Source organism: Tachypleus tridentatus, chromosome 10 (assembly GCF_004210375.1).
Source record: "Tachypleus tridentatus isolate NWPU-2018 chromosome 10, ASM421037v1, whole genome shotgun sequence".
In the NCBI taxonomy this organism is placed as follows: Eukaryota; Metazoa; Arthropoda; class Merostomata; order Xiphosura; family Limulidae; genus Tachypleus; species Tachypleus tridentatus.
In genome coordinates, this window is record NC_134834.1 from 187,138,913 (window position 1) to 187,688,684 (window position 549,772).

A 549,772-nucleotide genomic window follows, 5' to 3' on the forward strand; every position below is an offset into this window, starting at 1 on the left:
TGTGAAGAAATTAGACAGCACACTAATCGTCGCATCATGTCCATCTATTTCCTGAAGAAAGTCGTCCAAATAGACCAAACGACTTTTGAAACGCTGGGATTATTACTTATCGTACCATTGTGGCGTCTCTTTACCTACATGATACCTGGTCTGTGAAATCCCCAGCAAAATCTAAGTAAGTATACTAAAAACTTTGCCTGTGGCTTCAACCTGAAGATATTAAACAGAGTCGAATGTTCCAATATTGTATTACTAAGAAAACAGAAACTTCAACACGTAAGAGAGTACAACAAGATTGAGGGGAAAACAAATATTTATACAGCAAAAATAATCGACAGTGTAAGGGATAACTTCACCTTTTATTATTACTTGTTGCTTTCAGAATTTTGTATATTTTAAAAATGTCCTCTGAGAAATATGAGCACATCCCTGCATTTGTATCAATGTCAAAGCTACTAAGCCAATCTACCACCACAAACCTTAATTGTGAACAATTGAGCAGAAATCATGTAGCTAACAAACCCTCCAATCAGCGCTAATGAATTGACTGCTACACTTACAATGCAGGGAATAACCCACCACCCACTGTACAAAAATAAATATTCACGTAAAACACAAGTTGCCAGGATCAAAATATTTCTGTTATATTAAGATTGTTACATCTTTCTGAACCAAGTTTTATTTTCATAGAGTCTTTTAAAGTAACCCTCATGATACAGGTAAGTTGATACGGCTTGCTAACATCACTTTGAAAACGTAACTGTTAAAAGTGGAATCGCAGGGACTTTCATAATACATTCACTATTAATACTTGAGAAAATATTTGTTCAGAGCAGAGATATACGAAGGATATTTATGTCATCTGTTCCTAATTATAAATTACTGGACTATACAGAAGGCACGTAGTTAAACAAAACCCACTGCCAACTCCCCTCTGACTCAAAAGAGGTACTTGACCATTATTCTTACGACACAACCACGACCCCAAAGCGCAGAACGTGATGCAAACAATGGACTCTCAAAGCCACACATAGACCTCGCGACATATAGTGTAACACTAGATAAATTTAAAATGGTTGCGAAAACTCAATAAATAACGGAACAAACTCCACGTTTATCGCTAGGATAACATTTATTATTAATCTTTACATACACACCTTCACTGTTACAATCTAGTTAGAGAAATGACAAAATTAAAATATTATAAATAATTACTCAGTTAACGTTTTCAATAAGTCACAGGAACTAACTCCTACACATTTGGCAACATGGCTTTGACATCAAAGTGTACTAATAAAGCTGACCAATATATCGAAGGTAATGAACAGGTTGAAATAGACCATGTTTTTTATATATTTCTCTTCAAAGGAGGACACTGTAGAATCTAATGAATACTGCGACCTCCAACTGTCATCTTTTTTTTACATAAAAATACATAAAAAACTTGGCAACTGTTCAACTTATTCTTTAATTTCGTACAAGTAAAGCTAACAAGCATCGTAACCAAACATGAATCACAACCAAATCAATCCAGGCTCGTAGTAGCTTTTTAATTATAACATACACCTCAGTACAAGATCCATCAAATATTTTTCTGGGATAAGCTATAGATTTTTGGTCCACGTTCTAAGATATTATCTAAACTCTGCTTTACACTTTGAAGAAACTAAAATCTTTTTTGTTTTAATGATTCATATAATGATCTGTTTTGAAACATTTATAGTAAGTACATCAGTTACTAGCCACCAAATAGATTCCAATACCTTAACAAGTGATTGTGTAAGTGGTTCATCTTTCTTATTAGAAGAGAAAATTAATTGATTGTTGTATCAAACGACAGTTAAAACTTAGCACAGGCAACTGTTGCACATCTGATGTTAACTAACAACTGCACCAAGATTCGAGTTCTTTAAAATCACTAACGAAATGCATGTATAGTAAGGTCCTCACAGAAACAATCTAATAAAAACCAAACGCTTTTTCTATCATAGCTTAAATAACAGACATATAATTTATAAAACTAAACTTAATATTGCAATAATAGCAATCTAACATATACACGCAAGAGAATCAGACAACATCTGTTTACACTTACAGAACATACTGTGAAATATACATAAGTGGTATGAGGTTCATTACGGCACACAAAGTACAACAGAACTTGTAACGATGGTCAAAATGCTGTACAAGTTCCAAAGTTAACTCATAGTTACAGATTAAACTGTTCCCCCGTTCTGTACAGTTTCCACAACACATTACAAGATACAACCCACATACTAAGACAGACTGAGAAATTGTTTTCCACTGCATTAAGCAGAAAACACTACAGATACCAAAAGAAATGGAAGATTTTTAACTGAAATTCACATAAAAAAACTTGTTATAATTATTACAACTACATAAAGTTAAAAGATAATGTTACGACAAAGATGGCAATTTTTATGTCCATTTTGTCTTGTACTTAAACACCTATGGTAGAAGAGACTGACAGTGATACCGTGAGCAAATAAAAAGTAGCTCTGACGTATGGTAGCCTCTTGCTTGCAAATAATGGCACACACCACGAAGTAATCTATAACAAAAACTCACCAATGGCAACATAAAGTTGTATCTACATTACTGTACCTAAACTTAATGATTAGAATATTCCGTGTACTTTTAAACTACATGTTCTAAATACATTGTTTTTTTACAAAACACTGCAACACTTGTTAAAAAGTTTAGTTGGAAGGTTTGTGATCAAACTGTAGAACAGCCTCTTGTGAAACATAATAATCTAGCATGTTTGGATATTAATTCACATACAAAATTGAGTCAAATGTTACACAAATATCTTTCTCTACCAGAACACGATTACAGACCTCCATTAATTTATGATCTATTGCTTTAGGCAATATTATAAGAAGAGAACTGAAACCTTAAAAGATGAAAAAATTCTATACAAATCAACTCAACACAGTACTAGGTATTTTAAAACACCCACAAAGACCAATCCTGTGAAATTCTCTACTATGACAGTTGGGAAGACATCCACTTAAGTATAACAAGTGAAACACCCAAAAAACTTTGATTTCAAGGGAAAGATTTTGTTAAAATATCCTTCAAAATAAAGGTTAATAATTAATACTTAGGCTTAGGTGATCATACAGGTGAAAAATCATAGATTTTGTTAAAATATCTTTCAAAACAAAAGTTACTAATTAATATTTAGGCTTAGTTGATCATATAGGCTATAAATCACGAAAATGATTGATATCGCAAAAACATTTTCATACAATACATTTATTTTTATTAATATAATGGAAGAATATCAGAGTTACTAGAGTCTAAAAAATACATGTACAAATCTGGTTGTGCCATTTAATCACCGGAGGAACAACAACGAAACTGTGTTTTAAGTCTTCCTGCTCTTTACGGATAAACCAATTTAATTTCAGCTTTATTTTATTCTACACATTTAATAAATGAAACAATAAATAATTAATTTAGCATAGAAACGGAAGCAGTTAACATTTTTTTTTAAGTTCTAATATTTGAACCACACAAATGTGATGTGTCAAAATCACACTATTCTAGAACTATCACAATAAATTTCAGAAACACTAAAACCTGAAACAGAAGTACTGTCAAACTCCAGACTAAGCACAGATAACCTCAACTAGTGTAATAGGTGTAACAAGTATTACCGTCTATGCATTATGTGTATCCAAATGCCTATTTATTTGCAGAAAGTGCCAATATGCCTTTTCAAACTGAATCCTAAACAAGACAGTAAATGAAATCTCATCCTTGGAACTAAGAAACGACGACACAAATTTCAAATCCCTCGACAATTTATCATTTCACTCATTTCCATAAAACCCTGAATGTAACATTAATTAAACATTTAAGACACACACTGAAAAAAGTCCTATCTGCAAAATACATTGTCTGAGATAATTGTTTTTAGACACTGATTATAAAAACAAACCTGTTAAAAACTTGAACAAGACAGGCTTTACATTAAAGGTTGTGTAAGTGTACGTGTCAGCTTTATTCTATATTTTTTACATTACTGTGAAAAGGGTGCCAACACAGGTGCTGGTTTTCCTAGCACACCTCTTAGTTTGTGTTTATGTTGTTCCTTGGCTAATGAATAAATAAACTTCATTATAGTTGTTTTTTTTCTAAGTTTTTTTTTCAAAACAAAATGTGTGTAAGACACACACACAGTAGATACATTGGTCATTCTGAAACAAGTAACACCCGATACCCGACTTATTTAGTCTCGATTCCTTAAGGCTCTTTATTCTAATGGTTTCTTTTACTGAATCTTCTATAACTTTTGTCTAGGATAAGGACAATTTTTCTTCTGTTCTCTACAAAATTTCCTAGTGTTAAATTTAGACTCAAAAACACCAGTGAAATTCTTAAAATCTCTATAAGTTAATGAAAAAAAATCTGTCACAATTTTCAAAGGAACATTTTTTAGCAGAAACTGATAACTGTGCACAAATATTGTTCTTTGTTACAACTTACAAATTTCTTTTACAAAGGAAGCTAGTTCAACTTTCTGTTTAACAGTCATATAGAATTACAACCATTATCTACACAGTTGATCAGAGACCATCATATATAAAATTAAAATGACAGCTATCTTATATTTACACTAATTTAAAACAAACTCCATTTATTTTCACCCAGTAAAATTGCTAAAATCCATCTTTAACTTGATCGCTGGAGCCTGGGAGGAATTTACTTTTTGACTTGAAGGGATGGTGGAAGGTTCTCGGCTTCCAACGTGAATCAGAGAACCCTTTCGTATGGCGTTTTCAAGCCTCCCTCTCAGCTGTGGAGCTTGAGTCATGATGGAGCGGAAGTCCTGGGGGTACTGAGGGCCCACTTTGATTAGCTGTTGTAAAGCATGGTCATGTAACTTCTTCCTGTTGTGCGATGCCCCCTGTTGTAGTGTTGGCTCTATCAAAAGGTTGACTACCAGGGGGATATACAGACTCAACACGTGGATTTCTGCCAGTAAACAACAGTGACTCTAAATTTAAATGCCCAACAGCAAAGTGTATAAAAAAACTGAAATATTACTTTGAAATAGCTTTATTAGAAAAATCATAAACAAAAAAATAATGAACAAAAATTGAACTAAAACCAGTTGTTTTTTTTTAAATACCTTTTCTCCGGCAAATCTCAACACACATATAATAATCTCCAAGAAAGTTTGGCAACACAGCAGACAGCAAGGGTTTTCACATGTACTGCAGGTCATGTTATGCACAAGTGCTGTTTCAAACATTTTCTGATTTCTTTCACTACTCAGATTTTTTATATATTATCAGGGCTTATCAGAAAGACTTGAAAATAAATGAAATGGATCTCTGTTTATTACAACGTCACTTACAAGCAGCACTAACAGCTATTTCTACTGACAAACTCACACATGAGCCATAAGAAAAACTTTCCAAATAAGTTACATTATCATATTAAAATATAACAGTAAAACTAGTGCTACATACAAATTAAAGCCTAGTGATCCACATGAGCCTATTATGACACATTTTTATGTAACTTAGTGCTTAGTTGACCAGAATATGAAGCAAATTATTTATGCTTTGGCTCAGAATATTTATCAGAAAGTCAGTCTTTTTTTTGCAATGTTTATTATTGTAAGTTGTTTTTGGCTGTACTTGTGCTGCAGTGGTTATTATAAATTATGGTAACACTGAATACCAAACATTTAATGTTTCATTTATAAAGAATTTTCTTGTGTTACTTTTTTTCAGAACTATTTAGGATTTTAATAAATTAACATCCACGTTTACACTAAGAGAAAGCAAAAGAAAATATGTTATATGAACTAAATTACATCTGCCAAATCTAATGCCAATACAGGCCTTTTGCCTATTACTAGGACTCATCAGCCTGACCAGAATACAGTAAACAAAGAAGTGGTCTGAGTACTGTTTATGTATATCATTACATTCCATAAACATTAACTTTCACGGAAGTTAATTACAATTTAAATCAGTAAGGTAGTTCAAATCAGATAATATTCATTCACTATAGAATCTAAGAGGTAAACCAGAGTGTAGCATTTTAAGAATATAATGAAGGTAAAAACATTGGATACTGCAACAAGAAAAACTCCTGTGATACGTTATGTAACCATTTAAAAACTTTCGAAAACCAGATGATTTGTACTTATAAACTGATGTTTTGTTAAATTACTTGAAGGCTAGAATCCATAAAATTATTGGACATGGCAGAATAAACACAAGAACTCCACGAACTAACTGATCTAGAGGGTGGAATATACAAACCAAGCGTTCTATTAACAGACAGAAGTTAAACCCACAATAAATTTTAATATCCAATAAAAAAGCTGGAAGTGAGATCATTCCTTCTTCTTGGTTACTTTAACAACATCTCACAAAACAATGGAGAAGCACATCATTACTATTTGGAAAAACTCATCAGAATCCAGAAGTGAGAACACACACTTACCTGTGTTTACTTACTTATGAACACTTTATCAATTTACGAAGCACTTACTTTTATCAGAAGAAGCAAGAGTAACCAATGTGTCCAGGCAGTTCAGACATTCTGTGGCTAGACTAAACTGGCGGTCAGTAACAGTAGACTGTGTTGTCAAGTCAGCGGTCAGCTGCACAAGTATTTCCACAACTCGTGGTGCAAGAGCATGGATGTATGGAGTAGCTATACTTCGATCAGGGTGTTGAAACATGGAACGGAGAGTCTGAACACATTTAAGTTGTACCTACGAGCAATCAAACAACATTGTATAAAACATTTTTCTAAATATCCTAAACAACTGAAAAATAATAATGAAAAAAGTAGGGACAATTACTGAATCGAGTAAAAGCTACACATACCAGTATTAGTTAGATGTACCAGTAAAAGTTATGTATACCAGCAATAAATACATATATCGGTAATAGTTACACATACCAGTAATATACACATATACCAGTAAGGTTTATATCATACCCTCTGAAAAAGGTACTGCATAAAACATATTACCATAAGTTTAAAGATCAGCATTTTAAAAAAACAAACATACATACCTACATATATATATGAAATACTTTGACAATGCACAGTGATATGTAACTCTAGCTAGAACACAAAGTTTTTATGGTAGTATCACAAGTCATATTTCAGAGTAATTTAACTTTATAGTAAATTAATTCAGATTTACAAAATCTGTACCCAGAGCCATACCACAAGTAGTCCAAACAGTGCAATTACACTGGGTGACAACTCACAGGGGAATGTCAATTGGCTAACAAAGTGAACTAATGGGTTAGATGTTAAATGTCACACAAGGAATCGACAAACATTGGTAACAGCACTGTCTGTACCAAAGAAAATAGCTGACTTTGTTAATGCTAGCAATTTGGTTTATGTATTATTTAATTCATTGGCAGTACGTAGCCATTCTTTAAAACAGAGTACCAGGTCTCCATCGAGCTGCAGTGCTTGTTTAAAAAGGTTGATACATGGAAACTGAAGATTTGGTGTTGACACAACTTCTCCAGGAGCTGACAGGATGAAAACTGCCACAGCCAACAACATGGAAATTTCATCTGGCTTACTATCTTCACAACCTAAAAAACAAAAGAGATTATAACTAATAACGAACATTGTTGTTTGTTACTGAAATCCAGTTTCTAGTAGTCTGCAGACCAGAGCTTATAGAACCTGGGTTTTGATACTCGTAGTGGGAAAAGCACAGATAATCCATAGTGCAGCTATGTGCTTAACTACAGACAAGCAAAGAAATTTCTAAAGATGGAACAAATTGTGAATTGATAGTATTGGGAGCCAGTGCAGATAAAATAAAATTGTGTGATAAAGTGTTTTTTTTTTATAGGACAGGAGGAAAGAGTTAAATATGCTTAAATGGAAAGAATGGTATAACTTAATTATTTTAACAGTTTAGCTTTATTTACACAATAACTGTTCAGACCAAAAGGAAGCAAGAGATGGTTGTAGTAATAAAATCAGTTATAGTAGGAAACAATACATGACCAGTTATCACAAAATATGTTCACAACAAATTTAGGCCTACACTTTAAAATGGGGAAGAAAATTCTAAAAAAACTATAAAAGTTTGTTCTGTGTAGATGAGGTTCTTTCAAGTTACTCAGAATAACAGTTGTAGCACTGTTTCATTTCCCTTTGTGAATCACACTGACTGACTGTTACAAAATGATAAAATATCAATTCTACAACATTTTTAAATTTTTATACAAATGATGCATTTGTAAACCCGACCATCAGGTTAGAAAAACTCAAACATGTTTGATTTTCTAAGATAAAATTGGAACAGGTAAAGTAATATTATTTTCTGTTACAAATTTTTAATACTGTGGCTTATTCGAGCTTTCTATTCACATAAAAATAAACCTAGTAAAGGCTGAAATTTTAAAATATTTATCCTTATAGAAGTGGTCAAGACTCACATTTAACAGAAAATTATTTTGGAATAGATGTACAAGAGTATTATTTGACCACAGAATACTGATAAAATTTTTCTTGAAATAGATTTCATAATTTCAATATCATTTAATATTTAATTAATACACATAACATGATAACAACTGTACATGTATATCCAACTTAAGAGAAATGAAAAAAGCACAGCCAACTACATCTTCAACAACTGACATTGTTACAATGTAAGCAACCACAAGAATACTTGTACTCCTTAAACTAAAGAAAATCAAAATAAAAAGCCTGCAAGTGCTACAAATCAAAACCAAAACCAAAGTCAAACGACCACCATACACACTTGTCTTACTAAGATCCAAAATCCGAGCTAAAGCACTTTGGAGCAAAGAGAGCCACTCCGAAGCACACAGTTTGTTCCTTGTGAAAGGTGAGGTGCAGAGAGATTTTAGACTTTGCAACGTGGTGCTCACTGTAGGCAAAGCCACCACTAACCCTCTGTCTTCAGTGGTCTGGACAGCTGTTTCTTTTAATACCCCTGTTGTCAAGTACAGAATGGTTGGGAGGACGGTGGTGCTGCCTGGAAGTTGAAAGAATTTTCCATGATATTAGAGTCATATCAATTTTTCATTTGATTTGAAAAAAAAATTTCAAAAGAAAAAAAACAAACAACTTAAACATTAAACAACCTAATGTACAAAATCTCAAGGTGATGCCTTACTTTCATATTTCCAATATCAATACAGTGCCGTACACCTACCTTTGGGTGAACAAAGGTTTGGAAGTTCAGACATAACACTCAGGGTAGCAGCAATTAACTTTGAAGATTCTTCTGTCAACTTTTTGGATCGTGTAGCTGCTTGAATGCCAAAAGTACCCGTGCTATTGGCCAGTGCAGGACTAATATGAGGAAGCTGCCTGACTAACAAACACAAACACACCTCGAGCAATGCAAACACTACTGACTGTCCTGGTACTATGTCACCAGTTTCACCACCTTCTCCAAGTGCAGCTAATGCCGTGTCAACATCCTCCAGTTCTTGATTAGCAGGGGCAAGCTCTATTGTAATTTTTAGTAGAAAACAAACATCACAGTTTTCAGTTTGTAAACTCATTATAACTAACACATACACTTTAGTTTTTCGTAACATTACTTCCTAAGATAGAAATATCTTCATTATAGTTAAATGAGCTCTGTAAACTATTCATCAATAAATCAAGTTTTTTTAACATATTATTTTAATATAAACCTTTTAATTTCCTCTTCTTATGAGAACGAATGTCGTCATGTCTCGCTTCAAGCACAAGATGAGCAATTTCCATCACAATCAGCTGGCATCGAGGAGCTTCTCGTGTAAGCAAAATTCTAAAGAAAAAACACACATACTATGACAACCATGCATCAATTTTTAATTTAAGAATGGCAACTGATTAAAAAAACAAAACTATTCAAGTTTTGAGTGAAAATGACAACCTAAGTAATTTCATCTCTCTGAGAACCACAAAATGTTTAATGTACGAGCATTTCTTACTTGAGCATCCTTTGTTTGAATGTCACAAGTTCAACTGAAAATTTCTTTAAGATACACTAAAGCAAGCTTACAAATGAACAAATTACAGACCTGTGTAAAACATTACACAGTTCAATGCACAACTGAGTATCCTGACCAAGAAGGCTTTTTGGTAATGGATGTTTCAAAAGCAGCTCCATTGGTTGTAAACATACAAGAACACATTCTAGACTTTCTGATGATCGAGGACTACATAAAGCCTCCATACAGATACCTAAAAAAAGCAGAAAGACACTGTATATACAACATATAATTAAAACCTGAAAATATTTCAGATTCTGATTCATTTTTTTTGTTAACTGTATAAAATATCTGGTAACAGCAAAAGTAGTTCCCACAGTATATATTCCCAAATTTTGGACTTTTTTTACAGTTACAAAAAAGTATTTTGATGTAACTTTATAGAATCCACATTTTAAAATTACTTACAACCTGTTTTCAAAGAAATTAGTTTGATTAATACATTAAAATGTGTATTACACCTACACAGTTGTGTAATACTACTTTTAGTTGTCACCATGTAACGACATCACAACTTTCTAATTATTGATTTAGTGTTTCTTTATACTGTATATCTTAAGCAAGGATAATGTTAATAATAAATTGTGCTTGAATACAAAAATATTCACATATTAAATAATCAACTCAAGATCATTTGTTATAATCTGCAAAATTCCAATAATTCATTATATGAATCTATACACTGCACAGTAATGTGAAATTTACACATACCAAAATGTTTTAAAATGTGGTTCATAGAACGGTTGAGTTTTTCAAGTACAAACTTTTAACTCATAGCTCCGTCACTTACTGACTGATTTCAGATATAATTACAGGTTTGGACTCAGAAAATCCAACCCTTTTGATTGATGTATTAGAACACACCTAAGGTGTCAAAGGTTAATTTATTCTAATCCTGCATAAAAGAATTTCAATTTTAGGGTAAGGCAGTAGAGATCTTGATGAATAATATAATCTAAACAGGTACAGCGGAGCGCCATTAAGCCGCGAAATCGCTTAAGCCGCTGAAACAAGTCTTGTCCCAAAATTTTTGATGTATTAAATCTACTACCTGGCTTTTTAAAGTTTCTCACACTCTCCTTGTCTTTATAACTTCAAGGGGATATTTAAAAAGGATTTGCTTTAATTTGGGAAATAAATAAAATATATTACAATAGAAATCGACCGTTAATCTACCTTATCCGCTCTCTATGTCAGCTTTATGAAGGCCGCCATTGTTACCGAATCACACCTCTTCATACATTAAAGTTAATCTGCGGTAAAACCATGAAAAAAGTCATCAATAATTAAAGTATTATTTTTAATTCGATAATCCGATATTTTTTATGGAATTGTATAAATATTGCCCACAAACCCAATAGAAATCACTTCAGTTTCTGAATTAATAATGAGCATATCATATTGAAATGGCGGCCCACATGTAACACGGGAAGACGAAATTTTACAGGGAAAAGCGAACCATCGCAATGCATTGGTTGTTTGTGTTAAAACGGCACTTGTCAATTGTATCTGAATAGTCTATACATTAATATTATAATGATCATGCAATGGCCCAGATGAGGCTCCTCAGTGGAGCTGTTGGCAACTTCGGCTTTTCAGTCACAAAGGTTTAAGCCTTGGTTAAGCAGGTTGACCCTCCAAATACCACGGCTTAACAGCGCTCCACTGTATATGGGTGTACTCCACACTTGGTATTGTTGGCACATAAAAATAAGGAAAACAGCTCATGTTAATTTACTATAATTCTGCCTAACAGAATTTCAATGTCATATTTACTGATAATTATATCATTTTATAAGACAAACAACATATACACCAAATTTTCAATCAAAATGTAACTACAACAAACAATAGACTTTCAAATCTCTCACATTGTAAAGCATTTATTAGATTTCATGTAGTAAATATCTTAAAACTGTCAACCTAATAATCACTACTCCTATCTTTATAAAACCTAAATTTAATGAAATCTTACTTTTGAGAAATTACACATTGAACAACAAATTATAATTACAACATCAAGAAAAATGTATTTACCAATATCAAATAACACCTCTATATTAAGTATTATTCATTAAAAATCATTATCTTTCAAAACATTTACCACTGTTGGTAAAGGTACATAATCTAGGTGTGGAATTTATTTTCTTGGCTTTATGTGGAAAGTAGATCATGTGTCCTTTGATGTCACTGAGGAAGTAGCAACAGGTAAAACTGAAATGGTTGTGAAACTCACAAACAGAAGAAAATAAATACAGTAAAGAGTTTCAGAATCCCTCTGTGGCATACTCAAAAACCCTGCAAAGTTGTCATGGTGATAAAAGTCCAGAATTTAGATAATGTTTGTCACAAGTTGCTTTAAAGAACAGATAACATGTAATTCAATTTAGTTCTGTACAGAATACAGCTGAAGATTAGGTTCAAATACATCAACTCTACACCTGTTACATCATCTGTCAGAGACCTCTCAGGTGGAAGTATTGAAAAACGTGTCCCAGTAGATCATATTAAATTTACTACATGTAAAACTGTGAGAAATTTAAGCTTCACAGAAATAAAGAAATAAAAAAGTCTGTACTAATTCATTCACTATTATATCTTACAAACTCGTACCAACTTGTTACTTTAATATTTAAAACTTACCCTATTTATTGATGTCTAGATTAAGAACTGATCACCATTCCAATCACTTAATCAAACCTGTGTTTACAGGTCCAGAACTTAGTAGAATTAATGTTGTATCTATGTCTAGCTTTCTAACATTCATTGTTTACTAACCAAAGAGCAGATGAAATCTCTCAGAATTTGGATTTGAAATAACTTTGTTCAAAGGGTTTCCTGGAGGTCCAGACATTGTTCCACTAGTATTTGCATCTTGTTCAAATTCCTGTTCAAGGCTTTCAAAGCCTCCTGTGCAAAGCCAAAGAGCTGCAGCATGAAGGATGGGTGGCCAGGCCTTTCGATAATACTGTCGAGCAGAATCCATTGTATCAGGAGTGTAAAACGCCCCTCCATCGTGGGGTAACTGACTGGAAAACTCTGTTTAAAAAACAACAACAAGGGGATAAACTACAAGTTACTGAAGACTATCTTTGTTTAACGTTAAACCACATTACCAGAAAACGAAGTGTTGTAATCTGCAGATGAACCTACTACTCTAATTGAATTGTATTCTCAATTATTTAATTTTTAGTTATTGAATTTAGGATAAAAAATTAAAATTATAAAGAACTTCAATTATAAAAATTTGGGACAAAACCAAACAAAAAAAAACATCAATAAGTCTCATTGAAAAACTTCAGTAAAATACAGCAAATCATTCATATCTTACACTTACAGGGTATATTAAAAAATATCCTGTTTATTGTTATTTCTTTTTTTAGAATTTTAATGCAAAGCTATACAAGCTACTCACACATACTCATCCTTAAGTTTGAACTAGTGTTACAATATCCAATTCATGGCCTATTTTTATCTCATGAAATAGTAGGATATGACTGATTTTTCTAGTGCACCAATACTCCTACATCTTGAAAGCAGATTTTTATAGAATGGTCCATGGAAACCTTAAACCTTCTAATACATAGTCTAAGCCACACCCTGTTCCACAGGAAACCTCACCTGCTGGAAGTGAGAGTAATGCATGGTCCTTCAGAGCAGCAAGCCAGTGTTTACTCAAGGATACAAGTTCAGGTGTTACGAGCTTTAAAAGACTTTCTTGTCCACAACTGCCATCTTCGTCATCATGACGATCCTCTTGGGATGATGGCACATTACTTATTTGTTTTTCCTGCTCCATAGCAACAACAAAAACCTACACAAAAAAACAAAACATAAAAACCCTGAACAGACATACGTTATAATTTGTGAAACTCACCTGCGACTTGGTCAATGAACTGTTATAGTTAATTATAAAGACTGTAAAAACATACATTTTGAAGATGGTTTAACTGTTTGCACTTCATATAATTTTAAGTCATTTTGTATTTCATTATGTTATTGTGCTTGAAACTTTAGAAAACTGGTGTACCATTAAAACAAATTATCCATGAAAAGTTACTTATAATCCTTCCTCTTATTCCAAAATTCAGAACCATACCATTCTGTTTAGAAAAACTGACAATATATCTTATTTAACAAGAATAAAATGATGGCTTATATCATTTTCTTCACACATTTCAAGAAACCAGTCCAAGGATGAAAAATGAAACCAACAACAAGGTATCCAAATATTTTTTTCTTCTTAAGTGCTTTCAACAAAAAGATAACTGTTACAATATATATAGATGAATGGAGTAAAACCAAAGATTCCAACCAGGTAACTGGTTAGAGAATCAGTACAACACTGAGTACAAAACAAGGGATACAATTTTTTATCAGTTAAGATGACATAATACACATATTTTTAACAGAAGAGAAAATCAAATAAACAAAATCAAAGAACAAATTACACAGTTGTGTGTGAAACTTCAAATAAAGATCAATTATTTACACTGCAACTAAAGGTTCAGAAAGTGTTTGCTGTTTGTTTAAAATAGGCTTCGTTTGAAGGATTTGAAGCACCTTATTCATTCATAGCATAATAAATATTACTTTTAGGTTTACCAATTACTTTTAATTTATTATTTTTTTAATGTCATGCAAAGCTACTCGAGGGCTATCTGCACTAGCCATTCCTAATATAGGAGTGTAAGACTAGAGGAAAGGCAAGAGGTTAGTCATCACCACCCACCACCAGCTCTTGGGCCACTCTTTTAACAATGAATAGTGGGATTGACCATCACATTATAATGCCTCCACAGCTAAACTGGCGAGCATATTTCTTGCAATGGGGATTTGAACTTGTGGCCCTCAGATTATGAAACAAATGCCTTAACCACCTGGCCATGCCGAACCTACTTTGAAGATGCCAGTGGTGGGGGTCACACCACATTCATTCAATTAACTCTTTCATTACAGGATTGGACCCAGAGATAGACATCCTAACCTTTTTGTGCTTGCTTGTTATAGTTTTCATGATATAGTTTTTAAATTATTACACGTATTTCAGATTATTAGTAGACATCTAATGGCTTTCGTACACAAAACACAGACTCCTTTTTAAAATTTGGTTTTAAGATTTCTTAAGTAATGCCTTTTTTTGTTTTGAATGTTTACTATCTAACATGCAAAGTTATTTTCATTTTAAGACTAAAAATACTTTTATGCATCCAAAAATTTTCAAATTTCAAAATCTTTATATCCTTCACATAATAACACTATGTAACAAAATGTCTACCTTTTCATGTTCCTGGACAGAAAGTGTTATTTCACAATTGCTTATGCTTAAAGTAAATGGAAAAAACTTATTTTACTCTTCAAACTTTGCTTTTGTGACCTGGGAGCTTATAACGAAAACATGATTGGAGAGTATATTTGGGGTCTGATACGTGAAAGTGATTTACATTACAGTTGCAAATCTCAAAAAACTACTCACTTCTTAACATTTTTGTATAACTTTAGTATAAATACATGTAAATCTTGATTCATATGTTGTTTTATTCAGACTTTATGTGAATGAAAATGTACAAATTTGCCCAGTTTACATAGAAAACAGGTTAATTTTTCTAAATTTCATTATCCAGGTCACAAAAGCAAAGTTTGAAGGGAATAATGGCCATTTTCTGTACCTTTACAATAAAAGCAATTAAAAAATAACACATACTATCCAGGACAAAATTTGTGTTACATAATGCAATATAACGATACACTGTGTAGCATTATTTGGTCGTGGCTGAAACCAGTCGGAAAAACCAGTGTTTGTTTGTTTTTAATTTGGCTAATCTTATTTCAATTATGCTGTTGTGGAGACTCGTGTTTCAAGTTGAACATTGTTACTTAGTGAGAGGATCACATCAGGTAGTCGCCTACTCGAGTAACTATCTAATCACAGTGGAGAAAGTTGTAAGGTAAAATATCAATATTTATGAACATTTACAATCATAGCATCATTGTATCAAAAACAGATTTGTCTGAACCATTAAAAAAAAAAAAAAGTTTAGATGAAGTTGTTTTGTTGTGTTTGTGTGTATAATGGACACTTTGGATACTTGTTTGAAGGCTAAAGATTTATTAGTTATTGCCTAACTCACTTGCTGTTGAATCACAAAAGCCACTTAACACAGTTTCTTAAAAATAGTCACCGAGTAAATTAAATATAGCGAGAATCAAAACCTTGAACTAGTCAAGAAAGCAAAATTCTAAGACAAATTTCTAAGGGGTTTATTTACAGGCAATACACACCTGTTGAACTACACAGAGATCAAAATAAAAATGTTTTTAGAATCACTACTTTTTACTTAAACTGGGAAATTTCGTAAGGAAATGCACTTGGTACCCTCTTTGCTCCAATGTTGTTCTCTGCTCTCCAAGAAAAAGTCAACACAAAGTAGAGAATAATTTTAAATTTGTTGCTACTTTGTACAAAACTCAAATGATAATTTTGGATTATGTAAGATGTCACAGTTATGTAGGAATTACTGCAGACCAAAGGATAAAAATATCCTTCAGTGACAGAAAACTATACTTTCAAGATTTTGTGCCCAAAGTGGCAGTGTATATAAAATTATATCTTTATTACTGTATTCCTATGTTAAGCCTGTTAATGTCAACCAGTAAAAACCATCCTATAATATTTAATCGAAAAGAATAAACTGAAGATTTAATGCAACAAGTGGAAAAACAGTATGAGACTAAATTGTATAGTGTTTGCAAAGTATATTATCAGACAGCATCTAATAGTTGGCAAAAGAATAAAATACAATGCTGAAAAACATGGTCACATTACAAAAATAATAGATGTAACACACAGAAGTACTTCTGTCTTCTGAAATAAAATCATTCTGTTTACCTCAGACCATGCTTTCAGTATTGCCAGTTTTTCTAAAGTAGAAGCACTTTCGTTGTACAGGTGAGAGCTGGTGCCTTTATGTAGCTTGTTCAGAGAAGACACCAACAACTGGTGAACTCGTCGAAGGTCATTCAAATCCCGTGCTACACCGCTTCCAATCCAGGCACTACACACCTGAAACAAGTACAAATGACTCCAGTCTAAAAAAGGTCAGTCCATTTAACACTGTAAATTCAAGTTAGATAGCTAACACACTGGATAACCTACAAAAGTTGTAATATTTTCAAAATTAGACCCAAAACTCGAGCACTTTTGAATAGTTGACTATTCTTCTTCAAGAGAATAAAGGGTTATGTTTAATTTGCAATGAGAATAGTCAACTACTTGGAAGCACTTGAGTTTCAGGTCTTGTTTTGAAAACATCTAACACTGTAAACAGCTTTCTGGAAAACTCTACAAAAACCCTAAAAAGATAATATATAAAAACATAAAAACTTCACAACTTTTAATATTTTCATTTAGATACGACTTGAACCAAAATTTCAACACTTACAACAGTTTTCATGAACAGTAAATGAGAGAACTGAAGATATTTTCATTGAAGAAAATCAAAGTCAAACCAACACACGTGACTTCTTCCATGTAATGTATCTGTTAGGAGAAATAACAGTAACATATCCAACACAACAAGGTAAGTAGCATCATACACACACAGACCTTAAGATATACGTACCTCTTAGTAGTAGCCACAGGCTAATGTATCCTACACAAGGTAAGCAATATTACACACACACACACACCTTCAGGTAAACATACCTTTAGTAGTAGCCACAGGTTAATGTATCCTACACAACAAGGTAAGCAGCATTATACACACCTATGGGTATATGTACCTGTTATTAGTAGCCACAGGTTAATGTATCCTACATAATAAGGTAAGCAGCATTATATACACCTTCAGGTATACAATGTAAAACTAATTACTCACCTGACAAGCCATAGCAGTAACATGAGAAGGTGTTTCTGGTGAGAATGCTGGGCGAAGAGCAGCTCCAACCTATAATAAAAAACGTTACATCTTAAGATACACAACTACAAGAACTATCAATACATTTCTTAATGAATGCTCACTGTTTTCAAATTCCTTTACATCAACAAAACATTTAAGAGCCATAGTTAAAACTCTATTTAAAATACAGATGTTCAATAATCAGTAACAAGTTTATTTATTTGTTCTTCCTGGTGATAAATATTTTTTTTTTCCATCACGTTTGTTCAATTTGAAATTTTTAAAAATAACCATACAATTTACAAGCTTAAATTTATATCGATACCAATTTAACTTTGACACAAACTTTTTAGTGCACATTTCTAATTAATTTAACTATTAAATAACACTTGTCCTTTAGTATACACTACTCCAAGGTGACAATGTGTGAAGCTGGATATTACAAGATTGATTAGTTGTGTTAGGTGCAGGTATGTTTAGTCATGATCTTATGATTAATCTGATGCATTACTTGATCAACTCCATAAATATTAGGTTTCTCTTGTGCCATTTTTATCTCCCTACTGTTCAGTCCTACAATTACACAGTAATCATTAAATCATATTGCTTCTCTGAAGTTACACCTGGAGTCATTCAGTGACCATTCTACAGTCTGAGGAAGAATTACATAGAAGTTACACCTGGAGTCATTCAGTGACCATTCTACAGTCTGAGGAAGAATTACATAGAAGTTACACCTGGAGTCATTCAGTGACCATTCTACATTCTGAGGAAGAATTACATAGAAGTTTATGAACAAATTTGTCAGTTTTTCAGTAATACAGAATCTCTCATAGTTTTTGAAAACAAGTTATATACCATCATTCAGTTCTAGTTTTATTAGCAGTATTTATTAAAAACATATATATCCTGCATTATTCATCTGTTGACTTGTTCTTAAGCAAAGTTACATGATAAGCTCTGTGTCGTGCCTACCACAGTTTTTAGCACAAGTCTGCAGAGACATTGTTGAGCTATAGGTTTATTAACTTAATATATGGATTTAGGTCTAATCTAAATCTCTTACACTTCCCAAACCTCATCACATTATTTAAAATATGGCTAGAAACAATGACAGTAACAAGGGTGCCCCAATTTATGAATCAATGCATTTTAAATAGAAAAATTTTTATGACACTGCATACTTATTAAACTAGTATATTAAATTAGTTAGATTAATTACTGAATTAATTTGTATTGCTAAGCTATGTAAGTAGCATGCTTTGATCACAAGGTAATGATAATCAAATGTAATTCAACCAGATAATTAGATGTTTAATATTGTGACTAATTCTATACTCAATAGAATAGCTAATTTCTTGTTAGACACGATATCACATGACCTTACCTGAGCTTGATACTGCTCCAAAATTACATGACCTGGAAATTCTGGTTCAGGGACTTTGGAAAACTTGTCAATAATCAACTACAAAAACACAAGTTAAAAACAGAATTTTACCAGCAAAGAAATCAGATATAAAGAGTACATCATCTAGGGAATACAGTATATTTTTTTGCAGAAATCCAATCCAAAATCTCCTCTTAGTTTGGTTTGTTTTGAATTTCGCCCAAAACTACAAGAGGGACATCTGTGCTAGCCGTCCCTAATTTAGCAGTGTAAGATTAGGGAGAAGGCAGTCAGTCATCACCACCCACTGCCAACTTTTGGGCTACTCTTTTGCCAATGAATAATGGGATTGACCATTACATTATATGCCCCCACAGCTGAAAGGGCGAGCATGTTTGGTTGTGACAGGGATTTGAACCAGCAATGCTTGAATCACTAGTCGAATGCCTTATTCACCTGGCCATGCCAGGCCTAAAATCTCCTCTTTATAACAATTCAATGTTTGTCTTATAAGTGTATTTAACTGGGTAATAAAGAAATGAAGCTTCTGTAAATAAAAGCACAAGTGAATAATATTTGTCAGCCTTAAGAATTAAATATTATAAAAGGACTTTGAATAAATCTTCAGTTTGATATTAAAAAAACAACTCAAAATGATGCAAAAACAATCTTAGCTACCCTCCAGATAACTTAGTACTAACAGTAGTGAGACAAGAGCTAATAGATACGAAGGTTTGAAAGTTTACCAACACTCTTCTTGATGTTAATGTTCTCCAAATTTAAACTTTCCAAAATTATTCTTGTCATAATTCTAAACCTTAGATGTAACTTTAATACATAAAACAATATAGTTCTTTTCCCTTAAAAACCTGAAAGAACTTAACTTATGGTCTATTCCATAAAGACTAATCTGAGAAACTTACAGGGTATCCAAAACTGTCATCTGTATTTCAGATGGCTGGCATGGGTATTAACCACTTTTACTAATAAAGCAGAGAACAACGTCTCTATCTTCCAAGGTCATCTTTAGGTTAACAAAGTGGGTTTCTTGTCGACCTCTTTGTTAACCTGAAAATGATCCCGGAAGGTCAAAACGTTGTTCTCTGCTTTATTAGTAAAAGTATTAATACCCATGCCAGCCATTCTGAGATATATTTTTTCTTAAAGTGAGTTTCTTGTCATCAAGAAAAACTAGCCTGTAACAAGAGCCATTTTAGTCTGAGACTTGTTAGTTGTAAATATTAATATACAAATAGCATACCTGCAATGTTCTTAACCCTTCCAATCTCAAAGGGTCACTTTCGGATGTGGCTGCCATAAATGCCATCCTAATAAGGTCAGACAGATGTAGAACCAAAAAATCCTCTAACGGGGAGAAAAAATATTTTCATACAAACTTTAATATATAACCTATATTGAAAATACCATCCAAACAATACTGAAACTTTAAAAATGTATAAATTAGGTTCAAATACAATAGAAACAAAAACAAACCCCTTAATTATTAAATGTTCAGATGTGTCAAATCTGATTAAGATTTCAGGTCAGTTTTTTCTTATTTCATCTTTAAAATGAAATATTTTATATGTGATATCTGTATGAATTCTCAGCTTTATATATTCAAAAAGATTTCAATTTTTTTTAAGAAATAATTAGAAATGCTTACCTAAGTTGTATATTTTAATCACTGATTTTTAATGTCTTCTTAAATTCTTTTAAAGCTTTCCAATAAATTTTATTTAATGAAGGTACAAATTGTGTTGACTCAAAAACATCCCACACAGTTTAAATATTCTAATTTATCACTGACTTAAAATAACTCTACCATACACAAAATCATAGCCAATACTTTTAATTGCTAATTATAAGGATTCCATTTTTTTTCGGACATTTTCTTTATCCCTTCAATCGTTTATTTACACCAGATAAATCCTGGTGTAAGTGAAAAGCTTTATCAGCATTGGATAAGTAGTATGGGTGACTTGTAATTACATAATCTTCTCTGTTTTCACTCAAGTTCTTAGAAGCAAATTTTAGTTTTCTAAGTGTCATTTAGTAAGTACAACAACTCTTATTGAGGATATACCTTTATGTACATTTCATTATAAATTCTATTTTTGTGTTATTTATTAAGTACAACAACTATTCTATTTTTAACTTTAACTTCGTATAATAAATGTTAGTCATCTAAGAGTTTTTTACTAATTAATATAGCTCTTACATTTATATCTTTATGTGAATTCCAAACAACAAATGTTATAAAAAAGTTTCTAAGATTAATTTACTAAGCAAAAAAAAGTTTTCTATTTATGATATCCTTTATGTGAATTTCACACATCAAATAGTTTTCTGAGGTCTAGGTTTTCTAAGACTAACTTAATAAGTAAAACATTTCTATTTATGATACACTTTTCTGTGAATTTCACATAAAGTGTTAGTTTTCTGAGTATCATTTACAAATTAAAACAGCTCTTCTATTTATAACTTTGTGAATTTCCCAGAACAAACATTAGCTTTCTAAGTTTATTTGATCCAGTTATAATAAAAACAACTGATCATTAGCTTAAATTTTAATTGTAACAGCAAATAGTAATTTGGGATTCATTTTCCTCCATCACCTAAATTCAGTACCTTTAGGTTTAATCAGTTTCTGTTCTCTTGCCATAGCTAAGTCAAAATGAGCTCGATTGCCATCACACGCTTCAATAATCCTCCTCAGAGAAATGGCAGAAAACACTCTAGTGGGCCAACGAGGAGAGACAAAAGGGTGTGATACTGGCTCCTCTGAAGATTTAAATCTTTCCTCATCATCTACATCTGCTTCATCATCTCCTAATTCTTTCTCAGATTCTTTCTGAGATGACATGCTGGATGAACTAGAATCTTAAACCAGAAAAAAAAATTGAGCCATTAAGATTTATAAAAACCAGTAAGCTAAAACTTAGTCCTTCAGCAAACAAGTTAAATACGGACACAAAAGTGAGACTACAGTATAATACATCATATTAATATTAAACTTTATGAAATAGATCTTTCACTGCACATCATTACCGTAAAATATTTCCATTTGAATTCAGGTGAACACAGGACATAAGATGTATTGCAAAACAAAGGTACACTGTACTGTTTGTTCTTTACATGAATATATATATAATGATAAAATCTCAATAATTTAATTATTCTAGTATAAAACTGAGATAAATACACAAAAAAGATGGTAAGTTACTTAGTTTCTAATTGGAGTGGCTACTTGTATACAATTATCATAAGCCATGAAACATGTAAAACAACTTGACAAACAAGCCTACCAGCAGCAGTAAGGACATCTTTACATAAACTCAACCACTGAGCTAGGTTCTCCTTTGCCAGTGCTTGCAACATGCTGGTAAGTGTGTCCTTGATGTGACCTACTAGCCTCAGGTCATTCTCTACATCCAACATGGCAAAGAGTACACCAGGTAGCCCTGTCTCTCCTATTGCAGGAATGCTGATATTAGAGTTGTAGCCAGACGAAGTGCCACCTGATTCTCTAGCCCAGGAAAGAGCATGTTCACATACTTCCTTCGCCTCTCTCTGGGACAGCTGTCTCAGGCAGGCCACTGCTGCTCTTCTTAACAGAAGATGAGAAGAATACAACACACACTGGTTGAAAAAAAGAAAAAAGAGAATTTCAGGGGTACAATACATTTTAGTACAAGTTACATCTTTGTTAAGATATGTTTAGAAAGTTATAAACCATGACAGATAAATTTTATAACAAACCTAGATATCTTTTAAGCATTAACAAATGTTATAAATCCTCCAATCAATTATGTTACAACTCTATACACTTTGCATAATGAGACAGCTGATGAATTCTACTTTGTAATCTCAGTTTCCATACCATAACTTTTAAACATATCTTTTAAGCATTAACAAATGTTATAAATCCTCCAACCAATTATGTTACAACTCTATACACTTTGCACAATTAGACAGCTAATGAATTCCACTTTGTAATCTCTGTTTCCATACCATAACTTTTAAGCATATCTCTTAAGCATTAACAAATGTTATAAATCCTTCAACCAATTATGTTACAACTCTATACACTTTGCACAATGAGACAGCTAATGAATTCCACTTTGTAATCTCTGTTTCCATACCATAACTTTTAATATGTTTTCGTATCTTCACAAAACTTGGAAAGTTTTCAGTAAATATTAAATTTTTTATAGACAAAACTAACAAGAACAACCAGACAATTGTTTTTGCTAAAGATTTTCTGTAGATATATGGAGTTACAGTATTGGCAGATCCAAGCAAAACATTATTTTCATGTTAGTATTAAAATTTTTTTTCTACCTTTGAAAATTATCAGATTTCATTTGTGCAAGTTCTATAACCTCCTGTATGAATATCAAAACTTTTTTCTAGTAAAACTTTAAGTGCTACCTGTTATTTTCTCTACTCTGACTCTAAATGAACTCAGTCAACAACACCCCACCTTTTCTTTCCAGAATGATTAAAGATTGCAACATAAACCTACATTTATTCATTCTAAACATTTTCATCTGTTTATACTTAACTGTTTTTTGCACTTTTACTAATAATCCTGCCACACAAGTTGTAACTCACATAACAAATCTTACCTTATTCAATATCATTATGCATGAGCTGCTCACAAACATACTTCATGAAGAGTTTTTATTATTATTTACTATCTTACCTAACCTAATAGATTTCTAACTTTTTATTAATAAATAAAGAATATACAATACAATTAAAAAATATTGCACATACATTTGTCTTAATGTTTCTTTGCCGTTGGTTGCCAATAACATTTAAGCCTACTTATTATACTAATGGTATTAGTACAGAAACTAATTTTTATTTACTTGAATAATGCACCTAAGAATACATAATAATAACAAACACAAAGAAAACAAAGTTCAAGTTTACTTCTTAAAATGTAAATAATGTAATACACTGTACCTCTCATAAGTTATAATCATATTTTCAAAACAGATTTACATCTCATCTTTTGCTACAGGCTTAGTCTCTAGAACTGATCTCGTAACCATTTTGTGTTTGATACTACAAATGTTAATACATTAAGTATATCTGCATGAAATTTTGCAGATTATCGGTAAATGCTATGTCTTTCTTCATATGCAAAATATTGTTTTCCTCATGCCTTTCTTCTTTTCACATGTTGTCTTTCCACCATAAAAACTAATTTTCAAATTTAACATGGGTAATTATTATAATGTTCAGATAGTTATCAAATGTTTTAAAGAAATCTCTATTTTATCTGTTATTTGTTACTAATAAATTTCTGTACAGGTTCGGTCAATTTGACCAATCTCGTAAACACCATAAAAAATTAGAAAATAGATGTAAATTACAAGTTTTTCATTCTAGAATGACTATAAATTATAACATAAAAGTTTAGTCTAAATAGCTAAAACCTCACATTATACATTTACATATATTTATTGTTTTTATTATACTGTCCTTTCAGCTATACATGGCTAACAATACAGAAGTTACAATGATGCATCCCATGCATAATCATGTTACATATCCAATAATATAAAACTGACATTTAACCTTTATGAAGTGACCCGTCTTGGATGTGTTTTAGTCAACCAGTATTTTGTAAAATATATACTACTTTTATTTCTATTTATATACAAGTTCTCAAACTGATTTTTGTTAAAATATAAAACACTACACAAATGAGGATTGAAAACAATTACCTTTTTAGTCATAAATTTTGTACTTGTTTCCTGTAATTTGTTAGTCTTATCAATGTTGCACATGGAGGGTGTAAAACAAAACATGTTTAAGGTTCTATCTACATATTTTGAATTTTAAAAAAATCAAATTACTGTATCAATACCACAGAATTTTGCTATAATTTATCAAGCTTAGTAACTAAGCTGTAATTGGGGCAAAAAAGATTGATTTTACAAGCTCACTAACATCTTACCTTACTGCTTGGAATATCATGCTTGCATAAACAATTTGCAGAGGATGAGGAAACCACAATAAGATGTTTTTAACTTTTGATTGATTAAATACACGTCAGTGAGCAAATAGGTGTACGTAAGCAAAAGGTGGGCAAGTGCACCTTGATTGATTCATTAGATATATTAATATTTCAAAAAATAGAAAATACAAGAGGTTATATTCTAAATTGTCAATATTAGTAATCTAAGTGTCTGATTCATAAGAAACTACATACTTTGTATTTGGACATCAAATGTATAATTTGAACCAATGCTGCATTCAACATACCACACTACACACAAAAATTTATGTTCAAGATTTTTTTTAATATTTACTTTTAAATTAAGAAATTCATTAATGCATAATAGTAAAATATGAATTATAATCTACAATATGAATTGAAACTTATTGACATTCCTTCATAAAATAATAGTCCAATAACATTTTTAATGCGAGTCTACAAACACAATGACATGGTCTTTGACTAGAGACCATAGGAAGACATGTCAGCAGAGTTAATTATTAAAATGATAAAAAACAATAATACCAACTGTACTCACACAAAGGGTAGGTACAAGGGTTGACAGATTAACGTGACGTGGAGCAAACATGTGTAACTGCTGAAGGCAAGAAATGGCTTCAGCATGGACTAGGGAATCACCATGATCTTGCATTATGGCACAAGCTACCAAAAAGGAAGAACGGGCAGTACTGATGGAGTTTGTGTTTCCTGAAAAATAAAGATAGGCAACTTTTTTGTATCCATGTTATTTAGAATGTTTTCATTTCAGAAAGAAGCAAGAAAATTACTACTTCACTGTCAGGTTCTTACAGAGCAGCATTCTTTACAGTAGTTATCTGTGACTTGTTGATGACAAATTTCAACAATAAACAGCCAGCACACAATCAACTGAGTTTAAAATAATATATTCCAAACAAGTCAAACATATGTACAAAAAAATTGTTATGCTATGGGTTGTCACAGTTGAATACAGACTTAATTAATTGTCTTTTTTGTCAAAACCCACACAGATGAGTTCAATTTCTTTAGAACAATCTTTGAAAAGTCAAATTATTCTACTTTATATCTGTTACTACAATAAAGACTGTAAAACACTTTAGCAATTATCTGTTACAAATAAAGTGACGCACAGTCTAAATTCACTTTTACTTTCATTGCCTGTGTGAGGCCTACAACTTTTTACAAACTACAAGATGTTATGATGTAACAATAGTCAAAGAACTGAGAAACATTCCAAATATTTGAGTATTGATACATCAATTCACAACAACTGAACTACAGAACCAATGATTTATAAACAGTCACATAACCAAACCTGTAATTAGTTATTGCTTCTAGTGATACTAAGTTTAATATTTGTACTTTAAAACTATCTAAATTATAATTGTATATTAACTTTAAATGAAACAGTTGTGTTTATCTAGCATTCACCAAATTAAAATGTGAATATAGTGTACTTTATTCTCCATAATATAAATGTAAAAAAAAACAACAAAAGATCATTGTAATTATTCTCTAACAATTGTGCTTATTGTTTGTGAAAAAAAGCATAAAATAATGATATATACATGGACTTGTAATTCTTATCAGGTGAAATAACTTACTACTAACTCAGAGCCAATGTAATCAGTAATTTTGCAATTACTCAGGTAATCGGATAGCATTTTCATGAACAGATTATTTCACAATATAATGTAGCCAAAATACTATTTTCATGCATAACATACATAATGGGTATTGAACCATCTGTCTCATTTATGCCTTCTGCTAATTTATAAACATAACAACATTAAAGAGTAGATGCCCTGGTGGTTATGATACAGAATTGTTATATAGTTTAAATATAACGTACACGTGCTATAAACAACAAGTGATCACAGTAGTGGCAGTGTCAACAAATACAACCTAAATCTCAGTGAAAGATCAGAGAATGTAATTCACTGTTTCATACTACCAAGTACCTCATTACCTTAAATGTCGTGCAACAAGCACTTAAACCTGTAAAACAGTGGTCCACGAAGGACAGAGGGTCCTCCAGATGGTCCAAATACATATCACATCAAAAGCAGTGCCATTCTTCCCATATATTATGATGAGTTTTTTTGAGTGGTAAGCAAAAAAGGGTGTGGTAGAACCAGGAGATGGTTTACATGGTCATTTGCTTTATCATAGATATCCACGAATGAAAATGTTTGGAAACCACGGACTCAAAACAGTATGTTCCCATGTACAATCTTATTAAAAAATTAGCAAAAAAAGGAGGTTTAATACCATGTTGTAGTGAAGTGGTAGTTCATGCCTATAGTGCTTTTCCATGTGGCCATATCTACAACCCGATCCAAAAATACATCAATCTGGTTAAATCAGAAGAGAGAGAACCAAAATCTAAATAAAGCTATTATTTGTGCTATCCTTAATAGTGTAAATACCTTTCTAATATAGCAAGAGAATACAATTTGTTGCTCAGTTGTAAACCAAATCAGAGCTTTAAATCTAATAAATGTAAACTAGCTACACTGTAATTCATGCACAAAAAGAATATACAGTTATATTATACTTCTGATAACAGTGTTGCACAGCTTTAAGTACAAAAGTGTTAAAATAGAAGGCACCCAGTAGCTATGTTCATATTCAAGATTCTAATGTTCAACAGGAGTATTCAGTCACCTTGTAATTCTGGTCCAACAGTAGTAATCAAGGCAGACAGGCTCTTCCCTATACACTGCAACACATCTACATGGGAGGGAGGGATATTCAGTAGTAGTTTTAAAGCTAGGGAGAGGGTAGGCTCCACATATCCACGGAACATTGGTCCTCCAGAATCTGCTATGAGTGCTATAGCATGAAGAGCCCAAACCTAACAGGAAAAAATTTTAACACTTGAAACAAAATATTTAACAGTTTATGACAAAATACACCATATATTTAAAACACTTTAAGGAAGAGTATATACCATACACCTTAAATTAAGATGAAAATTGAAGATTTATTAAAACAAGGTTACTCTTATCTGCCACCATCTTGTCACCTGTCTTCTTATTACTTTCATCAGTCTTTTAATTTATTTCATAAGCAGTTAAAGACTTGCTCTGTGTGTGTGTATCAGATAATATTCATCTAAAAGAACTGTGCTTTATAACTCTGCACACTATTTTCAGGTAGGAACAGACAATTATATGTTAACAAATGAATTGTAAACGAAAAAGTTGACATCAAATATATTAGCATAGAAGCTACTTAGCAGCTGTTTCAGGAAGCTTAAGACGAATAATATTGGAAGCATCAGTCTAGAAGTCAAACCATACTAAAGAAAGCTACATCACAATCTTTATAAATAGGACACACAGTTAATAAAAAGTGCAAAAATTGACAACAATTGCCTCCAGCAAGAAACAAATTTTAAGAAAACAAACAATAATTAGAAAACCAATAAGAACACCTTCACAAAGCAACAGAAACACTGCAATTAATTTTTAATATTTACTCAAAATTTTGTGAGATACAATTTCACAGTATCTAAATAATTCTCACCTGTACAACAGGAGCATTGGTATCATTGGCTAATGCCAACAAGATACTAACACTAGTATTAAGATGTTGGCCTGATCCCATGCCCCCAACATATCGATGTAAACAGCCTAATGTTAGAGAATGGCCCGTACGAGATACAGCATCTCTAGCTGTCTTTAATCTATAAAAAGAAACGTATAAACACTGAAATGTAACGAAATTCTATCAACAACTAACAATTAAATAACATGAAATTTTACAAAAACATTTATGTAAATACATTATATATACAATATAAGCAAAACAATTCTGTGTATAAAGAGCTTCTCAATTGCCAATATATCTGTTGTATCGAAGAACCTAATGTTGGACGGAAGGCTCCATCAGTACGTAACTTCCTATATTATGAATTAATAAAGCATTTTAAAAGCACAAACATTTGCATCTCACCTTGGATGCCCACTATAAACATTTTAAAGTCCACTGAATTCTATGAATAGAATAACTATTTACTGAAATGGAATACTAAAAGCAGCATAGGGTATAAGAAACTCAGTGGAGCATCTTAAAATGGTGAAATGTACATGTTGTAATGAAATTAAATTCCATATAAAATTAGCACTGTTTTCTCAAAAATTACTGCTTTTCTAATCTGTATTGACTTTAAAGGCCACTAAATAAGAGTAAACACAAATGTACATTAAGTGCAAAGGACCCCTGGGTCAGATGCAAGTGAACTGACTAAACTAGTATACGATACTGTCAGAGAACCACTGCTTGTACTATAATAATTAATTACATTTTGTAAATTATTTTGCAAAAAAAAAAGTCAGTAAAATTGTTTATGAATATTTTATAAGGGAGATGTGAAGCAAAATTAATTAGCCACAAAATTATGTCCAGCATTAGTCTGATGTTCAATATCAAAACATTCAGAGTTACTTTTCTTGTATTTGTATTTTGAATTTCACACAAAGCTACTCGAGGGCTATCTGTGCTAGCCGTCCCTAATTTAGCAGTGTAAGACTAGAAGGAAGGCAGCTAGTAATCACCACCCACTGCCAACTCTTGGGCTACTCTTTTACCAACGAATAGTGGGATTGACCATCACATTATAACATCCCTACAGCTGAAAGGGCAAGCATGTTTTGTGTGACGGGGACTCGAACCCGCAACCCTCAGATTACGAGTCACATGCCAGGCTTTACTTTTCTTTAAACCTTATTTCACCTAATATTTAATAAGTTCACACTGCCTAAATTCTAACTTTTTTCCCTAATATATTTCTCTTTCACCAAACCCTTTCTAAATAGAACATTATTACTGGTCATTTTTCCAAATGAATTATAACGACCTCTAAAATAGCCTTTCGTAAACGAATAAGTCTAAAAAACAGGTAATCAATGTGTAGATAACACACACCATTCAATATTCTCACAAATTTTATCACAGGTTAGAGGATCAGTAATGTTTCTTGAAGTTTTGCTAATAATACATGATTCATGATAGCATTATTATACCTATGTCTTACTTTTATGTACACACACACAAATTACACTTCTACCTGAAAACAACAGACCAAAGTTATGTAATATTTTGCTGAAAATAAAACCTCTTTATTAATACAATAAATTGTTTGTTTACTATAACATCCATAATATTTTTAGTTCAAATGTTTTAACATACAATTACTATTGTTATTTAAATTTTGAAAACTGATAAGCAGTCCTGTACTTTACCCTAGAATAATGCTGTGTGGTCTGGAAAGTGTTAAAAAAAAGAGAGAGAGATTAAACAGTGTTTCATGTTATACTTGTCAAAGCTGTGCTGAGCCATCTCTGCAACAAAACGGCCATCACCCACAACCTGTGCCATTCGTCCTAAAGCTTCTCCTGCTGCACAACGTAGTATGGGGTTTGGGTGACTCAAGGCTCCCTGGAGAGAATAAGACATTTTAAAACATGTACATGTATATACAGAAGTGTTGGAACAATTCTTATGTTTAAGCAATTAATGTTTGTTAGCAATTTCATGCTTTAAGTGATGCTCTTCACCAAAATGGCCTTTCCAAGCTTCTACATTTATAAGTGCATTAAACTTCTTAAAGTTTTAAACAGATTACATCAAACAAATCATATATCTTTTTGTTGTGTACTTCCAAGAAAAAAAGTGAGATATTTTAAGAAACTTAACCAATTTCTAGCTTACCAGCACTAAACTAGCAGCAGCCTGCCTCACATCGTCAGGTCCTAAGGGAGTTTTTGTCTCTGCAAGCATCTATCAAAATACAGACATGTAAACTGAACAAGAAAAGACCGTTTTACTCATCAAATCATGAAATATTTTTAAAAATGATAAATTGTTTCAACAACCATCAACATGAGATAACAAAATGAAAAATTACTACAACTATATCTGTCAACATAACATTTCCATAAACCTAGTTTAAAAGATCAGAATGTTTGAAAAATTAGCCAATATTCACTTGGAAGCATTTTCTAGTTTTAATAAATCATGTAAAGAAAGGCATTTTTTCTAGAACAATTGCAAAGTGAATTGAACTTAATACGACTAACACAAAGAATTAATTGAGAAATCTTATATCACTGACATTTGTGAGTACACACACACACACACAGTACAAATTGTGCATATCCTTCAACCATTAAAAACTGTACAACAAAACATTATTTTCTAATGAAATAAAACAAATGCTGTTTTAGATCATACAAATATATTTAACTTGACTAATAAATGCCAAGTTTAATGACTAAAAAGTATGTTAAACAAAACTTACTACTTTTAAACATTGATTCACACTTCAGCTTCATAATTATCATTCAAAAAACACTCAAGTCTTGCTTCTCTGAACATAAAACTCTCACCTTCAAAGCACTAAGAACAGCTGTGAAAATGTTAATTTGCACTGCCTCCTGTCTCGAAGCCTTGGTATGCCTAATACACTGCGAGAAGTGTTCTAACATCTGGAGTCTGTGCTTAACAGCGACATATGGAAATGTCTGACCAAACAGGACAACAGACATGTCAATCACAGCAACTCCTAATGGCAAAGGACCTGGAACTGACTCTCCCTAAAACAGAATGTAAAATCTTTGCTGTCCATTTATAAAGAAATGGAAAAATAAAATACACCAAAAAGTAATAACTAATGGTTATCAAATGTTAGAGATTAATTTTGAATTATATGAAGTATATTTTTAATAAAAATAGAATGTTTTCATTTTTTTTAACAATACAATACTCATGGTGTGCGTGTATGTTTTCCTTATGGTAAATAATAAGTAATGTGTAGTTGTCTAAGAACTATAATAAAAAAAACTATAGCATGTGAAGGAAAATACTTTTTGAATCTGTCTTAAAATTTTTTAATGTTAAGAATACTAAAAACACAGAAAACTTTACACTTGAAATATAAATTCATATACTAGAAAATTTATCATTAACAGTTCAACAGGACAAAGACACACCAATTGTCTTTCTAACAGTTTAACAGGACAAAGACACGTCAGTTCTGTCTTTCTCAATCAATTGTCACCTAAACTTGTGCTTTTTTCATTCAGATTCAGTAATACTTGTTTCATTAAATACATCCAACTTACAGTACAGGCATAATATGAAACTTTTCTCTCTTGTATGGGGTATGTTCCATGATCAGTAAAAGTTAAAAAAATTACAATTTGTTTTTGGAACTCAAAATAAAAAGACTAGAATACATTTCAAAATTAGCATGAATTAACTGATAGTCATAAAGCACATTACACACTATCTACCAGTGTTACCATTTTAGTTTAGGTTCTCCATAATATTACATTACCCAAATGTTCTACATTAGCCCAAACATCCAAGTGCAGTTATTACAAGGCAAATCTCTATTGATAAACTAAACATTTATGCTAAAAATTAATAAAAATTTTCTAAGCAACAATAATGCAAATAACAGAAATTAAGTAACATCATATTGAAATTTCTTTAACACCCCTACCCGAGCATCATGTCATGAGGTTTTAGTGACATACATTCATAATTGTATGAAACTACTTCTTTCCTATACTAATTAGTATAGCATAAAATCATAGCTAATAATAAATATTTTAACTTTAAGTTTTAAATTCATAATTTTTATAAGGCAGTAGTTTAAAAAATCCTAACTTTCTCCTAGTGTGAGAAATTACATTTTCTCTAGCCATCCCTCCTCTCAAATTTATTCACTATTATTTGTTTGCAGTTAAGCACAAAGCTATACAATGGGCTATCTGTGCTCTGCCCTCCACAGGTATCAAAATCCAGTTTTTAGTGGTGTGAGTATTTGGACATACCACTGTGTCCCTGGGGGCCTATTTATTTACCACCTCTTCAAAATACGTATGAAATTTAATGAACATTACTCACTAGAAAAATCATTGTTAATCAAATAAACCATAATTTTTAGTCTTCACTTTTATTTGCTAATAGAACAATCAAATAGGAGATCAGATCCCTCTCCTTCTACCCATCTGTCACATCCTGTCTTCCAGGATTTGTCAATAGTTTAGGAGATCAGATCCCTCTCCTTCTACCCATCTGTCACATCCTGTCTTCCAGGATTTGTCAATAGTTTTCATATGTTTAATTCAATACTGTGAATAACCAATAGAAAGACAAGATTTTCACATATTACACTGTCTTCTGAATGAAGGATTGTCATTTTCTCTGTTAGTAACAGCTTATTTCACAAAGGAAAGACAACTAACTTGGGTGAATTTGTAATATGCTCTTGTGACATAGCTAGAGAGCCAGAAAAGTTGTGATACTTAAGGGAAATTGTCTGCTTTTTTGCATGATATTTTCTATGTTCTTTGATACATTATTTAATGACAATTATTTAGGGCATTACTGCCATTAGTATATGAAGAGTTACGTGTTATAGACTAAATAAAATGTAAAAATATGGATCTCTTTAGTTTAGTTAGGGTTAGATTAGGTAAAATATACATCAATAATATGGTAGAAAGGTTTTACAATAAAAGCACAGAAGCAGCTAGTGAAAAATGTAATTTGATAGTGTAATGTTCCTCAAGTTACTTGCAGCCTACAATGGCACAAGTGGTAGTTAGACATATTCAAAGGGCAATAAAATTTTAGTATAAATAAATGTATACAGTTAAGAGTTGAAATCAACTTTGGATAAATGAACATAGTTTCACTTTACAACTTCAAGTCATTCTAGAAAGTAAAAAAGGATAATTTAGATTTATTTTGATTTTTTGTTGGTTACGAGGTTGGTCAAATTGACTGACTTTGTAAAGAGCTATGATAGAGCAAATATCAGATAAATATATAAAATTTTAATAAAAACAAATATTTGAAATGTATCTGAAAAGTTTTAAAGGTCACAAAAATGATTTTTAAGATGAAGAAAAGTGTTTATAACCTTAACAAGAAAATCACTTTGCATACAAACTACTCTCAAAATAAATACTAAATATATTCCAGGACAAATCTTCCTTTTAGTTTATTAAAAATATTTCATTAAAGTATGATTTTTTTTTGTATGTAAAAGAATTATAATGTTTACTGCATAACTGACAAATTGCACAAAGATATGCACACTGCATTAAAAGTTAGTAGCATCAAAATTATAAAGACTTTGAACAAGTAGAAAGAAGTTTTGTGGTTAGTCAAATCAATGAAGCCCATGTTGAGAGAGTTAATCAAAGGTTTTGAATAATTAAATTTAAGTATTTTGTCATAAAACAACACATTTTTCAAGATAGACTTAATTAAAAACATGTTGAAAGAGTTAATCCAAGGTCTTGGATATTTAAATTTATGTATTTTGTCATAAAACAACACAATGTTTGCAAGGTGGACTAAATCAAAACCATGTTTTAATGAGATACTCACTACTATTTGTTACTTGTGTGATATACAGTTTCTATCTGATACAAGGAAAAGTACAATTTTTAAGCCTAAATTGTTTGTTTGCTGTTAGGCATAAATCTACACATGGACTATATCTTCTCTACCTACTACTAATACAAAACTTGATTTTCAGTGTTCTAAAATATAATTTGCATATCAAACTTTCAACAATCTACCTTTCTTACTAACTCTTTAAATTAGTTTTAACTGGAAAATCACTTATACTACGAATATAACTACCTTTGGCAATGACTTATACAGAGCAGTCAAATCATGTTCCAATGCACCAGATCCTGATGCACTATTTGGTTGGAGCTAAAAATAAGAAAAAATATCATCAGAACACATTCTTGTTTGCACAGAAATGCATTTAAACAAAAGTTACTGTGGTTATACATAATTTTTGGAATATGGTTAGCAACAAAGAAGAAACTTTTGTTAAACTTTTTGCTGATTCTGCACAAAGCAAAAAAGTTACACCACAATTTTATAACTGCTCAAATATTTCAAAACTGAAAACATTTAAATATCACCCTACAAATAGCATAAACACTACAGATAATTTAAGCTAAAAGCGATGCTGTTAGACAATACAACGTTTAAATATCATAAACCGTGTTTTATCAAAAATAATTACAAAACTAATAAAACCTTTTACAGAAATTTAAGCTTTAACAAGTAGAACATTACAAATTATGGCAAATAACCAACACTGGAAAAAAATACAAAATTACTCTAATACTACGTGATACATCTAAAAAGAAAAAATAAATAACATGCAAAAATCAGCCTCATATAATCGTTTAATACACACATCACAAAAACACTCACTACAAAGCAAAATCATATGCTCAGTGCATGCAGGTGAAAAGGACAACTCATTGTGAAGCACATGCTAAAATGCTAAAACAAGAATGTGCTTAATAGTGTTGAGAACGTTTTATTACTCACATTATCCCTATCCAATCTTCTGTTTGGCTCCATCTTCACATGTGTAAGCACAAACAGAAGCTTTTAATAGTTGGTGCAATAGAATCTTTCACAAAATTTTTTGTTTTTACACATTTTTGTGATAAACTTAATGTAAAAGACAAAATATGTTACTACAGGCTAGTTTCTATATACAAAAACACGAGATTGGTTGGGTATTATAAACAAAATGCAAGTTATTAAAATGCCTTTCAAAAACATTCAGTTTGTAATATCTACTATTAAGCTGCATAGAATCATGACACACAAAAATTGATTATTGTAATTTACTATACTGCTAGATTTTTGATCAAACGAGACAAAATTTATATGTCATCTACCTCAAAAAATTTGATATTTTTAAAACAGGTTATTTCACTTAATGTACTAAATATAACTAATATTATCATATATTTCAGTATAACACACGAAACATACACAATATGGAAAAGTAATATATTATTTTTACATATTCTGATAAAACAGTATGCATTTTAAAAACAAGTTTTAGTGATAAAAGTTTAAAGATTTAATTTTCCATTTATTTTTCTGTTCAATTTGTAAGAATAATGGTTCACCTGATATGTAAGTATATTTTTTCTGTTGGTTATACCAGCATATTATTAAAATACTACACCATTTATTCTGCAAAAAATATTACTCTTAGATTATGGTTCTGCTACATTTAATAACCATGTACATATATTTAACACTAAAACACACACACACACACACACACACAATGTACGTACGGTTTCACTTTCAAAATGAGACATCTTACTAAAAATTTAACTTGGCTTACTGTAACAGTTTAAGAGATGGTTTACCATCAAGAGAAACAAAGATCAAATTCCATTATCCCTAAGTTATAACAATTTATCTAAATGCATGTGTGGTGTGTCCCAAGTTTCTGACACAAGTTCGTAGCCATTTTGAACACATCTGACAAATACTATAAAATGACTAAAGGCCTGACAAATTTAAAAGGCATATACTTGAAGTTTAGGCATCACAATATTATTTAATATGCATTAAAATAAACAGCTGGAAACAAGTTCAGCTATTGAAGCTCATATTACTTGTTGAAGATCCATTTATAGAAGAACTATTCATATCATGCCAAGGTAATTTAATTAATGCAACATGAGCAGTAATTCATGATGATGAGAAAACCCACTTGTAGAGAAAATTATATATTTAAAAATGGCTGGTACGGGTAGAGAAAGCACTAGTAGAGGAACAAGCAATGTTTCAACCTTCTTTGGTCATTGTCAGGTTCCTTGTGAACTGTTTTTAAATATACAAGTGAGCAGTAATTACAATGATGACTTGGTTGGTTGGTTGATTTGTTGTTTTATGGCACAAAACAGCTAGGCCTATCTGCACCAAACATCCGGTAAAAGGTTAAAATTGAAGTGAATTTAGTAAAATTAACAAAAGGAAACTAAGGTAAAACAAAACAAAGTGTAAAAAATACATATAGCATAAAACCAATGTTTACATCTAGTCTACAATGTTAAGAGAAAACCCACAGTAATACAAGCTGTGAAAGACTTTCTGTAGCATAACTGTAATTATCATAACTCAGGAGGTGCAGAACCAAAGTCCTTCATGATGAATAGGGTCCAGCATCTTTAAGACTGAGGTCCTGGCAGAGCCATAGACCAGGGATCCATAGTCAAGTTTCGATCAAAAAAGAGCATGATATATCTTTAGCACAGAACATCGATCCGCTCCACAATTGGTGGAAGTAAGAACACAGAGGATATTCAGTGCTCTCGTATATTTGACCCATACCTCCTTGATGTGTGGCATAAAGGTCAGCTTACAGTCAAAGATAAGCCCAAGAACTTTGTCTCATGAACCACAGGCAGCACAACTTCACCAATATGGAGTTCGTGATCAGGGTGAATACCCTGTTGGCAGCAAAAGTGCATGCACATGGTTTTACAGAGAGAGAGGTTAAAGCCATTTGCTGTGGTCCACATCAGTAAATGATTGAGGGCAGTATGTAGTTGCTGCTCAATATACCTCATGTTCGACAACAGACAATAAGAGGGAGTTGTTCAGTGATGGCATTAATCTTGTGATACACAAAATACAGCCCTGATGGGCTCCAAGTTCCTAGAGTAAAGAATGGGAAAGAGTCAAACCTACATGAACTTGGAATTGCCTGTCCAAATGGACATGTGACCATACATATGGAGGTCTCGCAAAATGCCATACCTCCATGTTGTATCATAAGCCTTCTCAATGTCAAACAATATTGATACAAGGTGTTGTCGTTTAAGAAAATCTATTTTGACTGATGTTTCAAGTTGAATCAGGTAGTCTATTGTAAAGTGCTGTGATTAGAACCTACACTGGGTGAGTGAGAAAAGGTTGTTTGATTTGAGGAACCAAACAAGACAAGCATTAACCATCCACTCTAAGGTCTTACAGAGATAGCTCATCAAAGCAATTAAAATGTAGTTTGAAAGAATCTTGTGATCCTTCCCATGCTCAGAGAAAGGTAGAACAACAGCATCTGGAAAACATTCTCTGTCTGATCCAGTTCAAAACAATCAGATGAATAGCAAGAGAAGCAGGAGATAGATGATGCAGCATTTCATAATGTACATCATCAGGTCAAACTGATGTACTACCAGACTGATGAAGGGCCAGTTTGAGTTCTACCAGTGTAAAGGGACAATTATAGTCATAGAAACAATCAGGTTGAAGGAAAAGAAGTGATTGCTCTGCCAAAGTCTTGATGGCTGAAAAGGTGGAGGAAGAGGCAGAAGTGCTAGATACCTGACAAAAGCTTTCACCTAGAGTATCGGCAATGCTCCAGGTATCAGCTACTAGCCATCAGAGAGCAAGATCAAGAGGGGGACAAAATTATATTGCCCACTGACCTTTTGAATATTGTCCCATATGACTTTGGAACTGGTGGTAAAAAATATGCTGGTTGTGAACTTAATCCAAGATTCCTTCTGGTTCTGATGCCTTACTTACTGAGCATATGCTCGATCCTGCTGGAAAGCAATGCATTCGAGAGTGTGGGATACCTGTGAAAAGTATCCCAGGCCTGTTTTGAGCCTTCCATGCCATGTGGCAGGCAGGATTCCACCACGGACGAGAATATCGTTAGAAAAGTGTCCAGGTTTTAGGTATAGATTGAGTAGCTGCAAGTATAATACAGTCAGTTACTGCTGCCACACAGTCGTCTATTGATGGCAGGATCAGGTTCTGTGAGAACAGTGAAAGAGGGCTAGTTTGCATAATCCAGGTTCCACCAGGGCACAAGGTTTGGGTGGCATCAACCATGGCAAGTCTCCCTCAAAATTATAAGAAAATGATCACTGCCTCATGGATTATTGTCAACCCTCCATTAAAAATGGGAGAATAATGAAGGGGAGCAAACAGAGAGATCAATAGCAGTAAAGGACTGACTAGGTGCATGAAAATAAGTAGAAGAACCAGTATTGAAAAGAGAAAGGTTGTGATCAGTAAGCATACACTCTACAGAGTGATCCCTCCTATTAATATCAGCATTTCCCCAGAGGGAATGATGTTCATTAAAGTCCATCATGATGAAAAAAAGGAAATGGCAACTGTTCAATGAGAGCATCAAGTTCTGATTGATCATATGTCTCTCCAGGTGACAGGTAGAGAAAACAAACAGTGATGGTATGACTCAAGGAAACACGGATGGCTACAACCTCCAAGGGTGTGTCAAGTATCAAAGACAGAGTGGGCCATGCTAATTAACCAACAGTGCCACCCCTCCATGCACTCATCCATCACACAGCCTGTCATTTCTTTCCTGTAAGGAAAGACATGTAGGATGGTAGGAAGCAATCAGTGTTTTGATGTCATCCAGATTAGAACGTAAACCTCGACAGTTCCATTGTATCAAGGTGGCCATTTTTATTTATGTGTAGGCGAATTGGGCAGAGAACCTTTCTGTTTACAACCACGTCTTTTTTCTTTACTGTCTTTATTCGAGGGAGGTCTATCGATCTCCATGGATCCTGCCCTGGGTCAATTGGTTAGGTCTTTGCTGTTGGAAGAGGATTCCAGAGAATAAGGACGTGAACAAATGATTGTTTTGCATCTTGGGGTGGGAGAAGAAGATGTATCTGAGGAAATGCCTGTACCCAGAACCAAAGGAAGTGAATCTTGGGATTTGCTGGAATATATACAAGGGACAGAGATGGGTATTGAAGTTGATTCATCAACTTTTTTAACCATGGAGGTCAAAAGACGTTTCATTTATTTTGATAACAATTCTTTCGGAGGCATAAAGAGATCCATTTGCACTCCCACTGTAGTAGCGGAACGAAGTGCACCAGCATACATCCAAGATGAAGTGGTGGACAGCAACTTTCAAGCCTCAGGATATGCAATGTTATAAATCATTTCCAAACACTGTACCTCTATTTTCTCCATTCATTTTCGGCAAGAACGAAAGTAAGATGCTCGAGAGCCATTGCAAATGACACAATGAGAGTTCGTTTCACACTCATAGGCATCATGGTCCTTACCACCTCAACGAGCACACGTCAAGGAACCATGACATGATGTCTTCGGGTGACTGAACCGCTGACACTGGAAACATTGGAGAGGGTTTGGAATGTATGGCTGTACCCCGCAACAGAGATAACCTGCCTTGATGGCAGCAGGTGGATGTGGCGATGGAAATGTCAGAATGAGGATAATGGTTGGCATCTTAATTTCATTTTGCAAGTGGAGATACACCTCACTGCAGAAACTCCTTGAGTGGAGAAACCAGCGAGAATCTCTGACTCGGAAAAGTTCTTCAAATCCCTCTCAACAATAACTCCTCATGATGAATTCAGAGTAGCATGAGGTGTAACCTCAATAGGTATATCCCTGATTGCCTTTGAATACATGCAGAGTTCCCTGTGTTGAGATGTGGATGTTTCCACCAATGTCACCATATTGAAGCTTCTTTACTGACTTTGGAGAGCCAGCAACTCCCTCTAGTCCCTTCTGAATAAAAAAGATTTGTCTGAAAGAGAATGTAGTATCAGAAAATGAGGTACAGGTGTTACAGATGTTGAAGATTGCTGCTCATAATTTTGTAGATGTGGACATTTACCTATAGACTGTTTTTTTCACTACTTTATTTAAGTTTTTATTTGGGGATCCATAATAAGAAAAAGGAGATTTCGGTGCCCACTGACCCCACCCACCAGGGAGCCCTACGAAGGGGACACACTACAATGTCAAGCAAGGATACTGCAGCAACACCAGGGTTTCATGAGCACTATACCCAAACACCAGCATCAGATACAGTATCCACAAAACCTGTTGAGAACATCCAACACTGGTACTTGGTTGATCCTAGTCTAAGTGGACCAGCCGATTGACCCAAGGGGCCACCCTTCTACAGGAATTGAATGCCAAAGTGGTGTATTAAGGTTAGACCCCTCAACCACCAGGATCCTCTCCCCCTATTCATGGGTCACCATGCACGGCAAACATGTGGGTGGATGTTTAGATCCCAGAGGAGGTAAGCTGAAAGAACAGAACCTTCCCTGGGAAGCCCCCTCACCACATACAGGAATCCACACCGAGGGGACATAGCTAGTATCTAGCTGATATGGTTCATGGTGATTTACTGTAGCTAATGGCTGTCTGATAACATTAGCTAGAAATGTAGAATGTTAAGCTGCAAACTGTGACCTCCCTGTACCCACAGGGTTAACTCTAAACTTTAATATGGTATAAACAAATGCAGAACAAAGGAAAAATTCATAAGTGGTTTGAATCCTAATTTGTATAGCATAAAATCTTAGCTAATAATGCATATTTTAATGGTATACAAGTTCATAATTCTATAAGTCAATATTTAAAAAATACTTCAGTTCCCCTAGTGTGACAAATTTTCTCTAGGTATCTTCTATATTTTATCCATCATCTATTCAAAAAGTAAGAAATTAAACAAATTATTTGCTATAAATTCATGACATTAGAAAAACATGTAAATTCAAGAAGTCTCAACAAAAATAAAAAACCCTATAACCCAAGCTCTTTCTAAAGACAGATCTTTCACCTTCAAAAGCAAACAGGAAATTTGCCTCTGAAGAGGAAAGGTCTAACTTTTGAAAGCTCTCGGGTTATATTCATTACTCACTACAATATCTTCATTGTTCAGACAAGCCATAATTTTTGTAACCATCAATTTTGTTTGGTTACAGAGCAATCAAATAGAAAATCAGACCCCTTCTGCCACACTGACCTGTCACATACTGTCAGGATTTCTTTATAGTTCTCTCTTACATATAATTATACATTATGTATAACCAATAGAAAGATAAGGTTTTCATCTTTCAAATGACATATTACTTTGTGTTCTGAACAAATAATCACCAATTTCTCTGTTAGTAATAGCTTCATTCCCACAGAACAGGTAATGACTGGCTTGGACGAATTAGTAATGGCTTTTGCTACAATTACTATAAAAGAGTAGGGTGTAATCATGAGTGAGTCAACAGCAAAAACTCTGGTAAGCATTTTTTGTTTTTCATGTTCATTCTTTATTCATTATTATAAAAGCAACTAAAATGTAATTATATAGATATTTTCACATTAGTTGAGGATAGATTGCATAAAGTAAATAGCTAATAATATAATAAAAATGTTTCATAAGGCTTGTATGCAAGCAGCCAGTGGGTAAGGTAATTTGATAGCGTACGTGAGCTCCATGTTACAGTTATTTACAATTTATATTAGTACATATAGTAGTCAGACACATTCAAAGAGCAATAAGGCAATGAAACTTAAATATATGTAGATGTATACTGTTACAAGTTTAAAGCAACTTAGGGTAAATGAATACAGTTTCAACTTACAATTTGAAGTCATTCTAGAAAGAAAAAGGATAATTTAGATTTTTATAAAGGATGGTTTATAAGTTATTATAGAGAAAATAAGAGACAAAAATACTAAAAACAAACATTTGAAATGTATTTAAGAGGTTTTGTAGATTATGCAAATTAACTTTGAAATGATGAAAAGTTCAAGCATTTCCCTTAAATTATGTACAGGTTTTAGATGTAAATTTGTTACAGTACCATATCAAGTAGTTATTAATGATACACAGTTTTGAAAAGAGCTATGAATAAAGTTTAAATGTGGTTGGATAAAGAAGAAATTAGCATCTCATGTAACAGTAAACAGGTTTAAAAGGTTTTTTTTAATTTCTGTAGATGTTCATTTTATTTTTTAATTGTGAAAGTATTTGTGTGTTAATGTGTTTAAAATATTTACAAAATGTGTAAGCTTTCTTCAATAAGACAACATCAGATAATCTGAAATGTTTGTTCAGCAACCTCATTATTAACTATTAGCAATTAGCAATATGATTATTATTATTATTATTATTATGATTATTATTATTATTATTATAAGCAATTAATTCATCAGGTAGAAAGTGTCCAGATTACTAACAAACAAATTTTAGCAAAACATTTTCTGACAAAAAATGTTTTTTCACAAAACTTGCAAATGACAACGTTTAAAAGATGCCCATCATATGTCCTTAAACCAAAGGTAATTTGAAAATTACTTTAGAAACGAAAAAAAATGAATGAAAAATAGTAAGATTACTAACCACGTAAGTAATGAAAAACACTTTATGAAGCTAGATTGAGGATTAATTTGCTGGCATTACATTGAATAATTATTTATTTATTTTTTAACAGTCATTTCCTATTAGTAAAAATGTGATGGGATTTCACTTTATAATCTGTTCACAACTGAAAGTGCAGAGCATGTTTGATAGCAATTACACTGTTTATCCACAACCTTGTATAATAGAGTTAATCTTCTGCAATTTTAGCAGCCGTAACAGGTACACAAGGAGCATGATATTAAAGAAATGTAGGAGAAACAGGATTATAAAATCAAGCATCTGTGAAAATTTTAACTCATTCCTTGTCTCAAATAAACCTGTTTTGCTATTTATAATTATTCCAGAAAAATAAATCTCAAGTTTTTTCTAAAACATCTAGTTTCATATGTAATCAAACCATGTTATTTTAAAATTCCTTCTTGATTTAACACAAAGTCTAATAATTTTCTGTATAAACACAATACACAAAAGCACAAGATTATTTATGATTTGAACAACTAAATGGCTCAGCATTTCCCACTGTACTACTTGTAAAGTAGTGCCTTTCATTCCTACTCTATATTCTCATGTCCTCTGAGAAATTTTGATGTCTAAAAACAACTCTTAAGCAAAAATTATCTGGTATATCTTCAATGACAAACATTAAGTAATTGTTAGGTACTGGTGGTGTCATGAAACTCTAAACAAGAAACCTAACTATTAGTTTTACTGATATCAATATAATTGAACGTTTACTCAAAAGTGCAGAGCACATTTAAGCAGCTTATACCATTAAAAGATGGTTAATAAAAGTTTAGGCAGAGAATAGCACAGTACACTAGACTGGAGATAATGAAAACTGTTAGTTTTAAGATGACATATCAAGCACATAGCAGATGCAACTCACAAATCTCTACAATCAAGGAGTTGAGTGGAAGTTTCTAAATACACACTGAGAAAATTTGAATATTATACAAAACATTTATTTAAATTTCAGTTTTATTTAAGAACTAAACATGGTAAAACTTCCCATTCCTTTGTTAAGTAAGTTATATTTGGTAAGATTATTTCCAAGATTTACCAAAAGGTCAATATCTATTTCAAACTTCAATACCTAAAAGTAAAATAATTGTGAATTTCCTCTCATATAATGTTGCATTAATTTTCTAACTACAATCTTCAAAGATCACTCTACAATATGTTATTAGTAGACAAAGCAAAACTGAAATTAAACAGATTAACTCAAAACTACAACAACTCTTGAGGTAATAAACAACTGTAGATAAACCTACTCAAAAACTTTACTTTTGCTGGGTATTAACTTCAGGCTAAACTACTGTTTATTAACACTGACAATGCTAATATTTCCCCATGTTTGTAGACTAAAATAACTTAAGGTGTTTTGGTGAGAGAGAGAGAGAAAAAAGATAAAACTACATATCTGATGCAGTTTGTATGTGCTAGTGTTAATTTGGAACAGTAATGTTCTGTAAAATAGTAAATATGACATTATGTAACTGCCATTAGTTCATTTACTTTATCTTAATTATGCTTTTTGATAATCATTATCAAACCACCTCTATGCCAAATTAGGCAAAAAAAACAACTAAAAAAGTACAAGTTTTACTATTTCTAGTGGAATTTCTAAATTCTATTTTCCAGCTACCATAATAGTCAGCTTCTCTAGACCTTTTAATAGATCTGTTTCAATGTCTAAGTTGGTAGTCTAGAAAATGTTATTTTATTTGATTTAAACACTAACTACATGGTTTATTACAAAAAGTTTTACCTGGTCCTCAATAGCCTTGTGATCAGTTTCTTGCAGCCAGGACCCTAATATTACGCTATCATCAGTGTGGCAAAGGCTTCGAAGCAATGACGTAGTAGTATTAGCTGGGTTCTCAGTCAGGGTAAACTCAGCCACTAAAAGCCTTAAAAGACTGGTGTAGCTCCCTAGAAAGGAAGTTTGTCCAAAATGAAGCAACTTGAGTATCTGAGAATTCTAATTCTCCCCTGTCCCCTCAAATCAAAAGACAGAGAACAGATTGTATTCAGCATTAAGAGGCACATTCTGCCAACCTTCTTGTGGGATGGGTAATAACACTTTGATTAAAATAAAGTACAAGACAACATTTTGACTTGAAGATGACCTAAGAAGTTTGAAATGCTGTTCTGTACACAAAAACACATTGAACGATTTGTTCAGGACACACTGAAGAAATCTAGGCACTTCCAAGTTTGTACACAGATGTATCTTTTTTCTCAACATTGCAGGAAATGAAAATATTTTATTAGATCCATAAAAAACAGCTGTAAATTAAGTATCTTTAGACAGGTAATGTAAACAGTAACTCTAAACATATGACTTATTAGGTAAGTAGGTATTTCATGTTTATTGGCATAAAGCTACTAGGCTATCTGTGCCAAACAAGATGTAGTGCACTCTAATGGTATATGGAAATTGAGGTACAAATACATAAAATATGTAAAATTAAGACCTGCCAGGAAGACTGAAGCATTAAGTTCAAACTTGCTGTCAGTCACCTGAAGTTGGTCAAACTAAAATTAAAATGTGTAAAACAAATTATGCTAAAACAATACATAGTCCAAGAAAAAACCTTAACTTAAAAAGACCAATGGCTCTTAAAAATGTAAAAACATGAGTGAGGCAGCAAGTATCACTTATGACATTGGCTAATGTCAAGGGCAAACCTACCTTTAAAATATGTTTAAAATTGCGTCCTCATTCTTGGTTGTAACGACAGCATGATAATAAAATATGTACGATTGTGACCTGAGTGCCACACAGACCACACATTGGTGCATCAGTACCAGATAACAAGTGGTGAGTTAAAAAACTGTGACCAATGTGTAGCCAAAACAACTTCCTAACTTTGATCTTTACAGAAACAAGATGGCCAAAGAGCTAAAGAAGACTTGATTTGAAAAAGCTTATTATTTTGTTGCTCACTACAGGTCAACTGGTGTAGTCAGATTTTGATAACTGGACCATAGTCCATGTAAGGAACAGGGATGGTAGTGATAGAGCCAGAGCAGATGGACTTTGCTGCTCTGTCAGCTAGCTCATTCCCACGAATACCAACATGACGTGGTGTCCAAAAAAACTGGACAGAGATAGATGATAGAGAGAGATGGGCCAGTTTGTTTTGGATATTGATATGAATAAGATGGTAATTAATATGGAATCATGTCAGGGCCAATAGACAGCTGAGTGAATCAGTACAGATCGTACAATTCGTATATTGCATAGTTTCAATATGATTCAGAGCAAGAGAAATGGCATACAATTTAGCAGTGAACACAGAAACTGTAGAGAGGATTCTGTGTGTTACAATTAAACTGTAACAAACCATGACAGAGCCTACAGTCACCTGATTTTGAACCATCCATATATATGGGAATAAATGGATTGTTTGAAAGAAGTTCAGCATATAAAGAGCGACATTTCTAATCGGGAGTACCGGCCTTCCTCAGATGACTCAAAGATATGGTTACAGTTGGGGATAGTAATTAGCCATGAAGGAAGAGGCTGAACTGTTGATACTGCTATGCTATTCAAAGATACATCCAATTTTTTCTGATTGTGCCCAAATACAAAGGCTAAAAGGAACAATGACAGATTTTCTATTATAGAAAAATATGGTGCACTGAGGATGGAAAATACAACCCCAAGTAGAATGCTGTGGTAAAGAACAAAGTTTGGAAGCATACACAAGAGACAGTTGCAAATGGCAAATATACAAAGGGGGTTCATGGGACTCCACATACAAGCTTTGGACTGGAAAAGTACAAAAGGCCCCACTGCAAAGCTGAAGCCCCTGATGATGGATAGGATCCAGCATTTTCAGTGTTGAGGTTCTGGCAAAACCATAAAACACAGACCCATAGTCAAGTTTGGATCAGATAAGGGCACGATAAATTTTAAGCATAGAGTATCGATCTACTCCCCAAGAGGTGAAAGAGAGGACATGAAGGATGTTCAGTGCTCTTATACATTTGACACGAAGTTGCTTGATACGGCAAATAAAGTTTAATTTACAGTTAAATATAAGACCTCAGAACTTTGCCTCAGGGACGACAAAAAGTACAGCATCATCAATACAAAGTTCTGGATCTGGATGAATACCCCATTGGCAGCAGATACGTACACAAACAGTTTCAGAGAGAGAAAGCTGAAAACCACTTGCTGTGGTCCACTTAAGTATATGATTGATTGCAGTTTGTAGCTGCCACTCAATAAACTTCACGTTTGATGACTGAAGTAATATGTGAAAGTCGTCCACATACAGCCCATTTGCAACAGTGAGAGGGAGTTGTTCAGTAATGGCATTAATCTTTATCATGAAAAGTGTGACACTCAGAACACAGCCCTGAGCGATTCCAAGTTCCAGTGGGAAGACACGGGAAAGTGTTGAGCCCACACAGACCTGAAACTGGTGGTTCATTAAAAAATGCTTAATAAAAAGTGGCAAATTGCTACACAATCCGTATGAGTGAAGCTCTCGCAAAATGCCATATCTCTATCTTGTATCATAAGTTTTCTCTAAGCAATACAAAATAGAAACAAGATGTTGTTGCTTCAAAAAGGCTTCTCTAACTGATGTTTCAAGGCAAATTAAGTGGTTTATCATGGAAAGTTTACTTCGGAACCCATATCAAGTGGGTGACAGAAGGTTGTTTGATTCAAAGAACCAAACAAGATGAGCATTAATCATCCTCTTTAAGGGGTCTTAGTGAGACAACTCGTCAAAGCAGTGGGATGGTTATTCAGAGGAATCTTTGGATCCTTCCCAAGTTTAAGAATTGGGAGTACAACAGCTTGACACCAAGCATCAGGAAAGCCATTCTCCTGCCATATCTGGTTAAAGAATGCCAGGAGAATAGTAATAAAGGCAAGAGAAAAGTGGCATAGCATCTCATAATGTATATCAACAGGTCCAACTCATGTATTGCCAGACCAATGAAGCACAAGTTTGAGTTCCACCAGTGTAAAAGGGCAATCGTAGTCACAGGAATGATCAATCAAAAAGGAAAGAGGCAAATGTTCTACTCATGTTTTAATAGCTAAGAAGAAAGGGAATGAGTTTGAAGAGCTAGATACATGAGAAAAACATTCACTCAAAGTATTGGCAATGCTCTGAGCTTCAACAACTTCATAACCACTGGATATTAAGATAGAGAGATGGGGGCAGAAGTACACCATCCATTCACTTTCCGAATCTTGTCCCATATAACTTTTGAACTGGTGGTTGAAGAAATGCTGGAGGCATATTTAATCCAAGATTCATTCTGGCTTTGACATCTAACTTGTCAAGCCTGTGCATGGGCTTACTGAAATGCAATGCAGTTTGTAAGCATGGAATATCTATGAAATTTATCCCAAGCATGTTTCTGAACTTTTTGTGTTATAGAACAAGCAGAATTACACCAAGGGCAGGAATAACGTGGACAATACAGTTAGTTACTGCTGCTACACAATCATCTATTGATGATTTACGTACGATAGATGATAGGATCAAGTTCCAAGAGAGCAGTGAAAGAGTGCCAGTTGGCCTGGTCCAACTTCCACTGAGACACACAGGTCAGGTGGCACTGACTATGGCCAATCTCTCTTAATATGATAGGAAAATGATAACTACACCATGGATTGATGTCAACCTCCCAAGAAAAGAAAGTGAAAAGTGAAGAGGAGCAGATAGAAAGCTCTAAAGCAGTAAATAACTGACAATGTGCATGAAAATAAGTGTAAGAGCCAGTATTAAAGAGAGACAGGTTGTTTATTCAGGAGCACATGTTCTATAGCATATCCCCTCACATCAATACTAGAACCACCCCAGAGGAACTTATGCCTATTTAAATCCCTCAAAATTAAAAAGGGGTTGGCAGTTGCTCAATAAGGGTATCAAGGTCTGAGGGATGATAATTTTTTCCAGGGGTAAGGTACAGAGAGCAAACAGTGATGGTATGACCCATGGAGATGCAGATGGTTACAGCCTCCTAGAGCATATTCAATGACAAGGACCAGGTGGGCACATGTTATTTAGGTACAAGAAGTATTGTCAAAGTTTGACTGTATTAGTAGATTTTAAAAATGTTTCCTATAAAGAAAGACACTTGGGATGATAAAAGTCAATCAAATCCTCAAATCCTTGATGTCATTCACATCTGATTGAAAACCTTGACAGTTCTATTGGATTAGCATGGCCATTTATCTTTATTTTGGAAGAAAATATGGCACAGAAACCTTCTACTTGTGACAGTACTTTTTTTCTTTACTGGATGTGGGTCAGTCACTCTCTAGTGATCCTGCTCTGGATCGAGTAAGCAGGTCGGAGTTCATAGACATACATTTCAGTGATTGAGGACGTGAATGAATGGGTTGTTTAATTTTTGGGGTGTCAAGAGAGGAAGACCCCGTGGAAACACTTGGGCTTGAACAAGGTGAAGTTGGGCAATGACTGGAAGATGTGGTAGTGACAGAGATAGAAGTAGATACTGATTCATTAACTTTGTTGATTTTGGAGGATACTAGATTAAGATGCACTCTTAAGGATTCTGTAGGAGGCACAGAAAGGTTTGTCTGGACTCCTACTGTAGTAGTGGAATAGATTACAGCAGCATAAGACTGAGATGGAATTGGAAATAGTAATTTCCAAGCTTCTTGATAAGTAATATTATGACTATCTTGAGATGTTGTACTTTTCTCTTTCACCCATTTAGGGCAAGAAATAAAATTGGAAGGATGTGGACCAATACAGTTAACATAATGCAGTTCTAGTTGGTATTCAAAAGCATTATGATCTTTAACAGCACAACAGGCACATGTTAAGGAACCACAGAAAGATGTTTTCAAGTGGCCAAATCGTTAACAATGAAAACATCTAACAGGGTTAGGAATATAAGGCCGTATTTTACAATTCAGATATCCTGCCTTGATTGTGGTAGGAGGAGATGATGTAGTAAATGTTAATATTAGAACATTTGTCAGCTCCATAATCCCGTCTCTACAAGTAAAAATTTGGCACACAGTTGTAGCACCTTGGCTGGTGAAACACGTGAGGATCTCTGGCTCTGGAATAGTTTTTAAATCCCTCTCAACTATAACTCCTATAGAAAAATTCAAAGTAGAATGAGGAGTAACCTCAATGGGTATATCCCCAATGGCCTTCAACTGTAAAGAGGAGTTTGGAATGTTGTGATGAAGCTGTTTCCACTAAAATGTCCCCACACCATAATTTTTTTACCAATTTAGGTGAGCCAGCAAGCCCTTCTAAACCCTTCTGAATAAAGAAATGGAGACATCTGCCCTAAGTGTTTTTCAGTAAAAGAATGTATAATTACAAATTGTGGGACATATCCAAGTTGTGAGTTTGACCGTGGAGCCCGAAGATGGGACCAACTACAGTGCCATATAAGGTCACTGTAGCAACTCCAGGGTTTCATGAGCACTATACCCAAACACCAGTATCAGACAATGTCCACCACACCTGTTGAGGATGTCCTAAGCTGGCCCTCAGTTAACTCTGGCCCAAATGGACTAGCTAATTAATCTTGTGGACCACCCCAAAACTGCCCATCTTCAGGAATTCAAGCCCAAAGTGGTGTGTTGGGGTTGGACCCCATCAACCACAAGGATCCTCTCCTCCCCATCACAGGACACCATGCATGGCAAACACACAGGTGGATGTTTAGATTCCAGAGAAGGTAAACTGAAAGTACAGAACCTTCTCTGAGAGGTCCCCTCATTACAAACAGGAATCCACATCGAGGGGATATGACTTGTAAAGTTTTATCTTGTATGCAAATTTTTGTCAAAACTTAATGCATAAAAACAAGTATCTGGAAATTGCAACACTATACTTCCAACAATACAAAAATTATTGTTGTAAAATAATATCAATCATCCCTCTCATCAGACAGTTGTTAAACAAATCAAATATATTCATTGGTCAATTGCGTGATCTGAAATTCAAATGGTTTCTCCATCCAGTTTAAACCCACAAATGAACATTCAGTAGGTGCTGGTTTACATCTTTACACTTCCTGACATTTCACTCCAATACATGAAGAACAGCAAGACAGCCTAAGCTTAATGCAAGCATAACTGTAAAACATCCATAAACATTTACTGAAATCTAGCCATGATTCACAAACAACATGGAGAACTTTAAAATTCACAATTTACTCCAAAGTGGTGACCAAGATAAGATTCTTCAGGCTGAAGACTAAACGTTGCGTGAGATGCCTAATTTTGATACTTTGTAACATATTTAGACACAAAAACAAAGTTTCATTTGCTAAAGGTAATTTTCGGCAAACTTTTAATCACTTTCTTAAATAATGAAATTAGCAGCTCAAATCATAAAATATTCATCTTGTGAATTTCTACATAAAGTCAAAAATAAAAAAATACTACAACTTATTGCAAACATTCATCTTTGTATCACACTAAAACAAATATATTTTCAGAAAATAGAGCCATACCTTCATACGACTGGGCAGGCAAGAGTATTAACACTTCGTAAAGCCGTAGTCTCACCATTGCAGCAGCTGCTTTCAAGTGTTGTCCATATGACTTGATCAGATTTGTTAAGCTATATTTTGTACATAAATAACACCCATACATAAGATATTATTTTTAAAGTAACAATACAAATAATTCTTTCCATTTCTAAATGCAAAGTTAACTTTTAGTTTACTGCCTGCTATTCTGTTTATCCAATCTTCATTGTTTAAAATGACAAACTTATTCCCATGTAAAAATAGTCCTGTGAGAATGCTTTTCCATTTTGCTGATTCAGAAAACAAGATTTAAATATGGTTACTACATTTATTCTACAACTATAAAAACAAAAAAATTATTCAACAGGTATGACAAGTGGAAGCAGGGTTGGATTCAGGTCAGATGGGACTTGGGGCAGTAGAATAGTACTTGGAGCCCTCTTATAAATATAACTGTATACAATGCATAAAAAGTTCAAAATTTCTATTTCTTGGGGCCTTCAAGCAGTCAAGGGTGTGATGCAACTGCACCTTCTGCCCTATACTTGATATAACCCTAACTATAAGGAACAGATAAATCATGACTTTCACAGTAAGGCAATTCTCATGTGATACTTTTCACTTGTATGGTTTAACAAGATATCAAATTTCATTGTCACTGCATGATACATAAAACCATCCACCAACTTTTTCATACCTGCAATTTCTTGACCTACAACAAGCTTCTGTAGCAAGGTACAAAACAATGTGAAACAATCAATTTATTTGTCACCACTCCAAGAAATATGAAATTTGATATAAATTACTCATTATAATGTTGTCATTCCTCTGACAAGGCATACTTTTTATAGCCTTCAATTTTAATGGTTAAAGAGCCATTAAATAAAAAATTAGTCCCCACTTCCATGTCCATCTGTCATATCATCTCCCATTCAGAAATGGCCAATAGTTATCACTGACATTTAATACCAAGAGAATGCAAAAGTTTTAATATATCAAATAACAGATTATATCATGTCATTTTCTGTAAAGAGAATTGTCTATTTCACTTCCAATTCAAACTATTACCAGATAAGTAATTCTTGTTTTGAAAAGTATTATTTATTATAAAAATAATTATTGGGTTGAGGAATAATTCATGAGCATTTTTTCAGGCTAAAAAATATATTCATAAATGAAACGCTTTCGCAAAATATTTCATGCCATTTGGTAGATAATTTTTTGCTCTAATAGATGGTGTGTTTGATTTTCATATGTCTTTAATTTTTGCTTTCATTTTCAGCTCATTAAATGGAATGTCAAGTGGACAAAATCGAGCATTTTCGACACCATCTGCTTTTCGCATTTAATTTCTTGCAATTTCGTTTAAAACAATGCATACTATATACCTAGGTATTACATGAAATAAAATATCATAATAAATGTTTTGGGTGTAATGTGTTCATGCATGTAATGCTTGAATGAAATTATTTAAAAACGCTCACAAATTATTCCTCAACCTAATAAAATGTAAAAATTAGAAATGTTTTAGGATACATAAGGTTGGATAAACTGAATAACAAAAAAATGTTCATAAGGTATGCTCACAAGCAGATTCTGCATTATGTAATTTAATTGGATGAGTTACTAATTCTATGGCAGGAATATTCATTTAGACACACTTCAAGTGATAATAAAACAAGAAAGTGTAAATAGATGTATACTGTTAAAAGTTTAAAGCTATTTATGATACATAAATGTAATTTCATATTATAATTTAGATTTCAATTTTTTTGTGGCTAAGAATTTGGTCAATCTTACCAAATTCATGTGTAAAGTTGGAGAAAACAAGACAAAATATAAAGTTGTACAGAAAAATAATATTTTGTCATTAATTTGGAGGATATAAATTAAAACAAATGAAATTTGAAATTTTTTTTAAATGAATAAATGAAAATCACTTTACACTGAACACCAATAAACAAAACCACCTGATACATTCACAAACAAATAATGATTAAAAAAATTTAATTTTTTGTGTACTAAAGACTTGTAATGTTTACTGTCAAGCTGTCAAATTTTGTGGAGATATATGGGCTAAATTAAACATTATAGTGTGAAAACTGATCCTGTGAAGAAAAAGTTAGATCAAAACAGCTTAATTGGACAGTGAAGAAACTGTCTCCTCATAAATTTTCTATGATTACTTTGTATCTTCTTTTTGACTCGCACCTGTATGCACACAGCAGTGAAAACATATATCATAATCCCCATAAGAAAAAAATACATGTGGGCTCTTAACAATTGATGTTGAATATTCTGGAGGCTCCCAAAAAAGATAGGAGGCTTACTTTGGAGCCCATGGACTTATCCATCTAGTAAAATGGGTAATTAAAGCTGATACACATACAAGTTTTACTTTGGTTTACCTTAAGGCAGTAAAATGAAAGCTTTGAAAGGCTTCTATTTTTTTCCTTACAATTAATAACATTCTACAGAGTTTAAGAACTAGGGAGTGACTTCAAAGCAGAATCTTTGGATTTTAACCTGAACTTATTAAACTAAATATATTTTTCCTTTCTACAAATAATAACTTTCAGTACAAATTCCAAAAGAATAAAGTCATGTTCACCTTGTTAGCATGGCAAGAGCAGCTTCTACTGGTAACAATAACCTACGCACCACCTCTTCAGAGACAAGTTCTTTACAATGAATCAAAAAACTTGCCATAGCTGCAATGAACAAACAATGTGGTAAATATCTATTCAAGTGCTCATTATTTCAACACTTCATATGTTATTAAACTCAAATGCATTCTGGAGACACTAATAAATTGTCCAAGTTTTATTTTTCAAAAAGTTGTTCATTGTTAAGCAAAAAGCTAAACAATGGGCTATTTGTACAGTGCCCACCAGGAGTATCGAAACTCAATGTTTAACATCACAAGTCCAGTGCCACTGACAGGGGAGGGAAGTACTTTAAACATGGTCTTCAAATCCAATTACTTCATTAGTTTGTAAACCATATACTGAATACCAGAACCAATTATTTACAAGAATAAAATACTGGTGCAATATCGTCCTAAGAAAAGTACAATTAAAACCACAGATTAAGATAAATCAAACCAAAATAAAGTTTGATATAAAATACGCTTTATGTTCTTCAAAGTCCAGGCATTACTCCTAAAAAGCTTTTACCATCTGTTAACTATACAAAAAAAGTGTACTAAGATGAATAAAGGCAATTATGGTCCACCTGGGACTAAATGTGATCTAGCTATTGCTACAGTAAGAACTTTTCTAGGATAATTCAGCTTTTGAAATGTTATACAAACTAACTTTACATGCAATACCTGCTAATGCTCCTGCTCTTCCTTCAAGAGTTACTTGCCACGTGAATGCATCTCCTCTAGCTTTTTCTGATTCTAGTTCTTTTGTTGATCTGGGAAAAGAGTTCTTCCAAAGCAGTAGCATTCTTGGCAGAAGTCCACGGACCACAGGTGGACCTTATATTTGTAAACAGCAAACAGGTATTGAAAATCACAATCTCAATTATAACTGTAAAAAAATTATCTTACACATGCTTTTCTGACCACAAAGTTTACAAATGAGTTATTATTGCAGAGGATAATAAAACTTACCCAACGTCATGACTGCTCCAATCATTAACCAACCAGCTTGAGTGCGTTGGACAGAAAGTCTGCTGTTCTGCGATGCTGTACGAAGAAGATCCTCTGCCACGTTGAATATGATCTTGATGAAAAAGTGGTTATACATGTATCAGTTAGAATTTGATGCAAAAGTAGTGACAGTAAGCAATGTGAGTTTCACTATCATCCAAAAATATATAATATTCTCATAATACAATATTTTAATGCATGATAATATTAAGTAAAATGAGATCTCATTTTAATTGGGCAGTGAACCAAACACAGAACCAATGGATACCTTAACACAGCATAATTCTAAACCTTTAAATCCAACCCGTACCTGAAAATAACCTGCTGGTGTGTGTGTGTGTGTGTGTGTGTGTGTGTATGACACACAAACCAGGTTTGCAAGAATGTAAAGGTTCACACTAATCACTTTTTTTTTAACTTCCATTCTTCACTTCAAACTTTTGGATGTGTCATTTGAAATCCTATCTCCTAGATAAAACACTGAACAACTTGTGGTGTACAGTTTTGTTTATGTAATTAATAAGCAAAGGTTTGATTGTATTTACCTTCTAGTGTAAAGTTTAAATATTTTAAAATAATAGGGTCAAAAGATATAAATTCAGTTAAATTTTCCACTGGTTGAAACATTTTATTTGGGTATACCTTTATGACTAAAATTTATCACCAGAAGAAATGAAAAACACTTCAAATTATAGAATGTAAAACAGTTGCTTACTAGGAAAGGTTTGGTATAAAATTTGATAGGTAATAACTACAGAAAATAAAATGCCATACAAAATAACAATATGTATTGATCAACCAAACAAAGTAAAGAAAATGTTTGGACACCGAAATATATCTTGGAAATTAGGTCACTGAAATAAGGCTATGAAGATAGGGCAATGGAACACATACTTAATTGGAAAAATTCCAAGATTGTATCACTAGATTAATGAAAAAAAACACAAGAGAGAAGGGATGAGAAAAAATAGGTTAGTTGGTTTGGTGTTTTATGGTGCAAAGCAACTGGACTATCTGCACCAAACATCCAGTAAAAAGTTAAAATTAAAGTAAAATTAGCAAAATTCATAAAAGGAAATTAAGGTAAAACAAAACAAAGATTAATTTTTGAATTAAAAACATAAACAACATTAAACTGCTCCTGAATACAAAGGCCAAAATGAGCAATGGTAGATCATCTGTTCTGAAAAAGTATGGCCCACCAAGGAAGGAAAACAGCCACTGGTGGGATGCCTTTGTAAGGAACGAGGTTTCAAAGTATATAGCAAAGACAGTTGCAAATGGCAGAGATGCAAAGAAGGTTCATGACACTGTGTGTATAAGCTCTAAACTGGGGAGGTACAGAAACCCCCACTGCAGAACCAAAGTCCTTCATGATTAATAGAGTCCAGCATCATTAAGGCCGAGGTCCTGGCAGAGCTATAGACCAGTGATCCATAGTCTAGTTTTGATCAACAAAGAGCATGATATATCTTTAGCATAGAACATCACTCTGCTCCCCAAGTGGTGAAAGAGAGGACATGGAGGATGTTCAGTGCTCTTGTACATTTGACCCATAGTTACTTGATTGTGGTATAAAGATCAGCTTACAGTCAAAGATGAGCCCCAAGAATTTTGTCTCAGGGACCACAAGCAGCACAACTTCAATACAAAGATCAGGACCAGGGTGAATACCCTGTTGGCAGCAAAAATGCATGCAAATGGTAAATTTTAGCAAGAGAGAAGTTAACGTCGTTTGCTGTGGTCCGCTTCAGTAAACGAATAAAGGCAGTCTGTAGCTGCCACTCAATATCCTTCATGTTCGATGACTGACGTGAGATGTGAAAGTCATTGACATAGATCCCTTTGCAACAGTAAGAGGGGGTTGTTCAGTGATGGCATTAATCATTATACTGAAAAGTCTGACACTCAAAAGACAGCCCTGATGGACTCCAAGTTCCCACAGAAAAGAATGGGAAAGAGTCGAACTCATATGAACTTCGAATCACCTGTCCATTAAGAAATTTTTAATAAAAATGGGCAAATGGCCACGCAACCATACATATGGAAGTTTCACAAAATACCATACCTCCATGTTGTATCATAAGCCTTCTCAATGTCAAAGAATTGACACAAGATGTTGATACAAGATGTTGTTTGAGAAAAGCTCTTCTGATTGATGTTTCAAGTCAAATCAGGTGGTCCATTGTGAAGTGCTGTCATCAGAATCCATGCTGGGTCGATGAGAGGAGGTTGTGTGATTCGAAGAACCAAACAAGACAAGCATTAACCATCCTCTCTGAGGTCTTACAGAGACAGCTTGTCAAAGCAATTGGACAGTAGTTTGAAAAAATCTTGCGATCCTTCCCAGGCTTAGAAAAAGGTAGGACAATAGCCTGGTGCCAGACATCAGGAAGAACATTCTCCTGGCAGATACAGTTAAAAACAATCATAAGAATAGCAAGAGAAGCAAGAGATAAATGGTGCATCATTTCATAATGTACATCATCAGGTCAAACCGATGTACTGCCAGACCGATGAAGGGCCAGTTTGAATTCCACCAGTGTAAAGGGATGATTATAGTCATCGGGACAATCAGCATGAAAGGAAAGAGGTGATTGCTCTGCCAAAGTCTTGATGGATAAGAAGGTGGAGAAAGAGGCAGAAGTGCTAGATACCCAACAAAAGCTTTCACCCAGAGTATCGGCAATGCTCCAGGTATCAGCTATTTCCTGGCCATCAGAGAGCAAGATCGAGAGGGAAAAAGAATTATATTGCCCACCGACCTTTCAAATCTTGTCCCATATGACTTGTAGTAAAAGATATGCTGGTTATAAACTTAATCCAAGATTCCTTCTGGCTTTGAATGTGCTAAGAATGTGCACAGGCCTGCTGGAAAATGATGTGGTGTGAGAGTGTGGGATACCTACAAAAAGTATCCCAGGTTGTATTTAAGCCTTCCATGCCATGTGGCAGACAGGTTTCCACCACGGACAAGGATACTGTGGAAAACATGTCCAGGTTTTAGGAATACATTAAGCAGTTCCCTGTATAATAAAGTCAGTTACTGCCGCCACTCAGTCGCCTATTGATGGCTTACAGATGATGGCAGGATCAAGTTCTGTGAGAGCAGTGAAAGAGGCCCAGATTGCTTGATCCAGCTTCCACCAGGACATGTGGGTCAGGTGGCATCAACCACAGCCAGTATCTCTCAAATGTTGGAATGTATGTTAGGGACAGAGATGGGTGTTGAAGTTGATTCATCAACTTTTTTAACCATGCAGGTAAAAAGATTTTTAATTTGGTTTGAGAATGATTCTTTTGGAGGCACAAAGAGATCTATCTGCATTTCAACTGTAGAAATGGAACGAAATGCAGCAGCACACGTCCAATATCAAGTGATGGACAACAACTTTTGAGCCTCAAGGTAAGTAATGTTTTGAATCGTTTTCAAACACTGCATGTCTTTTTCTTCCAACCATTTAAGGCAAGAATGACAGTATGATAGGTGATAGCCATTGCAGTTGATGCAATGAGGGTCTGTGTCATACTCATAGGCATCATGGTCTTTGCTATCAAAACGAGCACACATGAAGGAACCATAATATGATGTCTTCGAGTGACCAAACCGCTGACACTGAAAATATCAGAGGGTTTGGTATGGATGGCTGTTCCTTGTAATTAAGATAACCTGCCTTGATGGTGGCAGGTGGATGTGGTGATGTGAATGTCAGAATGAGAACATTGGTAGGCATCCTAATTCCATCTTTGTTAGCAGAAATACACCTCACTGCAGAAACTCCTTGGGTAAAGAAACCAGCAAGAATCTCTGACTCGGGGGTGTTCTTCAAATGCCTCTCAACAATAACTACTCGTGACAAATTCAAAGTAGCATGCGGTGTAACATCAATAAGTATATCCCCAATTGCCTTTGAATACAAGAGGAGTTCACTATGTTGAGATGTAGATGTTTCCGCCAGTATGCCAACAGAGTGAAGCTTCTTTACCGACTTTGGAGAGCCAGCAAGTCCCTCTAGTCCCTTCTGAATGAAAAAGGTTAGTCTGAAAGAGAATGTAGTATAGGAAAATGAGGTACAATAGATGTTACAGATGTTGAAGATTGCTGCCCAGTATCTTCAATACATGGTCGTTTACCTATGGACTGTTTTATCACTATTTAAGTTTTTATTTGCAGGATCCATAATAAAAAAAAAAATATTTCAGAGTCCACTGACTCCACCTACCATGGAGCCCTACGAGGGGATGCACTAGAATGCCAAACAAAGACAGTGCAGCAATTCCAGGGTTTTGTGACCACTATACCCAAACACCAGCATCAGATAGTGTCCACAATACCTGTTGAGAACATCCAACACTGGTACTTGGTTGATCCTAGCCCAAATGGACCAGCCAACTGACCCAAGGGGCCCAACCCCAAGGCCACTGTCTAGAGGAATTCAAAACCAAAGTGGTGTGTTGGGGATGGACCCCTCAACCACCAGGACCCTCTCCTCCCCTTCACAGGTTGCCACGCACGGCAAACACGAGTGGATGCTTAGATCCCAGAACAGGTAAACTGAAAGAACAGAACCTTCCCTAGGAGGTCCCTTCACCAAATATAGGAATCCACACTGAGGGGAAAAAATTAGTAAAATTATATCACCAGCCAGAAGCAGAAGGCATCAAATCAACAAATTGGTGAAAATTTTATGAAGTTTAGGATGTACTACCAAGGTGTTGATGGATATATCACACCAGGTTCATGGAAGAGTTGAGGTGATAAAAAAAGTAAAATACCAAACTTGAGTCATATGGAGAGGGGATGCATGAAAGGGAACACATACACTGTGAACGCCAAGTGACTCAGTTTTTAGGAGCATTAGAGGTGCGTGTCAAATTTTAAAACAAGCTAAGAAAGAAAATTATGTCCTAACACTGATGCCACTTCCCACTGATATGCAAGTCATAACAGGTTGCAACCCATAAACAGTAGTTATGAATATCGTTGATTTTAAAACACCATCAACAATCAACCAAAGCCAAGGAACACTGGTTGTAGCTGAGTGTTTTGGTTAATTAAGAATAAAACATTGGTTTTGGCACATGAGACAAAGATGAGCACTTTTCCCAAGCAACAACACTACACCTTGAATGTGTCAAAACTTTTATTATGTGCTCAGGTGCCAATACATTAAACACTGCAGTTCTTTGAACACTGATAATTGTATTGTAGTGTTTATAATTCAGCAGCATAGGTGTACAAAGACGTTATTTGAGCACATATCAAATCCTAGTTCTCTTTTCAGCACTCATTTGTCAACCAATAAAAAATTTAAATTTCAGTATTAACTATCACATGCCTAGTTTGTAAGCATTATAATTCATACACTTATACACATGAGATTGTACAACTTCTCACTGCTTTCTTTGACTGCACATTTCTAGATGTCATGAATAAATATGCTTTAAAATTTATAATATTGCACTATTGCATCATTTGCTTTCACTTTACATGAGTTTAGACAATTACAAAAACATAAGTTCAGTAGGCCTAACTACATGGCCCTACAAAGTACAAATTTAACTGCAATACCAATATATTGCAAAACACACTGATATTTCTGCTACCTCACATTATGAAAATAATATATATTTACTAATAAAGATTTAAATTTGTTATTTTTTCATACAATATAAAACAATACATGAACACTACTTCTAGTACTTATGCAAAGTTACAGTGAAAGGAACATCTTATGCCCTTGTGTGCCTTTATTGCTGAGCATTATTTGTTTTTCAAGTGGAGGATGAATGAATACAATTTCTGCAGGCCTCAAATATACATTTTAAAAAGAAAAATATATATATTAAATTACTCTACTAGTACACCCTAAACATCTACAACCTTCTTGGGTTTATAAATATGTATGTACTAAATAAAATTAATATCTATTCTGAGCAATGACTTGTTTTGAAAAAAATTATTTTCTCTTCCAAGCTTTTTACAAATGACTATCAAAATCACCTGAAGTACAACTTCTCCTTTCTATTGGTTATTAAAAAATCCACAAGAAATATAGGTAGAACTGAACAAGAGATTTAGAAAGAATGGATTAAGATAAGGAACCACTCCAGTTGATTTGCTATATACATTGATGTCTTAGCAAATCAAAGTGGTGGAGGTTCTGAATTTATATACTAGCTTGTCAGAAACTAAACATCATGTTCCTAATTCATTAATCAACTGTAAACATAAAATAAAATATAGCAACAAGACATGAGGTGCTTTGTGACACAGGATTTGTTGTTTAGTTTCTTGTCATATAAATTTTCTTTTATAATAATAAATTAAAACATATGTAATATTAACATCTCATATATAAACTATGTTTTGATACCAATTTTACTGATATTTAGTAACAATACAGTTAATTATTAAACTTTTAAAAATAAATTGTTAAAAGACAGTGAATGTGCAGTTAGACCTACCCATTGTGAAAGGGTTAATGAGTTATTGAGTATCACTGAGATGCTAATATATATTGTAGTAAAAGTATTCATGAGATGTTCAAATGTTAGAGCAATGCAAATGTTTTATGTTACCTGGCCTAAAAGTTTTCTTTCTTCCTTACATAAATTTCCTCAAGTTGGTGGCTTGTGAGCCTTATCCATGACTTCATATAACAAAGTATTCTGGTACTAAATAAATTATCTTGTAACAGGTGTAAATCAAACCCAATGGCAATATAGAGTCTGTTACATCAACACCAACATTTGAACCTTCTTAGATCTTCAAGTTTTGTTAACCTGAATATGACCAAAGGTCAAACATTGTTCTTTGCTTTATTAGTAAGTGTTAATACCCATACCAACCATTCTGAGATACATTTTTATTTCAGTTTGGTTTCTCATCCTCAAGAATTCAAATGAACAAGTGGAAAATTATGGAGTTTGCTTTTTTTAACCCATGTCTTTTTGTTTGTTTTATTCAGACATAATATTGCAAAAATTTAAAATATTCAACTAGATTCATAATATATATAAAATTCTTTTATTGTTAAAGATTAGCTGAAATGGTTTTCTGTAATAATCTCATTTGCCTATCTTTTTACACAATGGCACATGTTTAGATACAATTTCAATTTCCACTATGTTGTTTCTGTTGATCACACCGATCTGTAATTAAAGGTAGGAATTTTTTTTTCTACGTACTTCAATGAGATACTACATGAATATTAACCCTGATACAAACCTTTAGTCACTTATTCTTCACTCTTCCTATCTGAACAATATAATAACTAAAAGGAATGGTCAATACAGCGATACTTTTAAACCCAATATTGCAAAAGTTTAAGCAGGTTAAATATAATATTTTGTATGTGTGTTGGAGAATTTAATAAAACTGTTTTTTTCTCCATTTAGATGAAAACGAAAATAAGCCATTACAAGAGCTTTCTAATGTCATAACAAGCATCTAATTATTCTTAAATACAATAAAAATCTGACAACCAAACTACCTTCATTTCAGCAACTGTTACATAAAGAACCCAAAATAGGTAGTTTTAAACAATTTTACAAAATTCTCTCATGAAATAACTTCAAAGCCAATATAACTTCTCTACATAACAAAACAAAACAATATAGTTTAACTTCGGTCTATCACACACTATATAAAATGAATGAGAATGGTCTTCAGAGGCGTTACACACAAAAACTGAATAAAATCTCTTAATGCTGATGAGCTCTGTTAAAGAACAAAAAGTCAGTTGTGGTTAGAGTACAAGTACCTTTCCTTTGCTGTGAGGGATACCTAATGCAGTATCGCATGCTGCTCCAAGAAGAGCTGACAAAGCTCCAGAATATCCACAAATAGCCTCAGGTGAAGCTTTAAGGGTGTCTAGTTGCTCTAGACATCTGTCTAGCAATGGAGTTAACTGAGATGGTACAGCTGCTGCTATGGACCTCAAGCACCAAGCAGCTGTAAGTCGTGCTGCACTCGAGTGAATTAAAACTGATACTACAGCTTCTATTATACCTGAAAAATAAAGTTGTTTAAATAAATTTTAATACAGAAGTTCTTTACATAATTATGTAGTAAATACTTCTTAATTTCTATCTTTTAAACATCCTGCATCAAATTCAGAAAAAATAAACAATACAGAAATTATACAACCGACATACAAGTTAGAGAATTTCTTGATTCAAAGAAAAATGTCTAATTTTCATAGCTGTTTCACTTATGTGTTGGTTTGTGGGTTATCAGGCTTCCTTAACTTTGTTTATTTTTACAATATTGTACACTCTCCAAGAAACATTGAAAAAGACACTTTTTTGTTTTGGTTTTTTACACCTAGATTTAAAATATAATTAAATTTTTGGATACCTGAAACAACAAAGCATTTGTTAAAATAGAGTAAACAAAACTTTAAAAAAAACATCCATAAACTTCAGATAATTATCTATACAATAAAGTTGGGAACCTTATGATTAAAAACTATTATACAACAATATTTTTAAGTAATAAAATGCTTTACCTAATTGATGAATCAGTGCATTCTAATCTTAACTGTTCACTGTGGTATATTTAACGTAAAACATAACCAGGTTAGTTTCATTCTACGTAAGTAGCTTGCTTTTAAAGCAGTTGACAATTCTCAATTTTTAGAGCTGAAAATATTTATTTAATACAACTGAAGTATTTATTCACTCGAAGTGTTCTATTGAACTTTATTTGTACAAGAAGACATATATCCTTTAAGATTCATTTTAAAATCCATTTAACCCTTCTGTACTAACTAGACCTATTAATAAAACTGTGGACTACCTGAAGAGGAATCATTCACTACAGAAGAAGCTGTAGTTCCCAGACTAGATATTAAACAACCAAGCTCTTGCAGAGCACACACAAGAACATGCTGAGCCAGTGCTGCTTCTTGCAAACCTTCTTTACTGCCAGAAGACTCTGCAGCTGCATCTGAAAATGACATTAATAATCATACTACATGACAGAATGAACTATTTACTACTGTGGCCAGACTCGTGAAAATAAGGAACCTAATACATTTTAAAGCACAAACTTCAGTTTTCTTCAAGGTTTACATATAGTAATATTTCTGCTCTTTTTCTTTTATGTTTATGACATTTAACTTATTTACACAGATAAACAAGTTTTTTTGTAGAGAAAAATTTAGTTCCATAAATGATGATTTAATATTATTTACTATACATAATTCAAAGTAAAACTTACCTGCATTTGAATACTTCACAATAATCTGCACTAAGTCTTTGCAAGCTGCTACCTGAGCCTTTTCTCCGAGCATCTTGCCCAAAACTGAACGCAAAATGAACACAATGCATTTGCGGCTGTAAACGGCATCAACATGTGAGGTTGCTGCTCTAGGACTAGAAACAAGTTCCAGAAGGTGGACAAGGAGGGTGTTCAGGTTCCTCTCTAACCACAAGCCTCCAAGTTGTCGGACCAAAACAACATATGCCTAGAAGCAGAAGGTAAAGTAATCCTAAGGTTAATTATGTTGGGAAAATATATATACATAAAATTTATATGCAAAAACGGCTCGTTTGGGTTGAGAAAATATTTTACATGGAAGAGCGAACAAAGTTTCGACCTTCTTTGGTCATCGTCAGGTTCACAAAGAAAGAGGTAACTGACCGGAAGCTGACCACATGTTTGAAAGGGGTTGTGTAACTGAGTGTAGGAATGTAGAGGGTGGTGTTAGATGTTTGAATATATAATTTTATTTATTTTACTATATTAATATAGGTATAAAGGCGTTCCTTTATATTGGTTTATTTTGGGTTTAAGTTGTTGTATAAGTAAGGCTTCTTTAATTTTGCGTTTGTTTATGTTTGTTTCTTTATTTAGTATTTGAGTGTTTTCCATGGTTATGTTGTGTTTATTTGACTTGCAGTGTTGAAAGCGTGTGAAGGTGACTTTTTATGTTTTTTGAATCTGGTTTCCATTTTTCTACTTGTTTCTCCAATATAGAAGTCGTGGCAGTTATCACATTGTATTTTGTAAATAATGTTGGTGTGGTATTTGTCAGTATAGTTTTTACATAGTATAGACCTCAGTTCTGTGCCTGGTTTTTGAATAAATTTGGTATTAACTGGAATGTCATATTTTGTTACTAATTTTTGCCAAATGTTGGTTATTTGTTTGCTGATGTCAGGAATATATGGTATACAGCAGTATATGGTTTCACAATTTTTTTGATTCGTGAGATATATTTACTTTAGTTGGTTGATTTTGCTTTCTGTCTAGGTGTGTTCGCTCTTCTATGTAAAATATTTTCTCAACCCAAACGAGCCGTTTTTGCATATAAATTTCTCAACAAGTGGGTTTCTTGACATCACTGATTATATACATAAAAACTCTCATCTTAAATCTTTGTTAAGTGGCACAACATGAGAATAACAAATATATTTATTCTTTACCAACTTTGGATGAAATGATTAATGAAAAATATTCAAGTACACACAGTTTCACTTATAAATTACAAAAATAAATCAAACAGAAGAAATATACAACAACTTTGCAAGTGTTTCACAAACAAGGCTAACATTTAGAATTTATTCTAAAACTTTTTTATGAAGTAATGGTTAATACTAATAAAAATAAATATAAAAGGTTATATATGAAAGTGAAATTTGTTGACTACACAACTGTTCAAACTTATAAAATTTTAAAACATAAATTTTCTAAGTCTATGAATTTTGAACAAAACTACTACCCCCCCCCCCAGTATACTGTTAAAAATGAACCTACAATTGTGCATTTAATGTATTTTAAAACCTCTCCAAAAATATAGACACATCACTAGGACAAGGTTATATTTATGGTGTATAGTGTTACAATATAAACTGACAACTCAACTTCAGTAAGAAGTGAGCGTGAACTACAGTTGAGAATTTGTATCTTGTTATTAATCTACAATAAGCCTGAAATAAGCAGAAATACAAGTACTCTCTTCTTAAACTATCAGCTATCAATCTTTCACGATTGTGCTAAATGTTTAACTGACTTGTTTGTTCTATTAAAACAAGGAAAAAGGTAGAATGTTAAGAGATGTTGAAATATGAAGGGTTAAATATACTAAGCTTCTAAGGTTTATTAATACAAAAATAAGGATTAGAATAAGTGACATTTTATTAATAACCTTTATATTCATAGCTTTTCAATTATTCAGCATTCAAATATAAACTAATTTAACAATAAATGTTAACTACATACATTTACCTACCAATTTATGTACTTAAAACATTTAATGCAATTTTTTTAAAATACTAATTAAGAGAATTATTTCTTTGTAGATGCTTATTTGTAAAGAAAAATATGGACTTTTTGACTTCCAGACTTCTGTGAACAACTACCAGAAGTGCATACAAACAAATCTTATATGAAATTGAGATATGTTGCATGGTAATGTGAATGACTATGAAACCAAGTTAAAATTGAACTTACATGTGTCACTCCAACCCTGATTTCTCTACTGACATTAGAACTACCTTTTATCATCTCTCCTGCACCACCTTTCAAGAAACCAATACCACCACGAAGAAACCCGGAGGACATCAAAGCTAAAACTTCTTCAAAGGTGGCAAGGCGATTTTTACCCACTATAAAATAGTCAGTAATACAATTTAATAAAAGTAAAAATTTAAAGGAAGTACACAGCTTACTATCACTGATAAACAAAACAGTCAATAGTCTAGTTTACAAATCAAATTTAAGAGAAACCCTGTACAGGCTAACACTATGACTTTTGATACCTCTTTGTAATATTACAGAATCACTGAATGTGTAGCAAATAATTCTTATCAACAAAATAACTAAAAATTTTAACTTTTCAAACTTATAAAATGAATACAGTACAAAAACATGGTTCCTTTTTTGTTTCAAATCATACAAATTAATACTTGAAAAATGTTTGTATGTAATAATTGTTGTCTAAGTAAAAAACTACATGATGAGCTCTTTGTATTGTGCCCATTATTGGTACTAAAAGCAAATGTTTAGCATTATAAGCCCTGAAGCTTACCACTGAGCCATCAGGGGACCAGTTATTTTCAACAATTTATAAATGTCTGTTTGAAAATTTGAGAACATGAAAACAAAACAAAGCATCGTTTAAAACATGTTCATAAAACTTCTAAACCAATTTAGATTGATAAAATTTCAGCTCTTCATATTAAAAACTAGCACATTTATCCTTTTTTTTTCAACAAACATACAATTACAATTTTCACTGTGAAACTTAGTTATCTGAACTGGATTTAATTTACAGATTCAACTAATGAAGTTCACAAATCTTACAGAATGTTCTTAGCTAAGATGTGGGCTTTTCATATTGATTAAAATTCCAAACAATTCTATGAAACTATTACAAATATGTACCAGATCATAAAAAATATTATCATCTCCTGCAGGCTACATTTAAATTAAAACTTTTCTTTCTTTAAATTAAGTCTCATATTGCATATAAAGACAAAGACACTTAAAAAATAGGATTTCATTATCTCTTCCATTATTGTGAAAATTCTTTTGAGGATGAAAGAATATTTGGAAAGCTTCTACCATCAAGTTTGTGGAGATTAACTAAAAAGCAAAAGGAAGCTCAACATACGTTTTCCATCTGTTTAATAACAATCAAGGTATTCTAAACCCACCATAAAGTACATCGCACGTAAGTGGTGACTTGGATATAGTTTCTTTAAACACAATGTAAGTACTGACAGTTTTTTTTTTTTTTGTTTATGTTAAACAGTGTAGCATTTGTACTTATCACATGAGAAATTTACTTCACTGACCTGCGGGCTGTGAAGCCTGTTGAGTGGTAGCAACAAGCGTCCCGAGCAGGTTAGCAACAGCACATCGAACTTCATAGTTAGACCCTTCAAAGGAACGAAAACACAGTGAAGCCACAGTCTCCAGTTCGGATGTATAAACAAACGGCACATGTTTGAGCATCTCCTGTAAACACTACAAGGAGATGCAAACCAAACAGTTTGTTGATCAAACAGTAAATGATCAGCATCATTTTTAAAAACTTATTGAAAAATACAAAACAAAAAAAATTACCATACTAATACTCCTACCAAATAAAACAGTAACTCAAAACATACTGTGTGTGAACAGAGCTAACAGTAAAATAACTGCTATATTAAGAATTGGATGCTTATAAAGCAAAAACCATTACATTTTAAACATTACTTATACTAAGTTAGGAAAATATTACCAGAAGTACATTTATTCAGTAAAGCCAGATGTCAAAGAAAAGCTAACTGCGATTGACTTACCTGGGCAGCGGCACATCTCACTGGCATAACACGGTCAGTCATACAGTGCCTAGCAGCTTTAAAGATATCTTTATGAACAGATCCAGCAGCTGTTCCCATACCAGCAATAATCTTCTCCATAGTTATCATGGTTTCACAGCGAGTCTGTGACTGAAAATGTTGTAAAATAAAGATTCATAAATTATACTTAAACACTATCATGTTAATTACTTCAGAGTCAATAATACCAAATGCATTTAGGCAAGTTATATACAAACTTTGAAATATTAACACAAGTTCCTTCTGACAGTTAAAAAATCTCTATGAATAACTTATAAATTAAAACAAAGTACACATACACATATATATACATACATACATACATACGTGTGTATATGTTACATCAGGTATAAAATTATTTATCACCCAAAAAACGATTTATTCTTGAGATCACAGACAAGACATTTACAAAGTTGTACTTCAAAAAACATAAATTTGCTAATATTTCTATATAAATGTTCTGGTTGACACAAATGATTACATGAAAAACAACAAACCTGCTTTTACATCATAAGAAACATCTAAATCACTTACTACTACTCAACAATTTGATATTACACCAATTATATACAAATACATCACATATGACATATTTGGTGATAAATTTGTACCCAATATTTATCGATATAGATATGTCTTCAATAATTATAATGCACTGATGACCCTTACCAAGACAATACCTTATATCATTTCACAATGTATAATTATTCACAATTCTGCTAATTACTAGATTTTGTTGTTTTTTTTTTGGGGGGGGAGAGGTAGCCACAAAAGTAATGATTCCTTTTCTTCCCCAAATCTAGACCAACTGAATGGTCTTACCTCAGCATTCTTCAATGACTTCAGCATGACTGTGACAGCTTCTTCATGTGACCTTCCCATCATTCTTCCCAGCTTTTCATACATGGCTCCAATACAGGTGATTGCCCCCCTGGTAACAAAAGCAAAGTCAAACTAAAAGAAAAAGATTCAAACACACAAGCAACATATTTAGTTCGTCTAAGCTACAAGGATCAGTTGATGGTACTACAAGTACTCACAGCCTTGTTGGTAAGACACTTGGAGAATCATCCTTATTTTTCAAAATATCTGTGCATCTGTTGACTGCTTCAAAGAGGAGAAATGTATCTCCAACACTGAAGAGTGTTGCAAGACATCGTCCAATTAGTCTTCTGGTAGGAGGTCCAGGTGACTCTTGGACTTGATTCAACAACTGTTCTACTAGTTTCTTCTGGCATTCTTTAATGTCTGACTGTAAAATGATATAAAAAATGTTACCTCAAGGCTGAGCCACAAGGATACTCCTTGTCTTCCTCAATCCTCCTCCTTTTATGGTAGATGAAATAAAGAAAAAACAAACTAAACTATGGAAAAAACAGAAACATGAATTGGCCAAGAAGTAAATATTATAACATAGATGAGGGAAGTTAAGTTGGAAAGTTCTACAGCTTCCTGTTATAGACATTCTAATTTATTCAATTTTATAAATTATGAAAAAAATAGCACAAAAAACTTCGTCTGGACAAAGCTCACTGAGGCACAATAAAGAATTTGGCATACCTTAACCTTAAACACAAAATCAGACAATTTTTATTGTTTCTTCTAACTCTCACAGCACATATTTTACAATAATGCTTGAGGGAAAATGACAAGACATTGTATAGTTTCAAAAAAATTTGACAAATACGTTCAAATATATAAATCTATCAGTGATAGTTATTAAAGTCAGTTAACAGTAAAACTACAGACCACTAACAGTAATACACTGTTTTACTCAGTAGCTAGCTTTGTGTCAAAACATGCAAAAAAAACAGAAATTCAAAAATCAGAAAAATTGTTCAAGCAAGAACACAAACAAAATATACACACATACTCCTCATTACAATTAACAGTGTTATAAATGTTTGGTTTTTAATTAAAAGAAAAATGTACATTAAATAACTCCTAGAATTAAAACACAGTTTATTATTCTTTACACTCGGAATGTCCCTAACATACAACAAAATATACTGAAACAAGCAGAAACTGGATCTGAATTTCTTGATTTTAACATCACCAAAGATTCTCTTTTGAGCAAGATAAACAAGGTAGTGTCTATAAAGTATCAATCACTAAACATCTCACCAGCTATGAAGGATAAATTGGAAAGTAGAAAATAGCTCGTAATTCTCCCTGATGGACGTTCAAACTCACACACACATACACAAAATTAAAAAATATACATGAACTACTATCTTATACGAAGAATTCTGGTAATCAGACGAGCATGCTTTAAACAATTCTTATCTCACCTTCTGAGCTGCTCCAAGCACTTTATCTAAAAATCGTAACCATTCAAAAACAAAGACTGGCCTTTTTGCTTCAGCTATTTGACTCAATGCCTCCTCATTTAGAGTCAAACTGTGGGATAGTTCCATCATTTTGACCTGTTTACGAGTCTGAAAATAGGGAAATATAAAAGTTTCTATTCAAAACATGCATTCTTTTCTCTCCTAACTTACAGTTTTGCACTTAAAATGTCCAAATAAAATTAAAAATTGTTTCTTACAGAAATTAGAAAACAGCACAATATCATTCCCTATACTTTCACTTTTTATATAGAATATCCTGTATTTTATAGAAGAAAAACATGTCTAGCAACTACAATTTTATTCTACATTCACTTCCTTAGGGCCATCATGTTAAAAAAATATTAACTTTTCCAAAACCTATTGCATATCATATAAAAATTAAATTTAAAAAATACTCAACACTTTTAAGAACTTTCTAAAAAATTCAAAGATGAGCCAGTGAATGTTTACTGAAATTTATTTCACAGTAGTAAAATATTGTCTGTTTTGAAGATCATGGTGAAAGCAGGTTGGAATTACAATATTTCATTACTTATTTGAAACTGGTAGCTTAAAGGGGAATATCCTTTCTTAGCAGTGGTACAGAATTCAAATCTACCAAGGCTGTGCTCTATAGGAAGACATACACATGCTTATGGTATTGAATAAGTTAAGGTTTTGTTTGGTGTTAAGCAGAAAGCTATAACAAGCAACTTGTGCTATGTTCATGGGTATAAAAACATGATCTTAGCATTACAAGTTTTCAGCCTCGTTACTGAGACACTGGTAGGCAAACGAGTTAAGACAGTATCATTTACAACTTTCTAAAACTAATTTCCTTACTTCTCTCTTGTATATTTTATCACATAAAGCAAAATTAATGACCTTAATACCTGCTTCTATCACAACTGTATCAAATAGAAACAGTCAAAAGTAACTATAAACTGAAAGCCATTTTGGTTATCATTGAGATACTAGTAACGGGTTAATATCTTGATGACTTTACTTAGAAAATTACATAACTGGTCTTAAGTGGTGGATTATACACTTATGTATTATACCACTGTGCAGAAAAACAAGTTCTTGACCTACAAACACAGATACAGAATGCAGTATTAATTCAAGGTTTTCATAATTTGTCTTTAATGCCCAGTGTCAAAACAGATTATTAGTAAATATTAAGAGGTATCTGTTGCTTATATAAATATTACGAGTACTAAAATGAATAATAATTTCATGGGGTCACACTACTCTATGTAGTTTTGTGATAAAGAACATATATTGTTTTAAAACTTTCATATATATTATATTAAACATAATGCTCGTAACCATGATATCATGCATTAACTTGTCTCTCAGTCTTACTCAAATTTAGTAGTAATATCTATTATTAAACAACATGAGATTTTAGTAGTATTAATAATTAATCCAATATAGGGAATTTTTCTCAAAACTGAATAGCAGCATGATTATTTTTACAAAGAAAAGGTTAATATGAAACATGAGCAGCCCCTAGTTTTCTCAATACATTACCTTTACATTACTACACATTAAGCAAGATTCTAAATGTTTGACTCTTGACAAAAGTTTGAATGTTTAAAATAAATATTAACACCCCCATCACAGACATTTATAAACAGGGAAACAGTACCAAACTGTTAACAATATTAAGCCTAAAATATGATATGAAAGATTTCTTTTCACCCAAAGTAAAAACTGAATATATATTCTGTGTCTTATAAGCTCATGATCTTCTTTGATTGACCGTACTTTCTGCTGTGGACTGTAATTTCACCTATTTTTCATGAGAACAGTTTGAGTTGGCAATCCAAAGAAATAAAATTAGGCCTTTTATAAAGATAATGTGTACATAAATCTTTGAAGTTTGTTTTTCTTCACTCATTACATAACCAAACCAAAGGAAGTTTCTAATATCATCATCAAACAGTCAATCCAGTGTATAATACCATACAATAAATTTGGTGTAATATCATCACGTTATTCACAAACCTAAATTAATTTAGCTAAAAAGTATTTAAAAACATCATAAATATTAGTATTTTGATTTTTACAATTTTTAAATGTTAAATGATGCAGTTGCAGTGTATGTTTTTTTTTTTTTTAATTTCACACAAAGCTACACAAGGGTTATCTGCACTAGCCATTCCTAATTTAACAATGCAAGACAAGAGGGATGGCAGCTAGTCATCACTACCCACCTCCAACTTTTGGCTACTCTTTTACCAGCAAATAGTGGGATTGACTTCACATTATAGTCCCTATGGCAGAAAGGGCAAGCATGTGTGGTGTGATGGAGATTCTAACCCGCGACTCTCAAATTATGAGTCAAGAGCTTCAGCCACATGACCATGCTGGTCCTGCATTGTGTGTATTTTACATTTTCATGCAGAAAGTTTGGAATTAAAACTAACTTCATTCTACATTAATTATTGTGCCTGAAGTCTGAAGACAGTGTTTCCACTGGCTTTTCATATTTTTTAGCACTTGATAAAATGTTTTCAAACATAAATGACAAAATAAGTTTATATAACTTTAAAGACATTTCAACATTCAATGTAATTCATTAAAATACAAGGGGGATGTATTTTCATTTCTGCCCAAGTGTAAAGATTTTTGCCTGTAAACATAACAACCTACTTTATTTTAGAATTTTTCTACACATCCTATAAGATACTTCGGCTAAGAACTTATCACCAACTAACAATATTGCATCTACTGCTCGATTTCTTTTCTTAACTTCATACAGGCCTCGGTTGAAGCATTGATATGAAGTCATATTATGCAGTTTAATCATTCACTAATGAAAAAGAGCTATAAAAAGAAGTTTAAGTATGTTTGGATGGTTTGGTTTGTTTTTAGAATTTTGCACAAAGATACACAAGGGTTACCTGCACTAGCTGTCCCTAATTTAGCAGTGTAAGACTAGAGGGAAAGCAGCTAGTCATCACCACCCCCAGCCAACTCTTGGGCTATTCTTCTACCAATAAATAGTGGGATTGATTATCACATTATAATGCCCCCAAGGTTGAAAGGACAGGCAAGTTTGGTGTGACAGGGATTTGAACCCAAGACCCTCAGATCACGAGTCGAGCGCCTTAACCACCTAGCCATGCCATGCCATGCCTCACTGGGTGGAGAACGAATTAGACTATCACAAAATCGTATATATATATCATGTTATGAATTTTGTAATAGTTTCTGTAAACAATCCTTTTGGTTCCTTTTACCAGTGAAAGTACTTTTGTGTTAAATTACACCTGTTTTAAAGCAATATAAATTTTCTTAGACATTAATTCAAGAATTTCCTGAAAAAACAAAAAAACAACAGGGTTTTTGTGGTATGCTCTAATCAATTAATCAAATATACTTTACGAGTCCATCAATTAAGTTAGTATACACCATTAATTGTCCTACTAGTGTTGTACGGCCATATTTTAAATACAAATGACAAAAAACAATGTTTCATCAAAGCTGCCATTGCACACTCACCATTAACAAAAGTAAGCTTGCAAGTCTACTAATATACCATACTTGATGATGAGAAACCCACATGAAATAAAAATGTATCTCAGAACAGCTGATATGAGTATTAACTTTTATTGATACAGAGAGAATAACGTTTTGACCTTCCTAGGTCATCTTCAGGTAAAGAAAGAGAGAGTTTGAATGTGACCGTTGATGGACGTGTCTTAGGGATGAGAGTATAAACAGGTATGAGATTGTAAGTGGTGCTGCAAGTGGTCCTCAACCATTTATACTCTCATCCCTAAAACACGTGAGATTGTAGGGGGTGCTGCAAGTGGTCCTGGACCCATTTATACTCTCATCTCTAAAACACGTGCCCGTCAACGGTCACATTCAAACTCTCTTTCTTAACCTGAAGATGACCTAGTGAGGTCAAAACATTGTTCTCTCTGTACCAATAAAAGAATTAATACCCATACCAGCCATTTTGAGATACAATATACCATACAGCCCCTAAATAATGCCTCCAAGGGTATTACAAACTGTAAAAAAACTAGTAGTGGTGTTAATTTTCGTATTTGTAGTAACAGATTACATTTTTAACACGATTTGTTGATTTCAGTGGTAATAAGTGTGTGTGTACCATGTGCTATCTGTCCACTACAGAAAATCAAACCAAAGTTTAGTGTTGTAAGTCTATCAACTTACTACTGACTATCCGTTTGTTAAAATCTTTTGCACAAGTGCCATATCCTAAACATAGTAACTGCCAAGTAGCGATTGTGACATGAGTAACCTTATTTTGCATTAATACATTATTTCTTTAATAACTGAACAGAAAAACTGGAAAATTTAAACTTGTGTCTCAGAACAGCTGATATGGGTATTAGCACTTTTATTGATAAACAGAGAACAAAGTTTTGATCTTCCTAGATCATCTTCAGTTTTTGAACACTGCAAATAAAAAAAACACAAACAATAGATAACACCCAGATATTAGGTAGGGGAACAAATATAAACAAATGGAATATAATTTCAAATGGGTTTCTTCATTAACAATTAACTAAAACAAGCTTTCTTTTCTTTTATAAATAAGATTTAAACTCAGTTTCCAGACATTTATTTACAAAAAATATATATTTTTTTTGCTTTTTATTTTTCCTAGTCTGATATATTTATTGATGGTGAATAAGAAGGTTTCAAATAAAACTTTTCAACGAAGATATCAGGTTTTCTGTTCTTATTTTAACTTACTGAAAGTAGAACTAAATTTCTTGTGTGAATAAATATGAGGGTTTCTAATTTGAAAGAATAGGCTACTTTAGTTTTTACAAAATTAATGAATAGTGAAACTCTTATCAAGTCTAAACAGCATATCATCCACTAATTGGCAAATGGAGTTGTTTGGTTGGTTTGGTGTTTTATGGCATAAAGCAGCTAGGCTATCAGGACCAATCATCTGGTAAAAAGTTAAATTAAAAAAATTTAGTAAAATTCATAAAAGGAAATTAATGTTAAACAAAACAAAGTTTAAAAAAAAAACAGCATAAAACCAATGTTTACATCTAGTCTACAGCAGTAAGAGAAAAACTACAGTAATACAAGCTGTAAAGTACGTTCTGTAGCATAACTGTAATTATCATAACTCTCCAGAAAGACTAACAGGTAAGTACAAAAACCATCATCAGTTACCTGAAGCTGTTCTTTCCAGTCCTGGTTCTGAGTTATTTGATGTTATGGCCATTTTTAAAGCAAAAAAGGAATAAAAGCTTTAAAATATGTGTAGCAAAATTTTAATAATAACTTGCCAGGATGACTAGTGGGTAGTTTAAACTGCAGTGTGAGTCACCTGAAGTTGGTCTTTCCAGTCCTGGTTTCAAGGTATTTGATGTTATGGCCATTTTATGATTTCACATCGAACTAAACTGACTGTGATTCTTTAAAGGGAATCACATTAAAAAAAGGTCTAATGTATAAATTAAAAACTTAAATGGCATTATAAAGATTAATGGCCCTTAAAAAACTAAAAACATTTTCAAGGTGGACAGTGTCAACATCACCAATGAACAGTCTAACATTATGGACAAACCTTGGGACAGAACTGTTTAAAATGTTGCCCTTGTTGAAAGTCCTGGCAATGGCAAGAAAGTAAAATGTAGTTTATTGTGACCCTAGTGTTACACACTGGTGCATCAATTCCAGATAAAAGAAAACGAGTTGAAAAACTGTGACCAATGTGTAGTCTAGTTAGAACAACTTCCTCTTTCCAATCCTTATGAAAAAAAGAGGGCCAAAGTCCAATACAGGGTTTTATTTGGAAAAGCTTGTTTTCGTGTTGCTCACTCCAAGTCAACTGCCAGGTGGCACAGAGCTGAGCCAGAGCAGATAAATTTAGCTGCGGTGTTGGCAAGGTTCTTCCCAAAAATACCAACATGGCCTGGTATCCAGTAAAACTAGATAGAAGTAAATGTTAAAGAGAAATGGGCCAGCTGGTTTTGAATATCGACAAGAACAGGGATGAACTAATGTGAAGTGATTCCAGGGCCAGTAGAAAACTTAGCAACTCAGTATAAATAGTGCAGTTTGAGTACTGCTTAGCTTCTATATGATCCAGGGCAAGAGAAATGGCATATAGTTCAGCAGTGAATACAGAAGCTGCAGAGGGGATTCTGCATGCAACCACTGAACCACAACAAACCATGGCATAGCCCACAGAGTCACCTGATTTCAAACCATCTGAGTAAACAGGAATGGAAAAATGGTTTGAAAGACATTCAGCAAATAGCAGACAGTATTTCCAATCAGGAGTGTCTGCTTTTCTCAGATGACTTAAAGATAGGTCACATTTAGGAACTGTAAGAAAGCAAGTTGGGATGGGCTGACCAGTGGATACAACAATGTTATCCAAAGACAGACCCAATTTATCCAACTGTGCCTGGATATGAAGGCCAAAAAAAGCAATGGAAGATTGTCTGTTCTGAAAAAGTATGGCCCACCAAGGAAGGAAAACACAACCTCACGTTGTATGCTTTGGTAAGAAACAAAGTTTTGAAGCATATAGTAAAAACAGTTGCAAACAGCAGAGGTGCAAAGAAGGTTCATGATACTGCATGTATAAGCTCTGAACTGAGGAAGTACGGAATGCCCCAGTGCAGAGCCAAAGTCCTTGATGAGGAATGGAGTCCAGCATCTTTAAGCCGAGGTTCTGGCGGAGCCATAGTCCAGTGATTCATAGTCAAGTTTTCATAAAAAAATAGCACAATATATCTTTACCACAGAACATCGATCTACTTCCCTAGTGGTGGAAGAGAGAGGATGTTCAGTGCTCTTGTACATTTGACCCATAGCTGCTTGATGTGTGGTATAAAGGTCAGCTTATGGTCAAATCTAAGCCCCAAGAACTTGCAAATGGTTGTAGAGAGAGAGAAGATAAATCTGTTTGATGTGGTCCACTCCAGTAAAGGTTTGAGGGCAGTCTGTAGCTTCCTCTCAAAATACCTCATGTTCAACGACTGATGAGATGTGAAAGTCGTCAACAGAGCCCATTTGCAACAGTGAGAGGAAGTTGTTCAGTGATAGCATTAATCTTTATACTGAAAAGTGTGACACTTAAAACACAGTTCTGAGGGACTCCAAGTACCTGTAGAAAATAATAAAAAACTGTTGAACCCACATGAACTTCAAATTTCCTGTCCATTAAAATATTTTTAATAAAAATGGAAAAATGGCCATGTAATCCATATATATGGAGGTCTCACAAAATGCCATACCTCCATGTTGTATCATAAGCCTTCTTAATGTCAAAGAATATTGATACAAGGTGTTGTAATTTGAGAACGGCTTCTCTGATTGACGTTTCAAGCTGAATCAGGTGGACCATGGTGGAACACTGTCATTGGAACCCACACTGGGTAGGCAAAAGGAAGTTATCTTACCCACCAATCTAGTAACCAAACAAGATGAGGATTAACCATCCTTTCTAAGGTGTTACAGAGACAGCTCATCAAAGCAAATGGACGGTAGTTTGAAGGAATCATAGGATCCTTCCCAGTCTAAGAAAAAAGTAGGACAATAACCTGGCACCAAACATCAGGAAAAACATTCTCCTGCTAGATCAGATTAAAAACAATAAGATGAATAGCAAGAAAAGCAGGAGATGGATGGCAGAGCATTTCATAGTATATATCATCAGGCCCAACTGATGTACTGCTAGACCAATGAAGGGCCAGTTTGAGTTCCATCAGTGTAAAGGTACAACTATAGTCATAGAGACAATCAGCTCAAAAGGAAAGAGATGATCACTCTGCCTGAATTTTGATGGATAAGAAGGTGGAGGAAGAGTATCGGCGATGCTCCAGGTATCAGCTACTTCCTGGCCATCAGAGAGCAAGATCAAGAGGGGATCAGAATTATATTGCCCAGTAACCTTTCAAATAATTTCCCATATGACTTTGGAACTGGTGGTAGAAGATATGCTGGTTGTGAACTTAATCCAAGATTCCTTCTGGCTTTGACGTCTTACCCACCAAGCACGTGTATGAGCCTGCTGGAAAGTGATGTGGTGCAAGAGTGTGGGATATGTGGCAAGCAGGATTCCACAATGGAAGAGGATATCGTGGAAAACGCATTGAGGATTTAGGAATACATTGAGCAGCTGCTTGTATAATACAGTCAGTTACTGCTGCCACACAATCATCTATTGATGGCTTACAGACAATGGCAGAATTAAGTTCTGTGAGAGCAGTGAAAGATAGCTAGTTTGCTTGATCCTGCTTTCACCAGGGCATGCGAGTTGGATGGCATCGACCACAGCCAGTCCCTCTCAAAATTATAAGTAAATGGTCAACCCTCAATGGAAAATTGGAGAATAGTGAAGAGGAGCAAATAGAGAGATCAATAGCAGTAAAGGTTTGACTAGGTGCATGAAAATAAGTAGAAGAGCCAGTATTGAAAAGAGAAAGGTTGTGATTAGAGAGCATACACTCTACAGAGCAACCCCTCCAATCAATATCAGCACTTCCCCAGAGGGTATGATGTCCATTAAAGCCCCCAGGATGAAAAAGGAAGGTGGCACCTGTTCAATGAAAGTATCAAGGTCTTGTTCATCATATGTCCCTCCAGGCAACAGGTAGAGAAAACAAACAGTGATGGTACAATCCAAGGAAACACGGATAGCTACAACCTCTGAGGATGTGTTGAGTGGCAAAGACAGGGTGGGCACATGCTGATCAACCAACAGTGCTACCTCTCCATGCACTCATCCATCACACAGCCTGTCATGTCTGTACAGAGAAAACTGCCGAAAGGTGACTGTGTTGGCAGGTTTCAGAAAAGTTTCCTGAAAGGAAGGACATTCAGGATGGTAGGAAGCAATCAGTGTTTTGATGTCACCAGATTAGAACATAAACCTTGACAGTTCCACTATATCAAGGTAGCCATTTTTACTTATGTGTAGGTGAATTGGGTGGAGTACCCTTCTGTTTGCAACCATGTCTTTTTTCTTTACTGTCTTTATTCGAGGGAGGTCTATCAACCTCCATGGAACCTGTCCTGGGTCGATTGGGCAAGTCTTTGCTGTTGGAAGAGGATTCCAGTGACTGAGGACATGAATCAAAGATTGTTTTGAAACTTGGGGTGGGAGAAGAAGATGTATCCAAGGAAATGCTCATACATGGAAACAAAGGAAGCAGATCTTGAGATTTGTTGGAATGTATGTAAGGGACAGAGATGGGTATTGAAGTTGATTCATCAATTTTTTTTTAACCATGGAGGTCAAAAGACTTTTCATTTGGTTTGAGAATGATTCTTTTGGAGGCACAGAGAGATCTGTCTGCACTCCCACTGTAGTAGTGGAATGAATACAGCAGCGTACGTCTGAGATGAAGTGGCGAACAGCAACTTTCGAGCCTCAGGATAAGTAATGTTGTGAATCATTTTCAAAAGCTGCATCTCTTTTTCTTCCAACGTTTTAGGGCTAGAACAAAAGTTGGATGGGTGAGAGCCATTGCAGTTGATGCAATGAGGGTACATTTCACACTCAAAAGCATCATGGTCCTTGCCACTGCAAGGAGCACGCGTCAAGAAATCACAACGAAATCTTTGAGTGACCAAACTGCTGACACTGGAAACATCGGAAGGGGTTATGGCCGTAACCTGCAATTAAGATAACCTGCCTTGATCATAGCAGGTGGACAAGGTGATGTGAATGTAAGAATGAGGATATTGGTCAGCATCGTAATTCCACCTTTGCAAGTGGAGATTCACCTCGCTGCACAAACTCTTTGAATGGAAAAACCAGAAAGAATCTCTGACTCGAGGATGTTCTTCAAATCCCTCTCAATAATTTCTCATGATTAATTCAAAGTAGCATAAGGATCCTCTCCTAACCTTCACGTATCACCACACACTGGGTAGATGTTTAGATCCCAGAGGAAATAAACTGAAAAAAAAACACCCTGGGAGGTCCCTTCACCATGTACAGGAATCCACACTGAGGGGGGGGGCAAATGTGTCATTCCTTTCTTACGCAAAATGTTTTTAAAGCATCTCCTGGAATATGGTAATGAAAAGTCCATGTACTTGGGAAAAGATTTTCTGTTTGTTCATTCTGAATTTCATGCAAAGCTAGATGATGGCTATCTATACTAGCCATCCCTAATTTAGCAGTGTAAGACTAGAGAAAAGGCAACAAGTCACCACCACCAACTCTTAGGCTTCTGTTTTACCAATAAATAGTGAAACTGACCATCACATAATAATTCCCCCACTGCTAAAAGGGGAAGCATGTTTGGTATGATGAAGATTCAAACCCACAACCCTCAGTTTATGAGTTGAGCACACTAACCACCTGGCCAGGCCAGACCAAAGATTTTCTGTCTGTGCAAGTGTGATGGAATGACATTTGAATGCAAAATACAAGTTTAACAATGATAAAAACCAAAAACATTGTTTTTTTACACAAAAGTAATTTCTACAAAGGGTATGAATTTAGTTCCTGTTAATAAGTTGACATCCAATTTAAACCAAATTCTTATGTACATATATATTAATTTTTCAAATATTTCCAATTATAAAAACAAATTTTGTGTTTAAAAAACTTGTCTGAGAATTATTGTACTTTAAAAAATTGCACTTATGCAAATAATTTAAAAGTAACAAATGCATAATGTTTAAAATTTCACAATTATAAATTATGTTACTGAAACTATATAAAAGGCTATACAACTTTAAAAATTGAAATATTAATCCAACAACCTTTAGCTGCAAGAAAAATATATTCCTACATGTGAATTTCTAATAAAGCATTAAACAGACATTTACAATGCTATATAAACCAGGCACTTACATTAAACAATTTTTCAAGCTTTAGAAATTTCAAGATGCATGTATGAAGCTGTTTAGTTATTAAGAAAGCATTATAAGTGCAAAACCTTGCTGGCCTTTTGACAGAACCATGAAAAGTTTGGGTGTCACCAGTAAAATGTATCCACAAGTACACAAATAATTGTACTTATCCATGTCCTCAAATTCAGAATAGCCTTTTTTAATGTCCTAATACATTTTAATATTTTTCTTGCTAGCAATACAGGTTAAAAAAAAATCTATGCTGTTGATGTTAGCTTTAACCCAATCAGTTAGCTGCTTCTTACAAGATTTTTCAACTCCATAATTTCATTTTTAGATTTTTCCAAATATCCAGCTTTTCCATAGTTTTGAAATCTTTCAACGAATCTTTCTAAATTTGTAAAGTTACAGCTTTTAGCACTGATTTTCTCTTTTATGTTTTAACTGGTCTTCAGCAAGCCAATCCTACCCCCTCTTTTAAAAATGTCTTATCTTGATTCAAATGTAATTTATTTTTTCAATTTACAAAATCTGTACGAGATAAATCTCAATTATATTCGAGTGTCGGTAAATAACTTTTACATTTCTGTTTCACGAGAATTCCTCAGCAACGTCTAACGATAACGTCATCAAATTAGCCTGAAACAGAACATGTATAACTTAGAACCTGAAATGAAAACTAACCTATTAGTCTTAATTTTTATACATATATAAAAGAGAATATGATATACATCAAACCGTCTAAATTGTCTTTCCGTAGCCTGAATAAGAAAATAACAACAAATTCGGGCCAGCTTACTCAATAAATCAGAATAATACAATGTATCAAAACCTAAATTATATTGATCCCAATCATGAACAATGACAAATATAAATGGAACATCAATGTTCTCTGTTTCCCTAACTCTTACAATAACAGTATAACAGAACAATTTAATTCAACATACTAAACCTACTGCCAAATTACTTCTTCCGACAATGGCGATAAAAATTGTTACTCCACCTGCAATTCTGATATGATAAAAAACAAATATAAAATATTACGAAAGTATCTTTTTCTTTCTTTCATGGAGTTTTCGGTGCTTGTTGCATTAAAGATATCTGATATTTTCATAAAATTGTTGTTTATTTATCAATAACTATAATCTGGAAACAATTCAACATTATGTATGAATATATAATCGCAAAGTATTTTCAGAGAAATTTAAAAATTATACAATATATGTATACTATTTGTAACATGTATCATAAAGATTTATAATTCATACATCTACGTTGAATCGGTGACTGCAACAACAATTATGTTTTAATACTTTTATTGCGAGATGGCACAATTTTCTCAAAAAACAAAAACACTCATGAGTAAAATATAGGTTGTTACCGAAAGCATCAATTTAGCTATCGTAAAAGTACATCTAACTCTGTGGTATTTGAAAATCGGAGACATTCTGAATTATTTCTGTGTTTTGAATATATGTCAGTTTCATGTAACAAATGATATAAAAAATCATTAGATTTGTAGCTAGTTTAGTTTCTTTGTTGTTCTCAAAGTTGGTAAAACCTGTAATGGCTGGGATAAGCATTACAACGTCTTGTAATTGTGTCGACAGTAGTATTATTTATCGGTTGTTAGTGGTGGTATCCAGAAGTTATGGAGGTTAGATTAGTGAATCTAATGGTTGAATTGGCAATATTATAGTTATCAAGAAATGTATCTTCAGCAGGGACGAGTGTGTCTCTGTGTGTGGTTTTCTTACAGCAAAGCCACATCGGGCTATCTGCTGAGTCCATCGCGGGAAATCAAACCCCTGATTTTAGCGTTGTAAATCCCGGAGACATACCGCTGTACCAGCGGGGGACCATCAGAGACGAACTGCTTCGATTAGTATATTGATAAGATTTCCTTAAACAACCCTCAAAATCGATATAAAGTCCTTCTAAATCTTCCAGAATTAAAATTTTATAAAACAAGATTATACAATTGTACTATACAGGCATACTGCCCATTACTTATCCCTCTTAGTTGACATGTATAATGTTTCATCATTTTTGTGCATATTGAATATTTTGTTATTAATATAGAAAGTCGGTGAAGGAAGTCACTAAGTTCCTCTTACTATAGTTATTTACTGAACTAAGTCAGTCAATATCAGTGTCACATGTTCTAACTTTTAGAAAAGGTTTCTGTACATAGCACATATTGAAGACTGTTATTTTTTCTACTGGTAAAACAGTTACGTGGGGGGGGGGGTACGGCCCGGCATGGCCAAGCGTGTTAAGGCGTGCGACTCGTAATCTGAGGGTCGCGGGTTCTCATTCCCGTCGCGCCAAACATGCTCGCCCTTTCAGCCGTGGGGGAGTTATAATGTTATGGTCAATCCCACTATTCATTGGTAAAAGAGTAGCCCAAGAGTTGGTGGTGGGGGGGTGATGACTAGGTGTCTTCCCTCTTGTCTTACACTGCTAAATTAGGGACGGCTTGCACAGATAGCCCTCGAGTAGCTTTGTGCGAAATTCAAAAACAAACAAAGTTACGTGGGAAACACTTGCATCCTGAAAAGAATGATGTTGTTGTTGCTAAATATAAATGCCATATTTTCTTTGTTTTAAAAAAGAAAATAAAACAAGAACAAACTACAATAAGTGCCGAACAAATGGAATTAAATTATTGGTTTTCTAAATCAATGAATATACATATATTCATATATACAACAGCCTAAATACTATAAATAATTATGTGTTCTTGATTCATAGGTGTTTTTTCTTTGGCTGTCATCTAATATTAGTTTACCTCACACTAACCATTTCATTAATCCCATCAAGATGATTCTAATTCGAATCGTATTTGTATTTTTCATTAAATAATTAGTTTTTAACATACTCTGAAACTTTATATGTGTATATTTATTATGGATGGGTGTCGTTCAATGAGTAGCATTATGAGCGCACCCAGAAATACTTTCAAGAAGGGGGAACATGTATGTGGGGGATCAGCTTTTATGGTGTAAGTCAACAGACTAAAAAGACTATATGTTATAGTTTTAATACAAATTACCAAAAATAATTTGTTTACATCATAATGCTTACAAATTTTTGAGAGATATGTGATATGGCAAAATCCCTTTCTTGTCCCTTCCTATGCTTGAACTATGAATGCGAAGGTTCTAAGTTTGCGGCCTGTTTCTGCAAAATACTCTCCATATGTTAGAGCCATGTGTGCGTTATGGAACTAAAAGTTAACTGTCAACATTTTAATAGTTAATGGCAGCCTAAGAACTAGAGAAGGGTATTCTATGAATTTTCAGTTTAAAATTAAAGATGACTGTGCGTAATAGTCCTGGTTTAGTCTTGCGCAAATATTAAGGAATAAAGAAAATATTAAGGGTTCTTTTTTATTAATATTTTTGAAAAAATGCCAAAAATATACTTATTAGTCCTTATAAAATATACTATATAGATATATTACTCATCAGTTAGTGACTATATAGCTCTTGTGTCACATATTAATAAATTACTGAATACGTAGTGAAAAAATAATTATATAATTAAACTTTGTAAATACGTTTGGGGTACATGTGCTTGAAGTTAGCGTTACTTCAGTACGATTTCTATAAAGAATAGAAATGTCTATGGGAAGGAGTTCAAGACCATATTTTGGTAATGTATATATATAAATAAGTTTTCTAATGGTTTCGGAGAAATAAAATTTTATTAAATGCCAAATGGTTTATTTTGGTCCAAAAGAAATTTCCTGTTGATGTTAATGCCCTTTTTTATATATATGTTACTTAAACGTTAATCTGTAATCACTACTATGAAACTCGTTTTGAGTAAACTTAGGCTTAACATTTCTATCTTTTAGGCTACTTCCCTCTTTAGATTAGGCTTAAGTGTTCGCTTCATCGTGATTTTGATTAATTGATACAAAAGCTGTCATATGCATAACCTCTTTAGAAAATTACCTCCATAAAATATTTTCACCTCAAAAAATTGCCTACTGGAAACAAGATCATCGTGTCAATTCAACGCATGAATTAAAAAAAAAAAGTGAAATAAGGAAAATCATGTAAATATAATAATAGCTCCCGGGTCAGATGGAATTTAGGTAATAAAGACAAGGAGGTAAGTTATGACGGGCAAAAAGACGATGAAAATTACACAAACGGGTAAAAATGTCAAAAACGTATTTTGGAAAACAGCATCAATAACAGCTATGCTAAACCCTAGTTAGTTATTAAGACCATGCAAACCAATTGAGTTAACAATTAAGCTGTTATTAATAAATGGTTTCCATTACTGTTCAATACCTGCTATTAAACCTTACTGTCATGTTTATAATTTGTTTGGTTTGCATATCTATACATACCTTTCTTTAATTTTTACTTGTTTCTGTAATTTTGTCTTTTTGTTTTTATTGTCACAGGGTCAGATTATATTTCTTCAATGGTTTATAAAATCATTAAGGTTTAAATATGTGAGAACTTGCTGTTAGCATTATATTTTGTGTGTTCTTAATTGGTGGGTGAATATTAGAAGACAGGAAGTTTGCAACTATTTCTCTCTTTTCTTTGTTTTAAAGGAATAATAAAAAGTTCAAGATAATTATAACTTGTAGGCCTATTAATATTAGTTTTATTTTAGTGATGGAAATTTTTTTAAAGTTCAGTAAAAAATGGTTTGCAAAATTATTTATCAAATTAAAAAAAATGATGAAAGGTACTGTTCATCTGAGGCCTTATGGTATATGTTTTGAAGTGTTTCCTTTCAATTTTTTGTTTGTTTTTTTCATTTAGTAAGGCAATAACAAAGGGTAGATTTTGCCCTTTGAGGGTTCAGAACAAAGTACCTATAGTACTCATTTACATAATTTTCTAATGCTTCACCATAATTACTAGTTTATAATCAGTTGAAATCCCTATTATTTTACAGTTAGTTCATATGAATAGAATTAAATATTCCTATGTAATTTAAAGATGTGTTACAGAACATGTGTTACAGTAATGTTTTTTATATTTCAAATTAAAAAAACAGTATATGTATATTTTGATGTTATGTGTGATACTCAAAACTACATAACTGCACTGTAAAAGCACATGCTTACAAGTGTTTAAAAATTGCAGCAGACTTAAGAAAAATCTTTACTTAATAGTCAATGTTCCAAGAAGATTACCTGTTGTATTCTTTATAATATAAAATTGTTGAGTTATCATATATAAAAAAATATTAGTGTTAGTGTATAGTTTGTATATATTTTATAATAACTTGTATTATATTTTATAACCTAAGCATTCCAGACATTTTATTAAAGCAATATTTATGTTAAATATATCCCCTCTCCTTTTTTAACTATAATGGTCTGTTTCAGTGGACAGAAAAAGCTTTGATGTATATACTTATTTTTAATATAGCAACTTTTAAGTAATGAACTGTGTAGGAGGTGCATGTGTTTTCTTATAGCAAAGCCACATTAGGCTGTCTGCTGAGTCTGTTGAGCTGCGTGGGAATCAAAAGAACAGATTTTTCATGTGAATGATATTTAATGTGTGATTACTATTTCAGCAATGTTATGCAGTTTCTTTTAACCCTTACTGACATGGGTCAAAGACCATGTCATTTTATTTGTTGACTTGTGTTCAAAATTCTGTTGAACCACTATTTCATATATTTATGTCAAAAAGTTTGGTATCAAATTCTAGATAATTGAAATTTTACTATTATACAGAATTTAATTTCTAAAGTTAAAAGTAAATATTTAAAAAAATGCCACCACCTAAATATTGATTTTTGTATGTGTCAAGTGACGTGTTGAATGCAGCATTATTTCAAAGTGTATAGTTTTTTATGAATTAGGAAATCATATTATCAATACTGACAAATTAGAATACAAAATAAGAACCTCCTATCTCTCCTATGTGCTGAGATATCACTGCATTTACTGAGTCACACAATGGCCCCATCCACTTGTTTCCAGTTTGGAAACTCGCTTATTTCTGTGACGTGAATAACCAATTGAAAGCTTAGAATATTTTCCTGGTGACTCTCTCAACCTCTTAGAGTTTACCAACCAAATATTTCATTCTTTTTGTGCTAGATTTCAGGTGGTAGGAGTTTTAGTGAGCTCAAAGTTTTATATTTTTTAGACCCAGTTATACCTTGGTTACAAAGTGTAATAAATTAAAGAGAAATTCTGTGGTACCAATATATTGATATATGCTTTTTGTCTATATCAAAATGTATGTTTGTATACAAAACATCAAACTTTTGTTGCATATTCTCCATATGTGAAATTTGATAATGCTTAGAAAATTGTGGAATGTTGCAAACAAGTACAAAGTTTATAATTAAAGAGAATTGTTTTTTATACTCTTTATTTACTGTTCTATATTTTAAGAAAAATAACATTTTAATAATCTATTTATAAATAGTAATAATGTATATACATATATAATTGAAATATGACTATTTTATAAAACACTGATCCACTAAAACAGTCAAAACAAGTCACTTTATAAAGGCCAGTTTTTTTATTCTTAGATATGGTAACGTGAGTAGACATGCTGTGTCATTGCAACTTCTGTAATGCTAGCCTGGCAAAGACTACAAGGTCATTATAATAATAATAATAATAAATATGAGATTTAAACTATTTAAACTAACATTTGTATTTTTTTGTTTGTAATTTGTAGTCAATCTAGAATGAAAAAAGCATCATTTATATTTACTTCCTAATTATTTATGGTGGTTATGAAGTAACTCGAATTGACCAAACCTATATATAGATTAATAAAAAAAATAAAGTTTTTTTTGAAGAACCTTTGATAATTACCTGAAGGATATAAAGATTTTACATGTGGAATTTGAAAATTTTTCCGATGCATAAAAGTATGTTTAACCTTAAAATCAAAATTATTTTGCCTGTTGTATAAAAGAAAAAAGTATGAGAAAAACATTACTTAAAAAAAATCTTAAAATTTAATTTAAAAATCTGATATTTTGTGTATAAAAGCCATAAATTTTTATTGATATTTTGCAAAATTTCATGAAGATATGCTTATTAATTTAAGTTATAACATTGAAAACTGTAACAAGCATTAAATGGTTGAGAGGTCAGTCCATGGGACAAAGTCTGTGCTGAAAGAATTTTTAATAAAGTATTTCTGTTAAAGATTTGTGTCTGAACTTACTTCAGCCAGTTTGACTCAGACAGACTAGTCTTGTTGGTAGGTATTTTGAGCATAAGAATGGAAGCTTTTTTTTTTATCCTCTTACAGTTTTCATTTGGCTAACTTTGTAACCACTACAAAAATAAAACAAATCTAAGTTGTGCATTTTTCTTTGAGGAGTGATTGGAGATTATAGCAGAGAATAACAGTAACTTATCCTAAATAGCCTCAATTTCGTAATAGTTTGTGTTTTCATTTCATTGTATTCTTAGCTGCAGCATAGCATCTCATAGAATAGCTCTTGAGATTTTTTTTTAGTACAGACTTTTAGCTCATATTTCCACCTCTTGACCAATTTGAGATCTAATTATAACTATGTTAAGGATTCCCTCTTGTTTTATTGTTCTTTGAATTACCTCTGACTTCTGTAAATTGCAATAAATCATTCACTGTAAGTGCAGAAAGTTCAGGGTAAATACAATTTCAGGTTACATCACATGACATCTAACCATATTTTCCTTGCATATTATACCAGGCTAAATATTTTTTTTTCTGCTAAGTTTTTTATCTTGTAAATTTTAATTTTTAGTTACCTTTATTAAAATTTATATTAATAAATTCAAAATATACATGACAAAAAGAAATTTATCACTTGCAGGATTGAGGACATTTGTTCTTAAAAGATGGTGCTTATTAATCCTACATTTTTCTTACTAAATTAGTTGTTCCAAATGTAATTCTTTCACCTATGAAATGTGCATTTTAAAACATAAACAATAATTCAAACGGTAAAATAGAATGCTCCCAAAACTACGATAATCTGTCTGGCTTCTTTCTGACATATATATAAAAAAAAAATGCTTGTTGAAGTACCAATTTTAGTCTTCACTCAATAAAATCATCTTTGAAAATGGCATGTTATTACCACTATTAATAGATATTATTATCACATTGTTAACAAAATGACCTTTCTGTTGGTTATAACTGTTTATCATTGATTAGTAGCCATGGGTGAATAAGTAATTTCAAAAGTATGAGGAGGTGGGAGGAGCTTTTGTTGAGAATGTAACATTTATTTACTTCTCATAAAATGAAGGTGGCAGTTTCTTATAAACTGCCCTATAGTTGTTGCTGATTGTTGGACATTTTGAAACCCATATGAAGGAAGAAACAGTCTGAAATGGAGAATTCAGAACAAAGGCATTAGAACATATAAAAGTGAATATTAAGAACTGATTTACATATTTTTTTTAAATTAAGGAACTGAAATGTATTAAAATTATAAACTATGTTCTGAGTCCAGTTTTCATAAATACAGTGATAATAATAAAAATTAAATACCATTTGAATGTAAATTGTCATGATGTACAGTGTGACCCCATCTGTATACACAGGTTAATAATTTCGGTATGCTTGTATCTAGGACTTATAGCACTGGAATCTATAGAATTATCATGAGTCAGCATAAACTTAATTAAGAATAAAATTATTCATATTTTCAAGTATTATCTCATTGTTATTGTCACTGGGTTAGATTGAAAATTGTATACATAATAGATTCTTTACCAATGATGTAGTTCTACCAATAGACAAATGAATAGGAAAAGTTTATACTACACCTACATTTTTAAAATATTTCAACATAATAAACCTAACATTTATATTTGTATGATTAAATATAAAGGTTCAAACATTAATTTTTTGGCCCAGCATAGCCAGTTGGTTAGAGTGCTTGTCTCTTAACCTGAAGGTCACAGGTTTGAATCCACATCACAGCAAACATACTCATCCCTTCAGCTGTGGGGGCAGCTGTTCATTGGTAAAAGAGTAATCCAAGGGTTTGCAGTGAGTGGTGGTGACTTGTTAGTTTTACACTGGTACATTAGGGATTGCTAGTGCAGATAGCTCTTGTGTAGCTTTGCACGAAATATAAAACAATTACGTTTTGTGATGTATTGCTATTTGAAGAAAGAGAAATTTTGGAATTTTTTTTTCTCTAAGACATAAGCATGAAATACTTATTGAGGTGCTCCTGTGTTTGTGTTTTGGCCCAAACAAGATCACCCATTACTAATACATTAGTGACTAGGCATTTGTAGCAGATGTAAATGTAAAAGATACGGGACATAAAGCAAGCATAATTACATTGATTGTTTTATATAAAATAGTCTATTGATCAAAATTACAGTTAAATCGATTAATGGAAATAATTAATCAAAATTTGTTTTGGATCATTACTGTTTTTGATTATTCCAACTCTGCATCTCATGTGAGAATAATTGATTTGTTGAGTGCAATCTGTTAATAAACATGATTAATTGATAAGTAAGTTCCATTGTTTATTTTGCTCTACTCTAGATAAGAAAGTATGAACAACTTATTATCTTTGTGTATTTATTCCTAAAATTGTTAGGATTTTTCACTATATTTTCACAGGGTCTATTAAAACACAGTGGTTTGGGATTTGTTATTTATTTGAATAAGCATAAGAAACAATTTTTTTGTAATATAAAAATACATCTTCCACAGTTGCAGTTTTACAAGTAATCTTAATGTTATACTTATTAATACATTAGTGACTAGGCATTTGTCAGTAATGTTTGTAATTCTGGTTTCAATACAGAACCTTAAGTCAGTGGTAGGTACAGGGAATTGACTCCTTCCCTAAAATGCTAAAATATATTTTTAAATTGTATAACATTAGGGTCATATGATGAATGACTCTCATAGAACAGACTACCTGAGTGTATTTTACAAGACATCTGGTATGGGTATTAGCACTTTAATTAAAATAAGGTACTAATACCCATATCAGCTGTCTTGAGAATATATTTTTATCATCATGGAATACCTGTATGTATTAATTTATATAATTACATGTTGACCCATTTACTGGTTTTTCCATGGAGAGAAACAATTTTACTTAGTTTTGTTAACTTTTAACATTTTAAAAAAGTGACATTCCATGCAAGTATGTGAACACCATTGACCTATAACATGGGACTACCATATTTTGAGTTTGAGTTTTGTGAATTCCATACACATTAGCCTAGGGCAGTGGTTCTCAACCTTATTTGACTTGCGGCACACCTGGAAAGCCTTAACCATTTTTTTTTAGGCACACGTTATACAGCAAGCATTAAAAGCCTTAGAACAAAAATAACAGCCAAAGCAAGCAATAATAATGTCATTGTGCATTGCTTTTAGGTAATGTAACACAGAAGAGTTAAATTAAAAAGCCTTAGAACAAAAATCAAGGCCAAGGCAAGCGATATTAATGTCATCTGCACATTGACAATACTATCGCTTGGTTTGGCTGTGAGCGTAGGTTCTAAGGCTTTTTAACGATTTTTGTGGTGTAGCAGAAAAATCAAAACTTTTAATTTTTACATGTTTTCAATATGACACTTTGCCTGCTTCCGAGAGCAAATCAAATTGAAGTGAGGCTCTAACGTAGACAAACAAGCTCACATTTCATTATCGACTGTAAGAAGCATCTCTCTCTTTCTGGCTTTAATTTCTGTCAGTGCTGAAAATCCAATTTTGCAAAACCATGAAGATGCAAATGAAAGCAGAACTTCAACTGCTTTTGAACTGATTGCAGGATATGAATTTTTAATGGAGATCCAAAACATATCCAAGCTCTTTTCTTGATAAAATTTGTTGTTTTGTAAATTAATGAGCTGTTCTTCCTTCTCAGTTGTAAGATTTGTCTCGTTGATTCCGAACGGATAGGTCACCCAGTTATATTTGTCGACAACAAGTGACGGGAAGTAATGTTTTAGTGCAAACTGTAGGTTGCTTAATGTGTTCAAAATTTAAGGGACAATTTTCTTCTTTGACGGACATTCTTTAACAGAAGGAAAACAATCAAGGATTCCTTTCAAAATCTTATTCTTCCACAGCGTCACCTTTTCATCGAAGGCCTTTGGTTTGGACTTTGCAGTAATAATGTTTTCAGATGGTCCTTGGAGACTTAAGTTCAGAGAATTTAATTTGTCAAACAAGTTGGAAAGAAATTAACCTTCAGCCACCAGATCTCATCATGAAAATAAAATTCAAAACCTACTTCCTCAACTTCCAAGAAAGAAATTACTTCAGTTTTTAGTTGAACAAGACACTTTAAAACCTTTCCTTTCAAAAGCCATCGAACTTCAGTGTGATATAGTAGCTTTTTGTAGTCTGAATCCATCGCCTCTCAGAGAAGAGAGAAAAGTCTAGGTTGAACTGGCCAAGACTTGATGAAATTCACCACTTGAATAACTTGATACATAACAGACTGCAAGTCTTTTGGAAAAAATTTGGAGGTGAGTGCCTCTGTGAATCATGCAGTGAAGAATCCTAATGTTTGGATTTTGTTGGTGCACCAGAGTGACAAATCCCTTTTTTTTTCCTTGCATTGATGGACAGCCATCGATGCAAATGCTGACACAATTATTCCAAAGTAATTTGAAGACCAAAATGTTTTCAGGGGTAGAAATACTCTAAATTTTCAGCAGGACACATGTCCTGCTGGAGAGTGAAACTTGTCAGGCATTTGAAATTTTAGCAGGACACCTCAAAATTGTCACCGGACATTACCGAAAACAAGAAATCAAATAGAGACAATTATTATATAAAACAGAATCATTTTATTTATGGGACTGAAACATTATTTCAAAGCAAGTGGAAACAAGCTTTGTATCCATTAAAAATGACATGTCAATCAAACTGATAGATTTTGTTATCTAGCACTAAGACATCAGCTGATGTAGACTCAATATCTCTATTGTCTCTACGTATGCGAGTTCCAGGTGGACTCGCAAATCTTTTACCAGGATTCTACAGACTTGCACAGTAATTGTGTGCTTGCAAGATCACAGGTCTTATTCTTAGCTAATTTTATTGTCATCAAGTCATTAAGAAAATCATTTATTAGTTTTGGTGGTAGTCATCATTAATAACTGCCATTTGGGAAAATCCACATTCTGGTTCAGCAGATGACACAGAAATCACCTGCATAAGGCATGCCAAGACCAACACTGTTGATCCAGGGAAAGGTTTACCGTCCTCAGCAGTAATTTGACTTAATATGTGGGCCCACAATCCACTTGCATTACCAGCCAGGGACTCATTTGATATGGCAAGTCTTGTGGCTTTGAGTAGTGTCTCATGTAAGTCAGCTTGGCAAATATCAGCTGTAGTGTTAAAACCCTTAGCTTCTAGTAGACCACCAAAGTTGTCCAATATTGTCTGGAGTTCATTATGGCCATAAAATGACAATGCTTCCTTACTTTTAGGCCAGTTGCTTGGTTCAAAAATTTGAAATGCACCAATAAAATCCTTATAAAATTCTTCAAATCTCTCATTCAGACGTGACAATTTTACCTATGATGGTGGCAGTTTCTTCAGCCACGGATTGAGCAACTGTCTCTTTTGTGGCACATTTTGAGCCTCTGGCCCTTGTCTGACCACTAATAGCAATCACTTTTCCTCTATGTAACCACTTGCCAGTTTGTTCACATGTTGTGAGCTTTTTAACAATTTTCTGGGATCTCTCAACATGATTCAGATTGCCCAGCTGCTCTTTGCAAACAGTGAGTTTGTCAGAAACAATGTTCACAGTAGCAGAATTGTCTTGCATTTTGAGACTAAGAGATGTCAAAACAGGTAGAACTGCCAAGAGCATGTCCATGTACAGGATGAATTTAAGGCTTGTCAAAGTACTGTATAATCCTGCAGCTTTCTGTCCATGTTCACCTTTGTCATCCAGCTTTACTTGACACAAATGTTCTACTAAAGCTGGCCAGTTATGAGAAACTTGACTCCAGAGCACGCTCTTTGTGGGCCACCCACTGGGTTCCTGTCCCTTTTGTTAGCTTTCTAACAACAATGTTGTTGGCTTTACCAGCTTTTTTGAGGACAGTCCAGTTCTGTGGCAAATTGTCATAAAATTTCCATAAGTTTTCTAAAAATGTTTGGATACTATCAAGGTAAAGGATGTCCTTGATGGTCTTCTTAATTGCAAGTTCCAATCTGTGACTAACACAGTAGATCCCTATCAAATAAGGATTTTGTGCCTCCAATCTGTTGACAAGTCCTTTTGTGCCAAAATTGACAGCTGACCCATGAGCTGTCAGACATAGAATTGATTCAAGCTAGCCGGGAAACTCTTGTCAACAATTGCTCCATTATTTATTATGCTAGTTGTGCTTGGTTAAGCTCCAATTCTGTCAGTGGTAAATACATGGTTCTTCTTGGTTTAAATCAATTAAAAAATGCTTTAGTTTTCACTGATGTATATTAATAATGGAATGACTATGTAAACCTAAATTAAAACACAAATGTACATGAAATATTGTCCATTTTAATTTTTCTTAATTAGGAATTCAGGATAAATCCAGAAAATTCTCATCCCAGGTAATTAAGAAACCTTTATCTGAACTAAGTGCCTGTAGCAAGTGTTCAGAATCAGCCTTCTCAACTGACTGCAGACACAGGAAGTGGGTTACCAGGTGACAGTCACTGTCCAAGTATCTTACATAGACTATCTCCTGCTCAATGTTGGCAGTGTCTGTTGAGCTGTCAGTCATAATGCCAAAGAATAATGAGGTGTGCAGATGAGATCTGACATTAATTCTAATTGTTTCTTCAATATACTTCGTAAAGATAACTGCTTGTTTGTCATTGGCATAATGTTCTGTTAAGTTCATACCAAAGTTGTGCTCCTGCAGCAACAGAAGCTCTTGAAAATTGCTGAATGGTTTGGCATTCAGTGCCATGTAAAGGGCAGTCCTGAACAGCACAAGCAAATTAACTTTCTCAGTCTGGTTAAGTTTGCTCAATTCTTTCATCATGGGAGTTAAATCTGGTTTGTTTTTTTTTTGTTTTTTTTGCTGTCTTAGCTTGACAACTTAGACTGTTTTCATGCTTCTTAACAGCACTTGCTCTCAAGTTGGAAGATCCTGTTATGAAAATGTTCTTCTGCCTTCCACTACTTTGGTCATATTTCTGACAAATTGAGCAAAACATCAGTCAGGTCGCCTTATTATAATCCAGCCATGGTCGGCCTCTATTCCATTCATCCTGGAAACGATGAGTAGGCTTAGTGCCAGTACTAGCAGTAACAGTTTTTGCTTTAACACTTGGGCTTGGGTTTTTTCACTTGGGGTTCCATAGTATTGTCTTCTGATTTATTAGTCTTGCTCGTGAAGCCAAACTGAAATAGATCGTGAGACTTTCCCGTTCTTTTACTATCAGACGCCATGGACAGATAGTCATCAATGTTTGGCAGTCAGGTGACTATCCGGGATGGCATGGATAAGGCAACCTAAAAAGCGTATTTTGTGATCGTTCACAACAGTTTTTTTAAATTTGTTTCATTTTTTGTCTTAAATTAAATTTTAAATTTTGCAAGTTATTTTCCATTCATCATAGAATATATTTTTAAGCAAAATCTTTAGGCTGTGCATACACAGTTTTTGCCTCGCTTATTTTTGAGTGACAATGTATTCGTGTCCGATATGTTAGGAATATGACCACTGGTCATGATGTCTGGTGAGAGATGGGAAAGTGCCAGTCAAACTTGATTTTTTAACAGACATGTCTGGCTTTAAATAGAAAATTTCGATCCCTGGTTTTCATTCACTAACTTGAAAATGTCTTGGCCTTTTGCTGTACATTTTAAATATTTGCAAAATAAGTATTCCTTTACGATTTTTTCCATCTTTTATGAATCGAAAAAAAGCCAGAACTTGAGCTTTTCCACTAACATCAGTATATTCATCAACTTGAAGAGACCATAGCAAAGACAATTCATCTTCAGGTGCTTCAAAGTGTTCGCAATCTTGATCCTTCAAATCTGACAACAAGTCTACAATTCTGTGAGAAATTGTGTCATTGGACAGTGGAACTTGCTTAACATTTTTGGTGGCATGCATTCCAAGCATAGTTACAACGATGATTGCTAACGCTGGCACAATGACTGATTTGGCCCCCGTATTCTCGAATATCCCATACTCTCAAACTGCATCGCTTTCCAGCAGGCCTGTGCACATGCTGGGTTGGTAAGACATCAAAGCCTGAAGGAATCTTGGATTAAGTTCACAACCAGCATATCTTCTACCACCAGTTCCAAAGTCATATGGGACAAGATTCAAAAGTTCAGTGGGCAACATAATTCTGTCACCCTCTCAATCTTGCCTCAGGGCTGTTGTTTGAGTGTCACACTTTTCAGTATGAAGATTAATGCCATCACTGAACAACTCTCTCTCACTGTTGCAAACGGGCTCTATGTCAACAACTTTCAACATCTCATGTCAGTCGTTGAACTTAAGGTATATTGAGTGGCAGCTACAGACTGCCCTCAATCATTTACTGAAGTGGACCACAGCAAATGGCTTTAACTTCTCTCTCACTAAAACCATTTACATGCATTTTTGCAGCCAACAGGGTATTCACCCTGGTCCTGAACTTTGTATTGATGAAGTTATACTGCCTATGGTCCCGAAGACAAAGTTCTAGGGGCTTATCTTTGACTGTAAGCTGACCTTTATACCATACATCAAGCAGCTATGGGTCAAATATACAAGAACGCTGAACATCTTCCGTGCCCTCTCTTCCACCACTTGTGGAGAGGATCGATGTATGATGCTAAAGATATATCATGTTCTTATTTGATCAAAATTCTACCACGGATCACTGGTCTATGGCTCTGCTGGAACATTTACCTTAAAGATGCTGGACTCCACTCCTCTTCAAGGACTTTGGCTCTGCACTGGGGCTTTCCGCACTTTTCCAGTTCAGAGCTTATACATAGAGTCTCGTGAATCTTCTTTGCATCTCTGCCGTTTGCAACTGTCGTTACTGTGTGCTTCGACTCTTTGTTTCTTACCAAAGCATCCCACCTGGTGTTGTGCTTTCCTTCCTCAGTAGGCCATACTTTTTCAGAACAGACAATCTGCTATTGCTCCTTTTGACCTTTGTATCCAGGCACAGTTGGATAAATTAGGTGTGTCCTTGGATAACATTGCTGTACCTGCTGGTTGGCCTGTTCCACCATGGCTTCTTACAGTTTCCAAATGTGACCTATCTTTAAGTCATTTGAGAAAAGCAGACACTCCTGATTGGAAATACTGTCTGTTATTTGCTGTACGTCTTTCAAACCATCCTTCCATTCCTACTTATACAGATGATTCGAAATTAGGCTCTGCCATGGTTTGCTGTGGTTCTGTGTTTGCAAACAGAATCCTCTCTACAGGTTCTGTGTTCACTGTTGAACTGTATGCCATTTCTCTTGCCCTGGATCACATTGAAGCTAAGCAGTGCTCAAACTGCACTATTTATACTGGCTCGCGCAGTTCTTTTCTGACCCTGGAATTGCTTTACGTTAGTTCACACCCTGTTCTCGCTGATATTCAAAACCAACTGGCCCACTTCTCTTTAAAATCTACTTCTGTCCAGTTTTTCTGGATGCCAGGCCACGTTGGTATTCGCAGGAACTAGCTCGCCGACACCACAGCTAAATTTATCTGCTCTGGCACTATCACAACTGTGCTTGTTCCATACATGGACTATGGTCCTGTATTTAAGGCTTGGCTCCGTGCCAGCTGGCAGTTGACTTGGAGTGAGCAATGTTAAAACAAGCTTTTCCAAATAAATCCCTGTATTGGACTTTGACCGACTTGCTTCCATAAGGATCAGAAAGAGGAAGTTATAACTAGATTATGCATTGGTCACAGTTTTTTTAACTCATTGTTTTCTTTTATCTGGAACTGATGCACCAGTGTGTAGTCTTTGTAACACTCAGGCCACAATAAGTCACATTTTACTTTCTTGCTGTCGTTATGACTCTCAAAGATGGCACCATTTTAAACATGTTTTGTTCCAAGGTTTTTCCATAACGTTAGACAGTGTTATTGGTGATGGTGACACTGTCCACCTTGGTAATGTTTTTAGTTTTTTAAGGGCCATTAATCTTTTTAATGCCATTTAAGTTTTTTAATTTATACATTACACCTTAATGATTGCGATTCCCTTTCAAAAAGAATCACAGTTCATATAGTTTGATTTGAAATTAGAAACTGGCCATAACATTAAATAACTCGAAACCAGGACTGGAAAGCCAACTTCAAGTGACTAACGCTGCTGTTTGAACTACCCGTTAGTCATCCTGTTGAGTTATTATTAAAATTTTGCTAAAAGTCTTTCAAAACTTTTATTACTTTTTTAAAATGGCCATATCATCAAATTACTCAGAACCACGACTGGAAAGGCAAACTTCAGGTGACTGATGGTGGTTTTTGTACTTGTTCTTCCTAGAGAGTTATGATAATTACAATTGTGTTCCAGAAGTCCTTTACAACTTGTCTTACTGTAGTTTTTCTCTCACCACTGTAGACTAGATGTGAACATTGGTTTTATGTTAATATGTTGATTTTTTTTTAACTTTGTTTTGTTTTGCTGTAGTTTTTTTTTATAAATTTTACTCAATTTACTGTAGTTTTCTCTTACTGCTGTAGACTAGATGTTAACATTGGTTTTATGTTTTATGTTTTTTTTAAACTTTGTTTTGTTTTAACTTAATTTCCTTTTATGAATTTTACTCAAATTACTTTAATTTTAACTTTTACCAGATGTTTGGTGCAGATAGCCTACCTGCTTTGTACCATAAAGCACCAAAACAATCAACAAACCAATTAGGCTAGTATATTTTCCATCTAGAAATTTTCACAACACTACCAGGTATATTTATTTTGGAAGTAAACCAAAAATGGAAATTTGTTTTAAGTTTTCTTACTCTTTACTCATTACATGCACTCTTTGTTCAGAACATGATGATAGAGACACCAGGACAGTGGAAGTGGACAGGCGAAGAAAATTCAACAAAAGAAGTTTTAGACAAAACAGACGTAGGTCACCAACATTTGGTTTTAGAAATATGATATTTGCTATAAGCAGTGTGTAAAAATCAGTAGTGCCATAATTTTGGTTTATGTGTGTTGGAAATCTTTCACTTTAATTGGACTGTATTTTTTAAAACTGTATCAACTTAAATATGCAAACAAAAAATATTTTAATTGCCAATTTGTATTAGTTTTGATTGAGATTTTTTACACAATTAATTTTCTAAACATTGTGTTCATATTTGTGTGCATGTATTTTAACTATATCTGTCATTAATTAACTTGAGAACTGTGGTGGACACATATTTTGGACATTATGTAACATGTTTTACACTTGAAAAGTGTGATTGTTACTGTATGAAAATTTGGATTTTTTCTTAGTTTTTTGCTACTGTGAAGAACAAGTTTCCTCTTTCAAACTTCCTAAAGTTTACAAGATTTAGATAACTATTAAAATTCCCCGTCACACCAAACATGCTCGCTCTTTCAGCTGTGGGGGCATTATAATGTGATGTTAATCCCACTATTTGTTGGTAAAAGAGTAGCCAAAGAGTTGGAAGTGAATGGTGATGACTAGCTGCCTTCCCTCTAGTATTACACTGCTAAATTAGTGATGGCTAGTGCAGGTAGCCCATGTGCAGCTTTGCATGAAATTCAAAAAACAAACTATTAAAATATTAAAACATATACCATTTTTGTTTTTTCTTGTATTTAAAGATAAATCTGGCAGTGGATGAGTTTTTGAATTTTACTGGGCAGTGAAGGAGGTAACTCTTCATATTATATTTACACTGTTATATTAAAATATTAATACTAACAAGGAATCACTTGTTTTTTAGATGTTAATTTCTGATTATAGATGCTGCATAAGCTTTTTCCTTCAAAAGGCAAAGCAACTTCTAGTTATTCTCCAGTAGAGAAAAAAAACTGTGTTGGTTGTGGCTTTCTCATGTTAAAGTGCAATATTTATAACTTTTTATAATAACTCTTATGTATGGAAACTACATTGTAAGAGTATTTTATCAGTGTCACATTCATCTTTGTTTTGTTTATTCGTAGGTATTTGTTAGTGTGTTTATACTTTGCAACCTAAGTTAATTGTTGTACTATTCTACTTTTCATAACTTTAGCTTATCACAGTTATGAATATTTACTTGAGGCATTTATCATGTTTCACTGTTATTAGAATACGTGGAACAAATCTTGTTTGAAACTCTACAATGAAAGAAAAAATTGTTATAAATTTTGAAAGAGAAAGGCAAATTTTTACTCTTAAAAATAAATGTTTTTATTTTTACAAATGAAATTGCTGAATATTTTTCACTTTTCCATGTACAGATTAAACACTACTTTTTGGTAGTAGGCAAATTCCATGGATTGTTGTTGTTAATGTATTATATTGTACTGTTCTGGAGTAACATTAGGTTTCAATGAAATGGTTATGCTAGATTTGAAAAACTGCTAAAAATGTTGAGTCCTTTTATTAGTTTGTGTAGTATTACAATATCTATTATGATTGAAATACTGTTATGTTTTTCTCACTGGCAGTCAGATTTTGTCCATTAAGAAGGGACATGATTCAAATTATTATCTTTCCAATATTACACCTTTACTGATTGATAAGAATTGACATACATTTATTGGTGTCAGTTTATCAGACCAAATCTGGTATGCAAGGTTTAGGTTGACAGACGTAATTAACGTAAGTGTATTGGTATAAGTTTACCTAACCAAATTTAAATTGCAAGTTTTACATTGACAGAAATAATTAATATGGGTGTATCAGTATTGGTTTATCTGACTAAATTTGGCTTGCAAGTTTTACTTTGACAGACGTAATTGACATAAGTGAATTGGTATCAGTTTATCAAACCAAATATGATTTGCAAATTTTATGTTGACAAATATAATTTTGTGTAACAAAAGTATTATTAACAATTATTTTGTTTTTATTCTTTTGGTTTTATTTAATTATATAATAACATGAGTGTATAATTCATTAAATCCCAAGATATATGTGAAAGTGTTTATAGAGTGTGTTCTTACTTAATGGAGCGTCATAAACCTGTTGAATTTTTTAAACTTATATTTTGTTTTTACGATAGGCTATGGTGATGAAGGTGGTTCATACAATAGGAGGGTTGATTATGATGGAGATATAGAAATGGTTGGAGTCCCGAAAAGATCAAAAGATGAGCGATTGTGAGTGATAATCTATTATACTATAGAGTAGATGGTTTGATGGTAAGCATTTTATTATAGGCTATAATGACAAAGGTGATTCACACAACAGCAGAGTTGATTATGATGAATAAGTTATAGATATGGTTGTAATCTCGGGGATTGAGGGATGAATGGTTTTGAGTGTATACTTCACAGAATATGGTATGGTTGTAAACTTTTTATTGTAGGTTGTGGTGTTGAACGTGGTTCACACAATAGGAAAGCTGATTGTGATGGTGGAGGTATGGATGTGTTTGTAATCTCTGATATCGAGGGTTAAATGATATTGGTTAGAGTGTATAGAATGGTTGTGAAATATTTACTAATACTTTACAGGTACTTTCAGACAAATATAATTATATACCAACTTGCTTTAATAGTTGAAGCCTTGTAGAATGGATGGTAACTTCCTGTTGTGGAGACACAAGTGTAGAGGATAATGCTTTGAAAATCTTTTGCTTTTCGTCTTCAGGTCAGTGGAAGACTTTCAAAATGTTCTCTACACTTGTGTCTCTACAACAGGCAGTTGCCATCCATTCTACAAAGTTTTATCATGAATGCTCTGCCTAAACAATCTATCATGCAATACTTTAAAAGTTGTTGTTGTATACTTGTTTTTCCAATAACAAACAAGGTAATAAATTTAAATGATGAGGGAGAACCATGCAGACATGTAGTCTTAATTGTAAAGTTATGCTTGTACGATCAGTGTACTGAAGATGGAAACTGTTGAAGGAGAGTTTATATGATATTTTATTAGTATTGTAATTAACAATATGCATTATTATTTCATGACACTTATCTATGAATCCATTACATAATTACCATAGATTCTAACCTTTTTCTGGGGAGAAGAGTTAGGATTTCAAGCTATTATTATGACATCATAAACAATTACAGTATAAATGTTACTCTCAAAGATTAACAATACTAACATGTTTATATTTAAACATTCAGTTTAACAGGATATTCAGTTCAACAAAACATGTATTGCTCTGAGTTCATTTTAATATTATTTCATGAGAATTTTAAAGTCAAAGATATTTATTAATCTAATCTTTAGATTCATGTGTATATTTAAAAGAACTTGTTCTACATATTCTACAGAGAAGTTTTTGTTAGAGCTCAGTGTTTCACCTTGAAATAGTGAATAATGAATAAAAATAAATTTTGTGTTCGTGTAAGGTTCTTGTTATTCTCGTATCTTGGGGTAACAAGGTTTTTCTTGTTCTGTTACTTAGAAAACTAACCTGTAATTTTCAGTCAGCAGCATAATGTGAATAGTGCAAGAAATGTTGACATGTAGACATTTAGTAGCACAATTCCCTCTTCTAGTGCCTTCTGTCATTAGTTGCCACATTACATTATTACTCTTAATGTATATCAGTTTCAGTTGTTTATCCTTAATTGAACGTGATTATTATCCTATCCTGGTCGATTGTCTATTTAAAAAAAAATTAATTTTCATTGTTAGTGACTTAATAATACCAGTGTTTTTTTAGCATGAATTTATGACTTGTATTGCAATTCACACTAACACCACCATTGTAAACTTGAGTACATTTTCCCATGTTTTAGTATATTGTAAGTCTTGCTAAAGTCTGTATTGTAAAACTGAGGTCTTTTTTTTCCCAAGTTTAGGTTATCATAAGTCACTGAAGACATTAAACTGAGAAGTATGATTCATGAAATAAATTAAACAATAATTGGAAAATAACCACAACAGTATTCCATAATATCTCCTTTTTCAGCGGTTATATTTTGTGCATAGTGAACTTTATTTTTCTTTTGTTATTTTGATCTGAAAAATTCAAGTGAAATGTATAGAAAATATGAATACTTGTTTTTATTGTAATAAATTGAAAAAACAACAACATTACCTCATTTGGCTTCTGTAATTTTATAGCAAGCCTTATCAAATGGGTTCTAATTTCAAGAAACATAAAGATTCAAGAAAGAAAAACAGGGGAAAAGGTGGAAGTTCTTGTAAGTGTTTTGTACTTTTATATTAAAAGTATCGTCTTAAGTAGTTCAACCTATTGTACTTCATAAATGTTTCTATTGTATTATTTTTATTTTTGTAATACCTGTGTACAGTTCTATCTGTTTATGGTGAGTCCACATATAACTTGTCAACGTTGCTGTTTCAGAATGGTAACGAGTTACAAGTAACAAAATAAATGTTTCCCTACTTCTTCTTCCAAGGTTTTCCCTTCTAAAATTGCAAAAATATTCATTATTTAACCAACTCTGTGATAGAAGTTTTTATTTTGTTTATAATACTTGTGCACTGTTCTTCCAACTGATGTTTCACTTATCTCATTGTCAGATTGAGGCTCTTTATTGTGCTCACTGACCACTTTGAGTAGTATTTTAAGGCACTTTTCCCTGTGTTATAGACCCAGTTTGATTCAGACTAAATATATTTACAGAGAAATCTGTATTAAAAATATTTAATGGAAGAAATTGATTTTGTTTTAGGTAAAAATGATTTGAAACCTCAACTAAATGTTTTCTAAAATTGGTGAAGATACTCATTCAAAATTAAAACACATATCTAAACTTGGTGTGTTATATGGTGTTTTGTAGGGAATTTGTACAATAATGAAGCATATGGTTCAAACATTTCAACTGTTTATAGTTTGAAGTTGCCTTCAGAAGTGCTCCAACATGTTGATGAAAAAACAAAAATGACTGTTGAGACCAGAAGTTTCTGTTGACTTGTATCTCAGGATGGCTGGTATGGGTATTAACCTGAAGATGACCTAAGAAGGTTGAAATGTTGTTCACAGCTTTATTAGTAAAAGTGTTAATACCTGTACCAACGGTCCTGAAATACATTTTTACTTCAAGTGGGTTTCTCCTCATCACGATTATCTGTTGACTTCGACCCTTGTTCATTGAAGTTGGTGTTAAGACAATGATACATTATTTGCTATTGTAAAGAGAATTATAGAGTGCAATTTCATAATACAGGAGACAAAACTGGGATGTTGACTTAAGTGAATAGCTCTGTGTAATGAACAAACTATACATGTACGAGTACTTTTAACACACAACTCTCTCGTATAATGTTTTCTTTCTTTTCCTTTCTGATGAGGGGAATGAGTGAAAGTACAATTAAAAGTTGTAAACTACCAATGACATTTTGTTCTTGAGGTTTGTTTTTACTTTCTTGTAAAATTGATCTAATTTTCATTAGCAATCATTTCTCTTTTTAAAAGGACAAAAACAACTTAAATGATACTTTTTAAAACTTTACTTAAATATAAGACAAATTAATTAATTATAGTTTTATATCTGAGGTTTGAACAAGACAGTCTCATTAGACTGATTGTAGTTGCCTGTGCTTTTTCGAAAGTAAAAATATAACTGGTTTGCATATGACAATTTCTTCCAAGTCTCTTGTTCATTCAGTACATTTTGAACCCCAATCTCCAATACTATAAAAGTCTTACAGAAACAAAACTGTAGATTAATTTGATTTGTTGATGGAGTTTAGACTGCTTCAACCTTTTGACTACGTGTTTATAAAATATTTATGCACCAAGTTGCTAGTGATTAAGGGGTTTGATGTAAATGTGTGTATGTGTGTGTGAATCACACCAAACAGTAAAACTGTCAATACTGAAATCTTACTAATTACTGTTGGAGCTCCTTGTTATTTCACCTTTTTATTTTTTTATAGTATTTTAATAACAATCAAAAACTACCACATGGCTCTATTAGTTATTATTTCAAAAACACAAATATAATAGCATGAAAATAAGTTCTAAAGACTTCAGCTTCTTTGGCTTTTTTGAATACAAAAGAGTTTTTATTCTAATACTAAAAGATATAATCACTTCTGTTCTTAGCATCCAGTTACAGGAGAGCATTACCAATTAGTGATATTCAGAGCTCAGAAAGTTCTTGGTTTAAAATAAAGGTAGGCTTTTAAATCTTCTAAATTTTATAATATTTTGTCAAGTATATATAAGGGTTCTAGTTGTAATAGTGTGTTATCTGTGGAGAAACGTTTTGTCAATTTTTTTTTTTTTTTTGACAAGTGAAGACATCTAAGAAAACCATTTGTTTACTTGTAGCTATAATTAAACATAATATTTTTCCTTGAATTAAATGTAGTTGATCTGTTCGTCCATAAGAAAATTAAGATTATTTGGTTCTAATTGTGTGCAAACAATATTATTTAATCCCTCTGAAGTATGAAATTTATTGTAAAATATTTATATAATATTGTTATTACTCAGTCAAAGCACAATTTTTTTAGCCTTCTATGATATTTGGTTAGATACCATAAACTAGAAAATCGTACCCCTCTTATCACACCCACCTGTCACATTCTCTCTTCCACAAATTGACAATAATTCTTTCTGAAGTTTAATATTATACTATTTACAACCAATAGAAAAGCCAAAGTTTTAATGTATAACATGTTTTATATTCAGAGAATGGTCTATTTTGTTTCCAGTTCAAACAATATTCTCAAAGAAAACGTATTAAAGAGTTTAACAGAACTTTTATCAGCACTTGTCGCATAGTTAGAAAGCCAGAAACATTGAGTGTTATAGGACATTTCAATATATTATTATTATTATGTTATTAGGTGCAATAGTACCATTAATGTAGAAATTTCCTTTTTGTTTCTTTCCAGAAGGACTTTTGACAGAAAACTAGATTTGTTTATCTTGTTTTCTAAATTGATGTATTTGTTTGTTTTTTATATGTTGGTTATGAAATTTGTCAGATTAACCAACCCTGTATAGAGTTAGGTTAGAGTAAACATTAGATGAAACATAGTTTTATTTTAAAAATATGTTGGAAATTTGTTCAGGAGGTTTTAGAGATAACACAGATAAAATTTGGGAATTTCCAGATGAAGAAAAGTTTGTTTGTTTGTGTTTGAATTTCGCGCAAAGCTACACGAGAGTTATCTGAGCTAGCCATCCCTAATTTAGCAGTGTAAGACTAGAGGCAAGGCAGTTTGTCGTCACCACCCACTGCGAACTCTTGGGCTACTCTTTTACCAACAAATAATGGGATTGACTGTACCATGGCTGAAAGGGTGAACGTGTTTGGTGCGACAGGGATTCAAACCTGCAACCCTCAGGTTATGAGTTGAACGCCTTAACTCACCTACCCATGCTGGGCCCATGAAGAAAAGTACTTTTAATCTTAGTGTTTTGTATTTGGAACAGTCAACATTCTGATTCCATATATCTACAAAAAAATGTTTAGTAAAAAATACTTCTTTATAAATTCTGAGTTTTTCTGTAAAAGAGATTTATTATGTTTACTGAAAGCTTGCAAAATTTTATGAAGGAACAAAAAGCAAATAAGAAATTACAGTATGGAACCTTTAAAGGTCAAGTTGGAGTCATGAACCTGACTGAATTGACCAAGCCTCTCGTGAAGAAGTTAAATTAACTGATATATATCAGTTTTTCAAAAGTTAAGCACAATATTTAGGTTATTACTGTGACATTGAATTACAATATTTATAACGTACAACCACTAAGGAATTTGCAAAGGTTCTGCAAGCCTGTGATTACCTCATTGGAGTTAGTATGTATTTATTTATGTAACACATATAAAACTTCTTGCATTATAATCGTTATTTTGAATGTTTTTCAAACGTTACTGTCAAAAATAATTTCCTTTTGGATAATTTTGTTTCTGTAATTTGTAATTTTTAAATGTACTGTGTGGCTTAAAATTTTTAAGAATAATGTAGCATTACCTTGTAAAGTTAAATTTAAAATACAGTATAAAAATCTGTAAGTTGTATATACATTTCTCTTAAAGCAAGTTTTATATTTCAAAATTGTATTTTCAATTTTTAATTATATTATATTTAATATAATTAAAAGTTCTACTAATTTTATGCCAGAAAAATTTTCATGAAAAGAGTTTTAAGTACATAATCTTGTATTTTTGGAACCTTTTTGGATTACAGATTCCATTTGGTCAGAAAATGGAAAAACAATACATCTTAAGAACTCTTGCATCATCATCTGATGTTCCTTTTGTGCCTTTTCAAGTAAGATGTAGCCTATCAAAGAATTTAAAGCTGATAGATTTGTTTTATTTTTCTACGTGTTTCATTATCTGTATTTGTTAAACTGCTGTAAAATATGCATGTTATCTTTTTGCAAGCAGTTATGTTCAGAGGTCTGAAGAGTCGTTTTTTACTATGTGATTGATAGTTATAATAAAAATTGTTTAATAAAATGAAAAGAAAAAATCACCTTTCAAAACAAACATGAAAGATTTGCCATTGCAAAACAGGCTTTGTTTGTAATGGATAAAATACTTTAAATTATTTTCTCCAAAATGAAAACTAGACTAGATTATAAAGAGTACTTAAAACCACACTAGATTGTGCAGAGTACTTAAAACCACACTAGATTGTGCAGAGTACTTAAAACCACACTAGATTGTGCAGAGTACTTAAAACCACACTAGATTGTGCAGAGTATTCAAAACCACAATTGAAAAAATCAAGATATACATTTTTTATTTATTTAATGTATAAAAGTAGTTGATACTGTGCAAGTGAGAAGAAAAATAATAAATTTTAATATTATAATTATAAGAACTTGTGAGTGAAATCATAGACCATATTGATACTCCATGGTGAGTTAGGTTCTGAAATTGAAATATTGGTTTTTCAGTTTCTTTGCTCTTTTCTGATGGCTGGGAAAAATTGATTTGTTTAATTGTTATTAGAGCTAAGCTTATTTGTTATTGGCAGTAAATAGGTACTTCTTTTCTGTATGTTATACAGTTGATAGAATTCAACAAAATTCAGTGCAAAAAGAAACAAATTGGTAGGATAGTGCTAACAGTTTCTCTCTATTAATGCAATCATTGTTACGAAGTCAGTGTTTCAATGTTGTATTACCAAGCATAATCTGAAAGACACTGTAAACGTTATATCAGCATGATATTTGTTAATGAGTGTTTAAGAATACAATCTTTTGGTTTTTGAAACAGTTTTTTTTTTTACCTTCATATTATTTCATTTTACTACTTTTCATACATACTCTGTCAACAAGAAGGCTTATTTTATAACAATAATATTTTCAACATTTATTAAATTAAAACTTTTAAATAATGCAGTATTAATAGATTGCAATGTATTTTGTTAAAACTATTTACTAAAGGACATAATTTATTATTTAAATTTCATGCTGTTCTGCCCAAAATATTTTGTAATGTTTGAACCTTCAGTAGCTTTTGTTCAGTTGGAAAGAGGTGATCAGTTTCCAAGAATTTATAGCACAGTAAATTGGTACCTGTTTTAGTAAGCTTTTCTTAGTTATTGGTAGGATTAGGTTTCTCTCCAGACCTGTACAGAAGGTGAAATTTTATTTGTATCCGTGGAAGATATTACAAGTTACATTAATAGATTGACTTCCATGCCGCATTATTTAATACGAATGTTAAGGTTTTTTGTTGTTGAAAATTTGATCCTCGTTAAGGATTGTAATAATTATGTGTGTGTAATACTTTCCCTTTTTGTCTTAAAGTTCAGCTATGTTGGAAATGCAGCTGTGTTCTATGTAAATGAAGTTGAGCAGGCTAATGGATTGAAGAAACTGAATGGAATTATCACAACTCCTAGTGGTTTTAAAGTGAGTGTAGTTGTTTTTAAGTTATGAAATCTAAATAACTGATTTGTTAAGGTAGGTGCTTTGTTGGAATCTTAGAATAAAAACAAAAGCTGTTTTGTGCCCAGCATGGCCAGGTGATCAAGGTGCTCGACTCATAATCTGAGGGTCATGGGTTTGAATCCCAGTCACCCCAAACATGCTCGCCCTTTCAGCCATGGGGGCATTATAATGTGATGGTCAATCCCACTATTTGTTGGTAAAAGAGTAGCCCAACATTTGGCAGTGGGTGGTGATGGCTATCTGCCTTTCTTCTAGTCTTATATTGCTAAATTAGGGATGGCTAGCACAAATAGCCCTCAAGTAGCTTTGTGTGAAATTCATAAACAAAGCATGCTAGCTGTAAAATTCACTGCTTGAAGATTTATATTTACTCTTCAGTCACTGTTAGAGCAAGAAGATGCTTATATTTGTAGAAAATAGTGAAAATGAAGGACATCATAATGTAGCTATTAACAGGCATCTGATTCGTTTCCAAGAAAATGTTACTGGCTAAACATTATTTTGCTGAAGAATACATGTATGCTGATAGATTTAATAGTTATGGTAAAAGTCACCTTTTTTTTTTATCATATTGCTATTATTGATTTCAAGTCAGAGAAATGTAAAGCAGTATTTCATGTGTATAATTTGTCTCCCAAATTATGGGCTTAAAATGATAAAAAATTAGATTTTTATATCTGTGGTGAGCAGAGCACAGATAGCTTATTGTATAGGTTTGTGTTTCACTACAAATAGAACTCATCAGTTGATCTGGGTGATGAACAGCTAAGATTTATTTGAAACACATCTGGAGAAGAAGAGTGGCAAACTGATTCAGCTTTAGTTGAGTTCTTATACCCTCTGCTCTTAGAAGTTTGTCTTGGCAAAAAGTATTTTTGAGACCAGTTAATTTGTGTAAAGTTCTAGTGTTAATTCAGTTAACAATTTTGTTAAGAACTTGTCATTATGGAAACATTTTGTGTGGCTGATATCAGTTTCATCATAGCAGTTACAAATCTCACTGTAAGAGTTTGACTGTTAATTACTTCTATAGCAGATACAAATCTCGCTGTAAGAGTTTGACTGTTAGTTACTTCTATACCAGATACAAATCTCGCTGTAAGAGTTCGACTGTTAGTTACTTCTATAGCAGATACAAATCTCGCTGTAAGAGTTTGACTGTTAGTTACTTCTATAGCAGATACAAATCTCGCTGTAAGAGTTCGACTGTTAGTTACTTCTATAGCAGATACAAATCTCGCTGTAAGAGTTTGACTGTTAGTTACTTCTCTCATTTTGCTATGCAAGAACTAGACAAAAGAAAACTGCTCAATCAGCAATTTTGTTACAAACAAGAAATCCATTTTGAGATACTTTATGCCATAATCTGTCTGGCTTGTTTTGTAATGTGTATGTACACTGTTAACTTTTGTGTACAAAATTAATAACCATCCATTTAATTTTAAATTTAATATTTTATTCACCTGTTCTTGTTATTTTAAAATACGTGGTTTACAACAAAGAACAGCCTTTAAATCTTCACCCCCAACTGAGTTATTTTAACCTTCTTACTACAGACAGGCCAAAGTGTATATCACGATTTTGTAGAAAGTTACATTCAAAATTTAATTAAACTACTTTATTATAAATGTATACAAATAAACTTGGTAATCAAACACAGTTAATAAATAAAACTAATATTATGTAAATTTAAGTTCTCAATTTTATAAGGAAATCTTTTAAAGAATCCTCAGTTTTCTCTAGTTTGAGAATTGTGACATTTATTCTCTAAATCTTCCGTTTTCTCTCATCTATTTACCACTTCTCATAGAAGTATAGACTTTAATGTAAATTACTAATTATAATATGGATATTACTCAGGCAAAGCATAATTTTTATAGCATTCAAACTTGCTTGTTATGGAATCGTGGACTAGAAAATTAGACTCACTTGCCACGCTCATCTGTGACATCCCGTCATTCACAAATTGCCAGAAGTTCTTTCTGACATTTTATACTGTATTGTTTATAATCAATAGAAATCCAAAATCTTAATTTATCAAATGATATATTAATGTTGTTTTCTGTACAGAAAATTGTCTATTTTGCCTCAAGTTTGAAACCTGGTGTTATGGTATTCACATCAACAAGCTTAGATTAATTTTTAATGGATCTTATTTTGTATTTTGAAAGCTATAAAAATTGTGATAGTTATAGGACATTGTGCACTTGTCTGTATTCTCACTAGTATTATATAAACATAAATGGTTTTGTGTAGTAGTACTATTACTATAAAAAAGTTGGGTAAAGTTTCACTGACAGTTGAGAACAACAAGAAGAATCAGTGAAGTATTATATATTTCTTGTTTTTGTACGTTCTTTTTATTCATTATTATAAAAGTGACTAATTTGTAAAAATTAGAAACTCATAAAAAAATTCTTCATGATATATTCACATATTATGTAATTCGATACACAAGTATGTGAGCTGCATGTTTCTGAACAATTTACAGCTTGTGGCAAGATTATTAGTTAGACACAATTCAAAGTGCAATAAGTTAAAGTATAAATAAGTATATACTGTTACATATTTTAATGTATTTAGTATAAAGAATTATAGTTTGTTACATTTTTGCACTCATTCTAGAAAGAAAGGAAAAAGTACTTTATATTTATTTTGGATTTGTTTTTGTGGTGGTTACAAAGCAAGTCACTGACTGAATAGAGGATAAGAGACAAAATGTTAAATTTTAATGAAAAACAAACATTTGGTATTTACATGGCACATCTCAGAGATTATACAAGTGAAATTCCATGGTTTTCCAATAAAAAAAGGTTATTTTTAGTCTTAATCATCAAAATCATGTTGTACTCGGAGCAGTCAACATTTTGACTTCTTATAGTAATGAATAAAATTTTAGCAAAATTGCTTAATTAAAAAACTTTTATGTGTATGAAAGGCTTCTAATGCTTACTGAAAGTTTGTCAAATTTTATGAAGATACAAAACATGTTAAAAGTTAGTCTGGAAATCCCGATGGTCACTATGGGTTCATGCACTCACTTCAAGTGACCAAAGCTCAGAGAGAGACAGTTAATGAAAAAACATTAGAAAATGTAAATCTGTGTGTGTATACACACTTTGACTTATATCTGTGTGTCTATGCTCGCGTGCAACTATAGGTCATACAAGTTGTTAAAAGTGTTTTAAACTCTCTCATAGATGAGCATATATTGCCAGAGGTGCCCTCCTCCTGTTTGTACGTTAAGTGATGAGACGCAGGAAAAAATCAAGGTTAGTATATTTAACATTTTAACTGAAAGAGGGAAGAATAAGCTTCATGTAAGAACAATGAAAGAGAAAATGTTTTAAAAATAGTCGTTTTAATAAATATTTGTGAATGATTCACTATCTGAATGAGATGGATAAAGACAGATGTTTATAATTGTATTGGTTCAAATATGAATCACAGGACTTAAAATATATGTTTTATTTACTGAACTTGTTGAAGTAACTAATTTTCTGTAGTTTTTGTCGTCATAATGTGGATATGAAGGAATACCAACTGTAAATGGATAAACAATGAGTGTAATAAACAAAACTCGCTTATTTATCTGAATTGTGTATAACATTTTGTAAAACTTTAATTATATTGTATTCTTTATCTCAGGTGTGCATGAGCAATCGTTACGATGTAGCACAGAAACTCTTAAACCTAAGTAATTTTTATAGTGATTCAGGTAAGGGGATTCATTTGTTATATACAGTAAAGTTAAGTTTTTTTGGTGGGGTTCATGATGAGTTGAATAATCAATTTTTTATTTTCCAAGATATCATAATATACTCTGTAATACTTGTATACATAATAGGTATTTTCATAGAGATAATAATGTACAGTGTAAAACTTATGTACCTGATATGCGAGGTATTTTCATAAATAGTTTTACTGTAAGTGAAATAAAGTGTTAACTTATCAGTTAAAAAAGATCCATTCCATGTCATAGTTTTGTATTTATCAATTTAACCTTATCATGATGGGTAATGGATTAAAAGCCATGTTTGTTGTCTTGCATTCAAAATTTTATTGAACTATGATCTTGCAAATTTATGTCAATAAATTTGGTATCAAATTGTCAATTATAATTTAAATTTTAGTATTATATATATGTTAATTTCTTAATTGAAAAGTATATATTACAAGAACATACTTGAGTATTTATTTTTACTAGTCACATATGCTGAATGAAGTACTGGTTCAAGTTAGGTGTTTGTGATATTAAATTACTGATATTGATCAGTTAGAATTTAAAATAAAAACCTCATATCCTTCCCTTATGCTGAGATGTTGCTTATGCATTTAATCAAACATAGCGGTGGCTTGCTTGTCTCTCTTTATTTGGGGAAATGGTCCCTTATATGAACTTCTTTCAGTACATAAAGTAAATAGCCAGTTGAAAGCTCGGAATGCACCTTGTGCTTTAAAGTGCTTGGAAGCTATGTTATTCTTTTGATCCAAGATATCAAGTAGTAGATTTTCTTTAGTCTGCCCAAAATTACATATATTTTCAGACAAAATGCAGCATAGTTACTAAATTTGGTAAATTGTAGTGAAATTCTGCAGAATCGATATAGTTGTGTGTGACTTTTTTTTGTTATATCGAATGTACATATAAAACCTACAACAAAATTTTCACTTATTTTCCACATGCAAAATTTGAAAAGGTTTAGTAATTTGTAATAAAGGTATAATTATTTCCTATTCTTATTTATTTACTGTTCTATTTAAAAAAAAAAAAAAAAATGTATCTGTAAATACTAATAATCTATGTACATTAGTAATTTATATTAATTGATATGTGACTGTATTTTACCAAACACGAGTCCACAAAGGCACAGCCACGACAGGTCACTTTATAAACACTGAAGGTCAGTTTTATATTTTGTGTGCCTTGTCAACATCACTTCTGTAATGCTAGCTAGGCATGACTGGAAGGTTAACATAATAAAGTTAATAAATATTTCTAAATGTACAATGTTATGAGATTTAATGTGTTTAGACTAAATATTTGAATTTTTGTGTTATAATTTGTCATTCTAGAACTAAATTATGTTTATTTCATAATTTTTTATGGTGGTTGGGAGATCGGTCAAACTTATAGACCCCAGATAGTTAGGGTAGGGAAAATAATAGAATATAAAGTCTCACTGGAAATAAATATTTGGAATATATTTGGGAGGTTTTATTTAGAGATTACCTGAATAATATTTGAGATTTATGGGAGAAAGAATGTTTTTTTTTTTTTTTTCATGACATGAGAATCTCTTCGTACTTGGACTAGAAACTAAACAGACTCTATATTCACAAACCTTTAGTTTAAAAAAAAAAAATTAAATTTGACATTTTGTTTACAACAATATTTACTGAAAGTTTTCCAAATTTTCTGAAGGTACATGTCTTCATCAAAAGTTACAGTATTAAATACTTGTATTTTATACCATCCATGTCACAATAGGGTTAAGGACACTGATAATACAGTTTTAGTTGGGCTACAAAAAATTATTTCTGATTATAGCTAATAAATCGACTAACTGCAAAACTAGCTAGTTAAATGTTAAATAAACACTTCAATTTCAAGCATTTCTGCTTGTGTTCTGTTAATTTTTCTGTTAGTTAATCAATATCCATAAATCTTTCCAAAATTAACTTTAAAGGAGTTAACTGTATTAAACATGGTAGAAGGTTCTAGTTATCTTACTTTAGTTGAAAAGGGATGGTCACTTAATTATATCCTTTCTTAATTAAGGAATATTAAAATCAGGTTTTGTTGTGCTTTTGCTCTGTGTATGTATATTGTAAGGTATAATAAACATAAATTCCCAGTTGAAAGGACTTTATGATAGTGGTAACAAAGATCTTGATTTAACTATGATGTAATTGTGAGCAGTTAAAGGGGTTTAAAAGTTACAGGATTATTTCTACTGAATAATCTACACAAAAATAATTAGCTTTAGCAGGTTTGGCCCTTTTTTTGGTATTATTTAAGACTACATATTATGTTTAAAACATCTATCAGTTGTAATTTTGTAAATATTTAGTTTTGTCATCTTGGTGTAACACATTAGGTGTGTAATGTTTTCAGTCATATTACACTCATAATCATCGTCAGATAATTCAGGCTCAGAACCATTATCAGCTTGTACAAGTTTGTTTATCTCTAAGTTTGAAAACACTGGATCAGTTTTTTTGCCATTTTATGTCTATCTGCATATAAAATTAAATAGTTTTTCAACTGCAAATATTACCAGTGTTTTGAACATCAACATGTGCTATGTTAGATAGAATCAGTGGCAGACGTTGTCAATCGTGAAAATTAGGCTTTGTGAGTTTATTTTGCCTTTCTGGTTCGTTATATAGTCACCATAGTGACAGGTGCACCTAGAGGGATAAAGGTCTTTTTTATGATGTATTGTTACAGTAAAATATCTATACAAAAATATAACTACCACACGTACAAAACATCTACTAGCTCTGTTAATTTCAAGAAAATGAGAAATCAGTGTACCAGTCAACCTTCAGTTTCAGTTTGTTTAAAAGATGCTAGCACATTGAATCCTCTCCTTTACTTATTTTAATTTTATAGTATGTTGAAAGTTACTTAATTGATCAATGTGTTTTGTGTTAATAATTTCTGAATACTAATTTCAAAAACTGAAACTAACAGGTCTGAAAACAGAAGGAATCTATGCTCCCCTCAGTAGGTTTAATATATTTAGTGCTGTTGTCCGGATAATCAGAGAACACATTCCAGAGGTGAGTTTTAATCTTATTTTGTATGAAAAAAGTTTATATGAAGTAAAATCCACTATCCTACCAAAAGTCATGGAACATGGATAGTTATGAATAAAACTTGACCCACCTTTAATCATAATGACTGATTCATTATGTCGTGAAAGACTTTCTACTAACTTACGGTAGAAAGCTGCTGGTATTATGTTTTACTAAAACATTTTAAAATATTAGTAAGCTCTACTACTGAAGAGGGCCTTTTTGACCTTGCCCTAATTCTTGTGTTCCAGTTCAGTCCAAAGATGTCTTCTTCAGGTTGAGGCTCTGTGCTGGTTACTGCAATTTTCTGATGATATTTTCTTCAAACCACATATTCACAATCCTTACTTTGTGACATGAAATGTTATCATGTTGGAAAATCTAAGGGCTGTTACCATTAAACTGCTACAGTGTAGGATGAATAGAATTGTTCACAACATCAGTGTAGGACTCAGAATTCATGGATCCATGCACTGTGACCAGGTTCCTAGTCCATCCCTTGAGAATCACCATAGACCATGAAACTGTCACCTCCAAACTTTACTTTTGGGACAACACACTCGAGTAATTAGCATTTTCAAAACATTTTTGCCGATTTTTGTTGATCTGCAGTCCAAGTTTGGTGTTCCTTGCCTCGTGCCAGTTGATGGTGTATATTTGTTTTTGTTATCAATGGCTTGTGGATTTTAGTTCTTCTATGAAAATTCATGGCATGTAGTTCTTGAAGTGTCATGGAAACACTTACAGGACCACCTGTGGCTGCTCTCATTTCCAAATACAAATTCTCTTGGGTCTAGTGACAAGCTGAGATAACCAAACTTCTCATGGCACGTCAGCTCCTGTCAGAGGTTATTTCGGACTTACCTGGTGGCGTATTGTCATTGTCACTTTCATTTCTTCAGAATATTGCCAACTGTTGTTCTGGGAATGTTTAATTGTTACTCAGTAACATCTACAGATATTTTTCCCAAGTGACATCCAGTTATCCTTCTCTTCTGAACCCCTATTAGCTCCTTCCACGTACACATTGTTCAGCAGACAAGTTCAAAATGTTCTCCTGGGTCAACAGCTAATCACCTTTATACGCTAAACTATTTGTGTATTTCATTGTCACACCTATTATTTTCCTATCAGAAGTGTGTTCTATGATTTTGATAGGATAGTGCAAATTGGTCACAGTTTTTTGTTTTGTTTTTTGTAACAAAAGTTTTACCAAATCAGGCTGTTTTTTACTCTTAAGTGTATTGTGTTCATTCTACCTTGAGTGCAAGATTTCCACTATTCAATTAAAAAAAACAAAGGAAATAGACTTGTTGTTCTTCCACAGTTCGAAAGAAAAGGCTTTTTCAGAATTGTAGCTCATTCAATATAACTGGTTTATTTAATTCTATATATGAAACATTTTGGCACACTCCCTAAGCAAAATATTAGTGTTTATTAATTTCCTGAATTTTTTTTTACTTAAATGTAATACAACACTTTTATTTTCCTTGGAGGAATGTAAATAGTTTTCAGCAAAATAGTGCTCATTTAAACCCTGTAACTTTAATATAAGTGTAGTTTTATTTTTAATTATGCCAAACAGTATTTCTGAACCTTAGTTGGCATGGTGATTTGTAATTTATTATATCTGTTTCTAGAATTTAGAGGATAGTGGGCCCATCATGGCCAGGTGTGGTTAGGGTGCTCAACTCGCAATCTGAGGGTTGCAGGTTCGAATCCCCCTCCAACCAAACATGCTTGTCCTTTCAGCCATGGTGATATTATAATGTTACAGTCAGTTCCACTGTTCATTGGTAAAAGAGTAACCAAAGAATTGATGGTGGGTGGAAGTGACCAGCTGTCTTCCCTCTAGTCTTACACTGCTAAATTAGGAATGGCCAGTGCAGATAGCCTTTGTGTAGCTTTGCTTGAAATTCAACAGACAAACAAAGTTAGATGATAGTGTGATGTGTGTGGTTCAGCTTGGACTCATAAATAGTGATAAAAGCGTAGCTGAGAGATGTGTTGCTTGAAGGAAAGATTTGTGTCAACAACTTGAGCTACAATTACATTTCTGATTCCTTAGGCTTGATAAAGCTGCCTTTATCATTTTATATTCTATTTTAATTATAATGTCTTGGTATGGAAGAAAAAGAATTGGTCTTAGTGGAACAGGATGGCACAGGTTTAGTTGGATTATTTTGCATTAAAATGCATCAATTTTTGTTTTGCTCGTTAGGTTGTTGTTTGTTGAGCATGTTTACAGTAAGGACGTATTGACCAAGAAAGTGTGTGATTGGCAAAGAAACTCAATGAAAACAAGCATAAAGGAATTCATTACCATTGAATAAAAATTTTGTTTCAAACTTGTTATGTATATTAAGTGAAACCTGATGAAGTTTTTATAAAAAGTGAGGTTTGTTTATAATTTTGATGTGGTAGAAAAGATAATTTAATTGAACTTCAGTGATCGTAAACAAAAGTGAAACTGGGTGTGGTGTTTCTGAATTAAAACAAAAATAAAACTTAAAGTTTTATAAACTAAAAACTGGGAAAGGTTTAGAAGAACCTTTGATGACATAAAATCAGTAGTTTCAATTTTCAGCAAAGGTAAACCTTTTTCAAATATTAAAAACTTAATGAAATACTTTTGAAGTTGCAAATTTATACAAATATCACAGACATGCAGAAGTTACATAATGTGTAGGAAATATATCTCAGGTTTATCGGTATGTTATGCAGTAGTTTTTATGTTGATTACATGATCCTAAAACATTATTATTTCTTTCTTCTGTATTCTCTTGGGTATATAATTCATAAAATTTCATAACAATGTTTTAGGATCACATAATTAACAAAAAAAGTACTGGATAACATACTGATAAACCTCAGTGGTTTGTAAACAGATATCTCATTAAAATACCAAAGAATGATAACATAAGAATGCAAAACTCTACTGCCTGTTGGTGACTGAGGTTTATATGTATTATTTTTTAAAATTTCCTCACAGCTAGAGAAACTTGACCTGTCAGGCAACAAGTTGAATCGCTTAGAACCCCTGTCTGGTCTCGTGTCCACTTGTAAAGAACTGAAAACCTTGCTCGTAGGGAACAACTCTGTGAGTTAATGTACCTTAATTAAGAATATTGGGAGTTTTCAAGTTTTATGCTTCACTTGTTTAACAGTTGTTTTAAAGATAGCTTTTTATTTTGTAATATATTAAAAGGTTTGTTACTTGGTATGTTTTACAGTTGTCTTAAAAATGGTTTATTTTCTAACACTTGTATTTAAATACTTTTTACTTAATATGTTTAATTAACAGTTGTCTTAAAAATAGTTTGTTTTTTTGTAATATTCAAACATAAATCCATCTTAAAAGTAATGGAATCATTATATTTGATAATTTCAAAATGAATTAGTTATATAAGTATAGTTATACACAACAGTTTTTTTTTTGTATTATCCAAGAATTTCATAGTCTTATACAACTAACTACCAGTTATTTTTCTTCTTACAGTTAAGTACCATTGTTGAGCTGAATTTTCTAAAAGGCCTGGAGTTACAAGAAATCTGTTTGGATGGTAATCCACTGTGTGACAAGTTTAAAGACCAGTCTTCTTACATTAGGTAGGGTCGATCTTATTACTGGCTTTCCCCAGATGAGACAGGCACCAGATCTACCTGATGACCAGTCTTTCTTGGGAAGTACACTGCTGCGGAGTGGATGCTGTCTCTTTTCTAAATTTTAGTTTGTTTTATCATAAACTTGAGATTTAAGGGAAATTAATTGCTCTAAGTGAAAAGGGTGAAGTGTTACTTCTCATTGCTGATGAGATGCGTAATTTTTAAGGCTTTTATGGTTTATTTGCTTTTTGTGAAATATGCAGAATTTTTACTTGTTGTAAGGTGTCCATTAGCTTTCATACTAATACCAGGAACAGTACTGCAAATGTATGTGCCAAATTCTAGCTTATACCTAGATTATATTCCTTTCTACACTCAAGTTATTTGAGAGATCTTTATAACTTAAAAAGTACTGTACAATTCCAGGTATTGTTTCTTAATTTTAAAAAAGTCCTAAACATAAATGGAAAACCTAGTTTCTCAATGAGATATGTGTTTAATATAACATATGCACTTGCAAGTATGGTGGTAATCTCTCGGAGCTGCCAAAACTCCCCATTCACTAGTCCATTGATGTGCTTAACAATGAAGTTATTGTTTTACAGCTAGCCATATATGGATTGAAATGTAGCTTATTTTTATTTATTAGAAAATTACAGCTTCAAAATTAAATTATTATGTAACCATTACTGAAAACTGTGTCAGGACCATAGCTGATAAAGTTTAACTTGGAAATAATTTTATTTAGTATTTCATTGCATACTACTCCATTACATACTTGACTTAAATCCTAATGTGATTTAATTTTTTTAAAAACATAATAAAACTGTTATGTGTAATGCTAGGTAGTGTTCCACTTTTACTTGTTTCTTTCTTGTCTAATTTCATGGACTATTGTTTCAGTGCTGTTAGAGAGCGGCTTCCGAAGATTATTAGGCTGGTACGTTTAATACCTTTTGTATTAGAATTAGAATGTTTTTGGAAAAAGTACCTCACTTGTGTCATTAATATTTTGTGAATGTTTAACAGGAAACAAATATTTTGTACTGAGATTTTTGTACACTGTAATACTGTGTTTTGTTACTTTCTTTTTTTGGTGCCAAATATGGTTATGTATTTATACAACATAATCCAAAGTGTTAAACTGAGATAGTTGATAAGTTTGAATTGATTTATTTTCATTAATAATTAAAATAATGTTGTTGTTTTTTTGTTTTTTGTACAATAAATGTGACTGGACATAACTTTTTGTACTATGCTTTGGAAAGCTAAAAACGTTTTTTCTTCATATTATTTCATTGTTTTTGAAAAGAGAATTACATTAGCAGTTTTTATGAAGTAAAAGGTTAAAATATGAGAACAACCAATGAGAATAATGATATGGCAAAATTGAGAAATTAATGAATTGTTTTCCAATAAAATAGGAAAACTACAAGGAAAACAAAATATTGTTTGTTATTCATGTTGAATGTCCAAACATCCCACAGGAAAATTATTATTGGTTTTTAAATTACTTTTTCTGTTTCATTATGAGCAATTTTGCTTTGACAACTAGCTGTAGTTAGTTTTAAATTTGGGGCAATGTTGCCTTCAGGATCCATACTTGCTCCTAATTTTTAAGATAATATTTGGTTCAGTTTCAGTCCTAATTTTGTTTCCGTTGTGAAGCTTGGAAAGTGAACACAAATCTTGTAGATAATGTAATACCACCACTTTGAGGGTCCTAGTTTTCTACTTAAGTACTTTATTGCACTGTTTTGTGTGCATGTGTATACAATTCTATTACTACTTGCACTCTATGTTTTGCACTCTGTAGTACGAGGCTTAGCTTATTTTTTTGGTTCTGTTTGTGTGACATTTGTAATTTTTTTACTGGTTTTAGTGAGATTTAGGCTAATCCTTTTATAACAGGTCAAAGTACATGTTCTGAGTTTTTTCAGAATTACATGAAAATCTAATTAAGCTACTCTATTATCAGTGTATATCATCAGTAACAAAGCCATTAAAACATAGTTTATAATTCAGATTTTATTATATTATGCAAGTTTTAATGATTTAATTTGAAAAGGATATATTTGAGTAAATTATCAAGTTTCATGTGCTATATTGCACAACATTTCTTTAGTAAATTATCAAGTTTCATGTGCTATATTGCACAACATTTCTTTAGTAAATTATCAAGTTTCATGTGCTATATTGCACAACATTTCTTTAGTAAATTATCAAGTTTCATGTGCTATATTGCACAACAGTTTATCAAGTTTCATGTGCTATATTGCACAACATTTCTTTACTTTTACTGCTATCCCATTTTGTATTGTAACTTTATGTGCAATTTCTCTTATACTAAACACGACTCTCGAGCAAATCTGTCAGTTTGTAACAGGAAAACCTCTTGTTTTATGGAGATTTCAGCAATAAAGTACAGCTCACATAAAACAGTTGGACTAGTCATCTCTTTGACTATATTTTCAGACAAGTGTTTAATAAAAATACTTCATTGCAAAATCTGTTTTTTTATGTTTAAAGGAGTGATACTTTTCACTTAAAGTTTGCTAAATTTGGTAATAAGACATTACGTATTTTAAAAGTTATAGTTTGCATACATTCTTGGTAGGTACAAGGTTGTGTAAGATATACAGGCCCATGGTTTAATGGTGGTTATAATATTAGGGTTCTAGTTCATCAGGTTAACTGAATATGTGAAGATGTTGATTTGTATTCCTTTTTAGCTGTTGAATTTTGACATAAGCATTTTTTTAATTTTATACTTGTATGAATAAATAATATGGTGTAAAATTATCCTTTTATTGATGTCTTTCTGTTTTTCCTTTTACACAAGAATTTGCTTAACTTGTTCACACACACATACAGAGATATATTGTATACATCTTGCCTTTCCCTCCCATGAAATTAATTTTAGCAGTGTTTAATAACTCATTGTAAATTACTACTTTTAACTGTTTTATTGAATGAATTTGTTGATTTATGCTAAATTCTCATCTTTCCTTTAAAGAAAGAAAAGATTTGTTGTGTTTTACTGAATATTTGTACATTATATTTAAAAAAAAAAAAAAAATGACCATATTTAGCTATCCAACAATAATTATTTTATTTTGGGGTGATACCTAGTATACACAAATGACTTTAAATTGGTGAATGTTGTATAAGTGTGTATTTCTCCTGCGAGGTGGATATAAAATGTAGTGCTGGAAAATGGGAGAGAGGGAAAGTGTGTGTGTGGGTGGGTAGAAGTGTAAGTAAAGTAGGTGTAGCGACAGGCTGGTAGAAAAACAAAAGCTCTTTTATAACCCTAATGTTTTTGTTACGATTACATTTAATTTTTTTTTTTTTTTTGTAAGGATGGGAAAGACCTTCCACCTCCAATAACATTTGACCTTGATCAGACAGTAGAACTTCCAAAAGTTCACGTAAGTAACACTTTGCATAAACACATACTTTGTTGTTGTTGTTTATATATAAATAATTGTTTGGAAAAAGTGTGTTTGAATATTGATTCACTCTTTTAAAAATATTGTAGCAGTTTATAGTGGAGAGACTGCACAGATATTTCTTGAAAGAAAATTCAGTGCTTTAAAGTTGACAAAACATATTTTATAATCCATGTATGTCAAATAAACACAAACAACTTTCAACCTTTGTCTTAATTAAGGCCAAATGCAAAAGTTAAAAGTTCTAGAAAGGTTGATGAATAAATCTATTTTTGTGAAGGTTACATTGTGTGATTTAATTTGATACAGTAAAATATGAAATATAATATAAATTTGTAGGCCTATCCTAAGTAATTAACAAAGCTATACTTCTATGTTTTTAGAAAAGAGCTACACAGTAGACTATCTGTGCTTTATCCATTGTGGGGATTTGAACCCTAGGATTTTAACATTTTAAACTGCTGATGTACTGGGGGACAAATAATTTATATGACATGAATAAACCTTTGATATTTTCTAACAGTCTTTTTTTCAGTAACTCCCCACTAGTACGTCAGTAAGTCTACGGATTTACAATGCTAAAATCAGGGGTTCATTTCCTCTCGGTGGACTCAGAAGATAACCTGGTGTGACTTAACATAACAAAAACACTTTTTTAAATAAATTTATAATGATGTATTATAAAAGTATTAGAAACACTTTTTCTATAACCAAAATGTGAATGTTCTTTGGATCGTTATTTTTAATGGTCACTTTAAGGTGTCTTGGAATTTTCTTGGATTTGTGTTACAAAGAAATTCATTGTATAAAACATGTTTAATGTTACTTTTGCTCAAATGATTATTTGCAAATGGTAAACTGACATTTGTGAAACTTGTGTGTAATAAGGGATATTTTTAAAATTGGAACACTTTGGTACCAGCACTAGATATACTCTCCTGTATGGTTGAAAGCATACTGTATCTGACTATTTTAAAGTTACACTTTGGAAGTTCATATTTCACACTAGCATACTACCACCTCCACTCTATAGTGGAGTATTGGACTCGTAATCTGAGTGTTGCAGGTTCTAATCCCTGTCACACCAAACATGCTTGCCTTTTCAGCCATAGGGACATTATAATGTGATAGTCAAACCCACTATTCATTGATAAAAGTGTATCCCAATAGTTAACAGTGGGTGGTGATAACTAATTGCCTTCCCTCTAGTCTTTACACTGATAAATTAGGGATAACCAGTGCAGGTAGCCCTTGTATAAGGGATGGCTAGTGCAGATAGTCCTTGTATAGCTTTACATGAAATTAAAAAAAAAAAAAAAAAACCCAAAGCAACTTCACATTTCATAGCCAACAGAAATAAAAGGAATTTGTGAAATCTAATTTGGCCAAGAAAGTGGATGAAAAATGTGCTTGAGGCAGTCAAATTTCAGTAAATTCTTGTGTAAACCAATCAAAGTTGAGATCATTTATGAAATGAATTTGTTGTGTATTAATAGAATAATTGCTAGTAACTGTCACTTGGGTCAGTGACTTCTAATATATAGAAAAGCCTAATTTAATAGGCAGACAATAATTGAACTGTTTTATCTAGATAAATGCATTTTGGCTTTATGACTACTCCTATTTTGAGAAATCAAGAATGACATGATACACACTAGCTTTTATGTAGGTTAGGTGTGCAGTAAACATTGTATTTATTTTATGTAATATATTTCTGTCTCAGATATATGTTTGTGTTAATGAAAATGTAATTCATCTAGTTGTTTGCATTTTACTTGTAGAGTAGAATGAAAACCTAGTAGTCAATACCAAGTTCTGGATTTAGAAACACAAAAAATTAACCATTAAAATAAGTGTGGAGATTAATTTCTTATATGCAACAACATCAAGATCAGGGGTCAGCAATCTCTTTCCACACAGTGGCCAGAGGCCATGTCTGTAAGTGGATGGACACCCACATTAAGTTACAAACTTGAATTCTTTTTTGGGGACTGAGGACCTGATGATTTTGGTTGGAGGTCATGGGTTGCCAGCTCTTCATTTAGATTTTCATGCAATGTTATGAAAAATTGAAAGAATTATATATCTGTATTCCTAAATATGTTTGGTGGTTATATGCTTAAAGCTTAATGTTTATTTTTTGTGGTAATGTCTTTAAATAATTGTTTTACAGGGAAGCTACTTTCCCTCTGATGATGTGAAGCTTCTTATAGTCCAGTTTCTTGAACAGTAAGTTTAGAGATTCAGTACTTTAGACAGTAATTGTTTAATTCATCCAATAAAAGAATAATAGTAATGTGTTTTAACAGTAAGCTTGAAGTATTAACTCGGTGATTTGTCCTGTCAGTTGGCTTAGTATATGATTTTATTTTTTCTGCCGTATTACAAAAAATAAGTAATGATAAAATAAAAATAATTTCTGTTTTTGTTTTGTTTTTGCCACTCATTAAAATAACTCAATATAGTCTCTTTGTTTTGTTATTCAACACTGTATAGTAGTTTCAGCAGTTAGTATGGCATATTTCTCTCTTTCTAGGGTATAAATACAATTCATTTATAAGTAAATACTATAAGATGACAACATTGTACCAGAAAACATGGCTAACACCAGTATGGTCTGGTTTGTTTATTTGCTGTTTGATAAGTATTGAAGTCAAGGAATGACAGGGTAGTGAGGGAAGTCTAGTACTTTTCAACATCATAGTCCTGTCAACAGTAAAAACCAGTGTGACCTGATGTGTTTATGTAGTCAAGTCTAGTACTTATAAACATCATTGTCCTGTCAACAGTAAAAACCAGTATGACCTGATGAGTTTATGAGTTGTTTCATAAGTATTAAGGTTAAGGAATAGGAGGGTAGCAAAACATTGGAGGCCTCTTAAACCTTTAAAACCTTTATTTTTGGCCCAAAATGTTTTGAATAGTATAGATATATTTTCTTTATGAAAATCATTGTCACAAAATATTTGTTACTATTTTACTGATATTATCATAATTATACAACACAGATCAGTATGAACAACTAAACTTAAACAACATGTAGCATTTAAACAAATTAATTTATGTGGTATTGCAATTATATGTACTGGTTAACAGTATGTTTAAAATTAACTTGATTAATGCATCACAATAAAAGTCTGATTATTTAAAGTTAGTTATCAAACAGAGACGCTCTTGCGTGTAGTTCAGTTTTTACTCTGTAGTCTTGTTGTTATCATACTTGGATGTATGCAAGTTCCTCATTGTTAGAAATGCAGGTCAAGGTGCCATATAGAAATGATCGATCAACTTGATGTAATTGATTACATCAAGTAATGTCATTTAAAATGACAGATCAGTTATTGTCATAATTAGTCTACTTCTTAAAATAAGTGTTATAAATTTTAACCATATTTGATTATTCCACTATCCGTCTAGACAAACACATTGTAATTAAGTGTTTGATGTAAGAGTTATTAACTATTAGTTTACCATACATTGGTGATTTAGTTTTTGGTAGAGGATGGTAAATATCAGCTGTGATGTACGGCCGTAACTGTAGTTACAGATTTAGATTTAATATCATTAAAGTTGAAAATAGAACAGGATGGACAAGCTGTTGTAGCATTAACAATTTCTGTTATAATGATGTGATAAAAAGAAGAGAGGCAAGATACCGACATGCCTACTCACGGTTATATTTGAGTAAAGTTTTATAATCTGAAGAATAAATCTGTAGATGTATGACTGAAACTTCCTTTAAACGTAGTGTGAGATTAGATAATATAATCTGAATCATCTTGTGTTTAATCAACAACTCAAACTATCTTTTTCACAGAGTTGTGTAAACTCACTACTGACACCAGGGTTCTCTTTGATCCTGTTTACTGTGGTAGCTAAACTTTATTTTATTTTATGTTTCACACGACTTAAATTTACTTTATGAATCATATAGTGTCACTTATTAATAAGGTTAAAACTCTTAAGTTGGTGATAAGGCTTCTTATTTACCTGTAGGTTAACATGCCTGTGGGTTTTTAATTTCATCACTGTTTCTGTTTTCAGATATTACGTGGTGTATGACTCGGGAGACAGGCAGCAGCTTTTAGAAGCATACCATGATCACGTAAGTACACCATTTCTATTCAGGTAAGTCATACTGGAAAGAAAATTTGAGTTGGTAAATTTCTTGGACTTTTATTTGTTTAATAATTTGTGATGTGAAACCAGCAGTAATTTTCAAGAGGTTGCTTTCATTTGCTACATATTTCTGATGGTGACTAAACATTTTTTATACTTTTTAAAGTTACTAAAGATAAAAAAAACATTTACTGATTGTAATCTAGTCTGTAGTTCTTTCAAGATTTGGTAATGAAATAAGTAACTGTGTAAGTACTAATAATTAAGTTTCATTTTGTTTTATAAAGTAGTGAGTTGTTCATTCTGGTTGAATGCACTTATTTGTCCTACAAATGATTTGAATCTCTGTATTTTTAAATGAAAGGTGTCTCAAAAATACAAAAAATAGTGTGTTATAAGGCTTTTCATCAACATGAGCTCATTATTATATATTCTTTTGTTTACTTTTTGGTCTTCTAATCAACTATCTTTTGATTTTTATTCTACCACATATGATGCAGTTTATTGATATATTTTTCATGCTTTTAGGCTTATAGAACAATTTTTCTTGCTTAAAGATATAATACACACTTTGTTGATTTCAGTTGTAAAAACAGTTTTTCCACAAAAAGAGTACAGACCTTAATTTAAATTTATCTCCTTCCCCAATTGCTTTTAAGGTTCCCTCTAGGTGGATTCCTGTATGTGGTGCGTGGACCTTCCAGAAGATGTTGTGTACTTTCAGTTTACCTCCTCTGAGATCTGGACGTCCACCCACGTTTTTTGTGCGTGGTGACTCGTGACAATTTTAGCCTTGAATTCTTATAGACAGGCAATCTTATGGTGGGCCCCCAGGGTCAATCGGATGTTCCCTTTGGGCTAATGTCAACTAAGTACCAGTGTTGGACACTCCCAACAGGTGTTGTGGACATTGTGTCTGATGCTGGTGTTTAGGTATGGTGCTCACAAAACCCTGGCATTACTGCAGTGTTATTCTTTGGCATTGTATTGTGTCCCCTCGTAGGGCTCCATGATTGGTGGAGTCAGTGGGCACTGAAATGTGTTATATTTATTATGGATATTCAAATCCATGAAAAAATAATAATAAAACCACAAAAAAACAACAGATTATTGGAAATCAGCCATGCATGGATGGCTCTGTTCAATAGTCACCATAACAGTCAGTCTCAACACCTTGATTTCTTGTTCTATGTTCATTATTTGAGAAATCCTTAGAGCAGATATCTCCCTTTTTAGATTAGGGATTAGAGAAGCTTGCTGGCTCCTTCAAGTCAGTAAGGAAGCTGGGATCTGAAGATATTTTGGTGGACACATCAACATGATAACACACCAAACTCTTTAATTCAAAGACCATTGGGGATATGCCCATTGATGTCACTTCCCATGCAACTTTGAATTCCTCAAGAGGAGTTACTGTTGAGAGGGATTTAAAGAACATTTCTGAGTTGGAGATCCTCACTGGTTTCTCCAGCCAAGGTATTTCTGAGGTACACTGTATCTTAACTTGTGAGGACAGAATAATGTTGCTCACAAATGTACTTATTTTGATGTTTAAATTGCCCTGTCCACGTACCACTATCAAGGCAGGATACATAAACTTTAAGGTACGACTTTATCCTGCCATTGTCTGTAAGCCATTGATAGATGACAACGTGGCATCAGTGACTGACTGTATTGACCAGGCAGTTGCTTAATCTGTTCCTAAAACCTCAACATGTTTTCCACAATATCCTCTGTGGTGGAATCTTGCCTGCCAAATGGCACAGAAGGCTAAAAATGTATCCTACATTTTCAAACTGTATTGATTTTCAGCGGGCCCATGCTCAGCAGGTAAAACGTCAAAGCCAGGATGAATCTTGGATTAAGTGCACAACCAGTATTTCATCTACTATCAGTACTAAAATCATATTGGACAAGATTTGGATGGTCAGTAGGCAGTATACTTCCCCTGCCTTTTTGATCTTGCTCTCCCATGACCAGGAAGGTGCTGATACCCAATACTCTCAGTGAACGCTTTTCTCATGCATCTAGCACTTCTGTTTCATCCCTCACCTTCTTAGTCATCAATTCTTGGGAAGAGCAGTTGCCTCTTACCTTTCAGCTGATCATATCCATGACTATAATCATCCCTTTACACTTTTGGAATTCAAACTTTTTCTTTATCAGTCTGGCAGTACATTGGTTATACCTGATGATATTGACTGAGATGCCACACCATCTTTCTACTGCCTCACTTGTTCTTCTGGTTGTTTTTAACCAGATCTGGCAGGAGAATGCTTTTCTTGATGCATGGCCCTGGGCTTGTCCTTCCTTTTTCTAAGTTTGTTAAGGATTCCAAGATTCCTTCAAACTATCATCCAGTTGCTTTGATGAGCTGTGTTTGTTTAATTTGAGGAACCAGATAAGATAAGTATTAACCATCCTCTCTGAGATCTTACAACCTTCTTTTGCCCACTCATTGTGGGTTTCGACAACAGTACTGCACCATGGACCACCTGATTTGACTTGAAATGTCGATCAGAGAAGCCTTTCTCAAGTGACATTTTGTTTCTGTATTCTTTGACTTTAAGAAGGCTTATTATACTATGTAGAGGTGCAGCATTTTGCAAGACCTCCACTCATTTGGGTTGCATGGTCATTTATCCACATTTATTTAAAAAAATTTTAATGTACCAGTGATTCCAAGACTGTGTGGGTTTGCTTTCCCATTCTTTCTCACAGGAATTTGTAATCCTTTAGGGCTGTGTCTTGAGTGTCACATTTTCAAGTGCAAATGGGGCCCCCCACTAGTACAGCGGTATGTCTACGGATTTACAATGCTAAAATCAGGGGTTTGATTCCCCTCAGTGGGCTTAGCAGATAGCTCGATGTGGCTTTGCAATAAGAAAACACAAACTCAGTGAAATTAGGTTCTATATCAACAACTACTACATCTCGTTTCAGTTGTTGAGGTTTATTGAGCAGCAACTTCAAACTACCCTCAATCGTTTATTGTAGTGGATCACAACAAATGGTTTTGCTTTTCCTTTTTCTAAAACTGTTTGCATGCACTTTTACCACCAAGGGGGTATTCACTTGAATCCCAAGCTTTGTTTTAGTGGTGACGTTTCTCCTGTGGTGCCTGAGGCAATGTTCTTGAGGTGTCAAGTGTGTAAGGGCACTGAACATCCTTCACGGCCTCTCTTCTGCCTCTTGGGGAGCAAATTGATGTTCTATGTTGAAGATCTATTGTGCCTTCATTCAATCAAAACTGGACTATGGGTCTCTTATCTGTAGTTCTGCCAGGACCTTGGTCTTGAAGATGTGGGATTCTGTTCACCATTTATGGCTTCTGCTCTGCACAGGGGTTTTCCTCACTTCTCCAGTTCAGAGTTTTTACACTGAGGCTTGCAAACCTCCACTACACTTCCACTGTTTGCAACTATTTTTACTGTGTACTTCAAAACTTTGATTCTTACCACAGCAACTCACTTGGGGTTGTGTCATCCTTCCTCAGTGTACTCTTTTTTTCTTTTCTTTTTCAGAATAGATGGTCTGCCATTGTTCTTTTGCCTTTCATACACAGGCACAGATGGCTAAATTTGGTCAGTCCTTGGATGATGCTGTTGTCTCCTCTGGTCAGCTTATTCCACAATGGCTAATTACCATCCCCACCTGTAATCTTTATTTGAGTCATCTGTGGAAAATTGACACTCCCAATTGCAAGTACCATTATCCATTTGCCAAACATCTTTCGAATCATCCTTCCATTTCCATTTATACAAATGGTTCGAAATCTGGTGACTCTGAGAGCTCTGTCATGGTTTGTTGTTATTCAGTGGTAGCACACAGGATCCCCTCTACAATTTATGTGTTCACTGCTGAATTATGTGCCATTTCTCTTACCTTGCAGTACACCAATTATACTATATTTTTATACTGCCTTGCTTAGTTCTCTACTAGCTCTGGAATCACTTCATATTAGTTCTTACCCTATTCTCATTGATATTCAAAACATTTCTCTTTATATTCCATTTCTGTCCAGTTTTTCTGGATACCAAGCTATGTTGGTATTTGCTGGAACTAGCTCTCTCACACTGCAGCTGTGTTTATCTGTTCTGGTGCTATCACTGCTGTGCCTGTCCCATATGGTCCTGTATTCAAGGCTCGGCTTCTGATAGATACTCATTTGATATTCAGTGTATGAGCATGTTTGTCAAGGATGTCGGAGGTTTAGGATATAGAATCTCATAAGTTAGTCTATGTAAATTCTTTGTTTTCCACAGCTGTAATTTCGGTAGACGACATAATAAAAGGTGTTTTTTTTTCTCTCTAGGCCATGTTTTCCCTTTTCGTGTCAAAGCCGTCTTCTAGGTAAGTTGTTATGTATTAAAGATTGGAAATTGGTTCATTGTCATATCAAAACTACTTGGTATTGGGTAGAATTTCCTCATGGATTATTTAGAAGCTCATACATAAATTTCCTTGATTAAAAGTAACTACAGGATTTGAGGTTTTCATATACAAAGTTTAGCTAATTGGTTTAATTTTTTTACAAATATTTTAGCCTCAAAACTTTTTTTTCTGTCTGTGTGCTTTCTTATTAAATGTTATATGACATAAAGCTCTTACTGATGAAGTTGTCACAGGCATGGGAACCTTCTAAACATAATGAAATTTGCACTTTTGTTTTTATTTAACTTTGTCATTCTTGAGATTGATGACAAATCCAAAAGACAAATGGTTGTGGTGTTTGTTCTTCTAGTGACCTCTTTTCAAGTTAACAGTAAAACCATCTTGACTGCACTGATCATTTGTTTACTTCTCCATTAACTCTTTAATCTGATTAAATTAATGATAAGAGTAAAATAAATGGTCATAAACTAGGTCATTCTTAAAACAGCTAAAAATTATGTGCTGTTCATGCTTAAATAATCTGATTATAAGATGAACATGCCAGGGAAGACCTTACATATGACATGTAAAACATTCATAGCACACTGTTCTGAAGAGGGTTTTGATTTAGAAGAGCATTCCAAAAGTTTGAAGTATTGAAATAATAATATTTACCCTACTGGTAGGAGTAATGGTTTCAAACTCCACATCTATTCTGTTGTTTTTCAGTTTTCATGTTTTTTTTACATTTAAAAAGGAAGTATTAAAGTTAGATTTCCAATATCAGTGATGTTGAGAAAACCCACTTGTAGAGAAATATATATGCAAAAACAGCTCATTTGGGTTGAAAACAAAAATTTTCTCAACCCAAATGAGCCGTTTATACATGTATATTTCCAATATCAGTTGTTGATGGGGTGTTTTTCAAGTTAGCTTGAATTTCTGTTTGTTATTAAAAGTTGTTAGTGCTTATTAAAATGTACAAAGCTTCAGTTTATGTTTCAAAATGACTGCTCTTATTGTGTTAAGGTGAAATGTGTCACTTTTATGAGAATAAATGTGTGTTTTATTGTATAAAAACTATTAATGATATAACTGTGTACTCTTACAGGGAAGCAGGACCAGATGAGTACATTCACGAGAGTCGAAACCTTCTTAGAATAAGGGACCCGAGTAAGTAATAGTTTTATGATTCACTAAGAGACTTGGAAACGTGATGAAAGCTGTTTTTATTTGGTGTTTAATAACAAGAATGGAGTTAACCTTCTTGTCACAGGTATCCTTTGACATGCATGACATGCTTTAGTGTCTTAAATTCAAAATTTAAAACACTGCTTTTTATTTAAGAAACTAAGAGACTTGGAAACGTGATGAAAGCTGTTTTTATTTGGTGTTTAATAACAAGAATGGAGTTAATCTTCTTGTCACAGGTATCCTTTGACATGCATGACATGCTTTAGTGTCTTAAATTCAAAATTTAAAACACTGCTTTTTATTTAAGAAACTAAGAGACTTGGAAACGTGATGAAAGCTGTTTTTATTTGGTGTTTAATAACAAGAATGGAGTTAACCTTCTTGTCACAGGTATCCTTTGACATGCATGACATGCTTTAGTGTCTTAAATTCAAAATTTAAAACACTGCTTTTTATTTAAGAAACTAAGAGACTTAGAAATGTGATGAAAGCTGTTTTTATTTGATGTTTAATAACAAGAATGGAGTTAACCTTCTTGTCACAGGTATCCTTTAACATGCATGACATGCTTTAGTGTCTTAAATTCAAAATTTAAAACACTGCTTTTTATTTATTTTATACCAATTAGTATAACATAAAACCTTAGGTAATGATCCATATTTTAGTGCTATATAAGTTTTAAGTTCTGAATTCTATAATGTAATATTTAAAAACATTCTGAATTTCCACCTGTGTGACAGACATTTTCTTAAGGTAACTTCTTATGCACCACTCCATGAAAAAGTATGAAATTGAATGTGTATTATTTACTATAAAATTGTCATTGTCTAGAAAAACCATAATTTTTATGGCCTCCCATTTTGTTTGGTTACAAAGCTTTTGAATAGAAAATCAGACCCCTTCTTTCACATCCTCTGTCAGGATTTCTTAACAGTTCTCTCTTACTTTTAATTGTATATTATTTGTAACCAAAAGAAAGTCAGAGTTTTCATTTATCAAATGATATATTGCATAATGTGTTCTGAATAGGTAAATGCCAGTTTTGCTCAGAGTACAAGTTTTGTTCCCATGGGGAAAGTTAATGATTAGCTTGGATGGATTTGTAATGGCTCTTGTTACGTAGTTAGAAAGCCAGAAAAATTTTGAGAGTTAGGGGAAATTGTCTACTTTTTGCATGTTATTATTCTGTGTTTTTTGGTGCATTATTTAATTAAATAAAAAATTATTTAGTACATTACTACCATTAGTAAAAAAAAAGTAGAATTAATTGTCCTCAAAGTCAACAACAAGAAAAAGACGTTTGGGAAAGTAGTTTTTGTTTTTCATGTTTATTCTTTATTTAGTAATATAAAAGTAACTAAAGTGTAAACATAGGGATATTTTTAGGTTAATTAAGATTACATTAAGGAAAACAGATAATAAAAATGTCCTGTGAGGCACATACACAAGCAGCTTATAGTAACTTATGGGTAATGTAATTAGCTAGTGTTCTTTGAGTGATTTACAACTTATAATGGCACGGACTGTAATTACAGTTCACAGGAAATTAAAATGATAAAATTTAAGTATAAATAGATGTATAATGTTATGAGCTTAAAGCTGATAAAAGACTGTAGTTTAATATTACAATTTTAAATGATTTTGGAAAGAAAAAGGATAATTAATTGAGATCTGTACCTTTTTTCTTGTGGTTACAAAATCTGTCAAATTACTAATATCTGTATAAAGGTAGGGTAGAGAAAATAAAAGACAAAATATAAAGTTTTACTCAGGAAGAAAACCATTTCAAATGTTTTTCGGTGGTTTTAGAGATCACAAAAATTTTTGAGATGATGAAAGGTATCTTTAATCTTAACACGAGAATTAATTTGCACATGAACTATTTAAAACAAATACTCTATGTTCATGAATAGGTCTTTATTTTAGTTTATTAAAAATACTTCTCTAAAAATATGATTTTTATATGTGATAGACTTGTAATGTTTACTGAAAGACTGCCAGATTTTGTGAAGATATATACAATTTATTGAAAGTTAAAAGTATTAATTTTATAAACACTTTAAAAAAGAGTACAAGAAGTCATGTGGTCAGTCATATTGACCGAGCTCGTGTTGGGGGCTAAATCAACTGTTTAGAAGGATTAATGTGCAGTCTGTTTTGATTTTGAAGTCCACAGTTTTATTGCTCTATAGAAACTTTTTTTTTAGACTTTGTGTTGGATTAATTTAGTTTCTGTGATTACCTTGAGAATTATTTGCTATAAAATAGTCAGTAACATCTATTGAGCTTATTCATCTGTAACATGTATTCTAGCAAAACTTTTTTGATAGACTTTTTATGCTTGTTTGCTATTCAGTGCATCCAAATCAAATAAGAGCAAAGTTGTGTAAAGTAGTAATTATTCTTATGTTTTACTAATTGAATTGGTATGAGGTAGACAGAAAAGTAAAATAATCTTTAAATTATATTTTCTAGATTTCCGAAATAAACTCTTGAAATGTGGCGTTATTGTTGTGTCAGCTCTGTCCGAGCTCCCTGCGTCCCAGCATGAGCCTAGCTCATTTACTGTAGATGTTGGGTTTGTTTCGGTAAGTTTTCTCAATGGCAAAAACATCGTAAATGATATGTAAATTGTGCATGGTATAGATAAGTTTAAAATGAGGTAATCCTCAATAAACTATTTATTACTCATCAGGTTCTCTATCAATATGTAAATTGTGCATGGTATAGATAAGTTTAAAATGAGGTAATCCTCAATAAACTATTTATTACTCATCAGGTTCTCTATCAATATGTAAATTGTGCATGGTATAGATAAGTTTAAAATGAGGTAATCCTCAATAAACTCTTTATTACTCATCAGGTTCTCTATCAATATGTAAATTGTGCATGGTATAGATAAGTTTAAAATGAGGTAATCCTCAATAAACTATTTATTACTCATCAGGTTCTCTACCAACCTACCCTCAAATTGAAATTCTTTTAATCAGGATTAGAATAAATTAATCTATGAAATCTTTGGTGTGGGTTAAATGCATCTGTTAAAAGGGTTTGACCTCCTGAGTCCAAAACTTGAATTAAATCTCAAATTAGTCAAGAGATGACGGAGCTACGACTTAAAGGTTTGTACTTGACATATGGCTTACAAAATAATTTCAGGTAGATCAGTGTTTTTGAAAACGTACAATTATTTAATAAGTCCTAAAAATAGTGAAAACCAAATATGTTGTGATACATGCAATTTCTTTTACTTCAATGTACTGTATTCACTTTTACCATGTACCAGTTTTACATTATTGTACATATTTTATTTTAGCCATAAATTATGTAACCTTTAAAAGTCGGAATGTCCAAAGTAAACTATATAGTTTTGTCAACTCTTAAAAAATCTCTGGCTTGCTGCATTAGTTTTCACATCCTTTTAAGATAAGACTTTTTAAAAACCAGTTTGTTTTTCTAGGGTAACAGTTTTGTATATTTTGCTCTTAAACTTTTGTTGATGGTTTCTTGCAGCCTACACTGATGAATTTTACAGTGAGTGGAGTCTTTAGAGGAGGTAAGAGTTAGTGAATCATAAGATTTTTTTTTACAGGGTGTTCGGAAAGTCACTGTGCACTTATATATTTATTAACAGACATGTTTCAATATAGAATACAGGAGGTAAATAAGAATGACAATTATAAACAGTGTTGAAAGTGACTCCCGTTGGCATCAATACAGGCCTGGACCCTTCTTATTTTGTTTCTAAACACCACTATCAGTTGCTGACTTGAAATAGACTGAATAAAATATAATTACAAAACTGCCCAGTGACTTTCCGAACACCCTGTAGTACAGCAAGTATATTTACTTGTTTAACACTTTTCCAATAAACTGCTGTTATGTTGCCATTCAATCAAAAGCTTGTTATCTACATTATAAATATAGTACAAAAAATGTTATAACTCTTTCCTTCCCATGATACAGTATTTCGCCAGGTTTATATTTTTTATGAACAAACATTAATAGCATCTGTCACCAGGTCTGAAATGCAGCCATTTCAAGTACTTCATACAATATCCATGACAATTTTCGAAAAATAAATTTGAGTTATTTTTTTGGTCAACTTATGGTTTATCTTTCAATATCCACTACATAACAATGCTGGTTACTGTGCCTTTATGTATACATTTTATTTTTCATAAACATAGCACATAAGACCTGATAACTTAAACAATAGATCATAGTGTTGAAAGAAATAGTTTAGCAGAAGTCTGAAGGTCTTAAACTAATATAAATAGATAGTATTTATCGTATTCTGTTTTATCTGTGAAAATTATGGACGACATATAATAATAACCTAATATGTTCAAAAAGGTGTAACATCACTTACTTTTGACCAATGGCAAAGTGTGATTCCTAGCATTCATTGATGGGTTGGCTTCGGACTCAAGTTTTGAAACTAATATTGGATGTAAATATTAACTTCCAAGACAGTCATATCAGTAAAATAAATAAATGCACAAACAAACTCAGTAAATTGAAATATATTCTCTTTCAGTGTCTTACAAATAACAATACTGTAGGTAAAGGATAGCAGGAAGTCCCATATCATCCACACATGTCAAATTAACTTGAGGTATAATAACTTTGTGTATCTGTGTAAGTGAGGAAAAACTATAGTTACTAGACTGAGAGAGAAAGTGATACAAAGTTTCAGGTGAACATGGCAACACTTACAAAATTCACTGTTTTTGAACTATTTTAGCTAAAAATAACTTCCAGATTTCTTGAATATCTACACGTTTGTGGCTTTTTGTATTTTGACAAATTTTTTGTGTTCAGGCAGGAAATTTAATGATTTCCACCATCTAAATTAATAATTGAAAAAATTAGGGTTAGAATATTGGGTTTAATTTTGTTGTTCAATTTTATTCAAAACAAATATTGATAAACTTGTATCAAAAGAAAATGTTTAGTCTCAACCTTTCTTTTATAATTTAATTTTTGAGGAAATGTGTGGGAATACATAATATTTCAAATGTGATACCACCATTTTCTCCTGCTAGTGTCCAGACTGCTAAGTCTTAAAGCAGTTTAGACCCATATTGTTTATTGGTCAGTCTAAAAGATGTAGTCATTAAACAAAGAATGTTTTATAAATTGTGCATTCTACACATAGCAATCACATTATAAGTTAGTTGTACATTTATGATTTAGCACATTAAATGTTTTTGCTTATTTCAGGTATGTAAAACCTGGACTTTTAAAATGTTTCTAAAAAAAAGTTGATAAATTTTACTCAAAAAATGTTTTTAACCATTAAATACACTGTACAACAAAGTTTTTGCTTCTTGAACACTGTTGGGTGTTCCTTATAGTTTTTTGACTGCCGATCATGAAAAATCACATTCAAATTTGACCATCACGTACCGTTTCATCGAAATCTTCAGTTTCACCAGGACATTGCTGCAATGGAAAAACGATATCAGGGCAACTGGAATCCGTCAATGCTTGCTGACTGCTGTTGGACACTGCAACGTGATGCGCCGGGCATTGAATACAAATGAAAATCAGGAGCAAAATACTTTTAATTATGTTGAACTTAATAGTGTATTAGAAACATAAACGCAATTAAATAGGTTATTGCTGGTAAACAGTTAACTGTCTATTTCTCAGAGTTCCCACGTGATGAAGCAAAACCAAAACTATATTTGTGCATACCCACCAGGTACCTGTCACTTGTTTGTTTGTTTGTTTTGGAATTTCGCACAAAGCTACTCGAGGGCTATCTGTGCCAGCCGTCCCTAATTTAGCAGTGTAAGACTAGAGGGAAGGCAGCTAGTCATCACCACCCACCGCCAACTCTTGGGCTACTCTTTTACCAACGCCGGTACCTGTCACAATCAGCAAAAACTTTTCAGGAAGCAAAACTTTTCAAAAACATTGTTGTGCAGTGATATTTTTATCAATTCTTATTTTTGAATATTTACATTTTAGTTTATTAAAATTAAGTGTATAGTTGTACACAAGTGTTCTTTTGCTTGACAGACGTGCCAAACTGTTCTAGTAAGTGCTGTATTGCACTGGTTCTTAAGTGTGGTTTGTGTCCCACTGCTTCAGGAGCTGGTCCCAAATGCAAATCACATCAAAATCAGCATTCTTTTGTGTATGTGTGTTATCAAACAATAGTGGGTGAGATAGTACTTGTCTGTGAATGAAAACATTTGAGAACCACTGCTATGTTGATATGAGATAGTACTTGTCTGTGAATGAAAACATTTGAGAACCACTGCTTTGTTGATATGAGATAGTACTTGTCTGTGAATGAAAACATTTGAGAACCACTGCTTTGTTGATATGAGATAGTACTTGTCTGTGAATGAAAACATTTGAGAACCACTGCTATGTTGATATGAGATAGTACTTGTCTGTGAATGAAAACATTTGAGAACCACTGCTTTGTTGATATGAGATAGTACTTGTCTGTGAATGAAAACATTTGAGAACCACTGCTATGTTGATATGAGATAGTACTTGTCTGTGAATGAAAACATTTGAGAACCACTGCTATGTTGATATGAGATAGTACTTGTCTGTGAATGAAAACATTTGAGAACCACTGCTTTGTTGATATGAGATAGTACTTGTCTGTGAATGAAAACATTTGAGAACCACTGCTTTGTTGATATGAGATAGTACTTGTCTGTGAATGAAAACATTTGAGAACCACTGCTATGTTGATATGAGATAGTACTTGTCTGTGAATGAAAACATTGGAGAACCACTGCTATGTTGATATGAGATAGTACTTGTCTGTGAATGAAAACATTGGAGAACCACTGCTATGTTGATAGGAGATAGTACTTGTCTGTGAATGAAAACATTTGAGAACCACTGCTTTGTTGATATGAGATAGTACTTGTCTGCGAATGAAAACATTTGAGAACCACTGCTATGTTGATATGAGATAGTACTTGTCTGTGAATGAAAACATTTGAGAACCACTGCTATGTTGATATGAGATAGTACTTGTCTGTGAATGAAAACATTTGAGAACCACTGCTATGTTGATATGAGATAGTACTTGTCTGTGAATGAAAACATTTGAGAACCACTGCTATGTTGATATGAGATAGTACTTGTCTGTGAATGAAAACATTTGAGAACCACTGCTATGTTGATATGAGATAGTACTTGTCTGTGAATGAAAACATTTGAGAACCACTGCTTTGTTGATATGAGATAGTACTTGTCTGTGAATGAAAACATTTGAGAACCACTGCTTTGTTGATATGAGATAGTACTTGTCTGTGAATGAAAACATTTGAGAACCACTGCTATGTTGATATGAGATAGTACTTGTCTGTGAATGAAAACATTTGAGAACCACTGCTATGTTGATATGAGATAGTACTTGTCTGTGAATGAAAACATTTGAGAACCACTGCTATGTTGATATGAGATAGTACTTGTCTGTGAATGAAAACATTTGAGAACCACTGCTTTGTTGATATGAGATAGTACTTGTCTGTGAATGAAAACATTTGAGAACCACTGCTTTGTTGATATGAGATAGTACTTGTCTGTGAATGAAAACATTTGAGAACCACTGCTATGTTGATATGAGATAGTACTTGTCTGTGAATGAAAACATTTGAGAACCACTGCTTTGTTGATATGAGATAGTACTTGTCTGTGAATGAAAACATTTGAGAACCACTGCTATGTTGATATGAGATAGTACTTGTCTGTGAATGAAAACATTTGAGAACCACTGCTATGTTGATATGAGATAGTACTTGTCTGTGAATGAAAACATTTGAGAACCACTGCTTTGTTGATATGAGATAGTACTTGTCTGTGAATGAAAACATTTGAGAACCACTGCTTTGTTGATATGAGATAGTACTTGTCTGTGAATGAAAACATTTGAGAACCACTGCTATGTTGATATGAGATAGTACTTGTCTGTGAATGAAAACATTTGAGAACCACTGCTATGTTGATATGAGATAGTACTTGTCTGTGAATGAAAACATTGGAGAACCACTGCTATGTTGATATGAGATAGTACTTGTCTGTGAATGAAAACATTGGAGAACCACTGCTATGTTGATAGAGATAGTACTTGTCTGTGAATGAAAACATTTGAGAACCACTGCTTTGTTGATATGAGATAGTACTTGTCTCAAGAATGAAAACATTTGAGAACCACTGCTATGTTGATATGAGATAGTACTTGTCTGTGAATGAAAACATTTGAGAACCACTGCTATGTTGATATGAGATAGTACTTGTCTGTGAATGAAAACATTTGAGAACCACTGCTATGTTGATATGAGATAGTACTTGTCTGTGAATGAAAACATTTGAGAACCACTGCTATGTTGATATGAGATAGTACTTGTCTGTGAATGAAAACATTTGAGAACCACTGCTATGTTGATATGAGATAGTACTTGTCTGTGAATGAAAACATTTGAGAACCACTGCTTTGTTGATATGAGATAGTACTTGTCTGTGAATGAAAACATTTGAGAACCACTGCTATGTTGATATGAGATAGTACTTGTCTGTGAATGAAAACATTTGAGAACCACTGCTTTGTTGATATGAGATAGTACTTGTCTGTGAATGAAAACATTTGAGAACCACTGCTTTGTTGATATGAGATAGTACTTGTCTGTGAATGAAAACATTTGAGAACCACTGCTATGTTGATATGAGATAGTACTTGTCTGTGAATGAAAACATTGGAGAACCACTGCTATGTTGATATGAGATAGTACTTGTCTGTGAATGAAAACATTGGAGAACCACTGCTATGTTGATAGGAGATAGTACTTGTCTGTGAATGAAAACATTTGAGAACCACTGCTTTGTTGATATGAGATAGTACTTGTCTGTGAATGAAAACATTTGAGAACCACTGCTATGTTGATATGAGATAGTACTTGTCTGTGAATGAAAACATTTGAGAACCACTGCTATGTTGATATGAGATAGTACTTGTCTGTGAATGAAAACATTTGAGAACCACTGCTATGTTGATATGAGATAGTACTTGTCTGTGAATGAAAACATTTGAGAACCACTGCTATGTTGATATGAGATAGTACTTGTCTGTGAATGAAAACATTTGAGAACCACTGCTATGTTGATATGAGATAGTACTTGTCTGTGAATGAAAACATTTGAGTACCACTGCTATGTTGATATGAGATAGTACTTGTCTGTGAATGAAAACATTTGAGAACCACTGCTATGTTATGAGATAGTACTTGTCTGTGAATGAAAACATTTGAGAACCACTGCTATGTTGATATGAGATAGTACTTGTCTGTGAATGAAAACATTTGAGAACCACTGCTATGTTGATATGAGATAGTACTTGTCTGTGAATGAAAACATTTGAGAACCACTGCTATGTTGATATGAGATAGTACTTGTCTGTGAATGAAAACATTTGAGAACCACTGCTATGTTGATATGAGATAGTACTTGTCTGTGAATGAAAACATTTGAGAACCACTGCTATGTTGATATGAGATAGTACTTGTCTGTGAATGAAAACATTTGAGAACCACTGCTATGTTGATATGAGATAGTACTTGTCTGTGAATGAAAACATTTGAGAACCACTGCTTTGTTGATATGAGATAGTACTTGTCTGTGAATGAAAACATTTGAGAACCACTGCTATGTTGATATGAGATAGTACTTGTCTGTGAATGAAAACATTTGAGAACCACTGCTTTGTTGATATGAGATAGTACTTGTCTGTGAATGAAAACATTTGAGAACCACTGCTATGTTGATATGAGATAGTACTTGTCTGTGAATGAAAACATTTGAGAACCACTGCTATGTTGATATGAGATAGTACTTGTCTGTGAATGAAAACATTTGAGAACCACTGCTATGTTGATATGAGATAGTACTTGTCTGTGAATGAAAACATTTGAGAACCACTGCTATGTTGATATGAGATAGTACTTGTCTGTGAATGAAAACATTTGAGAACCACTGCTATGTTGATATGAGATAGTACTTGTCTTCTTATTAAGCCTTTTTTTTCTTTATCAGTCAGTATTTCAAGTTTCTTAACCATGGGTAAGAACCAATTAAAAAATTTCCCGTGTTATGTCTTAAGACTGTGCTGATGTATTTTTTAGGTTCAGGTGCAAACTATTTTCCTTCCTATTATATTTTGAAATTAATGATTTTAATATAATATTTTGTTTGTTTCTTTAACTTGATATTATTGTTATTATGAATGAACAGAACAACTTTGTTTTACTGAGTGCTGAGAAAGAAATAAAAAGATAGAATGTGAAACTGGAATTTAAGATATGCATTGAGAAGAAATTATGAGTAAGAAATAATGGTAGGGTTTCCCATTAAGAATACAGAATATACATGTGGAGGACAGATGTTGTATGCTTCTGATTTAAATAAGTAAAATAATTTCTAATTATTTTAAGATGAGGTTTAAACTTTAAAGTCTATGTATTCATAAATGTCTTAGTCGCTTTAACTTAAGTGTCCTAATCCATGTGAATGCAGTCCCGTGTAACTATGTGATGTAGATTTGTCTGCAGCAAGGGAAAATAAGTCCGTCTGTATGTGAATCTTGAATTAGGTAACCTAATCAGAGGTTTGGGTATAATTTTATAGTATTATGAGTAACGTGTCTCTGAATAGATATGTACAGCATGACTGTATTGCTTCTGCTGTGGGACTTTGATTTTTTTATGTTACTTATCACTGTAGTTAATTTTGAGTTTTTATCCATTTTTTGGTGTAGGAAAGGAGCAACTTGAGCTGAAATAATTTCATTAACGTATTAGAATATAGTTGAAATTTCTTATTTTAATACTGCTACTCCAGTATGTTATCTTTAGCTTGGTTTTTAAATATACTAAATTTTCAAAAATCTCATCACAATTTTTTTTTCTAGTTGGAAAGACAAAACACAAACAACAGTTATGGACATTCAGTAGAGGGTTTGTTGTTGTTCCTCAAGGCCTTGGGTAAGTGTTTTTATCTGTTGTTTGTCTTATTATTCATATCCACAAATAAGGGGTATTTAATAGAGATTATGCAGTTCTAACACTCACATCCTAATTATAACAATGGTGGTATTGATGATGTTTTATTCACTTAATATCAGTATTTTATCTTTCTAATTTTTGAAATATTTTGACGAAATAATAAGAAATTTCACACTTTATTCCAGGCAGTGTGTAATACCTTTTGAAGAAAGGTGTGTTATTACATTATTCCTATATATTTTTAATATGTTTTAATTATTTAAGATGGAAAAACCACAACATGGACATAAGGATATTGAGAGGTGAATAAATTTATTAAAATATTTTGTCAAAATATTTCACCACTTATGTGCTGAATTTGAAAAGTAGGGCCAAATATTTAACCCCAGCTAGTATCTTAGTTTGTGAGATTTAATAATATCTTACTTTATTTAGCCCCAGCTAGTATCTTAGTTTGTGAGATTTAATAATATCTTACTTTATTTAGCCCCAGCTAGTATCTTATTTTGTGAGATTTAATAATATCTTACTTTATTTAGCCCCAGCTAGTATCTTAGTTTGTGAGATTTAATAATATCTTACTTTATTTAACCCCAGCTAGTATCTTAGTTTGTGAGATTTAATAATATCTTACTTTATTTAGCCCCAGCTAGTATCTTAGTTTGTGAGATTTAATAATATCTTACTTTATTTAGCCCCAGCTAGTATCTTAGTTTGTGAGATTTAATAATATCTTACTTTATTTAGCCCCAGCTAGTATCTTATTTTGTGAGATTTAATAATATCTTACTTTATTTAGCCGCAGCTAGTATCTTATTTTGTGAGATTTAATAATATCTTACTTTATTTAGCCCCAGCTAGTATCTTATTTTGTGAGATTTAATAATATCTTACTTTATTTAGCCCCAGCTAGTATCTTATTTTGTGAGATTTAATAATATCTTACTTTATTTAGCCCCAGCTAGTATCTTATTTTGTGAGATTTAATAATATCTTACTTTATTTAGCCCCAGCTAGTATCTTATTTTGTGAGATTTAATAATATCTTACTTTTAGCCCCAGCTAGTATCTTATTTTGTGAGATTTAATAATATCTTACTTTATTTAGCCCCAGCTAGTATCTTATTTTGTGAGATTTAATAATATCTTACTTTATTTAACCCCAGCTAGTATCTTAGTTTGTGAGATTTAATAATATCTTACTTTATTTAACCCCAGCTAGTATCTTAGTTTGTGAGATTTAATAATATCTTACTTTATTTAACCCCAGCTAGTATCTTAGTTTGTGAGATTTAATAATATCTTACTTTATTTAGCCCCAGCTAGTATCTTATTTTGTGAGATTTAATAATATCTTACTTTATTTAGCCCCAGCTAGTATCTTATTTTGTGAGATTTAATATCTTACTTTATTTAGCCGCAGCTAGTATCTTATTTTGTGAGATTTAATAATATCTTACTTTATTTAGCCCCAGCTAGTATCTTATTTTGTGAGATTTAATAATATCTTACTTTATTTAGCCCCAGCTAGTATCTTATTTTGTGAGATTTAATAATATCTTACTTTATTTAGCCCCAGCTAGTATCTTAGTTTGTGAGATTTAATAATATCTTACTTTATTTAACCCCAGCTAGTATCTTAGTTTGTGAGATTTAATAATATCTTACTTTATTTAACCCCAGCTAGTATCTTAGTTTGTGAGATTTAATAATATCTTACTTTATTTAGCCCCAGCTAGTATCTTAGTTTGTGAGATTTAATATCTTACTTTATTTAGCCCCAGCTAGTATCTTAGTTTGTGAGATTTAATAATATCTTACTTTATTTAACCCCAGCTAGTATCTTAGTTTGTGAGATTTAATAATATCTTACTTTATTTAGCCCCAGCTAGTATCTTAGTTTGTGAGATTTAATAATATCTTACTTTTTATAGGTTCTCAGTTGTTAATGACAGCTTATTCATTTCTGTCGCCTCTCACAGCCAAGTAGAGGTAAGATATATAAAGTACATTAATTATTTGTGATTAATGTAAATTTATAATATTTAAAAACACATTTAAGTAAGTGTATTTATAATACTTGTTTGTGCAATAAAAACTTCTTTCATTGTTTCAGTTCACGAATAAACATATTTTAATTATTTGTATATTATTGGTATTTATAACTTATCCCTGGTGGGACAGCACTAATTAATGCACTTACAATGCTAAAATCTGAGGTTTGATTCTGACACAGAAGATAGCTCAATGTTGCCTTGCTCTAAAACAAACAGATATGGTCATAACTTGATTGTTTTAATAGCATCATTTATTCAGTTGCTATGTTTACATTTAGGACAAGTAAAGAGTCAGGTTTGAGTGGTAATTCTGATTGGAAGGTTTTAACCTGATGACAACTATGTCCCTAAATTTTAAGGACGACTGTGACTGTTGTAATATTTTATTGTAGAAATAAAACTAGACAAAATTGTTTGAAATTTGACAAGAATGTTTCTGAAAGCATGTAGTTTCATAGGAGTAAAATTTTTTTTTCCTACTCCTAATAAAACAAATTGTTATTTAATGTATTTATTTGCACTTGTGTGATGACGAGAAACCCACTTGAAATAGAAATGTATCTCGGGATGGCTGGTGTGGATATTAACAATTTTATTAATGAAACAAAAAACAAAGTTTCAACCTTCTTTGTTCATCTTCATGTTAACTTAAGAAGGACAAAATGTTGTTCTCTGCTTTATCAGTAAAAGTGTTAATTCTCACACCAGGTGTCCCAAGATACATTTTTATTTGCACTCCAACTCTGAACTTGGTGTTTTTAAAATGAAATATAAAAGTACTTTTTCTGTCTTACAATTTTTACATTGTGTATACATAATCTACTTGAGTGTTATAAATTGATATGAAAAGTTTTTAAGGTAAATATTTATATTTCATTTTCTCTGCTATATCACTAAATCTACCTATTTCGTTGCAATGTGTGTTGATGAAAATGTTTAAAAATTAAGAAACGGAAATATGCACACGGTTTTTAAGTTCTTCGTAGAAGTCTTTTGAAACTTGTTTAATAATATTTTGTGTATTTCAGTATTTGCTTAAATTTATTTTTAATTTGCCTTAAAAAGTCTTTGTTTTTTTTATTGATACGTCAACTTGTGCCCATGGGCTTTATTATTTGGTGACTTCTTTACAGAAACTCATTTCACTAGTGCCATCTTGTTTATTCAATTTTGGAATCCAGGCAGCAACAAGTTGAACTTTTAAAAATCATTTAAATCCTTCAGATATGATTTTTAAAATACAAACAAAACATAATTAAAATGAGAACACTTAACTGTTTCAGTAACTGTAGAATATTTAGATAAGAAACCACTTCAAGTACTATAGTCGATGAAAGAGATAACTATTAATGGTATTTACACCTACTTTAATCTGAGCACCATAGGCCCGGCATAGCTAGGTGGGTTAAGGCATTTGACTCGTAATCTGAGGGTCGCGGGTTCAAATCCCCGTCGCACCAAACATGCTAACCCTTTCAGCCATGGGGGCATTATAATGGTCAATTCTACTATTCGTTGGTAAAAGAGTAGCCCAAGAGTTGACAGTGGGCGGTGATGACTAGCTGCCTTCCCTCTAGTCTTACGCTGCTAAATTAGGGACGGCTAGCACAGATAGCCCTCGTGTAGGTTTGTACAAAATTCAAAACAAAAAAAACAATCTGAACACTGCATGCTAATTAAAGTTAATTATTGGTAGTGTATAATGTAAAGTGAGCTCTTGTTGATGACTATGTACTCTTATGTCAACTAACTACATGTACATTGTGAAGCTCAAGCGAAGAAATAAGATAGACATGACACTCACAAGGGGTTGTAAAGCTATGTCCTAGACATGACACTCACAAGGGGTTGTACAAGCTATGTCCTAGACATGACCACTCACAAGGGGTTGTACAAGCTATGTCCTAGACATGACACTCACAAGGGGTTGTACAAGCTATGTCCATTTGCCAGAGAACACAGGGGAAGACCTTGAATCCTACGTGACAAATATGTATTGAAGTCCAGAAAATCGTCTCATTGTCAGGCAATGTAGCTGAGAGTAAACCATTGATAAAGTTGAGATGTTTTCATATCATGTGAATTATGTGACGTAAAACTGCAGCTTGTTTCTTTATGTATTTCCTTTGAAACGAAGAAATAAAAACTTAAATTTCAAATTATAACATAATTAGAATATTAATTTTTTTGATATATGTTAATAGTAAAATGGCTTGATCACATTTTGAATCTAATGCAACACCAAATGTAGAAAGGAATTTTAAAAAAGTTGTTTATGATACAATCGTAGTACTTTATTTTGATACATGTTCAGTTGTGAACCATATAATATACTGAATACTAGAAAATGATTAAACTTTACGGTAATATAACTGTATTCTCGTTTGATTTTCTTAGGCTTACAAGCTTACTCCAGTACCAAGCCCCATTTCTAGTCCAGGTCCCAGTACAGAAAAGTCTGTCATTGAAAAGAAACAAATGGTTGAACAATTCATGAGACAGACTGGAATGAATGAAAGTTTCTCAGCCAAGTGAGGCATCACTCTTATTTACATGTGTGTCTGTCAGAATTAAGCTGTAACAAACGTAAAGAAATCTTTTGTTTATTAAAAATATTTCACTGAAAAATGATTTTTTCCACTGAAAGACTACCAAATTTCCTGTAGGTATACATGCTATATTAAAAGTTAGTAGTATGAAATTTATAAAGACTGAATGAGTGCAAAGAGGTCACATGGTCTGTCAGATCGACTGAGTCCGTGTTTAGAGAGTTAAAGAAGAAATATTTAAACATCTCTTGAACAATTTTTGGATAATTCTACCCAAAGTAATAGTATCAACAAATTGGTCCAACAAACACTATTAAACTTCTGCTGTAGAACATTAGAAAAGTACAAGTGTTAAGTATTTCCTTACATATGTGATATTGTTATAAGATATTTACCAGGACCTAAACGATCTCTGCTACTTGGGAGAAATCCACTGTACTCCTTAGACACTGAAGTTATGTGGAAGGTCCAGTGTGAGGAAAAGTTTTAGTATCATCTATTTGGTTAAAACGATATGTTTCAATTAATTTATTTTGTTGTTGTTTTTTTACCTGTAATTTAAATACTGAATATGTTTCAATGAGTTTATCGTTTGTCGATGACAGGTGCCTGGAAGAGAACGAATGGGACTACCAGAAGTCTGCACTGGTATTTAATGAGTTGAATGTAAGTTACAATGAAGTAACTATTGGGAACTTTATATTTGAAAGTTTTAGAGAAGTACCGTGAGAGTGGAAAAAAACACAAATATAGTGTCATTGTGACTAAATGTTATGTAATAATGTGACTTCCTTTTAGCAACAATGTTTACTTCCAAATCAGTTTGACCACCAGCATAACAAAAAAAAGGCATTTGAAGTTGAAATCTCACAAAAACCAAATACAAGTAAAAATACTGTTTTCAGGTGGTTGTCATGTAGGCCTGAGCTTGTGAGCTATATTAAAGTTGTATTGTATGGATCTTCTACAATTATGTTGTAGAAACAGCATGTTATGACTTATACAGTTGTACTCGTAAAACTTTACTCAAAAACTTCATTGTATTTGAAATGCAGACACTTTAAATAGAAAGCACGATAACTGACTATTGGATGTTGATTTTGTCTCCGTAAGTTAAAGTTTTATAATAAAATAAAAACTAGTGTATGTGAGATACATTGTTATTAACTTAACAAACCTGTATCCCTGACCTGAACAGCTTCACACACACACATTGTCAACAGTAAATACATAGTACACTATTCCAGTTTCTTGAAAGTAACTTTGCAGTAATTTATACACAGTTAAAACTAATACAAAAAGTACTGTATCTTACATATAAACGTTTTATCTGTTCTCCTGTTATAAATTGTGTACAGCTAATACGAAGAGTGCAAATTAATCTTGTAGTTCGTATCTTGGCAAAATCCACCTTAAGATTCTATTAGTATCAAATTACAAGTGGGAATTTTTGTAAAATGAAAAACAGCTGTCAAACAAATTTAAACGTATAGGGGGTAAGTAATAACAATCTTTCTTTTATGTGGTATACAAAACTATTGTATTGTGATAAGGTGTCTGATCAGAGGCAAATGTCTGATTAAACTAATGTAAAAAAACATTTACAATCCCAATAAAGAAGGGAGGGATACTATACATTTAAATTCTTGTATGAAAGAAAATTACACCAACATTTTGATAACATAATTATGAGTTGATTAGCTATAGTAGGCTTAAATTTGTACTTAAAAAACAGTTATTTAAATTTTGGTTTCTCATATCAACATTAGAAAAATTACTATTTTCAAAGTTTCAACTAAAAATAACAAACGTATTTAAGAAACAAAACATTACAGCTATTTTATGTTAAATGTTAACAGTGCAAATGAAAGATTTAAATATCCCCACTCCCTAAAAAATAAACAAACTATGGTTGAAAGATAAAATTGAAATATGTTTATGAGTTTTGATCATTGTTATTGTTTACTTTGTGAAAATAAATAATGAAACTATATCAAAAACAAACTAAATATGTTGTTACATGTAGGAAAGGGTTGATATTCCTGAAGAAGCATCCATTATTATTACTATAATGTTTCTGATGTTAGTAGCCAGTTGTAATTACTGCTTTGTAAATATATCATTGTTATATTAATTTGTGTATATTTCACTATTGTTACTTTGTTATCAGTTAGTTGTACCTCTCAAATCTGTTTCACACTTTTTGGGAGAGAACAAATATAAAAAGATGGTGTATTATTTCAACCCTTATTTTGGGGTTAGATTTATGGACTTTCACAATTTCATTGTACTAGTTTCTTTTTGAGAAAATGTGATAATGTTAAAATAGCCAGGATTTGACAATGCCAGATGGAATAATAATCTGAACTTCATAGATAAATTCTATTTAATCTACTATGATAATAGTTTATATTTGTAACAAAAATTTGTGTACACCTTGCCATTTAAGTGTGTGTACACTTCTTTTCAGTGGATGTAAATATACTTTAGTAGACATATTTATACAACAGTGTTTTAAAAGTTTATTAAAGGTGTTAAAAAAGATTTAGTATTGGTTGTAGAATAACATTTATAAGTTTATTGATTTTAAATACGGTGGAGATTAGCTTTAAACTAAAACAAAAATATACGCAAGTTAGTGTTAATTCATTTTTGTGTCGGATATAAGCTTTGCATAATAAAGGCATAACTGATGTTAAGCATAACACAATTGAATTTGCATATTTCTTTTGTACAATTTTAGAAATCGTATATATTTAAAGAAAGTACTGTTGTAATAAAAATAATAGTTTGACTCCATGTTTTGTGGGTCTCTACAAGTAATGTGTTTTCTACATTAAGCTATTTTCTACATTTGGTATGTTTCTTTGCTAATTAGAGATACTTGCTGCTTAAAGAGTTCTTGTTTTTATTTACATTTCAGAATTGGAAGTGTATTCAGTGACATTAATATGCATTTTCATATTTGTTTTCTCTTGTATCTTGTATTGGACTGTGTTTTCTTCTGAATCATACCATAGTTCTAAATCTTAAAGAGAGAAGGGGAAATCGTATGATGGATGTTTCAATAAAATTTTCATTCCTTTGCCAGCTCAAACACTTAATTTTAGATGTTAAATATTCAGTAAAAATATTTGAAAATTAAAATTAATTTTTTTGTCCAATTTCAGATGAGTAGTCTTATACCATCAGAAGCATTTCAGAAGTGAAGGTGATGAAGAAATGGTCTTATTGTTCCACACATACTGTCTGTTGCAGTGTTTGAACCTTGCAATGTTGTAGTTACTCTTGTATGTAAATCAGGTTGCTAATTACTGTAAGCTTCTCATGAGTGAACATTAGAAGGTAGAGTATGTTTGCAGCAACCAGCAGAGTTTTGAGTACAGCAGGTTACGAAATACTGGGATTACAATTTCTTGCAGTTTATTTGTAGAACTATGAAGTTTTGTTGATAAGCAGTAAAGAACAGTTACGTGTAACAAAAGGAGAATCACATTTGGAAGAAACAATAACATACAAGGAATTTTAATTGTAGATTACACAGCAAGAGATAGGTTTTAATTTTGGTCCTAAATTTTGAATGAATCTGTGGATTGAATCGAGAAAAATAATTTTTCTGATAAGAGTACTATCTTCATTTCAGTGAAGTGGAATTGTATGGTTAATAAATCAAAAGTCTCTTTGTTACATTTGTAATTTGTAACCCAAGAACAATAAGAAACAGACATTGTAATGTTTCAATGGCTTCTTTTGTGTTCTGCAAACATGGACACTTTTAACTCGAGAAATAGAACCAAGTTTATTCAATAGTTTTTCAAAGATAATTTGTTGTTCAAGAACTGCTACTGTATTATTTATTAGCAGTCGTGTAAACAACTGTGAATGTTGGGTCACATTTACTGGTATGTAATAGTATAAACCACTTTAAAAAAAAAAAGTATTGTGGAACTCTGTCAACTTTGAGTATAAAGTGTTAGCACAAGATTTAAAAAAACTGAAAATAAACTAGAGAAAATAGTATAATGAAAGATATATACTTGTTGATATGTGAAAAATGGAAACCTGTGTATAACATACTGTACCTATTGAAGAATCTATACTATTGGGTATAACTGTGTTTAGTCTCTTGCTGTTATCAGTTTTGGTATTCTGTTATTAGGAGTTTCAAATATATTTCAACACTGGCAGGATTGCACAGTTATTGTTAAATCATTATAGTATCATGTAACATTTGGTCTTAGGATTGTGTAATAACGACTTCTTTTTTCTTATTCTTTGAGGTAAAGAGTGGGGGTGGGGACTTTGAGAAACTTAGTTGTATATAAAAATGTAATAAGCCAATAAGCAGGATCAGTTTTTCTGTGATCAGACTGTACAAGTTTCAAACGTCTGGTCTGTAGGGCATGAACTACTAACCAGATGATTGAAATCTCGTAGTCTCATCACAGAAATATCTGATTCTCTTCGTGGGTTTTTTTTTGTTTGTTTTTTTCAGAACTTAAAATATAATTTGTTTAGAACTTAATTCTGTGCTGTAATTTAGTAAAATATTGAAGTTAAATAGAAGTTCAAAGTATTTTGTAATACATGTTAATGTAAAATTGTGTAAATACTTTTTTCTGTCTCTATTTCCTGACAGGCAAATAACATTAATTTTTAGTTACACCTTTGTGGTAAAAAAAAAAAATTCTTCTCTTACAAAAAATGTGATTGTACTGTTATTCATGGTATTTTTATGTAATTGTAATATGATAACTACAAGTTTGGTCTTTAAATGTTAGGTGTTAATAAACAAAATGGTTGATCAGTTGTAAGATTTTTGATATAAAATGGGAAATTAATGGGTTTACCCAAATAAATAGAAATAAGTAACCTTTGTTGACACTGAGTTGTGGAATGAGGAAGTTCTATTCATATACAAGTATTTGTTTTTAATCTGTTTGGAATGACTTTGTTTTAAAAATGAAAGAGGTGGTGATAGAAAACAAAGCTTTATTGGTCTGCAAAGGTTTTTTTTTTCAAGTTCCTCATATTTTTCATAAATTTACTTTGTAGCACTTTAGGTATTACTAAATTGTCTCAAGATATCCTTTTGTCTTTGAATGTCATCATTTTTAAGATTTCACAGTGTAATTTGTTAAAGTGTTTGATATATCATGTCGTCATAGACTTAAGTAGAAAACCGTTAAATACTTAACGGTATAGAAGACATTCCTGTCAATTAGAAATAAAGTTAACTAAGGGTTCCACGGACAACTTACCCAGATGACTGATATGTAGTGAAGAAGTGTCTTAACGTATTCTAAACTTCTAACTACACAGCCATCTCGGTAAGTCATCTGTGTATTTCTTAGTGCATTGAATAAATGTAACAAAATTATTGGTTTATTTTAAATGTACAATGTTTTGAAATGGATTAAGTGTACAAAAATCTTTAGAGCTCTTGTGTATAGAGTTTTAACAGATTAATAGATTTATTTCAGTTTATCTTTTCTTAAACAGTACAAATGCATATTACTGATATCTGATATTACTTCAAAAACTAGTTGTAGAAAAAAATTAGTTATTAGTATTTAGTTATTAATGTAATTTTGGGGATGAGAAGTGTCAACTAATACCACATATATATATATATATTTTTTTTCCCTTTTTAACTTAATATTATTGACATTATTTGCAAAAAGAATACCCAGTGTGCATCAATAAGATATGTAAAAGTGTGTCCTGAAAATTAATACAGTTTGTCAGTCGAAGTGCATTTTGTTTCTCGTGTGCATCTGCATGCCTTCAAACTGTGCTCTGTTTACACTGTTAACAAATGACAATTGTGGAAGAACCAGGTAGAAACTGTCATTTGTGGGTGAGTCCGAGGTCATCACACAAACACTGTGTGGGGGGGTTCAGCTTCTTGTAAAGAAAGATTACTCAAGAGGAGCACAAACAGATGGTTCTGAAAGAATCCAGGTGGAAAAGGTAAGTATACAGTCAGAATATACTGGTACTTTAAACATGATGGGTACCATATCTGGAAGAGGCTTGGCTGAACCCCATGTTTTTCTGTCCGTGGTTTCTGTGAGGAGTCACATAGAAACTGTAATCTGTCACTAAAAGATGTAAACAACATCTCCAGTAGAAATGCACCTGTGATCATGTGTTGTTCATAGTTCCACATTTAAAAATAACCACTTCATTTGTTTTGAAACTACAGAGTAACAGTTTGAAGTGTTCCACTTACTGGATATTTTTACATATCTTATATATGTGCACTCTGAAGTTCTTGAAGTCTGCCCAGTTGTGGTATTTGTTAATTTGATTTATGCTAACATCGTAAGCTTTACAAGAGTCTGAATTATCTGAATTAACATTATGTGATCCCATAATTAAATATCTCTATTGTGGGTGTGGTACATACGAAAATACATTTACAATTCCTAAATTTCATAAATGTTTGGAAAGTTATGCAAAACCAATACATTAAAAACACGTGTACCATTTTCGGCAAGTTTAGTGGTTGTTGTTCAGGTAATTCTCTCCCTTGTAATTGTACCTATTTAAGAAAAATTGGATGAACAAATACGAGCTTTTTAAGTTTCCATTATTTACTGGACTTGATTGATTCTTAATAATAACGTTCAAGTTTAAAAAAAAACTGCATACAGTTCACGAATTTTCGAAGTTTCATTGTTGTAAGGATAACCTCATTAACAGTTATCACAAGTGTATTAAATTACTACTACTGCTTTGGAAAAAATCCACTCAGTTTATTTTTTAAATTTCATTGTACTTTTTATATTTATTTAAAACGTTTGATTCCATTTCATAAAGTTAATTTTATTTTAAAAAATACAAAGAAACCAAAAGATATTTGTAACACCAGTTGTGCTTTCATTATGTTTCGTATTTGATTAATATCAGTATAACCTGTTTATTTCTGTGTTATACTAAGTTATGTGACCAAGGTTATGTACATTAAAAAATTCTTTGAGTACTGTACTTGTATCATCACGTCAGATCCTGCTGTAATAAACAATATGTGGTTTTGCTTTCTATCAGTGATTGTTAAATGTATACGTTTTAAAGCCATTAAATGTGTTTTATTTCATAAAATATAGCAGCGTTACTTTTATGTGTATGTTTGCCCATCACGTTTTTTTTTTTTTATGTTGCCGTGAATGGCTAATTAAACTATTTTCTTACATGAAAACCTTCCGTACTGTGCACAGAAGAATTCCGGGTTTGGGGCAACTCTAGATTTGCAAACACGCTGTGTGGCTTTATTTCAAAGTCAGATGTCCTACAGTGAACTACCGCCACGATCTGAGCTACCAATTCCCAAATTGTCAACATGAATGTTACACAGCATCATTATGGACTTCAATCAGTACTAACACTTGGTATCTTGGCCTGTTGTAAGACCTCTGTATCCAGGACTTTGTCATGCCATCGTATTTTTATCAGTCACCTGAGACACTTGGGATGAAAATGGTTGTTTCAGTTGTCAGAGATTCGCATGCAAGAAACAAACGTGAGATGATTATGGGTGTTTAGACTTTCAGTTTGGTGTGGAAGTTCATACCTTTCTGTTCTAAATACTGTGCTTGCTTTAGATCCAGCTTTCATATAAGTAAAGTTAAAAACAACGTTCTAATATAATGTAGTATTTAATGGCGAGTTTTATTCTAAATAATAAATACTCATGAACTCTCAATATTCGAAGATGATTAACCATTGTCGTTATTTTTATTGAATAAAAACAAACCGTAAACAATTCTATTTCTGAAATGGTAAATGATACTTGTACACTTTTTGTGGACAGCTCTTGTTATGCATCAAAAGTAACTGTTATGCTTTGTGTATTTGTATACGAATAAATCGGGTTGACCGTACAGGAAGTTGAAATTAATCTTCTCTGTGTGGCAGTGATAAAAATGATTTGTATGACCTTTGTAATGACGAGAAACCCACTTGGAAGTAAAATTTATTTCAGGACGGCTGGTATGGGTATTAACACTTTTACTAATAAAGCAGAGAAGGACGTTTCGACCTTCTTAAGGCATTTTCAGGTTTGCAATAGTCAGTTGGAGATGACCTAAGAAAGTCGAAACGTTGTTCTCTGCTTTATTAAGAAGTGTTAATACCCATATCAGCCATCCAAAGATACGTTGGCATGCCCTGTATCCTTGTGATTTCGATGGCAAGAATAAAACCAAATACCTGGAAATCTCTTCAAACCAAGCAAAACCATTTTAATATATTAGAGAATTTCTTTTGATACATATATTCACTATGCAACAAATTAAATCCATGTTCTTAAACCGGGTGTTATGTTTTGACGTGAGACAGTGGTATATTAATAAAACCGATCGTCCATTTGTTCCAGGTCAAAATATTTCATTTAACGATTTCTCTCATTACCACAGGATCTTCAGACCTTGAACTCTAAATTAAAGAAACTTTACTTATAACTAAAGACCACCTCATTCTTTTGACGACTTACAAAGCTCCTTAGACCTAAAATTATTGTAGATTTACACTTATAATTCTCTCTGGGCTTTAGTTATCGTTTGTTCCGTTTGTTTTGTTTTTTTTCTCTCTTTTGGATAAATTGTTCATATAAGGTTTCTATTACACGTATGGTAGGATATAAATGGGGGAAGTTGAGACTTGGAACATTTCTGGCAAAAAAAAAATACGTTTATAATTTTGAAGTAGTAATTTCTTCGTTACTCCGGATAAATAGAGGTATTTATTATTTCATAATAGCTAAAAGTAGTAGAATTAATTTAGGATAGACTTGGTCGTATAATAAAAAATGTTCAGTAAACCTAGTTTGTTTGTTTTTTCAAAAGTATAAATCGTCAATAATAATTCTTTAAAGACTCCTACATTTTTTAATATGGTGTTGTATTGGTCGTCTGGTACTCTTTCAAAATGGTGTACTTAGAGTTGCGCCTGCTCAACGATACTGATCAAATCCGCGGGAGAAAGTGTGGAATGACTTATGCATTAGACAACACAATCTTCATTAAAATACACGAATGAATATTGTGTAGCTTTATGGTTCACAGTAAACTAATAATTTACTATATGTGAAAGTAAAAAGCTATGACCCATTCAGTACTACGTACTATGGAATTTATCCCAGTAAAGAAAGTAAGCTGCTCCTACATTCATTTCTAAAATAACTCTAAGCCTGGCATAATGTGGTCAGGGTACTATACTCGCAAATTGATATGCATATGAAGAAATGAAGTAATATTTTGGCGATGTTTATATATCATTCTTAAACATCAAGATGAAGTTTCAGTGGTAGGTTTTTTTATGTTAAAATCAATTGAAAGGAAATGAATGAACTGTTGAAGATGCTAATAAACAAATATAAAATAGTGACAGTGAAAGATCTAGTAATATTCTTAATAGGAAACATTTAATGACAGGGTAAGAAACAGCTGATCGTAAAATCAAATTGTTAAAAAGTTGAGGTTTTGGGTTAACCCTTTGTGTTTTTGCCTATTTAATGCTGTAATTTTGGCTTCCAAAATAGCAGAACCCTGTGTAAAACAATCAACTCGAACCCGCTCAGATCTGAACACGAGTGTGCGTGTTTTCTCACAGCGAAGTCATGTTCAGCTATCTGCTGAGTCCACCGAGTGGAATTTAAACATGAAATAAAAAAATTTGCAACTTCTAAAACAATCATTTAACATGGCGAGTTTTCAAAGATTTGAGATATACACTGGCAGAAATCGTACGTTTCCATGGTTATACCTGGTTTGTTCCATTTCTTTCTTGCTCGACGTTTTCATCCGTGGGGTGTCATAAATCTAAGTTCAATTCCACTATTCGTTGGTAAAATAGTAACCTAATAGTTGGCGGCAGGGGATGTTGATTAAATCCCTACCATCTAGCCTGTCACTGCTAAATTGGGGTACAGCTATCGCAGACAATCCTCATGTAGCTGTGCTCAAAATTTAAAACAAGAAAAAACAACCATTTCCATAACACCGGAAATACACTACACCAACTTAGATAGGCCTAAACGTTTTTTTTTACATTCTACCAGAAGAGAATAAACGTATATAAAAGCATTTTAACTACTGTCGTAGTTAGATTTTTCGCTTATGGTACAACTATCAAGCATGGTAGATACATAAAATTAGAACTGTAATTTAAAGACTGTTTGAAATTACTTATTTAAGAGAGTTATGTGGTAATGAAGAGGATATCCTAACACCGACAATGCCAAAACTTTATACCATTTACAGGCAAGTTAAATTATTAAGTGCTGCATTTTTTCACCTTAAAATGTACATTTTCAAGTATATAGCCAGAGTTCAAAGTATGATAAAACCTTAACGTACGATCTTACCTCAAACCATCATATCATATTATTTTCAACGACTGTATTAGCAGAACAATAAAAGTCAATTCCGGTAGTTATTGTGCGCCATTACGTAGTAAAATGGCTGGTGACTTTTACAAAATATGCAAGTTTTTATAAGAGTCTATACTCCACTAAATCTAGCAATGTTGTGCTTCATCTTTCCTTACCTTTCTTGTATATTGAAGGCTTTCTGTAAGAAGTGCGTAAAAGCATCTCTGGTATACACTTCGTATGCTGCATGATACTTTGGTACGAAACCTTTTTTGTCATTATTTAGGCCCGTCGGGTTAGCTCAGTTTGTTGTGACTGAAAGTCTTGGTGGAAATGCTGTTTATAACGGTCGTTTATGAGACATCAGACTTCGTAACTAGGCTTCTATAAAATGTTTTGACAAGAATAGGCTTATAGCATGCTCATATCAGAAATTAATATTAGATAATCAGAAGCCCAACGTCGTGGGCATTGACGTGCAACAAGTACACAAGGCGCGAGATGTTATAATATCTTTACTTAATAAAAATCTGTATGGGGCTTGTCAATATAAAGAAAATCGTTGTTATTTTTAGCTTTGCGGTAATGAGATAATATCGCATAGACTACCGATATACAGTTCTGCTTCTCATGTTATTCTTCATGCAAAAACAAACAAAAACTCACTTTAAATAAAGCCATCTTACGAGAGAAATGGAAATCATAGTGGTCAATCCATAAATACAATACATTTCATTGGGAGAAACAACAAAAAAGCTAGTATCCAGAAATATATATGACAATTTCACAAACTTTGGTATTAGAATATATTTGTACTTTTTGCTTGCGTGGCATGATCAAGGGGGTTAAGGCGTCCGGCTCGTAATCTGAAGGTCGCGGGTTCGAATCCACGTTGCAACAAATAGGCTCGCCCTTTCCGGCGTAGGAACGTTATAATGTGACGACCAATCTCACTATTCGTTGGTAAAAGAGTAGCCCAGGAGTTGGTGGTGATGACTAGCTGCCTTCCCCTAGTCTTACATTGCTAAATTAGGGACGGCTGGCGCAGATAGCCCTCGAGTAGCTTTGCGCAAAATTAAAACACAGACACACAATTTATAAGTTAATTTTCCTAAGACAAAAATAAAAATTTGTGAAACTTCGAAGATAGAATGCAAAATAAAAAACAATAGAGTAATATTAATAAAACAAGTTAATGAGTCTGATCAAAAGTCTTTTGATGACTTAGAATCGTAATATTTGATTTATACTGCTCAAGATCTGACTTGAAAAATTAAAGTAAGCTCAATAAAATAAGGTGTTCAAAGAAACGAGCACTACTTAATGTTGTACGATCTGAAAACGTATAATTCCCACCATTTTGTTATTATTATCGAATGAACATGAATTTTGTATTGTGTACTTCTGGATGTTAAACCACAGCCGAAACTTTGGCCAACATAAGATTGATTTCTTTAAATAGTTTTGAAAGCAGATATGCTCATTACTGGTATTTTATAGTATGCATTACCAAACAATGATTACAATATGAAATAAAGAAGCTTTACTTCGAATACAGTACATTATATGATTTAAATAATAAAACGTCTCTCGACAAAAACAGACGCCATATTGTGTACAAGTTATACGAAATTGAAAGGAAGTACTTTATGAAAGGCTTGGCAGTAATATATTATGGACGGCGACAAATCAAAACGTAAATAAAACTGTCATATCTATAAAGTGAGTGAGCAATTATGGAAAAGGAAAAGAGGTAGAGAGAGACTACATGGCGCATTACCTTGTAAGTTATTTCTCATTTAGTGGTAGCGCTTGGCATTAACACTTTGCAATTACTTGGAGCCTCGGGTAGTTTAGGACTTCCCTGTTCAGGGTTATTTCAATCATAAAATTGACTTCTGTTTTAGCATTGTATTCAGTGAAAAAAAAAATTTTTTTCTTAAGCAACCCAAAACACTTTTCTCAGTAACAGATGGATGTTTAAATATTGCACAAGTCGGACGCTTCTCGGTCAGATACGTAATGTCTTTGCGTGCACCGATTGGTTACAAAATTTGCTTCACACACATAGTGGAGGTCCGGCATGGCCAGGTGGTTAAAGCACTCGACTCGTGATCAGAGAGTCGCGGGTTCGAATTCCCGTCACACCAAACATGCTCGCCCTTTTAGCCATGTGGGGAGTTATAATATTACGGTCAATCCCACTATTCGTTGGTAAAAGAGTAGCCCAAGAGTTGGCGGTGGGTGGTGATGACTAGCTGCCTTCCCTCTAGTGTTACACTGCTAAATTAGGGACGGGTAGCGCAGATAGGCCTCGTGTAGCTTTGCGCGAAATTCAAAACAAACAAACACATAGTGTATGTGATTTGAAAACGATATTGGTACGGTGGTACAAATGTGTGAGGAGAAATAGCATTTTAACACTTGTATTAATACTTGTTTTTGTGTATTTTTGGACTGTGTAAGTATTCAGATGAGTGGGGGCTGAGATATTAGTACTTAAAACTCCCCACAATGGGTGAACCCCACTCCTGTCAGCATCATTTGAGTCGTATGGTAAAGTTGAAATGCATATGCTCGAATAAGGCTATTGTTCTTTTCTTAGTTTTTTTTGCCGTTCTTTCACATGGAGATATGACAGGTAGTCTGCCAGTCTGTGGATTCAAGAGAACATGGTTCGCGTCCCGTTTCTGAATATAACAATATCGTGCTCCATTATTCGATCAGAGTAGCCCAAGAATTGGCTGTGGGTGTTGTTGGCTAACTACCTTTTGTCTAAGTAGTATGGCTTAGCGTGAATATCCAAAACAAATCCGCTAAAACAGCCGTTGAATTCAAGATGTGACTGAAGGAAACTTGAAAAATGTAGGCTATAAGCCTTCGCAAATCCTAATCCTTACGTATTATTTTGTTACCACTATCACCAGTTATACCCAGCTTCATTGAACTTGGCAAATAAGGACGTTGGTCCTGATTAGCTCGTGCTAGTTGTTTTTGTTTTTTTTCCTATAAAATATAATGAAGGTTTCTTTCTTGGAAAAGGTTAGTTCTACGTCGTTTTGTTGTACGAATTTTCTTTTTCAGACACTTATTGAACCTGAGAGCATTGGTGTGTCGAATGGTTGAATATACGCCATGAATTAACTAAACCCCCAGGTGTTGAACGTGTAATCTGCATCTTATCAGCCGGTTTGGTGTCCAATGGTGCTAGGAAATTGTGGTTTTAATACCAATATTTGTTTTTTTAACTGACTGAATTTCTTTGGTTTGAAGTAACTCGTTTGGTGTTTATGGTCTCACAAGCCACATTATATTCTCTAGATAAATGATTTACGACACAAAACCAAATAATTATTTCATTGTTTTGTTATCTTGTACGTGTACTTTGAACTGTTGTCTCTACAGTTGTTTTAGTGCAACACGTTTATGTAGCCTCGTTCACAGGAGAATATTATTCAGAGAATTATTCACCCGGTTATAATTAAAATATAATATATTAATCCTACTTCCATCTACCTCTAACACCTTTCCTGTTTAATGCATGACTCGTAATAATTTCACTTTTCCACAATTACTTTATTTATTATTATCTGTATTTCTGTAATCAAACTTGTATGTACTAGCAGCCATTATGGGTTGTTAGTTGTGTTTTATATATTCCTTAAGGACTTTTAATCTATGAGCAGTAATTCTATAGTGTCAATAACTACTTTCTGAAATGGGTACTGGTTATAATGTTAGTACCAAAGACATTTATTATACGCATATTAACGATTCAGCTACAAAACAACATTGTTATACTGTTACCACTCGTGTAAAATATGATCAAATACCTGAAAATATCGCAATGTCCTTAACCTTGTATTGAGGAAACCTTTGACCTTCAGAGGAAACCTTTGACCTTCAGTATGTGAATAAGAAGTATGCAGTTATGAGATAAAATTTACAAGTCACTTCAGCTATTATAATGCTTTGTTACGAGCCCCGGCATGGCCAGGTGGTTAGGGCGATCAACTCGCAATCTGAGGGTCACGAGTTCGAATCCCCGTTTCACCAAACATGCTCTCCCTTTCAACCATAGGAACGTTATAATGTGACGGTTTGACCCATTATTCGTTGGTAAAAGAGTGCCCCATGAATTTGCGGTGGGTGGTGATGACTGCGGACTTACACTGCTAGAAATCGGGTTTCAATGTCCATGGTGAGCGGAGCACAGATATCCCAGTGTGTAGCTTTGTGGTTAACTTTCAAACTGAACCATACTCTATGTAAAGCAAAGGTTTGGCTGTCTTACAGTAAAGCCACGTTAGACCATCTGCTGTGTTTACCATGGGGAATCGATCCCTGTCAAGTAGTTTTGTAAATTCATAGTCTTACAACTGTCCCACCAGGGGACAAAACAAAGGGTTAATGCAAAGATTTCTTATACGTCGTACGTCACAGTCGATTTTTATTTGTATTTTCTGTGATTCTGTTTAACATCATACTATAATGGAGCTCTTGCTTATATTTTACCTTAAAAATTTTATTATCACTCGATTTGCAACGTTAAACTTCGAGAAATTTTTATCCTGTGTGCTTGTAGATTTACAATAGTGGTCACGATTTTCCCGTTTCGTCTCTATTTCTCGTCACGGAGAACTTTATTTTTATTCATTTTCATGGTGCAGATATGACATCACAAATACGTCACACGCGGATCCAATACACTGACGCCATCTATATAAATATAATAATACTGTCTTGATGACAGGAAACCGACTTGAAATAAAAATGTATCTCGGAAAAGCTGGTATGGGTAATAACACTTAGTACCGTCTGTTTTATCTCTATGTATATACTTCGCAGGGTGTGGATGGATCTCACCAAAACTGGTATGGAGGTTCATTAGGTCCATGGAGAAATGCACACAAATGTTCAATTTTGCATGTTGTTTTTTTTACCACTACCTCGCTTTTGTTGATGGATTTTCACCAAATTTAGCATGAAGGTTTATTGAGTCCATGAGGAGATACATTCAAACTTCCGGTTTATATTTTGTGTTTTGCCGTTTGTACAGCGTTTTGGTTTGTTTGTTTGTTTTAAATTATATATAAATAAAACAACTTTCCACGTCGTAAGATAACCTTTCATTAATCATGAATTTACATAACTTCCGTCTAGGGTACGGGTATTTCAGCTCGTAGTTAATAAATTTATTAATTACCTTTATCCATTGTCTGAATTCCCGTATGCGTATCGTTTGTAGATATATCCATAATGTTTTCCACAACTGTAAACATTTATGTAATTTAATACATTATACTTCCTATAGATGACACTGCTATCACAAAGAGTAGTGCAGAATAAAAAAACAAATCAACAACTTGTAATAAACACATTATTAGGGTATAGATATGTTTATACATAAAACTGTGCTCTTCATATAGATAACACCTAAAGAAATCAAAATTTACAAATACATCTATGTGGGATGTTAAGTGAATAACATTTATTTTCAACTACGTTTATATGTCGCTTTGGTATAGAAAGCAAGATAAACACATGTAACAGATCGATTGGATGTACATAAATTAATTGTAGAAAATAATAAATTACCAAACAATAAAAGGATGTACTCATTCACTGATAATGAGCCTTATAAGTCTATAACAGTGGAAATGTGGTTGTGTTTTCTTAGCGCAAAGCTACCGCAGGCTCTCTGCTGAGCCTACCGAGGGGAATCGAACCCTGATTTTAGCGATGTAAATCCGGAGACATACCGCTGTCCTAGCGGCAGACGACAGTGGAAATTAAACAACGCAATTAAGTGGCAAATAGGTCTGGCATGACCAGGTATGTTAAAGGCATTCGACTCGTAATCTGAGGGTCGTGGGTCCGAATACCCGTCACACCAAACATGCTCTCCCTTTCAGCCTTGAGGGCGTTATAATATCACGAACAATCCCACTATTCGTTGGTAAAAGAGTAGCCCAAGAGTTGGCGGTGGGTGGTGATGACTAGCTGCCTTTCCTCTAGTCTTACACTGCTAAATTAGGGACGGCTAGCGCAGATAATCCTTTTGTGGCTTTACGCGAAATTTAAAAACAAAAACATTCAGTGATTAATTTTCTTATGATTTCATTTTATTTGATAACGGTGGGTAAGACGCTTGACTCTCAACTTGCAGGTTGTTGGTTCGAATCCTCGTCTCGAACACACTCGTTCTTTAAGCCATAGGAGTGCTATAACGTGAAGGTCAATCCCACTAATCGTTGGGAAAAGATGTAACCCAAGAGTTGGCGGCGGGTGGTGTTGAGTAGCTTCTTTCCTTCTAGTCTATCACTGATAAATCAGGGACAGCTAGCACAGATAACCCTTGAATATATTTGCGCGAAATTCAAAAAACAAACAAAAATTGCATCGCAAAATAAGCCAAACTAATTCGATAAAATACGCAAAAATCGCCCTTTGGTTGATGAAAAATGTTATCCCTGTGTTGAACAAGGTTGATATTTCGTTAGAAAATGATCTCTAATATTTTATAAAGTTTAAAAAATGCACTCAAAAATATTGAACTGCTAATAAAATACAAACGCTTTGGCATTGAAAATATACATTTGGGCATTAATGTTAAATGTTCCTATTATACTACACATGAAACTGACGTTTCATCAAGTGACAAAATTTAACTAGTAGCCTTTTTTATCATCTATTATTATTACCTTGGTAGTTACATCAATACCTTTTGATTTAGTCGCCTATTATTGTGTGGTGTTCTAAGATAAAACTGATTTTACATAAGAGAAACAAAATAGGTTCGCAGAATGACAGGAGATTCGACAGCTTATTTACTAAAAAGTAGTTCTGAATTCTTTGAGCTTTACTGAGTCTTTAAGAAATGAAACGACTGGACACAAATATACAATGAACAGTCTTCATTGAAACGTAAATACAATATATTTATTGATTTCAGCCAAAAGATGGTGACCTTTATTGAAGAATTAGATTTCGACTGCTTATCATCTCTAAATTGCCTTGTTCGAAATGTTATTTTACTTTAAAACATCACTTTTATCAGCAAAGTGGAATTATTAGGCTTTTCTAAAACGACTCTTGCGACCAACATGGCTAGTTATTATGACTGAAACACAAGACGGGTAGTAGCTTCAAGGTATCACTTGATTCACCAGTATAGAAAAGTGCTGCCTACTTCCAACTTTACAACTATCTTGCTCTCGAACTGGTAAAGTGTTACCTTTGGTGAGTGATACAGGAGAATAGATAGATAGAGCAAAAGGAACTTAACGACTTGCTTGACCGATGTATTGCTTGGAAACTGTACATGCACCTGAATATTTGAAATACTTTTGAAAAATTATATGTTGAAACAGAAAGGTAGTAAAAAAGGTATGACATATTTGTATAACATGGGTGTCTTTCAAACTTCAAAAGTATCCATTGAATTTGTTACAAGTAACTTTGTAGTCGTCTCAAAGCGCAAGTCACCATGATGTTGGTTGACGCTGTCCTCAATAGTTGCATTCCGCTGATAAGGTCACAAACAACTTTGTTGTTTCTAAGAGTTCCATTAACATCCCTTGTATTGTCAACAAGTAACTAGAATTGTGAGTACATCAGCATCAGCCAGTTGTCACAACTACTTTTGTTGTTGTGTGTGTAAGTACACCAGTATCCTTTGGGTTAGTCATAACTACTTTTGTTGTTGTGTGTTACTGAATGGAAATTAGAAACTTTTATTTTAATTTTCTTATCAACAACATTATAGTCTAATGTCATTCGTAACCAAAAGTCATAATACTAATGTTCGCAGCAACAAATTACATTTAACTCATTTTGACTGTTGTAAGATAACTCAAAAGCCATGAGAAGTGAGGGTCTAAAAGCCAGAGTCGTGTTTGTATTAAATAAATAATTTCATTTGAAGGATACATTATAACTGCTATTTAAGACGGGTTGTAAAGAAAACATTTGAATTGTTTTAATGTGATCATCATGACAAATCCCTCCCTCCAGTGGCACAGCTGTCTGCGGACTTATACTGCTGGAAACCGGGTTTCGATATCCGTGTTGGGCAGAGCACAGATAGTCTTCTGCGTAGCTTCGTGTGTAATAACAGAGAACAACATGATAGCTTCCATGATCCAATTTATGTTTAGAATTTCTATCTCACTTGTACGGTTTACGTAAAATTTTAATTATTTGGGGGACCGTTTTATAAGCAACTGGATTTTGCACTACAATTTCAATAATAAATTTTTATTTTCCATGCCACTGTTTTAATTTCTTCTTGCGTACGAAATCATATCTACACAGTTAAGGAAATAAATTATATATCACAGTTTTCAGGTTTTCTGGATTGTGATTCACTTACCTTCTTGTAGCTGTTGGTATTATGCGTAAATGCCTTAATGGTAGGCGTGCAGGGCTGCGAATTAGAAGGTCCAAGTTTCAAGCCTATTGTCCATGGCTGCGAGTTATAAGTAACAGTCAGTCATGCTATTCGGTTACGAATGAGCGTTTAAACAGCAGTAGCGATGGCTGGTTCCATCTCTGACGGACAGTACAGGATCCTTATGTCTGAGTCTCTTGAACTGGCGTTTGACCCACAAGCTGTTGTGCGGGTTGAAAATATCAGCGCGTTCCTACCTTTTTCTAATTACCAGAAGTAGAATCCAGAGCACTTTAGTAAATACGTTAACAGCCCAAAGCACTTTAGTAAGCCTGTTAATAATACAAAGCACCTTATTAAATCCTTTGGTGATTTATAGCACTTTATTAAGTCCGTTAATAATTCAAACCATCTTAGTAAATCTGTTAATGATTTAAAGCACCTTAGTAAGTCTGTTAATGACCTAAAACGTCATTACCTGAGGGCAGCCAACTATTGAATTAAAATTTTTATAAATTTTCTTTTGTAATAAATCGTAAATATATTAAATACTATTTAAGTTCGACGTTAATAACCGAAATGTACGCAAAGGTTTTCGCACCAACATCTTTCGCGGGTTTGAATCCCGGTCGCATCAAACATGCTCGCCCTTTCAGCCGTGGGGCGTTATAATGTGACGGTCAATCTCACTATTCGTTGGTAAAAGAGTAGCCCAAGAATTGGCGGTGGGTGGTGATGACTAGTTACCTTCCCTCTAGTCTGTTTTTGTTTGTTATTTGTTTTTGAATTTCGCACAAAGCTACTCGAGGGCTATCTGTGCTATCCGTCCCTAATTTAGCAGTGTAAGACTAGAGGGAAGGCAGCTAGTCATCACCACCCACCGCCAACTCTTGGGCTACTCTTTTACCAACAAAACGTGGGATTGACCGTCACATTATAACGCCCCCACGGCTGAAAGGGTGAGCATGTTTGGCGCGATGGGGATGCGAACCCGCGACCCTCAGATTACGAGTCGCAAGCCTTAACATGCTTGGCCATGCCGAGCCTCCTTCTAGTCTTACACTGCTAAATTAGGAACGGCTAGTGAGCGCGGATAGCCCTCGAGTAGCTTTGCGCAAAATTCAAAACAAACAAACAAACCAACATCTTACAATTAATATGATAGGTTAATCGGTATTACGTGTTAATTCTAATTTCATGTAATCACTTACAACGCTAAAAACCGGGTTTTGATACCCGTGGTGGGCAGAGCACAGATAGCCCATTGTGTAGCTTTGTGCTTAATTCAAAAAACAAACAAACATATAATCATCCATATGAACATTTATATTCAGGAGTTTGCGTGCTTAGCACATGTATTCATTTGATACATTTCACTCAATAGTTTACTGTTCATAAAGTTCAGAAGTTATTAATAAGTGTAAGAAAATGGTTCGTGTTAAAATTAGAATTATGAAAGTATACGGAATTACACAAGATAGCCAAATGAATTTAAAGTAAGAAAACATGTAATAATAATAATTGTGTAGACTGTTTAAGTTCCCGTGTTTCTAACGTAAATAAAACATATATTATTCGCATATAATTGCATGTATTATTCAAAGATAATTACCTACGTGCACGAGCTGTTGCACTGCAGCTGTAAATTCGAAACTTTTCTTTTAGTAAATAAAAATATATAAGTAAAATGCCTTGTAATGTGTGCAAGTAATTAAAACGGATTCCTCGCCCAGTAGAATTATTCCCCACTAACATACAACATTTCTAACAATACAACTCTACTCGTAAATTTATGTAGTAAATGTTTTCCAATACTTTTTAATTACGTTGGACGTAGTTGTTACATTGAACTCTGGGTAATAGTGGTAATTATACCTCGAGCTTTCACGATAAAGTAAAAAAAGAAACAAAAAAAACTGAATAAGCACATACGTTCATATTAAACTCGTGGTCTCTAAATCCCCGCATTACAAGAAGTCCGGTATATCTGTACACGGTTTAGTGTTTATACTGTGTAGTGAGGTAATCATCTGGGCCTTGAGGCTAGAAATATGTTTCAACTGGATCACACATTGGAATAAATAACAGTTTATAGCTACGAAAACCAAGCTCTTTGCGGCACCTGCTTCGTAGTAAAGCTTTATGATTTCACGTAGTAATTGATGTCAATATTTATTTTATTTTAATATTATGTCATTACTGCGCTACATTATATAAAACCCTCGTTGGAAGATTGTACATAATAATATTAATATCCATTGATCCCAAGTTAAACGCGAGAATACAATCATCATTAAAACATAAAAGAATGAATTAAACGTATTGGACGCTTCCATGTTGTTGTTTTTTATTGATGACGTAGGCAGCCCTTATCTATGATTGGATACCGTAAGTCTGGTATAAACAACTAATTTGTATTTAAATAATTTTTTTTTTTAGAATGGAGAATGATATTTAAATTCGAATAAAATAAATATTTTTTTCTTTAAAAAAATTAACGTTATAATGTTTTATTTGCTAATGAAAATTATAATAACCTATGTGGGATTAAAAATGAAAGTCCATTTGACGTGAAAAGTTTTCAAAATCTTTTTATTTATATTATTAACATTTTATTCTGTGTGAATAAAATTATACTTTTGGTTTGTTTTGAATTTCGCGCAAAGTTACTCGAGGGCTATCTGCGCTAGCCGTCCCTGATTTAGTAGTGTAAGACTAGAGGGAAGGCAGCTAGTCATCACCACCCGCCATCACGTCATGGACTTCTCTTTTACCAACGAATAGTGGGATTGACTGTCACATTATAACGCCTTCACGGCTGAAAAGGCGAGCCTGCTTGGTGTGACGGGGATTCGAACCCGTGATCCTCGGATTACGAGTCGAGTGCCTTAACCACCTGGCCATGCCGGGCCCAGATTATGCTTTATTAAGATGAGCGTGTTTTTATTTCTCTGAGTATCAATATAAAATAACATCTATATTAAATATGAGTACACACACACACACGTATATATAGTATTATATGAATTAGTACAACAAAAAGACTGTTTATCTCTTACAAAACAATAAGGTTCAAAACGATTGGTTTTACCGTGAATTCTTAAGAGTTATAATTTAATTTCAGTAATTGTAAGTCGTGCTAAACTTTAGCTGTTTAGTTAAGCTGTTATACCAAGACTTATAATTTGACTGTGTAAATTAACTTGACAAATTTCGTTGCGCATCTCAAAACAAATATTTTTCCAGCTTACTTAAAAGTTCTCTAGAAAATTAATTTATTTAAGGATTGACCAAGTTCTCTATTATTTAAAATTAAGTCACCCAAAGATTGAGCAAGTTTTATATTGTTTTAAATTAGCTTATTCAAGGATGGACCAAGTTTTCACTCGCTTAAAATTAATTTATCCAAGAATTGGTCAATTTTTCTCTGGCATAAAATTAATTTATCCAAGAACTGGTCAAGTTCTCTCTCGCTTAAAATTAATTTATCCAAAGATTGGTCCAGTTTTCTCTCGCTTAAAATTAATTTATCTAAGAATGGACCAAGTTTTCTCTCGCTTAAAATTAATTTATCCAAGAATGTACCAAGTTTTCTCTCGCTTAAAATTAATTTATCCAAGGATTGGTCAAGTTTTCTCTCGCTTAAAATTAATTTATCCAAGAATGGACCAAGTTTTCTCTCGCTTAAAATTAATTTATCCAAGGATTGGTCAAGTTCTCTCTCGCTTAAAATTAATTTATCCAAAGATTGGTCAAGTTTTTTCTCGCGTAAAATTAATTTATCCAAGAATGAACCAAGTTTTATCTCGCTTAAAATTAATTTATCCAAGAATGGACCAAGTTTTTTCTTGCTTAAAATTAATTTATCCAAGGATTGGTCAAGTTTTCTCTCGCATAAAATTAATTTATCCAAGAATGGACCAAGCTTTCTCTTCCTTAAAAATAGTCTAAATAATGAACTTGTTTATAAGTTACAAAACAACATTAATGTATTCTACAAACAGAGAACGTTATGCAAGTCCGAGACGAACACGATGAGAACAAAGTTCATCATTGTATTTATGTTTGTTTTTCGTTATTTTTAACGTCCATGCCATAACCATAAAAAGACGCATCTTTCAAAAATAGCAGGATATACGTAAATGCGCATATTTCTCTTCTTTTTATGAGAGTAATAATTCCAGCTTTCTTCGAACACCATTCTAACAGTTCCCTTATAAAGAGTGACGTTTCTTATACGTTACAGTGTAACCTACTTCGTATCCGGTCTAGCTCTTTCTTGATATATCTCATCAGCTTATAATGGTATAATTTCCGGTAGGGACAATATCAACAGCAAAGACTGGGTCAATAACGTCATTTCCTGTTTCTCTGAGCCTGAAGGTCATTTTGATATTATTACACGAAGGTAATTCAATAGACAAATACACTTTATTGCAATGTTTATTTGTTTTCGTTTTGTTTGTGTTTTTTTTTCGTCGGTTTTCTGTTGTTTAATATTTGTCTATTTAATTAAATAACACACTGAAATTCAACAGACGAATTAACCAGACTTTCCCCTAGATTAATATCACACGTCCACTAGATGGCTCTGGGGTTCGATATTGCGGTGGGCACAGTCTACTGTGCAGTTTTATGCATAACAGTAAAGAAATCAATAAATAGGATAAAATATTATCTTTCTTAGGTACTTATTAACCCTAAAATTAGCCATCGTTTATAAACACAATTTATTTAAAGCTATTATTGTACTAAATTGTTTGTGGGTCCACACACACATATATGTATATTATAATAATAATAAATATCACAGTTAATATCGCTCCTTATGTCTATGGTCCTCTATGTATCTTACAATTTGCCTTGGCTGGTTTTACAAACTATGACGGCCATGGCATGGCCAGGTGGTTAAGGAGCTCGACTCGCAATCCAGGGTTGCAGGTTCGCATCTCCGTCGCGCCAAACATGCTCGCCCTTTCAGCCGTGGGGGCGTTATAATGTTTCGGTCAATTCCACTATTCGTTGGTAAAAGATTAGCCCAAGAACTGGTGGCGGGTGGTGATGACTAGCTGTCTTCCCTCTAATCTTACACCGTTAAATTAGGAACAGCTAGCGCAGATAGCGTCGTAGCTTTGCGCGGAATTAAAAAAAACAAACAAATCTGCAAACTACAAATTGTAACAAATAAAAATATAAACTAACTAAATATAATTTATTCAATATATAAATGCATCAGTAGTAAACGACGTCATCTTGTGTTAGTAGCTTGAAGGTAAAAGCAAAGTTTTAATTTTTTTTTCGTTTTAGTCTTTGTGAGACTGTTTGGATTTTTCAAGTCATACATTTCTTATTATTCTGTTTTTTCGAAGACCTTTTAGATTGGGTAAAGCGAATTCTTATTTTAGGATGGTTTACTTGTTTCATAATTTTCGCGCAAAGCCATACAAAAAGACTGTTTTCGCACAGCTGTTCCTAATTTTGAGCTCGAGAGAAGATAGTACTAGTCAGTAGCACCCATCGCCAACTCTTGAGTTTTGCATTTATAAATGATTAACGGAATTTGGCTGTCACTCTTAAAATGCATCCAAAATCTCCGAAATGCGGCTCAAAGGTTTTGCAGCAATGGGACCTGAGCCATTTGAGCCCTCTGATTCACAATCTAGGCACGCTAACAACTAGGTTACGCCCGGTTACATTTTAGAAGAGAATAATATTAGCAACCTAAAGATTTGTTTGTTTATCGTAAACTAAAACCATACTGGACTGTCTTCGGTGTCCACCGCAAATGATCGAACCTCGAATGTAAACGTTGTGAATCTGTGAACATACCGATATCCCACCGAGGAATTAGTCCAAAACACACAGCGATCAAAACTATGTCTCTAACACCACCTGTTAGTTGTTGTTGTTTTCGTAATTTTGTTGTTGTTTTCGTAATTTTTAATAAAATATTTTTGTTGTTGTTGCTTGACCAGATACAATATGAATGCACTAAATGTTTCATATCACACGTGTATCAGAGTTTTCGGAATGTTGCCCAAGAAGGTTTTTGAAATGAAGAAAAAAGAAAACTTATGATTGGCTGTTTTAATAATCTCTCTCTTCCAATGATTTTATTTCGTATGACAATTTTACAAATAAGGTAAATATCTAACAGGAATGGAACTACTTTCTTATGAGGCAAATGTTAATTCTGTTTTCAAAGTTTGATAAAAGGCAAATGTAATTCTCACTTTCAGTTTTGTTTTCGTGTGTCTGAGTAGCAGGTCTCCCGGTGGGACAGCAGTAAGTTTACGGATTTACAACAAAAAAATTAGGGGTTCGATTTCCTTTGATGGACATAGCAGACAGCCAGATATGGCTTTGCTATATATAAACACCAACACAAACCTAGTGGCACACTGGTAAGTCGGAAGGAAATCTTATAATGGTAAACATCGGGTTTCGATACCCTCAACTGGCAGTGTATAGTTAGCCCATTTTGTAAATTAGGTAAAGAGAAGCGCTACATATAATTTAACCTTAAATTAAGTAAAGAAAAGCGCTACGTATCTTAAAACCTTAAATTAGGTAACGAAAAGCGCTACATATCTTAAAACCTTAAATTAGGTAACGAAAAGCGCTACATATCCTATAACCTTATTATTTGCTGCAGAAGAGAAATTGACGAAGACAATGTAAGAAGTTTTGTAATTATAACCAGTGCTATTAAGTGGTCTTCCTGAAACTTATCAATAAGGTTGACAGTTCTAATATGATTATATTGTTTCGTAGCGATTTATTTGTGTGAGTTGTTTGTTTGTTGAGCATAACGCTATACAGAGGACTATCCGTGCCCTGCTGATCTGATTTATAGGATTATAACCTATCACTGAACAATCGAGAGGCATTTGGATGAGAGACAAACATTTGAAATAACCATTTTTTTCATAGGCTGTTGTGCGAAACATGGTGTTTCTTATGATTAAAGATCATCATTAGGCCCGGCATGGCCAGGAGGGTTAAGGCGTTCGACTCGTAATCTGAGGGTCGCGGGTTTGCATCCCCGTCGCGCCAAACATGCTCGCCCTTTCAGTCGTGGGGGCGTTATAATGTGACGGTCAATACCACTATTCGTTGGTAAATGAGTAGCCCAAGAGTTAACGGTGGGTGATGATGACTAACCGCCTACCCTCTAATCTTATCTGTTAAATTAGGGACGGCTAGCACAGATAGCGCTCGAGTATCTTTGCGTGAAAGTAAAAAACAAACAAACATATCACCATTTAAAACACTTTCTTAGCTTGGGGTTGTATAATAAAACTCTAAAATGTTATTACATACGACATTTCTTTCCGTTTATTTGTAGCACTATTTCTGTTTTTGCTTTTCTTTCGATGTCACTCAGTACCTCTCGCTTCGGTCCGGCATGGCCAAGTGGGTTAAGGCGTGTGACTCGTAACCTGAGGGTCGCGGGTTCGCATCCCCGTCGCGCCAAACATGCTCGCCCTATCAGCCGTGGAAACGTTATAATGTTACGGTCAATCCCACTATTCGATGGTAAAAGAGTAGCCCAAGAGTTGGCGGTGGGTGGTGATGACTAGCTGCCTTCCCTCTAGTCCTACATTACTGAATTAGGGACGGCTAGCACAGATATCTCTCGAGTAGCTTTGTGCGAAATTCACAAACAATCAAACAAACAAACAAAACTCTCGCTTCTGACTGAAAGCTAAAGGATTATTATAGTTCCTACTAGAAAAGCATTCCCTTAACAAACCAAACCTGGCTACCACATTTTCAATACCTATTCTCCTGCTTAGTGTCAGGAACATAAGATGACCTTCAGCTGGACGTTAATAGTTCTGTACAAATCCAACTTTTACATGCCTGGGATCGACTGTTTGTTTATTTGTGTCTCAGGATGGCTGGTATGGGTATTAACATCAGGATGGCTGGTATGAGTATAAACATCAGGATGGCTGGTATGGGTATTAACATCAAGATGTCTGGTATGGGTATTAACACTTTTATTAAAATAAAGCAGAGAACAACGTTTCGATCTTCTCTACTTTATTTTGATAAAAGTGTTAATACCCATACCAGCCGTCCTGAGATACATTTTTACTTCAAGTGGGTTTCTCGTCGTCACGAATTTTTTGTTTGCTTGTTTTGAACTTTATGCAAAGCTACACGAGGGCTATCTTCGTTAACCGTCTATAATTTAGCAGCGTAAGACTAGATGCAAAGCAGCTAGTCATCACCACCACCTCGAGGACTACTCTTTTATCAACTGATGGTGGAATTGCCCGTACCATTATAACGTTCTCTCAAGTCGAATGCCTTAACCACCTTCTGGGATAGAATCGAGCACCTTTCATACACCAGATAAAGACATTTCCAACCGAGGTAATAAGTTATTAATTCCCACCTATAGCTAATAAGACCGTTGCATCTTTTCCAGTTATCCAGCTACCTCGTGTCAATCTTTTCGTTCATTGGTCTCAACGGTAAATTTGTAGGCTTAAGACACTTAAAACCATGTTTCGACACTTACGGTAAGCACAATACAGACAACCTATTGTGTAGCATTGTGTTTAAAAACAGCCAATCTAAATATAAATGATGGACACTTTTTATACTTACGTAATTTTAAAAACTTTATTGAAGCTCTAAATAATTTCTGGCCTGACATGGCCAGGAGGTCAAGACACTCGAGGGTCGCGGGTTGTAATCCATGTCGCACCAAACATGCTCGCCCTTTCAGCCGTGGGAGCGATATAATGGTACGGTCAATCCCACTATTCTTTGGTAAAAGGGTAGCCCAAGAGTTGGCGGTAGGTGGTGGTGACTAGCTGCCTTCCCTCTAGTCTTACACTACTAAATTAGGGACGGCTAGCGCAGGTAGCCCTTGAGTAGCTTTGCGCGAAACTCAAAAAGCAAAAACAAACAAACAATAACTTCCACTTCAAAGAAGAATGTACATGTTTCAACGCCCTCTACGTTACCTTCAGAAGTTATGTACAAGATACAATTTGTATATACTTTTTTACCCTGACATGTGATATTACCTTTCATTGTTATCTACATAATTCCTTAGTCAACCTTTATTATAGTTCACGTCCAATATCAATGGACTGTTTTGATGGATCTTCATATCTGTTTAATACTTTTTTAACGGTATTATTTTTAGTGTTTCTCTGACATTTAAAGTTGCAATATTGTGAGTTTGTGTTAAAACTGTCGCTTTTTATCCAATAAAATCTCGTGTTGCGTTGTTTGTACGTGCACACCTTTCTATTTTATTATTTCTTAAGTCATATTCTTGTCTTTGTTATCTGTGTTTCAAATTCCTTTCACTTGACAAACGTCAATACTTCCACATTCACGTTCTATTTTGTTGATTACAACTGAATCTTTTAAATCTGTTTAACTTTAATATTCGCCCCTTCAGCTGATACAACGGTAAGCCTACGGATTTACATCGCTAAAATAAGAGGTTCGATTCCCCTCGGTAGGCTCTCGGGCATATATCCCGATGTGGCTTTGCTATAAGAAAACACACACACACACTATTTAATATTCTCTCATATTTCTTTATTCTTATTTATGAGTTTAAAAGATAGGATAAAACTTTTTGTTGCTATATGGTGAAAGCTTTAAATAAATAACATTTTAATCCTATAATGTAAGATAAACGTAGAAGTTTATTGTGGTTTTTTTCATAAATAGATCTTATCGTAGTATTGTTAGCTATGAATGATCCTTTGCTAAATTTCCCATATGTTCTATCTACTATATTTTCTATTCGGTATGTGTTTGTTTTTTCTTATAGCAAAGCCACATCGGTCTATCCGTTGAGTCCACCGAGGGGAATCGAACCGCTGATTTTAGCGTTGTAAGTCCGTAGACTTACCGCTGTACCAATTGGGGACGATTTTCTATTGGCCTGTTGAGGTTGGCTGAACAATCATAATTCATCCTGTATTTTGGACAAGTAATTAGGCCGAGTCATTAGGGTCTCATTCCGTGTCAGGTTCATTAAGAAATTAATCGTTTTCATTCTTCATGCACTTACACGTATACGTCCATGTGTAATACTTACATATATGTTTATATATCTGTTTATAATCCGTTAAGAAACTAAAATGGAATATGTTTATAATTTATTGATTTTCTTACAGAATACAACTGTGGAATTTTTTTTCTTTCTGTTTTGAAGTAAGAACGTATCATTTTCTTTCAATAAAATTTCAGATTTGTTTTTTAATTTCGCGCAAAGCTACACGAGGGATATCTGCGCTAGAAGTCTATTATGTAGCGGCGTAAGACTAGAGACCCATTGTGAACTCTTGGGCTACTCTTTTACCAACAAATAATAGGATTGACCATCACTTTATAACGCTCCAACGGCTGAAAAGGCGCACATATTTGAGGTAACGAGGATTTGAACCTGCGATCTTCATATTATGAGTCAAGTAGCCTAGCCACCAGGCCATGCTGGGGCCTCTCAGAATTTTGTTTCAGTTATAAATGTTTTTTTATTGAGTAATAATTAGAATATCATCTGTGAATAGTATAAGATGAGATACTTGATTCACAAAAAACCAATGTTAATGAAAGTACATAATAAGCTATTGATTTTGATATTTAAAAAAATATATATATATTTTCCTATGGGCAAGCGGCAACTTTATGGATTTATATGACCATAATCTACGTTTGATTCCCCGAGGCAAACACAGCAGGTACCCAATGTGGCTATGCGTTAAATTAAACAAACAAATATCTAATACGGTAATGAAGTTTTGTCGTACATACAATATAACTTCCCTTTATAACTGTTAATTTTTTATCAACTTTAAGAGCATATTTCAGTTGTACTTGTGCTGCTTCGTTTTGTGTTTTTATCTTGTTTGCAGTGTATGAAACATGTTTGATGCTTATATAGAAAAGTACATTATATTTCACCAGTTTAATCTTTGAACAGCATGAAACTACTAGGCAAGGAGATTAAGATTGCAGAATTTCTGTATTAAGTATGATTAAATTACGACTCCGAATACGCCCATTCAGTCGTGTGGAGGGGCGTTACAATGTAACAGTCAATCCCCCTATTCGTTGGTTGGTGTCGAATAGTTCCCTTTCCTCTAGTTTGTCACTTTAAAAATAGGGACAGCCTTCGTGTAGCTTTGCCCAAAATTCAAAACAAACCAATCAAAATAAGGGACAGCTGACACAGATAGCTCTGTAGAAGCTTTGCGTGAAATATCAACAACCAAATAAACTTAATTAGTTAGGACTGTTGTATTAACTACGGTTAAATCATTGATACTTTCGATGGAGATAAATTTTTAAATAAAATAGTCCCTTCGAATTTGTAAATTTAATTCATATTTAATAAATGTTACACTGTATTTTAGTTTTAATCTTATAATGAAAATTCAAGACCTTTGCATTTTGAAAAAAAAATTCTCTGTATCATTTTCTTCAAAGGATGTTATGTAGTAGAGAGGTTTTTTTTATTGTTTGTTTGAATTTCGCGCAAAGCTACACGAGGATTATCTGCGGTAGCCGTCTCTAATTTAGTACAGTGTAGGAGTATAGAAAAGGTAGCTTTACTAACGAATAGTGGGATTGACCGTCGCTTTATAACGTTCTCATGCCTAAAAGGCCAAGTATGTTTAGTGTGAAGGGGATTCGAACGCCTTAACCACTTAGCCATGCCGGGCGCCTTATAGAGAGGGAATTTTTAAAATTTTTATTAAACTTTTGTTCATTTTCGATTTTCGCTCTAATCTCGTAGAGAAGATAAACACTGTTAGGAAATTTCAATATTCTGTTTATCAAATTTGTGAAATATTTATTTCTCAAACTAGTGCTTTGTTTTACTTATTCTATTTTTTTACTCAGAAACATTTTGGAAAAAAAAAATTGTACCATAGATTTTGACGTTCTTCTATGGAAAACTTATATTTGAAGCGAGATTTTCAAAAATATTACTTTCTTCTTCAAAGCCGCTACTTTTAGTTGTATTTGCATCAAAACACCCACTAGAGTTCGCATTTAAGAAATCATTTGTTTTTGTGGAAGTTCTTAAGGCCTTTGTATTTAAAAAAAAATGTATCACAGGTTAACGTGTTTTTTTTTCACGGAAATTATGTATTGGATAGGAGCTTCACACAAATAAAATTTTGATGAAAATTCCTTATCTTTAAGGCTTAAGATTTTTATTAAAAAATTACTCATCTTTGATTTCACTTTACTCTTGTAGAGATGATAAACACTATAAGAAATTTAAAATTTTTAATCAAATTTGTGAAATATTAAAGATTTCTGTTTATTTCTCAAACTAATACTTTGTTTTACTTATTCTATTTTTTAAGGAAAAATGAATTCGATTCAGGGTTTCTGAAAATATATATCGTTTTAATAAACTTCAGATATGCAAATTCTATTGTTTTTTGGCGAATTAATAGGCCATCTGAGCTTAGAAATTAATGCTGTTAAATTTGTTTTTTCTTCGAAAAAAATACATTTTGTTTTTGGAAGAGAAAAACTTATTATAGATTTTGATATTATTCTACGTAAAACTTACGTTTAAAATATATACTTTTCAAAAATCGCTCGGCCCGGCATGGCCTTAAGGCACTCGACTCGTAATCTGAGGGTCTCGGGTTCGAATTCCCGTCACACCAAACTTGCTCCCCCTTTCAGCCGTGAAAGCATTATAATGTAACGTTGAATTACACAAGTCGTTGGTGAAAAAGTAACCTAAGATTTGGCGGTGGGTGGTGATGACTAGCTGCCTTCCCTCTAGTCTTATACTGCAAAATTAAGGACGGCTAGCGCAGTTAGCCCTCGGGTAGCTTTGCGCGAAATTTAAAACACACCAAACCAAAATTCGCTGCTGTTAATTGTTGAATTATCAAAATACCCACTAAAGTTCGCATTAGAAAAAATATTTCTTATTCGTAAAATACCAATGTTTGTCTTCTCCGGAAGAGGAAAGCGAAAACAGAAATTGGCACAATTTTAATAAAAATACGAAGCCTTAAAAATGAAAATTTTAATTACAATTATATTTTTGAAAAGCTCCTAGCGGATATATAATTTACTCTGAAGAGAATGATAACCTCTGACGCCAATATTTTTTTTCCTAAAATGCAAAGCCCTCAAGCATTTTCACGAAAACAAATGTTTTCTTAAATTCGGATTTTAGTGGATAATTTGATACGTAAAGAATTAACAGTTGTGACGTTTGAAGGAAAAAAAAATATTTTTGTTTGTCTGTTTAAAATTAAGAAGAAATCTACACAATGGACTGTCTGTGCTCTGCCCAACACGGGTATTGAATCCCAGTTTCTAATATTATGTGTAAGTCAGTGTGGCCAGTTGGTTAGGATGCTCGACTCCCAATCTGTGGGTCACGGGTTCAAATCTCTGTTCCACCAAACATACTTGTACTTTCAGTCATGTGGGCGATATGAAGTGATGGTCAATCCAATTACTCATTGGTCAAAGAGCAGCTCAGGAGCGACGTTCGAAGAAAGATTCATATTTTGGAAAAGCCCACTTCGAATAGAAGTTTTCCTGAGAAGAACATCAAAATTTATGACACTAAATTTGGGAACGTTGACGAAAAAATGATTATTATTTCATTCTTGAGATATTTTAATACAGTAACAATGTTTAAATACAGACTGATTATTAATTCATCAAAAACAACCGAATTTACATACGTGAAGTGTAATCAAAACGATGTATCTTTCCTCAAACTATAAACTGAGTTCATTTTTCCTTAAGAAATGGAATAATTAAAATGAAATAATGGTTCGAGAAATAAACACGAAACTTTAATATTTCACAAATTTGGTAAGAAAAATAATAACTTGAAATCTCTGTCAGTGTTTGTTTTTTCTGCAAATCGAAATCAAAGACGGGCAAAATTTTCATAAAATCTTTAGGCTTAAAAAATGAAAAATTTTCGTCAAAATCTTATTTTGGAACAACCTGTATCCAATTCATAATTTTCTTTGAAGAAAATTGTAACCACGAAAACGAACGAGTTCTTAAGTGCTTAGTTTTGCGAGTATTTTGATACGTCATTAACAGTAGCGACTTTTGTAGAAACAATAATGTTTTGAAAAGCAAATCTTGAAAACAAGTTTTCTAGAGAAGAACATCAAAATCATTTTTTTTGTCTTAAAAACTCAAAGGATAAACTTTGGATAATTTTACAATATACATATATCTATTAGATATTTAGATAATTGTATATTTTAATACAGTAATAATGTCTAAGTTCAAACTGACGATTTTTTAATCAAACACGATAGAATATGCAGACGAAAAGCTTAAGCCTCACAGCGGTAAGTTTGCGAACTTCCATCGCTATAAACTCGGTTTAGATACATGTTGTATGTAGCTCGTGCACTCTTGCAGCTTTGTGCTTCTTGTCAAACAAATAAGCTCAGAGTTTAATTAAAACGATAAATGTTTCCTTGAAAAAACAGAATCAGTAAAAAAAAAAAATAAATTGTGAAATATTAAAGTTCTGAATGTCTTCGATTTCCCTTTAGCCTAACGGAAGAAGATAAAACTCCGAAACTATTTTTTTCAATTATAAGATTTTTTTCAGTAAATTGAGAAATGTTATTGATTTGGGTTATCACCATATTCATACTTAGTTTAAATGGTATATAATTTGTAATAAGAGATATCTTAAGTCTGTGAAAATTACGCTCTGAGAAACTAACTGTTCGAGTCCCCGTCGCACCAAACATGCTCGCCCTTTCAGCCGTGGAGGCGTTATAATACAGCGGTCACTCCCACTATTCGTTGGTAAAAGAATAGCCCAAGAGTTGGCGGTAGGTGGTGATGACTAGCTGCCTTCCCTCTAGTTTTACACTGCTAAATTAGGGACGGCTAGCGCAGATAGCTCTTGAGTAGCTTTGCGCGAAATTCAAAACGAAACTACAAACTTTTCTAAGCGCCCTCTACAGCCATTAAAGTTCAAACATTTTAATATTGCACACGTCCTTACAAAACTATACTGCTATACTGACCTGATTGTTACAATAGTCACTCTATAATATTGTGTACATGTGAACTTACGCTCTTAAGTTATTTGAAAACATGTTTATATCAATCAAGTTTATAATTTAAAGGATGGAGCATGGCCATTGTGGTCAGTGTGCCCAGACTTTACATCTGAAGATTCATGGCTCGCGAAATGTTTGTCCATGGGTGTGCTATAAGTGCGACGTTCAGACAAGAAGAGTCAAAGTGTTAGCGGTTGATCATCCAATTTCTCTTTCATCTGTCAGATTAAAATTAGGGACAAGTATGCGTATATGGTATTGTGTAGATTAGCGCAATATTTTGAAACCAGACAAATAAAAAAGAAGCACTTTTTCATTTGTCACGAAGTAAAGTCACGAATTTTAGAAGGTGAGAAGTTTTATTTTTCTTTTAATTTTGCAGAAAGCTACACGAGGGCTATCTGTGCTAGCCGTCCCTAATTTAGTAGTGTAAGACTAGAGGAAAGGCAGCTAGTCATCATCACCTACCGCCAACATTTGGACTACTCTTTTAGCGAATGGTGGGATTGACCATCACATTATAACTCGACTCGTAATCTGAGGTCCTCGAGCGCCTAAACCACCTGATCATGCCGGGCCTGGTGAGAAATAATGTCCACAATCTAAATATGTATTTGAGGGGTTTTAACTCATATATATTTAGTCTAGAAGTTAATTAGTAGAATGCTTCATTCCAGAAAATATTTTTTCGGTAATTTTCAATACGAACAATAATGGATAACACGTAATAAAAATAAATGACTTGATTTGTATATTGTGGAATATTTTACTTCTGCCGCTATAATTCTTAAAGCCTCAACAATCCACAAGAGTGGGGGGAAATTATTTCCAATTTGCCGGAAGTACTCAATTTGAATTTCAGGGATACCTTTGGTGATTCACGGAAATGCCCTATTTATAACAAAGTCATAAGTCCGAAATAATAATAAAATAAAAACTAAAGAACCCCTGAAAGACACTGACAATCTTAGAACGTAAACGAATTCCATGGGGAACAGAGACCTGGTGGTTAGAGCATTCGAATCGCAATCTGAGAGTCGTGGGTTCAAATCCAGTCCTTGAACATGCTCGCCCTTTCAGTGTGGGGACGTTATAAAGTAGTGGTCAATCCCACTGTTAGTTGGTAAAGAGTAGTTGACAGTAGATGGTGTTGACTAGCTACCTTCCCTCTAAGATATTGCTTCAAAATTCGGGACAGCCATCGCGAATATCCCTTTAGCAGATTTGCGCGAAATTCAATAAATAAAGAAACAAACAAGACGTGATATATTTTACAGTGAAAGATGCACTTCATATCGTGTGTGGCTCTGAGTTGTGTCTATCTATGAAGGTGACGGTCAAAGGTCATTATTTGATCAGACAAGAACAGCTCAAAGGTTGGTAGTAAGTGATGCTGCCTTACTTCTAATTCAGGGGCTTCTATTCTCCGGTAATAAATTTGTAGGTTTGCAAGAAAATATTGAGCAAACATTGATCGAAGTTCGATCTTTTTCAGCTGCAGGATCAAATATTTGTTCATAATACACATTCATGTTTTTTGGACAAAAAATATAATAAAAACATAATCTAGCGATGTGGTTTGAGGTGACGCGCTCAATATTGTTTTTTTTTTATTTTCACGCATAGCTGCACGAGGGCTATCTGAGCTAGCCGTTCCTAATTTAGAAGTGTAAGGATAGAGGGAAGGCAGCTACATATCACCACCCACCGTCCACTCTTGGGCTACTCTTTTACCAACGAATTGTGGGATTGACCATCACATTAGAACACCCCCATGACTGAAAGGTTTAGTGTGACGGGAATTCGAACCCGCGACCCTCAGATTATGAGTCAAACGCCTTAACCCATCTAACCATGCCGGGCTACAATAAATAAGACAGTTTGAGGATACTTTGAACGTTTGTTGAGGACATACAATAAGTATTGAAGAAAAATGTCACAAAGTCCTCTATAAAAAATAAATAGAAAAATTACCCACGTTGAATTATCGTCTTCACATCAAATGTTTTTATGCAATAATATTCAAAGTTTATAATGTCAGAGAAGAAGTGTGTGTGTGGGGGGGAGTACCACCCACCTCCTTCCTGGTCGATATCATCCAGCTGACCCCTGCTGCTGACAAGCAATCAACCTAAGCTCAACAACGGAACAGCTGCTCTTAACGGGTAGTAAATGCACTCTGAGAATATCTACTATATCAATATCGCCAGGAGGCGCAGACAAACAGCTTGTCTGGTAGAACAGGTGTTGCTGACGGACAAGCCATTGAAAGTACCAGTTAGTTATACTGACTCTTGTTTAGCGTTCGTTCACAACTACGACGTCCCTAATGATTTCAGGAACCTAAAATGATTGGTGTTATTGCACGAGCTCAGACTTTTCCTAGTAACTTATTACTTTAACCCTAACGGTTTAATTTCCAGTCTAGGGTTTGTTTGTTTTCTTCGATTTTTAGCCGCGTTGTACGATCATCGGTGTCGGCGAATTTCGATTCTCTAATAATTTCTCTCTCTTACCAATATGATCATAGCATTGTGATTGTCACTTATGGTGTAGAATATACCATGTAGTCATGTTGACTGGCATTTCAATTTGAATGTCACTTAGGGTGTATAATAAACCAAGTAATGTTAACTGGTACTCTCAATGTGGTAAACTTTCATTATCGAATTGTATATACAGATTGCTCATTTCTTGTTAATCAACTCGTGACGAGAAATTCTTGTTCCAATACCTGTCGAGTATCAACTGTGTTTTTTCCCCAGCTGTTTGGAATTCCAAATTCACTCACTCTTTAAAACTTAGTGACAAGTTCCATTGGAAGCTGATGAACGCCCGCGTACTCTCTTCACCTACCTGTCCGAGCTGCTGTTCCCTCATTGCAAATGTCACCGTGAAAGACTAATTTATGGTTACAATGACCAGAACTGGAAACATGTATATATAACAGTCACGTTGATGTCGTATTTTGATGCTGTATAACGAATATCGTGTTTCGATCCGTGCTTATTTTCTTCTGATTAACGTGTCACGAATATTATAAATATTATCATTAGTGTCTCATTCATATTTATAGAACAGATGTCATTGCGTTCTGATTCTAGCACTATTGTAAACAGCATATTGTCTTTTGTTTCTTTAGAATTTCGCGCAAAGCTACTCGAGGGCTATCTGCGCTAGCCGTCCTTAATTTAGCAGTGTACCGCCCACCGCCAACTCTTGGGCTACTCTTTTACCAACGAATAGTGAGATTGACCGTCACATTATAATGCCCTAACGGCTGAAAGGGCGAGCATGTTTGGTGCGACCAGGATTCGAACCCGTGACCCTCGGATTAGGAGTCGAACGCCTTAACACGGTTGTCAAATATGTCTAATTTATTTCGAACTGCGCATTGTTGACGACTTACGAATTAAAATTAGTTGTTATTTTGTTCAGATATGTGTTTAATTGTAATTTATTGTCACAAGTACTGTTACTGTGCTCCGATCTATACAATGTTGTGATTTTTTTTATGTAACAGATATGTTATTGTATTTCTGCCCTACCGCTAGTACAGCGATAAGTCTACGGATTTACAACGCTAAGATTAGGGGCTCGATTCCCTTCAATTGGCTCAGCACATAGCCCAGTGTGGCTTTGTTATGGGGAAAACAAACACACACACACACACATTGTATTTCTTTTTCACTGGCCCGATAAAAAATGTTGTTGCCATGGTAAAGTTTCTAAGTTTTCAGTGAAGCTGTTTCTAAAATTGGAAAGCTGTGTCTGTTCAAAGACAGCATCTAATTACACTTAGACAGCATGAACCTATCTTCCTATTTATGACAAGGCTACTAAAGATACCTGCTGTTTTCCCTAATCGTTGAAAAAATAACCATATCTTACCATCATGCTAAGGGATTTTCTGTTACTCTTATAACACTCTCACAGCTTAAATTAGGAAGAGGTGATATTTTGAGGTACGGCACAGATCCGAACCCGGCTTGTCAAGTTCGAAATTCATAACTCCACAACAGCCCGTGTCCATATAAGTCCAAGAGTGGAGGTGGGTGGTGATGACCAGCTGTCTTCCCTCTAGTCTTACACTGCTAAATTAGGGACGGCTAGCGCAGATAGCCCTCGTGTGGCTTTGCGCGAAGTTCGAACCAAAACAAACCAATCAAATACGTCTGTCCTAAAACGTCATGTTTTACATCTTTCCAGTTCTACAACCACCAGAAAAGTGAAAGACAAGCTACTGTGTTTGTCACTCTATCTTTGTTAACCTAAAGATGACCTAAGGAAGGTCGAAAAGTTGATCTCTGCCTATCAATAAAAGTGTTAATACCCATACCAGTCGTTCTGAGATACAAGTTACTGTATTTACGTCAAAATCCATACTGGTGCTTAGACTGGTAAAATGTGTTAAACAAACAAACAGAGCCACAAAAATTCATAATTCTATCTGTATGCTAAGCTTTACACTTCTGACAGACCCCCCCGACCCCCAACTTTTTCCATCACGCACTCTTAGTTCATTCTAATCGTCCGTTCTAAAACTAACGTTCAGATGTTTTTTTGAAAATATAGTTTTCCTATTTTGTGATTTTATTCTCTGGTTTGTTAGTGAAAAAATAAAACAAAAAATACAACAGTTTTTATAATATTTAGCTACATTGAGCAAATAATTTAAACTGTGAATAATTCAGTTCCGTAATATGTAGAACTATCGTGATCTTCGTCTAATATAGATAAATACTTTATTTAAGCGAAGTGGGTATTTGAGGCCTTAAATATTTATAAAACTTCCTATTGTTGCAAGGCCTGGCATGGCCTCGTAATTCGAGGGTCGTGGGTTCGAATCCCGTCACAACAAACATGCTCGTGTTATAATGTGACGGTCAATCCCACTGTATCGTTGGTAAGAGAGTAGCCCAAGTGTTGGCGGTGGGTGGTGATCACTAGCTGCCTTCCCTCTTCTATTACACTGCTAAATTAGGGATGAATAGCGCAGATAGCTCTCGTGTAGCTTTGCGCGAAATTCAAACCCAACCTATTGTTGCAACGCCATCTTTGGTGAGAGAGTTTGTGATTGTTATTCTTCGAGCATTGCGTAAAATTAACGAAGTCTTGCTTACGAATAAATAAATACATTGACGTTTAAATTAGCATTAATGCATAGCAGGTTTTTCTAGGGATCAATCTACACAGCTTAATGCTAGTCCTTCCTCACATACGAGTCTTAAATTTAAAGAAAATTTTCTTTTTCCGCAAGATGGCGCTATGAATCTGCTGCATAGAAAATGTTTCGAGTTGGAAATCTTTATATCAATATAAAATAATGTGTTTGTGCGCAAGGTTCCTTTTCTTCATACAGATATAATAATTTAAAGTATCTAATCAAACGGTTTACATGTATAGAAATAGTGAAGATAGAATAAAAGAATTGTCCATATAAATGTGCTTCGAAGAGGTTGTTGTTGTTTTGAATTAAGCACAAAGCTACACCAGGGGCTATCTGTGCTCTGCCCACCACGGGTATCGAAACCCGGTTTGTAGCGTTGTAAGTCCACAGACATGCCGCTGAGCTGCTGGGGGGCTGTTTCACAGGAAAACTACATTATGATTTACCTAAACGCTGTTCACCGCGGGAAATCGAACCCTGGATTTTAACGTTGTAAGTCCGTGAATTTAGCGATGACCTACCGGAGGGCAAACCATATAATGATGCAACGTAAAAATCGGTGAAATAAATAATAAAAAAATTGGGGTAAACTTCTCCCCCTTTTCTTTTAAGCTCATATTGTTGTTTACCAGTTTCAAAAGAGCCCCCAAAATCTTAATTTCTTAGCTTAACTCACTGACTTTTACAATTTGTTACGAATTGTGTGTATTTATATAAGTTAGCTCTTACAAAAAACAACCACACACTTTATACTGCTGACCCATTAATTTTAACACGGATTTTTTTTCTACGAGAAAATGTTTTGACCAAATATCACTACTTTTTTATTTTTTGGCAATTTTCAACAGCAAAAATACTTGAATTTAATGAAAATCTAATTATTTTTATACATACAGGTCAGTTTTTGACTATTTTTTGTTTGGTTTGTTTTGAATTTCGCGCAAAGCTAATCGAGGGCTATCTGCGCTAGTCGTCCCTAATTTAGCAGTGTAAGACTAGAGGGAAGGCAGCTAGTCATCACCACCACCGCTAACTCTTGGGCTACTATTTTACCAACGATATATTGTGATTGATTATCATATTATAACCTCCCCACGGTTGAAAGGGCGAGCATGTTTGGTGTGACGGAGATTCGAACCCGCGACCTGAGATTACGAGTTGAGTGCCTTAACCACCTGGCCATGCCGGGCTTTTTTCTATTAATGTATGTCAAGTGTTACATAATTTCAAAGTGTAATAAAAAACAAAATAAGATAAAACGAGGTTTGAACTTCAAATTTTCAGTTGACACTGCAACATGGATATTTAATCTTTATCTATAGGGCTAATTTTTGATGCAAGCTTTCCATCTAGTCCTAAACGATTCTTTGTTTGAATTCCGATCGCATATATTCCCTGGCAACCGTGGAATTAATTAACCCTTAAAAATTATGAAATATATTTTAAAATTACTATACATTCTACAGAAATAAAACCATCTATGGAGGTCTTTCACAGAACGTTACATTTTGCCTTCATCCTGAGATACAGTTTAGCAGTGTATGATTTTGGAATATTGTCTCGAATGACCTGTTTTACTCCTTGTAATTCAGTCAAGTTGACTGGTTTCTTTCTCACCTTCTCAGTTTCTACGTAAGCCCATGCAGCTTCGCGATAGGTCACATCGGACCTTTTATTTACCATACTGGACCTTCATGTAAGGTTATCAGTGGTTGCTAGTATTCAACAGACCTCCTTACCGATGTCGTTTCGCCACATTTGCTGTATGCTTGGGATCATTCTCTTTCCGGAAGATGAATTCCTGTCCAATGACACCTGTTTCTGAAGGAACGATATGACTGATCAATGTGTGCATGTACCTGTGAGCAGTCAAGGTGCCATCAGTTTTGTGTAGGTCACCGCTAACTGAGATGCAGCTGTAAACTTGTACTGTACATCTACATTGAATACAATGCTATTCTCCTCTCCGCCGTCGAATAAACTGTCTCTGATTTTTGATAAACAAACAGAACACGAATTAACCTGCACAGAGCACAAGCCTCCAACTTTGCTCATTCTAGTTTTGAAATATGATGCCAATTTCAGTGTTCTGGTGCATCGATTTTAGAACAGTCGTGTATCCACTGAGACCATTTCTGGCTAATGTTCGTTCTACTTATCTTACTTAAACTTACAATAATACCACTGGCAGCATCCATTGTCTCTTAAAGAACACATCCTGAGGTACTTAATATTTGTAGAGTCTTGGTTTTCTACTTCGACCTCTATAACTATTAACAGTGCGAGTTTCATTTATCCCTGGCTAGTCTGTCCACACTCTTATGTACGAAGCATCCATAATGAATCTAACATTTGGTTTCTGCAATCTTATTATGCAGTATTTCAGTTTTTAGCTCCTGAGTTTACTTTTACAAGGATTTATACTGACGTGTCTCTTTGATTGATTAATGACAACCAATCACAGTGTAAACTGTTAGCACGTGACTGTATTTTAATGCAGTTTATTTTACCACGATAAAAGGATAAACTTAATGTTGTAATTAACTTTATTTTTATTCCCTCACGATTTTTGTCATTGTTTCCAATACTTGAAGCGTGTTACTGTTCTTAGTCAGGATATAATACGTAACCTACTATTCAATATATACAAGTTTGGTACGAGGTGGTAAGCAAAAATATCAAAGTATTATTACAAAAAGAGAGAGAGAGCCAGAAGTGGTTCGAGTAAAGTCTTCTAGGGATATTTTTGTTTCTATGGGTTACCACTGGTGAGTCAAAAAGCAAGAGAATAATGGATGTTCTCTTGGGTATACTGAGTGACCAATTTGTGGTTTTAACAAAATAATCTTCGGAATTTTACAAACAACACTTAGTACTATTCAGAAATGACATGTCATGCGGTCTGTTAATCGTTTATAAACTAACGGTTTACTTCTCGTGGGTTCTAGAACATCCATAAGACTTTCACGTTGCGATTGGTCTAGAAGAACCAGCGGTTGTCAACATTTAAGCAAAACAAAATGTGGCTGATTTTAATCAAAACGATTCACTCATGTATAGGTTCATTGACGTTTTGTGAAAAATCTGTATGTGATGGAAGAAAACAGATATTTTTTTCAGATTCAGAGTACAGAAATTACCGTAGAATATGTAAAACATTCAAAACAACAAAACCATCGTAGCCCTGTGTAACTTATGACCCAATGTAAACGAATTTTAGTGCTTTTTTCAACATGTTGGATTAATTTTAACCTGTTCAGTGCGTAGACAAGATAACTCGTTCAAGCCGATCGGTCGGTAACACAGTGCCACGGACGAGTTAATTCGTTCTCAATAATACCTAACTTCAACGCTAGATGTCAGCACCACACATACATTTTTTTGGCCTACTTACAAATTGTTTCACTTTCGATCCAAACTGGCGTCACGAAAAAAGTTACAAAATGAAGAAGCATTAGAGTTATATTGTAGCAGCTGAAATACTTGGCAGTCAACAGGTTAATGATGCCGAGAAAAGTTTTGTTAACTACAGTTACACGTGAATTACACCGGCATTCCAAACCTTTTACATATTGCTCAAAACTTAACTTTTTATGTCCGATATTTTACTTGTAATGCTTGCTTCGGAAGTGGGTTTGTTTGAAAATCAAGAAATGAAATAACAGGAGAAAAAATATCGATGTCATTCACTTTATTAACGACAGTTACACAGAACAGACAACAGAAAACGAATCTATACAAGCTTTTTTTCTGCCAACATATTTTCTGATTGTACCCTTATTGGACAGCATATTCCTTTTTAACCACACGTGTTTTCGTTATACACATCTTAAAAGTCAAACTAATTCATTTCTAGTGACCTTAGACCAATAATAAAGATCGCCGTAGGCTAGACAGTTATTAAATTATTCAAAATTCAATAATAATAATAACAACATAAGTAAAACATTTTTTTGATTTTGAAAACCTAACGATTTCCATTCCGTTTCAATGTCCAGTCAGAACCTTTCCCAAGAACAAAACTCAAGGTGCTCGTACTGTTGTATGAATTATATTAAACAATAATATATTAAGCTAGCATGCTTTTCATACAACAGTTAAAGACAGTTCTAGTGTTTCATATGTCAGGTTTTCACCTAAACGTGCACTACATCATGAATCACATTCGATTTCTTTTGCAGTTACTTATCACGAGACAGGAAAGACTGAAATTCAATTCCATCGAACTTATGGTTTGGAATGAAATGTAACGAATTCCTCGGGGCAACGACTCACCAATTCTTTCTGGCATTAGTTTCGTACGCGAACTGTCACAATTCACATGTTGAAGAGCTTTCTGCGTTGGCAAATTCATGACAATATGAACAAATTACATAAGCTATTTATTAATTGCTCAACTGAGGGTTGTTAACGTTACGTAGATTTTTGTTAGAAGGCAAAATTTTGCTACTTTTATTTTAAAAACTCGCCTTCCCATACACTATGTTTTATATTGATCAACAAAGATAAAAAAATGTGAAAGCCAAGAAACTTTAGCATCATTGTCCTCGGCATCTACATACGAAATCCAAATACCAGCTGGATTTTCAAATCTATTTTGTTGTCGTGAAACAAACGCAAAGAGAACTTAGTATTTTTTAATACTCGTATACTACAAACTGGCGTGTTGTCAAATTACGATTGTTTTCTTAATCCGTTAACAACACATAAAATTATGGCACTAAAGAGGACATTGTGTACAGCGTGCTTAGTTCACCCTTGCAAAAGACAGACATATATGCTGACGAATTATGTCATGATGTACATTTTTATATATATATTTATATAGATAGATAGAAAGCCTGAGGAAGATACAACGATTATTATAGCAGGAACTAAAACTATACATTTACATTTGTTTTTAGCATACTACACCTTAGCCCTAATTTCCATAGGCTGTTACCCAACATATATTAAAAATGACAACACACAAACGTACGATACTTCTAGCATATACAATTATACACGTGATTTTTCTTCTTATTTATCTGTCAAGTAACAGATGTAACATGTCATTTCAAGATCACTAGCTCTTACAGTAAAAGGTGTAATATGCCATCTCAAGATCACTTACTCTCACAGTAAAAAATGTAATATGTCATCTCAAGATCTCTTACTTTTACAGTAAAAGATGTAATATGTCATCTCAAGATCACTTACTTTTACAGTAAAAGATATAATATTTCATCTCAAGATCACTTACTCTCACAGTAAAAGATGTAATATATCATCCCAATATCACTTACTTTTACAGTAAAAGATGTAATATGTCATCTCAAGATCACTTACTTTTACAGTAAAAGATGTAATATGTCATCTCAAGATCACTTACTCTCACAGTAAAAGATGTAATATGTCATCTTAAGATCTCTTACTTTTACAGTAAAAGATGCAATATGTCATCTCAAGATCACTTACTTTTACAGTAAAAGATGTAATATGTCATCTCAAGATCACTTACTCTCACAGTAAAAGATGTAATATGTCATCCCAATATCACTTACTTTTACAGTAAAAGATGCAATATGTCATCTCAAGATCACTTACTTTTACAGTAAAAGGTGTAACATGTCATCTCAAGATCACTTATTCTTACAGTAAAAGATGTAATATGTCATCTCAAGATCACATACTCTTACAGTAAAAGATGTAATATGTCATCTCAAGATCACATACTCTTACAGTAAAAGATGTAATATGTCATCTCAAGATCTCTTACGGTAAAAGCACGAACTGAAATAACGATTTTGTCGCCTGTTTATAAACAATTATGTGACGCCACCACTCAATGTGGTTAACCATTATTATTTCTCTGGCATTACAATTACACAGCCAATGTTGAAGTACCACAGCTGTTTTAAGAACAAAACTAGACTTGAACACCAATATTATTGTAGCTTGTATTTCTACACAGAGGGACAGTAAAATATACCCTGGTTCCCAGTACTGACTTGAGGTAAACACATAACGTACATTGAACAATTCCAACCACACAGACACCTGTATTCAGGAGTGTTCAACTGTAAAAATTCTTCCTTTTTTTAGTTACATTTTATTTGTTCTCTAGGTTTTTTTTTTTAACAACCAGATTTCAAACGAACAGAGCCAACGTTTCTTTGGGGGAGTAAAAGCCGAACAGGCTGCTGATGTCCTCTAATGATCATCCCATTACAGTCAGGGTAAGATACGTGTTAATCACTACACGAAAGGAATTCAGAAAATATTGGAGTTTAGCTGGCATGTATGTCCATTATATGTTGTCCTGAGCTATCATACGGTGACCCCTGAGGAGGAAGTCCTGGATGGCCCATGGGAGTATGCGCCATCATCATAGCGTGAGGGTGTCCGGGTAGTAACATGGTCTGAGAATGAACAGGTGAGCGGAGTTGGGACATCTGGGAGTAACCACCCATTCCTCCCATGTGACCCATTCCCATTGATGGTTCGGAACACTGCAGGTTCTGTATACCTAAAAATAATATTAAAAAACCCAACTAAATATAAAATACTACACTTCTGTAAATTTCATTGAAGAACTTACTAGTGGTTAGAAAGATACCATAAAAGTAATGATTTAGACTTGTTTCCCAAAGAATAATGTTTTTTTTGTTTTGCAATACCCTAACTTAAACAAACTGACGCAAAATTATATCAGACATACCTCACATCTATTTTTATTTTACCTGGGTTGAATTTATGTTTATTCAAATGCACGAATAGAAGGAGTGTTTATAATATGATTTGAAATATCTCTACTATTTTAGGTATAAAACAACAAAACATGGCATTTCTTAAAACTCACCTGGTGGTCGAAGATGCATCTGCTGACTTCCATCCATCATGTACCCCATACTTGTTCCATCCGGGCTATATGCAGCACTGGCGCCCCCTATAGCACCACCTAAAATTAATAGTGATAAATTGTGAAGCAATTAATTGAACTTATTAATATATCTCATGCTTGTTTTTATTTGTTTAAGCTTTTATAACTGATTGTGTCAGGAAATCTGATAAAACTTTATATTCTTTCTCAGACTTACTGTTGAACCAGTTAGGCCCTTACAAACGTTATAAGAGAATTCTGAAAAGCTCGTTTGTTTGCTTGTTTTTGAATCTCGCGCAAAGCTACACGAGGGCTGTCTGCACTAGCCGTCCCTAATTTAGCAGTGTAAGACTAGAGGGCAGGCAACTAGTCATCACCACCCACCGTCAACTCTTGAGCTACTCTTTTACCAACGAATAGTGGGATTGACCGTAACTTTACAACGTCCCCATGGCTGAAAGGGCGAGCATATTTAGTGCAACGAGGATTCGAACGACCCTCAGATTACGAGTCAAACGCCTTAACCCACCTTGCCATGCTGGGCCTGAAAAGCTCGTAACGTAAGAATTAAAAAACTGCGAAACAACATTGAAATGGTACCAGTTTGATCGAATACGTTTAAACAACCACATGTTTCACCACTCCCGATATTATTTTACAATCTCATATGCGTGAGCTGTTAAAGCCAATAAATATATCACTTGTTTTTCGCTGTCAAAGAATCAAGGTACTTAGTACTGCAGGCATTCATGTTGTGCATTTTGCCAAGAAAGATATCATGCGATGGTGATTTTTTTTTTCTCTCCAGAAAAACAAGTGCATGCAAGTTGTGAACGTTATATAATCTGACCGTAATATCAAATTACGTTATTTTAATCACTTCCGTTAGCGTGGTAGGAAAAACTAACAAACACTCGTCAGTTCGTCTTCGTCACTAATATAAGTTTCATTCACACCGTCTATTTACATTCGTTCGTGAAAGGACGTGTTCATTCTTCTGGATGGCCTGAGAAACAGAGAGGGGGGGAGGTGTTTAATTAAATGTAAATATGTTTGAAGACATGGGAAAAAGAAAGGTTAACATTTAATGAGAAGTGGTTAGACAGAGAACAACGTTTGATTCTTACAGTTTGGCACGATTCAGACGGATCGGATTTCTTCAGTTCACGACTCAGCTGGTATTTACTCCCCAGTGGGCTAGAGACAAGTCTTTCTGATATTTCGGCCACACAACAAGAGAGATAACCGAACGAATCTTTTATGAAAGGCAAACCAACCTTGGTTCACTTTCATATCGTTAACAGCAAACTAATTTAAGTTCGAAGTTAAAGGGTTTTAATGAACAGCACCGTTTTCTGTCTACTTGGTGAAGCCACACACACACAAACACACTCTAACTTTGTGACATTTTTTTTGCAAACATATTGAAATCCCATCAATCACGAACTGCCAAGTCTTACTAAAAAATCCTAACATAAGGCATAGTACACTGAAATGGCTTACGCTGGAGTAGTTTTTGCTATGGTAGTGGCTAGCTTTTACCAACGGCTCTCTTCAAATTGGACTTGGACATTTCTATGATATATCGCTCTTCTAATGAGGGAGACAACTTATGTGTCAACCCAACCCAGACTTCCCCTCACTTTCCAATGTACATAGCAACAGCTAGATGACACTACATCTAAAGTATTATTTTTATATCAACTTAGAGTGAACTATCGAATAAAAAAAAATCCCCTTCTCTGTTTATTCTCCGAGATGGATTTTATCCGAGATTGGTTCTCAGCTCTCGAGAATCGGAAAGCAAACATAAGCTAAAGGAAATTAAAAATCCTTTTAAAATGACACATTCTCTTCGTATAAAATAACGCTACACAACAAACGAAAATAAAAGTAGCTGTACACATTAAAAAAACACACAAACACGCAACCTTCGGAATGAAAGTAGGGTTCGTTCAATTAAAAATTATAATAATAATAAATGACGATAATATATAATCTTGTAGAATATCCCCAGTTGAGTCCTAATCATATCAGGTTGTTACGTATGTATACGGTTTATAGCTAAGTTTGTGATTTATTCTGTCAGTAATAAGGTTCTGTCACGCGATGCTGGCCTTCATGTCGTGAATATCTCTACATTTCAATTTAAAGTCAAGATTTATTTTTATTCTTACGGTTTCGGTTAAGAGACTAACTCAGATTTGTATAGCATTTATTACGACTCTTGACAATTGTTAAGTCAGAGTGTATAGGGTTATATACAAACAGAAATTTGTGATGATAAAATGTTGTTTGATTACTAAATGATTTTCAGTTTATTGTAGTTCATCTTATTGCTAATATATTTGGTATTAATTTTAATTTTCTGTGTATGTATCTCAAGTAATTACCCTTAATTAACATTTCTTTACTATCCAGATATGTATAACCATTATCATGAGAATTCTGGAAAGACTGCTGTATTTCTGTTTATACCCCCTGTTTATACGAATAAAGAAAAATAAAAAAAACATCTGTGAGTTTAACAGTTTAGTTATAAATAAAAGTCAATTAAAAAATGATTTCAATGGTTTATTGATTCATTTCTACCTCTCGATATGTACACACGTATATATTGTGATCCTGACCAAACAGAACCAATTTTTTGGCTATTTTAAAGACTTCCTCCCCATACAAACGACACTTAATGTTCTTTAAACGAACTCACTGCAAGGACAGAGTAGCCACTGTCTAGTGTCAACGGCCTAATTACGTCTAATCATCGTCACACCAAACATGTTCGCTCTTTCAGCTGTGGGGCGTTATAATGTGACGGTCAGTCCCACTATTCGTTGGTAAAAGAGTAGCACAAGAGTTGGCGGTGGGTGGTGATGACTAGCTGCCTTCCTTCTAGCCTTATACTGCTAAATAGGGACGGCTAGAGCAGATAGCCCTCATGTAGCTTTGCGCGATATTTAAAACAAATCAAATCTCTTATATCATACGCTCACCAAATTCTAAGTACCTAGAGTAGCCACTGGCTAGTGTCAACGATCTAATTACCTTTAATCATATTATACACTCACCAAATTCTAAATACCCAGAGTAGCCACTAGCTTGTGTCAACGATCTAATTACCTTTAATCATATCATACACTCACCAAATTCTAAGTACCTAGAGTAGCCACTGGCTAGTGTCAACGATCTAATTACCTTTAATCATATTATACACTCACCAAATTCTAAATACCCAGAGTAGCCACTAGCTTGTGTCAACGATCTAATTACCTTTAATCATATCATACACTCACCAAATTCTAAATACCCAGAGTAGCCACTAGCTTGTGTCAACGATCTAATTACCTTTAATCATATCATACACTCACCAAATTCTAAATACCCAGAGTAGCCACTAGCTTGTGTCAACGATCTAATTACCTTTAATCATATCATACACTCACCAAATTCTCAGTACCCAGAGTAGCCACTGGCTAGTGTCAATGGTCTAATCACCTCTAACCACATCATACACTCACCAAATTCTCAGTACCCAGAGTAGCCACTGGCTAGTGTCAATGGTCTAATCACCTCTAATCATATCATACGCTCACCAAGTTCTAAGTACCTAGAGTAGCCACTGGCTAGTGTCAACGATCTAATTACCTTTAATCATATTGTACACTCACCAAATTCTAAATACCCAGAGTAGCCACTGGCTAGTGTCAATGGTCTAATCACCTCTAACCACATCATACACTCACCAAATTCAAGCACAAATTTACTTTCTAGTTTTATCTAATTTTTTTCCCAGTTTTTATGTTATACAAGGTTTGTGTTTTATCTCTATTTTTACTTATGTTATTTTTCTCTCTGTCCGACTTTATCTAAATATACTTTTTCAACAATGCGTTAGTTTTTAACCATCAGCGTTTTGAAGTATTTTCTTTTATTAGTCAAATTTAGCACTTTGTTTGTTATAAAGATTTCGCACAAGGTCCACCTGTTCAAAGCTGTCCCGAATTTTGAGCTGATAGAAAGCAGTTGGCCAACAGTACCCAGCGCCATCTTTTGATCGGCCGAATGGTGGGATCGCACCTCATTCCTATGGCGTATCCATGGCCCCAAAGTGCGGCGAGCATTTTTGAGAAACGGAGTGAGGGTCATGAAACCTCGAATTCACAACTCGGGCACAAACCATCCAGCCATGCACTGCCCGTTGCGTTTAGTAAAGATATTGTATTAATGTAAATAATAAGTTACATATGCCTGCATTAATGTAAACCAGGTTTCCTGTAAAACCTTTTATGGGTTTAATAAACTAGGCTTCCTGTAAGACCTCTTCGGGTTTAAAGCAATTTCCTTTAAAACCTCTACGGGTTTAAATCAGGTTTCCTGTAAGGCCTCTAGGGGTTTTAAACCAGCTTTCGTCTAAAGCCTTTATGGGTTTAATACACCAGGTTTCCTGTAAGGCTCTAGGGATTTTAAACCAGGTTTCCTATAAAACTTCTACGGGTTTTAAACAGTTAGAGGATATGTGTGAAAACATCAAGCTTCAAAGTGAACATTTTTAACGTGATTATTGTCCCTTGGGGCAAGGTCCTTTGTAAAGATTTTAAACTGATGATATCTTCCGGTACCTGTGGGATCGTGTTTTTATATGTGAGATTAATTACCAGTATCAAAATTAAAACAAAACCAATAGTAGCTGGGCTCAACGGATTCCCTTTTCCAAAGCTAAGTCAATATTGTTTAATATAATGATATCACCTGTCCCAAAGTCCAGATCTAACTATTTAGTCAATCAATATTGATCAAAATAACGATATCACCTGTCCCACAGTCCAGATCTAACTATTTAGTCAATCAATATTGATCAAAATAATGATATCACCTGTCCTACAGTCCAGATCTAACTAGTTAGTCAATCAATATTGATCAAAATAACGATATCACCTGTCCTACAGTCCAGATCTAACTATTTAGGCAATCAATATTGATCAACATAATAATATCACCTGTCCTACAGTCCAGATCTAACTATTTAGTCAATCAATATTGATCAAAATAACGATATCACCTGTCCTACAGTCCAGATCTAACTATTTAGTCAATCAATATTGATAAAATAACGATATCACCTGTCCTACAGTCCAGATCTAACTAGTTAGTCAATCAATATTGACAAAAATAACGATATCACCTGTCCTACAGTCCAGATCTAACTATTTAGGCAATCAATATTGATCAACATAATAATATCACCTGTCCTACAGTCCAGATCTGACTACTTTAGGCAATCAATTATTGAAAAACATAATAATATCACCTGTCCTACAGTCCACATCTAACTATTTAGGCAATCAATTATTGACAAACATAATAATATCACATGTCCTACAGTCCAGATCTAACTATTTAGGCAATATGTATTGATCAACATAATAATGTCACCTGTACTACAGTCCAGATCTAACTATTTAGTCAATCAATATTGATCAGCATAATAATATCACCTGTCCTACAGTCCAGATCTAAGTATTTAGTCAATCAATTATTGACAAACATAATGATATCACCTGTCCTACAGTCCAGATCTAAGTATTTAGTCAATCAATTATTGACAAACATAATGATATCACCTGTCCTACAGTCCAGATCTAACCTATTTAGTCAATGAATTATTGACCAACATAATGTGTTTAGTATGATCCACTCACATTTCTTCGCTAGCTCAAACACACTTGTACAGTTTTCGTTAGTTCTTTCAATAACATAAAACAGTTTGTTCTTACCAGCTCTGTTCGACTGATCTATCATGGGTTGAACAATACGTCGTCGGGCATTAATGAACCTGCAAAAGAGAGAGATGTCCAATTAGCATAATCACTCTTCACAGTTCATGTATCTTTTACCTCCGCCACCGAAGATGGACGGAGGCTATTTTTACTTCCCAGCGTGTCTGTGTGTGTTTGTCAGCACTATTTATCAACAAAGGCTGAATGGACGAAAGTTGATATAACTTTGGACTATGACCCAATTTAGAAGCGACTAGTTTTTTTGTAGGGTCCAGATTAAAGGTCACCAAAATTAAAAACTATTTGGAAATTTCTATATTTCTCTCTCTATATATATAGAAATATATATATATATATATAGTATTCATACTGATGTGAAGACAGAAATGTCCTCCGTTCGGTACGACTGTCATGACGGATATCGTTTCTAGATACGGGTTACGTTAAGACGTTATTAGAGAAGAAGAGAGACGATTGTCCGTAGTACATTCCAAACAAAAAACACTAGAGGGCGCAAGTTGGTCCTGTGATAAAACTTTGGATTTCGGAATTGGCGAGCATGGTTGGAATATGTGCGATACCACAAAACGTTCCTTACACTTCAATCTGTGAGTGCGTTATAGGAATGATAGTCAACCTCTTATGGTGGATGGTGGAAGAGAAGGGGTGTTGCTAAATGATTACCTTCCCTCTTCTCAGTAGTTCAAAACTAGGATTAAGGGTAGAGAGCCTTAGTACCATAAATACAAATAACAAAGTACTCTTTTTCATTCAAGCCTATACGATGACTTGGACATGCTTTTATGTCTCTCTCTCTCTCTACATATATATATATATATATATATGTTCACATATAACAAGAAAAATCGAATAACAGTAAATTATATGAGTGACACATCAGATCAGTAGTGACTGCGTTACTGGTGTGGCGCCCAGAAACTGACATACTAATAATGACAATAAATTATAGTAGAAACCGATTCTGAGGTATCCAAGGAGACCTGAAGAGCAACATTTACTTTGCTGGTTTCACTTAGACACCGCGGGGAGTGGCTGTAGTAAAATATAAATCACAGCCTTAACTTGAATGGTTTTCTTGTCTAGCTTTTGGAAAAACGAATATTGGGGCTTATCCTTTCATAAATGAAAGACAAATTATTCCCAACCTAAAGCACTGAAGACAGGCATTTATTAAAAGAGTATATCAGTATGGGAGGTAGGGGGGGGGGGTAGATGTGTAATTTTATTTTTACTTCACCAAGAAAGGCTGAATTTAAAGCGCACGCGCCTGTATTCTTTTCTTTATCAGGTTAATCGTGTTTCTTTCTCTGCAGCATCAGACCCTCTTCCTGACACTTTCTCTCTTTATGTCGTTACTTGAAACTTCCGTAATTTAGGAAAACTCCCCAAAGAAGCTGAAACAATATTGCCTGTACCGACTTAAGAAAGTATTATTTTTTATAATATGCTTACCAATCTCTCTCTATATATATACACACATATTGTAGTTCCCTAGAAAAATATTTACATTGGGGTCATTTTTAATTCCGAAATTTATTAACGACAACTACAGAGTCCTTGTGTTCCCTGCATGTATATAGGACGAGCGCGTGTGTGTTTACAATTATGATAATACTGGTACATTTAATATCGATACACACGCAACCAATACCGTTACGTAAAACAAACACACACATGACCATTACGTAAAGCACACATTCATACAATCAGTACATTTATGTAATGCACTTACACACATACAACTATTACCGTTACGTAAAGCACACATTCATACAATCAGTACCTTTATGTAATGCACTGACACACATACAACTATTACCGTTACGTAAAGCACACATTCATACAATCAGTACCTTTATGTAATGCACTTACACACATACAACTATTACCGTTACGTAAAGCACACACAACCACCTCCGTTATTCATAGCACACACGCATGATGTTAATGGTGATATAATTTGTGAAGTGATGCGTGCCGACTTTGCTGTTGTCAAAACATGAACTCGAAACCCGCTTTAAAAGTTACAGTCAGGAACAAAACTTAAAGACAGAAAACAAAAGTTAGATTCAAAAGAGTTGGAATACGAAAATACGAAGAAGTAAGAGAGACAGAAAAGAATAGAGAGAAAGATAAAGGAAACGAAACATTGTTCAGTTGTCAAAGGTGGAAACGAGCGTAAAACATCTTTTAAAAATCAGTTGAAACTTGCAAACTGTAGCAGCGTCTAAGAGATTACAAAACAACGACACAAGCCAGACAACCGGTTTCCCTAACACAACTTCCACAAAGTTTCTTCTATTCACGTGAGAAACTATAGCGCTTTTCTCAGCGCTATTGATTTTCTAACTTTTGCTCCATGTTTAGTTGTGACAACGTAACGCTTACTCTCAACACGCAGTGTTACGTAGTGAAAGTATATGCTTGATAAAATAAACACATAGTGGGTTAGACAAAACGCAAATCGTTGGAAGTTAAGCGAACTGTGTGGACAATCTTAATCCGTTTAATCAAACGACCAGAAATATAGTTTTTAACGTAGACTTATATAGAGATAAAAGATTAATCCCAAGCTGTTTCTACAGAAGATGTTTTTAAAAATAACCAATTTGTTTTTTTCCTGATTTAGCCGAATCTTGTTTCTTACAAAGTGTAGCGCTATTGGTTGTTACGGTCTTCCCAGCACAAAAAACCGCGCCCTCACGTCAACAGTTATTTTACTTAAAACGTTATCCAGTTCTTTATGTTTATGCAATACACGACTAGCTGTAATTTTATAAAACAATGCCTTAGACGTTTAGTTTTACGCTCACACTACATGAGGCAGTCTCCAAGCAATCTGACAATAAATTACTTACATATGTGTAAACTATTCACCATTGCTGGACTTATACAATACTGACTGCAGTAAATGAAACATGACAAGACAGTATTAGAATGTTTTATATTCTCCTTGTTCCGTGTTTTGGTTTTTAATAGTTTCTTCGGAAGAACATGTCTTTAATTTGGAAGCACTTCCATGCAATAGCGTAAAATCGACTCCCGACTAGGGCGAACCGTCGAGTAAATGTAACGTGTTTTTTTTTCTCCTGAAGTCCAGTGACAAATTTTCCTATTTTCAAATTTAGAATCGAAATTACTCGTTTCTTTACTTAAACCTCAAATATCGCCAGTAACTTTCGAAATAGAATTGTTATAATAATTACAAAATAATATCAAGTGATATTCAACAACAGTAGTGAAGACAATGTTAACAATCAGGTAGGATTCATTGTTAGTTAAGGGTTCTAAATAATATCAAGTGATATTCAACAACAGTAGTGAAGACAATGTTAACAATAAGGTAGGATTCATTGTTAGTTAAGGGTTCTAAATAATATCAAGCGATATTCAACAACAATAGTGAAGACAATGTTAACAATAAGATATGACTCATTGTTAGTTAAGAGTTCTAAGTAATATCAAGCGATATTCAACAACAATAGTGAAGACAGTGTTAACAATCAGGTAGGATTCATTGTCAGTTAACGGTTCTAAATAATATCAAGCGATATTCAACAACAACAGTGAAGACAATGTTAACAATAAGATACGATTCGTTGTTAGTTAAGGGTTCTAAATAATATCAAGCGATATTCAACAACAATAGTGAAGACAATATTAACAATAAGATATGATTCATTGTTAGTTAAGAATTCTAAATAATATCAAGTGACATTCAACAACAATAGTGAAGACAATGTTAACAATAAGGTAGGATTCATTGTTAGTTAAGGGTTCTAAATAATATCAAGTGACATTCAACAACAATAGTGAAGACAATGTTAACAATCAGGTAGGATTCATTGTTAGTTAACGGTTCTGGAAACAGCTTCACAGTAATATAGCAAATGCTTTAAAAATATATTATAGTTTATCCCAACGTGATCAATAGTGATTTCAGGATGCTGTATATATTCTTTCGAAACAGTGAGCTACAGAGAAGAGAGACTTTCACTTCTTGATTACTACCGCCATAAAACCAACAAGAGTTGGCTCATAAATTATCGGCAGTAACTCAGTGACACATTCGGAGGACTTAGAGTGACACTCAACTGCCAAGCGAAGCTGTGCAGTTAATAAAACGGGACAGTTAACCTGACAAGCACGTGACTGCACGTGGCAAGCCAGCACGGCCACAGATTCAACTCTTGTCAATTGCTGCCAGCCCGTAATGTCAGTTTCACCTAATCAGGTTATACGAAAAATACAACTGACGAGCAGAAAGCACGCGGGTGAAAAATAAACCGTCAGGCTCTTCGTTTAATGAAACTTTCATAGAGCAGATCAAAATATAGACTCCATAAGTTGGCAGCAGGTGGCGTTAATGACAAGTCATAAGTATTCATGCACTGATGATGGTAACAGCTGAGAACGCCTTAATACAGTTGTTAACTGCACCTTAATTCTACGGGCAGGAAAGAGGTGAACGTTACTAAACGTTAGTTGTTGTATACATATATGCATTTCATATCTTTCAAAATTTACTGAGGAGAAAATCTCATTTTATTTCACAGTGAGAGCGCTTTAAGCTTTCAGATTAAGAAAAACGTATCGAAGCTTTGGTAAACATAAGGTAAGGTAAAACTATTTATGAAGCATCTCATCTCCGTTAAGAAAGTCTGTAAAATATGCATAACTGACTGTTATATTCTGTGGCTACTGAGGTACCTTCCTTCGTTTTTATATTAACTGATGACCCTTTAAGAGACTTTAAAAAGCTTAATTTCATATTTACAACCAACCTAATACATATACCTTAATACACACACACAAGCTTCAAACATAGTCACTTACTTCATAAATGTATTTTTCTATGTAGTTATAATTATTTTTGTAGCCCACAAAATTTTTCGTCTCTCCTAACACAGAGTGGAGGGGAGGGCTCTTTCGAGCATACATTAAACTATAGATTGGCTGCTTATTCCACAGTCGCCATGGAAACAGGAAAAATCGTGCTACGGTGTCTCATCCTTCGTCACACTATGTTCGCTTCATGACAGTCTAGGAACCAACCAAGTTATTTTTCATAATTTAGGGCTGATGCCTGCAATCGGTAATTACCATTTCAAGTATCGATTTTGTGGTTGAAAGTCCCAAGTGAGGGGAGGGGTTCACATGGATAATAACAGTCGCTTCAGTCCACCTGGGAATTATCGAAGCTCAGTTATTTCATAGTAGAACTGCACGAATAGTTGTGTTGTTCCGTGATTTCCCCTTCGATCTCTTACAATAGACCTCTGTCAGTTTTAACACATTTTTGGTTTACAGATAAAAGTTGAAATTACGTCGCATGCATTACAAATAACCAACACCTTCTACACGAACGCTTAAAAGCAATTTTTTTGGTGGCATCACTGTTTGTGATCTTGGTAGACCTGCCAAAGACATATACGCGAAAACGATGCCTGGCTATATGCGTGTGTTTAATAAAACGCAAGATATACATAATACCATAAAAATAAAAACCATGAGGGGCTATCGAGATGTTGCGATCAATTAGTTAACGATTTATCTGAAGCAAAACCCAATCTGTTTCATGTAAACATTTAAATATATACATAGATGACTAGCTGAAATAGCCATCCGTTGGACAGGCGAAATAAAACCCTGTTTGTAATAAAGAATATAAAATTGTGCTTCTATTTGTATCTTAACATAATAAACGTTAAAAGTCCAATAAAATATATAAGGGTACCAGTACTGAAAAGTGAGAAATACTGTTTTCAAGAGATCTATGAACATGAAACAGGATGGGGGTTAACCACTTCATGACCAGTTTCATGTAAGCCTGTTTCACTGTGTGAAGTGTTGTGATGCTTTATCAAGAAATGTTGAGAGACGTATAACAAACAAATACACAAATATACACACACATATTGACCTTTGTGCATATAGATAAAACTAGATACTTCCAAAGGGTCACCGAAATTGTTCTGTTTCAAGATTAAATAAAACCCAAATTAAGAGTAAAAAGTATTTCGATTTCTTGCTTTTTGAGTCCATATTTCATGCTGTATTGTGACCTACAGAGTGCATAATTCTTCACGTGGTTTATGGCACGTGCACATCTTACTGACATCATGACAGCACAAACGTTAAGCGTCACTCATGTGACGTCATTTTAAATGTCTACTGATCGACTGACTGACAACGCTACTGAGTAGTAGCGCGGGTGGTTAAAGAAATTGACCCAGAAAGGGGCCGAACATAAAATGAATGTTTATTTCAAAAGTGGTAGCACTTGACATAATAGAGTTTTCTCTCAGCCAACGAAGAACATATTTTTTTAAATTCTTGAATGAACACAACTCTTTGCAGATAGAATTTTCACTTTATTAAGAGCTGGTACAGAATCCGAGCAATAGATACACAGACACACACACATGTATGCTGTGCCTCACTGCGGAGTTTTTACGTCTAAGGATACAGTTATATAATTCATCAACGAAGAGAAAGAAACATTTCCTGTGTAATTAATCAACAGAGAGGTACATTTCCCGTGTAATTCATCAACAGAGAGAGAGACATGCTTTCTGTGTACTTCAACAACAGAGAAACAGGTTTTCTGTGTAATTCGTCAACAGAGAGAGAGACACGTTTCCCGTGTAATTCAACAAGAGAGAGGGAAATGTTTCCAATTTAATAAATATCCTTTTCCCAATCATGTTCTAAAGATAAATATCATTAAATGGTTAGTTGATGTATGATTAGTAACTAAACCACTGAAATCCTGATGTAGAACAATACAGAATGTATGTTACTACGCAGAACAACACACGTTCTTAAACAATGTGTTTAATTATACAAAATAACAACTCACGCTTCTAAACAACCTGTTTAATTATACACACAAACAAGAACTTACACTTCTAAACAACGTGTTTAATTATACACACAAACAAGAACTTACACTTCTAAACAATGTGTTTTACTTATATAAGACTACAGCTTAAGTTTCAACAAAATGTTTAATTATGTTAAAACAACACACGTTTTTAAACAGTGTATTTACTTGTTTTTAACAGCAGTATAGGTTTCTAAAAAATATGTTCCATTCCCCCTTATAATTTGAAGATATTAGTTATCCTTCTCCCCAAAGGTCCCTCGCACATATACCTCTTTCTCTTATGATACCTCCCATTCTGCTATTTGTACTCGATATTCAATTATTTTCTAGTAGTTTTGGGCTTGCTCTTTCGCAGTGAAATTTAAGTTCATCGAATGTACATAGATGTTGTTATATTGTGCTTTCTTTTCATTCGATTTAAAATTGAACATATCTGTAGAGTTATCTTTACGTGTGCATGTATGTACCATTTATCTACAAATATAGTGCACCTAGTCTGTGCTTGCACGAACTGACAACCAACGCCACCTGAGAGGACTTTAATTTCCTGCAAGGTTGGTACGGTCATTGAGTACTTACCACCTGCTCTTCCTCACCTGATTACCTCTACCTGTCAGAACTGCCCTGAGCCAATCGTTTTCATTGATCGCAACAAGCTAGCGAGGGTTACGTGGCCGTCGCTTACGTGATCTTTACAGGGAGAACTTTATGTTCTACATGGCCGCAGCCACGCCCGTCTCCGCCCGCTCACCTTTCACTTGCCGAAGCTTTAATAGTTCAAAACTCCTGTTTTTGTTACATTATTGCATAAACACTGTAGTTCATGCTCACGCGATACCTCTGATGTTGGGGAGGAAATGATACCTAGCTCCACTCCGCTTGCTTAAAAGAAAGCTAGTTACAAAATGTGCTTGTCCGTCTCTTCGCATCTGTTTCCCGTCCTTTTCGTTTGCTCATCTGAACCTCATTAACGTAACTCAAATATATGACGTGCGCATAGAGACAAGGTAAGACAAAAAAAAACAAAAAACAGCACAACAACTAAATAGCACGCGATGAGACCTGGCATGAAAATAACAACGAAGACTGTTCCTACAAATAGTCCTCGTCCTTATAGATCACATTACGGTTTTATAAAAATGCTATACGCCCTGTTTTCATGCCCTTAATGGCCTTTTAAGTCAGTTGTTTCATCTATATTCATATGGCCAAAGAACTAGGATTAAAATGTGATAAAAATATTTAATAAAGTTGTCTGAAATATGTCACAATTACCGACATTTTCGGTTTGTAAGAATGTCGATTTAACTGTGTCGTTTCTTATCAAATTAATAAAACAGACAAGTAATGACTTGCAGTAGAATACATAGACGACAGTGTGTCAGGGTGCGTCACAGAAAACTCATGGATATTACGGCTTCTAATATTTAAGGATATTTTATGGCTACTCTTATATATATATCTATGAAAAACATTCACGTGCGTGTGGCTTTACATATAATTTGTTTCCTATTTTAAAGAACTGGTTTATCACTTCGTAGCATGACAAACGTGTTCCACGGAAAACACTGTATTTCAGGGGAAACAAAATGGCAGAACAATGAACGTGTTCAAACGGCATGGTACTGAACTTATAAATGCAGTTTGTAGTATAATTGCTTGTCTGCGTAACAGTACAATGATTTTAAAAGTAGTAACTCCTCCCAGGTAAAGGTGTGACAATGACAATTAGTTCTAATAGAAATAGTAATGGTTATAGGACAGAAAAGTATATGTAAAAAACAGTGTTGTTTCTATATGCTCCAGTGTAACGGTGTAATAAACAATCTTAACACTTAAAAATCCCTTCAAAGTAACGCTGTAGTAGGAAGGTATGTCAAACACACGGAGTAGAGGTGCAGTCTATAAATGTGAAACACAACTAGGAACATCTTTAGTGTAACGATTCACCAGGTATCGTGACACATACGGTGTAATAGAAAATCATGAAACAAAACTATAGTTTCATGTCTTTGGTAACTGTTTATAACGATCATTGGCAAACACTTAGAAGCTTTGACTAAATAAATCTCTATAGTTTGGTAGCTAATCGATGGATCTCGATGAATAACAGCTTAAATTTGATTAAGTAACAAAGTAACGTTTCTAGGACCAGCTGGTCTTTAAGGAACAGTTTGTAACCAATCTCACACGTGTTTATCCATCTAGCTCTGCTCAGTAGGAAGAATGTTCAAAATGATATTACAATTTAAGAAACAGGTATTAAACAAATCAAAATTAATGTTCCTGAGTAAGAACTTACTGGAACAACAATATCCAGGAAGAAGAAATTTGTTGACATAAAAAAGAACAATAGAAATAATGGAAAAATCCATTATTGGTAACAAATGAACCATGATAAAAAATCTTATATTTACAAAGAGAACAAGGAAGAAAGAACTTATTGTTAGAAAAGGTTTTTAACAAAATGGTTATCTGTGCTCTGCCCCCCATGGGTATAGAAACCATAATTATGGCGTTACAAACCCGCAGGAATAACTTTGTACCTCTGGGGAGGGGGCTATTACAAAAGGAACCACGAAGATGAAATTCATGGGTGTATAATTTAACTGCTTGTTTCTTCAACCCAAGTAGCTGTGCTAACCTTCCCTAATATTGATTTAACAGACTACAGAGATGACAGCTAATTTACAGAACATACGATCAACTTATGAGCTACTGAAATCACAGTGAAATTTGAGCAAAGAGTTAGAGAGCGCGATTTGTTTTGCGTCAACGAAAGGCCAACCTTTGACCCTAAGATCCATTGTTCTCTTGTTAGCCACAGAATCACGCCCTAACTGGTCCAAAATAATTATGAAGAAGAGACTTATTCGCACGAAAGAAACCACAGAAATAACTCCTTAAAACAAGGAAATTGTATTCACATGATAGTTTGGTTTGAAATTTTTCTCAAAGCTAAAACACGGCTATCTGCGCTAGACGTCCCTAATTAAAGTGATATATCACTCGTCGCCAACTTTTGGGCAACTCTTTTACTGACGAATAGTGGGATACCATAATGTCCCCCAGAGCTGAAAGAGCGAGTATTTTGGTAACAGGAATTCGAACCCACAACTCTTGGATTACAAATCTATCACCTTAATCACCACGCCGTGCCAGTTATGGTTCTTTTCTGCGAGAGAACCACGAGGAATAAAATATATGTTTTACATTTGACTTATACATTCGGTTTATTTCCACCGTATTTGTGTACGGTCTAATTTGGAAGATAAGAATTTGACTGCGTCTGTTTTTCGTTCATTCTGGAATTACAACAGATTACAGAAACTGCCCACACTACTATAACACTGTCCTGGGGCGAACTGCATTACTTAGTAATTTACTGCAAAATATAACTAAAACCCATCCGCCTATCTATCTTTCCAAGTTGAAGTCAACTTACTAATATTACGCTTTAGAAAGATAATATTCCGATCTGAAAAGTTGTTCTTTCACTGACTACAAACGTGTCCCCGATACCCACTTCAATCTCCGTCACGTCCGTTAGCTAGTTTATATCTTGCATTTTAATTTTATGTTAATTTCGTCATTTCTCATCTTTGAGTGACACTCAGATAATCATGCCAAACACTTTGTATAGAAACACCACATAAAACACCTGAATGAATGATTCACGTGCCATTCAGGGTTGGGGGAAGGGGGTGTAAGGACTTTTCATTAGGAATATGAGACCCGTACAGATATATTTATGCATTATTCATATTACGTAACTCATGCGATGAACTGATGCAGTCAGCAGCTTCAGAGATTCTTTGAAAATCATGATTTAATTAGAGTTTTATAAGCCCATTTTTTATCTTTAGTAGAAAGGGCAAATATGAGGGCTTAAAGTAAAATAAAAGAAATAAAAAAATGAATAAGACGACGTGATTTTAAGATACATGGAGTAATGAGTGTACAGTTTGAGAACAAACAGTGAAAGCTAAAAAACATACAAATAAATTATGAAGCCTGTACTGAAAGAGAAATATACGGGAAAAATCACAGATAATAGAAATTTTGTGTGAAATTAGAACATGACATTAATATTAAAGAAGGGAAGCGGAAAGACACTAAGTATGATAAACAATGGAGATCGTTAGTAAAGTAATGAAGTGAAACGATACAAACAGTAGAAACAATGAGGATTCTTGATAGAAAGTAAGAAAGTGAAATGGCACAAACAACAGAAACCATGGGGATTATTGATAGAAAGTAAGGAAGTGAAACGACAGAAACAATGGGGATTGTTGATAGAAAGTAAGGAAGTGAAACAACAGAAACAATGGGGATTGTTGATAGAAAGTAAGGAAGTGAAACGATACAATGAGGATTGTTGATAGAAAGTAAGAAAGTGAAATGACACAAACAACAGAAACAATGGGGATTGTTGATAGAAAGTAAGGAAGTGAAACGTTACTAAGCGAGAAAAATAATTATATTTCACTACTAGCTGGAGTACCTGTCCGCTAGACGGAAATTATGTAAATTCATGATTAATGAAAGGTTATCTTAGAATATGAAAGGTTGTTTCCCTTATATATACAATTGTAAAAAATGCCCGTAAAAACTGTAAGGCATAAAAATACATTTTCATGTATTTACACATGGACTTTATAAATCTTCACGTCAAGTTTAGTAAAGCTCCATCAACAGGGAAGCGAAACAGCGGTTAAAAAATATATAGAAACGTTAATAAAAACCGCAAAACTGAAACGTTATATGTACCTCCATATAGACCTAATGAACCTCCATATCAATTTAGGTGAAGATTTATATAGATAAGTAGTTACATGAACATACAATAGAGAGTATTATTATATTTATATAGATAAGTAGTTACATGAACATACAATAGACAATACTATTATATTTATACAGATAAATAGTTACATGGACTTACAACAGACAATACTATTATATTTATACAGATAAATAGTTACATGGACTTACAACAGACAATACTATTATATTTATACAGATAAATAGTTACATGGACTTACAACAGACAATATTATTATACTTATACAAATAAATAGTTACATGGACTTACAACAGACAATAAATACTATTATATTTATACAGATAAATAGTTACATGGACTTACAACAGACAATATTATTATATTTATACAAATAAATAGTTACATGGACTTACAACAGACAATAAATACTATTATATTTATACAGATAAATAGTTACATGGACTTACAACAGACAATACTATTATATTTATACAGATAAATAGTTACATGGACTTACAACAGACAATATTATTATACTTATACAAATAAATAGTTACACGGACTTACAACAGACAATAAATTCTATTATACTTATACAGATAAATAGTTACATGGACTTACAACAGACAATAAATACTATTATACTTATACAGATAAATAGTTACATGGACATACAACAGACAATACTATTATACTTACAGAGATAAGTAGTTACATGAACTACGATATTTATTGTCATGTATAATCAGGATAAATATTAAATACACATAAGGTGTCACCTCATCAAATCCATTTAATGTAGATTCTCTCTGGTCATACTAAAAAGTACACATGGAAAGCAACGTGTTCAAATCCATGAAAAACTTACATACATATTTCATAAAGTGTATAATTATTACCTTGATGGCCACCCAAGTTTTACCCTCTCGTAACTTTAAATCAGCTGCTTTGAAATCCTTTCATCTAAACACGACCAATTTGAATATGTGATTATGGTTTTGAAAAGTCTACGCTGACAGAGAGATATGGGCGCGATACAACTCCGCCTGCAGTAATGGAGACGCGCTTTTCGTTCATCGTCTTAACGCACAAAGCCTCTATCGTAGAGAGCGATGTGGCAGGCCATTAGGCACAGAAAAATGGCTACTCCCTATAGAGAAAGGAGTCTAGAGGCATTCATTCTAAAATTCATTGCTGCATGCGGCGGATAACGTAATGACCCCTTGGCCATGCATGAGGTGATGTTCAGAAATATATCAGCATGGAATTGTTCCAATACACTAGGATCAGGATAGAATCAAAATATTGCAGAAGGGTTTCTATATATAAGCAAATATTGCACTGCTTAGCTGATTAAAGAGGTGACGTACACCTGCTCAGATTTTCATAATGTAATATACACAAGAAGTATGCACATATGTGTATGTATATATACACACATATGTTTTTATACATAACTGCACCGTATTTTGTCTATTTGTCTCTATACACACAAAAACATGTCTCCAAAGGAGTTAATACAAACTGTACATGCAGTATGATTACATGATCATATTATATACGCCAAGTACATTCCATCAACACGTGTAGATACTTAATGTACAACAGATACATGCAATATGTACACCAAATACACTAAACATCTACAAATGTAAATATACTATATACAACAAATACACTAAACATCTACAAATGTAAATATACTATATACAACAAATACACTCACCACGTGTACACACGTAAGTATACTACACATGTAAATAGTGTTAAACAACTGAAGCCTAGGATATTGTTAAAATGTGGCTGACGTTTTCATATCCAGCTCCGGCGATCATTAATAGCACACTAGTAGTTCAAAGTTTTATGATTGTATACGTACAGTATGACGTAATGTAGCGTATTATTAATAGAGAAACGTAATAATTAGTAGGAAAACGTAAATATTAGTAGAGACACGTAATAGTTAGTAGAGAAACGTAATGATTAGTAGAGAAACGTGAAATTTAGCACGCGTTCTACATCCTGTCAGTTTCAGAGATAATAACGTATTCGTTCTACATCCTGTCAGTTTCAGAGACAATAACATGTATCAGTTCTACATCCTGTCAGTTTCAGAGACAATAACATGTAACCGTTCTACATCCTGTCAGTTTCAGAGACAATAACATGCACCCGTTCTACATCCTGTCAGTTTCAGAGACAATAACATGTACCCGTTCTACATCCTGTCAGTTTCAGAGACAATAACATGTACCCGTTCTACACCCTCTCAGTTTCAGAAACAATAACATGTATCAGTTCCACATCCTGTCAGTTTCAGAGACAATAACATGTATCAGTTCTACATCCTGTTAGTTTCAGAGACAATAACATGTACCCGTTCTACACCCTCTCAGTTTCAGAAACAATAACATGTATCAGTTCCACATCCTGTCAGTTTCAGAGACAATAACATGTATCAGTTCTACATCCTGTCAGTTTCAGAGACAATAACATGTACCCGTTCTACATCCTACTACAAGTTTCTGGTGTCTTACACGTAACAGCGTAACTTTTAGTTTTACTTTTCTTGAACAGTTAATTTCCTACGACAATGTATATATTTTGTTATTATGTATATAGGACCATGTAGATTTTACGCTAATGGTTTACCAAGACTGTTGAGGAATATGCTCCATTCAGAAAATAATATTCCTCCATGGAAGTACTTCCTTTCAAAACTTGCGTAAGTGCACGTGTTTAGACTAAATGAGAAATAACTGTTCTTACAACGTGCTCTGTTTGTATCTGTCGCAAAGAAATTTGTAACACACTTACCTTTTACATAAAAACTGGCACATACAATAAATGATACATTGTCCCTTTTACACAACAATGGAAAGACATTCACTGACAAATTATAATCGGTAAATTATTAGTTAATTAAGAATGAGTAAACGTTTACCGAGAAAAATACTTAACTCCTAATTGAGCAAGCGAGTGCCAGTGTCACAAGGTTGGATGTGATGGGGACATAGTTCTTGTAGTATGTTAAAATGTCTGATAGTCCAAATAACAGAACACGCTTGTACCATAACACGCTGGACAACCAATGATGTGTAAGCGCTTTTCCAGGCCGAACGTTAAAACATGTTTAATCTTATTATTAAACCTAATAAGTCTGGAAGAAGACTGGATTGAAAAGCTTTCATGCGTACAAAAATAATGCAAACCCAATAATCTATAACACCATTGAAACCTGGCCTCATAAGAGCTTTGTGCGTGTGCTATGTACTGTAACAAATGGTGCAAATTCCATTATACTCTGAAACGTGAATATCATTAGCTTTACCCCGTGAGGACTGGGTCTTTCACGTATCGACTGTGCTCGACTGAAAAGCCATGTTAAATTACCTTGATTTATATTACAATACGATCTTACTCATGGACCGATTTGAATATTTTTAAAGTGTTAAAAGTTTGCCTTTTTAACACAGGAAACAAATAAATATCTACATTGATGTTTATGTTTAAGACGAGAAGTAAAAGATTCAGTATTTCTCGTCTGGTTTTGATTATTCAGTATTATAGTTAGTAATGTTTGTTGTTTCCTTTCGTGCTTTAGTACGTTGGTAATTTTCACCGTTCCATCCCACAAAGAGTTAGATAAATATCGTAGTTTCAAAAACGGTCGTTTTGTTGAACTAACGTCTACCGAATAAGCTTAAGGTCCTCGCTGCATGCTGGGTTTTGTCATCAATGAGATGACGTTGGTGACACGATGTTCCTTAGTCTGTTAGGAACTTGAGCACTGACTGGAACGGCAGGAAGTTTCGGTGGCTTCCGCCACAGGGGCTTGAAAGAACTTCCTATGGATTTGAGAGAAAAATTGTTATGTCAAGACCAGGAAGCATTGGATTGCTTCTAAGGACCCAGCGCTAGGGCCCTGCTGACAAAGGGCGTTGGTCACTCCTAGATAATTGATACTTTATCATTTTATTAAGCTCCCTTAGAGCTGCCTCATTGAAATAGAACCTTCATCAAGTGTATGTATCTAATTATATGTCACATAATATAAACTACTGGTTTAATATGTCAGTACGGCATAATTGGTTGCTCTAAAACTTATTAACTGTTTGATTTATTCAAATCGATATTAAGAACCTTTTAGTCAAATGTGTGTAACTAAAAGATAACCTGTTAAACTAAAATTACAATTATTTTTAATTCATACAAATGCTTATTTGTATATATTGTAACGGATTTATTGTTATACATTTATTTTAATATATACATTTGTTTCAGCTTAATATACGTAACATATATTATTAAATGTGTATTGAGCAAGTCCCATCTATTTTATAGATTTGTAGAAGATTCTCGCGAGTAAGAATCAACAATATTTGTTTTACGAAAACACTAGCGTGTCTTCGAATATCGTTGAACTTTCAAGAATTTCGCCTAATGAGTATAAAAGCTAGTCATCACAAGACGCCGAGAGACAGTTTTAGAATATTGTTGGTCTGCTCCAGTGAATATACTATCACCCTTGGAAGCTATAACTGTGATAAACGCTAATTAATGGGAAAACGACAAATATTTGACCTGGAATGTTTATAAATTTCGAACATTACAAACTTCAGTGAGTTAACTTCGAACATTAGTATTTCTGCAAAGACATTGGATATCTTCTTCCGCGGAAAGTGAGCTTATAAACCTCGTGAGACCGGACAAGAAAATAGCAAGCTTGCATTACCGCCAAGTGAAATGTATCTATAAATCAACTCATAATTAATTTACTCGACGTGAACTTGGACCGTCGATAAAATATTCAATTCCAGACCAGATAGAAGACTAAATATTGTTTTTAAGTTTGCAAAATGTTTGTACATAAATCATTATTTGTACATAACCGTTATTATGAATTGTATTGTTGTTTCTATATTAAAATATATTTATGTTAAGAAAGAAAATTCGTGAATCAATTTTGTTGGCAAATATCTTAAATTTGATACTGAAGTTCAGTTGATTCGAAATTCAAATTTAAATTTTCGTTTATTTGAAATCGTAATACGTAACGAACGTTACGTAATAATCGGAGATTCGTTCGAGATAAATTATAATACGTAGCAATATATACATATTTAAACAAGGGTAATGTTAAAAACCGGTTTCCAACTTTTATTTTTGGTGTGCACGTATGTGTCCAAAACACGCGTGTGCGCTTGTCGTTCCTACTTTTAAATAATACACTAGACGGAAGACACATCCAACGCCCGCTCTTCACAACTTAATGGGATTTGATTGTCACCCTTATAACGCGCTCACGGCCCCAAAGTGTGGTGAGAAATGTTGTGACACCGAATGTATCTACTCATTCACGCTAATCATTAGGCCTAGCCCGACTCAGGGTGTGCTTGTGTGTATATATATATATATATATATCACATTGTTAATAAAATAATTGATATTAATCTTTTTGCTAGTTCGGTATAACAATTTTCAAAAATATTTGATTCTGAGAATTCAAAATAAACGTTTAACTCATTAAATAATTTTATATACTTAAAAGAAGCACACAAACTTAACATAAGATAATCACAAATACGGAATTATTATCACATGAGGTAATAGGAAATGAGCTAACATCCTTGCATGTGGACGTTACAAACTGTACAGCTTTCGGGTGTGAGGGGAGTGGTGATTTGGTCTTTTAAGTTGGAAGCCAAACATTTCCATCCCGCCCATACTTCATGTGTTGTAATCCAAGCCATGTAAATACAGTGTAGAACACCGACATGGATTAAACACAGTTTGCTGTAACATTTTAGTAAAGGTCATTGAAAGAGTTCTGAAGAAGGTGGGATAAAAGAATGTTATTCATTCTCAGTTGTCATCCAGCTTTGCCTGGAGAGCTTTATGAAAACCTAAAACTATGCAAACACGTTTGTGAAGATACTTTTGAAGACAATGATTAAGTAAATGGTCCATCAGTGTTCCACTTTTCTTTCCATTACCAATAAAAATGTTGAAAACCCGTCTTTATATGAGATAAATTTCGATAATTTAGTCCTAAGTCATGCAAAATACATATTATTATTCGTCATTACTTTAATGCACTTTGTAAGACAGAACATCCCCGCGTCGTCTGCTCGTGTGTTTTGCCATTGAAAGGTTAAAAGGAATGAATGTTCTTGTCTCTAAACCACCCTCCCTCGTGCGTGAACTGTAATAATATATCGTCAGCAAGACTATATACTGTAACGACGAAGATTAATAAAAATAGCTCTTCCCTCGAAACAGCCACGAAAAGCGATTTCCCTAAATCATCAGAACGAAACGGCTAATATGTTCTTATTGACATACCTGACATGTGTTTTTAAGATGGGAAATTATGGTTGTTGTTTTTTCTTCGAATTTCTGCCACAGGGCCTAAAGCTTGCGAGAACTTAATTTTGTATTTTGTTTTCGATTTGAAGCCGGAATATTTTGACAGAAATGTTTACGAAAGAGAAAGGAAATGTGAACAACAATAATTATATAGTTCTTAAGCACAAAAACTACACAATGGACTACATGATCCTTGTCCACCACTGGTATAGAAATCCAATTTGTAATCGTACTCCATCAAAATCACCGCTGAGCCACTAGGGGGAGCTATAATTAAAATTAAAATTGAAATAACAATATATATATAAGTCGGTCTGTTGGTTAAGGACAAACTACACGCTGGTTTATCTGTGCTCTGCCAACTGTGGGTATCGAAACTCGATTTTTAGAGTCGTAAGTGGTTCAACGGTAAGGGAAGTGGTAATCAAAACGAAACCTGATTTACGAAATGTAAAACAGAAAACTTAAGAACGGAGCAGCTCCAACGTTCAAACATTTCCCACATTTAAAAACAAACTCCATTAAGTGAACAATAGAGGCGTTTTACAATCTTTCTCTGTGTTTTTCAACAATAAATACATCGGTTTGCATCAACCATCAATACCTATCTATCAGTTCTTGCGGGGAAGCGGCCATTCAGGCGGGAACCCGTGATCGCCATTTTGTGAGTCACTCTTTCGATGCCACTGTAACCATGGTGTTACTCACCTTGGAGTAAATTACACACAAATGAATAATGGCGCGGGGGATTAATGAAACAGAAAAATACTCTCCACGTGAAAGCAGCACGATACAAGCACGGGCTCTTAACGCGTGCTCTTACCTCGAGCTCCCTTTGTCAGATGGGGAAATAATTACGCGAGTCAATTCCCTAAACAAGATTAAAGCAGCCTGCCTTGCATCATTTGAAAGCAAGAAATACAGTCAGCCAAAACGTCCCTAGCGATTGGCCCGTTCAGTTTGTTCAGTGCTAATGGTCTGATGCGATTTGTTCTTCCAGCGATTCGGGCTCAATATCTAATGTAAGGTAATGTGTTTGGTAACGTTTGACCTCATCGGTTCATTCGGAAAACAGTAAAAGTTATCATTGATGGTCCTGGTTTCTTGTCTGTGTTAATGCTTTGAGACAAGCAACTTTTCAACGCCTAGACGTCAGAAATATTACAAAACGTTTGTATTGTATGAACTTGAAATATCTAAGGTTCAGATACTGTGCGTCGTGCGTTTGGCCTTTTCAACAAGTTAGTTACGTACTAGCCAGTTAACCATTTATTACGGCTACAAATCAGATTTACGCAAAACATGAACGTTTTAAGAGCACACTATAACATTTATTGCATGCTTGCTACTGTACTCTCGGACCCAGAGAACAGCCATAAATTCTGACGTAGCAAGAGTTCGCCCAATCCTAAAACTGTTGTAAACGCTACATAAATGAACTTACAAATGGTCCTCTCTACCACTTGACCTAGACTTGAGTCTTGTTATACTATGAATGGATATACTTAGAAAAAATAACCGGTCAACTCAGAGAGTTAGAAAATGATACCAAAATGTACTAGACAAAACAAAACACAGTAATACGTTAAATATTAACGTTCCCTTCTTATTTAACTTGAAATCATTTTAATAGCCCTAATATACATGATATATGTTTTCTAATACTTTGATATCCCTCTGTTTGACTTACAAGACTAATGCAAGAAAACTGTTGTAACTCATGTGTTACAGTTCTAATTTACTGGTTGAAAACTGGTGTAACTCATCTGTTACAGTTCTAACTTACTGGTTGAAAACTGTTGTAACTCATGTGTTACAGTTCTAACTTACTGGTTGATAACTTTTGTAACTCATCTGTTACAGTTCTAACTTACTGGTTGAAAACTGTTGTAACTCATGTGTTACAGTTGTAACTTACTGGTTGATAACTTTTGTAACTTCTCTGTTACAGTTCTAACTTGCTGGTTGAAAACTGTTGTAACTCATGTGTTACAGTTCTAACTTGCTGGTTGAAACTGTTGTAACTCATCTGTTACAACTTAGTTCTAGCTTACCGGTGTAGAAAACGTTGATATAACGTATAAGTCTGACAACATTAGAATGTAAGTATTACGACTTTAAATATTGTAACACGCAGGTGTATTAAACTCGGTAATAAATAATTTTTAACAAGTTATTTTTATTGTACAGGTTCAAATAATGTAAGCAATTTCTTCCAGCGATTTTTCGCTTAATGCGTCCAATACTCTTATTTGCGTTTTAAAGCTCTTATGTTAGTCATATTTATAGACAAACAAAAAGTAAATAAATATCTTTTCTCTAATTAATCTAAGGTCAAGAAACGTGACAAACTTCATTTGAACTTTAAACAATTTCCTTTGACGAGAAACGACAAAGCAACATGGCCGGTCTCCTGGGAGAACACCAGAGCAACTGTGGTTATGTAGTTATCTGGCGGTAACGCGACCACTGTTTGCCCCCGTCGGCCACGTCATACGGCCGAGACGCACGTTTCGCTCCGTTGCTCGCTTCCCCTGCCCTGCTTTCACTCTTCATTTACTCCATCAGGAAGAATCCCGTCACCCACAACAAACAATGTCAGGGAGAGCGAACGACTGGAAAGAGAGCACCTCAGAACCCTAGTAGGTTCACAGTACTAACCCTAGTAGGTTTACGGTACTAACCCTAGTAGGCTCACAGTACTAACCCTAGTAGGTTTACAGTACTAACCCTAGTAGGTTCACAGTACTAACCCTAGTAGGTTTACAGTACTAACCCTAGTAGGTTCACAGTACTAACCCTAGTAGGTTTACGGTACTAACCCTAGTAGGCTCACAGTACTAACCCTAGTAGGTTCACAGTACTAACCCTAGTAGGTTTACAGTACTAACCCTAGTAGGTTCACAGTACTAACCCTAGTAGGTTTACAGTACTAACCCTAGTAGGTTCACAGTACTAACCCTAGTAGGTTCACAGTACTAACCCTAGTAGGTTCACAGTACTAACCCTAGTAGGTTCACGGTACTAACCCTAGCAGGTTCACAGTACTAACCCTAGTAGGTTCACAGTACTAACCCTAGTAGGTTCACAGTACTAACCCTAGTAGGTTTACGGTACTAACCCTAGTAGGCTCACAGTACTAACCCTAGTAGGTTCACAGTACTAACCCTAGTAGGTTCACAGTACTAACCCTAGTAGGTTCACAGTACTAACCCTAGTAGGTTTACAGTACTAACCCTAGTAGGTTCACAGTACTAACCCTAGTAGGTTCACAGTACTAACCCTAGTAGGTTTACAGTACTAACCCTAGTAGGTTCACAGTACTAACCCTAGTAGGTTCACAGTACTAACCCTAGTAGGTTTACGGTACTAACCCTAGTAGGCTCACAGTACTAACCCCAGTGTTCTACAAATCGAGTGTGTACAAGACAAATTCGTAATCTTTCGTATGTACTTGTCCTCAATTTTATTTAATATTTTATAAGTAAACCAGTTCATAAAGAAAGGTAATAGAATAAAGATCAAGTTCATTCATAACGTGTCGAAATAGTGGACACAAATTTCCCTCTAACGGTTTAGTACAAAATATTAGTACAGATCGTTATTCAATAGCTTTGCGTTAATATCTGAAAACAATACAATATCGTTCAGATTATGGGACAGCGAAGTTTCGGTTACTCAGAAACGTCAGAGGGCGAAAACTGTTCATCTTCAGAAAAATGTATTCAATGTTTCGTTGTTTTATTTCACGTTTCTTATTAAATAAAAATTAAAGAACTTAAAAACAACAACAACAAGAGTTGGCGGTAAGTGCTCTTGACTAACTACCTCTACAATAGTTGATCATCCGAAATTTAAGGGCGGCTAGCGCAAAGTGCCCTCGTTTAGTTTTCCTGTTGCCGTCTTATTTTATGTTCCGTATTAAATAAACTGGAACAGTTTGTTTGTTTGAATTTCGCACAAAGCTACTCGAGGGCTATCTGCGCTAGCCGTCCCTAATTTAGCAGTGTAAGACTAGAGGGAAGGCAGCTAGTCATCACCACCCACCGCCACTTCTTGGGCAACTTTTATCTGATTGAATATGTGGATTTGACCGTCTCCTTCACAACCTAAGGACCCACCACATTAAACATTTTGCCATTAATAATAATTAATTAAGAAAATTCTTATTTGTTGTCTAAAATCATTTGTTAGTTGGAATATTACCCCATCCCCACTAAATATGTAAGTGCTAGACGCGAATTTGGATCTTTTAAAAACAGATGTTAAGAGGTTTACATAAATACGTTACTACTCTTACGAGCGACCATGTTGTTTGTAATGGGCACTACTAGGGGTCGATGAACAGATGGTATGTCAATTTTATGTTTCATCAACACACATAAATAACATTCTAATTGTCCAAAACTAACTGTGATAACTAGTTCGTCCCTGTAGCTACTGTGGAATACCAAACGAATAAATAAATGTCAAAAGTAGTAAATTTATGTTACAAATTTTCTGTTCTAGACCTACATGTAGCAAGATTTAGATCTCATGAAATATATATTTCTGTGTATTTTATTTAGATCATTAGAAGTTACATGAAAAAAAAACACACTTTAAAATAACACTACACTGATGTTCCTCCCTACACATAGAATGATTGTTTGTTTGTTGTTGTTGTTTTAATTTCGCGTAAAGCTACACGAGGATTATCCGTGCGAGCCGTCCCTAATTTAGCAGTGTAAGACTAAAGGGAAGGCAAGTAGTAATCTCCACCTAGTCCTAGGCTCGGCATGGCCAGGTGGGTTAAGGCGTTCGACTCGTAATCTGAGGGACTCGGGTTCGAATCCCCGTCACACCAAACATGCTCACCCTTTCAGCCGTTATAATGTGACGGTCAATCCCACTATTCGTTGGTAAAAGAGTAGCCCAAGAGTTGGCGGTGGGTGGCGATGACTAGTTGCCTTCCCTCTAGTCTGGCACTAGACATTAGGGACGGCTAGCGCAGATAGCCCTCGAGTAGCTTTGCGCGAAATTCAAACCATCTCCACCTACTGCTAACTCTTGGGTTACTCTTTTACCAACGAATAGTGAGAGACCGCCACATTATAACGACCTTACGGCTGATAGGGCGAGTATGTTTGGTGTGAAAGGGATTCGAAGCCACGACCCTCGGATTATGAGTCGAGCGCCTTAACCACCTGGTTATGTCGGGCCTCACACAGAATGAAACGAACCATTACAAAGAATGCGTTGCAACATATTTCCTACTATACAATGTTCTCTTTCCAGTCACTTTCTCTAGTTCTTACATAATTTTACAGCCAATAATTGCAAAAAACTATTTATAAATATATTATTATAATATATTCTATTTTTTTCTTGAATCAAATACGTTTCCGGTATCTCTACTAAAATTCACAGTCAGTATCTGTTTTTGTTGTTTTTCTTTCATTTTTTTACGCTTTTTGCACATCAAAATACGACCGCCTCATTCTAACAATGGTAGTTTCCAAACAATACGCTTTATGTCCTAAGAATTATAGAATACAATTATTAAAATTTTTCTTAATCATAAATCAGGACCGACAGGATTTATCTTGGTACTTACGTTTGACAAAAGAGGGCGCGCAACACTTAGAGCAGTGTGCACACAATATTAGGTTTACTTGGGAGTTGTGAAGTCTTCTTTTCATCAGTGGACCAGAAATACACTTAAAGAGAGAAATGGTTGTGATGCAAGTTTTACAAGATAAAAAATCGACTCAGAGAATCCTAAGTATTTGATTCAACATGTTCTCTAAAATAAGAGAAACGAAAATAGGCCTAGCATGGCCAGGTTAAGGCGCTCGACTTGCAATCTAAGGGTCACGGGTTCGAATTTCCGTCACACTAAACATGCTCGCCCTTTCAGCTGTGGGGGCGTATAATGTAACGGTCAATTCCATTATTTGTTAAAGAATAGCCCAAAAGTTGGCGTTGGGTGGTGATGACTAGCTGCCTTCCCTCCAGTCTTACTCTGCTAGATTAGGGACAGCTGGCACAGATAGCCCTCGTGTAGCTTTGCGCGAAATTCCAAAAAAAAAAATCATTTATACGTCATTAACACGTATTTTCGCAGTTCTGTTGTTATTGCAACAACAAACTTTGTACCATTTGTCGATTCCGTAATAAATTTGAAGTTCTTAAATCAAGTAAAGAAGAAGTAAAACCAGAATTTTATGTATAAGAAAAAATCAACAGCCAATCGAATTTGTCTAAGTTGTTGTTTTTCTGTGAGGATGTAAGGCAATTTATTATCATGGCAGACGAACAGTCAAGGATTCTCTGCTGCTAAACCATGAATGACTGTCTAGTTGTTGTATTAGAATCCGTTAGGTTTAGTACTGGTTGCATCAAATGTTTCAGTTTCTCTTCACGTATGTTCACGTAACGCTTGGTTCTAAGATAAACTGTTTGTTTGTCGTTAAGCGCAAAGCTACACAGTGTGCCATGCCCACCACAGGTATCAACACCTAATATCCAGAATTATAAGCCCTTACACTTGTCGCTGAGACACCTGGGGGATATAAGTAAAAAAGAAAAAAATATTTTTGGCCAATTCCAATAAACGTCCATTATTCCTGACAGAGGAAAAATTCACACCTTTTGAAGGTACGAACGTAAAAACGCACAAAACATTATACACTTGTTCTATGTATAAAGATTTTAATCGGGTGTGATTTTAAACACCGATTGGAGGTTATGTACGAGATGTGTGTGGAAATAGAAAACAAAAACTGTTGTACTTATACCATATAGATAATGTACCATATATATTTGATATTGTAGTTTTAAATGAATCCAATTAATTAATATATTTCGGTGACATTTCTAAACAAGTTTTTGCTATAACCAGAACTCAATAATGTGTGATTTTTACACATTTCGTTGTGGTGTGGGATCCCGTTTTCTAATGAAATGTGTGAAACAATTTGAACTTGTATATAATGTTCGTTTTTGTCTACTGTCTAAATAATATGTAAGTTAAACCACAGCAATAATTAATTTCTACATATTTACTGTTTCTGAACTAAAAACTCGTTTATTTGTTTATTTTTAAAGCAAAGCCACATTCTGTACCTACTGAGGAGAATCGAAGTCCATATTTTAACCCTGTAAGTCCGTAGACTTATTGTTGAAAGAGTTGGCTGGTTTCTTTAAGAGTAACAAAACGTTCTACTGTCGTAGAGCAGACAACGTGCATAATGTAAATTTAATCTACGATGTGTTTTACAACTGCTAACGATTCGCAAAATCTGCGTGGTAAAGTTAGCGTAAATCTACTAATGTTAATAAAATATTTGACGAAATTAAAATACGACTGTCGTTATCTTGTTCACGTGCTTTGAAACGGTACTGAAAACAGCTTTTCATCCCGCAGATTAATGAAAAACAGTGCAGACGTAACAAACAAGTGCTTTGTAGCTCGCTGGTTGCTGGTTGAAATTGAACTGTTTTGTTGGTGTATCGTACGTAGAAAAATAAAGTGAATTACTGCCTGTTACATAATGTTTCAAAGTATTAGTGTATATATTGAGAATGTGATGAAAGTTCGCGGAGCGCAATTTCGCCCTGTGACAGAGCTCTAGATTTCGGATCTGGCGAGCTACGTTCGAATCCGAGCGCCACCTCAAAATATCTCTCTCCTCCTACTGTAGTCACGTTACAATAGTGACAACCAATTCCTTACCGTAGATGGGGGTTTGCTGTTGCCTAGAAGCCTACATTATGGTCATTTGTCCGCCATGGCCAGGGGATTAAGGCACTAGATTATTTCGCAGTCTGAGAGTCGCGGGTTCGAATCCCCCTCCCACCAAAGATGCTCGTCGTTTCAGGCTTCGAACATTATAAATGTGACGATCAATTCTACTCTTCGTGGTAAAAGATAGCCCTCGTGTAGCTTTACGCAAAATTCAAACAAACAAGCAGTGCACCAACCCTGTGGTCAGCAGGTCAAAATTAAGGGCAGCAGTAGGCACCCGTGATAGCTTTGCCAGAAATACAAAAACACAAACGATTTTGTAAGGTGTGCTGTGACAACGAGTATTATGCTACTTTTGTGACCTCTGATTAAATTGCTGCTCTAGCGCTAAACTGCACAACAACGATCGACAGAAAGCTATCAAATATGGCACCAAATGAAGTCTGTTTTTCGCAGAATGACGTATTCTACATATTTCATAAGATGTTTATTGTATCTTCGTTGAAATAAGTAAAACAAACTGAATAAACTCTATTTGTAGTATGAATACTGGATGTATCTTTATGAATGTTGGATATTCCTGATGTATCTGTAATGAATGTTGTACGTTCCTGATGTATCTGTAGTGGATGTTGTACGTTCCTGATGTATCTGTAATGAATGTTGGACGTTCCTGCATATCTGTAGTGAATGTTGGATGTTCCTGATGTATCTGTAGTGAATGTTGGACGTTCCTGATGTATCTGTAGTGGATGTTGGATGTTCCTGATGTATCTGTAATGAATGTTGTACGTTCCTGCATATCTGTAGTGAATGTTGGATGTTCCTGATGTATCTGTAGTGGATGTTGGATGTTCCTGATGTATCTGTAGTGAATGTTGGACGTTCCTGCATATCTGTAGTGAATGTTGGATGTTCCTGATGTATCTGTAGTGAATGTTGGACGTTCCTGATGTATCTGTAGTGGATGTTGGATGTTCCTGATGTATCTGTAATGAATGTTGTACGTTCCTGCATATCTGTAGTGAATGTTGGATGTTGCTGATGTATCTGTAGTGGATGTTGGATGTTCCTGATGTATCTGTAGTGAATGTTGGACGTTCCTGCATATCTGTAGTGAATGTTGGATGTTCCTGATGTATCTGTAGTGAATGTTGGACGTTCCTGATGTATCTGTAGTGGATGTTGGATGTTCCTGATGTATCTGTAATGAATGTTGTACGTTCCTGCATATCTGTAGTGAATGTTGGATGTTGCTGATGTATCTGTAGTGGATGTTGGATGTTCCTGATGTATCTGTAGTGAATGTTGGACGTTCCTGACGTATCTGTAGTGGATGTTGGATGTCCCTGATGTATCTGTAGTGGATGTTGGATGTTCCTGATGTATCTGTAGTGAATGTTGGACGTTCCTGATGTATCTTTAGTGAATGTTGGACGTTCCTGATGTATCTGTAGTATAAATATTGAATGCATCTTTAATATTGGACGTACTGGACGCATTTCTAGCACGAATATTGTATGTGCTCGATGCATCTGTAATATTAATAATGAATGTACCTGATGTACTTTTAGGATGAGCCTTACAAGCACCTTGACAGATTTCAGTTTACAAGCTTATGTTTAATCTTAATTGTAATGTACAATACGAAGGTTTTCTTTGAATTTCCACCTTTGTCGGTGCTGATGCCATTTTTGTTGTTAATTTTCTTCATACGATGGAAAACACACCCCCTACCCCCACCCCCGTGGGTGAGTTCACCAGCAACCAGCTCATGGAAGGACAGCTCTTATATAAAGACTGTCTGTAGAATTCGAGTCAGGTGGTTATGACAGATATAATGAAGCCTTGGCTAGCCAGCGCCGAGTCTGGTCTTGACAGATACCTTAATTTATGAGCAGATTCACAGGGACCGTACTTTATTCACGTTCTGTGTAGGCCCTGCGTCATTATTTCGGAGACACCTGAAAGCGATTTGAGTTGAGGCAGTGGAATTCTTATGATTTACTGCCTAAGAAGAGAATCACGAATGAATACAGTGATCATCTCATAGTTTTCACTTTTTTTTTTTCACTTCGTTCAATATATGTGTAAGTATTCATATTAGGGTTTTAATGTTTTTTACTTCCTTCAATATATATGTATGTAATCTAGTGTAGACACACACACACACACATATATATATGTAACTATTCTAGTTTTATGAACTGCTTTGTTTGTTTTTGAACTCCGTGCAAAGCTACACGAGGGCCATCTGCGCTAGCCGTCCCTAATTTAGCAGCTAGTCGTCACTACCCACCGCCAACTCTTGGGCTACTCTTTTACCAGCGAATAGTGGGATTGACCGTCCATTATAACGCCACCACGGCTAAAAGGGCGAGCATGTTTGGTGCGATGAAAATTCCAACTCGCGACCCTCACATTAAGTTTCGAGCGCCTTAACCACATGGCCATGCCGGGCTTTATTAAATGGTAACAAACATTTAAGCTTCAACATCAGGTTTGAATATTTTATGTAAGAAATAGATTATGATTTTTGGCTCTGACTGAAAAGTAATTTTTTATTAAAGTCTTTGCCTCAAAGGACCTTGCACATGCTCTAATCTTCGCCTAGTCCTTAACACGCCATCTTTACGATGGTATGATGACTGACGTCATACCTCACCACGTGGCCCATCTCACCTGCCTCTGAACGTCAAAGACCAACTAGGATATACTAAGGCTCATTTCTGTTGGTAAAGCATTACAAAGGCGTCTTCTTTCGTTATTTATGACAGTTTACACTCAGAGTTACTAACAGCTTGATTATAGACATTGCGTACACAGGCTTATCCAGACAGATACGTATGCTAATGCTTCACGTACGTCATCAGAGAGTGACTTTCCCTATTTAAGTTCCAACTTTAAACGACACTTACACTGCTGTCTCTCAACACATTAGCACAGTGAATATGAGCACATTAGTTCAATCTTCGAAGCCAAACTCCAGAGAAACCATCGTTTACGTACCTCTAACACAGGAATGTTTGTGTTTACATACCTCTAACACAGGAAATGTTTGTGTTTACATACCTCTAACACAGGAATGTTTGTGTTTACATACCTCTAACACAGGAAATGTTTGTGTTTACATACCTCTAACACAGGAAATGTTTGGGTTTACATCATTCTGAATCTGTGTCCTTTTTCTTTTTTTGCTAATGTAACAACAGCGTTTCAGTTTTGTGTGGTTGTTGTTAGTAAATGCAAAGTTACACAATGGGTTATCTGCGTTCTGCTCACAACGTTTATCGAAACCCGATTCTTCGCATCTTAAGTCTCCTTCAGCTGTGGGTGGAGGAACCCTGCAGAAAGCAGTGAGCTCAGTTGTTTTCTAATGAAGCTTATTGAATGGATATCAGAAGAGGTGAAGTGCCCTCTCTCTCTCTTTCCCAAGAAAAACACTGGTCTTCACGGTCACTTGATCATATTTAACTCACACCAGGTTCCGTTCCCGCTCAACAAGATGCCTGCTCTTGGCGTTGCTTTACTGACTTCTGACGACTACAGTTTTACTAATATTTTCTCTGAATAGGCAGAGGTCAAAACAATTATTACCTGAGCTAGAACTAACTAACTAACTAACAAACGCTCTCCGCATACAGTCTCGTGAAACACGCCGTGGCACTGAGAAGGCCTAAAGAAATATATTCCTAGTGCAGAAAGCAATTTTTCACATCACGGGGGGTCTCAAGGTCGGTTGCAGGTATTCAGTGTGGCTTGCGGCCATAGCGTGAAGCGCAAGAAAGGAAACGCAGGCGCGGGCTGTGATCCAGGACTGCTCTGGATTCTTAGCCATACCGGTTGGCAAGTAAAGAAACAAAAGCGTGGATGGACCCCCTATGTTCGGTCGGCCTACGCCAGGTGTACGCACAATAGGTCGGAACCACGACGCTCGTGCAGCTCGGCACCAGTAAATGTTCCACTCGACATCATGGACGGTAGGCAGGTTCAAGGCAACTTGAATAAAAAGCTTAGACGAAGGAAGAAGCGTGACATTTTATAAATGTGGGTTTGGGAAAGATGCATGTTTTTATCTACATTTATATACTGTATGTAAGAAGAGAACGTGGCACAATATTATGTTCTATTTGAATATCAACATAGTCACATGGCATGTTCTACGATTAAATATCTTTCATTTAAATCAGAAACTGAGGTTTATTTAACTGTAACGTATGCGAATGATTAAAGAAAGAAAACATGCTTCAATAATTTAAAAACACCTGTCTCAATAAATACGCTAGGCTATTAAATTTGCGCCCTCTATAAATACCTACTCACAGAAACTCGATATTTGACGAGGAGCAACCGTTTATTTTCAGATATTCGTGACACAGTCTACGCTCGTTCTTCCCAATTCCTAATTTTGAAGTGATAGACCAAAGGAAGTTAGTCAACAATATCCACCGCCAATTCTTGGGTTACCCTAGTCGCATGGTGGGGCTTGACAATCACATCAATAACGCGATTTTTCTTCTTTTTAGACGTGAACCTTCAACCCCATAACAACAGTTCGGCACGCAAACCTAAGAAACGTAACTTGTTAAACATGGAATATGAGAGTTTTTATTACCTTTTTTTTTTTAGCTAAGAAATAAACAAGACGTGGGATAAGAGTGCAGACAGTTTAAGTTTTTAGAGATTCGAAGAGTTAGGTTTAAATGTAGGTTGTGAATGTAAGCATATTTATTTTGCACGTTTTTTTCACAAAAGGTTATTTTGTTTCATAGCGCAAAGCCATACATTGAGCTAGCTATCTAACAGTTGACCCACGGGGAACTTTTACAAGTGAAACGAGCAGACAGAAAAAATTAAGTAGATACGTGTGCTGTTTGCTTTAAAAAAACATACATTAACTTGTTAGAAAGGATGAATATTCACATAAGCAGGAACTATCTATTGATTTTAGAAACCAGAGAATGTCCAATATGTATTCTTTACACCAGATGGCGCTTTTGGTGCATTTCTTAATACGTTACATTAATTCAATAACTTTTAAACGGTGTGCTTTGTATGCTCGCTAGATGGACGGACGGACAAGTTAGGTTTCTCTCAAGAGTGTTACCTACGTTCGTGCGCCTTCTTACGTTTGTGTACTACTATATAACTTATGGTCCGGAATGGAGAAGCCATTAAGCCCGACGGCAGCGCCAAAAGAAATCAACTTCCTATGGACTAATGACACACTGGTAATGAAAAAGACAGATGATTGCTCTAATCATTAACATTTGAAACTCGACATCAGCTTTGCCCTACAATTCGGCAACACTACACACAACGTTAGCGACGTAGGCCATTAAGAAATTTTAACGAGAGGGGCATTTCTTGTTTGCTACAAGGAACATCATAAAACAGTTGTTCAGCACAAACAAATGGAGACCAGGACCTTGAAAAGTGAGAAAATTGTTCAGCATAGAGGTCGTACGTAAAATGTCGGGCGGAGAAATGGGGCTGTTAAAAGATAGAAATCTCAACTGGTTAATTAAGTACCAAAATTCCAGGACAATTACAATGCGTGCTGGTTAGAATTAAAACAGTTCGACTTATGATAGTAAATGCGTACGTACAGTAATTTGAGTTTATAACCCCTTATTTTAAAGCACATACATTTAGGGTCATGAAGCTATTATCTTATTCCATTCAATTTGAAAAAAACAAACAAACAAGCAAAGCACTTTCCTTTCAGCTGAGGAGACTGTACTTCATTTTTAATAACAGTAAACAAAAAACAATATACGATAGCGGAATTATTAATAATATTTATACCCCAATTAGGGCTTGTCATGTAAACCAGCAACACCAGTTTCAACAAATACAAACCATTTAAAAGTTAATCAGTGAATAATAATTCATTGTACTGTCTTTACTGTAATTACTTAACAAAATGGTCGCAGCTGAAAATATTACGAAAATCCAGTTTTTATTTCAATTGTACGACGTAGTTAGGCTTACGGGATCAATTGACCATCCAGTATTTATTTCAAACTGTACATAGTTAGGCCTAGGGATCAATTTGCCACAGCTCTTCGTGCCTTCAAGTGAATTTGAAACCAACTTTACTAAAAACGGTACAGACTCGTTTTAGGTTCATAGTATCATGTTCATGATTACGTTTCGATTCGAAATATTTCAGTTTCGGCGTTTCTTTTTTCTCTCTCTCCTTCTTTCTTCCCTCCCCGTTTTCTTGACAGTTTATAATTACCGTAAAATTATTTTCAGTTATGTGTCCAAAATTTTTGTAACGAATAAAACCAACTGAGATAAAATTGTGTAAAACATGCTTTTTATATGACGCAATATATAACTGTATACACATGCGCAATTCACTGCGTTTATTTAATGTTTTACCATGATTCAGAAAATAAAAAAAAACCGTAGATTTCCCTAATTTAGCAATAACGCAATATTTGCTCAAATGATTGAATTCCCAGGTGGTTAAAAAGAAGAAAAAAAAAACACATCAAAATTAGATGCGGTAAAAGGTCTTGCACATATGAAACAGTGGCGACCCCAGTTGATGCGAAATGCCTATATATTTAAATACACTGTGCGGGTGGGACAGCCAAGTATAATGCTTGAGCCACTCGATTTTGTCCGTAACAAACGGTAATTGCCTACAATAATATTCACAGTTTGATAGTATTCGCGGCGTTAGGAAATAACTAGGTTTGTCCCCCTCCCCTTCCCCGGGCCTAGATCATCCATCATCGGAATCTGTCAAGCTCGCGCTACATTCTGCTTCACGGTGACACACCATACTTAGGGTGAACGATCAGAGTAGCAAATGGTTTCACGGCAGCAGCGTAGTAAAACACCTCTACCCCTGGAAATTAAAACACGCTAGAAGCACGCACTCATATTTACGGAGAACTTGGGTACACAGACGGGGGTCATGTAACAGTACAGCACGAAATATTTCCGTGTAGAAAAGACACACCGGGGGTGGTCTTGAATTGCAGTAAATACACATAAGGGTCGTGTAACATAACAGAACCCCGTAGCACAGAATTTACTCAATAGTTATGCAATAAAACACAGACACACATAGTAGGGTCATATAGTACATTCAGTACACAAGGCAGAATGACATGTATTACTTGAGGTCATGTAGTACATCAAATTAGGTCATTTAGTATGTCATTGTTTAACCATTCAATCCTTAGGTGCTGTTCAGACCTTAGAATGTTGATCACTCCAACCTTAGGTACTGTTATAAGTATTATTTGTTTAACCATTCCGCCACACGGTACTTAGTTGGATACTGTTTGATCATTACATTTTAAGGTACCGTTTGACCACTATACCACAAAGCATTCTTTGATCATTCTATCTTAAGGGTAGAGTATAGGGTGTTCTTTCATCACTTCATAGTAGGGTAATGTTTTAGATATTGTTGATCACACTATCATAAGGTACTGTTTTAGATATTGTTGATCACACGATCATATGGTACTGTTTTAGATATTGTTGATCACACTATCATATGGTACTGTTTTAGATATTGTTGGTCACACTATCATAAGGTACTGTTTTAGATATTGTTGATCACACTATCATAAGGTACTGTTTTAGATATTGTTGATCACACTATCATAGGGTACTGTTTTAGATATTGTTGATCACACCATCATATGGTACTGTTTTGGATGTTGTTGATCACACCATCATATGGTACTGTTTTGGATGTTGTTGATCACACCATCATATGGTACTGTTTTAGATATTGTTGATCACACTATCATAGGGTACTGTTTTAGATATTGTTGATCACACTATCATATGGTACTGTTTTAGATATTGTTGATCACACTATCATAAGGTACTGTTTTAGATATTGTTGATCACACTATCATAAAGTACTGTTTTAGATATTGTTGATCACACTATCATAAAGTACTGTTTTAGATATTGTTGATCACACTATCATAGGGTACTGTTTTAGATATTGTTGATCACACTATCATATGGTACTGTTTTAGATATTGTTGATCACACTATCATAAAGTACTGTTTTAGATATTGTTGATCACACTATCATAGGGTACTGTTTTGGATATTGTTGATCACACTATCATATGGTACTGTTTTAGATATTGTTGATCACACTATCATATGGTACTGTTTTAGATATTGTTGACCACACCATCGTTAAAGCGAACTTTTTAGTAACAATCAATGTGAGTAAAGCTTCATAAACTGCAGTTAGAAATGATTCGTATTGGACGCTCATCGTATGAAACTATCATTTGATAGACATAGCCACTGTATATCTACAGCCACTTCCTGGGTGGGGGTTTCTATATGTATTTTATTCTGATTACTCGCTTTATCTACCAGCAGGATTCGACACACCGTAAATTACGTCATCATTCGCTCTCTTTGAAAAACGTATCATTAACTCGAAACGTTAGGCCCTACTCTGTTTCACAGTCTTTGATATGCGCCCCCTGGGTATTATTTTCTGCGAGTACACTGCAAGTAAACAACATGACGTACCAGGAGCCCGGATAACCTGTCAAAGCCGTGACGGCATACCGCTATGTTAAGATCGGAAATCAAGATGAAGAGTCAACTTTTGAGGAAATTTAACCTTCAGGGATTCTAAGCTATTCTTTCGCCGACAGAACGGACTGATAGAAAAACTATGATAGCGGAAAGTGGATGATTTACTATTGACACTCAAGTCGGAGAAAGAAATGTAAAGATATGAACTAAAAAAATATCGATAAATTATACATAAGTACCAATAATTTACACATAAGTATCGATAATTTACACATAATTACCGATAATTTATACATAAGTACCAATAATTTACACATAAGTATCGATTATTTACGCATAAGTACAGATAATTTATACATAAGTATCAATAATGTACACATAAGTTTCGATAAGTTACACATAAGTACCGATAATTTATACATAAGTATCGATAATTTACACATAAATATCAATAACTTACACAAAGGTACAGATAATTTACACATAAGTATCGATAATTTACACATAAGTACCGATAATTTATACATAAGTACCAATAATTTACACATAAGTATCGATTATTTACACATAAGTACCGATAATTTATACATAAGTATCAATAATGTACACATAAGTTTCGATAAGTTACACATAAGTACCGATAATTTATACATAAGTATCGATAATTTACACATAAATATCAATAACTTACACAAAGGTACAGATAATTTACATATAAGTACCAATAATATACGCATAAGTATCAATAATTTACACATAAGTACCGATAATTTATACATAAGTACCAATAATTTAAACATAAGTATCGATTATTTAGACATAAGTACAGATAATTTATACATAAGTATCGATAATTTACACATAAGTACCGATAATTTACACATAAGTACCGATAATTTATACTTAAGTATCGATAATTTACACAAAGATACAGATAATTTACACATAAGTACCAATAATTTACGCATAAGTATCGATAATTTAAACGTAAGTACCGATAACTTATACATAAGTTTCTATAATTTACACAAAAGTACCGATAACTTATACACAAGTTTCGATAACTTATACACAAGTTTAGATAATTTACACAAAAGTACCGATAACTTATACACAAGTTTCGATAATTTACACAAAAGTACCGATAACTTATACATAAGTTTCGATAATTTACACAAAAGTACCGATAATGTACACATAATAGTGTGGTAATAGTGAGTAGAACAGATAATGATTGAAACCAACACTGGCTGTAAGATAAAACAAGTGAAACAGCTAATGAATGAATCTAATTTTAACAGGAAGATAGAAAAAGTAAAACAGTTAATTAACTCACATTAACGTTGGCGGGAAAACAGAACAGGTAAAATAAGTAATGAAGTAAGACTATATCACTAGAAAGATAAAACAGGTAACGAATTACGCTAACAACAGCAGGAAGATACATAATGGATTACACCAATATTGGAAGATAGTTGAAAGATAATCTACATTATGGTAAAATTAGGGGACGATTCTTCTCTTTCTCTTTATCTGATAGTATACTTTTCACTTTTTTCATGTTACCACGATAAATTCATAAGCTATCTTCGTTTTCATCCACATTCTAAATAAAATTGCACAGGGGTGAAAGCTGACATGTTTGTTTGCTGGCATCTTGGGGGCCCGGCATGGCCAAGTATGTTAAGGCGTTCGACTCGTAATCCGAGAGTCGCGGGTTTGAATCCCGGTTGCACCAAACATGCACGCCCTTTCAGCCGTGGGGGCTTTATAATGTGATTGCTCAATCCCACTATTTGTTGGTAAAAGAGTAGTCCAAGAGTTGGCGGTGAGTGGTGATGACTAGCTGCCTTCCCTCTAGCCTTACACTGCAAAACTAGGGACGGCTAGCGCAGATACCCCTCGAGTAGCTTTGCGCGAAATTCAATACAAACAAACAGAATCTCGGGTAAAGCTAATTTTTCAGCTTAACACATTAGAGGGCAGGCAGCCAGTTAACAACATCTATTATTAACTTTTGTCCGATAGTACTGAGAGTGGATTTGTCCGTCATTCTTATAGCTATGCCACAACTCCAGAGTGCAGAGGGCGCATTTGCAGCAATGGTAACTGACCCTCAGATTCATAGTCTAAGCACGCTAACCACTAGGCCACGCTCTGCCCAAGCTGATGCATCCTTATATCTACTGGATATGTGCATACAACGAAGTGATACTAAAACAGACAACATACCAAAAAACTTGTTATTTTAGCTAATTCAGAGCAAGTGATTTTAAGATATATTTTGTTGTTTGTTTTTATATACAAGCGCCTTAGAGTAAGATTGCCAAAAAAAAACAACAAAACCTGTATTTTCTATGGGGGAAATCTGACAATTAAATGTATGTTTTTTTTTCTAAACGGTAGCAGGTTAGATTGTCATCCTGCAGCTTTGGAATGTTTGTACTTGCCAAAAAGGAAAACAGTTATTGAAAGTGGTAACCCTAACACCAAGAGAAACTTGGTTAACAGTGTAAAAGATAGCTCTGGATAAATGGGTACCTTGCTGTTTTATCTTACTTCTGAACGTCATTTGTACTAAGCTGCTTTAGAAACCTTTCCATTCCAGAAATTCTGATCCACACAAAACGTGCAGATTCTAACTTGCACGTGCCGAACACGCCGAAACGTAAGATTAGATCGGAGGTAGGGAACCTCTGGGATGACAGGTAGGTTACTCCTCATAGTGGCAGCTTTTGGCTGGACTAATAACAGGCTTACAATGGTGGTTCTAGTAACGTAAAGAAACAGCCCTTCGATCAATTTCGGTTTCTTGCAGAGTTCAATAAGAACTGTGCACAAGTAAAAACTACAAGTGGGTTATTCGATTCAACCGCTCAGTCGTGACACATTTAAAGTGGCTGCTCCACAGAAAAAAACAACAACCAAAAAAGCTATTTACTCATGCATGGTGAAAACTGTCAGTTGCAAAAACCTTAAACAGTTTCATAATTTCCCTTTTCGATCAATGTGCTTACCACATACACATTCACATCTTTATGCACCAATGTGCGCAGCAAATATTTAGCCATTTTTTGTATCAGTAATGTACCTATCCAGAAAATTATTCATACATTTTTGCACCAATGTGCCTTTCAGATACGTAGTCGTCATGTCTTTGTGCACCAGTCTGCCTCTGCAGAAATTGATTCATACAATTTCTATACCAATGCGCTTAAAGTATTCATATTTATACAATTTTACGTCACTACGTCTATAAGATGTGATGTTCAAAAATACTCATATATTTTTGTTTTTAGCTAAATGTATCTATCATATTTATTCACACAGTGAGCGCGTTATACACACGTTACTTTCACAACGCGCGGACGTTTTTATTTTTGTTGAAACCGCTTTAGAGTAAACAAAAGCAGCCCCAGGCGGAAGGTACTGTTGATTAATTGCCTTCCCTCTATGTATCAGTTTATGCGCAGATAGCCATTGTGTAACTTTGTGCGAAAATCCGAAAGAACCGAACATACAATAACTGAAACAGACGAAAGTTGTGCTTACTCTATGAGACACGTCTTAAAAATACCACGTGACTTCTATTTTCATTCTGACCATCTCCCTCTGGTGAATAATTGTGTGAAATAATGGTCAGTGGAAGAAATAGCCATCAGTTTTCTTGATTATTATCGAAGAAGATAATTACATTTTCCGAGGTCCTTCTATCGGAGAGAAACAATTCCACGTTTTGGTACAATTACATCTTTTCTTGCAATCACAACACGTGAGGAACAAATCTGGTTAAAATCTGGTTTGTGTGACTCAAACTCACCGTATCCTCGAACAGTTTCTTTCTTCTCTCTCTCTCTCTGTGCATCACGTGCTATAACCATTTTCCTGTTTCTACACGAAGACTTCCATAAATACGTACCAGAAAAAGTACCATATGTTTCATGTCGTTTTTCGCCTCCTATATATATATATATATATATATATATATCAAACCACGCAGGATATATTCAGGTTTAAGAAAAATGGTGCAATCAGGTTTTATAACCTATATATAACACAGAATCGAGTTTCAACAAATAAACATGTTTTCGAAGTGTCTTTCCCATGTTATAGGTCAAGGGTCAAAACTGACGAATCATATTGGTGAAGACTCGCTTTATGTCAGTTTCTTGAATTCAGTTTCGATACAGACGTAACACATAATCATGTTCAAAAGAGATTTATACATAACAATTTCTGTTAAAGGCCACTTTTATGACCATCTTCTGTTTTAATAGATTATACTAATTTGAGGATGCTGTTTATCAAATTTGCTACGTCATTTATTTTGAAAATCCCAGCTCAGGTCAAAGTTCAAGTTTGAAATATTTTTTTATGGCGACGCTAAAGTTTAGGGCTCTTAAAGATGAAAGAAGTTTGAGATAACTGTGCGTGAAAAACTTTATATTTTATTAGTTTTCGCTATTGAAACAATTCTCGGTGATGTCAAAGGTCAATTACACTATGTAACAAAATTTTTTACTTTTTCTTGTTCCTGGACAGAAAGTGTTATTTCCCAGTTGCTTGTGCCTAAAGTAAATGGAAAAGACCTATTTTTCTCTTCAAACTTTGCTTTTGTGACCTGGGAGCGTATAACGAAAACATGATGGGACACTATATTTAGGGGCTGATACGTGAAAGTGATTTACATTACAGTCACAAATCTTGAAAAACTACTCACTTCTAAACATTTTTGTTCATTTTTGTATAACTTTAGTATAAATGCATGTAAATCTTGATTCATATGTTGTCTTATTCAGACCTTATGTAAATGAAAATGTGCAAATTTGACCGTTTTTACATAAAAAATAGGATAATTTCTAAATTTCATTATCCAGGACATAAAATCAAAGATTGAAGGGAATAATGGCCATTTTCTGTACTTTTATAACATAAACAATTAAGAAATAACACATACTATCCAGGAACAAAATTTGTGTAACATAGTGTTATTCTCGTATGTCTAACTTAAATATGAACAATTTCCCTTGACAGTTGAAATGCCCTTTAGATTTCTTAAAAAGAACAGAAATCATTATTTGTACACTTTTCTTTCTACAGAGTAGGTAAACAAAACTACATAGCTACATCACTTGACACACGAGTTATCTTCGACTAACATTTTTGTTCTAAACATTCATGTTGTGGCATGATCATGTAATTGAAGCTGTTCACGCGATGCTTTATTTTGACAACACAATGGGCTATCTGTGCTCTGCTCACCACGGGTATTCAAACAGATTTCGAACGTTGTCTGTTGCCCGGCATGGCCAGGTGGTTATGTCGCTTGACTCGCAATCTCAGGGTCGCGGGTTCGAATCCTTTTCCAACCAAACATGTTTGCCCTTTCAGCAGTGGGGGCGTTATAATGTTACAGTCAATCTTTCTATTTGTCGGTAAAAGCGTAGCCCAAGAGCTGGCCGGTTGGTGGTGATGATTATCTGCCTTCCCCCTAGTCTTACACTGATAAATTAAGGACGGCTGGCGTTCATAGTCCTCGTGTAGCTTTGCGCGAAATTCCAAACAAACCTTTATTATTTATGCTATTTAAGAGTCTTAAGATTAATAGGCGGGAAAGGTATTTTCTACAACAACTCCACATGGCTATTTTTATATTAAGTTAGTTAAATAAGCATCCTTTATAAGAGTATCAAGGAATTGCGCCAGAACCCTATTCGTACATGGTCTGTGATCCTAACTTCTTGAAACCATTACTGTTCTAGTGTTGAAATGTTCAATTATTCGAGCACTGTTCCACATGACAACATAACGCACGACATTGTGATACTACTTTTATCACACTTTTATTCAAAATAACACAATAAGTTATAGACAGCTAGCATACTCACATGCTCATTCAAGGTGTTCGTATGAATGAACCACAAAAGATCCAATATTCTAAATTCTTGAGCGCAACATAAACTTATTATCGCTTTCATTCGTACTATTTTGTTCATTTCTCAGAGTATTGGATTACACGAAAATCTTAATCATTATTTCAGCTTGAAGTCTTTGAGTATTAGTACTGAAATTCATAACAGAAAGACATCTTGATGCGCACGTGGAGCTAAACGGTCAAGTAAGATGTTGCTAGGCTTCAGGTGTATGTGTCCTTAATATTAAAATACTGATCAAAGGGAACACAGCATCCCATAACTTTAGTTTCCAGGAGTTCGAATCCCCGTCACACCAAACACGCTCGTCCTTTCAGCCGTGGGGGCGTTATAATGTTCAGTCAATCCCACTATTTGTCAGTAAAAGAGTAATCCAAGAGTTGGCGGTGATGACTAACTGCTTTCCCTCTAGTCTTACTCTGCTAAATTAGGGACGTGCAGGTAGCCCTCGTGTAGATTTGCGCGAAATTCAATAAACAAGCAAATCAGTTGCCAGAAGGGCTTTGTCCAGCTTTTAACAGAATGGCAGAACTGACCATAATTCTTATAACACATTCAAAAAATATTGGTGAAAACCTTGAATCTTTGAACTTGAATCGGTGCACGTGAACTACAGGACCATTACCCGGCGCAACCGGACTAGCAAGGTAATAGTTTTATCTAATATAATGTAATAGTCGCGGCTACCTTTATTTTTTCTCAACAGAAGGTTGGGCGTGTCCCAGTAATTAAACTGCCAGAATTGTGAATCTGAGAATTTCTAGTTCGCATCCTGTTACCTTAAAAACGCGTTTCGTACTATGGGGACCAGAGGTGTATTATAAGAGTAGTGATCAAATCCTATTGTTCAGCCATAAAAGAGTAACTCAACAGCTGGCGGCGGGCACTGTTGACTAACAGTCTTCTCTGTTTAGTCTGTTAGCTCATAATTAGTAACTGCTATCACAGATAACTCTTATGTAGCTCTGCACGACGGTTCTTAAACCCATTAACTAACAGGAATCCATAGAACGAATCTTCACGGTAGAGCCTGATGAAAGTGTTTCGTTTTAACTATAAAGAATGTTAAGTAAGTCGAATTGATCACAACAGCAAATAGAAAGAATCTCAAACAAACCTCTTATATAATTTTGTTACTAGTAAGACCAGCAGTAAGAGGGTATCATATCCTCTCAATTTCGAAGTAAACATTTAACTTTTCTTTTTAGTTACTTATTTCGAAGTTATTCAGGCCGTGTTTACTTTTGTAATTCGGAAGTTATTGTGTTAACTTTGTAGATGTCCTAGCACCAACAAGATTTGAAACAAAAGACACACGTTGTTTTTATAAGTTATTGTATTAGTTATTTAGGTTTAAAGAAAAGTGAAATAATCATTCATTGTTGGTTTTTTCACTATAATTTCATTAAAAAACTGATGTTTAGAACTGTTTTTAAATAGAAACAGAATTCGGTGTTCCGTAAGTTTCTAAATGTTATATCCCTTGCTAGTAAATAGTTGTATGTGTGTGTGTGTGTGTGTGTGTGTAGTATTTCTGTAGACGCCCTTTACTAACCATACACATTTCCGAAACCAATCGTTTTCAACCAAAGCAGATACGCGAGCTTCCTGTCCAGCAAGAGAAATAGCAATTGATTGCCGGAAGACATCTTATTAAGGGATGGCGGTCACCTGCCTGACCACAAGATAAGGGACCGTGAAGTTGAATATCGTTACACTGAGTATGTAGTTATGTATGTTAAAAATTACATCACATGAAAAAAATGATGTAACAGAGGTCACAGGTGTCGATACTGAACCTTGCTTGGCCATTGGCTATTCTTGACACTTCTCTAACCGGTCCGAAATAAATTATAATTCTCAACTGAAATAAGCTAGTTAGGATTACTCGTATATTAAAAAAAAAAAAAAAATGGCGTAAGTGATATACTCATATTAATATATATATCTTCTATGGACACAATGGTTATAATTGTTTATCATACCCAGTTACAGTTTTTAACGAGAGATAAACCACATTAAATATAACGGTGAGTATTCTATTGTTAAAAGTTTTCTCGTTTTTAACTCATTAAGTATACACACAGCTGTTTTTATAGTTTCACAGTTGGTTAATTTATACGTAGAATAGAATGAACGCCATTGGATAAGGTTACAACCAATGAATAAATCATTATCAACCTTGAACGACGTAAAAATAGAATAACCTATTATTTTTTCTTACAAAGAAATTCCAATATTATTACCAAAGAGATTCTTGTCTGCTTTACAAATTCGTGACTGAAGTGAATAATATAAGTCAATAGTTGTTTATTTGCGTGCGAATAAATCTGTGAAACAGACAACAAAGTGTCCGCATGTCACTATACAAAACTGTTACGGAGTCCTACGTCTATTATCGTAACCGGTTTTGACTTTTCTATCAGTTCGAAGTCTAAAAGTAGGTAGTTATGCGGATAGACAGAGATAGAAATAAGGATAAATTAATAACAAATACAGTTATACAGACGAACAGGACATTCTCTTGAAGATACACTTCGTAAAGAAAAATCTACGTTTTCATGTTTCTCGCTACAGCGTCCGTAGTTTTAAATTAAAAGCCATTTTAAATATGATTCTACTATCTGTGCATACGTTGCTTCTTTCGAAATGCAACGGCGGGGACGTGAATTATATAACACTATATAACACAAATTTTGTTCCTGGATAGCATGTGTTATTTCTCAATTGCTTATGTTGTAAAAGTACAGAAAATGGTCATTATTCCCTTTAAACTTTGCTTTTGTGACTTGGATAATGAAATTTAGAAATTAACCCATTTTCTATGTAAAAACAGGCAAATTTTCACATTTTCATTTACATAAGGTTTGAATAAAACAACATATGAATCAAGATTTACATGTATTTATACTAAAGTTATACAAAAATGAACAAAAATGTTTAAAGTGAGTAGTTTTTCAAGATTTGCGACTGTAATATAAATCACTTTCACGTATCAGCCTCCAAATGTAATCTCCCATCATGTTTTCGTTATACGCTTCTTTGTAGCGGCGTTCAAAATCCAGTATATTTTGGTGGAAGCGCTCGCCTTGATCCTCTGAGTATGCTCTCATGTTCTCCTTGAATCTACCAAATTGTGCGTCAAGGATATGGATTTTCAGGGACTTCCTAAAGCCCATTTTGCTGTAGTTCTTCACCAGAGCCTCAATCAGTTCCATATAATTTTCGGCCTTGTGATTGCCAAAGAAGCTCCGAACCAAAGTTGCCCCAAGCCTTTTCTTCCTTCTTACTGAGCTTCTTGGGGAATTTTTGCACTCTTTATTTGTGGTCCAACGAAGACACCAGCTTTGACTTTTGCCTCAGGCAGCTTAGGGAAGAAGTCTCGAAGGTACTTGAAGGCTGCAGACTCCATATCAAGAGCTGTGACAAATTGTTTCATAAGACCCAATTTTATGTACAATGGTGGGAACAACACTTTCTGGTGGTCCACTAGTGTTTTACACTTGACATTGTACCTTCTCACAAAGAACTCGGTCGTTGTGACCAGTGCTTCCTGTTGTCGTGCGCTGCGGTGTCCCTGCTGTCCCAAAAGCAAAGATAACAGGAAAACTTGGTAAAGCCTCCTTGGAGACCCATCAGGAATGCCACCATTTTGAAGTCTCCAATAACCTCCCAGCCATACTCATCATACTTCAAGGCTTCTAGCAAGGTCTTGATGCTGTTGTATTTCTCTTTGAGGTGCAGGGAATAAGCTAGGTGAAGACAAATACTTATTCCCATTATGGAGTAGCACAGCTTTAAGGCTTCTTGATGCCATCTCTGATAAAATCAGATAGGTCTATGCGTTCACTTAGGCAGCTGGAAGTAAACTGAAGTGGTGAGCCCTGTATATATATATATATATATATATTACTATGAAAAGTTCTAGAAAATTCTCGTACATTCTACAACATTCTAGAAAATTCTTGTAGGTTCGAGAAAATTTTCTATCAGCTGCTTAGCACTGAATCTATATGGAATGTTCTGGAAAAATGGGTAAATTTGAAATTTTCATTACCCAGGTCACAAAAGCCAAGTTTGAATAGAAAAATAGGTCTTTTCCATTTACTTTAGGCATAAGCAACTGGAAAATAACACTTTCTGCCCAGAAACAAGAAAAATTTAAAATGTTCTTACATAGTGTTATTATTCTTTGAGGCAAATTTGCACGAACAATTTCAATAATTGTTAATTAAATCGATTGATTCGTTTCTTTAATAATAGGCGTGATTTATTTACTTTTTGTAAATATATTCTAATTCGTCGTGCTCCACGTGTTAGAAAACGCAAATTACCATGCTAATTAAAATCAAACAGGGTTCAAAACTAACCAATTGTTCACTTGAAGAATGGTCAAACCGGTGTCTTGTGCCAACTGCTTCTTTTGGTCCTCTGACGGATAGGGATGCTGTAAAAAAAATGATAGTTTCAGTTATAAGAGAAAAAAATAATAATGGTGAGCTGGAAAATTCCAAATGAGACAGTGTTTTTGATTGGTTAAGCTGTCACAATACAGACGATTACATAATCACATGTAAACTTAGGCCTAACATAGAAAGCTTCGTCGGCATTAGATTAGGTAGGTACAGTGCAGTTGACATATTATAACTTATTGTTCTTTGCTTTCTTTAATAAGTTCTCAGAATAATTAAATTAAATTTTACTTTGTTAGTTGAAAATTTCTGTCGGTCTCTTTGTTCCTAAAAATAAAAAATAAAATGCTGATTACAAACAGCTTCTGGTCAAAAATAAGGTAATTACAAATATCAGATACTATTTCTTATTGCCTCTAGTTGAGCACAAAGATACAAATGGGTTATCTGTACTGTGCCCACGACAGGTGTCGAAACCCGGTTTCCAGAGTTATAAGTCCATCAGACTTACCACTGTGGGTAGGGGAAGGACAAATTCAACAGTAAAAAGTTACTCTCACAAATTAACGAAGCCAATTATGTATAACAAATACCCCAGAAATACTTAACGTCGTAAGTCAATACACAGAAACGCTTAAAGACCACAACAATTAGAAAACATTGATTCATAAAAACAGTACCCTTTCTCTTATCAATATTTTCGGTGGTAATGTAATTATTTGTGTAGCTACATGTAATATTCTTTATCATGCATCGACAATAGTATGAAAGAACGCTTATTGTCTGTCAGTGGAGATTTAATCCATAATAATTAGCTCCCGTAAGTAAAGATTGAAAACAACAACAACAACAAAAAAGACCCATTCACAATCTATATGATCCTGTAGAAAACTCACTTGTTTACTATACTTAACGATCTTAAACATAAATATATCAAAAACGAACATTTTTAAAACAGTACCCGGAAGCTTTCTTTGTTTTTTATTTTGTTGTTTTTTTTAATTTAGCGCAAAGCTACACGAGGGCTATCTGCGCTAGCCGTCTCTAATTCAATAAGACTAGAGGAAAGGCGGATAGTCATCACCACCCACAGCCAACTCTTGGGTTACTCATTTACTAAAGAATAATGGGATTGACCGCACATTATAACGCCCTCCCGGCTGAAAGGGCGAGCATGTTTAGTGGGGCGCGGGGATTCAAACCAGCTACCCTCAGATTATGAGTCTTGAAAATTTGATATCTAATAAATCACCCACCAGGGTGACGTTATCAAAAAGCCATATTTGTACTAATGATAACTGTGAACTGTTCTGATAAGAGTTGTTTCGTTTTTGTCTGTACTAGCTAACTTTCACTTCAGTTGGTGAGTTAATACAATATAGTTATCATTAACCAACTACTGAAGTGGATACAGTAACTTACTAGTTAACAGTTAAACTGAAATTATTTAATATAAAATTGAAGTGGATACAGTGACTTACTAGTTAACAGTTAAACTAAAACCGTCTCATCACACTTAATGTAGGTGTCTCCACCATCGTCCTAGCAGTAAAGAGTAAAAGTGATACAGTTCAATATCTAGAAGGGCGTGTCTTAATAATTATCTTGCATTTAGACTAGAGTTCCTGATTTACAGTATTTAAACGTAAGTGTGCTAATACATGAATTACGTCCACACCAGTATGCCTCGCTTACAATACCTAGACAAACATATTATAACACTTGAGTTACGTTCACACCAGTATTCGTTGCTTACAATACCTAGACAAACATATTATAACACTTGAGTTACGTTCACACCAGTATTCGTTGCTTACAATACCTAGACAAACATATTATAACACTTGAGTTACGTTCACACCAGTATTCGTTGCTTACAATACCTAGACAAACATATTATAACACTTGAGTTACGTTCACACCAGTATTCGTTGCTTACAATATCTAGACAAACATATTATAGCACTTGAGTTACGTTCACACCAGTATTCGTTGCTTACAATATCTAGACAAACATATTATAGCACTTGAGTTACGTCCGTATTGGTGTTTCTTTTTCACAATATCTAGATAAACATATTATAACACTTGAGTCATTACCTTCTCATCAGTTTCTTGCTTACAATATATAGATGAACAGATTCTAATAATTGTACCACTACTGTTATGTAGTTAAGTATTTACAGTCTGCCTTTTCTTGTTCTTCTGGTTTGTCTTCTGCAGCAAAAAGCTGATATTTAACAACTAATCGAAAAACATAAGACGAGATTAAAGAGAAAGAATTACGGTTTACACGTATACGTGTAATTGCTGGAAGTTGTTTTCAATGTTGTAGCCACATTATGCACACGTACGCCATTGTCGACTATCTAAACTATAAAATGTTTCCCATTTGTTTACGCAAGGAAATTCGAAGTATCGAGTTAGTTTCCTAAGTTGAGAAACCTCCGATAAAGCTCTCGACAACAAAGGTCTTTGTATTTTCAGTTCCGTAATTTGAATTATATGTTTGATCCCTATAGTTTTATCAGTTCTTTCAGTAACAATTTTAACATTCAAAAGTTTATCTAAAGAAATATATATATATATATATATATATATATTGTGTGTGTGTGTGTGTGTGTACGTGTGATATACACATATATATTTGTTTTTTTCTAAGTTTCTAGTACACTTCTCGTTGTTCGTATTTTATGTAATCCTTACACATTTATCAGACTGTCCTATTTCCTTGTAATACGGTGTAGTGAAAGTTCTTCTGAAGAAAAACTGGATTTTTTTTTTTTTACTTCTTTGAAGAATTTTTAGTCGTTCTCGTGTCCAGCCGGAATCTACCATATGCCCTCGCTGTCTTAAGCTTGTAATTAATGACCACGGACTTAGCGGTTCACGTGCTCCCGCGTCTCCCCAGCCAGCTATTAAGTCCTATAAATCAAGAGCCGCTAGTAGGTAAGAAAGGCCACCCCATTCCTCTCTCTCTCTCCTTTTATATATATATATTCTTTGGTTGCCTCCAACAAACATTCACACACCTCTCTAGTTTGGGTACTTTTAACAGGCTTTCTAGTTTCCAAAACTGTACAAATTCTGTTTAAATGTGCGATCTAATACGAGTTTGATGCTTGAAGATTTTGAAAGGTCATAACAAAAAAAAGAGAGGTTTGGAAGTATTTTGTGTTACATAAAAAAAGAACAAAGCATTTCTTTTGTAAGAACATTGTATACATTCTTCTATCTATAAAGGTGTGTCTGTGTATATATATATATATACATACATATGTATATATGGGTGTGTGTGTACGTTCATACATTTGAGAATAATATAATGAAAGTGCATCAGTTTCTTTAACCAGTACATATGAAAATTATAAACGCATCATTAAGATATTTCCATAGAAATTATTTCCAGATCATGCCCACCCACTCCACTCCTAACGGTCTATAACTGAAGTTATCAAGTTTAACGCTGCACGTTGTAGCAGTTGTTTAAAAGGAGCACTGAATTTTTTTTTGAGCTTTCAAAATCAGGTTGAAATTTTCATAGCTATTGCTTATCAGTGTCCGAGCCGTTTCTGAGTTACTTTCTGTTTTTCTCAGAGCTACTAACATCTAGATGTAAGTACAATCACAGCAAAAGTCCTTCCTCATTTTTGTTTGAGAGATAAACGAATCTGTAGTTAATTTTCGCTACGTGTTTATAGCTCGTATTAAATTAAAAAGTGTAAACATTTCGTTAAATGTATGGATGAGCATGAGTTATTTCGTTAAGTGTGGAATGAAACATACAAAAGAATGCTAGCTCATACCGCGAGAGGCGCTTCTGATGTTATTTTTAACTAACTTAAAAAATTAGTCAAAAGAACTAAATTTATATCGACGAAGTTCAACTGCAGATCGTGTGTAGATGTTTTACTGCAGGCAAACTGTCGTCTGGAGACCGTTAAGCCTAGTTTTTATACATATATATATATTTATATATGGGAAAAATCAAAATTAACCAAATTATAATTTTAAAATATTCATTATATAAAATTTAAACATTTTGCGTCTGAACATGAATGTACTTTCTTAAAATCAATACTACGGGAACTTAGGTTTGAATGTTGACAAATAACCAGTCAAACAAAAATGACTTCTGACACAACACAAAAAATAAGATAATGAAAATTTGGTGTAAAATATACTTAAGTAACCAGAGAACCTAATTTGAGAAACTACACACATAAAAGGTAACAATAAATTTCAGGTTTAAATATCCACAAGTAACCAGTGAAATCAAATTCAGAGACTACATAAAGCAGTGACATTTTAGGTTTAATATATTAACCTGATTGCAGGAACGACAAAAGCACTGACATTTTAGGTTTAATATATTAACCTGATTGCAGGGACTACAAAAAGCAGTGACTTTTTGAGTTTAATATATTAACCTGATTGCAGGGACTACAAAAAGCAGTGATATTTTAGGTTTAATATATTCATGAGTAATAACCATTGAAACCGATTTCACAGTTTACGAGACATGACACTATTTTTGTCCGTTGCTCAACTACTCTTTCTGAAAGACTTTGTATATTTGGCCACTGTCCCTATATTCTGCTCAAAATACAATATAAGGGTTGTTCGTAAATTATGTTAATTCGGACCTCTTGAACAAACTTGGAACAATGAACGTCGATAGAATAATTTAAGTTGTTTTTTTTTATAAGGGCTGATTTATTTGATTTTTTAGTTTGTAAAATTTTATGTTCTGGTAGCCTAGTCATTCTTTAAATCGAGAAAGGAGGTTAGCCTTCCACTCTTTAATACATTATTGTTTTCTTGTACTATGCACAAAGATACACATGGGCTGTCTGTGCTCTGCCCACCACAAGTATTGAAACCTGGTTTTAGCGTAGTAAGTCCGAAGAGATAGTGCTGCCACTGGGAATGGACGTATAAGAACTCAATGGGTTCTCCTTCTGGATAGCGTGAAATTAATCCTATATACATCCCAGTCATTCTAACAAATACATTGTACGCATGTCTATATGTGTTCCAGCAGAACTGACGAGTCCTAATGGAAAAGGAAAATTTATTTGTGGTCAACGTATTTTAATATATTCTCCTTTGCATTCAGTCATATGTTCCTATCAATACACATTGGTTAACTCAAGAGTGTTTGATGGATTTCATTAACAAATAGTTTTTTCACATCTATTTTTTTTTAAATACGTTACTTACAACAGATCCTTATGTAAAGCATGCAAGCAGAAATATAAAGACAAATGATGAGACACAGGGATGACGAATGTGGGTTAAAATATGTAAAAGTTGGTAAAGTCAGGTATAAAAATGTGTCCAACACTGATCACGACAACAACCAACGTTGTAGTTGATTAGATAGATGGTATAAGCAATATAAAAATATATCTTGTATTTGATGAGACAGGTGGTTTGTTTGTTTCTTTGAATTTAAGCACAAACAACACAATGGGTTATCTGTGTTCTTCCCACCACATGAAGGCCAGGTGTCTATACACTGACATCCTGTTACTCAAAACCCTAGACCCTCAAAGCCCCAGACCGATACGAGAGCCACCGTGGGGCACGCGAGTTGCAGGTGTCCATTCAGGAACATCCTGTCAGAAAAGATCTTAAACCAGTTAGCCAGTTTTACCGTTTTTACTTTTGCGTTCATTAATTAATGAACAAGGAGATTACAGCGACACAAAATATTTGTTTTGTTTTATTTTTAACACCGAAACGACTCCTGACTATAACACGTAAACACAGTAAAGTTACAGATGATTGAACGATTCTGAATAATAACTAGTATATGAACACATCTTACAGTTCATTAGACAGGTGGTGTATCCAGTATATGAACACATCTTATAGTTCATTAGACAGATGGTGTATCCAGTATATGAACACATCTTATAGTTCATTAGACAGATGGTGTATCCAGTATATGAATACATCTTATAGTTCATTAGACAGATGGTGTATCCAGTATATGAACACATCTTATAGTTCATTAGACAGGTGGTGTATCCAGTATATGAATACATCTTATAGTTCATTAGACAGATGGTGTATCCAGTATATGAACACATCTTACAGTTCATCAGACAGATGGTGTATCCAGTATATGAACACATCTTATAGTTCATTAGACAGGTGGTGTATCCAGTATATGAATACATCTTATAGTTCATTAGACAGATGGTGTATCCAGTATATGAATACATCTTATAGTTCATTAGACAGGTGGTGTATCCAGTATATGAACACATCTTATAGTTCATTAGACAGATGGTGTATCCAGTATATGAATCTTACATCAGTTCATTGTATCCAGTATATGAACACATCTTTCATAGTTCATTAGACAGGTGGTGTATCCAGTATATGAACACATCTTATAGTTCATTAGACAGATGGTGTATCCAGTATATGAACACATCTTATAGTTCATTAGACAGATGGTGTATCCAGTATATGAATACATCTTATAGTTCATTAGACAGATGGTGTATCCAGTATATAATACATCTTACACATCATTATAGTTCATTGGTGTATCCAGTATATGGTGGTGTGGTGTATCCAGTATATGAATACATCTTATAGTTCATTAGACAGATGGTGTATCCAGTATATGAACACATCTTACAGGTGGTGTATCCAGTATATGAACACATCTTACAGTTCATCAGACAGATGGTGTATCCAGTATATGAACACATCTTATAGTTCATTAGACAGGTGGTGTATCCAGTATATGAATACATCTTATAGTTCATTAGACAGATGGTGTATCCAGTATATGAATACATCTTATAGTTCATTAGACAGGTGGTATAACTAATATATTAATAAATCTTATAGTTCATTAGACAGATGGTGTATCCAGTATATGAATACATCTTATAGTTCATTAGACAGATGCTATAACTAATATATTAATATATCATCACGGTTATTTTCTGCTCAAGACAAATAAACACGGAGACGTCTTAACACTCGATAAAAATCTGAAAAATGAACTCTCAAATAATTAGGCTTTTATTGAAATTGAAAATAAATTAATAGATACGTTATATTTTAAAGCTTGTCTATATCTAGAAAACAAAACACATTCAGTATCATTGTACTTTTAACTAACAACACAGGTTTGATCACTGTCAGAACGTATGCAAATTTTGTAAACGTTAAAATCAGGAGCATAACCACAGGAGGTAAACACTGGGCATGTTAACAAACTGGTTATCATAAATAATCGCACATCTTTTGGCGCTGTAAATATTAACTTGAATGATAAAGTTAATCGGTTCGTTTTATAAGGTATTTAACTAATGCGAAATAAGCAGAAAATGCAGCCCTATATGTATGTGACTGACGTCAATAAGATAGAAGATACGGATGTTAAAATATAATAATAAAAAAATATTTTTTGTCACTCACAAAAGCACAATCTTTGAATAGGTGCATACATGACTTTGCTAATTTTGTCTAGCCCTGGTTTGTGACAACCTCAGGTTTAAAAAATACCGTGGTCAGCACGAGTGATACCACAACGGTTTGACACATTATAGAACTGTCATAAAGAACAATTTCACGATTTAATACATTCTAGAACTGTCATATGTAGTCATGTAAAGAACAATTTCACGATTTAACACATTATAGAACTGTCATATGTAGTCATGTAAAGAACAATTTCCCGATTTAACACATTCTAGAACTGTCATATGTAGTCATGTAAAGAACAATTTCACGATTTAACACATTATAGAACTCTCACATGTAGTCATGTAAAGAACAAGTTCACGATTTAACACATTCTAGAACTGTCATATGTAGTCATTTAAAGAACAATTTCACGATTTAACACATTATAGAACTGTCATATGTAGTCATTTAAAGAACAATTTCACGATTTAACACATTATAGAACTGTCATATGTAGTAATGTAAAGAACAATTTCACGATTTAATACATTCTAGAACTGTCATATGTAGTCATGTAAAGAACAATTTCACGATTTAACACATTATAGAACTGTCATATGTAGTCATGTAAAGAACAATTTCACGATTTAACACATTCTAGAACTGTCAAATGTAGTCATTTAAAGAACAATTTCACGATTTAATACATTCTAGAACTGTCATATGTAGTCATTTAAAGAACAATTTCACGATTTAACACATTATAGAACTCTCACATGTAGTCATGTAAAGAACAAGTTCACGATTTAACACATTATAGAACTGTCATATGTAGTCATGTAAAGAACAATTTCCCGATTTAACACATTCTAGAACGGTCATATGTAGTCATGTAAAGAACAATTTCACGATTTAACACATTATAGAACTCTCACATGTAGTCATGTAAAGAACAAGTTCACGATTTAACACATTCTAGAACTGTCATATGTAGTCATTTAAAGAACAATTTCACGATTTAACACATTATAGAACTGTCATATGTAGTCATTTAAAGAACAATTTCACGATTTAACACATTATAGAACTGTCATATGTAGTCATGTAAAGAACAATTTCACGATTTAATACATTCTAGAACTGTCATATGTAGTCATGTAAAGAACAATTTCACGATTTAACACATTATAGAACTGTCATATGTAGTCATGTAAAGAACAATTTCACGATTTAACACATTCTAGAACTGTCAAACGTAGTCATTTAAAGAACAATTTCACGATTTAATACATTCTAGAACTGTCATATGTAGTCATTTAAAGAACAATTTCACGATTTAACACATTATAGAACTCTCACATGTAGTCATGTAAAGAACAAGTTCACGATTTAACACATTCTAGAACTGTCATATGTAGTCATTTAAAGAACAATTTCACGATTTAACACATTATAGAACTGTCATATGTAGTCATTTAAAGAACAATTTCACGATGTAACACATTATAGAACTGTCATATGTAGTCATGTAAAGAACAATTTCACGATTAATACATTCTAGAACTGTCATATGTAGTCATGTAAAGAACAATTTCACGATTTAACACATTATAGAACTGTCATATGTAGTCATGTAAAGAACAAGTTCACGATTTAACACATTCTAGAACTGTCATATGTAGTCATTTAAAGAACAATTTCACGATTTGACACATTCTAAAACTGTCATATGTAGTCATTTAAAGAACAATTTCACGATTTAACACATTATAGAACTGTCATATGTAGTCATGTAAAGAACAATTTCACGATTTAATACATTCTAGAACTGTCATATGTAGTCATGTAAAGAACAATTTCACGATTTAACACATTATAGAACTGTCATATGTAGTCATGTAAAGAACAATTTCACGATTTAACACATTCTAGAACTGTCAAACGTAGTCATTTAAAGAACAATTTCACGATTTAATACATTCTAGAACTGTCATATGTAGTCATTTAAAGAACAATTTCACGATTTAACACATTATAGAACTGTCATATGTAGTCATGTAAAGAACAAGTTCACGATTTAACACATTATAGAACTCTCACATGTAGTCATATAAAGAACAATTTCACGATTTAACACATTCTAGAACTGTCAAACGTAATCATATAAAGAACAATTTCACGATTTAACACATTGTAGAACTGTCATATGTAGTCACGTAAAGAACAAGTTCACGATTTAACACATTATAGAACTGTCATATGTAGTCATATAAAGAATAAGTTCCCGATTTAAGCCACACTAGAACGTTTATAGAATCTTATAGAGCAATTTCACGTACAACTTGAATTAGTTCTATTTGGCTAATTTTGATTCTTGACGAACACAAAACGTTTTTCTGTTTTATTTCTCCTGATTCTTATCTAAGAATCTACAAGTTTGTGTAAGAAACAAGTTTCTTTGCGTTGTTTTTTTTTTTAAAATAAAGGACAGTTTACATAAGAGGTGGCCATCAATAACCAATCTATAAAAATATTTCAAAGTAAACCAATGTTGAGATTCGGTGAAATAGTCTCAAATCCCTTAGCAGAGTGAATTATAAATAACTGATTACAAGACTTGTAAATTTACAACTCTTTAAGTATATGCGTACAATAATAAAGAGCTGATTACTTGGACAAGACACGTAAATTTACCATTCTCTGTGTATTTGCACGTATTTATGGTTTAGAATGTGCGACTGATTTAATCTTTCATAAATATCTATCGTACAGGTCGGCCTGACAAGATGCCATTTTAGCATAGTCAGTATTTAGCAAAGGCCACATTACTTCGGCAAGAGAAACCAGCATGCTTCCAAACATTCTGACTTCCTTTTTAAAGGTATTTCCACATTATTCGTCATGTCGGCAAGAGAAACCAGCAAGCTTCCAAACATTCTGACTTCCTTTTTTAAGGTATTTCCACATTATTCGTCATGTCGGCAAGAGAAACCAGCAAGCTTCCAAACATTCTGACTTCCTTTTTAAAGGTATTTCCACATTATTCGTCATGTCGGCAAGAGAAACCAGCAAGCTTCCAAACATTCTGACTTCCTTTTTAAAGGTATTTCCACATTATTCGTCATATCGGCAAGAGAAACCAGCATGCTTCCAAACATTCTGACTTCCTTTTTAAAGGTATTTCCACATTATTCGTCATGTCGGCAAGAGAAACCAGCATGCTTCCAAACATTCTGACTTCCTTTTTAAAGGTATTTCCACATTATTCGTCATGTCGGCAAGAGAAACCAGCAAGCTTCCAAACATTCTGACTTCCTTTTTAAAGGTATTTCCACATTATTCGTCATGTCGGCAAGAGAAACCAGCAAGCTTCCAAACATTCTGACTTCCTTTTTAAAGGTATTTCCACATTATTCGTCATGTCGGCAAGAGAAACCAGCATGCTTCCAAACATTCTGACTTCCTTTTCTAAATTATGTTCACATTATCGTTCAATTTTGACATTTTTATTGGCGTCTGATTTTCTCTGTGTGTCACCAACCTAGCTTATCACCAAAAGAAGGGAAAATACGGACCAAATTAAATCAGGTTTGCTATTTCCATGGCAACAGGTGACACGTGTAAGGACAACAAGCCTCAGTAGACGAGTCGACCAACCGTATAGATTTATGCATTACAGTTCGAAAAATTCCTGTCTCTGTTGTACTGTCACGTCGACAATTGATGTCAGTTTTGTCGAGTGGGTGAACTTATTTATTTATTCATTGTATTTGTGTAATTCCGCATTATTTATATGAATATTTATTTTATAAAAGTGCTTATTAAAGCTCCCTGATGAAATTTGTGGAATTCGGAATTTGACCTTTTCAGTGCGCACACTTTATCAGTTATTTGTTCATTGTTGTTGTTTTTTCTTTACTAAGCACAAATATACACAACGCGTGATTTGTGCTATGCCCACTACGGGAACCGAAACCCGGCGTTTTAGCGTTGCAAGCCTTCAAACTTACCTCTGAGCCAGTGGAAGAGGGGCACTTCCCACTCAACAATAAAAAAAAAAAAAAATTAATAGTGTGATATCGGATATGTAACAACATATGATATTTATAGTTCATTTTTATAGATTATGAACCACTGACCTATGAATTTTTTTTTTTAGTCACGACCTACAGGGTTGCTACAAAATAATAGTGATCTTAAAAATATGACATCAGGCAGCATCCGGGTACCACAATCAAAGATACCGTCAATAACAAACTGTTAACTGTTTTTCTTCTGAGATTTTGGAATGTATCGAAGAAAAGTTAGTATTTTCAGGGTAAGGAATCTGATATCTGTTGATAAGTTCCTTAAGCCTGAAATGGTCTGCTTGTACTTATAGCTACCTTCTTATTTATATTAAACATTAAGTTTAATCTCGTACACGAACTGAACATGATTTTTCTGAATAAATTATGACGTTAACACCATTGAAACAAATGGGAGCAAACACGTCAGTGAAAAAGATACAGTTCGATTAAAAAAAAAAAGCAAAAAACATGGGTGTGATTAAGTTCCATTTAAACAATCCGTTTCAAGATTATATCCAGTGCTTACTAAACGTGTTCATGTCTTTTAATGACAGACCTAAGATGCAAATTCCACCGTTTTATTTTTCTCGTTTCTCAAAGAGAAGAAATTAAACATGACAGAACAACTAATGCCCAGCAATTGTGGCACTCTGTTGTTACAGATATGCACAAGCATTTGACCGTTTTACTTATTCCAAGATTGAGTGGTCCAAACCGTAAACAGTTGTGGAACTGAAATTCGATCTCATATAATTTCCTTTCCGAACTTAACAACCTTTCGGTTTATATTTTCGAATAATAGATGTCAAACAGAAACCAATAGCAACGATTTAGGCCTAGGGAAAAGCTAGACCAAGACCATAATAGTGAGGTATCTGCTGAGTCCATCGCGGGGAATCGAACCCCAGATTTTAGCGTTGCAAGTCCATAAACTTACCGCTGTCCCACCAGGGGGAGTTTGTTTGTTTGTTTTTTGAATTTCGCGCAAAGCTACTCGAGGGCTATTTGCGCTAGCCGTCCCTAATTTAGCAGTGTAAGACTAGAGAGAAGACAGCTAGTCATCACCACCCACCGCCAACTCTTGGGCTACTCTTTTACCAACGAATAGTGGGACTGACCGTCACATTATAACGCCCCCACGGCTGAAAGGGCGAGCATGTTTGATGCGACCGGGATTCGAACCCGCGACCCTCGGATTAGGATTCGAATGCCTTAACAAACTTTGCCATGCCGGGCCCCCCACCAGGGGGAGAGCCACATATTTACAGTAAGTAAGCTTTTTCACATAGTTTAGTGTAGGTGTCTACGGAAATTTGTTTGTTGCATTGAACTTAGGCCTAAACTGCCAGGTAAGAAACCAAACTTAACAACAGGCAATCCTTCGACAGCACCCACTGCTGGAATAGCGGAAATGACTGTCATTCTTATAATACGACCACAGCTGAAAGTGCATGTTCGCCGCGAATATACGTCTGGAACTCAACAAACCCCTTCCAATACAGTAACAACTGTAGGTCACGCGAGGACCAGGTGTCTATACAGTAACCTCTTGTCACCTACAACCAAGACCATCAAAGCCCCAGACCGATACGAGAGCCACCGTGGGGGGCACGCGAGTTGCAGGTGTCCATTCAGGAACATCCTGTCAGAAAAGATCTTAAACCAGTTAGCCAGTTTTACCGTTTTTACTTTTGCGTTCATTAATTAATGAACAAGGAGATTACAGCGACACAAAATATTTGTTTTGTTTTATTTTTAACACCGAAACGAACTGTAAAGTTACAGATGATTGTACGATTCTGAATAATAACTAGTATATGAACACATCTTACAGTTCATTAGACAGATGGTGTATCCAGTATATGAACACAATTATAGTTCATTATAATTTTAAAAACGCCAGTGGAAAATAAAAAAAAAGCCATTTATTTTATAAGAACAATTCTATCAGAGTCAGGGGAGTGTGTGGTTTGTAACGAAGAATATCAGTAGTTCAACAGGTCTAAACTGTTCGTTTATAAAAGAATGCATGTCAATACATGAATAACTGGTTAAGTAAGCACTCACCCAACCACCTCACAGTGGTTTTCAATATTATGTGTGTAATTATTGTGCAAAGCTCCTTTGAAATAAACAGAAAACAACAAAAAGCAAAAAATATAATATTGAAACCAGTACGTGTGCCGGTCTTTAAATACGTCTCAAACACATAATTTTAATCATTTTTACCCGCCATTCTTTTCGGTTTTAAACAGATTTATATTCGATACGTATTATATCTTCCAAACTGTCTTGGTTCACGCGATCTTCTCATTGAAATTGTTCGGTACGACTTGCGACACACGGTAAAAGTAAGAAGTTCAACTTAAAGTGATTGCAAATAATATCTACAGGTGGCGTCTTACATTCTTTAATTTTATATTTTTAAGAGTTAATTACGTAGACGCATTACTATTTTCTTTAATTAGCTATAATTTAGCGCATCATAAATAACTGAAGTTATATATACTATTGCAAGCTAAAATGGAAATGTACAATACCACAGAATCTAACATATACATATAAATGTACAATACCACACAGAATCTAACATATATATATAAATGTACAATACCACACAGAATCTAACATATATATATAAATGTACAATACCACACAAAATCTCATATACATATAAATGTACAATGCCACATAGATTCTTATATATATATATAAATGTGCAATAACACATAGAATCTAATATATATATAAATGTACAATAACACATAGAATCTAATATACATATGTAGAAACAATACATCCTAGAAGGATAATAAAAAGAGAGATTTAATGGCTAACATGTTCAGGCTGTGTATACGATGGTTCATGTTTTGTATTCCGTTATCACAAAAAAACGTGCTCCGCACTTTGGATCAATGAGTGAGTTATAAGGGTAATGGTCAAATCCTACTATTCGGTCACTCAAGAGTAGTGTCAAGAATTGGCGGTGGGTGCTGTTGATTAACTGTTAATCCTAGTCTATCAATTCAAAGCTAGGAATGGTCATTTACTGCTACATTTATATAGCTTTGCGTGGAAATTCTAACACAAAGCAAGACAATTGTATGATTGATATCCAACCGTGTTCACATATGTGTGTGTGTGTGTATCATATAGATTTATTTTTTACCTTCCATTGTTTGTTTATATCTACTTATGTTTCTGATGGCAGAAACGGCGAAACATTAGTGACGAATTGGGAATTCATTGTTGATGAACCAGTTTTTGGTGTGTTTTCTCGAGGCGTTAAGTACATTCTGTCGTATTTTCTTCTGTCTGTCTTTGTGTGTGGTTAGTTAGCTGCAAAGTTTCACAATAGGCTTTCTATGATATGACCACCACGAGTATCGAAACCCTGTTTTCGAAGGTTGTAAGTCCGAAGACTCACCGCTGTCCCACGAGGAGTACGTACCGTGTTTCTCCGATAATAAGACCTACCCATAAAATAAGACCTAGTGTGATTTTTGGGGATAGTTTTAATATAAGCCCTACCCTTAAAATAAGCCCTAGTTAAGAGTGGCAGGAAGAGGAAAGAAATAAAAAAAATTAATTTATTAATTAGTTTAATAGTTAGTTAATTAGTTTGTTTAAGTATTAATCTGTTAGTTTAATAGTTTAATAATAGTTTATTTTAAATGGTTAGTTTAATAGTTTTACTTTGTAACTTCATTTTTTTAATATATCAAAATAAGACATCCCCCGAAAATAAGCCCTAGTGTCATATTTTGGAGTGAAAATTAATATAAGCCCTGTCTTATTTTCGGAGAAACACGGTATATATGTAGACACCAAAGGATACAGAGCTAAAGATAATTTACCGTTAAATTTATTTTGCTATAAAATGAAGATATCGGTCATTACGTAAGGTCGTAACGAACTGATAAAAGGAAGAGTGCACATTCATAATGAACACAAGAAAACATGAGAGACACAGAAGACACGAGGTGTGTTGTAGAATAAGAGAAAATTGTGGGTCAATGAAGACGGTTACACCCACTTCCATTTTACAGGCTCGGCATGGCCAGGTGGGTTAAGGCGTTCGAATCGTAATCTGAGGGTCGCGGGTTCTAATCCCCGTCACACCTAACATGCTCGCCCTTTCAACCATGGAGGCGTTATAATGTGACGGTCAATCCCACTATTCGTTGGTAAAAGAGTAGCTCAAGAGTTGGCGGTGGGCGGTGATGACTATCTTCCTTTCCTCTAATCTTAGGCTTTTAAATTAGGGACGCCTAGCGCAGGTAGCTCTCGTGTAGCTTTGCGCAAAACTCAAAAACAAAGAAAAACCAATTAAAATAGAAAGCATTTGGGGGGGGGTACAAAGCACGTGTTCACATGTGGGCACTGTGCACACAAAAACGCACATACAAACACGAAAATATAACTTAATGTGTGAAAACCTATAATGGTGTATTACTTCACCATTTCTTCCTAAATTCTATATGGGTGTGTGTGGAGACCAACGAGACGTTTCTCAAATGAAGGAATTATGAAAGAAATGAGAGCTTTGTGTATATGGCAAAATCAATAACATTTGTCTATAAGACAGTGGTAAGTTTACAAACTTACAATACTAAAATCTGGGGTTTGAACCTCGCAGTAGACACCAAAAATACCTCATTTTTATGGTTTTGCTCTGGAAAAAATAAAATAAAGACCCAGAGAACGCAAGCAACAGTCCATTACAAGTAACCACGCCAACGCTCGGAAGTCCGCAGGCTTGCGAGTCAAGATGGATGTTCTTACTGCTAAATCTTTCACAGAGGGAAAGTGCACTGTTGAACCTGATAAGGGATTGTATGCAGAGAATTTGTGTAAACTACTTACTGGAGACGAACTACTGTAAAGAGTGTGGTGTGAAAAAGACCATACCCACTAAAGCTAATCCAGCTAACCCTAATCTTGAACATACTGTCTGCCCGACAGCCCGTAATAATCCTTCCATTGTGATGTTCAACACTGTCGTGACTGCATGTGAGCAGCAAGCAGGAGGGAATGGCCGTCACGAGGAGTATTTATTCATACACAGTTCCCAAAATAGGATCAGAACAGGGTATGCTGGAAAAGGTCATTACGGTAATGATGCAAATCCTTTTGCACGCTATGGGGTTTAGGGTTAAAATTCTTTCATCTCACCGTTGTTCAGTTAAGTGTGTTATAGTGTTAAGAGCGTTTGCAGTGGAGTGAAAATCGTTTCTAATTCCAGTGTTCTGTTTATGCGCTAACATAGCAAAGTCATTTTAGAATTTTATTCGTCCACTAACACATCAAAACTGTCAACAATTCTTACAGAACGTCCGATATTCATAACGACGTACTTTATACGTGTCGTAGGGGCTTAACGCAAGGGTCAGAGGGGTCATTTTAGTGTTCTAATCATTTACTAATGCAGCAAAACTGTCAACAATTCTAACGGAACGTACAATATTCATAACGATATACTTTATACGTGTCGTAGGGCTTAACGCATAGGTCAGAGGGGTTACTTTTTCCAGCTAGTGCACGTGTCATTATAATTAACAACTACATAAGATTACTTATATTTTTTGTCCCCCTTCAACTTTTCCACAAAATTAAGCAAACGTGGTGCATCCTAAACTGTATATGTGCCCCATCTTGTACGCCAAACATCCTAACCAAGATTAAAACCGGACTATTCCACGTGCCTTGCGGATGGTTAATTGGTGGCGTCTTCTATTTTTCTCTAGACTTTTCCTAAGCCTTCTTAGATCAATAAGAACATTACACATCCAGCTTCAGCAAAGTTCAGCTGAGAAATAAGTACTGCAGTACTCTTCGTGTCCGCTGTTTACCCTCCATTTGGTTCGTTTAGCAACAGCCGCTTCCACTCCAGAAATCCGCTTTCAGTAACCGTTTCCAGCGCGAGCTCGGTTTTGATGCGGCTTTAATCGGGAAAATACCAGAAACCGGATTACAAGATCCAATCGGCGCCGGGACAAAACGCTGATGTCCAAACTAATGCAATTAGAGACGAACTGAACGCTGTCCCTAATCGCCTGACACTGGAGTGAGAGACTAAACACGTGGAATAGGACCGAAAACCTCGTTCCCTCCGATCACATTAGCCATACAGCAATTAGCAATTCCGAAGGCTCGAGCGTCACATGCACAGCTCTTGATTAGGCTGGCCCGTTTTACCTTTCTACGAGGAGAGGGAGAAGACACGCATCTCCATAGTTCACGTCCGTTTTCAGATTAATTAGGTATATTCAAGCGGATTTTAATTAACGTTTTTCAGATAAATAACACTGTTCCGCCATTAAGGTGTGAATACATTAAAACACTTCATTTTTGTGTATAACATTATCAGGTTACTACAGACAGAAAGAGACGAGACTCAACTGACATGAAATTAAACATATAAATAAAAGGCATACTATATAACACTAAAGGTCATTAAACACATAAATAAAGAATATACTATATAACACTAGAGGTCATTAAACACATAAATAAAGGAGATACTATATAACACTACAGGTCCTTAAACATATAAATAAAGGAGATACTGTATAACACTACAGACCAATAAACATATATTAAAAAAGATATTGTATTATACTACCAGTGAATAAACATATAAATAAAGGAGATACTGTATAACACTAGAGGTCATTGAATATATAAATAAAAAAGACACTTTACAACACTAGATGTCATTAAACACATAAAAAAGAAGATACTGTATAACACTACAAGTCCTTAAACACACAAATAAAGGAGATACTGTATAACACCACAGGTCCTTAAACACATAAATAAAAGAGATACTGTATAACACTACAGGTCTTTAAACACATAAATAAAAAAGATACTGTATAACACTACAGGTCCTTAAACACATAAATAAAGGAGATACTGTATAACACTACAGGTCCTTAAACACATAAATAAAGGAGATACTGTATAACACCACAGGTCCTTAAACACATAAATAAAGGAGATACTGTATAACACCACAGGTCCTTAAACACATAAATAAAGGAGATACTGTATAACACCACAGGTCCTTAAACACATAAATAAAGAAGATACTGTATAACACTACAGGTCCTTAAACACATAAATAAAGGAGATACTGTATAACAATACAGATCATTAAACATATAAATAGAGGAGATATTATGTAACACAAGATGTCATCAAACATATAAATAAAGGAAATACCGTATAACACTAGAGGACATTAAAAACATAAATAAATGAGATACTGAATAACACTAGAGACCATTAAACACATAAATAAATGAAACACTGTATAACACTGGAGGTCATTAAATATATAAAAAAAGGAGATACTGTATAACACTACAGGTCCTTAAACACATAAATAAAGGAGATAATGTTTTACACTAGATGTCATCAAATATGTCAATAAAGGAGATACTGTATAACACTAGAGGTTATTAACCATATAAATAAAGGAGAATCTGTATAATACTAGAGGCCATTAAATATATAAATAAAGGAGATACTGTATAACACTACAGGTCCTTGAACACATAAATAAAAGAGATACTGTATAACACTAGATGTCATTAAACATAGAAATAAAGGAGATACTGTATAACAGTATTGGTCATTAAACATGTAAATAAAGGAGATACTGTATAACATTATAGGTCGTTAAAGATATAAATAAAGGAGATACTGTATAACACTAGAGTTCATTAAAAATATAAATAAAGAAGACACTGTATAACAATACGAGTGTTTTATACGCGCGATTGTTGTAATTGATACCCCAGAAGCTCAGTGGTATGTCTCTGGACTCCCACCCCTAAAAACCCGGTTTCGACACCTGTGGTGGGTAGAGCACAGATGGCCCATTGTGTAGCTTTGTGCTTAATTCTAAACATACGTTCGTGCCATTGATTTGGTTATCTGTAGTCTTCGGTACGTATAAGTAAGAGTGAGCTGATTTTTACTGTTAACAAGAGGAAATGAAAAGTTTTGTCTGTTTGTTTTAAAGTGTCACAGATAGATAAAGAGCGCTGAATCTATGTCATGGGTATGAAATCCAAATTTTAAGTCCTTAAATTATCGCTAAGCTATTTAATTGAAAGTTTCACACCTCAATGAAAGTGTCTGTGTATGATAAATGTTATCTTTAGTCGTTGTTTGTTGTAAACGTAACATATGACCTGGTAACGGGATATGGCATCACTGGGGTCGCAATAATTAGCCATTTGTAATACATAAGAAGTCAGAGCAATTAGCCTGATAAAATCCATGCTAATATTTTGAAACATTTATACGAAATACGAATGGAGAACAGAACTTCAAAAGTTAATTTGATTAATATGAATTATTATTTTACTAATTTAAAACCATATGGGCTTCAGCCAGGTCAGAGACCCCTGCAATTTTGACCTACTGACCAAAGTAGCTAGCAAGTAGCACCCGCTGCCGAAAGAGCTTTGTTCAGTTTATTGTACTGAATAAAGAGATTGATTCTCACTTTTATCACGCGCCTACAGTTGAAATTGCGAAATATTTTTTTCACAGCAACACATTACGAAACCCGGACCTTTGACCTCCAGCCGATACACTAACCACTCCTGGCCCTGTGAACGTTCCAGAAGTTTGAGAAAAGAGCCATAAAGGAAATGCCAAGCTATGAAACGAAGAAATAAAAGAATGTTAGTTCGTAAGTCAAATGAGATTTCTTTAACAATAACACTTGGATGCACAAACCGATGTCTAAGAAATTAAAAGACAGAGTGTCATTCAACAAGTGCTCAGTAAACAGTCAATGGATAATATCTAAATTGTACTTACTCCATAATTCATGATCATAATTATTGCCTTGTTGTTGTTGTTTGCACAATGCTAAACAATGGACTGTCTACATTCTGTACACCACGAGAAATCGAAACCGGGAATTCAACACCCTAAGTCTGTAAACTTACCACTGAGACACCAAAGAAAATTTATTACATAACTGGACTGTTCATAAGACACCACCTGTCCCCCGCTGGTACAGCGGTAAATCTACGTATTTACAATGCTAAAATCAGGGGTTCGATTCCCCTCGGTGGACTCAGCACGTAGTCCTATGTAGCTTTGCTATAAGGAAAGAAACACACATTTTACACACCAATACCTTAAAGAAGAAAATTCAAAGCCATTCGGTGTTTAGAGCCCTGTAACACCATTTTTTGTAAGGATAAAAAAATTAATACAATTTAATCTGGCTTTTCAAAATCAAGATAGTGTAACATTTCTCACGTTTACTTTCTAAATATATTTCATAAAATCTTTCACTTAAATCTCTACTTCTTATTGAAAATACATTACGTATAACTAGTGTTGTAGAAGTCAAGCATTAAAACTGAAGTGTCGTGAAAAAAAATTGATATTTTAATATAAATTAGTGAGACTGAAGTCAGAAGTATGAAACGACAGAGGGCGTTGCAAATGCTAATTTAAGGTGTGTCGCAAAATTATTAAGCATTTGAGCTACGTTTCATGGACTTATTAAAAACAGTAGTGGTTGAGAATTAATGTTAACTCAGTGTCATTGATGAATGACATTTCAACTATTTTCAACAACAAATGGGCGCCGACTAGCGGTAGTTTTATGACACGGCACTAATTTCAGCAATTATTTCCAGCGTGTACAAATGCTTACTTACTTTCACAGAATCCAATAGCAGGGGCCGTGAGAACTAATAAAGATAACAACAAACAACTATATGTTCCCAACAATAAGTCCTAACAGGTGAACAGTAACCATGATAATGGGTATTGCAGCAGGTACGTGTGTGTATATATAGATATACATAAATACACATATGTAATATTTATTTATATACACACACTTATATATATGACAACTCATCTAAACCAACAGGTGCGAGAAAACAATGATATTGGACAGCATATAGTTTTCTTAATCCAGACGTTGGTTCCCACATTATTCCGCACGTGCGTTTCTCTATAGAACTGCACGTGTATATGAATGTGTGCGTGCAATAAACTACTTCGTCAAAAAATACAAACAATATTTTTCAATCTACTATTCAGAAAGTATAAGGTGAGGATATGTAGTCGTTATTCTCTCTCTTTGCCAAATTGATTTTACTTTTTACTATAAAGTAAATTATACGACATAAACAGTAAATATTTAATACTTTCTTTTTGAGCCTCCTTGCTAATTATATTGTTTGTTTTTGAACTTCGCACAAAGCTACTCGAGGGCTATCTGTGCTAGCCGTCCCTAATTTAGCAGGGTAAGACTAGAGGGAAGGCAGCTAGTCATCACCACCCACCGCCAACTCTTGGACTACTCTTTTACCAACGAATAGTGGGATTGTCCGTCACATTATAACGCCCCCACGGCTGAAAGGGCGAGCATGTTTGGCGCGACAGGGATGCGAACCCGCGACCCTCAGATTACAAGTCGCACGCCTTAACACGCTTGGCCATGCCGGGCCTTGCTAATTAAACGTATTACCTTGTTATAGTAAGGAGGACAAACATTCTTCCTCACTGTAAAAGCTGTAACTTTGTAATAAAATAATGGAGCATATATTTAGTTACTTTTTGTTTCAGTACTAAAACAAAGCATTGTTTGAAACGTTCATAGAAACTGAATTGTTGGAGAAAAACAAAATAATTAAAATTATCATTTTAAATATAAGATAAATAAATAAACCAAAAATAATCTAGCTGGTAATATTACTGGGCTTGTCTTAAGCGCAAAGCTGCACAATGGGCTATATACTCACTATGACATCGAACATCGAATTGTTGTTTTATAAATTCTGAAGCTTACCGCTGAGCCACTGGAGAGATATATTTTTGAACAAATTGCTCATTTGATAATGTACGCAAACAGTACATGCCCGATATTCACAACTTCATATCAAATATGCTGTTTAGGTTATTGATGAGATATTATTGGGATTACGGTCGAAAATATGATCAACCATTAGGGTTCCCAACTGATAAATCATTAAGTTCTAGTAGTAGCTCCTCACGTTCTCGGTAGGTTAACTGTAACTTTAAGGGCTAAAAACGTTAAAATTTTGTTTTTGATACGCACGATTGACAGCCCCCCCCCCATACATCTGTGTAGCTTTTATCTTAACAATACGCAAACAAACAATAACTTACAGGCAATGCAATTTTCTGAGCATAAAGTTAACAGTGTAACATCACTGTACATCTTATAAGTTTAAGATATATATTTGACTTGAGTAATAAGAATTAGAATTATTTATGATCTATAAAGCTATTTTACTTTTGTTAGATAGGTATCGATAATTTGCACCTACACACACACACACACACACATATATATATAATGTTAAGTATGTACCAGCTCTTCGACTTGTGGTATGAAACATTTCTTGAATGTGAACGCTCAACAAGGCAAGGTTGTCGATGCATGCACTAGCTGTTTAACTTGCAGTATGAATCATTTACTGTTTACGTGTGAATAAACGTAAATACTCCAAAGGTCTAGTTGTTGATGTCTTGTTGAAAACGGTCACCACGTAACACATTTCACGTAATTCAACCACATGTATCGCCCTTTAAGCCGTGGGGGCGTTATTATGTTCGGTCAATCCCACTATTCGTTGGTAAAAGAGTAGTCCAAGAGTTGGCGGTGGGTGGTGATGACTAGTTGCCTTCCTTCTAGTCTTACACTGCTAAATTAGGGACGGCTAGCACAGATAGCCCTAGAGTAGTTTTGTGCGAAATTCAAAAGATAAACAAACAAACTCCACCACATTTCGGACTTTATCTTTGCTTCATTATCCAACCTTTTCGTGTAATGAATATATTTTATTCTATTAAAAAAAACGATGTTTGATGGAAATAAATTATCTTAAATTAAAATATAATTCTTTATTGGTTGTATTTTTATTAGAAGAAACCACCGATCATCGTGGTGCGTACTGGGCAAAAAGGTTCTGAAAACAGACGTTAGACGTTCGGTTGCAAAGACATCGGTAATAATGGATGCTGTCAAAATGACATCAGTAATAATGGATGCGGTCAAAATGACATCGGTAATAATGGATGCTGTCAAAATGACATCAGTAATAATGGATGCGGTCAAAATGACATCGGTAATAATGGATGCTGTCAAAATGACATCGGTAATAATTGATGCTGTCAAAATGGCATCGGTAATAATACTTCCTGGGGGGATGTTAATAATATTTATAGTCAGAATAATATTGAGAATGATAAAATTGTAGAGCGGGGGAAAGTGGATCCATAAAAATGGCACGTGCCATTTTTCAAAATTAACAAAATAATAGGATCCCTACACTACGTATTTAGTAAACAATGTTGTAAACTTATTCCCACACTAAGAATGGGATACAATCCTCACATATTTCGATAGGCCCGGCATGGCCAGGTGGTTAAGGTACTCGACTCGTAATCCGAGGGTTACGGGTTCGAATCACCGTCGCACCAAACATGCTCGCTCTTTCAGCCGTGGGGGCGTTATAAAGTGACGGTCAATCCCACTATTCGTTGGTAAAAGAGTAGCCCAAAGATGGGTGGTGATGATTAGCTGCCTTCCCTCTAGTTTTACACTGCTAAATTAGGGACGGCTAGCGCAGATACCTCTCGTGTAGCTTTGCGCGAAATTCAAAACAAACAAATAATATTTCGATAGTCCAAAATTAGCTTATGTTTTAGAGTACTGTAATTTTTTTTTTTTACCGTGAGATGCTGGAACAACCAGGCTCGCATTATGTTGGTAGCAACTTTAGGAAATATTCCCCTTTTTTTCTGTCTCTTCTTTCCTCTTTCATCATCATCATCCTCTCCAGTGCCATCTCCCGAGCCTATGCTAGCGTCCCCTAGTGACAAATATATATAAAAATGTAATTTTGTTTACGTTCTCTATGTAATTCACAAAAAAAAAAAAAGAGAGAGAAAATTTTACAATTGAATCTGATGTGACTAAAGATATTGTTAGGGCTTTAGCGTCCCCTAGTGGTTAAATATATTGTTATGGCTTTAACGTCCCCTAGTGGTTAAAGATATTGTTAGGGCTTTAGCGTCCCCTAGTGGTTAAATATATTGTTAGGGCTTTAGCGTCCCCTAGTGGTTAAATATATTGTTAGGGCTTTAACGTCCTCTAGTGGTTAAAGATATTGTTAGGGCGTCCCCTACTGGTTAAAGATATTGTTAAGGCTTTAGCGTCGCCTAGTGGTTAAAGATATTGTTAGAATTTTAGTCCATAAAACAAATATATACTAAAGTGTAAGATTTCATTTATTTTTCATAAACTATTAATGATCAGTTGTTAGGTCGTTTAAGGAACCTAAGTTACGTTTAGCCACGTGTGAACAGAAGATTTTAAACATATTTACCCACGTTTTTCTACATGATGTCATATCGTTTTGGTTAAAACACTGAAATGTTTGTTTACAAAAAATTGCTGAACATTTACTCTCAATAAATCCGCTGACCAAAGATGGACAGTAGAATTAATTATGGATTTCATATTTGTAATTACTTTTCAGGTAATCTGAAAGCTACCTCATAAAAATGACAAAACCATTTCAGCTTGTGTTAAAACATCGTCAACTGTTCTCAGTTTCAAATGACTTTGTTACAGTACACTTGGCGTTACTATAAAGTAAAACAGATGGTGAATCTGCTACAGGTTTTTAATCTGATCTTTTTTTTCTAACAAATAATCTCGAGCCTTCGCTTTTTCATCAGAGTTTTCTCTTCATTTTGATAATACCGCTATAACAGAACTTTCAGGTAAATTACATGTCTATTCGTTTCATTTTAGCGCGGTTCTTCAAGGATGGCTGACAAAACTGACTTCCTTCTCGACAGAAGAAGGGGTGAGCTAACAATTACTGTACAGAGGAAGAATCTGTCTTCCGAAAGAAAAGAAAAAAAAACAACATCGCTGTCCCTTAGCAACTGAAACCTTTCAGAGCTCGAGCTTTGTCGATGAACGTGTCACATTTGGCGCCCATTAGCTCCGACAGTAGTAATCGAAACCTTGCACTTGGAATCTTGCACATATCACGGGAAATGAAGTTTGAATGACACACGACTGGAGATTGCTGACCCAAGGGGCTGACCCATCCGTTAACATCACCTTTGCCCTCAAGCAGCGATTCTTATGGGAATAAAGTTACGTGTAAAAAAAACCCAGCAAAACTCATTCCGGAAATTTCGTATAAACTTCTAGTTGTATAAAAAGCAAAGTTATTTTTCTTCTTTATATTTTTTCTGGAATATTAAAGAACTCGATTTTGATAGAGGAAAAAAAAATGTTGTTGTGGTCCAGACCATTGCTTACGGAAAACTAAGTTATTTAAATGTATTTAAATATATATATATACATAGAGTGTCATCTTAAGATTATCCGCAAATTGCAAGAATGAAATATCTTTAGAAATATCAAAAATGATTTAAAAAAACTAAATTTTTATACCAGGTCTGTGGTGATCCACGGTGCTACAGTGAAACACCATAAAAACGGCTCAAAAGCTGGACTTGTATGACCACCATCTAATGATCCACGGTGCAGGCTTGCAGTACATTACTAACGACTAAAAACTGAACTTTTACGACCAGTCAAAATAGTGATGCACTGTGCTATCTTATAAAATCGGATTTTTATTATTCAGGTAGAAATGGTCGAGGGATCTAATGCTCTATGATCCAGTTTGCTTCGATCGCTTCGTTATCTCAATAAACGTTACTTTGAAGGACCCAAAACCTAAACATACATCTATATATAATCACTTTGTAATGACCCTCAGAATTAACACATTTAAATCGACAAAATTCAGTTCTAATAACTTAAAAAAGTCTTCAACAACCATAGAAATTATACAACGATGAAATATAAAATCACATTATATATACATGACAGAATTATGTAAACTTGTTAATTACCAACTATACCACTGAAACGAAAAGTCAACTATTCTACAATATCATTAATAATAGAATGATCATTTGTAAGAAAAAACTCGATGAATGCGTGCGTAGTGTTTTGTTAGTTCTGGTAACGAAGAAAGTGAAATACCGATGTTCCTAAAACAATACATTCTTGAAGAAGAGAAGTCTGAACCATATAAAAGTACAAAATTTATAGAATCATCACGAATCTACGTTTACTGTTATAATAATAATCAGACTGCGTCAGTAATGAAAACTGATGTGGAATTTCTCACCAAGTGTGAAGTATCTGTGTTTATTGTTATACCAATACTCAGACTACATCAGTAATGAAAACTGATGTGGAATTTCTGACCAAGTGTGAAGTATCTGTGTTTATTGTTATAACAATACTCAGACTACATCAGAAATGAAAACTGATGTGGAATTTCTGACCAAGTGTGAAGTATCTGTGTTTATTGTTATAACAATACTCAGACTACATCAGTAATGAAAACTGATGTGGAATTTCTGACCAAGTATAAAGTATCTGTGTTTATTGTTATAACAATACTCAGACTACATCAAAAATGAAAACTGATGTGGAATTTCTCACCAAGTATGAAGTATCTACGTTTATTGTTATAACAATACTCAGACTACATTAGTAATGAAAATTAATGTGGAATTTCTGACCAAGTGTGAAGTATCTGTGTTTATTGTTATAACAATACTCAGACTACATCAGTAATGAAAACTGATGTGGAATTTCTGACCAAGTGTGAAGTATCTGTGTTTATTGTTATAACAATACTCAGACTACATCAGTAATGAAAACTGATGTGGAATTTCTCACCAAGTATGAAGTATCTACGTTTATTGTTATAACAATACTCAGACTACATCAGAAATGAAAACTGATGTGGAATTTCTGACCAAGAATGAAGTATCTACGTTTATTGTTATAACAATACTCAGACTACATCAGAAATGAAAACTGATGTGGAATTTCTCACCAAGTATGAAGTATCTACGTTTATTGTTATAACAATACTCAGACTACATTAGTAATGAAAACTGATGTGGAATTTCTCACCAAGTATGAAGTATCTACGTTTATTGTTATAACAATACTCAGACTACATCAGTAATGAAAACTGATGTGGAATTTCTGACCAAGTGTGAAGTATCTGTGTTTATTGTTATAACAATACTCAGACTACATCAGAAATGAAAACTGATGTGGAATTTCTGACCAAGAATGAAGTATCTACGTTTATTGTTATAACAATACTCAGACTACATCAGAAATGAAAACTGATGTGGAATTTCTGACCAAGAATGAAGTATCTACGTTTATTGTTATAACAATACTCAGACTACATCAGAAATGAAAACTGATGTGGAATTTCTCACCAAGTATGAAGTATCTACGTTTATTGTTATAACAATACTCAGACTACATCAGTAATGAAAACTGATGTGGAATTTCTGACCAAGAATGAAGTATCTGTGTTTATTGTTATAACAATACTCAGACTACATCAGAAATGAAAACTGATGTGGAATTTCTCACCAAGTATGAAGTATCTACGTTTATTGTTATAACAATACTCAGACTACATTAGTAATGAAAACTGATGTGGAATTTCTCACCAAGTATGAAGTATCTACGTTTATTGTTATAACAATACTCAGACTACATCAGTAATGAAAACTGATGTGGAATTTCTGACCAAGTGTGAAGTATCTGTGTTTATTGTTATAACAATACTCAGACTACATCAGTAATGAAAACTGATGTGGAATTTCTGACCAAGTATGAAGTATCTGTGTTTATTGTTATAACAATACTCAGACTACATCAAAAATGAAAACTGATGTGGAATTTCTCACCAAGTATGAAGTATCTACGTTTATTGTTATAACAATACTCAGACTACATTAGTAATGAAAATTAATGTGGAATTTCTGACCAAGTGTGAAGTATCTGTGTTTATTGTTATAACAATACTCAGACTACATCAGTAATGAAAACTGATGTGGAATTTCTCACCAAGTATGAAGTATCTACGTTTATTGTTATAACAATACTCAGACTACATCAGAAATGAAAACTGATGTGGAATTTCTGACCAAGAATGAAGTATCTACGTTTATTGTTATAACAATACTCAGACTACATCAGAAATGAAAACTGATGTGGAATTTCTCACCAAGTATGAAGTATCTACGTTTATTGTTATAACAATACTCAGACTACATTAGTAATGAAAACTGATGTGGAATTTCTCACCAAGTATGAAGTATCTACGTTTATTGTTATAACAATACTCAGACTACATCAGTAATGAAAACTGATGTGGAATTTCTCACCAAGTGTGAAGTATCTGTGTTTATTGTTATAACAATACTCAGACTACATCAGTAATGAAAACTGATGTGGAATTTCTCACCAAGTATGAAGTATCTACGTTTATTGTTATAACAATACTCAGACTACATCAGAAATGAAAACTGATGTGGAATTTCTGACCAAGAATGAAGTATCTACGTTTATTGTTATAACAATACTCAGACTACATCAGAAATGAAAACTGATGTGGAATTTCTCACCAAGTATGAAGTATCTACGTTTATTGTTATAACAATACTCAGACTACATCAGTAATGAAAACTGATGTGGAATTTCTGACCAAGAATGAAGTATCTGTGTTTATTGTTATAACAATACTCAGACTACATCAGAAATGAAAACTGATGTGGAATTTCTCACCAAGTATGAAGTATCTACGTTTATTGTTATAACAATACTCAGACTACATTAGTAATGAAAACTGATGTGGAATTTCTCACCAAGTATGAAGTATCTACGTTTATTGTTATAACAATACTCAGACTACATCAGTAATGAAAACTGATGTGGAATTTCTGACCAAGTGTGAAGTATCTGTGTTTATTGTTATAACAATACTCAGACTACATCAGTAATGAAAACTGATGTGGAATTTCTCACCAAGTATGAAGTATCTACGTTTATTGTTATAACAATACTCAGACTACATCAGAAATGAAAACTGATGTGGAATTTCTGACCAAGAATGAAGTATCTACGTTTATTGTTATAACAATACTCAGACTACATCAGAAATGAAAACTGATGTGGAATTTCTCACCAAGTATGAAGTATCTACGTTTATTGTTATAACAGTACTCAGACTACATCAGTAATGAAAACTGATGTGGAATTTCTGACCAAGAATGAAGTATCTGTGTTTATTGTTATAACAATACTCAGACTACATCAGAAATGAAAACTGATGTGGAATTTCTCACCAAGTATGAAGTATCTACGTTTATTGTTATAACAATACTCAGACTACATCAGTAATGAAAACTGATGTGGAATTTCTGACCAAGAATGAAGTATCTACGTTTATTGTTATAACAATACTCAGACTACATCAGTAATGAAAACTGATGTGGAATTTCTCACCAAGTGTGAAGTATCTGTGTTTATTGTTATACCAATACTCAGACTACATCAGAAATGAAAACTGATGTGGAATTTCTCACCAAGTATGAAGTATCTACGTTTATTGTTATAACAATACTCAGACTACATCAGTAATGAAAACTGATGTGGAATTTCTGACCAAGAATGAAGTATCTGTGTTTATTGTTATAATAATACTCAGACTACATCAGAAGTGAAAACTGATGTGGAATTTTTCACCAAGTATGAAGTATCTACGTTTATTGTTATAACAGTACTCAGACTACATTAGTAATGAAAACTGATGTGGAATTTCTCACCAAGTATGAAGTATCTACGTTTATTGTTATAACAATACTCAGACTACATCAGTAATGAAAACTGATGTGGAATTTTTGACCAAGAATGAAGTATCTGTGTTTATTGTTATAACAATACTCAGACTACATTAGTAATGAAAATTAATGTGGAATTTCTGACCAAGTGTGAAGTATCTGTGTTTATTGTTATACCAATACTCAGACTACATCAGTAATGAAAACTGATGTGGAATTTCTTACCAAGTGTGAAGTATCTGTGTTTATTGTTATACCAATACTCAGACTACATCAGTAATGAAAACTGATGTGGAATTTCTTACCAAGTATGAAGTATCTGTGTTTATTGTTATAACAATACTCAGACTACATCAGTAATGAAAACTGATGCAGAATTTCTGACAGATGCTGCTGAAACAACCAACAAAAATTAGAAAACTGAACTATAAACAATATAAAATGTATATATGTATCATTATCCCTTTGTCTTATTCCATAGATACTGCAGGATGAACTGTAGTAAGTTTGCAGATTTACAAGGTTAGAAACTGAGTTTCGATACCTATGGTAGTCAGAGCGCAGATAGCCCTTTGCGTATCTTTGCGATCAATAACAAACAATAGCAATCCACCTGGAATGTAGGAGCGCAGGACGACGTTTCGGATTAAAACCTCAGGACACACACATAAAGCGTTATTCATTTCTCTACATCCCAACAAATGCACTCCATGAAACTTCAAGTCAATTGTTCCATACTTAAACAAATGATCAGTTAAATTAAAGGTTTGTATTAGAAATAAAAGTGTTTCACTAAGTTGTTGGATTCCACATGTAAGAGTAGCCAAACTACTTAAAAGGCATAATATAAATATGCATGCTAACAAATCGGCAACGACATACAGTTTTACTTTAAAAGATGAAGGTCACTCACTTTCATTTGTTTCGATACTCAACAAGTCCAAAAACAGGGCAACAAACCATTACTAAGAAACCAAACCAGAAAGTGACCAACTCAACAAACCGTTCATCTTTCTTCTTGTTGTTTCAGTCATGATAAGTATAAATACTTTATCAATAACGTCAAATTAAAGCTAAATCCACTCTATGTGTTTCTGGGCATTGCAACATGTCATCAATGACTAAAAGAACACATTTTGAAAACACTTTAGAAAGTAAATTCAATCAATCAATCAACCAGGAGAGCAGCTGTTAGATGTATGTTTGTTGTATGGAAAGAAGAGTCAATCAAACTGAACAATATTTGTTAGATGCACGTTAGTTGTATGGAAAGAAGAGTCAATCAAACTGAACAACATTTGTTAGATGCACGTTAGTTGTATGGAAAGAAGAGTCAATCAAACTGAAGAACATTTGTTAGATGCACGTTAGTTATATGGATAGAAGAGTCAATCAAACTGAACAACATTTGTTCGGCGCACGTTAGTTATATGGAAAGAAGAGTCAATCAAACTGAACAACATTTGTTAGATGCACGTTAGTTGTATGGAAAGAAAAGTCACTCAAACTGAACAACATTTGTTAGATGCATGTTAGTTGTATGGAAAGAAAAGTCAAACTGAACAACATTTGTTAGATGCATGTTAGTTGTATGGAAAGAAAAGTCAAACTGAACAGCATTTGTTAGATGCGCGTTAGTTGTATGGAAAGAAAAGTCAATCAAACTAAACAACATTTGCTAGATGCATGTTAGTTGTATGGAAAGAAAAGTCAAACTGAACAACATTTGTTAGATGCACGTTAGTCGTATGGAAAGAAAAGTCACTCAAACTGAACAGCATTTGTTAGATGCACGTTAGTTGTATGGAAAGAAAAGTCAATCGAACCAAACAACATTTGTTAGATTGTTGTTAGTTTTATGGGGAGAAGACAGTCAGACATGACAGTTTTATTAGACTTATGTTGGTTGTATGAGGGTAAAGACATGGCAGTTTTGTTAGACTTATGTTGGTTGTTTGAGGGTAAAGTTAATAGAATATTTGTGATATTAATTCTGATCCTAAACATTTTCTTGCTTCAAATTAGCACCGGCAACAGACAGTAAGTAATAAGATAATTTGCTTCTAGTAGATTCAAAGTATATAAATACTGTAGGCAGGTAACGTGATACTTACAAGATGAAAGATCCAGCCACTAGATCTCTTCACAAACGTCATTGAAATTCATTTGCGTTTTAATTAAATAATTTTCGCTACGAAAAGCTTGAAACAAACGGTCTGTAGAGCATGTCGAGTGAATAAAAACAAGAATAACCGTTTCCCAGGAAAACGTTACTGAAGGAAGTATCCAGTTTAGTACTTTTAATTAATTTCTAAAAGTAAAACTGTTTTACCATTCTTTGTACTCGCAACAAAACACGGGACATCTCATTTAACCAAAGTTAAAATGGGACAAGCTGTGCGAATAATTACGTGTACTATCGTAAGATTACGTGTACTATCATGAGATGAGTGCTACATGAGGCTGTTAAATGGCCTTATTCAAACATTATTCTCTAAGGACAAGAGTCACTACAAGAATAACATTGTCTTTATTAGAAGTCTTCAAATTCTGAATGAATTAGAAAATGTTTTAATTTTTCTTCATCATTGTAATTAAATGTATGACACTATTATTCAATATAACCTGAAATATAACACTATTCTTGAAGATAAAATAAAACGTGACACTTTAGTTATTGAATAATAATTCAATATAACCTGAAATATAACACTATTCTTCAATATAATCTGAAACCCGAAACTATTTTAAAATATGACACTAGTTTTTAACATAAACTGTAAAAGTATGGCACTGTTCTTCAGTATAGCCTAAAATATAACACTTCAATATAACCTGAAATACAATACCGTTCTTAGTTGGAGTGAAAATATATTCAAATGTAATCCAAAATGTTCAAAGAAAAGACATGTCGAATAAAACAAGTTTCAAAACACATACAGTCATGAGTGGTGCGTAACTGTGTTTTTACATCCGCATAGTGTTGAAAATGAGATACGGACATTTTGTTAGGAACGGTTAGTCACTGGACATTTTGTTACTGCCACATTATTACCACGACAAATTGTGACTGTTACACTCCTGTACATAATTTTTCTGACACGGTAATTTTTGTTGTTGCGAATATTGATTGTGTAATAAGTACTTTTTGAATAAAAAAACCAATTAGTGGCAATAAGAAAAATAACAGATCGTAAATTGTACAACCATTTGGTGACCACTGTAAACTTACATAACGCTATGGGATGAAAAGTTATCTAGGCCTGTATTACGACGTGTTATAGGGCGTAAGGAGGTGTCATGAACAGTGTTAAATAACACATAAATTACAGTGAAAACGACTGGAGTTGTAGTTTGACATACTTCGATTTGAATTTCAAACACTTTTAATACGGTACTTGAATTAGGTATTGGTAACAAAATGAATCAATAACAACAAACAACACTCGTAACAAAACCTTTTTTTAACCATGTGACGGTAACTTGGATATCGTAACAAAACGTCCATGTCACAAGCTGTCCGTAACGAATGCCAGAGACCTTTGAAAATAGATCGTCTCTTCAATTATATTGCAACGCTCCTCAGAATCCGCTGTGGAATGACAGAGGGATTCTTAAATATGACTTGAACTTTGACACCATATAACTTGAACTATGACACAATATGATTTGAACCATGACACTACATGATCTGAGCTACAACACTTACACGATTTAAACTTCTACACTATATAATCTGAACAATGATATCATATGATTTGAACCATGACATTATATGAACTGAACTATGACCCTATATGATTTGAGCTTCGACACTATATGATCTGAAGTTTAACGCTATATGATTTAAACTATAACACTATATGAAATGAACTATGACACTGTTCTTCGACAAGTCTAAATTGTGATGACATTATGTTTATGTAGGTTCTGAAATGTCATATTTACTCTTGTCTTGCGGTATTCTAAACGTCTAACGAAAGGTACTTTTGTCATCTAACCTCTCTTCCACTCACACATACCTCAATTCAGATTATTAAAAATCAAACTTTGCTTATCACACGCAAAGGCAACTTTTCCCTGTCTTCATGGTTTTACCTCATGTTTGTCAGGATCAGACAATCTGTCTTCATGGTTTTACCTCATGTTTTTCAGGATCAGACAATCTGTCTTCATGGTTTTACCTCATGTTTGCCAGGATCAGACAATCTGTCTTCATGGTTTTACCTCATGTTTGCCAGGATCAGACAATCTGTCTTCATGGTTTTACCTCATGTTTGTCAGGATCAGACAATCATTTACTTGACGAAACTTATTGTTCTTGGACTGTTGACTTCTTAAATGGAATCTTTGTTAAATACCACAACACTCATACTAAATCTTTTCAAGTTTACCTGTGTTTACTTAATTTTCTACTGATTGTTCGACAATAAGTTGCGTCATGTAAAGAATATAGGAACCTATCACTAGATTGTCCCAGACAATGGTTTTATTGACTGAATATTTTATGCTAAACATCACTATAGTTGATCCTGGTCATAGATGTCACTCACAACCGTAGACCAGCATAGCATACTAAGCAGGCCCATAAAGATATAAACACCAAATACTAGCCCAATCTTATATATATATCGAATCAGTTTTAACTCAGTATTTATCAACGAATAAAGACTGGAATAACATAAAAACTGTAACTTCCTGATTATATTACCAAACTACCTAAACTCGAAAATATCTTACCCATTTATTTACTGATTAAACAAAACGAAGCAAATCTTTTGTACCAGTAACCATGCGTGTGTTTTTGCACTAAAATATTAACTGTGTGAACTTTCTCATAGCAACTAAAAATATTTTTGATTTGTTTGTTTGTTATGAATTTCGCACAAAGCTACTCGAGGGATATCTGTGCTAGCCGTCCCTAATTTTGCAGTGTAAGACAAGAGGGAAGGCAGCTAGTCATCACCACCCACCGCCAACTCTTGGGCTACTCTTTTACCAACGAATAGTTGGATTGTCCGTCACATTATAACGCCCCCACGGCTGAAAGGGCGAGCATATTTGGCGCGACGGGGATGCGAACCCGCGACCCTCAGATTACGAGTCGCACGCCTTAACACGCTTGGCCATGCCGGGCCTAACATTTTTTGGAGCTAGTGAATTTGAATTTCGCTCTTTATAATGAATACAAAACTCTAAAAATTAAAAATACTTAAAGAAGTTTTGGAGTTTAAAGAATAACTGTTTTTTTATGGTCGCTAAGCTACATAATGAGCTATTTGTGCTGTCTCTACCACAGTTAACGAAACCCGATTTTAGCGTTATAATTCCGTAGACTTACAGCTGAACTATTGGGGAGGGAGAGATGGAACAAATAACCACGGATGTGAATGTTGTTATAGGATATGCTTAAGTACATGTGACGTTATTTCGGTTCAGCTATTCTGACCTTATGTTTGTTTATTTGCTACTAATGCATTTATAAACTTTTTTTATTATTATTTTCTCTCGCAAGTACGGTGGTCAACTGCAGTTAAGATGAGCAAACCTTCGAGGATTCGATTTCTGTCTTCTCTTCCGCGAGCGTGTACCAAATGTTTGATCTCCGGAAACTCTGTTGGGTTTCCAAGATGTTCACTCGTTTGTTGCCTGAAAAACCAGATCAACTACTTCCTAAATGGTAGCTTGGTGTCCTAATCCTGGTTGAACAAACTTCATTGAGACGCTAATACACCTAACGTTATCTGAACGGCGGAGAGATATGCACGCGCCTTGTGACTTTCATTCCTTTATCTGTTCATTTCAACCTTTATTCTGCATGGAGAGAACGTTCAGGTGATGACGTGGGACTAGCTATGTTTTCTATATTCTTTCCCAGCGATCTAGCTATACGCACTTTTTCAGTACCCGCAATTGTACTTTATTTCCAGCTCTTGTATAAGCCTGTAGTTTGTTTAACGCCAAACTGTATAGTCGGATACCTGCTCTTGGCTCATCGCTAGGGGAGCTAACACTGGGTTTTATTTAGTGTAGGTTCTACTGACTTCAGGGACAAATGACATAAGAAATTGGCTATGTGTTGTTCTAAACAATATAATGATATAATAGATTGGTTATATACTGTTCTAAATAAACTACAAATGATATAATAGATTGGTTATGTATTGTTCTAAACAAACAAAACACGAATGATATAATAGATTGGTTATGTATTCTCCTAAACAAACCACAAATGACATAACAGATTGGTTATGTATTGTTCGAAGTTTACAAGGTTAATTTTAAATATTTGTTCTCGTGTTTAAGAAATAGTCTGTATTACACGATAAACCGATTCAAACAATATTAAACATACTTTACTGAATAATGTAACGTAGGATATAATATTCTGGAACTAGCCTGGCTTGCAAGAACCCTTAAAAACTGATAATGCAGCAGAGTATGTGGACACTTAAGCTTTCAACGTTTAAGACTAGAGAAAATTTTTGGTTGTAGGTAGATAATGTATTCATAGAATAAACAAAAAAAACCTCGTAGTAGCAACGTAAAACTTATCTTTAATAAAACCCAAAAGTGCATGTAAAGAAATATCATATTCGACTGAGAACGCTAAATAACTTGACAGAAAGTTCGAAACACTAACTTCAAAGTAACTGACAGGCGTCACAAGGGGTGAACTAAATAACTTGATGGAAAGACCAAACGTTAACTAGAAGGTAACTGACAAACCTTTTCTCGTTCGGTTACCTTGTACATAACGCGCGAAAACAACGAGGGAACAAAACACAAAGCACTAGTTACAAAATACGCAAAAGTACGCATACATACCCTCACTCTTACAGAATTTCGTAAACACTGAATCATGGGGAATTATGCTTCGAGGTTTTGTGTTCAATTACGCTTCGGAATGCAGCGATCAAAGCTGAATGGATGTTTCAAAGAACCAGAAGAAAACACTTTTAGTGTATAAGAGAGAAATAAATACACAAATGTTTGACATTAAAATCCTTAAATCAATTGGCAATAAATACATTTTATCTTTTCGTTATATAAGGGACGAATGAATACAAAATTGAAAGCTTGAGACAGCTACTTGTCGGGTGAGTCATTTATTTCTTTACAACGTTTCGTCTTTAACAGTATGACATGATCACGTACGTTTTAGGGTAAAGGTACATGTTTCACTGTTAGAGACGAAGCGTTGTACAGAAACAAATATATTGTCTATTTGTGAGACATTTATGTCTCAAAACTTTGTATTGTTCATTAGACCTAAAATATTAGAATAGAGTAGATATTTACTGACTCTTTCACCTTCCACATATGTTTTATTAGCTTATATGTCACGTGAAAATACTGCTGTCAGATATTTTTCTATAGTTTCTAAATATTATAGATATATTCGCTACAGCTAACAATTGTTCACACGTTTAACGCCCCCTCGTGGGACAACGGATTTAAAACGCTAAAATCGGGAGTTCGATTCCTCTCGGTGGATACAGCAAATAGCTCGATGTAGCTTTTTCTATGAGAAAACACAAACTCACATTTAACACTCAAAACGGATCAAATACACGTGTTTAAAAGTTTCAATATTTTATCGCACCAGTAATGAACATATGACGATTAAGTGGTGGTAAAACATACACATAAAAGTAATGAACATATGGTATTTAAGTAGTGGTAAAACATACACATATAGTAATGAACACATGGTATTTAAGTGGTGGTAAAACATACACATATAGTAATGAATATATGATATTTAAGAGGTGGTAAAACATACACATACCAGTAATGAACATATGATATTTAAGTGGTGGTAAAACATACACATAGCAGTAATGAACATATGGTATCTAAGTGATGGTAAAACATACACATACCAGTAATGAACATATGGTATTTAAGTGGTGGTAAAACATACACATACCAGTAATGAACACATGGTATTTAAGTGGTGGTAAAACATACACATACCAGTAATGAACACATGGTATTTAAGTGGTGGTAAAACATACACATACCAGTAATGAACATATGGTATTTAAGTGGTGGTAAAACATACACATACCAGTAATGAACATATGGTATTTAAGTGGTGGTAAAACATACACATACCAGTAATGAACACATGGTATTTAAGTGGCGGTGAAACATACACATAAAAGTAATGAACACATGGTATTTAATTGGTGGTAAAACATACACATAAAAGTAATGAACATATGGTATTTAAGTGGTGGTAAAACATACACATACCAGTAATGAACACATGGTATTTAATTGGTGGTAAAACATACACATACCAGAAATAAACACATGGTATTTAAGTGGTGGTAAAACATACACATACCAGTAATGAACACATGGTATTTAAGTGGTGGTAAAACATACACATACCAGTAATGAACATATGGTATTTAAGTAGTGGTAAAACATACACATATCAGTAATAAACATATGCCATTTAAGTGATGGTAAAACATACACATATAGTAATGAACACATGGTATTTAAGTGGTGGTAAAACATACACATATAGTAATGAATATATGATATTTAAGAGGTGGTAAAACATACACATACCAGTAATGAACACATGGTATTTAAGTGGTGGTAAAACATACACATACCAGTAATGAACACATGGTATTTAAGTGGTGGTAAAACATACACATACCAGTAATGAACACATGGTATTTAAGTGGTGGTAAAACATACACATACCAGTAATGAACACATGGTATTTAAGTGGCGGTAAAACATACACATACCAGTAATGAACACATGGTATTTAAGTGGCGGTAAAACATACACATACCAGTAATGAACACATGGTATTTAAGTGGTGGTAAAACATACACATTTGTACAACTTCTTATCGTATAGTGCTAAAGCTCGTATAAAAAGTACAAGTTTTCGTTAAGATCCTTTGTTCGAATTTCGCGCAAAACTACACGAGGTCTATCCGCGCTAACTGTCTCTAATTTAGCAGTATAAAAGTATCGGGAAGGCAGTTAGTTAGCCCCACCCACCGCCAAATGTTGGGCTACTCTTTTACCAAAGAATAGTGGAATTGATCATCACATAATAACACCCCCACGGCTGAAAGGGCGAGCATGTTTGGTGTGATGGGGATTCGAACCCACGACCCTAAGATTACCAGTAGCGCTCTAACCACCTGGCCATCCGATCCCTCTGAAAAGAACCCTGAGTACTGCTTGTAATTCGGCGTTTTTCGAAACATTCCTCAATTTGTTTTAGACTAACGACAAACTGATAGTTAAGAGAAATGACGTGTACTATTTGTGTTCCTGTTTTTTCATAAGTAGGTTAACAACACCAAGTTCAAAGAATGCTTCAGTATTCACTGTCATGGCCCGCTGGATTGTGTAACGATTTGACTTGATCAGTGGTTCCCAACTTTTTTTATGTCCCGCACCCCTAAAAAAAATTTAATATGTTCTCGCACCCGTCACAGTAATTATTTATTTAAGAATAAAGGTGAAGGTGGCCAAAACCAATTTTTATAATTAATTTTTAATGAAACGAAATCGAACATAATATTTGAATATATAGGACAGTACCCTTAATATAAAAAAAAAAAAACAAACTGAAATGTTATCTCGCACCCCCAAGGGGTGCAAACACCCCTGGTTGGGAACCACTGGACTAGATTATGGAAATACAGTTAGGCCTCACATAACAGTGATTTGTATACAATACATACGGAGTTTTTAAGTCCATTCCAATCACTGATAAAGCAACCTAAAATAAGTTAGGTTTGTGAATCATGCTGCGCCTAGTACCTAAGTCATTATTTCATATTATATATTGCATTAACTATTTAATAATCATAAACATATGCTACATATTTCTTTTCTTTCTCCCCGAAGGTAAAATTGGAAGGGAATCCGTGGCATATTTCTCTGGTTTGCTAGCGCAAGCTGTGTTGACGAGTCTCCAATAGGCGAAACTATAGAGTCCACAGCAAAGAATACGGCCAATCATAGAAAGTATTAGATTTCTAAGTCACAGATTGTCTTTTCAATCCTTTAATGATAGAAAAAAGTCGGTGAAATATATATATATTATAATTAAATAGTTGGTCCAATATATAATATGTAGTAACGGGGTAGGTACGAGTAGTAACATTATTAACTCACTTCAATTGTTTCAGTTTCCCTTTTTTAGTGATTGAAAAAAAAATCCACTAATATTCTATAAATATTTAGTTCTTTATTCTATAAAAACGTCAAGTAAAAGTTGAGATGCACAAATGTTTCAAAATGTAATTAAAATCTATTTCTAAATGATATCACCATTCTATATAAAAGTATCCCTAACGAAACGCTGAGGGATCACTGAAATATTGAACCAGTAGTTTTAACAGTTTTTCTGGTAGCGGTAACTATCAGCGAAACTGTGATGTTTTTTTTAAACAAAATATTTATGTAACAACGAAGGCAGGATGTTAAGAATTGTGGTCTGTCGTTACTTTTGTCGTACGTTGAATGATAGTGCAGTGTCCAACACTACGAACAATAACCATTGAAGAATAGAATAGTGTTGACCACCGTGGACAACAATACGGAAGAGTAATGTTAAATATTACAAACAATAACAAACTAACTACTGATAAGTTTTCTTGTCGTTAAGTGTCCCAATATACGTCTCCCTTCGCACGAGCTGCTTCTCACCTTACTGTACAAAAATACAACAAACAGTGACAAGTACATACCAATTAGACTTAACTTTCCTAGCTTCCTTTCATACCAAATACACGATTGTGTATTTAGGAACATAGCTGACGTCAGAACACTTGTCAACCAGTAACATATACGAATGTCTGAAAGATACACGTAGCTAGGCCTAACTAACAACTACATTTGACGTATGTCCGTTACATCCTGGTACATAAAGAAACACCCACTCTGTCCCACGTTTTAATTTAAAAAGAAACGAAATGATTGAAAGAATGTCTTTTATTCTTCCAATAATCATCATATTTGGAGTTCACCGCCTCCGTAATTTTTCAAATCCTTTAAAAAGAGTTGTTGACAGTCAGACGTTACTTTATGCGAATGTTTGTGTTACGTTCCTCCAATAGTCTTAACTCTTAAATGTCATTATATCTTGTACTCCATTTAAAAGCCGCTACAGAAGCGACTGTGTAACAGTAGTTTGGTTGTCAATGTGGCGGACGTCCCTCCGTCTTTTTGATTGGATTATTCATGCACAATTGATCAGGAAAAGCAGCACGCACGAGCACTGCCACTGTTTACTGCATCTAACAAATCTACTTAGCCGCCGAGAACTGAAGCTTAAACCGTCCATCTGATCCACCGATCCCATACCACAAACGTAGCCCACGGAGGTTTTCATAAAGGCTGTTGTGCCTACACCAAGCTTCTCAGCCTCCATCACTCGAGTTTAGACACAACTTATTGTCAGAAATTTCGGTTAAGGGGTAGCCAGATAGAAGGCTGAGAAGAAAGACACATGTTTGAACGAACGTTTCGTTGATGGACTGGAAGAAACCCGTACACTAAAGCTTTACAGCGAGTTTCTCATATGAAGTTTAGCTGAAAGCGAACCAGTCAGGAGGAACAACCCAAAACCACCTACCGGTAGAGATGGTCCAGTGGGCTTTGTATCAGATAATACCTTGATACAGTAATAGGGCTTAATGTGATGCACAAGCAATGCATGAGTGATATATTGCTGTAGTATGTTATATCCATCCTCTGTATTGTAAATCAGGAAATGATATACAAAATATAACGAGATGTTTAGAGCGATTATTGAAGTCAGTATTCCGTGTATAACTACACGTATAATATTATACAAACTATTATAAGAAAGCGTAAGTGATTACAATAAGAAAACACACTCCAGAGATAAGAGTTCTTTAAAACCGAATCGAACAATCCCAGTTCGCAAGTCTTTGCGTTCGTAAAATAATATTTCATGTTTTCGCACACCGGTTATTAAGAATTAACGTTAATCCAGACCATACAGACATTACTTATTAATGGCATCAAATTCGTTTCACTGTTTCAGATTTTTACGTCACCAAACATTCGAACAGCAGATGTAAACAAACTGCACGTGATAACTGTGTAAAGCAGTAACCTCGGCTATTTTCTAAAGTTTAACTTTAAACTGTAAACAGTGGCAGTTTGGGACATATTATGAGTTATTATAAAAACGGAAAGCCTGTATGAGAAAAAACAAACAAACAACAAAACTGAACACATTATATACTGGTCAGCGAAACTGATTAAGAAGCGAGAAATGCAGGAGAGGCTTACATGTTCCTGAGTTTGACTCTTCATGCACGAGGTTTACACATGTAGGACAAAACCAATAACCTTTTGTTTTACAGCTAATTTTTGTACATTATCAATAAGGTTAAATTATTCAATCGTACTGGTGATGCATTACATGCTAATTTTGTTTTCCACTTGGTTTACAAAACCAAGAAGTGCGAAAGTTTACAATGACCGCAAAATATCTGTTTTGGAAGGTTTGACACAATATCTACATGGCTTTCGCTGATCTAAAGGTTAGTTAAACACACGCGTGTGTGAGAGTTTGGTGCTTTGAGATAACATTTTCCACAAAGTAATCCTATATTTATAAAATAGTAACAGAGATTTTCTAAACACTAAACATATAACGTACACTCAAATCTAGTTGAAGCCTAAAACTGTATTCTCAAGACGGCTGATATAGGTATTAAAACTTTAATTAAAATAAAGTAAAGAAAACAGCGTTTCGATCTTCTTAGGTCATCTTAGGTTAACAAAGAGAGTCGGTGTTTTTCTGTATTTTATTTTAATTAAGGTCTTAATACCCATACCAGCCGTCTTAAGAATACATTTTTACTTTAAGTGGGTTTCTCGTCATCACAGATAGGTGAAGTCTAGTTATCCTTTAGGTTTGTCCTTGTCCAGGGTTACTGAAGAGAGGTGGAATTTTCCGAAATCAGCATAACTCACTGAGAAGTAGAAAATCTAATGATAGACGGGGCTTCACACTTATTTTATGAACATACGTGTGCATTTTTACGAGAATAGAAAAGACATATACCACTCTATTAACCTATAGATATAATCTGTCATGAAATTCCTACATTTCTTTTTTTAACACAGGAATTTGACCTTGATGTAGTTAATAATATCGTTAAGCCACACATTATTGTCTTGTTTGTATACTGGTGGTGCCCAAATATTGATTAGCTGTATGTGTTTGCCATTTACAACTCTCAAAGTATATAACCTACCATTAAATAGCCGAGTATTGAGTATGAATTTCGTGCAAAGCTACAAGAATACTATCTGCGCTATCCATCCGTAATTTAACAGAAATACACTAGAGAGATTTAGCTAACCAACACCACTCACGACCAACGTTTAGGCTAATCTCTTACCAACGAATAGGCGGATTAACCGCATATAAAACGTCCTCACAGCTGAAAGGACGAACATGTGCGGTGATGGGGATTCGAAACCACGATTCTAAAATTACGAGTCGAGTACCCTAACCGCTTGGCCTTTCCTCATGATGGATTAGGGAGATTCGTTGCAATAATGATTGATTTTTGTTGACATATGTTCATTTGACTCATAAGGGTCTTACAAACAAACAAACAATAAAGTCATGAACCCACAGTGAATTTGATCCATAAACCTAAGGGTACAGGGCCCTCATGGTTACCTCTAGTCACTGTACATTACCTCATTCAACCAACTCACCCTTATCACTACTTTAACGTACCTAAACCTACAGTACTTGTTCCATTGCTGTTAAGCCTAATGAAGTAGTCAAAATCACCTTTTTTTTTTTTTTCAAACTAAAGAGCTCCCTGACTATTAAGTAAAACATAAAGAAATCAACAGTACGTGATGAACTTCTAATATTTACTGGAAAGTTAGTGAGGTAAGATCAACAAATAGAAAACCACGTTCAGCTTGATGAAGATTGCTTTAACAGAAAACTTTAAGGTTTCCAAGCCACGCCTCAATCTCATAACATATAAGTAATTATATCTGCATCAGATATGGAAATACGGAAGTTCCCGTACACAATTACCATGTACTATATTATATTCAAGAAGTAGTCAATAAAGGGTTGTGAGAACTTTCATACAAAGACATTAATCGCAAACTTATAAAATCCAGTAACGTAGTGCTTTTCTTAACTTGTTGTTTTAAGGGGTGGACTAAAAATTGCAAAAATTCTTCGAGGTTATAAGTCACATGCACATACAATTCAGTAACGTATTACTCTTTGTTGATTTCTTGTTTTAAAGAGGAGGACTAATAATTGCAAATCGTCTTCAAGATTATAAGCCACAGACAGATATATTTGATTTTTGGAGAATTCCCAACAATTGGACAGTGCAATGCCACCAAGGGCATATTTACGATAGAAATAACATATGTCACAGCCTTTTACAGTCGAAATTGTTAAACGATCTAAACGAAAATTAACACAGCAAAAGGCTCATACAGAATACTCTAGTCAACCCAGAGTAAAGCTTTTATCCACAAGGATATACCTTTTTTTTTTTTACATTTCATATAGCATTGCGATGAAGAATAGTGTATCTCCTGGCAATGTTAACAACATAATAAACAATGATTTAAAAATGACGAAGACCCATAAGCTTCCATCTACATAGTTGGAACCAACAGCGAAAAGAACTGGAATCATGAATATATATTTGACCATCTGTCATGATGTCGTGCAGCTCCAAAAGATTATTATCATTACGAGCTGCTTAAACGTGATATTGAAAGCCTAGGACCACATATAGTGGAGGACCTAGGTAGGGAGAGGTTTTTAAGATGTCAGAAGTGGCAAATAGTACACCTACAAAATGTCATGATGGAGGAAACCAGCGGTTGTAAACGTTCTAAAACTGTTGGTCTTGTAGACTGTGGAGGATATTCACATCAGAACCGCGGTCTTTTCCTCATCAACCTTACTGTTTAAGCTTGTAGACGTGTGAATGATTCACAAGAGACAATTAGCGACCAACATGAAAAACTACCAGAAACCTGGAGAAGGGAAACCATTACAGAAGACTGGCTTCAAAACCTTTCATAATGCCAAATATATTACAATATTCATTTAGAATACAGAAACGTTTCTTAACGTAATTTTAATCACTCAATGTTTGTTTGCTTTTTTTTTTTTATCTACGCAGAAACATTAACACAGCACACAGCAAATGGTAGCAGTAACAGAGTATCCATAAAGATGAAACATTAACACAGCAACTGAAAGTAGTAACAGAGTACCCATAAAGATGAAACATTAACACAGAAACAGGGAGCTGATATCTAACACAGAAACAGAAACTATTAACCAAAGTACACATCAACATAAATAGGAAACAGCACATTGTTTTCACAACAACAGCTTCTACTATGACGTAATGGCACCCTCTAGATATGATCCACCAGGCTGTGAGGTAATATCGGCATATGAAAAAAACAACAACAACATAATTCACAGCTGGACTATCCCTACACATACCTTCTCGTGTTAGGTCGAACTGATAGTGTATATATTTGCTACACCCGGTCGTCAGGTGCTGGCTTGCAATCAGAATAGTGTTAGTACCGAGAATATTGTTTCGTAATAAACTTGCCTGGAGTGGAGACTCCTGAGGCTATTGTCAAGGCTTCCGTGACGTCACCTTGCTGCTGTTATTGTTATGAAAGACGTCACTAGATGTATCGCCTAAAGAATGAGATGCGAATTAATTCTTTTAGGACTGTCAAACGAAATGGGAAGCTGTAATTATGATTACAGCGACAAACAGTCAGACGAACACAATTACACTAATGTCTTCTATATAAATATGTGTGTGTGTGTGTGTGCATTATGAAAGTTTATTTCTCGGCTACTCAGTTTTCACGTTTCAAAAACACCCGCTATCTTCAGTTCCCAACATCAGTAATAACACAACAACTACAGCGAACAACAGCTGTTTTCAGTTCCCAACATCAGTAACAACTGTCTTCATCTTCCAGTTTCAGTAACAACACAACAACTACAGTGGAAAACAACTGTTTTCATCTTCCAGTTTCAGTAACAACACAATAACTTTAGTGAACAACAACTGTCTTCATCTTCCAGTTTCAGTAACAATACAATAACTACAATGAACAACTGTCTTCATCTTCCAGTCTCAACCACAACACAACTAAACTGCTTGTGATGTGAGTGCAAACTCCACAAGTTAATATATAGTTACTAGAGCAAATAAAGTAAATCAGAAACTCACCTCGAAGTGCACATTATTTTCAATCAGAAACTCACCTCGAAGTGCACATTATTTTCAATCAGAAACTCACCTCAATCAGAAACTCACCTCGAAGTGCACATTATTTTCAATCAGAAACTCACCTAGAAGTGCACATTATTTTCAATCAGAAACTCACCTAGAAGTACACATTATTTTAAAACATTACTTCATTTTAGCGCATCTTATTTTTTCTTTTGTAATACTAGAAAAATCACTCGTTTTTCGCAGTAGTTTGAGGTGGGTTGTAACACGAAAAATCTTTTGTTTCACTTATATGTCAAAATAACTTCTGTTGTAAGATTATTCAAATTTCCCATGAGAATACAGACGTATTAAAATTTAGTTCAAACCGTAACAGTAGCTGTTCATGCTAACACAAATAACATTTCAATCACTACTGAAGATTTCTGGCATTGTGCGAACAGCCTTTTCGTTAACAGGTAAAGTTGATAGGTTGTGGTTGATATTTATTACAATACGCGTTACTTTCATAATTCCCGCTAGGAACGCGTTCTTTTTTTAGAAAAATAAACTTTAAGAAGGTTTCCACGTATAAAAAGAGAAAATGCAAATTAATCAATCGAGCACTAAGCGCATGGACTGGAAACTCGTGGATGTTTCGAATTCTGCACAGAAACAAAGAAACAAACGCATACTGGAAGAGTATGAATTGAGACGATATATTCTTTAAAAAGAGAGAGACAGAGAACCTGATGGGTCATCGTATTATAATATCAAGCTACACAGTGGTGTGTAATTCTTTACATGTGTAAGTTCTATGGTGGATCCGTTTCCACTAGTCCAACACTACTATTTACATGCATGCAGGACATCTCGAGAGAAACCAAGAAGTTGAGGGACGATTACGGCCCGGGCTTGTGCACTTGGGCCCCATGAGAGGGCGGAGCCAACCTAGAAGTAGGCGGGAACAAGCACGGGAGAAACCGTCTCGTGCTAGACGGGTCAAGAAGTCAGTTGATTGGCAACTCCATGCCTGCATGTTAATTAGAAGTAAAGCTTGGGGTAACGGAAGCCTTACGGCGCCTGGACGAGTCTTACATAACGTGACTTTCTCTGTCACTATGATTAGAAACCTCCATTTAACAATAGATAATAATGAGTCAGATTGGTTTTGTGTGTGTGTGTGCTAATAATCCGTATTTTTTTTCTACAACTATTAAAGAAAAAGATAAGGAACATTTATAGCACGAACACCAGATAAACATAAGGAGAATTTGTATCCCTAAAAACAGAGAAAATAAAAAAAACATTTATATCACTAACATCAGACAAAATTCCAGGCATTTATATCACTAACATGAGCCAAAATACGAGACATTTATATCACTAGTACCAGAAAACATAACAAACATTTATATTATTAACATCAGACAAAATTCGAGACATTTATATCACTAACACCAGAAAACATAACAAACATTTATATCACTAACATCAGACAAAATTCGAGACATTTATATCACTAACACCAGTCAAAATAAGGAACATTTATATCACTAACGCCAGACAAAATAAACTAATAAATGACACTAAAACTTTTTTATTATTCATTTTATAACAGCAAAAGTAAAGGTATAGAAAAGTAATATTGTAATGACAAGTTATATGAATCAAACAAAATCATTATAGAGGTATCACGAATTATAATAAAAACATAAGGTATAAGAATAATGAAAGTTATAAAATAATCTGTAAATAATTATATATTGTTTATTTGTTTGTTATTAAGCACAAAGCTGCACAATGTGCTACCAGTGCTGTGTTATGAAAAACCGATTTTTTTTAGTTATAACTAACGGACATACCGCAGAGCTTCCTGGGGACAAATACACGTTAACTTCACCAGTAGCTGTGTACATATGGTTTTCTTTGTGGGTTTTTTTTTTTGTAGTTAAGCATAAAGGGCTACCTGAGCTCTGCCCACCACGGATATCAAAATCCTGTTTCTAGCGTTGTTAGGAAACTAATGTAAGAAATATGTTAGAATAATGCAAGAAGATACAAGGAAAACATTAATTTAAAAAAACTAAATATGTAAAGACATTGGTTCGATACATAACACTCAATGTAAATGTGTGGACCTTATTTTATTTATGCAGTTTCTCGAGTCTGTCTGGCCTAATGTTTATTATCCTGATTTGTAGACAGCGACAAACGTTATTAATACATTATATTTTCTGTTTGTTATGAATGAAGTTTGAATGAAGTGAGCGTATTAACATACGCTAAAAGAGCGGCTTTCAGAAATATAAGACATGCGCAGTAGCTCCTAGATTAACAATTCAGACTCGACAACGATCTTGTAGTTGGAAAGCAATGTTCGTTTCTTTTCATCGCATGAGCGTACTTCTTTTAGCTTCGATCCATTTCAATCGACGTTCGGTTTCTGAATTTTAATACAACTTATGTGTGCTTGAGTTTTTGAGATGGTTTGCTCTTTATAAAGTGGTGTATGTGATTGACGAATCAGCCCGAATATTTTGAAAGTCCTATTAAAAGTGTCATTTGTTCCTTCCTCCCTTTTAACAACGGAGAACCACAGATAGCCTGGTTGCTTAGCGCCATAAGACACCAAAAATGGAAAAAGTGAATCATTCTCACAGATGTTGTTGTTTGTTTTGTTTTTTCACATTAATAAGATGAATGTTTCTAGACTGTAACAAGGCGCTTAAATTAAACACAGATAGAGAACAATTACATTTTATCTCCGCCAAAAGCTGAACAGATTAACCCGGAGTTAAACATTGAAAAAAAAACAAAATTCTCGCAGATGGCCTGGAGTGAGATGGTGTGGCTAGGAGTTCCCCAGCCGGCCTCTTTCGAGCGAGGACCCACTTCCAGACCGTCCTATTCAGTCCTTTGTTTCCTGCTGCCGAGATAACAATCCTTGTCCTTTCAAATTCCTCCACAGAGGTAGTAGAATTATTCCCTCACAAAGAGCCATTCCCCCCCCCTCACCGATTATCCTTCTTTACCCCTCGGTTGTTTCCTTTTTTCTTCTCCCGCGCGGGTTGACTCGGGCTGAAGAAAGAATTCGGAGAACAGCCAGTCAGCGACAGCAAAGGTATAACTAACCCATCAATCATGCTCAACTTGCTGGCAGAATGTGGTTACCATGGTAGCGCTAAAAAAAAAAAACCTGCATTCTGAAACTGTTCTTTCAAGTTTGTGCTACGATCAGGAAAATTCGTTTCCTTGCTCGACTTAGTGCGATACATTGAAAACGAACGACGAGCGTAAGGGGGTGGAGGGGTGGAGTAAAACTGCGTTTTTAAACAAGTGAAACGATTCCCAACGCAACGCCTGGCCACCGAAAAGGAAAGTCTGTACACGCTCAGCTGGTCGCGAGGATCGAACAGGCCCATTTTCCTAACGCCAGTAATTTACGTTTCATTCCCTCCGAAATGGTTCGCAATAAATATATCAGGTTTTGAGATACACGATCGACAATAATGGTCCGACGTGGAAACGTTACGATACTGAATAGCAAATGAAGTTGTTTGGAAGGCCTCGTGATCTCGGTGTTTAACCTTTAATATTCAAGGAAGTCTGTATTGGTTTGATTAACAAAAACAAAGACGTTTCTGAGTTTCCTTTATGTTCTACTTTCGTCTGCCAATTTTCCGGAACTTCCTAACGGGAAGGTTATTATGTCCATCACTCATCTTCCATGGATAGTGTGTCTGTTTGGCTTTTGTCTCGCGGTAAAGCAAGCCTTTCAAAACGAATATTGGCCTTGCTGGACGCTTTAGAGGCACATCTCGTAATTAACCGAGCAGAATAAACGCTGCCTTTTCACAACTGTATGTTTAATTTATACGCCTGAAAGTTTTTAAACATTTCTTTTCGTGTCACAGGATAGAAACGGGAATCCGTGTGGTATGAGTGATGTAGTTGTTTCCCGTAATGTAACATTTGATCTCTATATCGTCAGAATCTGCTCGTTTCACAGCATCCATCCAGATCCTCTTCAGTATACACAGACTTGTTTCTTACGGCATTTAAAAAAAAAAAAAAAACTGCTTAAAAGTATTTTGTCTTATTTCATTATCTACTCCAGATCCACTCTAGACGTACATAACATTTCATATATATATACGCACACCACAAAACTAAGTGGATTTCGAGAAAACACAAATACTCAAATCCTGCAACATGTTGTCTTCCCGGTTCCTAAAGCTGCGAGCGCCCTCTCAGCTGCAGCATGACAAATATTTCAGCAAGCAGAACGTAGGAAAGACTATCTTTGTTAGGCCTGCTCTGTAAACCCTCTTTATCCTGGCGGCTGACAGTGACAAATTACCGTAGGATTTGGCTGTATTAACCGGGTAGGCAAGGATCAGCAGTCTCCTTGGAGAGCAGCTGGAGACGCTTGCTGGCTTGGTTGGAAAAGTGTATTACATGTACGGTATTGTGGCGAAGAATCTGCCATTACAATTACAGAGACTTGTAGAGACTATAACAAGCACATACACAATACCGGTTCATGTACACCAAGCACATAACACACACAATGCCGGTTCATGTACACCAAGCACATAGCACACACAATACCGGTTCATGTACACCAAACACATAGCACACACAATACCGGTTCATGTACATCAAGCACATAGCACACATACAATACCGGTTCGTGTACACCAAGCACATAGCACATATAATACCGGTTCATGTACACCAAGCACATAGCACACACACAATACCGGTTCATGTACACCAAACACATAGCACACACAATACCGGTTCATGTACACCAAGCACATAGCACACACACAATACCGGTTCATGTACACCAAGCACATAGCACACACACAATACCGGTTCATGTACACCAAGCACATAGCACACACCTGATACCGGTTCATGTACACCAAGCACATAGCACACACACAATACCGGTTCATGTACACCAAGCACATAGCACACATACCGGCTCATGTACACCGCACATAGCACACAATACCGGTTCATGTACACCAAACACATAGCACACACAATACCGGCTCATGTGCACGCACATAGCACACACACAATACCGGTTCATGTACACCAAGCACATAGCGCACACACAATACCGGTTCATGTACACCAAGCACATAGCACACACAATACCGGCTCATGTACACCAAGCACATAGCACACACAATACCGGTTCATGTACACCAAGCACATAGCACACACAATACCGGCTCATGTACACCAAGCACATAGCACACACAATACCGGTTCATGTACACCAAGCACATAGCACACACAATACCGGTTCATGTACACCAAGCACATAGCACACACAATACCGGTTCATGTACACCAAGCACATAGCACACACAATACCGGCTCTTTAAACGAAGGGTCAATTCACTCGCCAGTTGAAAACAAACAAACACGACACTAAATCACGTGCTTTAGCAACAACAATAACAAAAAAGAGAGAGACCTCTAGTAAAGAACTATTTTTAGACAGAGATATTTACAAGTTTTATCATATATATATATTTACTAAAAATTATATCATTTTATTCTTTCTGGAAATATTTGAAATATATATCATGGACTCCCATTCAAATGCGTTAGGAGAACATTAAATGCTCACGAACGAAGTACTGCTGTTTAAAATGCAATTCATATTTATTAACTTCACGTATTCTAAACCATTACCACGTATAGTCGAAAAATAACAACAAATGGAAACTGATTTTGTTTATTAATGCGTGGCGTTCGTTTCGTGATGGGTAAACACAAGCATAATGTCGCCATTACGACTTGAGGGCGAAGTTAAGAATAGAAACTGACCTTTTAGTTTCAGTCTGTAGAGAAGATGATTTCTTTCTTTTGTTTTTTAAAAACTTAACTGCTTAATGGAACTTATAATATTTTTTCTCCCTAGTAGCTATTTTGAATGAAGAAAATTAGCAGTAACGCGTAGCCACCTCTTAACTCTGCGAGTCACTATACTGTGCAGTCAACAGGGAAATGGTGCGTCTGCATTAGTGTTAAAGCGGCACGGTTGTAGCTGCAGTTTTTCTGGAATCTTCTACATGTGACAGGTCACAATGCCTGTTCGTCTAAAAGGTAACGTAATTCGTCAGGTCCGGGGGCAGGCGTCTTGATAGCTTTTATATGAAAGAGAACAAACAATGACAACTTGTCCACACCGATTACGACAAAACCCTGAAACTGATACACTATCACTGACAGTCGTAACTCAGGTCTGTTTTCATGCACTAAGTCGTCGATATGGTCCACAACTAATCTAAACGGACAAACCAGAGAAGAGAGCCACGAATGGAACGTTCAGTTGAAAGCTTTTTCCCCATTTCTGAGAGTAATAAAATGTCTTGTATTTGTTTTAAAAAGAATGTGTCCCCGTTTAAAATGTATTAAAAAACTGTCAACATTAATTATTATTATTTTATGAGAATCCCTCAAAACAGATTATTTTATACATGGTTTGGTTTGAATTTCGCGCAAAGCTACTCGAAGGCTATCTGCGCTAGCCGTCCCTAATTTAGCAGTGTAAGACTAGAGGGAAGGCAGCTAGTCATCACCACCCACCGCCAACTCTTGGGCTACTCTTTTACCAACAAATAGTGGGATTGACTGTAACGTTATAACGGCTGAAAGAGCGAGCATGTTTGGTGCGACGGGGGTTCGAACCAGCGACCCTCGGATTACGAGTCGAACGCCTTAACCCATCTGGCTATGCCGGGGCCTATTTGAGACATATTTTGCTATCGGAATTAATTCAGGTTAGAACACATTATGTGCCATACTTACAGATTTATATTTAATTTATTGTATAATATGAAATTAATATATTCAATGCTTAGAATGACTTCAATAACAGACCCGGCATAGTCAGGTGGGTAAGGCACTCGACTTGTAACCCGAAGGTTGCGGGTTCGAATCCTTGTCGCACCAAACATGCTCGCCCTTTCAGCTGTGTAGGCGTTATAAAGTGCGGTCGATCCCACTCTTCGATGTTAAAAGAGTAGCCTAAGAGTTGGCGGTGGATGGTGTTGACTAGCTGCCTTCCCTCTAGTCTTACACTGCTAAATTAGAGACGACTAGCGCAGATAGCCCTCGTGTTGCTTTGCGCGAATTAAAAAAAAACAGACTTTAATAACAAGTAAGATTAAAGGTAATGTCGGACTTTTACCATCTTCAAAAATACAATTACGTAAATCATCTTCACACAGAACTTTAACCAACTTTTTAACACATAAATTATAATAACTTAATTCTTATGTAAGCTGGACTTTAACCAACTTCCAAATCCTTTAACCACAGAAATTACAATAACATAATTCTTCTGAGGACCGTTAGACACTGGGTTTCGATACTCATGGTGGATAAAACACAGATAGCCTTTTGTATAGCTTCGTGCTCAGTAACAAAAAGCAACATTAATTCTTTTTTAAGCTGGACTTTAACCAACTAACTATTAAGTCCTTGTGACAGATTGTTTGCTTGTTGTAGAACAAATTTAAAAACTGGAGCGCCAGATTTTAATGTTGTAAGTCCTAATCTTACTGCTGCTCCAGTGTGAGATTAGACAAATAGAAAGTATTATAACTGAATATATCATAACAAAGAATATTATTTCAATTACAAAACATTCGTATTTTCACAGTTCTAGCATTTCCAAAACCTTTAATCACACACCTGACGAAAACACGTCATTGTTTTGCTTCAGCCCACTGTACGTTATTGTAAAGGTGAATTTTCAACAAATTTAATAATTGCCTTAGAAACTGTACTTTGGTTTGGTATACTTTCTGTGTGATTGCCATATTTTTAAACACTTTAGGTTTTTGAGCAAAAAAATGAAACAAAATATGTGGGTCCTCGAACTCAAGTTACTCTCGGTCGTTCGGTTGTTTTCGTGACGTTTTCCAACTATGACGTAATAGTTGCCAAACACGCTTCGTTGCGCGCCGACCATTTTGTTCCTTTCAGTGCTGGTGTTTTATGTGAATCTATCGGTGCTTTTTTTGGATTACATACTTTGTGAGACTATCTTTTGTCTTGATATTGCTACTTTGTGTTTGTTTTATGATAACATGGTTTACTGTGTTGCTTATAGTTGTAAAAACGGTTTGGCATCGGGCAAAAGCTTCTTTTTGTTTCCGTGAAAGGATAAGGAACCGGCAAGGTGGCGACAGTGGGTGCGGATGGTCAATAAGAAGAACTGGACTCCTTCACACCATGCAAAGCTTTGTCAAGATCACTTTGAACGCTCATGTTTTGTGTTGGATTCCACTGTTTTGGATTCCGTGGGTTTCAAGCCAGGCAGGTTGAGACTGAAAAAACCATCGGCAGTAGACAGGATCGTCCCCACCATCTTGTTACGAGTCATAAATACCCGGTACAATGATTGTGGAAGGGCCGAGTATTAGTCGGCAAAGTATAAACAAATAAAACCCAGTCTGTGATACCAATAATTTATAAACACCAGACAGGTTTCGAGATGCTTAAAATTGCACGTGAAATAATACAGACCATATTTGTTGTCATGACTTAGGCTTACCATTCTTCCACTATAGGTATGACCGACTCGCAACCGACCTGGGCGCTATCAGTATCACTCACAGTTCCGCTACTCTCGCTCGTGGAACTGTCCTCATCACTAGAATTTGTCAGATCTGTGTCAAAAGTAAATGTTCTAGGTTCGTTCAGAGTAGGTTTGAATTGATATGGTGCTACTCAACACTGTTCAGAACACAAAGTCAAAACAGACTCCGCCTCTGTTTCTCTGTATGCACTGGCCATGTTTATTTACATTCAACGTGCTGGCATTGGCGGTTTGTTTGGCAACTATTACGTCACAGTACTTTTTCTAGCAAAAATGTAAAAAGTAAAACGTTTGGATTGCCGCTCGGAAAGGGCTCTTTCTGCACCAAGTTTTATGTTTCATTTATTAGCACATTTTTTTTATAAAAAATGTGAACCTACAAAATTAATCAGTGTGAGTGGTTCTTTTGACTGCAAAGTTTTCTTTTCTCTGTGAAATTCACCTTTAACACCCATAGTAATTCCTCCGATTCTTAAACACGTATAACATCGAAGATAAAATGTGTGTAGTGTGAATGGGGGGACTAAGTCGATTGTGAGTCAATTTTGTCGCCGGGGTTCCAGAACAGGTGGCGTGCTTCTATTTAAAATGTTTCGCAATCAAAGCGAGAATGAATATATACATGATACAAATCAAAGGAAAATATACAAGCAGAAATTAATGTTAAAATAACCAGTTTAATGACAAACTTCTTTGTTCTTCTGCCTCCCACCAGTTAATGACAAACTTCTATGTTCTTCTGTCCCCCCCACACATTTATCTCCTTACCTTTTTGAAATTTTGTCTGCAATTATCAGAATTGATTTTAAAAATATTTGTCGACGAGATGTTTCTAGTGTTTCATTATTTCATACCAAAACTCAAGTTAGGGAAAGCAAAGCCTATTAAAAGCTATGGGGGGATCTGATCCCCCTTGTATTGAAAAAGAGGATCCCAAACACCTTGTTTCCATGCTTACGGTGTAAATCCGTAGCTTATAAACATGTTGCACTCTCTTGCACGAAGGTATGTGTGTTTCTTATAGCAAAACCACATTGGGTTATCTGCTGAGTCCATCGAGGGGAATCGAACCCCTGATTTTAGCATTGTAAATCCGTAGACTTACCGCTGTACGAGCGGCGAACCTTGCACGAAGAAAATCGCGCTTTCAAAAGTCGAGGTGTCAGTACTGTTATTAGTAAATGTTTTTCTTGCTACTCAATTTTTGCAGTTCTTATTATTTTGCGCCAAAACAGTCTATCGTTATGAACTTTCAAAACTTTTGGATTCTATTTCAGCTCAATAACATCACAAACACATTAAAAAGGGTTGTGAAAACAGGACGTAATAGCTCGCTTTTGTAGATAAATAGCGCATGTGGACCAATTTCTAAAACCACGTGGTTGCTGCTCACACCGAAGTGTCTTTTTACACTTTTGAGCTTGTTAACAGCTTATCATTATAAGACACTGCTTTAGGACTCATTACATGAGTTTGTCCAGTTCGTCTGTCAAAATGGCCGTGTAACAAGCCATCCAATAGAGAGATAGTTCAAATTACGAGTTCGTAATATGAATGGCGGGTTTCTCCAAAACAACAAAAATAAACTATACAAGTAGCTTCGAAAAGCTAGAATGATATAACAAGATTCCTTCATTGTTGGTAATGAAATATGATATAAGATCACCCCAGATCTCTGGAAACTGTTAAGTTTTCGCTAAGATGAGATGCACTGGGTAAGCGGAAAAAGGTCACCAATTCAATTCAGGGTTGTAGCATTAACTGTGAACTTCTATATACACAGTAATATTCACTTATACGAACAAGGTTGAAGAACCATCATAAAAGTTAATTTCAAGAAAGAACCGTAAATATATAAGAAAACAAGCGTCAGCTCTGAGATGTTGTTTTTGTGTGTTTTTTCGGACAAAACTACACAGTGGGTTGTCTGCGCTTTTTCCAACGCAGGGAATGTGTTTTAGTGTTGTAGTTCCGTAAACTTATTGCTGACTCACTCATTAGGGGACCCCGGCATGGCCAGATGGTTTAAGCACTCGACTCGTAATCCGAGTGTCGCGGGTTCGAATCCCCGTCACACCAAACATGCTCGCCTTTTCAGCCGTGAGTACGTTATAATGTTACGATCAATCATACTATTCGTTGGTAAAAGAGTAGCCCAAGAGTTAGCGGTGGGTGGTGATGACCAGTTGCCTTCTCTCTAGTCTTACACTGCTAAATTAGGGACGGCTAGCGCAGATAGACCTCGTGTTGCTTTGCGCGAAATTCAAAACAAACCAAAACCATCAGGGGGATTCTATAGAAAGATTTTTATAAAGGGGGAGCACCAATATAGTAATGACAGCACTAGAAGCACATGTTCAAAAACCATCAGGGGGATTCTATAGAAAGATTTTTATAAAGGGGGAGCACCAATATAGTAATGACAGCACTAGAAGCACATGTTCAAAAACCATCAGGGGGATTCTATAGAAAGATTTTTATAAAGGGGGAGCACCAATATAGTAATGACAGCACTAGAAGCACATGTTCAAAAACCATCAGGGGGATTCTATAGAAAGATTTTTATAAAGGGGGAGCACCAATATAGTAATGACAGCACTAGAAGCACATGTTCAAAACCATCAGGGGATTCTATAGAAAGATTTTATAAAGGGGAGCACCAATATAGTAATGACAGCACTAGAAGCACATGTTCAAAACCATCAGGGGATTCTATAGAAAGATTTTATAAAGGGGAGCACCAATATAGTAATGACAGCACTAGAAGCACATGTTCAAAAACCATCAGGGGGATTCTATAGAAAGATTTTTATAAAGGGGGAGCACCAATATAGTAATGACAGCACTAGAAGCACATGTTCAAGAAATTGACCTAACCTTTCTAAATCCTTAAACATCAGATACGATGTGGCTTTTATTTGTCTGTATGAAGCACAAAGCTGTACAATGGGCTATCTGTGACGTTTTCATCACGGGTATCCAAACCCGGTTTTTAGCGTTATAAGCCCTCAGACGTACCACTGAATTACTTACTAGGGGGCCACAGTGTGATGAAAGTTTCTGGAAATGAAATATGTATCACAGATACACACTTAATAAGTAAACAAACTCAATTTCGTATTATTACGATACAGACAAGTAAAAGAATAACTGAAGTTATAAACACGTGGTACTTGAGAGAAGTGGGTGGGGCATATTTAGTCAACCTATATATAAAGTGCCATTCAATAGACGCCCGTACAAGCGCGCGTGTAGATAAAACGAGACTTGAAACGTGTAATTTATCCTCCTCTATATAATACTGCAGGAAAATGCAGTCACACATTAATTAAGTCAATCTTTATTAATACACACACACAAAGAAAGCAAAACAGTAATAAAAACGCTATAGTTATGTGGAAACCATTTCATGTAGTATACATCAGCTTGAAGAATAAACCTAAGCTTACACTTATGGCTTTTGCGGCGGTTATTAGCATAGTAATAACACGAGCCCATTGGGACCAGAGATCCAGCAATAATCTCCTGCCCGTTCATGTGACATCCACAAACCCAGCATGCTGGACAGTGACTTATAGGCCTATATCTCACTTCTGATCACTAGAGGTGTTATACGAGTCATATAAATCATCCAAGGAAACCATTTTCCTTCTTCATGTTACAAATATAATGATAAGTTCCTTAAGCGAAATAACTACGACTTTGTACTGAAGTAATTAGGCCCTAGGGCCACGGATACAAGGGAAGTACAAGCATTTCGTCTGTTTTTCTGTGCCTTCTTTAGTTTCACTAGTTACCGCATCGCTCGTTTTGTGTTTATGTTTGGTTTTATATTTATATATAAGTAAGGGCGTGTAACAATTATATTAATAATTAATTTAAAAACTGTATATTTTTAGATTCCTACTTAGCACAATATATAATTTCTAGCACCACATAGTAAACTTGCAAAACATCGCATCGTGCACTCTTGCTAATTGGCAGCTGATCCGTGCGTTTTGATCCAGTGTCTACCGTAGTGCCTATATCTACATTTATCCACTGTATGCTGCACTGTAGTTCTTATATCCAATGTTCATCGTGGTTCTTGTATCTGCGTTAATTTGGTGTTTATCGTAGTTCTTATATCCAACGTTCATCTTGGTTCTTGTATCTGCGTTGATTTGGTGTTTATCGTAGTTCTTATATCCAATGTTCATCTTGGTTCTTGTATCTGCGTTGATTTGGTGTTTATCGTAGTTCTTATATCCAATGTTCATCGTGGTTCTTGTATCTGCGTTCATCCAGTGTTTGCCGTAGTGCTTATATTTACGTGAGTCTAAAGTTTATATTGGCGCTTATATCTGCAACACTCATTGTGTTACTTTTATCTCTGTTGATCAGTGTTTATTGTAGCGCTTTTATCTATCTTGTTCAAGTGCTTTTCGTAAGGCCTATATATGAGTGTTAAGAAATTTGAATCATAGCACTTTATCTACACTATTATAATTATATTAAGTAAGCCTAACAATCAAATTTTGTTTTACTTTGGACATAAGTGCTTTTTTAAAAGGCCTGGCATGGCCTGGTGGTTAAGGCATTCGACTCGCAATTTGGGGGTCGCGGGTTCTAATCCCCCTTACACCAAACACGCTCGCATTTTCAGCCGTGGGACCTTTATGAAGTGACGGTCAATCCCACTATTGGCGGTGGGTGGTGATGAACAGCTGCCTTCCCTCTAGTTTTACACTTATAAATTAGGGAAGGCTAGCACAGATAGCCCTCGTGTAGCTTTGCGTGAATTAAAAAACAAACAAACCTTTTTAACAAGTCTTTAGTTTTAAAAGAGTGAATATTGAACAATATATTTGTTTTTTATTATTTCTAAATAATTCGAACATGTACTATTAACATAACAGACACTGTACGAATGAAATTACATGTTTAAAACGTAGTTTTGTTGCTAGTTAATTTCTTTAGCTCGAGTTTGCTCGAGTCACTGACATTCAAATGACGAGTCTTGTTTTCTTAAGGCCTAGAAAACAGAACTCCATGCATTTACGTGGCTAAGTAATTACCTTTTCCGAAGGTATATATACTGTTTTAACACCATTCTGTTAATAATTGTATATATTTTCAAAACTGTTTGTTGTTTAGTGCAAATCTACAAAATGGGCTATTGAAACCCGGTTTCTAGCGTTGTAAGTCAACAGACATGCGCCTAGAAAGCTTCGGAAATAGGAGTGGCATTAAAGACATCCTATAACAATGGAAACTTGTTTTCTCGGCTCACACGTACATTAAGCGCATTTTATGTTTGTTTTTTAACTGTTGAATATTGATAACCTTGTAGTATATAATACACAACAGAAAATGTCCTTCTTTCCACCTTTACTTAGAATTACCGGTACAGAAACCTTGTATAACAGAAAATAACCGCTATTTGTACAATCTTAAAGTTAGATTATGATCCAAAAAAAATACCCGTCATCCCCTTATCTATGTGTTGATCTACCTCGCCAACAGTGCAAAATGCCATTTGTGAATTACATTTAATGGCTGTTTAACACTTGAACACTGATAACTGCAGCATTTATAAATGTGCAGTCATAGTTTATTCCCCAATAAACATCTTTGTTCCTATAATGTAAACTGTGTGTTTGTTCTCCTTTATGTTTAGTAGAGTTTAACACGGTCCGGCATGGCCAGGTGGTTAAGGCAATCTAACGGTCGCGGGTTCGAATCCTTGTCACACCAAACATGCTCATCCTTTTAGCCGTGGGGGCTTTATAAGGTTACGATCAATCCCACCATTCGTTGGTAAAAGAGTGGCAGTAGGTGGTGATGACAAGCTACTGCACCTTTAGTTTTACGCTAAATTAGGGACGGCGAGCGCAGATAGCCTTGGTGTAGCTTTGCGCGAAATTAACAAATAAATTGGGTTTTACCAACTGCACATATTAATTATTTTCACTCCTAGGAGTCCCCCGCTGGTACAGCGGTAAGTCTACGGATTTACAACGCTGAAATCAGGGGTTCGATTTCCCTCGGTGGACTCAGCAGATAGCCTAAAGTGGTTTTGCTATAAGAAAACACACACACACACTCCTAGGATTATTTTTTTCCTCGGTTTATTTTTTTAATGCGTTAAATCCACCATACTCGAAAAAATTCAAGGTTATCCAACCAGTGTTTAATTACATATCTGTTGGTGTAATTGTTTGAAATTTCGGAAGTACCAACTGCAAATTTCCTATAGGTGGCGCAAGAGTGCTATACACAAGTGCAGCCGGACACATTCTGAAGGCTAACCGTGACAAAGCAAAGATATTTATAACATACAACATATGACGATTGTTTTTTTGTTAATGTTATGCCAAATTAGGGATGTTAAGTTCAGACGCTCAGATAGGGTCACGGTATCTGCCGCCTTGACTGTTTTCAAGATTCGAGACTCGATTGTTTCAACACGATACGACCAACGTTCGAATTGACGAGCAATGAAGAGGTTTTGTTGCTCCCTTATTAGAAAATAATGAAAAAAAACCAACAAAAACTGTGACTTTCAAATGGTTCCAACATGCATCTGTGAGCAGATTTCAGAAGCCCGTTTTTAAAGTTTTTTTTTTGTTGTTGTTGTTACAATTCGGCTACTGTCTACAAGTAATAGGCAGAAGCAGATAAAAACTCGTATTTGAATCGCGTATAAAGTCCAAGGACTGAGACTCATATATGAATCGCGTATAAAGTCCAAGGGCTAAGACTCATGTTCAAATCGCGTGCATCCAAGGACAGAGCCATATCTGAATCGCATAAAAAGCCCAAGGACAGAGTCTCATATCTGAATCACGTATAAAGTCCAAGGACTGAAACTCATATTTGAATCGCGTATAAAGTCCAAGGCCTCAGACTCATATTTGAATTGCGTATAAAGTCCAAGAACTGAGTCTCATATTTGAATCGCGCATAAAGTCCAAGGATTGAAACTCATATCTCAATCGCGTATAAAGTCCAAGGACTGAAACTCATATCTGAATCGCGTATAAAGTCCAAGGACTAAGACTCATGTTTAAATCGCGTGTAAAGTCCAAAGGCTGAGACAAACATTTGACCACGTTTGGTTAGTGGTCGTAAGAAGAGACCATAACGAAATCAAAACACCCAAGGTACTTAACAAGCACAGCTCCTGAGAACAAAATCTTAAAGTTCATACTTTATATATGCGTCGTCTTTGTCAAGAGGTTGTGATAAACTTATGAAAAGTACACAGTCCTCTTGAAGAAAATTTATCTTCTTTTAATAAAACTTTAAATTAATTCATTGTAAAGCAACGAATGCAAACGCCACTTTTCCCAGGCTTTTCATCGTTCGAGATTACAGATCATAAAAGATATCAAGTAACGTGTGTACACTACACTCAATACGGGCGCCTACATAGTGTGTATAAATACCTTTAAAAACACGTACATAACGCGAAGGCGCACAAACAGCAGCTAGTTTGAAGTCCAGTAGCAAGTCAAGAGACAAGAACGTACATTTCGACTTTGCAAACACTTTTACAAGTTGCCCCCTACAAAGTAAACTGAATGTTTGAAATGTCATCCTGATTGCGTATCAACAGTTTGAACAGCGACAGTGTCAGTTAGTTAGTTTGTTTTTATCTGCTTGTAATCTACTTTACACTATGGTTTATCAATTATTTGCGGGGTCGCTAGGTGATCGTATACGTTCCATTATCTTTACTTGCACAGTTTCAAACATTTGGTGTTTGGGAGTTGTCGCACTTGATGTTATCAGAAAACACAAAGAACAGAGTCCTGTTTTCCGTCTTATCGCAGGTGATGCAGGCCTTTTGTTCTCATGCATGCTACTATGGCAACTGTGTCGCTATCTCGAAGTTTCTCGAAAATTAGCTTGTTAATTAAAGTTATAATAATGGTTATGATCCTTAAGCGCTAATTCGGGATGCGTGCGCGAAACTATTAAGATAAACCGAACTTATTTCCAAACTTACCACTTGGGGGCGCGTTTCAAACGTGTGTTGTACAAGACACAACAACTGTTACCGATATCTGTTTACCAAATGTCTCTCGCCCTATTTTTAGACACAAGTTCGGTTTCTTATTCCGTGAGCGTGAGTGAAAACAAGGTGAAACTGGTGGCAGGTGGAAGTTCGATAAACAAGCGACAACTTCGCACCCACTTACCGGAATAAACAAGTTAGCCGTCCGGTTTCGAAAACAACCGTACCAAAATCTCTCATGTTTCGCACAAATACTCTTGCCGATGGACACCACGGCTGGTATTAATTTATTGCAAGCGTAGAGATGTGGCGTGCTATTGATAAAAATATACGTAACTCGAGCATGCGCTTTTGCTAAATTATCTACGTAATCACACGTAATTAAAAGACTAAATTACACTTACTCATTAGTACGGTTAATAACGCATTCTAACAAAATCAAAAACAGTGAAAACAACTGGAGGAAATATGACAAAAATAGATTCGTGAGTTTAGGACTAGCAAATACTGTGCCTAGATTATCACAAAAATACTGTTCAAAAGTTTTGAGAAGTAGCAAAGACCGTAGATTTGTTTGTTTGTTTATGAATTTCGCGCAAAGCTACACGAGGGCTATATGCGCTAGCCGTCCCTGATTTAGCAGTGTAAGGCTAGAGGGAAGGAGGCTAGTTATCACTACCCACCGCTGACACTTGGAATACTCTTTTACCAACGAACAGTGGGATTGACCGTAACTTTATAACGTTCCCACGGCTGAAAAGGTGAGCATGTTTGGTGTCACGGGGATTCAAACCCGCGATTCTTAGATTCGAGTCGAGTACCTTGACCACCTGGTCATGCCGGGGTCTGTTACCGTAACAAAAATCAAAGTAACAATAATAAAATGCAAACAGAATTACATCACTCTTTTTATTTTTGCTTTAAATGTTTCTTTTTATTATTTTTATACGCCTAATTCACCAGAGTAAGTAATAAGAATAAATTCCTCCAAACACGAGATGCTATTAAAGAGAAGTGCAATTGTCCTGATACATAAAGCAGTCTGGAAAATACGTAATGTTTCCTTCCTGGTGAGTGAACCAAGTAATAACTGTAGTCGTAAAAGGAGAAGAAAAGTGTACTAGGTGAATCATCATTGTCTACTGATCGAGTGACACAAATTTACAAGTTTTATGACAGTGATGAAGGCAATATTTGGTTTTGTTTTCTCTGTCAATACTTAACAGTGAAAGCTACTGTCAAATGGGCACTAACATTATTAGCTTAGATTAAACAACACACAGCGTACGTTAGGGTTGTTTGTGAACGAATTATTACGAAAATACAAATCGTCTAATTTGATAAACAGTGTTTGTCAGGAGATGGACATGGACGTTAACAAATAAGGCATGATTATAAATGGGTTATTTTGTTAAAAGACACGTTTCACGGCTGTGTTTGATTAGTAACGATCAGTCTGACGTAACAATTCCTCTAATTTGTTAAACAGTGTCTGTCTGTCAGGGGAGTACAAAAGTCGTAAGAAATAAGATAAAATGTTTATTTCTTTAAAAAACTAATATCGTGTTTCGGCAATTGTACATGCGCATGAACTGTGTTTATAAAACAGGACATAATTACAAATACTTAAACTGCTTGTTTTGTTGAATTACTCACAAATTACTGAAAGGCTATTCGATTCTACTTTAGAAGTAGCAGACTAAAGTCAGAGCAGCTAGTCAAAACCTTCCTATGCCAATTTGTAGATCACTTCTATCATAGATTAGTGGCATTGTCTGTTACATTATAATGTCTCCACGACTGAAAGAGTGACCTTGTACGATGACACGACTCGAGCATTCTAACCACAACGTTATGCCAGCCACATGTTTAAATCATACGTCCAGATGTTGGGTGTAAGACATTCAAATAATAAAACGACCAGGATGAAATAAGACGCGAGGAAGGCTTATGGACTTCAAGCCAAAAGATCTGAAGTCTTTCTGAGTGACATCTTGTAAAAAAAAATTAAAAACAAAACAAGTTAGTATTTTCTTAACAGAGGAACCACCTGTTGTCAAGCGTAAAAGCTGAGCTGATGACTATTTGTGCCGTGCAAACTTCATGGATCGAAACCCGAATTGTTTCAGTATAAGCCCTCGAACTTGTCGTTGTGCCCCCCCCGGAGGCGTTTTAACGATCAATAATAGTGGTTTGTGCACGAGGCGAACTTCAAACATTTCTTAATTCCAAACTTGTTCTTAAAATATCATGAAGTTCCTTGTCAGTGGTAGATAAACCTGTACAGTCAGATATCCAAATAATATTTCCTTCTCACACACACACTCGGGTTTGCAGTGTGGGGGTTGGGGTGTGGGGGTTGGGGTGTGGTGAGGGTGGAAAAGAAGCAAATCCACTCAAGAACAGCCCTTTTTATACGATGCCCGTATAGACCCATCCTCACGAGACATTATCTCAACGGTCATCCATTTTCTCTTACACATGGAAAGTTGCTGGCGGTTTTCATCTTGCAGTGTTTCTCTACAGCCGATTAATCTTCGGTTGATCGGGTACAGCATTCTGGGTTTTGGCCGTGTTTCACTAACGCCGCGGTGGGATGACGTATGGCCTCTCGCGTCGTTGATACGTGCTGGATTCCTTCAGCGTCACCCGAGTTCATGCCAGTCTGCTGCCCAGAGAATGTAGCTATCACAGCCCTTCCCACCCCGGCTCATGCTACATGTAACAAACATGTACCGAAAAAGCCCTCTTATTGACCAAAACTCTAGGGGCCGTATCTTCAATTTCAGATTTCTTTATTTTCGGTTTTTCTCACTCGCGTGTTTCCTGTGGTTAAGAGTTTGTTTGTTGGCCTGATTTATATTAACTTGAAAGTTTTTCATTTGAAATTTCACATTTCTCGTTAATTTAAATCGAACGATGCGGTTATTTAACCATAAGCCTTCCCTGGGGATCAGACATCTAATTATTGTCTTTCCATCCTCCACTACAAAGGATAAATAATTTCCCCATGTCAGGGCAGAACCTCCCAGCATCAGTTTGTTCTGCTGGACATCTGATGGCGCGTTTTCCAGACAATACAGAAGTACATAAGACATGAGACAACAGGAAGAGCGGATCTTAACAATTTCAACATCAGTAACACGAATATTTCACTATTTTATTGTGGACACTCCAGTAAAATATCAACAACATATTTTATTGTGGACACTAGTAGAATCTCAACACCATTTTTATTGTGAACACTCTAGTACACTATCAGCACCATATTTTATTATGGACACTCTAGTACACTATCAACACCATATTTTATTGTGGACACTCTAGTACACTATCAACACCATATTTTATTGTAGACACTCTAGTACAATGTTAACAACATATTTTATTGTGGACACACTAGTACAATGTCAACACCATATCTTATTGTAGACACTCTAGTACACTATCAACACCATATTTTATTGTGGACACTCTAGTACAATGTCAACACCATATCGTATTGTGAACACTCTAGTACAATGTCAACACCATATTTTATTGTGAACACTCTAGTACAATGTTAACAACATATTTTATTGTGGACACACTAGTACAATGTCAACACCATATCTTATTGTAGACACTCTAGTACAATGCCAACACCATATCTTATTGTGAACACTCTAGTACAATGTCAACACCATATCTTATTGTAGACACTCTAGTACAATGTCAACACCATATCTTATTGTAGACACTCTAGTACAATGTCAACACCATATCTTATTGTGGACACTCTAGTACAATGTCAACACCATATCTTATTGTGAACACTCTAGTACAACGTCAAGACCACATTTTATTGTAGACACTCTAGTACAATGTCAACACCATATTTTATTGTGAACACTCTAGTACAGTTGTCAAGGGTGGTGTTTCTACAGGAACAATCCCAACACCAGTAACACGAAGCTTTCAGTATTTTATCGTAGACACAAATACAGTTGTCAAGGAAACACTCAACATAGAACACTTACTCATTTGGTTCTAGGGCACAGAAACAGATCCATCTTGTGACATTTACTCAATTGGTTCTAGTACACAGAAACAGATCCATCTTGTGACATTTACTCATTTGGTTCTAGTACACAGAAACAGATCCATCTTGTGACATTTACTCATTTGGTTCTAGCACACAGAAACAGATCCATCTTGTAACATTTACTCATTTGGTTCTAGTACACAGAAACAGATCCATCTTGTGACATTTACTCATTTGGTTCTAGCACACAGAAACAGATCCATCTTGTGACATTTACTCATTTGGTTCTAGCACACAGAAACAGATCCATCTTGTGACATTTACTCATTTGGTTCTAGGGCACAGAAACAGATCCATCTTGTGACATTTACTCATTTGGTTCTAGCACACAGAAACAGATCCGTCCTACAACATTCATTCATTAACCATGATTAGTAATCAAATACTATTATGTACTTGGGGAAATGAGCTCTTATCACGTGCACGAAGGGAATTTCCTGTAACTTCAACAGTACACAGAATCACAGAGGTCGGATGAACTACTGTCGTTACCACACGCTGTTATTTAAATCGTGTACACATCAGATACAGTTCTCGTGCTATTGTTGTAGTTACAACAACATTCTAGAATAAAATGCCCGTATTTGTACAGCTGTGTGTTTGTGTGTATGTTTTCTTACAGCAAAGCCACATTGGGCTATCTGCTGAGTCCACCGAGGAGAATCGAATCCCTGATTTTAGCGGTATAAATCCGTAGACTTACCGCTGTACCAACGGAGGACATTTGTATATCTACTGTCTTTGATATGCAGAGGTGTGCTGTGATGTGCATACAGATATTACGTGATCTAGATAGCGTATCTTCCGTCTCGTGAACAACAGTACACGTAACTTAAATGGAACGGAGTCCTAAAAATTATTTTATGTGTAATAAAGTTAGTTGGTTTTACATTTTCTGTGGATATTTTGGCAATAAGGAGAGAAAACAAACATTGACTGTTACCTTTCAGATGATAAACATTTATTTTTACTGTTTCGGCCAAAGATTCGTTTTATCAGGACTTGTCCAGGAATTGTTTGATGTAGAAAAAAAAAGTTTTTTATTATTATTACCTGGAGAATAAAGGTCACTTTTTTTCACGCATCATCACAGAAGTGTTTAGTTTTTTCCTATATGTATTTCAAATACTGAAACAAAAAACACAGAGTTTTTTGTTGATTGTTTGAAAAGTTACTGGAACAATGAACACCTTATGTCTGAATATTACCACACTTCTTCTAGTCGGGAAATATGGTCAGACAACTAGGACTGGTAACCTTTCATTGGAAGACAGTCGATACAGGCACGTTTTGATTAACGCTTTGTACCACTCAGCCGGACCAAAATCACATACCATTAGAAAAAGGTACGTTTTACCTTTGATGCCCTTTATTCCATGTGTGTGCCAAGATGGGTCTTAGAGTCCTCAGGGCTTATAACACTAAAATTTCAGGTTTCATTCCTGTAGTAGGCACAAGGCATACTGTCCATTGTGGAGTTTTGACCTTAACTTCAAACATTTTACATAATGTTTGAAGGAAATGCTAAATGGAGAAACGGAAACTTCAGAAAAAATATATGCTATTTGAAAAAAAAAAATCCGTTATCATACTACCTATGTGCTGTTAAGTCATGAATTTCATGAGATGGATTAGATTTTATGTGATTTTAACGTATAGTTGTATTGATTCTAAAGAGAGAGACAAAAAAATTCCTGCTCTGTACGACGTAAGCGCCTCCTTGCTTTGTCAAGTTGATTTAAACATACAAAGCATAACCCGAAATAGTTTTTGTTTTTGTCCTTCCTCATCACAACTGTCATAATGAGTGGACTCTTCTTCCTTCTTCCCCTAGCGGCATATAGTGCAAGCTCATAGACAGTGAGTCTGTCATTATCCATTGCCCTTGCCTACTATCGATTTCGACTGAAAGTGACAGTTCGGTCGGCCAAAGATAGGCTTTCATTTAAATATAAATACAATGTCAAACAACTGTAGCCATGTGTGAACCCCGAACCTGACTGGAACACCTATTATCTTGGACCTAACGATCGCATTTAAGCATGGTTCACAAGAGGAGGGGTCGAAACGCCTACCTCGCTGCCCAAGCGTGAAATGTTCTTTGTTGGATGTCGTATGAGTTTTTATCTTTACACAACAGTACGTGCTACTGAGACATACAACTATTGTTCCATTATCACAACTGAGGGTCTTTTATTGTTGTTTTTTGTTTGTTTTTTTAGAAAAACGCGTCAGGTCCAACTTAAACAAATAAAATGATTACATAATGAACACGATTCTGCATTTAGGTTTTTTTTCTCTGTCGTATAAAAACTGTCTTGTTCGGTAAAAGAGCTCTACTGACTTTTTTTAAAATATTATAAAGGCGGGGTTTTATCTGCAATTTGCAAAGTTTGTGTCATTAACCAATAGACAATTGTATAATAAATAACAGTTCACTGTTTGTTTGTTGTAAACACACAACTACACAACTGGCTATTTGTGGCTTGCCAACTGCGGGTATCTAAACCCGATTTTTAATATTATACTTCCACTGATTTATTACTGAGCCACCTGGTTCAAACAATACATTGACGTATGGCGTAACACACCACAACACTACCTACCCTCCGCTGGTACAGCGGTAAGTCTTCGGATTTACAACGTTAAAATCAGAGGTTCGATTCCCCTAGGTGGACACAGCAGAGAGCTCGATGTGGCTTTGCTATACGAAAAACAAACAAAACTAAGCCCAAACCTGTCATAAATAATCTCGATAAAACATTCATGTCTATATCAGGTAGCTAACCTAAACACGTGGCATGTAGTCATAATGAGTTCAAAGGCTTAACTACTTTCGAAAAGGATTTTGGAAAGACATGAGCAAGCGATAACTTTTTTTTTTGGGGGGGGAGGTGAAAGGGGTATGAAACAACTATCCTACAATCTGTGTATCATAAGATTTTCGTGCTATGTTTACTTTTCCTTCTAAATAACAATTTATTTCTCTTTATTAAAGAAAAAAGACATTCATTTTAATTAAAAATTGTTTGTCACTACATAAAAAAACACGAGTTGAACATCATTTTTCTTCATTTTTATAAAAGAGAAGAACCCGCCATGATCTTGAAAAGACCAAATCCTAGTAAGACAGAATCTAGTGGTCCTCCGGTGGGACAGTGGCAAGTTTATGAGCTAACAACACTAATATTTGGACACACCAGATAGTCCAGAATAGCTCTGTTCTGAAAAAACTGTGTGTCCATGAAAGTTGTTGAGTCAAGATTAGGCTGACTTAGAGTTCGTGTAGTCTACTGGGTCATAGTGTATTTGTTTGGTTTTTTGTTTTAGAGTTTCGCGCAAAGCTACACGAGGGCTATCTGCGCTAGCCGTTCCTGATTTAGTAGTGTAATATTAGATGGAAGGCAGCTAGTTATCTCCACCTACCTCCAACTCTTAGGGTGCTCCTTTACCAACGAATAGTGGGATTGACCGTAACTTTATAACGCTCCCATGGCTGAAAAACCGAGCTTGTTTGATGCGATAGGGATTCGAATCCGCGATCCTCAGCATTACGGGACAAACGTCCTAACCCACTGGTCACAGGCCCGGTCACAGTGTGAACGCCACAAATAGGGTTAGGGTTCGTGTCGCCTGCAGATAAGCTTAGGATTCATGTGAGGGTTAATAATAATACTGGTACATGAGCTTATTGTCCCTTTTTTACTCATTAACATATTTTAACAGATTAACAACATGCAAGAGAAGTGTCTTTGTGAACTCTGAATTCATTAACCCTAACTACAGCAATGAAAGTACTTTCCTCAATTAATAACTTGATTCAACTTCACTGACGCTTTTTAAGCACTGGTCTTATCAGCCAACGAAGGACACAGACTAGTTGTTAGCGCGCTTGGATTGTGAATTCAAAGATTTGTGGTTCGTATCCCGTTGCCACAAAACTGCAACCTGCACTTTATTGTTCTGGGTGCGTTATAAGAGTGACACTAAGTTCCCATTATTCGGCCCAACAAAAACATTCAACGCATTCGTAGTTGGTGCTAGTCACTTCCTGCTTTCCATGTAGTCTAACAGTTTAAAAAGAAACAAGCCTATTTTCAGGTGATAGTTATGCACCCCAGATAAGAAAAAGGAAAATTAAAAGTAAATTATTTATTCTGACGTCCATAACTCGAAAACTGTTCATCAAAGATCTACAAAATTTGATAGATGAACTTAGAAGGCAATGGTAAAAGTAATTCTTGTGCCAAAAATGTTATCATGGTTACCATGGGCGCTGATCGTGAAATTTTAACAATGTTTGATGTGACCACTGTTCATGTCCATTAAAAGAATGTGCTACACAGCTGAAAGACGCTGTCATGGTTTTCAACAGTTGCATTTCACTCAGTGTCTGAGACATCTTCCAGGTCTTTTAAGATAGCAGGCGGGTCATGTTACCCCAGTGTCTCCATACTCCAAGATCAACAGAGATGAGATTTGGAGACCCAAACGAGTGTGCTGATTACTCAATATAACAATGTGGATCAGTAACGGTTGTTCTGATTACTCAATACAACAATATGGATTAGTAACGGGTGTGCTAATTACTCGATACAACAATGTGGATCAGTAATGGGTGTGCTAACTGCACAGTCCAACAATATGGATTAGTAATGAGTGTGCTGATTACTCAATATAACAATGTGGATCAGTAACGGTTGTTCTGATTACTCAATACAACAATATGGATCAGTAATGGGTGTGCTAATTACTCAATATAACAATGTGGATCAGTAACGGTTGTTCTGATTACTCAATACAACAATATGGATCAGTAATGGGTGTGCTAATTACTCAATATAACAATGTGGATCAGTAACGGGTGTGCTAATTACACGATAGAACAATATGGATCAGTAATGGGTGTGCTAATTACACGATAGAACAATATGGATCAGTAACGGGTGTGCTAATTCCTCGATACAACAATATGGATCAGTAATGGGTGTGATAATTACACGATAGAACAATATGGATCAGTAATGGGTGTGCTAATTACTCAATACAACAATATGGATCAGTAACGGGTATGCTAATTACTCAATACAACAATATGGATCAGTAATGGGTGTGATAATTCCTCGATACAACAATATGGATCAGTAATGGGTGTGATAATTACACGATAGAACAATATGGATCAGTAATTGGTGTGCTAATTACTCAATACAACAATATGGATCAGTAACGGGTATGCTAATTACTCAATACAACAATATGGATCAGTCACGGGTGTGCTAATTCCTCGATACAACAATATGGATCAGTAATGGGTGTGATAATTACACGATAGAACAATATGGATCAGTAATGGGTGTGCTAATTACTTGATACAACAATAAGGATCAGTAATGGGTGTGCTAATTGCACAGTCCAACAATTTTTGGTGGAGCATCATTTCCATAGCGCCTAAGTGCTTTATTCAAAACCCATTTTCGCTGAATGTGACAACGTATTTCAATACGGATCATAAGAGTTCTTCTTAAACAAGTGTATTTGATGTTAATACGGTTCCCAGCATACAAAATTCACGATCAGGCTTTCTAATGACGATTATTTTTAGCAGTGGAATCGCTGTTCTCGTCGCTTGGTTAGTTCACTTACTATAATATACCTTTAGTGATTAGTCTTCGAATTATTTACGGTAGAATAGATCAACTAATTCTACACTAACCCTATAGTTTAAGTTAATGAAATCAATGTATGACGCATTACCTAACCCTAGCACTAGTTTTAAAAAACTCTCTCAAGATAAGGTCTTATTCTACTAATAAGTGGTAAAATTAAACCTTCTCAAAAACAAGCACATCGAAGCAAATGAAAAACTGCGGGTGACGAGTTACAGAAAAAAAAAAAAGTATTGTCTGCGTTTTGGAAAGAAATATTTTAATCGCCCTGACAGGAAGTTTTTTTTTTTCAGAATTAGTTATATTATTTTTTACCCATTTGAGTAGGGTACTTCTGTTCAATTTAGTTCTAGTCTGCTGACATTCCACGTACATAAAAAGGTGTTAAAAGCTACCGAAGTAGCTTCTCAAGCTAAGTTTTTCACTATGCTAAATATTGTGAATCAAGTTTCAAAACACATCCCTACACCATAAATCAAATTCACTGCCGCGTGAGTTTAACCGGATGCCCACAGAGGGCGCATCACGTGGTCTTGATATCTGGGCCTGTCTTTTGACCAGGAATGGTTTGTCAAAAATAATTAAATAGAAGTAACTGATACTTTTAGTAGTTAAGAACAAAGTTCATTAAGAGAACTAGTGGATTTTGAGATGTTATTAAAATTGCAGTCTAGTTATAAACTAACCAAATGCTAATGTAAAGTGGAACCAATACTAAAACATTTAACAACACAAGAAACAATCAGAAAGTTGTCTTAGTTTACCCTTCATAAGACTAGAGTGTTATACAAAAAACGCCTAACTTCTTAACAGCAAAAATTAATGTTTTAGCCGTCATAACACTAGAGCGTTACACAACGAACACCTAATTTCTTAACATCAAAGGTCCCCCGCTAGTACAGCGGTAAGTCTACGGATTTACAACGCTCAAATCAGGGATTCGATTCCCCTCGGTGGGCTCAGAAGATAGACCCATCTGACTTTCCTAAAAAAACACACACCCACACTTAACATCAAAACCCAATAAGTAATGTTTAAGCCGTCATAAGACCAGAGTGTTACCCCACAAAGACCTAATTTCCTGAAAGCAAAATCCCTATTTTGTCAGTTCTCATAAGACTAGCGTTACACATAAACAAATGCATAATTTCTTAACAGCAAAAATCTTAAAAAAATTATTTTGTCAGTTCTTATAAGACTAGCGTTACACATAAACAAACACTTAATTTTTCCTACTTTAATACAAAGAAAACGCTAGATCATACATGTTTTACTGCCCCTGGGACATGAAGAGAGAACAGTAAAAACATATCTGAGATCAGAAGAGAAACCACAAAGATTTTTTGGCAGAGGCTGCTATTTACGTCAGGTGACTAACACTACTAATTAGGTGAAGCCATGGTTACCCACGTACAACGTGGTGTCAACTTGGTTACAGTGTTCCTATCAGCTTGTTGAATTTCTAGGGTGTTATCGTGTTCCACATCACCGTATCTGCTTTAACTAGACAGAACAACCTCCCAATTAAAGATGACCTTTTTTTTTTTTTCTCAGATGTTAAGTGTTGTTTGTTTATACTCATATGCTATCTCTGAAAACCTCAGGTGCCTGAAAAAAAAAAAAAAGCACTTGGTTTCTAGATCACTCGGTTCCACGTTGAGATTCTAACACGTTAATCGCAAGTATGAGATTTACTTACAAGAAGTGTTGAGGTTAGAGGCCGTAGTTTAAATTTATGGAATTTTGTGAATGACTAAAAGTATACGCTGTTGTTTCCTCTGTAATGAGATCAACAGTAATTACGATGACGTAAGAAGATGATAAACCAAAAAAGGACTGGGAAACAAGCCTTTCTGCATACCATGGCTTATCAGAATTCCGTTTCAGATCAAGAAGTCATAACACCAAAGAGGAATCAACCAAAGTAACCTCACACACTTGTCAGAAGCTCTCGCTGAATGTAGGGCTGCACTAAGCCAGAAGAGTTAGGTTTAACATAGAATGGGAATATATCTGTAAACTGTTCTCACCCCGGCCAGCTGGTTAGTAAGAAGGCCGGGCAGGGCCCCTTCTGTCACTAACATCATTGATACGTGCTAGCAGGCTGAGAAACATTTGCCTAGTAATGTTTTATTTCTGGTTCTAAGTCCGACAAAGGTCATTCCGTTTTAGCGTTTGTTGTTTACAGTAAAGCCCCATTGGGCTATCTGCTGTGTCCATCGCGGGAAATCGAACCCTGAATTTCAGCGTTGTACATCCGTAGACTCACTACTGGTCCGTTTGGAGGGACAAACCTTCATTTTTATAAAATATTTATCTGTAATGTATCACAAAAGTAGTAAAAGAAATATGTTATGGAAAAACAAACGAAAAGACGCTTCTGTAAGATTCACTAAAAATGTCTTGGTAACGTGTAAGTTATACATTAGTGATATAAGATGGACAAACGACTTGACCAAAAGTCAGAAGGCTAGATGTATGGTGAATGTGGTGTTTTTTTTCTTCCCAAGACACTTCTATAAATAAAACTCGCGGAGTACTTATCGTAAATCATTTATCTTACTCTAAATATTAGTACAGTCACTTCCCCCACCTTCGTGGGTGGTGACAAGGAATCATCCATTGAAAGTTTGTTATTTTTAATACGTGAAGAAGAAGAGGTTCCTTGTGCATACGTCTTCTTCAGTCGAAAACATAACTTATGTTTTCATCATTTTGTTACTTAAACTGCTAAATCTTTAATTAAACGATAACTGTAGTTCACATAAACGTAGAACAGAAAACGTTGTGTCCATGCTACAACTAAACTTTAGAAAAAACAACTACTGAAAATTGTACATGATATGAGTTTTGTAATAACGAAGGTGATAACAACTTTTTTTTTGTCAGATGAAGACAATAAAGTGTTGTATTCATGCAACCATTAGACAACAAACGAAACTGAAAATCAAAGACGGACTATATAAGAAAGGTGTTAACAAACAGTTAACGGAATTGAAAAAAACTATATAACAACGTATGTTGCAACTAATTTGCTTGTAGAGAAACCTGATTTTGTTTTTATTTTCTATAATGAGCAAGCTATTCTAACATCTTGATGTAAAGGACGTTAGAAGACGAGCAAACAGTTTTAGCGAAAAAAACCCCAGCTGTCAAACACCTGTTGAACCTCAACATACATTCATCTTAGAGCTGCAGCCAGGAAGTCCTTAGTCGATGTGACGTCACTGATTATTAATTAGCTGAGGATTAATTGTCTCTTGTAGTTGAAAAGCACCAACGTACTCTAGAAGTTTCTAAATATGTTACTGACTTACACAGTGAGATATAGGACGAGTGTGAACTGATAACAAAAACTGTGATAAATTATATTAATAAATACCCAGTTACACAAGTCCAGGATAAAATAGGCATAACAAATCTGTAAACCGACCAATCAAACGTTAATTAAAGGGCCACCACTGATGACTAATTGCTTCAGCCAAAAAATTAAAGCAATCCATTTACAAACGAACAGTACAATTTGCCCATAAAACACTTACTGAAAAGAACACTAGTACAATTTGCGCATAAAACACTTATTGACAAGAACGTCAGTACTACTTGTATATAGGCACATTTGATTACCATATGAATTAGGATGTAGAGTTGTGAATAGTTAAATATTTTAAAGTGTTGCCGCTACCTGCTAGCTCAATGGAAGAGTATATTTGGAGTTTCTTTGAAAATCATAGACGACTGTAAAACCAACTGATACGTTGTGCCCACGTTGATCCAATGATTTTATCATAAAGATATGAAGTAAACGTTGTGGTTTTTCATTTCAACAAGTTTAAAATATTCTCTCAACTGACGGGTGTGTGTGTATATATATATATGTTATTTTGTTATATCAGATTGCGAAAACACACACATATATATATATATATATATAAAGTCTTGCCTAGAGCTTCGTTTCACTGAACACCTTTAATATCTTGTCACTTTCAGTACTTTTATACTGATAACTAAAGGACAATGTCCTACCCAATTCCCCTGTTCTTCCTCCTCCCCAAGCAGGAGGGTGCGAACTGAAAAGCGCAGCAGGGCGCAGTGCATGAATGCTGTATCGGACGTGTCATATCTACCTGGCTAGTCTGTTGCTTTTGGTTCCTAGACCTAGAGAGGTACTTTTGAGAGAGGTGGCATTGAAGAGCAGTGTTCCGACCCTAATGCCTATTCTCTGCCATTTTGCCCCGTTTTCGTTCTATGAATAGCGCTAGGCTTGGCAGCCATTTTGAGACAACCCATTCACGCATGTGGGGATAAGTTCCCCCCCCTCCCCATCGTGTCTTGTTGGATGTGCCTTTTCTGTCGACTTTTCTCAAAGCTGAGAACCTCTGAGCAGTAGGGTGACGTGCGAGTTCTGAATGTATTACGCAGAGTTTACACAATACAATAGGGTCTGAAGAAACCCTAACTACTCGAATACTTCAATAGTGTATAGGAGCAACCGGCCTTCACACATCGCTTTGTTGTTCATCCAAACGTCGTTCTATTTCCAGACAGAAGACACGTTGTTACAGTGAAAGCACATGTAACTTTCCGCACAAATACAACTACACGTTTCGGAAAAGAAGTTTAGCGCTATTTCTCAACTTGTAACTTGTTTTGGTTTGGTTGTTGATAAACGCAAAGCAACACCGTAGGCTATCTATGTTCTGCCCACAGCGGGTATCAAAAACGAATTTTTAGTGACGTAAGCCTGCAGAATTTACAACTGAGCCAATAATAGAGCATTACCTGCTCTTTTTGTGTTTCAGAAACTTTGAAAACTCAGTAACTTGTAATAAATCGCTATATTTACCAGATAATCGCTCGAAACCTGCAACAGCTGTTTTTATAAGTCCAAAAACATTTTACACAAGTTCTGTACAGTAGCACGTTACGATTTTCAACTTTTCTTTACAGAGAGTTCATTTTTGTGAAAACGTAACCACTTAAAAGATATTACTACAGTTAATGCGATAACGAATACGTTTCTACTTTAGTATGCAGTGATGATCTGTACGTTTACAAATTCTATATATTTTAAATATTAAATCGACAAAACTTACAACTAACACCACGTTCATCGTGAACAAAAGACCATAAAATTCTGTTGTAGTATTTTGTATAGAAATGATACTGTAATGTCTGAATATTATATACATTATAGTGGTTCTAAAGCCCGTGTACGGTTCAGCTGTCAAGGTTCACAAGCCCCCCTCCAGCTATATCTTTAAATATCTAGAGAACAGTTTAGATACACTAACTTGTTTTTTGGAAACTCACTGACGGATTCTTAACACTGGAATGTTGAACTCCCCCCCCCTTTTTATTTGACTTTTTCTCTTCAGCTCCCCACTCCTCCCTCCTAAATCCGACTAGCTTCCCAACAGACTTCCTGTCGGTTCCTCGAACATACCACGCTGTGTACAGGCCTTTCGCACGTGCTTCAAGTGGACGTACCCTATATGAACAGTCTCGCCCCCTTACGCCACATGTCTCACATCCCTCTACTCTAGGCCTAAGGCCTGTTCGGGCGTTCCACGGTTTAGTGGGGCTGTCCCCTGATCTGCCTTGCAAATATGCACATCCCAGATTGGATTACGTTAAAAGCTTTAGGTAGGTGATGCCCCTAGGAAGAGTGGGCCAAATGATAGACCACTGAATACTCGAACACCATAACCTACTTAAAGAATCCCATACTTCTTTTAAAGCCAGTAATTGAACATGTAAAAATGAATGCGTAGACAACAAAGCTATGTTAAACGAATAAGGGAAAATACCATCTGACAAAGTGAGGAGGACCTTCGCCCAGCCGATTTGTTCTACAATTTTCTCCGCAGAATAACTCTCATTCTCCCGTGCTCCGTAATTACCACGTCTCACAAACTCTCTTCTTTTCTCGACTGGTACTACTTAACTAAATGGATTGAAATGATAAATGGATTCTGGACTTTTCCGAATCGGGTTTTAAATTTAGAGCTAGCAGACGGAACTGTTTCGAAACTGAATCGATAACACATAAAGAGGGGGAAAAATACTAGAATAGTAACCGACTGAGGGAGGAGAGACGACCATAATCATTAATTTCTAACCGTTATGATTTTCAGGTTGTCTTCAAGTGAATTACATTCCACTCATAGTTAAGACGATCTGTTTTTTACAGACTCACCCCTGCGCTAACGAATGTATATACATACATGTTAATGGAAGTATCAACTGAGAATTTCTAAACATTCCTTTATAGCGAGTTAACAGTTGTAAAGTGTGGAAGTTGGAAAATCTTTTAATTTTTCTTAATAGTAAGTTAGCAGTCGTAAAATGTGGAAATTGGAAAATATTTTAGTTTTCTTTACAACGTGCTAGCAGTCGTAAAAAGTGGAAGTTATAGAATTCCTTGGACTTTCATTAATGCGAGTTACTAGGCTCAGGAAGTGGAAGTTATAGAATTCCTTGGCCTTTCATTAATGCGAGTTACTAGGCTCAGGAAGTGGAAGTTATAGAATTCCTTGGCCTTTCATTAATGCGAGTTATTAAGCTCAGGAAGTGGAAGTTATAGAATTCCTTGGCCTTTCATTAATGCGAGTTATTAGGCTCAGGAAGTGGAAGTTATAGAATTCCTTGGCCTTTCATTAATGCGAGTTATTAGGCTCAGGAAATGGAAGTTATAGAATTTCTTGGCCTTTCGTTAATGCGAGTTACTAGGCTCAGGAAGTGGAAGTTACAGAATTCCTTAGCCTTTCATTAATGTGAGTTACTAGGCTCAGGAAGTGGAAGTTATAGAATTCCTTGGCCTTTCATTAATGCGAGTTATTAGCCTCAGGAAGTGGAAGTTATAGAATTCCTTGGCCTTTCATTAATGCGAGTTATTAGTCTCAGGAAGTGGAAGTTATAGAATTCCTTGGCCTTTCATTAATGCGAGTTATTAAGCTCAGGAAGTGGAAGTTATAGAATTCCTTGACCTTTCATTAATGCGAGTTATTAGGCTCAGGAAGTGGAAGTTATAGAATTCCTTGGCCTTTCATTAATGCGAGTTACTAGGCTCAGGAAGTGGAAGTTATAGAATTCCTTGGCCTTTCATTAATGCGAGTTATTAAGCTCAGGAAGTGGAAGTTATAGAATTCCTTGGCCTTTCTTTAATGCGAGTTATTAGGCTCAGGAAGTGGAAGTTATAGAATTCCTTGGCCTTTCATTAATGCGAGTTACTAGGCTCAGGAAGTGGAAGTTATAGAATTCCTTGACCTTTCATTAATGCGAGTTATTAAGCTCAGGAAGTGGAAGTTATAGAATTCCTTGGCCTTTCATTAATGCGAGTTATTAGGCTCAGGAAGTGGAAGTTATAGAATTCCTTGGCCTTTCATTAATGCGAGTTACTAGGCTCAGGAAGTGGAAGTTATAGAATTCCTTTAGTTTTTCTTTATAGTAAGTTAACAGTCGTATGATGTGGAACTTTGTGACTCCTATAGTTTTTCTTTATAGTAAGTTAACAGTCGTATGATGTGGAACTTTGTGACTCCTATAGTTTTTCTTTATAGTAAGTTAACAGTCGTATGATGTGGAACTTTGTGACTCCTATAGTTTTTCTTTACAACGATTTCGTTAGTGTCAAAACGTAACCACTGACAAGTTATTCGCTGTATGATTTCTTGCAATAATTTGAGCCCCTCAGTGGCCCAGCGGTATGTCTGCAGACTTGGAACACTAAAAACCGGGTTTCGATACCCGTGATTGGCAGAGCACAGATAGCCCATTGTGCAGCTTTGTGCTTAATTTAAAACAACAAAAATAACTTGAAAGAAACAACGCAGATTAAACAGTTACGTATGCGTGTATAACCTTCGTAGTTCTCGCTTCATTTCGCAAATGAACTAACATTGGCACTTACGTATTATCGGGGGGCCAATAAAATCACTTGAAAGGATGAGAAACTTACAACATATTAATACAATGTTAAATGTATACGGTTTATTTAGATTAATTTACGTTTGTTTTTCTTTTCACACCAACAAAAACCTTAATAAGAAACAATTAGACTAATACAATCTACACAAGAGAGACAATTGTTTCTGGAGGCCAATAATGTTGTGTTGACAACATTAAGAACGGAAGACAGGTTGTTACTCACGTTTAATATAATCACGTTACATTTATATTAAATCTGATGAAAATAATAATTCATAAATTAATGGGCCCCAATGGGTCACTTGTGTTTATTGGTACTATAGCAAATCCAATAATACTGTCTTCATAACATGTATTCAGGGTCACTTGTGTTCATTGGTACTATAGTAAATCAATAATACTGTCTTTACAACATGTATTCAGAGTCACATCTGTTTATTGGTACTATAGTAAATCAATAATACTGTCTTTATACCATGTATTCAGAGTCACATCTGTTTATTGGTACTATAGTAAATCCAATAATACTGTCTTTATAACATGTATTCAGGGTCACTTGTGTTTATTGGTACTATAGTAAATCAATAATACTGTCTTTATAACATGTATTCAGAGTCACATCTGTTTATTGGTACTATAGTAAATCCAATAATACTGTCTTTTTAACATCTATTCAGAGTCACATCTGTTTATTGGTACTATAGTAAATCCAATAATACTGTCTTTATAACATGTATTCAGAGTCACTTGTGTTTATTGGTACTATAGTAAATCCAATAAAACTGTCTTTATAACATGTATTCAGGGTCACTTGTGTTTATTGGTACTATAGTAAATCCAATAATACTGTTTTTATAACATGTATTCAGGGTCACTTGTGTTTATTGGTACTATAGTAAATCAATAATACTGTCTTTATAACATGTATTCAGAGTCACATCTGTTTATTGGTACTATAGTAAATCAATAATACTGTCTTTATAACATGTATTCAGGGTCACTTGTGTTTATTGGTACTATAGTAAATCCAATAATACTGTCTTTTTAACATCTGTTTATTGGTACTATAGTAAATAAAATAATACTGTCTTTATAACGTATTCAGAGTCACATCTGTTTATTGGTACTATAGTAAATCAATAATACTGTCTTTATAACGTGTATTCAGGGTCACTTGTGTTTATTGGTACCATAGTAAATCCAATAATACTGTCTTTTTAACATCTATTCAGAGTCACATCCGTTTATTGGTACTATAGTAAATCCAATAATACTGTCTTTATAACATGTATTCAGAGTAACATCTGTTTATTGGTACTATAGTAAATCAATAATACTGTCTTTATTCTTTATAACATGTATTCAGAGTCACATCTGTTTATTGGTACTATAGTAAATCAATAATACTGTCTTTATAACATGTATTCAGAGTCACTTGTGTTTTTTGGTACTATAGTAAATCCAATAATACTGTCTTTATAACGTGTATTCAGAGTCACTTGTGTTTATTGGTACTATAGTAAATCCAATAATACTGTCTTTATAACGTGTATTCAGAGTCACATGTGTTTATTGGTACTATAGTAAATCCAATAATACTGTCTTTATAACGTGTAATCAAAGTCACTTGTGTTTATTGGTACTATAGTAAATCCAATAATACTGTCTTTATAACGTGTATTCAGAGTCACATTTGTTTATTGGTACTATAGTAAATCTAATAATACTGTCTTTATAACATGTATTCAGAGTCACATCTGTTTATTGGTACTATAGTAAATCCAATAATACTGTCTTTATAAAATGTATTCAGAGTCACATCTGTTTATTGGTACTATAGTAAATCAATAATACTGTCTTTATAACATGTATTCAGGGTCACTTGTGTTTATTGGTACTATAGTAAATCCAATAATACTGTCTTTTTAACATCTATTCAGAGTCACATCTGTTTATTGGTACTATAGTAAATCCAATAATACTGTCTTTATAACATGTATTCAGAGTCACTTGTGTTTATTGGTACTATAGTAAATCCAATAATACTGTCTTTATAACATGTATTCAGAGTCACATCTGTTTATTGGTACTATAGTAAATCCAATAATACTGTCTTTATAACATGTATTCAGAGTCACTTGTGTTTATTGGTACTATAGTAAATCCAATAATACTGTCTTTATAACATGTATTCAGGGTCACTTGTGTTTATTGGTACTATAGTAAATCCAATAATACTGTCTTTATAACATGTATTCAGAGTCACATCTGTTTATTGGTACTATAGTAAATCAATAATACTGTCTTTATAACATGTATTCAGGGTCACTTGTGTTTATTGGTACTATAGTAAATCCAATAATACTGTCTTTTTAACATCTATTCAGAGTCACATCTGTTTATTGGTACTATAGTAAATCCAATAATACTGTCTTTATAACATGTATTCAGAGTCACTTGTGTTTATTGGTACTATAGTAAATCCAATAATACTGTCTTTATAACATGTATTCAGGGTCACTTGTGTTTATTGGTACTATAGTAAATCAATAATACTGTCTTTATAACATGTATTCAGAGTCACATCTGTTTATTGGTACTATAGTAAATCAATAATACTGTCTTTATAACATGTATTCAGGGTCACTTGTGTTTATTGGTACTATAGTAAATCCTATAATACTGTCTTTTTAACATCTATTCAGAGTCACATCTGTTTATTGGTACTATAGTAAATAAAATAATATTGTCTTTATAACATGTATTCAGAGTCACTTGTGTTTATTGGTACTATAGTAAATCCAATAATACTGTCTTTATAACGTATTCACAGTCACATCTGTTTATTGGTACTATAGTAAATCAATAATACTGTCTTTATAACATGTATTCAGGGTCACTTGTGTTTATTGGTACTATAGTAAATCCAATAATACTGTCTTTATAACATGTATTCAGAGTCACATCCGTTTATTGGTACTATAGTAAATCCAATAATACTGTCTTTATAACATGTATTCAGAGTAACATCTGTTTATTGGTACTATAGTAAATCAATAATACTGTCTTTATTCTTTATAACATGTATTCAGAGTCACATCTGTTTATTGGTACTATAGTAAATCAATAATACTGTCTTTATAACATGTATTCAGAGTCACTTGTGTTTATTGGTACTATAGTAAATCCAATAATACTGTCTTTATAACATGTATTCAGAGTCACTTGTGTTTATTGGTACTATAGTAAATCCAATAATACTGTCTTTATAACGTGTATTCAGAGTCACATGTGTTTATTGGTACTATAGTAAATCCAATAATACTGTCTTTATAACATGTATTCAGAGTCACATTTGTTTATTGGTACTATAGTAAATCTAATAATACTGTCTTTATAACATGTATTCAGAGTCACATCTGTTTATTGGTACTATAGTAAATCCAATAATACTGTCTTTATAACATGTATTCAGAGTCACATCTGTTTATTGGTACTATAGTAAATCCAATAATACTGTCTTTATAACATGTATTCAGAGTCACTTGTGTTTATTGGTACTATAGTAAATCCAATAATACTGTCTTTATAACATGTATTCAGAGTCACATCTGTTTATTGGTACTATAGTAAATCCAATAATACTGTCTTTATAACATGTATTCAGAGTCACATCTGTTTATTGGTACTATAGTAAATCCAATAATACTGTCTTTATAACATGTATTCAGAGTCACATCTGTTTATTGGTACTATAGTAAATCCAATAATACTGTCTTTATATCACATCTGTTTATTGGTACAGGTACTACTATAGTAAATCCAATAATACTGTCTTTATAACATGTATTCAGAGTCACATCTGTTTATTGGTACTATAGTAAATCAATAATACTGTCTTTATAACATGTATTCAGAGTCACATCTGTTTATTGGTACTATAGTAAATCAATAATACTGTCTTTATAACATGTATTCAGAGTCACATCTGTTTATTGGTACTATAGTAAATCCAATAATACTGTCTTTATAACATGTATTCAGAGTCACATCTGTTTATTGGTACTATAGTAAATCCAATAATACTGTCTTTATAACATGTATTCAGGGTCACTTGTGTTTATTGGTACTATAGTAAATCAATAATACTGTCTTTATAACATGTATTCAGAGTCACATCTGTTTATTGGTACTATAGTAAATCCAATAATACTGTCTTTTTAACATGTATTCAGAGTCACTTGTGTTTATTGGTACTATAGTAAATCAATAATACTGTCTTTATAACATGTATTCAGAGTCACATTGTGTTTATTGGTACTATAGTAAATCCAATAATACAGTCTTTATAACATGTATTCAGGGTCACTTGTGTTTATTGGTACTATAGTAAATCAATAATACTGTCTTTATAACATGTATTCAGAGTCACATCTGTTTATTGGTACTATAGTAAATCAATAATACTGTCTTTATAACATGTATTCAGAGTCACTTGTGTTTATTGGTACTATAGTAAATCCAATAATACTGTCTTTATAACATGTATTCAGAGTCACATCTGTTTATTGGTACTATAGTAAATCAAATAATACTGTCTTTATAACATGTATTCAGAGTCACTTGTGTTTATTGGTACTATAGTAAATCCAATAATACTGTCTTTATAACATGTATTCAGAGTCACATCTGTTTATTGGTACTATAGTAAATCCAATAATACTGTCTTTATAACATGTATTCAGAGTCACATCTGTTTATTGGTACTATAGTAAATCCAATAATACTGTCTTTATAACATGTATTCAGAGTCACATGTGTTTATTGGTACTATAGTAAATCAATAATACTGTCTTTATAACATGTATTCAGAGTCACTTGTGTTTATTGGTACTATAGTAAATCCAATAATACTGTCTTTTATAACATGTATTCAGAGTCACTTGTGTTTATTGGTACTATAGTAAATCCAATAATACTGTCTTTATAACATGTATTCAGAGTCACATTTGTTTATTGGTACTATAGTAAATCCAATAATACTGTCTTTATAACATGTATTCAGAGTCACATTTGTTTATTGGTACTATAGTAAATCAATAATACTGTCTTTATAACATGTATTCAGAGTCACTTGTGTTTATTGGTACTATAGTAAATCCAAACATATTCAGTCACATTGTTTATTGGTACTATATTCAGTCTTACTGTCTTTATAACATGTATTCAGAGTCACATCTGTTTATTGGTACTATAGTAAATCAATAATACTGTCTTTATAACATGTATTCAGAGTCACTTGTGTTTATTGGTACTATAGTAAATCCAATAATACTGTCTTTATAACATGTATTCAGAGTCACATCTGTTTATTGGTACTATAGTAAATCCAATAATACTGTCTTTATAACATGTATTCAGAGTCACTTGTGTTTATTGGTACTATAGTAAATCCAATAATACTGTCTTTATAACATGTATTCAGAGTCACTTGTGTTTATTGGTACTATAGTAAATCCAATAATACTGTCTTTATAACATGTATTCAGAGTCACATCTGTTTATTGGTACTATAGTAAATCAATAATACTGTCTTTATAACATGTATTCAGAGTCACTTGTGTTTATTGGTACTATAGTAAATCCAATAATACTGTCTTTATAACATGTATTCAGAGTCACATCTGTTTATTGGTACTATAGTAAATCAATAATACTGTCTTTATAACATGTATTCAGAGTCACATCTGTTTATTGGTACTATAGTAAATCCAATAATACTGTCTTTATAACATGTATTCAGAGTCACATGTGTTTATTGGTACTATAGTAAATCCAATAATACTGTCTTTATAACGTGTATTCAGAGTCACTTGTGTTTATTGGTACTATAGTAAATCCAATAATACTGTCTTTATAACATGTATTCAGAGTCACATGTGTTTATTGGTACTATAGTAAATCCAATAATACTGTCTTTATAACATGTATTCAGAGTCACATCTGTTTATTGGTACTATAGTAAATCCAATAATACTGTCTTTATAACATGTATTCAGAGTCACATCTGTTTATTGGTACTATAGTAAATCCAATAATACTGTCTTTATAACATGTATTCAGAGTCACATCTGTTTATTGGTACTATAGTAAATCCAATAATACTGTCTTTATAACATGTATTCAGAGTCACATTGTGTTTATTGGTACTATAGTAAATCCAATAATACTGTCTTTATAACATGTATTCAGAGTCACATGTGTTTATTGGTACTATAGTAAATCCAATAATACTGTCTTTATAACATGTATTCAGAGTCACTTTATATTGTGTTTATTGGTACTATAGTAAATCCAATAATACTGTCTTTATAACATGTATTCAGAGTCACATGTGTTTATTGGTACTATAGTAAATCCAATAATACTGTCTTTATAACATGTATTCAGAGTCACATCTGTTTATTGGTACTATAGTAAATCCAATAATACTGTCTTTATAACATGTATTCAGAGTCACTTGTGTTTATTGGTACTATAGTAAATCCAATAATACTGTCTTTATAACATGTATTCAGAGTCACATCTGTTTATTGGTACTATAGTAAATCCAATAATACTGTCTTTATAACATGTATTCAGAGTCACATCTGTTTATTGGTACTATAGTAAATCCAATAATACTGTCTTTATAACATGTATTCAGAGTCACATTTGTTTATTGGTACTATAGTAAATCCAATAATACTGTCTTTATAACATGTATTCAGAGTCACATCTGTTTATTGGTACTATAGTAAATCCAATAATACTGTCTTTATAACATGTATTCAGAGTCACATCTGTTTATTGGTACTATAGTAAATCCAATAATACTGTCTTTATAACATGTATTCAGAGTCACTTCTGTTTATTGGTACTATAGTAAATCCAATAATACTGTCTTTATAACATGTATTCAGAGTCACATCTGTTTATTGGTACTATAGTAAATCCAATAATACTCACATCTGTCTTAGTAAATCCAATAATACTGTCTTTATAACATATTCAGAGTCACTTGTGTTTATTGGTACTATAGTAAATCCAATAATACTGTCTTTATAACATGTATTCAGAGTCACATCTGTTTATTGGTACTATAGTAAATCCAATAATACTGTCTTTATAACATGTATTCAGAGTCACATCTGTTTATTGGTACTATAGTAAATCCAATAATACTGTCTTTATAACATGTATTCAGAGTCACATCTGTTTATTGGTACTATAGTAAATCCAATAATACTGTCTTTATAACATGTATTCAGAGTCACATCTGTTTATTGGTACTATAGTAAATCCAATAATACTGTCTTTATAACATGTATTCAGAGTCACATCTGTTTATTGGTACTATAGTAAATCCAATAATACTGTCTTTATAACATGTATTCAGAGTCACATGTGTTTATTGGTACTATAGTAAATCCTGTCTTTAAACATAAGAGTCACTGTCTTAGTAAATCCAATAATACTGTCTTTATAACATGTATTCAGAGTCACATCTGTTTATTGGTACTATAGTAAATCCAATAATACTGTCTTTATAACATGTATTCAGAGTCACATCTGTTTATTGGTACTATAGTAAATCCAATAATACTGTCTTTATAACATGTATTCAGAGTCACATCTGTTTATTGGTACTATAGTAAATCCTGTCTTTAATAATACTGTCTTTATAACATGTATTCAGAGTCACATCTGTGTTTATTGGTACTATAGTAAATCCAATAATACTGTCTTTATAACATGTATTCACCAATAATGTCTTTATAACATGTATTCAGAGTCACATCTGTTTATTGGTACTATAGTAAATCCTGTCTTTATAATAATACTGTCTTTATAACATGTATTCAGAGTCACATCTGTTTATTGGTACTATAGTAAATCCAATAATACTGTCTTTATAACATGTATTCAGAGTCACATGTGTTTATTGGTACTATAGTAAATCCAATAATACTGTCTTTATAACATGTATTCAGAGTCACATCTGTTTATTGGTACTATAGTAAATCCAATAATACTGTCTTTATAACATGTATTCAGAGTCACTTGTGTTTATTGGTACTATAGTAAATCCAATAATACTGTCTTTATAACATGTATTCAGAGTCACATCTGTTTATTGGTACTATAGTAAATCCAATAATACTGTCTTTATAACATGTATTCAGAGTCACATCTGTTTATTGGTACTATAGTAAATCCAATAATACTGTCTTTATAACATGTATTCAGAGTCACATCTGTTTATTGGTACTATAGTAAATCCAAATACTGTCTTTATAACATGTATTCAGAGTCACTTGTGTTTATTGGTACTATAGTAAATCCAAATACTGTCTTTATAGCATGTATTAAGAGTCACTTGTGTTTATTGGTACTATAGTAAATCCAATAATACCGTCTTTATAACGTGTATTCAGAGTCACTTGTGTTTATTGGTACTATAGTAAATCCAATAATACTGTCTTTATAACATGTATTCAGAGTCACATCTGTTTATTGGTACTATAGTAAATCCAATAATACTGTCTTTATAACATGTATTCAGAGTCACTTGTGTTTATTGGTACTATAGTAAATCCAATAATACTGTCTTTATAACATGTATTCAGAGTCACATGTGTTTATTGGTACTATAGTAAATCCAATAATACTGTCTTTATAACATGTATTCAGAGTCACTTGTGTTTATTGGTACTATAGTAAATCCAATAATACTGTCTTTATAACGTGTATTCAGAGTCACTTGTGTTTATTGGTACTATAGTAAATCCAATAATACTGTCTTTATAACATGTATTCAGAGTCACATGTGTTTATTGGTACTATAGTAAATCCAATAATACTGTCTTTATAACGTGTATTCAGAGTCACTTGTGTTTATTGGTACTATAGTAAATCCAATAATACTGTCTTTATAACATGTATTCAGAGTCACATGTGTTTATTGGTACTATAGTAAATCAATAATACTGTCTTTATAACATGTATTCAGAGTCACTTGTGTTTATTGGTACTATAGTAAATCCAATAATACTGTCTTTATAACATGTATTCAGAGTCACATCTGTTTATTGGTACTATAGTAAATCCAATAATACTGTCTTTATAACATGTATTCAGAGTCACATTTGTTTATTGGTACTATAGTAAATCCAATAATACTGTCTTTATAACATGTATTCAGAGTCACACTTGTTTATTGGTACTATAGTAAATCCAATAATACTGTCTTTATAACATGTATTCAGAGTCACATCTGTTTATTGGTACTATAGTAAATCAATAATACTGTCTTTATAACATGTATTCAGAGTCACTTGTGTTTATTGGTACTATAGTAAATCCAATAATACTGTCTTTATAACATGTATTCAGAGTCACATCTGTTTATTGGTACTATAGTAAATCCAATAATACTGTCTTTATAACATGTATTCAGAGTCACATTTGTTTATTGGTACTATAGTAAATCCAATAATACTGTCTTTATAACATGTATTCAGAGTCACATGTGTTTATTGGTACTATAGTAAATCCAATAATACTGTCTTTATAACATGTATTCAGAGTCACATGTGTTTATTGGTACTATAGTAAATCCAATAATACTGTCTTTATAACATGTATTCAGAGTCACATCTGTTTATTGGTACTATAGTAAATCCAATAATACTGTCTTTATAACATGTATTCAGAGTCACATTGTGTTTATTGGTACTATAGTAAATCCAATAATACTGTCTTTATAACATGTATTCAGAGTCACATGTGTTTATTGGTACTATAGTAAATCCAATAATACTGTCTTTATAACATGTATTCAGAGTCACATCTGTTTATTGGTACTATAGTAAATCCAATAATACTGTCTTTATAACAATATTCAGAGTCACTGTGTTTATTGGTACTATAGTAAATTCAGAGTATTCAGAGTCACATGTGTTTATTGGTACTATAGTAAATCCAATAATACTGTCTTTATAACATGTATTCAGAGTCACATGTGTTTATTGGTACTATAGTAAATCCAATAATACTGTCTTTATAACATGTATTCAGAGTCACTTGTGTTTATTGGTACTATAGTAAATCCAATAATACTGTCTTTATAACATGTATTCAGAGTCACATCTGTTTATTGGTACTATAGTAAATCCAATAATACTGTCTTTATAACATGTATTCAGAGTCACTTGTGTTTATTGGTACTATAGTAAATCCAATAATACTGTCTTTATAACATGTATTCAGAGTCACATCTGTTTATTGGTACTATAGTAAATCCAATAATACTGTCTTTATAACATGTATTCAGAGTCACTTGTGTTTATTGGTACTATAGTAAATCCAATAATACTGTCTTTATAACATGTATTCAGAGTCACATCTGTTTATTGGTACTATAGTAAATCCAATAATACTGTCTTTATAACATGTATTCAGAGTCACTTGTGTTTATTGGTACTATAGTAAATCCAATAATACTGTCTTTATAACATGTATTCAGAGTCACATCTGTTTATTGGTACTATAGTAAATCCAATAATACTGTCTTTATAACATGTATTCAGAGTCACTTGTGTTTATTGGTACTATAGTAAATCCAATAATACTGTCTTTATAACATGTATTCAGAGTCACATCTGTTTATTGGTACTATAGTAAATCCAATAATACTGTCTTTATAACATGTATTCAGAGTCACATGTGTTTATTGGTACTATAGTAAATCCAATAATACTGTCTTTAACATAACACATGTATTCAGAGTCACATCTGTTTATTGGTACTATAGTAAATCCAATAATACTGTCTTTATAACATGTATTCAGAGTCACTTGTGTTTATTGGTACTATAGTAAATCCAATAATACTGTCTTTATAACATGTATTCAGAGTCACAATAATACTGTTTATTGGTACTATAGTAAATCCAATAATACTGTCTTTATAACATGTATTCAGAGTCACATCTGTTTATTGGTACTATAGTAAATCCAATAATACTGTCTTTATAACATGTATTCAGAGTCACATGTGTTTATTGGTACTATAGTAAATCCAATAATACTGTCTTTATAACATGTATTCAGAGTCACATGTGTTTATTGGTACTATAGTAAATCCAATAATACTGTCTTTAATCCAATAATATAACATGTATTCAGAGTCACATCTGTTTATTGGTACTATAGTAAATCCAATAATACTGTCTTTATAACATGTATTCAGAGTCACATGTGTTTATTGGTACTATAGTAAATCCAATAATACTGTCTTTATAACATGTATTCAGAGTCACATCTGTTTATTGGTACTATAGTAAATCCTTTAATAATACTGTCTTTATAACATGTATTCAGAGTCACTTCACATGTTTATTGGTACTATAGTAAATCCAATAATACTGTCTTTATAACATGTATTCAGAGTCACATGTGTTTATTGGTACTATAGTAAATCCAATAATACTGTCTTTATAACATGTATTCAGAGTCACATCTGTTTATTGGTACTATAGTAAATCCAATAATACTGTCTTTATAACATGTATTCAGAGTCACATGTGTTTATTGGTACTATAGTAAATCCAATAATACTGTCTTTATAACATGTATTCAGAGTCACATCTGTTTATTGGTACTATAGTAAATCCAATAATACTGTCTTTATAACACTGTATTCAGAGTAACATAATACTGTTTTATTGGTACTATAGTAAATCCAATAATACTGTCTTTATAACATGTATTCAGAGTCACATCTGTTTATTGGTACTATAGTAAATCCAATAATACTGTCTTTATAACATGTATTCAGAGTCACTTGTGTTTATTGGTACTATAGTAAATCCAATAATACTGTCTTTATAACATGTATTCAGAGTCACATGTGTTTATTGGTACTATAGTAAATCCAATAATACTGTCTTTATAACATGTATTCAGAGTCACTTGTGTTTATTGGTACTATAGTAAATCCAATAATACTGTCTTTATAACGTGTATTCAGAGTCACATCTGTTTATTGGTACTATAGTAAATCTAATACTGTCTTTATAACATCAGAGTCACTTGTGTTTATTGGTACTATAGTAAATCCAATAATACTGTCTTTAATAATACTGTCTTTATATACATGTATTCAGAGTCACATCTGTTTATTGGTACTATAGTAAATCCAATAATACTGTCTTTATAACATGTATTCAGAGTCACATGTGTTTATTGGTACTATAGTAAATCCAATAATACTGTCTTTATAACGTGTATTCAGAGTCACTTGTGTTTATTGGTACTATAGTAAATCCAATAATACTGTCTTTATAACATGTATTCAGAGTCACATGTGTTTATTGGTACTATAGTAAATCCAATAATACTGTCTTTATAACATGTATTCAGAGTCACATCTGTTTATTGGTACTATAGTAAATCCAATAATACTGTCTTTATAACATGTATTCAGAGTCACATCTGTTTATTGGTACTATAGTAAATCCAATAATACTGTCTTTATAACATGTATTCAGAGTCACAATAATACTGTTTATTGGTACTATAGTAAATCCAATAATACTGTCTTTATAACATGTATTCAGAGTCACATGTGTTTATTGGTACTATAGTAAATCCAATAATACTGTCTTTATAACGTGTATTCAGAGTCACTTGTGTTTATTGGTACTATAGTAAATCCAATAATACTGTCTTTATAACATGTATTCAGAGTCACATGTGTTTATTGGTACTATAGTAAATCCAATAATACTGTCTTTATAACATGTATTCAGAGTCACATTGGTACTATAGTAAATCCAATAATACTGTCTTTATAACATGTATTCAGAGTCACATTTGTTTATTGGTACTATAGTAAATCAATAATACTGTCTTTATAACATGTATTCAGAGTCACATCTGTTTATTGGTACTATAGTAAATCCAATAATACTGTCTTTATAACATGTATTCAGAGTCACATGTGTTTATTGGTACTATAGTAAATCCAATAATACTGTCTTTATAACGTGTATTCAGAGTCACTTGTGTTTATTGGTACTATAGTAAATCCAATAATACTGTCTTTATAACATGTATTCAGAGTCACATGTGTTTATTGGTACTATAGTAAATCCAATAATACTGTCTTTATTGTATTCAGAGTCACATCTATTGGTACTATAGTAAATCCAATAATACTGTCTTTATAACATGTATTCAGAGTCACTTGTGTTTATTGGTACTATAGTAAATCCAATAATACTGTCACATTTTTATTGGTAATAGTAAATCAATGTATTCAGAGTCACATCTGTTTATTGGTACTATAGTAAATCCAATAATACTGTCTTTATAACATGTATTCAGAGTCACATTGTGTTTATTGGTACTATAGTAAATCCAATAATACTGTCTTTATAACATGTATTCAGAGTCACATCTGTTTATTGGTACTATAGTAAATCCAATAATACTGTCTTTATAACGTGTATTCAGAGTCACTTGTGTTTATTGGTACTATAGTAAATCCAATAATACTGTCTTTAACATGTATAACACATGTATTCAGAGTCACCAATAATACTGTTTATTGGTACTATAGTAAATCCAATAATACTGTCTTTATAACATGTATTCAGAGTCACATGTGTTTATTGGTACTATAGTAAATCCAATAATACTGTCTTTATAACATGTATTCAGAGTCACATGTGTTTATTGGTACTATAGTAAATCCAATAATACTGTCTTTATAACATGTATTCAGAGTCACATCTGTTTATTGGTACTATAGTAAATCCAATAATACTGTCTTTATAACATGTATTCAGAGTCACTTGTGTTTATTGGTACTATAGTAAATCCAATAATACTGTCTTTATAACATGTATTCAGAGTCACTTGTGTTTATTGGTACTATAGTAAATCCAATAATACTGTCTTTATAACATGTATTCAGAGTCACATCTGTTTATTGGTACTATAGTAAATCCAATAATACTGTCTTTATAACATGTATTCAGAGTCACTTGTGTTTATTGGTACTATAGTAAATCCAATAATACTGTCTTTATAACATGTATTCAGAGTCACATCTGTTTATTGGTACTATAGTAAATCCAATAATACTGTCTTTATAACATGTATTCAGAGTCACTTGTGTTTATTGGTACTATAGTAAATCCAATAATACTGTCTTTATAACATGTATTCAGAGTCACATCTGTTTATTGGTACTATAGTAAATCCAATAATACTGTCTTTATAACATGTATTCAGAGTCACTTGTGTTTATTGGTACTATAGTAAATCCAATAATACTGTCTTTGTTTATAACATAATACTGTATTCAGAGTCACATCTGTTTATTGGTACTATAGTAAATCAATAATACTGTCTTTATAACATGTATTCAGAGTCACTTGTGTTTATTGGTACTATAGTAAATCCAATAATACTGTCTTTATAACATGTATTCAGAGTCACATCTGTTTATTGGTACTATAGTAAATCCAATAATACTGTCTTTATAACATGTATTCAGATTCAGTCACTTGTGTTTATTGAAATCCAATAATACTGTCTTTATAACATGTATTCAGAGTCACATCTGTTTATTGGTACTATAGTAAATCAATAATACTGTCTTTATAACATGTATTCAGAGTCACTTGTGTTTATTGGTACTATAGTAAATCCAATAATACTGTCTTTATAACATGTATTCAGAGTCACATCTGTTTATTGGTACTATAGTAAATCCAATAATACTGTCTTTATAACATGTATTCAGAGTCACATGTGTTTATTGGTACTATAGTAAATCCAATAATACTGTCTTTATAACGTGTATTCAGAGTCACTTGTGTTTATTGGTACTATAGTAAATCCAATAATACTGTCTTTATAACATGTATTCAGAGTCACATGTGTTTATGTCCAATTACTGTCTTTATAACATGTATTCATTGGTTTACTATAGTAAATCCAATAATACTGTCTTTATAACATGTATTCAGAGTCACTTGTGTTTATTGGTACTATAGTAAATCCAATAATACTGTCTTTATAACGTGTATTCAGAGTCACTTGTGTTTATTGGTACTATAGTAAATCCAATAATACTGTCTTTATAACATGTATTCAGAGTCACATGTGTTTATTGGTACTATAGTAAATCCTGTCTTTAATAATACTGTCTTTAAATCCAACATGTATTCAGAGTCACATTTGTTTATTGGTACTATAGTAAATCCAATAATACTGTCTTTATAACATGTATTCAGAGTCACATCTGTTTATTGGTACTATAGTAAATCCAATAATACTGTCTTTATAACATGTATTCAGAGTCACACTTGTTTATTGGTACTATAGTAAATCCAATAATACTGTCTTTATAACATGTATTCAGAGTCACATCTGTTTATTGGTACTATAGTAAATCCAATAATACTGTCTTTATAACATGTATTCAGAGTCACATCTGTTTATTGGTACTATAGTAAATCCAATAATACTGTCTTTATAACATGTATTCAGAGTCACATCTGTTTATTGGTACTATAGTAAATCCAATAATACTGTCTTTATAACATGTATTCAGAGTCACATCTGTTTATTGGTACTATAGTAAATCCAATAATACTGTCTTTATAACATGTATTCAGAGTCACTTGTGTTTATTGGTACTATAGTAAATCCAATAATACTGTCTTTATAACATGTATTCAGAGTCACATGTGTTTATTGGTACTATAGTAAATCCAATAATACTGTCTTTATAACATGTATTCAGAGTCACATCTGTTTATTGGTACTATAGTAAATCCAATAATACTGTCTTTATAACATGTATTCAGAGTCACTTGTGTTTATTGGTACTATAGTAAATCCAATAATACTGTCTTTATAACATGTATTCAGAGTCACATCTGTTTATTGGTACTATAGTAAATCCAATAATACTGTCTTTATAACATGTATTCAGAGTCACTTGTGTTTATTGGTACTATAGTAAATCCAATAATACTGTCTTTATAACGTGTATTCGGAGTCACATCTGTTTGTTGGTACTATAGTAAATCCAATAGTACTGTCGTTATAACATGTATTCAGAGTCACTTGTGTTTATTGGTACTATAGTAAATCCAATAATACTGTCTTTATAACATGTATTCAGAGTCACTTGTGTTTATTGGTACTATAGTAAATCCAATAATACTGTCTTTATAACATGTATTCAGGGTCACTTGTGTTTATTGGTACTATAGTAAATCCAATAATACTGTCTTTATAACATGTATTCAGAGTCACATCTGTTTATTGGTACTATAGTAAATCCAATAATACTGTCTTTATAACATGTATTCAGAGTCACATCTGTTTATTGGTACTATAGTAAATCCAATAATACTGTCTTTATTTCATTTAACAGAAATGTTGTTGAATATAAGTAACAAATAAACATCTGTATAAATAAATAATAGTAAGTTTGGTTTTACAGTACTAAATAATAGTAAGTAGTCCAGTTTGGTTTTACACTACTAAATAATAGTAAGTAGTCCAGTTTGGTTTTACACTACTAAATAATAGTAAGTAGTCCAGTTTGGGTTTACAGTACTAAATAATAGTAAGTAGTCCAGTTTGGTTTTACACTACTAAATAATAGTAAGTTGTCCAGTTTGGTTTTACACTACTAAATAATAGTAAGTAGTCCAGTTTGGTTTTACACTACTAAATAATAGTAAGTAGTCCAGTTTGGTTTTACACTACTAAATAATAGTAAGTAGTCCAGTTTGGTTTTACACTACTAAAAGTGTGTTTTAGTAGTACTGTTACATTATACTGTAAATATGAAAGAATATCCATGTATTTAAAAACATATACTTTGAAGTTTTGATAAAAATTATAGAAGTGCTGAGAGATTCACCATATCCGAAAATCCATTAAATACCTGCAGGTAAGACCAGTGTAGACCAAAGGGAATAAACAGAAAAAAAAAACCAAAAAAGCACAAGCAATCAAAAACTGCATTGACTCCTGTACGAATGGAACTGTTATTATGTATTTGTAATAACATGAAATATACCACAAATTGTTTTAACTAATCATCAAAATGTGATAAAAAACGTGAGAGCAACAGATCAAGACTTAAAGAACAATTGTTTTTTTCAGTTCTTGAGTTTTCTTGTCTTCAAAACGTTTTATGAATGTGATTCCTACAAAGACACTTGAAGAGTTCAGGTACCTTTGTTTGGGACAGTCCAGAAGCCCTTAGAGATATTATTACTCTAGAAACTTCAAAAATCCTATGTAATTTATCACAGGAAATAAAACAAACTGTCCGGGGTCTGAAGAGATCTGCAATGCTAACATATACATTTAATGTCGAAACCATTAGTTATTTAGCTATTTTATCTTCAAAAGCCACTGTATTGCTGTCACGCTAACGTAATTATTCTGTTTGCCATATATTACGTTCAACACGATTCAAATCACTTGTTTTCACGTAGCATTATCTCTAATCCACGTTTTAAAATTTCACTGTTTTGAATTTCGCGCAAAGCTACACGAGGTTTTTTTCTGCGCTAGCCGTTCCTAATCCAGCTGTGCAAGACCAAAGGAAAAGCAAATAGTCATCATCACCCACAGCCAACTCTTGGGTTACTGTTTCACCAACGAATAGTGAAATTGACCGTGAATTATAGCACCCCCACTGCTGAAATGGCGAGGATGTTTGATTGAAAAGGGATTCGAATCCGCGACCCTCAGATTGCGATTCGAGCGCCCTAACCAGTTGGTCACGCTGGACCAAAATTCCACTGATGATTTTAATTATTTTGACCACTGTAGTATAATTTGAAACCTTTAGTACGTTCTACCTGAATTATTTTGACCACTGTAGTATAATTTGAAACCTTTAGTACGTTTTACCTTAATTGTTTTGACCACTGTAGTATAATTTGAAACCTTTAGTACGTACTACCTTAATTATTTTGACCACTGTAGTATAATTTGAAACCTTTAGTACGTTTTACATTAATTGTTTTGACCACTGTAGTATAATTTCAAACCTTTAGTACGTACTACCTTAATTATTTTGACCACTGTAGTATAATTTCAAACCTTTAGTAGGTTCTACCTTAATTGTTTTGACCACTGTATTATAAATTGAAACCTTTAGTAGGTTCTACCTCGCTTTGTCTTCTGTTTATAAATTAGTTTTCAAAAATGTTTGTGTTAATCGCTACCTAAGTACCAGAAATAAGTGCTCTGTGTTAAAAGTATATGGTCACTTACGTACAAAAATAAGTGCGCAGTGTTAAAAGTATATATATATATACACGCATACATAATATAAACACACGTGAAAAATGTCTATGTCATTACTAAACAAAAAAGTAATAGACAACTCAATACAAATAAAACCTACCCGCCTCACTGTTGTTGTCTGTGCTCTGTTGAGAGCTGGGTTGGTGGGAGAAAGGCCCCGGTGTGGATCCTGCTGGTGACCTCACATCATCCGCTGCTCCGCCGTACGAGTTCAGAGACTGGGAGGGAGGTCGCTGTAGAAACATAAATAGAACATGTTCCGAGTTAGAAAGAGTTTTTGTACATGAAATCACAGCTGTTATATAAGTATTTCAGATGTTTTCGAGAAGAAGTCCCTGTGACTCCTACCAAGACACTCGAAGGTGAGATCACTTCAGGTACTCCTGAATCACTCTAGAATATTTTTGAAGTTCTGAGTAATTCACACAGTTCAAAAGTCCTTGAAGTTGTGACTAACTTATGAAACTCAAGAATTCGCAGTCAATTATGTATAGTTCAGAACTCACTGGAGATACGAATCATATAACTGCTCCATGAACTTGAAAAGCCCTAAGTAATTCACTATGTTCTAAAAGCCTCGACAACTGATTGACTGCGTGGAACTGAGCATAAAGCTACACAATGGGTTATTTGTGCTCTGTCCACCACGAGTATCGAAACCCGGTTTTTAGCAGCACGAGTCTGCAGAAATACCGCTGTGCCACTGAAAGGGGTGGGCATCCATGAAGATATTTTAAGCCCAATAAATTAAAACATTCGTAGTTCGAGATATAACGCTGAAGTTACTGGAGATACTGTAACTCCATGAACTTCAGTAGTCGTAAGTAATTCATATGGTTCTACGGCTTCTCAAGATATGATTTATTCCATAAAATCTAGACATCTGTAGTAATTCAGATATTTATAAAGCCATGAGAGATATTATTAGACCAAGAATTTGAGAAGTCCTACTGTAATTTAGACACTCATAAAATCCTTCATTAGAGATGCCATTCATTCATGAAGTTACTTCAGGAGTGCAGGTAATTTCCAGCAGTTATGAAGAACTGAGTTCATTTAAATCATATATTCTTTGGGATTGAGAAACTCCTTGCTTTCGAGGTACTTAGATGTCTGATTACTACAGACATTTCTGAGAATTAAAAATATATATCTAATGCGAACAGAATCATCGTTTTTATATAAATTCCTGTCTCAATTCTCCTTAGTTCTACTGGCAGACTGTAGAAATAACTTTCTGGTCCTAGAGATTTCTACATATATTTAGTGTTAAAAATTCAGTTATTTAACTATGACATTCGAGGACACTGTTTTTTGGCTATGCATATTTGATGGGTATTCCAGTTATGTTTTTTTTTAACAATGCTCACAATCATTATATTTAACAAGAAATTGGTTATCGAAGAAGGTAAATCATAGTAATAAACAGATCCAGGCTTTTCAGCAAGGACGTATAAATAGACAGATAAATAGTTAAATAGGTAGACAGACAAGTAGTAAGATAACTTTCATTTCCTATGTTAACTAAATCAAGTCGTATATGACGGTGTTTTCTACAACTTATAAGTACACGATTTGTGAAACCCAGACTTTCCTCATTCGTTTTCATGTAAAAAAAAATTCAAACTACGTATGTCTTTACAGTGATAAGTCCAACATTTTAAGTCTCCATTATATTTAAATATAATCATTTATGTTTTTGTGTGCACTGTAGTAACACCCAATCCTTTATGTTTTATGTTTACTAAAATAAAAATATAATCCTTTATGTTTTTCTGTACAAAGTAGTAACATCTAATCCTTTATGTTTTATGTTTACTAAGGTAAAATTATAACCTTTCATGTTTTGTGTACACTGTAGTAACCCCTAATTCTTTATGTTTTGTGTTTACTAAAACAAAACATAAAACTTGTCTGTTCTCACACAATAACACTAGTTCATCTCTCTGCCAACACTAAAACATATGAACTTCCTTTTCGAATGTACGTGATACAACAGATACTAAATGTACTCTTTCTGAGAAAGTCCATGTTTCACTATAAAGTTGAAGAAATTAAACAACGACCAATTTAGCGTAACGACAAGCACCACGTCGACACTGGCTGCCTTGTCGTATCGGTAAACGACTGTTGTGATCGTTACTGGACAAGAGCCGAGCGCCGTAACTCAGGTCATTTGTCCAGTTTACGACCTCAACTAAAGTCTTGCATGCTGCCTTTAGCCAGGCGATTCCTCGTTCCGTTTCTCCGCCGTGTTTTCACGTTTAACGGCTTCTTTGTACTTATCGAATGATGCACTTAACTGAAGTAAAGAGTTAAATAAACCAGATCTACAGTTACACAATGATGCAACATAACTCCGATAAACTACAGGGTACGATGTTCTGTTAACGTTTGATGCTCTATCTACATTCGATGTTCTGTTAACGTTTGATGCTCTATCTACATTTGATGTTCTATCTACGTACAATGTTCTGTCAACGTTCGATGCTTTACGTATGATGTTCTATCTACGTATGATGCTGTATCTACGTCTGATGTTCTATTTACGTATGATGTTCTATCTACATCTGATTTTCTATCTACGCATGATGTTCTATCTACGTCTGATGTTCTATCTGCGTATAATGAATACATTTCTAAAGATAATCAACTTTTCTGCTTAACTTCTGTAATTTGAAGCATGTGTGACGCCACTATGCTTAACTGAGCAGGTTCAGAATTCACGGACAATATAACCACTCCATGAACAGTACGTTTAAACCACGTTCGCAAGACAGACGCCAACAATTAAACCATCCAATGAAAAACACATTGATTAATAGTTATTTGGAGTGCTCGTTTCATTTTCGTTACGCGACATTTTATGACGTTCTAAGAACAGCATTCGAGGATCTAAAGACTCCATCAGGACTGTCTATTTAGATTTTATGACGTTCTATAAAAAACTTTCTGTTTACAGTATAGCCCACCTTGAGGCATTGCACTACAAACACATCTGTTGTAATAGTTTTAAAACGTAAAGCCAAAGCAGGTGAACTTAAACATTTAGATTATGTGTGTGTGTGTTTTTGAAATCCGGCTACACGAGGGCTATCTGTGCTAGCTGTCGCTAATGTAGCAGTGTAAGACTAGAGGGAAGGTAGCTAGTCATCACCACCCACCATAAACTAAATTTATTTTAGAATCTGAAATAAGGTAGCTAGTCATCACCACCCACCGCCAACTCTATGGCTACTATTTTACCAACGAACAGTGGAATTGACCGTCACATTATAACACCCCACCCTGAAAGGGCAAGCATGTTAGGTGTGACGGGGAGTGTATGTTTGCCCTTTACAACATACCTTCAACATCATTATCGGCGTTTCGCATGATAACGTTTCTCACAGCTTAAACTATGATGAACACAAATGTTACTTACAGAGGGAATGGTACCAACATCAATTATGACCCTAAAACAAAAGGTTCGACTGGAATGGTGAAATAAAACAAAGTGGATATGGTGATAATTTATCACCTCTTACAATGAACTCAAAGTGTTTTTTTTTTTTTGGTCGAATTGGTTCATAACAATAAGATCTTTATGAGAAGTTTAAAATGCGTTGAATTAATTGATAAAGGTAAACTGGGTATAGTTCAAAGGTCAAGTGTGAAGGTTTTTACATCGCGACAAAATCAAATCAAATATTTCACCAAAACAGTGTAAACGGACTATATTTTCTATCGGTCTAATACGTTTTTCTCTGTGTATGTAATTAGAACTCTTGTAGAGAAGCATTTGTTTTAACGTTTTAAATACTAGAGTGAAAAGATGAAAAGCTGTGAGGTGTCCTTTGTTATATTACATTAATTCATTACCCCTCTCTACATTGTGAGGACGCTTATAGTAATAACGTGAACTCCCCTTATCAAAATGTATCATTTGTGTTTTATTGTTGTAGAAAGAAAGGTTTCGATCCATTACACGTATCAAATTGTATTCCTACATCAGTCGTATAGTTTACTAATACGCAGAGGCGTCTCTGGATGTTTGAAAAAGTTCAGGACTCAGCAACATAGGCGAAGAGGTTTTCCACATTATGACACGATCATGCTTTTCTATTCTGATTTTTCAAGGCACTAACTGGAGACGTGCACTGTCAAACAGAAGGGAGCACGAGTCCGGTGTGTCAGCACCAAACTCGGACTATTTCTTCTCTTGAAGGCCCAGCATGGCCAAGCGTGTTAAGGCGTGCGACTCGAAATCTGAGGGTCGCGGGTTCGCATCCTCGTCGCGCCAAACATGCTCGCCCTTTCAGCCGTGGGGGCGTTACTATGTTACGATCAATCCCACTATTCGTTGATAAAAGAGTAGCCCAAGAGTTGGCGGTGGGTGGTGATGACTAGCTGCCTTCCCTCTTGTCTTATACTGCTAAATTAGGGACGGCTAGCACAGATAGCCCTCGAGTAGCTTTGTGCGAAATTCAAACGAGCAAACAAACAATCTTCTCTTGAAACACTAATGGAGGTTTCGGTTTCTTCAAATATATTTAAACTAATACCATGTCTTGTCCAAAACAACAAGTTACAGCCTCAAATTTAAGTTTCCTCCGACCAAAATTTAGTCACGTAGAACTAAAAAAAAAATTCTTGATGCCACGAAAAAAAATAAATATGTTTGTTTCTCTTTTTATTATAATACACAAAGAGCTATCTGTGCTCTGCCTGCCACGAGTATCGAAACCTGGTTTCAAGCAGTATGAGTCCGCAAATATACCATTGTGCCACTGGAGAGGGCAAGCAGATACCTCTAATATTTGAAAAATATAAACAACTAGCGATTATTTTTACAAACGGAAATGTTTAGCGTCTCTTCTTTTATATAATATAAATTATTATTCGATGACTGTTACAATTAATTCTTATTAATATGATTTTTAATAAATACCGAGTTATATCAAAACAATCGATATATGTGTTTATAGTTATGTACGTATATTTTGTACAGATTTAGAAGTTCGTTTGACTGTGTCCATCGCGGAAATCGCCTTATAACTCCATAAACTGACCGCTGACAAACCGAGAGGCCCGGCATGGCCAGGTGGTTAAAGCACTCGACTCGTACTCTTGAGGGTCGCGGGTTCAAATCCCCGTCACACCAAACATGCTCGTCCTTTCAGCCGTGGGGGCGTTATAATGTGATGGTCAATACCGCTATTCGTTGGTAAAAGAGTAGACCAAGTGCTGGGAATGGGTAGTGATGACTAGCTGCATTTCTTCTAGTTTTACACTAGTAAATTAGGGACGGCTAGCGCAGATAGCTCTCATGTAGCTTTGCGAGAAATTCAAAAACATACAAACGGGGAATTTTTGGCGATACCCACAACGGGGGTGTAATTAAAAGAAGAAAAATCAGTTTGTTATTGTTTTCCATTCTTGATAAACTATCGTCATTAGATTACACAAAGCGATGACGAAATTACAGAAAGAAAGTCAAAAACTCATCTAACCCAGACAGATACTAAAGGATATAAAAATAGCTAATTCGTCAAATAATTTTGCGATCTATCGTGATTTCCCATTTTTCTAGTTCCACCAGTTGACCCAAAGATAGAAAAATTGTCCGCCTAGAGACAAATATGTATTTGTTGCGAAAATATGGGAGTTCACCTTTTCAATGTGAAACGTTTTGCTTTTGACACAGGTGGATTTCAATCTGGACGAAGTTGTAATTTCAAACAGGACTCAAATCTCGGTGGAAACACGTTTAGAAGAAGATCAATAATCCACTAGTGATCGCATTAAAAAAAAAAAGGTTTTTTTTCGCGCCATTGGGTGTCATATTCGCGATAAATTAACCCCTAAAATGTCCTGATTTCTTGCGGGTAGCTTAAAAGGTCTATTGCAATGTACGTACTGGAGGGTGTTCTGTATTTGTTCAGACATACATGTGTGTGTTTCCAGAAGACGGGATTGATCACCAACTATTTACCCTCGGAGAGCTGGTGTCTATCGGATAGAATCAATTTGCGAAGAAAGGGAGCAGTTTTCAGTTCCAGAAAAGCTGAAAATGTAAATCCGGATAAACCAGATGAGAGGAGGTGCTTTCATTGACGCCCATTCAAATTGGAAAAGTAAACTGAGGACGTGGGCGAAAAAGGCACACGGCGACATTTACATGGCTTATGTCAACTATGTTCGGAAATACGACGAATAAACACGGCATGAGGAATAGGGCTCCGGGGACTTGAGGGACGGCTCTTCGTTAAAAGTTTGGATTTGGGGAGGGGGGGGGAAGAGTCCCAGAACTGAAGCCGGGATTATGAGCACCATATGTCAAACTTATATTATTCATGAGAGGGTTCTTATATAAATCGTTACACAAGAGCCCAAGGCGAGGGCGCTCAAGACTTGCTGTTCCACTTATAAAATAATATTCCTTGTTGCTTTTGTTCTTATTTACGAACGAATAACGTCTAGTTATACCAAGAAAATATTGTTCTGTGATAATAAAAAAAAACAATAACACTGCATATTAAGGTATAAATAATTCACAAAGTGCAATACAAAGAAATATAAAACATTTGTTAAACCAGGAGACAAGAAGATAGTGTGTTATTGTGTATGAATACATACCACGTCAGTGAAGGCTCTGACCTACCTTATTCCACATTAGTTTTTTTTTCTTTCTAAAATTGATTTATAAAAATAACTGAAATTATTATTTCCTGTTAACCATTAACTGTTCTTAACTGTGCTTTACTCTATCAATTCTACATATCACCCACCATGTATTTTATAAGTATATAAGCTTTGGAATAATTAAAAAAAATTAAATAATTCCATCCTTTTCTATTGGCTGGTTTGTTTCGAATTTTCGCGCAAAGCTACATGAGGGTTATCTGCGCTAGCCGTCTATAATTTTTCTACAGGAAAAGCACGAGAATGACAGGCATGGAGAAGTCCTCCAGTTTGGAGAAGATCGAGAGGTGTTTCACAATATCACAGAATTCAATGTACATGTGATTAGACAACACAGTATGTGATGCTTTTCAACACCTTGTGCTTAACGAGCCCGTTATGGACTTCAGAAAAAAACAAATGAAAACATTCTGTTATACTGTGTTGTTTCAGACTTATATCTGGAAGGCAAAACTAAGTTATCGAGAATTTCACGGTTTACATATATGATAATATCTGAACGTCTGAAATAAAATGTTACAAAAAGTAAATAATTCTAAGCGTTCCTTCATAATTTGTGGTCAACTCTTGTTGCCTCTTTACTTTAAAATCACCGGCTAAATAACATAACAATAAACGAAAGCAGATAGTCAGATAACACCACAGGTATTATTTAATGACTTATAAATGGTTACAAATCAGCCATCACTGGTACGTCAGTTCTTGAACATAGGTAACACATTAAAAAACTTATAAGAAGGCCTAATATCACGAAATATACTGTATAAATATATATATAGAGAGATTAAGAACGAAAAACGTACTATGATAAGAAGGCACTCTATTGAAAAATGAGTATAGTAATCACTGCATGTTTGTTGTACCAAACTACACAGAAGAACCTTACTCTGAAAAATCTTATTTTATAAAGTTTAGTGCTGATATTTTCTTTTTAGCTCGTGTTTTAATTTGTTTATTTTTTGTATCAATTAGAATTTTGTATTTGTTTGTACTGAAATGGTATGTGTTTGTTTTCCTTGTGATCATTTGTATTTCCTTTCTCTTCAAAACAACGGCAAACAAACTCAGACCTAAACACTTAAACCACTATTACTCATCTATCTGTAAACAGACTGCGTGGTTCTCTGGATGTACGAAGTCAACTTTCAAGTAAAATAAAACGATTCAATAAACGTAAACGGAATATATTTTATGATTTCTTTTAGAAACAAATCTGAACCACCTTATCTCCACATTCATGAGTTACATCTGATCACAGCCCGTCTATGCAGGGGAACTCGTGCGGTATTTCCCTTGGGGACAGAGGCCAAATGATGCGTTCTACTGGATGAAAGTTTAACAACGAATGTCAAAAACTTTTTTTTTTCATATTTTTTCCCCTCTCTCTTGTTGATGATAGGCATCGATACACTGTCAACCGACGCTTCCAAACATCATCTGTTTACTTTAGATTTCAACCTTTTGGAGGCAGAAATCAATCGGCTCCAAAGCGGTTATTGGATTTCCTCACGTACCATCAAGGAGGATTCAGCCCTCACCAATCGACATGCGTTGGCCTCATTCGCAATTTAATTTGACTGGTACCCATTTCGTTCTCATCCAAGCGGATGTCACGCTTGCCAAACAGCATCAGTGTGAACGGATAGTCACTTCGCCCTCTACAGGTTTATATAGTAACTTTCACGACTTGAGAACATCAGTGCTATGTACATATATGTATATATAATTATATAAGTAGAAACACTGAAAATGTTTTATGACGTTCTAAAAAACAAAGTCTCAACCGAACTATTTGAAGCGTAAGAAAATACTGGACTTTAAAATCAAAGACTGTTAAGGCAAGGATACGCAAGAATAAATAGATTTATAACTTAATGCACGTGTGAGCTATTTAACTATATACGTGTGCATATAAAGATGTCAGGGCGTTATTTGCAGAAGGATTTTTAAAGCCGTGCAATTTTTTTTTTCTCAATCACCTCTGCAAACTCTAGATCTTAGTAGAGTTTCCACAAAGCTATTGTCTTCGATTGATTATTTGTTGTCGATGAATATTTTGTTCACACTATGTCGAAAGTTTATCAAACATATATCAAAAGAAACAATGAATACAAACGAACCTAGACACAGCTTGTAGTCTTACACTCAAGGAAATTGAGTTCGTTGTATTTGTGAACATAGGCACAATTTGTAGTCTTTCACTATACGAAAACAAGTTCGTTACATTTGTGAACATAGACACAATTTGTAATCTTCCACTATATGACAAGTTTTTTTGTTTTGTTTTTTTTATATTTGTGAACATAACACAATTTGTAGTCTTCCACTTAAAAAAAAGTAGTTCGTAATATTTGTAAACACTAACACAACTTCTAGCATTAAATTAAAGGAAAAGATTTGTTATATTTGCGAAACAGACAAAACTTGTAGTATTACATACAAGGAAAACAACTTCGCTGTATCTTTGAGTACAGACATAAGCTGTATTATTACACTCAAAAAACAACACATAAACTGCATTTGCAATTATGGACGAATTTTACCCAAAATGTTAAGATTTATGGTTAACACTCTTACATACGTTTAAAGAAAAAAATCCTCTGTGGATGAAAGCAAGTGGAAACAGTACCTCTGGAAGAAACTTCTGTAAATACTTTTAGAGTTTTCTTCTGAGTATCATCTTCTTCGTCATGACGTACGCAGTGAAGTAGCACGTAAATGGTTTCACTTCTTGCACAATCAACCTCTAACAATGCAAGCTTAGGCACAAAAGATATACATTATACAGTAGACTGGTAATAGTAAGGCTAAATAATTATAGCTATTATATTATTATACAACATCTGGACATATGTTGGAAACTGGAGATGCACTACGCTAGGCAAGTAATTAGATCTCGGAGGATGAGGGTGGTATGCAGAGAACCTGGGGGCGGGAGGGTAAAACTGGAGGAAGAAGAGCGAGAGAGATCCAGAGTCTCACTTGACTCATGACATTAGAAAATAGCTAGAATTTGGAAAGTTGACCCTCAGAACTGGGAGGGACGCCATGTTTAGCTTATATTATTATAATCGAAGTAATACGATACATTCTTTTATATTATTACACTTCAGTCTCAACTTCGACGTCTTCTGAGAAATCGTATAGTTGGTAAGAGTATTTTTAAATCCATATAATTCGTAGTTTCTCATTTGGTAAGAGTATTTTTAAATCCATATAATTCGTAGTTTCTCACTAGGTAAGAGTATTTTTTTTAATTCATGTAATTCGTAGTTTCTCAGTTGGTAAAAATATTTGCAAATCCTTATAATTCGTAGTTTCTTACTTAGTAAGAGTATTTTTAAATCCATAAAATTCTTAGTTTCTCAGTTGGTAAGAGTATTTTTAAATCCATAAAATTCCTAGTTTCTCAGTTGCTAAGAATATTTTTTTACTTCTTGAGGATTCGTACAGGTTCTGGATTCTAGTATAACATCTGATGAAATGCTTTAAAGTAGATATTTTTCAATTCCATATATATAACTTTCCAAATAATTTCTTTTCTTAAAGCTCTATATGGAGATATGAAAAATTATTCGTTTTGTTTTTGGAGTTGGGCACAAAGCTACACAATGAGCTATCTGTCGAAACCCGGTTTATAGCGGTGGAAGTCCACAGACATACCGATGTGCCACTTGGGAGGTGCACTCTATTCACCAAGAGAAGTACAGCCTGTGAGAACTTTCAAACGTTGTTTAGAAATGATTATGGTTGTATACCCCTTTGAAATAACTTTGAAAAAAAAAAAGGCTATCGTATCATTGTTTTATTGAATTTCATGCAAAGTTGCACAAGGGCCATTTGCGATAGACATCCTTAATTTTGAAATGGTAAACTAGAGGGAAAGCAGCTAATCCACACTATCAACCTCCAGCTCTTACTCTTTACCAATGAATAGTGGGATTGACCATCACATTACAAATCTTTTATGGTCGAAAGGGTGAACATATTCGATGAGGGATTAGAGGTGGAGGTCTTTCCACGACCCATAGATTACGAGTGGAGTGCCCTAACCACTGAAGCATGCTAGAACATTCAGGGCGCAGTCTTCTGTGTTGAAACAACGCGATATCTGGTACGTATGGCTGAAAGCAATACGAGTTAATAATACAAGAACCAACAGGAGAACGGAATCGGGCCTTTCGTCGTGATGAATACGATATCAATATTTATGAAAACTTCAATTAGTTTTATGGGTGGAGGTTGAATTCCTGACTTGAGCTTTTGATCATTTAGTTGTTTTTTTCTTTCTTCAACATCCGATTTCAGGTGAATGTTCTCAGTGACAACCTAGCAAGTGTGAGACTCCAAGCAACAAGGAGACCAAGAAAGTCTCCCTAACAAGTGTGAGACTCCAAGCAGCAAGGAGACTAAGAAAGTCTCCCTAACAAGTGTGAGACTTCAAGCAGCAAGGAGACCAAGAAAGTCCCCCTAACAAGTGTGAGGCTCCAAGCAGCAAGGAGACCAAGAAAGTCCCCCTAGCAAGTGTGAGACTCCAAGCAGTAAGGAGACCAAGAAAGGCCCCTTGTAGGTTGAAAGTTTGAAACATCTTAAAGGGGACGTTCAACCATTCAAAAATGTTTATGTTTTATATTAAAACTCCAGTTAGGTGCGTAACTTACCTTTAAGAAATAAGAAATAATTATCTTGTTCCATTTTTGTGAGAGATAAAAATAACATAATCAACTCATTTCAATTTTAACTGTTATGTTTTTACTCACATGTGAAAGGTAAGCCAAAGCTTACCTTTCTTTTGTCAAGATCGGTAGTGTATCTTACATTTCTTCTATATAGTACCGACATCAGATTTAAAGTAAATTATATTTGTGGCACAACTGGTTTCAGTTGGTTTAATAAATAAACAGTAAGGACCCGGTATGGCCAGGTGGTTAAGGCGCTCGACTCGTAATTTGAGGGTCGCAGGTTCGAATCACAGTCACACCAAACATGCTCGCCCCTTCAGCCGTGGGGATGTTATAAAGTTACGGTCAATCCCACTATTCGTTGATAAAAGAGTGGCCCAAGAGTTGGCGGCGGATGGTGATGACTAGTTGCCTTCCCTGTAGTCTCACACTGCTAAATTAGGGACGGCTAGCACAGATAACCCTCGTTTAGCTTTGCCCAAAATTTTAAAAAACAAACAATAAAGTCGTGTAACTATAGCTGGGAAAATATATTACAATAAGAAAGAACATGAGAACAGATCAGCAATGAAATATATACAGAATAAGAGTTGTGTGACTACAAATAAATATAGATGCAAATAAAAAATAACCCAGAAAAACCTGAGTGAGGGAAGTCATAAATACATCTACTGTTGCGTAATTACAGATAAAAAACAGATCCAAATAAAAACAACACAAGAAAACCTGGACAAGAAACGTTACAAGTTTGTTTTGATTTTTGAATTTCGCACAAAGCTGCACGAGCTAATTAGAAACAAAATAAAATTTTGTTTGGTCGTTGTTAAGCAAACAGCTACACAATGAGCTATCTGTGCTCTTCCAAATATAGGTATCGAAACCCGAATTTTAGCGTCGTAAGCCTGCAGGTATACCGCCACTGGTGGCATATTCATGATGTTATAAAGACACGTGAGTCCAAGAAGTCGTGATAAAAATGAAGAGAAACCCTATAACCCGAGCGCTTTCGAAAGAAGGACCTTTCTTCTTCAAGGACAAAAGAATTTATATTTCATTTTTACTTCCAGTGGTGGAAATAAATATACATTTATTTCTGACGCACATAGAGCAGCTAATAAAATAGAGTGAAAGTTGTATCTGTCTTTCTTGTTGAGCACAACGTAACATACACATAACGGGCTATCTTTCTTTCCTGACAGGTAGTATCGAAAACCAAATTTAAGCGTCACAAGTGTATAAGCATTTAAAGGTGCCCAGAAAGGGGCAATAACACGTTTCAGTTAAAAAAAAAAGTAGGATTTTAAAAATTAAACTTTGTGAAACAACGTGAAACAAAGTACGAAAAAAATACATAAAATATGCATATTTTTTTTTACAAATATATATTATGACTAAAAATGTTAGGAGGCGCTATTGTTACTGTAGGATGTGCTCTCTAGCAAATTTTTTTTTTTTTTTCACGCTTAACTTCCGGGTAACAACGGCTTCGATCGTTATGTAGATATGCGTGAGCGTGTTACTTTGCTATAGTTTTGAGATGAATACAGCCAGAAACTGTGTATATTTCACCAACAGCTCTGTGCACGTGTTGTGTTCTATTTCACCGTGCAGCGTGCGAGTGAGTGTTCGGTATTTCAAGTCAGCTATAGGGACTACTATTACCGCTGACTTGATTACCAAATGCAAGGTTGAATGACTAAATTACGGACCTCGCGTTCTTCTTTTAACTATCTGTTGTTACTGGTTAAAAAGGGGTGCCAATTTCAATTACGAGAGATGTAACAAAATTTGACAACCATAAAGGGTACATCAGGAAGTTTCTCTTATGTTCTGAGAGTTGATAGGCAGTCGAATCTATTTTCATAATCACCAACCTTTCTGTTTACGTCCTTACTTTCTCTTATACACTGCCGGTGAAATCCTGTGTACGTCATTAAGTTTTCCCTTCTAATGCAATGAAAATCTTTACGTCTTTTGGCTTCCTTCCATAACAGCAACTAAAATCTGTCTACTTTCTTACGTTCGCCTTTATAATATGGATAAATATCGGTTTACACTCCCCCCCCCCCATGTTCTATATATAACACTGACGAAAATTTACTTACGTTCTTATATTTTCCTTTATAATACTGCTGAAAAGACTTATTTATCCTCTTAATTTTGCTTCATAACATTGTATTTTTCTTCAATTTCAATCTCTCCAGTGTTTCAAATATGTTGTCACTTCACCAACGAGTGGGTTCCTAGCGATTACGACACGTGTTCACCTTTCACGATAATTTGACATAACTTTTTTTTTTTAGTTAGGTTTAACTAACATTTCATTTGACATGAAAAATCACATAAGTGGACTTTTTAGTTCTTTTCTTTTCTTTGTTTGGTTTTGTCGTTCGATTCCAAAACAACTGATTGTTTTGTATAATACACAAAAGCGTGTAAAATGCTTTGACTTGTTTATTTCCAAAACACATAAGTAAAAGTTACATTATTTCAAATACTTATTTACTTGTCTATGATTTATCAAATTTAACATCCTGTTTTATAAATATATCCTAGATTGTTATAAATAAAATAAAAACCCTATAACCCACCGCTTTCGAAAGATGGACTTTTCTTTTTCAGGGCCAAATTGAGAATCCGAGATTATTATGGTGAAAATATTTTTTTTCCAAGCTAACGAACCTTGATTTATTTATAGTCAGTTGTTTGAACAGTGTCCCAACCACTACTATGTTTGTTGTGTCCCAGCCGGTTTGATGAGCCGTGGTCTGAACAAGACACATCGTCAGAAACGTAAATAATGTCGTTGGAATATTTATTATTATAATACACTCTTCTAATTTTAGAAGGTCTTCAAGGGGCTAGACGTAGAATGCAGTGTTAAAAGATAAAATAGGTTTAACACTAATTTCTGTGAAAATTATATTAAATATGGTATATATATATTTGTTCTTCACCCATACGCAGTTTACTTAATGGGCCTATGATGTATTTAACCTACTGTTGAATCTACAAGCGTTACCAAATGACCAGTAAATATCCTTTTACAGCAAAATCTTAAATGAGCCATAATCCCATCCTTTGTGCGTTATAAACTAAGTTACAATAATTTATTAAGTTATGATAACTATAAAAAATGCCGACAACAATGTTGTTTTCCTGTGTGTTTTTTTAACACTTTCATTTTAATAGTTCCTCATTGCCAAAAGAGATATGTCTGCGGACTTAGCTAACCGTTGTGGGCAGAGTTCAAATAGCCCACTGTGTAGCTTTGTGCTTAATTAAAAAAAAATACACGTAAATCAAAGAAATAATTTTAATAAAATCGACAGTTCCCTCCTAAAGCTGCACGAAAGGTGGCGCTTACGTTAAAAGCATTGGCGATTTAATGGCGCCGAGACGGTCACGTGACACTATGTTATTTTCCAACAGTATCACAAGTTCATTAAATTATAAACGTATTTCAACGCACCAAACAAGGCAGGCTGTTACTTAGTGTTCGACTCTAGGCTGACTGGTTAATTACTTTTTCCCCTTTTGTAGGCTTAGCACAACACGCATATCATTATCAAAACAGAATTTTCTGGAAAAGCGCGTGCATGTTTTTCCATCAATTCAAACCCACTGTGAATAGTAGTTGAGTCTCGGTGTGAAGCACATTATTTGTTTTTGTACTCTAAGAGATAGATGTTCGGGATCTAAAGCTGGCAGAGAAGATGAACCTGGGATATTTAATAACAAGAAGATATTAGCTACATATCTTGTTGTTACTTTTAGGTAGTATAATCAATAATTCTCTGCGGGTTGTAACTCGTATACTTTGGCGAAGGTTCGATTTCCTTTCATCCTCTGTCACTGGAGGTTAGCCAGTGCATGTTGAATCATTTAGATCTGTGGTAGAAAAAAAAACATGAACTAGCTTCTAGTACACACGTGTGTGTATACCACGTGTGATAATTCCTTCCGTGTCTGATCGATGAATATTGAAATCGACAATTCGTCACTTATTATACAGACCGACTGATACAATTAGTTGCCTAAACATGTTTATCTCAACCTTCCTAATAAACCTGATAAAGGCACGAAAGCTGTCTTGAAAATGAAGAACGTAGTCACTCAAAGTGGAAAATTAACAACCGCGTAAAGGCAAAAAAAAACAACAAACAAATTGCTCGTGTAATGTCATCTGCACCTATTACCTTTAATAAGGTATTCCTTCTTTCTGTAAGCCAATGTCCTATCAAAGGAAAAATCCTTCTTTTCTGTAAACTAATACCCTATCAGTGGACAAATCCTTCCTTATGTAAACCAAGCCATGTCAAAGGTCAAGTTTTTTTTTTTTGTAAATTAATGCCCTGTCGAAGGCCAAGTTTTTACTTTCTGTAAAGTAATGCCCTATCACAGGACAAATCCTTCCTTTCTGCACACCTAACCTTAAGGTCCGGCATCGCTAGGTGGTTAAAGATGCTCGACTCGTGAATGTCGCGGGTTCGCATACCCATCGCGCCAAACATGCTCGCCCTTTCACCCGTGGGAGCGTTATAATGTAACGGTCAATCCCACTATTCGTTGGTTAAAGAGAAGTCCAAGAGTTGGCGGTGGGTGGTGATGACTAGCTGCCTTCCCTCTAGTTTTACACTGCTAAATTAGGGACGGCTAGCGCAGATAGGCCTCGTGCAGCTTTACACGAAATTAAAAAACAAACAAACCAAACCTTAAAAACCATTCGATAAACTTCAAGTTCGGTTACAGACAGACGGACATATATATATATTTCTCATTCTAATTAGGAAGAGTTTAATGTTGCTTATAAGGAAGGCTTTCTTTGTAACAAGAGTACGATATCTCCACAAAGTTGGTTTATGTATATACATCTATGTTGGATACATAAACCTTTATTTTCCAGGTACATCTTTCCCACTGGTTAGATAAAACTTCGTCATAAATTCATTAATGACAAAAATCCATGGTAATGACAAAAAGAGAAAAATTCCCAGCGTAAAGCATGGTAATTCTTCTTTCAAATTTACATATCATCACTTTGATAGTTTAACATTCAGTTATATCACCAACTCAGCAATAGATATCTTTTCACTTTTCCTGATGTTTGTTTGTTGTTGTTTTTTTTTAAATTCGCGCAAAGCTACTCGAGGACTATCTGCGCTAGCCGTCCCTAATTTAGCAGTGTAAGACTAGAGGGAAGGCAGCTAGTCATCACCACCAACTCTTGGACTACTCTTTTACCAAGGAATAGTGAGATTGACCGTTACATTATAACGCCCCCTACGGCTGAAAGAGCGAGCATGTATGGTGCGACGAGGATTCGAACCCGCGACCCTCAGGTTACGAGTCGAACGCCTTAACCCACCTGGCTATGCCGGTCCTTTCCTGATGTAATTGACACAACGGCACCGATTTCCAGCTACTATATCTAGTGTGTATTTCTAACAATCTTCACATAAAATGTACGTATACTTCTTATCCTGTAAGATGTTGACCAGGAAATTAAAAAAAAAATATTCCGTTTTACAGTTTAAACAGCCTTAACAATTTTCTGATGCATCAGCATGATTATTTGTAACATTGATTTGAGCCTCTAAGGCAGTTAACGTTACATAGCATATAGTCCTTTCAAACGTCACAGTGCCATGCAGCTGTTGTATACAAAGAGTTAATAGCTCTTCATTAAAAAAGAATGGAATAATTTCAATATGCTAATGATTGGCTTGTCACTCCAAGTGCGACTCTGGCGCCACGGGTGACATATTTTACATTTATATATTTGGCTCATGGGGAATTCATAATCATTGGACGGTGCAGTACCCAACAAATAGACTAACGAATATAGGAATGCATATTAAAACTTTCATGTTTTTTGTTGTTGTTTTGGAGAGGGGGTATTCTTAAAGAAACATGAAAACCAAAGAACATAAAACACAATTTCGAAGAATGAAGACTTCAGTGTAATCCAAGGAAACGTAAACACCCTTACATCAAAGCCATTAAGACAACAATGTACAGGATCACCCCAACCCCCAGGAAAGCTGGTCACTCCCTCATCTGTAAAATGAAGCTTATAACTGAAGAAAGAGAACTCTTTGACTGAAAACACTAATGCGATGAAGCTGAGCATATCTCCTGGTACCATTAACAAGGATTAGAAGTTGGTGAAGGTTCACGAGCTTCCCAGCCATACCTCATAGTCAACGGATGTTTCACAAAAAAAAAAAAAAAAAACTAGCTGAAGAAAGTGCAATTAGAGAAATTCCACTCAACTACCTTCCTCCCAAGTCTGCAAATGTTGATACAATAGACTTTTGTGTTTTAGTCTGCTTAAAAGTGTCCGTGGAAGCTGACGGTCACATAGATTCAATAACTCTCAGTTTCTGCATACACACTTGACCACTGGAACGTTGATTTGACATAGGATTTACGCTATTAACTTTTACCATCCATTTCCTTTCAGGTAAAAATAACGAAGTATCAATTTCCAAGGTTCATGTGTGTATCAACCCATGTTTGTTAATCAGTCAGGGTGAAAATAGTAACTTGTGATGTCCCACGGTTGTTCATACGTTAGGTTTTCCAAGTGATACAATCCGAATATGTCAAATTGAACGTCTTACTCTGAGCCCTTCTAGAATCAAAAAGTGAAATATGACACACTGAGCATCCTACGTCTTAGAAATGAAGATGAGTAACACAATTAGCCAGTCCTTTACCATCGAGAAATATACTTTATGTAGAAAAGGTGGCTTAAACTTTGAACTTTCACCTCTAAATTTTATCATTTTCAAGTGATGTTAAATACGTTGACCACGACAGTCTCTTTTGCAAACCAATATTATTAAGCAATAGATCATTACGTACACCTGAAGTGGGCAGTGTATAACCTACGATTACAACTGGGGGTCAAGTAAGTGAGGCATAACTTATTGATACAACTGGGGGTCAAGTAAGTGAGACGTAACTTATGAATAGAACTGAGGTCAAGCGAGTGAAACGTAATTTATGAATACAAATGAAGTACTAGAATAAAATAATTTCCACACATTAAGAATGGTTGAATATTAGTTCAGAAAGAATAAATACAACTGTCGTAATGATTTAGTAAACTACAGGCTGAGCTGTTCTGTATAGCAACACAAACTACGAATGTTTCGTCGTATTTTTGTATTTGTATAATAGGTATACTTGATACCAAACACAAATTATATCAAAATATATAACCTTCTTATTCGAATATTGCAAACCACCTTCATACCATAATAATAATAAATATTCATTAAAATTTCAAAACTTCTAAACACGGTTATGAAGCAAAACTGTGAATAACTTTAGTTAACGTTCAGTATGTTACCCAGTAAACGATATTTTAATGTTTTAGTTATCATTGTTACGTCATATTCTGAACATGCGTAATACTTCATTATGATGAAGCTCCCAATCGAATGTTCTAAAAAGTAAAACAAAACTGATCTAACATCAATGAAAGTGTTATATATTGAACAAGTAAACTTACGTATTATGTCTAGATTTGTTTGTTTTTGAATTTCGCGAAAAGCTACAGGAGGGCTATCTGCGCTAGTCGTCCTTAATTTAATAGTGTAAGACTAGAAGGAAGTCAGCCAGTCATCACCACCCACCGCCAACTCTTGGACTTCTCTTTAACCAACGAATAGTTAGATTGACCGTTACATTATAACGCCACCACGGCTGAAAGGGCGAGCATGTTTGGTTTATCAAAATGATATCAAAATCGCAAATGATTGCGAGTCAAGCGCCTTAACCGCCCTGCCATGCCGAGCCTTATGTCCAGAATTTGGGGTCGTTTTACAGTGCAAAGTTCTTTTGGTCAATTTTGATAAAAACTATAAAATAGGTATTTTTAAAAAGGCTTCAACTCAGCGATGTTGGAAAACAATGAACCAGTGACCTGTTATGTGTATTTTATGCTCTGTAAAGTATCTTACGTAAATAAATGCAGAATTCTTTATATAACAATACAAAGCTATGTAGCAAACAGGAAAAAAACTGGTAAGGGTTTGCTTTAACAAATTCCTTAACTTCCATTTAATACCTGTCCCACGTTGGTGCAGCGGTAAACCTACGGATTTATAACACTAACATCAGGGGTTCGATTCCCCTCGGTGGACTCAGCAGACAGATAGCCCTCTATGGCTTTGCTAAAAAAAAACACATACGTCATTTATTACCAAATTACTTAAGATAAACACACACACACACACATATATATATATATAAAGCTCTGAAACATTGATAAAAGTGCGAGCCCAGATAATAATACGTTTTGTTGTTTCCATCGTTTCACACAAGGGGTCCGGTTGACGTAGACACTGCGCAGAATCCTTACAGGTTCAAGACATACGACAAACACGCCATCTTAGGCTCCACCATTTCTAAGACTTCGCACTTAGAATTATCTTTCCAAAGGTTTATCAGATAATTGCAAAAATCCTGCCGTACAATTTTAAGAAGAGATAAAGTCGACAAAAATCTGAGCGAAAAAAGTAAAGATAAGATATCAAGGATACTGAGAATTCTGACAGTATCTATGGTGTGGAACAACCTTTGTTACTATATTCTCTGAAGAAAAGCAAAGGCTAAAATTTGGAAATTTAGATTATAGCCAGAGATACAATTAAATTAAATTAAAACTATAAATTGTTAAACAAGTCGACTTAACTCTTGTGGTTTACTTAAAGTTGTAACAGGACCCGATTTATAGCGTTGTGTGTTACCCGGCATGTCCAGGCGGTTAGGGTGCTCGACTCATAATCTGAAGGTTGCGTGTTCGAATCCTCCCGCCACGCTCACCCCATTCAGCCGTGGGGTTGTTACCATGCGACGGTCAATCCCACTATTCGCTAGTAAAAGAGTAGTCCAAGAGTTAGCCGTATGTGGTGATGGCCAGTTGACTTCCCTCCAGTCTTACACTGCTAAATTACGGATGGCTAGCGCACAGAGCCGTCGTGTAGCTTTGCATGAAATTCCAAAACAAGTAAACTAATTAAAGTTGTGACAAATATTCTTCTCCATTGATGACCAGAAAGAGGTGAATTTAATTGTTTTTCTCATTCTTAGACACCTACAGCCGCATCGAATAGAATGAAGTAGTGAATGTATTTAATGTTTTTTCTTAATAATTGTTTTGCATACCTATAAAGGTTTGGTTTGTTTTGAATTTTGCACAAAGCTACACGATAGCCGTCCCTAATTTTGCAGTGTAAAACTAGAAGGAAGGCAGCTAGTCATCACCACCCACCGCCAACTCTTGGGCTACTCTTTTACCAACGAATAGTGTGATTGACCGTAACTTTATAAGGTCCCCACGGCTGAAGGAGCAAGCATGTTTGGTGTGACGGGGATTCGAACCACCGACCATCAGATTATGAGTCGAGTGTCTTAACCACCTGGTCATGCCAGGCCCACCTATAAAGGACTATCTGTGCATAGTGGTCTCTAATTTAACTGACAGACTATAGAACAAACACAGCTAGTCAATATCATCGACTATTAGTCTTAGACTAATAATGTTCTCTGATCGAATTTGACTGTTACTCTTATGTAATACATCCACGTTTCCATAACCGCAAAGAGCAAAGGTTTCTTTTGCTAGTGATACACGAACCATGAATCCTCAAATTTTAATTCGAGTACGCCAGCTACTAGGCCATATGTAGCCCTAATTTAAAAAATAAAAAGTTCAGAATGTATATTTAAACGTTGAGAAGAGCTTCTAGGAATCATTCGAAAATTTCATGGTTACTAAAATATTCTAATTGCATTGTTTTTGTTACTAAGGCGACTGTTAAAAAATGATTACTACTGGAAAATCATGCTAAAATGATTGGAAATGCAACTTTAATAAACTGTTTTACAATCTATTGTGAGTAACGGATTTCGAGTAAGTGTATTAAAATGCGAGTTGAGCAGATTCAAAGTGTTTGGCATTTTAAACACCACGTATTAAATCGACATCAAAGAATTCAAAATGTGTCAGAAACATATCCTAATTATTCGAAATACATCCTTTACTTTCCCTAGTAGTAAATAAATGCATGGATCCTTCACACAGCGGAGGTATCCTGGTGAAAGTAGTGATGTCATATACTAATTAATGTGGTGCTCCGCCAACGAAAAAAGCGTAATTTATCCTAAACGAGTGTACAACTGTTGTTTCAACTAAATCTTCGTGTGTTGTGATATTTTAAACTGGAGTTCTGAGAGAAGGGTTTGATAAACAGATTCTAGTTTAATAAACTAAACCACATACAGCACTTCTTAAGATTTGTTGAGATACGTTCCCACAAGTGAGATAAATCACAAACAAATCAAGTCACAGTCATTCCATAAAGTTTGTTTAAATATATTCACACTCTTAAAATAAACCCCAAACAGCACTTAATCACAGTCACTTCATTAGTTTTAGATATATTCACACAGGTAGAAAAGCCACAAATAACACTAAGTCACAGTCACTTCATTAGTTTGTTTAGATATATTCATACAAGTAAGATAAACCACAAGCAACACTAAGTTACAATCACTTAATTAGATTTGTTTTGATATATTCACACGTGTAGGATAACCACAAACAACACTAAGTCACAATCACTTCATTAAGTTTGTTTTGATATATTCACACGTGTAGGATAACTACAAACAACACTAAGTCACAATCACTTCATTAAGTTTGTTTTGATATATTCACACGTGTAAGATAATCACAAACAAAACTAAGTCACAATCCCTTCATTAGGTTTGTTTTGATATATTCACACGTGTAGGATAACCACAAACAACACTAAGTTACAGTCACTTCATTAGGTTTGTTTTGATATATTCACACGTGTAGGATAACCACAAACAACACTAAGTCACAATCACTTCGTTAAGTTTGTTTTGATATATTCACACGTGTAAGATAACCACAAACAACACTAAGTCACAATCACTTCATTAAGTTTGTTTTGATATATTCACACGTGTAAGATAACCACAAACAACACTAAGTCACAGTCACTTCATTAGGTTTGTTTTGATATATTCACACGTGTAAGATAACCACAAACAACACTAAGTCACAATCACTTCATTAAGTTTGTTTTGATATATTCACACGTGTAAGATAACCACAAACAACACTAAGTCACAGTCACTTCATTAGGTTTGTTTTGATATATTCACACGTGTAAGATAACCACAAACAACACTAAGTCACAATCACTTCATTAAGTTTGTTTTGATATATTCACACGTGTAAGATAACCACAAACAACACTAAGTCACAGTCACTTCATTAGGTTTGTTTTGATATCTTCACATCGGTAGGATAAACCACAAACGAAAGTGACAGATATCGATGCAGGCTCATAACGGGGATGATACATGTATGTTTTTTAGAACATAAAACTAAGGTTTTATCTTTCACATTCTTTTTTATTGAGTTCACCATAAGATACTCATCCTATACATTAATAATCATTCATAAATAAATTAAGAAATTTATACAACACTCAGATACACGTATGGTTAACTGTACTATATAAAATAGTGGTTTTTTATGTGCTATATATATTATATACATATATACGTGCACGTGCAAACCGATGACAGTAGTACCAGGTCATCCGAGACTCTGTATAACGTTACACATGTTTTATTAGCTTTAAAAGCAGCGTGAAATCATTCAAACTTATCCACAGCCGTTATGAATGCGCCATGAAAACTTTACTACCAATTTCCCGACGTTAATTTCAAAGAGTCTGAATGAAAAAAGAAAGCTGTAGAAGTTGACATTAAAGAGAAGTTCTTGTTCAATTGCTTGTACAGTTCAATGAGAAACAATGGTGCTGTCAAGTGGTAAAATCGTAGCTACGGACACCTAGCGTAAGAACAGCGAACGGTAGCGCAACCAGGATTTCATAGTTACGGTAGTGAAAATAATTTGGAACGACGTATTGATATCTTGTAAAGTGGTTTGTAATTTCATATCATTTCTTTGTAGTGGAAAGTTCACTACGCCCACTCGGAAACTTAGTTTGCTGGAAGAACTACTTGGTGAAGCTCGTGACAACAGGTTATCGAACATAAAAAATAAAATAAAAAACCACATCCTATTATCAGGATCAAAGTTCACATTACATCCCTCTTAGTAGAAAACACTTTTTTAGGCCTAAGATTTTTGAATAACATGTTCAGACGAGTCAGCTGACCTGCAAGACTTCAATAGATTGCTATATGCTTAAACTAGTTATGACACGTGACCATGTTTCGTTTACTTGTAGTAGGGTGAAGTTTAAAGACCTTACTGATAGACAGAAGGATAAGATGAATAAAACAGATGACTAAATATCTCTATTTGATTCATACTTCCAGAACTCAACTTATATACCAAATAAATGGATGGGTGAGTAGTAAATATTGTGACTAGAAATTGAAACCATACTTTCGAAAGAAGGAAATCAGAAACTAATAAACACCCATGTCATTTGGAAGGATAACCAACCGCTTAACTTTCATACAGTATACAAATTTGTAAAATCTGTTTCGCTCAATTAATTCTTCGCTTAGTACTTCCAGGCTAGAGGCAAATACATGTAATAGAACCAATGTATGAACACCTAAATGCATAAGACCAAAGTTGAAATGTGTAAGACTAATTTAACACTTGCCGCCCGATCCAGCCCAACATTTGTTATCAGTACTGAACCTAGAATGGTCAACAAGGGAAAGGGAAGGTCATTCCGGAAACCAGTGATTTAGGAATATTCTGATGTATCTCCATAAAAGAAATTTGAGATTATATATAAAACGAACAAATTTCGTTTTTGTGTTCTTTGTCAATTTCGCATTAATTGATTTGTATTTTGTATTATATTGCCTAATGGAAGCATAAAACCTTTAACTGGACAAAAAACAACAATAATACTAAAAAAACGATTTCTCACACTGAAGCTATTTTTATGTTAAAATTCTTTAATGTGAATTTTCTGTATAACTCAGGCTTAAAATAGAGAGGCCATCTTGAGCTAGATGTTTTAAACGTCGAAGCTCAAAGTGGATTGTAACTCCAAATGCAACTACACAGTCTCATCCCGATCGTAGCGCCCTCACCAGGAAATTCCAGTTATTTCATACTCAGATAAAGTAAAAAATAAGAAGAAAAAGGAAAGTCGACAGGAGTAAGAAGAGATATTGTCCACACTTGAAGTGTCTTATGTTTTAATACTCTGCTATCGATACAGGTTCTCGAAGCCTATTTAGATGTGTCGAATAAATTATGAACACAAATTAGTGAGGATACCAACAACAAAATAATGTGACACAAGAAAAACATTTTTTATTCTATTACTGACTGAATCCATCGAACAATAAATTATTGATAAAAATATTGAAGCTTAAGTGAAAAGTTTATATGTGTCTGTAAGTTTCCCTCAGCTGAAAGCTTGAGAGCTAAAAAACAATAACTTTTTTAATTACCTAAATGTTTATATTCAAATAATATATATTTTATTTTATATATAAAGTGTGTCGTTATTTTAAATAAAATAACATTTTTGGTATGGAAGTTTACTGATATTATCTTTATATCTATTTTTCTTTATACAAGTTGTCTTTGTAAGGTATTGGTATTTATTAATTTCTACCTGACCGGCACTTTGTGTGACACGTGAGCCTTAAACGGCCACGTCAGAGACTCCAAGGAACAGACACAGCCGTCCCTAATTTAGAACTGCTGACAACAGGTAGGGCAAACATTCAGCAGTAGCTGTTACCTAAAAGCTACTCTTAACCGAATATCGACTATCAATAGCATAACGTACCCACACCTAAAAGTAAGGCTCTTGTTCAGCCATAGTTCATGGGCTCGAACCTTGTACATTTCAATTAACAGTAAGCCTCACCTGATCCAGTCTTTTATCGAAACTTCATCAAAAAAAGAGAGTGTATTCACGAGAATGTTACTCCATTTCTAGTTCATTATAGATGTGATCCAGATAAATTACACTATTACTAATTCATTATAGATGTGATGGAAATAACTGACTCCATAAGTAGTTCATTATAGATATGATCCAGATAAATTACACTATTACTAGTTCATTACAGATGTGATGGAAATAAGTGACTCCATAAGTAGTTCATTATAAGTGATTCAAATAAATTACACTATTACTAGTTCATTACAGATGTGATGGAAATAAGTGACTCCATAAGTAGTTCATTATAAGTGATTCAAATAAATTACACCATTACTAATTCATTATAGATGTGATGAAAATAAGTGACTCCATAAGTAGTTCATTATAGATATGATCCAGATAAATTACACTATTACTAGTTCATTACAGATGTGATGGAAATAAGTGACTCCATAAGTAGTTCATTATAGATATGATCCAGATAAATTACACTATTACTAGTTCATTACAGATGTGATGGAAATAAGTGACTCCATAAGTAGTTCATTATAGATATGATCCAGATAAATTGCACTATTACTAGTTCATTACAGATGTGATGGAAATAAGTGACTCCATAAGTAGTTCATAAAAAGTGATTCAAATAAATTACACTATTACTAGTTCATTACAGATGTGATGGAAATAAGTGACTCCATAAGTAGTTCATTATAAGTGATTCAAATAAATTACACCATTACTAATTCATTATAGATGTGATAGAAATAAGTGACTCCATAAGTAGTTCATTATAAGTGATTCAAATAAATTACACCATTACTAATTCATTATAGATGTGATAGAAATAAGTGACTCCATAAGTAGTTCATTATAAGTGATTCAAATAAATTACACCATTACTAGCTCATTAGAGGTGTGATGGAGATAAATTATTTCATAAGTAGTTCATTATATGTGTGATCCAGGTAAGTTACTTCATCAGTAGTTCATTATAGATGTGATCCAGGTACGTTCTTTTATAAGTAGTTCATCATAGGTGTGGTTTTTATTATGTCTTTCACATATCATAATGTTAAACAAAAACGCCAAATACTCCTGTAATAACTGTTAATATGCTACAAGATGAATTATCTTTATTCTCTGTTAAGTTAAATAATCACTTCCTATTATCACCTGGTAATACTTATAGAAAATAGAAAAATGTTAGGTATTTGAATGAGACCTTACAGACAGAATTAAAGAAATCTGAATCAATATTATGAGTTTTATTCAGTAGTTCTCTCGGGTGTAACATGAATAAATAAATGAAGCAGTTTAACTAAATGTCGAGATTTGCTGTAACAAAGTTTATTATTACTATAGAGGGAAATAATTCACCTTTCATTTGGGTTGTTTTGCTTTAGGCTTAACGCATGCGATAATGTGTAATGATAAAATTTAACTATCAAGAACGGCTTATCACCAACACCTGTTTCAGTAATCAGTATGCCCTAAAAAACAGAGATATCAGATATCATGTTAAGCCTAATACGCTGTTCAAATAACAATAGTTACATCAAATACCTTTAACCAAAGTCCTTTTGATTAGAACACGTTATCTAAGTTTAGTATATTCTTTCAATTTATTGGTAAGAATCGACAACAACAAAACAAGCGTGGTTGACAAACACGTAGATTATTAAAATATAAGTTTCTCACCGCCTAACTTCGTGGCACTGATTGACTACCTGATATCTCACAGATACTGAAAATTTGAGATAAATATAAGGATCTTGAGAACAACATACTTCTAGAACCAAAAAACATCTCTTTTCTGTATCCAATAGATACAAAAAAAAAAAAAAAGCTGGTAGCCCTAACGTATGATTTCTCTCTTTTATATATATATAAGTGAATAATCCAGTTAGAAGTTACATTCATTACTTTTTGTTTCAGAATTTATGCACAAAATTATGCAAAGAGTTAGCGGTGCATATTAACCCCTGACAAAGTGCGGAGAGCGTTTTCACGGCAACAGACCGCGAATTTAATTTTGAGCCTACATATTCACAATGCGAACACAGCAACCAATGGTTACGACAGCCCTCTTTTAGTTTCTTTATTATTAATTTTAAAAGCAACCAATGTTTCTGCTGTTGGCTGGGCCTCAACAGTCACCACAAATCCAGGATTTTTGTTATCACTGTGTTTATGTGACACACTAAATGCTTGGTTGAAATACTCAAAACACACCAGTCGCTTCCTGCCAAGTAGACAGACGGCTATCACAACAAAATCAAGTGTGCAAAACTGTTACAAACTTTATAATATTTTATTTAATCTTGTTAAATCACTTTAGTTTCTTAAGTATGTGTGTTTTCTTTTAGCAAAGCCACATCGGGCGGCCTGGCATGGCCAAGCGTGTTAAGGAGTGCGACTCGTAATCTGAGGGTCGCGGGTTCGCATCCCCGTTGCGCCAAACATGCTCACCCATTCAGCCGTGGGAGCGTTATAATGTGACGGTCAATCCCACTATTCGTTGGTAAAAGAGTATCCCAAGAGTTGGCGGTGGGTGGTGATGACTAGCTGCCTTCCCTCTAGTCTTAAACTGCTAAATTAGGGACGGCTAGCACAGATAGCCCTCGAGTAGCTTCGTGCGAAATTCAAAAACAAACAAACAAACCACATTGGACTATGTCCATCGAGAGGAATCGAACCCCTGATTTTAGAGTTGTAAATCCATAGACTTACCTCTGTAATATCGGGGGACGACTAGTTTGTTAAGTAAGTTTGATAAATTCCATGGACAAACCTTTGCTTATTTTATACAAACGTTTATTTTTCGAAAAAAACAAAAAAACAAAAAGAGAATAAAGTAGTGAAACACACAGATAACATGTTTTTCATCTCCCCCCATACTGTCACAATAAGCTATAATAATATAAAAAACGCAGAAAGTACTGGTTTAAGAACCATTTGTCATTTCTATATATTCACTCAACTTTCCTTCTTGAGTAATATTTCGAACGCCAAGTTTAAATACGTGTGTGATTAGCATGAAAAAGTGCTAGTTTGAAACTCCCCTTGAAGTACAACTTATTTAAATACGTGTGTGATTAGCATAAAAAAAGTGCTAGTTTGAAACTCCCCTTGAAGTACAGGTTCTTTAAATACGTGTGTGATTAGCATGAAAAAGTGCTAATTTAAAATTCCCCTTGAAGTACAGGTTCTTTTCCTAGATTTTCCCCCTCCCCATCCTTTTCTCTCCTCATTTCCAGCCTAACCTTTCCTTTTGTTTCAAATTCTAGGCTATATGACACAAGAATTGGCAAAGCAAACATGGCACATGTGTCAAAAATAACGCCTAATGGTCCCAATCTTCCAAGCGTGTCTATCTGGTGGGTCGTGTCACCCCAACCAAACCATCGCTGTTGGGGCATGTTCTGATAACGTACATCTGGTTTCACTGCCAACAAGCCAACTCTTGAAAAGAAGAAAAGCTTTGTTTTGTCAGGACTGAATCAACACAAACGTTGTATTCATCACTTTCTGGCTAAAGAGAAACGTTGTGAAGTGTTTTAAAAGCAGTGAGCTATAGTGATTGTGATAATTAGTAATTCTTAGCACTCACTCAGATATCTTCATGATATACCCCATATTGCTTGTGCCAGAAGACACGAATAAAAAAAAAAGTCTCATTTTTGTTTCTTACATCTCACTGGAGAATACTGTTTTGTTTTTGTATAAATTTCAGAGACTCAACAATAAATTTACGCAACGCTATATTAACTTACAAAACTATTTTAAAATTTAAACATCTAGAAGTCTGAAAAAGTAAAACCTTTCTTTATTTCATTATTGTCTGGGGGATTTAATTAAAGGTTCGTTTTTCCCTCCTCGAGAAAATTTATAAAAACTGACAATATTAAAAAACAACACTAATTTATTACTCAAAGTCATCCCGTGTCTTAGAAAGAAACAAGATGTTACTATTATCATTACCTTCCGATCAAAGCAAGCTACCTACAATAGATCACAACTAAAATTTAAACGAATAATTAATACAGCTAACTAGGATTATGCGATGTCATAGAACAAAAACTTATAATGATGACAAATTGAAATAAACGATAGTATATGTGTGTAGGTTAATAATATATGCTGTATCATTCCAGAGAATAACAGATAAAAGTGTATAATGAAATCTTTGATGTAATTCAAACATTAGTCAGAGGCTTCGCTAAGGTAGAAATAATTATACTATAAATCAGTGCATACATTACCTTTGATATACAAAAGAAAAATATGAGGCCATCAAAGCTTTATCATAAATAAGAGTGTTGAACCCATCAAAAATGATAGGTGTTAAAAAAAACTATATTAAAAGCCTATAAATTAACTTATAACAATTTTACTCAATTAAAAAATCACATTTTTGTTTCATAATATTTCTTTATATACAACACTGATAATATTTACATGTTATTTCTAATTTTAAAAAGTGCCCTAAAAGAAACTGGAAAGTATTTCAGGATTTTAGTTATTGTTACATAATACAAAATTTTAAAATGCTCTTATATTCCAATTATTATATTGATATTGTAACTTTTTCACATCACGCGATCACGCACAGATGAAATTAAATATTATCTGACTCTTAACTTCAATAACAGTAGGTCTATTGTAGTCTAATTTAAGTATTAGGCCTGATACGTAAAGGTAACGTAAGGCTTAGCTGAAGCACTACTTCATTAAAATCCTTGGTAACATTTATTTTGCTTTTGTCTACAACTTAATGTCAGAGACTTGCATGATCATTTAACAATTAAAATAAGATATAAATAAAATGTTATTTAACTTATGCCAGTGCGATTAGAGAGCTCAAGATACTAACTGTTTTGTAATTAAGCCTAAAGTGAAGTCATGGTGTGCAATAACTTATCCTAGGCCCAAGTGTACAAAAATTCTGATGAAAGAAAAAATGTCAGTTTTAAATCTGAACCATTTCTGAATTAAACCATTTTGTTATTACATCATGGAAGTTAACAAAATAATAAATAAAGAATAAAAAAACAATGTAACAAATCAATATTTATATTAGGCATTCAACAAAAACACGACAATTGGCCTTGCAGCATCATCGGGTAATATTTCTATATACGTAAATAAAATCACGAGCTATGCTACCATTTTATTAGCTCAATATTCCGTTATTACAGCTTCATCAGGGGCTTTCGATATCTCGTTTTGTATATTCTGTTACAAAATATAATGCACTTTATATTGCGTTTTATACTGTCCATTACAAAACTTTATGCACCTTGTATCATGGTTGAAACTGTTACAAAGTATAATGCATCTTGTATAATGGTTTGTCCTGTTCACCACAAAATATTATTCACTTTGTAGCGCATTGTATGTTGTCCATAGTAGGATATCGACAGCTCCTGAGGAAGGTGTAATAGCGGAATATTAAGGTAATAAAGCTATATTCTAGAGATATAGGTCCTACTTTATTTATGTTCATAGAAGTCTCTAAAAATAAGCTTCAGTTTGGATTAAACAAAGTTGAGGATAAGATAAGCTGATAGTTTTTTTTTTTTTTGTTTTTTGCTAAGTGATGATGTTTATTGTTCAGAATTGCCAAAAAATGAGTGATACGAAGACTGAAACTGCTTATTATACATACTAATAAACTGGTTAGAGCACTCTTAGACTGGACGGAAGTTATGTAAATTAGTGATTAATGAAAAATTATCTTAGGACGTGAAAAGTTGCTTCCCTTTTCTGTAATTGTAGAAAACACCCACAAAAACTGCAAAACACAAAATGCAACACCACAAAGTTGCATGTATCTCCCCACGAACCCAACAAACCCTCGTGCTAAATTTGGTGAATACCACCACCAGAGAGCAAATTAGTGATAAAAAACGCCAATAAAAATCGCAAAACTGATAATTTATATGTATCTCCGCATGGACCAAATGAACCTCCATACCAATTTTGATGAAGATCCATCCACACCCTGCGAAGTAGTTATATGGACAAACAGCAGACACTACTATTACATTTATATGGATAACATACTTAAAACTATTATTCCCCCAAATTTTCCCCCAATGTGTTTGAATATTTTCATACATGTTACATAAATAGTTTTGATTAAGTCATGTAGTAGCGGACTGAAAAGTTTAAAAACCACTGCTATGAACAATTGGATAATAACAAAGTTCCACATTGATTTGTTTTTGTGTTTTTGAATTTCGCACAAAGTTATTCGAGGGCTATCTGTGCTAGCCGTCCCTAATTTAGCAGTGTAATACTAGAGGGAAGGTACCTAGTCATCACCACACACCGCCAACTCTTGGGCTACTCTTTTACCAACGAATAGTGGGATTGAGCGTCACATTATAACGCTCCCACGGCTGAAAGGGCGAGCATGTTTGGCGCGACGGGGATGCGAACCCACGACCCTCAGATTACGAGTCGCACGCCTTAACAAGCTTAGCCATGCCGGGCCTATCCACATTGATATGGGCCTGTTTCTAAACGATAAGGAAGACTGGTGAAGTAAATCAGTTGGCTAAAAATATAAAAAAGAAGATTTATAAGTGGATCTTTATATAATCTCAAACCATGGAGTTTTCGTTACAGTTCAACTGACATTACAAGAAGTTCACTAAACCATAGACTACACTGTTCTCTAAGTTACGTCTGTCTGTTTGTCCGTCCATTTCTCTACCAGTTTAATAGTCTGTAATTCTGTCTATGTATTTGTATGTCTGTCTTTTAATTTGTCTTTCTATTTACACGTCTGTCTGAGTCTTTTTTCTATGATCTACATCTCTGTCTCAGTGTTTTTCTATCTACTTCTATGTATATCTGCTAGTCTTTGTTCGTCTTTCTATTTATCTATTTGTAAATATGTCTGCTAGTCTTTATTTGTCTATTTATTCATCTGTCTGTCTCTCTGCCCAGTTGCATCAAAAGTATTAAATAAATTATCATAAGGGATTGTAGGATCGGAAACACTGTAATAAAAAACTTACACTTTAGATTGTTACACATCCAGTTCTATAAGTAAGGACCTGGTAAGTAGTTTAGATTGTTACATATCCAGTTCTATAAGTAAGGATCTGGTAAGTAGTTTAGATTGTTACACACCCAGTTCTATAAGTAAGGACCTGGTAAGTAGTTGTTATACACCCAGTTCTATAAGTAAGGATCTGGTAAGTTGTTTAGATTGTTACACACCCAGTTCTATAAGTAAGGACCTGGTAAGAAGTTGTTATACACCCAGTTCGGGGCCCGGCATGGCCAAGCGTGTTAAGGCGTGCGACTCGTAATCTGAGGGTCGCGTGTTCGCATCCCCGTCACGCCAAACATGCTCGCCCTTTCAGCCGTGGGGGCGTTATAATGTGACGGTCAATCCCACTATTCGTTTGTAAAAGAGTAGCCCAAGATTTGGCGGTGGGTGGTGATAACTAGCTGCCTTCCCTCTAGTCTTACATTGCTAAATTAGGCACGGCTAGCACAGATAGCCCTCGAGTAGCTTTGTGCGAAATTCAAAAACAAACAAACAAACATACACCCACTTCTATAAGTAACGACCTGGAAAGTAGTTTAGATTGTTATACACCCAGTTCTATAAGTAAGGAGTTGCTAAGTAGTTTAGATTGTTACACACCCAGTTCTATAAGTAAGGACCTGGATAGTAGTTTAGATTGTTACACACCCAGTTCTATAAGTAAGGACCTGGATAGTAGTTTAGATTGTTACACACCCAGTTCTATAAGTAAGGACCTGGTAAGTAGTTTAGACTGTTACACACCCAGTTCTCTAAGTAAGGACCTGGTAAGTAGTTTAGATTGTTACACAACCAATTCTTTAAGTATGGACCTGGTAAATAGTTTAGATTGTTACACTCCCACTTCTCTAGGTAAGGATTTAGTAAGCAGTTTAGATTGTTACACAACCAATTCTTTAAGTATGGACCTAGAAAGTAGTTTAGATTGTTACACAACCAGTTCCCTAAGTAGAGGCCTAGTAAGCAATTTAGATTGTTACACTCCATATTCTCTAAGTAAGAACCTGGTAAGCAGTGTAGATTGTTACACTCCCAGTTCTCTAAGTAGGGGCCTAGTAAGGAGTTTAGACTGTTACATTCCCAGTTCTCTCAATAAGGGGCTAATAAGCAGTTTAGATTGTGACACTCCATATTCTCTAAGTAAGAACCTGGTAAGCAGTGTAGATTGTTACACAACCAGTTCTCTAAGTAGGGGCCTAGTAAGGAGTTTAGACTGTTACACTCCCAGTTCTCTCAATAAGGGGCTAATAAGCAGTTTAGATTGTGACACAGACAATTATCTAAGACCTTATAAGAAGGTCCTTACCTTAAAGACCTTATAAAACGACCTTATAAGTAGTTAAGACCTAAAGACCTTATAAGTAGTTTAGATTGTTGCACAACCAGTTTTCTTACTAAGGACCTGATAAGCAGTTTAGATTGTTACACTGATAGTTCTCTACATACTCCCAGTAATAATATAAAATTATTATTATGTATATTAATTTGATTTCCCATCTACGTTTTTAGTAGCTTGCTTCGATCGGAGATTGCCAAGTTGTATAACAATGATTTATGGAAGGGAAGAGAAAACGACATTTTGTTCTGAACTGGACACTGTGTGGTCAGCTGTTTCTTCATTCAACGGCCATCTCATCAATGCCCCATGTAATGGATAAGGATCTTCACTTTTCCGACCAGCCGTAAGACAGGCTTAAAAGATTTCTGAGTCTCTAAGATAAATTCATAATTCATGAGGATGAGATGGCGTCTTTATCCACATCGCTAAGCGGCCTGTATTTCCTTATACCGCCGTTCCGCATACAGTTGGGCAGTTTTTATAGCAGCTATCCGGATGTTGGTGACTGAAAGACGTGGTCAGTAGCTACGGAAACTGCAGTGCTCGGGTGCAGAGTATATGAATAGTTCGACACCAGTGATGGGCGGTGAAAGCATTGGGGAAGGAGGGGTGGGGGGGAGTGAAGTGATACAACGAGAGTTCAGTCGCAACTAAAGTACAAGCTCGAAAAGTGAAATTCGCGAAGCCAGTTAGTAAACTGACAGTGAAATCTTTATAGACCTTAATTTGGAATTCGTTTCTGTGTTTACTGACGTCATAAGATTTGTTTTTCTTCTGTTTTATCGGATTAATAAAGACCAAACAAACTGGAAAATAATTAATGACGAAATATAGTTTAGCAAAAGATTAGTAAAGCACGTAAATAAAGTCTTCTGATACTACGTGGATAGTGTTTCCCACCACGTAATCAAAAACAGAACAGACTAGTCATGGTGCAGTGACTACACATTGAGTAGATGCTAATTCCCAACATATCGTCAGAAACAGAACAGACTAGTTGTAGTGCAGTAACTACACATTGAATAGATACTAATTCCCACAAAGTTGTCGAAAGCTACATGTGCAGTCCTTCTAATTTAAATTATTTCACCACGTTAATTATATCTCGCTGGATCAGAACGTGCAGTGTTTGTTCTCTGTTACAAAATTAGATTCGCACACACAACTCTTGACAGTTGTTGTTGTTTCGGCTAAACTTTGCACGATAAATACTTAAAATAACGTTTGTTTTTAAGACATTTAATAAAGCACGTGCGGCTGTTCTTCCTCGTTCAAAGCATGGAATAAAACGTGTACAAGCATGAATGGTAACCCGATCTTCTGAGAGAAGGAATCCACCGAGTGTAGTAAAGACTGCTGGCACCTTTCCTAACTGCAGCTCTCGTCAGACGTATTTTGATCCAACACATGCATCAAATTTCGTCTTTTACCAAATATACTTTATTTTTCTCCCCCCCCCTCACTCCCCCACACCTCCCAGTCTCTTTCAGCTTTGAACAGAAATCTGTCAGTGATGAAACGGCGCCGCTGCAGTCTCAACTTTTCGAATGTTCCAAGAATTATACGAACTTGGGAGAAATTCAGAGGAGGGTTCTGGGGTGAGGAAGAGAGAGAAACAAAGAAATAAAATCGAACAGAGTACGTGGGTCACCCTGCAATAGGTCTAAATCTCAGTGCATGAAGCTGCACTTCGACTAGCGGGAAGCCCGTTTCCAGCTGCCATCCCGCTGGCCAGGAATCGGGTTCCGTCTCCGTGGGAAGTCCATGTTTCTGTCTTCTTAGGGAGCCTGTTTAGCTCTACCGCAAAGAAAATTTCACGTAGACCTGCTTCCCTCGCTTCACATTGTATATAAATGTATGCGTAGAACAATAGTGAAGAGTATGTGATATAAAATCAAACCGAACAGCTCCGCTCAAGAACGTGACACTATTACAGCTGCCAAATATTATGGTGAAATATATAGATACACACGTTTCTTTCTTTCCTTTGATTATTAGAATATTCAAGCCTTTCAGCCATCAAATATGTTATTTTTTCTCGATGCCAAGCAATGTAATAAGCTACATACGCTCTGTCCACCGCAGGAAATCAAACCCCGAATTTTAACAAGTGCGTAAAATTACCGCTGACATACTGGAAGACGTATTCAAGAAGAAATAAAAAGCGAGTGTTTGGTTTGGCTTGTTTTTGAATTTTCGCGCAAAGCTACACGAGGGCTATCTGCGCTAGCCGTCAGTAATTTTGCAGTGTAAGACTAGAGGGAAGGCAGCTAGTCATCACCACCTATCGCCAACTCTTTGGCTACTCGTTGACCGTCACATTATAACGCCTCCACGGCTGAAAGGACGGGAATGTTTGATGCGACGGGAATTCAAACCCGCGATCCTCGGTTCACGAGTCGAGTACCTTAACCACCTGGCCATGCCGGGCCTATTACAATTTGTCTCACTCGTCAGTGAATAACTGAAATTCTGGAATACATAGCTGAAAATCCGAAACCGCTTTTGTAGCCTGGTATTCCAGGTGTCTATAACTCGTAAGATATGCCTACTATTTGCAGATCTTAAAAGTTATAGAATTTTTTTGACAAACAAGAGATTTGGTCATTATGTTTTTAAGGCTTTCAAATCGCGAATTTGTTGAAAGTTTCTAGCTGGCAACGTAAATAGAGAATTAATGAATACAGAGTTGTATTGTGAAAAAATTATTGAATATAGAGTTGTATTGTGAAAAAATTATTGAATATAGAGTTGTATTGTGAAAAAATTATTGAATATGGAGTTGTATTGTGAAAAAACTGTTGAATACAGAGTTATATTGTGAAAAAATTGTTGAATACAGAGTTGTATTGTGAAAAAATTGTTGAATATGGAGTTTTATTGTGAAAAAACTGTTGAATACAGAGTTATATTGTGAAAAACTTATTGAATACAGAGTTGTATTGTGAAAAAACTGTTGAATACAGAGTTATATTGTGAAGAAAAATTATTGAATATAGAGTTGTATTGTGAAGAAAAATTATTGAATATAGAGTTGTATTGTGAAAAAAATTATTGAATATAGAGTTGTATTGTGAAAAAAAGAAAGCCAAGAGGAAGGCCCGGCATGGCCAGGTGGATAAGTCATTCGACTCGTAATCTGAGAGTCGCGGGCTCGAATCCATGTCACACCAAACATGCTCGTCCTTTCAGCCGTGGGGGCGTTATAATAGGACCGTCAATCCCACTATTCGTTGGTAAAAGCGTAGCCCAAGAGTTGGCGGTGGGTGGTGATGAGCAGCTGCCTTCTCTCTAGTCTTACACTGCTAAATTAGGGACGGCTAGCGCAGATAGTCCTCGAGTAGCTTTGCGCGAAATTCAAAACAAACCAAACGGAAGAGGAAATACATATGTTGTTAATTAAATTAGTTTCTGCATGAAAACTTTTTAAATGAAATTGTTTTTACAAGTTTTGTTTTATGATTTGGGTTTAATTATCTGATGTTAAAGGTACATTTGTTTTACTGTGAACACTGTATGCGTTTTTAATTTTACGAAACTGTAACGAGAACATATCTAAGTGCTCTTCCTGACGGGAGTACAGAAGTGGGCACTTTCAGTACAAAGTTCCTCACCCTGTCCCACTACATGGACGTTATCATTTTGTGCTGCTTACTATATACTACATGCCAACATTTACTTCACCCAGCAGTCTCAACTGCAAACTTCATCTCATACAATAGGAAATACGCCTATCCTCAGCTCCATTAGATCTACTTGTCATAGCCATCAGTTAGGCCTAGCTACACCTGTGCAGTTTGGCCCGGAGATAACATCTCCCAGGCAAAGAGCAGTGTCAAAAGGAAATGGCCGGGGCCGTCACATTCACGGCGTTGTTCACTTACCCTCGCACCTCACTCTACACCAGCAGTATCCAGTTACAGCTAAAATTGAAGACGTCGCCCCACGTGCTTGAATACTGGCAGAAAAGATTCACAAAATACCATTAGTGTTTTCACAAAGTATCCAAACTGCTTCGCATTGGATCTTTTGGTACCAGCAATCACTTTATTCTATGTTTGTTTTTGAGGTTACTTGTGTTGGGCCCACCGCAGGTATCGAAACCTGATTCTTACTGTTATAAGCCTTTTAGATTTACCAATGTACCACGCGAATTATTTTTTTTTCTTTCCATTGTTTATTTTCTGGTTTACTTCTGTATATTCCAGCTCACTCAAGAGAAATTGTCGCACGTCATAACGTGCACAACATCTTGTATTATATCTTCTTCAAGGTGTACGTACACTTTTAATAAAATAAAAAGCATCACGTTCACACAGTTTCATATATTAGGCGGAGCTCGGCATGATCTACCAGACATTAAGGCATCCATCACCGAACATAGTCACCCTTCCAGTAGTGAAGGCATTATAATGTTATGGTAAATCCCAGTAGTCGATAGAGTGGTCCAAGACAGTAGATGGTGTTGAATTACTTCTAGTCTACCACTTCTAAATTAGGGCCGGCTAGTTCACATAATCGTCGAGTAGTTTTGTGTGAAATCCAAGAAACGAATTTAACGTGTCCGAGTAACAAAAAGTGGTGAATGAGATAGATAGACAGGAACTTGGTATGTGATGAAAATAATGGCACTGATTTAAGACTTAGCAAAGCAAATAGTCAAATTTAAAGTTGATATACAAATCATTCGAATGTTCATAAATATTCAATCTTACATAAAAACCTATACAGGAGTAATAGGTCTCTCGGTTGGACAGAGGAAAGTTTTCGGAATTAAGATGCTAAAACCAGGGGTTCGATTCCTTTCGGTGAACACAGCAGATACAGTGTCATGAGGCTTTGCTATAACAGAACACGCACTCATAATAAAAAATATGTATCTCCCATATAACTACCTATTAAAAAATATATAAATATTTTGGCCCGGGCGTATACCAGTTGTTGACGTACTCGGTTGTTAATCGCGTCCCAATGCTACAAAATTCGTTTTGCATTTAAGTGTTGTATAATAGTAACAGTCAAATCCCACTAAATGGCCAGATAATAGGAGCCCGAGAGTTGGCAATGCGAGCTGTTGACCAACCGCCTTACCTCTTGTCTTTGACTTTAAAATTAGGGACGGCTATGTGCAAAAAATCCTTGTGTAACTTTGTGGGAAAATTCTAAACAAACAACCGTAAATCTGTAGAATTATATGTAATCAACAATGTTTTCGTTACTCAAATAACCAGAGATTTGTTGTTGTTGTTTATGTGTGGTAGGAAAACATTGATTTACCAATAATTGTAGTACAATATTATTTCAAACAAGTCCGATAAACCCCGAAATAGTTTTTACCTGATCCGGGGGCGTTGAATGGTCACTGTTGTGTCCTGTGGAGTCACTCCCTCTTCCACCACTTCCCCCGATGTTCCCGTTAGTGTTACCGCCCCCTCCACCTCCGCTGTTACTGTTGTTATTGTTGTCCCCCAAGTCTCCGGGTTTTGTATCTCTTTCTTCTATCACTAAGTCTATCGGCATCTTGCCTTTAAGACAACTGATATATCTCTGACAAAAGTTATCGCACAGTTCATGAACCTGGAAAGTAAAGGAAAAATCAAGCGCACACCAATATCTCGGAGAATACAAAAGATAAAAAGGTAGGAACATACAAATACTAATATAAACTATTCTGAAACTATACAAAAATGTTAAAAAACAACAACTTTAGTAGCAGTGTGAAAGTCAGTTTTGTAGTGAAACACAGATTCTATAAGGCGAAGAGGTATCAGTTAACCTCGTCGACAATACAGAATACACACAGACAAACATGTAATATTATATACACGCGTGTGTGTGTGTATACATATAAACACATAATATATATTGCAACTTAAGCAGTTCACAAATACTAGTAGTTACAAAGAGAAAAGGTCGATGACACAAATTCTGTTTCAACACAAGGTGAAAGTTACATATATGGTAACTTTCTGCAGATACGTTATGAAGAGCATAGAACATCTGCAACCAGATATTTCTCATCACTGGAATATTGCAGATGAAAACTGAACGTTCTCTACGAACATGGTTCGACGTTCTGTCTGTTTCAATACTTCGCCAATCAAATGGTTTAGTGCTTCGTCAAGTTTCTGGTTTCGTATTTAAGTGCAAAACTACAAAACGGGTTATCTTCTGTGGTGCCCTGTAGGGATCGAACCCTGAAATGTAACGTTTTAAGCCCTCGAGCTTACCGCTTAGACCATGGGATTAAAGCAAGAAACCGATTATTTGTCCATGAGTTGAAATAAAACAGAGACAGGTAAACAATGAATATATACAGCTTATTTCACACGATACAACTTGTTCACGTGTGATGACGTAGACAGACAAGTATGTAGAATTCTAGGTTTGATGCTCATTATTCCTGCCGTAGACAGAATGTAAAAATTCCATTACGTAGCTTCGTGCTAAAACAAAAAAGAATAATTAAACTGGCCTCGCTATTTTCCACTAGGGGCAATAAGCGCGATAGGAGTTGGTGATAATTAGATACTGTTTAAAGATTGTACAACATTACAGATGGGTGTTGTTTTTCGTGTTGTTTTTTTTAATTTCGCGCAAAGCAACACGAGGACAATTTACGCTAGCCGTTCCTAATTTATCAGTGAAAGACTAGAGGGAAGGCAGCTAGTCATCACCACCCACCGCCAACTGTTGGGCTATTCTTTTACCAACGAATAGTGGGATTCACCGACACATTATAACGCCCCTCACGGTTTAAAAGGTGAGAAGGTTTGGTGCAACGGGAATTCGAACCCGCAACTCTCAAAATACGAGTCTAACGTCCTAACCAACTCGCCATGCTGGGCCTTCAGATGTGTTTGTCTATAATTATTTTTTTTTTCAATATTAGTTTTCATCTGACTAAAAGCGAACTCAAAGTACTAATTATAATCCATGCATATATAATTTCGCGTCATCTTGTGTTTTTCGTCTGAGTTGCTTTAGCATTTGATTTTGTGTTTATTGGACAAAATTACGACGAGTAGAAACAGAAAAACAAGGACACATCCCATATTTTATGCAAGTTTCTATGTTTATGTGCAGTATGATTTATGGATCTGTGGTTGTTTTGGTTGTTGTTTTTTTCATTCCCCGCCTGGAATTATATAGTTGTTGAAATATTTATTGGTTTATTAATTTAGAGTGTCCGTTTATTAAAGAGGTTTGGTTTCCAATAAAAAAAAACGTTGGTATATAACAGGATATTACTTAATTTAAAAAATGTAAGTTTAAAATTGAATCGCTATTTTTACCTCACTATACATTTTATACACTTGGCTCTAGACTTGGTGATTCCATTCTACGTTTTTAGGCTTATCATACCAACACTTACTACACTTATAAGGTTTCACGACTCTCTTTCTAACCCACCACTAAAATCATAACAGTAGACAGTAATGGAATTATTCTATTTGGATAAATGCATTTTGGCTTTAATGACTCATTCTTTTTCCAGAAATCGAGCGCGACACATTGGTTTTTACTCACGTTACACAGATAAATTAAACCCTTAAGTACATAATGATTTTAAGTTTCTGTATTTTTACACCAGACTTGCGAAAATCTCGTAAACAGCGAGTTTACTGGTTTGTGGGATATTATAATTCACGTAAAGTTACTTTTCTATGGTTTAGGGTATGATCTATTGATTTATCCAGATCTCTTAATGAACATATTTATTTTCAACTGAAGCTTATTCTGAGTCCAGTTTATGAAATTTTGGGTCCAATGTTGACATAATTTTACACTCGTTGAGCCCAGTATCCTTACAAGTTCACGCCTGTTGAGATCAGTATCGTTACAACTTCACACTTGTTTAGCTCAGTATCCTTAAAAGTTCACACTTGTTTAGTCCAGTATCCTTACAGCTTCACACTTGTTTAGCCCAGTATCCTTACAGCTTCACACATGTTTAGCTCAGTGTCCTTAAAAGTTCACACTTGTTTAGTCCAGTATCCTTATCCTCCTTACAGCTTCACACATGTTTAGCTCAGTGTCCTTAAAAGTTCACACTTGATTAGCCCAGTATCCTCACAACTTCACACTTGTTTAGCCCAGTATCCTCACAACTTCACACTTGCTTAGCCCAGTATCCTCACAACTTCACGCCTATTAAGCCCAATATCCTTACAACTGCACACTTGCTGCTGAAACCCAACACAGCTTATGACGGGTGACTTAGACAGAGATTAATTGTGACTTGTAACTCTATATGATTATAGTTAATCTTCGTTTCGCTTTCTTGGGCCAATAATCTTGCAACTTCTGAGTTCACCGGTTAGAGAATCTGCTAGTAATTTTTATACTTCGTGTTCTGCCGCTCATGTGAATCTTCTACCGACTTTTGGAGGTTTAGTTTTTTTCTTATTTACTTTAAATGTTTTTTTAAACACATATATTTGACCATCGTTAATTATACTACGTTAACACGTACAATATACTTCATTTTTTTATGTTCCTTTAAGATCTATCATGTGGATCACATGAGACTGCAATTGTAAACGTAAAAATGTTACCCAAACTTCATTTACTTCGCCCACGGGGCCCGGTATGGCCATCTGATTAGGGCGATCGATTCGAAGCCTGAGGGTCGCGGGTTCGAGTCCCCGTCGTATCCGAAACATGTTCGCCCTTGCAACCGTGGGAGCATTATAATGTGACGATCAGTTCCACTATTCATAGGAAAAATAGTAGCCCAAGAGTTGAGGGTAGGTGCCTTTTCTCCAGTCTTACGCTGCTAACTCAAGGTCGGCTAGTGCAGATAATCCTCGTATAGCTCTGGGCAAAATGAAAAAAAAAAAAACAGAACAACTGGGCCCTCGACCCCCCAACCTCTGGCGAATTGCGCAAACCATATTCAATTTTACGTTATTCAATGGGTATATATGAGAAACTTGATACTTTGGTTTGTCTTGTTTCAAATATTCGCGGATAGCTACGTAAAGACTTAATTGCGAACTGATAGACTGGAAAGGAAGCAGATAATCAACTGGTACCCACTGCCAACTCTTCAACCACTGAGATTTGACCGTTACGTTTATATCACACCCAATGATTCAGAGTGCGGAACGTTTAGTTGCTGGGATTCAAGTTACCAACTCAGATCCACAACTAACTACTTAGCTCTCTCATATCCCAGTTTATCTCTTTAGTTTTGTTACTAAGACTAAATTAAACTTTGGGTAGAAAATTCTTTCTTATTCCTACATGGGGTTTCTTTATTCGGTTTAAAATTAACCTGAAGATGTCCAGGATCTTTCTAGAGACAAGTACACAACTCTTGGGCGTGTGTTTGTTTGTTTTGAATTTCGCACAAAGCTACTCGAGGGCTATCTGTGCTAGCCGTCCGTAATTTAGTAGTGTAAGACTAGAGGGAAGGCAGCTAGTCATCACCACCCACCGCCAACTCTTGGGCTACTCTTTTACCAACGAATAGTGGAATTGACTGAAACATTATAACGCCCCCACGGCTAAAAGGGCGAGCATGTTTGGCGCGAAGGGGATGCGAACCCGCAACCCTCAGATTACGAGTAGCACGCCTTAACACGCTTGACCATGCCGGGCCTATTCTTGGACGTAAGTTATTCCTTTTACAGGCCAAAATGTTCGGCTTGTAGGTGGATCCTAAATATACGAGGGGCCCGCCATGGCTAAGCGTGTTAAGGCGTGCGACTCGTAATCTGAGGGTCGCGGGTTCGCATCCCCGTCGCGCCAAACTTGCTCGCCCTTTCAGCCGTGGGGGCGTTATAATGTGACGGTCAATCCCAGTATTCGTTGGTAAAAGAGTAGCCCAAGAGTTTGCGGTGGGTGGTGATGACTAGCTGCCTTCCCTCTAGTCTTACACTACTAAATTAGGGACGGCTAGCACAGATAGCCCTTGAGTAGCTTTGTGCGAAATTCAAAAAACAAAACAAACAAATATACGAGTCCTAGCGTGCTCTAGTGATTAGAGTTCTAAAATGTAAACCCGATAGCTCCCAGTTTGAAACCCCTTACCGTTAAAACACGTTATAAAAGTGACAGGCAAATCCAACTAGCTCACGAGTTTACAGTGCGCGCTGCCTTCCCCCTTATCATCAGCTCAGAATTGAGGATGGTTGGTTGTTTGTAATTAAGCACAAAGCAAAACAATGGACTATCTGAGCTCTGCTCACCACAGGTATCGAAACTCGGATTCTAACATGGTAAAGGACAGCCAGGTGCATTTAGTCCTTCGTATAACGTGACCAAACATAAGTATGAACGTGTAATCATTTATAGAATCAGATTGGTTCTGGTAATCATATAGACAGATTGGCACGCCAGAGTTTATCGTTCATGCTACTATTAAGAGTGGAAAAAATGTTAAATTAATACAAGGTTTATTTGGACATAGCTTTAGCCTTTGTCTGAAAGCAAAAGTAGTTAGTCATATCCAGAAGAGTCAATACCATAACCATAAAACTAAAATAAATCTAGTAAAATTAGAGAATATAAATATAATAATTTTTAATTTTTATTTATTTTCGAGTTAACAACAAATTCGATTTGAATAATTTATTGATGAAAAATAAACTAATATTATTGTTTTAATAAAGGTAGTATTTAATAATGGAAAAGAATCGTAAAGATGTGTAATTAACAACCTTGAAAACACGCGAATTTATTAAGCATGTGTTAAGAACAAAAAGAGTATCAAGGACACGTGCTCTTAGGGCTAGTGTTGTCATCTAAGTCGTTTGTCAGGCGAACCTAGAGAGTGGCCACTAGAGGGAGCTGACTACTTGAAGAGCTTGACATTTCCCTCTCTCAACAGGAATGCAATAACTACATTCACGGTGGCGTGTAATCAGAAGGGCACTCGGCAAGGAGTAGTGCACCGCAGCGACTGGTAAAAAGAGAGTGATTCAGTCTGTCAATGTGACAACGACCATAATAATCACGGCACTAATTACACATCTTCCTCAACTACAGCTTCAGTCGAGAGCACTACAATAAAATTCGCCCCACTGGGCCAGCTAACCCTACATCCATCCCGCTCTGAGAGCAAACTCGTAGCAGGCTGACAAGAGGTTGACAGGAAAATGTCCGTAATTAGCTTTAACTCTGAGAAGCGACCTCTACACAGCAAATAAATGATATATATCCTAAGCAGTGGTTGAGCTCGCCATGGAGAAGGCGAGCAAAAAGTGTGAAAAAAAACAAACAACAAACCAGGGAGACGTGTGGTTGAAAAATCGTGAGTGAATTCAAAAGACATCTGAACGAAAAGTATTCCTCTCCATAAATCTGAATTGTCAGGTGCTTACTTTTAGCCACATTGGTTTCTAACTTCCTTCCTACTTTTATAGAGAAGGGAAGTTGAGCTATTGAAGTAACACCAATCCTTTATCCGAAAGATACTATTATATATGAAAAGACAGAAATGTATTTATTTATTTCTATAATTGACGCCTTTCGAGAGTAGAGAGCTAGGTCCAAAATTACTGTGAAATCTTAATTTTGATTTAATTAGTATATGGTCAACCTGGCACTAATTTCGTGGTATATTTATAAACAGTATAGTGTATACTCCCTTTCCTTATCTGTTCGGGGTTCCCCTTTATAAATAGCCATAATTCGAGCACTGATCTTTAGTAAAGTATACAAATGAAGAAATCACAAATTAAAGTCACCAATAAGTTAAAAATATAGGATTAAATTTAAAATCAACACTTGCTCCACCTGAAAACCTATGTTTGAGAATTACACTCAAGTGGGATATCACTTTGTTTAGAATTACACTCAAGTGGGATATCACTTTGTTTAGTATTCATTTTCACTCTACAGATGTGTAAAGGAGATTTAATTAATTAACTGTGAACCAAACGGTTTAGTTACTAAATCCATGGCTTTTTATCGTAGCTGGTTGGTTGGCTTCCACATCAAATAACAGTATTTGAACGCATAAAGTCCACTCTAATAAACTGTAACACAGAGTATAAAAAGAGAATATTCAACGTTTCAAACACACAGAACTAAAAATCATTCTCAAATGATATCTCCCCTCTGTAAGCTCGAAAGCTTGTAAAATTAAAATTCGGAGTTGAATCCCTGTAGTGGATTCAACAAACATAGTTTCTTGCGTTTAACATCCAATTTACATTTATATCACATAAAGTGACACACCAGACTAAAATCATGTAATAATGATATTTTCCCTCCGGAAGACTCAACGGTAAGCGTGAAAGCTTATAAAGTTAAAATCTGAGGGTCGATCACCGCGATGTACACAACACAGATAGCCCCACTGCGCAACCACGCGCTTAACAGCAAACAAGGCCTGGTATGGCCAGGCAGTTAGAGTGCTCGGCTAGTAATCTGGGTGTCGCGGGTTCGAATCCCCGTCACACCAAGCATGCTCGCCCTTTCAGATGTGGGACGTTATAACGTTACAGTCAGTTCTACTATTCGTCGGTAAAAGAGTAGTCCAAGAGTTGGCGGTGGGTGGTGATGAGTAGCTGTCTTCCCTCTAGTCTTACGCTACTAAATTAGGGACGATTGACGCAGATAGCCCTCGTGTAGCTTTGCGTGAAGTTCATAAAAAAAACACATACATCTACAGCGAGTCAAGTGAAAAGTGTATACATGGACTTCAAAGCTCGTGCAGAGTCAATCCAATATGAGCCACTGCGCCTGTGAAGTGAATTATAGCTGTAACTGATACAATAGACATTAACTCTAAATATTCAGGTGCAAGTCCTGTCACTTGTCCTCCTGCTAGAGAATAACTAGTAACATCTTCAGGAAACACACCACTTCTCATATTTCTATATAAAATACAGAAAGTTGATAAGTTATAACAACACAAATATAACAGCACAGTAAAACTGTGTGAACATAGCAAGTTAAACTGTGTGACTGGCTCAGGTCTGGATTACGTATACCTTTTCGCAAAGGAAAAAAAAAAGGCAGCTAGTCATCATCACCCACCGCCAATTCTTGGGCTACTCTTTTACTAACAAATGGTAGAATTGGCCGTCACATTATAACATTCCCACGGCTGAAAGGGCGAGCATGTTTATGGTGTGACGGGGATTCGAATCCGCGACCCTTGGATTACGAGTCAAACGCCTTAACCGACCTGGCCATGCCGGGGCTAATTAAAAATGGCATTAAATAATATAAAATTATAACTTAAGTTTAATTCATGTTATAAAGTATAACATTGAATACAGTAAATACGACTGTAACAATGAAGTTTACGAACATAATCGTACACATTAGTTATGGATAAAATAATCTTATGTACATATGTATGCTGCAAATGATATCTGAGAACTATATATATAACAATACCTTTTCTAGTTCTAAAAGATGAAACCGCAACACTTGTATAGCTTGAACCATCTGAAATAAATATGAAAAAATAACATAACAGATGTTAAACAGACGCCTCATTCTATTTTTTTTACAATATTGCAAGTAAACAGTCACAAAGATAAAAAAAAACCGCCAAATAATGTGACAAGTGTAAAAAATATCCAATCTTTCAACATCGTATCGTTTAAGTTAAGCCTAACACATAAAGTTTACATAGCTACCAGTACTGTCAACATTTCATTAAATAGAAGTCACAAATGGACATGAATAATTGTTGAAAGCCGAAATAAACAAAAACTCAGGTCAGGTACAAGAAAAATGTAAGACAAACACACATTAAACTAGTAAGTTTATCAGATAACTGGGAAATAAATGTATTTCGAAAGACAATATTTATAAAAGACTGTTGTTGTTTGCTTTTCTTTTAAACTCCAATATGCTAAAATACAAATGCTCAATGAAAAAAAAAAACCCGTGAGCGTAAATTATAACGTAACGCAATTTCAAATGGAGAAGACAAGCAGTAAATATTACCGTTGGCAACCGTAGCACAAGCAGTGACATAAATAGTCGACAAGAGGAGAGATATACAATTTAATTTCTTTGAACAAAAGGACGGTTGCATCATTCTGTTACGCCAGTGATCTCAATCGGCCAGAATCGTAACTAGAATTATATGGAAATAAACGTATATATGTGTTTCTTATATCAAAGCCACTTCGGGCTATCTGCTGTTTCCACCAAGAAGAATGGAACCAATGATTTTAACGTTGTAAATCCGTAGACTTACCTCTGTCCCAGCGGGGAACAGGAAATAAATGTAAGAGGCCTAATTACCTAACTTAAAAATATATAAGCTTTATTCTCAGACGGATACTGAAAGAAAAATATTTGTCTTGGAATAGTAATTACAGAAATAAAATCCACACCGTCATCGACCGTTGACGATCCTGTCAACTCCAAATCGAAAGAAAGAAAAATTCAGTCGCCAAATTCTTGTTTTAATTATAAGATAATTTAAATATAAACACGCGAAATAATTACGCGATCTAATTATGCTAATACAAAATATAAAGTCTATTAAATATTTTTAAGCACCCCGGTAGGTCAGTGGTAAGTTAACGAATTCACAAAACTAATGTCCGGTATTCTATTCTCCGCGATGCACATAGAGCAAATAGTTCATTGTGTGTGTAGCTTTGTTTAAGAACGCAATAAATATTTTTAAATTCACATATAAATACTGATTTATTTACTATTTTAAAAACCGTATTGTGTTGTTTTGAGTAAGATATTTCGATCAATAAACTCAGATTTCAATACTGTTTTACGCCACCCAACCTAATATTTGGGTATAACCACCACGCGCGTTAGCAGTGGGATATTGACCTCTCTCTATCCGGTAAGAGTAATACAACTTGTTTATTGAAAAACATATGCAAGTGAAGCCTGTCGATAGGTTTTTAGAACGTCGATGAGACTGATCTGATTTGTGTCGTTTTGTCAGAATCTTTTGATTAGTTTCTTTCTTCTGAATACTTGACAAAACTCATTATTTGTACTTGTACTTAAAGGTATCAACCACTTCCCAGAATACCATTCAATTCTCGAGCTGCGTCCTAATTGAATAGCGACTATAATTGCTACCATAATCACATGATTAGCGGAAGCCAATGGGATTCTTTCATAATTGTGAATTTTCATTCACAGCTGTGATTGGAACAATTCTTTATAAACATCTTGAGATAAAACTTTCGGGCAGATACGTTTTGTATGGACAAGGTTTAGTTTTATGAGATTTTTTTTTTTTTTTAGATTTTTCGATGCACGGCTGATCAAACAAGAACGTGGTGTGAAAACATGAGGATAAGTGAATCATTTATAACTTTTAATATTAACCTACCTACATAGAGGAGCCAGAAAAAAAAATGCGGTCATTATTTCTCTTGTAAAGAAATTACTGCTGTTGAAGCAGACCAAATGACTAGCCTAATCGTTCGAATATTACGCCTTACGACTTCTTCGGGTAACCGATCACTCACGATCGATTCCGATCATCCACGATCGATTCCAAACCTATTCAATAAATGGTCTAAAGAGCTACAGATGAAGTTGATTAGTTATTGTCGTTTCTGGAATGATTATTTAATACAACTCATTAAGACTCAAGTCATTGGTTTCACTTACTATAACACACTAGAAATAAAACACTAAGTTACAGTTATAAAAATAGAACATTCAAGCGTAACCTATAATAATGTTAAAATATAAAATATATTAATCAGAGTTCCGTGCTTACATGCATATATATATATTACAGTATTCATATTCAGTTACCTTTCAAAAACCAAAACTTTAAACTCTTATCATACAACGATTAGTTGGAATTGTTCACACATCAAAATCAGTTACCTTTCAAAAACCAAAACTTTAAACTCTTATCATACAACGATTAGTTGGAATTGTTCACACATCAAAATCAGTTACCTTTCAAAAACCAAAACTTTAAACTCTTATCATACAACGATTAGTTGGAATTTTTACACATCAAAATCAGTTACCTTTCAGAAACCAAAACTTTAACCTACTGTCATAACACTATCAGTTACAACCATTTCTTTTTAATGACTTCTGCTTCTTGTCTTTCTACAAACATAAAACATTCATTGGAACTAACATTGCAAACCTTAGCGATAAGCCAGATATTTGTTTACTTATTTTCCCATTAGCCAACAGGAGATCAAAATAGAAAGGGCTGGTAAAATTGGAGACACTACAAAACCTTAACACAGCTTTTGATAAATTACATATTTTTGGTCATCAGTATATTTGAACGTATTTGATCTTTGAACAAAACCTTAACACAGCTTTTGATAAATTACATATTTTTGGTCATCAGTATATTTGAACGTATTTGATCTTTGAACATGACGATCGAAACAGATTTTACTGACATAATTAATTACGTTTTTGTTTTAGTAATTTGTTCTAAACTTCACAAAACAGTAACTTAGGTTTTACCAAAAGATTACAACAAATAATTCATTTACAAACGTGCATCATATGAAGAGTACACCCACACATATGCCATGTATACAAGCACAAATATACTTACTAAACTGTCTAGTTCTGGATTAGGAAAATAAAACGGTTTCTCTTGTCTTATCTGCAATATAACAAATAAATATTACACAATAAGACAAAGGAGTTTACAGTCACCAATAAATGTAATAACTTTGAAGATAGAATGAAGGAGTTTAATAATTATTTGCATACCAAAGAACAAATAAATGTCTCGTGCGCTAACACAACACAATAAGAATCAAACAGGACACGAGCTAAACATGGCAAATAAGTAGATAAAATGGAAACATATTGTTATCAATCGTTTCGGTTGCCGACAGTTCGCCATTAACCACAAAGGGAACAATATATGCTTAATTTCGTGTTAAAACGAATGAACAATGGTATACAATTAATGGGTTTAACGCTTATAATGTTAACGTACAATTATAAGACCCAATTATAGGATTAACGTACAAAGAACAATGATGGTGTGAAAGGATCATTAAGTTCCCTAAAAACAAAATAAATCTGGACCTAAAAAAATAAAATAGTGAAAATGGTTGAGATTTAACAAACCCAATAATTCAGTATTCCATGGTATTCACTTCTTTGTGATCGTATATGTAAATAATAAAGACATTAGAAAAAAATATAGAAAGTTTAATTGATCTAAATACAGACGTTTCGTAACTATATACAGACTGAAACGTTAGTGAACTGAAAAATTGTATAACACACAAACATCGACGGCACCATAATTTTACCACCAACCTTGTTCTCATCTGGACACAAACTTACTTCCTCCGGAAGGGGAAAAATAACAAATTATTGAATAAAATATCAGAATTGTTTTCTTGTGAGAACTGTTTCTTTACCCAACACACTCTTCAGTGGCTCAGTGGTAAGTCCGAAGGCTTATAATTAAAAAACCCGGCTTTCGATAGATGATGGTCCATGGCGTAGCTTTGTGCTTAAACAACAAACAAACAGTTATCTTTAGGGCAAAATCACACTGGGTCGTCTTTTGTATCCACCGCGAAGAATCAAACCCCGTTTTTTAGCGTTGTTAGCCTGTCAACTTAACGGCTGTCTCGTCGAGGAACGTGGGTGTACCTTAGCAACCGACAAACAAGTAACGTTTACTCAGCGATGACCTATTTTTAACACAATCCATTTTCCCTTTTGTCAGGTGTATACATATTGTACAGATTGTGTTGCTTCAAGTTCATAGTGATAAAATACGATCGCCAACAAGTTAATGCGTTAACAGTGAAAGGTTTGTAGCAAAATTCTATAGAGTTAAACGCAGACTCGTTTCCACGTTATTAATATTACATTCTGGACAAGCCACGCTACCTGCTGAGATTAAAGTTAAACCAAGTTAACACACTAGTTTAACCCATAATTCATTGATCCACTTATTGGTCTATCCTCGTCGATAGAGATATTTTCGGCCGTCATCACGACAATACTTCACGAGGTTTAGTTAGTTTGGGACATTTAGCTTAGCCCTAAACCAAATATACACACAAAATTTACTTAGCTGTTTCTGTACCTTTGTGAGGCCAACATGAACATGATGCTAACGTACAACATACAATTTGCTTTCTCCTGTATCTTAACAACTGTCCTTTACCAATTTTATACATGTGGACAGCTAAAAATATTGAATATATGAGAACAGTACATTAAATTTGTATATTACACTCCGTTCTTACTTTTAAAATTTTGCATGCTTGGAAATGCCCATCACTACAGATGTAAAGAGATTTACAATACCTACCCTACCTGTAGCCAAACTAAATAACTTATTAATACCTACCTTACCTGTAGCCAAACTAAAGAACTCATCAATACCAACCTTTCCTGTAGCCAAACTAAAGAACTCATCAATACCCACCTTACCTGTAGCCAAACTAAAGAACTCATCAATACCTATCTTACCTGTAGCCAAACTAAAAAACTTATCAATACCAACCTTTCCTGTAGCCAAACTAAAGAACTCATCAATACCTACCTTTCCTGTAGCCAAACTAAAGAACTTATCAATACCAACCTTTCCTGTTGCCAAACTAAAGAACTTATCAATACCAACCTTTCCTGTAGCCAAACTAAAGAACTCATCAATACCAACCTTTCCTGTAGCCAAACTAAAGAACTCATCAATACCAACCTTTCCTGTAGCCAAACTAAAGAACTCATCAATACCTACCTTACCTGTAGCCAAACTAAAGAACTCATCAATACCTACCTTACCTGTAGCCAAACTAAAGAACTCATCAATACCTACCTTCCTGTAGCCAAACTAAAGAACTTATCAATACCAACCTTCCTGTAGCCAAACTAAAGAACTCATCAATACCTACCTTACCTGTAGCCAAACTAAAGAACTCATCAATACCTACCTTCCTGTAGCCAAACTAAAGAACTCATCAATACCTACCTTACCTGCAGCCAAACTAAAGAACTCATCAATACCCACCTTACCTGTAGCCAAACTAAAGAACTCATCAATACCTACCTTCCTGTAGCCAAACTAAAGAACTTATCAATACCAACCTTTCCTGTAGCCAAACTAAAGAACTCATCAATACCTATCTTACCTGTAGCCAAACTAAAGAACTCATCAATACCTACCTTACCTGTAGCCAAACTAAAGAACTCATCAATACCTACCTTCCTGTAGCCAAACTAAAGAACTTATCAATACCAACCTTTCCTGTAGCCAAACTAAAGAACTCATCAATACCTATCTTACCTGTAGCCAAACTAAAGAACTCATCAATACCAACCTTTCCTGTTGCCAAACTAAAGAACTTATCAATACCAACCTTTCCTGTAGCCAAACTAAAGAACTCATCAATACCAACCTTTCCTGTAGCCAAACTAAAGAACTTATCAATACCAACCTTTCCTGTAGCCAAACTAAAGAACTCATCAATACCAACCTTTCCTGTAGCCAAACTAAAGAACTCATCAATACCAACCTTTCCTGTAGCCAAACTAAAGAACTCATCAATACCAACCTTTCCTGTAGCCAAACTAAAGAACTCATCAATACCAACCTTTCCTGTAGCCAAACTAAAGAACTCATCAATACCAACCTTTCCTGTAGCCAAACTAAAGAACTCATCAATACCTACCTTACCTGTAGCCAAACTAAAGAACTCATCAATACCTACCTTACCTGTAGCCAAACTAAAGAACTCATCAATACCAACCTTTCCTGTAGCCAAACTAAAGAACTCATCAATACCTACCTTTCCTGTAGCCAAACTAAAGAACTCATCAATACCTACCTTACCTGCAGCCAAACTAAAGAACTCATCAATACCTACCTTCCCTGCAGCCAAACTAAAGAACTTATCAATACCAACCTTTCCTGTAGCCAAACTAAAGAACTCATCAATACCTACCTTCCTGTAGCCAAACTAAAGAACTTATCAATACCTACCTTCCTGTAGCCAAACTAAAGAACTTTTCAATACCAACCTTCCTGTAGCCAAACTAAAGAACTTATCAATACCAACCTTTCCTGTAGCCAAACTAAAGAACTCATCAATACCTACCTTACCTGTAGCCAAACTAAAGAACTCATCAATACCTACCTTTCCTGTAGCCAAACTAAAGAACTTATCAATACCAACCTTTCCTGTAGCCAAACTAGAGAACTCATCAATACCTACCTTACTTATACCTAAACTAAAGAACTTATTAATACCTACTTTACCTGCACCCAAACTAAAAAAACTTATCAATACCTACCTCACTTGTACCTACACTAAAGAACTTATTAATACCTACCTTACCTGTAGCTAAACTGAAGAACTTATCAATACCTACCTTACATGTAAAAACTGACCGACACACACAGTTATCTCTCTTCAAAACAACAGATAAATAGGTTTTATTATTAGGGTGTCTTCTAATGCTATAGTTGTATGATATTCTGTTTGTTTGTTTTTGAATTACTCGCAAAGCTACACGAGGGCTATCTGCGCTACCTGTCCCTAATTTGGCAGTGTAACCTAGAGGGAAGGCAGCTAGTCATCACCACCACCCACCGCCAACTCTTGGGCTACTCGTTTACCAACGAATAATGGGATTGACCGCACATTATAACGCCCCCACGGCTGAAATGACGAGCATGTTTCGTGCGACGGGGACTTGAACCCAAGACCCTCGGATATTCTTTTGATATACTACAACACAGATTACGAAAATCTGAAGTTTTCAGTCTCTTGAAACAACGATAGCTAGTTTCAGAACATGGTGAGTGTTACGTATTCTCCTTACCTTTTGTTTTGGTTGTGTTTTTTTTACGTTGTTGTTGTCTTTACTCGGTTGCTTTGTGGTTCTTAGCCAAACTTCATTAAATTTATATTACGGGGAATAAAACTAATACCACCATAATAATAATTGCGTTGAAACGCAAAATTTATACCACCTCAATAATTGTGTTTAAAGGGAGAATTTCTAATACGTAAACGGTCATCCCATTATTAAAACAAAGCTGGATAAAACAATTTTCCTAAGTAAATATAGTACTTATTAAGCCTAATTACAAACGCAACAAAATACAAAGCAAGCAACAGCGCGTGAAAAGCAGGTGCGTGGTAGTCAATTTAACAGTAGAATAGGCTTAGGCCTAAAGTGTATTCAGGAAGCAATAGCGTAGCACTGGAGTGGTACGAGGACCAAACTTCATTCGGATGGCGAAACGATCCATGGGTTATGACCAACTTCATAAAAACACTACCAGTCAAATACTATTGTTGCTATTTGTATGGCGAGATACTGTTTGTTTCTCTGAAGGTATTTAAATTTTCACTTACATAATATACATGCACGTGCTATTAAAGTAATTGCATATTTACTGATTATTGAATTATTTTGGGGTCAAACAGTTCAGGTGTACGCAAACTTGTACCGTGTTTCTCCGATAATAAGACCTACCCATAAAATAAGACCTAGTGTGATTTTTGGGGATAGTTTTAATACAAGTCCTACCCTTAAAATAAGCCCTAGTTAAGAGTGGCAGGAAGAGGAAAGAAATAAAAAAATAATAATTTATTAATTAGTTTAATAGTTAGTTAATTAGTTTGTTTAAGTATTAATCAGTTAGTTTAATAGTTTAATAATAGTTTATTTTAAACGGTTAGTTTAATAGTTTTACTTTGTAACTTCATTTTTTTAATATATCAAAATAAGACATCCCCCGAAAATAAGCCCTAGTGTCATATTTTGGAGTGAAAATTAATATAAGCCCTGTCTTATTTTCGGAGAAACACGGTAATTTACATAAACCAAAACACCACACGCACACACACATGTATATATACAGACGTGTGTATAAATAACAATAATAATAATACACAAGTGAAGACGTGATACATCCGGGTATGTTTGTTTTTGTTGTTTTTACCTGGTGTTTGTTTTTGGAATAAAGTCAGAACTCCCATTTTATTTTCGAGTGTGACGTCGATGATAAATTAAAAATACCAAATCACTGGGACAGTGATGTTCTCTATATAGTTTTCATGGCTAAGTTTCCTTCCGCCACAGACTAGTAGGACGTATATAGATTGCTTACGTTTCTATAACATTAAACAGATAATTAAAAAAGCGTCCAAGCTTTTAATAGAATGATCATAAATTTCGTCATCACATCTCAAAATTTCTAACGGAAAATGAAACCGTGTGAAAAAGTAAAAACAAAACAGGATTGTTTTTATAATGCTGTTGAGTTCGTAGTACAAAACCTGTGAACGTTATGTTGGAGCACAAGTTGAGTTTCGCAATACTAAAAAGAGTGTGTGTTTTCTTATAGCAAAGCCACTATCGGGCTATCTGCTGAGCCCACCGAGGGGAATCGAGGGGAACCATTTTAGCGTTGTAAGTACGAAGACATACCGCTGTACTAGCGGGGGGCATATTCAAAAGAACCACCTACATGACTACAAAGGTAATTTGGTAGTTAAAGTACATCCACATATTTCTGTTATTCGCGCCTTACAAATATACAAAATGTATCCATTATGTAACGAAATTCTTGATCGATCGAAATGCCATATACGTCGGAAAAGGACATTTGTAATTTGTATTTATGGTAAAAGTACTACGGCTATACACCGTCCTCTATAACTGTGAACTGCTGTCCAAAAAGTATACAGTGGCACCTATTACCCACCATCCCTTGTGAGAGATTCACTGTCACTCTCATAACGCATGCGCAGCTCAAAATGCGGGGACTTATTTGAGGTATCGCACTGATTCGAACCAGGTGTCGCCAGGTTCAAAATTCAGAGCCCTACCAGGGGCCAATCCGCGCTTTCTTTCTTCATATCTACATTGTACATATTTATAAGTTTGTATACGTTCTTATTTTTGGTTTTAAAATATTGAATACAATCAACTTTCAAGTATAACATTTCAAAAAGTGTTTTTTTATACAAAAACTGCCCTAAACTTAAAATTATTCGATTACTTGCTTTAAATCTTTCAGTACATATAACCCCAGTGGCACAGCGGTATGTCTGTAGGCTTACAACGCTAGAATTCGATTATCGATACACGTAGTGGGCAGAGCACAGATAGTTTATTGTGTAGCGTTGTGATTAATTACAAACAAAAAATTAAAATTCGGTATACACACAGACACAAATTATTATCACAAGTGTGCTTGAAAAACGTCTATTGCTTGGTGTTGAGTTACGGAAAGACAAAAATATTCAAAATTTAAAAATATCTTTTGAAAGCTAGTGTTTTTACATCTGTTCCTAGAGCGATTAGCGTGTCCCCCAAATGACTCAGCGGAATCCGGGTTTAGATACCCATGGTGACAGAGCAGAGATAGCCCATTCTCTCATTCTGTGCTTTATTTCAAACAAGAAAAAATTTCGGTTAGCGAAATATTCGTCTACGACAAACGTTAGTTTGAGACATAATTGGTCTTGGCATTGCAAACATGTTTGTTGGGTTATATATATACATGTATTTTTTTCCTTGTAATATTTAATTTTTCTTCTAACGGCAAAGTTCGTAATGGTAAACAACTAATGAATGAAAATATTCATATTGTGATTATGGGAGACATTTAAATTATTTTGAATCTTAAAAACAAACGACAAAACTCCATATCATAACCCAGTTTCTCCCCAAATCGGCCCGGCATGGCCGGGTGGTTAAGGCACTCGACTTGTAATCCGAGGGTCGCGAGTTCGAATCCCCGTCACACCAAACATGCTCGCCCTATCAGCCGTGGGGGCGTTATAATGTGACGGTCAATCCCATTATTCGTTGGTAGAAGAGTAGCCCATAAGTTAGCGGTGGGTGGTGATGACTAGCTGCCTTTCTTCTAGTCTTACACTGCTAAATTAGGGATGGCTAGCGCAGATGGCCCTCGTGTAGATTTATACGAAATTCAAAACAAACAAACCAAACCAATCTTCTCAAATTGCTGCAAAACTTAAGAAGTGACTTCTTTTCGACAAGCAACGGCACTTTTCTCCCGTTTCACGGTGTTCTCCACACAAACTTCTGTCGGTCGTTTCTAGGTTTACTGCAACCCGTTCAATTAAACTTCCTACAGGACTAATTCGCTAACGTCTCTCGCATTTTCACTCATAGGTGGCCAGATCTTTTTAAGGTTAAATACTTAAAACACTTACACTTCAGAAACGTAATGTGACTATATAATTAGTTAAAAAAAAACTCGCTCTAACTATATCTTTCTATCGCTCCACTTTAAAGTGTATATCTGTGATGGTTACAGTTATTCACGTATATTAAACCCTACCATATCAGACTTAGCTTTAGAACAACTGTACTGGACCATAACAGTGGGAACCTCAGCAGAAATTGTTATAAAACTGTATTACTTAGGCCTTAGCTTTATAAAATACACTGTACATGACCATACAGTGGGAAGCTCAGGGGATATGGACACACCGATAATCATAGAACTGTACCATATGAGGCTTTATCTTTGAAAAATACTGTGCTACAGTAGCGGGAACCTCCGCACGTTTGGACAGGTCAATGGTCACACAACAGTATTATACTAGTCTTAGCTTCGTAATTATTTAATTTTGTCACGCAATATATTGTGTTACATCTTTGAACATTCGTACGTCACAAAAAAGTGAACTGACTGAGAAATTTGAGTTAAAAAGTGAAAACGTTCTCTCTTTTGTTTTCTAGCTAACCCTAATTAACCGCGTTTCAAAGTTTAAACCTTGACCAACTATTAAGATTAGGTGTTCCATGAGTCACATTTTCTACGTATTTGTACAATGATTAAATAACTGATCTACGAAAGACGAAGCTAGTTTAAACTGACATCACTAACGGTATTTACACACGCTCGTTTTAACACATACAAATGTAGAAAGGTATTACACACGACAAACCCAAAATGATTTTTCCCCCTCGTTTCGTGTTATTCTTCACATTAACAATTATAGACTTTTATTTTGGTCATTAAACAGTGGTATCATATCGTGACTGACAGCTAACGTTGTTTGTTCAAGTTTCATTTGATTTACGTAACAAACAAATCCAGTCAACATTTTGTTTTTTGATTTATTCAAACATCAGTTACGTCTGCTTGGTAGTTAAAAAGATAATAACTGACAGAACGTATAAAAGCTTTTTTTGTAAACATAAATCACAGATAAAGTAACGGATAAAGTACATCGGTAGCGATATACATTATATGTATTCCTAAACTAATATACATATTTATATATTGCGTGTGTGTGTACTAATTAATACCTACAATAACATTAGCATTACACCAACCAATCCCCTCGTGTCACGTTTATTTAAAACAACAGTACGAACACAATAAACCCTCTGAAGGAGATAGGTATCCTCAACGTACAAATATCGTAATACCCACTTACACTACCCTCGTATATACAGGCACAACCACATGCGGTATTTCCACGTTTCTCAATTTCAGATTAACGTTTATGTATTTATCGGTTTTTCGCTTTGTGTGTTTAAACAACAACAAAACATATCGTTTCTGGTTCGTGTGAACATTATGTGATCATCTGGCGACATAACGTTATTCATTAATTCTGTAATGTAACTCTCGACCCTAGAACAAGCGTTAGGAATGAAAGGCTGTAAGGTACACAACAGAAAGAATCACCTGTTTGGCGAAAACGGCGATGTCTTCGTTGAAAGACTCGGACGAACAGACGTCGCCTCCCGCGATTCCTGGTTCCCGCGGAGTGCACGTTGCAAGTTCACACTTTTCAAATATGAGTGCGAGAAGCGGGAACAAAGGATGGCTAATGAAACAGAAAGGAATTATAAGTTGAGAGGCTACATGGACACTCTTCTGACCCTAGTAAACCTCTGGAGCCGAAAATCGACTCCTGTTGGCCACTAGGGTCCAGTATAATGGACCATTATAATTATAAGTTGAGAAGCTACATGGACACTCTTCTGACCCTAGTTGGAGCCGAAAATCGACTCCTGTTGGCCACTAGGGTCCATTATAATGGTCCATTATAATTATAAGTTGAGAAGCTACATGGACACTCTTCTAACCCTAGTAAACCCCTGGAGCCGAAAATCGACTCCTGTTGGCCACTAGGGTCCAGTATAATGGACCATTATAATTATAAGTTGAGAAGCTACATGGACATTCTTCTGACCCTAGCAAACCCCTGGAGCCGAAAATCGACTCCTGTTGGCCACTAGGGTCCATTATAATGGTCCATTATAATTATAAGTTGAGAAGCTACATGGACACTCTTCTGACCCTAGCAAACCCGTGGAGCCGAAAATCGACTCCTGTTGGCCACTAGGGTCCATTTCAAACATCTACTACTTAGAAACATAATTCCTTCTTAGGCCTAATCTAAATCCAAGTGCCGACACTCATCAATAGGAGGTTAGTTCAGAGCGCGCTGAGCTCTCTTCTTCGCAAGCGTTTCGTTTAAGTGGACGGGTCAGGCAGCTTCGAGTGATGTGGTCTGCCCGCTGACAGTCTCTCTGTCATAGGACGATACATGCTCCACAAACTTGATAACTTAGGGTGAATTAATGATTCCCATTTAACATTTCCTAATTTATTACGCACTTCTAACATCAATAATACAGTTACGTACTTCTAGCACCAATGATATAGTACGCCAGCGAACTTTCATTTGTCTGTTGCATTATAAGCTCCTAGGTTATCGAATCAGAACAGCGAAACCAAAATCTATATATATATATATATTTTTACTTACTATACACTAAATCATACAGGATAATATCGTATGGGATTTGTTTTCATTATCACTAACAACTTATAATATTAAAGGCAAGTAATCAACCTGTGGCTACTTTACTAAATGCATTATTAAACGTACGTATTAAATCAATAACCAATTTATAAAATACAATGTTCTTAAGATAGGTATTCAACTAATCATCGGTTTATTAAATACAGCAAATATAATATACGTATTAAATCAATGATTAATTTACCAAATACAGTAATAAAGATACCTATTAAATCAATGATTAATTTACCAAATACAGTAATAAAGATACGTATTAAATCAATGATAAATTTACCAAATACAGTAATAAAGATACGTATTAAATCAATGATAAATTTACCAAATACAGTAATAAAGATACGTATTAAATCAATGATTAATTTACCGAATACAGTATTAAAGATAGTATTAAACCAATGATAAGTTTACCAAATACGGTAATAAAGATACATATTAAACCAATGATAAATTTACCAAATACTGTAATAAAGATACGTATTAAACCAATGATAAATTTACCAAATACTGTAATAAAGATACGTATTAAACCAATGATAAATTTACCAAATACTGTAATAAAGATACGTATTAAACCAATGATAAATTTACCAAATACTGTAATAAAGATACGTATTAAACCAATGATAAATTTACCAAATACGGGAATAAAGATACGTATTAAACCAATGATAAATTTACCAAATACTGTAATAAAGATACGTATTAAACCAATGATAAATTTACCAAATACAGTAATAAAGATACATATTAAACCAATGATTAATTTACCAAATACAGTAATAAAGATACGTATTAAACCAATGATTAATTTACAAATACAGTAATAAAAATACGTATTAAACCAATGATTAATTTACCAAATACAGTAATAAAGATATGTATTAAACCAATGATAAGTTTACCAAATACAGTAATAAAGATACGTATTAAAACAATGATTAATTTACCAAATACAGTAATAAAGATATGTATTAAACCAATGATAAGTTTACCAAATACAGTAATAAAGATATGTATTAAACCAATGATAAGTTTACCAAATACAGTAATAAAGATACGTATTAAACCAATGATTAATTTACCAAATACAGTAATAAAGATACGTATTAAACCAATGATTAATTTACAAATACAGTAATAAAAATACGTATTAAACCAATGATTAATTTACCAAATACAGTAATAAAGATATGTATTAAACCAATGATAAGTTTACCAAATACAGTAATAAAGATACGTATTAAACCAATGATTAATTTACCAAATACAGTAATAAAGATATGTATTAAACCAATGATTAATTTACCAAATACAGTATTAAAGATATGTATTAAACCAATGATTAATTTACCAAATACAGTATTAAAGATATGTATTAAACCAATGATAAATTTACCAAATACAGTAATAAAGATATGTATTAAACCAATGATAAATTTACCAAATACAGTAATAAAGATACGTATTAAACCAATGATAAATTTACCAAATACAGTAATAAAGGTATGTATTAAACCAATAACTAATATTAAACGCATCATTGGTGGCTGAAAGCAGTTTACCATAAAATTACAAACATCTCTATATTTGTTTTATTAGTTTGTAATTTGTTTGTGCTGGGAGTGAAAAGAAACTAAAGTTTTTCCAACTTAGTAAAACAGAAATCTTGAAGTGCTTAATATTGTCTATTGAGTTAGCTATCGCGAGGATTTACAACTACATTTTTGTCTACTTTTTGTATTTATGTGTTTAGGTGGGTTTTAAATAAACCGTGACCTCAGGAAGGTCACGAACTGGAAAAAGTAACTCACCCATAAATAGCGTCTTTGTCCCGTTTGTGGACATCGGGTACGGAACTCATGACATGATTAGACATGACTCCGGAGACGTGGTTGCCAGGGTGGTACTGGTGCATCGAGGGGCCGTGGTTCATGTGTGGACTGTGGGTGAGGGTGGACATGGACCGGTGAGCGTGCGGGTCGTACAGGGATGTCGGACCGTCCATGGAACCGTAATGCGGTATGCCTTCATCGTACTGCATTTGGGACAGATGTTACACGTCACTTCGCTGAGAACTCCGTAAATCACAAAACGTTGTTAAAAATGACAACAAAAGCCCGCTTCAGCCAACAAACCTCGATTACCCCTCGCGCCATCAACAAGTCAGCGTAGTAACAACACTCAAATTGTCGACGAAGCCCGAGTTGGTGCTGTTATCCTTGCGGGATATGTTGAAAATCCCAACGCAAAATCCTTGTAGTTTCTTGGTCCTACGCTTTAAAACACAAATTAAAGTGACCACGATAACTTCACGAACCTCTTCTTCGATGTTATAATAAAGGCGGCTCAACACACTGTTCCAGAGCGAGTGACTCCAGAGGTTCGCGCAATCGCAACTGTCAATCAAAAGGCTGTTACTATAACACAGATAATAAATGAGCTGTCAGTCGTAGCAGCCGCGTGAGTTGCCCGGCCCCGAGTTCCTCTAACTTGAGCGGTGTGCGTGGCTAGTGCTGGCCGCGTGCAGTTGGCGAGTACAGCATCATCTGGAGGGTTGTCTACTTTGCCTTAGTCGCTCCCCCTTACTGTAAGTTGCGACCAGAGTGTGAAAACTGATGCGTCGCTCAAACAGTCTTTGCAAAACTCGGTAAAAATCAACGAGCGAACCGCGCGCAATAAACTTTCGTCTTCCGTGATCTCACGAGCGGTTGCCGGACAATACCACTTTACTTCGGGGAGGGTTCTGTAGGTGGCGCGCTTGTGTTAGGATATTTCTTGACAATCGGATAAGCTTGTAGCTCATTGGTCAACTGGTCAGAGTGACGTCTCGACCGCACCAGCACTGGAATGGTAACCACATTTAAGTGTGGCCGTAGCAGGATGACCTTTTCAACAACTGACCTTGATATTTTAGAGCAATGTTTGTACAGTGATATTTTATGAAAGTACAAATACAATTGATCATTAGGCTTCGCTGAGAAGAAAAGCAAGTTTTTAAACCACTGAATACTGCAGTGTGTAAGTATAAGTACCGTGATATGAATCTATTGTAGTGGAATATCTCGTTTCTGTACCTTAGATACGCCGGTTTACTGAAAAGTGAAAGTCTTAAGAGATGTGGATTAAACATCAGTGTGTCAGAGGGATTACACCAGTTAAAAACTTCTGATAGAACATTAACACCCTAAATATTTCGTTCGAGATTAAGGAAATATTAACCCTTTATTATACTAGTAGTACCTCTGTATCAACTGGTACTGGTTGCTCTCACACTAGTAGTACCTCTGTATCAACTGGTACTGGTTGCTCTCATAGCAGTAGTACCTCTGTATCAACTGGTACTGGTGGCTCTCACACTAGTAGTACCTCTGTATCAACTGGTACTGGTGGCTCTCACACTAGTAGTACCTCTGTATCAACTGGTACTGGTGACTCTCATAGCAGTAGTACCTCTGTATCAACTGGTACTGGTGGCTCTCACACTAGTAGTACCTCTGTATCAACTGGTACTGGTGGCTCTCACACTAGTAGTACCTCTGTATCAACTGGTACTGGTGACTCTCCTAAAATAGTACGTCTGTATCAACAGCTACTGGTGGCTCTCACATCACAGTATGAGTACCTCTGTATCAACTGATGTAGGTGGCTCTCACACTAGTAATACCTCTGTATCAACTGGTACTGGTGGCTCTGACAGTAGTAGTACCTGTGTATCAATTGGTGTAGGTGACTCTCACACTAGTAGTACCTCTGTATCAACTGGTACAGGTGGCTCTCACACTAGTAGTACCTCTGTATCAATTGGTACTGGTGGCTCTCACACTAGTAGTACCTCTGTATCAACTGATGTAGGTGGCTCTCACACTAGTAGTACCTCTGTATCAACTGGTACTGGTTGCTCTCATAGCAGTAGTACCTCTGTATCAACTGGTACTGGTGGGTCTCACACTAGTAGTACCTCTGTATCAACTGGTACTGGTGGCTCTCACACTAGTAGTACCTCTGTATCAACTGGTACTGGTGACTCTCCTAAAATAGTACGTCTGTATCAACAGCTACTGGTGGCTCTCACATCACAGTATGAGTACCTCTGTATCAACTGATGTAGGTGGCTCTCACACTAGTAATACCTCTGTATCAACTGGTACTGGTGGCTCTGACAGTAGTAGTACCTGTGTATCAATTGGTGTAGGTGGCTCTCACACTAGTAGTACCTCTGTATCAACTGGTACAGGTGGCTCTCACACTAGTAGTACCTCTGTATCAATTGGTACTGGTGGCTCTCACACTAGTAGTACCTCTGTATCAACTGATGTAGGTGGCTCTCACACTAGTAGTACCTCTGTATCAACTGGTACTGGTGGCTCTGACACAAGCAGTACCTCTGTATCAACACATTTTTTTTTATATTACGTAGCAGTTCTCATGTATACGTTATCCATATATCAACAGACAGACATCAAGTACACGTAATCTGTTTATTAACGTGTAGTTCACATTATGTGTAAATTGAGGAAGAACTCTCATATATATTAACTACTAGTTGCCAGAACACACTTACTGTGTGTCATCTGACAGTTACCGGAACACATTTAATGTGAAGTCTCTGATAGTTACCATAAACACATTTATTATTTTATCTAACTGATACAATAAAAACATTTATTGTGTATTGTCTGACAGTTACAATCCATACTAACTGACAGTTTTCAAATGCAGATTATTTGCACATAAACTGAAAATTATCTTGTTACTTTTATATCACCTGGTGGTTAGTCCTCACATGCGCTTTAACCGTCTTGTAACCCTCGTAATGTATTCACAAACTTCTAGTTAGACACTTGTATTATAAATGAACTAGATATCTAAGGTGGTTATCCAGCACCTTTTGCATCTTCCAGGATCGAACCAGATTTCTTTCGTGGGCCGACGAAGATTTTCCGCTACGAAATGAAAGGTTAATCCCTTAGTTCAGTAGAAAGGCCATGTTTCTTTGGCTTTCGCGTTTGTTATACAAACTTTATATTAAGATAATAATTGCACATTATCTGTTCGTTTTTCTACTGTTATACGTGATATTTTAAATATACTATAACTAGCCTCCTTCCCATTACATATTTATATCTGTTCATTTGTCTGCGTCCAAACAAATATCAGCCTGAAGATAAAAGAAAATATGAATTCGATTCTCTGTCACAGTAAAGATATAATATTATTGGTGAAATACTATTTCTGTAGGGGTGGTCCAAGAGTATCTAGACATTACCCTAGTAATGTACTACTAGCACGTGTTGAATGAACTACAATCTCAGGCCACAGAATAATGAATATTACTTGTCACTTTCTGTAAACTATCGAATGAATAATGGTCCAGCTATCTCTTTCGGTGCTATCACTTCACACCCTTGAATAGCTACCTTCCGAAGTTCATAAAACAAGACACTTGACAATGGCGAGTCTTTCAGAACAGACGATAAAAAAAGACACACATATTGTTCGACGGCGACAGCCAGCTTAACCATTTTGCTTCTTCCTTTCCCACACCTGATGCTATAAATGTTGCCAACAGTGAAGTGCGTTTATTGCTCGCGTCACGGAATGAGTGGTTTACCATTCGTCGTCAGGTTTTACAATTACTGCTCAAATTTGGTTGAGCGCCACTCACTGTTAAACGTTTCCGAGAGATAGACAATAGCAACTTGGAACTACTGGAATACTTAGTGACCTAACAAAATTTATAACCATTAGAACATTTGTCGACTTTGCAAAATTAATAATTAATCAATATTTCATTTTCGCAACGAAAACAACAAAAAGACTAATGTGAGATATAGGCAGCCCGTGGCCTAAACTTTAACATGTCTGGATGTTGAATTTAGGGATTCATGGTTTGAGCCCTATAATAATAAAAAGTCACTCCGCAGTTTGGTTCCATTCGTTCTCTATAATAGTGACGGTTAAATCTCACTATTCGGTCAGACAAGAATAGCTAAGCCCAACAGTTGGCGGCGGGCGCTGTCAGTTCAAAACTAGAGGCAGCTTTCCTGAAATGGCTTTTTTGTAGCAGTGCGTGAAAATTCTGAAACAAACAAAGTAACTCAACTTTTGAACACGTTTGCTAACAAAAGAAAACATCAGACATAAAATACGTTAAAAGAAAAAGCAATATGATTTATATATTTCTATTTCGATTATGATTGGTTATAGTCAGATGATGTCACCAAAATCTAAGGAACTTATTTCAAACGACGTAATACTCTTCATTTCACAATTATAGGCAGTGCAAGTACTTGAAACTGTTGTACGTTTCAGTTTTTGAGATTTTCCCATGTTGAGTTTCTAACCGCTCTCCCCATAATGTTGGTGAAATCAATAGATGGCGAAACCAGGGGGGGGTGCAAGGAGCATCACCCCCCGTCAGGTTTACGCGTGGTGGGGGAAGGTTAATAATTTTAACGCTGCCTGCCATGTACTACATATACAAGATTTAGAAACTGCTCAATTTGAAGCCTACAAATGTCACATTTTATGAGGGTAATATTCCCCGATACCCACAGAACGTATGATACTCAGGTTTCACAAGTAAACACCTTTCTCATGTATCTTTGTTTCTTCTGCTTGTGAGATCTCGAGGAAGAATACAGGGCTCATAACATATAGATATGGATTTCATTTGCTCAAAATCTTACTGATGCCTTGTGGCTTTAAACGGAAGTCTTTGTTTTTCCGAGTTGATCACGAAAACATGAAATATCATTGGCCCTTAAACTGAGATTATAACAGTTTTTTTTTTTTAATTGCCTTTTGGGGGTTCAGACCACCAAATACACCAACAAAACATTTTGTCGCATGAAAACAGCCCCGCCCTAGCTCTACGCATATATCCTGTTCATCCTACACGACTTGATTATCTAACTTCTTTACTGTTCTTGTTGGTATGTTTTGATAAAAGTCTGTCGGAATGAAGGCCTTTTCTTATATCTTATATTACTGTACACCCTCAGAGACTACAGCCGCGACTAAGGCGTGCTTTCTGCGTCTGTCCGCCATAAGACAGAACAGCCCCTATCAGAAACTGTCTGCAGATTGGCTCGATTGTCGAAAAAGGCGGAGCAAACAAAATAACCAATGATTCGTGTAAGAAAACGCAAGCAAGCAAACACGCTCGGATCTCTTTAATATACGACATAGTGTTGATATCTTTGTGGTGTTACAAATACCTGACTCTTTCTCTGTCATCGAAAATAGCTTAGATCAACTACATTTCAGTCCTAGCTTTCAACGTACATACGTGAGAAATATATGAAACAAATGTATTACACACGCTGGGGAAGAGATTTTTTTTTCATTTATACCTAACTGTGATCTCAATTTTAATTCAAAATAAATTATATTGAGCTAAGAATTACCACTGGACTCCACTACCCACTGATTTATAAACAAACCTTTCCTTTGATTCCATGAATGATTTCGTTTATTACACTAACCCTCGTACGTCACACTCACAAACGGATTAAATAGAACCTACCATGAATATTGATATTAATTCTACTTGTTATTCCTAATTGCATTCAATATTTGTGGTCAATTATCCACCACACTTAGCGTTGCAAAAACATATATTTATTCTACGATGCAATATGGTGACTTACTGGTACTGAATACTATAAAAACAACAAACAAACAAACAAGCCTTTGGATGGCGCAACGTGTTATCAATACTCTGCTCACTACGGGTATCGAAAGCCGGTTTCTAACGTTGTATGTCCGCAAACATACCGCTGTGCCAATGCGGGGAGGCGGCATCGATATATTTATAAGTACGTAAATAGATTTTATTTCGTTAATGTAGGGTCTAATTCATACTTTGAAATTGATAGAAAACGTGAGAAGCATTTTGTTTGTCGAATTTGGTACAGAATTATTCGCTAGTAATCAGTAATTTTAAATTGATGGACCAGAAGAAATGGGGATAGTTATGGTAACCACACGCCCAAATGCTTAAGCATTTTTCATCAACGGGACGCGAGCCATGAACCCTCCACTGTACAGTCGACACACGCTAACCAGCAGAGAATACACTCTAGCCCTCGATAAGATGCATCTTTCCTAACGTATTTATAAGATCTGCTATTCGGTGAACGGTCTCACCCTAACGTATTGATAAGATCTGCTATTCGGTGAACGGTCTCACCGTAACGTATTTATAAGGTCTGCTATTCGGTGAACGGTCTCACCCTAACGTATTTATAAGGTCTGCTATTTGGTGAACGGTCTCACCGTAACGTATTTATAAGGTCTGCTATTTGGTGAACGGTCTCACAAAATGTAACTGTTTCCTACTTTATTCACGTTCCTACCTCGTACCATACGTCTATTTGTGACACTTAAATAAGAGCATTTACAAAAGGTACCAGCTTTTGCAGAAAGGATAGGACTCGAATTTTACATAACAGTATTTATTTTTCTTTGCACGTAAATATGGTGACTGATTTATTCGGTAGGTTCTTTTTTTGTATTTCGAGCAAAGCTACACGAGGGCTATCTGCGCTAGCCGTTCCTAATTTAGCAGTGTAAGACTAGAGGGAAGGTAGCTAGTTATCACCACCCACCGCCTGTTTTGGACTACTCTTTTGCCAACGAATAGTGGTATTGACTGTCACATTATAACGTCCCCCCCGGCTAGAAAGGGCATGTTTGGTGTGACGGGGATTCGAACCCGCGAACCTCAGATTATGAGTCGAGCGCCCTAACTGTCTGGCCATGCCGGGTCTTATTAAGTAGAACCCACCGTACGTTGCGTGTTTAATGATAAAATACGAAACATGACGCTATTATAATAATTATTATTATTAACCCAATTTTAAAATATATTTCTTTCCTTTCTTATTTCCTCCATTTTTCTATCAGTAACACATTTAGTTTAACAAATTATGTGGTATTTTCTTAAAAGCAAAAAGGACCCACTGGTATTTATAATACCGCCAGGGACCACTAGTGCCCTAACACTGTACTGATATCACCCTGTACGGAAATCTTTGGCTAATCTCACCCAAACAAAGCCAAGCACGTGCGAAAACAAATTGATAAACACAAGATTCGGATTTGAAGACACTCGTAAGACCAAACATGTTCGCCCCGTCAGCAGTGGAGGCGTTATAATGCGACGGTCAGTTCCATTATTCGTTGGTAAAAGAGTTGGCGGTGAGTGGTGATGACTAGCTGCCTATCCTTTGGTCTATCATGATGATAAGGTTTAGCAGTGTGTATTGTTTACTAGCTGCCTATCCTCTCGTCTATTGTGATAGGTTTTACATATACAGGTTGAGCCAAAAGTAGGTGGACAGTAAAAAAACATTTATTTAGAGATCACGTATACGTACAACTATATGTAATAAGACAATTATATTAATGAAAATAAAATGTTATTTATTAACGCAAATGCTCAAATTGTTTTCCTTCTTGATTTACACAGCTTTGAAGTCTACCTCTTACGCTTCGACAACCATTTTTGCACAAGTCACTCTGGGCATTAATTTCTTGAAATGTATCTCTTATGAAATTTTTTAAATCACCGACACTTCTTGGTTTTTGACTATAAACTTTTTCCTTGAGTACTCCCCAAAAGAAAAAAATCCATAGGGGTCAAGTCCGGTGAACTTGCCGGCCAATCGATTGGACCTCTTCGACCAATCCATTTCAATGGAAATGTTTCATCAAGATACTCACGAACTCCTTTGGAATAATGTGGAGGGGCCCCATCTTGTTGAAAATAAAAGTCATGTAAATTAGGTTGTTGCTGTAACTGGGGAACAACTTGATTCCTTAGAATTTCGAGATACTTATCTCCTGTAATTGTTCCGTCCAAAAAAATGGTCCATAAACACCAGAACTTGAAATACCACCCCAAACATTGACACCAGGCTGATTTAGCTGTTGTTCTAATGTTAAATGCATGTTCTCACTATACCAGTAAACACAATTATGTCTATTGACATGACCGGATAATTTAAAAGAAGCTTCATCACTCCACACAATGTTATCTACAATTCCTGGGTTTTCTTCAATCTTGTTCAGCATAATTTCACTAAATTGCAGTCGCCTGTCTGGATCATCCTCCAATAAGCCATGAATTAGTTGTGGTCGATAGGGTTTCAACCCAATTTGCGTTATAATTCGCCTAATAGAGGTTTGTGGTATGTTCAATTCCATAGAAGCTCTTCTGGTGGATTTGTTTGGACTTTGAACAAATGCATCGGCAACACGTTGCTTATTATTCTCTGTACAGACTGTTTTGGGTCGACCAGTGTTAGCAGCATTAAGGATTGAGCCAGTGGCGTCGAATTTGTCACGGATACGGTAAATGGTTTGTCTTTTTGGAGCTGGAGTATCAAATGTTTCAACCCACTTTCTCCTTACGGTTTCAGTATTTTGAGATTTCCAATACTCTTTTAACACCCGTATTCTTTTATCTGTATTTAAAGTATTTGACATTATGGGTTCTATTAACAATCTAAAAAAAAAAAGAAAACAGATTACATTAAAACAAATGTAATTATAAAATTGTAATTATATAACACAAATAATATAGTTGCAACATAGTTATAATATACAATTGCATTAATATAACCGATACATAAACCTATTCCAAATGCTGTCCACCTACTTTTGGCTCACCCTGTATGTATTGGTCAATAGAACTACATATCTCGTCATCCTCTGATGAAAAAAACAAACAGACAACAAAACAAACAACTTTTATCCATATTCATTCCAAATCAGAATACAACTTTAATTAATTGAACTAGTGAAGTATTAGTTGACTGCCTTTTCAGGTAAGTATGAAATAATGAGAACAGATTCGTATTAAAGGGTCGCATTCGCCTTGAGACAACGTAATTAAGCTTTACATTCTGATTGGTAGATCATTTTCTGAATAAACATTGATTGATTGTGATTGGCTCTAGAAACGTATCTAGGTTACAACTGAACCGAGGGCACTCTGGTGATTTACTACTGCATTCTAATAACTTCTATTTTATTTTTAAATAGTTTTCTGATTTACGATATCATCTTATGAAAAACTGGTATCTTTAATTTATTAGTTACTTCTCAGTTCTGATGGGTGCGTGCATATGCTTATACATACAAGTTAGCTTACTCTGGTCAGAAGTTATCAACAAAAGATATATATATATTTTCCTAGTTGCCAACTACATATTTCCGTACACTCTCAGACAGAAAGTAGCAATTTACGCTTCCTCGTAAATTCTATGCAAACAGTGTAATGCTCGTAAGTTATATTACTCCTTAATAACATAATGGTTTAAAACAAAAACGGGAAATAATTGCAGCATTAAATCAGATGACAGCAAGCAAGAACGTATTAGTCTGATGATTCCTAAGGTTGGGTTCCCCGGATGGTGTGGGGGTGGGGTGTGTGACCTCATCACGTAGAAACATCCTGTTTTAAAACATTCCTGGCATCAGATAAGGGTCATCTGAGGGTCGCGGGTTCGAATCCCGGTCGCACCAAATACGCTCGCCCTTTCAGCCGTGGGGGCGTTATATCGTCACCGTCAATCCCACTATTCATTGGTAAAAAAAGTAGCCCAAGAGTTGGCGGTGGGTGATGATGACTAGCTGCCTTCCCTCTAGTCTTACATTGCTAAATTAGGGACGGCTAGCACAGATAACCCTCGTGTAGCTTTGCGCGAAATTAAAACAAACAAACAAAACACCAGATAAGGCAATATTTTCAGCAGGAATTGTGTTTATGGCAATAAACATAACGTTCTTTATGCTTGAGTTTGTGTTTTCAAAGATCATATTTCTACTAAATCTTTAGGTTGAAGCCCTCACTAGGGTGCCTGTGGAGGTTGCTTAAAAACGAAAATAAAGACTGCAAATCCTCTAGTAACAGACTTTGAAATTATAGTAATAAAGACAGCTCTTTAACGTTGAAAAATACGGTCTTTACTATGCCTGTGGTATGACAGTTGTATTATAGTTTAAGTTAGTTCTTAACAAGGACCACGAAATATATTTTTTTTAAACTTAAGGAATTACAGATTATTAACAAGTGTGTAATTAAGCGGTTTTACCAAATAAAAACTCTATTTTTAAGTTGATTTTTATTATTATAAACGCGACACCTGGTGCCACGAAAATATATATCATAATTGGCAGAAACCATCATAGGTTTGAGTGATATTTTGTTTCACACGCCAACTCGCTAATTTAAACTGGTGGCAAGCTAAACAGTTTTATTGTATGTGATGGTTTGGGCTAGTGTTGCGTTCAAATGAAACATTTTGATGAGTTCCCAAAAGACCATTAAATAAACACAATGTAATTTTGATATCTCTCGTAAACCTGCCAACGACTTGTTGTTTTATCTGTGCAAAGCTACACAATGTGCTAGCCTGCGCTCTGCTCACCACTGAAAATCGAACCGCCAGATCTTAGCGTTTTAAATTGGTAAACAACACTGTCCCATCTGGGGCACTGTCATCTGGTAATGGAGTCGTTGTTTGAAAGGTTTTCAGGGTTTATTAGTTATTATTTATCGTTAATTTCCGTTAACAACAAACTGATTAATAAATCAACTCTGAAAAGCAACTTTAAATTAGTATGCTAATTTTGTATAATAAACTAACGCGAATTACATAATGTAGTCAACAACTACATTAAAAGGCGCATTTAAAATTCACTGAACCATAAAATTGCAAATTGCGCCGGTTATTATCATTAACTTTTCATAAAAGCAGGTTATTCACGTGCATCAGAACTAACTATAATTAAGCTTGTAAGTTAAGTATCTATTCAGATTGCCCAGTCTAACTAGGGATATGAGATGCTTAAAAAAAAAAGAGAAAAGAATAATATAGCGATTATAATAATTTTGATTCATCTTTTACATGCATTCGCTATTATTTTTATTATTGGCTCCGATTGTTAGGAAGGGTAAATATATTGACATTTTCCGACTGTGGCGATTCCTAGCGGAATGTTTAAGAAATTAGAAGTAACTGATATATTGTTTAATGATTTCACGTTTTGCGTGAGTGTATGTGTTTGTGTGTGAAGTTCAAAATGTTTTCGCGGGTCTGTAGCGAAGCGTTGTTGGAGGAACGTTCCAAAATCTAAATAAGGGGACGGAAGGAAAAAACAAGTAGGATGAGTTTTGAGGAGAGGTTCACCCCCCTTGTCAGTTATGCAAATTTTAAAGAGGGCGGCCTGAACTGGTGGCTACTGAGCATATTTAAATATGGTATTATTCATGGGTGAAACGCCCACTGGTGTTACTTTTAAAACTCCATTCGTTGTTTCTTTTAATAACTTCTACCTATCGGACAATTTTTTTTTAAACTGTCAATACATCTATTAAACATTTAGTGTGCATAACGAAGCGTAATCAACAGCTGTATAAAGGTTATCTGAGCATGGTCTAGTCCCTAATTTTAAACTTTTATCAGACAGAACTTGAGGTATATAATCAGTCAACAGCACAAACCATCAAATCCTAAGCCACTATTTTGGGGTCCGGCATGGCCAGATGGGTTAAGGCGTTCGACTGGTAATGTGACGGTCGTGGATTCGAATCCCCGTCACACCAAACATGCTCGCCCTTTCAACCGTGGGAGCATTATAATGTTACGATCAATTCCAGTATTCATTGGTAAAAGAGTAGCCCAAGAGTTAGGGGTGGATGGTGATGACTAGCTGCCTTCCTTCTAGTCTTGCACTGCTAAATTAGGGACGGCTAGCGCAGATAGCCCTCGTATAGCTTTGTGTGAAATTAAGAAAACAACACTATTTTCTTACAAAATAGTGGGATATGATTATCACGCTGATAAAAACACATGCTCATATAAAGTGCACCTGGGCATCCAAGGGGCAACTGGACGTGAATTGTTAACATTTGATACATAGTCTTGGCACCAGGACACGCACGGTCTTCAAATAAGACACTCATAATATTCCTTGATTAATACAACTTGTATTTCTGTTGCCTTTCTTGATATGTTGGAATAATCATGGGGGCTTTTTATACAGTCATTTTAGCAGTATAGTTCAACGTAAACGTTTAAAAACATAAAACAAGATAATTTTAATTTGTCAGTGAAAGGAATAAGGAAAATATAATATTTATATTACTGCAGCCATCTTGTTATAGATAGTCCATTGTATACTCAACACTCAGAACTGCAAATCTCAAAGAAACGGTTAATCGATTTTAACGTAAATGGATTTTGGTATAAAATAAAAACTTTTTTTTTTATAGACGAGGATCCGTTGTTAGAATTAAAACAAAGTTTTCCTTTATTTTAAAATGCTAATTTTAGCAACTGTTTCTTATGAATCTTTTCGAACTGTTTTTAAAAAAAAATCTACCATTACAAAACAATTGTCGTTTTATCATAAATTTAGAAACTGCATTGAAAATATCATGTACTTTAGCATAAAAATATATGTTTCAAGTATACTTTTATGCACACTAAAACATAACTCAGTACTTATAGATATGCAAGAAAAACATTGGTTTTGTTCTAAGGTATACAAAGGTTTAGTACAATTCATCAAAAGCTGGTCGATTATAAACAGAATAACAAACAACTAATATCATCTTTACAGCAATGCTTTCTTTCTAATTTACCTTTATTTTTAATCAATTAAAAACCAGCTTAAATAGTTTATTGTGCCTTAAAGTAATAGTAAATTTATAGATTAATCTAAGTAGGTTATTGTTGGCTGGAGAAATAATAAATTATAAATCTCTATGTTGATTGACATTAGAAGGTTATTGTGGCCTGGAGTAATAATAAATTAACAATCTCTATGTTGATTGACTTTAGTAGGTTATTGTTGCCTGGAGTAATAATAAATTAAAAATCTCTATGTTGATTGACTTTAGTAGGTTATTGTGGCCTGGAGTAATAATAAATTAAAAATCTCTATGTTGATTGACTTTAGTAGGTTATTGTTGCCTGGAGTAATAATAAACTAAAAATCTCTATGTTGATTGGCTTTAGTACGTTATTGTTGCCTGGAGTAATAATAAATTATAAATCTCTATGTTGATTGACTTTAGTAGGTTATTGTTGCCTGGAGTAATAATAAATTATAAATCTCTATGTTGATTGACTTTAGTAGGTTATTGTTGCCTGGAGTAATAATAAATTATAACCCTCTATGTTGATTGACTTTAGTAGGTTATTGTTGCCTGGAGTGATAATAAGTTATAAGTCTCTATGTTGATTGGCTTTAGTAGGTTATTGTTGCCTGGAGTGATAATAAATTATAACCCTCTATGTTGATTGACTTTAGTAGGTTATTGTTGCCTGGAGTGATAATAAGTTATAAGTCTCTATGTTGATTGGCTTTAGTAGGTTATTGTTGCCTGGGTGATAATAAATTATAACCCTCTATGTTGATTGACTTTAGTAGGTTATTGTTGCCTGGGTGATAATAAGTTATAAGTCTCTATGTTGATTGACTTTAGTAGGTTATTGTTGCCTGGAGTGATAATAAATTATAAATCTCTATGTTGATTGACTTTAGTAGGTTATTGTTGCCTGGAGTGATAATAAATTATAAATCTCTATGTTGATTGACTTTAGTAGGTTATTGTTGCCTGGAGTAATAATAAATTATAAATCTCTATGTTGATTGGCTTTAGTAGGTTATTGTTGCCTGGAGTGATAATACGTTATAAATCTCTATGTTGATTGACTTTAGTAGGTTATTGTTGCCTGGAGTAATAATAAATTATAAATCTCTATGTTGATTGGCTTTAGGTTATTGTTGCCTGGAGTGATAATACGTTATAAATCTCTATGTTGATTGGCTTTAGGTTATTGTTGCCTGGAGTAATAATAAATTATAAATCTCTATGTTGATTGACTTTAGTAGGTTATTGTTGCCTGGAGTGATAATACGTTATAAATCTCTATGTTGATTGGCTTTAGGTTATTGTTGCCTGGAGTAATAATAAATTATAAATCTCTATGTTGATTGACTTTAGTAGGTTATTGTTGCCTGGAGTAATAATAAATTATAAATCTCTATGTTGATTGACTTTAGTAGGTTATTGTTGCCTGGAGTGATAATAAATTATAACCCTCTATGTTGATTGACTTTAGTAGGTTATTGTTGCCTGGAGTGATAATAAGTTATAAGTCTCTATGTTGATTGGCTTTAGTAGGTTATTGTTGCCTGGAGTGATAATAAATTATAACCCTCTATGTTGATTGACTTTAGTAGGTTATTGTTGCCTGGAGTGATAATAAGTTATAAGTCTCTATGTTGATTGACTTTAGTAGGTTATTGTTGCCTGGAGTGATAATAAATTATAAATCTCTATGTTGATTGACTTTAGTAGGTTATTGTTGCCTGGAGTGATAATAAATTATAAATCTCTATGTTGATTGACTTTAGTAGGTTATTGTTGCCTGGGTAATAATAAATTATAAATCTCTATGTTGATTGGCTTTAGTAGGTTATTGTTGCCTGGAGTGATAATACGTTATAAATCTCTATGTTGATTGACTTTAGTAGGTTATTGTTGCCTGGAGTAATAATAAATTATAAATCTCTATGTTGATTGGCTTTAGGTTATTGTTGCCTGGAGTGATAATACGTTATAAATCTCTATGTTGATTGGCTTTAGGTTATTGTTGCCTGGAGTAATAATAAATTATAAATCTCTATGTTGATTGACTTTAGTAGGTTATTGTTGCCTGGAGTGATAATACGTTATAAATCTCTATGTTGATTGGCTTTAGGTTATTGTTGCCTGGAGTAATAATAAATTATAAATCTCTATGTTGATTGACTTTAGTAGGTTATTGTTGCCTGGGTAATAATAAATTATAAATCTCTATGTTGATTGACTTTAGTAGGTTATTGTTGCCTGGAGTAATAATAAATTATAACCCTCTATGTTGATTGACTTTAGTAGGTTATTGTTGCCTGGAGTGATAATAAGTTATAAGTCTCTATGTTGATTGGCTTTAGGTTATTGTTGCCTGGAGTAATAATAAATTATAAATCTCTATGTTGATTGGCTTTAGTAGGTTATTGTTGCCTGGAGTGATAATACGTTATAAATCTCTATGTTGATTGACTTTAGTAGGTTATTGTTGCCTGGAGTAATAATAAATTATAAATCTCTATGTTGATTGGCTTTAGGTTATTGTTGCCTGGAGTGATAATACGTTATAAATCTCTATGTTGATTGGCTTTAGGTTATTGTTGCCTGGAGTAATAATAAATTATAAATCTCTATGTTGATTGACTTTAGTAGGTTATTGTTGCCTGGAGTAATAATAAATTATAAATCTCTATGTTGATTGACTTTAGTAGGTTATTGTTGCCTGGAGTAATAATAAATTAAAAATCTCTATGTTGATTGACTTTAATAGGTTATTGTTGCCTGGAGTAATAATAAATTTACTACAATCTTTAATAGTTTGTTTTCAGATATTCGTGTGAAGTTATTCAGGGGCTTTCTGCGCTGTTGCCCTTCCTAAGTTTCATTGACTTGAACAGTTTATCATGGTCTCCTGTAAAATCCAGTAAACCACTTTTCTGACTGAAATTTTTAAACACAGTCCAACCAGACTTAAATGTGTATTGAGATACAACGTCTCGTTGATACTTGGTAACGCAGGTTAAATTTCGATTCGTTTCAAGGAATTTTTTTTCGCTCTGTTTTAACCTTTTGTTTACGTCACCTGCTAGTACAGCGGTAAGTCTACGGATTTAAAACGCTAAAATCAGGGGTCCGAATCCCTTCCGTGGGCTCAACAGATAGCCCGAGGTGGCTTTGCTATAAGAAAATGCCACCCACCTTTTGTTTAACTCACCCTCTCCAAGTGACACAGTTGAAAGTTTGAAGTCTTACAGTGCTAAAACCGGGTTTCGATATTCGTGGTGGGCACAGTACAGATAACCCATTGTGTGTAACTTTGTTCTTAACTACAAACAAAAAATCCAAATTACATTTTTTTAACGAACATGAACATTGTACGTCAGTCAGAACATTTGTGATTTTTTTTTATTTCGCCTTGTTGTTCCCATTTTGTTTGTTTGGAATTAAGTCCAAAACTACACAATAGGATGTCCAGTTTCTAGAGGAGTGAGGACGCAGACATGCCTCTGTGCCATTCATTGGTGAGCGTCGTTCCGGTGGAATATATGCGAGATACTATTTTCTCAGAAGGTGTTTTGAATATTTATTTTGAACCTGGACTGCACCTTATGTAACACTTGGGCTAATCACTCAAGTCAAAGACCGCAAAGTTAAAGCATAACCACCCTTATCTTGGGTTCCTGATCAGGAGAGCAGAAATATCCTCAAATTTTATCTGAATTGAAGAGTAACTTTTTTATAACAGCTAAAGGATCCTAGAGCATTTAGCGGCATGTCGTGGACTCGAACCTTGAACCTTCTGATCCGCAGTTCAGCATGTCTTCTTGCTTACCACTGAGTCACTGTGACACAGTATGCGAGAGAAATACAAAAGTGCCAACTGTGTCCACAGTTGAAAAATAAAAGTTAACATCTCGCCTTCGTAATTTCTATTTCTATATCTGTTGTTACTCCTTTATTTCTTTATGTGAGACTGGCGAGCGGCGGTTAAGACTGATAGACGGTGTGTCCCCACCGCAATGTGGGTCCTATTTCGTTAGTTACCTCCAAAACCTAGGGTACATTCCATATTCCACATTATAGCTTATACCGTGGTATCTTTTTAAATAGTACGGCCTTTCTTGCTTATTATTTTGTAATTTGTTTCAGGTTTATTTTTAGGTTATAACAAACTAATATATACAAATGCGTTTGTGTACGTGTATCAAATAAAAATGCATTTGTTTTGGTTGTTGTTAAGTACAAAGCTACACAATGAGTTATATGTGTTGTCTACCCATCAGGAGTATCGAAACCCGATTTTAAGCCTTGTAACCCTAAACATCTACTACTGAACCAAAGAAGGCTTACGAATATTCATGCATTACGCTTTACAAAATTATAGTTTTAGACGTGCATGATTCTATGAACGTGAAATTGAATTTGTTTCAGCGCATAATTTCAAACAACAAAACTAAAACAGCTGACGAATGCGACGGTGATTATGCCACGTGCAAGATGTTTGTTCTAAATACACGCTTGATACTGGGGTCCAGAAGAGAAACACAATTTGCTGACTTCACGGTTGTGAAAATCACATCGTTAGCGTCTACTTATCTTCTTCCCCCCTACACATAAGTTAGATAAATACATTATTTTCTTTTGCAGCGTCTAGTTTCCCATTTGCAAAAGAAAACATAAACGAGATTGCAAAAATGAAAAATTAAAGCTCGAACTACGACAGCCTCTTCCGGAAATTATATAGAATTCTATTGATTTTTCTCCGCTAAATCTGAGCTCAGAGAAAGAAGAACATGTCCGACTTTTCCCTCAGTCTGGCTGCGGAAGGAAGATAAGACTTTATGCGATAAATCTTGAACGTCATTAGCTTGTTTGATGGAACAACTCAGGAAGCGAAAAATACAAATATGTATAACTTTTAAAATACCTTTCTCTCTTAAGAGTTGGGTTTCTTTTCTCTCTCTCTTTTTTTTTTTAACCAATATAAAGTTTTAATATGTCATTTTGCAGACTTGCAAAGGAGTTTATTTGTTTTGTTTTTATACTAAATATACATTATTTAAGCACGTATTAAATTTCTGAAATAAATTTATTAATAAAATTTGTAACTACAAATAATAAAATTGGTTCAAATAAAATAACAAATACATAATCAATGTTAGAAATAAAATAAATGTTGTTTAATCAACTTGTAAATGCGTGTGTGTCTGTGTGTTTTCTTACATCAAAGCAACATCGAACTATAGGCTGTGTCTACCGAAAAGAATCGAACCGTTAATTTTAACGTTGCAAGTCCGAAGACTTACCGCTGTCCTACATGGGGGACAATTTGGAAACGACCTAAATAAAAATAAATACAATTCACTTACTTAATCTGGATTTTCCACCCTAGCAAATCAGTAACTTTTCGGACTTACAACGCTAAAATACGATGTTTGATTCCCTGACGGGGACACAGCAGATAGCTCAATGTTGCTTTGCTTTATTATAGACAAACAAAATTTAATCTAGTTCACGTTGTAACAGCCATTGTTTATGAAAATTGGTGATGTATATAGCGCTCGTACTAATACTTTACCTATCGTATTCTTGCTTTCACTCGTGGATTCTTGGTATTACAAATACGGTGTAAATGTATGAAAATATCTTTAAAAAGTCCAACATTAGGCCATAGGATAACATTATCAATTTATCTGTTGATAAAATTAAATACTATAAAGTATACCCATGACTAAACTAAAGCAAAAAAAAATTACACAGGTTAGAGTATTAATTTATATCTATTATCAAATTTTATACGCCGTGCTTAAATAAAGGCTTAAAGTAACGTTAGGCCTGAGACAAGTGGACTTGCAGATTTCGGTGTCTGAATATAATTCATTTACTTTTTGGCCTGGCATGGCCTAGCGCGTTAAGGCGTGCACATCGTAATCTGAGAGTCGCGGGTTCGCGCCCGAGTCGCGCCAAAACATGCTCGCCATCCTAGCCGTGGGGGCGTTATAATGTGACGGTCAATCCCACTATTCGTTGGTAAAAGAGTAGCCCAAGAGTTGGCGGTGGGTGGTGATGACTAGCTGCCTTCCCTCTAGTCTTATACTGCTAAATTAGGGACGGCTAGCACAGATAGCCCTCGAGTAGCTTTGTGCGAAATTTCAAAACAAACCAAACCAATCATTTACTTTTTTATGTTATAAATACTATATTTAAAGAAGTACTGTTGAAATAAAGATGCTAATATGACTGCAAATGTTCTGTGTGTCTCTACTAATAGTGAATTAATAGTTTATTTAAACAAAACGGAAAGTTAGAATACTATAGATGAACAAATTCTATACCTAAATTACTTACGCTTTTTTTTGTTAACTCTTCCTTCATTGCTGAAATGTCATGACTGAATTTAATCTGTATATTTACGACTGAAAGGTTTAATGATCAACTCCTTACACAATTCACATTGAACATGTTCTTCGTGATCAAAATATTTACTGGTTTACCTATGTTGTTTGCATATTAAAATAATACTACTTATATGAGCAAGTAAGCATAAGTGTTAACTGAGAAAGTCTTAGTTTCACAGAGAATTTTCGCGACAAACTACACAAAGGCCTAACTCTGCACATCTATCCCTAATTAGAACTGATATGCACCAGAGAGAAGGGCAAGCTAGTGAACCCTTGGGCTACTCTCATCTGACCGCATAGTGAGATTTGGCCATCACTTTTATAACAGGTTTTTGTGGCACTAGGCTAGGAACCGTGAATTATCATATTAATTAACAGACTGAACACGCTAACTAGTGAGCCAATCCAAAAAATTGAAAACGAAACACTTGGAACTATATACGAACTTGCTTCTTATACCACTGTTGTTTTTTTTCACTAAAACTCTTGGGTATGGCAGATCTATAACTCACATTTTACATGAACTATGAGTCAGTTGACAAACGTTTCCAGCCTCGGGAGATAAGAAGTTTAGTTCGTTCTGTACTTAAGTTGGAGAATCGTCTATCTGCAAGTTTACCCTCAGTGGCACAACGGCGTCATCGGGCTCACACCGGGTTTTGATACCTGTGGTGGACACAGCACGTACGGCCTATTGTGTAGCCTTAAGCTTAACTTCAAACAAACAAAACTGTCTACACAACATACAGTTTCTCTTTTATTTTTACAGACCTACAGAGGGCGGACAAAATAAGTGCCCACCCCCCGAAAATGTTGTTAATTTGTTACATATTTTATTAGATAACAAAAAGATATGTAAAAACTATATGTTTTTAGAATCCACTCGACGAGATCTGTTTAAATATGATCTCAGATTCAAATTTTAACACTGCATTTCGTTTATTTGTTTTGAAGCTAAACACAAAACTACACAATGAGTTATCTGTGTTCTACCCACCAAGGGTATCGAAATTCGATTTCTAGCGGTGTGAATATGCAGACATACAGTTGTGCCACTGGAGTCTGGCTTTCGTAACTACCCGAATTTTTCATGATTTTAGCTACATTTGCTTATAAAAATCTGTTCTAAACCTGCTGTAGTTTCTTAGATTTTCTTCTTCCAGTTAGCCTACAAAATAATCAAACAAGTTTCTCTGCAATAACCAATCGTAAAAAACGAAGCTCAAAATAACACAAACCAGTTTTACAAGTTAATGTTTAGACGACATTCCCTTGGATTTCAGTTCTGCTTCACATCAACATGGCAAGCTTTACATGAATTTGTACAGACATTCTAACTGATTCACTGTCATCCTTGAAATACTTCAAAAAGTTCATCTTCAGCGTTTGACTTGCTGTCTTTACTTAATCGGTTTAAGTCAACCCATAAGTTTTCAATCCGATTGATGTCAGATAATTGACCTGGCCATTTGATAACATCTGTTCTCTTATTTTTAAGATATCTTTTAACAACTCCACATTTGCAGAAAAACTTGTTTGATCATTTTGTAGGCTAAACGCAATAAGATTAAACACTACTGCAGGTGCACAACACTTGTTATAATAAAATGTAATTAACATCATAAAAAGTTCAGGTGTTTACTAAAGCTAGTGTTAAAATTAGGATTTGAAATCACATTTGAACATATCTCTTTTAGTGTGTTCTAAACCCATACGGTTTTACATATTTTTCTTTTAACTAATAAAATATATAACAAATTAACAACATTTTCAGAGGGAGCCACTTTTTTTTTGTCCACATCCTGTAGGTGTGGTGAACAGTAATTTTATAAACTGTCGACTGGATGCAGAGAAAATAACTAAAGAAACCGAACTGTATTACACATTTTAAGGCTATGTTGCTGTTGTTGTTTTGAATTAAGCACAAAGCTACACAATGGGCTATCTGTGCTCTGCCTACCACGGGTATCGAAACCCGATTTTTAGCGTTGTAAGTCCGCAGACATACCGCTGAGCCACTGGGGGGCTTAAGGTTATGTTTCTGCATCATTTAAAGGACAGGTTACTTCCTCACTGGCCCGAGTGTCGCGGGTTCGAATCCCCGTCACACCAAGCGTTGGTAAAAGAGAAGCCAAAGAATTGAGTGTAGATGGTGATGACTAGCTACTTACTGCTCTGGTTCACAAACAAGTATATTACACACATCTTTTTTTATTTTGTTGATTTCATGAGGAATTGAAAATACACAAGAAAACTGGAGAAGGAAAATCACAAGAATAGGAATACAATGGCCACTATGTATGTAAATGTCTATTACCAGTATCTCTATGAACCTATGACCAAAACCTACAGAAACATCATTAATTGTCTTCCCTCGTTGTAACAGCGGTAAATTAACAGACTTACAACACTAAAATCTGGGGTTAGACTCCCTGCGGCGGACGCAGCAAATAGCTCAATGTGGCCTTGTTCCAAAATAAACAAACTGTGAAAACTTCTCACTTCATTTTTTAAGAGGCCAAGTGATTAGAGCATTCGACTCTTAATCTGAGGGTCACGGATTCAAATCTCCGTCCTATCAAACATTCTCACCCTTTCAGCCATAAGGGCGTTTTAATGGGATTGTTAATCCCACTTTTCGTTGGTAAAAAAATTAGTCCAAGAATTGGCGGTGGGTGATGAAGGCCAGCTGCTTTCTCTCAAATCTTTCACTGCTAAATTAGGGACGGCTAACACAGATAGCTCTTGTGTAGCTTTGCGTGAAATTTAAAACGAGCTAATTAATTCAGTGATATGGAGAGATAAAATGTGATGATCCATGAGTTTTGAATGATATGTAGTGGTTACCGGAGAGCTTAGAATATTTGTTTAATCTTTTAGAACAAAGAAACGTTGGAATATCTCTTGTAAACACAACGCTGTCCTTTTGGGGAGTCCCTCCCCACTAGTACAGAGGTAAGTTTACGGATTTACAACACTAAAATCAAGAGTTCGATTCCTCTCGGTGGGCTTTGCTGTAAGAAAACACACACCTATCGGGAAACGTACAGTACACCGAATTTACACGTTCAGTTGAATCACCTTCTAATCCAAAGTATAATTCAACACAACAAACATTACTCTTCTATAAAAACTTTGCGAAACAATGTGAACCGATTAAACAAAAAAGACAGTTTTTATCAAAATAAATAAACAGTTGCATGTAGATAAAAATACATCGAAAACACGTGAAATGCCAGCTCTATTAAACGTTTTTGTTTTCTGTAATCAATCAACTCAATCGACTGTAATTCAGAACCATGTTTTACTAGGCTTATTTTCAAGAAACAAACATATGTTGTCGCGTGTAAAACATTACTAACTATTGAGGGGTGTGGTTTTTCTTATACAGAATTTGTTGCACGCGATCCGAAACTGCAGTGCTTTGTACGTCAAGGAGAGAGCACACGAAATACTGTCTGTTTCAGGAATTATTGCTTCTTGGCCTGAACTGGTTTTGAAGACGAAAAAATTAAAAAAAAAAAAGACGTTAGATTAACACCAAAAGATCTGTAGTCGGTTGAGCCAATTACGTGAAATTGGCACAGCAGTTTATAAATATAAACCATCGTATCGAAGCACAGCTTTAGAAAAGTAGCTACAACAGTTCAGTATACTTTCAACCAGTGCTTATCAGCTATTTCCAATACAATTTACCCCTGTGAGTTTTTCAAAACAGCTCATTTACTCAGGTTAATAAAAAGACAAAAAAATAAATCAATATCTACGGTTCTTTACTTTGAATTAAATATAAATCAAAATATAACTAGAATGAATACTAGATAAAACAAGGAAAATATAAATATATTTATCAAACTACAAATTTAACGTGTAATAACAATGACTTTCTTGCTAGACCCGGCATGGCCAGATGGGTTAAGGTACTCGACTGAGAGTCCCGGGTTCGAATCCCCGCCGCACCAAACATGCTCGCCCTTTCAGCCGTGGGGGCGTTATAATGTGCGGTCAATCCTGCTATTCGTTGGCAAAAGAGTAAACCAAGAGTTGGCGGTGGGTGATGATAACTAGCTGTCTTCACTCTAGTCTTACACTGCTAAATAAGGGACCGCTCGCGCAGATAGCCCTCGTGTAGCTTTGCGCGAAATTCAAAATTAAACAGACTTTCTTGCTCTTGAATTTGTTGTATAATTGATAACACTAACTTGTCCTGAGCCAAGTAGTTAAGGCACTCGACTCCTAATGTGAGGGTCGCGGGTTCGAATCCCGGTCGCACCAAACATGCTCGCCCTTTCAGCCGTGAGAGCGTTATAATGTTACGATCACTCCCACTCACTATTCGTTGGTAAAAGAGTTGGCGGTGGGTGTGGATGACTAGTTGTCTTTCTTCTAGTCTTACACTGCTGAATCAGGGAAGGCTAGCACAGATAGCCGTTAAGAAAATCATTTTAACAAAGTTGAAAATAAAAGACGTTATTAAATATATTTTTTAACGAACAATTATCCTTAAATATTAGTTAAATCTGAGAGAACTCGAAATTAACAGATTTGTAGTGCGGGTGGATTGCAGTGATATTTGGAAGTGATTATGTGGTTCAGGAATGTCTAAAGATCACTGATGTCCAAACAATGATTTCCGCTGATTTCTTGGTTTTGGTTTCTTATTTGAAATCAATACATTATTTTATACTTTTGATTTTCATCAAACAATCTGAAGTTAATACAGACAATAGTGGGTCTGTTTTGCAGGATTCTACCATATTTTAAGTTAATGATATACATACATGTACACACACACAGATACAACATCTGGTTTACTATTGTATCTGTTCTATACAAGCCAGCCTGATGGGCCTTGGTGTTGCTTTCAGTCAGTTGACTGTCTTAATGAGTCGAATTATATTTCTGAATTATTTAATATTTTCCTCTAGTACCCGCCAGTTTCTACATGTAAAAAAAGCATGTTTGATTAGAGGTCTGGAAGCCGCGTGTTTGACACTCGTTAGTGGTTGGTTGTTTCAAATATCAAACTGAGCCATATCAGAGTTGTATAGACGTGCAAAGTGTTCAACTTCTTCTAACTAGTTTTATTCATTACAGAAGCTTTTTCAAACTGATTACTTTTTGCTAAGATGGTAATAGTGATGGTAAAGTAAGGCCAAATGTGCAGTGGATGAAAAAGCTGTCATTACTTATCCACAAAACTACAAAATTAAAAAACGACGAACGAAATGATGACTCATAAAACCTGCGTGTCGACTTGTCATTAATGATACGCGAGAAAAGTCAAAATAGAGAAGAAAACACGAAACTTTAGAAAAACTATATATATATATATATATACACATATAAAAGTTCTTGGGGTGTTCGACGTCTGTCGTGATTCTCCTTGTTGGACGTTGAATCTGAAAAGGAATTTCGAGCTCTACTTATTTGTGCAGCAAAATATGTTCTAAATACACATTACCGTGTCGAATAGAAACAACAGCACAGTAATACTATTTGTATTTCGCATCTGGAAATCTACCAGCAAAGAGTGGAACCGTTTCACACGCAATAAATCGTTAAAAATCACAGTGCTAAGAAAAGAAAGGGACTAGCGATAATTGTTTTGTTTTAATTAACATAATCAGAATGTCACTAAAGGAATTATTTGAAAATATTATATTCCTTGGTTGAAATATATGTATATATATATATATCTTTAAACACTCTTAATACATGTATAAGATTATTATAGCAACGTTTTCATTTCACCTTCATCAGCTTAACTAAAGAAATCTTGTTATTACAAAGCCTATTACGAGTTTTGCTAAGCCTTTTCACATGTATACTTTACGTGTGTGTGTTTTTCTTATAGCAAAGCCACAACAGGCTATCTGCTGTGTCTACCTAAGAGAATCGAACGCCTGATTTTAGCGTTGTAAATCCGAAGACTTAGCACTCTCCCAACGGAGGACTATAATTTACGTATTTATGGTATACATCTATACTGAGATTCGTTACTTTACAATTGATGCCACTAGATGAACCGAAATGTTTTATGTATAAAACAATCGGTTTGGTTTGATTTTTTTTAAATTTCGCACAAAGCTACACGAGGGCTATCTGCGCTAGCCGTCTCTAATTTAACAGTGTAAGACTAGAGAGAAGGCAGCTAGTCACCACCACCCACCGCCAACTCTTGGGCTTCTCTTTTACCAACGAATAGTGGATTGACTGTCACATTATAACGCTCCCACGACTGAAAGGGTTAGCATGTTTGGTGTGACGGGGATTCGAACCTGCGACCCTCAGATTACGAGTCGAGTGTCTTAACCACCTGGCCATAAAACAATCGAAGGACAATATTTGCAATAAATTTACACTATAACCACTATGAGGCACTAAATATGCATACCTTGGGAAGGGGGGTCCGGTCTAGCAGTTTAGCACATTTATACCGCTTAGGTTAGTTGGTTTATTTCTAGGCTAAAGTTATTACTCAGTAGGCTACCTTTGTCCACTATGGGAAATCAAACCCTTGATTTTATCTTAGGTACTCACCAAATACTGTAAAGAATACACTTGTAGAAAGGAAACAAACACCACACTGTTGACTTCTTCTCACGTAACGCGGACAGAGAGGCTGCTTGACCATTTATAAAACTGATTATAGTAATTAAAGAAGATGAAACCTTGGGTAAGTCTAAAAATTCTAACTGATATTGTAAAAGCACAGTCCACCAGATTAAAAGTAACGGTTTTTAATACTGGCCGATTTTATACACGTACAACAAACATATATATCGATCATTTTAACATAAATTACATTATTTATCAGTCATTGTTGCATACATTACATTTTAATTTGTTGAAAGTAAAATTATAAAGCAAAAATATATTAAATAATTATCTTTACTTCCTGAAAGAAGGTTGGAGCTCGCAGTTGAAACTGCTTATTTGTTTCAGCGTAAAAAACCTATAAATTTCGTTAGCTGTCACCATGGGGAATCGAGCCTATATTTTAGAGTTATAAGTTTGTTAACTTGCCGTTGACACACCCTCTGAAATAACCTATTACTCATTTATTTTCTCCACGAAAGCGCTACTGGAATAATTTAAAAGTAAATAAAATAACATTGAAGGGATGACTTTTCTGATGACTAGTAGCACATAAATAATGATACTACATTTTCTGATGACTAGTAGCACATAAATAATGTTACTACATTTTCTGATGACTAGTAGCACATAAATAATGTTACTACATTTACTGATACTAGTAGCACATAAATAATGTTATCACATTTACTGATGACTAGTAGCACATAAATAATGTTACATATTCTGATGACTAGTAGCACATAAATAATGTTACTACATTTTCTGATGACTAGTAGCACATAAATAATGTTACTACATTTTCTGATGACTAGTAGCACATAAATAATGTTACAACATTTTCTGATGACAAGTAGCACATAAATAATGTTACTACATTTTCTGATGACTAGTAGCACATAAATAATGTTACTACATTTTCTGATGACTAGTAGCACATAAATAATGTTACTACATTTTCTGATGACTAGTAGCACATAAATAATGTTACTACATTTTCTGATGACTAGTAGCACATAAATAATGTTACTACATTTTCTGATGACTAGTAGCACATAAATAATGTTACTACATTTTCTGATGACTAGTAGCACATAAATAATGTTACTACATTTTCTGATGACTAGTAGCACATAAATAATGTTACAACATTTTCTGATGACTAGTAGCACATAAATAATGTTACAACATTTTCTGATGACTAGTAGCACATAAATAATGTTACTACATTTTCTGATGACTAGTAGCACATAAATAATGTTACTACATTTTCTGATGACTAGTAGCACATAAATAATGTTACATATTCTGATGACTAGTAGCACATAAATAATGTTACATATTCTGATGACTAGTAGCACATAAATAATGTTACTACATTTTCTGATGACTAGTAGCACATAAATAATGTTACTACATTTTCTGATGACTAGTAGCACATAAATAATGTTACTACATTTTCTGATGACTAGTAGCACATAAATAATGTTACTACATTTCCTGATACTAGTAGCACATAAATAATGTCACTACATTTTCTGATGACTAGTAGCACATAAATAATGTTATTACATTTACTTATGACTAGTAGCACATAAATAATGTTACTACATTTTCTGATGACTAGTAGCACATAAATAATGTTACTACATTTTCTGATGACTAGTAGCACATAAATAGTTACTACATTTTCTGATGACTAGTAGCACATAAATAATGTTACTACATTTTCTGATGACTAGTAGCACATAAATAATGTTACTACATTTTCTGATGACTAGTAGCACATAAATAATGTTACTACATTTTCTGATGACTAGTAGCACATAAATAATGTTACGACATTTTCTGATGACTAGTAGCACATAAATAATGTTACAACATTTTCTGATGACTAGTAGCACATAAATAATGTTACTACATTTTCTGATGACTAGTAGCACATAAATAATGTTACTACATTTTCTGATGACTAGTAGCACATAAATAATGTTACTACATTTTCTGATGACTAGTAGCACACAAATAATGTTACTACATTTTCTGATGACTAGTAGCACATAAATAATGTTACAACATTTTCTGATGACTAGTAGCACATAAATAATGTTACAACATTTTCTGATGACTAGTAGCACATAAATAATGTTACTACATTTTCTGATGACTAGTAGCACATAAATAATGTTACTACATTTTCTGATGACTAGTAGCACATAAATAATGTTACTACATTTTCTGATGACTAGTAGCACATAAATAATGTTACTACAACTTACAAAACAAACTTTACATTATATTTCTTCAGTATTATTATCTCAACTAGCTAAATATTATTACCTCCCTTTGTTTAACATTATTACATCCTTTTGTTTCGTATTATTAGTTAACCTTGTTTATTATTACTTCCCTTTATTTAAGTTTAATACCTCCCTTTGTTTACTAGTACTATCTCATTTTATTTATTATTATTATTTCATCTATTTTTCTATTATTTTATTCGCTTTACTATTATTACCTCTCTTTGTTACTTTTACTATCTGATTTTGTTTAGTATTATTATCTCCATTTGTTGCTATTATTATCTCATTTAGTTTAATATTATTAACTCTATTTATTACTACTGTTATCTCACTTTGAATAGTATTATTATTTCACCTTGTTTAGTAGTATCACCTCACTTTGTTACTATTATTATGACACTTTGTTTAGTATTATTACCTCCCTTTGTTTACTAATACAATCTCATTTTGTTTAGTATTATTACCTCCTTTTGTTTACCATTACAATCTTATTTTGTTTAGTATTATTACCTCCCTTTGTTTACTAATACAATCAAATTTTGTTTAGCATTATTACCTCCTTTTGTTTACTATTACAATCTTATTTTGTTTAGTATTATTACTTCCCTTTGTTTACTAATACAATCTCATTTTGTTTAGTATTATTACCTCCTTTTGTTTACCATTACAATCTTATTTTGTTTAGTATTATTACCTCCCTTTGTTTACTAATACAATCAAATTTTGTTTAGCATTATTACCTCCTTTTGTTTACTATTACAATCTTATTTTGTTTAGCATTATTACCTCCTTTTGTTTACTATTACAATCTTATTTTGTTTAGCATTATTACCTCCTTTTGTTTACTATTACAATCTTATTTTGTTTAGCATTATTACCTCCTTTTGTTTACTATTACAATCTTATTTTGTTTAGTATTATTACCTCCTTTTGTTTACTATTACAATCTTATTTTGTTTAGCATTATTACCTCCTTTTGTTTACTATTACAATCTTATTTTGTTTAGTATTATTACCTCCTTTTGTTTACTATTACAATCTTATTTTGTTTAGCATTATTACCTCCTTTTGTTTACTATTACAATCTCATTTTGTTTAGCATTATTACCTCCTTTTGTTTACCATTACAATCTCATTTTGTTTAGTATTATTACCTCCTTTTGTTTACTAATACAATCTCATTTTGTTTAGCATTATTACCTCCTTTTGTTTACTAATACAATCTCATTTTGTTTAGCATTATTACCTCCATTTGTTTACTACTATTATTTCACCTAGTTTAGTATTATTACCTCCATTTGTTTACTGCTATTATTTCACCTTGTTTATTATTATTATCTCCCTTTGTTTACTACTATTATTTCACCTTGTTTAGTATTATTACCTCCATTTGTTTACTGCTATTATTTTCCCTTATTTAGTATTATTACCTACCCTTGTTACTATTATTATTTCACATTGTTTGGTATTATTATCTCCCTTTGTTTAACATTATTATATCCTTTTGTTTAGTATTATTACCTCCACTTGTTTACTATTATCATTCACTTTGTTTACTATTATTATTTTACTTTTTTTAATATTATTATTTTACTTTGTTTACCATTACTACATCCCTTTGTTTAACATCGTTGTATCCTGTTGTTTAGTATTATTACCTCCCTTTGTTTCTATTATCATTTCACATTGTTTGATATTATTATCTCCATCTGTTTACTATTATTATTTCACCTTCCTTAATATTATTATCTCCATTTGTTTACTACTATTATATCCTTTCATTTAGTATTATTACCTACATTTGTTTACTATTATTATTTCACCTAGTTTAGTATTATTACCTCCATTTGTTTACTACTATTATTTCACCTAGTTTAGTATTACTACCACAATTTGTTTACTATTATTATTTCACCTAGTTTAGTATTATTACCTCCATTTGTTTACTACTATTATTTCACCTAGTTTAGTATTATTACCTCCATTTCTTTACTGCTATTATTTCACCTAGTTTAGTATTATTACCTCCATTTCTTTACTAGTATTATTTCACCTAGTTTAGTATTATTACCTCCATTTCTTTACTGCTATTATTTCACCTAGTTTAGTATTATTACCTCCATTTGTTTACTACTATTATTTCACCATTTTTAGTATTATTACCTCCATTTGTTTAACATTATATCTTTAAGTTTAGTATTGTTTCACCTAATTTAGTATTATTACCTCCATTTCTTTACTGCTATTATTTCCTCCATTTGTTTAACATTATATCTTTAAGTTTAGTATTGTTTCACCTAATTTAGTATTATTACCTCCATTTCTTTACTGCTATTATTTCCTCCATTTGTTTACTACTATTATTTCACCTGGTTTAGTATTATTACCTCCATTTGTTTAACATTATTATATCTTTAAGTTTAGTATTATTACCTCACATTAATATTTGATAAGAGCTAATCTTGTTTCAAATGTTAAGCTACAATACTAAAGATACTGAACGTCATCCTTCGTCCTGTTGATATTATCTCGTGTTCAGTCTTAAACAACTGTCACTATCAGGTTTAATGAACATAGTGTCCGAGCTAAAGCGTTTTGCTATGGACTTCTGACGAATTTTACTTTAGTTGTTTTGAATTCCAACCGACCACGTTGCGTAATTATTGTTCTTGGTTTCTGAGTTGTAATGTTAGTTACTCTGTTTACTTCGGATTGCACAATTTTGGTTAATTCTCCAGTTATCACCGAGAACGTATATTTCGTTTTTTATGATTTGTTGAGTGTCTGATAAATATTTTGTTAACTTTGTCAACGTTGCATTTGTCCATTCATCTTGACATATATGTTTTAACTTTACCTTTACCTGCTGAGCCCTTAATCCTTGTGTTATCTGAAAGATCTAACTTCATACTGTCTCATTGCTGTTACAACTAAGATTATCACATCAGCATCCGATGACAAATGTTTTTGTATCAACTAAACTTTTTTATTCTCATAACTTGAACTCAGGTCTGTCATTTCCTGATTAGAAACTTATGACTGAGATAGAATTATCCAGATTAAAAGGAACGTTTTCTTTCCCGCCTTTTTTATCGTTCTTTTATCTCCAGAAATAGATTAATACCACAAAGTGGGGTCATGTCACAAAAAATATTTTCTTTCACACGTGTTAATGTTTTTTTCATGAATGTATTAATTACGGCAAAGATAGGATTGGTTATAAATGATGTTTTCTTTCACACTTTTAACAAATGCATTAATTATGACTAAGACAGGATTTGATTTTAAATGGTGTTTTTTTTTTCTTCTTCACAGTTTCTGTTTTTCAACAAACAAAATTGAGTACAATTAAGATAAGATTTGATTCACGTACGATAATCTGTTTCCCACATTTATGTTTGTTAACAAACTGATTCAAAATGGAATCATTAAAACAGCCTTTTAGCCTCAACTAGTTTAGGCTACAACAGTAATCCTGAGCCCATAATAACATCAATATTCACAATAATTTGAGGTATTCTAACTACGGCCCGGCATGGCCAAGCGTGTTAAGGCGTGCGTAATCTGAGGGTCGCAGGTTCGCATCCCCGTCGCGCCAAACAGGCTCGCCCGTTCAGCCGTGGGGGCGTTATAATGTGACAATCAATCCCACTATTCATTGGTGAAAGAGTTGGCGGTGGGTGGTGATGACTAGCTGCCTTCCCTCTAGTCTTACACTACTATATTAGGAACGGCTAGCACAGATAGCCCTCGAGTAGCTTTGTGCGAAATTCAAAAACAAACAACTGCCCTCAACTAGTTTAGGCTGCAACAGTAACCCATAATAACATCAATGTTCACGATAATTTGATTTCAACATGCAATATCGCAATGCAATGTTCGTTTCAACCAGTTGTCCTTTCTTATTTTGTAATGCAGATTTAAAGCTTCTGTTTTTTTAATCATTTGGTATAAAAATTAGGCTCAGACCATCAAATGACAAAGACTGCGTAACATAATAAGCTGTTTCCGATCTATAATAGTTTCTTTATTTCATTTGTTTGAAACTTTAATCATTATATGGTACTTTTATCTTGCCTAATGTTTTATACTAGCAAAAACAACAACTTGTAGTTGCAGGATTTAACATTTATTAACATAATAAATTGAATGTGGAGTCTTTTGTTGTTGTTATTGTTAATATCAGAGTGAAAAGACTTTGTGTCCACACGTGTGTCAGTCTTGAACCGTTAGTACATATCACGCATGCGCAACATTAGCTCATTAAGCCAGGATTTGAAAGTAACTGACAGAAGAAGTGGTGAACCGATGAAGACAGGCCTACGAACGTTGATACTTTTAAGTTGCACGGTGATTAATTGGAGACTCCTTCATATCTGAAACAGGAGATTAAGATGGGAAGAAACGGTAGTGACAACGACCAAGTTTATTGGAGAGCTACTGAATAGTTACGTTAATTATTCTGCATACTAAAAAACAGAAAAGATTTAAAAAAATTATATTAATTTTAGCTTCAATAAAATACATTGGTATGAGGCGCAATCCAATAAATGTGACATTCTATAAAATTAAATTGTTTTCCTTTTTAATTAATTGGACAAGTTTTTGTCACCTGAAGATTTTTAATGGTTTTTGCATCTTGGTATAAACATTATTACCTATAATTATAATCCGGCCACGTAGAGAAGAACTGACAAAAACATTAAAAACACAACTCGCTTTTTATAATTGCTACAAATTTGAATATAAATTTCTTGTTTTTTAATAACAGTGAATCGAATTATTTTAAAGCGCGTTTTCGTTTCCCGACTCTTTTGGAGTTGTGTGGCCAAAGAACTATAGGTTTAAACCAACAATTTAAAAAAAAAATTATTCTGAGTAAATTATTTCGCTTTTCATAGCATAAAAATAATAGCGAACTACGATAGTGGTTCATAATAGGAATTGCAGAAAACCCTGATAGAAAGTTCTGACCAAAAAAGCAATTTAAGCTGTAAAAAATTCAGCTCAAACAACACTTTGAAACCTTCACTGTTGACTGCTAATGCTGTACTGCTAGACTGCTAATGCTGTACTGCTATAAATATTCACTAAAACACACATTTCAGACAAACAAAGAAAAGAAAATCCGCTCAAAGGTACGGGGTAATGACAAGTTAGTTTGTTTCTTCTATATCTTATGTAAGCTGAACGATGTTATCATTGCCCCTTTAAGTTAGCTTTCTTACAGATATCTGGCGTTTTTAAAATAAAGCTCAAGTACAGGGTGAAACGGGAATCTCCAAACAATAACAGGTGACCATTAGATAACTGTAGCATGTAGACTTGTTTGTTTGTTTTTTAATTTCGCGCAAAGCTACACGAGGGCAATCTGCGCTAACTGTCCCTAATTTAGCAGTGTAAGACTAGAGGGAAGGCAACTAGTCATCACCACCCACCGCCAACTCTTGGACTACTATTTTGCCAACGAATAGAGGGATTGACCGCACATTATTACGCCCCAACGGCTGAAAGGGCGAGCATGTTTGGTGTGGCGGGGATTCGAACCCGCGACCCTCAGATTGCGAGTCGAGTGCCTTAACCACCTGGCCATGCGGGCCAGCATGTAGGCACTCAATGCTTTGTACACTATACAGTCGGCGTCTTTTGGGAGACAACTCATATGTAATGTATGAAGCAAAGGAGTAAAAAAAAATAATTACACATAATATTACTTGTATTACCCATATTCATAAATTGATTACTTTAAAAAATAAGAAAGTTTATTTAAAGCGATACTTTAGTTGTATGCTTTTTTATTTGAAACGACCGCTTTTAGACTGGTCAAACTTCATATGCGCTTAGCGGGGGTGGTTGTTTCTTAGTCTAGGCATACATTTGCCCATTGGTATACGTTACGTACACAGAAATTAGTTAAACGGAAACTATAAATACTCACTTTATTCTAAAAAAAATAATCTCGAACTAATGCGATCAACTAGTTAATAACTACAGCAAATCATCATGAACCGTATCAGGTACCGACAATGTTTATTTTCATTACAATGCATAAAGTTAGCTACCATATCAAGTAATCCTTTGCCCATAGTTGAGCTTAAAAAGTACCTGCAAATAGGGACCGTAAAAAAGTAAAGAAACAAGACATTATATACTCAACTACAAACCCCTATTTTGACTCAACCAAATGTAATTCCAGGTTACAGCATGGAGTCAAAATATGAGTTAGTAGTTTGAGTAAATAACATCTACAGTATCTCTACCCTTGTTTCCTTACTTTTGACGATCTCTATTTGCAGGTTTTTCAATTCCCAGTTAAGGGTTTTCCATTTAGTTTTCACTTTAAAAAAAAACATGTCATGAAGCAACTCTTTCTGTGACACTTTTCTTGAAGATTGTGTAGTTCTAATTAAATAAATAACTAAAAATTTGTCATACACTTACTTATTTCAGCTTAACAGTTTGTTTTTGAACTTCACGGAAAGCTACACGAGAGCTATCTAGCAGTCCCTAATTTAGCAATGTAATACTAGAGGGAAGGCAACTAGTCATCATCAAACAACGCCAACTCTTGGGCTACTCTTTTACCAACGAATAATGAGATTGACCGTCACATTATAACCTCTGAAAGGGCGAGCATGCTTGGTGTGACAGAGATTCGAACTCACGACACATTATGAGGCTGTGAATGCCGTCACAGTCACATCCCATAAGCGTCAGTAGTGGATTTGGTTGACAAATCTGTCCTCTCTCTCTCTCTCTCTATTTTATCTTTTCCAAATCAGGAAAGACTTTTGCTGTCTTGCAGGAAAAATAATAAATAAACTAATTAAATATTGGACCTCGCTGTCCAGAAATGGAGAAGTCCAATGTATTCATTAAACTAGGGGTAGTAGTCTTTACCAGTGTATGGGAATGTAAAGGGGCTTCAGCTAAGTCTCAATTTGATTTCCCAGGACTATGGAAGGGGCTAAGTCCCCCTGAACTCCATGTAGTCGGCACTGTTTTATACATAAACTGTTATAATAATAATAACGAGATACTAAACATAAGAAGGTCCCTTTGAGTTTTAGGGTTAAATTTAATCCAGTCATCGAGCTTCATCTGCCATAACTAAACTTTCCCTTGTCGTGTTTCGAAGAGCACGATTGTTTGCGTGACAAATATTTAGCACGCGAGAAGACCACGTGGACCTGTACGTGAGTTTTAATGACGAGAGCAGCCGTTTCAGAACGGATGTGAAAGAAGGAGAAAGAATTTAGTATACAATTATTCTCTTAGGTACCCACTTCAATCACGTAATGATAAGTGTAGAATCCAAGTGTTGGGAGAAGTAAAACTTAGGAGTAAATATCACACGTGCAGCAATTATCTTGTTCTGTTCGGAGCTCCGATTTTTTTCCTTTTTCTCACGACAGTATAGTTATCTTATCGACGAGCAAGAACTAGTTTGTACGTTCAATAACGATAAGGTAAAAGGCGAAACTAGTTTAAATACACAATAGACAGAGATAATTAAGGTGTAACAAACACGGTAATGTACAGTTTTAAATTTTTCATTTGAATTCCTCGATACTAAATGTATGTATCACGAAAGATTTAAAAAACAAACGAGGAGAAATCTAGTGAAAAGATATGATAATAAAGAAATGTTTTTACTATTGGTGTTGTAATTGTATATATTTTTATGTAGGGGGGACATGTTAAAAAGGAATTTACTCTTCAGGCCCCTCTTCAGCAAATGACGTAATCTTTCACGTCATTTATACATGGCTAGATGATTGAGGCACTCAACGCGTAATCCGAGAGTCGTGGGTTAGAATCCCCGTCATACCAAACATGCTCGCCCTTTCAGCCGTGGGGTCGTTATAACGTCACGGCCAATCCCATTATTCGTTGGTAAAAGAGTAGCACAAGAGTTGGCGGTGGGTGGTGATGACTAGCTACCTTCCCTCTAGTCGTACATTGCTAACTTAGGAAAAGCGAGTGCAGATAGCCCTGATGTAGCTTTGCGCGAAACGCAAAAAACCAAACCATGTATACACATATTGTAAATTTATTTTTAGAGTAAATCCACAATGATGGGCTATCAGCTGTGTCGAACTTACAACGCCAACATCCAAGATTCAGTTCGCTGCGATGGACACAGCTGATAGCCCATTGTGGCTTTATTCTAAAAACAAACAACATATATATATATAAATGACACGAAAGATTACATCACTTATTTAGAAGGGACTCGGGGAGTAACTGGACTACGTTAACACATACGTACTTACATTGGACTTTTGTTTTTCGGAAACGACGTTGTTTTATCACGTGCTGGAAACTTTCCTTGAATTGGACAGTCAGCACTCTAGGACAGCTACATCGTGTTTATAAAAACAGAAGCTGTAGCGTCATTGTGAACACGTGCTTTAAAATAAAAGAAGTTTAATTGTTTCAGGATACGAGTTTAAGACTGTCCACCCTTTTATTAGCTGGTATAAAATCATGGCACTACGTTTTGCAGTGTAACTTCAAACCTTCCAAATTAAGTTTCTTTACACATAAACAATTAATAATCACTAATTAAACCACGTCGTAAAAAGGTTTAGTTAACAATTCGAAATGTTTTTATTGTTAGCATATATTTTAGAGCATTACATAACAAAACATTGCAATATTAGACTATTATATTTTATCTCTTTTGTCAGTTTCTTCTACCAGTTTCGCGACTTCGTTAGCCACTCTTCAGGATATAGTTTTACATAGAATCTATAACAATAATATAAAAATACCGTTTCACAACTAAACGAAAATAACCTAATTTAAATTCAAAAACTTCTCCAAATGTAAAATTTGTGATACACTTCGTGTTTAGATTAAGTATATAAAAACTTCTCATAATGTTGTGAAATTGGTCAAAGTTTACCCAATATACTTTAATATTATACTTTATCTTATTATAGAAATACAACTCACTTATTCCATAATATCAGACCTCTTTTTCGCAAATATTAGTAACTGCTTTCACAGTTTCTCGATTCCTATTGGCTTCTTTAAATAGTTACTTCCGCCCTCTCACTACTATTTATTTAAAATGGCGCCAAAAATTTTATTTAAAAAAAATTCGAAAACAATCTTTCATGTTTTATAATGCTAACTAAAGTATTGATTGAAAATCGTTCAAAAATTTATCTAACTAGCATTACTTTACTCGTGTACCTTTTATTATGGCATTTGTTTCGAATACTTGTAGCAGTACTTCGAATAACCAATGATCTCTATTTTCCGTTACAGTTTCGTTTTTCCCTGTATATGTTTTCAGTTTTTATATGTCCATGTAATGGACACAACGTGTATAGACTTTCAGTATATCCATGTCCCTGATATATATAACTTTTATACGAATTAAAACCATAATAACAAACTTATAAAATGTGATCTTTACTTTGACCTACAGAAAAGAGTGTGTATATCCATATGATATACAGTAACTAACATTTTGAATGGTAGATTTTTGCTTAGAAATCCGATAGGGTGAGTTATTTAGAAATCTTGATGATTCTTATAAACATAAATGTAGGGGACACCAGAAATGTTTGTTATTTATAATTCTGTGAAGCGTACAAGTACAGGTTTGACAGAATTTTAAAAGTAACTTTTTTTTTTTGGGGGGGGGGACTTTCGTGAAAGAATGCTGGGTATTGTAAATCGCATATTCCTTTTGTCTGTTTTTCCGTTGGTCTGTGGCTCCATTGTTCTTATTTGATTAGCTAGGGCAAGCCTAACAAAGATTTAGAACCTAATATAAATACGTATAACTAGAGATATATTTTATGCAAGACCGATTATACAAAAATAAAAATGATCATTTCATGCTACTCTAAAACACAGACAACGTTCCTTTTAAGTTATACAATAAAATTGTTATAAAACGACAACGTTCCTTTTACGTTATACAATAAAAGTATTATAAAACGACAACGTTCCTTTTAAGTTATACAATAAAATTGTTATAAAACGACAACGTTCCTTTTAAGTTATACAATAAAATTGTTATAAAACGACAACGTTCCTTTTACGTTATACAATAAAATTGTTATAAAACGACAACGTTCCTTTTACGTTATACAATAAAAGTATTATAAAACGACAACGTTCCTTTTAAGTTATACAATAAAATTGTTATAAAACGACAACGTTCCTTTTAAGTTATACAATAAAATTGTTATAAAACGACAACGTTCCTTTTACGTTATACAATAAAATTATTATAAAACGGCAACGTTCTTTTTAAGTTATATAATAAAATTATTATAAAACGGCAACATTCTTTTTAAGTTATACAATAAAATTATTATAAAACGGCAACGTTCTTTTTAAGTTATATAATAAAATTATTATAAAACGGCAACATTCTTTTCAAATTATATGATAAAATTATTATAAAACGGTAACGTTCCTTCTAAGTTATACAATAAAAGTATTATAAAACGGCAACGTTCCATTTAAGTTATACAATAAAGTTATTGTAAAGTGGCAACGTTCCTTTTAAGTTATACAATAAATTATTGTAAAGCGACAACGTTCCTTTTATGTTACACAATAAAATTATAGTAAAGCGACAAGGTTCCTTTTAAGTTAGACAATAAAATCATTGGAAAACGACAAAGCTCATTTAAAGTAAGATAATAACATGATTATAAAAGGATGACGTTCATTTAGTTTCGTTATTACATCATGTTATTTGCACAATATTAATGGTTATGTTTTTGTCATAGTGTTCGACAATTCGTTAATTGCACACTAAAACTACAATTACTTCTTTCTTAGTTTATCAACTGCAACAAACGTATTTGTCGGGAAAACAATTAAAACTCGATTTCCAACGAAATAGTTTAAAAAAAAAACAACCAAAAAACAACATAATATGTCTAGTTTCTGATGAAACGTTTTTATAAATTTTGTTTCCTGAGAACAGAAAAAATAAGATAGTGATAACTAGAAAAAAAAACACTTTTTATAAATTCGTTTCTAAATTTTGTGTCCTAATTATGTTTTATATCTTTTCCTGCTGTTGACTGAAACGTCTTCTCTTTTTTGCTTCTTTGACGTTGTCTTCAACCATACTTGATGGAAGCTTCCTTTTCACGTATTATTACATTCTGTACCCGATGCAGTGTTGCTTTTCATTTCCTGTCATATATACGAGTATCTCTTCATACTTCCTTTTCACTTCCTATGATATTTACACCTTAATACAAGCTTCTTTTTTTCTTCCTATGATATTTACACCTTAATACAAGCTTCCTTTTCACTTCCTATGGTAGCCTAGCGCGTTAAGGCGTGCGCTTCGTAATCTGAGGGTCGCGGGTTCGTGCCCGAGTCGCGCCAAACATGCTCGTCCTCGCAGCCGTGGGGGCGTTATAATGTGACGGTTAATCCCACTATTCGTTAGTAAAAGAGTAGCCCAAGAGTTGGCGGTGGGTGGTGATGACTAGCTGCCTTCCCTCTAGTCTTACACTGCTAAATTAGGGACGGCTAGCACAGATAGCCCTCGAGTAGCTTTGTGCGAAATTCCAAAACAAACAAACAAATACTTCCTATGATGTTTACCTCTGGATACAAGCTTCCTTTTCACTTCCTATGATATTTACACCTTAATGCAAACTTCTTTTTTACTTCCTATGGGTCCGGCATGGCCAGGTGGTTAAGGTATTCGACTCACAACCTGAGGGTCGCGGGCACGAATCCCCCTCACATCAAACATGCTCGCTCGTTCGACCGTGGGGGCGTTATAATGTATGGTCAATCCCACTAATCGTTGGTGAAAGAGTAGTCCAAGAGTCAGCGGTGGGTGGTAATGACTAGCTACTTTCCCTCTAGTTTTACACTACTAAATTAGGGACGGCTAGCGCTGATAGCCCTCGCGTAGCTTTGCGCGAAATTCAAACAAAAAATCAAAATTGCATGCTTTTGTATCGGATAACGTAAAATTTTATCTTTCAAAATTCAAAGAATCCTTCTCGGATCCAAAATGAGAAAGGCTTTGGATAATTTATTTTTTGTAGTGTAATTAGTCTCAACCTTAATTTGTTTTGTTTTTTGAAATTTCGCGCAAAGCTACACGAGAGCTATCTGCGCTCGCCGTCCCTAATTTAGCAGCGTAAGACGAGAAAGAAAACAGCTAGTCATCACCACCCACCGCTAACTCTTGGGGTACTCTTTTACCAACGAATGGTGGGATTGACTATCACATTATAACGTCTCCACTGCTGAAAGGGCGAACATGTTTGGTGCGACGGGGATTCGAACCCATGACCCTCAGATTACGAATAGAACGCTTTAACCCATCTGACCATGTCAGGCTCTCAACCTTAAGGTACCCATGAAATTTGGTACACATATGAACGTCATATATTTAAAAAAAAATCATCGTGACCCATAATCTGGATTTCAACTTTATTTTGGGAGAACTGTCCCAAATTGACTACTCTTCCTGTGTAAACGTTTTGAATAGTTAGTCGATCAATTTTCGAGATATGCACACGAAAACACAGGCACAAACCCGATGTTAACAGCCTCGCAGGTCGAGTGTAAGTAGTGCCAAGCTAAGACATTTCTAATCCATACCCGCATACCGAGTGACAGCTAACACGTGATGTGTTATAATTTATTACGACAAAACCAAAACAACAACAAAAACTCTCGGAGGCGACTTCAGAGGTTTCGTTAAATCAGTATAAAAATTTAATTTCTCGAATTTAAAAATAGCAACTTTAAATTTCTACCGGTTCATACTGGCCCTCTTTATCATTGTATTAGCGTCAGCAACTTTGTTCACTTCAATACACGTGACTTAGACACAATATTATTCTATGGTCAGCTTGGGATAAGCGGGGTGTTATCGATCGGTAACCAGAAAAATCGATAAGAGACAAGATCCCTGTCACTCTTGTAATAAAGATAAATGGTTATTAAGGTGATGTGGGACACATAATCACTGAATCATTTCATGAGGGACGTTTCCTCTCGTTTCTTGTGTCTGGAGGGTACTGTTCATCCTTAGACCATGAAATAGAAAACAGGGAATTTCTGGCATGATTTATTTTCTTAAATAAATACGTTTCTTTCTTGAATTTCGCACAAAGGAACTAAAGGTCTATCTGCGCTAGTCATCCTTAATTTTGCACTGATTATACTAGAGTGGAGGAAGCTAGCTAGCCCCACTCACCGCCAACTCTTGAGATACTCTTTTGCCAAAGAAAATTGTGATTCACTGTCGCGTTATAACTCCCCCCTTCCCCCAGAGCTGAAAGAGCGAGCCTTCTCGGTGATGGGATTCCAATCCACGACCTGCATATTGCAAGTTGACCTCTCTAACCAGCAGGTCATTCCAGGGCCTCCATGAATATGAATTAAAGAAATAAACTTGTGAACGAGATATTTATCACAAGAAACGTATTTAAGGGTTTAGGTCTCACGGATTAGATCAATAGGTCAGGCGTGGTCTAGAGGATATCATGCCCGGACTTTGAATCATGGTTCAGGTTCCTTTGTCGAAAAAAAAAAAAAAAGAGAAAGAAAAGTTTCCCTTATTTTGGGGTTGTGAGTGCGTTATAAGAATAGTGCTAAAACTTCCCAGTATTCAGTCAGGTTTTGGAATTTCGCACAAAGCTACTCGAGGGCTATCTGTGCTAGCCGTCCCTAATTTAACAGTGTAAGACTAGAGGGAAGGCAGCTAGTCATCACCACCCACCGCCAACTCTTGGGCTACTCTTTTACCAACGAATAGTGGGATTGACCGTCACATTATAACGCCCCCATGGCTGGGAGGGCGAGCATGTTTGGCGCGACTCGGGCGCGAACCCGCGACCCTCAGATTACGAAGCGCACGCCTTAACGCGCTAGGCCATGCCGGGCCCGTATTCAGTCAGACAAGAGTATCCCAAGAGTTAGAGATAAATGTTATTAGTTAACTTTCTTCATCTTTAGACTGTCGCTTCTAAATTAGGAGCGGTTAGCGCAGATAGCTTCGAGTAGCTTTCCACAAAATTCAACAAGTAAATAAATAATAGTAAAATATATTAAGAAAAACCGTAATACAGAGCCGTTTTGTAACAGAATTGTTTGTTTGTTTGTTGAATTTCGCGCAAACCTAGCCGTCCCTAATTTAGCAGTATAGGACTAGAGGGAAGGCAACGAATCATCACCATACACCGCCAACTCTTGGGCTACTCTTTTATCAACGAATAGTGGGATTGATCATCAGTGATGTCGAGAAACCCACTTGTAGAGAAATTTATATGCAAAAACGGCTCGTTTGTGTTGAGAAAATATTTTACATAGAAGAGCGAACAACGTTTCGACCTTCTTCGGTCATCGTCAGGTTCACAAAGAAAGAGGTGCGTGCGTTTTTCTTATAGCAAAGCCACATCAGACTATCAGCTAAACCCACCGAGGGGAATCGAACCCCTGATTTTAGCGTTGTAAATCCGTAGACATACCGCTCTACTAGCGGGGGTAAAGAAAGAGGTAACTGACCGGAAGCTGACCACATGTTTGAAAGGGGTTGTGTATGCAAAAACGGCTCGTTTGTGTTGAGAAAATATTTTACATAGAAGAGCGAACAACGTTTCGACCTTCTTCGGTCATCGTCAGGTTCACAAAGAAAGAGGTGCGTGCGTTTTTCTTATAGCAAAGCCACATCAGACTATCTGCTAAACCCACCGAGGGGAATCGAACCCTGATTTTAGCGTTGTAAGCTCTACTAGCGGGGGTAAAGAAAGAGGTAACTGACCGGAAGCTGACCACATGTTTGAAAGGGGTTGTGTAACTAAGTGTCGAAATGTAGAGGGCGGTATTAGATGTTTGAATATATAATTTTATTTATTTTATTATATTAATATTGGTATAAAGGCGTTCCTTTATATTGGTTTATTTTGGGTTTAAGTTGTTGTATAAGTAAGGTACCTCTTTCTTTGTGAACCTGACGATGACCGAAGAAGGTCGAAACGTTGTTCGCTCTTCTATGTAAAATATTTTCTCAACCCAAACGAGCCGTTTTTGCATATAAAGTGGGATTGATCGTCACATTATAACGCCCTCACAGCTGAAAGGGTGAGCATGTTTGTTGTAACGGGGATTCAAACCCGTGACCCTCGGATTACGAGTCGAGTTCCTTAACCACCTGGCCAGGCCGAGGCTCCACCTAAGATACACGCAATGCTTGAAAACGAAACCACTTAACGGCAGAGATGAGTTTTAATGATATATTTATTTTATATACTTTCATTTCACCAGTACAGATGGCGCTTTGAACATCAACTCTGGCAGCTGTGATTGTATAGATTGAACAAAAAATATTACACTTACATAATTGTATTTCTCATTGTGCATTATAAGTTTAGCTCTTGTAGGTCTAACTTTGTTTAAGAATATTCGCGTAAAGTACATGCGCAGAACAGTTCTTCATTTTGAACCTACGAACTAGGGGAAACGCTTGATTGTTTGTTTTTGAATTTCGCGCAAAGCTTTTCGAGGGCTATCTGCGCTAGCCGTACTTAATTTAGCAGTATAAGACTAGAGTGAAGGCAGCTAGTCATCACCACCTACCGCAAACTTTTGGGTAACTCTTTTACCAACGAATAGTGGAATTGAATATCACATTATAACGCCCCCACAGTTGAAATGGCTAGCATGTATGGTGCGACGGCGATTCGAACCCGCGATTCTCAGATGACGAGTCGAACGCCTTAACCTACCTGGCCATGCCGGGCCAAAAAAAAAAAAACACCGTAGTGGATATCCTGTGAAACGGACCACACTTACCAACTTTCAATTGTCCTTGTTTTTCGTCACTCCTCACGTGCGTGTTGAAACAATATCCAATATTTACAAGTCTTATAGAAAACATTTGTTTCGGGTAATCCTCGTATATAATGCTGTATAATTACACAGAAACACACGAGTATATAGTTTCATTTAACAACATTAAATAGCATTATAAATAACATACAAGCTGCTTGGGCTACTTTCCACTTTATATATGCAAAAACAGCTCGTTTGGGTTGAGAAAATATTTTACGTAGATATTGTCTCAACCCAAACGAGCCGTTTTTGCATATATATTTCTCTACAAGTGGGTTTTCTCGACATCACTGATTATTTTCCACTTTACTTCACCTGAGGTATTTCCTGTCAATCGTTGATACGTAGGCGACATCTATCGGCTTCTAGAAGTTAATTTTAAAGGAAATGACACACATTTATGGAGACCCTCCCCAGTCGCACAGCAGTAATGCGGCGGACTTATAACGCTAGAAACCGGGTTTCGATAACTCTTGTGGGTAGAGTATTGTACTGGCATTTCCTGAAATACAAATGTATGGGGTTTTTAATTGTTTATCTGTAGTTAAGCCTATAACTACACAATGGGTTATCTGTGCTGTGTTCGCCACAGGTATCGAAAACAGATTTTTTTCTGTGCCACTGTTTTACCTTATCCAAGTTGTGTTGCTTACTGACAGTAAACTTCTGGAGACATCCTCATGGTAACTTCAGACAGTTTCATATTTTAAGACTTATGCTGTTTAACTTATTATAAAACTTATGAACGAAAGCAAAAAGGATAGCCAATAATAGAGGCCTCGACAGGCACTGGCATACGGGCCCATGCCCCAATTCTACTTGACAGAGCCCTGAATCTCCAGTTGGTGTCTTGATAAATCAGAATAGAAACTCGTGTTCTATATCAAAGTGAAACGCCGAGAATTCCCGCGCCTATGGGCACGAGATCCGAATCTTTTAAGAACCTACCGATGTCTCTGTGTGATAATGTCAACCACACCGTATCTACCATATCCACTGCCGACGAAGCCTTTTACCCAATGCCACAGCTCATCAGGCCCGCTGGGATACGACAGATTTATGAGTGCTTTCTTTTTTATTTGTCATTTTATTCCAGCCAAGGGACTGGCGGGCCACCAACAGAATACACCCTGTTTTTCAGCCAGGAGATGTGACAAAGAAAAGTAGAAAAAAAAAAAACTAATGGGTGAGAGACGACTTTGAAAGGAGATGTTGGTATCAAGAGATTAAAAACGTTATTCATGCGTTTGCATGTAGGTGGGTCCGGCATGGCCAGGTGGGTTAAGGCGTTCGACTCTTAATCCAAGGGTCGCGGGTTCGAATCCCGGCCACACCAAACAAGCTCGCTCTTTCAGCCGTGGGGGCGTTATAATGTGACGGTCAATTGGTCGTTGGTAAAAAGTGGCCCAAGAGTTGGCGGTGGGTGGTGATGACTAGCTGCCTTCCCTCTAGTCTTACACTGCTAAATTAGGGACGTCTAGCGCAGATAGCCCTCGTGTAGCTTTGCGCGAAATTCAAAACAAACAAGCATGTTGATGTTGGTGGTGGGTTAGTATTTGGTTTGTGTTTGTCTATTATTTTAGTTAGTTTTGTATTTTATACTATTAGCATTTCACTGATTACCGTTAAATTAAATTTTATTTTTCAACTAGGCTTTGTTTATCTTAAAGAAACTGCTGTGTCCACCACTGAGAATCCAACCCCGGATTTTAGTGTTGTAAGTTCGTAAACTCACCGCTGTCCTACCGACGGACTCCACTGAGTCATCTTCGGCGGTTCTCCACTCTAGTTATTAAATCCGTAGGGTTAAATCTAATATGGGTAGTCAACATGCTCGAGGTCATCGGCAGGGATTGACGTAACATACAGGTTCATCAGATGTTCCATCAGAGGGGTAAGGCTGATGGACTGGATTAACGATCAAAAAAATCATTTTGAGTTCGGAAACATGATTGGATATAACCAAGCAGTCTAAGGGTCCATTGTTAGACTGTAATCTACAAAAAGATTAAAAAAAAAAAGGTGGAACACACGTTATAGCGGTATTGTTTGTTTTCTTGAATCTCGCGCAAAGCGACACGAGGGCTATCTGCGCTAGCCGTCCCTAATTTAGTAGTATAAGACTAGAGTGAAGGCAGCTAGTCATCACCACCCACCATTCATCTCTTAGGCTACTCTTTTACCAACGAATAGTGGGATTACTCGTCACTTTATAAAACGCCCACGACTGAAAGGGCGAGCATGTTTAGTGCGAGGGGGATTGGAATCCGCTACCCTCAGATATAGCGGTATTATAATCCATTGAACGAAAGGTAAAGCTTACAGTGTGAAATATTTGGAATAAATTACACGTAATTACTATCAGTATTTATTTCAGCCACTTACAAATCACGATTAGGGCGAAGGTTAATAACATAAGATTATTAATTTATTTTCAACATAATACTTGTACATTCTCCAGCAGTAACGCGAGAGGCTTACGAATAAGGACCGGCATGGCCAGATGGTTAAGGCACTCGACTCGTAATCTGAGGATCGCGGGTTCTAAACCTCGTCACACCAAACATGCTCGCCCTTTTAGTCGTGGGGGCGTTATAATGTGACAGTCAATCCCACTATTCGATAGTAAAAGAGTAGCCCAAGAGTTGGCGGTGGGTGGTGATGACTAGCTGCCTTCCCTCTAGTCTTACACTGCTAAATTATGGACAGCTAGCGCAGATGGCCCTCGTATAGATTTGCGCGAAATGTAAATCAAACAAAACAAGCAAAAGCTTAAGAACGTTTTTTATTTTACAAAATATGTCAGTAGTTATGTAAAAATTGAACATACATAAAAATAAAATTATTCATTTCCACTGAGCCTTATTACTTGAATAACATTTTATTTCTATTTTAGTTTTTCTCTCAAAAGGTAAGTGTGATTTAAAACAGTCTTCATACACTGCCTCTACCCTGAAATTAGGTAAAAACAATGTAGAAAAAGAAATCTCTCAAATGACTGAAGGGATTTAAAAACGAAATACAATGGTAGAATTAATGTTTTACCAGTTATGAACACAAATATATTTTTTGTCTTAAGTGTGCAAGTAATGATTGAAAGTATATATATTACATATGACACGCACCACACTTAACGAAAAAGAAAACTAGATAAATCCCGTAAGTACCTCTACTGGACGCTAACAGTGGAGCTATGAAGTCTATGCGTTTTTAAAAGAAAAAATACTTATCGAATCATTCCTAATTTATTAAACCATATTTGACACTTTCAAACGCAAAAGCTTGAGAGGAATTACAGCTGTGACAAACGAACAAACCTCTCTCAAATTATTCTTTCAGATTATTGGACCCCCCGCGCTAGTACAGCGGTAAGTCTACGGATTTACAACGTTAAAATCAGGGGTTCGATTCCCCTCGGTGGGCTCAGCAGATAGCCTGATGTGGCTTTGCTTAAGAAAAACACACACAGATTATTGGAATTTTTATTTGAATTAACTTTATCATTCAGAAGAATTGAATCAAAAGTCAGTCTTCTTGTTCCCAGTGGGTCCAACAACAACAATGACAGAAAACTACATAAGTAAATCTTCGATCTCATGAGTGAAAACAAGTACTGTTCTACAAATATAAAGCACAAAAATCTGTTTGTCCGTTATCTAACTACTCCTAAGTTGCTTGATCAATTTCAACCAAACTTTGTGGGATGGTAGTTTGAAAAAACGGTCATTTTAATGGGGACTTACAACTCCCCTCACATCATACTATTGCTGTTTTACAGTATTTATTGCCTTTGGTTAAGTTAACGTTAACTAAATTCATAAATAGCATCATGTCTTTACGCTGGAACTTGATTAACCCTTAAACAGTCGAAATGTTGCAGGTAGCAGCACCGATTGATGGTAACCGCTGTTTAAGGGTTACATTTTCAACATAAACTCAGTGTGGAGGAAAACATACAAACGTCTCATACATCTAGCGCACTCTGTATGGAGGAATGCAATCAAAGTGTCCACCATCATTGCCGTTATACTAACTCGGGTACAGTTGCTACTCCAACAGCCACTATAAACTGATATGAAGAGCAGTTTTTGAACTATACCCATTTTCTCCTTTGACCCGTGACCTTTCAACTTCGGCTCTTAATACAGTTCTGTGGTCAATGACAGGCAATTAATTAATCACATAAAACATTGTGGGATAACATTAAAAGATGGACGTTGAAAGCAGATGATAAAGTACACCTACTGCCACTATTTTTCTGCACCTCTGCCTTCAAAGTCATCTTGACTATCACACACTGTTTAATTTTAAGCATATAAATAGAGATCTTAAACTTATACAGAACTTTTGATGAGGTAATAATGAATACTGTAATACGTTATAAATACATTTTAAGAAAGTTAGGATTTTTGTGTTATTTATCATAGCATCCACCCCCAAAGTTTCTGTGTCATAAAGTTTCAACGACTCCAGGATAACATCTCTCAGAAAGGTATGAATAGTTAGTTCTTCTAAAAGAAATAAATATACATCTATTTTATATTAATATGATGGTAACATCATTACAGAGCAACATGCTTAGTAATTATATAAATGGTTCGTGGAGAATCATTGGCCATTTTTCAGTGCAATGCCACCAGGAATCACTTTCTGATTGTAGCTACATGTTACAACATTTTCTGAGAAGATTATTCGAATAGCGAAGTAGTTGAAAGATGTAAACATCGGAACACACTAGTTTCAAGTACGACTAATTTTAACACAATGTAAAAAATCATTGAGAACAGAAAGTCATTACTTCCATATAAGGATTTAGAACAATGATGTCTCGATGTTTGGCTATATTTTTGAGCTTGTTGTAATGAACTTGTCCATGATCTTTACAGTGGATACAAAAAACAGAATTAAAGTTAAATCAATGAAATGTGCGTTTAAGCTTGCAACAGAAGAGTTTGTCAGCCACACTGTGGGTAAAGTATCTCAACAGATCTTGAAGAAACTGTTGCAATTCGAGACTAGCCCTGACACGTGAGGATGAAAAAAGTTTCAAACCTTCCACAGATTCATGTCATATCACCAACGTTTAATGGCGCGCGCGTGTGTGTTTTTTTTATTGCAAAGCCACATCGGGCTATCTGCTGAGGCCACCGAGGGATATCGAACCCCTACTTTCAGCGTTGTAAATCCGAAGACATACCGTTATACTAGAGGGGGGCTGGTTTAGTGGCTAAATTTTCCAAAATACCATCACTCATGTTTACCCCCACTTCAGGTGGTTCACAGGGCACAAGCATGCATTTCTCACCCTGAAGCAACTTTAATGGAGGTACCCATATTGGTGTGTCAGAAGACAAAATGGTGGAGTTGTAGTAGTACTGTTGCAAATGCATAATGAAATGAAACCATCTCTTCTTCAATCGCCTGCACTTTGTTACAAATTGTTAGCTACAGCAGTAACTATAAAAAACAACTTTGACACAAGGTCTCTCGCAAGGTGAATACCAGAACACCCACTTCCATCACTCCATCATTTTTAGTTCCCAACGAGACATTAGAGAGGGTAGTGTTTTAATGAAGAACCCAAGTTAGACAAAACAGCCAATAACAAGCAGCAAGGTGCATGGAGGCTTGAATGGGAGATTTTGTTAGAGCAAAGCCACAGCGGGCTATCTGCTGAGTCCACTGAGTGAAATCGAACCCCTGTACCAGTTTGGACACTTAGTGACCTGTGGAAGACTATCTTTTAAAGTGACAAAAGTCCCAAACACGGTTGGAGGAGGAGGCCTATGAACTAAGAACTCAGGGGCCCCGGCATGGCCGGGTGGTTAAGACGCTCGACTCGTAATCTAAGGGTCGCGAGTTTGAATCCCCGTCACACCAAACATGCTCACCCTTTCAGCCATGGAAATGTTATAATGTTACGGTCAATCCCACTCTTCGTTGGTAAAAGAGTAGCCCAAGAGATGGTTTTGGGTGGTGATGACTAGTTGCCTTCTCTCTAGTCTTACACTGTTAAATTAGGGACGGCTAGCGCAGATAGCCTTCGAGTAGCTTTGCGCGAAATTCAAAACAAACCAAACCAGTTCTAATATACTAAGTAATATACTAACCATTAAACGTTCAATGACATTGCAGCTCGAACCTTAGATCAATTCATAATCTGGCACCCTAAACACAAGGCAACATTCAGCTTAGGAACTGAACGAGATAATGTATTGCAAATACATTGCTTTAACCTTAGTTCCTCTTGTCAGTTGTACTATATCATGAACTACTTAAACATGATATTTGGTACTTCCAACCTGAATAGCACATTTTGTGACACATGAGTTTAACCCTGTGTTCAAAGTTTCCATCTCACAGCCTTTTACGAAGTTCCAGTCAACATGATATTATATATACGTGATGTCAAAGTTATAAATTCAGTTTATCGCTGATTTAGCAAAAGTTCGTGGTAGGGGAGATTGAATACCAGATGCATTATATAATGATGCTGAATAAAACGGTAGAAATGGCATTTCGTTTTTTTTACAGGATGCAAACTGTACAATGGGCAAAGGTACTTTCATACTTCCCGTGAACATCATCTTGTTCTATGATTTATCAGAGTTTGAGTCAGACTAACGTAACGTATCTGGTTTTTGGTGAACCACACACTTGACCACTTTACCATAGTGCTAAAATCTTTAATAAGTTCGTTTAGATACACATACTAAGTTTGGAATTATAATCACTATTCCTTCCTTAATACCGGGTCAGTCTGTTGAATCGAATCCGTGTACGGACAAACGACCAGGTGGGAGGTCCTTACGATTCAGGCATAGCCATCTCCAACTTATAACTGTTGACCAGAAAGCGGAGAACCAGGCAGAAGAACGTGCTACGAATGCTGAGCTAAATTAGAAAATTAACTGTCACACTTTTATGTTCTCACATTCCAGCCACTAGGTCGTGACTAGGTCTGATATGTTTTACTATATTTTCCCCACACGTCAGTCAACTGACTAAATTTATTTGATTCTAATAAAGTTTATACTTTTGTTTTATATCACACTTATTCTTTTCATTGCAACGACATGAGCCAGTTAACAAATAACATATTTTCTAACAAGTTTCAAACAGCTACGAACATATGTATACATATACAACGTGTGTATATATTCACACTCTTGCGAGATAATAACTGTTTCTTTTATTTAAATTGGAGTTATTGTTGTTGTTTTTAAAGACGGGGAGTACAAAATTATGCTGAGAATAAATATCTTCAGCCGTTTCTCAAAGTTGAATAAAAGCTTACTGAAAGAGTCATGAGGATGAAGTTTTCACGTGCGACCACCATTTGGTGTAATCATAATTCTTTCATTTGCGTTTTCTCCTTGGGTGTTTATGTGATGTTCAGATACCTTTGAGTTAAAACATGAAACTAGTCATCAGGACATTTTGATGACGAGAGACCCACTGGGAGTAAAAATGTATCTTAGAACTGCTGGTATGGGTATTAACGCTTTTACTAACAAAGCAGAGAACAACGTTTCGACCTTCTTAGGTCATCATCAAGTTAACAAAGAGAGAGTTTATCAGTTTAGACGAAATTTCGCAGCTGTTTATTTTCAAGGAATGCTATAGTGTCTTTCGTGATTTCCTCTTATTTTGTGTGCAGATAAAATGCTTTTTGATGATACAATAATTCCATTCCGAATAGCTAACCATAACCAGTATTGTGTAATATCTCACATAGTGTTCTTGGCCCGGTATGGTCAGGTGGATTAAGGCATTTGACTCGTAATCCGTGGGTCGCGGGTTCGAATCAACGTCGCACCAAACATGCTCGCCCTTTCAGCCGTGGAGGTGTTATAACGTGCGGTCAATCCCACTATTCGTTGGTAAAAGAGTTGGCAGTGGCTGGTGATGACTAGCTGCCCTCCCTCTAGTCTTAAACTACTAAATTAGGGACGGTTAGCGCAGATAGCCTTCGAGTAGCTTTGCGCGAAATTCTAAAAACACAAAAACAAAGAAATTTTTACTTCAAGTAGGTTTTTCGTCATCGTGAAAGTTCTTAATAGTTAAAAAATATCTATATTTGAGAGTTTTGGAAACCGGTGATTTTATCAGTTCATTTTAAGTGCTATAAATTATAATGTTCTTTTTAAATTTTTAATGACGGATAATTATAGATTTTGTTAGGTTATGAGACTTTCAAATATTAAATACCGTTTCCAACTGTTATTGCTATAATTTCTTTTATTAGTTAGCGGCACCTATAAACCATTTTATGAAGCAATTCGAGGACACGCTTATAATACACGTGACGGAATTCATACCTTGTGATTGGTTCTCATCAACTGTTTCTATCTTATTGAGAAGAAAATGGCTACCCTCCAGGAATAAAGTTTTCTCGGTTGTTTTTAGTTTCTTTGTCAGTTACTTAAGTTATATCAGCATTTTTGCCATTATGTCTTATTCCACAGTAAGAATGACCCGTCAAAACGTACGGAAGACAAAAAAAAAGAACTTGAAACGCTTCGTTTTGCCACCATTAGTCAACGACACAGGTAGACAACGTTATCGTTAATGAATCAATTGCACTGCAGTATATAAAAAAGCATTGTTCAGAAATAAGTTAGGCCTACATTTGATATGTAACTAATTTTCGAAGTTGATATTATATAGTATATTTTGTGGAGTTAAAATCAGTACTTTAACTTATTTCCACGGTATTCTTAATTCATTTCGCACTTCATCACTTAACTGGGTGGAGTACTAGTATTAGTAACAGTATTACTGCTAGTTTAGTTACTAGTGGTAGTGCTACTACAACGGTACGAGTAACAAAACTCAGTATATGTTGTAGAGTACCACATAAGTTCATTTCTTATATATTAAGTTTACAAGCCCTGGGCTATTTAAATAATACTGACAGTACTGCACTTATTATTCAATAAAATAAAAGTTGTAAGACTTGTCAATGGATATATATATTTATATCTTAGTAGCAGTGTCCTCTTTGCTTTTACTAATCACTACTACAATACAAATTACTTGTTTGGTTTAGTCCTTTTCTTTCAACACTACTAAAAATTAAAAGAAACAGATCTGTGAATAAACATGGATAAAGAAAATGTTTGCCTAGGGGATCAAGTGATGTGTTAAAAGACTGTCACTGGCCATTTTGCACTTTGTGTGTTATTATCCATTGTAGCAGAAGAGGTAATTAAACTTTTAGCCTTATGTTGTTCAGTCACATTTTTAAGACTTCTGCTTGAGCTTTAAAAACTGTCTTTACTAGATTATAACAATTATAAGATCTACTTCTCCCCATCTTCTCTCACGTTTTGTTAAATATAGTCATTTTCAAAACACTAGCTCATTTGAGCCAATCTGGATTGAAGCTAAGCTTTAAATTTGTCTTGAAAAGGTACAGATGTTATTTTATTTTTCTAACTGTACAAAATTTCTGTTGTGTGAAAGGGAATATATAAATAAAATAGCTGGAAGTTTTGTTGATTTCTAAATACGTTTGTGTATGTGTGTGTGTGACTTGCTACAGTTTTAGTATTGTTTTTGCAAAAGAAAAGTTTAAAGGCTTTCTTGGATGTGGGATGTTGAGATACAAAACTGTATTTTTAATAACATAAGAATAAAAAAGGTGGAAGAAATTCAGCCTGCTGAAGTCAACTTTGGTCACCAAATGACAAAGGCGAAATAAGAACCAAACTGAATGTAACCTTTTGTCAGAAGTGTACCTATTTAAAATCAACAGTAATTTAGTAAATAGTTCAGTTGATTGCCAATTCCACAAGAAAAAATTCTACCTGGGAAATAGGTTTACAATTTCAAAACTTGCAGTTAAGTTTATTTTTGGGCATACTATTTTTATAATTTTTTTCCAAATATCAAAAAAGACTTTCTGAGAGTTTCCAAATCAGGTCATTTATGTAATGTAATGTGAGCCTAATGCTTAGAAAAGCTACATTAATATTAGCATTGGTTTAGAAATAAGGTTTTATATGAAACTTTTTTAACCACCTTGTAGATTATACATAAAAATCAAAATGTAGTATCAAAACATTTGGTTCTTTGTTTGTCTAACCAAAAATGTAATTCATTGGATTAATTAAAAACAACAACAACAATAGATGTGTTATTAGTTTGCTATATTTTATGGAAATAAATAAATTGTTAATATATATTATAGCATCTTTTCTGTTTTTCCTATTTTTACATATTCTGTTTCAAACAACTTTGCAATTGAAAAAAAAAACTGATCTAGAATCAACCATTTGTTCTAACCAGCTGGAGCAAGTTCATTAATTACTTTTATTTATTTTTTTATAGTTTCTGTTACTGATTGAATGTATCAGCCATTCCTTATATCAGTTGTTGATCAAAATAATTGATTTAGTGATACCAGTCACCATTGTGGTGCATTAAAAAAAACTTTGAGAGATCTTAAGTTTTGAAACCATGTAAACATTTAGTGTTATCATTGGATTAACTTGTTTTGAAACCATGTAAACATTTAGGTTATCATTGGATTAACTTGTTTTGAAACCATATAAACATTTAGGTTATCATTGGATTAACTTGTTTTGAAACCATGTAAACATTTAGGTTATCATTGGATTAACTTGTTTTGAAACCATGTAAACATTTAGTGTTATCATTGGATTAACTTGTTTTGAAACCATGTAAACATTTAATGTTATCATTGGATTAACTTGTTTTGAAACCATGTAAACATTTAGTATTATCATTGGATTAACTTGTTTTGAAACCATGTAAACATTTAGTGTTATCATTGGATTAACTTGTTTTGAAACCATGTAAACATTTAGTGTTATCATTGGATTAACTTGTTTTGAAACCATGTAAACATTTAGTATTATCATTGGATTAACTTGTTTTGAAACCATGTAAATATTTAGTGTTATAACTTTGTTCAATTAATTTTATTGCAAATGTTTTCAGTTTATTGTATTTATAAAATCACACTGAAAATATATTTGTTCACTGTATTTGGATGTGATTAATCCATTCTTTCTTTTAAAATCTTGAATTTTAGCACTTCATATACACTTGATAATACTGCAGTAATGAAAACACAAAGTATCACATTTGTGGAGACATCAGATTTTCAGATTTATCACATAGTATAAACTTAAAATCATAAGAAATAGACGTCTTTGCTTTATTGATGTTTACATTTTTCTTCAACTTTTTTTAATTGAGTATAAACAAATGGTTGTTTTGGCTCATAAAGTGTAATTCTTCAGTAAATACATGCTGCACCTAGAGCTGATTAAGTGCTTGTTAATTGAGTACATTGATAAATTTGATTATTCTTGCAATACTTGGATAGTTGAAATGGCTTAAAATAGTAATAATTGGAAATGTTAATATTTTATTAGATGATTAGTTTTGTGAGATGTGACCAATACCCCAGTAGCACAGCATTATGTCTGTGGACTAAGTGTTAGAAACTGGGTTTCAGTATCTGTGGTGGGCAAAACACAGATAGCCCATTGTGTAGCTTTATGCTTAACTTCAGATAAATGCTATAATTGTAAACACACATTTTAATTAGTTGATTGCTAGCATTACAATTGTGGTAAATAAAAGTTTGAGTTATAGAATATTTTCCATGAAACTGATCAATATAGTAGATGCTCATAAGAAATCATTATATATGTATATTTTTTATTTATATATATCAAGCATATGAAATGTTGGATTTTAAAGGAAGAAGTGAAACAAATACATCTTTTTGTTTAATTAATCAAAATAAGCTAATTTAGGCTTAATACACTTCTGCCAATGACATTTAAGTTTATAAATGACATCTGTAAAGAATTGGATGTTCTTTGGTGCAATGAAGTCTTGAAAGGCACTTTCAATTGACCTTTGATTTGCAAACGTTTTTAACACTGATTAAAAAAAGGGTGAAATTGCAAATTTTTTATGCAAATTACATAGAAGACCCAGGGAGTAATAAATGACATTAATTACACTATCAAAGATATTTTTATTTTTTGTATGTGGCTCATTATTAGATACTCTTTAACTAGTGTTTGTGGACCCACAAGTAACTTGGTATGTAAATAGTGTCAAACGATTTAACAACTGATGATAGACTCCATTAATAGTTCTAGGGCTAGTGATACATTGACTCTAAATAAACATAGAATTGTAGGTACTACAAAAGTAAAATAAAATGGGACTTGTAGCCTTAAAACAAGTAAAATTAGCTTTAAAAAGTATAATTAATTTTGGATGAAAACTGTTTCCTAAACACATACATCATTTCTTAGTTAATTCTAAACTCAAAAAACCCAAAGAGAACACAATTACAGAACTTGTAATTATGTGTATAGTTAATGTCATCAGTTTTATATTTTTTATTAACAGTTTTTTAGCTTAAGTTTAGTAACCATTTAGCTCAAGAAAAATCACACTGTAATCATAACAGCTTGTTTCTTCATAATTAACATGGTACTTTTGACATTTGAACTGTAACCTTTCAGTGTTAGAGAGTGTTTTTTGTGTTAGGTTTTAGCTAAGTTGAGACTAGTTACACAACCAGAAATGCTGCACTGTGGGTAGATGTTTGTGCTAGTAATAACTAATGGTGGTATTCATACCTTATTATAAAACAAAATGAACCTTTTTGGAAACAGGATTTTTTTTTCTGTGAAGTGCTGCATGGGAAAAGTGTTTAGATTGTGCTTTTCAGTCATACAGAACTCATTGGCGTTGAAGTGGTTCTATGTGCAGAGCTAAAAATTTCATGAAGTTTACTGTTTTCAACTGCAATGGTTTTATATATTAAAAGTGGTACTGTTTATTAAAAAATAATAGTTTTTAAAAACTTTAGTTTCTTAGTACTACATTTAAAAAAGTACATAAAAGATGTAATCAAACCCTCATGCACAGTTCTAGTGAAAGTTGTGTTCTTGTTGTGAGGAGAGTAGTTTTATTTAAAGTTGTGTTCTTGTTGTGAGGAGAGTAGTTTTATTTAAAGTTGTGTTCTTGTTGTGAGGAGAGTAGTTTTATTTAAAGTTGTGTTCTTGTTGTGAGGAGAGTAGTTTTATTTAAAGTTGTGTTCTTGTTGTGAGGAGAGTAGTTTTATTTAAAGTTGTGTTCTTGTGAGGAGAGTAGTTTTATTTAAAGTTGTGTTCTTGTTGTGAGGAGAGTAGTTTTATTTAAAGTTGTGTTCTTGTTGTGAGGAGAGTAGTTTTATTTAAAGTTGTGTTCTTGTTGTGAGGAGAGTAGTTTTATTTAAAGTTGTGTTCTTGTTGTGAGGAGAGTAGTTTTATTTCAGATTATGTTCTATTATAAAGAAATGGTTGTTGCACATACCGCAGTTATTTTTCTAATTGTCTGAATCTTGAATATCCAACGTGTGAAATTTTTAATGTATTTTTCTTTGTGGTGCCATTCAGTAGATGGCACAGGACTTTTGGTTACATGCTTAGATACTGACATACATGCTACATCCATTATAGTAATATTGGAATTATGAAAAAATGTTACTTGTCAACAGATGGAAAACATTTATTTTAAAATGTTCTGGATCAAGGCCTGTGAAACAAAATTTAATGGCAGTAACAAAATTTAAAAAGGAGACATAAATCCAGTTACATGTACATTTGTTGTTAGTGATGTCGAGAAAACCCACTTGTAGAGAAATATATATGCAAAAACGACTCGTTTGGGTTGAGAAAATATTTTATGTGAACCTGACGATGACCGAAGAAGGTTGAAACGTTGTTTGCTCTTCTACGTAAAATATTTTCTCAACCTAAATGAGCCGTTTCTGCATATAGATTTGTTGTTAGCAAAATATGTAGGAAAAAAACCCAAAAAACAACAGTACAGTAAAAGCTTGATAAATGATGTTTAGTAATTAATAAACTTTTTATGTGAGTAGATGAGAAAGTTCAACAAGGTATCTTGAAACAAGTGAAAGAAAAATTAAAATCATTTTTATAAGTACTGTTAAAAAAATTTGAATGTTCAGTAAATTTATGCTAAACTGTGAGAAAAACAACAACAGAACCAAAGAGAAGGAAATATGAAATACAATTTTTTGTGTTAATCCTAGTAAGGAAAGGTTTCCTGGAATATAAGTAAGGTACTATTCCTTGCATTCACATGAGATATATTCATTTACAGCAGAACTTTAAGACAACAGATTTTGAGATGAAAAAAGATGGTATTTGCCCAAACAGATGTTGAGAGACTGGCATGTTGATATTACCATCAATAAGAAATCTCTTACTAATTTTTTTACCCTATTTCTAAAAGCCAAAGACCACAAATTAAGCAGGAGATAACACACCTTGATAGATTTAAGTCTACAAATATTTTTCATCATGTTATTTGTAGAAGTTGTAGTTTTTAGACTTAAAAGCATGTAAATATTTAAAATTTTTGACAGTGAAAAAAATGGTTTATTTTTAAGGGATACAGTCTAGTTATTTTTCATTGTTTGATAACATTGTAAGTTTTTGGAAAATTCTGTGGTCAACAGGCTATAACTTTTAGAAAATTTCATCAAATTTTCATTGTTCACAATTTTTAGTTTTTCCTAAAAGTGTAAATAATTGTCGTATTCATTATATTTTGTAGTTTAATTTTTCCCTACAACACCAAATATTTCAAGTTAGTGTAAAATATATCAGAAGAAGCTTTTTTTGTGTGTGGCCCCCATACCTCCTACTAGCACATCACTCTGGACCTTCAAAGGAGTCTAAGTGACTCTTCACTTTTCATGTAGGCCTCGTCTTCAAGTTGAGGAAACTCTTACACAGATGTAGAATGATTTATGTATTGGCTATGAATAGACAAATATGACTCGAAGAAATAAGTATTGGCTAAAATTTTGGCTGAGAAACAGATGATGAGTTGAGTAATCCTAATTAATGTTTCTAACTGTTATTATTCTTCATTAATCTGTCTATTCAAGTCTCTGTGTGAAAATAATAATCTAATAGTTGGATGAAACCAGTCAATGAATTGTGCTGTCTGGCTCCAGTTACAAATTTTTGTGATCATTTTTCCATATTGATTTACAATGATTCAAATGTCAATTTAAAGAACTTTTCATTTATAATGTGTCTGCAGTTGACTTTCAAATGAAGTTGTTTTGTTTGAGATCGTAGATGTAGTTCCTATGAAAGGTTCTGCACAACTGATGCATAATGCTTAATTTTCTAATTTTAGTTGTAAACTATCAGGACAATGGTTTCTGCTCCCCTGGGCGACCAGGCATGTGCGCTACACATCAACCTCCTTATGACCTTCGACGAAAGCTCTCACTTCAAGAAAGTGGATGTCCTGGGTCTAGTAGTGGGTGTGGTGGAAGAGGTCCAAACTGCAATCAGGTGATAATCCCTCGTAAACGTCCAAAACGTTCATGTTCTTCTGCTGATGGTATGTTTTCTGTTTCATTCATTTTGAGTTTCCTCATTTGATACATATTATGGGTGTTTAAAGTTAGTTAGAGCATATTTTATTATGTGGAGCTATTCCCAAAGCCTTTTCATTAAAATTATCAAACGTTAAACGTTTTCCAAGTTTTTGTTATATGAGTGATTTAGTATGAATATGTCTTTGAAATAAGCACAGTGCAAATAGTTATTTTAATATACATTGTGAGAAAATATTTAGAAAGTATAAAAGTGCTCTAGGGCATGTAAATGTTTGGTAACCATGAAAGTATCTTCCTGAATCATGGTCCAAAGTGAATGAATTCCAACTGATATATCTATAATTTTACGTAAAATCGTATATGCTGTATTAAGTATGATTATGCTGTTGTAATTTGAAGTGTATTCTTTTCTGACTTTGTCTTGTGTAAACAGTTATTCTGTATACTTAAATAACAGTACTGTCTTAACTAGATGTTATATTAGTATTGATGTACACAGCAGTCATGTTTGTTGTATTTTGTTCTTTTCGTGTTCTTTTATAAAAAATGTTTGGACAAGATTGCTAGAAAATATACTGCAATCAGTTATTATCTCTATAGAAATGAGTAAAAAACAATCTTGTTTGACTTTAGATAGATCTGTAATGAAAGGTAGATTTTGACCTCTGGTGCTGTTTTGAATGAATTAAACATGAGGGTTGAGTTACACTTGTTCTTCTTTTTTAGCATTAAAGTTATCAGGGTTAGTTGATATTTTATGTTCCGTATATATTCTGGCATAAGATTTCTCATTTTTTATACACTATGCATTTAGTAGGTTGTACTAAAGCAGTGCATTTGTTAAACATAGACACCTATACTTCACCTTAGTTATTTGCTTCAGTCTACAGAGAGAGCTTCTACATATTACATTTTGGTTGTTTTGTTTAATGAAAGGATTTTTGTTTAAATAATAAATTTTCCACATGAGTGACTTTAATGTGGCATCACTGTTTAAGCACTGTCAAACAGCTTATGTTAACAAGAGAATAAAACCCTTCTTAGTAAGCCTTCAAATGTTCAGAACTTTCTGCAGCTTCTTGGCTAGTGAATAAAACTTGGAATACATTTCAAATTTCAGATAATCTGACAAGATACTTAAATATGGATGCACTTTACAAAGGTTTTTTTTTGGTTGGGAAAACGAGCCATGAATTTGGAGTATAACTAAGAGAAATTTCCTGTCGAGTGTACTTGAACACAAGCGATTTGCATCACATAATATACTTTTCTTATACCAGTGTCACAAAAGAAGCACTTTTCATTTTATTGTTCAAGTCTCCTAGTGTCCTCTACACTTGCATTATTTGAATATCATGTCCTGCTTGTATCTGTAGCAACATTTCCACTTGCTTGTCATTTATTATGAAGTTTGCATGAAAGTTGTCCAGTTAACCTTTTGTATACATAATGTTAGTGTTTTTAGTGCAACACACATGAAGTGTTTTGGTTTTACATCTGCAAGGTTGCCCTTTAGTACATAATAGTTACATTCTCTTTCTGTTGCTGTTAGTGTAGTACAATACTAGCTTGTATGTGAGTTTGAATCAATGGATTCTGTGTTTCATGGTTTAGTACAATACTAGCTTGTATGTGAGTTTGAATCAATGGATTCTGTGTTTCATGGTTTAGTACAATACTGGCTTGTGTGGGAGTATGAATCAATGGATTCTGTGTTTCATGGTTTAGTGCAATACTGGCTTGTGTGGGAGTATGAGTCAATGGATTCTGTGTTTCATGGTTTAGTGCAATACTGGCTTGTATGTGAGTATGAATCAATGGATTCTGTGTTTCATGGTTTAGTACAATACTGGCTTGTATGTGAGTATGAATCAATGGATTCTGTGTTTCATGGTTTAGTACAATACTGGCTTGTATGTGAGTATGAATCAATGGATTCTGTGTTTCATGGTTTAGTACAATACTGGCTTGTATGTGAGTATGAATCAATGGATTCTGTGTTTCATGGTTTAGTACAATACTGGCTTGTATGTGAGTATGAATCAATGGATTCTGTGTTTCATGGTTTAGTGCAATACTGGCTTGTGTGGGAGTATGAATCAATGGATTCTGTGTTTCATGGTTTAGTGCAATACTGGCTTGTGTGGGAGTATGAGTCAATGGATTCTGTGTTTCATGGTTTAATGCAATACTGGCTTGTATGTGAGTATGAGTCAATGGATTCCATTTTTCATGGTCTAGTGTAATACTAGCTTATATATAAATTTCAGTCAGTAGATTACTTGTTTCATGGTCTAGTGCAGCATATCCCAAACTTTCTCTGTACACGGCACCCTTAGTGTCTCGGCAGTTTTTTTTTCATGGTGCCCCTAGGCATAAAGAAAAACTTAACAGTTCTGTTTATTAAATAGATAGGTCCAAACAACTTAAGTATTTATGTCCTAACGACTTAGTAGCAGTTTGAAAGAATAATGCATGTAAATTGAAAGCAAAATCAATATTTTTATTTTGTTTTTAAATAACCAAAATTACTAATGGGATGTGTGCACGTGGTGGGCACTGCACAGCTTCTCAAACCTTAGAATCAGATTGGACACTGCCACCTTCATTTTCTGTTCCACATTGATTTTTACATGGTGGTTGCTTTTTATCACAGTAACTGCTGAAAACCCAGCTTTGCAGAGATATGATGTCACAAATGGAATTAGGATTTGCTGAGCTTTAGGACTTAGCAGCAGATATTCATCTTTTATTAATGTCCAAAACTCGGTTAGTTCCATGCTGCCAAATTTTGTTTTTAAAGTCTTGTCACAAGACAGCTCAATAAGATTTTCTTCTGCAGAGGTAAATTTAGATGTGGCCTTAGCCTTGAATAGACCTTGGATCCATGCAAACTTTTCCATATCTTCTGGAAAGTAATTTTCAAACCAGTCACTGAGCTGTGTTAGGTGCTCCTCAGAAACAGACTTTAGTTTGTGGGTCAAATCATCTTCATTGGATGTAACAAACTGCTGCAACAGGGAGAAACAGTCTTTGCCACCATCTTTATTCATTTTTCTTTTCCACAGTAGTGGCTTTTTTCTCAAGGCTGAAACCTTCTCTGCAAGTTTCATAATGTGCTTGTTGCTTCCCTGCAGAGAGAGATTCAATGCATTTAGTTTTTCAAACAGATTGCACGGGTATGCTGATTTTGACAAAAAATCAGTATCCAAGAAGTTTATAGCACATTCAAGATAAGAGTAGAGTACATGTCATAATTTGAACACATGGGACAGCACATTCCCATGGGAGAATCATCACAAACTACAGTAGTAGTACAACAAAGATGTGTGCTTTAGATCCCATATCCTCGCACAGTTTTTTGAAAAACCTTACCTTCTGTGGCCAAGGATTTATAAAGTTCACTATTTTCAACACATTTTTCAGGACTAGGTCCAGTGGAGAACTCAGGTGCTTTGATGCAAGGGCTTCCCTGTGGATTATGCAGTGGGTCCACAGTGCATCAAGAGCTTTGCTTCATATAAGTGCCTGCAATCCTCCGTAACAGCCAGACACAGAGCAACCACCATTGGTACAGATGCCAATGCACTTAGTCCAGTCTAAGTTGTTTTCACACATAAAAGTGTCAAGGATTTCAAAAAGTCTTGAGCCTTTGTACCTGCAGTGATACTTTTACAAAAGAGAAGGTCTTCCACAATTTTGTCATCATCTGTGTGTAATGAATCCAAATGAGCATCCTCTCCTTTCATTTTTTTCAGTTTGTTGGTTGTTGAGTCTTCAGCCATGTGTTGGATTCTATGACTGACAGTATTGTTGGATAAAGGCACCTTTGAAAGCAGTTTTCCCATAGATTTACCAACCATAATGTTACCATATCCACTGACAGTATTGTTGGATAAAGGCACCTTTGAAAGCAGTTTTCCCGTAGATTCACCAACCATAATGTTACCATATCCACTGACAGTATTGTTGGATAAAGGCACCTTTGAAAGCAGTTTTCCCATAGATTCACCGACCATAATGTCACCATATCCATGCAGCTGGTAAAATCAGTTCTTCTGCAATGGTGTGAGGCTTTTTACATTTTGCGACTCTATATGCCACCTTGTAGGATGCTACAAGGCAGCAAAGCATTTCTTGGTATTGATGCTTGTTTCAAAAATGTACCTTTCTGTTCTTTCAATTCTTTTAACTTTCTGGTAAAACTAGCCAGGTTAGGATGATTGGTGTCTAAGTGGCATTTTAATTTATTTGGAAGCATGCATTCTGGAGTCAAAACTTTCAGACATAGTACACACTGCAGACACTCTTCATGATTGACATCTACTGAAATAGAACCAAAATCTATATATCTATCATCATATTTCCGTTTCTTCACAACTTTGTCACTGGCTGTGGTTTGCCATCCTTTTCTTCACTTCTACACTTTTTATTAATGTTCAAAAATCTTTTCGTTTTTATGCAAAAGGACTGAAAATCAACAAAATAATTCACTGAAATTCACTAGACCTCACAGACACTTTATCACAACGCTCTTCAGTTATAATGATTATTGATGGACCTGGAGAGTCGAAAAGTTTTTATATACAAAATCTGAGAAATGAGAAAGTTTAAAAAGTTACTGGCATAGCCAAAAGTACAAGTAAACAAACAAAAACATATCTCAAACATTCAATAACATCATCGAAAGGAATGTAGCATGATCTAATGTTAAAACTGTGAACTACCTTGAGCTAGTAGTTCATGTGATTTTCGACAGATATCAGTATTGCTGTGTTTGCCTCAGAAATTTGAAATATCTCATGATGCACAGCTTGAGAACCACTGGTCTAGTGTAATACTAGCTTGTATGCAAGTTTGAGTTAGTGGATTCCTTGTTTCATGTTTTAGTACAATACTAGCTTGAATGTAAGTTTGAGTCAATGGATTCCTTGTTTCATGTTTTAGCACAATACCAGCTTGAATGTAAGTTTGAGTCAATTGATTCCTTGTTTCATGTTATAGCACAATACCAGCTTGTGAGTATGAGTAAGTAGATTCCTTGTTTCAAATTAGCTAAGCTGAGAGCAAATTCCGTAAACACTATTTTTAAGCTGTCAAATGTTTCTGTTTATTGTTCTAAAGCCATGTTAGTACCTTAATCTTTGGTTCTGTATGAATTTACTGTACTAAACAAATTTAGTGTAATTTAATTATCCACAAAAATAGTGATCTCTTTTAATATTTTAGTGTTTCATATTAGTTAAACATAACTATTGTGTAAATTATATTACTTACAATGAGTTCTTTTAATGCCTTGTTTCTGTGATATTTGTTGCAATTAAGCTAAGTTTAATTTATTGTGTAATTATATCATGTATAGAAGCAATGTTCTTAATATTCAATAACAAATGGATTTTTGTGGCAACTATTTGCAAACAGAGCATTTTTCACTGTTCTTTCTATATATATACACACAGGGTGTTCGGAAAGTCATTGTGCACTTATATATGTGTATGATTACAAAACTGCACAGTGACTATCCAAACACCCTGTGTGTGTGTATATATATGTCTAACATTAGTTCAACCTATATTCTATACAAAGATAAGTTAGCACTAACTTCAATACATTTTTTCTTTATTTTAACACATTTAGATTTTGACAAAGATATGCATTTTCATGACATACAAAAATTGAGCATGATAATGTATGATGTTTTATAGTTACTCTCATTTGAGTTAAGATGTTTATTTTAACAGTACCTTGTGACATTTGTATTAATTTCCTCTTTTGTCAGAAGTGGATGCAGCACATTATCTCTTGTATGAAATACCTGATGAGTTAGTGTTAAATATATTCTCATATCTGTTGGAACAAGACCTGTGTCGAGTTGCCCAGGTCTGTAAACGTTTCCACACTATCAGTAACGACACAGAACTCTGGTAAGTGTATTAACATCTTTTTTATATATTTGCACCAGAAATGTAGAATTTTATGTAACTTTAAAGACATGGTTAGTAGATGAAGCACTATACACAAAGATCTTTATATGAACAGAACTGTCTTGAAAGTTTGGAAGATGGTGATTTATTGTATTTGTTTAAACTCATTGGTTTTACACTAGAAAAGATTCTCTTTAAATTCTTGGCAAGTTGTTCCTGAAAGAATTCTTCACCAACTAAATGTTTCCTTAGTTTATCATTATTTCTGTAATGGATATGAAGACAGTGACTTGAATAGTAATTATTTATTTGCTTGTGGAGTTTTTTGTAATAATTAATTTATAATGAAGAATCTTATGTGAATTGATACACAAGTAAGAAGTCATGTTTGGGGATTCTTAAGAAAAGTTTTTTGTTGATGTTGTGAGTGCAGATGTGTTGATCTAAGATAAATGGTAATAAATCCTGGATCTCAGGTTAGTTTTTATTAGCTCTTTCACAGCAAACTGCGAAATCGCTTAAGCCGCTGTAGCAAGTCTTGTGAACGACGTGAGCGAGGATTATTGCGGCTCACCACTAATTTAAGAACGTAAAAGCGCTGCTTACGAATTTAATCCTGGCTTTATAACTTCAAGGGGATATTTAAAAAGGATTTGCTTTAATTTGGGAAATAAATAAAATATATTACAATAGAAATCGACCGTTAATCTACCTTATCCGCTCTCTATGTCAGCTTTATGGAGGCCGCCATTGTTACCGAATCACACCTCTCCATACATTAAAGTTAATCCGCGGTAAATCCGTGAAAAAAGTGATCAATAATTAAAGTATTATTTTTAATTCGATAATCCGATATAATGATCACTCAATAGCTCGGATGAGGCTCCTCGGCGGAGCTGTTGGCGACTTCGGCTTTTCAGTCACAAAGGTTTAAGCCGCGGTTAAGCAGGTTGACCCCCAAATACTGTGGCTTAACGGCGTTCCACTGTATACATGAGTTTATATTTACATTTGCTCACATTACGTATTTACCCTATAACTTTTTGATATAGTATTAGTTCACAACATTTGTCAGACTTTTAGTGAAGAGTACAATTTTTTTTTTGTACTCAAAAAATTAGAATTTTTAGAAAAGTATTTTTACTAAAAATTCATTTGTGAAAAAATCGAATATGATTGTGAAAAGATTTAATGTTATGATTAAAAAAACTATTATTCCTCCCAAAAATCTCAAATATTATTTGTGTTCTCTCCTAAATTCATTTCAAAAGTTTGTTTTCAGTGAGACTTTGTTATTCTCTATATTGAGGTCTGTCAACTGACCAATCTCATAACCATCATAGGGGAAAAAAATGTAATTTTTTTGTTTGTGTTAGAATCATATATTATAACCTATGTATTATAACAGAAATACAAAGGTTTTGGCTAAGTAGCTTAAGTCTCATAGCATTATATATTTATTTTTTATTAAATTGATTTTCTATTCATGCCTAGCTAACATTACGTAACTTGCATTGACACAGTGCATATGTACACATATTACCATGTCCAATAATATAAAACTGATCTGGTCTGGGCTGTGTTTTAGTGGACTGGTATTTTTTATTATACAGTAACATTTAAATTATATATGAGTGTATATATATATATATAGATTATTACTATTTATCAGTAAGTTATTAAGCTTGTTTTTCTTAAAATATAGAACAATAAATCAAGAAGCAAACCAAACAGTTATCTCTTCTCGCTAAAACCATTGAACTCTGGTACTGCTGGACATAGGTTGCTAAGCCTTTTAAAAGTTCACACGTGGAAGATATCAAACAAAATGTTTTTTAGATTTTATATATACAGATTAAAATGACTGAGAAAAGTACTAGGGGACATTGTGAGCTGTTGATTGGCTATTCAAGTGCCATATATTGAAGTTAAAGTATATAATGGACTGTTTCTAAAAATGGAAAGAGGTGAATGAGGCCATATCTCAGCAAAATAAAGAGGGTTGGGGTTCTTATTTTATATTCTAGCTTGTTAATAATAGTAGTTTTAGTTCCTAATTTGTACAAAGTATAGACTTAATATTTTGATATCACAAATGTCTAATTTTAACCAGTGCTGTATTCATACCACACAACTCACTAAAATCTGTATTTAGGTGTATTCTTTTAATATTTAATTTTAAATTAATTCATATGTAATATTAAAGTTTGAATTACAGTTTGATTACAAACTCATTGACATAAATTTATATACATGTAATAGTAGTTCAATAAAACTTTTGAATGCAAGTCAACAAATGCAAGGATGTGGCCTGTGACCTGCCACGAAAAGATTAATCTCTTGTTAGTGTTTACAAAAATCAGTAAATGTATTGTTGTTAAGAGTCATTTGTTCTTCCAAAATTTTGCAACACTTTCTAATGTCTCAAATGAGACATTTTTTTAATAATTGTATTTTTTAGACAGTTCATACTTTTTGCTGTCTGTGATGCAGCATTTGTTTTGGACACTTACCAAAATCTTGAACCTTTGACATTTGAAAGAAATCTCTATAGAACTGTAGAAAGAGTCAATAAAATATATGCCAAAGAAGATTTTATCAGATAAATTGATAGTATTAGAAACAAAACATAAATTAAAAATGCATTTATTTGAGAGTTCATATTTCTTTACTATTTGATTTATACAGTAGTGACACTTAGAAGTTTTTATTGTTAATATACTGAATGATAATGTTTTTTTTATTTCTGTATTGATTTTTCAATTTATCTTTGTTTCAAAAAACATTTCTGTGATTGCAATATATTTTCATTTTAAATAGTCATGTATATGTATATAATATATATTTTCTTCTCTCCTATAATTAGGAAAAACCTTTACCAGAGTGTGTATGAATATGACCTTCCACTGTACAATATGGGACCTTGCAAATATGCATTTGTACAGCTTGATGAAACAGAAAATGAAAACCCATGGAAAGAGAGTTTTAGACAGTTGGTGAGTTGTTGTTTTTTGTACATCTGATCATTTTACCAGAAAACAATAATGGTTGAACAGAACTTTCATTTTGATCTGTGGAATTGTTTCTGATCTTTAGCAATGACCCCAAAAAATTTTACTTTTGGATTTTGGAGAATTTGAATGAACATGTAAAATTTTCAGATGAGCCCTTTCTTCTTTTCCTGAGCTGTCATATTATTCACTTGGTGAAAATATTCATGGGAAACAAAAGAGTCTTCTATTCACAATACTGTTACATTATATTCTGTAAGATAAACACTAATGTTAGCTGCATCTTATGTTTTAGTTCTCATGGGGTTACTTCTTTTATTGATCTTGCTTAGCAGATGGTTGTAATTATGCACTGTTTCTTAACACCATAGTTTCTGCTTGTAACTAGCTTTTGTGAAAGTCAGTAAGATCAGTCTTGGTGTGCATGTAAGTGTATGAACTTTAGGTAAGACTTCATTAACTCCAGTTCTTTGCTTATTGTTCTGTTAATACTTCTAGGAGATATGTCCAGCTACACTTTTCAGGTGAGGCTATTGCTTAAGATTGGTTTGGGTTAGAGATACTTGACCCATGGCTAATATAAATGCTCTTTCTATGAGAGTTCTTACACTTCTGTGATGACTTGAAGGTTTCAGTCTTCAAACTGTTCTGTTCTTTGGGTCTACATCATTGAACAATCTTTCTACAAATATTTATCCTTGAAAGTGTTGAAGTATGATCCTGTAGTCCTAGGTCTGCCTGTTGTCTCATTGCTCCATTGAATGGTCAGAAATGGACCATGAAATAAACATATGAATGCTAAAGTTGTTTCTCATGATACCACTGCACACACTTGTGGTGGCTGGGGATGTTAATGGTAATTGTGCTGATTTGTTTCTAAACATTAGTGCTTAAAAGTGTTATACAATAATAAAATTAGTGTTTAAGTGTTATCTTGTACAATAATAAAACTAATGCTATAGTGTTATCTTATACAATAATTTTATTTATCTGGTAACAAAAATTTATATCTAAAGGATACACACACACACACACACACAGGTGATAAATTACAAGAACTGATTGAAAGAATTCCAAAATGTATGTTTTGACTTCTCTCACTGTATATAATATATATATTATATTATATACTATGTTTAAATTGATATCAGATATATCTATTAGTAACTTAACTCTTTATATAAGGCCAATGTTTTTCAACTTAGTAATCACTAGTAGTGATAAATTTGATTTGAAGTTTCATTGTCAAGAGTTAATTCAGAATTAGTATTGAAGTTGAAAATTTTATCTGGATATAGAGAAGTCACGTCATTGGTGTGAAATCTAATACTCGATGTTACCATCTGAATTTATCAGAATAAACTATAGTGAATGAACTAGAATTACATTAGCACAACTGTTATCTTATGAAAATAAAATTAATCTGTATGGGTCTGAAAGTTCCATGCCATACTTAGAGTTTGGCCGGTTGTAAACTCAGGATAAAAATTTGGCGAGTTTTGCTAACAGTTAACAGAAAATCTTACCTTCTTATTAAAGTCAAATTTATTTAAAGTTTGAAAGTCTAAAAAGCTATTTTATTTATTTATTTCAGTATCGAGGCATACATGTTCGCCCAGGATACCAGGATCTTGTAGAAAACAATCCAGACCGATATAGTGGAAGAAATATAATTGTGAGTTTTAGATAAACTGTTTTCTGTCAACAAATATTATCTTGAAATTAAATTTATGTAAGTACTTGAGAGATCTGTCAGAGCTAAAAGGATGTTGATTATAAGTTAGTTTAAACACTGGCAGCTGGCAAAGCATTAGATGTCACTAATGTTTCTTATAAAACTTGCATGTGTTGCAGATGTTTCCTTCCATATTCCTCAGAAGTTTTCTATTTTTAATTTGAAATTGGAGTTATTTTTTATATAACCTTTGTCTTCTACAAGTTACTACGTTTTATGCTCAAGACAAATTACTTAAAGTTGGCAAACTGTTATGAAGTAGATACATAAACCAGTCAAGATTGGAAATGGTTGGCCTTTGTTTTGGAATTTTTAATGTTAGCTATAGATTTTTTATCAACTAACAAAATGTTGTAATGTTTCATATGAAGACATCATATAAGACTGTGTGTATAAACATCCTGTAAAATAATTATAAATGCAATTCATTTATAAGTAATACTAAACATTACTAAAAATATAGAAGGAAAAATAAATTAAGTTAATTGTTATTGAATGTTTTCGTGATTGTAATTAGGTAGTTTTGCTGTTGGAATTATTAACATTAATGTCTTACATTTACTTTTGTTTTTGTTGACAGTATTTTGACACTATCGAGCATGCTTTAGAGTCTGAAGAATATGAGAATTCTTTGATATTCATCCATTGTGGTGTTTATAAAGGAGACTATGTCATTTACTCCAATGTGACATTGATTGGGGCAGGTAGGACAGAATTTCTTGGTATAATTTTGTTATTAATATCTTTACTATGTTAGAACAACATATCTTAGTGTAATTTTATTTTTATTGTCATTATTATTATAGGACAGCATATCTTGTGTAATTTTATTTTTATTGTCATTATTATTATAGGACAGCATATCTTGTGTAATTTTATTTTTATTATCATTATTATAGGACAGCATATCTTGTGTAATTTTATTTTTGTTATCTTTATTATAGGACAGCATATCTCAGTGTAATTTTATTTTTATTATCATTATTATGGGACAGCATATCTTGTGTAATTTTATTTTTATTATCTTTATTATTGTAGGACAGCATATCTTGGCATAATTTTATTTTTATTATCTTTATTATTGTAGGACAGCATATCTTGGCATAATTTTATTTTATTATCTTTATTATTGCAGGACAGCATATCAGTGTAATTTTATTATAATTATGTTTATATTTTGAACTATCTATATTCAAATGAATTAAGTATTGGTATAATGTTTTTATGATATGATATATTTTACATGTATAAGTAAAGTATTGGACATAAAACTAAATAAAAGATTTTGGAAATGGTTCAGATCATATCAAGGTAATAATTACAATGTCCACAAATAATTAGTAGCAAAACAGTGGGTAACAAGACTGTGGAAGTCTGTTACAGGAACAAGGAACAACATCCATGGAATGTGTCATAAAGTAATAAAACATTGCAGAAAACTGTACAAGTTTAAGGGAATTTCTTTCTGAAATCTATACACATCAGTCTTTATTAACAGTTTCTAATATCTTGACTTCAATTAAAAATATTGCTCAACTTTCATGAACTAGGCCCAAACTTCTGTGTGACCTTATATCAGGTGTGTTACTTCACTTGATAAGTAATAGAAGAACTTGTAAAGGTAAATATGTTGTGTCCATATTTAAAGGAAGTAAATTTGTAGGAAAAAAAATAAAATACGTCATAGTGTGAACTGTTAATTTGAATTTACTATAAACCTGGATCATTCTTTTATTCCTGGGAAAAGTTATTTAGAAAGGATACAGTAAAATTGTTTGTAAATAATAGTATAAAAATCAGAAAAATACGTTGTAATCCATAATTTCTACCAACCATCTTTGTGTAAAAAGTTGTTGGTTTATGGTTATCCTATAATTTTGAAATTTGATATTAATGAATTATATCTATGTGGATTAAAAACATGTCGACATTTCAGTGTTTTTATTTGTTTTTTTGTATATTTCTAGTTGTATTAATTTTCAGATGAAAATTTTACACTTTTGTGGAAAACCTTTATGAAAAAAACAGTTTTCTGAATAAATGTATTAACTTAATTTGTAAGCATAATCATTGGAAATGGTTTCTGTTTTCAGCTCCAGGAAATGTTGCAGAAAATGTTATCTTGGAAAGAGAGTGTGAGTCTACTGTTATGTTCACGAAAGGTGCCAGAGAAGCATTCTTGGGGTTCGTTACGCTTAAGGTGTGTTATTTTTTATTAACTCGGTTTGTCTTCAGATAAAATTTAAAGAAAGAAGCTTATTATACACTTTAAAATGTTTGAAACTTCACTCTTATATGACAAGTCTTTCATGGTGGCTTGAATTACTGTTTAATATTAAGTATAACTCTTAGCATCATAAGTTGAAATTTTTGGCAGATTTCCAAGTAATTTTTTTTTTGATATTTTGGTCAATTTACTAAAAATTTGTATAATGTTTGATTCTAAAAGGGATTTGCATTTAATCTTAGTGTTTATTGATTTTGAAATTCATAATTAATCAGAATGTGACATTATTTGACAGGAAAGAAGTATTCATAGCTTTGTTAGGAACTTAATTGTGTTTCAACATCAACCCATTTATCAGTTTTTTTTAGTCCGACACAACAACTTAAGCCACATGAACTTCACAGAACTGTCATACATTTAATGATGTATGTGCTTCTCAATACTTCTGTGTCTAGTCTGTGTGGTAAAGTATAACTGTAGAACATTTTTAGGTTCCCAAGCAAGTCAGAGGTAAGTTTATAGACTTGAAATGCTGAAATCTGGGGTTTGATTCTCTGTGGTGGACAGAGCAGATAGATTAAGGTGTCTACTCTCAAATAAACAAACATAAAAAAACACTTCTATAAGTGGTTATACAGTCATGTATTTGAAACAGAAAGGATGGGATTCATTCTGTGTATGAAAAAAAATCAGACTTTTACTATTGTATACATTTATTATCTCTATAGTATACTTAAGAAAAAGGTGTGATAAAAATCATGTTACCAGTGTATGCTAGCATGTATGTCTGTTTGATGATTGTACTTGAGGGATTGGAGATAAATAGTCATTAATGGTTAAACATTGTTATCAGATGTGAATAATAAATTAGTATTATTTATGCTATTGTTACAGGTACCTTTTATTGCATGTGACACAAAGTTTTATTAAACTATAATTTGTTTATGTTATACAAATTAGTATAGCATAACATCTCAGCTAATAATCTATATTTTAATAGGATATAAGTGTTAAGTTGTTAATTGTGCAAGGCAATATTAAAAAATCGTGAATTTCCCTGGGTGTGACTCTTGGTACATTTTCTCTAGGCATCTATATTTTATTAACCACTCGTAAATTACTTGCAAGTTATACACTGTAAAATTCTCATTGCTCAGTTGGATCATAATCTTTGTAGTCTTTGATTTTGTTTGGTTACAGAGCTATGAGATAGAAAATCACACCCTTCTTGTCACACTTACCTGTCAAATCCTCTTTTCCAGGGTTTGCTAATACTTTTCTTTTACATTTAATTATGTAGTACCTATAACCAATTGAAAGTCAAGGTTTTTAATCTGTTAAATGATGTATAGTGCTGTGTTTTGGACAGATAATCATCAATTTCACTTGGACTACAAGCTTTATTCCCATGGGAAATATAATGGCTAGCTCCAATGATTCTGTAGTGTCTCTTGTTGCTTAGTTAGAAAACCAAAACAACTTTGAGCGTTAAGAGGAAATTGTCTACATTTTGCTTCTTGTTAATTTATATCCTTTAAAAATTAAATAGTGCATTACTACCATTAGTTTGAAACAAAAGTAGAGGTTAAATGTCATTGACAATTGATAGCAAGAAAGAAGATTAGATAAGTATTTTATTTCTTATTTTTAACATTTATTCTATATTTATTATAAAAGTAACTAAAATGTAAAAATAGGAATTTTTTTTTTTCAGATTAGTTAAGATTAGATTAGGTAAAATAAATAATAATATGTTTCACAAGATATGCATGAGAGCAGCTCATAGTAGCTTGTAGGTAATGCAATTTGTGATAGTGTAATGTGAACTGCAAGTGTCCCAAGTAATTTATAACTTCTAATGGTGCAGATAGTAGTTAGACTCAGTTCAAAGGAGAATGAAACTAAAATTTAACCATTAATAGATGTTACAAGTTTAAAGCTACTTAGAATAAATGAATTTAGTTTCATGTAATAATTTCAAGTCGTTATAGAAAAAAAGGATAACATAAAGTTATTTAGATTTTATTTTTGTGGTTACAATGTTGGTCAAATTGACTGCTTACATATAGAGTGGGGGTAGAGAAAATAACATATAAAATGTAGTTTTACAGAAAAGGCATTGGAAATATGGTAAGTTTTAGGAATTACACAAGGGAAATTTTAAATTTGTTAAATAAAAGTATTTTTAATCTTGACATGAAAATTACTGTACACATGGACTATTCAAAACAGGTACTCAATATATGTATATATTCATTGACAAATCTTTATTTTAGTTTATTAAAAATACTTTACTAAAGAATATGATTTTTTACATATGAAAGATTTATGTTGTAACTGAAAGACTGTCAAATTTTGTGAGGATATATATACACGTTATATTGAACATTAGAAGTATTAAATCTATAAAGACTTTAAAAATATTAAAAACAGGTCACATGCTCAGTTAAATTGACCTAGTCCACACAAAGGGATTTACTATATGATAAATTAATGTTAATAATATATAATGAATAATAAATGAATGCCAACAATATATAATCTAAATTGTATAAAATCCAGTGTGTGGCTTATAATGTCATGCTTGATTTTTTGAAATAGGAGTCATAAATGCCAAAATACATTATTTCAGAAAGAAAAGTTTGATACTGTCTGCACATTGTAATTTTAGTAATGTAAGTGTAAGGTTGCTGTGAAACCTTATAAGTGTAGTGAGTGTTGGTATAAAGTCAAAAATAAAAATGTAGTGTGGGATCATCTAGCCTAGAACAAAGTGCATAAAATTTATCATTTAATGAATTATCTTAGTTTTGATTGACTCACAAGAGAATTTACTAACATTTGAGTGTTTTATATGACTCCTTTTCTCCCTTTTGTTGGTCCGGCTTGATTTTGTAAAATTTATTTATTTGCGTTAGCTATGACATGTGAGGTTAAGGTATACTATGGAGTGGGGGTTGGTGGTACTTGCCCCATTATTGTTGACGGACTGTATGCCAGTAAATAATAATGAATGAATGTTAATTCCCCTTTGTTTCAAACATTTGACAAGCCCTTGGGACTGATCAAGGCTTTTGAGTTCTACAACCATCTGTTTGCCATTAACTGAATCCTATAAAACTTGATGGATTTTTGTATGAAATCATATATCAGTAACTAAGGTATTACAACTGTGAAATAGCTTATACCAAACTGTTTTAACAAACTTCGATAAAACTGATCCTGTTCGTATCTGAGTGATAATTTTCAGAACTCTTTTGATCAGTCTTGTCTGAGAATAAAAATACTTTTCAGTTTATGCTAGCATTAAAATTGTGACTTGTGATAACGTTTATTAGTACCAGGTTAATGTTGCAACAGGTGGCCAAGCAACATCTGTTAACACAAATAAACAAAAATTAAAGTTAAAAGACATAAAATGGAAGGTATTTTAATAGATTAATTCTTGTTATCTTAATTAATTGGTTATGTTACAGCTCAAGCCTGATATGAAATCATCAGTACAACATCATAAACATTACTGTCTACATATCTCAGGAAATTGCTCGCCCACAGTAGACCATTGTATCATTCGTAGTACATCAGTGGGTAAGTCCACCTCTTGCTGCTATACAAAGCAGGCTGTGTCTTCAGGTCTATTCTAAAGTTTAGGCAGTGTTCTCACTTCTTATCATATAATTTTTATAAAGTAGACATTATGGCTGTTATCAGTTGTTCATCCAATTTTTGGTAAAAAAAAATCTCATGTCTTTCACATTGAGTCCTGTTAAATCATTTTTTAATTGGTTATTTGCATTTTCACAGTTTAGTCAACATTCATCACAACCACATATTTTTTCAGCTGATTTTAAATATAAAATATATATTAAATCTTTGTTTTTTTTATGTGGTATTTTAACAGTGTAACTGATGTGTGTCAGAAAACTGGATAATTTGTGTATACATAGTTAACTTTAAAATGATTCTGTATTAATGAAATGGTGTTTGATCTATATAGCAAGCAGTTTCTGTCATAGTTCCTAGCATGTTGCAGTTTTCTCAAGTTCTGTTACCTGTCTTACTCGAATATTTAAATTTTAACCATTTCTAGCATATGATAATTTGACATCTTTGATTGAAAAAATATTTTTATTTAAGGTTGTTATTTAAGATAAAATTGAAATTTGTAATGTAATTCTAATGTTGTCCAGTTCATTTTCTTGAATGACAGTAGGTGCAGCAATATGTGTCAGTGGTTGTGGAGCAGAACCTGTCATCAGGCACTGTGATATCAGTGATTGTGAAAATGTTGGCCTTTATATCACTGATTATGCTCAGGTTAGTATAAAATATTAATGATTTAGATGCAAGTCAGATCTTGCTGTAACTATTGAACCTACGACCATGTCTGAATACACCCACAGTTTCAAGTCACTCTTTTTTGCCTGCTAGTTGTAATAAATATTTATTTTGTTGAAAAAAAAATTCATTATCAACTTTCTTCATATCCTGCTTGGAAAATATGAATCTTATGAGTTTAGAGTTGTTAAATATGCCAACATTTGTAGCAGAAGTATTATTAGCAAATAAGATCAGAACGAGTCAATTTATAGTATGCTGGCAAACTTTCAAGTATTTAACTCGAACTTTTTTTTTATCAGTGGTTCACAACCCCATTTTTTTGTTTTAATGGTATTTTAAAGGAATTTTTAAGCTACAAGAAGTTATCTACTGTTGTTTTAAATAGAATGTTACTGGTATCTTAAATAATATAACAGACAAAAACAAACATTTCAGATTTTTTAGGTTGCTAAGCCTAATGTGACAATTTTAGTTTTTCAGAATAGTTTCTTTAAATTTTATATTCTTTTTTTTGTGCATGTACAGTTTATTGCTTTAGCTAAAAATATAGTGTTTTGTACTTATGTTCATAGTTAAGGTCACCTTAGCTGCTTTGAATGTAGTAAATGTTTGTTTCAATTTCCTGTATTTTCCTTCCTCTCCTAGCTATTAATTCACATTTACTGTACGTTTTTATCTTTCTTGACATAATTTCAAGTTGCTTTCAGGGATGATATAAATGTAGAAATAATTTATTTATTTTTCCGTACCAAGTGTGCTACATTTTCATGGCTAGTGTGAAATATTCATTTCATATATGAGGAGAACCATAGTGAGTCTTGGAATTTAAATTATGAACACCCTATAACTATTCTGCCCCATCTCAGTGCAGAATTGGTTATTTGTCAACCTCATAATACACTCGAAAGTTTCATACATTGCTGATTTGGCTTCCAGAGTAAAATGGTGCATTTTGTTTTGTCATTTATTTATGGCTTTAGTGATTCTTTTTGTATTTGAATATTTTTAAAAACCATGGAACATGATTATAAAAAACTCACTCTCAGGTACTTTGAAATGATTTTATTAAATATTAGCAAGTTACTTTGAAATAATGTTATTAAATATTAGCAAGTTATATTGAAATAATGTTATTAAATATTAGCAAGTTACTTTGAAATAATGTTATTAAATATTAGCAAGTTACGTTGAAATAATGTTATTAAATATTAGCAAGTTACGTTGAAATAATGTTATTAAATATTAGCAAGTTATGTTGAAATAATGTTATTAAATATTAGCAAGTTATGTTGAAATAATGTTATTAAATATTAGCAAGTTATATTGAAATAATGTTATTAAATATTAGCAAGTTACGTTGAAATAATGTTATTAAATATTAGCAAGTTATATTGAAATAATGTTATTAAATATTAGCAAGTTATGTTGAAATAATGTTATTAAATATTAGCAAGTTATGTTGAAATAATGTTATTAAATATTAGCAAGTTATGTTGAAATAATGTTATTAAATATTAGCAAGTTATATTGAAATAATGTTATTAAATATTTAAAGTTTAAGTGTGTTTGAAAATCAACATTTATTAATAGAGTATTTTATTTTTCTAACAGGGGATTTATGAAGAGAATGAAATTAGTCACAATGCTCTAGCAGGTGTGTGGGTTAAAAACCATGCCAACCCTATCATGAGAAGAAATCACATCCATCACGGTCGAGATGTTGGAGTTTTTACATTTGATAATGGACTGGTAAGTAACATTTTTTGTTCCACATACTTAAACATGTATTTGTTATATGTATGTCCATTAATTGTTTTATTGTCTTTGCAAAATTTCTGCTTTTAAATACATCAGTGATATCCAAGAAATGAGCTTAGCATGACATGGTGGTTATGGCACTCGACTCACAAATAATGATATTAAATATAAGCAAGTTACATTGAAATAATGTCAGTGAAAGTGCTTATCCTGTAGTATGGTTGCTGACTGGACTCAGCCACCTGGGGGTTAAAATTTGTTTTAAAAAATACCAGCCAAGTGGCTGGAAACTTGGGATTAAAGTCATAAAGGGGGGGGGTAGATATCCAGGAAATGCATTAAATAAAAATAGTATTAATAATGTACTTCCTGTAGAGTAATAGCCTAGAAATCAAACTGCTGATTGTAAGTAAAATAATATGTGAATATAGTTGTAAAAGAGAAAAAGAAATGGTTATCCAAAACCAAACATTTCATCTTTTTTTCTTAGGGTTATTTTGAAGCCAATGACATTCACAACAATAGGATTGCTGGATTTGAGGTTAAAGCCGGGGCCAATCCAACAGTTGTCAGGTGTGAGATTCATCACGGTCAAACAGGAGGCATTTACGTTCACGAGAACGGAAGGGGTCAATTTATCGAAAACAAAATACACTCCAATAATTTTGCTGGAGTTTGGATCACCTCCCACAGTAATCCAACAATTAGGTGAGATTTAATATCTGCTGTAAAGTTACAATTTACAAATATATGAAATGTAAACCATATTCATATGGCTCATATAACAACTTTAACCATGTATAACTGACACATGATCCAAGAGCAAAATCTTGTAGCCACGAGCAACAGATGAAATGAATGTAGAGTTGAAATTTATATAACATTATAAGTATACAAAAGTATTGATGTACAAGTAAGATAATGGAACTAGAAATATAAAATCTTTTTAGTTGTATAGGATATTCTTTTCATGACATACTAAGAACTGTGTATATTTTTCAGGCGCAATGAAATATATAATGGGCTTCAAGGAGGGGTTTACATATTTGGTGAAGGAAGAGGCCTTATAGAACACAATAATATCCATGGTAAGCTGTTATTGGCTGACTGTCAATAAATTTAATTGAACATTAATATTTCAAAAAGATTTATATTTGATATATTTAGTGTAAAATGGTACTATCCTACCTGTATTTAAATATACACTTTAAAAGTGATGAAACGTTGAGTGAAATAATTTATTATATTTATTTTGCACCATTGGCCACCATAAAACCACGTTGTTTTGTTTTCAGGGCTTCAGTGGGAAAGTTATAACGTTTATAGGATGTTAAACTAATTAAACTTCTTAACATGTCAGAATGCATGCAAAACTTGATAGTCTAAAACTATTGCTTAACATCTAAGAGAGTGAGGCTTCTTAGTAAATTATGTGTCTCTGGCCCTGATGTTGAGAAATGTACACTTGAAAATGTAGACAATTTATTCAGTTTTCTTGTTCGTGCATTTTTCTTTTTGATTGTTTACTATCTAACTTGTAAAGTAATTTTAATTTGGAGATTAAAATTATATTCTTGCATCAGAAATTGTCCAATTTCGTATCATAAGTATCAAACTTTTTTTTTAATAGAAAAAGTATCATATTTTATCTGTTATTTTCACTTTTGTATCTTTGTATGGTTTTGGTTGATTCAACCAAACTTGTAACCACCATTAAAAAAAAAAAGGAAATAGATATAAATGATCCCTTTTTCATTTTAGAGTTATTGGAAATTATAATATGAAACCACATATGTTTAGCCTCAATCTTATAACATTATACAGGTGTAAAAAATGTATTTTAATTTTACTGACCGTTTGGCAGTGACTGACAAACATTACAAAAGTTGATTACTTGTGGCACAGTCATGTTTCAGTTATATTACATTATATATGTATATATGTTATATACAGGTAAGTTCTGAAACTTATTTTTTTTAAGACATAGAACATTATAATATATGTTACAGTATAGAAAACAGTTACTTCTTTGAGTTATGAACTTTGTGCATGTTTATTGTAATTTACATGTGAAGAATATAAAACAAAATAATTTTGTAAGTTCATTCTGAAATAACCAGAAATCATAAATTATTATCTCAGTATCACCGAATTCCACTATAATTTATCAAGATTAGTAACGTAGCTGGCTGTACAAAATGTGTTTTTTTTCTAGTTTTGTTTTTACCACTTGAAATCTAACTGCAAAAGAAAGGGTTTCCCATGTAAGTACTTTGTAGAGGCTTAAAAAATTATGTGGAGGACATTCTGAGCTTTCAGTTGGTTATTCACTTGTCACAGACAGAAGTAGGTGTATGTTAGAAAGTGGAAAGATGTGGGTGAAGCAGTAGTGTAATTGATTCAATAACAGTAGTGATATTTCAACAAAGACGGAGCCTCATGTCTTATATTCTGTTTGCCATCAGTAATTTGAATTTCTAATTTATAAAAAAATAACTATATACTTTGTATTTGAACATCACAGAAGTCTAATTTGATCCAATGCTGCCTTCAACCTGCCACATGACACGTGAATATCAATATTCAGGATTTTTAAAAAATATTTACTTTTAAATTAAGAAATTAACTGACACATAATACTAATATTTGAATTATAATCTACAGTTTGATAAATTAACTGACACATAATACTAATATTTGAATTATAATCTACAGTTTGATAAATTAACTGACACATAATACTAATATTTGAATTATAATCTACAGTTTGATAACAAACTTATTGACATTCATTCATAAAATAGTAGTTCAATAAAATTATTAATGTAAGTCTACAAATGATGTGACATGGCTTTTGACCCATGTCCTAGGAATATCCATCTCTGTATTGTTAATGTTACAGTAATAAGGTTATTTAAGAGTGATAATATAGTGAGCTTTCAAAACAAAGTTTTGAATTTGTTTTGTTATTTCTGACAAAAGTGTTTCTACTTATATGTTCTTACTATTAATGCGAAATATGTGCAATGTTTTAAATTTCCATATTCTCGGCTATGTTCAAATGTATTATTTATAAAACTAAAAGATTGCTTTTCATTTCAGGTAATGCACTTGCAGGCATTCAAATCCGCACCAACAGTGATCCAATTGTCAGGTACAACAAGATCCATCATGGCCAACATGGTGGAATCTACGTGGTAAGACCAAGTACCAATTCTGTCTCTCATATCAACTTGTAGTTAAGTGGTAGTGCATACACAATCGGATCACGAAACAAGTAGAAGGAAATGCTTTGATTGGCTGATCACCTACATCATATTAAGTACCTTATTTTAGTGTTATATGTCAGTTCTTAGTTTTAACATTTGTTTTAAATTTAGAAATATTAAAATAACATTTTTACAGCATGAAAAAGGACAAGGTTTGATTGAAGAAAATGAAGTTTACGCTAACACGTTGGCAGGAGTGTGGATCACTACAGGCAGTACTCCAGTCCTTCGTCGTAACCGTATTCACAGTGGTAAACAGGTAGGGAAAAACTAAAAATTAACTGATCTTTGATAGTTAATTAATTATAAATATCTGTAAGTTTTCCTTACCTCTGATGTAAAGTTTTTGTTTGTCTGCTTGTAAATTTACACTCTTACTCTTAAAGTTTGTTACAGAGTATTTACTTATTTTCTTATACTAGCTTATTTGTAACAGCTGAAGAACAATGTTTAATGTGTTACAATAGACATTTGTGATGATAAGAATGAAGATACTCATGAAAGATGTCTTTTAACAGGTTGGGGTGTACTTCTATGACAACGGACACGGTCGTCTCGAAGACAATGACATTTATAATCACCTATATTCAGGGGTCCAGATCAGGTGAGCAGAACTATTATTTTGATTTTTTTTTTTTTAATATTTAAAACAGTTTTAAAGGTTTACTCTACAAACAAAATCTGTTTTCGGGTGTTACTTCTATAAAATCTGATTTTGTATTTTCTGTCGAGTCTCTTGTAGCTAGAGATTAGTATTTGTTTTGAGTTGTATCTGAAAAATATAATAATCAAAGGCGATAAAAGAGCTATGTAACCCTTTCCATAAGATGATTGATACAGTGGGAACTAGTATCTCTGGTTTTGTAATAAATTATCTCAAGAATATAAAGCTTTTAATTTTAACAAAACCAAAATTAGCAATTGTATGTACAAGTTAACTGTAGTAGAAAAATTTGTTAAAGTTAAATATAAAATGGTAGTTGTAATTGATTGTTTGTGAAGAATGTGGTCCAATTGACTTTCGTGTTTGGAATATCACATGGTTTGCCAGACATTCACAAATGTGTTTGCTCTCTAAAACTGAGAGTCGGTTTCATTTGTTGACACTTAATAATCACAGGACATGAGGGTTTTTCTATTAAATGTCTTCAAGAATAACAAGTAGTGAACTTATAGAGAAGCTTGATGTTATACATACACCCACATTCAATGTATTTTTACATTAACACTGCAAGAAACTTGATATGTGTATTAACACATTACACTGTAAGAAACTTGATATGTGAATTAACACATTACACTGTAAGAAACTTGATATGTGTATTAACACATTAACACTGTAAGAAACTTGATATGTGTATTAACACATTACACTGTAAGAAACTTGATATGTGAATTAACACGTTACACTGTAAGAAACTTGATATGTGTATTAACACAACACTGTAAGAAACTTGATATGTGTATTAACACATAACACTGTAAGAAACTTGATATGTGTATTAACACATTACACTGTAAGAAACTTGATATGTGTATTAACACATAACACTGTAAGAAACTTGATATGTGTATTAACACATTACACTGTAAGAAACTTGATATGTGTATTAACACATAACACTGTAAGAAACTTTATGTGTATTAACACATAACACTGTAAGAAACTTGATATGTGTATTAACACATTACACTGTAAGAAACTTTATGTGTATTAACACATTACACTGTAAGAAACTTGATATGTATATTAACACATTACACTGTAAGAAACTTGATATGTGTATTAACACATTACACTGTAAGAAACTTGATATGTGTATTGAGGTTTTTTTCCTTTCATACCTAAGGAATTGGTTGTCAAAGCATTTTTTTTAAGCTGATGTCTTTTACAGATAAAGAAATCATTGTTTTACTTAATTAATGATCAAGTTGATGGAAGTAGTATTGAATTGAAGCTTGTACCTGCTATGGCTACACTGTTCTTAAATTTTGAAAAAATGATTTATTATAGAGAGAATGTTAATGACCTGTCTGCCATCTTCAGTCTTAAAGTAATATCCATGAATGTTTGCAGTACATAAGCAAGCATCCAAATATAACATATTGTTATTACAATACATATGTTCTCGATAGCTATCAGAAGTGAGCGTGAGCAGTTATTAGAGATTCAGAAAAGTCTGGTTTTAAAAAAAACTGATTGTGTAAGAGCAGAACTTAGTAATTCTGCATCTACTCAAACTATAAACATGTTTCAGTTTTTCAAAAACAATTGCTAATGCACACAATCACTATTTTTATTAAAACTTTTTTAAATGTTGTAGAGTTACGAAGCTAATACATAAAATAACCTACTTTTTATAAAGTCGTCCAATCATTGGTTGATTTCCTTTTTTTTAGAAAATACATTAGTAAATGCCAACATTTTTTACATAGTGTCTATCAAAATGTGTGAATTACTTGTTTGTTTGCTAGTGTGTTTACTTTTATTGTTTAAAAAAGTAATTTTTTGCCAATCATATCACATGGTAAAGCTTTAAATTTTCTAGGTGAAACCTTTTGCGTGTTTCATAATATTTTTCATTACAGATTCATTATTGACTTTTTTTTAAATTCATTATGACTTCATCTAGAACTGGTAGTAACCCAATTATACGAAGGAACAAAATCTGGGGAGGACAGAATGGTGGGGTTCTGGTGTATAATGGTGGTCTAGGGATCCTAGAACAAAATGAAATTTTTGATAATGCCATGGCTGGTGTGTGGATTAAAACTGACAGTAATCCCACTCTCCGAAAAAATAAAATATATGATGGCCGGGATGGCGGTGTTTGTATTTTCAATGGAGGTAAAGGTAAGTTCAAGTACTGCCAAAGTTTTGAGTCTCTTATTAGGTTTTGTCACATCTTTAAAGTTAAATAGTTGGAAATTTATTGTCTCTGATAAAAATTACATTTCAAACAAATGTAAAGGAAACTGTGTTCTTGTTCAAAATTAAGTTGTTTTTTTTTCAGCATTACAATATTCCAACAATATCATTTGATCAAACAAAAATTATCTACTAAGTTAATCAGCTGATATTTTCATTGCAATATGTAATTTCAAATTATTTTTCCATATACAGCTTTAGCCTAATTTTTACTTAAAACATTCAGTTGGTGTAGCTGTTAGGTTGAAAGGTGGTAAATGTATGACTGACTTCAAATTATCCTAGTGTTTGATAGTAACGGCTCAACACATTATATGTTACATGACTTGTGCTGTTACAAATGTTTTGAAAAAATTCCAGGACGAAGTACCTATCTTGAAACTGTTTGGCATCATCCTTTCTTTAATCTTAAGATTTATGTTAGAACACTCATTCAATGTTTGCTATGTCAAAAGTATGTGTAATAGAATTTTAGCTGGATTAACAAATTTTGTATTACTATACTCATGATTTAGTGAATTATTTAAATTTTTTGCTGCCCTACATTTTCCCACCAGGCGTCCTTGAAGACAATGACATATTTCGAAATGCCCAGGCTGGCGTGCTTATTAGCACTCAAAGTCATCCTGTGCTCAAAAGAAATCGAATTTTTGATGGTTTGGCAGCAGGTGTAGAAATTACCAACAATGCAACAGCCACTTTAGAATACAACCAGATTTTTAATAACAGATTTGGTGGCCTTTGTTTGGCCAGCGGTGTGCAGCCTATCTTGAAAGGTAAGATAGACATCTTGGATGTAATAAAAAAGATGTATATTTCTCCTATCTATTTTGTTACAGGGCTATTCAAAACACATGTTTATGGGAGTGTATCAAAAACAATAAACTGTAGCATCGCTAATGTTTCACGTATTTCCCATAATATAAAGACCTAGGTCTGTGCGTTGCAGTTACTGGGGATCGTGGAATAGTTGTGGTTCTGTAAATTCATTACATTTAGTTACTTCAATATGAATAACTATATTTAGTTGTATGCTGTTAATGCAAAGGCCAATGTGAAAATATGACATTAAACCAAGGCAAACACAAGAAAGAATCCTTGCTCAAAAATTACTTACCATTATGGTTTTTTCTTTGACACTTCCCAATGTTCTAACAGTATGTATTTCTATCACATTTGAATACTATGGATAATTGGTTCAGAATTTTTTTTCTTTCAAAGTTTGTACAAGTGTGTGTAATACAGAAAGTTTTGGTCTTATTGTAAAAATTCATTACATGAATTGTAAGTATAACATTCAGAACATGAGGCACGGGTACCTTTGGATATCATTGCTTTGATGCAGAAAGTTAGTAATGGAAGTATATATGATAGTGAAAAAACAAATATACTTTGTTAAAACAGTTTTACTGGAATCTTTTTCACCCAAAGGTCATTGAAGAAATGTTTTTGCTTCAATATTGTTAATAAATATTAACAGTATTTTCATGGTTGTCTGATTATTTTTGTTTTTATAGGAAACAAGATTTTTGACAACCATAATGCTGTAGAGAAAGCAGTCACTGGTGGACAGTGCTTGTATAAGATTTCCAGCTATACTAGTTTTCCTATGCATGACTTTTATAGGTTTGTAGAACTTCTTTCCTATTGGAAACTCAATAAATAATTATGTCAATATGGATTTATTTTGTCTTAGACTTTCCATTTTTTAAGAATGTGTATTTCATGTTTTTATCAAAAATCTTAAATCGTTTCTAGTGATGCTCGTTTGACAATTCATGAAGGGTGTGTGATATGAAAGGTTTTGCTTCTACTGTAAAATAGCTGAAAACAAAATAACTTTTAGAAGCTGTACTTGAAATTATTTTGGTCAGGATTAGAATAAATTAATCAGTAAGGCCTTGGGCATCATTCAATGTATCAGTTGAATGGGTTTAACTTCCTGAATTCAGAACTGTAAAAAAAACAACAAATGGATGGGGGTGTTGAATTGCTTTGGTGCAGCTAAAAATGTTTATAAAAATGAAAAAAGTACACTAGAGTGGCATGTTGTTTGTCTAAAGGATTGAACAGTCAGTATCTATAGCTCTGTGGTTGTTAAATGTTGTTAGTTATACGAGAAACTGTAAAATATATAAATTTTAGGATCATTTTATTAAATCACTGAGTAGGTGATTATCATACACTTGTATAGAAGCTAGAATAAATTGATACATTTAAATGAAAACTTCTTGATGACGAGAAACCCTCTTGAAATAAAAATATATCTCAGAATAGCTGGTATGCGTATTTACATTTTTACTGATAAGGAGAGAATAAACTTACACTGGAATTCACCTGAAAAAGCCTAATTCTGCTCTAATGTGGTCTTCTTCACAAAAGGTGTCTACTCAAAACATTGCACAGTTAGCCATGTCAGTTCAATTTTTATTATTCTTTCATCAAGTTTTTCTTCTCATGTCTTGTAGAACAACACTTGTTCAAGAGTTAAGTACACTTTCTGCCATGTATTTGAACAGTTTTTTATAGTGCTGTCAGTAGTGCACATAAACCCCATAATTCAGTGCACTTTAATACATTATTTTTAGCTTTTTAATTCAAACACGTTTTCATTTACTTTCATTTAGATGTCGTACCTGCAACACCACAGAAAGAAATGCCATCTGTGTGAATTGTATAAAGACCTGTCATGCCAGGCACGACGTGGAATTCATTCGACATGATAGGTACAAGTTTTGTTGTTTTTCTAAAATTGTTTTATTTAATCTGCATCTTTAGATTTTCCTCACATGTGTAGTAATTACTATCAAACAGTATAACTACATGAGCAATTTGTGTGTATTGAATTGTATGGTTTAAGAATGTGATCTGAAAGATGCATTTTTTTTGTGTTATCAAACTTAAGATGTAACAAAAAAAAACCCTTATGCCTTACGATTAAAATATTTTTTTTTCAGTTTAGTCATCTATCCTGGTTTCTTGTATTTTTTTTAGATTTTTTTGTGACTGTGGAGCAGGCACTTTAAGTAATCAGTGCCAATTACAAGGTGAACCCACTCAAGACACAGACACTTTGTACGACTCAGCTGCTCCGATGGAATCCCACACTTTGATGGTCAATTAACATTTGTTTGTGCATTACGCTTGGCCACTTCTTCCACAGCATTTAAAAGATGAAGAAACTGTTGGAGCAGTTAAGAGGTCCCATGTCACAGTTTCTAGTCAGACTTTGGTTTGCAAGAATCGCCACAATACTCCTCAAGACTACGCTTGAATCTCACCGTAATCAAAGATCTCCTGCAGTAATATGACCATCAAGCAAAGGAGCGAATCTCCTGTTTTTGTTTTCACCTTTCTCAGAGCTGTTCCACTCACAGTTGCAATATCTAGACAGTTTTTCCAGTTGTACTGTAAGGTGATACATTATTTACGTCAAGGGTCCTGATCAACATTAGCCTACTACCAGGCACAAGTTGTTTTGAGAAGGTACTGCTGAAATACTTCATTCAGTTGTACTATAATAATACCAATATTCCTATCTCATCAGAAGTGTACATACGTATATATCAGAACTGCATTATTTTCAGTCTTAGAGCCCTTTAAAACATCACCAATGAGTGCAAGAAGGAACTCTTCAACAATTAAATCTGGTTATCTAATGAAATTTTTCCTGTACATAGATTATGTCTGAAAGCTATTCTTCACTGTGTTGGGATATCAGTGAGCATTGCTTCTGCTACTACTGCAAAGCACTCTCGGTGACTGTTCTATCAACACTTTTTTTTTCTTCCACCTGTCATATTTAAGGTAAAAAAGCAACATTACATTATGCTGTCATGTACATAGGAGTCTACTTGCCTTTACAAAGTAAAAACTTATGTTTAGGAGAAAAGTTAGGTGATTATTAAATATTGCAGGATCCTCAGTTCTGACGGCATACTTGTAATAAAAGTCTGTGTTTACAAATTAAGGAAGAATTTCTTTATTGTATGTGCGTAATTATGTAGCAATTACAAAAAATTAATTTTGTTAATAGTGGCATTTCTTACGTCAAAGGTTTTACATCACGTAGACATTTAATGTTATTATAAGATACAACAAAAACACCCGTTTTTGTTGGGGTTTTTTTTTAATTCAATTTTCAGATCTAATTACGTCGTTTTTGTTAATTTATGTTTAGAAGTGAAAACATGAGTTGTTGTTTAATGGAAATAGATGAAATATGTTTCCCTGAAATGACACAATTGTATTTTTAACACAAATTTTATTTTATCTGTACAATGAAAATAGAACTTATTAAGTGAAATGGTAATATGTAGTGTTTATCTGCTTTTCTCTTTTTCAAGTGCCAAAACACCTGTGATTTGAATCTTCTGAAATTGTTTTCCTTCTCATCTGTTAAAAAACAATACAGTTAATTAAGTTAACATGTGGTGATGTTAACATTATGTCACTTTCCCGATTACGTTTACTTATTTTTAGTAGAAAATTTAAAAAAAGAAGAAAAAAAGAACCTTACGATTTGCGTTTAATTTTTCACATGAATATAAATATAAAATTTATGGGGATTGTGTCTGGATATGTAATCATGTTTTCTATTTTGAAACCAAAATTACTACTGCATATGTATATATATATATATATATATAAGCCTTATGTTAATTATAAAATGATGTGTAATAGTTATGGGGAACAAATTTCATTGGGCAAAGGTATGTTGAGAGTTAGATATTTCTGCAAGTTCAGATGGTTATCAGAGAGCATTTTAAACATTAAAAAATGAACAAGTTTATGAATTAGGATAAGTAAGCTGTTTAAAATGATCCTAATCAGGTATTTTTTTTAAAGTGTTGGTATTGATAGTTGGGGAGCACTTGTGTATTACTTTAATAATTATTGTACATAGCAGTGAACATGTTTGTGTGTTTGTAATATTTTGCTTGCACAGTGCCTTAGCACTGCCATTTACTAGCTGCACGGTCATGTAGGTTAGATATCTGTATGTGGTAGCCTAGCATGGCAGAAAGGTTAGCTTCCAACAGCCTTATCTGTTCTACTGGGAAATTTTAGTTTTTAAATTAAAGGATAGTGTGTGCGTGTTTTTCTTGTACAGTTATAGTCAGTAACCGGTACGATACATCCATAGTCTTAGATTGTAGTTTATCATGTGGTATGTCACATACAGTGGTTTTGGGGAAGGTGATGCTTAATGGAATGTGATTACAAGCATCTTTTACATCCATGTGGATATGTCTTTGTAATATATTATTCACCTTTCTGTTGAAATATACATATATACCTGCTTTCTGTATTCGTGAGCTACTTGTGTCATTCTTTATTAAAACCAGCATGTTAAACTTTTACCCAAATCTCACACAATTGTATATAAACATGTCTTTGAGCATCTCACTCGTAAAAACTCGTGTGAACTTGTCAGAGTTTAGCTTAGCATTGAATAGTGAGTGGGGACTTAAACATTTAAACTTTATTGTAATTGTTTATTTCATACACTCACCACGTATTATGCTGCTTTTAAAAGTGTCTAAAGTTATTTCTAATGTAAATACTATATAAGCTGAACTTATAGGGAACACGGTTGGTTGGTTGCTTTTGGTGTTTTATGGCACAACACAGCTAAGCTATCTGCGTCAAACATCTTGTAAAAAGTAAATTGAGTAAGATTCATAAAAGGAAATTAAGATAAAAAAACAACAACATAAATAGCATAAAACCAATGTTTACATCTAGTCTACAACGTCAAGAGAAAAACTACAGTAATACAAGTTTTAAAGGACTTTCTGTTGCATATTTGTAACAACTCGCCAAAAAGACTAACAGGTAAGTACAAAAACCACCATCAGTCACCTGGAGTTGGCCTTTCCAGTCCTGGTTCCGAGTTATTTGACGTTATGGACATTTCCAAAAAGTAAAGTAATAAAAGGTTTAAAAGACTTGTAGCACAATTTTAATAATAACTCGACAGGATGACTAACGTGTAACAGCAGCGATAGTAACCTGAAGTTGGCCTTTCCAGTCCTGGTTTCAAGATATTTGACATTAGGGCCATTTTCTAATTTCAAATCGAACAAGATAGACTTTGATTCTGTAAAGGGAATCACATTAAAAAAGGTCTAATATATAAATTAAAAAACTTAAATGGCATTAAAAACATTAATGACAACAAAGTAAAATGTGACTTATTGTGACCTGAATGTTACACAGACTCTACACTCTGGTGCATCAGTTCCAGATAAAAGAAAACAATGAGTTAAAAAACTGTGATCAATGTGTAGTCTAGTTAGAACAACTTCCTCTTTCCGGTCCTTATGGAAGCAAGACGGCCAAAGTCCAATATAGGATTTTATGTGGAAAAGCTTGTTTTCATGTTGCTCACTCCAAGTCAACTGCCAGCTGGCACGGGGCCGAGCCTAGAATACAGGACCATTGTCCATGTATGGAACAGGCACAGCAGTGATAGTGCCAGAGCAGATAGATTTAGCTGTGGTGTCAGCGAGCTCCTTCCCGCAAATATCAATGTGGCCGGTATCCAGAAAAACTGAATAGAAGTACATGTTAAAGAGAAAGGGGCCAGTCAATTTTGAATATCGGCGAGAACAGGGTGTGAACTAACTTGAAGCGATTCCAGGGCCACTAGAGAACTAAGCGAGTCAGTATAAATAGTGCGGTTAGATAATCCGTGATGACGAGTAAACCCACTTGTAGAGAAAAATATATGTAAAAACTGCTGGTATGAGTAAAGAAAGTTCTATGGAGAGGAGCGAACAATGTTTAGACCTTCTTTGGCCATCGTCAGGTTCACAGTACTACTTAGCTTCTTTGTGATCCAGGGCAAGAAAAACGGCATACAGTTCAGCAGTGAACACAAACTGTAGAGGGGATTCTGCACACAACCACCAAACCAAGGCAGAGCCCACACAGTCACCAGATTTTGAAACATTTGTATAAATAGAAATGGAAGAATGGTTCGAAAGATGTACAAAAATAACAGACAGTATTTCCAATCGGGAGTAGCTGCTTTTCTCAGTTGATGTAAAGACAGGTCATATATGGGGACTGTAAGAAGCCATGGTGGGATGGGCTGACCAGTGGATACAGCAATGTTATTCAAGGACAGACCCAGTTTATTCAACTGCACTTTGATACAAAGGACAAAAGGAGCAATGGCAGATCGTCTGTTCTGAAAAAGAGTGGCCCACCAAGGAAGGAGAAACAACCCGAAGTGGGATGCTTTGGTAAGGAACAGTTTCAAAGCATATAATAAAGACAGTTGCAAAGAAGGTTCATGAGAGTGTGTATAAGCTCTGAACTGGGGAAGTGCAGAGCCGAAGTCCTTAATGACGAATGCCAAGGTTCTGGCAGAGCCATAGAGCAGTGATCCATAGTCGAATTTAGATCAAATAAGAGCATAATATATCTTGAGAATAGAACATCGATCTGCTCCCCAAGTGATGGAAGAGAGGACATGAAAGATGTTCATTGCTCTTGTATATTTGATCCATAACTGCTTGATGTGTTGTGTAAAGGTCAGCTTACAGTCAAAGATAATCCCAAAGAACTCTGTCTCAGAGATTACAGGCAGCACAACTAAATAATACGGAGTTCAGGATCAGGGTGAATACCCCATTGGAGGTGAAATTGCACAGAAACAGTTTTAGAGAGAGAGAAGTTAAAACCATTTGCTGTGGCCCACTTCAGTAAATGATTGAGGGCAGTCTGTAGCTGCCACTCAATATACCTCATACTCAACAACTGGCATGAGATGTGAAAATCGTCGGTATAGAGCCCGCTTGCAACAGTAAGAGGGAGTTGTTCAGTGATGGTATTAATCTACATACTGAAAAAGTGTGACATTCAAAACACAGCCCTGAGGAACTCCAAGTTCCTGTAGAAAAGAACGGGAAAGTGTCGAACCCACATGAACTTGGAATCTTCCGTCCATTAAATATTTTTTAAATAAAAATGGGCAAATAGCCCCAAAATATATGAACGTCTCGCAAAATGCCATACTTCCATGTTGTATCATAAGCCTTCTCAATGTCAAAGAATATTGATACAAGATATTTGAGGCTTCCCTGATTGACGTTTCAAGTCAAATCAGGTGATCCACGGTGGAGTGCTGTCGTCGGAACCTGCACTGGGTGCGTGAGAGGAGGTTGTTTGATTCGAGGAACCAAACCATCCTCTCTAAGGTCTTACAGAGACAGCTCGTCAAAGCAAATGGACGGTAGTTTGAAGGAATCTTGGGATCCAAGCTTGGAGAAAGGTAAGACAATAGCCTGGTATCAGGCATCAGGGAAAACATTCTCCTGCCAGACCGATGAAGGGCCAGTTTGAGTTCCACTAGTGTAAAGGGATGATTATAGTCATAAGAGACAGTGAGCTCAAAAGGAAATAAGTGATTGCTCTGCTCGAATCTTGATGGCTAAGAAGGTGGAGGAAGAAGCGAAAGTGCTAGATATCTGGCAAAAGCTTTCACCTAGAGTATTGGGGATGCTCTGGGTATCAGCTACTTCCTGGTCATCAGAGAGCAAGATCGATAGGAGGACAGAAGTATATAGCCCAATGACCTTTCGAATCTTGTCCCCTATGGCTTTGGAATTGGAGGTAGAAGATATACTGGTTGTGAATTTAATCCAAGATTCCTTCTGGCTTTGAAGTCTTACCCACTGAGCATGTGCACAGGCCTGCTGGAAAGCGATATGGTTTGAGAGTGTGGGATATCTACAGAAAGTATTCCAGGCCTGCTTGTGAGCCTTCCGTGCCATGTTGCAGGCAGGATTCCACCACGGAATATCACGAGGATATCATGGAAAACGTGTCGAGGTTTTAGGAATGCATTGAGCAGCTACTTGTATAATAGTTTGTTACTGTTGCTACACAGTCATCTATTGATGGCTTACAGACGATGGCAGGGTCAAGTTCTGTGAGAGGAGTGAAATAAGGCCAGTTTGTGTGATCCAGCTTCTATTGGGGCAGGTGGCATCGACCATGGCCAGTCCCTCTCAAAATTATAAGAAAATTATCACTGTCTCTTGGATTATTGTCAATCCTCTATGAAAAATGAGAGAATAGTAAAAAGGAGCAAATTGAGAGATCAATAGCAGTAAAGGACTGACGAGGTGCATGAAAATAAGTAGAACCAGTACTGAAAAGAGAAAGGTTGTGATCAGAGAGCATACGCTCTACAGAGCGACCCCTCTGATCAATATCAGCACTTCCTCGGAAGGATGATGTCCATTAAAGTTCCCCAGGATTAAAAAGGGAGATGGTAACTGTTCAATGACAGCATCATGTCTCTCCAGGCAGCAGGTAGAGAGAACAGTGATGGTATAACCCAAGGAAATACAGATGGCTACAGCCTCCAAGGGTGTGTTGAGTGGCAAATACATGGTGGGCACATGCTGATCAACCAACAGTGCCACGCCTCCATGCACTCGTCCATCACACAGCCTGTCATTTCTGTACAAAGGAAACTGCCGAAAGGTGACTGTATTTGCAGGTTTCAGAAATGTTTCCTACAGGATGGTAGGAAGCAATCAGTGCTTTGATGTCATCCAGATTAGAACATAAACCTCGATAGTTTCATTGTATCGAGGAGTTACCTTTATCTGCATTCGTTTTTTCGCTGGTTCTGGACTCGGCAGTATTTCTGTAATTTACCATTGATTGTCGACGTTGTTTGGGTAATTTGTTTGACCACGAGGCGAAGGGTCGGCAATGCGGGCGTTCGACTCTGAAGTGAAATATGCGATAGAAACATCCGTTACGTAAAATATAGTCAGCACTGTACTTTGATGTTATCACTATCTTCATGAAGTACGTAGGTAGGTTGGTGTGTCTGGAAAAAATTCGATGTACGGCCTGGATTTGACATTCTATGACTTATTTGATTTTTCTCGTCGAATGGTCGAGTCGACGCCCCCGAGCAATACAAGGAAAAGGCTGACAGGACTTTTACAATGTGTGTGTGTGTATTTGTTGGTCTTTTGTAGTATCCTTGTGTGTTGATTGGTTGGATTAACTGTTTCTGATTGGAGGAGATATTTCCTGTAGATTCAACCATGGTAGCTACAGGTTACTCACCTCTAATCTGGAATGTTTAATGTTAATATAAAATTTGATTTTTTGTCTTCCAGAATTTGTCTGTCGATTATTCTAGTTTTCTCCCAGTTTATTGTGTGTCCAGTTGACGTGGCATGCTCTGCAATGGCTAACTTTTGTTTTCGAGTTTTGTACTATGTTCTTTTATTCTTGTTTTCTTCCAGTTTCTCCAATATATGTATCGTTGAAGGAACACCAAATTTCGTAGATAACATTGGAGATCTCATTGGTATGTTGCCGTTTGTTTTTTTAAACTAGGTATTGCAGGATTTCCAGACTTATGTTGAATTTTTTTTTGCTATGCACGAGTTTTTCACTGAAATGTTGTAGGCATGGTAGGTAAATGGTGGTAACCTGATATTTTCTTTCTGTGGTGGTAGTCTTCAAGGCGTTTTTGATGGAGGATAAGGTGTAACCGTTTTGTTTAAAACTATGATCTTTTGGCATTTTGCTTCGATGGATGTCTTACCGTAAATGTTTTCTGCTCTCTTGCTTAGGCATTGGATTATACCACGTTTTATCGAGGTTGGATGATAGGTCTGGAAGTGTAGGTATCTGTCCGTGTGGGTGGGTTTCTGTATACAGTTGTGGTTATGTCTTGCTTGTTTGCTGATGATCATGTCAAGAAATGATAGTTTTGTTCCCATTTCCATAATGAAGTGGATTCTTTTGTCTATGGAATCGAGATGTTCTAAGAAAGCTGGTAATTTACGACCATAGGGCCAGATAACGAAGGTGTCGTCGACATAACTTTTGTAGAAATCGGTGTGGATGGAAGGGCTATTTCTTCCATGAAAATGTGTGCTGGCATTGGAGAGAGTGGCAATCCTAAGCGTTTGTTCGTAGAATTCCTCGTTGTATTGGAAATGGGTTGATTGTGGGCAAATGATTGTTAGTTCCATTATGGCGTCTATTTTCATATCTGTTCTGTGGGATAGAGTTGTCATGCAGCAGTTGTCTGGTGATGTGAAGGGTTTGAGGTTGGAACACTGGTAAATAGGTCTGACCATAATATCCTGAGATCTGATGTGTAGCTTTGAGTTGTCTAATGAAATGTGTCGAGATTTGAAAGTGATGTTGAGTGTTTCCTCATAGTGGAGATAGGTACTAGGAAAGTAGCTAGTTGAGGGCAAGGCGAGTTTTGAGCACTTACGATACGTTTGAGGTATATTAGGTTTGTGTACCTTAAGTAGCCTGTAAAACAGTGGGAAATTTTCCTTATATCTTAAGTATTTGGTTGGTTTTTCGTTTATTAAGCCTCGTTTCTTTTGTTCAGCATTCTACTAATGAGTTCTGTAGGATCATTGGTGATCTTTTTATATTGGTGTGTCTTGTAATTGTTTGATCTTTGTGCCATGACTGTTGATGTTTAGGATGACTACCATTTCCTTTGTCTGCTGGTAGAATCTTGAGGTCTCGTTTTATACGGTTCAGTGCACTGCATTCGTGTTTAGTGACGTTTAGTTTTGGTTTCTTGGCCTTCCTGAAGATGGTGTAGGTTTGATGTCAGAATTGTTTAGCCATAGGATTCAGGAGGCTTTGTGCAGGAGATAAGGTTGCAAGCTATATCAACGGTTGGAACTGTGCTAAGTTGGATGGCAAAGTTTAGACCTAGGTTAAGGATCTTATTTTCTGTAGCACTTTGGATTACAATTATAGTTGAGTACTATCTGTTTGTTAATTCAGCATCTCTTCAAAAATCTTAATTGTCCAAGGAAAATCACATTTTTGACTAAGACTGAAAAATAGTTTAAGGTTAAGAACCTAATTTTCAGTTTGTAAAAATGTTAAAGAGGAGTCTTAAGTTTGAAGCAATATGGTAATATTATACCACAAAATGTTTGTCAAATTTAATTTCAGACTACTTATTTTACACAAAACTAACATTCTACCAATGCTGTGAGTAAACAAAGCCACTCATTACTATAATGAGAAAACGGCAATTTGAAGAAAGGTAGCAGAGTGTTGTGAACAGCTTACTTTACTGTAGCAAGTACAGTTCCATTTCTGTGCAATAAACTGCCTTCCTGTGTAATGGAAGTGTAAGGGGTTTTTAAAGGATAACCTAATACAAAGAAAACATTGACAACTAAAATAAACATGGTACAGAATAATCTTTATTTTGTTTCATTTCCCAAACCAAGCTAAATATCACCATAATTTTCTAGTTAAAATCTTCAATATTTTCATATCACTTAACACTTCAGCAGAAGAGCTCAAAGCACCAATCAGGAATTTGTTTGCAGGTTAGCAAAACATTGAAAGCAAATAAAGAATGCTACAAAATCAAGATTAACATGTTATATCAGGTGTAAACTTACATATCACACCCACAGAAAGGATCATGCTAGCATTTGGAATAAACCTACTTAACATTGAATAAACTAAAATATCATATTAAGAATAGAAATCGACACAGATTAAACACCTTATATATCATCAATATCTATGTCATCCTCACTGTTCTCCACTCCAGCTGTGGTGGAAACTGGCTTAGGTTCTTCCTTCACTTCTTGAATTTTTGTGCTGATGTGCCGGTCCGAATATACAACCTACATTAAAACAAAATAAAATGCCTTAAATAAATCAGCAGCTTTCAGCAAAGGACCAATCTCACCCAAAACTGAAACCACCTATGGGTGTGGAAAAAAACTTGTTCAGTGAAACATTTGCACTGGTCCTACAGACAGATGCTGAAAAACTTTGCCAATTATAAATTTAAGGGTTAAATTTATGAAACAATCTTCGTTCTCTTCCATTTCTAGAATTTAACTTTAGTAAAACTTAACACTATTGATTCTCTACAAATTGTAAGCTATTAAAAAATGGTTTGAAATTAAGTTCAAGAAGTACAAATTAACATACTTCCACTGCTTCCTCTTCCTCAGAGGAAGATTCTTCTTCCTCAGCTTCCTGCAGCCATTTTATGAAGGGTTTAGCTTTCTCATGGATTTCCTGAGCAATCTCCTTACTAACGTACTTTTTTGAAACCTGATCAATTAAAAGTTATATTGAAATTTGTATCAAAACTTAATTTATACCATCAAGATGTTTGGTTTGGTTTTGAACTACACATCCTAGAATTTTGAAAATAATGCTTAATGAAATATTAAGACTTTATTTGTACTACACTATTCAAATTACTGAAAACAAGTAATGTTTCTACTACTGTAGCCAAACTTACATGAAGGAAATGTAACAATTTCATTTCATGGCAATTTCTTTATCATACAGCTGAAATAGTAAACCCTGAACAGCTAAAGATTGGTGGAGCTTCAACTTAAAACTGTTTGCCTCTAACTTGTTACTCTCATAATTTTAAATTATGATGAATCAGTAAACTAAACAATGTTCCTTTTTATTAGTCATGACAGTACCTTGAATTAATAAAAAATTACAATATCTTAAAATTACTTAAAAATCTGAAACAGTGAATGATTAGTGCATTACTTTTGCAATATTACCCAAATTCAAATGTTTATAAATGATCTACATCCTTGATTATACACGTTAACTGCCCAATTCCAGTACTAAAAGTTGTCTAGATATTAAATCATTCTCTACAATTAACAAAAAAAAATTACCTTTTTGTCCCAATCAATCAAGACTTCTTCCTCCAATATATCTGTATCGTAAAATGTTTTTAAAATATGAGGAATTTTATTCATCAGACTGTCTTTATGTAGCTTCACTACCTGTTCCAAGCCACCCAGCAAATATTTCTGAGCCTTATGGTTTTCATGGGTGAACTGAAGGAGAAAAAGATGCAACATTACACTTCGTGAACATACCACAAAAGTTACAGAAACTTAAATACTGTTGAACCTAACAATGAAACAGCTAAATTATTTATATCAACATTAAGGATTCTAACTTCTTATAGCAAATAATATGCATAATAAATTTATTTTCCACAAACTATATTGGTTGATACAAGTTTAATCACATGAATTTCCAACCCACACAAATTGTATTGTGTAAAACACTTACTCTAAGAAACAGCATACGATGCAGTTTGATTTGGTGGATAATGTTTTCATTAAAAAGTAATTCACAAAACACCAAAGGTGCCTTATCCTTGATATCCAATCGTTCTGCTTCTGCCAGAATTTCTTTAATTGTGCTGTCAAGTGTGTTATTGTCCTTATGTTTCTGTTGAAAACAAGATCATATCAAGTGAAATACTTTACATTTCTCCATATTACACTACTAATAAAAACATGCATGGCACACACCAAATAATGATTTCAGTCTTATCCACAACATTTCAATTTTTTTTGTTTACTACAATAAAATTAGATTGGACTTACTATCTGTAAGTTCACAATTTCTGTACAGGATCTAGATTTGTTGTTTTAACATGCAAGAAAAAAGTAACCCCTGTACTAGAATAGCTTGTCTGAAAAACAGTTAAACACGTAGAAGGGGTAATTTCTTGATGTAAAAAAAAAATTGGTATACTAAAATCAAATTTTGCATTTGGTCTAACCTTTTAGACAATTATATACATGTTTTTAGAGATCTGATGTCAATTATTTTTGCATTATGCAAAAGGCATAGATATCTAATAGTTTATAAAATGATCCAATAGACAGTATTTTGTCTATTTCCATTTAAAAACTAATAGTTAAAATAGTTATGTTCATGCAGCATGAAAATTACGGCAGAATTTAACTGCAGCTAAGTTTCACCTCATGTTTTATCAACACCACCCTTCCACAGAATCTCCTATTTTGACTAAAACAGGTCATTCTAAGGGTTTTAATTACTGAATAAACTGTAGATGTGTACCTCAGTCAAAATTTAAGTATTCCACAACTTACCTGTTTAAAATCTTACCAACTGATTTTAGCATAACCATATTACTGCTTGACACTACTTCCAATAATCTTGCCAAATGTTTCACACATGCTCAGTGAATCCCCCTCCCCCCTCTCCCCATTTATACCTAAAAAGACACCAAAAACTTAGTGCAAGTGCCAGGACTGGATGGAAATCTTGATAGCTTAATTATTTTAAAATAAACATACAAAAATGATGGAATAAACAAGCTCAACACAACTTGCCTTCACAAATTCATAGAATATGTTCACTCGTTCCTGCTGGGTTTTTTCCAAATCATTATTCAACATGAGTCCTTTAGCTCCAGCAGTTAGGTCTTCCATACGTTTAGCAACAGCAAAGTCATCAGTATCCACACTCCAATCAACATCATCTCCATTCACCTGTGTGTACATCCATTAAAGTAAGGCACAGGTAAATCTAACAAACTTATTTCTTCACGTGTAACTTTTGAGATATAAAATTTAGCAAGGCTCTGCTTAAAACTTCCTGCAATTAATACATATTGCATCATAAGTGGCATCCAAGATGTTACATACCAGTGTAGATTGGATACCACTTAGCTGAAACCCACAAACCCTATTATTCACATAAAAGTCTGCATTTATTATTTTATTAAACCAAATAAAAAGGTCCAAAATATCTGATGATACAGGATTAAAACCAATTTGTTTATCAAGTAGAAACATCTGAATATTTATTTTACAAAATAAAACTGTTTGTGTTCTTGTTTTATAAATAATGTTTGGTACTTGAAATATTAACTAAACTGAAAAGTCAGTAAGCAGTGTCCTATCAAAGAACCTTAAATATTAAAAACAGGGCTTAAAGATTACATTTTCATTAATGTTCACAATATTTAATGAAAATTTTGAATAACTTCTGATTAAGGGCTGGGAACTCCAAGTAATTACTAATACAAAGTCTTATAAACAAACAAATGGAATTTTTTAAAATAAAAATATTCAAGTTAATAACTTGGAAAAAGTAAAACTAACTATTATACATATCATACAACTATTTTCCTGATGGTTCATGGATCAACTTTATCTCTGAAAAACAGCTAAGTTTAAGCATGTTCTTTATATTTGAAGATACCAAAATTGTTAGAATAAAAACTTTACTATTAGTGGTTCAATTATTCACATAAAACCATCACACATTAACACTGTATGGTCAAAATAATCAAATAGGATTTGTTAAATTGGCACATTCTATTTGTATTACATTACACTTTAAAAAATGTTTATAAATAAAAAACATCATACACTGTGGTAAACTTTATACTTTTAAAAGGGAAAGTTAAATACCAATAATTATATAACTAACAGATCTTACATTCAGCTGATGATACAATGTTTCTTCTGCCAGAACCTGACAAGTGATAAATAAAAGCACTTACAGCAGTGTTCTCACAGACATCTGGGTCCGAATCATGCTGAGGGCTGTCTCCATCTTCCCCATTCTCTTGGTGTTTTCCAGAAGAGTCTTCCTTGGATTTTCTCTTGCTCTTCTTACCACTCTGGACTGATGATCCTGTTGCTCCAGGACTCTGGAAGACATTAAGTGATATTAAACTTTTGTCAGGTACACTAATGGTCATCCAGTATGTCTTGTAGCTTCATCTCGGCACACAAGATGCCCATTTTAAAATAAAGTATTCTCATGAAGAAGTTTCAATCACAGAATAAAATCAGTCATTTTGAATGAGTATCAGTTTTCACCAAGTATAATAATGAAATCTGGGAACATATCCAACACAGTTTGCTGAACAAAGTTCAAACCATTTGGAGAAATATCTTTTGATGTTTAAAATTCATATTTTGATCACTTTACAAATGTTAAGTCTCAATACAGACAGTTTATTTTACTTTATCACTACTCTGTATACATTTACACTGTTAAAAAGACAAGTTGATTGTTGATTGATTGAGTTAGTGTTTTATGGCACAAAGCAGCGAGGCTATCTGCGCCAGACATTCGGTAAAAATGTAAAAAATATAAATGTAGTAATAGACATAAATGGAAATGAAGGTAAAACAAAAAAGTATAAAATCAATGTTGACACCTAGTCTACAATGTTAAGATAGAAGGCAGAGTAAAAGAAGTTGTAAGATATTTACTCCAGCAAAAAGGTAATGATCATAACCCGCCAGGAAGACTAACAGGTAAGTTCAAGAACCACAGTCAGTCACCTGAAGTTGGTCTTTCCAGTCCTGGTTGTGTCATAGCAACCAGTATCAAAATGTAAAAGAATAGAAGTTTTAAAAAATACATAGCAAAATTGTAACAATGAGTAGCCAAATGTCCTGTAAAAAAATTTGTAAAAGTAAATGAAGATAAAATCAAAACAGCAATTAAAACAGAAAATGGCATAAAAACCAATGTTGACATCCAGTCAAAGTTGTACAGGACTACCTGTAGCAGAATGGTAATGATCATAACCCGCCAGGAAGACTAACAGGTAAGTATAAAAACCACCGTCAGTCACCTGAAGTTGGTCTTTCCAGTCCTGGTTCCAGGTTATGAGTCAATATGGCCAGAAATAAAAAGTTAAGTAGTAAAAGTGTGAAATGATATGCAGCAAAAGTATAACAACAACTCGCCAGGATGACTAACGAGTAGTTCAAACGGATAGTTCAAACAGTAGTGTTAGTCACCTGAAGTTGGCCTTTCCAGTCCTGATGTCGAGTTATTTAATGTTCTAGCCATGGTCCAATGTCAAATTGAATGAGAGAGATTAAAACTGTAAAAAAGGAACAATTAAAAAGGTGTAATGAATAAATATGCAACACTTAAATGAGATTAACAAAATTAATGGCCATTAAAAAATTAAAAACATTATCAAGGTGGACAGAGTCACCATCACCAATAACTGTCCAATGTTACAGACTGACCCTGGGAAAAAATATGTTTAAAATATTGCCGTCGTTGAGAATTGTAATGATGGCAAGAAAGTAAAACGTGGCTGATAGTGATTTGAGTGTTACACAAACTACACATTGGTGCATCAGTTCCAGATAAAAGAAAATGATGAGTTAAAAAATGTGACCAATGCGTAGCCTAGTGAGAACAACTTCCTCCTTCGAACTTTATGGAAGATAGATGGCCAAGTCCAATTTTGGGTTTGATTTGAAAAAGTTAGTTGTTGCGTTGCTTACTCCAAGTGGACTGCCAGCTGGCACGGAGTCGAGCCTTGAAGACAACACCATAGTTCATGTACGGAATAGGCACAGGAGTGATGGTGCTGAAGCAGACATATTTAGCTGCCATGTCTGCAAGCTCGTTCATGCGAATACCAACATGGCCTGGTATCCAGAAAAACTGGATTGAAGTAGCTGCTAATGAGAAATGGGCCAGTCGGTTTGAATATCAGCGAAAATAGGATGTGAGCTAACGTGTAGAGATTCCAAGGCAAGTATAGAACTAAGCGAATCAGTATAAATAGTGCAGTTGGGGTACTGTTCAGCTGCAATATGATCCAGGGCAAGAGATATGGCATACAGTTCAGCAGTGAACACAGAAGCTGTAGAAGGGATTCTGCGCGCAACTACTGACCCATAGCAAACCATAGCAGAGTCCACTGAATTACCTGATTTGGAACCATCTGTATATATGGGAACTGAATGATTGTTTGAAAGATATTCATTGAATAAAAGACGGTACTTCCAATCTGGAGTATCTGCCTTTTTAGGTGACTGAAAGAAAGGTCACATTTGGGGGCTGTAATAAGCCATGGTGGGATGGGCCGACCTGTGGAACCTGCAATGTTATCCAAGGACAGACCCAATTCATCCAATTGCGCCCGGATGCGAAGGCCAAACGGAGCAATGACAGATCGTCTGTTCTGAAAAAGTACTGCCTACCGAGGAAAGAAAACATTTCCAGGTGGGATGCTTTGGTAAGGAATGAAGTTTCGAAGTATATTGTAAAGATAGTTGCAAACGGCAAAAGGTGTAGAGAAGGTTCATGAGATTCAATGTATATACTTTGAACTGGAGAGGTACGGAAAGCCCCAGTGCAGAGTCGAAGTTCTTGGTGACGAACGGGGTCCAGCATCTTTAAGGCGAGGGTCTGGCAGAGCCATAGACCATTGATCCATAATAGAGTTTCGATCTAATAAGAGCACGATATACCTTTAACATTGAGCAGCGATCTGCCCCCCAACTGGTAGAAGAGAACACGGAGGATGTTCAGTGCTCTTGTGCATTTGACCAAGCTGCTTTAAGTGTGGTATAAAGGTCAGTTTACGATCAAAGATAAGCCCCAAGAACTTGGTCTCCGGGACCACTGGCAGCAAAACTTCACCGATATGAAGTTCAGGATCAGGGTGAATACCCGTCAACAGCAAAAGTGCATGCATACAGTTTTGGAGAGAGAAATTAAAGCCGTTTGCCAGAGTCCACTTCCGTACACAATTGAGGGCGGTTTGTAGTTGCCGCTCAATATATCTCATGTTTCACGACTGACATGAGATGTGAAAGTCGTCGACATACAGCCCATTCGCAACAGTGAGAGGGAGTTGTTCAGTGATGGCATTTATCTTTATACTGAAGAGTGTAACACTCAATACACAGCCTTGAGGGACTCCAAGTTCCTGTACAAAAGAACGGGAAAGTGTCGAACCCACACGAACTTGGAATCTCCTGTCCATTAAAAATTTTTTAATAAACATGGGTAGATGACCACGTAACCCATATGTATGGAGGTCTCCCAAAACGCCATACCTCCATGTTGTGTCGTAAGCCTTCTCTATGTCAAAGAATATTGATACAAGATGTTGGCAGTTGAGAAAGGCTTCTCTGATAGATGTTTCAAGACGAATTAGGTGGTCTGTGGTGGAATGCTGTCGACGGAATCCACACTGGGTGGGCGAGAGGAGGTTGTTTGATTCAAGGAACCAAACAAGACGAGCATTAACCATCCTTTCTAACGTCTTACAGAGACAGCTCGTCAAAGCAATTGGACGGTAGTTTGAAGGAATCTTGGGATCTTTCCCTGGCTGAGAGAAAGGTAAAATAATAGCCTGGTGCCAGGCATCAGGAAAAACATTCTCCTGCCAGATCCAGTTGAAAACAATCAGAAGGACATCAAGAGAAGCCAGAGATAGATGGTGCAGCATGTCATAATGAATATCAGGTCCAACAGACGTACTGGCAGACCGATGAAGGGCCATTTTTAGTTCCACCAGGGTAAAGGGACAATTATAGTCAAAGAAACAGTCAGTTCGAAAGGAAAGAGGTGATCGCTCTGCCCGAGTCTTGATGGCCAGGAAGGTGGAGGAACAAGCAGAAGTGCTAGATACCCGGCAAAAGCTTTCACCTAGAGTGTTAGCAATGTTCCAAACATCAGTCACCTCCTGACCATCAGAGAGTAAGATCGAGAAGGGGACAGAATTGTAGTGTCCATTAACCTTTCAAATCCTGTCCCATATGATCTTGGAACTGGTGGTAGAAGATATACTGGTTGTGAACTTAATCCAAGATTCCTTCTGGCTGTGACGTCTTACCCACCTAGCATGTGCACGGGCCTGTTGGAAAGCAACCCGGTTTGAAAGTGTGGGATATCTACGAAAAGTATCCCAGGCCCGCTTTTGAGCCTTCCGTGCTAAGTGGCAAACAGGATTCCACCACGGACAAGGATATCGTGGAAAACGTGTCGAGGTTTTAGGAATACACTGAGCAGCTGCATGTGTAATACAGTCAGTTTCCGCTGCTACACAGTCGTCTATTGATGGCAGGATCAAGTTATGCGAGGGCAGTGAAAGTGGACCAGTCTGCCTGATCCAGCTTCCACCGGGGCATGCGGGTAGGGTGGCATTGACCACGGCCAGTCTCTCTCTCTCAAAAGGATCGGAAAATGATCACTGTCTAGTGGATTACTGTCAACCCTCCATGAAAAATGGGAGAATAATGAAGGGGAGCAAACTGAGAGATCAATGGCAGTAAAGGACTGACTAGGTGCATGAAAAGTGGAAGAACCAGTATTGAAAAAAGAAAGATTGTGATCAGAGAGCATCCGCTCTACAGATCGGCCCCTCCCATCAATAATAGCACTTCCCCAGAGGGGATGATGTCCATTAAAATCCCCTAGGATTAGAAATGGAGATGGCAACTGTTCAACGAGAGCATCAAGATCTGATTAATCATATGTCTCTCCAGGGGACAGGTACAGAGAACAAACAGTGATGGTATGACCCAAAGAAACACGGATGGCTACAGCCTTCAAGGGTGTATTGAGTGACAAAGACAGGGTGGGCACGTGTTGATTTACCAACAGTGCCATCCCTCCATGTACTCGACCATCACACAACCTGTCATTTCTGTACAGAGAAAACTGCCGAATGGAGACAGTATCAGCAGTTTTGAGAAATGTTTCTTGTAAAGAAAGACAAACAGGATGGTAGGAAGCAATCAGCATTTTGATATCATCCAGATTAGAACGTAAACCTCGACAGTTTCATTGTATCAAGGTGGCCATTTTTAAGAACGGGTAGGTGAAGTGGCTGGAGAACCCTTCGGTTTACGACCACGTCTTTTTTCTTTACTGTCTTTAGTCGGAGGAGGTCTATCAACCTCCATGGATCCTGCTCTGGGTCGGGTGGGCAAGTTTTTGTTATTGAAAGGGGAATCCAGTGACTGAGGACGCGAACGAATAAATGTTTTGTCTCTTGTGGTGGGAGAAAAAGATGTATCAGAAGAAAAGCCTGTATTTGAAACTGAAGGATGTGGATCTTAAGGTTTGTTGGAAGGTATGGGAGGAACAGAGATGGGTGTGGAAGTCGATTCATCAACCTTTTTAACCACGGAGGTCAAAAGGCTTTTCATTTGTTTTGAAAACGATTCTCTTGGAGGCACAGATCTGTCTGCACTCCCACTGTAGTTGTGGAATGAAGTGCAGCAATATATATCCGAGATGGAGTTGTGGACAGCAATTTCCGAGCCTCAGGATAACTAATGTTGTGTTGTTTTCAAACTCAGCACCTCTTTTTCCTCCAACCATTTTGGGTAAGTATGAAAGTAAGAGCGGTGAGAACCATTGCAGTGTACGCAATGTGGGTTCATGTCACACTCATAGGCATCGTGGTCCTTGCCTCCACAACGAGCACATTTCAGGGAACCATGACAAGATGTCTTCGAGTGGCTAAATCTCTGACATTGGAAACATTGAAGAGGGTTTGGTATGTATGGCCGAACCCTGCAAATGAGATAACCTGCCTTGATGGTGGCAGGTGCACGTGGTGAAGTAAATGTTAAAACGAGGGTATTTGTTGGCAGTGTAACCCCATCTTTGCGAGTGGAGATGCGCCTCACTGCAGAAACTCCTTGAGTGGAGAGACCAGCGAGAATCTGACTCGGGAATGTTCTTCAAATCCCTTTCAACAATAACTCCTCGTGAAGAATTCAAGGTAGCATGGAGTGTAACCTCAATTGGTACATCCCCAATTGCCTTTGAATTCAAGAGGAGTTAACTGTGTTGGGATATGGATGTTTCAACCAATGTCACGAGATCAAAGTTTTTTTTACTGACTTTGGAGAGCCAGCAAGTCCTTCTAGTCCCTTTTGAATAAAAAAGGGGGACATTTGCCCTAAAGGTTTTTCCAAAAGAGAATGTAATATAAGAAAATGAGGTGCGTGTGTTACTGACGTTGAAGATTGCTGTTCCGAGTATTCAAGACGTGGTCGCTTACCCATTGACTGTTTACAATTTGATTTAAATTTTTTGGAGGATCCACAGGAAAAAAAAATTCGGTACCCACTGACCCCACCCACCATGGAGCCCTACAAAGTCATGCAAGGACAATGCAGCAACGCCAGGGTTTCGTGAGCACTATACCCAAACACCAGCATCAGGCACAATGTCCACAATACCCTTTGAGAACTTCCAACACTGGTACTTGGTTGACTCCAGCTCAAGTGGACGAGCCGATTGACCCAAGGAGGGCCACCCAAAGGCTGCCCGTCTACAGGAATTCGAGGCCAAAGTGGTGTGTTAGGGTTGGTCCCTTCAACCACCAGGATCCTCTCTTCCCCTTCACAGGTCGCCACGCACGGCAAACACGTGGGTGGATGTTTAGATCCCAGAGAAGGCAACTAGATAGAACAGAACCTTCCTGGGAGGTCCCTCACCACGCACAGGAATCCACACTGAGGGGAAAAGACAATAGTGAACCAGACATTTAGCACAGTAGAAAAGATTTAAAAAAAAAAAAAGAGTTATACCATGTCATAATGATAACATTTAACATACTGCATATCTGAAAATAACAATCCAACAGGTACAGCTGTTATGCAGAAGTTTATATACAAATACTTAAAGGGAAAATTAGTACAACCATGGAAGTTTCATCCATACCAATTCCCAATACCTTTTCACACATGCACCATATAGTAAGTTGTCTATGAAATAATTTAACATTGTATTCAGACATTGTTAACCTGAAGATGAACTAAGAACTCTGCTTTTAGTTTTAATACCCATACCAGTTTTCAGAAACATTTATTTCAAGGTTTGTCACAAATTTAATGTCTGATAAATACCACTGTATTAAAGTTTGTGATGAACTTTAAAAATAAACAATGATAACTCGGGTATTTTAACATGAGCCTACAAACACGTTTTCTAGTCTAAAATAAAAACCTTATTGTTAAAATTTAAAATGTTCATAGAATTTGGAAGACAGGAGACAACATTAACTTGTTGTGCAAAACCGTAGGGGAAATTTCATGCAGAGCAGTAGTTCATAACAAGGTATTACACAGAACTGCCACTAATGTTCTGCAAGGTCCCAGCACTCATCTTTGTATAGCATTATCATGTTGCAAGTTTTTTCATAAATCTTGCATTACAAAGAAAACTCAAGCACTTGTTTTTAATTACAATTTTTCATGCACAAATATTCAACAGAAATTCACCTGATGTGGTGGATTTTTGAGAATGAATGTTATCAGCTTATGAGCAGAGTCCAATGTTCCACTGTAGCCACAGGCAATACATTTTACCATGATAAGTCCTTTCTTCTGAAGAACACCCTGGAGGAAAAAACAAACACCAACATAAAATCAAATCCAAATCTGTTCTTTCAAATGTTAAATGTCATTTAAATACTAATCATACAACCTGTGGCATTTCAGAAAAAAGGCTTTACCTTATATCAGTATACACAATATTAAATAACCTCTTTCTGCAACATGCAAAATCAACTTCAATTTTCTTAGGAAGAGTTTACTAAAGAAACTGATGTTGAAAATGAGCCAACAAAGTGATGAGAAAATTTGCTTTTCTGTTCATAACCAGTTAATGAAAAGTACATTTAAGTGTATTAGAACTGATTAATATACTGATCAAGTAAAACGACAGTTGCAAGCCATCATATCTACTACAATCTGTAGTCAGGTGGTTATGTATAAAGATATATTCTGACTTTACTGTAAGCTCTACAGTTAGTGATGTGATGAAATCTTTAATGGGATGAAGAAATACTGGGATAAAAGAATTACATCCATCACAGCATACATATCAAATGTGCTTATTATTTCAACATTTGTAGTTAACTTAAGACCTTGGATTACACAGGTCTGTTTTGTTGCGCATATGCCAGTAAAATTTTTAAAACGTTTGTGTACATGTAAATTACAATTTTCAATGATAAAACCTTACCAGTAAACAAATCAAGTAAAATTTTTAAAACATACAAAAACTGAACAAATATTAAAATACACGACTTCCTACCAGAGTTGTTTCAGGGTTGTCACAAGATGGACATAACACAAAACGACGGATGAAGCCATCAAGAATGTCTTGCAGTTTTGCTGCCTCATGGGATCCATTAACAATGTAGCGTTCATTCTTTACATCAAACTGAGTCTGAGCACCAAGTTCACATCCAAAATATTTAGTTGGATCTGTGGAGAGAAATATCATCCATATCCAAATACAGGTAAATACTTAAAAACTGAAGTGCAAAATTTAAACCAAAAACAAATGAATCAATTATATTGATACAAAATAAACTTTGACACTTATTTTGGAAAGGTAACTTACAAGTCGGAGGTCGATTAAGAGCCTTGGCAATTTCCACCATGTTAACAATTACTGTTTTGATACCATTTCCTTTACCTTCCACCTAACAAGTGTATACAAGAAAGATGTATTAGAAAACATTCAAATATCTCATACACTAAAAAAATTACTTAAATGAAAGAAACTGTTTGTAAACACACATAGTAGATATAAAGATGAAAAGTTACAAAAACCTTTAAATTTGGAAGCTTACATTAACAGTTGTTCCTCCAAAATACTTATAAAAAAATTCCTTCATTTAAAATAAGCTCTGTAATAGCACGAATACTGCTGGTTGTATTTGGATTTTAGTAGCTTCCGATTTCTAGGCCTGTTTTTATATACTAACGCTCTCTTAATTCCTACATTAAACAAATCCAAGCTCTAATACTATGAACCTTATTATGGTCAAAAGGTATTTAGCTATGATACAAATTAAACTCGGAAAGAGCTTCAAAACAAAAACATGCAAAGCTTTTGCATTACGGAAGTGTAATGTATTTACAATGTGCTTGTCAAACTAAATGATGCATCATGAATACAACAAAAATTAAGAGACTGGAGTAGAGAAGATCTCTCCAGAAAGTTTAACACAACATGAAAGCAAAAAAGGTTTTTTTTTTTGTTTTTTTTTTTTTATAAAGAAACTACACTCATTTTATGAAATATGAAGAATGGCTCTTGGTTCAGACAATCAATTCTTATATTATCCACTGTAAAAAACGTTACTTTTGTACATTAACCAACATTGATGTTTAACAATAATCAGTTTTGTAACTATTTTAACCCCTAAAATCTTAGCTAAACTATGGATGAAGGTTCGACTTACGAAAATTTCTATCATCAGTAAATAACGAGTGAACATTATTTCTACCTACTTGTTCATTTTCAGTGAATTTGGATGAAAAATTCTTTAATTTGTACTTAAGTGAATAATTTATCTTTATTAAGTGACCACAAAGAAACAAGAACTTTGAAATTTAGTGGTCTTGAAAAGTAGAGACTGGAGAAACAGGAATGCAAGCAATATATTTCAATTGGTTGTGTGATCAGATTACTTTACAAGGTACATAGCTGCAGCTGATATACAGATGAAAAAATAAGTTTACCGATTAACCTTCTTACAGGTTTGGTTAAATATACTAAGTCTGTAACCACAAGTTTAAGTTTTAATACTAAAAACATATGTTCAGTGCATCTTCCAGACATTTCAAGCATTGAGTCTTGCTAAAAATATCTGTAAATGTGGAAAAGTGAGAATACCGTTTGACAACTTTCAAATAAAGTATTGTTAACGTAATCACTTTTCATTCACAGCAGTTAACAAAGATTTTTTCAATAAAACTTTTGTTCCATAAAAGGTTGATCAATCCAACAAGATGAAAAATCTAAATTACACTTTCTTCTACTTCACTTATTCTAAAATAGTTAACTTCATCTGTATCTACTTATTGTTTCAGTGCCTTTTGAATTATGTCTAAATAATCCAACCATGCAAGTTGCAAAACATTTTGTAAATGTACAACATAAATTGTATCAAATTGTATGAAGTACAGGGTACTTTTGAATCACCTTAAAAAAAGGCAGTTTTTTTTTGTATAATATAACAAGCAAAAATTTAAAAATCTAAAATTCCTTTCATAATAAAGAACACAAATGAAAATACTTGGATTTTTTGCTGTCAGATGCCAATGAAATTTAATGCGATTTTAAATACTAATGGTACTGTGACACTGAACAATTAAATAATGCACCAAATAAAAAAAACAAATGCCAATTTTTCTGGCTTTCTAACTATTCAACAAGAGCTATAAAAATTAAGCTGAGCTAAATGCAATTTATGGGAACATTCAACTGGAAATGAAATAGAATTTTGTACAGAAGCAACATAATACATTTTATACAGTAAAATGGTTATACATAATATGGTTTTAAATTACTGGCAATTTGTGAAACAGGTGGACATGGGAAGAAGGGTCTTATTAGATTGCATAGTTATAAAAAAAAACAAGATTGAAGGCTATAAAAACTATCCTTTTTTTGACTGATAATATGAGTAAAGTAAAAGAATTATTGGAGTAAAATGTTATACTAGAATAAGTTTTTTTAACATTACCTTATAAACTAAAATTTGCATGGCATTAAATTTTGAGTTAAATTTTCATTCCAAACGTGTTCATATCCTGTGAAAATTAATTTACTTTTTGAAATTGACTTGAGTGCAATGCTATACATATGCAATCTGGTAGGACAATATAAAGTTAACTAAAAGTAGTTTTAATAACTCATTAAACAAGATGTTCATTGACCTTTACATTAGAAACCTAACTTTTTAAAACCTACAATGGCAATATTACAAAATGAAATAAACACCATGCCAAGAATTTTTCAGAAATGAGTTATTGTCCATTTTGTTTTGCTTTTTTCAGTCCATTGCTATAAATCTAGGCAAATAAATAAAAATGTAGTAATGCATTAGGAAGTTTACAATAAACTACAATTTTGTTTACATAAAAGAAAAGAAAATAGTTCAGATGATTTAGCAGCAGCTGAAATCTAAAAAATAAAATTACAATGGAACACCTAACATGAACTTGTATATTATACCATCAGAGCATGTTTTAAAATTTTTTTATACCTTTTATAAATTTATATATATAAATAAATATGTTCAAACATATTAAGCTGTTTATATAATTTGCAATCTGGAGTAAATAATAAAACTAGTCTTATTTGTACCAAACAAATAATTAAATTATTTGGTACCATATAATTTCTACTTAAATTATTAAGTAATTTAATATATACAAGATCTAATGCTTAACCAAACAGTTTTTAAAGCAATCAACACCTAAACAGGATGAATAAATAATGAACTTAAACTATTTTCAAAGAATGCAGAACAAAACCCATATTAATAAAACACCAATAGTCTGGTAGTTCACCTTTGCAATAATCTTTGGCATTTTATAACGATAAAACTGGTCCGAAAGGCTACGGTTCACATTGACACTTCCCATCTTGGCTGTCTAATCCTTATTTTGATATTATAAAAAGCTTAAGGGGTCTTCCCCACACACTTCCCAAAAGCCTTAATGCTGTTGGCTTGGCAGAAAATAAAACAAAGGAACAGTGTACAGAAGCCAATAGTCACGACCGAAATGGGTTTAGTTTTTGATGATAGCAGAGACACCTATAGAAAAAGCAAAATGGTAGTAAGACCTAAGCACACTCAAAATTACTTTACTATTCATTTAAAGATAACATTTCAAAATAAAACTGGGGTGTTTCAGTTTAATCATGTTTTATTCTATAGCTGCATTATGTACATTTTAATTATATAATTAATATAATACTCAAAGAAAACAGTGATTTTTAAAACAGCTACCAAGGGAAATCTTAGGATCTCAATGCAAATTTTATTATTAATAGAAAGAAACTAGGGAACATCTTCCAAGTTCAAAATACAAGTGGATATTATCCATATGTTCAACCAATGTATTTAACTGCTAAGTTTAGTTGTTAGAAAATAAATATACCCCATAACTTGTTCCTATTGTAATTTACTAGTCTGATTTCAGCACCATATCAAGCTTTCTTTAAACTTCTGTAGAGTAAAAAACTAAATATTTTTTCTTAAAAATCAAGAATAGATTAAATCTTTTATTTTATTCATTTAACTGTCATAAGTGAAGCAGTCAAAATTTATTGTTCTTTCACTGACATTGTTTCAGCTTGTCAAGAAATTTCATAATTACCATGCAACTTGACTTTAAGAAAAAGTTAAGACAACTTACATTTATCTAAATTCTAAAAATTTACCACTGTAATAATGGTTATTTACACATTATTAAAGCAGGCTTAAAATATTTGCAAATTTGTTGCAACTAGTCTTAATTTTTAGCACCAAATATTAAAACCAATGTATATTTGCTTTTGATGATTGCTTTCATGCGACTAGAGCAACTTAATTCTTAAAAGATTAAGAGATACAAAGGAGCAACATATGGAATTTACCTTACCTTGTCACTGAATAATTCTTTCTAGACTCTGTGCAATTCATAAACGATAGTGGTAAATCAGCGTGTCTTTCGACGTACTTCCGGTAATTTGCTGGGTTTCCTCGACCTAAGAGTTCTGATCAAAATTGACATGAAATTAAAAACTTTTGCTATGAAACTAACGTGTATCAAGGTGGAAATAAAATGGGAATGTCATGTTACAGTCAGACAGTTTTACTTTGTCAAATACTTAATTCAATTCATGTAATCATATGAAGATTTTATGTATGCAAGTGATTTTGAAAGCAACATTTTACAAAACAACCTCAATCTCATATTAAACCACATGACACTTTGCAAAAAAAGCTAAAAAAATTTAATTATACACAAGGCATACCTACAAACATTAATTCCTGAAGCTTTACTCATTCAAGATTAAAAACCCAATTTTAACAAGAATCTTAGAATTGCATGTCAAGCTTCAACTGCATCATATGAACAATGGTATAATATTCTATTTAATCTTTTTTTTTTATTGCGAGAAATTGAAGTTAACATGGCATTTATGATGTTCAACTTTTCTGCCAACAATTTTGTTTTTAGATGAACTTGGCGACAGGCTCACAATTATACAGTAAACAGACAAATCAAAATTAACACCAAGTGTTGTAGGTTATGAACCTACATTAATTTCTCATACAGAAGGAACTATCTAGTGTTATGGAAAGAATATCTCCAAGCTCTAACAAATGAATTTTGTTAACTAAACATTTTCCTGGAAAGCACTAGTTTAAATATTTTTTGCATACCTTCATTACATTAACTAGGACCAGACATGTTTTATTACTGTAGCACATCTAAGACTGTGGGTCAGCAAAAATGTTCAAAAGTTCCAAGTTTTTTGGAATATGACACTTACCACTGGTTAAGAACCCAATTAGTACTTACTTGTATTAACTTGTATTAATAACAAAAGTTTATTTTGTCAGGTTAACAAATAAACAAATTAAGATAGGGCTTGGTATTAGTATTGTAGGTGGCCAAAAAAACATCAATTTTGGTGAGAACAAAGTAAAATTAAGACCCCAAAACAAAGCAATGTAAAGCAATACAAAAATACTTCAAAGTTACATATTGCAAAAATATGATGCACAATAACAAAAGAACCATAACAGGTAACTATATGAATGAGTGGGACCATTTAACTTTATGAACCTGAAGGATTATAAACAAGTTTTTCCTAATGCATATTAAGAAAATGAAATCACACTTGGCAAGTGGGGTACAATTTTATTCAAGCCAGGAGATCATCTTCAGTTAAATTAGCTAAAACACTAATACCCAATTACCTAAAAACAAAGTCACTTTCACATATCAAAACTTAATACTTTAGTGTGAACATAAAGTAGCGAGCTATTTAGTTCACATAAGGTTTAACAGTGTTGAGGGGAGGGGCAAGTAATATTTGTACAAAGTATTAACAACTTGGAAAGTGTAATAGGTATAAATAGATTTTAATAATTCAGGACTGACATTAACAAAGTTAGTGGTGAAGTTGTGCATGTTTATTTTATAGATTGAAAGAGAAACTAGAGGCTATTTTAAATGTAACAGTGTAAACTATGGGAAACTCACAGGATCTGAACTTTTACTTACAACCAATAAAGTAACCAATAACAACTTTCTGGAAGTTAAAAATACTATTTGAACTAAAAAAGGCAAATTTAACCAATGAGCAAATATATCTAATAACATTAAAATCTCTAGCCTGTGCAGATTGGGAACTATGGCATGGAAGGAAACAGACACTGACAGAAATGGAAAACTTAAGGTTATAAAGTAGACAACTTCAGCATAGAACAGTTCTATAAAAATAAACAGATAAATAAAATGGAGAAATGAATCATGTTATGCTATCCAGCAAAGGGAGTGGAATACATGAGATAAGGTGATGCAGTACAGGGCACTAGAAGTAATGTAGTCTGTAGAGTGGTAGGATGGGCAAGTATAAGGGACATCCCATAAAATTGTTGGGATAAAATAAATAGGTCAATAGGGCCAAATACGAGGCTTATGTGCAGAGGACAAGCAGACTGCAAGTGGACTGACCAAAATCATTCATGATAAAAGGAAGCCTTTGGAAGGAGTAGGTTGCATTTAAACAGTTAGCTCAGCTATAAAAACGACAAGTAAACAGTGTGGTGTAGAACCAAAGTAAAGTTAAGTCTACACTTAACAGTACTGTTGTAATAACAGAAGTGTCAAATTTAACTTCAGAGCACAAGACAATGGAGAATTGTTATAATACAAGCTGAAACTTAGTTGAGTGTAGATAATTGATGACAAATTTGAGTTGCATCTTGTAAAAGTTAAAGATGAAGTTAATATCAGGAAATTACATATTTAGATTTCTATTCATGGATTTAAGAATTGAAGACTTAGTTGGAATATGTTATGACATCTGGTAAAGCTCTAATGAAAGTAAGTTCAGTATTTAAAGCCAATATTATGGAGTGGATAGGTAAGTTTAGACATGAAAGTTGGGAAAAGTTAAGATTTTAAAATCTTCAGAATGGTTTTCTTCACCCAATTGGTTATGAAACCTATAAGAAAATGCTATTAAAACTTCATTAACTTGTAGTACTGAAGTGGTTAAGAATGTAAAAATTGGGAAACATCTTAGTTTAAACTGCTGTTGCTCAATTATATTTGAGTTTTGCTACATATAGGTAACCAGGATTAATGGGATTTGGGTTATAATTCAAGTTTGGAAAGGTTGAAATTACCATTAACAGTTGTGAACTAGAGAACAATGAATTGTATCAAATATTCAAGATACACACATTTTACACAAATAAAAGTTACTGCCATTAAAGCAGATTGGCTTAGAATGAAAGGATGTTATAAATTTACTGCTATGATGGGAGAACTGGATGAATATTAACAGTTAAACAGTATATTAAAAAAATCAAAACTTATGGAAAAAAGTTTCCTAGAAGTGTAAAAGTTAACGCTAGGAATTTCTTTTAATACACTAAAGATAAGAAAAATGTTAGGAAGTTACAAGTAGGGTCTTTGGCAGGTGATAAATTCTCAGTTCTGATGACTGATAAGAATAGGATATTATGTTATCTTTTCTCCAATATCTTACTACTGGAAAATTCAAGAAGTTAATAGACAGAAAACAAGGCAAGATTAAATAAATGTGCACAAGGTCCAACAGACTGACCCCATATTAGAGAAAGAACACTGACAACAACTGCTAATTTACCATGTACCTACACAAAATGTAGCAAACTTTTAGGATAATGTACAAGTCTGCTGTGCACAAAAATGATACAGATATCTGTACAAGGTTACAAGGTACTGTTCAAAAAGAAAGAAAAATTTGATCCTCAAATTTGTATATTAAAATATGAACAATCTCTAGAGCTTCCAAATACCAAACCAAGACTTTTTTCAGTATCCCTGTACACTATCTGGTATTTACTCTACTTATCTATAAATCAGTTAAGTAAAACAGTTGGTAACTTGTGTAAAAAATACAATCATTATGAAAGGCCCTTTGCAAAAAGTTATGACATCAGTGCACTAACACCTACTTGTGCACAAAGGGTTAATACAGCTTAAGTTTGGAAATTTAAAAAGCTATTGGGCCCAATTTTCTAAAAGGTCTCAAAAGAGGTTATGGAATAGTTATTTATGCTAGTTCGAATAGCAGGCACACAAAAAATCGGAAGGTGGCCAACATTACCTCTCATAACTAGAAGCTTAGTCATAAGTGATTGAAAAGATGCTTTACAAAGTAAGCTATAATTTAATATTGAATAATCAATATACAAGGGCTGTTCAAAAAATACGCAGACTGTTTGAATTGCGCGGCTCCAGTTGGTTCCAGGGGAATCCGCTTGGTGTCGCTAGGTTCGCACAGATCAGCTGATTACGACACCATTTCCCGATTGCAGATATCTTTATTTGTGTATTAGCTAACGCGGTTTTAAGTGAAGTGCGATTTTTTTCGTTTGGCGGATTTCAGAATGAATGACCTGAAGGAGCAACGACTTGCTGTGAAATTTTGTGTTAAACTTGGAAAATCTGCGACTGAAACTGTTGCTATGCTTAACACGGCTTACGGTAATGTTGCTATGAAGCGTACGGCATGTTTCAAGTGGCATGAACGTTTTAAGGGTGGTCGACAGTCCAATGAAGATGATGAGCGCCCTGGACGTCCTTCCACGTCAACTGACGACCCACACGTCGACAAAATCAACACCCTGGTGCGGACAAATCGACGTCTGACTATCAGGGAGCTTGCTGAAGAGTGTGAGATATCAGTTGGATCTTGTTACGAGATTCTGACTGAAAAATTAAAGATGCACTGCATTGCTGCGAAGTTCAGCCCTCAGAACTCGCGAGTTTTTGGCCAAACACTCGATCACTGTTCTTCCCCACCCCCTACTCACCTGACCTTGCTCCTTATGATTTTTTTCTTGTTCCCCAAACTCAAAAGACCCTTGAAAGGAAGAAGATTTGGAATGATTCCCAGATTAAGGCAAATGCACAAAGGAGCTGGAGGACATTACAAAGAAGCGTACCAGGACTGTTTCAACAAGTGGAAACACCGTTGGGATAAGTGTGTGCGTTGGGATAGAGAGTACTTTGAAGGGGTCCCAGACCTGTAACTTCTAAATAAAGTACATTTTGTTTTTATGACGTCAGTCCGCGTATTTTTAACAGACCTCGTAGTTTCATTAGCTGAAAAATTTCCCTTACTAAATACTTCAATAAACAAGTATTGTTTATGTAGATGAAGGTAAAGATGTACATTTCATGTATTTGGATTTTCAGAACATACATAAAAAGGTGATAAATGCAAGCTTAAAACAAGGTAGTGTGGAAGAGAAGTTAGTTCATTGGATAGAAAAAGTTGTTAGAAAAAAGATGGATGACATAAATGATGTTAATTTAAACTGATTATTAACTGTCACAAGTGGAATAACTCAGACCTTATTGTTGGAAACTTGTTCAACTTACATCTATGACAAATGACATCGAATCAAATTTAAATGTTTGTCTGCAAGGACACTACTGCTTTATAAAACGATTTAGGTTATTTGATCAGTTGGGGAAGCATGCAACAGATGACAATTATAAGTTAAAGGTAATTCACAAGTTATAATATGAATTACAATTGTAATATTAGTGGAAATAACCTTAACATGGATCATAATGTTCTGATTGAGGAGAGAACTTTTTCCCTAGAAGTAGGGCAAAGGTCAAACTTTCAGAATTGTATTTAAAATTAAACTAGCTCATCCATAACTTAGCACTAAATGTAGTTAATATCAATTAATATACAAGTTTCAATTTCTTAATTTTAAAAGGATACATTGAGAATTTTCTTAAATCCCCTATGTGCAAGAATTGACATTTGTTTGCAACATTTTAGTTCATTTCATTCCTCTACTATTGATAAGGGGTAGTACAGATGGTCAACAGTTCATAAGTGCTACTCCAAGAAACCAACACCTATCTTTGTTTCTGTGAAACAGTACAGAACTGTACTAAAATTAAAAGTTTATACCTTAAAAAAAATTGGATTTTCATTAGACATTCCCAGCAGTATGCACACAATAGTAGAATTTGTAAAATATTTCAGTTTTGAGAGTTTACCAAATCAATTTGACTAAAGATTTTGCATAACCTCTACAACATCTTAATGCCAAAAGCTCATCCTCCATTACTTTACCTGTAATACTAGATGTAGCTGAATTAGAGAAACTAAGAAAATTATGAAAAACTTCTACATGATTTCATGTCATTCACAATTTACCTTTTTGTACATTTCAATTTTATCCGATTTATATGCTGTTCAATTTATTCAAAAGAAATGCATGAATCACAAGGCAAATATTTGCCCTCATACATCCAAATTTTGCTCTCAAAGTTTAAACTTAATTCCCTCCAAGTTAAGCCATGAATTTTGCCAGCTCTTTGTCACAAGTAAAATTTACCTTTCAAGTATCAAATTTTAAGGAACAAAAACCAACTACAGTTTAACTGTCTGAGAAAAAAACTTATAAAAATTTATAATACTACAACTACAAAATTCCCAACTGTACAATTAGACATTTCGTTACCAATTTAAAAATGACTACTCAAAAGCTTGAACTTTAAAGTACTTTGTTATTTGCAAGTATATCAAATTAGATGAATGTTTGAAAGAAGCCTTGAGAGGTACAGGGCTTCAGACACAAGTTTTGTTTATATAAATTCTTGTCAACAGTTGAATTAAAAAATTCAACCAAGTTCTGGATTGGAGTTATACTAACAAAGAGTAGAAAATAAGTATTGATATTACATTGCAAGTAAAAATTTTTTTTAAGTTAGAAAACTAAAAATACAATGACTTAATCTACATTAACACATTTTAAAAGATATTGCCAAAATATCATGAAAAAACAAGTTTTCAGTTAAAATGGCACAAACAACATCCATGTTGAAGAACAAACATCTTATGCTTACAGGTAAAAGTCAAGCCAAGCCTATTAAGTTCTATAGGAAATTGTGTGCATTTCAAGTAATAAAAAGAAATCCATTAAAACAAATACTCCTTCAAAATAACTAATTTTGTAAATAAAAATGGCAAAAACATTTTAGGAAGAACAGCTCAGCCTTCAACATCCTCTTGCACTTTCAATCCCATACGAGGAGATAAGCAACAGTTTGATAACTGGAGTACATGAAGTATACAATTAATTACCAAGATGTAATTAAAGCTTTGATCCAGTGATTTAAACTTTCACATTAAATCAATGAGATGCATTTATGAACTAAATTATTTCTTTAAAAAAAAATATTGCACAGAATACGGCTGCATAGAAATTGCAGAATTATTAATAACAGACCATGTTTGGGTTTAAAACTGACCTCATGAATTTTTAATTTCTTGGCTTTTTTTCAGATACATACATACAGTGTATATCACTGAATAAGTAATTTTATCTGGAAGCTTGTTTAACATTTACATAATGGGGAGGATCATACTGAGCACATTATATATAACAGTAATACAGGGTTTGTTAATTATACCCTACACTACAGATATATTTTGTGGTTAAAGTGAATAAATAGAAATACATTAAGATACTAAAAAAAACAAACAGCAACGAATTGAAGTTCTAAAGTGTTATGCAAACTGTACGATAGTCAAAAGTTGTTTCCTCCTTCACAAAATCAATTTTGTACTCCAGTTTAACTGACTCCAAGGAGCTGATGGTAGAAGTTAACATATGAGGATAAATACATTTGTAATACTTATTTTTGCATACAACAGTTAAATAAATTTGACAAAGTCTGCCATATTCTATACAGAATTTCTCAACATTCCTTGTATCAATATGCAGGTCAGTACAATGGATGGATCCCACCTACATTTGTTGAAAGTGACAACTTTTTAACAACAATTTTTTTATTTCTGCAACCAATGAAGAGTGAAAAGTAAGCAAAACCAGATAAGTTCATATGATGTCTATATTAAAATATTGTCAAGAAGGTTTCAAAGCATATATACATAAAGGTGCACATCTTGACAAATGAACCATACGCATTTCAGAAATGTTCTTTCAAAATAGGTTCTAAAATAAAATCATTACGCTCATAAACCTGTCAATTTGTTACACTGACATAATACTTTCTTGCACATATAACAATGTATTTCTGCACTACATCCAATTCATTTCTTTTTCCCTTCACAACTGCAGAAAAAGTTAAAATACTGTTAAGTTTATTCAATTAAATTAATACAAACTGACAGATAACACTGAAATTGAATCTGTTCTAAAGAGAGACTTAATAAATCTCTGCATATTACTGTTTTAGGTAGCTACTCTGCAATTTTGATTGTTAAATAACCCTTTAAATGTGTTGTGAAATAAGGCCTACAGTATATCCCCTTTACATCTATGTTGTGATAGACAACCTTTTGCTATATCTTTGCAGAGGCATTTATCTAAGCTATACATATGATGTATTCCAGCATAACCAGTTTTAATCAGTTACACATTAAGCAAATCACATTACAAAGGTCACATCACTCACTACCACAAACCTCCAAGCAGAATAACTTGCTTTAAAAAAAAAAAAAAAAAAAAGTTAAATCGTAAGGCCTTTCTGACATTCACATATTTAATTTTACAGCTGGATATTGTCCTTCACCCACAGAAAACCTTGAAATTAAAGATAACCTATGTACAAGAAATAAGCAAGTATTGCATGAGAAGCCCCAAGATTTTTTCCAAATATATTTGGCATACAGGATACTTGTAGAGTGGATGCTTTTTGCAAGTACATTACAAAACTAAATTAGAAAACTTAAAGCAGTAGACCTAAATATCAGTAATTATGTAATATTAATATAAATGCACGAGTTATGTAACCTAAAGCACTAAATCTTAAATTGTAAAATTATTTTTGAACACTTAACAGATTGATTATGATAATCAAAAATATAGTAGCTTTCACTCTTGTGTAGCAAAAGCTACATTATCAAAACACTTTAAAATATTTGCATAATGAAGCAGTTATCACACTAACTTCAAACTAATTCACCACCTGTAGAAACAAAGGTTATTTTTTTTAGTTTTCAGATTAGGCCTAGGCTCATCTTCATTTCAAGAAAGAAAATTATTACTTAAAACAAAATGTACATAACTACAATATTAAAAACAGTGTTTCAGTCTTATAGAAAGTGACACGTAAATGTTTTAAAAAGTATCTTGCAATCTTTTCAATCTGGATACAATACACCAGTAGTTGATAAAGTAGCAGCAGTAAAGGGTTAAAGTACAACGAACATTCTAGAAACATTCTATCCATTTTAATAAATACGCTTAATTGCATAAAATATTTATTACTTTAAAATATTCTTATTTTAACTCAATTACAACAAGACTGTCTTATTGTATTTCAACAAACTTACCTATCCAAAAAGATATAGACGTCATATAAAACCTTTTGATCAATGTCGATACAAAAATGGGCAACGTTCCAAAATTCGAAAGGCGAACACGCCGTAAGAACTAGTTATAATTTTGCTGGATTGAAACCTAAAATAAAAAATAAGTTGTAATTACTTAATATAAACCCCAAAGATATAACATAGGAAAACTCAACTTATACAGAGCTTCCGATAAAGTTTAGTGTAAGTATTGCATTAAAACCACTAAGGTAAGGAAGACACCAGTAATACTGGAAGTATCGAAACGTATGGTAGACTTTAAACTACTGCTTTGCTTTTAGGTTTAGCTTAGATAAACTAGTTCCAAATATTATGAATCCCATGTATCAATAAAATGTTTAATGTTATTTACTCAGACTTATAATCATTCAATATTAAAAGTTTACAAATAAAATATCCACTGAACCGTATTATTACACCAACACACCTTACCAACACCACATCTGCAAAAAACGAGGCAACTCACTATTTAACTGCGCATCTGCAATCTAATAAAATAGATCCCGGATATAACAAGAAACAACTATAGAGGGCTATAAAACCTGAATGTTTTTCATTCCGCTTGAAAACTTGTGAAAAGTTTCCTATAGATAAACGATAAGAAATTAAATTTAGTTAAAATAGTGAAGCCAGAATTAAGTGGAATCTATATAACGGAACAGAAAAAATGAAATATTGAAATATGTTAAATACAATATATATATATATATATATATATAACAAACAAAAATTGCTTTAACATACCGATAAGAAATGGAAGTATGAGTATTTCCTGGGAAAAGAAATAATTAAGGCACGAAATCCAACTGTACAACTCACAGTTTTAATAGACTTACAATACATTTGACTAAGTTGCCTCATTGTTGCAATATTGCACATTTTTATGTCTTTATTCTTTTAAGACAATAAGAATACGGATTAAACAAGGTGTAATAAATTATGGATATCAATTTAAGCGTTTTAACAATCAGATAAACCTATATACTTGTTGAAAACGAGAAACTCACATTTGGAGAGTACAAATTCTGAAAGAACGTGACTGGATAATTTAAGAACTTTATTATAAATGTATGCTCAGTGGTTCACAAAGTTCGGCCCGCGATGTCCAACGGGAAAGTCAAACATACAGAGTTCGCGCCTGCGCGAAGATTAAGCGCTATAGAAAAATATGCATTAGATTAGATACTGAATGGTTCCATATTTATATGCAAAAACGGCTCGTTTGGGCTGAGAAAACACTTTACATAGAAGAGCGAACAACGTTTCGACCTTCTTCGGTCATCGTCAGGTTCACAAAGAAAGAGGTAACTGACCGGAAGCTGACCACATGTTTGAAAGGGGGTTGTGTAACTGTGTGTCGAAATGTAGAGGGCGGTATTAGATGTTTGAATATATAATTTTATTTATTATATTAATATAGGTATAAAGGCGTTCCTTTATATTGGTTTATTTTGGGTTTAAGTTGTTGTATAAGTAAGGCTTCTTTAATTTTACGTTTGTTTATGTTTGTTTCTTTATTTAGTATTTGAGTGTTTTCTATGGTTATGTTGTGTTTATTTGACTTGCAGTGTTCGAAAACGTGTGAAGGTGACTTTTATGTTCTTTGAATCTGGTTTCCATTTTCTACTTGTTTCTCCAATATAGAAGTCGTGCAGTTATCACATTGTATTTTATAAATAATGTTGGTGTGGTGTTTGTCAGTGTAGTTTTTACATAGTATAGACCTCAGTTTTGTGCCGGGTTTTGAATAAATTTGGTATTAATTGGAATGTCATATTTTGTTACTAATTTTTTGCCAAATGTTGGTTATTTGTTTGCTGATGTCGGGAATATATGGTATACAGCAGTATATGGTTTCGTGGTTTTGATTCGTGAGCTGTATTTACTTTAGTTGGTTGATTTTGCTTTCTGTGTAGGTGTGTGCGTATAATGTTTTCTACAGTTTGTGGAGGAAACTTATTGATGTTGGTGAAGTATTGTTTTATTTTGTCTAATTCATCGTTAATTTTATCTGGTGAGCATAGTTTTATGGCTGTGTTTATTTGGTTTCTTAGTATGTTGAGTTTTGTTTTGTTTCATGTGCTGAGTCCCAAGGAATGTATAGTCCAGTATGGGTGATTTTTCGGTGGATTTCTGTTTGAAATTGTGTATCAGTTCTTGTAATTTTGAGGTTAAGAAATGATATTTGATTGTTTTCTTCCTGTTCACATGTGAAGTTGATGTTGGGATGTATAGAGTTAATGTGATTGAAAAATTAAGTATGTGTTCTGTAGATTTGAATCCCGCAACCGTGTCATCTACATATCTATACCAGTATAGTGGTGGATGTAATGCTGTGTTAATTGCTTGTGTTTCAACTTGTGTCATAAAAATATTGGCTAGAACTGGTGATACTGGGTTGCCCATGCTTAGGCCGTTTGTTTGTATATAGTTTTGGTTGTTGAACATGAAGTTTGTCTTTATCGTGGTGAATTCTATGAGGGTTGCTAACTGGTTACTGGGAATTTCTATAGTTGGGTTAGGGTCTCGGATATAGAGTTCTAAGGCTATCTTGCAGGCTTCAGTGGTTGGAACTTCTGTAAAGAGGGATATAACATCGAAACTGGCCATTAAGGCTTTATGATTAAGTTGATTTAGATTAGACTTGAAATTAAAAGAGTCTTTGATAAATGAGCTGGCTGATGTTACATATTTGGAGAATGCCCATGCTATGTATTTACCAAGGTTGTAATTAAACGATTCATATGTGGACATTATTGGTCGTAATGGACAATCTGGTTTATGAGGTTTGGGGATGCCGTATATTTGCGGTGTGCGTGAGTCGGTTTTACGTAGGTAGGAATAAAGTGTTTGTGAAATTGTGTTGGCTTTTTTCATTTGTAGTAGTAATTTGTTCAGTTGCGTCTCGTGTGTCTTTGTTGGATTTGTGTGTATTGGTTTAAATTTGTTCGTGTCTGATAGGATGTTATTCATTTTGGATGTATTCATTCGTGTTCATTATGACTATAGCGTTACCTTTATCTGCTTTTAGAATTTTTTATGTTTTGTCTTGTTTTAGGTTTTATGCAATTAATGTCTCTTTTGTAAGGTTGTTTTTCAGTTTTCTGTTTTGTGAAATTATGTTGATGGTTTTGTGAAAAATTCTTTGAAAAAATCGTTTAAGATGTTGTTTTTAGGTGTTTCTGGAAAATATAAATTTGTAATTTTACCTGGGAAGGTTGGCTGTTGGATGTCAATAAAATTATCTAAGTTGTCTTCTTTCTGTTGGTTGTTTTTGGTTGTTTCCTTGTTTTGTTTTCTGTAGAAATACTAAAACGACAGAGACAAAAAAAGATCTGCCACAACAAAAACTAGAAAACTAAGATGCAAACAACAGAAAAGACACCAAAACGACAAACCGTTGACTAACCTCATAATTAACAGATCCGACCGTCAATTAAACACAGACGAGATACATCTACTTAACAAAGGACTCAACTTCGCTATAGCACCTAGGTACATTCCAACCATAGAAATCAAAACATGTTTAGAAGATCTAGCCAGGAGACTGTGATACTTTCTACAGAAAACAAAACAAGGAAACAACCAAAACAACCAACAGAAAGAAGACAACTTAGATAATTTTATTGACATCCAACAGCCAACCTTCCCAGGTAAAATTACAAATTTATATTTTCCAGAAACACCTAAAACAACATCTTAAACGATTTTTTTCAAAGAATTTTCTCACAAAACCATCAACATAATTTCACAAAACAGAAAACTGAAAACAACCTTACAAAAGAGACATTAATTGCATAAAAACCTAAAACAAGACAAAAAACATAAAATTCTAAAAGCAGATAAAGGTAACGCTATAGTCATAATGAACACGAATGAATACATCCAAAAATGAATAACATCCTATCAGACACGAACAAATTTAAACCAATACACACAAATCCAACAAAGACACACGAGACGCAACTGAACAAATTACTACTACAAATGAAAAAAGCCAACACAATTTCACAAACACTTTATTCCTACCTACGTAAAACCGACTCACGCACACCGCAAATATACGGCATCCCCAAACCTCATAAACCAGATTGTCCATTACGACCAATAATGTCCACATATGAATCGTTTAATTACAACCTTGGTAAATACATAGCATGGGCATTCTCCAAATATGTAACATCAGCCAGCTCATTTATCAAAGACTCTTTTAATTTCAAGTCTAATCTAAATCAACTTAATCATAAAGCCTTAATGGCCAGTTTCGATGTTATATCCCTCTTTACAGAAGTTCCAACCACTGAAGCCTGCAAGATAGCCTTAGAACTCTATATCCGAGACCCTAACCCAACTATAGAAATTCCCAGTAACCAGTTAGCAACCCTCATAGAATTCACCACGATAAAGACAAACTTCATGTTCAACAACCAAAACTATATACAAACAAACGGCCTAAGCATGGGCAACCCAGTATCACCAGTTCTAGCCAATATTTTTATGACACAAGTTGAAACACAAGCAATTAACACAGCATTACATCCACCACTATACTGGTATAGATATGTAGATGACACGGTTGCGGGATTCAAATCTACAGAACACATACTTAATTTTTTTCAATCACATTAACTCTATACATCCCAACATCAACTTCACATGTGAACAGGAAGAAAACAATCAAATATCATTTCTTAACCTCAAAATTACAAGAACTGATACACAATTTCAAACAGAAATCCACCGAAAAATCACCCATACTGGACTATACATTCCTTGGGACTCAGCACATGAAACAAAACAAAAACTCAACATACTAAGAAACCAAATAAACACAGCCATAAAACTATGCTCACCAGATAAAATTAACGATGAATTAGACAAAATAAAACAATACTTCACCAACATCAATAAGTTTCCTCCACAAACTGTAGAAAACATTATACGCACACACCTACACAGAAAGCAAAATCAACCAACTAAAGTAAATACAGCTCACGAATCAAAACCACGAAACCATATACTGCTGTATACCATATATTCCCGACATCAGCAAACAAATAACCAACATTTGGCAAAATTAGTAACAAAATATGACATTCAATTAATACCAAATTTATTCAAAACCCGGCACAAAACTGAGGTCTATACTATGTAAAAACTACACTGACAAACACCACACCAACATTATTTATAAAATACAATGTGATAACTGCCACGACTTCTATATTGGAAAACAAGTAGAAAAATGGAAACCAGATTCAAAGAACATAAAAAGTCACCTTCACACGTTTTCGAACACTGCAAGTCAAATAAACACAACATAACCATAGAAAACACTCAAATACTAAATAAAGAAACAAACATAAACAAACGTAAAATTAAAGAAGCCTTACTTATACAACAACTTAAACCCAAAATAAACCAATATAAAGGAACGCCTTTATACCTATATTAATATAATAAATAAAATTATATATTCAAACATCTAATACCGCCCTCTACATTTCGACACACAGTTACACAACCCCCTTTCAAACATGTGGTCAGCTTCCGGTCAGTTACCTCTTTCTTTGTGAACCTGACGATGACCGAAGAAGGTCGAAACGTTGTTCGCTCTTCTATGTAAAGTGTTTTCTCAGCCCAAACGAGCCGTTTTTGCATATAAATTTCTCAACAAGTGGGTTTCTCGTCATCACTGGTTCCATATTTGTGTCGAGCAATAAAGAAAATTTAATAAGCAAATCTCGTTAACACATAGGCATTTAATCATTGGCACAATGACGTAATATTTCCGTAATTACAAAATCTCACGCTTTCCAATTGTTCTTCGAGATTTACTTACGAGACCTATTTTGATATTATTTCGTAACAAAAATGGCAGCTAATCGTAAAATAAAAGTTGACGACGAAAACCGGCAGTTTCATGATGATTGGACTGCGCAATACTGTTTTGTTTAACAACAGAAGAACGTGATTTGTCTGCTGTGTCATTCGACAGTAGCAGTGGCGAAGGTATCCAATATTAAGCGTCAATATGAGTCGAAGCATAAAGATTTCCACAACGTTGTCGATGATGAACGAACAGCTCGAACTGAATCTCTGCGGCGATCGCTGAATCACCAGCAGAACGTTTACTCAAAGCAGTCTGCAGATTTAGGTGCAGCACATGAAGTCAGTTACGATATTTCGTTGATGACAGCGAAATCTGGCTGACCGTTCACTGATGGTGATTTTGTCAAGCAATGTATGATTACTGCATTGGAAAAGTTGTGTCCGGAAGCAGTTCGCAAGCTACAGATGGTAGCTTTAAAACGTATGACAGTTCAACGAAGAATTTTACACCTCTCAGCAGACGTGACAAGGCAGCTTACAAATAAAGCAACCAACTTTGTCTACTTCTCTTTGGTAGCAGACGAGTCGACTGACATTAGTTCAACAGCACAGCTACTAGTTTTTGTTCGTGGTGTGTCGTCATCGTTTGATATCACAGAGGAATTAATCGGCATGGGTTCCATAAAGGGTCAGACAACTGGGTCTGCTCTATTCGAGGAGACAGTACGACTGTGTAGTAGTGTTTCATTGGATTTCACAAAACTGGTAAGTGTGACAACTGATGGAGCTCCAGCCATGACCGAAGAAAGTAGCGGGCTGGTAGCACTGTTGATGAAGCATCGAGGAAAGCAGAAGAGACAGTTGGTGAAGTTGCACTGTATTATTCACCAACAGAACCTGTGCTGTAAAGAACTTGGTTTTCAGGCATTGATGGCATTAGTGACGAAAACCATTATTTTCATCAAATCACGAGGACTCAATCACCGTCAGTTTCGAAGTCTTCTTGAAGAAATTGATTCAGGCTATGGTGACCTTGTGTATCATTGTGAAGTATGCTGGCTGAGTCGAGGGAAGATGCTCAGAAGATTCTGGGAGTTGATTGATGAGGTGATAGAATTCCTCAGAAGCAAGAACAAAGACACAGAAGTGATTTCCATGACTGATCCAGCATGGCAAGCTGATTTGGTCTTTCTGGTCGACATGACACAACACTTGAATAATCTGAATTTGAAGTTGCAAGGCAAAAAATCAGTTTGTCTGTCAGCTTGCAAATCACGTCTCAGCTTTCAGGACAAAGTTGCAGTTGTTCCGGCAGCAAGCAGCACCAGGTAACTTCGTGCACTTTCCCACTTTTCAGTCACAGCTATAGAAGAATCAGGACATTGACACACAAGTTTATGTTGGGAAATGCACCAATGCAGATTGTTGATGAAACTTTTTTGCTGATCCGTTCAGTGTGTCAGCGGAATATCAGCTCTAACCTACTGATCTCCAGGCATCTGATGAACTGCGTGCTATTTACCGAGAAAACAGTTTGCTTGACTTCTACAAAACGTTGCCTGATACATTTGCTAATCTGAAAGAGAACGCACTTGTCCACACCAGCGTGTTTGGCAGCACGTACTGCTGCGAACAGGCTTTCTCACATATGAAACTGAACAAAAACAACACTCGCAATCAGCTGACTGATGATCATTTGGAAGCAGTCTTGCGTCTTTCAACGTCAAACATCAAGCCGGACATTTCTAAGCTCGTAGTTGACATGTAGCACCATCCATCGCACTAACTTTGTGACAGTTGACGTATCATAACATTTCTTAGAATAATGTGCAAACTCTTTGATGTAATCGTTATTTGTGTGTTCTTAAATGTGATGTGCATCTTGTGTGAAACAACTGTGGGACGATTTTAATCTTCACATTTTTGTGGCCCCCAACAGTTACGATAAGTCTGTTTGTAGCCCCTGACTCAAAAAGTTTGTGCACAACTGATGTACAAAATTTCGGAAAGATTTTATCATTCTCAGTTACATTTATAACCTAAATACTTTGCGGTTGCCAAAATACTTTTGTGATTAAAATTATATTAAAACATTAAAAGAATTATAAACTATTTCCTTATTATTGCTTACTTTGTTTTGTTTGTCTTTGTTTATTTTTGAGCTATCTGTGCTGTACCCACCCTAGTATTGAAACCCGCATTTCAGCGATGTGAGCCCTCAAATTAATCGCTGAGCCATCAATAATTTAAATTATTTACATGAAAGTTAAGTGTTTTTTTTTAAAAATCAGAAAATAGTGAACCTTTTAGGATACTGAATTGCTCATTAGACCCAACACTTACCTCTGACAATGCCTTTGGTAATATGCAGGCATACTAGGTGCTCTTTACTTCCTTATTTACTATGAAATTTTTCAAAATTCTGCATAGGTGTATTTACTTGACACAGAATTAGTCAAGAACGAAATTAAGTTTCTTTTGACACAGTTACCTATTGCACTGGGTCATTCATCTAAGGTGTCACACGCGTTTTTTCGTAGGAGATATTTATTCAAAGTTGAATGTACTTTGCAAAAATTAACAATGACTTTCTCACTGGCAAGTCAGAAGATACCTTAAAATTACAATCTCCATTATTTGTCGATGAGAATGGCAAATAGGTGGATGGGTAGTGCATGCATCTTGACACTTTTAGCTGTTTGAACCATTATCTACAAAAGAGGGAGGAAAATTCTAGTTATAAATGCAGCCTATGTTTCATCAATATACTTTTTCCAACCTTCGTGAATTTTGAATGGCATGTCAAGACAGTTTTATGGAGTCTTTCGTGAAGAAAATGTGTATGGATACGATGCTTGATTATCTAGTAATTGGGGTCACTTATGATAATGAATGATAATAAGATTACGCTTTTCAGTCACAACAACGATTACAGTTGAAGAAACTGATTCCATTTTACTATTCATTGCAATGTATAACAATATTCGTTTCGATAAACTGCAGATAGTGTTGGTAAAAAAAACATTCTCCAATGCCTATATGTACATGATATCGTCCAAATTATTGCATACATTTATATTATATTGTCTAAGCTATTCGTGAAACAAGTCCAAGCAAGTCTAAATCTCTTTTGGAATTAAATGCCGCCTTTAATGAGTTTGGCCAGGTATCTTTCTTCACTGGTTTAGATTGAATTTCGCGTAAAGCCACATGAGAGCTATCTTCGCCAGCCCTCACTAATTTACTAGTGTAAAACTAGAGGGAAGGCAGCTAGTCATTACCACCCACCACCAACTCTTTGGCTACTCTTTTACCAACAAATAGTGGGATTGACCGTCGAATTATAACGCCCCGAAGGCTGAAAGGGCGAGCATGTTTGGTGTGATGGGGATTCTAACCCGCGACCTTCAGGTGCCTTAACCACCTGGTCATCGGGCCCTTAATGGAAAGACAAAATGTAGAAATTGTTGCAAAATTTCCAACAAACTGAAGCTGAAGTTCATGATACTACCAACCATAACATAATAAAATAAAACATGAATTCAAACTGTATTATAGAAATTGATACAATTATAAAAATAAACTGTCTCTGGTAGGGACAGCGGTAAATCTTCGGATTTACAAAACTAAAATTAATGGTTCGAATCCCCTCGGTGGACACAACGGATAGCCTGATGTGGCTTTGCTATAAGAAAAACACACACATAAAATACATTCTGTACACTGTCCAACGTAAAACGACAAAATGCACATACAGAAAATGTTTATACGAGATTCACATTTTCAAACAGATTGGAATAAAATTTGTAACGAGCTTTAAAGGTAGTTAAATAAAATAGAATTGAAAAATATGAAAAATCAAAAATAGAACACAAAGATACAAGAAAAATCAACGATAACCATATTTACATAGGACGTATTAATGATAGCAGGAGATATTTGGTTGTAATCCATCTCTCGAGTTTCTTATAGTTGAAAGTAATAAAGGTGGGAACAAAACATGTGCGTTCGTACACCTTATGAATCACAGATTTTAATTACATTCAAATTTACTCTGAGATTATATTTCATGGATTTCTCGTTATAAAGTAAACCTATTTGTGTGGAAATGAAATAATCTGATAATATCATGAGAAGAGGAAATCTTAGTGCTAGGAACAGACGATTTATTCCAAAATTTTCAGTTTTTACGAGAATGAATGCTGGCCCTCACTTTATTTATTAAATAGAAGAATTTAAAGGAATAGTTATAACTAAAAAAAGACTTATTCTTAAAGTAGAAGAACTTATGACTGAAATGGAGAGTTTGCTGCTGGAAAGAGATGACTGCGTAAGAGAGGTATCAAGTTTATGAGAAGTCCTCGTCTGAAAATAAGATTTTTGCTAGTTGTGAAATGTCCCTGACGTTGTCAGTTTAAAAACTACAAACTCAGAATGATTAGTGGAGGTCTTACACACGCAGTCTCTGATGGTAGATATTGGCATAAGGGAAACAAAGTCAATCAAGTGTTACCAAGGCAAACATTCTAAACGATTCCAAGACCACATCCCCAATATTGGTTAAGACGACCCATAATCTACTGGAAAGGACTTTACATGATGCAGACGGATGACATTTACCACTCTAATACATGAGACAGCATATATAAAATCGTGAACAATATGATAATGAGTTTCTCCTAGCCTGAATGTATCATATAACAATGGATTACCATAAGAAATTTTAATATCCTCCATTCTGAAGCACGGATGGATTATTTGTCCAAGTATCAGAACCTCTGATCACACTTACCATTTCATTCCTGAGACATTGGCCTAGAGTTTACAAGTGAGAAACTTTGGCCTGTACAACAGGTCTCTATGAATGAGGCAAAGCAGATTTTGCCCACGATGTTTAAAATTGTGTCAAAAGAGCAATTTGACCCTTTCTTGAAGTATTTCAGACAAGTAACTGCTTGAAACTGCTAGAGTCAAGAGTTGGCAATCCGATGCCTGATTCTGAACTAAGGTACCATGAAGTATCAGGGCAAAGACCAGCAGAAGAACTTGGATTTAGTAGTAGTGCCAATTCAATCCTGTGGAAAATCAGGCATTCCATCAAGCTACACCAGCATGGCCAGGTGGTTAGGGCATTTGATTCACAATCTATAGGCCACTGGTTCGAATCCCCGTCCCACCAAATAATTTTGTCCCTTCAGCCGTGGGGCGTTATAATGGGATGGTCAGTTTCACTATTAATTTCTAAAATAGAAGCTCAAGAGTTGGAAGTGGCCTATGATAGCTAGCTGGCTTCCTTCTAATCTTCCACTATAAATTAGGGACAAGTAGCTTTGCGCGAAATTCCCAATGAACCAAAACATAGAGCTTGGAACAGCACTAGAGCCACGTGTCTGGCTGCTCACACAGATGACCTTTGTCAGTTTCAAAAGTAGATGAAGAAGCTATATTTGTGGACAAGTTCATTGAGAGATTTCAAGTAAAGCCATAAGTCATTACCTGAATGGGAGAGTCATCCACACCAGGACAGAGGATTTTCAGTTTTGGCTTGGTACGAAGAAGAAACTTTTGGCTAGTCATTGGAGAAGAAAATGCTTACAATAACAGTTGTAGTAACTTCACTTCAGCCAGATCAACCTCATTAGATATCTCCACCATGTCTAGCTAGAGTTACAGTGAGATTAACCAACAAACCACATGCTTTAACACTACAATGCAACCGCATTAGTATCCTGTAAAAGGGCAAGGCTGTCTAGGCCCACCCATAGGTAACGTGTATTGATTAATGCTAATATTAACACAATCTGTACATTCTTCTGAATGGGAGGATTGAAGTACCTGTTTTGTTTGTGAAATGGTGGATTACCAGCAGATGAACTTCACTTAGTTTGACGAGCAACAAAGGATGCAGAGCAAATGATTTTGGCTAAGCAGCAAAATAATTAAAAAGGACGCTCATTAGAAAATATATGAATTTCCATAATAGTAATACATTCAGCATTTAAAAAAAAAATCTGAAAACACATGAGACTATAGTCATTTGTGACAAGGCTAGATTTATTACAGAAAAAAACGTTACTGAGACATATACACAATTTGAAACCGTCTCTTAAATAGAACAGTACTGAGCGACTAAAACTGTAGTGACACGAAAATGACGATATATCTGATGCACACTACAGCTGCATCGCGTCTTTGAATATGTGTCTGTTGGTAGTGGATACAGGAAGGGGGTTTCGGAGGCTCAAACTCTGCCTCTTTTGACGCGAAATGTGCTCAATATGCATTATATTTTTGCCGTTTTTGGATTTTCTAAAATCTGCAAAAATAATCGTTATTAAAATTTATAAACAACTCGTTGTGTAAATTCCGTTACGTCATTTTTCCTCTGTAAGGAAATTCGATACTTCAAGTAGAGCCAAGCTGTAGAGGTGCTGTGAGCTATTATCCGCATCTCCAAGAGGTGTCAGAAAAATGATTGTTTTGGTCATGCACTCTTATTCGTGTGACCACACTTTTAGATTAGCAGGAAACAGGAATCTGTTATAATATTGAATGGACTGGTGAACGGACTCATTTATCCATTTGAATGAACTAGTGAACGGACTCATTTATCCATTTGGATGGACTGGTGAACAGACTCATTTATCCATTTGAATAAACTGGTGAACGGACTCATTTATCCATTTGAATGGACTGGTGAACGGACTCATTTATCCATTTGAATGGACTGGTGAACGGACTCATTTATCCATTTGAATGGACTGGTGAACAGACTCATTTATCCATTTGAATAAACTGGTGAACGGACTCATTTATCCATTTGAATGGACTGGTGAACGGACTCATTTATCCATTTGAATGGACTGGTGAACGAACTCATTTATCCATTTGAATGGACTGGTGAACGAACTCATTTATCCATTTGAATGGACAGGTTCTTCAAAATTGTCTATTTTTAAAAATGCCAATTAATGATGTTTTGTCCGTTAATTAAATAAGTATAAAAACAAGCCATTTACTGCTAGCAGGTAAACCTGTCGTTATGCACAGTGAAATTTAGTGTATAAGTTCTGTTTTTCTTCAGTTGAGTAATTGATAGATGTAAACAGTTGACTAAGACAACTGCAGAAATTCTGAGTTTTGTTAAAATAAAATTGGGAATTTTAAAGAATGGTCCAGCTCCTGAGCCAGATAATATTTCTTCTAGGGTTTTAAAGAGAGTCAAGGATTGGATATGTGAGCCATTTGCCACAATTTTTATAATTCCTTGAATAGTGGACAAGTACCAACAGATTGGAAATTAGCTAATGTCACTCTTATCTTCAATGGAGGTAACAGAAGATATTCCAGTAATTATAGGCGTTCTAGTCTTACAAAAGTTAGGAGAAACGTTTTGGAAAGTCTGATAAAAATTACTTTGCAAAGTCATTGAACAAAGTTTAAAATTTTATCAGATAGTTAATATGGTTTCACGTGCTTTGAAAATGTTACTGTATTTGTAGATGAGAATAAGGGTGTAGATTTTGTGTATCTGGATTCTCAGAAATAATTTGACAAAGTGTCACATAAAAGACTTGTAAAGAAACTTGTCTCTATAGGTGTGGAGGACGAGTTAACTAATTAGATAAAGAGTGGCTTGATGAAACAAAGCAGAGTTATTATAAACTGTAATTCAGTCAAACTTGATTAATGTTACAAGTGGTGCTACCTCAGGACTCAGTCTCAGGACCATTACTCTTTTTTATTTATATAAATGACATAGGTGAAGGAATGGTCAATAAATTATTTAAATTTGCTGATTATATCAAGGTCTTGGGTTTTGCTGACTGCAAAGAGGATGCTGCTGATTTACAAAAGGATTTAGATGATTTAGTAAGTTGGGTAAATAAATGGAATATGGGATTTAATTATAATAAATGCAAAATATTGTATTTGACTTATAATTTGAATTACAAGTATAATTTAGGTGGGAATAACCTTAACAGTGTTCTGAAAGAAAGGGTTTTTAGTGTAAGGGTTGGCCAGCCTCTGAAGCAGTGTGGTGCTGCTAGTAGTAGGGCACACATGATTTTAGGTTGTGTTTACACAAATATTTAATACAAGCCTAAAGAGGTCACTGGTTAGGACACATTTGGAGTATTATGTTTTGTCTTGGGTTTCTTACCTTAGTAAAAGCATTAAACTGTTGGAAAGAGCTCAGAGGATGGTCACTGGAATGATACCTGAAATTAAGGGGTTATCATATGAGGATTGTTTGTTTGTTTTTGAATTTCGCGCAAAGCTACTCGAGGGCTATCTGCGCTAGCCGTCCCTAATTTAGCAGTGTAAGACTAGAGGGAAGGCTGCTAGTCATCACCACCCACCGCCAACTCTTGGGCTACTCTTTTACCAACGAATAGTGGGATTGACTGTCAAATTATAACGCCCCCACGGCTGAGAGGGTGAGCATGTTTGGCGCGACGGGGATGCAAACCCGCGACCCTCGGATTACGAGTCGCACGCCTTACCGGGCCATCATATGAGAAGAGATTAACATCCGTAAAGTAGTTTTCTCTTGAAAAGAGAAGAGTTAGATGGGATCTGATTGAAGTGTTTAAGATTATAAAATGAATTGATAATACTAATGTATCAACATTTTTCATACTTAACAGCGAGAATTGTAGGACAAGGGGACAAAAATATAAATTTATGAAAGGTAGAAGCCGTCTTCAGCGAAGACAGTTTTATTTTTCTAGTAGGGTGGTTAGTCTAAGGAATGGGTTGTCTTCGATGTTGTGTAGGAAGTAAATCTGAGTGTGTTTAAAACTAGATAGATATATGAATGATTAGGGCTAGTTTTACATTTTAGTTTGTTTTTTAATTTTCTTATTTTTTTACTTTAGTTTAGAGGATGGGACAACCAAGATGGACCAACAGGTCTCTTTTTGTCCCTAAACATTACGTTGTTATATTTAGAAATAATTTTCCATCGATAAAAGGCCCCCCGCTAGTATAGCGGTATGTCTACGAATTTACAATGCTAAAATCAGGGGTTCGATTCTTCTCGGTGGGCTCAGCAGATCGCCCGATGTGGATTTGTTATAAGAAAAACACACACACACACGCACACATCCGATAAAAGTTCTTGTTTTACGAAGTTACAAGCAATAGAGTAATGGTCAAATGCCTTTCACTGAGCATCCTGCTTTCAAAATCTCATAAGCTTTTTCTGCTGTTTGATATTGTGTTTTTCGTAACCAATAAAAGGTATAGATTTCATTGAACTGACAGCAACAGGGTATAATAGACTGGAAAGGCAAAATAATAATTTGGACAGTTGAGCGTCATTTTCTTCAAATCTCGCTGTTGGGACTTTGTTTAACCACGTATGGAAATAATTTTAAGCCATTTCTGTTTTAGTTAGAAATGTATGTAAACTATGTAACTTTTAGGGCACTGAATTTCATGTGAGTGTAACTATGGTAGGGCCTGGCATGGCCAAGCGCGTAAGGCGTGCGACTCGTAATCCGAGGGTCGCGGGTTCGCGCCCGCGTCGCGCCAAACATGCTCGCCCTCCTAGTCGTGGGGGCGTTATAATGTGACGGTCAATCCCACTATTCGTTGGTAAAAGAGTAGCCCAAGAGTTGGCGGTGGGTGGTGATGACTAGCTGCCTTCCCTCTAGTCTTACACTGCTAAATTAGGGACGGCTCGGTGCAGTGTGCTCACTTAAATACTTATTGAAGAATCTGCAAGCGATTGCGGCCCTATGTTCCTAGATGGAATCTAATGGTGATAACTAACTAACTAACTAGCGCAGATAGCTGTCGAGTAGCTTTGTGCGAAATTCAAACCAAACCAAACCATCTTTCATTTAACGGAAAGTACTATAAAACATGTTACTCTTTCAGATTCTATGTTGAACTGTTTTACTTCATGTATTTATTCAGACCAAAATATAAACCAAAATAAAGCAGAAGATGAATGATTGTTGGCTTTACTGCATCATATTTGTTTGAAATGAAATATATATTTAGTATTGATAAAATAGTATTTCTATGCAATTTATTTTATTAAAAATATGTTTTTCAAAGTTGCTGTATGCACTTTTGTGTATGTGATAAACATCAAAATAACTGTGGCCATTGTTTCAAAAGTATCCTTATTCAGACATTAAGTTTCGTGAGTACATAAAAATTATGTTACTTTGAAGATTTATCATCACCTTATCTAAAACCACCAAGCACAACTCTAAAACATTGAAGCATTTAGTAGGATAATAAATGGAAATTTGAAATACGTATATTACCAAAACCTTAACTTTAAACGTTGACTATTGATTTAAGCAGGGAATTTCCTCTGAAACACTGCTATATCCATTTCAGGTTGTTAAATCACAAATATATATTTTAAAGTCACAAATATATTACTATTCTTACATGTGTGTTAATCTACTCCTTCAAAAAATTTTGTATCTGTGCATGACCGTAATGAAAACTTAAGACTGAATTGTCTAATTTACCCCAAAAGATATCACATTAGTTGTCATTAATAATTACAGCTTTTCCTTATTTACTTTTAATATGATAATAAATGGTTAGATTTAAAGCCTCAGTGGTTACTTTATTTGTTTTTTGTATTATGAACTAGTGTGAGTAGGCCCTTTGGAAGTCCTTAGCTCCAGGCTTCGTTGGCCCTGAATTAGGTTCTGGCCAACCTCAGCATGTCCGGGACAACTTGTAGCAAGTGTTAGATATTGTAATAAATGCTCTAGAAAACTAATGAATTCCAAAATGGGTCAGACCACTGGCGTGAGGAGCTCAGTGGGCTTCTTCCATGGAAAAGTTTAGTGAGCAGACCAATTATTTCAGGACTGAGTGCAGTTTGAGGGAACAAGAGTGAAAAGTTCACACAGGAGCAACCAGAAGAATGATAAACCAGTATGCATTCCAACCAGTGAATACTGGCTTTATATTGTTGAATAACAATAAATTATATATTATAAAAGAGGTAGGTCACTGGTTATGTTTAAAATATGTCACTCACAGAACAAAGGCAATCATCTCCATCCTTGGAACTGGTATTGGCATCCTTAGAATTATCCACCATTAGAATTAGCATTATTCACTAGCTTTATTATGCAACTGCTGAAGAGATGTTTCATAAGAGCCTCATTTAGTGTCAGCCAGATTCAGTATAGGAACTGTGGATTGCACAACCGTATGTGGTAGAGGAAATAATTGTAGCTCCATAAATAACGGGTGCTCTGTGGTATATTAAGGATAAAACCTAATGCATTAGTACTATGCAAACCAGTTATAGAAGTCACACATAAAATAAATTATTTTCTTTTCAAAAAGCAGACAACATTAACTTAAACGCCATCTTTCTGATAAAGGATGAAGTTCCAGTGTGTGTTGTTGTTTGTTTGTTTTTGCTATTAAAGATGATCGACTATTCAGCTTTAAACCGAAATGTTTGTATTTATAGTAAGTAAAGTGGAAATAAGTGATGCTAGCTGTAACAGTTGGGTTGTATCCACCACACCTCATCAGAAAACAAGAATGAAGTTACTAATACATCTCAGGTCACTGACTGAGGAATGTGACAATAATATGCACCCAATTCAATAAAAAGAAATGAGTAACTTGTTGGTTGCATATGGTGATGTATTTGTGAGACGAGAAAGTCAGGATTAAAAATAGTGGCTTGGCACAACATAGATACAGTTAATACAACATAGATACAGTTAATACAACATAGATACAGTTAATACAACATAGATACAGTTAATACAACATAGATACAGGTAAAGCAATAACCATACATGCTTCCCTAGAACACTAAGAATGTAAAAAGTGATCAAATACAGTGGATGTTCAAAGATAGAGTCGTACAACCTTTGCAGAGTTCTTACTAATCCTCAGTAGTGAATGTGTAAAAAAAGAGAAAGTTATGTCAAAGTTTTGTGTTGATTTTAGGTAAGTGAATTTCATTGATGTCTCCCCCTGTGCCATGAACAGATGAATGTATGATTTCATTAAAAGGTTTCCACCAGTTCAACACTTTAGATCTGACGGTTCGAGGTGGATGACGAAAGGAAACCTAAGGCTGCTTTCTTTTTACACAAGAGACGACTTGTATACATTCTGCATCATGACATTCAGCCTGGGTGTCATTTCTGATGTTTTCAGGAGACTAATGCAGCGTAACATGAATAGACTGCAATGTGATAGTTGCCTGGTCTAAGTTAATGGTATTTTGGTGTTTTGTCAAAAATCCAAGTCTACAGTTGAGAACCTTTAAACGGTATCTCAACAGATAAATAAACCAAAATTGAAATTAAAACCTAAATAGTGTTCAATCTTGTACAAGAAGTAAAATTTCTCCAGCACATTGTAGGATGAGATAGAGACACTATAGACTTTCTCAAGTAAGAATTACAGAGGAATCGTACTGGATCAGTAATGATACAAGCAAGAATTATAGAGGAATTGTACTAGAGAATCAGTAATCGTACAAGCAAAGATTACAAAGGAATTGTGCCGAAGAATCAGTAATCATAGAAGGAAGGATTACAGAGGAATTAGGGATTGTGCCGGAGAATCAGTAATCATACAAGAAATGATTACAGAGAAATTGTACTGGATCAGTAATCATAAAAAATGATTACAGAGGAAATGTACTGGATCAGTAATTATATATGCAAGGATTGCAGAGAAATTGTGTTGGAGAATCAGTAATGATACAAGAAAGAATTATAGAGAAATTGTGCTGAAGAATCGGTAATTATGCAAGCAAGGATTACAGAGGAATTGTGCCTGAGAATCAATAATCTTACAAGCCGGTGATGACAGTTAGTTTTAGTGGCCGTGGCTCGCGATCGCGTGATTGTGGCGTGTGTGGCTGTGTTGCGGTCAGTGAAATTAGCGGAGTATTAGTGTGATATTGGACGCTGTAGAGTTTGTTAGCGTTGCGCGTGTTGGAGCTTCCATTTTATTTTCTCTTTATTTTTTTGGAAGTGTGTGAAAGAAGATGGCATCATTAAATTGTTTTTTTTTTAATTTCCCACAAAGCTGTTCGAGGGCTATCTGCGCTAGCCGTCCCTAATTTTGCAGTGTAAGAATTGAGGGAAGGCAGCTAGTCATCACCACCCATCGCCAACTCTTGGGCTACTCTTTTACCAACGAATAGTGGGATTGACCGTCACATTATAACGCCTCTACGGCTGAAAGGGCGAACATGTTTGGTGCGACGGGGATTCGAACCCGCGACCCTCAGATTAAGAGTCACACGCCTTAACACGCTTGGCCATGCTGGGCCCTCATCAAACTGTAATAAGTGAAAGTATAAAGATGAAAACAGAAATTTTAAGCCAGAGTGGGAGGAAGATTTTGCATTCACCTATAAGTTAGGTGAACCTTTGTGGCTTATCTGTAATGTGTTACCAAGTCATTACAAAGTCAGTAACTTGAAACGCCACTATGAAACAAATTACAAAAACTTTTCGTCTGATTGTCCACCTAAATCAGAATTACAGAAAAACATGTTAACTGTGTTAAAATCCTCACTAAATAGCCAGCAGACGCTTTTAACAACATACAGTGAGGAAGTTGATACAACGACTGAAGTTAGTTTTGTTATATCATGGAATATTGCTCGTGCTAAACGCCCATATTATGATGGTGAATTTGTTAAGAATATAGGTGAAGTTGTTGCAGTGTTAGATCTGAATAACACAAAACTTTAGCATCTAATAGCACAAACACCAGCTTCACGCCAGACTACTGAGAACTGTATCTCCCAGATCAGTGCTGATGTTGTCGGCAAAATACAAAATAATTTAAAGAATTCCCTTGCATTCAGCTTAGCCATTGACGAATCTACAAATATACAAGACAACCCACAACTGGTGGTATTTATTCGTTATGTTTCTTCTGAGGTAACTGTGAAAGAAGAGATGTTGGACTTAGTGACATTTAAAGAAATAACTTGTAGTGTTGATATTAAAAATGCGCTTGACAGAGCCTTAACAAATGTTGATATTCCACTGGATAAACTCATCAGTGCTGCAACAGATAGAGTACCTGCAATGGTGGGGAAAAATGCAAGATTAATTGCACTTATGAAAAGTGATTCCAGCTTCCCAGAGTTTCTCCCTGTTCATTTCATTATTCA

General features: G+C 34.4%; 5 protein-coding genes across 21 annotated transcripts; 2 read left to right on the plus strand and 3 right to left on the minus strand.

Moving 5' to 3' along the window:
* Window positions 1-1,113: 1,113 nt before the first annotated feature.
* LOC143231153 (HEAT repeat-containing protein 5B) lies at window positions 1,114-83,116 on the minus strand. Of its 15 annotated transcripts, none has more exons than XM_076465800.1 (39): window positions 83,005-83,058; window positions 82,640-82,696; window positions 71,189-71,335; window positions 69,938-70,149; window positions 69,720-69,828; window positions 68,859-69,008; window positions 68,370-68,541; window positions 67,024-67,178; window positions 64,789-65,035; window positions 64,366-64,515; window positions 63,329-63,576; window positions 55,524-55,635; window positions 55,236-55,388; window positions 54,516-54,615; window positions 51,887-51,996; window positions 45,171-45,334; window positions 35,740-35,772; window positions 35,029-35,103; window positions 31,752-31,958; window positions 31,075-31,143; window positions 30,680-30,801; window positions 28,888-29,047; window positions 28,024-28,213; window positions 25,895-26,064; window positions 22,649-22,982; window positions 21,972-22,223; window positions 20,602-20,705; window positions 19,341-19,418; window positions 17,933-18,001; window positions 16,945-17,118; window positions 13,677-13,869; window positions 12,834-13,094; window positions 10,086-10,248; window positions 9,714-9,829; window positions 9,224-9,523; window positions 8,807-9,043; window positions 7,468-7,619; window positions 6,544-6,769; window positions 1,114-5,007 (listed from the first exon to the last, which is right to left on the minus strand). In XM_076465800.1, the coding sequence occupies exons 3-39, from the start codon at window positions 71,315-71,317 to the stop codon at window positions 4,676-4,678; spliced, it is 6,228 nt and encodes a 2,075-aa protein (XP_076321915.1). In that variant the 5' UTR covers window positions 71,318-71,335; window positions 82,640-82,696; window positions 83,005-83,058; the 3' UTR covers window positions 1,114-4,675. The 15 variants fall into 15 exon arrangements, 14 of the variants coding, with proteins under 14 accessions (XP_076321915.1, XP_076321916.1, XP_076321917.1 ...); XM_076465801.1 differs by having other exon boundaries at window positions 83,014-83,046; XM_076465802.1 differs by lacking the exon at window positions 82,640-82,696 and having other exon boundaries at window positions 83,014-83,116.
* A 2,448-nt stretch (window positions 83,117-85,564) lies between these two features.
* On the plus strand, window positions 85,565-156,300 carry LOC143231155 (nuclear RNA export factor 1-like). The gene is made up of 25 exons (XM_076465811.1): window positions 85,565-85,714; window positions 100,029-100,109; window positions 102,209-102,305; window positions 104,233-104,312; window positions 106,184-106,254; window positions 108,283-108,366; window positions 109,859-109,963; window positions 113,203-113,274; window positions 113,651-113,720; window positions 116,703-116,791; window positions 119,799-119,906; window positions 120,306-120,415; window positions 121,316-121,352; window positions 123,775-123,843; window positions 126,038-126,093; window positions 127,909-127,969; window positions 132,299-132,336; window positions 133,469-133,530; window positions 136,027-136,139; window positions 137,065-137,107; window positions 144,494-144,566; window positions 146,522-146,579; window positions 149,042-149,175; window positions 149,799-149,859; window positions 152,364-156,300. The coding sequence occupies exons 1-25, from the start codon at window positions 85,681-85,683 to the stop codon at window positions 152,400-152,402; spliced, it is 1,845 nt and encodes a 614-aa protein (XP_076321926.1). The 5' UTR covers window positions 85,565-85,680; the 3' UTR covers window positions 152,403-156,300.
* A 35,586-nt stretch (window positions 156,301-191,886) lies between these two features.
* On the minus strand, window positions 191,887-408,043 carry LOC143231156 (homeobox protein Meis1-like). Its single transcript, XM_076465812.1, has 11 exons — window positions 407,115-408,043; window positions 404,157-404,298; window positions 395,046-395,096; window positions 391,907-391,957; window positions 383,885-384,124; window positions 344,928-345,060; window positions 269,793-269,932; window positions 245,494-245,570; window positions 200,847-200,905; window positions 195,052-195,150; window positions 191,887-194,718 (listed from the first exon to the last, which is right to left on the minus strand). Exons 1-11 carry the CDS (start codon window positions 407,342-407,344, stop codon window positions 194,480-194,482), a joined length of 1,461 nt encoding a protein of 486 aa, XP_076321927.1. The 5' UTR covers window positions 407,345-408,043; the 3' UTR covers window positions 191,887-194,479.
* A 51,373-nt stretch (window positions 408,044-459,416) lies between these two features.
* Window positions 459,417-497,050, plus strand: FBXO11 (F-box protein 11). Its single transcript, XM_076465813.1, has 20 exons — window positions 459,417-459,667; window positions 466,338-466,547; window positions 472,325-472,469; window positions 475,336-475,465; window positions 477,075-477,155; window positions 477,796-477,919; window positions 479,309-479,415; window positions 482,919-483,030; window positions 483,653-483,759; window positions 485,395-485,532; window positions 486,032-486,249; window positions 486,544-486,629; window positions 488,644-488,738; window positions 488,947-489,069; window positions 489,329-489,414; window positions 491,444-491,664; window positions 492,297-492,515; window positions 493,257-493,365; window positions 494,367-494,465; window positions 494,734-497,050. Exons 1-20 carry the CDS (start codon window positions 459,568-459,570, stop codon window positions 494,861-494,863), a joined length of 2,640 nt encoding a protein of 879 aa, XP_076321928.1. The 5' UTR covers window positions 459,417-459,567; the 3' UTR covers window positions 494,864-497,050.
* A 6,906-nt stretch (window positions 497,051-503,956) lies between these two features.
* eIF5 (eukaryotic translation initiation factor 5) lies at window positions 503,957-529,881 on the minus strand. 3 transcript variants are annotated; one of them, XM_076465814.1, is made up of 12 exons: window positions 529,747-529,881; window positions 520,788-520,902; window positions 519,711-519,958; window positions 516,748-516,829; window positions 516,436-516,608; window positions 515,619-515,735; window positions 508,106-508,255; window positions 506,928-507,086; window positions 505,852-506,013; window positions 505,446-505,610; window positions 504,727-504,852; window positions 503,957-504,413 (listed from the first exon to the last, which is right to left on the minus strand). In XM_076465814.1, the coding sequence occupies exons 3-12, from the start codon at window positions 519,783-519,785 to the stop codon at window positions 504,291-504,293; spliced, it is 1,332 nt and encodes a 443-aa protein (XP_076321929.1). In that variant the 5' UTR covers window positions 519,786-519,958; window positions 520,788-520,902; window positions 529,747-529,881; the 3' UTR covers window positions 503,957-504,290. The 3 variants fall into 3 exon arrangements, with proteins under 3 accessions (XP_076321929.1, XP_076321931.1, XP_076321930.1); XM_076465816.1 differs by lacking the exon at window positions 505,852-506,013 and having other exon boundaries at window positions 529,747-529,878; XM_076465815.1 differs by lacking the exon at window positions 504,727-504,852 and having other exon boundaries at window positions 529,747-529,878.
* Between the last annotated feature and the right edge of the window lie 19,891 nt (window positions 529,882-549,772).

Bases quoted from the DNA above. Each gene is read 5' to 3' on its own strand.
- LOC143231156 (XM_076465812.1), bottom strand. From the start codon at position 407,344: ATGCAGTACGATGAAGGCATACCGCATTACGGTTCCATGGACGGTCCG. The intron at 391,958-395,045 runs GTAAGTATATTT...TATTTATTTCAG, and splicing joins ATCCAGAACTAGACAGTTTA to ATGGTTCAAGCTATACAAGT. The intron at 384,125-391,906 runs GTATTGTTATAT...TTTACTTTCCAG, and splicing joins ATCTTTTAGAACTAGAAAAG to GTTCATGAACTGTGCGATAA.
- FBXO11 (XM_076465813.1), top strand. From the start codon at position 459,568: ATGTCTTATTCCACAGTAAGAATGACCCGTCAAAACGTACGGAAGACA. The intron at 483,031-483,652 runs GTAAGTCCACCT...CTTGAATGACAG, and splicing joins CATTCGTAGTACATCAGTGG to TAGGTGCAGCAATATGTGTC. The intron at 488,739-488,946 runs GTAAGACCAAGT...ACATTTTTACAG, and splicing joins AACATGGTGGAATCTACGTG to CATGAAAAAGGACAAGGTTT.
- LOC143231153 (XM_076465796.1), bottom strand. From the start codon at position 76,093: ATGATATGCTGTTTAGACTTGATAAGAGTTTCACTATTCATTAATTTT. The intron at 69,009-69,719 runs GTAAGACCATTC...CAACATTTTCAG, and splicing joins AGTCATTGAAGAATGCTGAG to TCACAGACTCGCTGTGAAAC. The intron at 64,516-64,788 runs GTAAGTTTTACT...TGTCATTTTCAG, and splicing joins TGTGAAGTATTCAAATGCAG to ATGCAGCTGCAGAGTCTTCT.
- eIF5 (XM_076465814.1), bottom strand. From the start codon at position 519,785: ATGGGAAGTGTCAATGTGAACCGTAGCCTTTCGGACCAGTTTTATCGT. The intron at 516,830-519,710 runs GTGAACTACCAG...TACACTTGTTAG, and splicing joins TGCCAAAGATTATTGCAAAG to GTGGAAGGTAAAGGAAATGG. The intron at 515,736-516,435 runs GTAGGAAGTCGT...TTTTTCCTCCAG, and splicing joins ACAACCCTGAAACAACTCTG to GGTGTTCTTCAGAAGAAAGG.
- LOC143231155 (XM_076465811.1), top strand. From the start codon at position 85,681: ATGTCTATGGGAAGGAGTTCAAGACCATATTTTG. The intron at 108,367-109,858 runs GTAAGATGTAGC...TTTGTCTTAAAG, and splicing joins TTCCTTTTGTGCCTTTTCAA to TTCAGCTATGTTGGAAATGC. The intron at 137,108-144,493 runs GTAAGAGTTAGT...TTTTTTTTCTAG, and splicing joins GAGTGGAGTCTTTAGAGGAG to TTGGAAAGACAAAACACAAA.